General features: G+C 43.5%; 9 protein-coding genes, 1 long non-coding RNA gene and 1 other non-coding gene across 16 annotated transcripts in view; 5 read left to right on the forward strand and 6 right to left on the reverse strand.

Annotated features, from left to right (window-relative positions):
* The window catches only part of Znf609 (zinc finger protein 609), a 151,629-nt gene extending 115,777 nt beyond the window's left edge, over nt 1-35,852 (reverse strand). Inside the window, exons 1-2 of the mRNA XM_036192239.1 lie at nt 35,708-35,852; nt 2,365-3,238 (exon numbers count right to left, since the gene is read on the reverse strand). Coding sequence (XP_036048132.1) covers nt 2,365-3,111 — 747 coding nt within the window. The 5' untranslated portion in view covers nt 3,112-3,238; nt 35,708-35,852. The remainder of the gene's footprint in view (nt 1-2,364; nt 3,239-35,707) is intronic.
* A 5,793-nt stretch (nt 35,853-41,645) lies between these two features.
* On the reverse strand, nt 41,646-103,947 carry Trip4 (thyroid hormone receptor interactor 4). Of its 2 annotated transcripts, XM_036194058.1 has the most exons (13): nt 103,670-103,946; nt 100,107-100,276; nt 98,520-98,653; nt 95,130-95,342; nt 93,020-93,098; nt 90,361-90,490; nt 87,675-87,890; nt 80,284-80,389; nt 78,138-78,325; nt 74,453-74,577; nt 71,536-71,627; nt 48,426-48,528; nt 41,646-41,918 (listed from the first exon to the last, which is right to left on the reverse strand). In XM_036194058.1, the coding sequence occupies exons 1-13, from the start codon at nt 103,768-103,770 to the stop codon at nt 41,851-41,853; spliced, it is 1,725 nt and encodes a 574-aa protein (XP_036049951.1). In that variant the 5' UTR covers nt 103,771-103,946; the 3' UTR covers nt 41,646-41,850. The 2 variants fall into 2 exon arrangements, with proteins under 2 accessions (XP_036049951.1, XP_036049952.1); XM_036194059.1 differs by lacking the exons at nt 41,646-41,918; nt 48,426-48,528 and adding an exon at nt 71,286-71,357 and having other exon boundaries at nt 103,670-103,947.
* On the reverse strand, nt 97,860-98,018 carry LOC118588162. The gene has a single exon (XR_004945556.1). It is a non-coding gene; the product is annotated as a U1 spliceosomal RNA (small nuclear RNA).
* A 3,577-nt stretch (nt 103,948-107,524) lies between the features above and the next one.
* Nucleotides 107,525-128,048, reverse strand: LOC118587723. 2 transcript variants are annotated; one of them, XR_004945467.1, is made up of 3 exons: nt 127,689-128,048; nt 108,235-108,480; nt 107,525-108,056 (listed from the first exon to the last, which is right to left on the reverse strand). It is a non-coding gene; the product is annotated as an uncharacterized LOC118587723 (long non-coding RNA). The 2 variants fall into 2 exon arrangements; XR_004945466.1 differs by having other exon boundaries at nt 107,525-108,101.
* Nucleotides 108,020-119,891, forward strand: Pclaf (PCNA clamp associated factor). Its single transcript, XM_036193762.1, has 4 exons — nt 108,020-108,112; nt 108,381-108,461; nt 110,614-110,776; nt 119,828-119,891. Exons 1-4 carry the CDS (start codon nt 108,067-108,069, stop codon nt 119,871-119,873), a joined length of 336 nt encoding a protein of 111 aa, XP_036049655.1. The 5' UTR covers nt 108,020-108,066; the 3' UTR covers nt 119,874-119,891.
* A 198-nt stretch (nt 128,049-128,246) lies between the features above and the next one.
* On the forward strand, nt 128,247-265,771 carry Csnk1g1 (casein kinase 1 gamma 1). 3 transcript variants are annotated; one of them, XM_036192650.1, is made up of 15 exons: nt 128,247-128,402; nt 166,837-166,885; nt 179,076-179,473; nt 186,844-186,884; nt 195,092-195,161; nt 219,122-219,273; nt 221,248-221,482; nt 229,465-229,550; nt 231,847-231,931; nt 232,198-232,346; nt 233,921-234,025; nt 243,261-243,371; nt 252,342-252,448; nt 255,492-255,515; nt 260,557-265,771. In XM_036192650.1, the coding sequence occupies exons 3-15, from the start codon at nt 179,293-179,295 to the stop codon at nt 260,609-260,611; spliced, it is 1,401 nt and encodes a 466-aa protein (XP_036048543.1). In that variant the 5' UTR covers nt 128,247-128,402; nt 166,837-166,885; nt 179,076-179,292; the 3' UTR covers nt 260,612-265,771. The 3 variants fall into 3 exon arrangements, with proteins under 3 accessions (XP_036048543.1, XP_036048545.1, XP_036048544.1); XM_036192652.1 differs by lacking the exon at nt 255,492-255,515; XM_036192651.1 differs by lacking the exon at nt 166,837-166,885.
* An 8,229-nt stretch (nt 265,772-274,000) lies between these two features.
* Nucleotides 274,001-280,412, forward strand: Ppib (peptidylprolyl isomerase B). The gene is made up of 5 exons (XM_036193287.1): nt 274,001-274,244; nt 275,359-275,472; nt 276,844-276,937; nt 279,172-279,356; nt 280,072-280,412. The coding sequence occupies exons 1-5, from the start codon at nt 274,110-274,112 to the stop codon at nt 280,192-280,194; spliced, it is 651 nt and encodes a 216-aa protein (XP_036049180.1). The 5' UTR covers nt 274,001-274,109; the 3' UTR covers nt 280,195-280,412.
* Snx22 (sorting nexin 22) lies at nt 278,665-283,521 on the reverse strand. Of its 2 annotated transcripts, XM_036193288.1 has the most exons (7): nt 283,342-283,518; nt 282,910-282,993; nt 282,432-282,536; nt 281,919-282,013; nt 281,564-281,596; nt 281,304-281,371; nt 278,665-280,997 (listed from the first exon to the last, which is right to left on the reverse strand). In XM_036193288.1, exons 1-7 carry the CDS (start codon nt 283,414-283,416, stop codon nt 280,921-280,923), a joined length of 537 nt encoding a protein of 178 aa, XP_036049181.1. In that variant the 5' UTR covers nt 283,417-283,518; the 3' UTR covers nt 278,665-280,920. The 2 variants fall into 2 exon arrangements, with proteins under 2 accessions (XP_036049181.1, XP_036049182.1); XM_036193289.1 differs by lacking the exon at nt 282,432-282,536 and having other exon boundaries at nt 283,342-283,521.
* A 20,415-nt stretch (nt 283,522-303,936) lies between these two features.
* Snx1 (sorting nexin 1) lies at nt 303,937-342,208 on the reverse strand. Its single transcript, XM_036192975.1, has 15 exons — nt 341,910-342,208; nt 327,855-327,966; nt 323,313-323,440; nt 322,751-322,817; nt 318,373-318,416; nt 315,268-315,409; nt 314,097-314,175; nt 313,472-313,547; nt 310,739-310,852; nt 310,468-310,561; nt 309,207-309,412; nt 306,492-306,635; nt 305,455-305,535; nt 305,002-305,073; nt 303,937-304,371 (listed from the first exon to the last, which is right to left on the reverse strand). Exons 1-15 carry the CDS (start codon nt 342,066-342,068, stop codon nt 304,321-304,323), a joined length of 1,569 nt encoding a protein of 522 aa, XP_036048868.1. The 5' UTR covers nt 342,069-342,208; the 3' UTR covers nt 303,937-304,320.
* Nucleotides 342,209-343,841: 1,633 nt separating this feature from the next.
* Ciao2a (cytosolic iron-sulfur assembly component 2A) lies at nt 343,842-355,227 on the forward strand. The gene is made up of 5 exons (XM_036191656.1): nt 343,842-344,186; nt 349,070-349,234; nt 349,632-349,681; nt 352,587-352,632; nt 354,598-355,227. Exons 1-5 carry the CDS (start codon nt 344,063-344,065, stop codon nt 354,693-354,695), a joined length of 483 nt encoding a protein of 160 aa, XP_036047549.1. The 5' UTR covers nt 343,842-344,062; the 3' UTR covers nt 354,696-355,227.
* A 25,313-nt stretch (nt 355,228-380,540) lies between these two features.
* Nucleotides 380,541-480,000, forward strand: part of Dapk2 (death associated protein kinase 2) — a 128,960-nt gene continuing 29,500 nt past the window's right edge. The window contains exons 1-5 of the mRNA XM_036193623.1: nt 380,541-380,563; nt 382,217-382,439; nt 389,964-390,061; nt 451,722-451,943; nt 463,260-463,398. Of these exons, the coding sequence (XP_036049516.1) occupies nt 380,541-380,563; nt 382,217-382,439; nt 389,964-390,061; nt 451,722-451,943; nt 463,260-463,398 (705 nt within the window). The remainder of the gene's footprint in view (nt 380,564-382,216; nt 382,440-389,963; nt 390,062-451,721; nt 451,944-463,259; nt 463,399-480,000) is intronic.

The following is a 480,000-nucleotide window of genomic DNA, read 5'->3' on the forward strand; positions in this document are numbered from 1 at the left end:
AACCCAAGGCCCAGCTGAGATCCATCCGGGAGAGGATTCAGAATCCTACAGTCTGCAGTCTGAGGAAACAAGAGCAGCTGAGGAGTTGACAGATGAGCAAAATGTGACCTGAGAACACAAAAGAAGGCGCTGCCCAGCCACCGAACCAGATCACCAGAATCGTAAGCCTACCCTACACTGACCAGGAACAGGTAAACCCCCATCTCCAAACTGGCAGATCAGGTCTCTAGCCCCTAGGCCCTACCCATCGGGAGTCCCAGGGACCAGACAGTTACCTTTCCCTGCTCCCCCACAAAAAAAAAAAAAAAGAAAGAAAGAAAGAAAGAAAGAAAGAAAGAAAGAAAGAAAGAAAGAAAAGAAAAGAAAAGAAAAATAAGGAGTAAAACTCGATAGCACCAAGATGTAAAAGCTAAAGGCCATTTAGCTTAAAGGTGGTCACCTGAACAGTCTATGTACTTGTAACAGAAAACAGATTCTACTTCTTCCTTAAAGAAAATCATGAACACAACACAAAGCTAAGCAATACCAATCCTTTCACCCACAGACGGCAACTGAATTCAGAGGATTTCAACACAAGTACTTTAAAGGACGACGAGGAAAGAAAGACCACCCCCAGCAATACCTTCCCACACAGGAAGACAATGACCATGAACATGGCAGGGACTTCCTGAAGCCAGATGTAGAGAACAATCTAATAGGCCTGGAACAGTAGCAAGAACTCCTGGTACTCCCAGGCCTCTTTAAAACAGCATTATCCATCTGCACCCCAGAGAAAATGACAAATCACAGCCAGCACACGATGAACCATGCCAATAACCAGCTGGAACTTGACTCTGCCGAGGTGGACTGCAGCATCTGCCACCCAAACACAGGCAGCCTCTCTGGCAGCTGCCACTGGCAAAAGGGAATCAACCATTGTGTTATGTAACTGGAAGAAATTCACAGCCCTGTTACCAAAAGTGCCCAGATGTTGCTAAAAGCTACAGATGTGCCGAAGACAAAGACTAAAATCCTAGAGCAAAAAAAGCACAAGCTACCACTAAAATCGAGGCAGTAAGAGGGCACCACCCCCCAAATACATATATCCAGCTTTTATTTATTAACACTTACACATGGAAATAGGTATTCCCTGCTGCAGCTGATGTAATTACAGAGAAATCAATTTATGCCGCATCTGCTGCGATCAGCTGAATGCATAGGGTAAGCAGAGCAAAGCAGAAAATCAAAAGCCAAAGAACAGCTCATCAACAGGCCAGCTGCTTTGTAGGAAACTGTGGGCTGCTCAAGTTTGAGGCAGCCTGAGGTGACCCTCAACTGGAAACTATTCTACTATATAGCCCTGCAAGCTTCATTTCCTGAAACCTCAACTAAGATCACTTTCCTGGAGGGAGGGACTCGGTCCTAATGCCTCCTGGGGCTGCAGGCACCTACGCTTCCAAGTCAAGCAGAAGGGGAGGTATCATTAAACTATTTGGCAGCAATAAAACCACCAGGAGACTTTGATTTCCAATGGTTGCAGGAGATAACTGGCAGACAGCAATACTTTCAGGGGCCAAAGAATTTCTAGGCCAAACTTGTAAGGCTACTATAGTATCTCCTAAGGCCTGATTAATGCTGTAGGGTGGAGTCAGTACCTCCTGCCCCTTGTTTACTAGACTGTTATCTATGTCACTTTGTTTGTTGGTAGCTACCAACAGAACACTTAGCAGATATGCCATGACAATTAACTCTTTGTACTGCCAGAGACCCAGCAGGACCATTTATCCCATTAAGAACATCATTCAAGGGGTTGGAGAGATGGCCAAGCAGTTAAGAGCACTGGCTGTTCTTCCAGAGAAGAGGATTCAATTCCCAGCACCCACATAGCAGCTCACAACTGTCTGTAACTGAGGTTCCAGGGGATATGCCGCCAAGGTAAGTAAAGTTAAATAAAAAAAATAATAAAAAATAAATAAAAATTCAGCTTAAACATGTAACCAAAAGTCTATTACATTTATCAACTATTATGATTCTGATACTAAAATTTCAGCCAAGCAAAATATCACACGAAGATTTAATGTCAGCCTCTAGCAACAAGTGTCTGACATGTGACAATAACAAGGTGTGAGAAAATTCATTCTACCAAGTAGCTGACCCCCAAACAGAAATCGTATTCCAAGAGGTCTGGGCCTGCTGCAAATGACTCTGTAGGGAATCCTTTAATTTGGAACAAAAGCACATTATCATTACCAGCTGCTCTGACCTTGTAATTGGTCATTACCCACAAACTAATGAGCCTCCCACAGAGTGCACACAACACTTGGCAGTTAGTCCAGGGCAGTTCTGACAGGCAGTGGGTAGCCAGATCTGGCCACCTCTTCTTACCTTTTCAGACTTGACTTTCTTTAGTGGCCGACACTCATTCTCCCCTTCCTCTGGCTCCGGTTTAGTTCCTGAAGGATTGAGCGCTGCCCCAGGTTCAATAGCTATACTCCCAAGTGGCTCCACGGTTCCAGAATCCATCCCTGCACTTCCATCATACTGACCACCCCGTCCTCCCAAGGGAACTGGCTGGAGGACCCCAGGATCTTTTTCTGCGCATGCCCCCACCCCTTCACTTCTCTCCTTCTTGCTCTTGGATGAGCTAGTCTCCTTCTCCTTCTTGGACCCAGCCACACTGCGTGATGCCTTAGCAGCCTTCTCCGAGCCCTTGGGGCCAAGAGCAGCAGCCAGGCCCCCTGCGTTGGTGGCCTCCCCAGAGCGACCCTGCGCTTCTTTCTTGTTTGCTGCCCCCTCACTTGGAGAGAACAAGGAATTCCCTGGGGTGGGCTTGCTAGTGTCTTTGCCACTCTTATTCCTTTTGGATTTTGATTTGCCTTCCTTTCCTTGAGGGCCTGGCACTGGGGTCACAAACTTTATGTTGTCTGGTAGTGTGGCCACAGCATTGGGAGCTGGTATCCCCACCTCCTTCGAGCCTGACATTTCCAGTTTCTGCTGGTCCTTTTCCAGATCGGCGTCCAGGTCAATGATGAGATTCCCTACTCCAATGTCCCATTCATCCCCACTGTCGTATGTCTCAACCGGGTTTGCATCCACTCCTTTCCCTCCGGAGGCTCCACTGCTCAAGGACATCTTAGAGTCAACGTCCCACCTCAAGATTCAAGGCTCTTCCTTGCCCCCAGCTTTCCAATTTTCAGCTTCCGCTACGTTCTCAGACCTTCCTCCTTGGTCAGCACATGTCCAGTGGACACCATCATTGCTGGACAAAGAAAAATTTAAAAAGCTGTTAAAGAAAACAATACAGGCAAAAAAAAAATAGCCTGAAATAAACTCCCATATAAAACAGACCCTTTTTCTGTGTGGCTCTCATACAAGTTCAATTGTATGTCCAACCATGTCACACTTGACCTAGAGCAGGTAATTCCCACCCCCACCCCCACCCCCAGGGAAGAATACAATATCTCTAGTTGCCCTAGACTCTGTGGTGTTAACTAGTAGACAACCTCCACAATTAGCTCCCCCTTCCTGGAGGACTTCTTTCTGCTCCACTGCCAAATGGCAATTCTATCTGAATTAGTACAGGCCCCAGAACATCACAGACTGAAGCTGCCTGCAACAACCCTTTCTGCTAGCTGCTTGAATTATCAGTGACTCAGAACATGAGCTAGCAAAAGCCTTAACAGCTCTCTACTAATAGGGGCGGCCAATCTCTCCTAAAAATAGTGTACAGATTCTCTGTCATTGTGGCATTAAAAAAAAAATCTTTATTATGGTTAAGGAAAAGAAAAAAGAAAGCAGAACTAAGGAAAATGCAAATTCGGAGTGTAACTGCATCCAGAACAAACAATTCTCAGAGGGGACTCAACTTGTGACCTGAGCCCAGAAAAGTTACAAAGTCCTATTCAAACTCCAGGTTGGAAATCATGTCTACAAAGCAGGGTTCAATATAGCCTTTCTTGCTAAAATATTTAGAAAGAAAAATGTTTTCCTTGACTCTGCTGAAAGCCTATCTCCCAAAAGTAGAATAAGTCTCTTTGTTATAGTAAGATTTAAAGAACTGACTGAAAAACACTAAGGCTTTACCCGACATGGAACAGAGAGACTGGCTTATGTCTCTCCACTGTCTTCTGGCTTAGGAGACCTAGAGGGAAACATCTAGAAAATCCAGCAACCAAAGTGCACCATCCAGGCACTACTTTATGATAAAGCCAAAAGTTTGTTCTTGCTTATTCCTCTATGTACTATCTTTCTGTATCTGTTTAGAAAAACATAACAAAGAAACAAAACAAAACAAAACAACAACAACAACAAAAAACCACTTTTTTTTTCTCCCTGGAGCTGAGGATTGAACCCAGGGCCTTGCGCTTGCTAGGCAAGCGCTCTACTACTGAGCTAAATCCCCAACCCCCCAAAAAACTTTTTAACACAATTGTGTATAAAGAGCAAGCCAGTTGTGTCATGGCGGAGCATCCTGGAAAGGATTATTTAACAAGTTAATGATTCACAAAGGACAAGGTAAGCTGTGACTTTCCACCGAGTCGTCGTAAGAGTGTCTGCAAAACTAGGATCCTGAGGCCAAGTAACTGAGATTTTAAGCAAGAAGTAGTGTATCTTAATATGCAATTTAGCTTTAGATTTGAGAAGTATACCCTAAGTAGAAAGTTTATTGTCAACAGTCATCAATTACTATTTATTAGCAAATATTGATTCTACCTTGCTTCCTGTAGGATGAGCTAAAGTAAGAGTGGGAGACTAAGATGTAACAGCTAAGAGAAGAAAAATTACCCCATCAAAGGTAAAGGAAATACAACCCTGAGGAGTCAGAGAGAGAAGGATTTTCAGTGACCTAAGAATTCTAAGATATTTTCAGTGAACTATTTGGAATCTTTAATACTCACGAAGACTTGCCTTTCAGGAGTAGTATAACAGGTATTAGTTCATTCACCTGGCCTTCTTAAAACTATTTCCTGCTGGGCAGTGATAACACACCTTTAATCCCAGCACTAAGGAGGCAGAGGCAGGAAAATTTCTGAGTTTGAGGCCAGCCTGGTCTGCAGTGCTAGTTCCAGGACAGCCAGGACTACAGAGAGAAACCCTGTCTCGAAAAACCAAAACCAAAACCCAACAACAACAAAAAACCCAAAACGAAAAAACCTTATTCCCTAGGATGTACCAGGAATTAAACGAATGTTAGGAATATAACAACAAATCAGTGAACAAAGCAACAGAATTAGTATTAAAAGCAATCCTCCTGCTAAGGGCATTTTTAGGAAAGGGAATGCTAAATTGAATTCCCACTACAGAGTATTATTACAGCACAGATCTTCCCCAACTCATAATGTATCACCTCTGCAATCTCTTTAATTGTTGCTAGGTTTAACAATTACTCTTCATTAATTAAGAGTTTACTTACCATCTCCAGAGCTGTATTATTATTAGTGTGCAATTTAGCCACTGAATGACCTCATATTGTTTTACTCTTGGAAAACCACTATAACTTCCTAAGACTTAAGAGACTTCTCTCTAGAAAGCAGGAGAGTGGAGAGGAGACAAGACAAGTGCAAACACACAGTGACCGGGTCCTGCTGACAGTTCTTTCTTCACTATCCTGGCTGACTTGTGTAAGAGCAGGATGAAGTATGCCAATAAAGAAGAAAAGCATTAAGGCAGCAACAGTCTGAAATGAGAAGATGTAACTTAAGGACAAAAGGACATGCCACCATGGGAGAGAGGGAAGCAGACGGTGGAAGAGCGCTTGCCTAGTTGCTTGCACACAAAGAAAGGAAGATGCACGTAAACAAAATTCAGTACCAATTAAACTCAGAGCAATCAAAAAAGCACAAAGATGAATCTATGCAATAAGCATGCAAAGTTATTTTTCCAGAATACAAAGAGAATGAACAATAGAGAGAAAATAATAAAGGAAACAGATGCCATTTAGTATTGCTGAAGAGACTAAAATAAATGGGAGACAAGTAACCTACCAAAGGCAAAATACAGGAATAACACCTTGAGTAGAACAAAGACCTTGCATGCAATATGACTGAAAATAGTCACTAAATGTTCACCAAATTCATTTATTTAGAGACAGAATCTTTTTTTGTTGTTTTGGGTTTGTTTTTTTTTTAATTGTCGTTTTTCTGGGGTTTTGTTTTTTTGTTTTTTTTAATTTTTTGTTTTTCGAGACAAAGTTTCTCTGTGTAGCTTTGGAGCCTGTTCTGGAACTCGCTCTGCCTCTGCCTCCTGAGTGCTGGGATTAAAGGTGTGCGCCACCACCGCCTGGCTAGAGACAGAATCTTAAGCACCCCAAGATGGCTTCAAATTTGATATGTAACTGAAGATGGCCTTTAACTCCTGATCCTCCTGCCTCTGCCTTCCCATGGCTGGGATGTCAAGCATGTCACCACCACACTTCATTTTCTTGTTTTGTTATGTTTGGTTTTTGAGACTGGATCTCTTTATGTTGCCCAAGCTGACTATCAGCCTCCTGTCTCAAAAAGTCTCCAGAACATTTGGAATTACAGACATGTGACCACTATATCTGACTTTATGAAATCAATGGTTTTGAAAAAAGGAAAAAACAGCCAAGCAGTGGTATTTCATGCTTTTAATGCTAGAACTTGGGAGGCAGTGGCAGGCAGATTTCTATGAGTCAGAGCAAATTCCAGATCAGCCAAGGCTACACAGAGAAACCCTGTCTTAAAACAGCCCCTGCCTCCATCTCCCCAAAAAAACCCAGCATGGGTTACAATAGATATGGTCTCAAAAATAAACAACAAAAAGGGGATGGGAGAGAAGGGAAAGAAATCTACAGAATTTTGAATAGAAAATTTGTTAGGTAAGAATCTTTTACTGGAAGCTATAACAAAATAAATAAATCTCTATTTTTTTTCAAGACAAGGTTTCTCTGTGTAGCACTAGCTGTCCCTAGAACTGCCTGCCTCTAGCTGGAATTAAAGGGATGCACCACCACACCTGGCTGTAAAAATAAATCCTTTTAAAAATCTTATACTACTGGGTCTGTTGGCAAAGCTACTTGAGAGGATGAGGCAGGAAGCTCACAAGTTTGACAACTGCCTGTACTAGAGTTAAGTTCAAGACCAGTTTGTGCATCCTAGTGAGATTCTATCTTAAAAGTAACAAAAATATTTTTTAACTGGGAAAATAATTTTTTATTTAATTAATTTATTTATTTTACATACCGACTGCAGTTTCTCCTCTCTTCTCTCCTCCCATTCCCTTCCTACATCAAGCCATTTTTAAAAAGGAAATCAGTTGGGCCAAATGATCAGGGTCCTAGTTTCAATCCCAGTGCTGACAAAACAAACAAAAATTACATAAACAGTTTTATACTAAGTTGTTTTTAATGTTTCAAAACAGTATGCTTTCATTTTTTAAAAAGATTTATTTATATATATATAGGTGTTTTGCCGGTGTGCGCGTGCGCGTGCACAGTGCACACAGGGGCCCGAAGAGGGCACTGGATTCCCTGAAACTGGCATTATGGATGCTTGTAGGTATTGAGAACTGAACCTGGGTTCTCTACAAGAGTAGCAAGTGTTCTTAACCACTGAGCCTTCTCTATAGACCTGTTTTCAATTATTTAAAAATTATTATATATCTTGTCAGAATTACACAGAACACTAAAATCAGTTCCATAAATGTAAACAATTCTCATAAATACAAATACTGAATTATATAATCTGAAGAAAGATTCCATATAAATACTAAAAGTTATCTTTACCTATTAAAAAGTTATTTTTCTTCTAGAAAACTATCTAGAATTTCTGAATGTCCAGAACATAAAATAAAGACATATTCCAAGGAATGATTTCTAGTGGTCCTGATGTTCTTTTAGAGAGAACTTGTCCTATTTTTGACAATAAAGAATTGCATAATCATTACATTATTTCAACCAGGTGACTTTTCAGAAACCCAGCTTTCAAAACTCAGCAGGTTTCATAGTAACTTTGATGGTACATTTCAAAATATACACTGTAAAATTGCCAAAGATTCTTTAATTAGCCTTGGCCACAGCAGCCAAACCATTTCCCATCTGTTCCCTACAGCATCCCTGGCTTTATACAGCTAATAATCAGCTCCGACAGGTCACTGCAGAGATGTTTAACCTTAGGAGGTAGGATAACTATCAAGCTGGCTAGAAATGAAAAGCAGTGACTTCTTGCTTCCACGGATGAAAAAATGCAGAATCAAGACAACCAATACCTTATAGAGAGACTGTCTCAAAGCACATACAAACTTCTGTGACTGTTTTCCTTGCTTTTCTTCTCTTCTGTCTAATTGTACTCCATTTCCCTATTTAGGACCCTCACACAACAGAGTCTGACAGCACCTGTCCACCATGACTTGTCAGTGTGTGTCATCTGTGCTGTTTCTGCACATATCACCAAGAAACTCCTCCCTGCATGGCTCTGGCTACAGGACCAAGAAGGTCATAACGACCACTCTTCAATCTCTATACCCACCCAAAGCTCATAACTGAAGCCCAGATCTCCATTTCCTATTTTGGAACTCAAACTACAGCTCTCGGCCTAACAGCTCAGGGATAAATTCATAAACCACACACTTTAGGTTATCAACTGCATGTTTTGAGGTCACACTGTCTGCCACAGGAATAAATCCGATCTGTCTCCTAGAAAGGTAAAACTGAAAAGAGTAGTTTGGTTCACTGCTCTTGTCCAGAAGGCAAACCGACTCCTTCAGCCATACGTACATATAAGCATAATAAGAGTACTTCCCTTTCTACCCAGATAGAGCTCTATAGCACCCTAGAAGGATTCAAAGAGAGGGTTCTTTTCCTTGTTAACTACTCACAGACAATCCAGTCTAGGCAGAAAATAAAGCATACAGTGCTACTCTCTCTTCTTTTTAGGACTTTAGATAAATTTTCTTTATTTATTTTTATTTTATGTGCATGTATGTTTTGCCTGCATGTATGTCTGTGTCAGATCTTGGAGTTACAGACAGGTGTGAACTGCCATGCAGGTGCTGGGAACTGAACCTGGGTCCTCTGGAAGAGCATTCAGTGCTCTTAACTGCTGAGCCATCTCTCCAGGCCCCTAGATAAATTTTCTTACAGACTTTGACTTAGACAAGTGACAACGCTATATTCACTTCTGGTTAACATAGTTAAAAAAACAAAACTGAACTTAGAATCAGGAGATGTGATTTCAGGGACTAGAGAGATGGCTCAGCATAATACAGATTGTTCTACCACAGGACCCCGAGTTCAATTCCCAGTACTCACACTGGAAAGCTCATAAACAGCTGTACCACTAGCTCCAAGAGATCCAAAACCTTCTTTTGGTTTGTGTAGGCCCTCTCATATATGTGGCATACAAATATATGTACACATAAATAAAAAATATATCTTTTTAAAAAGAGAAACATGATTTCAGAACTTGAATTTCCACTGACAATAAGCAAGCTTGATCATTAAATATTAATTATTCTTATATGAAATGGGAGAAAAATCCACCATGTTCTAAGCATATTCTGAAAATATAAAACAAAAAAGTAAGACAATTCAAAACTATCAATGACTGAAATATAAAGTTCTGGTGTCTAAACATGCAGAGGACAATTTTATGGTTATACTTCATTAGTCAACTAACTAGCCCCCCCCTTTATATTTATTTATTTCGTAAGCAGTATCTCACTATTTACCCCATGCTGGCCTGAACTTACAAGGGGTTTATCTTTGCCTCCCCAGTACTGGGAATCAAAGGCATGTACCACTATGCTCTACCTTTTTTTTTGTTTTGTTTTATTTGTTTTTTAAACATAAGGTCTTACTTGTACTAGGCTTGCCTTGAACTCTAGATCCTCCTGCTTCCTATGTACTGACATTATAAGAATATGCTGCCTTACTTAGCTATAGATCATCTCCAGCATTTAAAAAAGTAAAAAGCAGGGTGGTGGTGCATGAATTTAATTTGAGCACTCAGAAAGCAGAGGTAGGCAGACCTCTTTGAGTTTCAGGCCAGCCTGGTGTACAAAGTGAGTTCTAGGACAGCCAAAGCTGTCACACAGAAAAACCCTATCTTGAAAAAACAGAATTAATAAACAAATTAAAAAATAAAGAAAAAAATTATAAAATTGTTTTAAAACAAATTAAATTACAGATTATATCGATAGCCATTTGAGTCCTATGAAGGGAAATGACAATCGTTTCTTCTTCTACAGACTGACAGAGGTTCTCCTTTTAAAGAATTCCTAGCCAGTTGGGCTGTAACTCAGTTATTATTACAATGCTTGCCCTTAAGTCTCAGTAAGCTAAAGGTTAAATAAAGCACAGGCCTCCAAGAATGCTTGTCTGGTAAGTTGTCCTTTCCTCCCTAACCGATGCTCATATAAGTAACCTTAATTAAATTCCTTGGTTCACAAATAAAGCCAAAGAAGAAAAGACAACAAAGTAAAAGGGGGAACAGGAAGAGGATCAACGGAGTGGGGGGGGGAGGTAAGTAGGTATAAATATAAACACATTTTATATATATAAATATTGTAATGGCACCGATTGCATATTTAATATTTGCTAATAAAATAACAACCCCACATTATTCCTACCTCCAGATGTGACTCAGAAGCCCTTATTACTATAATGATGGACAGGTTCTATCTTGTTTCAAAATTTTTCAGGCTCAGACTAGGGGCACGGCTCAGTGATGGAGTACTTTAACTTTTATGCATAGGGCTCTGGGTTCAATTCCCAGCACCTCAAAATAAAAATCTCTCAGGTTCAATGTACAAAGTTCACGGTTTTAACACATCTGGACTCTCTCACCAAGCTCTTCCAACCCACTAGATTGTCAACCTAACACGACAGGCCTTCAAATAAAAACTATATGAAGTTTAATATGGGTATGTGCATAGAGAACTTAAAATAAATCAATGGGATACAATGAAGTTGCTGAGAAGGGTATCACATTATATTATTTTCCCTGAATTCCAGATGCTGCCCTGAAATCACATCATCTCAAGTAGCCTGCGGTAAGGATAGTATGACATGTAAACCATCCTGAGTTTATTCAGATGGAAGAGTAAGGCATCTCCCTCTCCACTTGCCACACTTCAGGAGAACTTACTAATCAACTGGATTTCCACCCAGGGCTCTGTGAGAAAAAACACTCAATTTCCCTTTAGGTCTCTTCTTTATATTGCACTAATTTATTACACTAATTACTGTAACAAAGAAACTGTGTCATCTCAAATAACATAGCTCTCTGCCATAAATCACCAATGAAGTTCGATTTTTAAAAAATACACTAACTGTACCAATTTGAAAAGACAGATCCAATCAACTGGGCTCATCTGACCATGTGTCACATAAGAACAGCAGAGTAAAATTGTAGCACCTCTGTCTCCAAGTCTTTCTAAGCTGCAGCTCATGAATAGCTTTATGGTCCTTTCAAGCTTCTATTCTCAGACAAAGATTATGAGGCTTGACCTGTTTCATTTCGCATGAGCAACTGACATTTCCACCAGGACAAAGCTATTCAACAGAGCTCAGATATAGATCCTTGGTTGTTTGTCAATATCATTTTGTGCCAGTATAAGTATCTCACATAAGATAAACAGCATACTAAACCTGTAAATAATTCAGTCTCAACTCTCTAGAGATTCACTTGGCAATATTGACCCATATAGGAAAGGCTTATCAAGACCTGTAAGTAGGCCAAAAAGCAGAAGGCAAAGGTTATCTGAAATAACAACAACAACAAAAACCTCTGCTACTCTGCTTCTGTTGTAATAAAGGGCTACAAAGTCCTTTATATTTTCCTCAAAGGAAAAAAAAATATTATTTTTGGACGTAGAAGGGAGCTAGGCTCAGTAGGAGAGTACTTGTCCCACTGTATGGGACATGGATAAGGCCCTGAATTCCAGCTCTAACACCACAGATGGGGGAGGAAGGCATGATAGGCCATGCCTATAATCCAGGCACTCAGAGGATCACAAACTGGAAGTCAGCTTTGGCTTCCTAACAAGTTCCAGGACAACTAGGATACATGGTGAGACTGTCACAAACAAACCACACCCACAACAACCGTGTGGGAAGAGTACAAAACAAAGCAGGTCCCAGGCTTCTCAAAATGTTTAATTGTTCTTTACTATTTTGTTAAATTTCTGCTTCATCTATGCATACTTGCTTCTAAAACCAGATGTTCTAAACGTAACCAACTCATGTGAAGATAGTTCTTTGACCTACAAGAAGTTATAGCCCAATAAAGCCACCTAAAATCGAAAACCTCTTCATGACCAAAATACATTTAGTATGCTTCATCTTCAGGCTGAATATGAAGGCTTAAAACACAATATACCAAAAGTACAACTGTCTAGTACAATGACTGAGTGGCTATTGAGAGCTGCAGCCCCCCACCTCCAACCCCCACCCGCCAGCAGTTTCCTGAAAATCCTGAGAGTAGCAGACCACATCCTGCCAGTCCAAATACAGATAAACATCAAAACCATACTCTGAAATATAGTTTGCTTTCTTTCTCACTTTAAAAAATATCTTTTGTTTTGTTTTTTGAAACAGGATTTCTCTGTGTATCAGCCTTGGCTGTCCTGGAACTTGCTTTGTAGATCAGTCTGGCCTTTAACTCAAGAGATTTGCCTGCCTCTGCCTTCCAAGTGCTGGAATTAAAAGGCATACGCCATCACCATCTGGCACTTTCTAACTTTTAAGATAGGGTCTGGAATATGGCTCCTAATAAATTTCTCAAAATTTATAATTTATAATTATTTCTCATAATCATAAAGTCAAAAAATTCTAACTTAACCAATTAAAAATTGAAGACTGGATGTATATACTTTTTAAAAAAATGGTGACATATGACTAATCTCAGAAGCAGGTAATGTCTGAATTCTAGACCAACCTAATCTACATAAGCCAGCCAAGGTTACACAGGTAAAACCTGTTCCCCCCCCCAAAAAAAATAGTAATAAATAAATAAAATTGGAATTAGAGGATGGATACATGGCTCAACAGTTAAGAGTGCTTACTTGCCGGACTGCTCCCAACACCCACATGTTGGTTCACAACTGTCTGTAACTCCAGTTCCAGGGGATCCAATGCCCTTTTCTGGCCTCTGTGGGCTCCTGCACGCACATGGTGCACATAAACTCATGCAAGCAAACACACATATACATAGCAATTTTTTGTAAAGAAAAAATAATTTTTAAGTTAGCATACAAAGGAATGGACATATACTTAAATATACAATAAATATAAAAATTCCATCAGATTTAACAGCATATATTTGTCAAACTTGTCATGTCTGGAAGGTCAACACTGAAACATTAGCAAACACTGTAGAGGACTAGGCAAGTCCTACACAGGGTATGGATTTGTGGTTATGTGGCTAAACAAAAGATGTATACAAGATTTGTGCATTTTGCAGGCATGGTGGTGTTCATCTTCAATCCAAACACTCAGAGAGGCTAAACTCTGAATTCAAGACCAGAACTATATAGCCTGGACTACATAGCAGGTTCCAACCAACCAGGGCTACTTAGTGAGACTGTTTCAAACTAATGAACAAGTAAAGGTAGATAGATTTGTGCATATATATCTGGGAGAGATGGTTCAATGGTTAAGAGCATTTGGCTGCTCTTCCAAAGGACCCAGGTTCAGTTCCCATCACGCACATAGTAGCTAACAACTGTCCATAACTCTAGTTCCAATGGATCCAACTCCCTCACACAGACATACTCGAAGGCCAAATGCCAAAAGAATTAAATTAATAAATAAAGATTTTAAAAATAACTCAGTGATAAGAGTGCCTGGCACATGCAATATCCTAATGACAGGGTAGGTGGGGACCCTCAGCAAGTCTGAAGTAGTAGCTGGGGCTCAAAAACCCTGGGTGCAAAGTCAACTGATCTTCCCAGCAGCAAACACCCCAGCTTCCCACATAGGCAAACAGAGCTGCAAACCTTCAGACAGCCAGGTGCCCACTCTCTGCAGCTGCACAAAACATCCTGGCTGGAGTGGAACCCATTTAGGATTCCGCACCCCCATCACCAATGCAGCAGGTTATGCTTGATAGCCTGAAACAATGGACTGCTGTGGGTAGAGAGTGCAACTGTTGCAAGCAGCTGGGAATGAAGGCTCTAGCAGCTGAAAACAAGCTCACACCACCTCCAGCTTAACAAGTTGGTTTTGCCTTGGGTCTACTGGATGGAGGCAACAGGCAAACCATGGTGTTTTCTGCCTTTTGCTTTCCACTTTCCCCACATGTGCTTTGCTATTGAAAGCTAGAGACAAGGACTAGAGCAGCCATCCTAAATCAGAACACCCTCAGGTTTTAGCAGGTTTTCTCCTTCCCTCTCTAGGGTTTGGCAGTTCTTTCCTGATTTGTCCCATTTTATACCTCATTTACATACACATACATTCAGCCAATCAAGGACCATCTGGCTCTATATAACAACGTGCAGGCTCTAGACACTCTTCTAATTGCTCTATCACTAGAGGCAGAAGAAAAGAAAGCTTCAGAGTCCATCTTGCAGCTGACTCCAGCTCTTCAGAGAAAGATGAGTGTTCAAGGCTGGTCAGAAACAGATCTGTTGAAGTCTTGCCTCCAGCAAGGGAATTTGCTTGAGTTCCCACTGCTCTGACTCCAAGATACACTGCACCTGCTCCCCTAGAGCAGTGTTTATCAGTCTTCCTAATGCTGCAACCCTTTAATACAGTTCTTCATGATGTGCTGACCCCAACCATATAATTATTTTCGTTGCTACTTCTTAACTGTAACTTTGCTACTGTCATGAATCATAATGTAAATACCTGATATTCAGTATTATCTGATACTCAACCTCAGTGAAAGGATCATTTGACCACCCCACCCCATCCAAAGGGCCGACCCACAGGCTGAGAATGGTTAGAAGGAATCTGTTCCTGCTCAGCCTTCAAGACTTGCTGCTAGTTGTATGTAGTGGCAGTACTTGGAAGTGGAAGCAGGCAGATTTCTGAGTTAAAGGTCAGCTGGAGTCTGATCTACATAGAGTTTCAAGATAGCCTGAGCTTACATAGAGAGACCCTGTCTCAAAACAAAACAAAACAAAAGACCTGCTGTTCTTTTCAGTGGCCTGTCTTCTGTTGACTGGCTCTGTGAGGGGCTGTTCTTGGCCAGCGTTCTGAGAACCAAGTGAGTTTTTGTGCTGGAACATGTGCTGACACTCTTGGCTAGCGCCTGAAGCCTGCCAGGGCACAGAGCTGCAACACTTGTGAGCTCACGAGGTTGGCATCCTGGTATCCTACTTTCCCTTTTGCATTTTATTCCTGCATGGCAGATAAAGCTCCCCTGGTTTTCCTTTAAAAAGTCTGTCTACTCCAAGCTTGGAAGAGTAAGATAAATAGGAGAAAACCCATCTCACAAGGTTCAAACTCCAGTGCTAAAACACACACACACACACACACACACACACACACACACACACACACACACAGTTTTTGTGGAAGATGTGAAGAAGTGGGGACAGCAAAAGGATGGTAGATATGGCTATAAAAGGATACTATACTATGCGATGGTATTGGGTACACAACTGCCTTCCACATGATAAAATGGCATAAAACCAGTCAGGCATGGTGATAGCCACTTGTAATCCTACTATTTGGGAGGTAAAGGTAGGAGTTCAAGGCCACCCTTGGCTACAGAGTGACTCTGAAACCAACCTGAACTACATGAGATGCCATTGTCTTAACAAAGAAAATAATGGGCCATCAAGATGGTTCAGCAGGTAAAGGTACTTGTTGCTAGGCCTGACAACCTAAAGTTCAATCCCTGGGACCACACAGTAGAAGAAGAGAAACAACTTCCACAAGGTGCATGACCCTTCCCCACCAATAATAAAAGTTTAAAGAAATGCATAGAACCAAGTAAACATATACATAAGTACACATAAATGAATGCAAGTAAAACTGAACAATGTCAATATTACAGTATTGTACTATACAGTTTGTAAGGTTCAGAAAGACAAATACCACATGTGCTCTCTCATATACAGAACCGAACTTTTTTAGTATATACATTCACTAGTTATTTAACTCACTATGTAGTATAAGCTGGCCTCAAACTGAAAGATCCACCCGCCTCTACCTCCGAAATGCTTGAATTAAAGGTGTGTGTCACACCATGCATGGCCCTATGGTTTTTTTATATAAGTGTATTTATACAAGAGTGTGGGTAGAGGCCACAGAACTAGAAAGGGAAACACGAGAAAGGAAGAAAGGTTTTAAGGAAAACGGCAGCACTTGTAGCATGCATACATACATACATACATGCATACATACACATATACATGCATACATACATACATACACACACACACACATATAAAAAGAAGAATGCTGGGGTAGAAGTATAAAAGGTGGAAAGGTGGCAGGGAGATGGGGTGGGCATCAATCAAAATGGAGTATGAATCAAAAGTGGAAGTTTATGCCTTTAATTCCAACACTGGCAGAGTGGATCTCTTGAGTTCAAGGCAGTCCAATCTACATACTGTTCCAGGCTAGCCAACACTATACTACACTGTGAGACCTATCTCAAAAACCAGAAAAAGGAATGTGCATAAAAATGCCATAAAGAAACCTATTAGTTTGTATAAACAACAACTAAAGAAAATCTACGTTTTCTAGTTTCCTACTTTAAACATCAAAACCAGTAATAAACTCAGCACTTGGGAAATGGAGGCAGAATTAAGTGAGACCTTGTCTTTAAAAATGCTTATCTGGAAATGGGCAAGATGGTTCAGTGGGTAAAATCGCTAGACATAATCTCAGTCTGTCTTCAGAACCCATGTTTAAAAGAGAGGGGTAGGGGCTCAGTGGTAGAGCGCTTGCCTAGCAAGCGCAAGCCCCGGGTTTCAATCCTCAGCTCCAAACAACAAAAAACAAAAAACAAAAAAAAAGGGGGTGGGGGGAATGGGGGTAGTCTCTTCTGCTCCTTCCATCACACAGAAATGTCCTGTGTTTTGACCTCAGATTTCTTAATACTGGCATGCTCATTTTGGTGGGAGCCAATAATTCCTGGAGATCCAGGAGCTCATACCTTAACTCTGCAGGAGAGACTCTGCACTTGACTTTGCTCATTTACAAATCTTAGTCAATGTTTCCTGATACCAGAGACCCTTTTCTGTAGCAAAACCATCTGGCTTGCTTTGTTCTCCTCCAGGTCTCTTGGTTATGGCAGGCATAAGCTCTGCGTCAGTGTCCTAACTTAGTCCAACAGAGCTGCTCCTAAGTTCTAAAAAAGACATTACAGTAGGGCTTCCAGAGAGCTCTAAGACCACTTGCTGCTCTTGTAAAGGACCTTTATCACCACTTCCAGAGGTTCTGATGCTATCTTCTGACCTCCACAGGTACCAGGCAGGCATGTGGGGCACAGACAGCCATGCAAACAAAACATCCATGCATATAAAATAAAATAAACATAAAAATAAAAATCAAGCTTTTTGTGCAGGAGCCACCTTTCCTTAAGTGTAGCCACCATCCCTCATCAAAGCAGCCTCTCTTCAGCAAATGGAGATCATCACAGGAAATCACAACTGGACACAAGGCAGAGATCTACAGATCGTGGGGAGCCCAGACCCAATGAACACATCTACACCACAGCTCAGAAAACTTTGCACAAGAGGGGGTACAAAAATTGTATGAGCCAGAATACCAGGATACCAACTGTGAAACAGTCTCTAATAGAAATGGCTACATAAACAAGACTGGAACAATGGCAGTATCAACAGACGTGTTAGCTGGGTGGTGGTGGCACACACTTTTAGTCCCAGCACTGAGGAGGCAGAGGCAGGCAGATCTCTGTGAGTTTGAGGTCAGCCTGGTCTACAGAGTCAGTTCCCAGGACAGCCAGGACTGCTACACAGAGAAACTCTGTCTCAAGAAAAGAAAAAAGGGGGGGGGGGAAGACATGTTAATGTGAAAAAAGGAGATTTTTGAGGGGGCTCACTCCTAGACAAAGAACTCAGACAACTAAAGACTGTTGGGAGGAAGAGAGTTAGCCTCTCACAGAGATGAGCTTCTTCACTGGCTGTTCTATGCAGAGTGGTCAGCCTTGGAACCATCTATACAACAACAAACAGATTCAGCAGGGTGTGTGTGTGTGTGTGTGTATGTGTGTATGTGTGTGTGTGTGTATGTGTGTATGTGTGTGTGTATGTGTGTATGTGTGTATGTGTGTGTGTGTGTGTGTATGTGTGTATGTGTGTGTGTGTGTGGGGTGTGTGTGTGTGTGTGTGTGTGTGTGTGTGTGTGGGTGTGTGTGTGTGTGGGTGTGTGTTGTACGATAATAATAATAAAGAGGCTATCAAAGAGAATGTAGGGAGATATGAAAGGAGTTGGAGGGAGGTTAACTGGGAGGGCCTGGAGGCAGGAAAGGGAAGGGAGAAAGTGCTGTATCTATTTCAAATTCATTAAAATTTAAAAACACACACACACATACACACACACCCTACACCACAATAACCTGGATGGAACAGTATGTCCCTGTAATCTGAGTACTCCTACACAGAGGGACAGTAGACAGGAGAATCAGCACACCTCAACAAGGTAGATGATGAGACTGACTCCAGAATTCTTCTCTAACCTCTCCACACATGGACTGTGGCACACATGCACCCTCATCCACACATTCTCTCTTCCTCTCACACAAGTTCCAAAACCTATTTTTAAAATTTTCTAACTCTAGAGTTAACACATTTTAGTTACTTAGCATTCATATAGATAGCTATTTAAGTATAATAAATTTACTTCTGACTTGAAAGGGAATTCTGTATCAAATATAGGAAGGACACTAAGAACTAGCGATCAAACCTATAGGCTCATTCTATGGCCTGACAGGGCTTAATATTCTCTTTAAAAGCTGAGATGCTATGAGTACCATGCAGTGTAGACCGAATGCTGTGTGTAAGCACCTGGGTTCAGCTCCCAGCATGGCAACATTTTAAAAACTGGAAATAAAAAGGACTGAGGATGTAGTTCAGTTGGAAGAGTTATTGTCTAATACACCACATCCTGGGTTGAATCCCCAGCACCATATAAACCAAGTGTGGATATTCCAGCACTAAAGAAGTAGAGGCAGGAGAACCAGTTTAGAGTCACTGTTGGCCATACAGTAAGTTTGAGGCCAGTCAGAGTAATGTGGAACCCTGTCTCTGAATGAATGAATAAATAAAAGCAAGCTCTGGGGTCTGGAATAGGCAAGCATAGTATCATAGCACACACGATGTCCTAGTTTAGACAGTCAGCAAGATGAAGGAGAAAAAATTTTAAAAACTGCCAGGGGGTTGAGAAACTGCTCAGTAGTTAAAAACACTTGCTGCTCTTACAGAGGACCCAGTTCAATTCCCAGTACCCACATGGCAGCTCATACATCTCTAACTCTTGTTCCAGGGGATCCAGTGCTCTGTTCTGATTTCCATGAGCACCGACTACACAAGATGTACGTGTGTGTGTGTGTGTGTGTGTGTGTGTGTGTGTGTGCGCGCACGCATGCGTGTGCGCACATACACCCCATACACATACAAATAAAATAAAAGTCTTTAATAACCCCCCACCCCAACACATTGTTATTAAGTCTTCACATTCTTTGGCCACTAATCCTGTGAAGTATAAAATCTTTAAACCGCTCCCCGCCATGATGTTATTAAAATCTTCACATTCATTGATCACTAATTCTGTGAAGTATTTGCAACCAGAACAAGACAGCACCACATATTTAAAAAAAAAAAAAAAAAAAGTCTGAATTTTATGTAGAGGGAAACTTTTCTTATTTAGTTCTGATTCTGTTCCTAATGATACCCAGCATTATTTCTCTGGCAGCACATTGACCCAATTTTTCTAGGAATCGCTCACCAGACTTTCCAGTTTCATTTGGGAGTTACCATTGTTAGCTAGAAATTACTCATCCTGAGAAAGTACTTGAGACTTTCTGTTTTTTTTTTTAAATTTAATTCTTGCACACTGAGGTTCACCAATGTTTCATCTCACTCATATATTCCTGAAATAAAATCTCAAAGGGCTTAAAGTTCTTGTCCATTTGGTGGTGAATTTCTATAAATCTACCATTAGGAAGATAGAAGCTGGAGGATTAAAAACTCAAGGTCATGCTTCCCAGCTTGTCCCTCAGCTCACTATAGCCCACATCCATTCTTGGGAATACGTTTTCCTGCCTTAATAAGCTATCTCTATTTCTATTCCATGTTGAGCTTAAAAGGCAAGACCTTTTCTCTATCTCTCCTCATAGTGACTGCCAGGATTTTTACCTAATCTGTACTATTTTTCTTTTAAATGCCAATAAAATAGTCCTTGAGCTTAAAAGAGAGTTCAAGGTCACCTCTGGCTACACAGTGAGTTTCCATTAGCATGAACTACACAATACCCTGTCTCATTAAATAAAAAAGAAAAAAAAATAAAGAGAGAGAGAGGGCTCAGCAGCTAGAAATGCCTGTTATGTAAGCATGGTCCCATATACTCCTGTAACTCAAGTACTGAGTGACAGAGACAGAATAGAATTGCTCGGCCTCACTGGCTGCCAGTCTAGGTGAAAAACTCTTGCTAGAGTCCAAGTTCAGAGAGAGACCCTTTGTTAAGAGTAAGATAGAATGCTTGTGCACACACCTGAATATATATCAACCCCCACCCCAAGCTTAATATTACAGAAAAATCATAATATTGAGCTTTTATGTGTATGTGTACAAATGTGCTTGAAGATGCAAATGTCTTCCTCTATTATTCTCTATTTCACACTGCAACAGGGATCTACCTATCTCCACACACACCCACTACAATACTGAGGTTACAAATGTATGCTACTGGCCAGTTTTTACACAGGTGTTGAGTATCTGAACTATGGTCTTTATGTTTACATGACAAGCATTTTACCAACTGAACCAGATCTCCAGACCCTTTATATTTCTTTCTTTCTTTTCCTTTTCCCCCATCCCCAAGACAGGGTTTCTGTGTAGCTCTGGCTGTCCTGGAACTCACTATGTTGATCAGGCTGGCCTTGAACTCAGATCCGAATGCCTCTGCCTACCAAGTGCTGGGATTAAAAGCATATAGAACCACAGCCTGGCTTTCAGACCCTTAATATTTCACTTATGAGAAACATTTATTGCCAGACTGTGGTGGTGCATGCCTTCAATTCCAGCACTTGAGAGGCAAAGGCAGGCGGATCTCTGTGAGTTCAAGGCCATCCTGCTCTACAGAGGGAGTTCCAGGACAGGCTCCAAAGAAACCCTGTTTAGAGTTAAAGAGAGAGAGAGAGAGAAAGAGAGAGAGAGAGAGAGAGAGAGAGAGAGAATATTTATTAGGCTGGCAAGATGGCTCAGTATATAAGCCATCCCTGGAACATACATACAAGTAGAAAGAAAAAACTAACTTCACAAAGTTGTCCTCTGACCACATGTATGTCATAGAACTAGAGCCCCCTCTCCATACACACACACAAATACAAATGAAAACAATTAAAAATATAAAAGTATTTATTCAAATGTTAAACAAGATCAGTACCATTACTTAAAAACTTCTATATAGAATTTATGGTCATCAAGATGATGTTTGGAGGTAACATCTTAAAAAGCAGCAGCCACTGTACCATTGTTCCCATGGTACAATGGGAAAAAAACTAAAAAACAGACTGGCAAGATGGTTTAAGGGGTATAGATGCTTGTGGCCAAGCCTAACCACCTGAGTTTGATCCCTAGGACATACAAGATGGAAGAAGAGAAGCAACTCCCACAAACTGTTCTCTGACTGTCATCAATGTACCATGGCATGACCATACATATGAATGTACATATGTATTCTTGTAATAATCAAGGGAAAGCACAGATAACATCTCGTACTACTTATTCTAGCAGCTCTACCTGTGTAGGCATGTGTATGTTGAGGTTAGATGACAGCTTATAGGAATCAGGTCTCTCCTTCCACCACGTGTTTTTTAGAGCTTGAACTCAGGTTGCCAGATATGGCAGAGCAAGTGCCTTTGTTTCCTCAAGCCAAATCATCTGCTCTTTTCTGTTGTGTTGTTGTTGTTGTTTTTTAAAGATAAGGTCTTGCTTTATATAGCCCATGTGTTGATCAGGACCCCTTTATCTACAAAGCAAGTTCCAGGACAGCCACGACTACACAGAGAAACTCTCAAAAAAAAAAAAAAAAAAAAAGGAAAGAAAGAAATCCTTACCTTTAATTATACAAAGAGAAATGTCAAATTTGGTTTTTTTTTTGCTTTTGCTTAATATCTAGATTGCACCCAATTGTTTTTTTCTGTGATTTTCAAAAGGCTCCTTTTCCCTCCCCACAGCCTCTAAGACTATCAAATAACTCTCTGGGTTTTTGTTTTTGTTTTTCTGTTTGGTTTTTTGAAACAGGGTTTCTCTGTATAGTCCTTGCTGTTCTGGTACATGCTCTACACCAGGCTGGTCTTAAACTCAGGGATCTAACTGCCTCTGCCTCCTGAGTGCTGGGATTAAAGGCGTGTGTCCAGCAACTATCTATTTTGATGGCCCCTTTAGTTCTCTGCTTTAATATGAACTTCAAATACTGCAAATATGTTAGTTGGTTGTTGTTGTTTTGGTGTGGGGAGCTGAAACAAGTTTGAGGTAGCACTGGTTGTCCAGGAACTTACTGTATAGATCAGGCTAGCCTCAAACCCTCAAACCTACAGAGACCCACCTGCCTCTTCCTCTCAAGTGCTAGATAGGATTAAATGCATGTGACACCAAGCCCAGCTAAATACTATAACTTTTAAATCTTTCTATATCCATTATATTTCTATGTAGCCCTGGATGACCTGGAACTACCACTTAAGCATTCTGAGATGTATAGTTTTTAGTATTAGATATAGCATAACATCAAAAAAAGGGGGTGAAATCTACCTAGAAACTCAACATCAAGAGCCTACAAGTTACCTAAAAGGAACAGATTTTTCTTAGCATGGATCTGAGTTAAAGAATTTTTAGGGGCTAGGAGCTACAACTCATGGGTAAGATGCTTGCCTGGCACACATAATGCCCTGTATTTGACCTCCTGGGCCCAAAAACATATTCTAATGATACATATCATAAATAACCTATTTTGGCAAAATGACTAATAAGTCTTCTAGTACACTACAACTATACAATCTGGTGGTATACATAATTAAAAATAGAGCAGACAAGCCCTAACACTGCCTTGCACCTCAGCTACTGTGGTGGTTTGAATAAAAATGGTCCCCATCTGCTCATATATTTGAATGCTCAGTCACCAGAGAGTAGGACTGTTTGAGAGGATTAGGAGGATTAGAAAGTGTGGCCTTGTTTGAGTACATGTGAACACAGATTTGTGGACAACTTGCAGGAGTTGGTCCTCTCCTTCCATTATGTGAGTACTGGGGACTGAACTCAGGTCAGCAGGTGTCTTTACCCCATGAGCCAGTGCACTAGTTTTTGATGCATGGTCTCACTGTATAATTCAGGCTGACCTAGAACTCACGAGGTAGCCAAAAGCTAGCCAAAGCTGACCTCCAATTCATGGTCTTCCTGCTTCCACCTCCCAAATGCTATTATTATAGGCATGGGCCATGATGCCAATCCATATGCATGTTCTTTGAAAGATCGAAAAACTAGCCGGGTGGTGGTGGCACATGCCTTTAATCTCAGCACTTGAGAGGCAGAGCCAGCCTGGATCTCTGTGAATTCGAGGCCAGCCTGGTCTACAGAGCGTGATCCAGGACAAGCACTAAAACTACACAGAGAAACCTTGTCTCGAAAACATAAGATTGAAAAACTAACTCAAATTTGCTAAAACCTCACTAGGAAGAAGGAAGGCCATATTTTTGGCCTTTTCCCCTTAAGAAAGAAGAAAATTCAGAGGCCTTACTTACACACAACTCCAGATACCCAAGGTCTACTCAGCAGCCGAGCAAATCCCATTTTCAAGGAACTGCTCTTACTCCTGGTGTCTTCCAGACACCACTGAGTGCAACTATCACTGTGATTAACTTCCAGGAATGCCAGCCAGCAGAAAAGATTTAACAAGTAGCTACTTCCCCTCAGTCAGCTGGACTCTGGAACAACTGCAGATACTGCCTCTTTCTCTCTGCTGGGCAGAAAGGCAGCTATCAATCTGAGGAGTCTGTATCCATCCAGGAACACACCAGCATCAACCAATCTTATTAAAAGCTGCTCACCTCCTACTTGACCCATCTAACCCTTCTACATTTCCAGCCTCCTTTACCCTGTTCCATTTCCCTTACATCATTTCTCAATACTATATAATTACTTATTCTTATCTCCTTTTAAAAGATACAATCTGCTGGGCCTGGTGCCCCAAGCCTACAATTCCAGCACTGCAGAAGGCGAGGCAGGAGGAATGCTTCAAAGCCAGCCTGGACTACAGAGCAAAACCTCTTCACTCACAAAGGTAAAGTCCATTGGTGGCTGGTTTTTGTCTTGGTCTACTTTATTCACTGACAGATCTTAGGAAGCTAGAACAGTATTTCACATAGAGCAGGAATCCAATGGAATGAAACAAACAAAACCCTAAAAAGATCAACAAGATCCAGAGTACCCAGAGTACCCAATACTATTCTCTAGCAGAACCAGACTGGTTCCTGTGAGTGGCCCACCTTGCACACACGCCTCCAAGTTAGGATATATGGAGTGGGCAATGCTATAGGCTGTAAGGTAACAAAGCCTGCCCTTGAATCAGAAGGGTTTCTTAAGCCATTCACAGTCTGTCTTGTTCCTAGTTTATTCATTTGGGATAAAATGCGTTGAATGGAACTTGTTGTAGTACAAAAGGAATTTGAAAAAAAAAAAAACCACATGAAGTTTCTTTTTTTCAAAGTCTAATTCAATTCAGAAAACATTAATTATGCATAGTTATATTCAAAGCACTGGGCTAAGAATTATGGAGACAAAAGAACAGAGGAGACATTGCTGCCTTGCAGAACTTAGAATGAAGCAGGAAGAAAAAAACATCCACAAATAATTATCATTTAAGGCAGCATATGATAAAGTACTCTAATAGAGATCTTAGCCTCCACTCCCTCAAAAAATCCTCAAGAGCAGAGAAAAATTAAATCAATTCTGGAGATAGAATGAGAAGTAATGTGGGTAAAAAGGGCTTCAGGAAAGAGACTAAGAATTGTGTATTTTGAAGGAAGGGATAGACTAGGGATGTGAATGCCTCGGAAACAGAGAAGGGCACTGCAACAGAAAAGAAAAAAAACCAGACTGAAAAAATACAGGGTAAGTCACTGGGATGGCTATAAAAAGATACCTGTAGACTGAAACATGAATTAAAGCTGAGGAAGGCCACGTTTGATCAAGACAAACTCTGAAATAAGCCTAGAAGCCAGCAAGATGGCTTAGTGGGTGGAGCTTGGCAAAGTGGGTTCAATCCTCAGAACCTATGTAAAGGTAAAAGAGAACTGACTCCACAAAGTTGTCCTCTGACCCCCACATGTGCACAATGGTACCCCACACACCAACCAACCCCCACGATAATTTAAAATTATTACACACACACGTACAATAATTTAAAACAATTTATTTATTTTGGTTTTTGAGACAGAGTTTCTCTGTTTGGCTCTAGCTGTCCCAGAACTCACTATGTAGGCTGGCTTCAAACTCAGAGATCCACCTGCCTCTGCCTCCCGAGTGCTGTTTAAAGGTGTGAGCCACCATGGCCTGGCAAATAGTTTTAAATTTTGGTCTATGCTAGTGGGTTAGTTTTTTTAAGGGAAAAAAAATGTGCCAAATTATAATATGCTAGGCTGGACATGGTGGTGCAGACCTTTAATCCCAGCACTCAGGAAGTAGAGGCAAGCAAATCCCTTTGAGTTTGACCAGAGTTCCAGGCCAGCCAAGGATACACAGTGGCACTGTCTCAAAAGAATAAAAAGAAAGAAGAAAGGAAGGAAGGAAAGAAGGAAAGAAGGAAGAAAAGAAAGAAGGAAGGAAGGAAGAAAAGGAAAGGCTGGAGCAATGGCTCAGTGGTTAAGAGCACAGGATGTGGGTTTGATTCCCAGCACCCACATGATGACCCACAACCATCTGTAACTCCAGTTGCAGGGGATCTGATGCCTCTTTTCACCTCTGGGCACCAGGCATGCAGGTAGTGCTCAGACATACATGCAAGCAAAACATTCATACATATTAAAAAATACTTAAAATTTAAAGAAATAGGGCTGGAGAGATGGCTCAGTGGTTAAGAGCACTGGCTGCTCTTCCAGAGGTCCTGAGTTCAATTCCCAGCAACCACATGGTGGCTCACAACCATCTGTAATGAGATCTGCTGCCCTCTTCTGGCCTGCAAGCATGCATGTAGGCAGAACACTGTATACATAATAAATAAATCTTTAAAAAAAAAAAATGTAAATGTGTCAGTCAGGTGGGTGGTGCAGGCTTAAAAAAAATCTTTAAAGGGGAGAGGGGCTGGAGAGATAGCTCAATGGTTAGGAGCACACTCTGCTCTTGCAGAGGAGTTTGATTCCCAGGGACTCACCTCAGACAGTTCACAACCAACCACCTGTAACTCCAGATCCAATGCCTCTGTTCTCCACACACTTACTCACAGACCCACACACATACATATATTCGCAAATAAGTATTTTTTAAACTATAAGAAGAAAATAAAAACCTATCTATAAAACTAATTATAAAATTCTATGCTGTAAGCTCAGCACTCAGAAGGCAGAGATGGGAAGAATATCAAAAGTTTTAGACCAGTCTGGTCTAAATATCAAGTTTTAGGCTAGCCAGAGCTACAAAGTGAGCCCTTGTCTCAAAACAACAACAAAACAAACAAATAAAAATATAAAATATGCCAGGTGGTGGTGGTGCACGCCTTTGATCCCAGCACTTGGGAGGCAGAGACAGACAGATCTTTGTGAGTTTGAGGCCAGCCTGGGCTACCAAGTGAGTTCCAAGAAAGGTGCAAAGCTACACAGAGAAACCCTGTCTCAAAAAAAAAAAAAAAAAAAAAAAATATATATATATATATATATATATATATATATATATATATATTTTAAATCACACATTTAAGTGAAACACTTCCCAAATAACTATTAGCTTCCCAGAAAATCAGTTACATGCTACAGATGTCTGCAGATAAAGCAATGCACTATCAGGATTCTATTGAATCTAAAACAACAGTTCTGTCCACCAAGTATTCCTCTTCCAGACCAATCAGGTTAAGGACAAAGATACCATGACCACCATGTGCTTTCCCCATACTAACAACAAAAGATTAAAAGACCATCATCTTCATAATATTTAACAAACAGCAAAATAAAACAACAAAAACAGCTGCTATTGTAGGCTCCAAATCTAAGGATTATTTAGAAAATGCTGCTAAAATCCTAATTTGGGGAAATAACTTGGTTATGCAATTTTATTCCCTTACATTACTTGAGGGCTCAAGATATAACTCAATGGGAAGCAAGCACAAGACCCTGGGCTTGAGCCCCAAGCAACTAAACAAAACAAAAAACCCACCTCATCTCATTTTCTAAACAAAGTATTGTGAGTAATTCATATTCAGGCACAAGAAGTTACCTCAAAGTAGGTTTTCACTAACTGTCTCAACAGAAAAATGCCCAACTAGCCTCGACATCCAGGTCCATTAAGCACAAAGATTTCCTATGCAAAATATAGGCTGTATCCTGAAGTCACTTCTTGCTGATACCAGGCAAGCCCTTCCAGATAGGATTTCCCTTCCTCAAAGTAAATACTGTCCTTTTTCTGAACCCTGTGTCTCTTACTCCCATGTCTTAAAAAAAGATGTAAGTAAACCTGGTATGGTGGCACATGCCTTTAATCCCAACACTTGGAAGGCAGACAGATAGATCATTCTGAGTTCACAGCTAGGTTGGTCCAGAACAGCCAGAGCTACATGACAGAAACCCTATCTCAAAAAGAAAAGAAAAGAAAAAAAAAAAAAAAGATATAAGTGGCAAAATGGTGAGCCTGCAGAATGAAGGTATACTATCCTTCCAAAAAATGGCTTAATGGAATTGGAGAGATGGCTTAGCCGTTAAGAGCATTTACTGCTCTTCCAAAAGACCCATGTTCAATTCCCGTAAAGCAGCTCACAACTAGTCCGTTAATTCCAGTTCCAGGGGTTCTGACACCCTCACACAAACATACATGCAGACAAAACACCAATGCACATAAAATAAAAATAAATAAATCATTTAAAATAAATACATAAACATTTTTTAAAACAGCTTAATAAAAAGTATAACCTGGCTGGGCAGTGGTGGTGCACGCTTTTAATCCCAGCACTAGGTCGGGCAGAGCCAGGCAGATCTCCTTAAGTTTGAGGCCAGCCTGGTCTACAGAGGAGTTCCAGGACAGGCACCAAACCTACACAGAGAAACCCTGTCTTGAAAAACCAAAACAAAACAAAAAACAAAAAAAGAAAGGAAAAGTATAGCCTTCCAGACATAGCAAACGAGTTAAGAGCTACAAACTAAACGTATATGCATTAGCACTCCTGAACATTAACTACTTTTGACACAGCCATAAAAAACTTGCTAGAAATTTTACAGCCAAAAGGAACCATAACAATCTCATCCAATGTGTTCACTTTACAGATAAGAAAAATGGGGGGAAAAAAAGTGACTTCCTGGGCAGTTGTGGTGTACACCTTTAACCCCAGCACTCGGGAGGCAGAGACAGGCAGATCTAGGACAGCCTGGTCTACAAAGTGAGTTCTAAGACAGCCAGGACTACACAGAGAAACCCTGTCTTGAAAAACAAAACAAAACAAGAAAAAAAAGTGACTTCCACAAGGTCACACAACCAAGAGGCACCGCAATAATTAGAACCTGGATCTTAGGACTCCCAATTGTGGGTGTTTTCCCACTATGCTTTGAAAACTGTCACTAGTAAAATCAATAAACACAGCACACGTGTGTTTGTGCGTTTGTGTGTGTAAAATCAGCTCGGACAATATCTTAACTGTAACTAAGCTAAACAAAAACAGGAGATGGCTCGGCAGGTAAAGGTATTTGCCAAAAGCCTAACAAAACCTGAGTTCAATCACCTTGAGCCACACTGGAGAAGGACAGAACTGACTCTTACAAGTTCACTTGTGCACTGTGGTACACACCACACACCCCTATCAGTAAACTGCTAAAATTAAATAATAAATAAATGTAATTTTAAGTCAATAAAAAGACTTTTAAAAATATAAATAGGGGCTGGAGAGGTTTACTGTTTAAAGCACTTGCTGCTCTTGCCGAGGAACAGGGTTCAGTTCTCATGACCCATATGGTGGTTCACAACAACCCATAACTAGTTCCAATGCCCTCTTCTGACCTTTTGAGGGTAATGGATACACACATGGTACACGGTACATAAATACAAATACTCAAACACATAAAATAAGCCTAACAAAAGTATTCAAATAAGAATAAAATTTGTCCTGGGCTAGAGTTGTGGCTAAGTAGTACAACACCTGCACTATACATACTATCCTGGGCTGGATTCCCAGCACAGCCAAATAAACTAACAAAATTCATCTCTATAAGGAAGACAAAACTTGGCTTAGTGGATCAAGTCTGTAATTTCAACACCTGAGAGACTAAGGCAGGGAGTACACAGTGATTTTGAGGCTAGCCTGAGATACACTGTGAGGCTCCATCTTAAAGGAAAAAAAAAAAAAGACAAGGGCTGGAGAGATGGCTCACTGGCTAAGAGCATGGGTGGCTCTTCCAGAACAAAGGTTCCATTCCCAGCACCCACATGGAGGCTAACAACTGTCTGTAACTGCAGTACCATGGAAACTGACACCCTCTTCTGGATTCATTGGGCACTAGGCATGGATAAGGTACATATACATACATGCAGGCAAAACATCCATACACACAAATAATAAAAATGGACAAAACAAAATTGTTAGAAGTAGCCCCTATCTAACAAAAAGAGGCATTTGCTTATACTCAGTAGGAATTAAAGGATACAAACCTGGCACATATTTTCAGTTATTTTACTAATTACTCCATGCCAGAATTATGTTTGATGTCCCATCAAATGTGCCCCTCCTTAAGAGGGGGCCACAATGAGAATGATACTACTAGAAAGCTGCTGTGGATAGAGCTCAGCAATAGGTTAATTATCTAGCGTATGAGAGGACTTGGTTCAAGCCTCAGTATTGCAAATAAATATGTAATAAGTAAATATTTAACAGTGATGTACTAAAGGCTGAAAAGTGAGTGACCTTTCTGACATGGATAACTACAGAAGGAAATCACAAGTAAGGGCAACAGTCAAGAACAACTGAAGCTGAAAGACTATTTTGAAATCAAACAAGAATAAAGTCCAAGAGAAGTTGGCCAGACACTAATATCACAGAGCATAATAAGGCAGTTTCAGAACTTGTCTAGCACCAGGCAGCTCTCACCTGCAAGAAAAAAGTAGAAAAAAAATATCACACAGCAACTGAAGGTTTGCCCTGAGTCCTGGACTAGCTATGGCCTAATGAGGATTTGCCATTAATTTGTGGCACTCTGATCTGAGCAAACAGCAAGAAAATCACGAAAGCTCAGCCCTTTTGGATCTAGGTGTGCCTCACTCATTGATCTGGCTGCTCACAAGACTGTAATTCAACTACTCTGCTAGAGCAAGGGCTGGGGAGGAAGATGTGAGGGAGAGGGAAGGAGGTGGAGGATCTGAGCTGTGACTGCAATAGGACAGTAATTAGTGTTTCCACGCTGCTGGAGAAGTCTTCAGAGAAGAACAGGGATGAGTGATGAGCCAGGAATAGCACAAGGAATCAAAGTACTGAGAATGACAGGAGAGGACATGGTGCTTTATCAACAATTCCCATAAAACAGCCCCCATGACAGTGTTTGCTTCTCCAAGTCTACAACCTGAATCCAATCCCCAAATCCCACAGGATGGAAGGAGAGAAGGTTATCCTCTCCTCTTCCCCTCCCTCCCCCCCCCCCCCCTCTCTCGGAGAAAGACATCTGGCTTTAAAACACTTAATTCAGTTTATTTCCTTTCAATCAACTATTGACCAATACTATGAATTCTACTGGGCAAACCCATTCCTGGGTATGTGTACATGACAGGATAAGGCCCATATAGCCTGTGACCTAACACAGAAAATTATTACAAAATACACGTCAAGTTACTTGTTCATAATTTTAGTCTGGCACCAAGGGTGGTGGTGTATGCCTGTAATCCCAGTCTCTGGGAGGCTGAAGAAACTCTTGAGGGAACAAGAGGATCACAAGGTCATGGCCAGCCCAGGTTACATAGCAAGACACCGTCTCAAAATGAGATGAGAGCAAACAGCTTCAATGAACACAGAAAAGGAAAATCATATTAACAGAAGATGGCAATAACCATCTAAAGGAAATTTTCAGAAATTCTCAAAATATAAGTATTATTCCAAGTCACAGGAAATGCAATAGTTGCTTTTATTTTATTTTAAAGTAAATATTTAATGGAAACAGTTCTTTAGCATCGCTTGGTCCTTTGGTGATAATCTGGTTTTAACAAGTGGTGCTAGGAAGATCAGGAAAAAGTTATTAGAGGTACTGGGGGAGGGATCCCTAAAAATTAAAGAAGGCAAACTGAAGAAATGCAAACTTCATGGAGGAAATGACATTCGTAAAATAAAAGCATGCAAATTTCTTCGGTAAGGAGCTTCAGGTGGACCTAGCAAAGTCAATTGCACCCTTTGCATAACACCAGCTGGGGACCCACCCAGTGGGCTAAAGCTTTCATCACCAAGAAAGCCAAGAATTTTCTGTTTCCCATTTCCTTCTAATAAACAAGTCCTAGAAGTACCGAATTACCACTATTTCCTTCCCTTTCATGGGGCACAAAGCCAGAACTTCCAGAAGTACAATGGGGCCGTGTAGGCCAGAAAAGGATCTCTTTTCTCTATTCCATTACCATCCCTCTCACAAATCAACAATAGGCATTAAGAGGCGGGAAACAAAGTGCAATTTCACACATGTGAGCAGAGCCTAAACCACACAGGACTGAGTATTTTCTTGTCACTGTGGCATGTGATTCTTCAGCCACCTGCTCAATAATCCCTCTTCAGCTGCACAGCTGCTGCCGATGCCACATGCCTTGCTAGGCAGGTGCTTTGGTGAATTACCTGTTCTCTAGTGAAAAGAGCCCTTCACTGACACTCAGTGGACCCAGAACCTGCCAATCAGCATCACCTCTCTTCATTTTGCCTGTCTCAACCAACTTTTATCAGAGAGGTAATATGAAGAAGGCATTATTTAACACACCGTGGTTTTTGTATTCCATTTATTTTTTCATTGTTCTTTTATTTTTAAAAAGGAAAATGTTTTTTTAAAAATAAAGTAGTCCACTATAAAGTATGTCTGTATAAATAATAATAATAATAATAATAAAAAAATAAAGAAGTCAGGAGAATTAAGCTACTGAGAAGAAAACTTGCCACACAACCAAAGGCTACCTTATTTCACTGTGGCTTCATGTGCCTGGCATTAATCCCATCCATGCTGGTTTTCCACAATGAAAATAAGAATTGCTTAGCTGCCTTTGGAGCAATAGACATACTAAGATACCTGGCAAAGAAGCTGAGAAGGGGAGCAGAGTGGCCAACTACTGGAGAACAAATATTCCTGTGAGTAGGCGTCCTCCATGCCTGAGCTCAGGCGCAAGTCTAAGAGTCAAGTCATTAAGGAGTGGCCCTTCCAACTAACAGAGCCATCAGTAACCCCCTCAACGAAGTGTCCTGTTCCAGGCATTTAGGTGCTATCTGCTAACTGCAACATATTACTACCGGGAGCCAAAATTATACTTCCATAACCACACACAAGCACTAATGTGTCCAGCTATCTAGACTTCTCATAAGGATATATTTCCTACCAAGAGGCTGCAGGGGAAGAATTCAAAAGTGACCTCTGAAAGATAGTCATTCAAAATGCTGTCTAAAGAGATGGTCACACTAAAAAGATTCATGTAAGATTCCTGGTTGGTGGAGTCCAATTCTGAAACTACTAACTCTAACAAAGGCAAATTTAATGTGAGGCTCTCTCTGCCTTCACTTGTACCCCACAACACCCAGGAAAGCAACGCCAACAGCCCAAGAAAACCCTTTGAATTCAGTTTAACTGGACATACTAAGAAGCCAAGGGCATACAGCTAAAAATAGCCTAAGGTAGAGGTAGGCAGATCTCTTGAGTTTGAGGCTAACCTGTTCTACAGAGAGAGTTCCAGGACAATCAGGGCTACACAGAAAAACCCTGTCTTTAACACACCACCTCCATGACAGAAAAATAGCAATAAATAAATAGTCAAAACAACCTCTTCTTTCCTATCAAAGTCCCAATATCTAAGTGGCAGGCCATCATTATTAAAGAGATGAGGGAGGGAGGGAGGGAGAGACCAGTTAGCACTTAGGACCTTTACCAAAACCAAAGGCTAAAGTCCCTATTCAAGATAAACTATGGAAAACGGTTGGGTAGCTATTGTGTACACTCATATTGACTATAATCCCCTTTACAATTAATCTTATTTCTAAACTTTTAAAAGTTTTCTTTAAGGTCTTGCATGAAAACTTATTTTCTAATATTGATATGTATCAAAAATTGATATGTATTTATGTATATATATGCACTATAATTCACTATAATTGCCATATATATCCCACAATTTCTACACACACACATACACAACTGTACCAGAACACTGCTTGGAGATTTTCATGACACAGTTAAGAATATGATTCTTCCGGAGAAGTTTCTTCCCACTGTTCTCTAATGCCCCTAGATCCAAATGATATTTTTAACAGTTCCTCTCGGTGGTAAATTTCTCTCCACAACACAATACCTGATTCATCTTCTTTCATTAAGAATTGAATTATAAAGGGAAAGTTTTGTTTTCAAAGTTTGTCTTAGGCAAATTGGGTGGCCTTTTTGTTATGTAATTATTGACCAGGAAGTCACCATTTAAAAAGGTATTTGGATGCAGGGCATAGGAGCATGACTGTAATAAGGAGGCTGAGGCAGAGGCAGAAGGATTTTGAGTTAGAGGCCAGTCTGGGCAACTAATGAGTCCCTATAGGGGGTTGGAGACACCTGGTCCTTGACTGCCAATCTTACTCTTACACTGATCTTTAGTGGTTTTCCTAAAGGAACAAAAATCACTGCATGAGCGTCCCATTTCTATAAAAAAAACATTTAACTATGATGTTTCATGTAAGTATAGAACCCTCTCCTTGCAGTCTTCTTCCTCAAAGGTCTGCCACAAAGCCTAAGGGTGGCCTATCCCAGATGCTATTCCTCCACAACTTAGCTACAGGCTAACCAAAGAGGCAGGCACAACATGGCTGGCATCCTCTATTCTTTTGAAAAATGTGTGCCAGTGAGCTCTGCATTGTTCCCCACTCAAAAAGAAGAGCCTTCTGTCTGGCCTCCTCCAATGGCAAGCCCCAGTCTGGAAAAGGAAGAAAATGGCACTGAGGAGCCTGGGAGATGGAGCATATCCAAAGCTCTCAGACAAGACTTGAACCTATGACCTTCACTGTGTACACAATAGGCGGGTGAGAGGGACCGGTTTATCTCTGCAGCAACAGTTCTCAGTCCTGGGGTAGCACTCCCGATAAAATGACCCGACTATTGTGTGGCAGCAGAGCAGTCATCTCCTCACAACAGCCTAAACCAGCACTCCCTCCCCCAAGACAAAGCAGCAGGGGTGAAATTAACTCAAGGCTGCAGAGCAAAGCCTAACACAGAAAAGAGAGGCCAGTGGGGGCCTAGGGACTCTCCTCAACCCCTGGGGCTCTGGACACACGGCTGGAAACAGGCTTTCTCCCCCATCTTTCCCACTCTCATTCAGGTGGGAAGCGGTTTCTGAGAGGATTTAATCATCTGTGATTTGTTCAGAAATATTCCCCCTGAAGGGCTCTGCTCTCTCCACCCTGTGTGAGCCTAATTCCTAGAATCTGAAATGACTGTTTGCCGCTGCCTGTTTCACAAACACACATTAATTGGTCAGATGTGTCTCCTCCTCCTCAACCCCAGAGGGAGGAAGGAGAATCTGAGCGAGGCACAGAGATGATCCAGCCGTAATTACACATAAAGGGAGAAGAGGGCAGCGTGGGTTTTCCAAACAGGACAGGGTCTCAAACCCTCCCGGGGGTACAGGGATAGATAGCAGTTTAAAGTCCAGGCCCCGAGATCCCTCCATCTTGAAGAAAAGAACAGGACTGAATGTGACCTAGGACCGGGAAGGGGCACACACCCACAACCTACGGACTGCACGCTCCCAGCCACCTTGCTCTCTTGGCCGGGCCGCGCACACGTCCTGCTTTCATCCCTCCGCTCCCCGCGCTCCCCGGAGTCCCCGACGAGCCCCGTCGCCCCGGGGCCCCCTCAGCAGAGCCTCAGGAAACTCTCCGGCCTGCCCCTACCACCTGGCCAGACCAGAGGCTATCCCGGGCCCCGTCCCCGGCAGCCCGAACCGCCCCGGCCACGCTTTGAACTTCACCTCGGGCCCCCTCCCCCACGCACGCAACGACCCCGCTTCCCCCCGCACACACCTCCTCGCTCCGCCCCGGCCCCCCCAACCCCCCACTTCCTCCGCCCGGCGCCGCTGCCCCGGCGCCCTCCGCGCCCCTCGGCGCCGGGCCTTCCTCAGCGCCGCCCGCCTGCCTGCCTGCCTCCCTCCCTCCCAGCCCCGGCTCCACACAAAGCTTAGGACTCACCGCGCGGCCGGTCCCGGGAGCCGCCACCTCCGCCCGCCCGGGGCCCCGGGCCGCAGAGCCGCCACTGCTACGCGTCCCGGGCCGCCATCCGGGCCGCGGCCCCTCCCCCTCCCCGGCTCTCCGCCCCTCCCCGCGCCGCTCCGCCCCGCCTGGCCGGGACCGCTGTGTCCGGGGCCGCGGGTCCCTCAGCCGCCGCCGCGCCGCCGCCGCCGCCACCTCCGCCGCCGCCGCCGCCGCCGCCGCGATCCGGGACAACCAGGGCAGCCCGGAAGACACGGACACTGGATTCTCGTGCTCTGGGATCCGGATCCCGTGCGCTGGGGGAGTCTGGAGCTGGCGAGTCCGCGAGGAAACCCGGAACCTGGATGCCAGGAGCCAAGTCCTGGCTCTCTAAATGCGCGGTTGCTGCGAGTCCGGAGGCGAGAAGGCTGGAAAACCCGGCGAGCGGGTTGAAACCAAGATAAACTCAGAAGCCCAGTCTCCACAGCTTGAACCCAATGCTCTCTCCTCGTGAGAGAGCTCTCGCTGGGTCAGACTTCCCACTGAGAAGTCTCTGGAGAGGCGTTAGCCCTGAAATACAGAAGTCCTTCCACCACGGGGTCTGATCATGAACATCCATAAAGAACAGAAGACAAGTACACAGCTCTTGATGGTTTCATCCATTTTGCGGCTTAGTTCGGCAAACTCTATTTTAATTAAAATTGTATGAGGGGGGAACGTGTCGTGGCGCACGTATGCAGGTCAGCGGACAATTTGCGGGAGTCGATTATTTCCTTCCACTGTTTGGTTTCAGGGATCAAACTTAGGTCGTTAGACTTGGCAGCACGCACCTTTAGCCACTGAGCCATCTCAATCCCCCCCCCCCCATTTTTTTTATCCATTGTTGTCGGGGTTTCTTTCTTTCTTTCTTTCTTTTTTTAACCACCGTTTGTTTTCCTCTACATAACACCCATTTTTAAATCCTTCGGTGTCCTTTTCCATCTCACCATCCAGTGTCAGTAAGCCTTACAGATTATTCTGAGTCCTTTTCTGCCTCCAACCCACCATTCTATCGCTACCTGTTGTGACTTTTTAAAACTCTGTTATCCGCCTTAGATTGCCCAGCACACCAGCTCCACACGGTAGACTCTGTCCTTGAGTAATTGAGCCCTCCCACCAGCTGCTTACGAAACAGTCTTCATAACCTAAGATTTCCACCTCATAGCAAAGCAAACCAAACTATCTTAATTCTCAAGAAGCCCTACTTAGACTCCATCGTGTCCTTCCTGTGCCCTTGACGACTTTATTCAGCTGTGCGGTTACCGCTCCTTATTCTCTTATTCTAAGGCACCCTTCAATAGTGCCTTTCAGAATAGCTCGTGACTTAGAGATGGAGTGGGTCATAAAGTCCCTTTACTCTCCATCTCTATCTTCACAAAAAGGAAAGGAGGGCAGGAGGGCTGGCAGCTTAAAGACAAACGCTAAGCCTGTCTAGTCTAGGAAAAGGTAATTCCCTTTTGGTCCGTAAATATTCACATTGTTCTTGGGCAGTAAAAGGACAGAACTGACTCAAGGTGACAGAAGAATTTCCAATCTACACTCTATGATATTACAAATGAGGGTTTACTTAGCAGAGAGAAAAAGCAGTTCTGTAATTTGATTAAGTGTTAAATATTGTGGAACTAGACTAAACCTGGGGGTAGGGGGAGGGGGCAGTTCTACTTAGCTTTTAGTCAGAGCAAGCTCTCAAACCCGAAAGTTACTGGAAAAATTTGAAAGTATCTGATGTACCAGACAGTAAGGGAATCTTAAGTCTTGACTTCTTGTGTCTGTACAGCAAAAATTGGCAAAATATGTCCCACAGAACAAGTCAGATTCGCCACCACCTGTTTTGGTAAATCCTGTGAGCTAAAAATTAGTTTTTATATTTTTAAATAGTTAAGTAATAAACAAAAGAAGATATTTTACAATACAAAAATTGTGTTTATCTGGGTGTGGTGGTACAAACTCCAGCACTTGGAAGCTCGAGGCTGAAGATCTAAAATTCAAGACTAGCCAGGGGTTGAACTGGGCTACACAGAGACTGTCTTTAAAAAAGTGTCTCCAGGGGAAGTGACTCCAAACAAAAAATTATGAAATGATGTTACTGCTTGTGGGTGGCCAAGCTTACTTGGTCACATTATCTATGGATGTGTTTCCACTACAATAGCACAGCTGAATGGTTTATAAGAGCTAAGCCCTTTGCTATCTGACCCTTTTCAGAATGACTTTGCTAACCCCTGCCCCCTGCTGTTCAGTTCAGAAGTCACTAGTCCCTAGTAGTTTACTTGGGCACTTAAGTAAGGTACAGTGACTGAAGAACTTCAAATTTAAACATCCCGTGGCCAGTGGCAATCATATTAGACAGCACAACCCTAGAGTTCCGTCTGCTTCTGCCTCTCAATTCTAGGATTAAAGGCATGCAGCCACCGTGCCTGACTAGACTCTTCCTAAGTCTTACACATTAATGTACTTTTCTCCTCGTGATGCACCATTCTCTCCTGACACATCTCTCTGTGGGCTTAGCCAACCCTTCCTCCCTCTTTTTTTTCCTGGCTCCAATCTAGGATATTTTTTACTAGGATTTCTTTCTGGGCTATCCCATCTTCACAACTGAAATTCAATATCTGATCAGTTTACATTTCATCTCCTGAACGGAGCCACATTGTATTCACACACGTAAATGGACATTTATACAAGTTCTTTTGTGACAGAGGATGGCACTGTGGCTATGTTCTTTCTTCTCTGCAGGGGAAAAATAGAAAGCTTTCCACAGGCTGGATCCGTTGTTGTTGATGGAGCCTTCCACTTGGCTCACCTCCTCCCAAACACATTCACAGAAGGTGAGAACAGCAGATGTGTGCTTACTATTGGAGTCTCCAGGAAAAAAACCTTTAGCACTGGACTGTGTTCCCCATTCCAGGCCTAAGAAACCGAAGTTAGTTGATTTCTCTAGGTTAGTGGATGAGCTGGCCAAGTGAACAGCCCCATGCCATCTAATCTTGGCTAGGCCCTCCAAGGCATTAAACAAATTTACTAAATTAAATGGCCACCACAAGAATGGGCTGTAGGACAGTAATTAAAATGGAAGGAGATTAAGTATCATAACTCACAGGAGCCCGTAACTATAATTATTTATAAAAGTAATCTTTGAAGTTTCTCACATTTTCAGCTAGGAGGAAATAAAATTCCAATCTAAAAAGAAAAGACAGAACACTTTGTTCTTTCTCTGTATTAGCTAAAAAGGCAAAAGTAAAAAAACCCAAATTCCTTTTTTATTCCTGTGGGTCAGGGTCTCAGTATGGAGCTCTGGCTGGCCTGGAACTCACAGAGATCCACCTGCTTCAGCCTCCCAAGTGCTGAGATTAAAGGTTCGTACCACCCCACTTGGCAAGATTCTTCCCCCTCCTCCCCCGAGCTGAGGACCAAACCCAGGGTCTTGCACTTGCTAGGCAAGCGCTCTACCACTGAGCTAAATCGCCAACCCAAGATTCTTAATCTACTCTAAATACAACACTAAAGATAAGGCCTTATCAATGGGCAGTGGTGGTGGCGCACACCTTTAATCCCAGCACTCGAGAGGCAGAGGCAGGCGATCTTTGTGAGTTCGAGGCCAGCCTGGTCTCCAAAGCGAGTTCCAGGAAAGGCGCAAAGCTACACAGAGAAACCCTGTCTCAAAAAAACAAAACAAAACAAAAGCAAAAAAGATAAGGCCTTATCAAATCTGACAAAGTCCCCAATTTCAAACACACCCTACTCATATAAAAGGAAACTGAGTCCTGTCTGGGGAAAAAAAAAAATGCAAGTTCCTTTACTATACACAAATGAATAGCAACTGGATTCAGTCCTTCAAAAGGGAATATAGATAGAAGGTGCAACAGAAAACCAAGCCAGAAGCTCAGAATATCCTGAGGCCGAACTGCACAAGAGCTACAGGGTCAGGGTGAGTGTCACGAAGCACCAACAGGCTGTTCTTGGACAAGTCTGCACTCAGGCAACTAAGAATTTCCATCAGACTTTAAATGACACTATTCATCAGTGAGCAACTGAGGCCATCTACCCGCAAGTTTCTCCCACACTTCCTCCCTGGTGTTTAGCAAACAGAAGAGAGACCTCATACTACCATTACCACGTGAATGTAACCTAGAGACAGACTTTCCCAGCCTAACCATGAAAAGAAGTTTCCAAGTAGCTCTGCCATTTATTCATGTGGTTCTACTACGTATTTTAGAAGCTGAGGTGGATTCCTGTAAACTTGAGAAGTTTACAGGACCTGATGGCCTGATCTGTTGAAGCTCCTGATTGTTTTTTAAGGTGTACACACAAATTATCCACATACAAAAATCAGTACAGAATCTTCTGTGTGAAGGCTGTCTTCAAGTAAAAAAAAAAAAAAAAAAAAAAAAAAAAGCAGAGAAGGGGTTGAGGATTTAGCTCAGTGGTAGAGTGTTTGCCTAGCAAGCACAAGGCCCTGGGTTCGGTCCTCAGCTTTGGAAAATAAAAATTTAAAAAAAAAAAAAAAAGCAGAGAAACTTTTTTCTCTCTTTCCCCTTTTACCTTTCAGCTTTATTTTGCTATTAAGAGAGCCAGACAACTTCAGCAAGAATTCAAGGTGCCACTGCTTGGTAAACTATTAACTGCATGGTGAACACAGTAATGCCTTCAATGACGGTAGGGTTTACGAGAGGCCAAAAGGACACCCCCACCTTAATAAGTGCCATTCACTGTCCTCTTCCACTCTCTCCACAGAGGGCCAACAGAAAGAGAGAGAGAACACTGCCAGTGTGCATCATTGGAACAAAGATCTGTTAGGTCTCCCTGGGAATCCAGAGTGATCAGACCCTGCAGAAGCAATGCTATGCAAGCCGAGTTCACAGTTGAGTGAATGTCAATGTGTAACGAGTAGAGGCATTTCAATGCAAATCAATGCTGAAGATGAAGGAGTAAAAAAAGGGAAATTCATCTTTCTCATAACGCAAAGTACTTTCCCCTCCTCACTCACTCACTTTTTTTTACGTCAAGTACACAAACTGCTGGAGGAGTCCAGCATCCCCAGGATGGTAATGGTGTCTTAGAAAAAGCAGAGCACACACCGGTAAGATCATGAATTCCCTCGGATCCGATCCGGCAACTGGGATTCCAATAGCACTTTGGAAGAGCCTCAAAACTAGGGCTTCCAGAGAAGGGCTAAAGGGACAGTGAAACCCTCCCTTGAAACCAACCCTTGTTTTCCCAGTCACGGCTTTTCGGGATATTGATGGTATAAAACGGCTTGCTTTCAACATGAGAGGGTTTTAGATGTATTTACTGAGAGGATTGTATTTTCCAATTTTTCTCTAGTTGTCTCATCTGCATGATGCTTTTGCAACACCAGCAAAATCAACAAGGCAGCTTCAGGCTGCCTTAGCAGGCGGCTCCAAGCTCCCGCTTCCCAGTCTAATCTATTCTTGTCCTGACCTCTCAAAGTAAAGAACAAATGAAGTATGTCTTCGTGTTATCTCTTCCAAAACAAAGATCTGCTAATAATGGTGATTCTAGCTTTTCACTCGGAGAGATGTGGATTAGAAGCTGGGCATGGGCACGGTGGCTTTGGTCTGTAGATACAGCACTGAAGGGGCTTTGGCTGGAGGGCTGCTCTCAGCTCCAGGAAAGCATGGGTCACAGTCTCAACATGTCAACTGTAGAACATTTGTAAGAACATTTCACATCACCACAGGCTTATATCAAAGATTCCTCAAACATCCTAATATTTCCTATTCTATTATTTTGAGGAAAAACTTTTGAATTTAAGAGTCTCTTGTAAAATTGTTAACCTAGATTAAGACTTCCCTAACTACAAATACAAATCTCACAAAGGAAAATAATTTCCATTTTGTTCCTTTCTCTTTTGAATTTGTTTCTGAGAAAAATGTCAAAGGCCTAGAATTTTTAAAATGAGTTTTTATAAATAATGTATTCAAAGATGTTTGGCCCACTACATAAAGAATCCCACCTTGTAAGAAAAATATACAGATTTGGTTAAGTTTAAATCCTCAGAGACTGAAGCCTAGTGTCGCATCAAGCCTTCAGTGGGTAACAGTTTAGTCCCGAGACTCCACTATGCTGTATGGTCCCTTTGTCCTGGGTCAGACAGCTTTCCTCTGCTTCATTAACCCCTTCTTTGCTCCTTGATGGATCTTGGGATCCAGTTTCCCTGTAGGAGAAAAAAGAAGTCTCACTCATTATTTATTTTTATATTTGCATTGCAAATCTTTCCTGGCCTCCAAGGTCTTCTGGTTACTGTGTTCCTGTCACATTCAATTATTTTGCTTCAGGATGCTGGACACTTCCAAACTTCAGAGTTTTATTTTCTAAGAAGAAAGCAGTGGGAATGCTGTACACACACACACACACACACACACACACACACACACACACACACACACACACACAGAGACAGAGAGAGAGACAGAGAGAGAGAGAGAGAGAGAGAGAGAGAGAGAGAGAGAGAGAGGAATATTTATCTAAATAATATTTCTAATTTTGTACTTTAGGGTGTCTGACACTAAGAAAGACTTTTTTTTTAAAGAATACAGACATGTAGATAAGCAGAGATGAAAACAAGAGAAGAAGATGGAAAGGGACATGCCACAAAGAAATGCCCTTCACACAGTGGGAAACCATTGCACTGACCTGTTAACCAGCTGAGTACAAAGGATGCCCCTCCCTCACAGTGGGAAAAGCGGTTCAGCTCCCCCTTTTGCTGCCTCATACTTAACAGGGGGAGTGACCTGCAACAGTGGAGTAGAACCCACATAAATGCTTTCCTGACAAAGGGTCCCTATCACCAGTTAAGAGGGGTAAAGGTCAGAGATTATATGGCTCTTCTGAGTGTTAAACTTAGAAAACAAGCAGAACTACCAAGGGTCATGGTTTTTGCTATAATCTGTACTCTGGAGGCGGAGGCAGGAGGATCCTGCATATTCCAGACCAGGCTGGTCTACACAGCAAGTTCTTGGCCAGTCAGCTACATAGCATGCCTCTGCTTCAAAAAATAAACAAACAAAACAAAGCCCTCTCGTGTCTCAAGTGATCCAAATGAGGAATCCTTCGGTGATGTGATCTTTGAAGTGACTCCTCCATCTACCAAATATAGCTTAGTGCAGTGCTAGCAGCCTTGGAAAGCATCTATTTCATGAAGAAAAATTTAGAGTTCCTGTTTGTCTGGTCTTCGAAAAAAGCTTACAAATTTCTTTTCTCCCACCGAAAGCCTCATTTAAATCAATGGTGATGCTGGTGATAATGCTAAGAATAAAAATTACTTCGTTTCGGATTTAGCACTAAAAATATAAAGTACAGAGTCCTGGACACAAGGCGGCCTTGGTATACTGTGGGCACCCCCTGGACACACTGCCACTCAGATGGTGTCCTTTCACTTGCTGAGCGATCCGCACTAGATCCTAGTCAACACCTGTAGAGACCGGACAAGTCATTCAGCCTTTCTGGACTTCAGGGGCCTCACTTGTCCAATTAAGATGTCATTTCTTTTCTCTCTCTCTTTTTTTTTTTTTTTTGTTTTGTTTTTTTCTTTGGTTTTTTTCAAGACAGGGTTTCTCTGTGTAGCTTTGCGCCTTTCCTGGAACTCGCTTTGGAGACCAGGCTGGCCTTGAACTCACAGAGATCCATCTGCCTCTGCCTCCCGAGTGCTGGGATTACAGGCGTGCGCCACCACCGCCCAGCAAGACGTCATTTCTTTCTTTCCTTTTTTTTTTTCTTTTATATTTTTTCCTTTCTTTCTTTTTTTTCCTTTTTTTTTCTTTTAAGATGTCATTTCTATCCTCAACCTTTTTCAACTGAAAGAAGAAGATCCTTTTCAGTGCCATGATACTGTGTACTGAAAATAAAATAAAAATTGGAAATCTGTCCCTGAGACAATCTGATAACGTACAAGTAATAGAAGAACAATCAGAAACATGAATAAAATACAATTTGTAGGTGCTGTCTCACACCTACAATCCTAACTCTCAAGAGGGTGAGGCACGGCGGCCTTGAGTTCAAAGTCAGTCTAGGTTACACAGTGCATCGGAGGTCAAACTAGACCACACAGTAAGACCCCAGAGACCCTATCTCAAAACAAACAAACAACAAAAACAAACAAACAAACAAAAAACATCCCAAGCCGTCTATGGCCATACCATACTGAACATGCCCAATCTTGTCTGATCTTGGAAGCTAAGCAGGGTCAGGAATGGTTAGTACCTGAATGGGAGACCACTTGGTCTAGTGCTGTAGGCTTAAAAATAAACAAACAAGCAAATAACAACCCAAATCCTTACAACTTCCGTAAACCTGTTTACTCAACTGTAAAATCAAAAGCAGGGGGGAAAATCTACTAACTCATAGAGTTAAGATTATAGCTAACATGGGGCTGGAGAGGTGGCTCAGAGGTTAAGAGCACTGACTGCTCTTCCAGAGGTCCTGAGTTCAATTCCCAGCACCCACATGGTGGCTCACAACCATCTGTAATGAGATCTGGCGCCCTCATCTGTATACATAATAAATAAATAAATCTTTAAAAAAAAAAAAAAAAGAAAAAGAAAAAAGAAATCTTTGGCCGGGCAGTGGTGGCCAGCCCGGGCTACCAAGTGAGTTCCAGGAAAGGTGCAAAGCTACCCAGAGAAACCCTGTCTCGAAAAACAAACAAACAAAAAAAAGTATGAGGCTTGCATACATTCTCCATCTTCCTGTATAATTTAAATTCTCTATAGGTTGTCATACTTAATACTATGTAAATGCTTTGTGAATAATTTTGTTTTGATTGGGGGGAGCAGAATTTGAGACAGGGTTTCTCTGCATAGTCCCTGCTATCCTGGAACTGTAGACCAGGCTGGCTTTGAACTCACAGAAATCTGCCTGCCTCTGTCTCCTGAGTGCTGTGAATAAAGACATGAGCCACCACTGCCCAGCTTTTTTTTTTTTTAAAGATCTACTTTTATTTTATGTGTTTTTGCCCACAAAGTCCAGCACAAAGTATCAGATCCCCTGGAGTGACAGACAGTTTTGAGCTGCCATGTGGGTGCTAGAAATGGAATCTCTGTCCCCTGAAAAGCAGCAAGAGCTCTTAACTCAGCCAAGTGGTGATGGTGCATAACTTTAATCCCAACACTCAGGAGGTAGAGGCAGGTGGCCTGAGTTCAAGGCCAGCCTGGTCTACAGACCTGAGTTCTAGGACAGCCAGGGAGAGAAACCCTGTCTCACAAAACAAAAAAAGAATAGAGCTATGAACCATCTCTCAGCCCTGGTTTTTGTTTTGAGAAAATCTCTCACATAGATAAATCTGGTCTCCAACTTGCTATGCCGCTGAAGATGTGCCTAAATTTCTGAAGAACCTTCTACCTCCATGTCCTAAGTACTAGGATTATACATATGTGCCAACTTAACTGGAAAGAATTGTTATACTTTATTGCTTAGGAAATAATGACAAGGGGGAAAACAGCATATGTTTGTTGTATAGAACCAATGTTTTCCCCAAATTATTTTCAATTTTTGGTTGGCAGAGTCTATGGATTGAAACCCACAGATAATAGCTGAGGAGATGCTCAGTGGGTAAGAATGCTTGCTGTGCAAACATGAGGACCTGAGATCAGATCCCCAGCATCCATGTAAAAAGCTGGCATGGTGGCATGCATCTGTAATCCCAGTGCTGGGGAGCTGAGATAGGTGGATGCCAGGGAATCACTGGCCAACTGGTTTAGCCAAGATGGCAAGCTCCAGGTTCAATGAAATATTCTATCTCAAAGGAGAAAGGTTAACACAACTAAAAATCCAGATGTCAGGGAACAAGGATTTCTAGGCCATTTCTAGGAATCAAAAATCCTTTTGTCAACTGAGCTGCTTAAGAAAGCTAGACTAGTATCAGCAATCCGTGAACTCTTAACAATCCAGGACCTTGCATATCTGTAATATCTAACAAAATGACTCTTAAGAGCAGAAACTCTTTAGCCAACTAGGGTAATAAAGCAAAAATTCAAGATTCTTACAGGAAGGGGCAGTATGGCAACCTTAAGCCTTATCTTTTATTTTACATTATATGTATGTATGTACATATGTATGCATATATGTATTGTGTTTATATGGAGCATGCACGCCCATGTAACACTTTATACACATTGTCAGGGAACATTTGCAGGACTAGATTCTTTGCTTCTTCCATATGGAGATCAAATATAGGTTGTTGTTGTTGTTGTTGTTGTTGTTGTTGTTTTTTGAGGGGAGGGTTCAAGATAGGGTTTCTCTATGAAACAGTCCTAGCTGTCCTGGAACTCACAGAGATCTACCTGCCTCTGCCTCCTGAGTGCTGGGATTAAAGGCATGTGCCACCACTGCCCAGCTCAAACATCCTTACCAGTTGAACCACCACTGTGGTCTGGAGCTAGTCTTTTTAACATGTGGACTCTAAGCTGGGCATCATGGTATAATTTTTGCATTTTGAAAGTAGAGGCAGGAGGGTTGGAGTTCAGGATCATTCTTAGCTACCCAGTAAGTTTAAGTTTAGTGACAGCCTGGGCTATGAGACTGGCTATGGGCCAATATAGTGAAGGTACAATATCCTTCTTTCACAGAGTAGAGATAATCTTTAGTTTTCTGCATTTCCCCAGTATTTTTTCATTTAATAGCTAAAGCATTTCAGTGTTTAACCACATCCTCTATCACAGAGCCTAGAAGAATAAAATCACTAAGTGTGGAGATACACATCTGTAATTTCAACACTTAAGAGGGTGAGGCAGGAGAATTGCTGTGAATTCTATGCCCGTCTGGGAGACATAGAGAGACTGTCTCAAAACAAAACCAAACAAAACATATCAAGTCATGTGCAACAAGTGGGGAAGAAGTCACAAGGGGAAAAGTGTTACATCGTGATTCCGACAGCCCTCAGAGGTTTTCATGTGTTTCCTAAGACAGTTTGGGGCTGGAGAGAGGGCTCGGTGGTTAAGAGCACTGGCTGCTCTTCCAGAACCCAGGTTCAATTCCCAACTCACAACTGTCTGTAATTCCAGTTCCAAGGGCTCCAACACCCTCATACAGACAAGGCAAGACACCAATGCACACAAAATAAAAATAAATCTTAAATAAATAAAATTAACTTTTTTGAGACAGGAGCTCACAAACCTCAGGAGCCTTCCTGGCTTTTTTTTTTTTTTTTTTAGACAGGCTTTCATTGTACAGCATAGGTTACCCTGGAAATCTCTATGTAGTGTGATAATCATGAACTTCTGATCCTCAACCTTCTACCTCCCTAGTGTTGGGATTATTGATATGCACTATAACACACCCAGCTAGCAATCAGCCATTTTTATGGTGTTTTGTTTTGAGACAATATATTATAAAGTACAGCTATCTTCAAACTTACCATCTCCTGCCACAGCCTCCCAAATGCTGAGGTTATCGACTTGTAATATCACTCATTCATCAATTTTTTTTGTTTGTTTGTTTTGTTTTTTTGAGACAGGGTTTCTCTGTGTAGCTTTGCGCCTTTCCTGGAACTCACTTGGTAGACCAGGCTGGCCTGGAACTCACAAAGATCCACCTGCTTCTGCCTCCTGAGTCCAGGGATTAAAGGCGTGCGCCACCACCGCCCAGCCAATTTTTGTTTTTTGAGACAGGGTTTTTCTGTGTATCCCTGTCTGTCCTGGAATTCACTCTGTAGACCAGGCTGGCCTCGAACTCACAGAGATCCACCTGCCTCTGCCTCCCAGTGCTGAGATTAAAGGCATGCGCTACCATCGCCTGGCACTTCCAGTGCTCTTAACCACTCACTAATCCATCTCTCCAGCTCCTTTAATTTTAATTCTTCTGGTTTTTTAAAATAGGGTTTCTCTGTGTAACAACCCTGGCTGTCCTGAACTAGCTATGTAAACAAGACTGACCTTGAACTCATAGAGATCTGCCTGACTCTGCCTTCCGAGTGCTGGGATTACAGGCATATGTGACCATGCTCAGCAATAAATAATATTTAATGGAATAGAATCCTAGATGAAAAGTTTAGAGCAACTCACTATCATGCCAATAACTGTACACCAAGGTACACTTTGGAAAAGCTAAACTATAATAAATCTAACATTAATGTTGATAAACATAATTATCTTCCAATGCTAAGGATGACACCAGACACAGAAGAACAGTGTGTTGTGAAATATTTCTTTACACTGCATGAAGATGTGTCATTGTGACCAATGTAATAAAGAGATGAATGGCTAACAGCTATACAGGAAGAGGTCAGGTGGAACTTCGGGGGACAGAGAGGACTCTAGGAAGAGGAAAGGAGAAGTTGCCAACCAGACACAGAGGAAGGAAATGGGCAATATGAAGATGAGGTAATGAATGCCACATGGCAGAACATAGATTAATATAAATGGGTTAATTTAAGTTATAAGAGCTAGTGGGACCAGCCTAAGCTAATGGTAAAAGCTTTCATAATTGAGAAGTCTCCGTGTCGTTATTTGTGAGCTAGCACCTGACAACAAAGCTGACTACAGCAGTGTTTTGAAATTTAGACAAGTAATGGGGTTGGGGATTTAGCTCAGTGGTAGAGCACTTGCCTAGCAAGCACAAGGCCCTGGGTTCGGTCCTCAGCTCTGGCAAAAAAAAAAAAAAAAAAAAAAAAAAAATTTAGACAAGTAAGATGCAAGAGAAAATGAGATCATCAAAGATGGTGACTTACAGATTTTAGGATTTCCTTTAATAGGAAACTTCACAACCATTTCCTGGGGATTTTTGCAGATGAAAACAAATGGAGAATCAGATTCTTGACTGATGTCCGAGAACTGAAAGATAAAAAAAAATTCAGGATAGTTGGGACAAATTTATCATTTTAAGGAGATCAAGGAACAGTCCAGATTTTACCTCAATCCTGATGACAGACCAGGAGGGGGGCTATACTCAACAATAACAGAACTCCAGCTTTCTGAGGTTTTAACACGGTATTACACAGTCTATTGCCTACCATCTCTGGCTTTTTATAGTGGAATCAGCTTCCTAAACAAAGGATGTCTGACATTTCTCCAGGAGGATGAGAACTAACCACTCTTTTAACAAAGGCAGTTATGAGAGTCTCAGCTCTCATGGAATACTGGGTAGCACCTTAGGTTCAACTCAATGGATGTCCTGGAAGAATTAAGGAAATTCTGTCCGAAACAGTACACACAACCATCTTCTCACAGAGGAAGGAAGATGATTCATTATCAAGGGTATGACAAAGGCTGTTCAGCTGTATATATTCCATAACTGCTTAAGGAGAATGGTAATCGATAGAACGATTCTGAAGTCATATCACAACACAAATTTACATGAATACTCAAGAGTTTCTTTCTTGGTTTCTTTTTTGTTATTTTGCAAATGCAGACACGGAACCCAAAGACTATGCTAGCTACATAAGGACAGGTTAGGTAACCATTATAGATCAGCAGAAATGTTCTCTAGCAATCCCCAAACAATCTGATATTTCATTGTTTCTTATCTTAGGATGTCTAACCTATAATATGTTTGATAAATGACTGATAGGCATCTGGATCAGATTTAATTACCAAAGAAGATCTTTTCCCAGTAACTACTATCAAAAATAGAATATTATTTTCTACTCTTGTTTGTTTGCTTGTTTTTAGAGACAGGGTTTCTCTGTGTAGCTTTGGAGCCTTTCCTGGATCTCACTCTGTAGCTGAGGCTAGCCTCGAACTTACAGAGATCCGCCTGCCTCTGCCTCCTGAGTGCTGGGATTAAAGGTGTGCGCCACCACTGCCAGGCCCTATTTTCTACTCTTACTCACTAAGATCTATCCTCTCAGAATCTAAAGGTCTAGATCTAAGAGTGTTGCTGGGCATGGTGGTTCATGCCTATAGTCCCAACACTTGGTTAATGGAAGTAAGAGGAAGAGGTGTTAAGGGTCAGCCATAGCTACATAGTTTGTTTGAGACCAGTCTATGCTACACAAGACTCTGTGTCAAAAAAAAACCAAACAATGACAATAAACAAACCAACCAACAAAAAACAGGGTTGGGGAAGCCAGGCATGTTGGCACACATCTTTAATCCCAGCACTTAGAAGGCATAGCCAGGCTGGTCTCTGTGAGTTTGAGGCCAACATGGTCGACATAGTGAGCTCTAGGCCAGCCAGGGCTATATAATGAGACTCTGTCTAAACAAAGAAAGATAAACCTTAACAGTCCAAATCAGACAGCAGTTTCACAGAAAATTCCACTGTGTCTATAACTGGTGGAAGCATAAATACTGAAATTTCTTTACTGACCACACTATCCAGGGTGTAAGTGATACTGTGAGAAAATCAGAAAGAATTTTCCAAATGTTTGGTCCTCCCCATACACCATGGCCTTCAGTGAGGCAGATGTGGCATGTATCCTGATAAAATGTGAACTTAATATCAAGTATCAGTCACAAAAGTCATATTCATCAAAAAATGAAATATTCACAGTAGAGGAGCTGGGAGGGTGGATCAGTAGGCACACTGAGGCGAGTGGAGATCTATAGCAGAATTTTTTTTTTTTTTTTTTGAGACAGGGTTTCTCTGTGTAGCTTTGCGCCTTTCCTGGACCTCACTCTGTAGACCAGGTTGGCCTCAAACTCACAGAGATCCTCCTGCCTCTACCTCCCGAGTGCTGGGATTAAAGGCGTGCGCCACCACCGCCCATGTAGTAGAATATTTTAAGGTGTGTTACTTTTGTTCATGTGGCATTAACTCTGTAAAGCTGTGTTACTGTGCCTGTCTAAAACAGCTGATGGTCTAATAAAGAACTGGTCAATAGCAAAGCAGGAGAAAAGACAGGTAGGGCTGGCAGGCAGAGAGTACATAGAGAAGGAGAAAAATGGAAGGAGGTCTAAGATGTAGCCGTCAGAGGAGGAGGACTCCAGGGGCTAACCACCTAGCTACACACACAGCAAGCCACGGAGTAAGAGTAAGATTTACAGAAGTTAGAGAAAAGGAAAAGCCCAGAGGTAAAAGGTAGTCGGAATAATTTAAATTAAGGAAAGATGACTAAAAACTAAGCCAAGCTAAGGCCGGGCATTCATAATTAAGAATAAGCCTCCGTGAGTAATTTATTTGGGGGCTGGGTGGAGGGCCCCCCAAAAAAAGATCCATTCAGCTCACTGGCCAACCCGCCCAGTTCAATCAATGAGCTCCAGGTTCTGAGGGCAACTACCTCTCAAAAAGACTGAAGAGGGGCTGAAGAAGAGAACCAGTATGTGCGGGCCAAGAGACAAACTCATGTGAGCTGGTTCTTGTCTCCCACCTTGTTTCAGGGCCAGGGTCTCTCTTGTATCTCGCTCATAGGTTTCACTCTTCTCCCCTTGCATGGCAAAGCCAGAGCTGTGACTGTAGGTGTCAGCTGACACGTCTGACTTTTTATGTGGTGATGGAACTCAGGCGATCATGACCGTGCCACAAGCCTCTACCCACTGAACCACTTCCCTGGCCTGTACTTAGCAGGGGGAGCAGCCAACGGGCTGGGCTGGCAGGCACCTCAACCAGACAAACGGCAGGCTCTACATACACACGTAAACATCAGGTGGGCTGGGCAGAGGCACACAGGACCCATACATGAATCTCTATCATCTAAGTGTAAACAGGGAGACCCATGCCACCCCTGAGGGCTCCGGGTCTCCAGCCGCCGCTACCTCAGCCCCAGCAGATAGGTCCTGTTCAGGAGCAACACCCACACACACATCAGGCAGGGCATAGAGTAGACCCACGCCAGCCTGGTTGATATGGGACGCTCCCTATCCCATTCCAGCCAACGGGCTCTTTGGCTTAGTGCCTCCAGAAACATCAGCAAGGGGCAGCAGCAAGGCAGCCACACTCTGCTCACCTGGCAGGCCCCAGCCAAACAAATCCTGAGAAAGCATAACCAGTAGTGGGCCTGTCCCCTATTTCAGTTTTTGAGACAGGGTTCTCTCTACATAGCCCTGGCTGTCCTGGAACTCACTATGTAGACCAGGCTGGCCTCCAAAGGTCTGTCTGCTTCTGTGAGTACTAGGATTAAAGGTGTGTACTACAATAGCCAGCTATTCTTAATCAACTATGCAATTATTTCTGTAACGGTCACTGCTGACTTCCATGTTGCTAACTTAAATGATCAGTTCTTGGTTTTCGTCTTAATTATACTATCGTGGATCAGGCAGTTGTAGCTCATGCCTTTGATCCCAGCACTCAGGAGGCAGAAGCAGGTAGATCCCTGAGTTTGAGGCCAGCTTGGTCTACAGAGCGAGTTCTAGGATAGCCAGAGCTATCAGAGAAACCTTATCTCAGGAAAAAAAAAAAAATTATACTATCTTAGAGAATTTAACAGACTGCCTCTGCCTCTCAAATAAATGCTGGGATTAAATTAGGGATGTGCTACCACATCTGGATAGCTCATTTATTTAGCACATACATCTTTATGGTATTAAGGATCAAACCCAAAGACTCCCATATAGTAAGCAAATACTCCAACACTGGACTATATCTCTACCTGAGAGAAGTTTCTATTCCTGTCTTGAACATGGTCCCCACTTAACTTCCAGGGTATCGTTTTCTCCCAGTTTTCCTATTTTACTGGCTGTTTCTCATCTTCCAGCCTTAAAGTGCTGCAGAGTAGCAGAGATCTTTCCCTCCATTTATAGTCTGTAAAGATTTTCCAAGGTCCTGGAAATGCAAATCAAAACCACAAGGAAGACTGCTCAACAGGGAAAGACACTTACTGCTAAGCCGAAAATGTGGTGATACTTTATTTGTAAAATGTGATTTTATTTGTATATTAATAAAGTTGCCTTGGGGTCAGAGCAAGCTATAGCAGAAGCTGGGCGGTGGTGGTGCACACCTTTAATCCCAGCACTTGGGAGGCAGAGCTAGGCAGGATCTCTGTGTGTTCAAGGATACAGCCAGCATGGCAACACACGCCTTTAATCTCAATACCAACCATAGAGGACCTGGAGGTCTGTACAGACAGGCAGTGACGAGGAGGTCATGTGGTTGGGTTTACAACCAACGAAAAAGCAGAACAGAAAGTCTATAAAAAAGAAAAAAACACAGAAGTAGGTCTCTGGCGGAGAGGAAAGATAGCAGAAGCAGTGAAGGGCAAGGTTTTCAGCTCTCAGCTATTGCTCTGACCTCTTGGCTTTTAACTCTGCAATTGGATCTGCGTTTCTTATTTAACAAGACTGTTATGTCTACATTTGGTGCCCCATGTTGGGCGCCAGATGTAGCAGAATGGTTAGAAGTTCTTATTAATAAAATCAAACCTGAGTCGGGTATTGGGATGAATGCTGGAAGATCAGAGACACAGAACAAGCCACAGTTTCCTCACCTCGCCAGTTCCTCAGCTGGTCTTGTTTCCTCAGACTGCAAGCTTCTGTGTCCTCATCCCAATAGCTCTCAGCTGAACTACTGCTCCAAAACCTAAAAGCTTAACCAGCAAATGCTTAACTAGCTCTGTGCCTGGTTTTCATGCCTTATATATCTTTCTGTTCTCTGCCATCACTCCCTGGGATTAAAGGCTGGATTTCTGGGATTAAAGGTGTGTGTCACCATGCCTGGCTGTTTCTAATGTGGCCTTGAACTCAGAGATCCAGAGGTATTTCTGTCTCTGGAATGCTAGGACTAAAGGTGTGTGCTACCACTGCCTATCCTCATGTTTAATATTGTGGCCGTTCTGTTCTCTGACCCCAGATAAGTTTATTTTGGGGAACACACAATATTTCGGGGAATACAATACCACCACACTGAATGCCCTGAGTTTGATCTTTAACACTCACATACTAGGAGAGGACTGACTCCTACAAGTTGTTCTCTGACCTCCATGCATGCATTATAATGTATGCCCCACCACATGCATGCGCGCACACACACAAACACACACACAAAAAACTTAAGGAATATATATATATATAACATCACACATACACACAAAACCCCCCAAAAAACAAAAAAACCTGAGACACCATTTGGTACACACTAAGATGGCTACATGTGACAAAAGCATGAGACAGATGGCAGGAAAGGTTATGACGACGCTAGAAACTTCTGCAGTGCTGGTGTAAATGGAAAGTGGTACAGCCACAGTGGAAAATAGTTTGGAGGCTCCTCAAAAGGTTCAGCAGAGAATTATTGTTATCCCCAGTAGCCAGAAAAGAAATGAAAGGAATCTCACACAGGTATTTGTACACTAATGTTCAAAGCAACATTATCTAACAACCCAGTAACAGCTGAATAAACAATATGAAGACTCTACTACCTACAACAGAGTATTTTTCAGTCTAAGAAAGGAAGAAAATTCTGAAACAATCTACAACATGGGCCAACCATGGAAACACAGTATAAATGAAATAAGCAAGACACAAAACGACAAATTCTGCATGATTCTACTTAAATAAGGTATGTAGAAGAGGCCAATTCACATGGATACAAAGTATAATAGGGACACTTATAAGGCTGAGAGTAAAAGCACTTATTAAGCCCACACGCAAAGGTAGACGAAGCTGGGTGTGGGGGCTCAAGCCTTTAATTCCAGCATTTGAGGCAGAGGCAGACGGATCTTTATGAGTTCTAGGCCTATTGAATTTACATAGATAGTTCCAGTACACAGGCTATCTCAACAAAAGAAGAAAAAAGGAGTAAGAAAGGTACTAGATGTCCTCTGACCTCCACACATGCACCATGACCTACATGCTTGTGCATATGCAAGCACACATGGTAGAAGGAAAGGAAAGAGGAGGGGAAGGGAACAGAAAAAAAGAGGAGGAAGGAAGGGGAGGGGAGGAGTGCCTGGAAAGACAGGACCCAGGTGTGGTTCCCAGCACCCACAAGACAGCCTACAAATACCTGTAACTCCAGTTCCAGGGGATCTAACACACTGTTTTAGATGTGGGCTCCTGTACATATGTGGTACACATACATACACTCATGCATACACATACATATAAAATTAAAAAAGAAATAATTTTTAAAATGAAAATAAGTGGGCTGGAGAGATGGTTCAGAGGTTAAGAGCACCGACTGCTCTTCCAGAGGTCCTGAGTTCAATTCCCAGTAACCACGTGGTGGCTCACAACCATCTATAATGTGATCTGGTGCCCTCTTCTGGACTGCAGGGATATGTGCTGTATACATAATAAATAAATAAATCTTTTAAAAAATGAAAATAAGTAAAATAGAGGTAATCAAGGACTGATATGGGGGAGGAAAGAGTAGTTAATGAATAGGTACAGAGTTTGTGGTTAGGATAATAGGAAAGTTCTGGAGACGGGTTGTGACAGAGACTAAACACTGTTATGAGTATGGTTGATGTCATGGTACTGTAACACTTAAATATGCTTAAAATGGAAAAGTATCTTATAGAAGGCTTACCATAATGAAATAAAATTTTTAAAAGTTAAAGTTAGGGGCTAGAGAGCTGGGATAGGGGTTAAGAGCACTTCCTGCTCTTTCAGAGGACGAGAATCTAGTTCCCAGCAGCTCAACCTCCTGTAACTCCAGCTCCAGGGCATCTGACTCCCTCTTCTGGCCTCTGGGCCCCTGTAGGCATAAGCAAACACACACACACACACACACACACACACACACACACACACACACACACACACACATAAAACCTTTTTGAAAAATTAGGGTGAGTTTCTTTTCCAGGTTTGATGCTTGTCTGCTGTACTTGTTGGCCTGAAGTGAGAGTTTCACAAATTTGAGGTCAGTTTGGGCTACATAGTTGAAACTCAAGAAAAAAAAGAAAAAAAAAAAGGTGATTCCATCCATCTCTCCATTTATCAGGCCAAGTCATTGGAAAATCCTGTAACTATAGCTACAAAATATAATCTATGGGCTGAGGGTTTAGCTCAATGGTAGAATGCTTGCCTAGCAAGCACAAGGCCCTGGGTTCAGTCCTCAACTCTGACAAAAAACCCATACATATACATATATATATACATATATATACATATATCTACACACATATATACATACATACACATATACATACATATGTACACATACATACACATACATACATATATATACTCTACAAAATATGTCCAGCACTTCACTTTGTCTCACAAGGCTCTGGCCTTGAACTCACAATTCCCTGTCACAGCTCTGCAGTGCTGAGGTTACAGGCATCGACCACTATGCTTGATTTCTATGAAGGTGCCCGAGAGCAAACTCAGGTCTGCATGCTTATAAAGCAAGTGTTTTAACCACTTAGCTAACTCCCCTGCCCGACTCAACAGTTGTTCTGAGGAGCTGAACAGATGGCTCAGTGGGTAAGAGCCTGCTGCTCTCCCATAGGACCTGAGATTGGCTCACAGCAGCCACACTGGGCAGCTCACAACTGCATGCAACTCCAGCTCCTCCAGGGCATCTGATGCCCCTCTTCTGACCTCTGTAGGCACCTGCACAAACGTGACATATACTCAAACAGACCTACACACATACACATAAATTAAAAAGCCTGGAAGTGGTGATGCACACCTTTAATCCCAGCACTTAGGAGGCAGAGGCAGCCAGATCTCTGTGAGTTCTAGGACAGCCAAGGCTACACAGAGAAACCTTGTCTCAAAAAACAAACAAAAATGGAAAAAAATAAACAAATTTTTTTTAAAAATTATCTAAATATTCTATGAAACTCAAGACAGCAACTCAAACAAGCACTTTTAAGAATCAACATTCTAAATTTTTTTTGTTTTTGTTTTTGTTTTTTGAGACAGGGTTTCTCTGTGTAGCTTTGCGTCTTTCCTGGAACTCACTTGGTAGCCCAGGCTGGCCTCGAACTCAGAGATCCGCCTGGCTCTGCCTCCCGAGTGCTGGGATTAAAGGCGTGCGCCACCACCGCCCAAGAATCAACATTCTAATATAATCCAATCCAAAGATATACTAATTTCTTATTTACATGCTGAGGAATGATGCTAGGGAAATACTAAAAGTTTTTAATTTCCACAATTAAAGTCTTTCTGTAACAGAAGAAAACTTTGTATGTATAGTAGAAATAACTGCAATTCAGCAGTCTGCAGTCTTAGTCAAGAAGATTCAGGCAGGGCTGGAGAGATGGCTCAGAGGTTAAGAGCACTGGCTGCTCTTCCAGAGGTCCTGAGTTCAATTCCCAGTAACCACATGGTGGCTCACAACCATCTGTAATGAGATCTGGTGCCCTCTTCTGGTGTGTAGGCAGAACACTGTATACATAATAGATAAATAAATTAAAAAAAAAAAAAAAAAGATTCAGGCAACATTGGTACATCGGTTGTTAGCCTTGTGTGTTATAACAACCACAATGCCAACTGTGTACCAAGTCTACAAGGAAGTTATTTTATAGCATTCTGCCTGAAACAGCTATATTCACTTGATTTTTTAATTAATTTATCGGTATTTGCATGTTCAGAAGCTGTGGTAGATTGAAAGAAAATGGTCCTCATAGGGAGTGGCATTTGATTTTGAATTCATTATTGGTATTTGCATGTTCAGAAGCTAGGGTGGTTTAAAAGAAAATGGTCCTCACAGGGAGTGCACTATTAGGAAGTATGGCTTTGTTGGAGGAAGTATGGCCTTGTTGGAGGAAGTGTGTCACTGTGGGGGCAGGCTTTGAGGTCTCCTATGCTCAAGCTATGCTGTATAGTAGGCAGTTCACTTCCTATTGCCTGCTGGTCAAGATGTAGAACTCTCAGCTCCTTCTCTACCACCACGTCTGCCTGCATGCTGCCATGCTTCCTGCCATGATGATAATGGACTAAACCTCTGAAATTGTAAGGAACTCCCAAACGCTTTCCTTTATAAGAGTTGCTGTGGTCATGGTGTCTCTTCACAGCAATAGAAACCCTAAATAAGACAGAAGTCTTTTATTATTGCTAAATTTCTCTCAACACCGCATCCACTTTCACAATCCCACAAGGAGGGGTTATGACCCACAGTATCAGAAACTGAGTTTGCTGCCATACCTGGCTTTCTAGAATGTTTTTAAAGCCTCATTACATGGCTTCATCTTGCTCTTCTCTCAGGACTTTGTTCAAATGTCAACTTTGATGTAAATCTCTCCTGACCCCACTATTTAAAAGTCAGTGGTAGAGTGCTTGCCAAGTATGCACAAGGCTCTGGTTCAATAATCAACAAAAATAAATAAATTAAACAAAGTAAAATCATAGCACCCATCACACTATAAATGTATCACTTTGAACCCTCTTTCCTATCTTTTCTTTCTCATGGAACTTAACACATATAACATATAAATTATTCATACTTTTGTTTCCCTTTACTAAGAAGAAAGCTTCAAATGGGTAGACATTTTCTGCAACACCTCCTACCCCAGGGGCTGAGAGATGGCTCAGTGGCTAAGAGCATTTGCTGTGAAAGAAATAGAACTTGAGTATTGAAAGCTTTGAGTGCAGAGGGAGATTCTGTCTCAGAAAAGGAGGATGTTAGAGGAAGACACCAGATGTCCTCTGAGCCTCCTTCTGCTAAAACCAGACACAGCATATAGTAGGTAGTCAATGAACACTTCCAAGTGTTCACAGGAAAGAGATATGAGGACCAAAGCAGCACACAGAATGACTATCCACTGGGTGTGGGGTTACTTTACATCACCACAGACACTAAAGAGAAGTCTGTCTGGATGAGCTTTACATCTCATTACACAATCCTTGTCCTTGGGACCTGGATCCTATGACCACATTACACATTAAGGAGTATTTAGTTGGCTCCAGCTGTGTGGGCCTCTAATCCCAGCTACTGGAGAGGTTGAAGCAGGAAAGCCCAAGTTCAGAGGTCAGAGAGAGCCTGGGCCACTTACTGAGACTGTGTCAAAGTAGAAAGTAAAAGCAGGGCTGGGGATACAGTTCAAAGGTGATTTCTTAGGATGTGCAATGCCCTTAATTTAGTGCCCAGCACTGTGAAGAAAAAATAAAGAGTGGTTTGTATCTTTGGTCTGGGATTTCCAAAGATGAAAATACAGTAGACTTAGCAAAGATAAATTAAAAGGGAAATGAAGATGAATGAATAAGCTGTGACGTTACATCCAGTTTGGTGAAGATGCTAGACTACAGGCCACTGACCGAGCATAATAAAGAGGCCAGGAAATAGGAGCTCCATAACCAAGGGACATGGAAATTGGGGCAAGGACTCTGGCAGGTGCTTTTGTTTTGGGCTATAGAGACTTCCATCGCCAGCTCCAGCCTGGGGCAGTGGAGGCAGGCCTTCCTTTCTTTCATGCCTCCTAACTTTCGTAGCCCTCTAATGTAACAGGTAATTAACTGCCAAACAGCTATTTCTTCTCCTCTCTGGGGAAACTGCTCACCAGTCATTTAGAAGACATTTCTTTTGTCATTTTCCTAACAGGGAGGAAAAGGTTAGTACTTTCTGGCAACTACTACTGATTTAGAGCCAAATAAAAGTTTCTGTTCAACTCTGCAAGCCCCCACTTAGTCCTTGTATTAAAAAGATCAATAACTCCCTAATTATGTCACTCTTTCCAACAAATGCCAAAGTGAATTTTATACGTGTGTGTGTGTGTGTGTGTGGTGACTGAAGCAGGGCCTTGTGCCTCCTGGTCAAGCACTCTACCACTGAGTCACAGATGTAGCCCCATGACTTATAAATCTTTTACCTGCCTCCTGAGAACAAACAGGAAAAGCAAACAGTCAAGAAACAATTCACTGACAAGAACATATATTTGCTGTAGGTTTTCTGGGTTTAGAATTTAGGGGAAACTACGTAATCTATGAAATCAGGCTCTGAAATCCAGTTAGCTGAAAACTGACCCCAAGATTGAGGTAAGGACAAACAGAAGACAGGCATCTGGTAAGGATGGTGGCCACAAGTACAGAAGGTCTAAAGTAGCACATCCTGAAAGCAAACATGTTCTTGTTTAAACACTGCAGGTATTGGTAGTGGCTACAATCAAGACGTGTTTTATGTGTGTACGAAATTATTAAAGAATAAATAAAAGACAATTTTAAAAGCAGTTCTCATTTACATTTTCCTTCAAAGCAACTAGAAGAACCAGGGATGGAAGTATGGGCTGGTAATCCCAAAACTCCAGAGGCGAACACAGAACTAGCCTGAGCAACACAGCAAGGCCAGGCATAGAAGCAAATGCCTACAATCCCAACATCTGAAGGTGGACACAGGAGGATGAGAAATTCATGGACGGGGAGGCTGGAGGGGTTAAGAGCACTGGCTGCTCTTCCAGAGGTCCTGAGTTCAATTCCCAGCAACCACATGGTGGCTCACAACCATCTACAGTAGTAAACTGATGCCCTCTTCTGGAATAAAGGAGTATAAGCAGACGGAGCACTCATATAAAAAAATAAATCTTCAAAAATCTTAATAAATAAAATCTTTTTTTAAAAAAAAAAGAAAGAAATTCATGGGCAGCATTGGCTAAATAGCAAGTTTGAGGCCAAACTGACCAAATGAGACCATGCCCCCACCAAAACAAAAACAAACAAACAAAAAAAACCCACCCCATCCTGAGGAAATAGAACATTATCCTAAAACTCTGATCCTTAGTCTTCATCCCCAGTGCCTGTCATATGACAATTAATAGTTACTTCTTTCCTCTTTTCGCTTCATTAATGCTTACTGAATATATGGTTATATAATATTTTTGTTGTTGTTTGTTTTGTTTTTGTTTTTTGAGACAGGGTTTCTCTGTGTACTTTTGGTGCCTGTCCTGGATCTTGCTCTGTAGACCAGGCTGGCCTTGAACTCACGGAGAGCCACCTGTCTCTGCCTCCCGAGTGCTGGGACTAAAGGTATGTGCCACCACCGCCTGACTGGTTATATAATATTCTGAGTAATAAAGTATGAGAAGATATTTGTCATTTGGATAACACAGAAGACTAGATGGCAAACCAAGATAACAACTTGAACAGAGTGTAAGAAAGTGAGGCCACAAGTCCTTCTAGGTCAAGCAGCTCAGGTTCCCTACGCCTTGGTGTGTGAGAGGTAACATTACCCTATCCCATGAAATGTTTGACTCTCCCAACACCAGGTCTATTGCGCTTGTGCCTCCCTAGTCCAATTCTGCTGGATCTATCATGAACTAGGTCTTTAGACAGCCCTACCCTGGACTGCAAGTCTTCCCACCTTCATCTTCCAATCCATCCTCCACATTGCAGCCAGTGAGTTCTCCTCAGGCAGGGCTCTCAGCACCTTATTGCTTCATACAAGCTTTCAAAACACTCCTCCACATTTCCCAGCTCACTAGACAAATAGATCTTTCCTCTGTGCTGTCATCCGGGGCTATCTACCATCTGACCACAACCTACTTTCCAATCTTGTTCGCAGCTTCCTCTTCGCTCACACTGTCCACCAGCTGGGCTTGCCACATGAGTCACACAGACCCGACTTCCCACCTGCACCTTTGCTTCCATCGTCTTCTCATTTTGGAATATGCTTTTCTACCAACTAAGGAGGAAGACTTCAACAGTGAAACCTCAATTTTTTTCATCATTTTTGCCAACATTATGTAAGTTACTTGAAATTTTAAGTTCCCACATCTTTGAAAAAAGGGTAATAATACTTTGTTTGGGAATGTTTTGTTTACTTTTATTTTATGTGTATGGCTGTTTTGCCTGCATGTGTGTCTGTGCAGGATTGCATGCAGTACCCACAGAGGCCAAAAGAGGATGTTGGATCCCCTGAAACAGGAGTTCCAGACTCTGTGCACTACCATGTGGTAGTGCTGGGAACTAACCCCAAGTCTTCAAGAAGAGAAGCCAGTGCTCTTAACCACTGAGCCATTTCTCCAGTATCTTGTTTTATTTTTGACACAGGGTCTTATTCTATATCCCTGGATAGCATAGGACTCACTTTGTAAACCAGGCTGGCCTTGAACTTACTGAGATCCACCTATTCCTGTCTCTCACGTGCTAGGATTAAAAGTGTATGCTATCATGCCTGCCCCAAATTGTTGTGAGGTTTAGAAAATAACATACACATACATAATGAGTATAGCACATATTTGGTGATTGAGAGTGATAGTTTTTTGTTATTGTTGTTTTTTGGTTTTTGGGTTTTTTTTGGTTTTTCGAGACAGGGTTTCTCTGTGTAGCTTTGCGCCTTTCCTGCACCTCGCTTGGTAGCCCAGGCTGGCCTCAAACTCAGAGATCCACCTGCCTCTGCCTCCCGAGTGCTGGGATTAAAGGCATGTGCCACCACCAGAGTGATAGTTTTTTTTTTTATCATTCTCCAAAGTGAATACAAGATGTGGAATCTCTTCCTACTAGAAATTATATCTCCCTCCTTCAAGTCCTGAAAGGTAATCTACCTCACCACCTTGTTCTTGTCTCGACTCTCAAGTCTCACAATGCAACCCAGGCTTGAATTTGCAGTTCTGCAATCCTCTTGCCTCAGGCTAAAGAGTGCTGGTATTATAGGCATGCACTACCATGCCCAGCAACTTTGGCTTCTTAAAGGTTATCTTGGGCAGGGCATATATTCAGTGGTAGAGTGCTTGTACAGCATGTTTGAGGCTCTGGGTTTAATCCTAACACCACAGAAAACACTAAACACACCAACCTTCACTTTTTGATTATTAACACAACTCTTTAGTGACCTCTCATGTATCGGAGGGCAGAGCCTAGGCCTGATTTACCTTGTTTCCTTTAGTATCCACAAAGTATCTGCCTTATACCAGCACCCAAAATATTTATTGATGGATGGATAATTATGTAAGAAAATATTTTTCCCTTCTCTTTTTTTGGGGGTGGGGGTTGTTTTGTTTTAAGGCAGGATCTCACTATGTAGCTTTAGCGAGACGGAAATACATACAGCTCTACCTGCGACTGCCTCCTGAGTGCTGGGATTAAAGGAGAGTATCACCAACTCCTGGCACACAAGACAAATCTAAGAATTATATGCTCGCCGGGCAGTGGTGGCACACGCCTTTAATCTCAGCACTTGGGAGGCAGAGGCAGGTGGATCTCTGTGAATTCGAGGCCAGCCTGGTCTACAAAGTGAGTTCCAGGACAGCCTCCAAAGCTACAGAGAAACCCTGTCTCGAAAAACAAAAAAACAAAAACAAAAAAACAAAAACAAAACAAAAAAAAAGACTTATATGTTCATTATCAAGTAAAAGCTACTGGATTGGCAAGATGGCTCAGTGGATAAAGGCTTTTGCTACTAGGCCTGATGACCTGAGTTCAATCAAGGAGTGTAAGGAGAGAACTGACTCCTGCAGGTTGTCCTCTAATCTCCACACACGCATTGGTTGCTTCCCTCTGAAATATAGTTATGTTATTTATATACATATGTGGTTGTATGTTTGTCTGTGTATGGGTATGTGCACATGTGAGCACAGGTGTCCATGGAGGCCAGAAGTAGGTGTTGCATTCCCTACAGCTGGAGTTATAAGCGGATGTAAACTGTCTGGTTTGAGTGCTTGGAACCAAACTTGGGTCCCCTGGAAAAGTGTTCTTAACTGCCAATCCCCCAAATAAATCAATAAGGTCTGGAGAAAAGATTCAACATTTAAGAGCCTTGTTGTTCTTGCAGAGGTTTAATTTTATTCTTAGCTCTCACAGGGCGGTTTACCATCTACAACTCCACTTTCAGGGGCTACAACACCCTTTATGATCTCTACAGGCGCCAGGCATACACGTGGTACACATACATACAATTCAGGCAAAATTCTCAAACACGAAGTAAAATAAACATGAAAAAAATCCAAATATATATATAACCTTTTTAAAAAGATTACTATTGAGCTGGAGAGACGGCTCAGAGGTTAAAAGCATTGGCAGCTCTTCCAGAGGTCCTGAGTTCAATTCCCAGCAATCACATGGTGGCTCACAACCATCCATAATGAGATCTGGTGCCCTCTTCTGGTGTGTAGGAACACATGCAGGCAGAACACTGTATACATAATGAGTATCTTTTTTCTATCATCCCTCCATTTTTTATTAAGAAATTTCTTATTAATTTTTCATACCAAACCTTCCACCCAATAAATAAATATCTTTAAAAAGTTACTATTAAAAATTTATGCCAGGCGGTGGTGGCACACGACTTTAGTCTCAGCACTTGGGAGGCAGAGCCAGGTGGATCTCCGTGAGTTCGAGGCCAGCCTGGTCTACAGAGCGAGATTCAGGACAGGCACCAAAAGTACACAGAGAAACCCTGTCTTAAAAAACAAAACCAAAATTTATTACAAGAATCTGGGCATAATGGTACATGCCTTTAATCCCAGCACTCAGGAGGCAAAGGCAAGCAGATCTCTAAGTTTGAGGCCAGCCTGGTCTACAGAGTGAGTTCCAGGACAGCCAGAGCTACACAAAGAAACCTCATATCAAAAAGAAAAAAAAAATTATTACAGGGGCTAGAGATGGCTGCTCTTCTAGAGGAAGCAGGTTTGATTCCCAGTGTCCCCATGGTGGCTCACAACCATCTGTAAGTACAGCTGCAGGGGGTTGACAGCCTCTTCTGGCCTCACAGGCACCAAGAGGTGCAGACATACTGAGAGAATTAATACACAGAATGCTAAAAAAGGAGCCCTGCCAGACACGACAGGTCTCTAACCCCAGCACTCGGGAGTTCAAGGCCAGCCTGGGCTACAAGTGAGACCCTGTCTCAAAAAAGAAAACAAAAACAAACAAACAAACCCAAAAGTGGTACTATGACATATCTCTCTTTAGAATATTAAGTGGAATGTTTTCTTGCTCTAAAGCACACATATGCATAAACACACAGTTATATATGCACACATATAACAAACACTGTTATTCCATAAACCATTTTTGTTTTTTGTTCTTTTTCTTTCTTTTTTTTTTTTTTTTTTTTTTTTTTTTTGGTTTTTCGAGACAGGGTTTCCCTGTGTAGCTTTGCGCCTTTCCTGGAACTCACTTGGTAGCCCAGGCTGGCCTCGAACTCACAGAGATCCACCATCCTCCACCTCCCGAGTGCTGGGATTAAAGGCGTGTGCCACCACCGCCCGGCTTGTTTTTTATTCTTTCAAGACATGTTTCTCCAGCTGTCCTGGAACTCCTTCTGTAGACCAGGTTGGCCTCGAACTCACGGAGATCCACTTGCCTCTGCCTTGTGAGTGCTAGGATTAAAGGCGTGCGCCACCACTATCCGGCATCCTTAAACCATTTAAGTGAATACTTGATACCCAAACTTCAATCAACAATAATACCAGTATGTTCTGACCACTACAAACTCTAATGAACCTTCTAGTCTTCTCAAACATTCTGATTATGCATTCTCTACCTCACTCAAGTGAACTGTGATTTTAAAGAAGTACTTGGAAGTCTGCTAGTTGTTAACAACATAGGGTTTCCTTTTTTGTCGTGTTTTAGATAACAGCCCTCAAGGTCTCTCATGAATATTCTGGTCTATGCACAGGCAAATTTTGTCAGTAGAACTAACAGACAGACAGACAGACACTGATAGGACTGACAGGACTCTGCACTGAGGCAGACCCATCTCCTCAGACTTTATTTTATTCATTCATTTTTGGGGGGTTATTATGAAACCGTAGCCCAGGCAAGTGTAGAATTCAGTGCTCTTCCTGCCTCAGACTCCCTGAGTACTAGCACACACCACCACTCCCTGCTTCCCTCACAGATTGAAAAACAGAATCAGGGATTTGGCATTTTCAGGGCCAAGGCCTGGTTTGAATGTTGAACACTACTTCTTTCATGTTCTAACTTCTTCTCACATTGAGAAGACCCATCAGTGTGTGATTTCCACACAAAGTGAGATCTGCAGTCTTCCAGACATCTATGTTGCTTAGATTTTGTTAGTTTTTTTTTTTTGTTTGTTTGTTTTGTTTTGTTTTTCGAGACAGGGTTTCTCTGTGTAGTTTTGGTGCCTGTCCTGGATCTCCCTCTGTAGACCAGGCTGGCCTTGAACTCACGGAGATCCGACTGCCTCTGCCTCCCGAGTGCTGGGATTACAGGCACACTACCACCTCCTGGTGCTTAGATAATCTTGAAGAAGATGGAAGAGCTCATATCCTTCTCTCTAAGAGGGCTGCAATTCTACTCTTGGTGTCAATGATAAGATAGAGAGACCCAGCAGAATAGTCTCAGCATAATTCCTTGAAGGTAGGATCTGGATGGTTATAAAAAACCTTAACATCAAATAGATTAACAGAAAGCTGGCAGGAGAGGAATGGGCTCTGCTGGGAAGAAACAGAATAATCAATGACCTTGGAGATTTCAGACAAATCTGAATTTCTTTTGAAGGCAGAGATATAAATAGCACAAACAACACAGATCCGTAAAAACAAAGGCCACCAACTCAACTCCACATCTGAAAACTTGTTAGGTCTGGAGAACTGCTCACAACAACAGCTGCTAATGGTTATGGATTTGGCAATCAAAACGGCTTTGTTAGAAAAAAAAAGTTTTAACTGGCTCACTGTTGAGGTTACAAACCACAGCCTTGATGCATTGTTGCAGTCAACATCCTCCCTGCTGTTTTTGAGAGCTTACATCTGCTGCTGGCAGATAAAATGCTGGCAAACAGCAGGGGCTCCTTCCAGGGGAATACGGGAGAAGCTCTGAGGAGATGGCTCTCATCTCAGTATCTCCCTCAGTCAGTGGCAGCCTTCTCTATACATTCCTTCCCTGTTCAGGTTCGTCCTCGGTCATTACTCAGAGGAGGGTCCTGCCCGCCGCTCCCCGCCCCTGTACAAATTGGCCACGCTGGCTAAACTTGCTTTAAAGAGATAAAAGTAAGCCGGTTCAGCACATACTTTTTAAAAGACCATTTAGACTGTAGTGCACTTGATTTCAAAAGTACCATGAAACAAAACTTTGCTATTCTTATTCTTTTTAGAGAACTAAATGATCACACTATGCCAAAAATAGTGACGGCTTAGTATATTTTAATTTATCAAAGACAGTCCAAGAATGTGAGGTCAAAAATAAATTACCAAGTTTCTCTGGGGAAGGAAAACGTTAGCAACAGTATGCTGAAGAAAAATGTGTTCCAAGTCATATAGGAAGTTAGTTTCAGCTGACATAAAGTTTGTTAGTGCCACAGTTTTTCAAAGAAAATTCGACTCAGCTGGTTGATAAGAATCCACGTTGCAATGCTGAAGACACAGGGTAGAAACTGTTTCCTGGATGGTTCTTGTTCAGTAAGCTGAACTTAAGAGGGTAAAGAAAAGACTGACATGCACTTCCTAAATTGTGCATGCTAAGACAATAGCTCTGTAGTATGTAAACAGGCAATGAGTGTGTGTGAGGGGGGACTGGGCAGTAACTCAGTGGTAGAGCACTTGCCCACTATGTGCCAGGTCCTGGGGCTGATTACCAACACTGCTTCAGGGAGGAAAATGTTTAGGAACACTGTATTCTATGATCTACCTCTTAGAGAGTCTTAATTCCTACTTGCATATTAAAGGCTCTGAGAAACTCGATGGTAAACAGATTTGTTTAATCTAAAGATGTTTCCCAGATGTACACTAATTTCAGGGAACACCTACTTGAAGTACTTTGTGAAATCCTAGGATAGGGCTATTTCCCCAAAATACCAACTCATTTATTTAGAACCAAGATTTAGGCTAAGCATGGTAGAGCAATTGCCTAGAAGGAACAAGGTTTAATCCACAGTACCACAAATCAAACACTGAGCTGACTCAACGGTGAAGTGCTTGCTGCTAAAGCATGAGGACCCGAGTTTGAGTCCCCAGAATTCAGGTAAAGCTAAACACAGAAGCTGGCGGTAGGGGCGGGGGCAAAAGTGGTTGCGTTAGGTGGCTCACAACTGCCAGTAACTTCAACTCCAGGAACTCTGACACCGCTGGCTTCACAAGTCACGTGCACATATGCCCATGTGCACACACACATATATAATAATAAAATAAGGCAGGGAATGGTGTATGCTTTTAACCCCCACACTCGGGAGACAGGAAAGACAGTTCAAGGCTACACAGAGAGAAGTTTACACAGAGAGTTCCAGGCCAGTCAGAGCTACAGAGTGAGGCTCTGTCTCAAATAAAAACAATCAAAACTAGGCTATTATCTACTCTGAACATATTCATATGATACTCTCAAAACACAGAAAGTAATGGAGAAAGCCACAAAAAAGCTGATGACCATGAGAAAAGAGTATGAGATTTCAATGTTCCATGAAACCTACCAACTCCTAGCCTTTTGATCTAAGTTCATGGCATACCTAAGGGCAATCCATATGGAGAGTTGCCAGGATCTCCATCATGGAACATGTGGGAAGATTCTGGCATTTCTCCATACTGTCCTCAGCAACTTCAGTACACAACACACAATAAATCCATGCTCAAGGAGAGGCATCATGCTGAACTGAAGGAAGAGTATCCCTGAGAAAACAAGATTTGTTAATTAGATTTCTAAGGACAGCTACCCTCAGGAATACCCCACATATTAAGAGTATAGTTTTCACTGTTATGGTCTGAATTTTAAAAATGTCCCCCATAGGCTCATGTGGCCCCCAGCTGCTGGTGCTCTTTTGGGAGGTGGTGGGGGCCCGGAAGTTGGAGATGGATCACTGAAGGGGTCTTTTAGGGTTCTAGCCCTAATTGTGGTCCTTCTCTCTGCTTCATGATCTGCCACACTGTGAGAAGCAGCAGGTGCAAGCTTCCACCACCACGAACTGGACATTAACTGCCACGCCTTTCCCACTGTGTGCTCGGGACCATGATCCCAAATTAACCTTCTCTCCTTTAAGTTGCTTCTCTCAGGTAGTGGATCATAACAAAGAGAAAAGAGATGAATATGGTTCTTTCCATAGCAGAAAGGGAGGGGCATGGCATTAAAACACACAGAGGTGGAAAGAAAGCAAAAGTATGGGTGCCATGGCGTGGAGAGGAAAGCCTCCATTTGTCTGGCTCTGGACTGTATGCTAAGGGCAGAGGAAAAGAACGGGCGTCAAGTCTCACACCCAAATGCATGCACTGGACATGTAACAGAAGAGACAGTGCTGGGTGTTGGGGTCATACCTATAACTTCACCTGGGAGGCTGAGGTAGGAGGATCAGATAATCTACACCTAGAGATGGAGTTTGAGGCCAGCCTAGGCTAAGACCCAGTTTCAAAAAACAAACAACAACAACAACAAAAAACTAGCAGAGTTTGGTGGCACATACCTGGCAATCCCAGCACAAGAGACTCTGTCTTGAGGAGAGGAGAGAGGAGAGGCGAGGAAAGGAGAAAACAAAACAAGCACAATCCGAATGAAAGACAGGACACTTGGGGGTGCTGGAGAGATGGATAAGAACACTGGATGTTCTTCCAAAGGACCCAGGTTCAGTTCCCAGCACCTGCCTGGCAGCTCACAAGTGTAGCTCCAGTTCCAGCTGCAGTTTGTATCTCTGGCTCCAGTGCCCTCTCCTGGTTTCTGTGGGCACTGCCTGGATGTGGTGCACAGACATACAGGCAGGCAAAATACCCATACACGTAAAATAAAAACAAATGAAATACCCATCTCTAACACATTAATCCTAGCACTTGTGAGGTTGAAGCAGGAAGACTGTAAGTTCAAGATCAGGCTAGGCTACTATGGTGACACCCTGTCTCAAAATCAAACCCAAAGGCAAAACCAAAGCAAAATAAAAACAAACTGACAAAAATATCAAGAAATCTAGGGGGATAAGAACTGCTGGCTAAAATCTGCAAGGGAAGTATTGAGAGAGGCAGCTAGAGACAGTAAATTAAAAAAAAAAAAATTGGGGGGGAGCTGGTGTAGTGGCACCTGACTCTAATCCCAGCACTCAGGAGGCAGAGGCAGGTGGATCTCTGTGAGTTCAAGCACAGCCTGGTCTACAGAGTGAGTTACAGGACAGTCAGGGCTATACAGTGTGATGCTGTCTTGAAAAGATAGAAAGACAAAATGAAAGGAAGGAAGGAAGGAAGGAAGGAAGGAAGGAAGGAAAGAAGAAAGTATTGGGGAGGCTGGGGACATAGCTTAGTGTTGGGGCATCTGACTAGAATGCATGAAGCCCTGGGTTCATCCAGCACAGCAAGAAAAAGAAAAACCCAGGTGGTGGTGGCACACGCCTTTAATCCCAGCACTTGTGAGTTCAAGGCTAGCTTGGTCTCCAAAGCAAGTTCCAGGAAAGGCACAAAGCTACACAGAGAAACACTGTCTCGATAAAAAAAAAAGAAAGAAAGAAAGAAAGAAAGGAAGGAAGGAAGGAAGGAAGGAAGGAAGGAAGGAAGAAAAGAAAAGGAGAAAGAAAAAGAAGAAGGTGGCAAACACCTGGAAAAGTGACTTACTGAGGCAAACTAAGGAGAAGTACATTTCTTAGGCACAGCAGAAGCCCAAATGCTTAAATTAAGTGCTCAAAGAACAGGAAAACAACACTGTCTGTAAGACTTTTTCTGCCTCAAGGATGGATTTGGCCATTTTTTGAGTCTTGCCAGTCTGAGCCCAAACTCTACATTTGAGGAATCTCCCAGTGAAGTTAAAGTTATTTGGTGCCCCCTACTGTTCACAATGTGTTTGAGTCGTATCAATTTTAATTTTCAGAGATTTAAAAGGAAGTAATACATATGTACACATACCCCAACATGGCACAAATCAAACCAAGTTCAAACACACTTGCCTATCATGAGTTCAATGGTCTGGAAGAAATGCTTCAGGATAAGCCAAAACTGATTATCCACACCAACCATCCAGTCAAAACGAAAAGCGTTATTTTAGAATTTCTTCATTAAAATAGCTTTTGCTTTGCTTTGTCTTGTTTTGTGAGATAGGTCCTCACTTTGTAGCCCTGGCTGGTCTGGAACTTGCCATGTAGATCTGGCCTCCAGCTGACAGGAATCTGCCTGCCTCTGCCTCCTAAGCACTGGGATATAGGTGTGCACCCATCCGCCCAACCTAGAAAGCAAATGGCTAAGGAAGGACGAAGGCCTTACCCGTCTTTCCCGGGACTGTGGTGACAGCTGTTTTTAGAAGGTCTGTTACTTCCCCATGCACTGGGAACCAAACCAACTCCTTCCTAGTGCTTCTCTTTCGGACCTATTCTTCCTCCAGTGTGTGCAGACACATTTTCCTCCAGCGGGGCGGGGGTGCATGCCCGTAACCTCAGTGCTCCAAGGCGGAAGCAAGAGGATAACCTCAAGTTCAAGGGGTATGTGTAAGTCCCAGTTCAGCCTGGATATGGCTCGAAATGAAACAAAGCAGGATACAAGGCAACAGACTCCTCTGGAGGCAGAGAAAGTAGACCGTGAATTTGAAGCCAGCTGGAGCTGTGCCACAAGTCTCTCAGAAAAGAAAGAGGGGGACAGAGAGAGACCTTCCTTCTTCTGTTTAAACTGCTAGCACCTTTCTGTCTTCAGAACAGTCTGTTATGAGGATCTAGAACCTGTTGCGAATATTATTTCAAGGTGTGTTACATTTGTTTATGCTCTGGAACATTTGATTAATGATCAAAGATGCGTTTGATTAAATAAAATTCACTGCAGTCAGGAGGCTGAGTCAGCTACTAGCTGACAGGAAGTGGTAGGGAGGAGCCGGGTGGAGAAGGGTTCATAAGGAGGGTGAGGAGAAGCATGAGGGCTTCTTGGAGGAGGAGAGAAAGGAGAGGAGGTGAGCTACTTGTTCTTCAGCCTGTCAGAAGAGTGGACTTCCACCTTGACCTTTGAATCTTGAGCTCTTTAGAGGGAGCGAGGTCCCCTTCATAGCTTTGCGAGAGTCGGAGCCTGAGGGAACAGAATCCCCTCCAGCTAAGGCCTTGCACCTACCGCTGCTGGCAGGGCAGGGTTGCAGTTGCTGATTCGGACAGCTGTGGCTTAAAAGGCAGCAGCCATTAAATTAAAGAACAAGAGCCTGTCACTTGAGTAAGCACATGTCTGCCCACATGAAGAACCCAGTACTCACCTGCTCCTGAAATTGCTTCTGGGACAAGCAATCAATTAGGTCCACACAGCCCAGAAGACAGCCTGATGGATAGTCATTCGGAAATTCCAAATCTAAACAGAAAACAAGAGGATTGGGTAAATTTCCTTTTTTGTGACCCTGGAACTCAGGAATCTGCTTTGAATTCTGAACACGTAACTTTTCCCATCTATTTGTAGCAAAGGAAAACTGTGAAGTTTTTTATATGGCACACTGCTTGTATTTTAGCAAAATCTAGTAAGTGACTAGCTTAGTTTGCCATTTATATGCTAAATTTGGAAGCTTTTTTTTTACTTTAGAAAAATCCTCCATCTACCATCAAGATTCATGGACTCTCTAGGTTAATTCCAAGCAGATTAACTCTAATATTCTCACAAATGGATTGGATTAGAGTCCGGTGGTGTGATGGTTAGCTTTAACTCTCAACACAACCTACAGTCCTGCAGGAAAGTCTCAATGACAGGCTGTCAGCACTATAGCACTATTCTCTAAGAAGAGTCCTGGGGGTTGGGGATTTAGCTCAGTGATAGAGCACTTGCCTAGCAAATGCAAGGCCCTGGGTTCGATCCTCAGCTCCACATTAAAAAAAAAAGAGTCCTGAATCATGTGGCGGGGAGAAGGGTAACCGAGTAAGAGCCAGCTGAGATGTGGCTGGCTGTCCTTCTCTGTGGCTCTAAGGGGAGTACCTGCTTCAAGTTCCTACCACTGTGGCTTCCTAAAATAATGGACTAAAACCTGGGATTCTGAGCTAAAACCAACCTTTAACCCTTTCTCCTCTAAGTTATCACAGCCAAGGAAATAAAACTAGAACAGGAGGTACAGTGTTCTAGAAAAAAGAAAAGCAGCTATCAGTGATGAGAAAAAAAAAATCAAAGTATAAAAGTATGATAAAACAAACAGAAGAATAAATGTCATCCTCTCTCTCTCTTCCTTTTGTTTTTTTTTTTTTGGAGACAGGGTATCCCTGTGTAGCTTTGGCTATTCTAGAACTAGCTCTGTAGACCAGGCTGGCCTCTAACTCAGAGATCCACCAGTCTCTGCCACTCTATCCCTAGGGTTAAAAGTATACGTGGGGGTTTTGTTTCGTTTGTTTTTTAAATTTATTTTTATGTTATGTGCATTGGTGTTTTGCTTGCATGTGTGTCTGTGTGAGGATGTTGGATTCCCTGAAATTGGCGTTACAGATAGCTGTGAGCTGTCATGTGGGTACTGGGAATTGAATCCAGGTCCTCTAGAAAAGCAGTCAGTGCTCCTAACTGCTGAGCCATCTCTTCAGCCCCAGAAATGTGTTTTTAAGGACTATGCATTTTGACTCCTAGTGACTGCATCAGCTTGGTTTCTTAGAACTTTCTTTTCTTTTTTTCTCGAGACAGGGTTTCTCTGTGTAGCTTTGTGCCTTTCCTGGAACTCACAAATATCCGCCTGGCTCTGCCTCCCGACTGCTGGGATTAAAGGCGTGCGCCGCCACCGCCCGGCTGGTTTCTTAGAACTTTCAAAGGTGGTTCTATAACTATCTTTCCCTTTTGTCTTCACAACTGTATGGGCTAGAAGAGGAAGGACCACACAAGGTGCCCAAGAACTAAAATTCCTTTGAAAAATAAGAATTATTTTTATTACTTGGAATTATATGTACATATGTGTCTAGGTATGTGCACGTAAGTGCAGGTGCCCACCTAAGTCAGAGGTGTCAGATTCCAATGAAGGTGGAGTTATGGCACTTGTGAGCTGCCCAGCATGGGTCCTCTACAAAAGGGAACGAGCTCTTAATACCCAGCCATCTCTCCAGCCTCACAAAATTCTTAGGTGGTTTTCCTCCTCCTCCTCCTCCTCCTCCTCCTCCTCCTCCTCCTCCTCCTCCTTCTTCTTCTTCTTCTTCTTATTTTATCCCCCATCACTTATTTTATCTCCACAATAAATAGATTACAGATTACACAACTAAGGCTATTTGGTTGGCTGGGTGTGGTGGCTCACACCTTTAGTCCCGGCACTTAAAGAGGCAGAAAAAGGTGGATCTATGCGGGTTCAAGGGCTGCCTAGTCTACATATCAAGTTCCAGGCCAACCAAGGTATACATAAGGCCCTGTCTCAAAGATAGATAGATAGATAGATAGATAGATAGATAGATAGACAGACAGACAGCCAATCTCCCATTAAGGATTGAATAAATGGTGCAGGAGTTAAGAGCACTGGCTGCTTTTCCTGAGGACCTGGGTTCAGCTCCTAGCACCCACATGGCAGCTCATAACCATCTATTGGTAACTCTACTTCCAGGGAATCTAACACCCTCTTCTGGTCTCCACGGGCACTGCACACACATATTTACAAGCAGACAAAACTCATAAAATAGCTAAAAAAAAATTTTAAATGAAGATTAATTGATTAATTTTTTTTGGTCTGTGAAGTATTTACGTTTTCTAATTTTTAATTTTTTTTAAAATAGGGTATCACTATGTAGTTCTGGCTAGCGTGGAACTCATTACAAGGACCAAATGGGCCTCAAATTCAAGAGAGATCCACCTGCTGCTTCTACCTCCCCAATGCTGGGATTAAAGATATGTCCCACCATACGCAGTCTCGAATTTTTAGAGAAATTAATGCTTTGAATAGCCATCTGTGACTTATCGCTCAACACACTAATAGTTGAGTGTGGAGGCTGATACCTCCTTTTATCCTATAATTTGGGAGGCTGAGGCAAGAAAACTACCTTGAGTTTGAATTAGCCTAACTACATAGTGAGTTTCAGGGCAGCTGTGCTATACTGAGAGACCCCGTCTCCAAATCAAACTAATAGACAAATGTGAGGTTTTAACAGAAGAAAAAGTCAAAGGAACAAGGAAATAGGAGAATGAACAACCAGGATAAAGGGAGACTGAAAACCGAGTATATATGTGGCTGTTACCTTTCCCACGAAGAAGACAATAGGTAGCCTGGAGTTCTGAGACTTCTTGAGGGGAGGGTTTTTTGCCTGTGGCTGCTATCCAAAGTCTTCCTCTGTGAGGCGTATACCAGGATCTGCCCTCCACCCTTAAACACAAAGTTAATAGGAAGGCTCTAAATTCTAGTTTCCTTGAAGATCCCATAATATACAGCAAATCCAATGGCAAATTATCCAACTGGACCAAGAGATCTAAAGAAGACACTTCATCAAGAGAGAGTCTCTCTTTTTTAAGGTTTGTTTGTTTGTTTGTTTATTTATTCATTATGTGTATAGTGTTCTGCCTGTGTGTACACCTTTATGCCAGAAGAGGGCACCAGATCTCATTACAGATGGTTGTGAGCCATCATGTGATTGCTGGGAATTGAACTCAGGACCTCTGGAAGAGCTGTCAGTGCTCTTAATCTCTAAGCCATGTCTCCAGCCCCAAGAGGGATTCTTTTGTGAGCAATACTTCTCCCACAATACCTTTCCCTTAAAGCGGAACTGAACTCTGTCAGCTAACCTCTCCTGCCTTCACCACCATTAGTCATTTCTCTCAACTCTTACTTGTCACCTGATCTCTGAAATTCAGATCCGCAACTGTTACTTGTCTTGGGATTTCCATAACTCAAGTTTATAATTAAGTTATTACATTTATTTACTTGTAGGGAGGGCACATATGACACACGGCATTTTTATGGAGGCTAGAGGACAACTTGGAGGAGTTGGCTCTCTCCTTCCATTATATGAGTTCTGGGGATCAAACTTAGTGTTAGGGGCCAGATGTGGTGGCTCACACCATTAATCCCAGCACTTGAGAGACAGAAACAGGTGGGTCTCTGTGAGTTTGAGGCCAGCCTGGTCTACAGAGTGAATTCCTGGCCAGGCCTAGATATCTAGGCCAGGCCCTAGACACTATGTGTATGTCCGTATGTCTACATGTATATATGTCACACATGTCCTCAGAGACCCAAAAAAGATCAGATCCAGCAAAGGGTTCTGAGCCATCTGACATTTGTTCTGGGATCTTATCTTAGGTCACCCAGAAGTACATCAAGGGCTCTTAACCCTGAACCACCTCGACAGCAGTCTCCTTCTGTAAAGACATGTACTGATTTACTTAAGTGCATATATGTCTGTGCACATGCACAAACGGAGGTCAGAGGACAACTCCTGGGGGCCGGTTTTCTTCTACCACGTGGGCTCAGCTTGCCAGGCTTGGCAACAAGCATCTTTACCCCAATCTCATTCTTTTTTGGAGGGGTGGGGGGTGGGGTTTGGTTTTTCGAGACAGGGTTTCTCTGTGTAACAGCTCTGGCTGTCCTGGAACTTGCTCTGTACACCAGGCAAAGATCCACCTGCCTCTACCTCCTGAGTACTGGGATTAAAGGTGTGCACCACCGGGTTGGAGATTTAGTTCAGTGGTAGAGCACTTGCCTAGCAAGCGCAAGGCCCTGGGTTCGATCCTCAGCTCCAAAAAAAAAAAAGGTGTGCACCACCACCAGGCCCCAGTCACATTCTTAAAACAGGAAATAGGGCTATGAATTTTTCATATTTTTTTTTTTGGAGCTGAGGAAGGATTGTACCCTGGGCCTTGCATTTGCTAGACAAGCGCTCTACCACTGAGCTAAATCCCCAACCCCGAATTTTTCATATTCTTAGTGTTCCAATATAGATGAATTAAGAGTGTCAGATACGGTAGGGCAGTGGTGGCACACACCTGTAATCCCAGCACTCGGGAGGCAGAGGCAGGTGGATCTCTGTGAGTTCGAGGCCAGCCTGGGCTACAGAGCTAGTCCAGGACAGGCTCCAAAGCTACAGAGAAACCCTGTCTCAAAAAACCAAAAAAAAAAAGAGTGTCAGATACACTGTGAGTGATCATTACAGAGAATGAAGAAATGCATTTTTCCCCTCTGGCCAAATAACCTGAAGAGTTGCTGGGAAAATGGTCCCACAAGCATGAAAGAACCACCCACTGATTCCCAGAGGGTTAGTGATTATGTGACAGATGCTGTTAATCCTGTTCTTTTGCATGAGAAAAGACACATAACACAGACCCAAACCAGGAGAGAAACGAAAGCATTAGGACTCCCAAAGCTGAGGAGTGTATGCTGTTCCATCTCCCACATTGGAAAAGGACGAAAGCAAACAGGAAGTGAATGAGAACAGACATCTGAGGGCTTGGCTGTCCTAAAGAGAATCAGACTCATGCTTCTCTGTACTAACAGCACTGTACACATGGACAGACTGTCAACAACAGAGCCAAAGCAAGAAAGCCTGAATTTCAGGGGAGGGAAGTGCCTGGTGCACCTTAGTAAACCAAGGAGGGAAGACAGTTAACACCACCCACCAATGACCGTTTCTAAATAGAGAACAGCAGCCGAAACAGGAGAGTGCAGGAACACTGAACCCCGAAGTTTGGTTTGTAATTCAGAGCGTCTAGCTTACCTTTGCCTGCCTCAGTGTCTTCATTTGTGAGCTGTACAGTACCTAGCCTGGGATTTACAACTACTTCAGAAACTAAAACCCTATTTCAAAAGAAGTATATACTTATATGTATAACTAATACACACATTAATATATGTATGCATATATAATATATACATACATCATATCAGTAAACAAATAACATAGATATTAGGACATTGCCAGCATATAAAATTCTAGAAGAGGAAGGGAAAAATGAGCACATAGTATAAATGATAAATGAAATGAAAAACCCAAACAAAATATATAACATGGTCTCACTAAGTATTGATTCACATAGGAAAGCAATGGAAATAAACATTCCAGGTCAGGCATGGTGGCACATCCCTTTAATCCCAATACTCTGGAAGCAGAAGCAGGCAGATCTCTGAATTCCAGTTCAGGACAGCCTGGTCTACATAGTAAGTTCCAGCACAGCAAGGGCTCTGTAGAGAAACCCATGTCAAAAAAAAAAGATAAAAGAAACATTCCAAAGCACTAACAGCAACTAACTGTTTCTAAGGAATAAGATTATATAATCTCTTTCTAGCTATCTTCCACTTTTTTTGTTTTTTTGTTTTTATGAGACAGGATTTCTCTGTGTAATTTTGGTGCCTATCCTGGCTCTCACTCTGTAGACCAGGCTGGCTTTAAACTCACAGAGTGAATTCAAGGCCTGGCTCTGCCTCCCGAGTGCTGGGACTAAAGGCGTGTGCCACCACCGCCCGACTATCTTTCATTTTTACAACCTTATATTTCTATGAATTAAGAAGAAACACAGTAAGCTGGGTGGTGGTAGTGTACATCTTTAATCCTAGCACTACCACTACCCTGCTGTGTAACCACACTTAGCCATGTTTAAAGTTATATGCATTGAACAGTATGTAAGTCACCAGTAGACTGGTACAAAAAAGCACCAATTCGTAATTCTAAGTGAAGTATCTATCACTCTAAGACTTTGACTTTCAATTATTTTGAAAAGGTAAGAATTCCAATTTTTTTTTTTATACTTTTTAAAAAAAATGTATACAGTGTTCCGTCTGATGTATGACTTCATGCCAGAAGAGGGCAGCAGATCTCATTACAGATGGTTGTGAGCCACCATGTGGTTGCTGGGAATTGAACTCAGGACCTCTGGAAGAGCAGCCAGTGCTCTTACCCACCGAGCCATCTCTCCAGCCCCAAGAACTTCAATTCTTACCTTTTAATCCCTCTGACAAGCAGAGAAGCCCAAGGCTGATGCATAGAGAGGCACCAGCCACCATCAAAGCCTTCCTGGAATTCCTGGTCCTGGATTCGCAGCTGGTGCTGATATAAACTGTGCTCTAGTGTCTGTCCTGCTGAGAGTGGAGTCCTCCTTTGTGGGGCTAAGCCAGTGTTGTCTACCCACTGCACAGGAAAGGATGCACAAAACAGAAACAGTTTGGCTGACAAGCGGGGAAACCCAGGGAAGGTGAACCAAAGCGACTAATGCTGGTAAAAAGGAGTCACACGACCGTCACTTTTTTTTTTTTAGAAAAGGTTTCAAGTTCTAGGCTTGCCTTGAACTTGATATGTGGCAGAGAATGACCCTGAATTCTTGATTCTCTTGCTGCCATCTCCCAAATGTTGGGATTACAGGTTTGTGCCATTGCTCAGAGAGATTATTTTTTTTTAAAGAAAAATTGATTTCATTTCTAAAATAAGAACAAAAAGTATAGAGATGTTATAAATTCTTAGGAGTACCAAACATGGCAACAATGTTGCAGCATTTTGTTTGTTTTTTAAGATAGAGTCTCACTATGTAACTCCACCTGACAGGGTTGGGGATTTAGCTCAGTGGTAGAGCACTTGCCTAGCAAGTGCAAGGCCCCGGGTTCCATCCTCAGCTCCAAAAACAAAAACAACCCAACCCCCCCCCCCCCCCCCCAAGCCCCCCCCCCCAGCAAAATGCAATTACAGGGTAACTCTACCTGACCTGGAACATACTATGTAGACCAGGTTGGCCTTGAACTGAAGAGATCTGCTAACCCAAGTGCTAAGACTAAAGGTGGAATCGCCACACCAAGCTTCCCCCCCACCCAAATTACATTTCATTCATGCATTTTGGTGATAGAGTGGGTTATGCATGCCACAGCACCCATGTGGAAGTCATAGGACAACCTATGGAATTAGTATTCTCAGGTCCTCAGGTGAAGAGTCAAGCACCTTTATCTGCTGAACCATCATCCTCGTCCACATGTCCCATCTTAAAGGATAGATATAATGCTGAAGTCTCTACAATTCTACCTTCTTCTAGAAAATACATGATGACCAGGACAAAAGACTTGAAATTATTTCCACTTTGTACTTATTAATGATCTATGTTTGATTCTGGATAATTTTCTAAGACAGAGTCAACATTTTGGTCCATAACTCCTCAAGAGATACTTCAGAGTCTCATACTGGTACCATAAAAAGGTGAACAGATGCTGTTGGAATTGTATGAAATACTCTATTACTCTGAAATGAATGACTTGTGCCCTAGAAAAGAAGGTGGGACACTGCTGTAAACAAGGCTCTCATCCTATAAAGGGGACAGAGAGTTACAGGTAATTTAACTGGAGGGCACAGGCGATTGTAGGAGACTAACAAGGTGTGGCAATAAGAAAGGATGGCTAGTGCTTCTTCCAAAGCAAGAAGACAAAGGCTCTAAAATCCTTTTCCCTCAACCAGTGCTAAAGATTAAACTGAGGACCTCATACATAGCCAAGCACTCTACTACTGAGCTATATTGAGTATACTCCCAGGCCCTAAAACCACATTCATTATGTACTATCTCAAGAAGTAAGGTAGGAAGTGACAGAGGAAGGTACCCAATGTCAGCTTCTGGCTTCCACACACGTTATGCACATACACATTAGCCCTAACATGCAAACATACATACACAGTTGCATATATCATATCTAAAAACACACAAAAATATATCAGACTCCATAAAAACATTTAAATGACAATATTCAGAAGACAATGCAAAGCATCTTTTTTTTTTAAGATTTATTTATTTATTATATATGCAGTATTCTGTCTGCATGTATGCCTGCATGCCAGAAGAGGGCATCAGCTCTCACTAGAGATGGTGGGTGCTGAGAATTGAACTTGCGTCCTCTGGAAGAGCAGCCACTGCTCTTAACCTCTGAGCCATCTCTCTAGCCCCAACACAAAGCATCTTATCAGAAGTGTTTTGATAAAAATTGGAAAACTATTGGGCAAGAGTGAGTGTTGAAGGGCATGTTGAGAGGTAACTGGTGTCTAAGGGCCTATGAAACAGATGTGCTTGAAAGGAGAACCGTGTGTCTCATTATCAGTCAGAGGAAACATTCACCTACCTGGGGAGGACTCTGGTACAGGTTGGGATTTACCAAAACTCCCAAAGGCTCTTCAGAGGATCTATCCAAAGTTCCATTGGCAATGGCCTGTATTGTCTCATCTAGTCTGTGATAACAAACCATAAGGAGGCAATTACTGGTCATCTTATATACTCACAGTGTCCAAACTTACCATATGCAACCTTTTAGTAGGAATAAATTGGAATTGAAAGTTTTATTTGTAGTCATGCACAACCTTCCCTGCTCCCCACTCCACCTTCTTTCTCTTTGTACCAAGAATTCTAAGGAAAATAGGTAGGGCACATTACTCATTCATCTACTTAACAAGATCAATAACATGCTAAGATTAGAAAAGATGTCTAGCAATAGCCTAACCCAGAGGATTCTACAACAACTCATCTACTAAATGAACCATAGTTATTCTGCATACTGGAGTCCCCTTTCCACTCCTTCATGCTAATCTGAACTCTATCCTCGGTTCAAGACACAAAAGGTTGTTTCTGGTTTTATTTTTAAAGATTTATGTATTGCTGGATGTAGTGGTGCAATCCTTTACTCTCAGAACTAGAGAGGCAGAGGCAAGTAGATTTCTGTGAGTTTGAGGCCAGCCTGGTCTACATAGTGAGTTCCAGGACAGCCAGAACTACATAGAAGAGACCCTGTATCAAACAAAACAACCCCCAAAACAATGTATATATTTGTGTGTCTGTGTGTAAATATGTACATGTGAATGCCATGTGAAACCATAGGCATTGGATTTTCTGAGCTGGAGTTACAGGTGGTTGTGAGCCACCCAAAAAGAGTGCTGAAAGCTGAACTTGGGTCTTCTACAAGAACACCCACTGAGACATTTCTCTAGTTCCAACATTCAGAAGTTTTAAAGAGGACCCTTACTTATCCAACACTCAGTGCTTCCTTCTTTTTCTAAAGTTTTGTGGTGAAACTTCACATGTACTGTGTGAATAATCACTACACACCTGCACAGAAAGAGAGACAGAGGCAGAGAAGGACAGAGACTGAGGAATCCTCTGGCTCTTAAGACAGCATACCCTTTTCAGGCGTAATGGCTTACTCTTTTAATCCCAGATCTCAGGAGGTGGAGGCAGGCGGATCTCTGAGTCCCAGGATAGCCTGTTCTATGTAGTAACATAGTTCCAGGACAGTCAGGACTACATAGTGAGACAAGCCAGGCGGTGGTGGCACACACCTTTAATCCCAGCACTCGGGAGGCAGAGCCTGGCTGATCTCTGTGAGCTCAAGGCCAGCCTGGGCTACAGAGTAAGTTCCAGGAAAGGTGCAAAGCTATACAGAGAAACCCTGTCTCAAAAAACCAAAAACCAAAAACAAACAAAAAACCCAAAACAAAAAGACATCATACCATTGGCCAGTGGCTCAATGGATAATGTGCCTGACTATAGATCAAAAGAGATCATACCCTGGAAGGAGGAATAACCTGACCCAGAGAAGGGTATTTTATTCCACTCCACTGTCATGCTCTACTTACTGCTGTATTCCATAGGTCTGTTGAATGCTTAACAAATATTTTTGAGTGATGGTGATAACTCTGAAGCATCACATAATGCAAAGCGTTAACTAATAGAAAAGATTGAGCTTAATCATGAATTCAAATAAAAATATATTTGTCAGAAAATTGTTATATGGAACTGGAGAAAGGACTTAGCAGTTAAGGGGACTGACTGCTCTTCCAAAGTACCCAGGCTCTTTTCTCTGGTGTTAGTTATACACGGTGGCTAACAACTGTCTTACTCCAGTTATAGGAGATCTGTCCACTGTCTGATCCTCATGGGCTTTGAGGTTTCAAAAGTCCATGCCAGGCCCAGTCTCTCTCTCTCTGCCTGTAGATCAGGATGTAGCTCTCAGCTACTGCTCCAGCACCATGCCTACCTTCATGTGGCCCTGCTCCCCACTATGGTAATAATGGACTACACTTCTGACACTGTAAGCAAGCCCCCAATTAAATGCTTTCTTTTTAGTACTTTTTTTTTTTTTTTTTTGAGCTGAGGATCGAATCCAGGGCCTTGCACCCACTGAGCTAAATCCCCAACCCAAATGCTTTCTTTTATAAGAGTTGCCTTGGTCATGCTGTATCTTCGTAGCAATAGAACAGTACTAAGACAGAAGTTGGTAGCTGGAGTGGGTATTGATATGATAGGCCTGACCATGCTGTTTATTGTAGGAATATGGAAGACTTTGGGACTTTGGACTAGAAAAGCAGTTGAATGTTTTAACTAAGGCTCCTAGTAGGAGCATGGAAGACAGTGATGCTAAGAATGATGTAGATTATGACAGCCCAGATCAAGAGGTTTCAAAGGGGAAAGAATATTAGTAAGTGACCTAGAGATCATTCTTGTGATATTTTGGCAAACAACGTGGCCTAGACTTCTTGAGACCCTGTCACAAACAAACTAAATAAAACAAAAAACTAACAAAACCCCCCAAACCCAACAAAATAAAACATAACACTGAAACTGGGCATGGTGTTACACCCCTATAATCTTAGGAAGCTGAGGCAGGAGGATCAACGTCAGTTTGAAGCCAGTCAAGGCTACATAGTAAGGTCCAAGTCAGGCTGGGTTACATAGTGAAACCCAGTCTCAAAACAACAGGGGCTTGACAGACGGCACAGAGGTTGAGAGCACTTTCTGCTTTTACATATGACCTGTGTTGGTTCCCAACACCTACATGGAGTTTGACAACTGGAACCCCAGTTGTAGGGGATCAAATGCCCTCTTCTGGCCTCTGTAGACACCAAGTGTGCATGTGGTACACATAACACATGCAAGCATAAAATAAAAGTACATTTTTTTATTAGTACAAAACTTGAGGATGGAGAGGTTTCCCTTTGTTTTTCGAGACAGGGTTTCTCTGTGTAGCCCTGACTGTTCTAGAACTTGCTCTGTAGACCACCAGGCTGGCCTTGAACCCAAAGATTCACCTGGCTCTGCCTCCCTAGTGCTGGAATTAAAGGTGTACAACACCACTTCTTGGTAATGGAGAGATTTCCTAAAAGGAGTTGGAGAACACTATCTGAATAACTTTCAAAGTCAATAATTATACTATATTAATACCATATTCCAAAGCAGGGAGGGAATTCATTTTTCCAATGTATTAATTTCAAAGTTCAAAGAGGAAAAACAGAGCAAATTGTTACATTTCATCAAGACCAAATATTTTTAAATTTTTAAAAATTTCTGTGTGTGCATGTGTATCTATGTGATATATATGTGAGAGTGTGAGCATGTGTGTGCCATGGCAAATTTTAGAGGTAAGAGGATAACTTTTGAGACTCAGTTTTCTCCTGTCACTGTTGGCTCTGGGTTCTGGAAATTGAACTCAAGTTATTAGACTTGAATGACAAGTGCCTTTTCTAGCTAAGCCACCTCACTGGCTCCACCAATCCACCTCACTGGCTCCACCAATCCACCTCACTGGCTCCACCAATCCACCTCACTGGCTCCACCAATCCACCTCACTGGCTCCACTAAGCCACCTCACTGGCTCCACCAATCCACCTCACTGGCTCCACCAATCCACCTCACTGGCTCCACCAATCCACCTCTCTGGCTCCACTAATCCACCTTACTGGCTCCACCAATCCATCTCATTGCCTCCACCAATCCACCTCACTGGCTCCACTAATCCACCTCTCTGGCTCCACTAATCCATCTCATTGGCTCCACTAATCCATCTCATTGGCTCCACCAATCCATCTCATTGGCTCCACCAATCCACCTCACTGGCTCCACCAATCCACCTCTCTGGCTCCACTAATCCACCTCACTGGCTCCACCAATCCACCTCACTGGCTCCACTAATCCATCTCACTGGCTCCACAAATCCACCTCACTGGCTCCACCAATCCATCTCATTGGCTCCACTAATCTACCTCACTGGCTCCACCAAGCCATCTCACTGGCTCCACCAATCCATCTCATTGGCTCCACCAATCCACCTCACTGGCTCCACCAATCCACCTCACTGGCTCCACCAATCCACCTCACTGGCTCCACTAATCCATCTCACTGGCTCCACAAATCCACCTCACTGGCTCCACCAATCCATCTCACTGGCTCCACCAAGCCATCTCACTGGCTCCACCAATCTACCTTGCTGGCCCCACCAATCCATCTCACTGGCTCCACCAATCCACCTCACTGGCTCCACCAATCCACCTCACTGGCTCCACTAATCCATCTCACTGGCTCCACCAATCCATCTCACTGGCTCCACCAATCCACCTCACTGGCTCCACCAATCCACCTCACTGGCTCCACCAATCCACCTCACTGGCTCCACTAATCCATCTCATTGGCTCCACCAAGCCATCTCACTGGCTCCACCAATCTACCTTGCTGGCCCCACCAATTCATCTCACTGGCTCTCCCAATTTTTAAAAATTAACCAAATTTGATAAGCCAATACATACACACTTATAAAACAGGGTTTTGTTTGTTTGTTTTGTGTATATACTTTCATTTTCTTCTTCTTCTTCAAGACAGGATTTCTCTGTAGCCCTGGTTGTCCTGGAACTCACTCTGTAAACCAGGCTGTCCTCAAACTCACAGAGATCCACCTACTGGTGCCATCACCAACCAGCCCTTATTTTTATTCTTTTTTTTTTTTTTTTTTTTTTTTTTTTTTTGGTTTTTCGAGACAGGGTTTCTCTGTGTAGCTTTGCAACTTTCCTGGAACTCACTTGGTTGAGAGATCTGCCTGGCTCTGCCTCCCGAGTGCTGGGATTAAAGGCATGCGCCACCACTGCCCGGCTATTTTTATTCTTTGAGACAAGGTTTCCTATGTAGCCCAGGCTGGCCTGGTGGGATCCTCCTACTCTGCCTTCTGAGTGCTGAGATTACAAGTGTGTACTATCATGTCCCACTAAATCCACTGATTTAGTCAGCTTACTATTACTGTGTAGTTTGGGAGAGATGGAACCTACCATTTTTCCAAAGTGGTGTTAATCATCTCAACATCATATATTAAATTCTTTCCTTACAGCTTAAATGTAAGCTTCATTTTCATTGATTTATTATTTCTCTGTGTGTACAGCTAAGGAATGAATGATGGTCTTACCCACATTACGTAAGTGATCTACCATTGAGCTACACTCTTGTCCCAAGCCAATGTTAATTTTAGCCATTATCAATTTCACACACATATCTGCACACAGTGAAGCACAAATACACAAAGTAGACATATTAGTTTCTTTCTGGATCATACATTTCACTGAAATATTCTATGTGTATATATGTGTGTGCACACTTTCCAATGAGCATGTGCATGGAAAGGCCAGAGGTCAATGTGGGCTGTTGTCCTCAATTACTCTCCACCTTATTTTTTGAGACATGGTCTCCCACTGAACCTGGAACCTGCCTATTTGACTAGAGTGGGAGCTTAAGGTGTCCTCCTGTCTCTGCCTACACAGCTCTGGGGTTTCAGGAGTGCCTCCATGCCCAGCTTTTTATACAGGATCTAGGGAACAAACTCAGATCCTTTCCTTGCTTATCAAACACTTTACTGACTAAGCTATCACTTCTGAACATCTTACTGATTTATCTGTTGCCTAAACTGTACTTTTTTGGAGGTGTTGTTTTCTTTTAGGTCTTTGTTTTCGATCAGAGAGTAACACATAGCCCAGGCTAGCCTCAAACTCACTACTTAACCTTGAACTCTTGATCTTGTCTCATCTTCTCAAAGAACTAGGATTATGTATCTGCACCACTGTACCTAGTTGCATGCTTCGTTTGAAAATCCTTAGTTACTCTGTATATTTTCTTTTCTTTCTTTTTTTTTTAAATTTTTGTGGAGCTGAGGATCGAACCCAGGGCCTTGTGCTTGCTGGGCAAGCACTCTACCACTGAGCTAAATCCCCAACCCCTAAATTTTCTTTTCTAAATTAGCAATTATTATTTTATATTTTATTTTTATTTTTTGAAGTGCTGGGGATCAAACCTTGGGGCTCAAGGATACTAGGCAAGTGCTATACCACTTTGCTACCACCCCAGCCTTAAACATTTTATTTACTTTTTTGTGATGCTAGGGTTTATTATTTTTGTTTTTACTGTTTTGTTTTTTTATTTGTGAAACAGGGCCTTGCTATATAGCTCAGATTGATCTGGAACTCAGTATGTAGCCCATGCAAGCCTTATACTATGTATCCTGTGTCTTTAGTCTCTTAAGTACCATGGTTACAAGCATATGCCGTCATACCGAACTCCATCATTATAAAATTATTTGTACAGAACTCCATCATTATAAAATTATTTGTGTATGTGTGTGTGTGGTAGTTGGGTTGATCTATGGCCTTGTGCATGTTAGACACATGTCATACAACTGAAATATATTTCTAGCCCACCATCATTATTAGCATTTTTTTTTTTTTTAATTTTATTTTGTGTGTGCCACAGCATGTGTGTGAAGATCAGAGGACAACTTGCAGAGCTGGCTCCCTCCCTTTACCATATGGGTCCCAGAGAGCAAACTCAGGTTAGCAGCTTAGCAAGCAGGCACCTTTACCTGCCAAGCTAATTTGTTGGCCCTCCGTCATTTTTATTTCTTTATTTTTATCTTTATGTGTATGATGTGTGCATATGAGATGCATGTTTGTATGTGTGAAAGTATGGGCAGATATATGTCATAGTATGTATAATGGAGGTCAGAGAACAACCTGAGTTGTTGATCCTCACCTTCTGCCCTGGTTGAGACAAGTTTTCTTTGCTGTTTGTCACTGCCCACAGCAGGTTAACCGGCCTATGAGCTCCTGGCAATTCCATCTCTGTCTGTGTTGCCATAGGAATAATGAGATGACAGACACTGGTACTGCACAATGGCTTCACACAGGTTGTGAGGATGTGAACGCCGGTCCTAACTGGGCAGCAAGAGCTTTACACATTGGGCTGTCATCATCACCATCATTATTATTATTTGGTTTTTGTTGTTGTTGTTATTGTTTTTCAAGGCAGGGTTTCTTTTTTTCTTTTCTTTTCTTTTTATTTTTTTGGTTTTTCGAGACAGGGTTTCTCTGTGTAGCTTTGCACCTTTCCTGGAACTCTCTTTGTAGCCCAGGCTGGCCTCGAACTCAGAGATCCACCTGCCTCTGCCTCCCGAGTGCTGGGATTAAAGGTGTGTGCCACCAACGCCCGGCAGGGTTTCTTTTTTGTATAGCTTTGGCTGTGTAGCTCTGGAACTCTGTAGAACAGGCTGGCCTCAAACTCTGCCTCTGCCTCCCAAGTGCTGGGATTAAAGGTGTTTCTACCAACACCTGGACATCATAATTTTTTAAATAAACAAAACACCAGATCCATTAGAGGGAAACCCTTCACGGTCAGATTGCCCCTGTTCTCAAACCCCACCAGAGGCCTCCCACTTACCTACTGTGATACTCAGATAGTGGATTTTCATCTTCTAGGATCTTCCGCCCTGCAAAGTCAATAGTGACTTTCTTAGAGAGCCGTGAGGCATGTCGGAGTTCTCTCAGCTCCTCCTCTCGCTTCTGCAGGGTTTCTCGCTCAACTTTGGACAGCCACTGGTTAGAATCACTGGCAAAGTAATCTGACTCATCATCAATGACTTGGGTCCTTCGGATACTGAGCAGGAAAAAGGTAGAAAGAACACAGCAAGTAGGTCATGGGTTGACAATTATGGAGTAATTACCACTTAACTTTTGCTATTGTGGAGGCTCCCATATCAACTATGAAAGGCCAGAATGTTCTAAAATCAGGCTAAGCTCTTCCTGACTTGAAGCTGCAATGTGTATCTACTGCAAGGTTCAGTTCTGCTCCTAGAACTAATCAGCCTCAAGTAGTAGAAGACAGACCACCATAATTCACCATCCTCCCTTTCTGACAAGCTCAACCTTTTACACACCCTTCCATTCATGCTCCAGCACTCCAGGCTGTGGATCAAAAGTTGCACCTGATGACTGGGATGTACCTTGGTTTTGTCCAATACCAGTTATTATTCCAGTAACTTACTCAATATCCTACCCCATCTACAATTCATTAGGGTCTGGTTTATTACTGATAGACCTGTCTGTCTGCTGGTTTGCACTGAAATCTCAATCCTATGGCTTAATTATTAACACTTAGGATATTTTATTCATCTATTACTGTAACAGTTTCCATATCCCTCCTCCTCACTCTCTAGTTCTTCATTAATACATGCCCAAGTTCTAAGATCATAATGAAAAGAAACTTGAAGGCTGGAATTCTGACAACTTAACCCTCCCATCATTCTACAGAAAATAAACCTGGAGCTCACAGAAATTGATTACACCAAAGCCATAAACCTAGTTAAAACTCTGTTTCTGCATAATGACTAATTATTGACACACATAGGCATAAGGAAGACATTTATAGTACATTCATATTCAGGGTACAAAATGATTTTGTATTAAAAGATTTGGTATGGGCCTTGACACAGTCTGATATGTGGCCACCTCCACTCCCCACTAATAAAATTTAAAAAGATTGTATTTGCCCTGACAGAGGAAATTAGTCTCACTCAGCACCTCTTGCATGGTGACTTAAAGACTGGAAGTGACGAGTGAGAGCTGGACAGCCCTGCTTTAGAGACTGAGCTCTTTGAAGCAAGGGCTCAGAAGTCTGTCGGGCTCTTCCTACAGCTGGAAATATAAGTTTCAATAAATATTTGCTGAATTCATGAATAAAGTCTCCAGGCATGTTCCAGCGCCTTCTCTAGCACAGGGTCCTGGTTCAGTGTGGTTTCAAAGAGTGTGTAACAGTCAGCATCTGGAGGGTTGTACTGGGACTTTAAGGAATTGACATTGTTCATAGATGTGCTTAATACATTCTGGGGCTCTGGACTAAGTAGAAAGAATGCAGCTCATGTCTGCCAGGATTTTATTTTTACAAAAGTCTAATGCGGCCAGGTGGTGGTGGCACACGCCTGTAATCCCAGCACTCGGGAGGCAGAGCAGGTGGATCTCTGTGAGTTCGAGGCCAGCCTAGTCTACAGAGCTAGTCCAGGACAGGCTCCAAAGCTACAGAGAAACCCTGTCTGGGGAAAAAAAAAAAAAGTCTAACGCATGGAGACCCTAGTCCTTATTTAAGAACAAAAACAAACAAACAAAAAACCTCTGTTAACCAGAAAATCTTAAATATTTATTGCCTGAAGTTTTTGATAATTATTTTTTTTTGAGACAGGGTCTCACTATGTAGTCCAGGCTGCCCTGGAACTCACTCTGTAGATGATGCTGGTATTAACTCACAGAGATCTGTCTGCCTCTGTCTCCCAAGTGCTGTGATTAGAGGTGTGTACCAATATGCCTAGCTTAGTTTTTGCTTAATTTAAACTTTCTTCTATTCTGTCTTTAGCACAAAAAAAATCTGTGTGTTCTCTGTGTAATATTTATACTGTTCTGCAATATAAATGATTTGAAAATATAGTTTCAAAATTTTTTACCCAATAACTAGGTAATTTGTTACAATAAATAAATGTGATCTGTAAGTTCTTTGTGCAGAATGTTTAAAAAAAAAGATTTAGAAGAGACAGGTGTGGTGGTCCATGCTTTAATCCTAGCACTTGGGAGGCAGAAGCAGGCAGATCTTTGAGTTGGATGCCACACTGGTCTACAGAGTGAGTTCTAGTCCAGCCAGGTCCACATAGTGAAACCTGTCAAACAAAAACAAAAATAAAAGCCATGATGCCATAAAACCCCCAATACAGCTCTCCTTTGTTATAAGTGAGCCCTTTCACACTCCACTCCAGGAAGGTATCAAGTATCAAAGTAATACTCGTTTTATGACTTTATGTGGGTTTTGCCCGCATGTATGTCACTCTATACTATATTTGGGAAATTGAGGCAGGTGGATTGTTGGAGTTTGGGAGTTTGCAGGCGTCAGAAGAGGGCATCTCTCTGGGACTGGAGCTACAGACGGCTACCACACAGGTGCTGGGAACTGAACCTGGATCTCTGCAAGAGCAACAAGTGCTCTTAATTTCTGAGTCAACTCTCCAGCCCCCCAAATAATGTTTTAATGGCCAGAATCTACGGATGAGTTTCTGTCTTAGCATGTTAATCGAACCCTACAATACCTGGTTCTGTCGAACTCTAACAGTTTATCTTTATGCTTGATAGCCTTCTCCAAACCAGACTTAATTCGAGATTCTTGATGAGGAAGAAGGTCCTTGGTAGAGATGTCCACCTTTCCAGAATTTTCTGCCCCTGAAATTCAGCAAGAAAAACAAATAGCATCAGCCCACAGAACAAATTTGTTGTATTGTTGTGCAGCAATGAACAAAATATTTGCAGATCTGGTTCTAGCCTGATGATCTGAGGCATTTATTCAAATGGAAACATTTAAGGTCAGGCCCAACCAACATCAAGTGGTATTTGTTACTAATAGTTTGTCAAGAAAGAAAAAAAAAAGGTATGTTTGGTTTATTTTTCTTTAAAGAAATTTACCTAAGCGATCTTGGCACACACCTTTAATCCCAGTGAATTTGAGGCCAGCCTGGTCTACAGCCAGGACTGTTACACAGAGACACAGAGAAACTCTGTCTCGAAAAACAAAAAAAAACCCAAAAACCTCAAAACAACAATAACAAAAAGTGTAGCTTGGGCCACATGAGATTTTATCTCTCAGAAGAGAAAAAAGGAGAGGGGTTCTCAAACAGGCAAAAAAAAAAAAAAAAAAAAAAAAAAGCCTTTAAAAATAGTTTTAATTTTTATGAAACTGTAAAAGAATTTAGTGTATGAGGGTATCTTTTGAGACAGGGTCTGACTACACAATGCAACAGCCTCTGTTCAGTTCACTGTGTGCCCCAGGCTGGTCTCAAACACGCCATGCTCCTTCCACAGACTCTAGAATGCTGTCGGTAAAGGCTTATTTGCACCACCATGCCTCGCTTAACTTTTTTCTTTTTACATTTTATTTGATTTGTGTGGTGTGTGTGTGTGTGTGTGTGTGTGTGTGTGTGTGCGCGCGTGCGCGCGCGCCTGTGTCTGTCTGTGTACAAGCCATGAAGTACACATGGAGAGCAGAGAACAACGTGTGGGAGTCAATTTCTCAGCAGAGGTCGCCTTTACATGCTGAGCATCTCACCAGTCCAATTTTGTTTTCTTTTTATTTTTTTTAGATAAGAGTTTTGCTGTGTTATCCAGGCTAGTCTAAAACTCCCAAACTCCAACAATCCACCTGCCTCAATTTCCCAAATATAGTACTTCAGGTACGTGCCACCCTAACAAAAAGGACCTTAACTATTTTTGTCAGATGCTCTTAAATATAAAAGACAGCATTTTTAGAAAAAAAAAGAGTACAATTCCTATATCTGTTCATCCCTTGATGTCAGCATTTATCTTTATAAGGATTAAAACTGAAAAACTGGGAGCTGAGATTGTACACACCTTTAGTCCCAGCACTCAGGAGGCAGAGATAAGCAGATCTCTGTGAGTTCGAGGCTAATCTGGTCTACAAAGCAAGTTCCAGACTAGCCATGGCTACACCCTGTCTTGAAAAAAACCAAGCAACAAACAAAAAAATACAGTTTCATCATTTTGGGGTTTGGAGAGATGGCTCAGTGGTTAAGAACACTGGTTGATCTTCCAGAGGTCCTGGGCTCAATTCCTAGCATCCACATGGCAGCTCACAGCTGTCTGCTACTCCAGTTTTAGGGGATGCAATTCCCTCTTCTGGCCTCTGAGGGGAATGGACACCCTCACACAGACACACAAACAAAACAGTAATGTACATAAAATAAGTAAATCATTAAAAATAAGCAGTATAGAAAATGAGTAAAAAATTTCTTAATTAAAAAAAGGAAAAACAAGACATCAATGAGAACTTGCATCAGTGTAATTCTATTGATTACTAATAATATAATTAATAGTAATCAATAGAATTATTGTTACATATTACATTACACTAATGTAGAATTATTTTCTTTATTACTATCATTTTTCTGTTCTCGGATACAATTCAAGTGTCACAGCATTTAGCTGTAACTTAGCCTGCTTCCATCTGGCATCTCCTTAGTCTCTTTCATCTCCCACGTTCTTATTCTTAAATTTTCAACCCATCATTATAACATCTGGCCCGCAGCAGTTCAAACTGTCATTCGTGTTCTGATGGTGATTTCCTGTCAGTCTCACTTTTTTCTACTTTATTATTCAGTATCTTCTGTAAGAGCTGTCTCTTCCTTATTGCTTAATTTGTATCATTTGTTACAGAATGAATATGGATATGAATTTTTTTCTTTGGGTTAGAATCTAATATTACTGTTCATTTTGTTGCTCAATGGTATACAGTTTTAATAGTAAGTTTTAAAAAAAATGCTTGTTGAGGGGCTAAAGACATAGCTTAGATTCAATCACCAGCAGCCAAAAAAAAAAGAAAGAAAGAAAGAAAAATTTGTTGAGCCAGGGGGTGGTGGTGGTGGTACATGCCTTTAACCCCAGCACTTAAGAAGCAGAGGCAAGAGGATCTCTTGAGTTTGAGGCCAGCCTGGTCTAGAGAGTGAGTTCCAGGACAGTCAGGACTACACAGAGAAACTCTGTCTGGAAAACCAAGAAAAAAATTGTTGAATAGGGAGTACGCCACCCCACCCCCCCCCCCCCACACACACAAAAGTCTACCAGGCAATGATGCACACCTTTAATTCTGGCACCAGTGAGCTCCAGGCCAGCCCGAGGTACATAGTGAGGCCCTATCTCAAAGGATGAAAAAACAAAGCAAGAAAGAAACCTGAGATTTACCTGACAGGAGCTTCTTTAGCAGTTTCTGGCTTTTGTTTGAGTCACGCTGTAAAATGTCCTGTTCTTCATTAGTACACACCTATAAAGAAAAAGAAAGAGTGACCATTCAGCAGTTCAATGATACTGCTTGCTTGGAATCCTATAAAAAGTAGCCTCAACAGGTGGATCTTTGAGTTCAAGGCCAGCCTGATCTACACAGTGAGCTCCAGAACAGACAGGGCTACCCTGTCTCAAAAACCCAAAAAGTTCATTGCTGCACATTTTCCTAAATAACTCGATATTACATGTACTTCTATTAAAATAATACATGTCTCTACACAAATATACAAATACCTACTTTCAAAGGCAAAGACTTGCTTCTGTTGAGAATACTGAAAAAAAACCATGGCACTTTTCAAAAGCTTTTAGTTTCAACAATAAACTGCAAATCTGACAATAGAAATTATAAGGAGATGTTTTATTAGAAAGAACCAGAATCTTGAAGCTATAAAGGTAGTTCAGCATTGGCTACTCTTCTAGAGGACCTGAGTTCGATTCCCAGCATACACATGGCAGCTGATAAGTGTCTGTAACTCCAGTTCAGGGGATCCGATTCCCTCCTCTGGCCTCTGAGGTGACCAGGCACAAATGTGGTCCACAGACATACATGCAGGCAAAACATTTATATACATAAAATAAGAAAGAAGGAGTTGGGGATTTAGCTCAGTAGTAGAGCACTTGCCTAGCAAGCGCAAGGCCCTGGGTTCCATCCTCAGCTCCAAAAAAAAAAAAGAAAGAATCAGAGGCAAATATGATAGCCTACGCCTGTAATCTCAGTACTTCAGTACTTGAGAACCTGAGTCAGGAGGACTGCCACAAACTTGAGGCTAGCCTCGTTTATATAGGGAGTTCAAAGACAGTTATCAATGAGCCTGGGCTACACAGGGAACTTGAGGCCTGCCTAGTTACATAGTAACTCACTTTTCTGCCTCAGCCTCCAGAGTGCTGGGATTTCTTTAAACATTGTAGGGAAGAAATTTCCTAAGAGAAATGACAGAGGATCTGAATGGCCATGATTATTACCTCAAAGCAGAGTGTCTTAGTTAGGGCTTCTAGTGCTGTGATAAAACACCATGACCAAAAGCAATTTCGGTAAGAGGAAAAGGTTTATTTTTTTAATATCTTTATTTATTTTTATTGAATGTTTTGTTTGCATGTATGTCTGTTCACCATATGGATGACTGGTCTTGCAGAGGTCAGAAGTAGGCATCAAGCCCACTGGAACTGGAGTTACAGGCAGCTGTGAGCCACCGTATGGCTGCTGGAAACTGAACTCAGATCCTCAGCAAGAGCAGCCAGTACTGTTAACCACTGAGCTATCTCTAGCCTCCAAAAGGACTGATCTCATCTTGTACTTCCAGGTAATAACTCATCACTGAGGGAAGTAAGACAGGACCTCAAGGCGTGAACTTGAGGCAGGAACTGACAAGTAATGTAGGAATGTTGCTTACTGCCTGCCCACCCACCCACCCACCTGCCTTTTCCTTCCTTCCTTCCTTCCTTCCTTCCTTCCTTCCTTCCTTTCCTCCCTTTCTTTCTTTTAAAGACAAGGTCTCATTCTGCAGCTCTAGTTGGCCTGGAACTCACTATATAAACTAGACTGGCCTCAAACTCGGAGATTCTCCTGCCTCTGCCTCCCAAGTGCTGGGATTACAGGCAACCATCATCATACATCAGCCTGTTTTCCTTCTTTCTTTCCTTTTTTTTTTTTTTTTTGGTTTTTTGAGACAGGGTTTCTCTGTGTAGCTTTGCGCCTTTCATGGAACTCACTCTGTAGACCAGGCCTGCCTCTGCCTCCCGAGTGCTGGGATTAAAGGCGTGCGCCACCACCGCCCAGCTCAGCCTGTTTTCTTATATATTCCAGGACCACCTTCCCAGGGATGGCACCATGCACAATTCCAGGGTCTTCCCACAATAATCACCAGTTAAGAAAATGCTCCACAGGATTGTCTATAGGCCAATCTTATGAAAGCATTTTCTCAACTGAGGTTCCCTCTTCTCAGATAACTCAAGTTGACAAAAGATCAACCAGGGCACATAGTCAAAACAAAACAGGAAAGAAGGACTTTACCAAAGTGCCACAGAATAAGCAGGGGCCAGAACCCTCTTGCTCACAGACGATCCGCCCACAGACCAGACAGTTATTGATGAGCTTGTGCTTCTGGCCCAGGCAGTCACACGGGTGACGCCCAGGAAGCAGGACTGCAAGTCTGTCTTGTCCCTCTCTTGTGTATAAATTGACAAACTTTGTCTTCTTCTTCACTGAGTTGTTGCTTTCTTGTGCCTAATTGTACAAAGACATTACAGGGACACTGATCAACAACCACAAAAAGAATCGAGGAGCAAAGCCTGAGTTCTGTTCAGTAACAACATACACCTTGTCCACAAATCACTAAAGAACGGGATACAGATTACTTACAATCAGGGGCCCAATAAAAGCAAGGTAACTGTTTTCTAGCAATTGTTTTATTTGTCAGTAGCTCTCAATCACCTAAAATGCCTAAAGAAAGGTAAATGTAGCAATTAAATCAGCTTGATATGTTTTTAAAAAGAATTTTTACAAGTGTAAAAACATGTATGAGTGTGAACATCCCATGGTGTGCATGTGGAGGTCAGGGGACTCGGGACGAGTTTCAGGTGTTAGTTCTCTCCTTCTAACATGTAGGTTCCGAGTACTGAACTCTGGTCATCAGGTTTTGTGGCAATCACTTTGATCCACTGAGCCATACTGCTGCCCCTTGAGATATTTAATATTGCACATGCAGATGTTTTATCACTCAAACATAGTGAGTTGGGTTCTTTTTTTTTTTTTTTTTTTTTTTTTTGAGTAACGTTTGGCTCGAACTGTTATGTTCAAACTAGAAGATGACATTGATCCTCCTGCCTGTACCTCCTGAGTGCGGAGATCACAGGTGTACATGACTACACACTCAGATAATAAGCAGTGTAAGGGATAGAACACAGGGCTCCATACACGCCAGGCAAGCAGTCTACCAAGTGAGTGAGCTAAACCCTCAGCCCTATTTTTTCTTTTCTTGTGTTGGCTATTGAATTCACATTCACAGATCTCAAAGCATAGGCAATCAATAAAATAAGAAAAATCAGTAAGAAACTTATTCATTTAGAAATTAATAAGAAAATAGAGTGTAACTCTTGGCACAGCATATGGTTAGCATGCATGTGGCTCTACATTCAATCTCTATTACTAGGGAGAAAAACAGACATAAGAAAAAAGATGACACGATAAAAATGATCATAAAATAAAAATAGGAACTTCATAGCAACAGCTATTCAAATGATCAATACAAACAGGAAAAAGTGTGCAACATCTTTAGTCATTAAAATAAGACAACATAGCACTTGGGGATCATTCAGTGGTTGAAGTACTTCCTTAGCATACACAAGGCTGTGGGGGATAGGGATTCAAAGTAAAGAATATGTAAACATTTCTATAGTTCTTGATGCATGCTGCCAAACACTAATTTTATTTTTAATCATTGACAATCCAATAGAAAATATCTCAGTGATTTAATGTGTATTTTTCTGATTAGTATACACATCTTGGTTTGTTCATGCCTTGGGGCAGGAGCTTGAGAGACTTTAGGTGCTAAAATTGAACAAGTTCAAAACAAACTAGGAATATGAAGAATTGGTCACCCTAGTTCCTAGTGAGGTTAAATACCCTTATATACTTATTGCTTATATGTTCTTTGTTCACTTGTGATAATCTTTGAAAATTTCATTCCCCTTGTTTTTGCTTTAGTTTTACTTTTTTTTTTTTTAAGATTTATTTGTTATGTATACAGTGAGTGTTTAGCCTGCAGGCCAGAAGAGGGCACCAGATCTCTCATTGTAGATGGTTGTGAGCCACCATGTGGTTGCTGGGAATTGAACTCAGAACCTCTGGAACCAGAACAGTCAGTGCTCTTAACCTCTGAGCCATCTCTCCAGCCCCACTTTTTTTTTTTTTTTTTTTAAAGATTAATTCATTTATTATGCATACAGTGCTCTGCCTGTGTGTATGCCTGCAGGCCAGAAGAGGGCACCAGATCTCATTACAGATGGTTGTGAGCCACCATGTGGGTGCTGAGAATTGAACTCAGGACCTCTGGAAGAGCAGGCAATACTCTTAACCTCTGAGCCATCTCTCCAGGCCCCACTGTTTCGTTTTTTGAGAAAAAGTTTCATTCTGCAGCCCAGGCTGGCCTTGAATGTGAGGGACTTCTGCTTCAGACTCCTGAGCACTGGTATTACGGCTTGAGGGCACCATGTCCACCTCTCACCCATTTTTTTGCATGGTATCATACTCCTTCTTAGATTAATTCATTTTCTTCTTTTGGGACATTTACCTTGTCAAGTTGTGCTGACTATAAATGTTTCCGTTATCTGGGTACAGTGGCTAAAATGAGCATTTGGAAGACGGAGACAAGAGGGTTTTGAGTTCAAAGACAGCTTGGATTACACAGGGAATTCTAGGCATGGTTATTCATGAGTTTTGAAGACTGGACAATGATAATAATGGTAAAAGAGAAAACTTTCAAAACAGGAATACTATTCATCTATCTTTTATTGTTTTTCAGGTAGAGTCTCACTATGCATTCCAGACTGGCCTAGAATTTACTAAGTAGCCCAGATTGGCCTAGAATTCACTAAGTAGCCCAGATTGGCCTGGAACTCTCAATCTTTCTGCCTTGGTCTCTCAGTTGCCTGGCAGTTTGGTTTTATTGTTTGGGTTTTTTTTGGGGGGGGGGGGGGTGTTTGTGAGTTTTTTGTTTTGTTTTGTATTTGTTTGTTTTGATGCAGGGGAGAGTTCAAACACAATTCCTCACTACCACAAATTATGTAGTTGAGTTTCCCACATTTGTGAAAATCAGAGGTCAACACATCTGGAGTGCAATGGATAAGCCTGGCCCAGAAAACCACCTTTCTGATCATGGTATTTCCCCTGCTACGTAAATAGGCCTGGCAATTTTAGTAAAAGCAAGAACTATATAATCATTTAGTTTTTACTGCCCTCTCAAATGTTGAAGTTGAAAGTAGGGTGCTTATTAATTATTATCCATCCAGGGCTAGGAATATACCTCAGAGGCAGAGTGCTTGTCTCACATGCATGTACAAGGTCCTACGTTTGATCCTTAGCATTAATAAAATAAGTCTTATAGAGAGTGGTGGCACACACTTATAATCTAGAACTTAGAAGGTGGAGGTAGGAAGAAGGAGTTCAAGGCTAACAGCAAGTTAGAGGTAGCCTGAGATACATGCTGCCTTATCTCAAAAGGAAAAAGGTCTGCCACACCACACAGAAAGAAGTACGTCAGTTTTGCCAGCTTCTGTCCCTAAAATCCACCCATTTGTTAAAAGCCACCTTGGTGTACCAATTTCTGCACTTTGTCTCTGAAACGTATTAGTCATTTCCTCTTCTCCACACAGCCAAGAAAAGCTTAATTTTGTAAGCACTTACCTTGGCCAAATCTAAAGGAGTTTTCACCTCTACAGTCAGATCAGGTTCAGGAAATGCAAGAACTTCCTGTTTGTTTCTTCCTTTTCTCCTACTCCGCTTCAGCTGGTCTACTGATCTCTGTCCATCTAAAATTTCTTTACAGAATAAAATAAAATACACACAAATACAGAAAGAGAATAGCAAGATTTATTACTTAGTTCCTATGGGTAAGACTTGAAGGTAATATTTACAGTCAAGACATGCAGTAAGGCAGAACTACTCTCAATTCAAAATTAAACCATCTTCATGATTGTGGTAAATAATAAATACTTCTGAACAGGGTTGGTGATAGAGAGTGCTTGCCTAGCACGTAAGCACCCTGGGTTGGATCACCAATACTGGAAGAAGAAAAAGAAAAAGGAGAACTCAAATAATACTGAATGGAAGTTAATAATGTAATAATTACATATTACATACAGTGTAATAGTGACATATTATTTAGTTTGGTGTTCATCATTTATGCTATATAAATACCATTCATAGTCAGTCAATGCTTTCATTCAAGTATACACATTGCTAAAAATATTTATAAAGCCGGACAGTGGTGGCACACGCCTGTAATCCCAGCACTGGGGAAGCAGAGGCAGGTGGATCTCTGTGAGTTCGAGACCAGCCTGGTCTACAGAGCTAGTTCAGGACAGGCTCCAAAGCTACAGAGAAACCCTGTCTCGAAAAAACAAAACAAAACAAAAAATATTTATAAAAATAGGTCTGGAGCCGGGTGTGGTGGTACATGACTTTAATCCCAACACTTGGAGGAAAAGACGGGCAGATCTCTGAGTTTGAGGCCAGCCTAGTTTACAAAATGAGTTCCAGTACAGCCAGGACTGTACAGAGAAAGAGAAACCCTGTCATAGAAAAAGAAAAGAAACAAAACAAAAAGAACGGGGCTGAAGAGATGGCTCAGCAGTTAAAAGTACAGGCCAGGCATGGCTCAGTTCCAAGTTCACATACATGGCAACTCAGACCATATGAAACCCCAGTTCCTCTGTTCTGCAAGGTCGCCAGGGATGCATGTGGCACACACATACACGCAGGCAAAACACTCATACACATTAAATAAATAAACAAATTTAAAAAGAAATCTTAAAAAATATATTTATAAAAATATTTTTTTGTAGTGTTGGGGATTGAATGCAGGCTCTCACATATTAGACAAATGTCTTATCACTGAGTAAGGACTCAGCCCTTGGAAGATATTTCTTTTATCCATTTGTAACTTTTAAAAATTATTCTAAAGCCATCACTGTGCCTAGAAATGGATTCTTTTGTGATTTTTTTTTTTTAACTTAAAAACGGTGGCTGGTACCCAGTATGGTGAACATGCCTTTAATCCCAGTACTTGAGAGGCAGAGGCAGACAGAAAAGCCTGGTAGGTTAGAGCAATATTCATTACTAGTTGAATAGACCTAAGCTGAAAATATGTACACATATGATTCTGTTAAAGTTAGCTGTGAACAAGTAACACCTTGTGGCAGGAAACAGTGAGCTTTAAAGGCAAGCACTTATCAACAGTACTTCAATTATCACTGTACCTTGCTAACTTACCATCTTTTTTCCAGCACTGCTGAAAAGAACTAGAAATCAACTCTTGATCATTCTTCTGCCATTTGGCGATAAGATCTTCTATGAATTGGCCTTTGTCCCCCTCGTTTCCCTGTAGAAGGTCTGTCACATATTCTCGTAGCTCTTCAGCACTCTCAATTGACAAAACATACCTCAGAGGTAAAGACAGAAATCGTTGAAACAAGAATAGCTTACTGTATGACTGTCAGAAATCATAACAGGGATGAAGGTACTAAATGTTACTCCTCAGGGCTGAGGGTAGCTTAGTCATACAGAGAGAGTTTGCCTAGCACACACGAGGTTTTGGGTTTAATTCCAGCACTACTTCAAAAACACAAACAAACAAAAAGCATTCATTAATTTAAGAGTGTTTACTTTGAGCCATGTACTATGCTAGGTGCTAAAGATATAAATCTGATGAGGACAGAGACCCTGGGTTCAAGTAGGTCATAATCTACCTTACACGTGTATTTAGGCATTTACTGTTTCTCAGCATTTTATGAAATTTGTGGGGCTAGAGGAACGGCTCAGCAGTTAAGAGCACTTGCTGCTCTTGCAGAGGACATGAGTTCAGTTTCCTGCACTCATATGGTGGTTCACAACCCCCAGTAACTCCAACTCCAGAGGATCCAACACCTTCTAACCTCTGTGTGCACCAGGAACAAACACAGTACACATACCTTCCTAGGCAAAGCACCCACACACATAAAATAAATCCATCTTTAAATAAATGAAGGAGGGGTTGGGGATTTAGCTCAGTGGTAGAATGCTTGCTTAGCAAGCCCAAGGCCCTGGGTTCAGTCCTCAGCTCTGAAAAAAAAATGAAGGAAGTGGGGGCTGGAGATGGCTCAGAGGTTAAGAGCACTGGCTGCTCTTCCAGAGGTTCTGAGTTCAATTCCCAGCAACCAGAACACTGTATACATAATAAATAACTAAACTGTAAAAAAGGAATTGTCCCATCTTTGGAAGCACATATACTAGAAACAGGTGTGTTGAAACTGCAGCCTATGGGCTTCATGCACTGCAGGACAGCTATGACTGTAGCTCAACATAAAAGTTTTGGCCCCCTCCTTTTGCTAACACTATCACATGATTCTAAAGTGTGAATTTTGTAGATGACAGCATCTTCAGAAGGTTAAATACAGGATGATGAGACACCTCAGCAAGTAGAGGTGCTTGTCACCAAGCCTAATGACCTCAGTTTGGTGGATTTAAGGTTAGAAAAAGAGTCGACTCCAACAAGTTATCCTCTGACCCCACAAATGTGTGTACACATGCATAAATAAATAATGTAAAAGTTTTTTTGTTTTGTTTTGTTTTCTCTTTTTTTTTGTTTTCTCTGTGTAGCTTTAGAGCCTGTCCTGGAAATCGCTGTGTAGACCAGTCTGGCCTCAAACTCACAGAGATCCACCTGCCTCTGACTCCCAAGTGCTGGAATTGAAGGTATATGCCACCACCGCCCAGCATAATTTTAAAATTTTTAACAGGTTGAATACACTTGTTAGATTCTTCCAGTGTGATGATAGAAGTTCACTTATAACCTATAAATAAACCTGTGCATTTATACTTCAATAAGAACAGATTTAATCAATTAGTTTTGTTTGGCTGGTTTTGCTTTAATTGTTGCACTGGGAATGGAACCTGGGACCTTGCACGTATCAGGAAAACTCTTCATACCACTCAGCTACTTTGCAGTCATCAGAGTTAACCAAAAATAACAATTAAAGGAGCTGGATAGATGGATCGGTGGTTAAGAGCACTGGAAGCTCTTTCAAAGGTCCTGGGTTCAATTCCCAGTATCCACATGAGGCTCACATATGTAACTCAAGTCCCAGGTGACCTGATGCCCTCCTGTGGTCTATGAGAGCACTATACACACAGTACACAGACATATGCAGGTAAACAATCATAAACATAAAAATAAAAGTTTAAAAAATTAAAATAAAAAATTTAAAGACACAATCCCTACTAATGCGGTGTCGAATGCCTTTATCCCCAGAACCCAGGAGGCAGAGGCAGGTGGATCTCTGTGAGTTGGAGGCCAGCCTGGTCTACAGATCGAGTTCCATGACAGCCAGGGCTACATAGGAAATCCCTGCTCAAAAACAAAAAACAAAAAAACAAACAAACAAAAAAACACAACAAAAATTCTTTTCATATTTAAGACACACATGAAATTATCCGCATTCTTACAATTTTACATCTGTGTTATTCTCAATTAAATGTCAAACAATGCACAGCAACTGCTTTCATCCTGACATAATAGCTAGCTTGTTGCCAACTAGTGAACACTTAATAAGTACTTCAAATAATATTACAGCATGCGAAGCCTGAATGCTTATGATCAGCAGGCTTCTTGTCTAACTTATAATATTTTTAAAATGTAAGTAAATGGTAAGCCATACTTACAGTTTCAACTTTAAAACAGTCAGGTTATCTGAACTCTTTCTTGTAAAGAAAGGGAAAAAAAGCCTATTTTCTCCCAGCCTCAGAAAACTGACCGTATTTCTTATAATTCTGGAATAGCAATTAATACATTTTCTTTTTGTAATCTTCCCCTTCACATGGATACTTTGAACCTCAGCTTCTGCTCATTTTGTTCTCAGGTGAGAGGCATCTTTTCCAGTACATCTTAAAGAGTCTTAAATCATAATCTATATCCTTTATTGGATAGTTTATTTAGTATTGAAAAGCTTGTTCTATGTTCCCAGAAAACCCTCAGCTTCTTCACATTGCATCGCAGAACTCATCAACACAGTCAACTCAATTTGTCTATATCATCTTGGTTGCCCCAGAGACTGGCTTATAGTAACAGTGCAACAAATTAAGTTAGTTATTCCAAGCAAATATTAAATAACCATCATCTGTTTCATAAGTATTTTAAAGACAAGCTCTATTAATTATTCATTTTCTAAATAAAGGGGGTGAGGGTTACAAAAGAGTAAATTCATTTGCTGAAGGTTCCAAAACTGATTAAGTGGCAACAGAAAACCGAAGCTGTGACTCTGCAATCAGAACTACCTATACTGTACTAATGTAAATTATGGGTTCTGTTTGATACAAACTACAACGTTCAGAGTAAGAAATTCCTAGAAAGCCAGTCTTGATTTGTTCACTCTCTCCAAAATCTGTAAGCAAACCAGTTCCCAAGACAATCTTTTTTTTTTCATTTTTCTTTATTAAGAAATTTTCTACTTACTCTTCATACCACCCACAGATACCCTCTCCTCCCTCCCTAGCTACTCCACATCCCCACATCCCCCAAATTAAGATCTCCCAAGAGGAGTCAGCAGAGCCACGGGAGACAATCTTACAGGTCTAATTATTACGATGTTGCCAGTTTCCTAGGAAAGTGCCTATGGTCTGACATATTGATGTAGGGGCTAAACTGAAAACGTGGAGGCTAAAATTCAAACACGAAAGTCCGTCGGCAGCCCCTTTTATCATATTTCTTATCAACTTCTTAGTCCTCTTGGCTTTCCGGTTCGCCCTACCCGGTCGTATCACAAAGTTGCTTCCCGCCTTGTCCCTGGAACCCCTCTTACTGTATGATCTCCTCGCTGACATCCAGGGCGAAAGTTTTCCGCAACTGCTGTGTGCACCAGTGTACCAGCGACTCCCGGGACGCCGCCCCAGCCACCGCCATCTTCCCCAACCGGAACCAGCTGGGCTGCAAAAGCTTCTCGTCCTGCGCCGGACTAGTTCCCTTCACAACGGCGACCTCGCCGCCTAGGGTTCCGCAAGCTTGCACCGCCCAGCTCAGTCGCTCCGCCTTTGAGGCTGATCCCGCCCACTTGGGCCACCTCCGGCTTCTCTCAGCTTCCGGGTCTGTTTACACGTGTAGGGGTGCGCTGCGCTGGAGTGATTTTTCGACTTACAGGTGTAACTCCAGAAAGTACATTAGCAATTGTGCTAAGACAATATATGCACGTATAGAAGAGCTGTAGTAGGAATAAAAGAAAGTAGGACGACCCCGAAGGATGGGTACAGCTTTCAAATTTAGTCGGGTTCCAATTATAGAACATTTACAACAGCTCTAGTCAGGAGGATAACAAATCCAAAGCCTGTTTGTGGTACGAAGTGAACTCAAAGCCAGTCTTTGTAACTTAGCGAGGCCTTGTCTCAAAACAAAAAGGAGGTAAGGTGGAGGGAGGCAGGACATAAAGCTCAGTGTTATCCTGCCTGCTGAGCATGTGAAAATCTCGGGGTTCAATCCTCAGTCAGACAAAGCAAAACAAAAACTCCAGTCCTTGCAGGCTATTTGTAAGTACTGTAGTAGTTTTTGCTCTGATGATGGTGGTGCTTATTTTTAATGCCACTACATACACCCTTTTTCTTTGGCCTCCACAGGCACCAGGCATGCATGTGGTGGTGTATTACATATATGCAGGTACTTACACATACGGGGGGAAAAACTTACAAAAATAAATTACATTAGCTGGGAATGGTGGCACATGCTTTTAACCCCAGAACTCGAGGAGGCAAAGGCAAATGGACCTTTGTGAGTTCAAGGCCAGCCTGATCTATGTAGTAAGTTCCAGGCAGCCAGGGTTACTAGTGAGACCCTGTCTTAAAAAGTTATACTGGGGCTGGAGAGATGGCTCTGTGGTTAAGCAGTTAAGAGCACTCACTGTCTGCTCTCCCAGAAGTCCTGAGTTCAATTCCCAGAACCCATATGGCAGCTCACAACCTTCTATGCCACAGAATCTATGGGATCTGATGCCCTCTTTTGGTCTGCAGATGTACATGCAAACAAAACATCAATATACATAAAATAAACAAATGTTTAAAAAAATATCGTATTAAACGAATCCCCAGGGGAGTCTTGGCCCTGGAGGAGATGGGAATAGAGGGGAGGGGATGGGGGAAAGGTGGGGGGGGGGGCGGGAGGGGGGAGGACAGGGGAACCTAATTAAAACACAAATATAATAATAAAAAAAGAAAAAAAATTATCGTATCTATTTGTGTGTTTGTCCATGTGTGTATATGCCTGTGGGCTACCACAAACACACAATGCACATGTGACAGAGGACAACTTGTGGGAGCAATTTCTTCCCTTTTACTATATGTATGGGTCCTGAGAATTAAACTCAGGTGGTCAGGCTTGGCAACAAGAATGTTTACTGTCTAAACCATTTTGCTGGCCCACCAGCTTTCCTAAAAAAGCAAAATACAGTCAATGTTCATTAATAGTGAGAATAAATTTTATCCTTTCATGAAAAGCTGATGCATTCATTTTTAATTTTAGTTTATTCAAATCATCTACCTTTTTCTATATTTATTCATTCCCATAGTTTAGCTCAGTGGTAAAGACTGTACTTAACATTTGCAAGGCCTTGGGTCACATCTCCAGTAGCAAGGTATAAATTTAAACAGAAATTCCATTAATACATAACGCATAACAACTTTTCTGTTCCTTTTTCCTTTAAGACATTTATTTTGTGCATGGCTGGGTGTGTTTCAGTGCCGTGGCACTCATGTAGAGGTCAGAGGACGACTTGGAGGAGCCAGATCTTTCCTTCTTCCATGTGGATCCTGGGGATGGAACTCAAGTCATCAAGTCTGATGGCAAGAGTGCTTACCTGCTGAGCCATCTTGCCAGCCCTGCTACAACTTTTCTTAATGTGTTAGGTTTTCAAGACGTTCATATTTAAGTCACACAATTCTCTGTTTTGTTTAATTTTAAAGAAGGACTTTTCCAAAGCAATCGTTTTGTTTTGTTTTGTTTTGTTTGAGACAGGGTCTCTCTATGTAGCCTTGGTTGTTCTGGAACTCCATATGTAGACAAGGCTGGCCTCAACTCACAGAGACCCTCCTGCTTCTGCCTCGGCCCCAGTCATCATCTTCCTCCTCCTCCTCCCCTCCTTCTGGACAGGGTTCATGAATCCCAGGCTGGCCTCAAACTCAGAGATCCACCTGCCTCTGCTTCCCAAATGCTAGGATTACACTCGGCTCCATCGTGCGTGCCTATCTTTATGTGGTGCTGGGGAGCAAATTCAGGGTTTTATGTATATTAGGTGAGTGCTGTACTAACTAAGTCACATTCCCAGCTCCCAAAGTAGCCATTTTAGTTAAAAACATTTGGTAAGTATCATCCTTTTTTTGTGTGTTTTTCTCTAACGTGCATCCCTCATCAACATCATTGATGTTAAAAGACAAAAAAAAAAAAAAAAAAAATCACAACTACAATAATATATAGATTGTCCACATATGAAGAGGTATATTTGACATTCTCTCTACCCATTTGGTAGGAATGCAAGAGAAAAGACACATTCTCTAGGTCTTTTTTCTCTGCAGGACTCTGGAATGTGAGTTTAACTAAGCAATTCAGACCTGAGTAGAAGGTCTTTAACTGAAAAGGAAACAATGCCACTTAAGAGCCAGTGTGCATTTTCATGAGTCTAAATGACAATAAAGGAATGCTTGTTGATTTTTCTGTGTGGGAATTTGGTTGTAATCTAACACTCCAGGGTTGAGATAAACTACTATTAATAATATTATGATGTTAATTCAATGCCTGCCTAAACCCTTTCATTATTTTCCTTTTAAAAAATGATTTATTTATTTTTATTTTATGTGCATTAGCATTTTGCCTGTGTGTATGTCTGTGTGAGGGTGTCAGATCCTCTAGAACTGCAGTAACAGACAGTTGTGAACAGCCATGTGGGTGCTGAGAATTGAATCTGTGAACCTGGGGCTTCTGGAAGAGAGCAACCTCTTAACTGCTGAGCCATCTCTCTATTTTTTGGGGGGGGGGGGGGCTTTCTTTTCTTTGTTTCTGTTCTTTTTTTCCTTTCTCCTTCCCTTCCCCTTCCTTCTCTTCTCTTCCCTCCCTTCCCCCCTCCTCCTAACCCTTTCCTGCCCTCCCCTTTCTCCCCTCCTGTCCCTTTCCTTTCCTTGTAGCCCAGACTGGCAAGGAACTTACTGCCTCCTCAGGGCTGAGATTACAAGGTTCACTAGCCCTGGCTTTGAAATCTGTAGGTTGTATAACACCATAAATTGTTGGTTTGGTTAAGGTCCAGAGCAGATTTTGTTGCTGTTCGAGCCTAATTCACTGGAGAGAAGTAGCTCTGTACTTACGCTTTGAAGGTTGCCTTTCAAACAAGCTTTAGTGAAAAGCATCCTGCAGCAAGCACAAATGGTCTTGCTCCGTGCATGACATTCAGAACAAAAACAAATTAGGAATATTGTGATTTTTGAAGAATAGGGTCAGAAAATGTTTATGATTTCTTTATTATAGCATTATTCTCATGTGAGTTTGAACTGTAGCCTTTTTACACTTGGCAGATTTTTAGCTCTGTGACCATGTTAATTTATTTTTATTTGTGTATAGACAATTTGTCCAATTTTTTAGTTTTACATGATCTGAAAACGTTTTTTAAAAACACTGTAAAAAACTAAATTGCGTTTTCCTTTTTCCCACCGCAGAAAGTTAATTTAAAACACTGCAGATATTAAGGATATTAAACTTCAGCTTTGATTTGCATCGAAAAAGCAACTTAATTTTAATTTTAACTTTCAGGGTTTAATCACCATGGATTTAACTCTGTGGTAACTTTTGAAGACATATTGCAATTCCTATCTTTACTATGTTTTCTTTTATAAGCCGATCCATTTGGCTAGTTCACAACCTACCTCCGTGCCCACACTTGGCGCACCCCTGGAGTCCTGGCACCGCCCACCAGGAGTGGGTACGAATCACGACCACTGGGGCTGATGGACTGGCCAGCAAAGCCTGGTCTCGAGGCTGTCACCCGCTGGACGCTGCCAATTGGTTCAGGGTGAAGGCGCGGAACCAATAAGAGCCACGGTTCTCAAGAGCTTGGAGCGCGCGGGAAAGAGAACCATTTAAACTGTGGCGGGAACGTCATTTTCGGGTTCTTGTCCAGTTAAGACATCCGCAACTGGGGTGTCGGTGCGAGTTGTCTCTTCCTGTGTGAACATGGTGCGGACTAAAGCAAACTACGTCCCAGGAGCCTACAGAAAAGGTGAAGGATGCAGAGCGGGGGCTAGGGGGCTCCCCAGGCAGCCTGTCCCTGGGATGGAGAACCCCTTGGCTGCCCCTCACCCCCCATCGAGTCCAGCTAGGGGGCAGGCTCCAGGCCCTCACCTTGAGGAAGCAGCCGAGGACCGGGCGAGGTCGTTCCGGGGCTGTGCATCACCCTACTTTCCGCTAGACTGGGCCTGGTAGAACAAAGCTCGGGGATCCCAGCTCTCCAGCCTTTTCTGAATGCCCCCCTTTACCTCTCTTTGCAGTGGTGGCTTCTCGAGCCCCTAGGAAGGTGCTTGGCTCCTCCACCTTTGTCACCAATTCTTCATCATGTTCGTCGAGAAAAGGTAGGAAGGGTTCTGGAAGCTTAGGAAGTAAAAGAACACCCTTGAAAGGAGGTCAGGCCTGGCACAGCGGTCCTGAACTGTGAGGCCCTGCAGGACCCACGGTGGATTTTTTTTTTTTTTTTTAATTTAGTTTCCCTTCCTCTAGAATTTGTTTCCTTTGACATTCTCACTCCTAAATTTCTTCCTTGCCCTCTAAGGGAGCCTTGCTCTTTCAGCAAGCTTGGTTAGGGGTGTGAGGGTCTCATAGAAAACTCTCAAGTCTTAGCAGTGAGGGACAGTTTATTTTTAAACCTATTTTTGTTGTTGTTGTTGAATGGTGTTTTTTAGTTTTTCTTAATAGTAACAGTTACTATTTTCTTGGAGGCTACTTAAAGTGCCTCCTCATTAGAGTGATGGTTGACAGTACTACCACATTGTGTGTGTGTGTGTGTGTGTGTGTGTGTGTGTGCGCACACGCGCGCACACGCCTGTGCTTGTCTGCCTGGCTGTCTATCCAACGGTGCATGAAATCCCTGGGAACAGAACCCTCGGCCTTTCGGGCAAGTACTCCACCACAGAGCTGCATCTTCACCCACACTGTCCCAGCACAAGTGTCTCTTTGCTTTTGTTTGCCCTCCCTCCTCCTCTGCTCCCTGCCCCCCCCCCCACTTTTGGCCCTCTTCCCTTTTCTTCTCCCTCTTTCCCTCTCTTTTCCTTCTTCTAAGGTCTCATGCAGCCCAGGCTGGCCTCAAAATTTCTACATCCAGAGAATAACCTTGAACTCCAGATCCTTCAGTCCTCTTTCTGATCCTCTACATCCCCAGTGCTGGGATTACATGCATGTGCCATGGATGCCAGGTTTATTTTGTGCTGGAGATCTAACCCAGGGCTTTGTGCATGCTCAGCACACTACTGAGCCACATCCACACACCTTCCCTCTTCTCCCTCTCTCTCTTGATTGCTGGGATTGCAAGTATGTATCACCGAAACCCTGCTTTATTTTTTGAGATGGGATACTTGGTATGTTACCCAGCTGCTGTTAAAACCCTCCAGCCTTTAGCCTTCTGAGTAGGTAGGATCACAGGAGTTAGCCATCATGCTGGATAATTCATGGTTTTTTGCTAACCCCCTCCCCCACCATCCACCATTATTTATTTGAGATAGGATCTTTATGTGCATTTAGCCAGATTGGCTTTGATTCTCTCCTGCCTCCGACTCTGGAGTGCTAGGTTTACAGGCATGTACTACATCATACACAGCCCTTAATTTTCACCAAATCTAAAAATTTCATTAGAAAATATTTACTATTTCCACCTCTTCAGATAAGACAGTAGTAGACAAAATTTTTGAAAGTAGATAAACGTATTCAGAAAGTCTTATATTTTGTACAACTAGAGTGAATTCTACTAAGGCCACCTCCCATTGTCTGGCCTACTGCTAAATCACTAGATCTAAGTGAATAGGTCCTTAATATGTGTTAAGCAGCCTGGCAAAAAGTGCATGGTTTTAATCCTAAGTACCCTAGAGGCCGAGGCAGGAGGACTACTGTGTATGCAAAGCCAGCCTGAGCTACCAAGTGAGCACCAGGTGTACTGGGGGCCCTAGCAATATGCTGTCTCACAAGAATAATCAACAAAACAAGAAGTGGTTTGGTGTGGTGGCGTGTGCTTGCATCCCCAACATCTGAGAAGGAGAGGCAGGAGGATCAGCTAAAGAGTGAATGTGAAGCCAGCCTGGGGTATATAAAATACTGACTCATCCCTGCCAATAAAATAAAATCTCTGCCAATAAAATAAAAATGGTCATGGATTTGTATTTTTAAGGCCAAAAAATATATGAAATTGTAGTATTCTCGTTCCAAATTATTTTTATTACATATATTCATTGTCTGGTGTTTGTGTTTGGGTGTGTGGTCATATATGCATGGATTTGCACACTATTACACACATAGGGAACTCAGAGGACAGTTTGTGGAAATCAGTTCTTTCCAGCCCAAACCTGAGTATTCTGAAAGAAGCACTCGAGTATTCTGAAAGAAACAAATGTTCTTTACCACTGAGCATCATGCCAGCCTTCTTTTTCTAATGTAAGATGTTTGTTGTATTACTCTGGGAGTCTGATATTAAAGAAAGGCAATTATATGTTTTTATTTAGTTCTGTTTCTATTTTATAGCTGAAAATAAGTATGCAGGAGGGAATCCAGTTTGTGTGCGCCCAACTCCGAAGTGGCAAAAAGGCATTGGAGAATTCTTCAGGCTGTCCCCTAAAGATTCTGAGAAAGAGAACCAGGTTCCTGAAGAAGCGGGATGCAGTGGCTTAGGAACAGCAAAGAGAAAGTAAGTGTTTATGTTCTGGAAGTCCAAGAAAATATCCCCTTAAAAATAAAAAACAAATGGGATAGTGAGTAATTTTAAAGTTTCTCTTCAAGCCAATAAGAAAAGAAAAACTATGTTTTAACTTTCTTTCTTTTTTTTGAGCTGAGGACCGAACCCAGGGCCTTGCGCTTGCTAGGCAAGCGCTCTACCACTGAGCTAAATCCCCAACCCTGTTTTAACTTTCTTATGTCACTCTAAAATTTCAAATAGCTTTCAAAAATTAATTTTTACTTACTCTAAAGAGATTTGATTCCTATTCAGTTATTATTCCTCTAATTTTTACAGTTTTGTTTTTGCTTTTGCTTTTTGTTTATTTTGTTTGTTTGCTTGTTTTAAAGTCAGGGTTTCTCTGTTTAACAGCCCTGGCTGTCCTGGAACTCTGTAGACCAGGCTGGCCTCAAACTCACAGAGATCCACCTGCTTCTGCCTCCCGAGTGCTGGGATTAAGGCTGTGCACCACCATTACCTGGCTTGTTTTGTTTGTTTGTTCGTTTGTTTTTTGCGACAGTCTCTGTATGTAGCCCAGGACAGACTTGAACTTCTTGTAATTGCCTCAGCCTGCTCAGTGCTGGGAAGAGAGGCATGAGCTACCACACTTTATAGTCTGCCTGCCTTCCTCCTTCCCTCTCTTCCCTCCTTTTGCTCCTTTTTTCTGACTTTATTTTTTTCAAAAAGAAATTTCTATGGCAGTTCATTTAGTTTGAATTCCATTGAGCCCCTTATGCCCCACAAAATTACTAGTTAGGAACTGAGGGTGTAGCTCAGTTCAGTGTGCATGCAGTCTGTTTAGTCTCCAGTACCAAAACAAGTAATAATACTATGTGTTGAAGTTTTATAAGACATATATAATTAATATAAAGTAAACAGAAATCACTCTAAAGAAACAATGAATAGTAATTCCGTAATTTTTTTTTTTTTTTTTTTTTTGTTACCTTCTCTGTAAATCCTCAAGAATTCTTCAAGCTGGGGCTGGAGCTTTTCAATTTTTTTTTTTAAAATTTTTTTGTGACAGGGCCTCTGTTCTGTAGCTCTGGGCATCCTGAAATTCACTATGTAGGCTAAGCTGGTCTTGAACTCAGAGAGATTCATCTGCCTTCTGATTGCTGGGATTAAAGGCACCACCATGCCAGCTTATTTTTAAGATTAATGAAATGAGAATGCTAGTTATACTGAATTAAAATTCTGGATACAAAAGTATAATATTTGGGGGCTATAGAGATGGCTTGATGTTTAAGAGAATGTACTGCTCTTACAGAGGATTCAGGTTTGGTTTCCAGCACCTATATGGCAGCTCACAACTGTATGTAACTCCAGTACCAGGGGGGTCTGATACCTCTTCTGACCTACTTGGGTTTCTGTAGCATGTGATATATATGCATCCAGTTGGGTACAAACATACATGTACCCATAAAATAAATGTATATAAAAATAAAATCTTTTTTAGAGTACAATTTGCTTTGCAAGACACACACACTATAAGAAAATATAACAAGTAATAATAATTATTTATCTGGGTAAAATTCTTGTCTCATACTACATACCATCAATCTCTAACAATCAACATCTATCACTTTAGTAAGAATCACAAAAAAAGCCAGAATGGTGGCCCATGCTTTGAATGCCAGCACTAAGGAGGCAAAGGCAGGTGGTTCTTTGTGAGTTCCAAGCCAGTCTAGTCTATACAGTGAGTTCTAGGAAAGCCAGGTCTACATAGGGAAATCCTCCCTGTCCTGAAACACTCACACACACACACACACACACACACAAAGGGCTGGGGATGTAGCTCAGTGGAGAAAACTTAGCATGTTTGAGGCATTAGCTTCATTACTCTGCACCTAAAAAAAAAAAAAATTAGGAAAAAAAGTATTTGAATCCTTGTAGGTTTATAAGTATTAAAACCAAGGCATACACCATGGAGGCTGTGTGGAGGTCGGAGGACATCTTTAAGGAGTCGGTTCTTTTTCCACTTGTGCATGGCTTTTGGGGGTTGAACTCAGGGGTCCAGATTCAAATGACAAGCACGCACTGACCAGCTGAGCCATTTCACTGCCCCCACATTTTCATTTTCTTTCTTTTTTTTTTTTATTTTAATTTTAATTTTTTATCTGGAGCTGAGGACCGAACCCAGGGCCTTGCGCTTGCTAGGCAAGCACTCTACCACTGAGCTAAATCCCCAACCCCTTCATTTTCTTTTTTGAGACAGGATCTCACTATGTAGCCTTGACTGGCCAGGAACTTACTGTGTAGACCAGGCTGGCTTGGAACTCAGAGACTCACTTGCCTCTGCCTCCTGAGTGCTGGATTAGAGTTACATACCAACATGTCTTGCCCACTACTTCCTTTTCAAAAATGCTTTAATCCTAAAGGAAAGATTTGTGAGACAGAGGGGCTAGCCTGAACTACCTGAGATCCTGCTTCAAAAAACAAAGCCAAAAGAGGACTTGAGTGTAGAAAGGAGGGTGTGGCACCATGACACAGTCATTGTGATGTCTCCATGAAAGTAAGACCTGGTCTGTAATCTCCACACCAGCCCAAAGCCTAGAGAACTTCCAGCTCAACAAGCAGCAAGCTGGACACTTGGCACCTTGACCCTCAGGGGCGCGAGGATGGCGGTCAGACTCTGTTTGGGGCTGTTGCTCCTTGTGGTCCTCCCTATGCAGGTTGACTCATTTGTCCCTTTAACCAGCACAGCGGGCCCTACCTACTATGAAACTGATGCCCCTGACGCCACCACCGTGGAATCCTCCAGCAGCAGCTCCCTAAAAGCTATAACCAGTACCCTTGGGGTCTTGCTTACCTTTCTGTGTCTTATCTGTTAAGAGCCTCAAACCAGATCACATTCTAATACTGGACCAAGTGGCACCTGCAAATCCAGTGTTGCAAGGAAAACAACCAGGTCTTCCCAGCTACTCATCCCACTGGTTTTAGTAACACAGAAAATGCTGAGAAGCTCAAATTGGACTGCCTTGAAGATCATCTCAAGGGTTAATTAGATGGTGAATACCAATCGTAAATCTCCTGGAGTTTCACATATAACAATAAAGAAAAAAAAGACAATGCTGAACATTGGCTAATGATTTCATTAAATGGTTTATGAAATATGGATCATTAAAAGTCCACCTTGAAAATAATTTCACTTTGATCTAGAGAAAAAGTGTGCAGTGTGGAATGGAGATTCAGTGTTCTGTATGGTTCACTAAACCAAGAGGCCTATAAAGTAGTTAGAAAATAAAATATTTCAGACTTTACATGTACTTTGGAAGGAAGTAAAGATACTACTGTAAATACTCTTCTCTGCCATTCTCTCTGTGCTACAAATTGAACTCTGGGACTTGTAAGCATTAGATAAACTCTACCACTGTGCTAAAGTCATTTAACTCTGTGTCTTCCTCTTTCTCTCTCCTCCTCCTCCTCCTCCTCCTCCTCCTCCTCCTCCTCCTCCTCCTCCTCTTCCTCCTCCTCCTTCTTCTCTCTCTCTCTCTCTCTCTCTCTCTCTCTCTCTCTCTCTCTCTCTCTCTCCTCTCTCTCTCTTTTGTTTTGTTTTGTTTGAGACAAGTTTTCTCTTTGTAGCTATGGCTGACCTGGAACTTGCTCTGTAGACCAGGCTGGCCTGGAACTCAGATCCACCTGCCTCTGCCTCCTGAGTGCTGGAATTAAAGGCTATGCCACCACTGCCTGGCTGGCTTGCTTGCTTGCTTGCTTGCTTTCTTTCTTTCTTTCTTTCTTCCTTCCTTCCTTCCTTCCTTCCTTCCTTCCTTCCTTCCTTTCTTTCTTTCTTTCCTCTCTCTCTCTCTCTCTCTCTCTCTCTCTCTCTCTCTCTCTTTCTTTTGAAGTGTCTCACTCTGCAGTCTAGGCCAGCCTTGAACAAGTGACAACCTTCCTACCTTAACCTCTGCCTTTCTGGTTTGGGGATTAGAAGTGTGAGCCACCATACTTGGCTGCATTCAGCTTTTTGTACAGTAACTGACATTGGGGTGATGATGGGTTAGAATCTGCTTCCCGAGTAATAACCCTCTACCTGGTAACCTAGATTTGCATTGAAACCATTCTGGAGTTAGAACCTTGTACTCTATTCTGCTTTGGCTGTCATAATGATGAGACTGTAGTTATGCACTGGGCCTGGAGATGTGCCTCTGTCAGTGACAGAGACTTGTCAGTGCAATGCCCTGGGTTCAACCTCTTAACACTGCAAAAAAAGATAATGCATTTGATAGGCATTTCACATCATGCTCAATTAGTAATTTAAAAAAGATTTATTTTTATTTATGCATATATATATGTGTCTGCATGAGTTTATGTATACCACATATGTGCGGGTACTTATAGAGGCCAGAGGGCATGGATTCCCTGGAACTGGAGCTACAGGTGGCTGTGAGCCACCTGGTGTAGGTGCTGAACTGTGTCCTCTGTAAGTGCTCTTGGTTCCTAGGCCCATCTGTCCAGCCCACAACTCATCTTTCTTACATATATACTTAAAAGCTACACAGATCAGTCTGGGTTACCTGAGACCCTGTCACTAAACAAACAAACAAACAAAAGACAAAAAAAGTGACTGAGAGAAATTATAATAGTCTCATAAACAAGTTTAATCTATAATATAAATCAGCAATAGCCAGACATGGTGACACATGCCTTAATTACAGAGGTTGAGACAGATCATGATTTCAAAGTCGTCCATCTCAAAAAGCCAAAGCCAGTGAGAGCGATATAGTTCCATAGTGGAGTACTTATGTAGCATATGTCCCTGGGTTCAGTTCAGAGCAGAGCAATCCAAACAAGAAAACTTAAAACAACAAAAACTAGATTCTAGGGTTGACACTATTTTTAGACCACTTTTGTAGATCTACCATTGTTTAGGAAAATTGTAATTATCCCTTTATTGAAACAGTAATGAACATATCAGAAGGAATATGAACTTCTAAATCATATTCTGCTATGGTTACTCCTATAGTCTTATTTTTGCCAAAGCTGGACAAACTCCTTTTTCATGTAGAACTATTTGCATAAATATTTTTTCCATCTTTAGTCATTTTCTAAAAGTTACATTCAGTGTGAAGTGTGTGTGTGTGCGTGTGTGTGCGTGTGTGTGTGTGTGTGTGTGTGTGCGCGGCGCGTGCGCGCGCCATGGCACACGTATGGCAGCCGGAGGACATTCTGCAGGAGTTGACTTCCTTCTACCATTGAACTCAGGCCATCAGGCTTGGTGGCAAACACCTTTACATGCTGAGCCATCTCCTTGGCCTTCTTTTCTAGTCTTTGACTTGAAATTAGCTACAATGGCTTTGTATTTTCTTTTTCTTTCATTTCTCTAAAATATTTTTTTAGTTATACCTCCAAGGCAATGGGTTTTATTTAACATTTTAAAACTTATTAAGCTGAGTGGTGGTGGTACACACCTTTGAGGCCAGCCTGGTCTATGGACAGATCCAGGACAGCCAGGGCTATATAACACAGTGAATCCCTGTTTCAACACACACACACACACACACACACACACACACACACACACACACACAATTAACCTACCCCCCCCAAAGAACCTTATTTGTGTGTGTGTGTGTGTGTGTGTGTGTGTGTGTGTGTGTGTGTGTTGTATGTGATGCGTGTGATATGCTCTTGTGCCACAGTGCACAGAGTACAATTTCCAGGACTCAGTTCTTTCCTTTTGCCATTGGATCTGGAGATCAAATAGGTTGTCAGGTACCAAGTGCCTTTACCCACCGAATCATCCCAGGGACCCCATTTTCATTTTCACGCTCTATTATGCTTCATTCTTGCCTCCCTGTACTGACTTCCCCTTCTTGCACATTCCCTTCCTCTTCCTTGCATCTCAGCTGCATCCATCTCTCTCTATTGTTCCTTCCTCCACTCTTACACCTTGCCTTCACGTCTCATAGCCCCTTTTCTGATTTGATGTCCTTCTTACACATACATATGTATGTACAAGTATATATAAAATGAAATTCTGTGTACAAAAGAAAACATTCAGTATTTGTCTTTCAGAGTCTTGGTTATTAAACGTAACATGATGATCTCTAGTTTCATCCATTTTCCTGGAAATGTCAATTTTTTAAAAAGATTTTTATTTATGCATGTATGTACACATATGTGTTGGTGCCCACAGAGACTGGAAGAGGGCATTGGCTACTCTGGAGCTGTAGTTACAGGTGGTTAAACTGTCCTCCTGGATGTGAACTCCTGCCCTCTATAAGAGCAGTAAGCACTCTCAACCACAAAGCCATCTCTCTGGCCTCCAAATGTCATTTCACTCTTCTTTGTAGGGAGATTAAATTCTGTTGTATATATGTGTCAGATTTTCTTTATTCATTCATCTATTGACACAGCTGGAGGCTAGTTCATATCTTGGCTGTTGTGATCAGTACAGCAAGCATCTGTTTTAAGTTTTGTGTGTGTCTGTGTGTATGTGTCTGGATGTGCATAGATATGCATATACGTTTGTACATGTGGAAACCATAGGTTGTCATGGACTGTCTTCCTTTTCTATTTTATTTTTCCTGAAACAGGGTTTCTCTGTGTAGTCCTGTCTTGGAACTCACTCTGCAGACCAGGCTGGCCTTGAACTCAAGAGATCCACCTGGCTCTGCCTCCCGAGTGCTGGGATTAAAGGCATGTGCCACCACTGCCCGGCTGTGCCAGTGTTTTAATGTAGATTCTGAGGGGATGGAATTCAGGTCTTCATGTTTGCATTACAAGCATTTTACCTATCAAGAAGTCTCTTCAGCCCCATTTACATAAACCTTGAACATAACTATTATGCCTAAAGAAAATCAGGCCTTGCAGAAAGGAAGTTTGGGCCATGATGTGTTTGTCTTAATTTCCAGGAAAACACAATGAAGACCTTTCCATAATCTATCAGTACAGAAAGCAGTGGCAATCTCATACCAAGGCTGAATCCTTTGTTATAGCTTTCTTCTTTTAGTATCTGGTCTATGACCATTCGGGCTCACTGGTTCTCATTATCTCTCTTGGAAAGGAAGGACTTTAGAGTAAATATCACTAAGCTTTGTTAACTCAAAATAAAATTGTGATTTATGAGAAAGTTTTTAATTGACTTACTATAAAAAGGATGGTTGGGGTTGGGGATTTAGCTCAGTGGTAGAGTGCTTGCCTAGCAAGCGCAAGGCCCTGGGTTTGATCCTCAGCTCCAAAAAAAACCCAAAACAAAACAAAACAAACAAACAAACAAAAAAAACGGATGGTAAGTACAGAATGGTTTTGGATTAATATTATTCAAATGTTCAAATGTTGTGATTATCATAGCCTACCAAATGATTTAGAGGTTATTTTTTAAAGAATACAACCATGTAGTCCAAAGAATATGGCAATGTTTGCTATATTTTTCTCTATTCAAATGGATTTTTTTACTTTGTAAGCCATGAAATTTTTATTAACATGTTATATTTTATTTATCAGTCCACTTAACATTAAAACCAATGTTGTGGGAATGAGATACTTTTAATAATTTTTAACAGTTTTATACCTATATTTGATATTTTTTAAGATTATTTATTTTATGTGCATTGATGTTTTGTCTGCATGTATGTCTATGTGAGGGTGTCAGATCCTTTAGAATTGGAATTATATACAGCTATGAGCTGCCATGTGAGTGCTGGGAATTGAACCCAAAACCTCAGGACAAGCAGCCATTGCTCTTCACCACTGAGCCATCTCTCCAGCCCTTGATCATATTTCTATTTTAAAGACTTAAATTATGTTTATAGGTATGTGTATGTGAGTTCAGGTGCCTGAGGAGGCAGGAAGACAGCACTGGGTCCCTTGAGACTGAAGTTATGGCGATTGTGAGCTGTCCAATGAGTCCAGGGCACTGGATTTGGGTATTCTATAAGAGCAGCAAGTGCCCTTAACTTGTGAGCAGTCTCTCCAGCCCCCATTTATTTATTTGTAGACTCTATGTATCCCAAGCTGTCCCGGAACTCACCGTGCAATCCAAGCAGGACTTGGAATTCACAGCAGTCTTTGTGCGTCAGCCTCCTAGTGCAGGAGTTACACATTTAAGATATGCAGTTTTATTTTTTATTACTTTGTAATATTTATTTAATTGTTTGTTTGTTTGTTTTGTTTTGTTTTTCGAGACAGGTTTATCTGTGTAGCTTTGCGCCTTTCCTGGAATTTGCTTTGGAGACCAGGCTGGCCTCGAACTCACAGATCCGCCTGGCTCTGCCTCCCGAGTGCTGGGATTAAAGGCGTGCGCCACCACCACCCGGCCTTATTTATTTTGTGTGTGTGTGTGTGCGCGCACACGCACACACATGGGTACCTGTAAGGCCCAAAGTAGGTATTGAATCCCCTGGAGCTGGAGGTACAAGAAGGTGAGAGCAGCCTGATTTATGTGCTGGGCACTAAACTGCTGTTCTCTTCAAGAATGAATGAGCCTTCTCTCCAGTTTGTTTCTTGTTTTGTTGAGACAGGGTCTTACCACATCGTTCTGGCTGATCTGCTACTTGGTATGCAGACCAGAGTCGCCTCAAACTTTTATTTATTTATTTATTTATTATTAATTTTTTTTTTATTTATTTATTTTTGCAATCCTATTGCCTCAGCTTCCCTAGGTGCTGGGAGTACAGGCATACACTGCTTACCTGGGTCCTTTGAAATAAAACTCACAACATGTCCTAAAGGAAAAATGCTGCCAGGCGGTGATGATGCACGCCTTTAATCCCAGCACCTGGGAGACAGAGGCAGGTAGAGCTCTTCTCTGTGAATTTGAGGCTAGTCTGGTCTATGGAGCAAGATACAGGACAGGCTCCAAAAGAAAAAAGTAAAAGAAAAATACTGATTCCGTGAAATAACAGGGAACAGTGTTTAAAAAAAAATGTTGTTGCATTAGTTTTTGGAGTTTGTTTACACTTGCTAATTATTGGAGTTTAATTTTCTCTCATTTCTAGTTACTTGAGCAGACCTACTTCATTATCAATGTTCTGACTTCATAAACAGTTGATACTTGAGTGATTGAAATTCTTTTCTTCACAGAGCACGTCCTTTGCAACCTGATCACACAGATGACGAAAATGAATAGAACTCACTCGTCTGAATAATGCCTTCAGTTTACTTAGGTATTCTGGGATGTAAATTTGGGTAGATGAGTTTGTTCAATTGGCTTGTTGAACAGGCATTCAGTTGGGAGGGGGCGCTAAAATTTCACCAATCAGAAGCAACTGGCTATAAAAAGGGAGAATTTTTACAATTTGTAAATTATAATTGCATACTTGAATTTATGTCATATTTTGCTTCTTTTACCAATTAAGCGTATTGCTAAAATAAACATTGCGTGGTGTTCTAATTACTAATTTAAGTCTTGGAGATTTGCTTAGATCTTTGTACTAATACCATTTTATGGGCACTTCATTATTGAAATAGTACCGTGTTGTTATGGCTTGTTTGCTTTAAAAAGTTGGCTTAGTTGTTTTCACATTAAAAAATTAGTATTAATTGAATTTAATCTCTTGTTATGTCTCAAAATGGGGGGGGGGCAAAGATAGAATGTTAGAAAAGTTAGCTGTATGCTTTTTAAGAAATGTTACCTGGGTGTGGTGGCGCACACTTTAGATCCCAACTTTCTGGAGGCCAAGGCAGACGGATCTCTTTGAGTTGGAGGCCAGCCTGGTCTACAGATACAGCCAGGTCAGTTGTACAGAAAAACCCTATCTCAAAAAAAAAGAAAGAAAGAAAAGAAAATACTAATAGAATCAGGAACAAAGATTCCATAGATAGATACATTAAAAGAAGAATTTTCGCCGGGTGGTGGTGGCGCATGCCTTTAATCCCAGCACTCGGGAGGCAGAACCAGGTGGATCTCTGTCAGTTCGAGGCCAGCCTGGGCTACAGAGAGTTGCAGGACAGCCAGGGCTACCAGAGAAATTCTGTCTCAGGGGAAACAGGAAAGGTGCAAAGCTACACAGAGAAACCCTGTCTCCTAAAAAAAATTTCTTTCTTTCTTTTTTTTTAAAGCAAGTTGGAGAGGAAAGGGTTTATTTGGCTTACACTTCCACATCACTGTTCATCATTGGAGGAAGTCAGAGCAGGAACTCAAGCAGGGCAGAAACTAGAGGCAGAGGCTGATACAGAAGCCATGAAGAGGTGCTGCTTACTGGCTTGCTCTCTTTTTTTAAAAAATTTCTAATTATTTATTTTATGTGCATTAGTGTTTTGCTTACATGGAGGTTTGTGTGAGGGTGCCAGATCTCCTAGAACCTGAGTTATAGACTGTTGTGAGCTGCCATGTGGGTGCTGGGAACTGAACCTGGGTCCTTTAGGAAGAGCAGTCAGTGCTCTTAACCTCTGAGCCATCACTATAGCCCTAAAAGAATAATTTTTCTTGGATATATATTCAGTTCAGTATCATAAAATATTACCCTTTTGCATATATATATATATATATATATATATATATATTTTTTTTTTTTTTTTTTTTTTTTTTTTTTCCGCTGAGACAGAATTTCTCTGGTAGTCCTGGCTGTCCTGGAACTCTCTGTAGACCAAGCTGTTCTCAAATCCACCTGCCTATGCCTCCTGAGTGCTAGGATTAAAGGCTTGTGACACCATGCCCAGGTTTTGCCTCTATTTTTTAAGTTGAAAATAAAATATTTGAAAAATCATGCTATAAATAAAGTTTTATGTCTCTAGTCAGAGTTTTCTCTATTTCTCAAGATGACTTGAGGTTATTGAAGAGATAGGTATTGTAGTAATCTCATTATGTAGCCTCTAAGTGCCCTGACCTCAGTATGTAAAGCAAGCTGGCCTTGAACTCAAAGAGATCTGTCTCTGTTTCCCAAGTTCTGGGATTAAAGGTATGTGCCACCATGTTAACTGATACACTTGACTTTCTCATTGTGTTTTGTTTACTGACAGGCTATCCATTTTCAAAATTAACCATGTTTTTGTGAAACTTGTTTAAAATAAATGATCAGTTTTAAAATATAGTATCCATTTGTGTTTCCTATCATCTATACTATTTTATTTCCAAATACAAATAAGTGTATTGGTGTCATTTTAAAAATCAATTTACATATCATTTGAGGCCAGGAAAGCTGATTATAGATTTTGGTTTTTTAATCTCAAGTACTTTGAAAATTATGTTTCTCATTTCTTTTTTTGCTTGTGATTTTCGTTTTTTAAATAAAGATTTATTTTTATTTTGTTGTCTATGAGTGTTTTGCCTGCATGCATATATATGGACCGTGTGTGTGTGTGTGTGTGTGTGTGTGTGTGTGTGTGTGTGTGTATTGCCAGAAGAGGGCCTCAGATCTCCTGGACCTGGAGTGAAGAGACAGTTTTTGTCAAGTGGGGGCTGGGAACTGAACCCGAGTCTTCTGCAAGAATAGCAAGTGCTCTTAACCACTGAGCCATTTCTCTAGGACCCCCCCCCTCTTTTTTTTTGGTTTATCAAGACTGGAGGATTTCTCTGTGTAGCTTTGGAGCCTGTCCTGCACCTCAATCTGTAGAGGTACTGGAATAAAAGGCATGCACCACCACTGCCCACCTCCTAGTCCCATGTTTTAGCTTTAGAGAGGGTCTCACCAAAGCTCAGGCTGAACTGAAATTTTCTATGTAGCACAGGCTGGTCTTGACCTTGAGGCATTTATCCTCATCTTTCCAAGGGATGGGATTATAGTTGCCTACACAAAGGGGTAAGAGGTTTATTTGGGTTTTTGTTTTTGTTTTTGTTTGTTTTTTGTTTTGTTTGTTTTTTTGAGACAGGGTTTCTCTGTGTAGTTTTGGCGCCTGTTCTGGAGCTCTCTCTGTATACCAGGCTGGCCTTGAACTCACTAATATCCGCCTGGCTCTGCCTCCCAGGTGCTGGGGTTAAAGGTGCGTGCTACCGCCTGGCCAAAGGGGTAAGTTTGTTTTGTTTTGTTTTGTTTTTTGTTATTTATTTATTTATTTATCTATCTATCTATCTATTTATTTATTTTGTTTTTTGAGACAGGGTTTCTCTCTGTAGCCCTGGCTGTCCTGGAACTCATTTTGTAGATCAGGCTTGCCTCAAACTCAAGATTCACCTGCCTCTGCCAGGATTAAAGGCATGTACTACCATTGCCTGATTTAAGTTTTTTTTCCTCTCTCTTTTTTTTTTTTTCTTTGAGCTGAGGATCGAACCCAGGGCCTTGCACTTGCTAGGCAAGCGCTCTACCACTTAGCTAAATCCCCAACCCTTAGGTTTGTTTTTAAGAAGTAGGATAAACCAAGTATTTTTTTCTTTGAAGTTTATATTTTATGTATGAGTGCTCTGCATGTACACCTGCAGGCCAGAAGAGGGCATCAGATCCTATTATAAATGGTTATGAGCCACCATGTGGTTTTTGGGAATTGAACTCATGACTCCTGGAAGAGCAACCAGTGCTCTTAACTGCTGAGGCATCTCTCTAGCCCCTAAACTAAGTCTTTTAAAGTCAGATTTTAGTAGCTCTGAAATCTGATTTGCTCTTTTTCACTAGTAGAGCTACTTATGCTGGTGAGCCTAATGAGTTCAAGTTTTGATGTGTATAATTATTTCCAAAATGTACTGGATTTATTTACAGTGTGCATATATATCTGTATATATACGCATATATATATATATATATATATATATGGGTGTGGATGTGTTGAACATCCATAAAGGTCAGAGGATAACTTGTAAGAGTCAATGGTTTCCAACATGATCAAAAAATCAGGGAGCTGGAGAGATGGCTCAGAGGTTAAGAACACCAACTGTTCTTCCAAAGGTCCTGAGTTCAATTCCCAGCAACCACATGGTGGCTCACAACCATCTGTAAGGAGATCTGGCACCCTCTTCTGTATATGTAATAAATAAATAAATAAATCTTATTAAAAAAAAAATCAGGTCCTCAGAATTGGCAGGGAGCACCTTTACTTACTACTGAGCCTTCTCTCCAGCCTCTTTCTGCCCCTCCCCCTCTCCCTCCCCCCATTTTGAGATAGGTCTCCCTATATACAGCTTATCAGTTCTACTATACTTAGAATCTTCCAGATTAACTCTTTTTTTTAATGAAAAACTGAAAGTTTAGGAGGATCTTATCCACCCAACATTATCATATATATATTTTTATCTTTGAGAATAGTATACAGACATGGAAGAGACTGTCATCAAATCAGATTTGCAAGGTTGTTAGAAGCCATCTTGTTCAACCCAAGTCAACCAGTAACTCTTCAATAAATGGACTGTCCTATCACTCAACAACTATAACTGTAAAAAATGTTGAGTTTGAGTCGTTTTAACTTACCTAATTTTGGTCCATTCTTGAAAGAACATGCTATTCCACATGTCGACCTTCAGTTATTTAAAAATGTTATATATTTACCCTCTCTTCCTCAAGTGTAATGTTTTACTGTCTGTCACATAGCCTGAGTTTCTCTGAATCACTTGTGTATCTTTTTAATTGTTTACTGCTTGGGCCCAGAAATAGTAAATTTGGCTGAATTTCTTCTTACTGGCCCTGAATATTCATCATGAACTATTCATTTCTAGTTTGGTGTTATTTTTAATGATTTATTTTTATGTGCATTGATCTTTTGCTGGCATGTGTGTCTGTGTGAGGCTGTTGACCCCCTGCAACTGGAGTTGCAGACAGTTGTGAGCTGCCATGTGGGTGCTGAGAATTGGATCTAGTCTTCTGGAAGAGCAGCCAGTGCTCTTAACTGCTGAGCCATCTCTCCAGCCCCGAGTTTGGTAATTTTTTTATGTTTAGAGAAACCAGACGAACTCTACAGTACCTATTTTGTTTCATTTTTTATAACTCAGATTGGTCTTAAACTTGATCTTTTGTCTTTCGAGTGCTGGTGATAACACATGTATTCTACTATATTTAGCACTCTAACAGTGTTCAGCACTAATTACTCTAGAGTATTGAGTTTCCCAAAAAAACCACCAAATTTGCTTTTTTAATTTTTTAAAAGTTTTATTTATTTTATGTGTATGAGTTTTTTGTTTGTTTTTTGTTGTTTTTCGAGACAGGGTTTCCCTGTAGCTTTGGAGCCTCTTCTGGACTAGCTCTGTAGACCAGGCTGGCTTTGAACTCACAGAGATCTGCCTGCCTCTACCTCCCAGGTGCTGGGATTACAGGCGTGGGCTACCATCGCCTGGCATGTATGAGTATTTTGCCTGCATGCATATATATGTGCACCACATGCATACCTGATGCCAAGAATCCCCTGGAACTGGAGTTACAGACAGTTGTGAGCTGCCATGTGGGTGCTGGGATATTAAACCCAGGTCCTCTAGAGGAGCAGCCAATGCTCCTAACTACTGCGCCATCTCTCCAGCCCCCACATGTGCTCTTTTTGTTGTTTAGTCCAGGCTGGGTTACAATTCATGTCAATCCTCCTTACTCACTTTCTGGTTTTTGTTTGTTTGTTTTTTGGCTTTTCAAGACAGAGTTTCTCTGTGTAGCTTTGGAGCCTTTCCTGGAACTCAATAGCCCAGGTTGGCCTTGAACTCACAGAGATCCGCCTGCCTCTGTCTCCCGAGTGCTGGGATTAAAGGCATGCACTACCACCACCACCACCACCACCACCACCACCACCACCACCACCACCTCACCACCTCCACCACCACCACCACCACCTCCACCACCACCACCACCACCTCCACCACCACCACCACCACCACACCACCACCTGGCTTTACTCAGTTTCTGAAGTGCTGGAATTACAGGCACCATGCTCAATTTAATTCTGTAAGTCATTACAAATACAATTAAATTAAAAAATGAATTTAAAAAGACACTGTTGGGGATTTAGGTCAGTGGTAGAGCACTTGCACAGCTAGGGCAAGGCCCTGGGTTCGATCCTCAGCTGGGAGGAGGAGTGCAGGGGAGGGGGACGACGACCACCACCACGAAGACCTGGGAGTCCCATGCAATCAGATATGATGAAGGTACTACACTGGCTTATGAAGGCCATTGAGATCGAGCATCCACACACAGTACTGTTCTACAGTTCATATTATGAGCGTATCCTGCGCCAGCCAAATAGCTCAAAGGGAAAGGCAATGCTGCTGCTGCAAGCCTGGCAACCCAGCTCAATCCCGGGGATCAGCAGGGCTGCAGGGTGAGGGGCTCCTTCAGCAGAGCCTCTGATTTCCACAGGGACAGTGGTACGAAGGCAGCAACACCCACACACAAATAAACAATACTAAAAAGAATAGGGAGTCCTGTAATACTGCTTATCAAGTTATACAAGTCTAGTGAAACGCACACAGGTAGCTTGAGGTTAGGACTTCGCTACTCACCTTTCAAGGTCTCCACACAATGAGTATGTTGAAAACGAAAGCATTACAAAAGCTCATGTGGTCATTTAGGACTCAACCCAGTGTTTCGTACACTAATAGAAAAGTGAATTTTAAAATCCCAAAGCTAGAAGAAAGTCGTTAAGTGCTGCTTATAAACCACTTCAGGCAGTGGATGAGTTATACAAAGGGATGTGCATTTCCATATTAGTTTATGCTCATGGCTGATTATAACTTAATTTTATTTAACAAGGCAGTCATTTCTATAGGCCACATCTTTTTGTTTTAAACCATAATTATGTTAGAGTTCTTTAGGTACATCATAAGCTGTTGCTCATTGGGCTCATATTTGTCTTTATTTTAAAATTTAAATGTTTATATTGAGACCTGTAGGCAGTTGAAATATTAAACTGTGGTAACACATTTATCACTCATCACTTTGGGCCAGGTGTGTGTGTTTGTGTGTTTCAATATGTACACATGATGATGGCAGAGGTGGAAATATTTTCCGTTTATTAAACAACCTACTACCGGTACATTGGAGCCTAAAGTGGTTTCCTAAAAGCTTTGCTGAATTGACTACCTAGGATGAATCAATTTAATGCCATCCTATGAGTCCAGGAAATGAATAGACCTGGTGTTTCTTTTTAAGTTACTAAACCTAGTTTTCTGTCTTAGCTGAGGGGAACAATAGTCTACCAATTAATTTTGTGAAAACTGGGGCCTGCAGTTGCAAATGTTTTCACTGGCACAGAGGAAAATTCAGAAGCTAAACTTAAGATAGGAAAGCCAAAGCCAGTCCATCTTGGTGGTACATGCTTTAAATCCCAGCACTCAGGAGGCAGAGGCTGGTGGATCTCTTGAGTTCAAGGCCATCCTCGTCCACATAGTTCAGGTCAGTCAGGGTTTCATAGTAATATCCTGGCTCAAAAAATAAAGTCACATGATGGCACTCCCCCCCCCCAGGTTCCTCTTAATATGTAATGACTATAATTATACGGGCCATTTTATAAAGAGAGCGTTATTTTGTTTGCTTAGCAGTTTTTTTCAAATGTAAGATTGAACCTAGTGCCCGAGGCACGTTAGGTAAAATGTTTTAAAACTGCAACTCACCATGTAGCCTAGGCATTGTACCGCCTGTCCTCTTCTCTCTTCCTCCGGCTCCCAAGCATTACAGTCCTACTTAGCACGTTCAGTTTAAATGAGGTTTTGCCCCCTCCCCCTTCTACAGTGCCTGGGAATCGAACTAAGGACTTTGTGCATGCCAGGCATGGGCTGTACCATAGATCTATACCCCCAGCCTAAAAGAGTTTTTTTTTAATGGACAACTTTCTTGTTCACAGTATAGGTGTGATGGTTTATTCTGAAGGGAGGATTAGTTGTCTTCCTACTCAAGCTTGGTTACCGGCATTCTTTGCTCTTTTGTTTCGCTGTTTTAGGGAATTAAAAAAAAAAAAAATTCCTCTGGTCAATTGACCTGGACCGCCGCCGCCCCCCCCCCCCCCCACTTAGCTATAACTAGGTTATTTCCAGGTTACACATAAATACGCTAAATCTTTTTTTTTTTGTTTTTTTAAAGACAAGCTAAGACAAAACTTTTCTTACCCTGTATTCGATTTCTGGGCCGTTTCAGAACGACACGCGTGCAAAAGTCTGGCTGAAATGACAGACAACCCACCAGAGGGAGATGCTTGCTAGACAAGGAGAAACTCCGGCAAGGGACCTGAGAGAGGAGCTTTGGGAGGAGCCGCTGAGTTGGCCTAGGATTCGAGAACGTGTGTGTAGTGTGGCGCTGGTGCTGGAAAACAGCCGAGGGAACACATGGAAAACAGCCTACTACCTGCGGCGGCGAAGCGTTCCCGTGGCCCAACACCGTGAACCAAAGGTCTACGGATATTCCCAAACCACACCACGAAGCTCCGGACCCACCCCGCAACAGTCCCAGGAGCGGTGGGGGTGGGTATCGGTAAAGGCACTTCCGCTTAGCAACCCCACGCTGTTGCTAAGGAGGGGCTGCAGCATGGACGACCCGGAAGTGGTGGTCTGAATTTCTCAGTGACTGCTGAGGGTTTGTCCTATCAGGAGAGCCAGGATGCTCTGCGGCTCCGGGAGGTGGGTGGGGCCAGCATTAGTACTTCCGGCTTGGCTTCGGCCGCCCCTCAACTCCTCTCCTAACCCCCACCCCCTCCGCCTCCTCGTCTCCCTCCCGCTCCTGGGAAAGCGAAGCCGTCGCTTTAAGGGTGGCAGAGAGAAGCGCTCGGCGTCTTGGGGAGGGGACCGCGCCCGCCCCCTTGGAACCTTGGAGCGCGGCCGATACAGGTAGATGCTCTGGCTTCGACAGGGTCTGGGAGACCAATCTGAGGAGATGTGTGTGGATGTGTGTGTGCGTGTGTGTGAGAGAAAGAGAGAGAGAGAGAGAGGGGCTTCGGGGGGCCCTTCGCCGGGGCGGGGCGGTGGACGCCGGGATCCCGGGTGGGGCGCGGGCCTGTCTGTGGAAGGTTGCGTGGGCGGGACGGAGGGACCAGGGTCTTTGCGAGCGAAGAGTTGTGGGTGGCCGGTTAGACCCGGTCGCGAGGGGCTCTCTTTCTGAGGTCGAGACTTCAGCCGATGCAAACCGGGAGTTTCCCACCTGGAGTGCCCGCTCTGAAAGGGGAAGGAGCGGGGAGCATCACCCACGACCAGCATCAGGGTATGGACTTTGCTGGGTGGCCGTGGTCATCCCACACTTTACACTGTCCGCGTCCCGGACCCTTTCTGCTGGGACAGAGCCGGGCTTCGAGAGCTTGTGGGGGTTTCGTGTCTGCTGGGCATCTCGGAGCCGCCCTTGGCAGAGCTAGGGCAGAAGAGTGGGTAATGAGACCTCCCTCCACCCAACTTCCGTGCGCTTCCCCCGCTTCTTCCTTTATTGCTCCCTCGCCCCGGCGCCCTATAGCAGCGGTGTCCCCCAAGTGGGCACGCATTACATCGTAAAAGAAAAGAGTGTGGAACTGGGTTTGTTGCTCCTGGATGGTATTTCGGATATTTGCAAAGGACAAGAATGGCATATTCTAGCAGTCTTCCAGACCGATATGTATCGGGTATGAATTTTCTTAGAAAAGTGCAATACTGAAAAGCATCTAACTATTCAAACGTAGCCTTCTAAATGTGCATGCTTGCACACACACACACACACACACACACACACACACACACACAAATCCATATAGAGGTCTAGATGAGACATGTTGAGGCAAGCCTTTTTCAACCTCTTTCTCACCTGCCAGTAAACCTGCTGTGGTTTAAACGAATAAGAAGTAGTCTCCTCATTTATATTTGTGACCGAATTGGAGGTAGTTTTGTGATATGTCTTAGAATAACAAGTGAACATTTGGAGATACTAGAGTCCCTCTACGCTGTTGAGCTATCTCTTAATCTTTTAAGGAGATAATTGTACTCAAGTGGAAATGTTGGCATTGAGAAAGATAATTCTGGGAATGAACCCAGCCTGTGTTTCCTGTGAGTTGTTGACCTTGGTCAAGTCATAGACTATAGCAGAGTTTCAGTCTCTTCACAAGTAGGAGTTAAATTTTAATCAGTGTCATGAGAGGTAATTATTTATATAACTCCGTTTAAAACAAGTACCTTTGAATTTCAAGATTGTCATTAATCATACATAGTTACAGTAGCCCAACTTAGTGGAAGGGGGTTTTGAAGAGGAAACTGGATAATATTTGAAGAGTATGCAACAAGAATCTGAGGGGTCCTATACATTATGCATATATATGTATATATAATTATTATTTTCATCTTTTTAGACAGGCTCTCACTATGTAGCTCTGGCTGTCCTAGAACTCACACTAGTGTGTAGACCAGGCTGGCCTCAACTCACAGAGATCCACCTGCTCCTGCCTCCCCATGCTGGAATTAAAGGCATGCACCACCATGTCCCGCTTTATTATTATTTCTTCTTGTGGTGCTGAGCATCCAACCCAGAAGGGTCACACACATACAATGCTTTTCAACCATTGAGCTACAACTTTAGTCCCTAGAAATTTATCATAAGTATCATAAAATGCAATTATCAATAGTTCCCTTTTTAATAGTTTAACTTTATTTTATGTGCATTGGTGTGAAGGTGTCAGATTACCTGGAACTGGAGTTACAGATAGTTGTGAGCTCCCATGGGGTGCTGGGAATTGAACCTAGGTCTTTTGGAACAGCAGTGCCCCCCCACCTTTTTTTTTTTTTTTTTGATTTTTCAAGACAGGGTTTCTCTGTGTAACAGCATTGGCTGTCCTGGAACTTGTTCTGGAAACCAGGCTGCCCTTGAACTCCGGAGTGCTGAGATTAAAAGCGTGCTCCACCATCACCTGACTTCAGTAGTTTCTTAAAGCATGTAGTAAATACTATTTGTTTCTTGAAATGACCAAAGTACATTTTATAGATATTTCTCAGATAAACTACAGTTGTATTTAACGTGGATTGAAATGAAAAACATTTATAAGTAATTTATTTAAATCTTAACATCATGTGTCTTCTTAAAGGCAGTTAGACTTGTATCATAAAATAGAAAATAGTTGTAATTTTAAGATTAAGGTCAACATCATTTGCATGAATCATCTTAGATTTAGTTTATAATATTAGCAAAATTTAATTCTGTTTTGTTTTTGAAAGTCTCAGCATATAACTCAGGCTGACCTTGATCTTTCCCCTTGAGTGCCGGTATTACAGCTGTATGCTACTTCATCTGAGTTCTAGAGAATTCTTACATATAAACTATAAAATAAATGAAAACACAGTAAATTTCTCCTTTAAATCATTAGTTATCAGAATGTAGAAATAATTTGGAAGATGAAAACTTGATATATACTTACTTGCCTTGTGGATTTAAAATGATAGTTCTATGTAACCTATTATTTTTGGCTTTTCTTTTTTCTTTTCTTTTCTTCTCTTTTCTTTTCGAGAAAGGGTCTCACTGTATAGCTCTGGCTGGTTTGGAACTTGTTTTGTAGACCGGGCTTGCCTGGAACTCACAGAGATCCGTTTGCCTCTGCTCCCTGAATGCTGGGACTAAAAGCAGACACTACCACACCCAGTTTATGTCGGATTTTTATCTAACGGGTTTTCTTTGTGGTTAGTAATTTAAAACATTTCAAATGTACTTTATACTCAAAAGAGGCTGAATACAAACAACTCCCTTTAATATTTTTTGCATAAAAAGTAGGTACAAGGTTTCCAATTCAGTGTGACCTTTCAGAAAGGTTTGTACATTTTTTTGTAAAATTGAGAGAATTTCTCAATATCTTTGTTTTAAGCTGAGTTGAAATTATGTTTTGCTATCATTGAGGATTTTTGGTAAGATGATTCAAATTTCTAAATGGCTCTTTTAAGGGAACAGTATTAATTATAAATCTAGGGATTTGCTATGTTTTTTTGCATTATTAATTTCGTCACTTTGAATCTTAAAGTTAAGGTCACATTGTCTTTGCTATTAGCAGTGCCCATTTTTTTAACTTGTCTTTTAAAATGTTAATATTTCATTTATTTTCATATAAGGAATAGGATAGTAGCTGTTGATATGAAAATTTCTGCCAAAATTATATGCCACAAATACAAAACTGTTGAGATACTTCCTTGGTGATCTTTTCCACAGAAAAGAATGTGACCAATCCAACTTTGCAGTTGTCAGCTGTGGAATTTGCTTGTGGGAGAATCTGAAAATTACTGACCCTTCCTCGAGCATATCTTTGATCTTAAAAGTTTAGGCATGATAGAGGAGCTATATGTAGGGAAACATACACACATACATACATTTGTACATACATACCATATAGTAGAATCGTAGAATAAGCAAAGTAGTTAATTATGATGTGGTGCTGTTAAATCAGAAATAAAAGTTACTGTGGAAATGTTAAAAAAACTTCTAAAAAAGGTTAGAAAATATTTTGTTTTTACTCCAGCCAAGTGACTCTTCACTCCTGAGCTTGTTTCTATAGATAATTATTTAGCTTATCAAGTTTAATAATCTATATTAAGAAAAAAGACAATATAGCTACATTTTTTTTACAATTATTTATTTTATTTTATTTCCATTGGTGTTTTGCCTGCATGCATGTGTGAGGGTGTCAGATCTTGGAGTTACAGACAGTTGTTAGTTGCCATATGGGTGCTAGGAATGGAACCCTGGTCCTCTGGAAGAGCAGTCAGTGCTCTTAACTGCCGAGCCATCTCTCCAGCCCCTGTAGCTAGATTTTAATATGACCAGTTTTTGATAAAAACTACTTCAGGGGCTTTACATACATAGTAGACTTTCCTGGAAGAACTTTGAATTTGTAAAATGATAGTTTTTCTCTTAATAGCTAACTCTACCCATTTGTGCCTAATATAGAATCTGTGAGAAGCTGGGAAGAAAAAAGAGTGAATTTTACTTGAGAATTACCATTTTAAGTTTTATAGATTACTTATTTAGAAAGCTAAATTGGATTTTGACATTATTGGGATTGTGTTCAAGATGGACTAAGGGAAAAAAATTAGATGCCATCTGTTTCACATTCCTTCTTTCCTCTCCCCTCCCATGTTTTATGGCTTTGAATTCATCAGATTATTTTTCAGAAATATAAACCTTTAGTAGATTTAGATTATATAATATCAACTATCAGTGAATGTGTAACTAAATAACTTGGATTGTTATGGTGTTATATAGTACAGTAGCAGGCATTGCTTAAAGGTAATTGTTGAATTATTTAACATTTTCTGTGCATGAGTTAGCATCTTGAATCTTTGTTATTGTCTTGATAAATGTTTGTTTCTTTGGTTTTGGTATTTTGAGACAGGGCTTCATGTAGCCCAAGCTGGCTTCAAACTTGCCATATAGCCAGTTCTGGCCCTAAGTTTTTGATCCTCCTGATGATATCTCACAAGTGCTAAGATTACAGGCCTGTGCCATCAGACCTAATATTGATAAACCATTTTTGTTATTCCCGCTTACTATAGTCTAATTTTGGTGAAAGCTATGTTTGGTCTTTTGTTTTTTGTTTTTTTTTTAAAAAGGAGAGCGCTGGAGAGATGGCTCAGGGGTTAAGAGCACTGACTCTTCTTCCAGAGGACCTGAGGTCAATTCCCAGCACCCACATGGCAGCTCGCACCTGTCTGTAGCTCCAGTTTCAGGGAACCCTGACACTATGGCAAAAACACAAATGCACATAACAATAAAACAAAATATAAAAAAGGAGAGTATTGGAATAAATAATGGTGTTAGAATAAATCTTTATTCACTTGATAGATCACAACCAGAAAAAAGAAGTCTGCTGATAATTTTTACTTAGTGACAAACCCTCTTTAATTTTCCTTGTAGCAATAGTTTTTTCCTTACCTGTATACTATGGCTTAGTTTTCATCCAAAACGTATGCCCAATTCAGTTTGGATTATTTTGGCAGGCAGGTGCTAGTCACATTTGAATCTAAATAAATCTCAGGGAAGGGCTATTAGATTTCCAGAACTGAGAAAAATCATACCTTGCTGAGGTTATAGTAGTTGGTACTTAGTATGGCCCGAGAGACCCAGGCATCTTGGATAGGCTGTAAAGGAGAACTAATGTGGTATCCCAGAAATGGCCTGAAGAGAGCCATCTGGACAGAAGAGAGTCACACTTTGTTTCCAGCAGGAATGTTCTGGTGAGGTAGGAAGACAGATGGACTATCCCTACACCACTGTAGTCTGTCCTTCACTCAGAAGCTTCAAGTGGGCAGTGTAGTTATGTGGGGGCTGGGATGCCACAGATAGGAATTGTTCTTTATTTGCCTGTCACAATGGAGGTGTAGACATTCTGGGAAAGGATTTTTTCTTGGCTTTTACAGCGTGGCCAGAGAAGGTGGGTGGACAAAATAGCTGTTGCCTTTTTCACCAAAGAGGATTTGGTACAGCACCTCTCTTAGTGCTTGGACAAGTCACAATGCTACAGTTTGATGCTTACATCAAAATGCTGCATAAATTTCTAGGAGATGTAGCATTGGATCTATGTTCATTTCTACCACACATACTAACTCCTTATTCAGTAAAAGGAATTCTGGTCTTCTCAATAAAAGTATTGTATATTTACATTCTCTCTCTCTCTTTCTTTTGTTGTTGTTCTTGTCTTGTTTTTTGCTTTTCGAGAAAAGGTTTCTCTGTTTAACTGTTCTGACTGTCTTGGAACTCACTTTGTAGACCAGGCTGGCCTCGAACTCACAGAGGTCGCCTGCCCCAGCTTCCTAAATGCTGGGACTAAAGGCCCACCACCACCACCAAGCTGATTTACATCCTCTTAATAAATTATGAAATACTTCTGATTGGCAGTGAGGAAAGGAATGTGTACATGCACTCAGTGTGTCTGTGGTAATCAAATTACATTTCAGATTCCTAAATCACTAACCATTACAGTTTCTTCTAGCTTCCCAGTTGAATTTTTTGTCCATTTCCCAGTGGTCATGCTGATGTAGATGCCAGTAAACAGAGGCATGATCAATGCCAGGGGAATGGAGGGAGTATTGACTTTTTTTTTTTAACTTTTCTAGAATTTCTGTAGTTTACAGTGATACCATCTTCCCTGTATAGCTGTGTATGCCTTACTGTGTTTTTCTTGTGTGTGTGTTCCCAGTTCCTTTTTTTAATTAATATTTTTAATAGTTTAGACTTACAGAATAATGAGCAGGTAGTACAGAGAGTTCTGTATATGTCTCCTTTTTTAATGGTTTCACCTCTTATTTTACGCGAGTGCTAACTAACACTAGTACATGAGTAAATAGATCTCTGTGAATTTAAAGTCAGCCTGGCTTACATAGTAAGTTCCAGGCCAGCCAGGGCTAAACAGGGAGACTATCTCAAAACAAGAAAATATTAGGAGCCCATACTATAGTGCTGATGTGGAGGTCAGAGAATATTTTGTAGGAGTTGGTTCTTTACTTCCACCATGTTCATTCTAGAGATGGAACTCAGATCATCAGGCTTGCCAGCAAGTACCCTGACCCAGTGAGCCATCTAACTGGCCTGTTTTTTAATTTTACAGTTTATTTTATTTAGGGCTGGAGAAGTGGCTTAGTGGTTAAGAGCACTTGTTCTTACAGAGGACCTGAGTTTGGTTTCTGACACCTACATGGTAGCTCACTACTGGCTATAACTCCAGTTCCACAGGATCTAATACTCTTCTGACCTCTGGAGACACTGCACATAGTGCACATACAAACAGGTGTGCACACACACATAAAAAAGAAAACTTTGTACGTATGTGAATGTATGATGAGTGGACATGTGCAAGAGGACACCTGTGTGTAATTGGTTCTCTTATCCCACCTCTGCTTGTGTCCCCAAAATAGAACTCATATTATCTGGCTTGAGTGCTAAGTGCCTTTATCCAGTGAGCCATTTTGCTGGCCTATTTTTAATCTTTAAAAAGATCTTATTTATTTTTGTGTAAGTTTTACCTGAATGTATCATGTGTGCACCATGTTCCTTTCTGCAGTGTCTGTTGAGTCTAGAAGAAAGTATCCTCTGGAACTGGAGTTTTAGATGATTATGAGCTACTATGTGGTGCTAGAAACTGAGCCTGGATCCTTTGGAAGAGGAGCCAGTGCTCATAATCAGGGGCTCTTCTCTTCACTCTCCTCCCTCCTCCCTGGTTTTTGGTTTTTGTTTTTTGGGGTTTTTTTTTTTGTTTGTTTTTGTTTTTGTTTTTGTTTTTGTTTTTTCGAGACAGAGTTTCTCTGTGTAGTTTTGGTGCTTGTCTTGGATCTCACTCTGTAGACCAGGCTGGCCTTGAACTCACAGAGATCCGCCTGGGTCTGCTGTGCTGGGATAGCCTTCTGAGTGCTCCTCCCGTTTTGTTTTGTTTTTTAAGATTTTATTTATTTATTATGTACAGAAGAAGGCTCCAGATCTCATTGGAGATGTTTGTGAGCCACCATGTGGGTGCTGGGAATTGAACTCAGGACCTCTGGAAGAGCAGTCGGTGCTCTTAACCTCTGAGCTGTCTCTCCAGCCCCGCTCCTCCCATTTTTAATGTTTATGAAGTCTAAGTAAATTTCCTTCTATGGATAGTACTGTTGGTATTGAATCTATAAAGTTATTGCCGAGCCCAAGATTTTCTCCTGTACTATCTTTACATATTATCATTTTGCTGTTTATATTTAGGTCTGTCATCAGTTTTGAGTTAACTTTTGTGAAAGGTATAAGAACTATGCTTTATTATTTTGGCCTGTGGCTACTCAATCTTTTCTTCTGGTCTTTTGTTTGTTGTTAGTGTTGGACATTGAACCCTGGCCCTTGGGTCTGATAGATCACAAGTATTCTTGCCCTTAGCCAAATCACTAAGGTTGGGAATCTTGATTCTAAAAGCAATAGAATGATTTTCTAAGACCATTCTCACGTAGCCTAAGTGTTCACTTAACCAGCCAGATCTTATTGTAGTTGGCTTTATAACTGTCCTGTCCTCTTACACCTTGTTTTCCAAAAACATCTTAACCTTAGTTGGTATCATAATACCTAAATATTTTGTTCATTTAGGATACAGTGCAAGAATAGTTTACTAGCACTATATTTCATGGGTTTTTTGGGTCCATTTTTGAGACAGAGTTTTATGCTGGCCTCTAAATTGCTCGAGAAAGAAGACATTGAACTTGTAATCCTTCTGCCTGTGCCTCCCAAGTGCTGGACTTACAGGTATTTTCCACCATGCCCAGTTTTATGTCGATCTGCAGATGCAACCAGGGCTTTGTGTTTCTCGGCACATACTCTACCAATTCAACTATGTCACCATCCCTTTGTTTTTACTTAGTTAATAACGGACTAAAGGAACTATCTGTGTGTAAGCCCCTAGGTTCTTCAGAGATAGAAGCTCTCCAAATCAATCAATATGTAAGCTCACACTAGTTTTAATGGAATCCATCTGGTTAATGCTTCTGTTTCTTAAATTTCAAACATTATGAAATTGGGCCAGAGAGGTGTTGCTGCACAGGCCTAAAGACCCAAGCTTGGTGACCTGAGTTTGATTCTGTGATCCCATGTAAAGGTAGAAAGAGAGAACTCCATGAAGTTGTTCTCTTACCTCTACACACTTGCCATGAAACATGCTCAACTACATACTTAACCATACATCGACATAGTAAGTAAATTTAGAAACAAAAATATTTTGAAATCATAAGGCTAAAGGAAGCATGGAGAAGGTCAAGTTAGGCACATTCATTTTCCAGCTGTGACACTTAAGTGCAGGAAAGCTAAGTGATTTGCTTGGAGTTGTGTAGCTAGTTAATGAACGGAACTGAATTTCAGGCCTCCTAACTTCCACTATAGTGCTATTTGTGATATAACTAAATTTTGAAAGAAATTAGTGAAGATATCATTTTTTATAAGACATACATTTCCTCAGAAATTTAAGTAGGCCATTTTAAACTATTGTTGAGATTGTTCATCAGTTCAGAACACTCCCAACTCTTGTAGAGGACCCAGGTTCACTTCCCCCACCCTTATGACAGCTCATAACATTCTATAACTAGTTATAAGGGATCTGACACTATCTCCTGACCCCTGAGGGCACCAGGATTGCACATGGTTCATACACTCACATATATTTTTAAAAAATAGCTTTATAAACTATTGTAGTATTTTTCTTTCTTTTCTTTTATGAGACAGGGTCTCATTATGTAGGCCAGACTGGCCTTGAACTCACAAAGATCTACTTGCCTCTGCCTCCCCAGTACTGGAATTACAGGTTTGTGGCATCAGCTTTAGTTTCTAGCAAATTATGTTTCATATTCTAGATAGAAATCAGCAAGTGTAAAAATAATGGTGAGATTATCATAGTCTGTACTTAGTGAGCAAACATTTGGCTGTATTAAAATGAATCTTAATGGGTTTTTTTGTTTGTTTGTTTGGTTTTTTTTTGGGGGGGGGGTATAGCGGGAATAACCTGTTAATACTTAATGCCATAAAGCACCATCCGAATTTTGCTTTCATGTAATAGTGTATTTATAAAACTAGAATGGGTATTATGTAAAAACTGAAAGTAGAGATTAATATGCATCTGGTGAATTCAGGGCTTGAAGGATGCACATCTGTTGAGAAAACAAATCATACAACTATTCAAAGCTTTAGCATCTTTAAATGTGTATGCTTTGATTCTTAATTGTTTTGAAACATTCTTTAATGGAATTAGAAAAGCCATTTGCTCTAAGGAAGCAACTTATAAAGCCATTTGGAAACTATTAATTATTTTATTATTCATATCATTTTGGTATATTAATATTTTTCTAGAAGGAAGGAGTTAATGACCTCAAAATGACTTTATTGCATAACTATATTTAAAAAGGAGAGAATGTAGTTTCCTGAGTTGAATAATTGAATATACTAGAAACATTTTCAGGCTCTGAATTCTTTTTTCTTTTTTTTAAAGATTTATTTATTATGCATACAGTGTATGTATGCCGCAGGCCAGAAGAGGGCACCAGATTTTATTACAGATGGTTGTGAGCCACCATGTGGTTGCTGGGAATTGAACTCAGGACCTTTGGAAGAGCAGCCAGTGCTCTTAACCTCTGAGCCATCTCTTCGGTCCCAGGCCCTGAATTCTAAATTGAATCAATACTCAATGAAGAACTAATGCTGGAGTTACTACTACGTATCCATCACTATCCTTGTACTATAGTGATAAAAAAATGAAGATGTGGTGTGTGTTTTATTGATCAAGTTGGAGAAACAAGACTTCAAAGGTAGAGTAACAGTCAAGTACAAACTTCATATAGTCTATGAGTACTGCAAGAAGGAGCACTCCTTATGGAAGGAGAGTCAGGCTAGAGAACGTCAACACAAGTTGTCCATTAAATTCACCCAGAGAGCTCAAGGCCAGCCTGGTCTACAGAGTGAGTTCCAGGACAGCCAGGACTATTTCACAGTGAAACCCTGTCTCAGGGTGGGGTGGGAACCCCCCCCCAAAAAAAAATTCACCCAGGGAAGCTTATTCATCCAGGGGAAAATATATTCATTTATTCACTCTGGAGACAGAATTTTTGTATTTCTTCATGTTTTGGTGTGGCTCATGTTGACCTCAAACTCAAATTTTTTTCGGCTCCAGTCTCCTGAGTGTGTTAATTATGAGTGTGCACCACTAGAGGCTGGGCTTTCTCTACAGATGTTAAAAGCCTATCCAGGACCTGGTGAGGTGGTTTTGAGGGTAAAAGTGCTTGCTGAATTCTGTCTAGCCACAATCCTACTATGTAGGATGGAAGGAGAGGCCCAACTCCACAAAGGTGTCCTCTGACTTCCACATGTGCTCTGAGGCATGTGTACACACTCGTACTTAACAGACAGATACATATGCTTAACAGACAGACAGACAGACACAAAGACACCCCAATAAACCAAATGTTTGAAAACCAAGTTTTTTCAGGGGTTTACAGTGGGCGCAATATTGAGAACCATAGACTTAGAGGATGACTATGATTTGATTTGGTAAGAAAATGGATTAGAGTAACTAAAGATAAGGAGGGTTAATAGGGCACATCCCAAGATACATTTGGTGAAACCCAAAACAACAACAACAAAACAATACTATTCATAATATAAGGAGAAGTAAATGTAGGTGGCAGAATAGGATCTGGGTTTGTTTTTGGTTTTTGCTTTTTTAAAGGTGGAGGTGTGGTGGGGGTGGTTCTAGATGGGGTTCTCTCTTTGTAGCCCTGGCTATTCTGGAACTCTGTAGACCAGGCTGGCCTCAAAGTTACAGAGATCCACCTGCCCCTTCCTCCAGGGTGCCAGGAGTAAAGGCTATGGTCTGGATTTTTGTTTTTGTTTCTTCAAGTGGTGCTAGTGGCCTTGAACTTTTTCTCTTATCTCAATCTCCTGAATGATAATTGTCTAATTTCTGCCCTGTGATTTATTCTTGGAATTATAGGCTTTTATGTATTTGGCTTTTTTTCTTTGTTTGTTTGCTGATTGTCTAATTTCATCCCATTGTAATTGTAAAGGATATATCTGTCTCTTAAAATGTATTGAGCCCAAAGCCTTGGCATAATAGATAAACACTGTACCACTGAGTGCAGCTGAACATATTTGTTTGATTTTTGTTTTGTTTTGTTTGAGACTGAGTCTTGCAGTGTAGCCCTGGCTGGCCTGGATCTTGCTGTGCAGACTAAGCTGGCCTCTAACTCACAAGAGACCCCTGTCTCTATCTCTGGACTGCTGGGGTTTAAGGTGTTTGACACCATCCTCTGTAGGTATCATTTCTTATCTGGCAGCATCAGCATCAGCTGGAAATTTATTATGAATACTTTTTTTTTTGTTGTTGTTGTTGTTGGCTTTCTGAGACATGATTTCTCTGTGTAGCCCTGCATGTCCTGGAACTAGCTCTGAGACCAGGCTGGCCTCAAACTCAGAGATCCACCTGCCTCTGCCTCCCAAGTGCTGGGATTAAAAGTGTGCACCACCACCACCACTGGGCTAAAAGAATTATTAACACAGACTGATTAACCTCTTAGTCATTGGCATGTTAGACGACATGGGGATCAATACACAGAGTCAGCAAAACATGCTTTATTCTGTATCTGCATTGATTCATGATTTGATTGATTTAATATCGATGAGACTTGCTGTCTAACATTTGGATGCATGTCTTTTAAATGGTTAAGTAGTTGAAATGACATTTACTACTATGTACCTGGAATTCTTTACTTCCCTCAGGTTTTGTAAACTGGGTTAAATGATCCTTGAGAGTTTGTAGGTCTTGGATAACTGACCTGTTGATGGGGCTGGTAAGCTTGGGTCAAGGTGGTTAAAATGTGTAAGTCCTAAGAAGTCCATTGTGTCCTTTTTTTCCCCCTTGAACTCACAGAGATCCACCTGTCTCTGCCTCTGGAGTGCTGGGATTAAAGGCATGTGATAATTGTCTCATTTCCTCCTTGTGATTTCTTCTTGGGATTGGTGGTCATGAATATATCTTTTAGCTTTTATATATTCATGAATTCTGTTTTTTGTTTGTTAACTGCTGTGTAATTTCATTCCTTTGTGATTATTAAGGATATTTTGTATTGTTTGTCTCTTAAAATATTTTAAAATAGATTGTGCTTTGTGGCCTATCATCTCTCAAGGGTACGTTGCACATACATATTTAAAAATGTAAGCCAGGTGGTGGTGGCACATGCCTTTAATCCTAGCACTTGGGAGGCTGAAGCAGATGGATCTCTGAGTTCAAGGCCGGCCTGGTCTACAAATCGAGTTTCGGGACAGTCAGGGCTACCCAGAGAAACCCTGTCTCAAAAAAACAAAAGAAAACAAAACAAATATTGTGGGCTAGTGAGCAGCTAAAGGTACCTGCCCCAAGCCTAGCAACCAGAATTCAATCTCTGGGACCCACGTGGTGAAAGGAGAGAACTGATTCTTACAAGTTGTCCTCTGACCTCCACATGTGTGCTGTGGCATGTGTGCGCCCACATGTAAGCACAAATAAGTGCAGTTTTACAGAGCTATAAAGTATGTGTGAGGGAGGACTTTTGCTATTCAGTTTTTATTTTCTATCTCTTTGCCCTTTTTCGTTTGTTCCTGTCTCTTTTCATAATTGTTTTCTACAGTTGTATTTCCTACTCATTTCTCTTCTGGACACTCCCTTCTCCCTAATAGTTACTATATAATTGTAGAATGTGCTTCCAAAGTGTATTTTAAAGTTGTTTATTGTATGTGACTATTGAATCTATTCCACTAGCTTAGTAAATGGTTAGTATTTTGAAGTTTTTTAAAATTTATTTTTAATTTATTTTTTGGTTTTTCGAGACAGGGTTTCTCTGTGTAGCTTTGCGCCTTTCCTGGAACTCACTTGGTAGCCCAGGCTGGCCTCGAACTCACAGAGATCCGCTGCCTCTGCCTCCCAAGTGCTGGGATTAAAGGCATGCACCACCACCGCCCTGTGAAATTTTTTCCTTAAATACAGAAAAGGAAAAAATGAAAGACACCAGAGAGAGTATACCAGGCTTTTTCTTTTGGGCCACCAACCAGCTCTCAAATCATGACATGGAGACTAATTATTAGTTATGAATGTTCAGCCTTGTCTGAGCTCTTATTTTAATCTGTTTCTCCTTCTCTACATTTTGCCTCAGGACTTTTAAACCTTTCTTTCTGTATATCTTTCTTTCTTTTTTTTTTTTAAGATTTATTTATTAAGTATATAGGCAGAAGAAGGCACCAGATCTCATTACAGATGGTTGTGAGCCATCATGTGGTTGCTGGGAATTGAACTCAGGACCTCTGGAAGAGCAGTCAGTGCTCTTAACCTCTGAGCCATTCCTCCAGCCCTCTTTCTGTGTATCTTAACTTTCCTGCTGTCTCCTTGGCTGGCTGGTGGCTGCCTGGCTTCTGGCCTCAGGTGTCCCTCTCTTTCTCCCTCATTCTCTTCTCTCAAGCCTAGATTTCTCCTTCTGCTTATTTTTTCTGCCCACCAGCCCCACCTATCCCTCTCTTGCCTAGCTACTGGTGCCATTCAGTTTTTTTTATTAGGCCAATCAAGTGCCTTAGGCATGCAAGGTGAAACAGCAACACATATTTACATAATACAAATACAGCATAATTTACAAATACAGCATAAACAAATACAACACATCTTTATATCATTAACAAAGGAAGCATAAATATAACACACCTTCACATAGTTAAAGTAGTACTCTTCAGCATAAACAAATGTAACACACCTTTACCTAGTTAAAAATAATATTCCATTGCCGGGCGGTGGTGGCGCATGCCTTTAATTCCAGCACTCGGGAGGCAGAGCCAAGCAGATCTTTGTGAGTTCGAGGCCAGCCTCGGCTACCAGGTGAGTCCCAGGAAAGGCACAAAACTACACAGAGAAATCCTGTCTCGAAAAACCAAAAATAAATAAAATAATAATAATAATAATAATAATAATAATAATAATAATAATAATAATAATACTCCACAACAGAAGAGAAATAGACAGACACAGAGAGAAACTGCTGGGTTTGGCTGGTTTTGTGTTAGGACATTTTCATAGTGCTTAGTACAGCCATTAACAGCTCGCCTTATCGGCTGACGTGAGATTCACTAAATATAACTAGCATTTACTAAAGAATATCTACTTTTTACCGTATTTTATATAGTTAACAGTTTTCCTTTGGTCGTGAAATTTAGCTCTCTCACAGACAAGGCTGTGCTGTAGCTTGAAATTTAGCTTCTTGTTAGGACAGCACTGACAGCATAAATGTCTTTATGCACTCAGCTATGATTTAACTGGGCTTAGTCCTTGAAATACTGCCTTGTTGTTACTAAGCATACTTTCAGTAAAAGTTGCCACATTTACTGGTACTGATTTCAAAGCCATTGGTATTTGTCTGTGTGTGGAGCAGGTTAGGACAGTGAATTTTTTCTCTTTAGTTTAAAACAAACAACTTTTTAAATGTTTTTCAAGCATTTTATAACTTACATTTGAATAGTCACACCAATTTACAATCGAAAAACGTTGACTTGCATGTTTAGAATTCAGAATTTTTAGTCCTTAGTTCATCAACATTCCTCTTTATGGGACATTCTTTTCTATTCAACTTTGGATTTCTTGAATATTTTTCTTTTCATACTGCAGTATATTAGGGTATACTGATTTATTCTAATTCATCAAATATGTTTTTATTTGAGGAGAGCCAAACATCAACTCTGCTTAGTCCTCAGTGCTCAAAGTACATTCCTTACATTTTTCAGGAAATCCCACTCTTAGAATACCAGCCACAAAAGTAGAAGAATTTCATTGTATTTTAACTGGAGTGACCAAAAGAGAGTTTACACTTACATAATTCTGTGGTGTGCTCAATAAAAAATGACATGTTCCATGTACATAATTTAGTCACGTAATAGTAAACGGCTAGTCCTAGAAACAGAGTACCCTATGGAACTTAATTTTTCCAAAACTATAACATATACAACTATAGCATATATAACATATACATGATGGTTTTTTATAACATTCTGAATTTAAGTAACAGTTGTAATGTCATGAGGTATAAAAGATACAATAGTATTTCTTTTGATGTAATGTGTGTTTTTCTTATTTTATTATGTGCATGTAAAAGCACTAACTGTGTGTGTGTGTGTGTCTGTGTGTGTGTCTGTGTCTGTGTCTGTGTCTGTGTCTGTGTCTGTCTGTCTGCCTGCCTGCCTGTGTGGGGGTGTGGGGGTGTTGGGCTGCACCCATGCATGTGGAGACCACAGGAAGACATCAAGTATCTTCCTCTGTCATTCACCTTACTGCCTTCAGACAGGCCCTCTCACTAAACTGGAAGCTCGCTCTTTTGGCTAGGTATCTGACCAGTGAGTTCTCAGGATCCACCTGTCTGCTGCCCAGTGCTGGGTTGCAGGCAAGCACAGCCATGCCTGCCTTCTTTTAGGAGGGTGCTTAGGATTTGAACTTGAGTCCTCATGTTTTCATAGTAAGCATTTTTTGTTAACTTCACTACCCTTTGTTTGTTTGTTTTGTTTTGTTCTGTTTTGTTTTGTAGCCATGGCTGTCCTGGAACTCATTCTGTAGACCAGGCAGGCCTCAAACTCAAAGATCTTCCTGCCTCTGTCTCCCAAGTAGTAGCTACCACTGCCAGGCTACTACTTTTTTTTTTTTTTTTTTTAATGGAGGTAATTTTCATAGAACTCTTGGATTGTTTCTATGAAAATATGATTTTAATTCTAAACAGTAATATTCAACTATTAGGAACAGTAATAGGTCTTCAAGACTTTCAACTATTGTAGAGTGCTACAAAGCTAAAACAGTCATTACTGGAAGCTCCAATGTTTTAAAACTTTATAACAAAGTATAAATCCTTTTTTTATACTCTATACTATAGAGGGATTTTTAAGTTTGGTACTTTGATATTTTGTGATATTTATTTATCTGTGGAATTTTGTTATTGTCTCTGTTGTTACTTTTGAGACAGAGTTTCAGGTAGCCTGTACTGTCATTAAATTTTGTTACTGTTGCTGTTAATGATTTTCAGAGTTTTACATAGCCAGGATTATCTTTGAACTCACCATGTACATGCTGATTTTCCTGCCTCCATCACACAGATGCATGTAGAGGCAGAGGTAAATCCCAGGTGTCTTTTTGCAGCAGCTTTCCATCGTATTTTTTAAAATTATTATTACTTTAAATTATGTGTTGGGATGTGTGTATGTATGCGCACATGTGGAAGCCATGGTGTTGGATCCCCCTGGAGCTGGAATTATAGTTATGAGCTGCCTGATATGAGTGCTGGGAACTGAGCTCAGGCCCTCTGGAAGAGTAGCAAATGCTCTTAACCACTGAGCCATATCTCCAGCCTAAACCTTATTTTTAATTTTTATTTATATGTGTGTGTTGGTGTGTGTGCACATATGCCCTCAGAGACCAGAGGATGGTGTTGGCTTCCCTTAAGCAGGTGGTACAGGTGGTTATAAGCTGCCCAATTTGGGTGTTGGGAACTAAACTGGGGTCCTCTGCAAGATGAGTATGTATGCTTTTATTTATTTGTTTTAGTTATTTATACAGGATCTTGCTATGTAGTTGTGACAGGCCTGGAACTAACTATGTCAACCACATTGGCCTTAAACTCATAGCAATCCATCTCCTCCTAAGTGCTGCGTTTAAAGGTATGCATCACCAAGGCTGGCTCTTCTTAATTTTTTTGAGTTATTTATTTTATTTTATATGTATGTGTATTTTGCCTGCATACATGTATGTGTACAATATATGTGCCTGGTGCCTATGCAGGTTAGAAGAGGTAGTCAGAACCTCTGGAAATGAAGGTTCTGAGGCACCATTGAGTGTTGGGTGTTGACCCTGGGTCCTCTGGAAGAGCAGCTAGTGCTTTTAATGGCTCAGTCATCTCTCTAGCCCCAAAGGTTTTATTTGACAATTTGTTAGTTCATTTGAGATAGGGTCTCACTCTGTAGCTCTGTTGGTCTAGGACTCACTTTGTACAGCAAGTTGGCATTGAGCTCACAGAGATCCACCTGCGTCTGCCTCCAGACACTGGGTTTAAAGGCATGAACCACCACATTCAGATTTTTTTTTTTTTAATTTCATGTATATTTGTGGGATTGTGTACATGAGTACAGATGTCGTTGTAGGCCAGAGATGTTAGATTCCCCTATAGTTGGAGTTACAAGCATCTGAGCTGTCTGATGTGAGTTCTGGGAACTGAACTAAGGTCCTCTGCTCTTAATTGATAGGCTGTCTTCCACCTTAGTTTTATAGACAGTGCCTCTGCTTCCCTAGCACTTCAGTTACAATTGTGTGCCACCATGCCTGTCTTTTTACATGGGTCCCTGAGACTAGACTCAGGCCCTCATGCTTTTTTTACTAAGGTTTTATAGAATGAGCCATTCCCACAGCTTCCATCATACTATATCCTTGATCAAGGAATTTGGCTGAGGATCATGGGACTCTCCTGGGTATATTTGTTGTTTCTGCTAAGTAGTATAACTTCTGAGCAAACTTAGTAGAGTGGGGTTGTTTTTAAATCATGTCTCCAGAAGTAGTGCTAAAATGTGAGTTTGGGGTTTTTATTTTGCTCTGCCTGTTTATGGTGGTCCAGTCTTTTTTTTTTTTTTTTTTTGGTTTTTTGAGACAGGGTTTCTCTGTATAGTTTTGCACCTTTCCTGGAACTCGATTTGTAGACCTGAACTCACAGAGATCCGCCTGGCTCTGCCTCCCGAGTGCTGGGATTAAAGGCGTGCGCCACCATAGCCTGTCCCCTCCTAACTTTCATTGCTGTAAGAAACACCTATTTCACACACACACACACACACACACACACACACACACACACACACACAAACGTGCGTGCGTATGTGTGCTGGCACACGTATACTACAGTGTGCATATGTAGGTCAAAAGACAGCTTTTGGAAGTCACTTTTTTCCTTCCATCTTTTTGTGGGGTCCAGTGACTGAACTCTGGTACTCAGGTTTGTGTGGCAAGCTCCTTTATCGGCTAAGCCATCTTGCCAGCTCTTACTCATTTTGCTTTTTTACTCAGTGCTTTTAAAATTTTGAAATAATAGCTGATAATATTTATCCCTGTGGTGGTGGGGACTGAACTCAAGGCTTGTGAGTGTGTGCTGGACTGCTCTTCCCACTTGTCTCTTATTCTCATGTAATGGTGTTTCAGGTTACTGGCACCTTTTTTCCTTTGCTTCTCTCAAACTATTTTTTCCACCCAATTTTTAGTTGAGGGGTCATTCTCTAGTCAAGCACTTTTCCTCTAATGGTTCTGGTAATCAGGATTGGCAGGCTAAAGGCAAGCCATTTGTTTTTACTCAACTGCATTGCTTGTCATACTGCTTTTTCAATTTTTGGACAGTTTCATGTAGCCCTGCCTGGCCTAGATCACACTGCGTTACTGTGCTGAGGATTGAACCCAGAGTTTTGTGCATGCTACATAAGCACTCTACTAATAGAGCAAGAACCCCAGCCCCAATATCACTATTTCTAGTATTGCACATAGACTTAAAAGTCATGTTAAGACTCTTAAAAATTCAGCATAGGCTGATCAGTAGTGGCATATGTCTTTATACCCAGCACTCCAGAGGCAGAGGCAGGCGTATCTCTTTGAGTTCAAAGCCTGCCTGGTCTACAGCGCTAGTTCCAGGGCAGCCAGCGCTGTTATACAGAGAAACCCTGTCTCAAAAAACAACAACAAATTCAGTTAGAGTCACAGAAAAGAAAGGAAAAGTTTCTGGCCCTATTCACAGGACAAAGGTAAACTAGCACCTAAGCCAGAGTAAAACAAATTGAAGCTGTTTTCAGGGTTATTAATTTAATGTGGATGTGCAAGAACCAACTCCTTCAGCCCTATGTGTTGATCTGAGAAAAGGTCTCTTATTAAATTTTGGGTATTTTGTATCTAACTGGTTTCATTTAATAAGCTCTGCCTTTTCATATGCTCTCTGGAAGCTGTTTTACAGAAGGAACAGGGATAAGGGTAACGAACCCCTGGTGGGTAGTCCCACATCTCTGATTAGGTTTGTTTTGTTCTACAGTGGTCATTCCTATTTTATCAATAAAGAGATTGAGGCATATATGTTCTGATATTCCTGTTTCTCTGGATTTACTGCCCATTGCTCTACTATGTCAAACCTTCTGTGAGTCAGTATTTTTCCCCTACCCTTGATCTTGTGAAACCCTTCTTATTTCTCTATAACAGAGATAGGTTGAAATAATAATCATTTACTTGTTAGGGATGTGTGTTTGTGTGTGTGTTTGTTTGTTTTTTGAGACAGGGTTTCTCTGTAGCTTTGGATTCTGTCCTAGACTAGCTCTGTACACCAGGCTGGCCTCCAACTCACAGAGATCCACCTGCCTCTGCCTCCCGAGTGCTGGGATTACAGGCATGCGCCACCACCACCCAGTTTGAACATTTCCTTTCTTAGCACATTGCAGTATTGGGATTGCATTGGTTTGGGCCATCAAATATATTTTTGAGTAATTTTTGATAGGCCATGAAGAATGAGATGTATGTAGCTTTAAAATAAAATCTGTCGTATGATACATTTCACAATGATTGTTTAAGTTTTCTATACCAGTAGAAATTTACCCACATCCTGAAACAATGACAGGAGAGAATGTATTAAGGATGGAGTTAACTTGCATATTTGTATGTTTTTAACCAAGCGTATAAAAGAAAGCTAGCCAGTTTAAAATTGTAGTGATAATCATTTTGTTGAATGAATAATGTAATAAGAATAATGAGGAAAATGAGAATTTCACTACTCTAATATAAATCGCTTTTTCTGTTCTTCAGTTTTATTTGTCTATACTTATACCAGGTTTTAGTATTTCATAATAAAAGGTTTTATAATTTCATGATACAATTAAGATTTTATTATAAAGGCAAAATTATTATATAGCCAAATTTTCAAAAATAGCATATTGAGAAAGTTGAGGGACCATAGGGAAATTAACATTTCACAGTAGTTATTTAGTAAATTAGGAAACATCTTAAAAGATGAAAAAAGAAAAGAGTGAGAAAATGGGAATATAGATAGGGTATAATAAGTTTTAAACTTCTGCCATAATGCAGTTTAACATTTATTGTGTTAAGAATAGGTACAGTTTATTTCCAGTAATATAGGAAACCCCTTGCAATGGTGGACTTCCTTGTGTTGGTACATTTCTATAATGTGAGCATCTGGGAGGTGAAGGCAGGATGATTGAGTTTGAGGTCAAAGTTTTTGTTTGTTGGTTGGTTGGTTGGTTGGTTTTTTGAGACAGGGTTTCTCTATGAAACAGTCCTTGCAGTGCTGGAACTCACTTTGTAGACCTGTCTAGCCTCTAACTTTCAAGAGATCCTCCTGCCTCTGCTTGCTGAGTGCTGGGATTAAAGGCATGTGCCACCACCACCTGGCTTTTTTTTTTTTTTTCTGTTTTTAAAGGTGCTAGAGCAATGGTTCTGTGGCTAAGGACACTTTCTGCTCTTGCAGAGGACTCAGGTTCAGTTCTCAGTACCACATGGTGACTCATAATCATCTGTAACTCCAGTTCCCAGGGATCTTACACATTCTTCTGACCTCTGTAGGCATCAGACACACCCATGGTGTGCATCCATACAGGTATACACAACACAAATAAACATAAAAAAGTATAGTTGTTATTGTTTTGAAAGGAGCAAGAGTAAAATATTGCCGGGCAGTGGTGGCACACGCCTTTAATCCCAGCACTTGGGAGGCAGAGGCAGGCGGATCTCTGTGAGTTTGAGGTCAGCCTGGGCTACCAAGTGAGTTCCAGGAAAGGTGCAAAGCTACACAGAGAAACCCTGTCTTGAAAAACAAAACAAAACAAAACAAAACAAAAAAAAAGAGTAAAATACTCAAATGACTGTTTAGTCACCAAGCACCTGCTTCCCCAGGGCATCTCCTGGTTCCAAATGACCTTTTAAGTTTTTAAGAGATGTGAGTGGGAGACAAGTGTGGAAGTAAATGCCTAGCCATAGGGTGGCTGAACCAAATTAGGACATCACAGACAGCCTGGGCTACTCAGTGAGTTTGAAGTTAGCTGACTAGCAAGACTATATCTGGAGTGAGATACTCATAGAACTCAAGTCAACGAAAGGAGCCAAATATATTGTAGAGAGAAAGCCCAGAGAGCAACTTGCCTAAAAATTAAAATTACTTCCAAAGGCTGTATGCCCTCTGCAAAAAAACGTAACAGAAAAAACCCCACACCTTTAACCCCAGTACTTGGGAGGCAGAGGCAGGTTGATCTCTATGAGTTCCAGGCCAGCCTTGTCTACAGAGTGAGTACCAGAACAGTCAGGCTGTTACATAGAGAAACCCTATTTCAAACCCTTCTCCCCCCCCCCCCCCCAAAAAAAAATTAGCCTAGCAAAGAGAAATGCTCAAAGAACTTTTCCCTTTTGACCTTAACTGTGACTAGAGGTAAAAGGAAGTTTGCCCTAGGCATTTATAATTGGAAATGCCCTGATTGAGATTTAAGACACTTAGCCAGGAGGTGGTGACTTGAGCCTTTAATCCCAGCACTTCATAGGCAGAGACAGGTGGATCTCTGTGAATTTCAGACCAGCTTGTTCTACAGAGCAAGATCCAGGGCAGCCAGGACTGTTACACAGGGAAACCCTGTCTCAAAAAACCAACAACAACAACAAAAAGGTTTAGGACACTATTTGCTGTTGAAAAAAATCCTATGCTAAGACTTGTTTCAAGTGAATAATCTTAGTATTGTTTCTAGGAAAAGAGAGAGTAAATTCCAGTCTTTTTTTGCTGGAATATTCCCCTGAAAGGTCTCAAAGAATTACCAAAGAAATTACCAGAGAAATTACTCAAAGAATTACCAGAGAAACTGTGCTGTCTGTTTAATCAATTTTAACAGTGTTTATAATTTAAAAATGACTTAATATCTCTTAGGGTTGTAGAAAACATGGTGGAAGGAATGATAATAACAGTGTAACATCAAAATTTGTGGAGGTAAACAATGTACTTAGCATATGCAAGGCCCTGGCTTTTATACCCATCACCAAAACCAATAAGAAAGCAAACCAAAAGAATGTAGGCACAGGTCAGTGGTTCTTGGGCATGGCATACATTCATGTTTTGTCAATATTTTTTGGAAAACTTAAAAGAATATATTTTTCATTTCCTGAGAGCAGTGGTAATTAAGAGGAACAGGGACTCTGAAGTTGAGTACTCTCTCTGCTCTTGCTCCTAATTTAATATAACATAAATATATATTAAAGGCCCTGTGCACTTGAAAGCACATGCTACCACTTCTTTAATTAGATGTAATTCTAGTTCTCTGATGGGACTAGCCCAGTGACTCTAAGTTTGTAGTGTACATCAGAATCCCTTGGAGAGTTTGTTAAAGTTGCACTGACAAGACTTTCCAGTTGAACTCTTCTTACGTGGGATTCCAAAACATTCGTTTTAAACAGATTTCTAGAAGATGCTTATGCTGTTGACCATAGGACCATGGTTTGAGAGCTTCTATACTAGAAACTATACTCTCTTGACCATATGTTTTTGTAATTGTCAATTATTTTCCCTGCAATCTCCCCCCCCCCCTTTTTTAAGACAGTCTCACTGTGTAGCCCCAAACTTGTCATGTAGACCAGGTTGACCTCAAATTTACAGAGATCTGCCTACCTCTGCTGAATTAAAAGTGTGTGCCAGCACACCTTTAATTTTTGAAATTTTGTCTGCTGTGTATCACTAGATGAATTAGAATTCACTATGTAAGTAACATTAGCCTCCTATTTGTGAGCAATTCTTCCTCTGGCTCCCAAGTGCTAGGATTATAGGCCCAGCTTCTTTCCTTTTCTTTTTTCTTTCTTTAGTGTGGGTTTTTTGTGTGCTTAGTTTTTTGTTGTTGTTGTTGTTGTTGTTTGCCAGAATCTCTCTATGTAGCTCTGGCTGTCTTGAAACTCACTGTGTAGACCAGGCTGGTCTTGAACTCACAGAGATCCACATGGCTCTGCCTCCAGTGCTAGGATTAAAGGTGTGTACCACCACACATAGCATTATTTATTTTTTAAAATTTCACATAGTTTTTGAGGGAAGATCTTACTTTGTAATATATGACCTGGAATTTAGAGCTCAACCTGCTTCTCCCTCCCAAGTGCTGAGATTAAATCAGCCTCCTTTCTTATTTAACTCCCACCCTGTCTCTTCTTGGCCCTGTTCTTTGTTTTTGTTTTGTTTGTTTAAACTTTTATGTGTGTTGGTATTTGTGTGTATGTGTGCCTGTGTGTATGTCTGTATGAGGGCGTCGGATTCACTGGAACTTGAGTTAAAGACAGTTGTGAGCTGCCATGTGGGTGCTGGGAATCGAACCCAGGTCCTTTGGAGGGGCAGTCAATGCTTTTAACCACTAAGACGTCTCTTCAGCCCCTTAGCATTGTTCTTAATCACCACATTTACTTACTATGTTTCCTAATACTTTGTGTCCTAATTATACCATGAATCACCTTTAGGATGGCTGCTATCTAAAAAATACATACAGAGAAGAAGGTAGTAAGTATTGGTAAGAATGTGAAGAAGGCCGGGCGGTAGTGGCGCATGCCTTTAATCCCAGCACTCGGGAGGCAGAGTCAGGCGGATCTCTGAGTTTGAGGCCAGCCTGGGCTACAAAGCAAGTTCCAGGAAAGGCACAAAGCTACACAGAGAAACCCTGTCTCGAGAAAAAAAAAAAAAAAAAAAACCACCACCACCACCACCAATAACAACAACAACAAAAAACAAAACAAAAAAAGAATGTGAAGAATTGGACTGGAGAGATGGCTTAGAGGTTAAGAGCACTGGCTGTTCTTTCAGAGGACCTGAGTTTAGTTCCCAGCAACCACATGGTGGCTCACAACCATCTACAGTGAGATCTGGTGCCCTCCTCTGGCCTGCAGGCTGAACACTCACTGTACACATAATAAATAAATAAATAAATAAATAAATAAATAAATAAATCTTTTTAAAAAAGAATATGAAGAATTTAGAAGTTTCTTTTAAATTATTTGGTTTGCATATAAAGAAATGGGTTTCACTGTTAAAGTTTTATTCATAGCTGTCATTATACTTGTTTGTTTGGTTGGTTTTTTGTGGTTTTTGAGACAGGGTTTCTCTGTGTAGCTTTGCGCCTTTCCTGGAACTCACTCTGTAGACCAGGCTGGCCTTGAACTCACAGAGATCCGTTTGGCTATTATACTTGGTTTTTATTCTCCAACTGCCCTCCCCTGTCCTTCCCTTTCCTCTTACTGGTTCCCCTACAGTAGTTCATCCTTTTCCTCTCATTGACTATATTGCATTGACCTCTGTTGTTTTCCCAACACCACCTACATGCAGATTTTTTTCTTTCATACTCCTTCTACTTTCATGTCCTACATATATAGAGAATTTAAATCCAGACTCCATGTGTAAGAAAAAAACCAAGCCATTTATGTCCTTTTGATTCTGGCTTATTTCATTTACCATAAAATCTCTAGTTCTATCCATTCTCTTGTGAATGTCATAATTGGACTTCTTTTTACAGCTGAATACAATTCAATTGTATGTATATACCACATTTTCTTTATCCATCTGTGTGTTACTAGACATCTAGTCTGGTTCTGTATCTCTACCTACTGTGAATAGTGTGCATCAGTAAGCATGAATGTGCAAGTATCTCTGGGATGTGCTCTCTTAGAATCCTTTGCATATTTGCTCAGGATGTGTGTAGCTGGATCATATAGTAGTGTATGGTGGATGTTTTTGCTGTTGTGTTTGTTTGTTTCCTGGTGGTAGTGGATTTTTTGAGACAGAGTTTTGTGTAGCTTAGGTTGGTTTCAAAACTCACTGTGTAGCTGAGGGTGACCTTGAATTCTTGATCTTGGATAAGCCACAATCGTGTGTGTATTAGTAGATGGATATGTGAAATAAGAAGAGTATTATTTATTCAGGCATCATAAATCTATCCAGTAGGTGCTGTGTGTTAAAGCCTTATGTTGGTACTGGAGGCCCAATTACAAGACAGGCAAAGTGTGAGGCTACACTGAAGTATGTAAGTGTGCAATGGGTGCATAAATATTATATTCCCCTTAAGCTTCCGAAATGACATAAGTAGGTCAAGACAAGTAAGCTATTTGCCTGGCAGTGGTGGCACATGCCTTTAATCCCAGCACTAGGGAGGCAGAGCCAGGCAGATCTCTGTGAGTTTGAGGCCAGCCTGGTCTACAGAGTGAGATCCAGGACAGGCACCAGAACTACACAGAGAAACCCCATCTTGAAAAACCACCACCACCAACAACAACAAAAAGTAAGCTGACTCTCAAAGTCCCAGGAACTTAGGCCATGATCTAGGTTGTATGTAATCTGATATTAACAGAAATAGTTGAAACTTGAGTTGCTTCCATCAATACTTTTTGTTTTCTTTAAAAAAAAATTATTTAAGTTAGCATACAAAGTATTTGGTTTTATTTGGCATTTCAAACATGTGTCATTATGCTTTGTTCTAATTTGTCCCTCTCCTCAACTGCCTCCCTTGTGCTCCTCCCATCCTCTGGCTGATTCCCTCCCCTTTCCCGGGCAGCCTTCCTATTGGTGAAATTATTAAGGCCACACCACGTAGTTAAAAGGGAGGTTTATTTTGTAGGGTAACTTACAAATGAAGGGGTAGGTTGCAGGGTCTGGCAAAGGTATAGCACAGTCCGGCGGTGTTCTCTGGAGAACTCTGCTCGGTCCACCTCCTGCGTCCAGCGTCCCCGAACCAAGAGCGCGACCTCCTCTTGATCCTCGGTCTTCCGCTCCCTCCTCTGCCCCGCCTTGTGGGCGTGATCATTACTGAAGCCTCAATGGGGGTTGGAACTTCCAGGCCAATGCTGGGATGGCTATCCACTACACCTTCCTCTCTCCCAGCAATATTAAGGTTATAAGACAAAGAGTTGCTTATCAAAGTTTAAAGTTCAAATCCTCAATCATAAAGTAAATGCTAATGGAAAAAACATACTGGACCCTTTGGGAGATAGTTAATGATAAAGAAGTTTTAAAAGCCAACAATTATTTGAGAAAGTTGCCAGGCTCCCTGGTTAGTGTTTTTTGTTTGTTTGTTTGTTTTGTTTTGTTATTGTTATTGTTGTTTTTATTATCTCTTTTGAGATAGGGTTTTATTTTGTACTCTAGCTGGCTTAGAATCCACTATGTAGCTAGCCCAAGCTGGACACAAACTTGTGAGGAATCTTTATTTTACTTGACTACTTGGGGGGAGGAACCCATCACTCAGATAAAGTTATAGGGTTTTTTTGTTTGTTTTTACAAGATTTTTGGATGCCCTGGAGTTACAGGCTATTGTGAGCAGCTCGACATGGGTGCTGGGAATGGAATCCAGGCCCTTTACAAGAACAGTATGTGCTCTTAACTGCTGAGCTATCTCTCCAGCCTTGAAAGTTAGTTTTTGTTATTGCTTTTAGCATAACTTGGCTTAACGAAAGTGTTTAGGAATACAGAAAATGAAAACTGTTTTATTAGAAGAGAAACATATTTTCCTCATAACCCACTGTTGGTCTACCCTTTTCATATATAATGTATACTGGAGTGGCACATGGAAGTATTTAAAATAGAATTTCATTTTCTTTGTAGGTTGTCTTAACTAACAGTACTTAAAAAAAATAAACCACTGTCCAGAAAATAGAAACACTGTTGTAATGGAGGAAATGATGGAACTTTGAAAACATGTTTTAGTGAAGTTTAACTATCACTTAGATACATGATTTCAATAGTTCAAACTTGGCTTCTCTCATTACATGGGTTTTAAATTAAAAGCACTTTTTGGGGGGATGAAGAGACCTTAGCAGTTAATATTTACTGCTCTTGCAGAAGACCCAGATTTGGTTCCCAGCATCCACATGATGTCTCACTACTTGTTACTCCAATTCCAGGGGAATCCAATGTTCTTTTCTGAACTCCAAGGGCTCCTGCATGTATATGCACATGGTATAACTCAGGCAGGCAAAAACATAAACATAAAACATGTTTAAACACCTCTTTCAAGTCCACTGATGTGGTGCTCTTAGAAAATAGTATTCTTGTCTTCTCTGGCCTGGTGACACACATCTATAATACTACTTGAGTAGTGGAAGGAAGAGGTTCAAGGTCACTCTTAGCTAGAGGTCACTCTGAGCTATGTGAGACCCAGCTTTAAAAGAACAAAAACAAAAGGGAAAATAATATCCTTTTGTTATACTTTAAGCTCATGTTTAAACTGTGTATATAATCTGAAAATAAATATAAATTTTCTGGTCTGTTATTATTATACTAAAGTTTTGAATGTTTGTAGATTAGTATGAATTGTGCTTTATCGGAAACTTTTTGTTTTTGGAGACAGGTTTTCTCTGTGTATAGTCCTGGCTGTCCTGGATCTTGCTCTGTAGACCAAGCTGGCTCTCAGAGATCCACCAGCCTCTGCCTCCTGAGTGCTGGGATTAAAGGTGTGCACCACCACCTCCCAGCTATATCAGAAACACTTTTTATTTGCTTGTTTGTTTGAGACAGGGTCTCACTGTATTGCCACCCGACCATACCAGAAACTGTTTGTTTTGTCTGTCTGTCTATCAATCTATCTAGCTATCTATCTATCTATATTTTAGACAGAAATGAGACCCTGTCTCAAAAAAGAAAAGAGGAAAAGAAATTAAGCATGAGGCTGGGAGTGTGGCTCAGTGATACATGCCTGCCTAGCATGATACATGCCTGCCTAACATATGGTAGGCCCTGAATTTGATCCTCAGTGCTAAAGAAAATCAACAACAAAGCATTAAAACAAGCCTTAGAAAATTTTTTTCATTGCTTGGTATAAGTATTTATTGGAAAATAATGAGCATTAAACAGATCATAACCACATTCTCCCACACAAAGAGTATAATTAAAACATCAGCATATTGGCTATAATGTCATAAGCATAATTAATACACTCACAAGCATTTCATTTGTATTTTTAATTTATTTTATCTCTGTGGTGTTTTCTCCATTTCTTTCTTACCTTTACTTCTCAGAGTCTTCCTTTCTTTTTCTTTGTTGGCTTTTTCTCTGCTTCTATGTGACAAATTCTAAGCACCCAGATAGTTTCCACCAGACTGTCATGGATGGACTAAAGCTGATCATTCTTTGTAGCATCATCTCTGAGAAATGAAATCATTTCAGTGACCATATTTAGGATATATTTTGAGCTAGATATAGTAGTGATACTGTAATTCCACCTTGGGAGACTGGAGCAGGAGGATCCCTTGAAAGCGGGAGTTTGGAACCAGCCTAAACCACATAGTAAGACTTCATCTCTTAAAAATGTTGTTTGCAGCAAGCTTTCTTGTCGGACTATCTTTGGGTCGCCAGCCCCCAAATAATGACACAGAGACTTATTAATTAAGAAGGTTTGGCCTTTAGCTTACTTAGGATTCTCTTCAACTCAAATTATACAACTCAAATTAACCTGTTTCTATTCATCTACTTTCTGCTTCGTGGCTAGGTACTTCTGCTCTGTACCATATGTCCAACTTCTTCAGTGTCCTGGCATCTCTCTGGTGTAATTCAGATTCCTTCTCCTCTTCCTCTCTCTCCCCAGAAATCCTGCCGATTTCTCCTGCCTAGATATTGGCCATTCAGTTCTTTATTAAACCAATCACAGTGACTCATCTTCACACAGTGTAAACAAATATTCTGCAACATTTATTTGCATGTATGTATGTATGGGTGTGCATCACAGTCCACAAGTTGATATTGGAGAATGACTTGACAACTTTTAGGAGTCACATTTTCTTCTGCCTTGTACATTCTAGGGACTGGACTCAGGTCGTGTACTAACCAAGGCAAAACACAGCTAAGCATCTATCACAACTTGTCCTAGTTGCTCTGATCTGATAGAGAGGGTGACTCAGAAGAAATTCTCTAAATTTTCAACTTCAAAAGAACCTTCCATATTAACTGCTTTTCTTCTTTCTTTCAAAACAGTGTTAAAAACTTAAATTTATTTGCTTGTGTGTGAGCGTGTGTGTGTGTGTGTGTGTGTGTGTGTGTGTGTGTGTGTAGAGGGGGCCATGCTAATATGGAAGTGATAGGACAGTTTGTGTGAGTCAGTTCTCTCCTCCCACCATGTGGGTTCCAGGGTTTGAACTCTAGTTATCAGGGTTGGCATCAAGCACCTTTACCTACTGAGACATCTTGCCAGACACAGTGGCAGAGATTTTTTTGCTCATCATGACCAAGGTCCTGGATTCCGTCCTTGGTGTTAAAAAATAAAGTAAAAATCCTGGGTACACATACATGCACACCTTTCCTTTTGCTGTCCTTGTCTTAAACCACTCTAAACTGCCAGATGTGGTGGGCACACTTTTAATCCCAGCACTCAGGAGGCAGAGATAGGTGAATCTCTGTGAGTTTGAGGCCAGCCTGGTCTATATAGTGAGTTCCAGGGTAGCCAGGGGTTGGTAAAGAGACCCTGTCTCAAAAAGCTAAAATTGATTAACTAATTAAACCACAGTAAGACTAACAAAATTGAGACACAGAGATTTTCATTCACATTGAAAGGGCTCAAGATATAGTATGATATACACGATGTAAGTAGGCCCTTTGGGATCCAGTATATTTTATTTTTGAGGTTTTTTTTCCCCTGCCATTTCTTATCCATGTCCTGTCAGACAACTTAATCTCTAAACTTTGTGTCATGTGTAAGGAAAGAAAAATAGTACTTCTCATAGAATAGTTTAGTCACATTTTATTGTATAGTACGTGGTATTCAGTAGGCACTCAAAAGTGTTTTTATAAACTCTAAAAGCTGAGAGATGTGGTTTAAATGCTAGGGTTTATAGTAGTTGCAGGTAGTTATAATCATGGAGCTTTCAAACCCGTTATTTAAAGTAACTATGGGTTTAGAGAGTGGAGCTCAATGGTAGTGTGTTTGCTTAGCATGCATGCAGCCCTCCCTGAGTTCCGTCCCCAGAATTTCCCAGAAGCAAAATCAATAATAACAAAACAACTGCATAACATTTAAAGTAGTTGTGGACCCAATTATCTACAATTTTATTTGTTGTAGAAATTAAATTTATCTCTCTCTCTCTCTCTCTTTTTTCTTTTTTTCATTTTTCGAGACAGAGTCTCTCTTGTGTAGCTTTGCGCCTTCCCTGGAACTCGCTTTGGAGATCAGGCTGGCGGGCGGCACCACCACCAACCACCGCCGCCGCTGCCCGGCAAACTTATCTCTTATGATGCTGGGGCTGCAGAGTTTTTCTTGGTAAACCACTAAGTGTGAGAATAGTGCAGTGTTAATAGATGGTAGGACAGATCGCTTGGTTTTTTAGGTTAGAGCTGCCTACTCAGACTTCCCTCAGTTGATACAATACAGAGTGAGTTTTACTGAAAATATTAAAAGATGCTGATCATATATATATATATATATATATATATATATATATATATATATATTTGTGAAAGTTCAAATAGAAGCCTGCTGTGCTGTTTCTGAGAGCGACTGTACCCATAACTCCCTTCCAGAAAGGTGAGATGTGATTGAAGACCACTTCATGATGCTCCATTCTTATTAAAATAAACCTTTATTTGTTCTGTTACTAACTAGTTATAAAAGATGGTTACTGGAAAAAAATAGTGCCTTTGAGGGTCTGGAGAGATGGCTCAGCGGTTAGGAGCACTGGCTGCTCTTTCAGAGGACCTGGGTTCAATTCCCAGCACCCACATCGTGGCTCAGAATGTAACTCCAGTTCCAGGAAACTTAGCACTGTGAGCAAAATAAATGCACGTAAAATTAAAAAGTTCAGTTCCTATGTCAGGCAGCTCACAAATACCCTCTTCTGTCTGACTTCCATGGATATGCATATACATGGCATACATTCATACACACATGCATACACACACACAAGCCAATAAACACAAATCGTTTTTAAAAAAGATTTTCCATTCTTATTAAACTTTTATTTGTTCTGTTACTACTTAGTTATAAAAGATGGTTACAGGAAAAAAAATAGTGTTCACTTTTTCTAAGTACTAAAAACATTGAAAGGCCCAAAAAAGAGTCCTTCCTTCAGTCCTACATCAGTTCTTGTGGTTCAGGTGCTTTTGTGGGTGCAAAAGTTACCACCACCCCCAGCATACACTACAACACAGTGTTCTGCATACAGCAAATTTTATTTCTGTTTTAATTCAACAGCATTGTGGTAACAAAAATATGCATGTACTTATACATCAAAATATATTTCCTGAAAGAATTCTCATGGGATAATCTGTATATTGTTGCAAAGTCAGCAATGAATCTTAAGGATCAGTTAAAGAGATTGGGTGAGGTTCATTTATAATCTTAGACCACAAGAGTATGTATGTGGTCTTGGGACAGTCATACTTCACTTTTTGCAGGGTTTGATGATCCACCGGTAAAGTGTCTTCAGGCACAGTTGTGTAAGTGAGACGTTAAGACAGGCTGTGAGATGCTCTTTTCCACTCTGCAGCTTTGTGATCGTCATCATCTTGGTTTCCTCATCTGTGACTTGAGGATGATGTTGTGAAAGGATTTAACTAATATGCTTAGAACATTTAAGTGTAATGGCATGTAAGGACCAATATGTATGTGTGTTTGTATAAAAATACATATTTTACTGGGTGGTTTTTTTTATTTTTTTGAGACAGTGTCTTATAAACCCAGACTTGCCTCAAACCTCACTGTGTAGCTAAAAAAGACTGCCTTTTTAAAAAATGCTTTTTTAAACTCCTATTCCTTTTGCCTCTACTTCTCAAGTACTGGGAGTACAAGTTTGTATTACATCTAGCTTTGGTTTTGAGTTTTTGAGACAAGATCTTACTATGTAGTCCACACTAGCCTCAGACTCACAATACTCTTGCTTCTGCAGAGATTATAGTTATATACCACCATTACTTGCTTTGAACTAAGACATTTTAGATATTGCCATTCTAAAATGTGACCAATATCTTTATCAAACATAGTTTTATTATTATTATTATATCCTATGATGTGAATACAGAGAATAAAATCTGGAGAAAAGCAGGCTTTGTCTTTTTTGTTTTGTTTTTTTGAGACAAGGTCTCACTATGTAGCCCTGGCCATCTTTGAACTCACTGCATAGACCAGGATGGCCTCCAACTCACAGAGGTCCACCTCTGCCCCCCAAGTGCTAGGATTAAAGGCATGTGCCACTACACCTGGCTGAGCAGGCTTTGTTTTAAGATTACCAAGTGAAATCTATACATTTCTCACTTTCATATAAGCTATAAAATGAAGCAATAAGCAGATAATGGCAATTAATAGGAAAGAAGAAAATAAATATAACTTCACATATTCTAGCCAGGCAGGCAAAATTACTTATGTTTAACTGTAGTCAGTGATTAATAAATACTTCTTTTTTTAATTTATTTTCTTTTATTTTATGTGCATTGGTATTTTGCCTGCAGGTAAGTCTGTGTAGAATGTCAGATCTTGGAGTTACAGACAGTCATTCGTTACCTGCCATGCTGGTGCTGGGATTTGAACCCAGGTTCTTTGGGAGAGCAGTCAGTGCCCTTAACCACTGAGCCATCTTTCCAGCCCCCAATAAATACTTATTTGAGATGAATCAGATGTTAAATAAAAAGTAGTGGCTGTACTAAAGGTAGTTGTAGCTTTTGAAGAGCTGATCTTTCAGGTAACCAACAGATACCACAGTGACAGTTTATTCAAGATGAGTGCAAGAGCAAGGTCAGAGCAGATATGCTGTGATGAAGGGAGCTCTGTCTTAAACTCTGAAATAACTGACTTTGAAAACTTGTTTCGAATGTACCAAGTACGAGTATCTTGTATACCTGGAAACCTTAAGAGGGCATGGCTGCAAACACCTCTAATTCTCACGCAAGTAGGATGTGGAGGCTTAAAGGTCAAGAATTCAAGGCCGGCCAGCCAGCCAGACTGGGCTGTGCATCTTTTTTATAAAGGGGTAAAGGGAGAGGTATGAACAAATAAACAGCTTAGCCTGGGCCTTTGGGGGGAAAAAACAACAACAAAGAACTTTATGCAACTATAGGAAGGAGAAAAGAATATGGCAAGATTCATGTTACCATAAGTTATACTGCATAAAAAATTTAAAAATCTAGAATAAGAATTTCAGTAAGCAAAATATATTCTCAAGATTTTAGGTATAAAAAATATGATAAAATGTTACATAAGGTCAAATTAGAGTGTAACCTGCATTTCTGTGAGACTTGATTCTGTGTTGTGTTGTCAGTGGTTTTGTGGAAAATATAGAAAAAGACTTGAGGCCTTGTGTTCAGTCAAGGTCATTATAACAACTCTCCTCCTTCATTCCAGTGGCTGTCTAGTGGCTTGCTTAGACAAAATGTAATGATGTGGTTGTTTCATAATTTTAAGACTTTTCTATTATTAGGTTTTTTTGAGACAATATCTCACAGTGTAGCCCAGGCTAGTTTTGAACTTTGTCTTGCTTCCCCAGTGCTGAGCTTATAGATGTGTACCACCATGTCCAGCTAGTGTGTTAGTTACAGAAACTCTTAACTGAAATTTTCACTACTAGTGTCCTTAGTGCCGGTGCAGTATCAGAAGCCAGTACATTCATACCTGATGGATGTGGCAATTTTGTGATATAGCCATTTCCTTTTTTGTTACAAAACCATGTCTTTGAGATACAAATGTTTTTATTATCTCAACGTGGAATAAACTTTTATTTTGAAGACTGCTTGTTTCATTAATATAATGCATTAAATTATTCTTGTCTTGGATTTGAAATTGAGAAGTGGGAAATTTTCTTTGAATAAGATATAAATATTAAATTTATCAGGCTAGCAGTACTAATCTTACCTTTCTGAATTTCTCTGTCAAAAACATTATAATTAAGGTGAGCAAGGTACCTCTGAGCTGGGAGTGGTACCCTAGACTGTAATCTAGCTCTTGGGTGGAGAGATGTCCTAGGCTCAGGAGCTCCAGGTCATCTTCATCTTTCTAGCAAGTTTCAGACCAGTCTGAGCTATGTGGGGCTCTGAGGTTTGTTTGTTTGTTTGTTTTTGTTTTTTAAAATCAAAACAAAATAATAAAAACAAGGCACTTTATTTATTTATTTATTTTTTATTTATTATGTATGCAGCATGTGTCTCTGCAGGCCAGAAGAGGGCACCAGATCTCATTATAGGTGGTTGTGAGCCACCATGTGGTTGCTGGGAATTGAACTCAGGACCTCTGGAAGAACAACCAGTGCTCTTAACCTCTGAGCATCTCTCCAGCTCCAACAAGGCACTTTTTAAATAAGATACATTTTGTGAATCTCAACCTTGATATTTTTTTTTCCTTTGATACAGGATCTCGCTGTGTATCCTAGGCAGGCCTCAAGCTTTTTAAGTTCCTGCCTTAGCCATCTAAGAGCTGGAACTCCAGGTGGTGCAGCTCACTAGGCTTCCATCTTTGCTTGTGGCTTTAAAAGCATCACTTTCCTTTTTGTAATTTTGTTATTTCTGGGCAGTGGTGGCACATGCCTTTAATCCCAGCGCTTGGGAGGCAAAGCCAGGCAGATCTCTTAGTTCAGGCTCAGCCTGGTCTACAGAGTGGGTTCCAGGACAACCAGGACTACACAGAGAAATCTGTCTCCAACCCCTCCCCTCCCCCCAAAAAAGGAAAAGAAAAGAAAAAAGGGAGAACAAAACATTTTATTATTTCTTTTTTGCATTTGTGTGTTTATGTGTGTGTGCACCCATGTTTGTATGGGTGTGTTCACCTACACACGAGTCTGGAGGTCAAGAAAAGGAAGGCTTGAACTGGCAGTCTTGCTGCCTTTGCCTCAGCATTTTGAGTGTTGGAGTTACAACCACACTCAGCAAAAGCCTGTAGATTCTAAAGCAGCTCAACTACTTTTGCAAAAGAAAAGAAATACAGCATATTTATTTCTAATGTTCTCAGGACTTCTCATTCAATGTAGGTAACATTTTATTAGTTAAAAGGTATGTATAATTTGGCAGTCAAATGTGACAAAATTTATAAAAATTTATACAGTTTCATGGAACAATTAAACCTGGATGCATCTGTATTTATGCAGAGTAAATAGTTCTCCAGGAAAGATGATGTTAAAAATACCAAAACTACAGAGAAACCCTGTCTCAAAAAACAAAAAAAAAAAATGTGTGTATATGTATATATGTTATGCCTATTGATCCTCTAGTGACTAGACTTCCCTTTCTTTCTTTCTTTCTTTCTTCTTTCTCTCTCTCTCTCTCTCTCTCTCTCTCTCTCTCTCTCTTTCTTTTTTGGTTTTTCGAGACAGGGTTTCTCTGTAGCTTTGCGCCTTTTTCCTGGAACTCACTCTGTAGCCCAGGCTGGCCTCGAACTCACAGAGATCCGCCTGGCTCTGCCTCCTGAGTGCTGGGATTAAAGGCGTGCGCCACCACCACCTGGCTAGACTACCCTTTCTTACTTTTTTTTTAATTTTTAATTTTTGTGTGTGAGTGCGTATGTTGTATGTGTGTGTGCGCGCGCGTATGTTGCTGCTGCTGCTGTTTTTTGAAACAGGGTCTGGCTGTCCTGGAACTCACTATGTAGACCAGGTGGGCCTTGATCACACCTGGCCCATAACTCTTTTTTAAGATACTGGATTAACTAATAACAACTCTAAAGTAAAAGTAGCAAAGAAAACTTCATTGGGGTATGAAAAGCAGATTACTTACCACAAGTTTCAAGACATCTTTATGTTATAGTGGAATTTGGAAAGAAAATCATTTGCAATTATTCTTTCCAAGACTACCATACACTGTTAAGACCTTATGCAATCTCTACTGATGTATCACGGGAAGAAGAAAATAGTTAGGAACTAGATTCAGTTATGATGCAGCCCCAACAGTAGAGCCATCAAGGAAACTAATATTAACTTGTGATTTTTTAGTTTTGAGACAGCATCTCACTACGTAGCTGACTAGTCTGGAGCTTGCTATATAGACCAGGTTTGCCTCAAACTCACAGATGTTTACCCACTGCTTCCCAAGCACCAGAATCAAATGCATGTACTACCATGCCCAGCTGTAAATTTTATTACATAACTACATATTTTTCCTCCTTTTTATTAAAATTTCCCAATATTATAGTACACTTACTTTACATTGACAAAGTCACCACCATATTTATGTTGGTAAGACTTAGGAGATTTAAAGGTGAGGTCCAAAGGTGACTGGACAGATATTCAGTGCTTAAGAGTACTTGTTGCTCTTCTAGAGGGCCTAAGTTTGTTTTCCAGCACCTACATGGTTGTTCACTGCTGTCTCAAACTCCATCCTCGGAGATCTGACACTCTCTTCTGCAGGCACCAGGCACACACACACAGTGCACATCCATATACCCAGGCTCAACACTCACTCAAAATAAAATAAAATTTTTTTCTAAATTTTGTGTTTATTGGTGTTTTGCCTGCATATATATCTGCATGAGGGTGTCAGAAGCCCTGGAACTGGAGTTAGAGACAGGTATGAGCTGCCATGTAGGTGCGGGAATTGGACCTGGGTCCCCTGGAAAAGCAGCCAGTGTTCTTAACTTCTGAGCATCTCTCCAGCCTCAAAATAAATATTTTTTAAAGCCAAAAGAAAGGAAGAGCACTGACATCAAATCTTTCCCCAGCCTAAACTCAAGATGAGTAAACCAACTAGAAAGGCTGTTTAACCAGGCAAATAAATTCAAGAACTAGGTAGGAGGTGTACACTTGTATTCTTAGTACTCAGGAGGCCGTGGCAGGAAGATTGCTGTGAGTTTAAGGATAGTGGCCCACACCTTTAATCCTAGCACTTGGGAGGCAGAGGCAGATCTCTGTGAGTTTGAGGCCACACACAGTAGAAATAGAGTACTATGACAGTCGAAGATATGTAGAGAATACACTGTTTCAATGGTACAGCGCTTGACTAGCCTGCACAAAAGTTCTTAGTTCAGTGTTCAGTTCCAGAGTCTTTAATGGGCTGATGAAATGGCTCAGCAGGTAAAATCACCTGCTATCCAAACCTGACAACCTCAGTTCAATACCCAGAAATAATGTTAAAGTAAATGGAGAGAACCATCTTCATGAAGTTGTCCTGTGACCTCCTCATACATGCTTGGTATGGTACCCCACACACAGGTCATGTATACACATGCAATAATAATAAATTTCAAAGGTTTCAGTAAGTCATTTGCACTAACTGTGAGCTAAGGTATAGTATACTTGAAATCTCTGCATTTGAAAGTTACCTCTATGCTAGGAATGACATTTATTGTTTTGTGTGTGTGTGCACGTGCATTTTGGAGACAGTCTCATAAAACCTAGGCTGGACTCCCAACTCATTGTCTCACTGAGGGTAACTGAACTTCTCATCCTCCTACTTGCACCTACTAAGTGCTGTATTACAGGTGTCTACAACCACACCCACTTATTATTCAGTTTATGGGGTTGAACAGGGTTGAGCTACACCCTCTCTCCTTGTCCTTTATATAGATAGTATGTGAAATGTTTCTCAACAAATCAATTTTTTATTTGAGCTTGGGATCGAACCCAGGGCCTTCAAGCGCTCTACCACTGAGCTAAATCCCCAACCCAACAAATCAATTTTTTAAAGATAGAAATTTAACCCCATAAGGAAACTTTGCCATAAAAGGAATATATTTTTAATATGTACTCAAATAATGGGGCATGTTCAGTGTGAGAAATAGAAGAAACTAAGTTGCTCAAGGGAGGGAGGATTTGCTTGCCCAGCAAAAGCTTTGTGAATGTGTTTCAAAAACATTCTCTATGTGTTTGTTTTTTGTTTGTTTCAGGAGGACAGGTGTGAGGCCAGTGCTCTTTTGACTCAATGGGACTGAATGGGTGAGTAAGTGGTGGTCAAGAACCCTTGTTAGTGTAGTGGAAGGAAGAGAGCTCAAGCTTTGCATCCTTCTGGCTAGAGTGGACTAGCTGAGGCAGTAGTGACCATGTCTTCTCTGTTCCCAGTGTCCTCTATGAAAAGCAATAATTACTCTTTGAGAAAGCAGGCATATTGAGGTTGAACCTGCTCGAGAGGAGATACAGTACCCAGAGCTAATCATTTTAAAAAATCTAAATGCCTCTTACAAGTTGATAGCCTTTTAAGTATTTATGTCACTCCCTGCTTAAAAGGCCTCTTACTGCTTTCAGTGACCTTTACAAAAGTGCTGAATAATGGACTCCTGCTACCTCTGACCATGATGCCCTGCCTTCTTGGTCTCCTTTTGCCAAAAGCCGTTCATCTGTAGGCTGGCGTTGCCTGTATCTGGATACTCTGTCTGTAGTTCACTGTCAAAAGTGGTAACTTAGTGAAGCTGAATAAAGAAAGTCCTTATCTGATCCTTGTGCTGGGGATCAGACGCAGAGCTTTGTGCATGCTAGGCAGACCCTCTGTACTGAGCTGTAGTAGTTCTAGCAACCACCTGAAATTCATTCTTCAAATTTAAAGTCATTATTTCAGCAACTTGTCTAATTTACACCACGATCTCAGCATTTGTTGTTCTTTTATATGTGTGCTCATTTATGATGTCCCTTCTATATTCTAAGCTGTAAGAACAAAACCAACTGTAAATGTTGAGGTCACTGTTCCTGCTAACAGTGACTATCCCAGTTTTAGAAGGAACTTTGTAAATATTTGTTAGTTTAATTAAGAATGCTTTGAATAGGGCTGGAGAGATGGCTCAGTGGTTAAGAGCACTGGCTGCTCTTTCAGAGGACCTGGGTTTAGTTCTCAGCACCCTTATAAGGCAGCTTACAAGCACCTGTAACTCCACCTCCAGGGGATCTAACACCCTCTTTGGCCTCCACAAGCAACTGAATGCACATGAGCAAACTCCACACAGATGCATATTTTTGTTTTATTTTTGGTTTTTCAAGACAGGGATTCTCTTTGCCTGGAGATGAAGATGATAAAGCATGTTTCCTAGCATGCTTGGGGCCTAGGATTTACCTCTCAACATTCTAAAAAAGCAAAAAAGAAGGGCTAGAAAGTATTCTTGGTTTAGCTTCAAATGTATGTGACTTCGTATGACAGGACAAAGATTCAGTTGGTTTGAGGAGATGAAATTAAAACTGCAGTATTGAGTATTGAAGACAGGAATAGAAGCAGAGCACTGGGGTGTGTAGGACTTGTGGGAGAGAGGCTGGTAGACAGGAAATGGTGACCAGGAGAGAGTACCACAGCATGTCTCCGTAATGGGAAGTTCTGAGAAGAGGACGGGTCGTCCTGGTGAGAGAGTGGTGCAGTGACGCCCACTCAGTCAGTCACTTGCCTTAGGCTCCTCACTGAGGTGAGGCGAAGGTAAGTTCTGTAGACCTGTTTTACTAGTTTGGTAGTAGAAAACTAGGGAATTTTCATCTTACAATTAAAAAACATGGCTCTGTGTGTGGTATATGTCCAGGTGGGGCACGTCCGCATGTTTACACGTGTTCCCATGTGTTTGGAGGCATGAGTCCGACATCATGAATCCCCCTTGATTGCTGTTCTCTGAATTCATTGAGACAGGATCTCTGAATTGAACCTACATCTCTCCTTTCTGGCTAGTCCAGTTATCCAGTTTACACTCAGAATCCCTGTCTTCCGGCCTGCCAAGCATTGGAATTAAGAGTAGGCTGCTTATGCATTAGTGGTGTGTACATGGTGCTGGGAATCAGGACTCCTGTCTCCATTCTTTTGGGGCAAGCACTTTATCTGCTGACCCATCTTCCCAGCCTCCTCATCTTATAATTTGTTTTCTTTTACTTTTCTATTTTTTAAAGATTTATTTACTTATTTATTATGTATACAGTATTCTATCTGCATGTATGCCTGCATGCCAGAAGAGGGCACCAGATCTCATTGTAGATGGTTGTGAGCCATCATGTGGTTGCTGGGAATTGAACTCAGGACCTCTGGAAGAGCAGTCAGTGCTCTTAATCTCTGAGCCATGTCTCCAGTTGCAGGATTTGTTTTTTGTTGTAGTAGTAGTTGTTTTGTTTTTTTGTTTTTGGATTTTTTCAAGATAGGGTTTCTCTGTGTGGCTCTTGAGCCTGTTCTGGAACTCGCTCTGTAAACCAAGCTGGCTTTGAATTTACTGAGATCTGCTTGCCTCTGCTTCCCGAATGCTGGGATTAAAGGTGTGTGCCGCCGCCGCCACCACCACCACCCGGCTCAGATTTTTTTTTTTTTTTTTTTTTGGTTTTGGTTTTGGTTTTTGAGACAGGCTTTCTCTGTAGCTTTGGAGGCTGTCCTGGAACTCACTCTGTAGACCAGGCTGGCCTCAAACTCAGAGACCCACCTGCCTCTGCCTTCTGAGTGCTGGGATTACAGGCATGCGCCACCACCGCCCGGCTCAGAATTTGTTTTTTATTAACTGACAAGATTAAAAAGTGGATCTCTGTGAGTTTCGGGCCAGCCTGGTCTACAGAGTAAGTTTCAGGACAGCCAGGGCTGTTACACAGAAAAGCCCTGTCTCAGAAAAAAAAAAACAAAAAATTTTTTTCTAAAAATATTTCTGTGCTCACTCTTGAGTCTTGAGATACACACACACACACACACACACACACACACACACACACACACACACGTGCGCGTGCACGCGCACACACTAGCCAGCCGGAAGAGTTTGTTGGACTCCCTCGAGCTGGAGTTAGAGGTAGTTGTGTGTTAATCAATGTGAATGCTGGGAGTAAAACTCAAGTCTGTTGGACCAGCTTGCAAGATCTCTCAACCCTGAGCTATCTCTCCAGCCCAGGAAGAAAGTTTTCATTGCTGACAGGCTGACAGGTGCCAAGCAGGCAGGTGGGCGGGTGGTGAACAGGTTTGTGGTGGAGAAATGGGAGAGAAAGAGAAATGAGAGCAATTTGTGCACCTTGGAGGGAAGCAGAAACAAAGACACATGGCGGTGAGGAATAGGCTGAGAAGAGTGGCTTGTGCTGCCGCCAAGGACCATGTCTGGGTCCATGGCTCTGCTCCAACCAGGGTCTGTGTTGATGTCCATGGTGTGTGTTGCCACCAAAAGCCCTGCGGATGCTTGAGGTGTGGGCCACCACCGGAAGCCACCCAGGGCCATGGTCACAGCTTGAGCTGCAGCCAAGGGCTGTGTCTAGGTCCATTGCCCTACTGCAGCCAGGGTTGGTGTTGATGTCTGTGGCTCATGTTACCACTGAGGGCCATACAGATGCTCGAGGTCTGGGCTACCACCTGAGACCATGTTGATGTCTGAGAACCATGCCACTGATGCTGGGGGCCATACTGATCAGAGTGGCCTGCACTGCCACCCAAGGCCATGTGATGTCCAGGCCTGAGCTGCAGCCAAGGGCCATATCTAGTAGGTTCATGGTCCTACTACAGCCAGTGTCAGTGTTACCCCTGGGGACCATCAGAGAGGGAGCCCCAGTGGCCTGGGCACTGGAGAGCTGATCTGGCCCCTCACTAGCTGCCTCAGCAGGAGAGCTGCCTCCCCCAACTGGCCCCAGTGTTGTGGGCACAGGAGAGCTGTCCCCAACCCTTGATGGTCCTGGGAAAACTGAGGCCCAACACCACCGGCCTCTGCAACAGAAGAGCTGACACTACCCCTCACCATATGTTGGGGAGAACTGGCCGTGATAGTTTGGGCACAGGAGAGATGGCCCTGACCCTCACCTTCGAGGGTGGTCCCAGTGGAGGCCCGGACTGACCAACTTAGCTGCCACCCAGGCCCACATCCAGGGCTTTGAATTGGCCTACCCCAACATCTACCCATCTGTGATCTGCTGGAGACTCTGAAGGAACCCGTCCTGTAGAACCATAGCCCCTGGCTCTCCATGACTAGGAGTAACAGCAGGATGTCCTTGGTGAGGCAGAAGCCCGGGGCCTTGAACCAGACCAACAGCTCACTGCAGTACACATGTGCGAGTAAAGCTGCTGGGCAGAAGAGTGACTGACACACCGCAGCTCCCAAGGCCTCTATGACAATCGAATATGTGATGGAGAGCGGAGCAAGACGGAGGAGTGGAGTGTTTTGTTTTGTTTAATTATTTTATTGTTTTTATTTTTCCTTCTCTTTTGTGGGGGGAGAGGCTACAGGGTGGAAGGCAGACATGGAAAAACTGGAAAATGAGTGGGATTGGGGGGCATGATGTGAAAGTCCCAAAAAAAATCAATAAAAAAATATGTTCTAAAAATTTTTTCATTGCTGAAGTAGTACATGCTTGCTTAAGATTATTTATTAAAAAAAAATAAATAAATAAGTTGATTATTTATAATGAAGCCAGGGCATGATGGCTCACATTGTAATCCTAGTACTAGAGAAGCTAAAGGCAAGGGGAGTTGCTCTGGGTCCCTAGTCAGTCTGTGCTGCACAATGAGTCCTAGAGCAGGCTGGGCTACTAATGAGACTCTGTGTCAAAAAATAAAATTAAAATTTTTAATTAAAAAATTAAATTAAAAATTTTAATTGAAAAATTTTAAATTTGGACTGGAGAGATGGCTCAGAGTTAAGAGCACCGACTGCTCTTCCAGAGGACATGAGTTCAATTCCCAGCAACCACATGGTGGCTCACAACCATCTGCAATGAGATCTGGCACCCTTTTTTGTATACATTATTAAATTTTTTTTAATTTAACTTAACATATTTTATGTGTATGAGTGTTTTGGGCGTATACACACCTAGAGGCCAAAAGAAGGGGTCAGATCCCCAGGAATCTATAGAGTTACAGATGATTGTGAGCTGCCATGTGGGTACTGGGAATTGAACCCGGGCCCTCTGGAAGAACAGTCAGTTCTCTTAACCATTGAGCCATCTCTCTAGCTCCTAATTTTTTTTAATGAAATAAAACAGAAAAATATTTTAAATTGTGGGAGTGGTGGCACACACCTTTAGTGCTAGCACTTGGGAGGCAGAGGCAGGCAGATCTCTGAGTTTGAGGCCAGCTTGCTCTGCATAGTGAGTTCCAGAATGGCCAGAGCTTCATAGACCTGTCTCAAAAAGGAAAACAGTTGTATATGGGGTGTGCATATTTGCACATGTGTAGAGTGTACATGTGGAGGACAAAGGACAGTGTTAGGTATCTTTCCCCCAACCCCCCCCCCCCCTTTTTTTTTTTCTGAGATAGAATCTGTCACTGAACCTGCAGCTTACTATTTTGGCCTACAGGTGTTCAGGATCTCCTATCTTTAACTTCCCATCACTGCCCAGCTTTTGCCATGGTTGGGGATCTGAACTCAGGCTCCCATGCTTGCACAACAGGAACTTTACCCACTGAAGCATCTTCCTAGTTGCAAATAGAAAATTTTAGAGCCATTCTTTTTCTTGTAACCCTGTTCTTTTGCAATCAGTTGTTTGTTTTCTGATGTAACTTAGACTTCTAAGAACATGAAGACATTCCACAGAAGGGTGTTTGCAAAAGGATTCAATATTTTTTTGTTTTTGCTTTTTAGTGGGATCATAACTATACATTTTATTCTTCAACAAGCATTTTTTGCCTAGTATGTTTGGTGCTTTTTCAAAATCTAACCTCCCCTTTCAAAAATTGTAATGTTCTACAGACAAGATATATTTGAATTTATTCTCAACATCATAGAAATTGTAACTCCTTCCTTCCTTCCTCCCTTCCTCTCTTTCCTCTCTTCCTCTCTTCTTCTCTATACTGTTTTTACTTTCTAGATAGCTGTTTATGTCAACTTTACACAAGCTAGTCATTTTGGAAGAGGGAGCCTCAATTGAAAAAAAATACCTCCAGCAGATTGGCCAGTGTGCAACCCTGTGAAGTATTTTCTTGATTGATGGTTGATGTGGGAGGGCCTAAATCACTGTTGACAAGGCCACCTTGGGCTGGTGGTTCTGGGTTCTATAAGAAAGTAGGCTGGGGGGCTGGAGAGATGACTCAGAGGTTAAGAGCACCAACTGCTCTTCCAGAGGTCCTGAATTCAATTCCCAGCAACCACATGGTGGCTCAAAACCATCTGTAATGAGATCTGGTGCCCTCTTCTGTATACATAATAATAATAAATAAATAAATCTTTAAAAAAAAAAAAAGAAAGAAAGAAAGTAGGCTGAGCAGGCCGTAAGGAGCAAGCCAATAAGCAAAACTCCTCAATGGATTCTACTCCATTTTCTGCTTCTAGGTTCCTGCTCTGGCTTCCCTCAGTGATGGATTTATAAGCTGTAAGATGAAATAAACCCTTTCCTTCCCAAGTTGCTTTTGGTCATGTTATTTATTTATCTATCTATCTATCTATTTATTTATTTATTTATTTATTTGGTTTTTTTCGGGACAGGGTTTCTCTGTGTAGCTTTGTGCCTTTTCTGGAACTCGCTTTGTAGACCAGGCCGGCCTCGAACTCACAGAGATCCGCCTGCCTCTGCCTCCTGAGTGCTGGGATTAAAGGGTTGTACCCACCACTGCCCGGCTTGGTCATGTTATTTTATCACAACATTAGAAACCCTAAGACAGTGTCTCATTTTATACCAGAGACCACAGAATTGAGACCCACACCCTTAAATCCCAGTAAATGCAATGGCAGATAGAACTCTGAGTTCACAGCCAGCCTGTTCTACATAGTGAGTCTCAGACCAGCCAGGGCTACGCTGAGATCCTGTCTCAAAAAACTGAAAAAATAAAATAAACTTTTAAAAAAGGGGCTGGAGAGATGGCTCAATGGTTAAGGGCTTTTGCTGCTCTTGCAGATTTGAGTTCAGTTCCTAGCACCTATGTCAAGTGGCCCACAGCTCTCTATAACCCAGTTCAAAAGGATCTAATACCCTGCTCTGGCCTCTGAGTACATTTATCTACACACAAGGCATTCACTCACACAGACACACATATACACATGCAGCTATGTCTATGATCCATTTTTGAGCTAGAATTTTGGGTTTTTGTTTTTTGGGGGTTTTGTTTGTTTTGTTTTTCGAGACAGGGTTTCTCTGTATAGCTTGCACCTTTCCTGGATCTCGCTCTGTAGATCAGGCTGGCCTCAAACTCACAAAGATCCGCCTGGCTCTGCCTCCCAAGTGCTGGGATTAAAGGTGTGAGCCGCTGCCACCACCCCCCAGCGACTTTTGGGTTTTTTGCTTGGTTGATTTTGGTATTTTTGACTCAGTGTCTCAACTGTGTAGACCCAGCATGCGTCAAGCTCACAGAGATCTACCTGCCTCTGCATCCCAAGTGCTAGGACTAAAGGCATGCAACACTCCCCTTAACTTGAGTTAAATTTTGAGAAAATATATGTCTACATCTATGGTGTATGTGTGTGTGTGTGTGTGTGTGTGTGTGTGTGTGTGTGTGTGTGTACATTTGAGCATGCACACAGTTATACTCATGAATGTGTATGGTTTTCCTTGAATTGCCTTTGTCCTTTTGTAAAAAAACAAGTGTGTGCATATCGGTATCAGTCCATTTTGGGCATCTCTTCAGTTTCTTTGATTTGTTTGTTTATCTCTAGTGTCTTGATTACTAGAACTTCAAACTAACCTGTGAAATCTCCAACTTTGCTTGAATCCAGGGTCTTGTATATGTTAGTCAAGCATCTACCACTCAGCTGCATTCATAGGCCTAGCTAAGATGAGTTTTGTATTTTTTTTAAGTAGAAGCAATTTTAATTTATTTGTATGTGGATATGTCTGTGTGAATGAGTATATGTTCAGGTGCACATGCTTGTGTAAAGGCAGAGGCCAGAAGAGGGAGTCAGGTACCTCAGAACTAAACGGCAGACATTTGCAGGATACCTGGCTTTTTATGTGGGTGCTGGGAACTGAACTGTAGTCAGGATTACACAGCAAGTACTCTCTACCTCTGAGCTCTCTTTCCAACTCTGAGTATGACCCTTTAAATGAAGAAATGTGGAAAATGTAAGAACTGAAAACTAGAGTATTGTAACAGACTGAGATTTAAGGAGTAAAGATAATGAAAATGGTGACATTAATTGGAATTTGTGGAAAAAAGAAACAGTAGCACCGGAACCTGTAATGTATCTGTGGAGGCCACAAGAGTGTGTTGGATTCCCTGGGGCTGGAGTTACAGCTGGTTGTAAGCCAACTGCCATGGGTGCTGGGAACCAAACTTATCCTAAGAAGAGCAGTATGTTCTCTTAACTGCTGAGTCATCTCTCTAGTCCCATTTTCTTTGCTTTAAAGATAGCCCTCTAGTAAATATATTTTGGCTAAAATCAACCTTGGTAACTTCTTAGGTTTATTATATTCTTAGCTCAGCTAAAACAAAAAATACATTTACGGGTTGGGGATTTAGCTCAGTGGTAGAGCTCTTGCCTAGCAAGTGCAAGGCCCTGGGTTCGGTCCTCAGCTAAAATATATATATTTACTAAGCTATATGATTTTTGTTTTAGCTGAGCTGGGTTATAAGCCTTTTGTTTGTAGTTAAATTGTTCTGTAGTATTTTTGTTTGTTTAGATTTTGAGACAGCACCTTATTTCGTCCAAACTGGCTTCAAACTTGTGTATCAAGACTGGCCTTGGTCTACTGATCCTTCTACCTCCACCTTCCAAGTACTGGGTTTATATGTGTGCACCACCTTCCTTGGCTTTAGAATTGAAGCTTCTTAACTAACTTGCTGATGTGACTATAAAGGTTCAAATAAATGTGTTCACCATAAAGTGTAACATATTTTATTAAATAATGAATGACTGATGATTTACTCACTAAGAAAATAGACACCTATTCGCTGCATTATACAGTCTCTCTCCTGCCCTTCTTCTGGTAAGGGTAAGAGTGCAGATGATGCAGTAGTAGAAGCATATGGCTTGTCTTTTTCTCCTTTCCTTGGAGCCTTAAAAAAAAGGTTGGGCAGTGGTGGTGTGCACCTTTAATCCCAGCACTTGGGAGGTGGTTCTCTGAGTTTGAGGCCAGCCTGGCCTACAAAACACTTTCCAGAACTGCTAGGACTACACAGAGAAACCCTGTCTCAAAAACAAACAAACCAAACAAACAAACAAAAAACCAAAACAAAGAAAAACTAAAAGCCCTTGAAATTAAATTAAGTGTAGGCTCCTGCCCATTCTAGGCAAGCATTCTATGATTGATCTGTATCCCTATCCTGGAAGTTCCCCTCTTCCCTTTAAAATAAAATTTAATGTTTACTTTGTTCTCTTCAATTTGGTTATTTTTATGTTACCTACTAGTAACTGTACACAAACTATTAAAAAATATGCTAGTGATGATAATCTGAAGGACAAGGCATTAGTTGAATGTGCACATGGGCCGCACATTCTATTTGTGTCCTGAAACAATGTGTAATATAAGGAAAGAAAATGGAGCTGCCAGTCTCTAACATATACATGCCTTCAACAATTAAGACAGATTTATATAAATAAAGTATCTTCAATTTTATTTTCCTTTTTTTTTTTTTCTTCATTACTGTTTGAGGGATTTGGATAAAAGACAACCAGAGGATATTGGATGCATTTGGAAATGAATAGAAATAGGAATTTGTTCTATTGTTCATGTAGGAAATTGAGTTTATTGGTAATTAGTATTAAGGAAATTCTAATGTAATTTTGCAGTTTTAACACAAAACAAATAATAATATAAAATATAATAATATAAAATAAGCTTATTTTAGCTAGTATTCTATAAGCATATATCCTTGGATTGTACTATGTATTGTGTGTCCATAGTCAGCTTGTGGCTCTGTACCTGTGATTGTATTGCTAGGGAATTAGAAATGGAAGTGTGCTTAGGAAGCTTATGATCTAGAAACCTTTGCCCTGTTATATACCAATGGTAACTGTTGTAACCTGGTAATTGATTGGCAGGGCATAATGTCAGACACCTTTAGTTGCAGCACTGGGGAGGCAGAGGCAGGTGAATCCCTGAGACCCTGCCTAAAAAAAGGATGATAGCATATTTTCTTTTTTAAAGAGTATTAACAGTTGTCACACCATAATGATGATAAAGAAGACTCTGTTACCCAAAAAGTGTGGAGGTTCTCCACACCAAGTAAGCAGTTTTGCAGAGAGAGACCTGGCCTTAGAGTGTCTGACACTGTCAACCTTGAAACTATATCAGATCCTATAGGTTGAGCATAGGTCCTTAACCTTGTCCTTCCCCAGAGTTGAGGTTCCCCTTCTGAATCTATGGTTGTTTTGCTTGTGGTTTTGACCAACTGGCCATAAATAGCTTCCTTCTCCCTCACTTTAGATTGATTTGTTTTTAGTGTCTCTCGTGGAAACACAATTTATGATTTTCTGGTTATCAAAGATGTTACAAAGAGTGTAGGTGAAGGGGTGCATAGGGAGAGGGGTAATAGGTTTTCCATGCCTTCTCTGAGGAACCTCAGTGTACAGGGATCTGTCCCTTTGGGTTGTTACGGAGACTTTATTGCATAGTCATGATTGAAGCATGTAGAAATATGACTGGACAAAAAGGAGTATGATCTAATGCCAATTGTGGGAAAACTAATGAAGCTTCTTGTTCATATTCCTCTGGACCTCTCTACGGTGGCATTCATGCTTTCTGGGTAGGAGGCTGTTCTCATGAAATGTGGTGCGAGGGGTGGTGGTCTTCTGATCTACTGTCAGACAAATTCTGATCCACTGTCTGTCAGCAAGAATTTCTTTATGGTCATTTTCAATGCTGGGAAGATAAGAGTATATTTTGGTTTGTGTGACCTAGAGTTTGGGGAGGAGAAATTGTAGTTTAATGCTATGTCTTGGGGAGAAAAGAGAGGAAATAACAGAATAAAGGTGAGATAGAGGCCCTGTTTTTTGAGGCATTTCTGGTCACTTAGGAAAGAACTATGTCTATATGAGTAATGAGCCAGGACACTAGACAAAATCCAAAACATAATATCACAAGTACATGTATTATCAAATATAGCAATGAAATGATCTTATTGTCAACTTTTGGGTTCAGTGTTCACATGAGACACTAGAGAATTTCTAATAAGAATGAAGGTTAAGATTTTAGTTTTGTGTCTTTATTTTCAATTTGGTTTTCTACTCAGAATAAAAACGAATAATTCTTTTTTAAAATGCAGCATGTCAGTCTTTGCCTGTTTCTTTTTTCTAAACAAAGTCTCACTATGTAGCTCTGGGTGTCCTGGAACTTGTTGTGTAGACCAGGCTGGCCTCAAACTCACAGAGCTCCTGCTTCTGCCTCCCGAGTGCTGGGATTAAAGGTGTGGACCACCACTTCCAGCTCATTTTTCTCTTTTAAAGCAGAGTTGGGGTTTTATGAAATATATTTTAATATCTGCTTAAGCATAAGGGTTAAGAGAGGCACTTGGAGAGAAACAATACCAGAAAGTGTAAGTGTGGGCTTCTCTGAGAGACTGTCGCCAGTTTATACATTTTGAATTGTATGATTGCTGGCCAATGCTTTGTAAATGATGAGCTGAGGGAAGAGCAACACTGACTAGCCTCATTTTTAGTAAGTTCTAGACTAATCTGAAGAAGGGAGCTTTGAATTAAGTTGTCTATAGTTTATTTAACTTAGCTTTAACCTTTTCTGCTAAATACACAGTGATTTAAGAAAACAACGTAGCACTTCGTGGCGATGGTGCACACCTTTAATCCCAGCACTCAGGAGACAGAACCAGGTGGATCTCTGTGAGTTCAAGGACAACCTGGTCTACAGAGCAAGATCCAGGACAGGCACCAAAACTGCACTTAGAAACCCTGCTCAAAAAACCAAAAAAGAAAACAACTGAGCAAATATTTTTCTTTTTGATTACATGGCCATCACTAAAAGAAATGTTTCATGTTAAATTCTTTCGTGTGTTCCCCTAGCTTCCTTATTTGCAGTTTACTTACCTTGCATTAACTCATAAGTTAACTAATGCAGATGGCTAACATGTTAAAAGATATAAAACCAAAACTTGATTTAAGGAGCTTTGAAGATCTCTGTGCTTTACCATTGGATAGGATCCATTTTGCTGGGCGTGGTAGTGCACACATTTAGGCCTGGCACTCCAGAGGCAGAGAGGCAGGGGATCTCTGAGTTTAAGGCTAGCCTGGTCTACAGAAAGAGTGCCGGGACAGCCAGAGCTACAAAGAGAAACCCTGTCTCGAACCCCCACCCCCAATTAGTTTTTAACCGTATTTTTCTGTATTTTATCCAGGTTACAAAGCGTCCTCCTATGCTTGAGACCTACAGACTACATGTTCTTCAAGAACTCATCAGTGGTTTTTCATCTTCTAGTAGTACACTAGAAGCATAAATATGGTGCCAAAACTCATTCTCATTTGTTGACTGCAGTCGGTTTGGACATACTTTTGTGTGGAAGAGAAGTATACACACTGAGGCCACTCATTGTTCAGAGACTGTCGCGTAGGATCATGGACCATTCTAACAGGGAAAAAGATGACAGACAACGGACAACTAAAACCATGGCACAAAGGAATACACACTGTTCCCGACCATCTGGCACCTCAGCATCCTCTGGAGTTCTCATGGTGGGACCCAACTTCAGGGTTGGCAAGAAGATAGGGTGTGGGAACTTTGGAGAGCTGAGATTAGGTAAGATCTTGTTTATGTCTGTCACTTGTACTAACAGCAGTAACAACTGCCATAGTCTCTGGTGTGTTTCAAGAGAAGCAGTGATGCTTCAGTGGGTACTTAGAGAAAGTAGGACTAGCTAGAAGAAGAAATGAGGATTTTGCCATGGGAATTACAGTTATTATCAGTCATGATGCTATTATCCAAGGCTTCCCTTTTTTTTTTTTTTTTTTTTTTTTGTGGAGCTGAGGATCGAACCCAGGGCCTTGCGCTTGCTAGGCAAGTGCTCTGCCACTGAGCTAAATCCCCAACCCCTTCTTTTGGTTTTTTGAGACAGAGTTTCTCTGTGTTGCTTTGGAGCCTGCCCTGGAACTCTCTGTAAACCAGGCTGGCCTTGAACTCACAGAGATCTACCTGCCTCTGTCCCCATAATGCTGGGATTAAAGGCGTGCACCACCACTGCCTACCTGATAGAGTGCTTTTTTAAAAGTTACTCATTATTTTCCTCCAAAGAATGCACCGGGGTTTAGGTGTGTTGCTGGGCCTATCATATGTGAGGCCTTCACTGCACCAATAATTATGAATGAATGTGCTAAGATCTTTAAAAATAAAACCATGAAAATGGAGTATAGTGGCATACACCTGTAGTACTAGCACTGGGAAGCTGATGCAGGAGGATGGAGAGTTCCATGCCAGTCTGGGATACATAGCAAGTGTGAGAGAACCCTTGACTACTTAATGAGAACATGTCTCTAAGCAAGTAACTAAAATACTGACAAAATGAATATTTGAATATATTTACTTCTTTCCTCACTAATGAAGCATAAAAATTTGGTGGAGAAAATAGCATTATCTGTTTTGTTAATAATAAATATGCTGTATAACATGGAGATGGGTGTTGCTGAAACTGCAGTATAGTTTTTAAGATATGCCGTATTTTAAAGTGAAGATATGTCTTAGTTTGTAGATTGTTGACACACATAAGCTAAGTATGGTGGGTACAGCATATAATCTCAGCAGTTGGGAGATACAGGCAGAAGATCAGGAGTTCAAGGCCATCCATCTTTGGCAATACAGTGAATTCAAGGCCAGTGTGAGAGATATGAGACACTATCTCAAAACCAAACCAAACCAAGAAAGACTAACTGTAGCTTAGTGGTAGGGTACGTACCTAACATTAGTGAGGCTCTAGGTTTAATCCCCAGTACTGCCCCAAAATAAATAAATAAATAATACCTCTTTTTTTTTTTCTTAATGTGTATGCGTGTTTTGCCTGATTGAATGTGCCTGGTGCCAGCAGAAGAAGGCATTGGATTCCCTGGAACTGGCATTATGGATGGCTGTGAGCCTCATTTGGGTGCTGGGAACTGAACCCAGGTCCTTTTCAAGAGGAACAAATTTTTAGTTTTTTCGAGACAGGGTTTCTCTGTGTAGCTTTGCGCCTTTCCTGGAACTCACTCTGTAGCTCAGGGTGGCCTCGAACTCACAGAGATCTACCTGCCTCTGCCTCCAGAGTGCTGGGATCAAAGGCGTGTGCCACCGCTGCCCAGTTTGGAACAAGTACTCCTAACTGCTGAGCCATTTCTCAGCCCAGTGCTATGGATAAGCAATCTTTTGAAAAATGAAATTGGAATATAAATTATCCTTGCCATTAACTGTTCAGTATTTGGGAAATGTTTAACATTGCAGTACTAGTTATTGTCATCTTTCCTGTAAACATAGAGACGCTGTCTGGCCAGAGGGAACAGGACCAACTACTGTCCTTTTTTCCCTAACTAGACATGCTAACTGTTGACAGGTATGTAGAAGTATTTACCTGTTTCAGGTGCTAATTGCCCCTCCCTCTCCCCTCCTTCCTTCTCTCTCTCTCTCTCTCTGTCCCTCTTTTTCTGTGTGCGTGTGTGTGTGTGTGTGTGTGTGTGTGTGTGTACGTGTCCTTGGAGAGACTAGAAGTGACGAATGGATCCCCTAAACTGGAGTTACAGATAGTTGTAAGCCACTCAGCATGGGTACTGAGAACTCTGATCCTTCCTGCTCTGCTTTATCTGCTGAGCTCTCTAGCTTCTGCCTTAATTTCTTCTTACTGGAGATTTAAAAAGTAAGGTTTAGGTAGTCATTTACACATGTACTGCTTTCACTTTAGGGCGAGAAAGCTTGGCATAGGAAGATGATTAAACTGGGAACCCAACACTGTGTTTCCTTAGCTGTGTGACTGACTCTTAAGACCTGACAGGATCTACTGGGTCCTTCAAAAATATTATGTCAGATTGAAACTTTTGGTAAATGTCGCTTGTAGGTAACTTACTGAAACAAGAAGTCTTCTTTCAGATGTTTTGATGGTGGCATCATATCCAGGCTGTTCCTCTGAAAGCTGAGTTTAGATACAAATGCTCCCAAACCTCTATGTAATGCAGTTTTTCTGCCATTAATGATAGAACCTAGAATAAAAATTAAACCTATAGATTTTATGCATTGGATACTAAAGACTTGAGTGTTTGGGATCATGCCAGCTGATGGTAGATTTTCAGTCCATTAAACTGCTTGCTTGTCTCATAGTTATTGATATAGTTTTATGTATATGTTTAGCTGAAGTAGTTATTCATTTTAAATGGATGAGATTTTTGCCCTCAGTCTTTGTCATTAAATTCTTCCAGTGCAGAATTTCTGAGTACAGTATGTTCACTGAGCATATGGACTGAATGACTGGGTTTCTAAATGATTGTGTTTCATGTTGGCTAGTACAGTTGTTGTTTTTTTTGTTTTTTCATTAATACCTTTTTTTTTTTTTTTTTTTTGCCTATAGGGTGGGTCAGGTGAGGCATGTGCCATCTTGTATATGTGGAGGTCAAAGGTTTTCATTCTCTCCTTCTACCACATGGGCTCCAGGTATCTGGGTCAAATCATCAGGTTTGGTGGCAAGCACCTTTATCTGATCTCACCAGCCGGTTCCATGTGACAGCTATATATACAGCAGCAGTAATAGGGCTGCTAACACTCCCTGGCAGAAGGGCAGAGTTGGTCCTCTGAAGATTCCAGTCGCCACTCACTCCCCTCCTTCCCTCCAGCTGTGTTTGGTCTTGGGCAATAGAGAGTGATAAAGTATATGAAAGGTAGAAGGTTGACTAGGGGTTAAGGTGATGCCTTGGCCCCCTGGCAGAGGAATTTATCTGAACAGTGTTTAGCCCAGAATAATTACCACATCACCTCCATGTCCCTTAGCTGTTACATAAGAGAATGACATTACTTCAGTTCTTTTGGTGTTCTTAGAAAAAGTAAACAAACACAAACCAGTTGACATTCTGTGTCAGTCACCATGCCTGGTGTTAAGCTTATGCTTGTTACATTCTCTTGGGAGATGTAAAGAACCATCTGTTCTCCCCAGATAGGGCACCGAGAGACCCAAGAAACTTCTTTTAAGGACTGCCTGGTGAATTTATTGGGGTTCCTTACAAAAGCATGGATAACTAGTGGAAATTAGCTGCATTACCAAAAGGTCCCATTCCGGCATGGGGATTATTCATGAGAGCTATATCACTGTAGTCTTAACCCCTAGTCAACCTTCTACCTTTCATATACTTTATCACTCTCTATTGCCCAAGACCAAACACAGCTGGAGGGAAGGAGGGGAGTGAGTGGCGACTGGAATCTTCAGAGGACCAACTCTGCCCTTCTGCCAGGGAGTGTTAGCAGCCCGATTACTGCTGCTGTGTATAGCTGTCACTGTGTTGCTTGCTTTTCTTGGTGTGATGACTGGGGCCAAGGAATTCTGTAGGTCACAACAGTCATGTTCATGATGGCAGATGGTCTTGTCACGTCTGCAGAAAATGGCTTCACTTCAACACTTAATATATTCTTTTATATAGAAAATTGACACTGAGAAGCACTTCCTAATCTATTGCTTCAGTTTAGTGAGAACTTAGAGAAAGCAAATCGTTACTCTCTCGGTTTTTCTGTTCTCCTCTTGCTAAGAATCTCTCTCCCTCCCTCTCTCCCTCCCTCCCTCCTTGTTCACTCTCTTGCCCTGTCTCTCTTTTTCAAGATAGAATTTCTTTTTTTTTTTAATGTGGAGTTGAGGATCGAACCCAGGGCCTTGCACTTGCTAGGCGAGTGCTCTACCACTGAGCTAAATCCCCAACCCTCAAGATAGAATTTCATGTAGCCATTAAACTCATGATCTTCTTGCCTGTACCTTTTGAGCACTAGATTAAAGGGGTGGGCTACCATACTTGGCATAAGGACATAATTTTTGACCCTTATTTTCTTATCTCCTATTAAATATAATCCAGAGGTAGTTAGGTTTTTTTCCTCTTCAAAATATCTGGCATATAGATTTTGTTTTAGTATTTCTTTAAGTGAGGTTGTTACCTCATACTTAATGAAAATAAGATTTATTTAGTACGTCCTAGTTTACAAAGAACTTTCACATGCTCTTTCTCATGTAATCTTTATAACTACTCTGTGCCAAAAATGTGGTTCTCTAAATGTTCTGCTTTGAAAATGTCCTGTTTTCCTTCTAGTTAGTCTCCTCTGTTTTATACAGTGAGGCCAAGGTAATACTTTTAAAATACCGCTTGACTGTTGGTGATTCTCAGCAAGCTGAAGAATGGAGTAAAAACTTATCTATATGTCAGTTTCTCATAAAGAGCATACAGGAGGAGAGTTTTATCTAGTTCATGGTTCCAGATGCTTCAATTTATGATTCCCTATTTGCTATAGGCTGATGGCAAGGCAGAACATAGGACTAAATGGTATAGTGCAGCAGAGCTGTGCACCGTCGGGTCTGGAAGAAAGTCAGAGAGAGAGAAGAAAAAAGATTCCAGGAACTGTATAGACCATTCAAAACTGTGTTCTGGTGAACAACCTCCACTCATGAGGCTCCATTTGCTAGTTTTTATTATCTGTCAATAGTGCCATCAGATTATGAATCCACCAGTGAACAAATCCATAGGCTGACTAATCCAAGTCAGCCTTTCCTGATCAGTCACCTCCTAGTAATTGGACCAACAAGCTAGGACCAAGTCGGTTCGTTCACTTTAGCAAACATCTGTTACTTTATATCAGATACTGCATTTGTTGCTGGGGATATAAGAAGTATTGATAGTTAGGGATGTAGCTTAATGATAGAACATTCACCTAGCCTAATAGACAAGGCTCTGAATTTAATTCCCAGTTTGCCACTCCCCCTCACAACATTCCTGTCCTCAAGGAAACACACTGCCTCCCTAAGGTAAAAAGAAATATATATAACAAACCTGACATGTACCTGTCACTCTGCTCTTGAGAGGCTGATGCAGGAAGATCGTTATGAGTTCAAGAAACTAGATGTTCATTTGTGTTATTAAGCTTCTTGAACCTAATATAAAAAGCCAGTTCCAGGCTTCCCAGGGCTATATGAGACCCTCTGCCCCCCTAGAAAAAATTCTAAAGGAAAAAATTTTTTTCAGTCTGGGGATTTTTTTCAGTAGTAGCACAGGGCATGCCTAGCATATGGAAGACCCTGAATTCTATCCCCAGTATCACAAAACATACACACACACACACACACACACACACACACACACACACACTCACACACACACATACACACATACACACACACAAAAGAGGAAACACCCCAAATTGTAATCTGATATTCTGACTGGACTTAAACAATTAGAGAATATGATACATGAGAAGAAATGGTAAGAAGCCAGAAAGGTTCATTAGAGACAACCTGTGGATAGCCTTGAATGTGAATTCCTTTCACTGCAGTACACACACCCAAGAGTGTATCCTGATAGTTCAGGGCCTCTGTGTACTAAGCTGCAGAACAAATAACCTTTTTTTTTCTCTTATAGAGTTAAGAAAAAAATATGTACATTAAAATGAATTTATGATATAAAAATCAGACCATTTTTTTAAAAGTGTGGAGCATTTTTTTACATGCAGGTCTTCAAAGAAATCACAGGGTTTTTTTTTTCTTTCTTTTGAGATAAGGTAGTGTCTTATATATAGCTCTTCTTAGTCTAGAACTGCTATTGTAGACCAAACTGACCTTGAACTTACAGATATCCACCTGCTCCTCTGACTCCCCACTCCTAGGGTTGAAGGTGAGTCACCATGCCCAACCTGGTTTGTTTGTTTTTGTTTTTGTTTTTAATATAGGGAGTGACCTTTATTCTTCAGGTCACTTTCTGACTTGAAATCTTGGTTGTACCCAAATGTGCTTTCCTCTATTATCCAGACTCTTCTATGTACTTATTTTTGTCTTAACATCATCACATTATATAATTTATTACCTGAGGTTTTAATCAAATACACAGGACTGTGTGAGGAGCTCGAGAACTGTATGGCTTAACTTGGATGGGTGGTGTTTGTTGTGATAGGTGTTAAGTCATTCAGGTACATTCCCTTACATCTGCTGTCCTGCTTTTCTAGTTAAGTTTTATGCTGCCTCATACATAATCATTCAGAGTCATAGATCTGGTTATGTGATTACTTCCAAATTTTGTTTTAAACCTAGAATGGTATTAAGATTTTCCTAATACAGCCACAGCCTTTCCCAGTTTTTGTTTTAACTTCTCCTTGTCGGTCTTCACCCAGCCCCAGACTCTGGACCACTCTTTGTAGCATCTACTGCTTTATTTTCATTTGTTTTTGCAGTTTCCTCTCCCTGAAATGATCTTACCCATTCTCCAGCTGTTAAAACATTGCTTGTTCTTCGAGACTTTGTGGAGGAAGGAGGTCAAAGGGGAAAATTCAACTCCTGAGATTTCCCTGGTTCTTCTGTCATCTACAGTACTTATTTCCTCTTTTTGTTCACAGCAAACCCAGGTTTATTCCTTTGCTGCACATGACTACCACCTTGGTTCTCCTTAAATATTAGACCTCTCATTTCATCCTACTTCCTAACTACTTACTGATCTGTGCTTAAATATTTTCTAGAGATAGGGGGAGATTTGAGACATAAGATCATGCAGTCCAGGCTGGACTTAAACTCAATGTGTAGCCAAGGAAGACCTTGGATTCCTGATTCTCTTGCCTCCAACCATTTCCAAGTTTAAATTTCTATCTTTGAAATTGTGGCATTTCTTTTCAATTCACTTCATACCATAATAATTGAGAAGTAATAAGGTTGCATGTGTGTGTGGGGGGGGGACATAAGGGAGAGAAGAGGGGGTGGATTTGGTAGGTTTTCTCCTTTTTAAAACAAACAAAACTGGGTCTCTGGTGTAGCTTACATCTTTAGATTCTCAAGCTGTTTTTGTCCCAGTCCTGCTGTTTCTCATTATCTCTGTTTAGCTTTTCATTTAGCTCTGTCTTCATATATGGGAGACCAGTTAGAAAATCCACCTTTCTCATGACCTTGTAAGATAATGTCACTAAGTATATACATTCTCTTTTTCCCTTAGGTAAAAATCTCTACACCAATGAATATGTAGCCATTAAACTGGTGAGTAGAATGTGTGTGTTTGTGGTGTTTGTGTTTTGATGCCTTAGTTGCTAATGTCTTCTTACAGGAAGTTGTTGTAGGCATTCACAATAATGCTAATGCTATTTTTACTGTGTGTATGATGCCAGATAGTCATTTTTCCTCCATCAGGATGTTATAATGATAAAACACTATATACTGTGTAATGTCATATAAATGGTACTAAGTGTAGTGGTAGCAAAGATAAGTCAAAATTTAATTGATTGTATATGTGCACACTGTGTGTATGCCTGATGCCATGGAGGCCAGAAAACTGGAACTGGATGGTTGTAAACTAACTTGCTAATGCCGTGAATTGAAACTGAGTCATGTTCCTGGGTCATCTTTAAGAACAAGTGCTCTAAACCAGTAAGCATTTCTCTGGAGCCCCTTGTCATCTATTTTTATCATTTATTTATTTATTTGTTTGTTTGTTGTTTTGAGGCTGGGTTTCCCTGTGTAACTGACTGTCCTGGAACTCACTCTTGTAGACCAGGCTGGCCTCGAACTTACGGAGATTTGCCTGCCTTTGCCTTCCAAGTGCTGGGATTAAAGGAGTGCACCACCCTGTGATATCTATTTTTTAAATATATGGCATTTATTAGTATATTTAGCAAAAGAAAACCAAGTCTGACTGCTGTGGATATTGCTCTGTGTAAATAAAGTTCTGATTGGCCAGTGGCCAGGCAGGAAGTATAGGCGGGACAAGAGAGAAGAGAATTCTGGGAAGTAGAAGGATGGGAGAGACACCGCCAGCCGGCACCATGAAAAGCAACATGTAAAGACACTGGTAAGCCACAGCCATGTGGCAAAGTATAGACTAACAGAAATGGGTTAATTTAAGATAGAAGTAGATAACAAGAAGCCTGCCACGGCCATACAGTTTGTAAGCAATATAAGTTTTTGTGTCTGAGCGACTGTGGGACTGGCGGGTAAGAGAGATTTGTCCTGACTGGGCCAGGCAAAAAAACTCTAACTACATCTGACTGTCTTATCAATGCTTTAAAATAGTTTTGCTGCAACCCTTTAATACAGTTCCTTATGCTATGGTGACCCCAACCATAATATTATTTCCATTGCTAATTCAATGATAACTGTAATTTGGCTACTGTTAAGAATCATAATGTAAATATTTTTTGGAGATAGAGGTTTACTGAGGGGCTCATGACCCACAGGTTGAGAACCATTGCTTTAAAAACCTGTCAAGCCAGGTATGGCACCATATGCTTTTCAGCACATGCTTTTAATTCCAGCACTTGAAAGGAGGATCAGGAGTTCAGTGTCATCCTTGAGTTTATATTGAGTTTGAGTTTAAGGCAGAAGCAGGTAGATCACTGAGTTCGAGGCCAGCCTGGTCTTCATAGTGAGTTCCAGGCCAACCAGGGTTACACAGTGAGACCCTGTCTCTACAAACCAAACAAAACTCCCATAACATTCCCTATGGCCCTGCTTAGTCTTTTTATCTTATTTAGCTTGTCAGTCTGTGGGTTGTTAGGACTCTTTTGGTAAAGGGTAGCAGTTGCCGGGTTAATTTCTCTAGAAAGGAGAAGACAGGTATTGGGACTAAGAACAGGCAATTTCTTTGAGGTGTTTCATGTAACTCAGGCTGGCCTTAAACTCAGTGTATACCTGAGGTATTCTGATCCTCCTGCTTCAAGTGCTGGGACTACATACTCCAGTTTGTCTGTTGTTGTAATAGAGCTTGAACTTCATGTATGCTAGACAAGCACTCAACCACCAACCTATGTTACCAGCACACACATGCCCCCTCTTTTGCCCTGCTTGTTTTTCTTGTTGAGAGAGAGCCACTTTGTAGCCTTGGCTGACCCAGTTCCCAATGGGTAGCCAGGCTCACTGTAAGTTTATGGCAACTCTGTGCTTCAGCACACTCAGTGCTGCGATTACTGTGCAACTACACTGGTTTGTGTTTGTCTTTGACTTGGTGGAGAAATCAGAGCAGGAAAAGAAAGAGCACATGTACTAATGCAGGTCAAATGTCTTTAAGATGGACAAGTAAGGGTTTATCTACTTATTTTTCTGTAGAGAAGTTTAGTTCTGGGAAAGTATTCTCTAGTGCATTTGCCATTTGACTTCTTCTGTTTCACACAGAATAGTCTTTAATTATCTGAGGCTACTGAACAATAGAAGCATTCCTCCAAACACTTAAAGACAAGTGTGTTAGTGGTCCCTGGTAGTCCCAGCACTGTGTAGGCTGAAATAGGAGTATTTTAAGTTTGAGGTCAGCCCGGGCTATATAGTAAGTACAGTGAGACCCTGTTTCAATAAACTAAAAACAAAACAACATTTGAAAAAAATACCCCAAAACAATGTGAAAACTTGTACCTTTGAATTTCTGTATTACCACTATATATTTGACATTGTCCCTTTATTTTTCAAGGCTTCTTTTGGGGCTTTCTATCTAGATTTCTTCTATCAAGTTCATACCACTTTGACCTATATAAATATGTTCTGTAACATATTAGTAATATCATTGACATACATTTCACTTTTCCTTCATTTCCTTTTACTAAGCTTTATTCTGCTTTGTATAGACAATATAAAAAGTAGAATTAGGGGCTGGGGTTCTAGCTCAGTGGTAGAGTGCCTGTATAACCTGGGTGGGGTCCTGGGTTCAAAGGAAGAAAGATGGAGGAAGGCAGGAAGGCAAGACTGAAATGAGAATTCCTATTTAGAGTATAGCGATTCCATCTGTGAGTTTCATCCCTTGATGTTGAGCTTATTCAGGGACATAGAGCAGTCGTAATTGATCTCCTTTCATTGTGTAAGACAGCCATCTGCCATTGATCTAGGATTTCAGGCAGGCTTGTGTGTTCCAGAATAGCTGTGATTTTGGCAGATGGCCAGCTCTCTGTTCATAGGCAGGCAACATCTGCTACAGAATTGCAGGAAACTTGGTACTACTATTTCTTTGTTGTTGTTGTTATTGTTTGAGACAGGGTTTCTCTGTGTTGTTGTAGTTGTCCTGGAACTGGCTCTGTAGACCAGGCTGGCCTTGAACTCAGAGATCTGCCTGCCTCTGTCTCCCAAGTACTGGGATTAAAGGTGTGTACCACCAACACATCAGTTCTGCTTTGTTTGGATCTTCATTGTAGCTCTTGCTCCTTTAGGTTTAGGTTTAGGTTTGTTTTTTGTTTTTTTTAAGAAGGGAATCCTCCAATTTACTTGTTTGTTTGTTTGTTTTTAAAGGTTTATTTATTTATTATATATACAGTGTCCTGCCTGCATGTATGTCTGCAGGCCAGAAGATGACACCAGATCTCATTACAGATGGTTGTGAGTCACTGTGTGGTTGCTGGGAATTGAACTCAGGACCTCTGGCAGAGCAGTCAGTGCTCTTAACCACTGAGCCATCTCTCCAGCCCTGTTTTTTTGGGGTTTTTTTGTTTGTTTTTTATTTTGTTTCGAGACAGGGTTTCTCTGTATAACAGTCCTAGCTGTCCAGGAACTCGATTTGTAGACCAGGCTGGCCTCAAATTCACAGAGATTCACCTGCCTCTGCCTCCCGAGTGCTGGGATTAAAGACATGTGCCACCACTGCCCAGTACTCCTTTAGTTTTTAAGAACATTTAAAAATTCACCCAGTAGAGCCAATTGGGGTAGCTCAGAAGGTATATACGCTTGCCATGCAATCCTGACAACCTGAGTTCAAGACCCAGAACCTGCATAAATGTGGAAGGAAAGAACCAACTTCCCAAAGTGTCCTCCAACCTACACACACACACAGAGGCACATGTACCCCTTTCTTATACACATTATAATAAATAATAATAATAAATAATTGAAGACTTTAAAATATGCTAAGTAGGGGCTGCAGAGGTGGCTGAACTGTAAAGAGCACTTGTTCTTGCAAAGAACTGGAGTTCAGTTCAGTTCCTAGCACCTATGTCAAGTAACTTACAACTGCCTGGAACTCCAGCCTGGAGGGATCCTGCTCCCTCTTCTGGCTTTCATAGACAACACCACATACATGTACATACAGAGATACAAACACATATACATAAATAAAAATAAAGTAAATCTTAAACACATATACAAAGTAACCAGGCATGATGGCTTCCATCTGTAATTTCAGCACTTGGGAGGTAAAGCAGAGGGATCACTGAAAGTTCTAGGCTAGCCTGGGTTATGGAATGAGAGATCATACCTGTGGAAACAATAAAAACCAATATGGTGTCTGTCTGTTTCATAGCTGCAGGCCCAGTACTCAGGAGGTAGAGGAAGATCTGGAATTCAAGGTCATTCTCAGCTACTCAGCAAGTTACTCATCTTACTACTTTTCTCTACACTGCTCTTTGTATGTTTGGAAGGCTTCCTATTCTTATGCTTCCAGAACAGGTCCTGAAACCATATGCTTGAATAGTCTTCAGCCATGTGCTCAGGAGACTAGGTGAAGGATGTGCATTCCTGTGACTAACAAAACGCTGTCATTCAGGAATATGTGTGAGGTATAAGCTCACTGTCAACACAAATTCTATGAAGATTAATTGTTGTTTTCTTTATTAACTAAGATATTGAAGGTCATATTTTTCTCTAAGGTTTCTAGCATGAAATTCAAGTAAAGATCCTATGGTTTTTAAATTCATTTCCCTTGTGCTTTGCCTTTCTTTAGAGATTGTCTCTCTGGAGCCAAGCAGTAGTTTTCCTGTTCTAATTTCATCTCGTTTTTGTCTCTTCTGTTTCTCATGAAATTATTGCTGGTGGTTTTGCTTTTAACACATTTTGTAACTGGCTATTTTATTGGTGATAAAGTAGGTGACCTGTAACCAAATGAAGAGTTCTTCATTCTGAAGAGAGCAGTCAAGGGACTATCAGGTATTATGTGTGTTTCTCTTAATTAACTGTGATAATCTTGGGAAACACAGAGTTCAAATGTAGTGATTGTTGGATGCTTTGAGTTCTTTAATGGAGTTCCTTAAGAATATAAAATACTCAATGTCTGACTTTATTTAGCTTAAAATTTCCTAAAAGCAAAGAACCAGTGAATTAGGTAATTTCAAAGAAGCTTCTGAGTTCTGTGATTTATAGATTCTATGCCCTAAGAAAAACATAGACTGAAGCCAGGCGGTAGTAACAAACACCTTTAAATCCAGCACTCGGGAGGCAGAAGCAGGAGGATCTCTGTGAGTTCAAGGCCAGCCTGGTCTACAGAGCAAGTTCCAGGACAGGCTCCAACCAGGCTCCAAAGCTACACGGAGAAACCCTGTCTGGAAAAAAACAAACAAACAAAAAAGCCGTAGACTTTTTTTTTAAGATAGCAATAATTTGTTGTGTATTTTGAAATAGACATTTTTAAATGTTGCTATTGCAAAAATATGATGTGTTTCAGGAGCTGGATATAACTCAGTAGAATGCTTGCCTACCATGGATGAAGTCCTGACTTTTATCTCTCTTCCCCCTCTCCCCCACATAAAACCAATTGTGGTGCCACATGCTTATCATCCATACCCAGAAGTAGAATTGATTGACTATAACATTTTTGATGGCATCATTCTGATTATTTATTTTGTTTTCTGAGGTGGGCTCTCATGTAATTTAAGCTTTCTTCAAACTTGGTATGTAGCCAAGGATAATCTTGAACTCCTGATCTTCCTGACTTCATTTCCCAAGTGCTGGGAAAGTGGGAGTGCTGGCAGCTACACCATTTTAAATTAAGGCTAGCAACACAGAAGGGTCCTAGTCTCTCCATAGTTCTAAAACTACCTTTCTGCTTTGATAGTAGGCATCCTAGTTGAGTGTACGAGTTCAAGAAGTTTTGGTTGTGGTGGTTGTTTTAGTTTTGTTTGTTAGTAAGGCCCTTATTCTGTAGCCCAGGCTGCCCTCCATATAGTCCAGCTTATCCTCGAAGAACCTCCTGCCTCATTATCTTAAATACTAGGATTGTAGAGATTAAAGACTGCCTGGCTTGATGATGAGTTTTGTTTGTTTAGTTGGTTTTTTTTTTTTGGGGGGGGGGTTGTTTGTTTGGTGGTGGTTTTGTTGTCTTGAGACAGGGTCTCACCATGTAACTCTAGCAGGCCTGGAGTTTGCTATGCAGACCAAGCTGGCCTCTAACTCAGAGATCTGCTTGCCTCTTAAAGCAGATGATACTACACTTGGCTGTTAATGAGTTTTTTAAAAAGAGGTCAAAACCATCTTGTAGTGGTTTTTAAATCTATCATTTATATATACCAAATTGACATCTTTTATGATGGCCTTCTGTTGCCTTGTTAGCTATTTGCCAATGCTACACATCTGTTCAGAACAGTTAACCAGTCAATTCTTAGGTGTGACATAGCACAATATGTGGTTGTTTGCCTGCTGTATCTATAAAGATTTAGAAACTCTTCATTATTGTTGTTATTGTTTCTATTTGGTTTAGGTTTTGTTGTTTTTAGTCAGGGTCTCATTCTGTAGCATAAGATGTCCTATAACTCATATAGCTCAAGCTAGGCTCAAACTTGTAGATGATCTTCTTGCCTCAGCCTTCCAAATGCTAGAATTGAAGTCATGAAAGAGTCCCATTTTTGTTAGAAAGACTGATATCAACCACATGGGGGTTTTTTGTTTTGTTTTGTGGTTTTTTTTTTTTTTACATGAAATCTAGATTTTTAAGAAGGAAAACAACAACACATAAAGTAAAAGGTGAACTGTTTGGGAACAAGAAGAAGACCTATGGGATGCTAGAAAGGGGAGTAGGGTTTGTGTGTAACATTTTTGTTATATGTGTGTATGAAAGTGGCATAATGAAATTCCATTGTTTTTATTTTGTGTGTGTGTGTATCAGTACATATATAAATTTATATAAATTATAAATATATATTCTATGTAGATATATAATGTATCTATTTGCTTGGTTTCTTAACACAGGGTTTCTCTGTGTAACTGACAGTCGTATAATTCACTATGTAGACCAGGCTGGCCTCCAACTCAGAGATCATCCTGCCTCTGCCTTCTGAGTGGTGGGATTAAAGATGTATGCCACCACTGCCCGGCTTTACAATTAATATATATTAATAAAAACCATTTAAAAGCCCCCTTCCTAAGAAAGAAAGAAAATTGCTGTTACTGAAAGTTGAACACATACCCAAGTGTGGTGGCCCACGCCTTTAATCTCAGCACTGAGGCAGACACAGGTGGATCTCTGTGAGTTCAAGGACAGGCAAGACTACATAGAAAGTCCCTGTCTTAAACAAACAAAAAAACTGGACACTAGATTAATCAAAATTACTTGTTTATGTTGCACTTATAGTCTTTAATTCTCATAAGTATAAACTAAAATACATGTAGTAATGTTTGTCACAGCACTGTCCATAACATCAAAAGCTGTACATGCATACACAGATTGAATTTCAGCCAGTAGAAATGTTGTATACCTTACATACCCATAGTAAACAGCAAATATAATCAGAGCTCCTTCATATAAAATGATCTATAGGAGTTTCTACTATATAATAGATACAGGTAAGTATTTGGAGCCAGGCATGCTGCTACATACCTCTGACCCCAGCACTGGAGCTAGTAAGACAGGAGATTTATAAGTTTGAGGACAGGTATGTAAAGAATTCAAAGTATATGGTCTCAAAAAAAAAATTACAAGAGCTTTAATAATGGCTATCTAAAACAGTAGCTCCTCCAATTATTTGTACTTCTTTTTTTGCATATTTTAAAGTGTTTTTTGGCATATACTAATTTTTCTAAAAATAAACTGTTTTCTACCCAGAATTCATCATAATAACAAGTAAGAAATATCCACTGTGGGTTTTTTGTTTGTTTGTTTGTTTGTTTTTTTAAGATTTGACGTCTACACCAGGCACAGAGTGCACACCTATAATCCTAGTACTCAGGAGTCAGAGAGGCAGGAGGATTGAGACTTTGAAGTTGTCCTGGGCTACGTAGTGATTTATTGGCAGGGAGGAAAAGAAGGAAAGAAGGTAGATGGGTGAATGTACACATTTTGTGAGAGTATTTTACACCAGGAGAGCTACCCTTAAGTAATGGCTCATGGAGAGTCTGTCTTTGAGTGCTCTTGTAGCTGTACTTCCAAAGACAACTGTGGTAAGAACACTGTTATGTGCAGGTCATTTCTGAACATGAAAGGGTCTTAGCCTGTTCATTCTGAAAATCTAAGATTTGAAAAAAAAAAGCTCATTTGTTGAAATTTGACCACAGTTTTTCTTTTTGGGTTTCAGGAACCAATAAAATCACGCGCTCCACAACTTCATTTAGAGTACAGATTTTATAAACAACTTGGCAGTACAGGTAAGTCCCTTTATTTTCCTCCCATTATTTAATATACAGCTTAGTTGGATACCCTAAAGTTTATTTGGTTTGCCTCCTTTCCTAGACCATTTATCTTCCTGTTTATTGGGTAGATGATCAGTGTGGCCCACCAAAAGCTGCTTGAGTGGGGGATTGTTAGTGTTGTAACCCTGCCCACAGATCAACCTTTAGATGTTTTCGCCTGCTTAAACACACATGCTGTGAGGATTTGAGATTTGTCCCTTTCCTGACTTTATATACCAGAGGAAAAGAGGGAGAAAGGATTGGTAATTTGCATGCTATGCTTTAGAGCTTTGATTGAAATAAATCCTAGAATACAACACAGGTTTTACTCATAGTTTTGTCCATTTACAAGAGCCGCTTATGGACTGGAGGGATAGCTCAGTGGTTAAGAGCACTGGCTGCTCTTCCAGAGACCTACTCAGTACCCACATGGTGGCTCACAACCATCTGTAACTGCAGATTCAGGGGATCCCACATCCTCTTCTGCCTTCCTCAGGCACCAGACACACATATGGTACACAGACATATGTGCAAGCAATACACCCACAAATATAAAAATAATAATAATAACATAATTTTTTATTGTAACTGGAAACTAAGTTCTCAGGATATGTGTGTAACTTGAGGCTTGTTTTTCTTAGCCCAAGAATAAAACTGATAAGATTTTATTGTTGTTTGTTTATGAATAATTACACATACTTATTTCCATATATAGCTAGATCATATACATTGAGAAACATTGTAAGTTCACAAGGACACTCAAATTGTAATTCAGGGTTTCCAGACCATTTCTGGTTATTCATTGTTTTTCTTCATATGAAAAACTTAGTTCTTCCACCTGATGACTTATTTGCCAAACATGCTTATCTTTAGTCCTTCTAACTTGCCATTATTTCTTCCTGTTCTTTGTTTCTACTTCATAACTGTAATTTTGCTACTGTTATAGATTGTAATGTAAATATCTAGTGGGCAGGATATCTGATATGTGACCCCCTACCCCAAAGGACGTGTGACCCATGAGTTAAGAACTGCGACCCTAGAGCAAGAATCACTTTTGAATTTTCTTTAGATTTATTTTTATTTTATGTATATATAAGTGTTTGCCTACATAGATGTCTGTGCACCATGTGTGCCTCTTGCCCTCAGAGGCCAGCAGAAGGTCTTAGATCTGCCCAAACTGGAGTTTATCAAATAGTTGTGAGTTACCATGTGGGTCCTGGGAATAAAACCCAAGTCCTCCAGAAGAGCAACAAGTGCTTGTGACTGCTGAGCCATCTCTCCAGCCCCTTCTTTTGAATTTTCTTAATAAATAATTGTCCATCTGCTTGACTTCTACCATACCATTTACTATTCCTTGAGGTGTAAAATTCAATGTTGGGAACTAAAAGATATTTGGAAGTTACCCATCTTGATTCAAAAACCTTTTTATAATTTTCATAGTGCACACTTGGTTTTCATCTCAGCTGCTTTGTGCTACTGTTTACCATGCACCTCTGAGTCTACTTTCAAGCCAGATTTCTCCTCTTTATTAAAGTCTTTATAATTTATAATATTTATGTAATATGGTATATAGATAACTTAATTAGTGATGGTACACTAGCAAGCATGGGCACATATATAGAGAACATTCACACACATAATATATAGATATAGACACAAACATTGTAGTGTTTTAACGATGATCTGTGGATTGGTTTTTTTGGTTTATTTGGGGGCAGGGGTGGCTAAAGATTGAACCCCAGTCCTTACAGATGCAAAACAAGCTGCAATCCCAGCTCCTCCCTTAGCTCTTTGACAGGTCTCACGTAGTTGGTTTTGAATGCTTTTATAGAGTTACACTCAGCTGAAACGTAGCTGGAGTTTCCCTGTGTCCCATCCAGTTCTGCAGCCGCCAGGGCCCAATAAACACACAGAGACTCATATTACTTACAAACTGTATGGTGTATGGCAGGCCTCTTGCTAGCTAGCTCTTACATCTTAAATTAACCCATTTCTATAAATCTATACTTTGCCACATGGCTTGTGACTTACCAACACCTTTACATCTTGCTTCTCCTGGTGTCGGCTTGCAGCGTCTGCTTTGCCTCTTCTCTCTCTCTCTCTCTCTCTCTCTCTCTCTCTCTCTCTCTCTCTTGTTATTTTGAGACAGGGTTTCTCTGTATAGCTTTGTGCCTTTCCTGGATCTCACTTTGTACACCAGGGTGGCCTCGAACTCACAGAGATCCACCTGCCTCTGCCTCCCGAGTGCTGGGATTAAAGGCGTGTGCCACCACCACCCAGCAAAAAGTTCTCCCTTTATTTCTAATTTTTTTTAAGATTTATTTATTATGTATAGTGTTCTGTCTGGAAGCATGCCTGCACACCAGAAGAAGGCACCAGATCTCATTATAGATGGTTGTGAGCCACCATGTGGTTGCTGGGAATTGAACTCAGGACCTCTGGAAGAGCAGCTAGTGCTCTTCACCTCTGAGCCATCTCTCCAGCCTGCCTCTTCTTTCTCTTCCTGTTTGTCTGTTTGGGTTTCCCACCTGCCTCTAAGCTGCCTTGCCATAGGCCAAATGGCTTTATTTAGCAACCAATTGGAGCAACATATATTCACAGAATACAGAAAGATATCCACCCCATGAAATTGCATTTTATAGTTGCAATTACTTTTAACCATCTAACCCTCTCAGAGATCTTTTTATTTTATTTCATCATCACTAAATACTAAAACATTGTTTTTGTTCTGTACTATTGTTGACTATCTTTAAATTGTCATAATTTGTGTTCTCCTTGAGAGTGAGATTTGCCTATTTACCTTTATATCTCAAATATATATATACACATATATATGGTTTGTTTTTTGTTTTGGGTTTTTTTTTTTTTTTTTTTTTTTTTTTTGGTTTTTCAAGATAAGGTTTCTTTGTGTAGCTTTGTGCCTTTCCTGGATTTCGCTCCGTAGACCAGGCTGGCCTTGAACTCACAAAGATCCACCTGCCTCTGTCTCCCGAGTGCTGGGATTAAAGGCGTGCGCCACCACTGCCTGGCTGGTTTTGTTTTTAAAGATAAGTTTTCCCTATGTAGCCTGGCTGGCCTGGAAGGGATAAAGATTCACCTGCCTCAGGCTTCCTAGTGCTAGGATTAAAGGAGTGTACCACCACACTCTGCTTAAGGTTTTTTTCTTTGTTTTTATTTTATTTTATTTTATTTAAGGAGCTAGGGATGTTAAGAGCACTAGCTGCTCTTCCAGAGGTCCCAGGGTCCTACTTATATGGTAGTTTACAACCTGTAACTTTAGACCTAGGAGATTCTGATGCCCTCGTCTGGTCTCTGCAGGCTCTGTATATATACATGAGGCAAAACACCCATGTACATAATAAATAAAAAGGAAAAGGGATTTAAAGATTCATTTTTAATTGTGTATAGGTGTGGGGTGGGTTATGTATGAATGAATACAGATATCCAAGAAGGCCAAAGGTATTGGATCACCTAGAGTTGGAGTTATAGGCATTGGTGAGACACTCAGTATGGGTGCTGGGAATTGAGCTCAGGTCCTGTGGAAGAGCAATACTCTTAACAGCTGAAACATCTTTCTAGCTTTCAAGTGTATTTTAAGGTCTGACATAGTTCAGTCACATAATGGGTAGTCAGTATTTAAGTGGCAAGAAAAAGTTAGGCTTATTCAACAAGTTTGTCTTCTTATGTTTTTACCAAGTTACTAATAAAAATATTCCTTTAGGATGACCAAAAAAGGGGAAACGTATTTTGAAAGTAGATGAGTTAAAAGAAGATACACAAGATTTCAGTATCTCACCATAAATATGTTCCCATCTTATAATCATAAGCATTTGTTCCGTTTTGGCTGCACTTGTGACTCTTTAGTAGGCGTGACTAGCCAAAGCACATACGCTTCTGTGTTCCAAGGTATTGTTGCAGCCTTATAAATAGATGTATTGTGCTCACCAGTGCTTTGCTATTATTTATCATAGGCCTGTGATGTATAAAATATTTGGATATTTTAAGGGAGATTTTAATTTTTCTTTGATTTTATTTTTTAAATGTTGTGTGTTTATGCATGTTCTCATGTATTTGTGCACACATGTATGTGCAGGTGCAAATGCATATGTATGGTGCCAGAGGGTGACATAGAGAGAGTCTGGCTAGTCACTTTGCTCCAAGAAACCCCTGTCTCTACCTCCTGAGGGCTGGGATTGCAGCTAGGTCACCATGTCCACCTAGTTTTTATGTAGTGCTAGAGATCCAGACTCAGATCCTTATCCTTCACAGCATCCACTTTACCCATGGAGTCATCTCTTAAGTCCCTATATTTATTTATTTATGTATGTATGTTAGCATTTTGATTTTTTGTTTGTTTCATTTTTGGTTTTGTTGTTGTTTTGGGTTTTTTTGTTTGTTTGTTTGTTTTTTGTTGTTCCCTCCCCCCCCCCCCCAGACAGGGTTTCTCTGTGTAGCTTTGCGTCTTTCCTAGAACTCGCTTTGGAGACCAGGCTGGCCTCGAACTCACAGAGATCCGCCTGGCTCTGCCTCCCAAATGCTGGGATTAAAGGTATGTGCCACCATCGCCCGGCCATTTTTGTTTTTTTGAGACAGAGTTTCCCTGTGTAGTTCTGGCTGTCCTGGAACTTGCTGTGTAAACCATGTTGGCCTTGAACTCAGAGATCTGCTTGCCTCTGACTCCCAAGCATTGGGATTAAAGGTGTATGCCACCACCACCTGCTTTCTTTAATTTTTAATGACTACTTTTGGTTTTGCTATATGCCAAAGAGTTCTCTAAATGTAACTTCTCTTCTCAAATACTGGCATTGTAGGCATGGACTACCATGATAGGCTCCTATGTTGTTTCATTTAACACCCCGTGTGATAGGTTGATTATCAGATATTTAAAGAATAAGAAAATCAAAGATTGTAGCTAGGGTTTTCTCTAGTCCTGCCTGGCCCATGGTCAGGACAAATCTCTCTCACCTCCCAGTCCCACAGCCACTCAGACCCAACCAAGTAAACACACAGACACTTATATTGCTTACAAACTGTATGGCTGTGGCAGGCTTCTTGTTAACTAGTTCTTCTATCTTTTTTTTTTTTTTTCAATTTAAGATTTACTTATTTATTATTTATATAGAGTTCTGCCAGCATGTTTGCCTGCAGGCCATAAGAGGGCACCAGATCTCATCATAGATGGTTGTGAGCCACCATGTGGTTGCTGGGAATTGAACTCAAGTCCTCTGGAAGAACAGCCAGTGCTCTCAACCTCTGAGCCATATCACCAGCCCTAGTTCTTCTATCTTAAATCAACCCATTTCTATTAATCTATAAGTTGCCACATGGCTCGTGGCTTACCGGTATCTTAACATCTTCTCATGGAGGTGGCTGGCAGCGTCTCTCTGTCTCAGCCTTCCACTTCCCAGAATTCTCTCTCCTTGTCCCGCCTATACTTCCTGCCTGGCTACTGGCCAATCAATGTTTTATTTATTAATCAATCAGAGCATCACATTTAACATACAGAACATCCCACAGCAAAAGATGATTTTTTTTTTTTTTTGGTTTTTCAAGACAGGGTTTCTCTGTGTAGCTTTGTTCCTTTCCTGGATCTTGCTCTGTAGACCAGGCTAGCCTTGAACTCACAGAGATCTTCCTGGCTCTGCCTCCCGAGTGCTGGGATTAAAGGCGTGCGCCACCACTGCCCGGCGAAATTTATTTTTAATGATTCTAGAAAAATTATTGAAAGAAATATATGGAGATAAGATTTTCCAAACAATATTAACATGGTACCTTTTGTGTAATCAGAGGGAAAAATACATATATACAAAATTTCTTTCAAGTGTCTAATTAAAGCCACAAGTTATGGCATAGGCCTGTATTCTCATCACTTGGGAAATAAAGGTCAGAGTACATAGAAAGTTTGGAGCCAACCTGAGCTTACATGAGACTGTCTGAAAGAAACCATAGCAAAAGCATCTAATTGAGAGCCAGGCATGTTGGTGCCTGCCTGTAATCCTAGCACTCAAAAAAAGTTGGTCAAGGGAGATAATGATTTCCAGGACTGTGTTAGCAAGACATCTCAAAAGATGGAAGATCCATTAGAAATAAATGGGATGCCTTCTTCTGACCTCCATGAACATTTGTGTTCAGATGCAGGCACCCAAACACACATGTATAAAAATAATTTAAAAGTAATAAAAATTAATCTTTTTAAGATAAATGGATCCTTAGGCTTGTGTGGCAAATGATTTACCCTGTGTGACCTCTTGCTGTTCCCCATAATAATGCTTTTAAACAGTAACTTTGACATATTTAGTAAAAGTGCTAGAGTGACTTATGGTAAATTCCCTGCACTTGATCAGGCATTTGGTTAAATTGATGAGCTCTCAGCATGTAAACACTTGGAGCCATATTTTACTTCAGGGAACTGTAGCTTCTGTCTGTACATACATTTGTCCTTTTCACACTCATCCTGCTATTGCTTGTGCAAGTAGTTCATGATTATTTGTCTTCAGGAGCAAAAAGAGATATGAATTACACATTCAGGGTATTTGGCTGGAGTATCCTAATTATTTCTATAAGGACTAAGTAAACAAGATACATCTTTTTAATCTGTTATGAGTTCAAAGCTGCCAAAAACTCCATTGAAAAAGTTCTGGAATGTAAGCCTCTTCCAGTAGGAATTTTGTGTAGTTCTTATTAAAAGAGTTGAATTATAGTAGCTATCACTTTTCAGATCTTGAAACATAAATGGCCTGTAAATAACCAAAGAATATTTTGGACTCTTTAATATCGAATCAGTGTACAAATAGTATCTTGTTCACTCTCAACAATTTCAGTTCAGTTAATTTAGCTATCTAAACCTACTACTCTGCTGCCTAAAACGGGGGATGAAGGGGGGGGGGCGTGTGCGCGTTCGTGTGTGTGTGTGTGTGTGTGTGTGTGTGTGTGTGTGTGTGTGTGTTATAAAACTATAAAATGGGGGGGCAGGGAGATAACATTTACATTTCAGAAAAGAAGTATCTTAAAGAAAATGTTAATCTCTTCACTAGCTCCTGGGCTCAAGGGCACCCCCTGCCCTAGCCTCCTGAATAGCAGAGTCTTCAGGTGAACATACCTATACCTATCACCATAGTCTTTTTATGTATGTATTTTCATTAAATATTTCTGATTTAAAAGTTAAGATGTGGGGGTTGGGGATTTAGCTCAGTGGTAGAGCACTTGCCTAGCAAGCACAAGGCCCTGGGTTCGGTCCTCAGCTCCAGAAAATTAAAAAAAAAAAAAAAAAAGTTGTGTTTATCAATGGAAAAAAGGTTATACTCAAAGAGTTGGTAGTCTTTAAACTGAATTATCTTGTACAGATTTGAGAGTAAAACACAAATGGGATAAAAGGGTGTCCTGGCTAATTTTATATCAACTTGATACAAGTCATCTGAGAGCAGAGAACTCCAATTAAGAAAATAATTTTATAAGATAGAGCTGTAGGCAAGCCTTAGGGCATTTTCTTAATTAGTGATTGATGTGGGAGGACCTAATTGTAGATGGTGTCACCTCTGGGCAGGTGTACCTGGGATGTTGGGTTTTTTTTTTTTTTTTTTTGGCTCTTTTTTGGGGGGCACGCCATCCAGCTCCCAAATAAAACACACTCAGAGCTTATTCTTACTTATGAATGCCGGTTTTAGCTTAGTTTCTAGCCAGCTTTCCTTAACTTAAATTATCCCAACTACTTTTTTCCTGTGGGCTTTTCCCATTCTCTTACCTCTGTAAATCTTAGTCTTATTCGCGGCTTGCTGTGTAGCTGGGTGCTTGGCCCCTGGAGTCCTCCTCCTCCTCCTCCTCCTCCTCTGGCTGCTAGATCTTAGATCTCCTCCCAGTTTTCTCTCTCTAAATCCCCTCTCTGCCTGCCAGCCCCGCCTATCCTTTCTCCGGCCTTGCCATTGGCCAGGTTTTTATTAGACCATCGAGTGTTTTAGACAGGCATGGTAACACAGCTTCACAGAGTTAAACAAATGCAACATGAACAAAAGTAACACACCCTAAAATACTTTTCTACTACACTGGGTTCTATAAGAAAGCAGGCTTAGCAAACCATGAGGAGCAAGCCAGTAAGCAGCCCTCCTCCTATGGCCTCTGCCTCAGCCATACCTCCAGGTTCCTGCCCAGTTTGAGTTCCTGTCGTGGCTTTCTTCAGTGGACTGTGATTCAGGATAAGTAAGCCAAATAAACCTTTTCCTCCCTGGCTTAGGTTCTCTTCACAGCAATAGAATCCATGACCACAGCAACTCTTATAAAGGAAAACATTTAATTAGGACTTAGAGTTTCAGAGGTTCAGTCCATCGTCATCACTGTGGGAAAGATGGCAGTGTACAGGCTGAGATTTCTAAAAACTGATCTGCAGGCAACAGGAAGAAACTGAGACATGGCCAGTCTTGAGCATCCAAGACCTCAAAGCCCACCCCCAACCCCTGCCCCCAGTGACACACTTCCTCCAACAAGTCCTCACTTCCTAACTGTGTCGTTCCCTGTGGGCCTGTCAGGCCATTTTTATTCAAACTACCACACTCCCCAAGTTGCTTTTGGTTATGGTGTTTCATCAGAGTAATAGTAACCCTAACTATGACAAAGATGTCAGTAAGCTCAATGTTGTCATTTAAAACAATTAAAATACTGAAAAACTGAAAGCAGGGATAATAATGCTGGACAGTGAGTTTCCCATCTGTGGGCTGCTTCATCCACGTTCCCTATACTAAGGGTCTGCCACTGTAGGGCTTTGGTAGCGAGCCAACCACGGGGCCACTGGTTCCAAGCCTTTTTTTTTTTTTTTTTTTTTTTTTTTTCAAAAATCCTGGAACTCTCACAATACTGTATTTCACAGCGTTTAGCTGTTGGAATAGCATCATCATCAGATAACTAAACCAACCAAAGTTGTCACAGATCACATCAGTTTATAGGTATCTCTTTTAGAACATTAGGATTTCAAGGGTGACAGTTCTTTATAAAGAAACCTATTGAGAAACAGTAAGAGTCATGTGTGAGGTTAGGATCTAAAGTTAGCATAATAGGTGAAAAGTACAGATAATCAAAATCAGTCTTGGAAATCTTCAGTTTTCTTTAGAGTCCCTTCTGACTGGGATTGTGTATGTGCTCATGCTTAGTGGATATGTTTAATGTGTATGTATGCTATACATCAATATACAGCTATATTCACTGTGTACTTTGTGCAGTAGTACAAAGTTTATATAACAACAACCACATTTGCAAAATAACTTGTATAATGTTTTAATTTTGTGAACTTTCCTGCCCACACATGCATGATTAAGTTTGATGTTGTCCCTTTCCACAGCACACTTGTTCTTTATTTTACTAATTTCTTTTTTCTTTTTCCTTGAAGGCAGGATCTTACTGTATTATTCTTCTCAGAGAGTTCCATACTGGCAGAGCTTTTTTTCTCTCTCACTCTGTAGGAAGATCTGTAGTATAGTACCTATCATATAATGAACACTTAAGAAACCTTGGATAAAGAGGAGTCAGATGAGCAGTATGTGTGTGGAGTCATCATCACTGTTTTGATTGCAACTAATTTAGCTTTACTAGAGGACTGTAGGGACCCGGCAGAAGACACCACCCGGCAGAAGACACCATCTTGACGACAGAATTACTAATAAATTTAAGCACCATCCAGGGTTGGCTAGAGTCTTTTTTTTTTTTTTTCTTCTTCGAGACAGGGTTTCTCTGGGTAGCTTTGGTGCCTGTCCTGGATCTCGCTCTGTAGACCAGGCTGGCCTTGATGGACTTCACAGAGATCCGCTTAGTGCCCCCCCCCCCCCCCCCCCCCCCCCCCCCGCCAGTTCTGGGATTAAAGGTGTGTGCCACCACTGCCCCGATGACTAGGGTCTTTATGTCCCAGCTTCAGCTGATTGGCGGATCCAGTTTAGGTTAAATTTCTAGTCCTTATCTGATAGCTTTTTCAGGGGTTATGGGATCCTATAGTCACCACCACATAGTAAAGAACAAATTTTCTAAGACTATAGCTTAAGAACTGTGAGAAAATGGTTGACAGTGTGACAAGAGAATGGTGGAGGGGGTTTTACAGAAAAATTTTATTTTATCATTTTATTTTGTATGCATGATTGTTTTTCCTACATATGTGTATGTATACCACATGTGTGCCTGATACTCTTGAGACTAGAAGCAAGAGTCGAATCCCCTTGAAGTTATCGACTGTTGTGAGCTGCCATGGGAGGTGCTGGGAACCCATCCCAGATCCATCTGACATGGGTGCTAGTCACCAAACTGAGGTCCTCTACAAGATCAGTATACATTCTTAATGGCTGTGCCATCTCTCCTACTCCAACATGTAAATTTTTAAAAATTATGTTTATTATGCAAATTATATATTATTATTATGTATGATAAATATTAAGTTTTGTTTTGGGGTGTATATGTGTGTGTGTTAGTTACTTTTCTGTTGCTCTGATTAAACACCATGACCAAGACAACTTACAGAAGGAAGAGTTTATTTTGGGCTTACAGTTCCGGAAGGGTGGAAAAAAGCCCATCACCAGTACAGTGGAGAAGCACAGCTATAGGCAGAAGTGGTGGCTGAAGCAGCAGCTCAGAGGTCATGTGCAGATTGGAGGCAGTCAGCAGAGAGACCTGGGACTGGCACAAGTGTTTTAAATTCTCAAAGCCTACTCCCAGTGATGTACTTCCTCCAAATTCTATCCTAAATCTATCCCCAAAGTGCCACCAACTGGAGACCAAGTATTGAAAATGCTTGAGTCTGTGGGGACATCTCAATTCAGATACGTGTGTGTGTGTGTGTGTGTGTGTGTGTGTGTGTGTGTGTGTGTGTGTGTGTCTGTGTCTGTGTGTGTCTGTGTCTGTGTTCAAGCATGCTACCATGTGCATGTGGAATCAGAGGACAAGTTGCAGGAGTGAGTTCTCTTTCTGACTTGGGGGTCCCAGTGATGGAACACAGGTTATCAGGCTTGGCAGCGTGTTACACCATCTCACCACTCGCCTTAAGACATGTTAAACAGCCATGTGGGAATAGGCTGTAGCTAATGACGGGGTCCTTGCTTATCATGTACAAAGCCCTCATCCTAGCTCATGCACTCATGAAAGAAAAAAAGGGGAGAATAGGAAGGGGTACTACTATGGAGTGTCATGCCTTAGGATAGTGAGTACTCCCAGAAAGCTGCCCTTTCAAGACAGACTGTGTTCACCTTGTTGTTGGTAAAGAATCAGCTTAGGAGAAGCAAGTGTTTCTCAAGAGAATCGCCTTTCTCCTTGAGTTGAGGTTAACACTTGACTTTGTCAGACTTTCCTCCTTTGTGGCTTGCTCCTCTCTGTAGAAGTGGCCTGCTTGAAATATGTAATCCTCATATAAAAACAAAGAAAGTACAGTCCTGTCTTCCAAGTTAGATATCTGAGCTTTTGAATGTCTTTTGCAGAAAAAGGAACACTGCCAATGCCAGTGTTGCTCTGCTTAGGGAGCAGAACCTGACATTGCTCTATGAAAAGCTGCTCTGAGTTCCAGTAATAATGGCACAAGCTTCAGAGAAATCAGTATGTGGCTGTCTTTCTTGAGAGAGTGGCAGGAGCTGATGGGGAGGGGGCAAAGAGGAGAGATTCCAATCTCCCTATGTTGTACAGAAAGACAGGCATTCACTCTATGACTCTTTCTACCCAATCTGAACTCTCTCTATGTGGCCCAGGCTGGCCTCAGACTTGTTATCTTCCACTTTCAGTCTCAAGAGTGCTAAGATTATACCATATCAACTCAGAAAGAACATTGATGTGTTTAAGTCCAATCAGTGACTGATGCCTGATGCTGGGGATCAAGGGTCGGGGTGGAGATGTGAGGCAGCAGGAAATAGGTTTGTTTTATTTACTGAGCTCAAAAAGTTATAAATCACTTACTTGGTATTAATTATTTGTTTTTAATTTTAAAAATTATTTTTCACACATATGCCTTTGAGTGTATTTATATGCAGCAAATACATGCAGAAACCCTTTGAGGTTAGGTGAGGTGTCAGATCCTCTAGAACTGAAGTTATAGAAAGCTTAATTGAGGTTATTTCTAAGTTAAATACCAGAAAATGTTCCAAGTTGGTTTTGTTGAGTTAAAATAGCTTAAAATGGGGCTAGAGAGATGGCTCAGCACAGTTTGTTCCCCCAGAGGACCCAAGTTCAGTCCCCAGGACCCATGTTAGGTAGCTCCCAATGTGTAACTCCAATGCCTCTAAGGGTACTGTATCACATGATACATGGGCATACATGCCAGCAAAACAGCTGAATATGTACAATAAAATGAGAGAAATTAAAGATGAAAAATGAATATACATACATCTTGACTCCTAGCTCTAGAGACAGAGACTGGCAGATTTCTGCGAGTTCAATGATAGAATGGTATGCATATAGTAAATTTCAGGCAAACTAGGGATATGTAGGTGAGATCTGTCTAAAACAAACAAAATTAATAAAACAAAAATTAATAAAATTGATATATCTTGTCTACATCAAGGAAGTCTGGATTAAAAAAAAATAGTGGTTCTATGAATTCCCACCTGTCATTCCAGGAATGAAACAACATGGCATGACCCTTTATTAACTATGTTAGTTGGCCAAAGATAAGAACTGATATCTGAGACGCAACACTATAGGATAAGAATGAATTCTGTGATTGTATATACCATGCGGGTTGTCAGTCTGGAGATCCAGAACAGCTGTGAATGTGGCTCAATGTAAAAATTATAGGTAATTGATCTGAAGTGACTTGCTCAGGTGAGTGGAACAGTCAAGTCCTAAAATCCTGACTTCTACCTTCCAAGTCTTGGTCTCAGTCCTTTCTGCTACATCGCATCTACTTATCTGTGATCTAATTCATAGACTTTAAGAGTGGTGGCATGGTTTCTGGTCACATCACCTTGACAGGAATGAAACCTATTGGCTTCACTACCATATAAGTATACAAGCCCCAATGACAGTCAAAAACACTGATGATTAGGTTGATAGAGTATTAACACAAATGATCAAAAAAAATATTTTGCTCCTATCTAAACTATAAGCATTATTTATAGTAGACATATAATACTATAAGTGAGGTTCTCTGATTGTGACATTAAACAAATTGCACAAGAAGGATTCTGGTTTTGAATTATCAGTAATACTTTAAATAAAAAGAAGAAAAGACTCCTTCAAACACTCATGGCTAAGTACAAAAGGTGTTAACTCCAGTGTGAGGACAGTAAGTACCCCTCAGCTTAGTCCCCAAGTAATGGGACCACAGCAGTAACTGTTGAATGCAGGTCCAGGACTAGAGACAGAATAGGATTTAGAACTCCAGCAGTTTTGCTTTATATACTGTTAGATTTGGATCTGAAATGTTCTGCCAGAGCTCATGTTTTTAGGGCTTGGACACCAGCTTATGGTGGTACTGGACAGAACCTTTTGAGATAGCACATTCAGAAGGTGATATTGGGATACTCACTTTTTTCCCTGTCATCACCTCCTGGTTGTCATGACATGAGCAGCATGCTTCTGCCTTGCCACAAGCCCCAAAAGTGTTAAGCGAAACATCTAAAACAGAGTAAACATTTTCTTTCCCCTTTTAAATTGTTTTTCTCAGAAAATTTCCAACAGTGAATTGAATCTGACACGTGTAAAATGTTAAAGTATATATACTTCTTGACTTGTCATTTAATCTTCAAAGAATTTACATTCAAAACTTGTTTATATAAATGCCCAAAAAATTAGTGCTGGGGCTGTAAGGACTGTTATTTTTTAGTATTGTATAAATGTTTGTCTGTAATCTTTCATTTGCAAAGGATAGAAATCCCATTTCAAACTCAGATAAGAGACTTTCTTGGTTCACAAGAGTGAGAAGTCAGAAGTATAATGTTCAGTTTTCCAGGTACCCATTATTTGAAAATATTACATGAAAGATTCCAGAGGTAAACTCTTCTTCAGTTTTAAATTGCACACTATTTGAATGGAATGATGAAGTTGTGAAATGTCTTGCCCTAGATATGAGCTGTTCCTTTGCCCAGCGTACCCATGCTGTATGTATGTATCCTTTATCCTTCAGTAACCATCTCCATGAGTTCTACTGTTACGATATTACTACATGGTCATGTTATTTCATAGAGTTCCTTGGAGATCTAGCTCATCTGTAAAATGGGATTATCAGTAAATTGATTTTATTTTTCTTCATAGGATGAGTGAGATTCCAGTGAGATAGGAAAGAGCTTCTTATTATGGAAGACCAAGGTAGACAGAACTAAAATAATGTATTATCTATAAATGGATAGAGGCAAGGCAGAGAGAGCTAAGTGTAATCAAATTTCCTTTGCATATTAGACCCTCAGATAATCTTTGTAGATGGGACAGATAATATGATTTTTTTTGTTATAGTTTAATTAGTTGTTTCTTTTTTTCATACAGGGTCTTCATTGTGTTTAACTGACCAATGAACCTGTGACCCTTGTTCTTCAGCTTCCTTATAGCTGAGATTGCCACCCTTGCATGCAAGCTCAGTTCTGTGGGTATTTAGAGAGTAAAGACCTTTGAGTGTAGCTTTTAGTGCTGTTAACTAAAATGAGTAATTTTGCTTGGATGTTCATCTATTTAGGGGAATAGCACAAGGTAAACTATAAATAGCCATCATGGAAGAAAGTCAAAGTATAAAAGATTGCAATCTTAAATTACTTTGAATTTGAATCTTTTCAACTGAGGATTGAGCCCAAAAGAACTTTTGGTTTGGTCTGGTTTGGTTTGGTCTGGTTTGGTTTGGTGTTTTTGAGACAGAGTTTCTCTGTGTAGCCTTGGCTGTCATGAAACTTGCTCTGTATACCAGGCTGACCTCAAACTGAGATCTATCTGTTTCCTTCTCCTGAGTTCTGGGATTAAAGGTGCGCCACCACTGCCTGGCAAGAGCTTTTTTTTTTTTTTTTTTTTTTTTTTTTTATATATATATGCAAAGAAATTCAGATAAGGATAGAGGATGGGATCCATTTAGTTTGCATTCCATATACATTTAAAATCTGCTGAGTTTATATTACTCTTCGTGTGTGTGTGCATTTTAGCATCTTAAGGTATTCGTGTGTCCCAAATAGAAACTCATATCATTTTTCAAATTGCATTTGTTAGTTAGTACTCCTTTTCCTCAAATCAGCTAAATGCCTGGACCAGTGATAGATACCGATGCAAAAATATTTTTAACATTCATAGTAACTGCCTTCAGATAGTCTTCTGTTCATAGGGAAGACATACACGAATAGAGACAATATAATAGGAGTTTGGCATGTTTGTCAGGAAGATGAATCATCAAATGTTGCTGTTCTTGGGGTAGCCTCATGTTTCCTTTCATTCTTCCTTCATTGTGACTTTTTAGTTGTTATTGTTCACATGTGTGTTAGGAATCAGTATCTCTTAGCTTTCAGAGTACCTTTTGAAATCAAATAACTAGTAGTCTGTCATTGTAAGTCAACCGCAGGGCTGGATAGCTGGCTCAGTACTGTACAGCATGTGCAGCTCTTCCAGGATTTGAGTTCAGTTTTCATCAAGTGACTCATAACCACTTATAACTCCAGCTCCAAAGAATGACACCCTCACAGACAAACCAACAGACACGCACACACACTCTCACTTAAAAGAAAGTGAATATTTAAATAAAAAAAAAAAATCCTTAGTCTGGGCATAGTGGCGCACACCTTTAATCCCTATACTGAAGAGATGGAGGCTGGTGGATCTCTGTGAGTTCAAGGCTAGCCTGATCTACATAGCAAGTTCCGGGATAACCAGAGCTACATAGAGAGACCCTGTCTCAAACTCACCCTCCCCCCAAAAAAGGTTTTGTTTGTTTGTTTTGGTGTTAGCTACCACTGAAAAAATCCATTTTATCATAGGCCTTGTTATAATTCCTTTATTTAAGTAAAAATTCAAACCTGCTTAAAGGTTCATAGGCATGGTGAGCATGATTACCTAATAGAAAAGCTGTAGAAGTTCAATCTGTATGGTTTAGAAAATGTCAGGATTATTACTCATCTCTTGCCTTTCCTTACTGCTGCTTCCGCCACCAAACAAGTTTGAGCTGGTATTAACAGTACTCTAGCTCCCAAGAGGCCTGTGAGCATGATGATTATAAAACACTTCATTATAGGAAAAACAGAATAATCCTAATTCCTTAGTTCTCTGTCAACTGTTTTTATTATTATACCAGCATTTTAGTCAATTTATATGTAAAACAGATTCATAATATAGACTTGCCTTTTTCATAGCCAAAGGAATTCTGTCCTTTTTAAACATACACACACACACACACACACACACACACACACACACACACACACACACAGTCTTTCATCTTTGTACTAGTACATTGTTTCTATAAAGTTATTCTGCATTTTAAAGGTTATATTTAGTTCCTGCTTGCTTTCTTCCTCACTGCTCTCCTTTCCCTTTCCCTACAGTCCTTTTTTCTTTTCTTTTTTGCTTTTTGAGACAGGGTTTGGTCTCATTATGTGGTCTTCACCATGTGTACCACCCCTAGATGACTTTGATTGAGTTCGTGGACAATCCTCCTGCTTCTGCCTTCACAGTGCTAGAATTGGCGGCATACACCATACTTTGTACTGGTTTCTTAAAGCTTAAACTCTTTGACTAGTGGGATCTATAGTGGCTAAAACACTTGCTGTGAACGCCTAATAACCTATTTGAACTGAATGGCTCTTAAAACAAAGTAAAGCAAGGTTTGTCAGGGTCTTTATGCCTGTCACAGTGTTTTCCAGCTTGATTTCAGAAATAGTCACTGATGATATGTACTTTCTAAAAGTCAAATTGCATTTCTTTTCTTTTTTTTCTTTTTTTTTTGAGACAGGGTTTCTCTATGTAGCCCTGGCTGTCCTGAAAACTTCTTTGTGGACCAGTATGACCTCAATCTCACAGAGATCCACCTGTCTACCTCCCAAGTACTGGGATTAAAGACATGTGCCACTACACCTGGTTATTTTTTGTTGATTTGTTTTTGTTTTTTGTTTTTTGTTTTTTGTTTTAGGACAGGGTCTCACTGTATAGCTCTTGCTGGCCTAGAATTGAGATCTGCCTTCTTCTGCCTCCAGAGTGCTGGGGTCAACGGTGTGTACCACCACATCCAGCTCCCTATATACTTGTTTTTAATAATTATTTTGTATTAGTTGCTCCTGTGCATTTGTATGTGTGTGTGTATGCTTTTGTGTGATGTGTATACACATATGCACACCAAGACCTTATTCCTTGGGGAGGGCATTTTACTGAACCTCAAGCTGGTGGTAGCCCCAGAAATCCTGTCTCTAGCCTCCACAGAGGTATGGTTACTGTGAGTTTGAGGCCGCCTGGGCTACAAAGTGAATTTCCCATTAGCCTAGGCTATAATTAAACCACCACCACCCACCAAAAAGAAAAGACTTATACACCTACTATGTTGTTTCTTATGTCCCATAAATCATGCTAGCATATGGACTTATTATCCTCTGCTTCCATGGCAGCTGCTCTCACCTGCTGAGCCACCTCCCCAGGCCCTTGTTGTCTGGGGTTTGTTTGTTGGTTTGTGTGTTTGTTTTTGAGACCCACTGGCCTCAAAATCACAGCAGTCCTCTAGATTGAAGTTTTAATGTAAGTTTCTGTCTGAATTTCATTATGGATAGAATTTGCTTCACAGTTAGACAATATAGTTGTTTGTTTGTTTGTTTTTAAAGAAATGGCCAGGCAGTGATGGCACACTCCTTTAATCCCAACACTTGGGAGGCAGAAGCAGGTGGATCTCTGAGTTTGAGCCCAGCCTGATCTACAAAGCAAGTTCTAGGACAACCAAAGCTGTTACACAGAGAAACCCTGTGTGTGTGGGGGGGGGGGGGGGATTGGAATCTAATTATTAGGTAATAATATAAGACAATTCCAAAAATTTCAGGTGCTTCTATTTAAATTCTCAGTCTGATGTACATTTAAAATATCTCTGCTTAGAGCAATTACAGTTCATAGTGCATTATGGGATCTTTTTAGGTAGCAGTGTCTTAGACAACTTGGATAATAAATAAGCAGTTAGTGTTGGTATGGTAGATTTAACACAAATTAAATTTATGATACACTGATAATTAGCTGTGGTGTTGTAACCTTACTTCCTGTGCTATACAACTTGATATATGTGTGAGACATATGGCTGGCAGGATTTATAAGAAAATGCTTTTGCTAAATGTAAAGGCTATTTCTGGAAAAATAGTCAGTATGATGTGATATATAATCTTGCACTTTGAGTTTGTTGAGGATTTAACCTATGATTAAACTCTTCTTATTCCTTTGGCTGATTTAATGGGCAACCTCACTTATGAATGCATTATTTCCAAAGCAGGTAAAAGGTTATAAAGCTAGCCTGATGTGATAGTTTTAAGCCTGACACCCCAGTGCTCAAAAGACAGAAATAAGATTATTTCAAGTTCAAGGCTAGCCTTGACCAGAGTGAGTTCTTTAGTCTAAATGACAGTGAAACCCTGAACCCCTCAGAGAGAGACAATAAAACTACTTTAGTTTCTGATATGCTGCAATCAAAGAATCCAGTGCATATTTGCTTTGCTCAGTTTCCCTATCCCATTTCTCTCCTAATTATCTACAGGAAGTGCCTTGTTTACCATGTGTATAGCTTGTATTGCATTTATACTGTCCTTACTTGTTGTTTGAATCTTAGAAGGTCTTTTAATAAAAAACATAGAGCCAGATATTGAGGTGAAAGCTGAAAGATCAGAGAAGCAGCGCAAGCCACAGCCAACCTCACCTTGCCAACTCCTCAGCCAATCCTGTTTCCTCAGACTGAAAGATTCTGAGTCCTCACTGGAAAGGACCTCAGCTGAACTGCTTTAGTTCCTGTTTCCTCGTATCTTATATACCTTTCTCCACCCAGCCATGTCACTTCCTGGGATTAAAGGCATGTGTGTGCTTCCCAGTATTGAGATTAAAGGTGTGTGCCAACCACTGCCTGGCTGTATTCCCAGTGTGGCCTTGAACTCACAGAGATCCCAGGTAATAGGATTAAAGGTGTGTGCCACAACTGTCTGGCTTCTATGTCTAATCTAGTGGCTGGCTGTGTTCTCTGACTCTGATCCTCAAGACAAGCTTTATTAGGGTACACAATATATCACCACACTTACTCCAGATCTTATTAAAGAATTTCACAACGTAATGTTAATTTAAATTCTATTAAGCAGTGAATTAAAGATGTCTATACAAAATTATTTCTCCTAAAGAAAATTTCCTGCTTGATAGTCCATTTTTTGTAATAACCTAAGAAACTTGGCATAGAAAGCTGCCCTTACCCCCAGGAAGTCTTTTAAATAAATAATCTTTTTTTTTTTTTTTTTTTTTTTTTTTGGTTTTTCGAGACAGGGTTTCTCTGTGTAGCTTTGCACCTTTCCTGGAACTTGCTTTGAAGACCAGGCTGGCTTTGAACTCACAAAGATCCACCTGCCTCTGCCTCCCGAAAGTGCTGGGATTAAAGGCGAGCACCACCACTGCCTGGCTAAATAAGTAATCTTAAAATTATTTCCTTTAAAAGGAATTGTGTCCAAGCAGGATGTGGTGACTCACACATGCAGTGCCAACAGTCAGGAGGTTATGGCAGGAAGAAAGCAAGGTTGAGGCCAGTCTGGACTATATATAGTGAGACACAATCTTAAATTAATAGACAGATAAGTTCAGTTGTTCCAATATGAAAGAACTGTGTAGAAACTGGTTTGTTTGTATTTTCTGAGTCCTATTAATGTGTAAGTCATAAAACAGAGCAATGCCCTTTGTGTCTCCTTTCCAGGTGGCAGCTTCTAATTAGGGCTGCCCATCACTTAGAGTGTTTGCTTTCTGCTCCACTCCTAGAGATTCTAATTCAGAAGGTGTGAAGCAAAATCACTTCGTCTCTTTTAAGTTTTAGAGATGTTTCAGGTGAACATTTTCTAGTTATATACCACCGATAGCTTACATTTTAATTGCTACTCCACATGGAATCTAAGTTTAATTCATACTGATTCTGTGGCCTCACAAAGATGTAGCCAGAAGGAAATTATAGTCATAATTTAGATTTAAAGAGGAACTAATTTAAATTCTTCTGTGTTGCAAAGATGAAAAAGCCAATCTACAGAGGGAGCCAAAGGAATTTGCTAGAAGTAGTAACAGAAGCAAATACTAGATACAAAACTCTTGACTTGAACTCTTTCTGCACTAGTGTCTTGGAACTAGTACCTCCCTAGAAATGCTGTAAAGCTACTCAGTGGTCTAGTATAGTCTCAGACATCCCAAAGTTCACTAAGACCTTCTGAAGTTTTACCTGCAGCAGACAGGAACTCCTCATTCTTTTAAGTTTCTAGCAGAACTTATTGTTGACATTATTGTTAGAAATTATAGGTACTGAGCAGTGGTGGTGCATACCTTTAGTCCAAGCCCTTGGGAGGCAGAGGCAGGCGCATTTCTTTGAGTTCGAGGCCAGCCTAGTCTACAAAGCTAGCTCCAGCACAGGGTCCAAAGCTACACAGAGAAACCCTGTATGAAAAATCAAAAAGAAAAAAAAAAAAGAAAAGAAAGAAAGAAATTATAGGCATTACCCAAAAATGCTTTTGTCGGGTTTTTAGTAAATATGGAAACTTGTGACAAGGGGATACCTAAGTTTGATATTGAAGGTTGTTGAGATGTTGAGAACAAGCAACTTATTAGTCTAATTTTTAACTAAGTAGACCTGACTTGGAGCCTGTGTTTAAAAAGAAGATAGTGTGCCTAGACTTAGAAGTCAGCGGTAAAGGAACAATGTTTTTATTAAGTAAGGTTAGCTTTGGTTTTTCTTTTTCAAATAAAGCATGTAACTGTAGCTCAGTTAGATTAGGAAAAATCTAGAAACAGTTATAGAGGTGTAGTTTAATGATAGACCATTTACCTAAGGTTCAATCCCCAGCATCTTAAAAATAAATAAATAAATAAATAAATCGGATATAGATGGATGGAAGATTCAATTTGGGTGTGATTATTCCACAGACATCAGATATCAGGCTCTTTTGGTTGCTACATCTATTCCTGTTGCTATATTGTATTTTGAAGGTACTTTTTGATTCTCCTTGGCTTCTGGAGTTCCATAAGTTATCCCATCCACTAGAATCAGCTCTCTTGAAAGGGCTTTTCTAGATAGCACCACCCTATCCAGAAATTTCTGCTGCCATCTCATTGACCATTTCTATAATTAATTGTAACTGTGCAGGTTGCTTTTGCAGTGGTGAGAAGTTCTAGGGACTGGAGAGATAGCTCAGTCAGTAAATTTAAGACCAAAAAATTCAACACCTCTCCCAGTACCCAGGCACAGTGGGGTGCACACTTGTGTTTTCAATACTAGGGATGCAAAGACAGGAACAACACCTAAGGTTGACTCTAGCATACACACAAATGTATACACACATGCATACACATCTGCATTGCACACACATAAATACACACACAACAAAAAAGTTCCTTTAGTAAATAGGGAGAAAGAAACAATGAATGTTGCCAGATAACTAACAGACCTGCTACAACTAGCTCTGAGGAATATAATACTAATGTTAGGGAAATAAACTTTTAGGGACATTTAAAAAAACTATTAAATTGAGTATAAATTTAAAATATCCCCAAACTCGGGCAGTGGTGGCGCATGCCTTTAATCCCAGCACTCAGGAGGCATAGGCGGGCAGATCTCTGTGAGTTCGAGGCCAGCCTGGTCTACAGAGCTAGTTCCAGAACAGGCTCCAAAGCTACATAGAAAGACCCTGCCTTGAAAAAAAAAGGAAAAAAAAAAGAAAAGAAAAGAAATAAAGAAACACGGGACTGGAGAGATGGCTCAGCAGTTAAGAGCACTGGCTGCTCTTCCAGAGGACCAAGTTCAATTCCCAGCACCCATGTGGCATTCACAACTAACTATCTGTAACTCCAGTTCCAGGGGATCTGGCACTCTCCTTTCATACAGATATACACACAGGCAAAACATCAACACTCTTAAATAAATAAATATTTAGGGGATGAGTGGTGACCTGGCGGGGAACGCTTGGGGGGGGGGGTGAGCAGGAGGAGGGATGAGGGGGCAATCTGTAGTTGGTATGTGGAATGAATAAAAAATAAATATTCCCAAACTCTATCTATCATGTGTTTGATAGATAAAAGCAATTAACTTCTTTGGTAGAATGTTCTACATTGAATTTCTCAGCAAGACTCCTTGGAAACAACCGTTAAACTTTGTATGTTTAAAATCTTGAAAAATGACTTCGGAACAACAGAAGGAGAAAAAAGACAATTCAGTTTAAATCCGTTTTTCTGTTTGGAGACAGAATAAAAGTAACTCCAGAACTAGTAGGAGCAAGAGTACCCTAGTAGATGATATAGACTAGGTATGACCATATTAAAATATTCAAGTTGTTTAGGGTCTAAGAGGAACAAGATTAATGCGGTATGTGAAATGCATTGTGGCAGTGAATCACAGTAACTCCAGATACATAAGGCCTTCCCTGGGGGAAATATTGCTTCTGCCTATATTTCATCCATATTAATTAAAAACAATGATGGTTAGAGAGACAGCTCAGCTGTGAAGAGCTCTTCCTGCTTTTCCAGAGGACCTGTTACTCCAGCTCTGTTGGATCTTATGCCCTCTTCTAGCCTCCATGGGCACCTGTACATGCATGGCATACATAAATAAAAATTTTCAACTTTTAATTGAACCGTCTCTCTAGCCCCCAAAGTAATTCTTTTAAAAAAAATAGCCGGACAGTGGTGGTGCACACCTTTAATCCCAGTGCTCGGGAGGCAGAGCCAGGCAGATCTCTGTGAGTTTGAGGCCAGCTTAGTCTACAGAGCAAGATTCCGGACAGGCACCAAAACTACACAGAGAAACCCTGTCTCAAAAAAACCAAAACAACTACAACAAAAAGATGGAGGTGGATATGGTGATGCACACCTTTAATCTCTGGCTTGGGAGGCAGAGACAAGCGTTTCCCTCTGAGTTAGAGGCCAGCCTAAAATGTAAAATAATATATACATGTGTGGGGTGGAAATGTTGCTGCTAGATGAGATAATTTTTTTTAATGTTTTGCAGCTTTCTAAGTACCCACTGTTCTCATTTGTAATTTTATAAACATTTACTGAATGCCTTGTTTTTATAATTCACTTTAAAGAGGAATTCATTCACAAGTTGCTATTTAGGTGAGAAAATCCAGATTTTTAGCTTCACATATCTATGAATTTCAAATTTGCTGCAGCTTTTGAGATTTTAGTTTCTCCTTTTCCTTTTTATAATTAACAGCAACCAAATGCTAAGTGTCTGCTGACTCCTAGCTGAGAGAAAACAAAGCCCTGTAGAGATTCTGTGTGAGATGGAAGCCAGTTGTTCTGGCCCAGGGCCAGGCTGCACCTTTTGACCTAGCCTCTTCAATCTGACTTCTCCTTGGGCAGCAGTTGCAAACAACTCCCTGTGGCTTTAGCAGTAAGCACTGGGGTGCTAATGAAACCAGCTCATGTAACAAGGTCTGTGTCAGCCTGATTTGAGCTCAGCTGCCTTTGAACCTTTTATGATACTTCACTTTCAGCATCCTTTGGGAAGAATAGTTTACACTCTGAACCAATAATGGAACAGGGACCATTTTCTTTTATATAGTAGTGGAAATGCCTTTGGCACTCTGGTATTAAATAACTGCTTATTTGAACATATTGTGCAATGACTTAGCCTTTTCCACCCAGTAATGGTTCCCACTGAAGCTATTATTTATACTCAGTTTAACTTTTCCAGGAGGGACTGTGAAAGGAAATTGAAATCTCACAGATTATACTTTCTTTATATTATATTCATTGCTAATGCAGTTGTGTTACATTTTGGTTTTTGTGTTTCCCACTCTGCACCCTATACCTCCCCCCCCCCCCCCTGCTTTCAGGTGAAGGTCTCCCACAGGTATATTATTTTGGACCATGTGGAAAGTACAATGCCATGGTGCTGGAGCTCCTTGGCCCTAGCTTGGAGGACTTATTTGACCTCTGTGACCGAACGTTTACTTTGAAGACGGTGTTAATGATAGCCATCCAGTTGGTGAGTTGATGTGCTATTCCACAAGATAAATAGATCCCTTGCCCATATCCTTATGGGCCTTTTGCTGATGTATTAGCTGTAGTGACATCCCAATTAGTTTTTACAGCTTTAATAGCCTTCTAGAAGAATCTAGCAGACTTCTGAAAGGAAGGAACTGTTACAGCTGCTGCCTTAGCTTGATTTCTATGTATAATTTGGCCACAAAGACTCTTGGCCAGTATGTAATATGCTAAACAACTAAGGTAAGTTCTTGGTTACACAGCTTAGAGGGTTGCAAAAGGGTTAACTGAGAGAAGCCACAATGCATCTGCAGTTTGCTCTATTGTAAGAATTTGCACCTTGAAGCAGAACCTTTTCTGTAACTGAAGTGGAGGAATATAATTTACATAGGGAGAAAGAGGACGAATAGGTGGAGTTGTGCACATTCAAGTAATTGCTTCAGCGTTTTCTCTATGGGTCTTAGGCACATAGCTGTAAGGTTTTATCATGCCCTCCTCCTCTCTGTTGAAAGCTAGAAACAATTGAAGGTACTACCCCTGCACTAACATTCATTCAGAAGTCATCTTTGCAGCCAAATTACATACTAGCTCCAGCTTAAGCAATTAGAACAGTCTCTTTGAGATGTTTTTTTAGACCTTCAAGGGAAGAATTCAAATGTTGGGTGGTTTTTGTTTTGTTTTGTTGAGATGTTCTCATCAGCTTAGACTGGCTTTGAACTTCAGATCTTCTTGCTTCAGCCTCCTGAGTATTAAAGTGGATGTGTACCACCACTCCAACCTTCAGCTATATCTTAATTCATTTGAAGTAGTGATGGTCTCACCATTATCCAAAAGCAATTTGGAAACACTTGAAAACTGACCAAATTCAAAATACTTAAGTCTCCCTTTCTACGTTCATATCTAATTAAATTTGAGACAGTGTACAGTTACTTATTTCAAGCTCTGGTCACCACTATAGCGTAAAGACTGTGCATCCTCCTCCTGCTGCCAGCTGGCTAGCTGATATCAGGCTAGCATTAATTTAACTAAGCCTCTGTTTTCTTATTTCTTCAATACCGAGATTGGGATTAGAAAATCCTGAGCAACTGAAGACAGAAAGTGTGGGCAGGAGATGAAGTGGTAACTGCTCCTGCCCCAGAGGGCAAGTTTGCAAGTCACAGTGTGTAAAGTATTACCATTTTAGCCAAGTTCTGCCTCATTTTTCCCCTAATCTGAATAGTTGTTACATATTTTAACAAAAAGTACTAGGGATAGGGTGTGCTGGAGATAGCAGCTAAGAGTAGTTACTGCTCTTGCAGAAAACCTGAATTTGGTTCCCAGCACCCATATTAGACTGCTAACACTGCCTGTAACTCCAGTTCCAGGGAATATGACAGCCTCTGGCTCTGTGGGCACATGCACACACCTGGTACATGTAAACTCGGGAAGGCACATAGACATACAAATTAAAAAAAAAAAAAACTTAAAATGTAGATAAATAAATAAATAATCTGGCTGCCACACCATGTCAATAAATAAATAAATAGATTAATTAATCAATCAGTAAATAAGCAAGCAAGCATGATTTTAAGAATAAATATTTTGGGCCAGGCATAGTGGCACATGCCTTTGAACCCAGAAGCAGTCAGAGAGCTCTGTGAGTTCCAGGACAGCCAGAGCTTGTTTTTTTGTTTTGTTTTGTTTTGTTTTGTTTTTCAAGACAGGGTTTCTCTTTGTAGCCTTGCGCCTTTCCTGGATCTCACTCTGTAGACCAGGCTGGCTTCAAGCTCACAGAGATCTGTCTGTCTCTGCCTCCCAAGTGCTGGGATTAAAGGCGTGCGCTACCACCGCCCGGCCAGCCAGAGCTGCACAGTGAGAACCTATCTCAAAAAAAGAAAAAGAAAAGAAAAAAAAGGGAAGCATTTTGGATCTTTGCCCCCCCCCCCCTTTTGCTTATTTCAAGGTATTTCTTTTTTTTTTTTTCTCTTTCTTTTAGCTTTCTCGAATGGAGTATGTACACTCAAAGAATCTTATTTACCGAGATGTCAAACCAGAGAACTTCTTGATTGGTCGACAAGGCAATAAGAAAGAGCATGTAATACACATAATAGATTTTGGACTGGCCAAGGAATACATTGATCCTGAAACCAAAAAACACATACCTTACAGAGAGCACAAAAGCTTAACTGGAACGGCACGATATATGTCTATCAACACACATCTGGGCAAAGGTATGTTTAGAGGGGCAGGTCATGTGAACAACTTTCCTTTCTGGTATTACTTTATTGTGCAGTACATTGTGCATTACAACTTGTACCATTTGTTGCATCACAAGGTAAGTGAGTTTTTTGTACTTAAGAGAGTGAAATGGTAAGTAAGTAATGTTCCCAAATACCTTAATACTGATGGAGACTTAATTCTTTCAGCTGTGTTTCTTTTCTTTTCTTTTCTTTTTTTTAAAGATTATTTATTATGCACACAGTATTCTGCTGGAGTGTATGCCTGCAGGCCAGAAAAGGGCACCAGATCTCATTATAGGTGGTTGTGAGCCACCATGTGGTTGCTGGGAATTGAACTCAGAACCTCTGGAAGATCAGCCAGTGCTCTTAACCTCTGAGCCCTCTCTTCAACCCTCAGCTGTTTTCTGATGCTTCATTCCTCAGCAGTTTAAGAGCTTGAGTTACTGCAACAATATAGTAGTATTTGAGTAGGTTTAATAATGAGACTTGTATTTACACATGTATAACTCTGTATATGAGCAGACAAAAGGAGAACATCAGGCTGTGTCTGTGTTAGTGAAGCATGGATTCGGAGGCTGGAGAGATGGCTCAGCAGTTAAGAGCACTGGCTGCTCTTCCAGAGGACTAGATTTAGTTCCCAGCACCCACTTGAAAGCTCACAACCATCTGTGAGATCTGGTACTCTGTTCTGACCTCTTTGGCACCAGGAACACACATGGTACAGACATACAGTCAGGCAAAATGTGACTTGGATAGAATGTTTAGCCCAGTGGGTCATTCCATGTGGTGGTTATCTTTTATTATTCTACAAGGTGTTTTGAACATCTACCCTGTGTGATAGTAAAGTACTTCATCATCTTGATGTGCTGCCATTGTCACTAGAATTATCTCTGGTGTGGGGTTTCATGAGGCCCAAGTGTTCTTCAGGTCAAATCTAACATGTCATAACATTTTGTTTGTTCGCTCCATTTTGTAAAGAATTCTCTCACAGGGTAGTGGTGGCACACACCTTTAATCCTAGCACTTGGGAGGCAGAGACAGGCGGATCTCTGTGAGTTCGAGGCCAGCCTGGTCTACAGAGAGATTTAGGACAGGCACCAAAACTACACAGAGAAACCCTGTTTTTGTTTGTTTGTTTTTTAATTGTTTGTTTATTTATTTATTTATTTTTGTTTTAGTATATTTATTTATTAATTTTTTTTCATTTTACATATCATCCCCAGTTTCCCCTCCCTCTCCTTCTCCCGCCTCCTCACCTCCCTCCCACTCTATCCCCATCCACTCCTCAGAGTGGTAAGGCTTCCCATGGTAGTCAACGAAGTCTGGCATACCAAGTTGAAGGAGAGCCTAGCCCCTCCCCATTGTATCAAGGCTGAGCAAGGTATCCCACCACAGGGAATGGGCTCCAAAAAGTCAGTTCATGCACCTGGGATAGTCCTGGCCCTGCCGCCAGGGACCCCACTAACAGATCTAGCCACACAACTGTCACCCACATTCAGGGGGCCTAGTTCAGTTCCATGTAGGCTCCCGAGCTGTCAGTCTAGAGTCAGTGAGCTCCAAGTAGCACTGGTCATCTGTCTCTGTGGGTTTCCTCATCGTGATCTTGATCCCCTCCTCCTCCTCCTCCTTCTCCTCCTCCTCTTCCTTCTTCTTCCCCCCCCCCCAAGGCAGAAGTTCACTTCTGATGGTTGGGTGTTTTTGGGGGGGGGGAAGCTGAGGATCAAACCCCGGGCCTTGCACTTGCTAGGCAAGCACTCTACCTTTGAGCTAAATCCCCCCCCCTGTTGTTTTACAATCTTTCATCTAAGCTGTTAACACCCAATGAAACCCTGTTTTAAAAACAACAAACCCCCCCTCTGTCTCTTTGTCTCTGTGTGTGTGTTGTGTTTTGGTTTTTGGTTTTTTTGTTTGTTTGTTTTTTTGAGACAGAGTTTCTCTGCCTGCAGGCGGACTTTTCTTTCCCACCAGCCGGTCCCAAATAACTGACACAGAGATTCAGTATTAATTATAAATGCTTGACTAACAGCTCAGGTATGTTACAGCTATCTTTTACATTTTAAATTAACCCATATTTCTTATCTACGATTTGCCATGTTGCTTGGTAACTTTTCTCAGTTTGGCATGCCTATCCTGCTTCTGTCTGCATCTGCTGAGACTCCAGACTCTGCCCTTTCTTCTCCCAGCATTCTCTGTTTGGCTCTCCTGCCTAACCTTATCTGGTTCAGCTATTGGCCAGTCAGCTTCTTTATTAAACAAATCTCAGTGACATGTTCACACAGTGTAAAGGAATATCTGCCTCACAAGTTTCTGAAATTAAAGGCATGTACCACCACCATGCCTGGCAAGAATTCTTGAAATTGGATATGGTAGTGTACATCGATAATCTCAGCACTCTGGAAGCAAAGGCAGATGGCTCTCTCTGAGTTTGAGGCCAGTTGGAGCTACATAGTGAGATCCTGTCTCAAACAAAACTCACAAACTGTCTCAGGTGTCACATCAGAGAAGTTTCCATCAGAGCTCTAATGTTGCCGGTTTTGAAATGTGTTATATTTTGTAGGTTGTAATAAAGGAGAAAGACTCTGGGAAATGTAATGTCAAAAACTCAGAGGATTGCTTTTCATAATTTTGTAATGGAAATGAACAAAGTGGAAGGCCTCCTAGCTGGCATTACGTCAGATGAGCCACCTCACACTGATTGAGACAGCCCCATTTGTGTTACCTAATGGTTAAAATTAAAGTGAGACCACTGGGGGCTAATTCATTGCTCTTTTTCTTTGAACGTTTAGTCTAAAATTGGGGTGTTGTACATGTAAAGCAAAGCACATCTTTCTTATAAGCTGAAAGTGAGCCTGCACCATGTTAAAGATGTTGGTATCCTTTTTTGGTTTTTCTGTGTGCATCCCTGTCTGTCCTGGAACTCAGAAATCCATCTGTCTCTGCCTCCCAGGTACTGGGATTAAACATGAGTGCTACCACACCAGGTTGCCAAGGCTGGGCCTTTTTTTTTTTTTTTTTTTTTAATGTTTATGTCTTGTTTATTTCCTAGTATGGAAACTTCTTTAAAAACAAATACCCACTGTGAAAAGTTGAATTAATGAATTAAACAAGTGCAGACTGTCCAAACAAGTATGGAGTTCCAGGACAGGCAGGGATACACAGAGAAACTGTCTTGGGGGAAAGTAAAATTAAGACCTAATGATTTAACGTTGATTATTTTAAAAATTTAAGAGCTCAAAAATTATTTTTCAAATGATCTAAATGACTATTTTTATATAGGAAACTGAGACCCAAAGTAGGTGAGTGAGTTAGCTGTGTTTTCATTTCATTGGACTGAATTAATAGAAATGGTGAACCCAGACCTAGATTTCACACCTGACTTAGGGTACCATGGTTTTTCTGTTCTTGTTCCACAGCTGTGCTTTTATCCTTCTCTGGACTTAGAAAGCTATGGGTTTTCTTGGGTGGATGGGTGGGTGGGTATTTGAAAAATCTTTAAACCTGTGGAGAGCTCGCCCTCTAGTGCTCACTTAACTACAATTCAAGCACGTGCCTAGTGGATTTTCTTATCAAGAGGCTTCCTATAGCACACAGGAAACAGTATACAAATGGAGAGGTGTGGCCAGGGGGGGCGGTGGCACACGCCTTTAATTCTAGCTTTCAGGAGGCAGAGGCAGGCGGATGGATCTCTGTGAGTTCAAGCCCAACCTAGTCTACAAAGTGAGTTTCAGGACAGCCAAGGCTACACAGAGAACTCTATCTTGAAAAAATAATAATAAAATGAAGTTGGAGAGGTGTGATACTTTGTGAGAATCTCCCTTGATGTGTTTTCCCTTACTGATCTGCTCACCTCACATACTCTGGTTTTATCCTTATTTTTTATATTCTGTTAACAAACTTTTGTCTGACTTCTTGTTTTCAATCATGTATAATGTTTTATTGAAAATTTCAAACAACCCATGTAAACAAAAGTGTCTGGAGATCTTGCTGATTTATTTCATTCTTTTAAAGACACACACACACACACACACACACACACACATACCCCTCTGCCATCCACCTCATTTTTTCTTTTAATCCTAGAGATTTTGAATCTAGGCACAGAATTATGCTCCAGTCATGGGTGTCTTCTTTTTCTATTAGTAACTGACTTTTTAGGCTCAGTAGCCCATTCCTGTAATCTCAGTTCTTTATAAGCAAGGGGCAGTCAAATCACCAAAAGTTCAAGGATTTCCTGAGCTTCATAGTCAGTTCCAGGCCATCCTGGGTACCAAGTGAGACATCTTTCTCAAAAACAAAAGAAAAAAAAAATCAATGAAAATCATCCTTCCATCACAGTACTATTTACAAAGTTGCCTTTTCTTTCTTTCTTTCTCTCTCTCCCTCCCTCCCTCCCTCTCTCTCTCTCTCTTTCTTTCTTTCTTTTCTTTATGCACATATCCCTGCAGGCCAGAAGAGGGCACCAGATCTCATTACAGATGGCTGTGAGCCACTATGTGGTTGCTGGGAATTGAACTCAGGACCTTTGGAAGAGCAAGCAGTGCCCTTAACCTCTGAGCCATCTCTCCAGCCCCAAAGTTGCCTTTTCTAGAAGGCGGTACTCTTAGTTGAAGAAGAGGACCTAGAAGGCATTGGGTAGGAAGAGTGTTTGGAAGGCAGATATGAAGTAGTAGTAAGATATGTACATGTGAAAGAGAATAAAAAAATTTTTAGGCTGGGCGGTGGTGGCGCACGCCTTTAATCCCAGCACTCAGGAGGCAGAGGCAGGCGGATCTCTGTGAGTTCAAGGCCAGCCTGGGCTACCAAGTGAATTCCAGGAAAGGCGCAAAGCTACACAGGGAAACCCTGTCTCAAACAAACAAACAAACAAACAAACAAACAAAAATTTTGTAGCTTTTTTAAGATTTATTTATTTATTATGTATACAGAAAGAGGGCGCCAGATCTCATTACAGATGGTTGTGAGCCACCATGTGGTTGCTGGGAATTGAACTTAGGACCTCTGGAAGAGCAGTCAGTGCTCTTAACCTCTGAGCCATCTCTCCAGCCCCAGAATAAAAATTTTTAAGTTTAAATATTTTCACCTACCCTGTAGAGTACTATTCATTTTTGTTAAACTATTTATTCAACAATTCGTGTGTGTGTGTGTGTGTGTGTGTGTGTGTGTGTGTGTGTGTGTGTATGTAAAATCTGTCCTTATATTATTCACCTCCCAACTCCTCCTGGACCTCTTCCAGCACATGTTCCTCTCTCCTTCATCTCCTCCTCTTCCTCCTCCTTTTCTTTTAAATGACCCACAAGTCCAGTGAGTGCTGCCTTCATGAGCATGAGTCATATCCCGAGATCAAATGACTCCCACTTCCCCCAGCAGCCGTCAGTCACTGATGGCTAAGCTTCAGCAACACCTCTCGCACTCAGGATGGAATTACTGATGCTTGATCCTGTGCAGGTAACTAGTGCTGTGAGTTCCTGAGTGCAGTGGCCATTTCCTATCTTAACGACAGTGTCTTTCCCCATCCTCCAATGCTTACATTCTTTCCTCACCTTCTTCCTTGGTGGTCCTTGAGTCCTGCTGGAGGTAGAGATGTCCCAATAAGGGGGACTCAGTGCTCACTTATTCTCAGAACTTTGAAAATTATAAGTCTCTCAGAAACTTCTCTGGCCAAATTTGAGAGCAGCATTAATATATGAATATAGACATAAATATTTAGAAGGCAGTTTGATATGTCTTTAGCAAAACAGCAGTAGTAGGTTTCCCACTTAGGCCTGTTTCCTCTAGCCATGAGATTTTGACCAGTCTTACAATAGCACTACTCATTCCTTTTTGTACAAGTTTCACATAATTTGAGGCAGCAGTTATGCATGTTGTGTTGTAATTTTAGTCTATAATTTTTCCCAGCCTAGATGACAATCTTAGATTATACTTTCTGCTCAAAAAATCAGAATCAAGTTGAAGGCAGTACTTAGCAAAAGTTTTGTGGTGCATTCCTATAATCCCAACACTTGAGAGGCTGAGTGAGGTATTAGGACTGTGAGTTTTAGGCCAGCCTGTCTTAAAAAGTAAAACAAGGGGTTGGAGATTTAGTGGTGAAGGCCCTGGGTTCGGTCCTCAGCTCCAGAAAAAGGAAAAAAACAAAAACAAAAAAAAAGAAAAGGAAAACAAGTTGAAAGTAGTCTCTTAGTTTCCCCATGCACTTTTTCCTACCTTTTTGAGTCAGAGTCTCATGTATCCCAAGCTAGCCTTGAACTCACAGAGACCATCTGCCTCTGCCTCTCTGCCTCTTCAGTACTAGGGCCAAAGATGTGCACCACCAAGCTCAGCTGTAATCTCTTTTGGTGAAGCTCTAAACTCAGCTAAAACAAAAAGTAAACACATAAGTTATGCCTGTAATTTTAGCACTTGGAAAGTAGAGGCAGGAGGATCATCCTCAGCCACCGTGTGCTAGATGACACCTTAGCTTGAAGCTCCAACCTCATTAGTAAAAACCCAGAGTCAGATATTAGTGTGAAAGATCAAGGAAAGCAGAGCAGCAGCTACTTGAGAGTTCTTCCTCCCCTGCACCCCCCCCCAGATGAGGGCCGAACCCAGGGCCTTGTACTTGCTAGGCATGCACTCTACCACTGAGCCAAATCCCCAACCCCTACTTGAGAGTTCTTACCTCAACTAATCCTCAGACTGAATGGGGCAATCCTGTCTCTACTTCCCTAATGCTGGGATTAAAGGCATGAGCCTCCCAAGTGCAGGGATCAAAGACTTGAGCATCCCATGTGCTAAGATCAAAGGCAGGCACCACTACCTCCTTGCTCTGTTTCTCTTTTAGACTGGATCAATCTTGTGTAGCCCAGGGTGGCCTTGAACTTCTGATCTTCCTGATTCCTCCTCCCAAGTGCTAGGATTAAAGGTGTGTACCACCCCTGCTTGGCCTCTGGTTAACTAGTGGCTAGCTCTGCCCTCTGATCTCCATGCAGGCTTTGTCAGAACACGAACACAATATCCTAGAGTAAAACAAGAACAGTAAATATAATAAGATGTCTGTGATGAGCCATAACTGGTAAATTCAAAGTAGATGCATATACTAGTATTCAGTTAACATCCAAAGATGCTTTTTCAGATGAAATAAATTTCTGTGAACTTTTCTGCAGTTAGTAATTTATCTTCCCATTTTAAAGGAGAGCAAAAACTAACCACTTGTTTTAGTCAAGTTCCAAGGATAGTAACTTGTTTTGTATATCCACAGAAGTCACCTTAGTACTAAACTTGCTGGGGTTTTTTAAGTGGTTATGGGTTACATGGAACAAATGGAAACCAAGAAGTGATTGTTCTCTGCTGACTTGAAACCGAACTGTATTTATTTATTTGTTTGTTTGTTTATTTATTTATTTATTTATTTAGGAGGAAGGTGAGTCAGGGTTTCTCTGTGTAGTTTTGGTGCGTGTCCTGGATCTCACTCTGTAGACCAGCCTGGTCTACAGAGTGAGATCCAGGACAGCCAGGGATATCACACAGAGAAACCCGTCTGGGAGTGGAGGCAGGGGGTGCTAAACATGTATGCTAGGCATTCTGCAGCTTGTATCTTTGCAGGCCTAGACAATGGGGACTGTCTGAAAGTAGCTTCAGCTGCCCAGTCTGCTGCTCACTTTCCTTTATGGTAGCCAAAGGGTAACTGCAGCTCATACGCTACAAGTCAGGTTCAGACAGGTAACAGTGCTGAGTAAGGAATGGTTTGCCCACTGTCTAGCATTAGGCCTTGGTCTTAATTTAGAATTTGCTCTTCACTTGCTATTTACTTGTTAACAACAAGGAAGGTCACCTACTGTTTTTCAGTTTTGACCTAAAATATTATTCCTGGTTTAGGTATACAAAGATTAGTAAGCACAGTCTTTCCCAAGCAGAAGGGCTTGTGGGGATTATTGGTTTTAAAGCTCTTTCTGCTGTAATAACTGCAAACATAATGTGTGATCTGTCTTTCCTGTTAGAGCAAAGCCGACGAGATGATTTGGAAGCCCTGGGCCATATGTTCATGTACTTCCTCCGAGGCAGCCTACCCTGGCAAGGACTCAAGGTATCCTTGAAAGTGCTTTGTCTCTCTGCTCAATTCATAATGAAAGGGCTGCTAGCTAGGTGTCTCTAAAAAGCACAAAGGGGAAGGTTGGCTTTCCAGATGAGAGGCAGGGATTAGTGACATTAGTCACACTGTAAGTGTTCACCTGGGCTTTGGGAGCTCCAGTCTGTTCACATTTGGCTTCCTCACCTTTCTGTCTTAATCCTGCCTCTTTGTGTTTGGGTTTTCCATAATCCTTCCCCTCATTCCCTCCCGCCTTGCCCATGCTGCTTTTCTCTGCATGTTGGTGTCCCTCCCCCACTATCATTATGTCGCCAGAGGAGTATCGGGAGTTCTAGAACAAATTGATGACAGCAGCTGCCACACATTTACCAAAAAAGCCATCATGGTTTTCCAAGCTCCTAAGGTGAACCGGAAAATATTTATTCATCCTCCATAGACAAAGGACTCAACTAAAATAGCAGGAAAAGATTTAGGCTTAACATTGTTGTTCAAATACATTAGTAAATAAGTAAATAATAGCCACGTCTTGCAAAAATATAGTTTTAGTCACTTCTTTTTGCCTCAAGACAGGGTTTCTCTGTGTAGTTTTGGAGCCTGTCCTAGATCTCACTCTGTAGACCAGTCTGGCCTCAAACTCACAGAGATCTGCCTGCCTCTGCCTCTGCCTCCCCGTTGCTGGGATTAAAGGCATGTGCCACTACTGCATGGCTGAAATAAGTTTTCCCAAAGTCCTTTACATAATTTGAGGTATTCCTACACCTTCCTCCAAGTAAGCATAATAATTCATTTTCCTATGCTGTCTAGGACATTTTCTCTGATTGAACACAGGGCCTTGTACATGCTAGGCAAGTGTTCTTTCTCTGAGCTACAGCCAAAGCTCTATTCTCTTTAAAAAAAAAAAAAATTCTTAATTTTCTCTCCTGACACCTCTCATCCATAATCCTCAAGTCATGAATGTCTTCTCATTGATATTGAGTTTTTTCAGATAGCTACACATACTGCTTACTGATCATGTAGCCAAACAGTTCATTAGTATACAGCCTTGTAAACTTGCTTGGAACTCTTGTGGACCATGTAACCCCATTTTAGCAGTAGTAATGGATTTTAGAATCTCTCCAATTTACTTTCCTTGATATTACTTAAATCTGGATGAAGTAGGCTGACTGGAGCCTAATGAAGAGTCCAAGGTCCAAAAGCTGTGTGTGTGTGTGTGTGTGTGTGTGTGTGTGTGTGTAGTCCTGAGTATGCCACATTTTGGATTACTTTGACACACTGATACACACTTATTTGTTAGCCATGCCTATTCTGCAGATAACTTTTGTGTCTGGAAAGGTTTTGTTTGTTGGTTGGTTTCCCCTGTCACTAAGCTATATCCTCAACCCTGGTTACCTTTATTTAAAGGATTTTTTCACTTCTTGTCCTTCTGACAATATATATATGTGTGTGGTTTTCTCTCCTTTGAAATAGAAAAATAAATTAACTGCAGAAAAGTTGACAGAATTGTGTGAGATTTCATCTGAGAAAACATGTTCTTTCTTTAGATGTCAACCAAATACTAGTATATGCATCTAGTAGAAAATGGATCTGATGATCATAGAGGGAGAAGGCTGAGTCACTATTGGCTTCTCTCAGTGGCCAGGAGAGTCTTCTAAGCTGTTGTAATCTTTTTTTCTTTTAAGTTTTATTTATTTATTTATTTGTTTGTTTGTTTTTTTTCCAGAGCTGAGGACCGAACCCAGGGCCTTGCGATTGCTAGGCAAGCGCTCTACCACTGAGCTAAATCCCCAACCCTGTTGTAATCTTTAAAATACTGCTGCATAACATTTTTATTTTCTTCTCCTCTCTGTTCTTCTCATCTGAGAGTACTAAACATATTTTCAAGTGAAACTTTCTAGAACATAGCAGAAGTTTATGTATATCTAAATACAGAATGTCTATACATTCTTACTTGTTAAAGAGAAAAAAAGTGAGATCCACTAACAATTCCTGCCAGTTTTAAAATAACTATTATGGTGGCTAGAGAGATGCTTCAGTGGTGGTTTAAGAGCATGTACTGCTCTTGTGGAGCACTCAAGTTCATTTCCTAGCATCCACATCAGTTAGCTCACAGCACCTGTGACTCCAACTTCAGGGAACTAGTGTTGTTTGTGGCCTCCTTGAGCACATAGTCTAAATATAGATACACAAATAATTGAAAGTAAAGTCTTGAAAATTATAACCCCAGTGTCTGAGAACATATTTAAACTTACTTAGTATGTTTTTCCAGATAATTTTCTTTCTTTACTGTCTACAGGCTGATACATTAAAAGAGAGATATCAAAAAATTGGTGATACCAAAAGGAATACTCCCATCGAAGCTCTCTGTGAGAACTTTCCAGGTAGGATGCTAAAAGGATAATAGAGACAGTATGACTAACACTTTGAAGTAGGTTATATCATAGTATCTATAAACACCAACAGGTGTTGGCCAGATCATTTACATTTTTTCTTCTTCTTATTCTGCCCAAGGAAGGTATCACTTTTATTCGGTCCTTAAAGAAAACATTAGTGTCAAGTAATCTGTACATATATCTCTTGTGTGGCTCAGAGATAACATCTGGGGCATTCAGCTAACAGGCATGGCTTTTTACCTTTTTCTTAACAGAGGAGATGGCAACCTACCTTCGGTATGTCAGGCGATTAGACTTCTTTGAAAAGCCTGATTATGAGTATTTACGGACCCTCTTCACAGATTTGTTTGAACGGAAAGGCTACACCTTTGACTATGCCTATGATTGGGTTGGAAGGCCTATTGTAAGTATCCTTTTAAAAAAAATCTTGCTGGGTGGTGATGATAGTGCACGTCTTTAGTCCCAGCTCTCAGGAGGTGGAGGCAGCAGATCTCTGTGATTTTGAGGCCAGCCTGGTCTACATAGTGAGTTCCAGGACAGCCTGGGCTGTCACACAGAGAAACCCCGTCTTGAAGAACCAAAAAAAAAAAAATTCTCAGGTCGGTATCGCCCCATCTTTTTACTTGCCAGTCCTTCTGTTTATATCTTTGAGGGGAAATTGCTTGCATTTACCAGCCTTTTCCAAGTAACACTGTAGGTTGCTGTCATTAGAACTATTAATGAGTTATATGGTTTTTGGATGATGACTTGTGGGGGCTGAAGAGATGGCTCAGCAGGTAAGAGCACTTGCTACTCTTCTTACAAAGGACCCAGGTTCAGTTCCCTGAATTTACATGGTGCCTGACAAACATCTGTAACTCCAGTTCAAGGGGATTCAGTGCCCTGCCTTCTTCTGCTCTGTGAGTACCAGACACATGTGGTGTTCATACACTTAGTTAGGCAAACCCTTATACACATTAAAAAAAAAAAAAAAAGATCCTCAAAGATTATAATGTATCTCCTGAGATACTAGAATTTTTTATTGCTATAGGTCAGGTCCCCTGGAAATGGAATTACAGACAGTTGTGAGCTGCCATGTGGGTGCTGGGAATTGAACTCAGGACCTCTGGAGGAGCAGTCAGTGCTCTTAACCACTGAGCCATCTCCCCAACCCCAAGATACTAGAATTTAAGCCAATTTTTACACATTTCTTTTAACTGATTCACAGTTTAGTTTTGTCTGTGCTATAGAGGAACTTGACTTCTGTAGGAATATATATATATATATATATATATATATATATATATATATATATATATATATATTCAGCACCTTAGGAAACTTGGATTCTACAGTATCAGAGACTGTGCTAACAGATAATGCTGCAAAACAGTTATTCTACTTCCTAAGGTAGCCTGCTCTCAAATGGATTATTTAGGACCAGACTACCTTCCCTTCTGCAAATGACCAAATTCGGGAAAACAAAATGATTTGAAAGAAAAACAACAGTGGGCTGGAAAGATGGCTTAGCAATTAAGAGCACTGGCTGCTCTTCCAAACGACCTGGGTTCAATTCCCAGCACCCATGTGGCAGCTCACAACTATCTGTAACTCCAGTCCTAGGGAATCCAACACCCTCTTCTGGCCTCCTTGAACACTGCATGTATGTATGTGGTGCACAGACATACATACATATAACACCCATACACATAAACATAAATTTAAATTTTTTTTAGAAAAGAAAAGTCAGATTCCTGCTCTGTAAGAATTAACATGCTGCTGCCCTTTGCAGAGCTATTACATTAAACTTGTTTTCCCCATTTGGCCATTTGGGTGGAAGTTTTTGAAACAGGGTCTTATTGTGTAGCTTTGACTGTCCTGGAACTCACCAAGCTAGCCTCAGACTCACAGAGATCCACCCAACTCTGACTCTGGGATAAAAGGTGTGTGCCACACCATGCCAGGGTTCCCATTTGACATTTACTTTCATTATTCTAGCCTACTCCAGTAGGATCAGTTCATGTCGATTCTGGCGCATCCGCAATAACTCGAGAAAGCCACGCGCACAGGGATCGGCCATCACAACAGCCTCTTCGAAATCAGGTATGTGTTAGGTTTTAGTCGTTTTAATCATAACCCTTCCTCATAGCTAATGTTAAAACCCAGATTCTCCCTCTTCTCTGTGTTAGTTGTTTATGTGGAGTTAAGAAAAACAGCTAGTTTAGTATGACATTGGAGCAACTGTCACAGCATGTGAAAAAGCATTGAGATGAGGCATATAGACTAAAGAACCTGGGCCTGATCCACCAACTGTGGTATCGCAGACCTTTAACCTCAGCATTGGGTAGAAGCAGACTGATCTCTGTGAGTTCGAGGCCAGTTCGGTCTACATAGGGAGTTCCAGGCTAGCCCTGGCTGGATAATAAGACTCTGTCTCCAAAAAAGAAAAAAGAATCTGGGCCTGAGGAGATACTCTGGTTTTTAGGAGACCTGATCACTGGCTATGAGTTAGGATCTACGGTCCAAAGGACTGCTGGACATGCAGATGTACCACATGGTATACTTGGAGTCCTCTCTGCAGTTGAATCTAGAGCTTAGGCCAGTTGTACTCTTTGCTTGGTGCTAAGGGTGATGATTTGCCTTTTCAGCTGAATTGCTATAAACTGCATCCTGCACAGTTTCAGTCATACCCAGGTTGATTTGAAAGTTGTGTAAGATACCTTAAAGATACAATGCAGGGCTAGAATATTTGCCTGGCACATACAAAGCCATGGGTTCAGGGTCTGGCATAGCCACAAAAAAAGGAAGATTCATCTATGTTTAGAGCTCAGTGTGATGGGACAAGTCTTTTTCTTTTTCTTTTTTTTTTTTTAATTATATTTGTGTTTTAATTTTACACATCAGCCATGGGTTCCCCTGTCCTCCCCGCTCCCGCCCCTGCCCCCACCTTCCCCCCATCCCCTCCCCTCCATTCCCATCTCCTCCAGGGCCAAGACTCCCCTGGGGATTCATTTAAACCTGATGGAATCAGTACAGGCTGGTCCAGTCCCCTCTTTCTAGGCTGAGCAAAGTGTCCCTGTGTAAGCCCAAGGTTCCAAACAGCCAGCTCATGCACTAAGGACAGGTCCTAGTCCCACAGCCTGGATGCCTCCCAAACAGTTCAAGCTATTCAATTGTCTCACTTATCCAGAGGGCCTGATCCAGCTGGGGGCTCCACAGCCTTTGGTTCATAATTCATGTGCTTCCATTCGTTTGGCTATTTGTCCCTGTGCTTTTCCAATCTTGGTCTCAACAATTCACGCTCTTATAGTCCCTCCTCTTTTTCGACAATTGGACTCCTGGAGCTCCACCTGGGGCCTGGCCAAGGATCTCTGCATCCACTTCCATCAGTTATTGGATGAGAGTACCAGCACGACCATTAGGGTGTTTGGCCATCTGATCACCAGACTAGGTCAGATCAGGCTTTCTCTCAACCATTGCCAGCAGCCTAACCCTAACCCAACATCAAATTAAATGGAGAGAAACTCAAAGCAATACCACTAAAATCAGGAACAAGGCAAGGCTGTCCCCTCTCCCCATACTTATTCAATATAGTACTTGAAGTTCTAGCCAGAGCTATAAGACAACATAAGGAGATTAAGGGGATACAAATTGGAAAAGAAGAAGTCAAGCTCTCCCTATTTGCAGATGACATGATAGTATACATGAGTGACCCCAAAAATTCAACCAAGGAACTGATACAGCTAATAAAAACCTTCAGCAACATAGCAGGATACAAGATCAACTCAAAAAAATCAGTAGCCCTCCTATATACAATAGACAAACAGGCTGAGAAGGAAATCAGAGATACATCACCCTTTACAATAGCCACAAATGATATAAAATACCTTGGGGTTACTCTAACTAAGCATGTGAAGGACCTATATGACAAGAACTTTAAGTCCCTAAAAAAGAAATTGAAGAAGATGTCAGAAAATGGAAAGATCTCCCATGCTCATGGATAGGCAGGATTGACATAGTAAAAATGGCGATCTTACCAAAAGCAATCTACAGACTCAGTGCAATCCCCATCAAATTACCAACACAATTCTTCACAGATCTGGAAAGAATAATACTCAACTTCATAAATGGAAAAACAAAAAACCCAGGATAGCCAAAAGAATCCTGTACAATAAAACAACCTCTGGAGGCATCACGATCCCCGACCTCAAGCTCTACTATAGAGCTACCATGATAAGAACAGCTTGGTACTGCCATAAAAACCGACATGTGGACCAATGGAATCAAATTGAAGACGCTGACATTAACCCGCACACCTATGAACAAATAATTTTTGACAAAGAAGCCAAAAATGTACAATGGAAAAAAGAAAGCATCTTCAACAAATGGTGCTGGCATAACTGGATGTCAATGTGTAGAAGGCTGCAAATAGATCCATATCTGTCACCGTGCACAAAACTTAAGTCCAAGTGGATCAAAGACCTCAACATAAATCCAGTTACTCTGAACCTGATAGAGAAAGTAGGAAGTAGTCTTGAACACATTGGCACTGGAGATCACTTTCTAAATATAACACCAGTAGCACAGACACTGAGAGAAACGATCAATCAATGGGACCTGTTGAAACTGAGAAGTTTTTGTGGAGCAAAGGACACAGTCAACAAGACAAAGTGACAGCCTACAGAATGGGAAAAGGTCTTCGCCAACCCCACATCTGACAGAGGGCTAATATCCAGAATATATAAAGAACTCAAGAAATTAGACATCAAAATGCCCAACAGTCCAATTAAGAAATGGGCTATAGAACTAAACAGAGAATTCTCAACAGAGGAAGTTCAAGTGGCTGAAAGACATTTAAGGGACAAGTCTTTTAATCCCAGGTCTTTTAATTTGGAAACAGTAAGATTGCTGTAAGTAGAGGCCAGAATGGGCTACATAGTAATATTCTTATCTCAAAAAGCCAAAATAAGTAAGTAAATAAACACAATTTCCTCTCAAGGGAAGAGAAAGTGAACAAAATCAATTAGAATCAATAGTACAAGCTATTAACAGAAGTAATGTTGGAAATACAATTCTGAGTGATATTTTCCTAAAACATCTTCTAATGAAGTTCCAGTTTTTTAACAAAAAAGACACTTGAAAAGAATGTATAGAGCCAGGCAGTGGTGGCACACACCTTTAGTTCCACCTCTCAGGAGGCAGAGGCAGGCGGATCTCTGTGAATTCAAAGTCATCCTAGTCTAGAGAGTGAGTTCCAGGACAGTCAGGACTTCACACAGAAAATCTGTCTGAAAAAAAAAAAAGAAAGAAAGAAAGAAAAGAAAAAGAATGTATAAAAGAGAAAAGGAATACAAGTGAAACCGTAATCATTATATCTCTGCCCTTTTTTTGGGAGTTGGGTGGGTCTCTTTTTAGTCTTGGCTGTCAAAACACTCACTTTATAGACCAGGGTGGCCTGCAACTCACAGAGACCCACCTGCTTCTGCCTCCCAAGTGCTGGGATTAGAGGCGTGAGCTACTACCACCTGGCTTGCCCATTTTTTAATTAGTGTAATGGGTTTCGTTAAGCCAATTTTACACATGTATTTCATTGTTCTTTGTTCAGCTGCCCTCCATCACCCTCTTGTCTTCTCTCTCACTGATCCCCTCCTTCTCTTCCAATGGTCCAGTTTCTGCTTTACAAACACACACACATTTTTTAAATCTAGATTGTCCATATGAAAGAAACTGAAACAATTTGTCTCCTGCCCCCATTGCCCTGTCTTGTCTCCTCCCTTCAGTAGTGTCCTTACTCTTCCCACTTTCATGTTGTATAGTCTGTGCTAGGGATTGGCAGGTGCAGACACTTGCTGCCAAGCCTAATGACCTCAGTTCAGTGCCCAGGATTCACATGGTGGAAGGAGAGAGGGATAAGCAGGGAGCTCTTATTTCCAAAGATCTGACAGGTAGATAGGCCATGAAACCAGGTAATAGCACAAGGCAGAACAGATAAACATTAAAAACATTAAAAGGTATTACCACTTGGAATTTGTTTTTGTTTTGTTTGAAACAAGGTCTCTATAGATCAGAATGACCTCAGAAACACACAGATATCCCCTGAGTGCTGGAATTAAAGGCATGGCCCATCATGCCCAGTCTCATTTTGAATTCAAAGGAAATACTTCCCCTAGTCAGTGCATGGTAAATTATTTCACTGGGAGAAAAAAAATGCCTCATTTGAAATGCTCTTGAAAGAAGTAGAGATAGACAAGAAGAAAGAGTGTGAGCAACAACATTATACATCTAATCAAGGCTAGAAAACTAAGAACCCCCCCCCCATGCTAGGCTGGAGAATTGTTGGTCCTTAACTTCAATAGGTACTTGGGATAAAAAACAAAAGACTGAGAATGACAAAATTTGCTTTAAAGTTGTTTTTTGTTTTGTTTTGTTTTGTTTTGTTTTGTTTTTTGAGAGGGTTTCTCTGTATAGCTTTGCGCCTTTCCTGGAACTCACTTGGTAGACCAGGCTGGCCTTGAACTCACAGAGATCCACCTGCCTCTGCCTCCCGAGTGCTGATATTAAAGGCGTGTGCCACCACCACCCTGCTTAAACTTTTTTATTTTAACTTTGCAACTAGTGTGGGAAAAAATAAGAATAAATTAAAATATGAGGACCTGAGTTCAATCCCTGAACTTGATTTTGATCCAGAGCTATTCTTGGTGACATGAGCTTATAGTCCCAGTGCAGGAAAGGTAGAGACCCTGGTGTTCAGTGACCAATCAGCCTGGTGAAAATCCTCAAGCCCCAGGTCCCAGTGAAGAGACCATGTCTCAAAAAGCAAGGTGGCTGACTTCTGAGGAACATGACCTCAAAGGTTGTCCTCTGGCCTCCACATGCAAACAAACATACATTTATGTACACTTGCACTCACATAAACATATACCTTTAGACATAAACACAATACACACAAAACATTTCAGCACTGTTCCATACTTCTGGATAAGTCATAGAGTATTTGCTCAGCCTGCACAGGAGCTTGGGTTCAATCATTCACACACATGTGAGTGTAAATAAATATACATTTCAGCCCTTTCCTTTCTCTTTCTTTCCTTTTGGGGGCTGGGGGGGTTCTAGACAGTTTTTCTGTGTATCCCTAGCTGTCCTGGAACTTGTTCTGTAGACCAGGCTGGACTCAAACTCAGAGATTAAAGGCATATGTCACCATCACCTGGCCCTCTTTCATTTTAAATTATTATTTCTTGTTTATTTTTGTTCTGAAGATAAAACTGAAGACTTTACCCAAGTGTGCTTCTAGTGAGCTACATTCTTAGTGCAAGCCTTTTCTTCCAGTTTTATCTGACTCAAAAAGAAATGTAAAAACAACTTTTATGGAATTGGGTGGTAGCTCAGTCGGTAAAATGCTTGCCTTGCAAGCATGAGGACTTGAGCAGTATCTGAAGAACATAAGTGAAAAAAATCTGGGTGGGGTCTGGAGAGTTAACTCAGCAGTTAACTTGCTGCTCTTCCAGAAGACCCAAGTTAACTTAAAAATATAACTTTAAAAACCAAACAAACAAACAAACAAAAACACCTGGGAATGGTGGCAGACACACATCTGTAATCCCAGTAGTGTGGAGATTGAGACAGGCTGTCCCCTGGGGCTCACTAGCCAGCCAACCTATCTTACTTGGTGAGTTCAGAGCCTGTGAGAGACCATCTTTCCTAAAAAGAAAATAAAATGTAGGTGGTCTACAGAGTAAGTTCCAGGAAAGGTGCAAAAGCTATACAGAGAAACCCTGTCTCAGAAGAAAAACATGCTAACTGGCCAGTAAATAGACTTTTTGATGTTTTTATTGATTATAATCAGTCATAATCAATAATCATAGTTATACATGATGATGGGTTTCATTATGACAATATTTATTCATCACCCTCTCCTTTCCCTTCCCACTCCCACAAATCCTTTCTTCTTCCTAACTAGTTTCACTAATCCTTTCTTCTTCCTAACTAGTTTCTCTTCTACTTTCATACCATGGTTTTGTTTGTTTTGTTTTGTTTTTTGGGTTTGTTGTTGTTGTTTTAAGATTTACTTATGTGTATATGCAGATGCCTGAAGAGGACAGAAGAGGGTATTAGATCTCCTTGAACTAGAGTTATATAGGCAGTTGTGAGCTCCCTAGTGTGTGCTAGGGACTGGACCCTCTGGTCCTCTGGGAGAGCCAGCAAATGCTCTTAACTGCTGAACCATCCCTCCAACTTCCCATATCTTCTTTTGTTTTTAGTGACCATTGAATTTAATTAGGGTTACTGACAGGGGAATGGACAATTTACCAGGCTACAGGGCTGAAGAAAATGTCCCCCAGCAACTATTAACTGCCTATAGTTCCTCAAATAGAGGAAAATCTTTTACCTCTACTTACGTTTTTGCTGCTGTTGTTTTGTTTTGTTCTTGTTGTTTGTTGGATTTTCGAGACAAGGTTTCTCTGTGTTGCAGCTCTGGCTGTCCTGGAACTTGCTTTGTAGACAAGGCTGGCCTCTAACTTGCAGAGATCCACCTGCCTCTGCCTCCTGAGTGCTAGGATTAAAGGTGTGTGCTACCACTGCCTGGCATTTTTTTTTAATTCATACATATGAGTGTTTTGTTGGCATGTATGTCTTTGTGCCTTGTGTGTGCCTGTTGCCCACAGAGGTTAGAAGAGGGCATTGGATCCCCTGGAACTGGAGTTACAGACAATTGTAAGCCACCATATGGGCACTGGGAACTGATCTGTAGTCCTCTGCAGGAGTAGCAAGTCCTCTAACTGCTGAGCCATCTCTCTGGTCCCCTTTAATCCTTTAAATCTTGGGAAGATGGGCACTGTTGTGGCACACACCTAAAGCAAGGGATCATGAGTTTGAGGCCAGCCTGGGCCTACATGATGAGATCCTATCTCAAAAAGTATACAGTTTTATAGAACTAATACTACGTAATAGTGTAAGGCCTTAAATATTCTACTTAAACTTTACTACATTAGTTGTATCTATTCTAACGTTAGAAAAACAGATTTAATCTATTATCTCTAGGTATCAGACAGTGTCACTAATTTTTTAACATGGTATAATTGTGCTGTACACGATAGCCTTATTTTGAAAACCTTAATATCTATCAACAGAAATAATTGGAAGGGAAACATCAGAGCAGTGTGTACTCTAATCCCAGCTTCATAGGTCACTGGTGAGATGATGGTTTGCCAGTTCAAGGCCAACCTGAGCAATTTAGCAAAAGCTCCATTGTTGGGGGCGGGGGTATGCTTATAATAGTTTGAACTCTCTTATGGTGCTGTCAACACAAAATCCTACCCTACTTTGTAGAAATTACATAGTAAGCAAGTTAATACATCTACCTCCTTATTGAACTGCCTCATCTCTGCAGGAAATCACAGCAAATATGGCCACAATCTTTTACAATGCTATTATTATCTATGTGACCTCATAGTCTATTAATAACGATGAGTAAATTGTAGCTTTATAGGAAATGTCTTTACCAATGAGCTTTAAGGATTCCTGTCAATGAAACCCTTAGAGGGAGATAGTTAGTATGGAGCCTCAAGCTATTGCCTTCTCATACTTCCTTATTTTTCTTTTCTTATTAATTTTTTGACTTGCCATACTAAGTAATGGAAGTTTCTTATATGTATGTTATTATACATTGTTCTAATTCATTCCTCCCCTCCTCTGTCTTCTCCATTTTCTTTATAGAATACACATTTATAGCTACCAGCATTTCTGAGATTTATAGGCTCCTTATCTAGTGTTCATGTAGAGCAGCAATATTGCACCCCAACCCCTGCTGCTATTGTTAATCAGCAGCAATTAAAATTGATTTACTAATGCCTCATTACTGCCTCTCACACTCCTTGTTTTTCATTTTTCAGAGTCTTAGGACTGTTACAGCTGTACATCATGATATTAGTACCTCCTCAGCCATCTGGCACAGGGCAAGAGGCACCTAGTACAGATTCTTCAAAATGAAAAGTCACACCTAATTGAGATCAGAATAGTGTGAGATCTTAAACAACAATCAGGTAAAGAAGGCATGAAGGCAGCCTGAATAGCAGCAGAAATAGAAACAGTTCAAAGAGGTTTATTAATTGAAGGCCCTATTTTTCCTTAATACATATCTGCCTTTTGCTTTCTAAAAGAAACTAATTCACATTGGTCATGTCAGTTAATAAGTTGTTTCTAATTCCAAATTAGATACTATTGGCTGAAGGAATCATAAGCTTTATTTTTGTCTTTCTGTGCTTACTTGTTCTTGGCATATGAACTTCCTTTAAAAAGATATTTTGGAAGCTGGAGAGATGACTCAGTGATAACATCACTGGCTGCTCTTAGAGGACCTAGGTTCAGTTCTCAGCACCCAAATAGTGACTTAGAACCATTTGTAACTCCAGTTCTGGGGGATCTGACATCCTCTTTGATCTCCATAGGCACATGGTACACATACATACATGTAGGTAAACCACTCGTACATATAAAACATCTAAAAAATTTTAGTAAGTAAAATATTTTAAAAAAACTTTAAAAAATAAAAGTATTCCCATCCACTGTTCACTTTAGTAAATGTCTTGTGGTCAGATACAGTGTTTTTTGTTTTTTTGTTTTTCCCCAGAGCTGAGGACCGAACCTAGGCAAGCGCTCTACCACTGAGCTAAATCCCCAACCCCCAGATACAGTGTTTTATGCTTATAATCCCAGCATTGGTAGGCTGAAGTAGAAGAATTGCTATGAATTCCATACTAAGCAGGGTTACCAGAGTGAGACCCTGACTCAGAAGTGGAGGAGGAGGAGGAGGAGGAGGAGGAGGAGGAGGAGGAGGAGGAGGAGGAGGAGGAGGAGGGAAAGAAGAAAAAGAAAGTCTCATGGACATTAATCTTGAAAATAAATAGTAGGCTACCTATTTAAGGAAATGACATTGTCTCGGTTCCTTGTGTAAAAACTTTTATCTGCTCAGTTATTTAACCAATGAAATTATTTATGAATATGACTATTTGCCCAACACTCTTTGAACTTTCTGAATTTGATCTGCTTATTAGCTGCTGAAATTACACGAATGTGAAAGCTGAAGGGTGATGCCCAACTTTTGATTGGCTCACTCTCTGCTTTTGTTCAGTACAGGTTTTCTTTCGACTGATGTGTTGGTTCATTAGTGGAAATGAATACAGTCACAGTACTGGTTCTCAGTGCTTTGCAGCAGTTATTAATGTCAAGCTCCAGACAGAAACCCTGCAGGAGCACTAATTACTGGATTTTGTTGTTGCTTTCTGTTGCTTTACTGTTCCTTCTATATCTTGGTGTCATGCTTCTAATGCCTAAGCAGACTGCATCATCAGAGCGCCGAGGAGAGTGGGAAATCCAGCCCAGCCGGCAGACCAATACCTCATACCTGACGTCTCACTTGGCCGCAGACCGCCATGGGGGTTCAGTACAGGTATCTATTGTCTTCCTGGCCTTCTCAGCCTGGCTAGTAGAATGTTGGCTTGCTTTTATAGTTTGGGTTCCTTTCAGATGGCCATTTACAGCAGGGGTGAGTTGCTTCTGTTTAACTGATTATCTCTGTGCTGATTTTCTATCTATATGGACTTTGGCAAAAGTCATTTTTTTTTTTTGTAGATAATTGCTGCTTTTTGTCATTGACTTAGAAACATCTGTGTGATTTCTGTATTGAGTTAGCCCACCCTACCATCTTGATCTACTCATGGTCTGCAAAATACCATCAAGGTAGAAATGTGTTAGTATCTGAATTGTAAAGTCCAGAAACTAAAAATCCTTCCAGTACTAGAGGTATGTGTGTGTAGCTCACTCCGTGATGATAGATGATTTAGCACCTAAAAGCCTGGGAGTATTGATTGAGGGATTTCCTGAGTGGATATCCAAGAAGTTGAGCTGTTTTATATTTTCTCTCTGGAATAAATTTGGTCTTGGAAATTATTTCTGTTTTTATTTGGGCTAGCCTGAGGTTTTCTTCTCTTTTTGGTATATCTTCTGTCTTTTCACTTTTGTGTGTATGTAACTTTTAAAATACTAACCAGGAAAAAAGTTCAACTGAATATTTTTCTCATACTGATGACCCACTAGTTAAGATATAGAAATTAACTCCCTGCATGTAAATAAAATCTTTTTTTGTTTGTTTGTTTTTTGAGACAGAATTTCTCTGTATAGCTCTGCGCCTTTTTTTTTTTTTTTTTTTTTTTTTGGTTTTTTGAGACAGGGTTTCTCTGTGTAGCTTTGCGCCTGTCCTGGAACTCTCTCTGTAGAACAGGCTGGCTTCGAACTCACAAAGATCCGCCTAGCTCTGCCTCCCGAGTGCTGGGATTAAAGGCGTGCGCCACCACTACCCAGCGAAATCTTTTTTTAAATTGACGTGGGTGGTGCAGGCCTTTAAGTTCTGGCATTCAAGGGGCAGAGGCAGGTGAATCTCTATGTGTTCAAGGATCCTGGTTTACATAGTGTGCTCAAGCCAGCCAAGGTTACATAGAGACCTTGACTCAAGGAGAAAAAAAAAAAAAAAAAAAGAAAGGAAAGGAAAGAAGATAGAAACAAAGAGAAGAACAAGAATTGTTTAGAGGCATAAGTCTATAGAAAGGTGGGAAAACAGTAATAGCAGCAGAGGATGTTGGAAGTTGAAATACAGCTCAAATAACAGGAGAAAATTGGATCTTAGTCTATTCACCTTAGAATTTCCCAAAAGGCTCAAGAATGGGCCTTCTTTAAGTGGAGGAGTGTAAGCAGGCAGGGCATATATTTAAAAAAGAGTGGTTGAAAGTGTAAGAAAGCAAAGATCCCTCCTTTCTTCACCAGAGACCAAATCTTTATTTGGAGAGGGAAAGTGGGGGACAGACCATCCCATCTGAGTCTGCATCCTCCTACCCCACCTCCCACCCTCCAGCACAGGCCTCACCTTGTTTCAGAGGCAGCATCAGGCAAGACCTGAAGCAATTGTGGGTGAAGACACGAAAGTCAGTGACAGACAGCTGCTTGATTTCTTGTTCAACTCTGATGCTTCATACCTGGAAATGCTGAGTAGCTGATACTAAAATGAGAAAAAAAAAAAAAAAAAAAAAAAAAAGCAGCAGTGGCAAAGCTGGAGAGACGGCTCAGCAGTTAAGAACACTTGTTGCTCTTGCAAAGGACCCAGGTTTGGTTCTCAGCACCCACATTGAAGCTCACAACCATCTGTAACTCCAGTTTCAGAGGCTCTAACACCCTCTTCTGCTTCCATGGGCTTCGGGTTCACAGACATAAATGCAAGCAAAATGCCAGTACATGTAAAGAAAATTGTTAAGGAAGAAATACAAAGGAAAAATTGGTAGTTTTCTTTAAGAACAAGGTGTAATTTTTCTGATAGAACGTGACAAAATAACATCAAATTAAAGAGAAAGCACACATATACACAAAAAGCTGGGCACACACCTTTAATCCCAGATTAGCATTTTGAGACAGAGGCAAGTGGATCTCTATGAATTCAAGGCCAGCCTGGTCTACAAAGTGAGTTCCAGCATAGCTAGAGCTACACAGAGAAACTTTGTCTCAAAAAAAATAAAATTAAATGCACACACCAAAACAAACAAAGAGAAAGCAGTGAAATAGCAACACAACACAAAATGAATTGTCCAAAAGTGCACATTGTAGAAAAGTGGATGTATTTCCCTCTTCAGAATTACCAAATTAACAGTGTGCTAACAGTTTGTATATCAGTCAGTGCCACAGACAAATTCTTTGGGGAGTTAACACAGTTTCTTTCCTGAAAGTTGAGGATATTTACATATCATTCAAAATGAAATTAGCATGTCTTCTATAAAAAACAAATTAAAAAAAGAAGCCAAGGCTTTTGTTTGTTTGTTTGTTTGTTTGTTTGTTTGTTTTGAGATAGGGTTTCTCTGTGTAGCCCTCCCTGTCTTGGAACTCTCTCTGTAGACCAGGCTGGCCTCGAACTCACAGAGATCTGCCTGCCTCTGCCTCTGCCTCTCACGTACTGGGATAAAAGGCATGTGCCACCACTACTTGGCTGTTTATTTTTGTTTTAAAGTGGGTCTCTAGACTAAAGGATATGAGATATGCTTGGAGGTAAGGTGCAGTGCTTCACAGGGAGAGTAGATGAGTAGTATCCTTACTGACTGGTTGACTGCTTTAGAAAGCCAAAAGCTGGGTCTGGACATTCCAGGCAAGAAGTAAAGGAATATACTCTGGATAATATAACCAGCCAGAAAGAAAATTGGAGGGTACTAATAGCATTACTCTCTCGCAAATGAAATGGCCTAGCCAAGTCATCCTGAAGTATAATCCAGAGTTGTCAAGACCCAGCTATTCTCATGGTGTCAACTGATATACACCCTCTTATTTTAAACAGTTTTTATTAGGACCTTGGAGAGATGGCTCAGTAGTGAAAAGCATGTGCAGCTTTTGCAGAAGACCTAAGCTCATTCAGTTCCCAATACATCAGGCTCCTAACTCCAACTCCAGGGGATCTCACACCTTCTTCTGGTCTCCCTGACATCTGTACTCATACAAGGCATGCCCATTGCTCTAGTTTGCTTTCTTTGATAAACACGTGACCTGAAACTTGGTCAGGAAAGGGTTTATTTCTTTCAGCTTGCAGTCACTGAGGGAGGCAGGAACCAAAGCAGAGACCATTAAGAAACATTGTGTACTGCTGCCTTGCTTAGCCTGCTTTTTATACAACCCAGGACCACCTGCCTACAGTAGCCTGGGCCATTCCACAGCAGTCAACTATCAAATTGAGGCCCTCTTCCCAGATGACCCTTGCTTGTGTCAAGTTGACAAAAAATTAACTGGCACACCTATACTGGACATACATAACATATAATTAAAAATAAAAGTAAATCTTCCAAAGTTTTATTCGATAAATTATATAGAATTGGCTTCACTATGGCATTTTCATACATTTCACCACCCATTACCCTCTGCTTCCCTCTCATTCTGCAGACCCCTTCTTTACAACTACTGTGTGTGTGTGTGTGTCTGTGTCTGTGTGTGTAGACAAATCATGCCAATGAGTTTAATTCCAGTTGTTTACAGGAGCATGGGCAACTTACTGGTGCCTACAACACTGAAAGAAATGTCCCTTCCTTCCCACAGTAATCACTAACTACCTGTTAATCCTCAAGGAGGGGTGGAGAGATGGCTCAGCAGTTAAGAGCATTGGCTGTTCTTCCAGAGGACCCAGATTTAATTCTCAGCCCCCACACTGGCAGCTCACAACTTTCTGTAACTCCAATTCCAAGGGATCTGACACCTTCACACCAATGCACACAAAATAAATTTAAATTATTTTTTAAAAATAATAATAAATAATGTTTTAGAAAGAAAGCTCCTAGAAATTAAAACAATTTTAAAACTCAATTAGATTGGAATATAAATTTAAGAAAGCAGAGCAGGCCAGGCAGTGATACACGCCTTTAATCCCAGCACTCAGGAGGCAGAGACAGGTGGATCTCTGTGAGTTCAAGGTCAGTCTGGTCTACAGAGTAAATTCCAGGACAGCCAAGGCTACACAAGAAAAACCCTGGCTCAGAAAATGAAAAGAAAAAAAAAAATCAGTATTCTTGGGACAGCAAGATAGCTCTGTAGGTAAAGGGACCACTGAGCCTTGATGACTTGAGTTTCACAATCTCTGGGAGCCACAATGATGGAAGGAGAGAAGGCTCCTGAAGGCTATCTTCGGACTTGACATGTATGCAGTGGCAGGTATGTGCCTCACCACCATTTGAAATCAACATATAAACTAACATTTCTTAAGAGAGAAAGATGGACTTAGAAGGAAGGGAAGACTGCTGAAAGAATGAGTATGGGCTTCTTTAAGATAATTTCCAGGGCCCTATTTTTTTTTAATCAACTTAAAATTTCTATACTTCATGAACCTTTGCATATGAATTTACACGGGATGTGTGTTACCAAGATGTGTGAAAACAAGAAGGAAGCATAGACTGGGGTCTAGGAAACAAGAGATCCTACCCAACAAAGAAGCAAAGAGACTTGCTAGTATCATCAAAAGTTAGGAGACTCCTGGGGTGACCCAGCTCCCAGGGAGCTATTTCAGCAAAATGATGAAAATCTAGGATACTGTGATAGTCATAATATCACTAAATAAGCTATTTCATTATAATATCTAAAGATAAGCTATTTAAGTAAATGACAGACCTAGAGGTATAGCTCAATGTATTCCGCTTGTCTAGCATGTACACAACTTTGGAATCAGTCCCTAACATTGCAGTAAATAATGAATAAATACATGAATAAATAAATAAGTAAGACTTTGGGTGAAATTAATGATTCACCATTAATATTTGAAAGTTAATATATCAATTTTGTTTTTAGATTAATTTTTAAAATTTGTTTGCATGTATATGTACCACATGTTCAGGTGCCTGAAGAGGACAGAAAAGAGCACGAGATGCCATGGAACTAGAGTCAAATGCAGTTGTGAGATACTTGATGTGGGTGGATGCTGGGAACTGAAACCAGGTCATTGGGGGAGCAGCAAGTGCTCTTAACCCCTGAGCTGTCTCTCCAGATAAACTTTTGGGTTTTTGAGACAGAAGCTCATATAGTCTTGGCTGACCTTGAACTTATTATGAAGCCGAGACTAGCTGTGAACTCCTTATCATCCTGCCTCCACATCTTGAATGGTATGATTATAAGCATGTGCTGCCACACTTCCCAAGTCTATGCTTTTTGCAAATCAATAATATTTCTGGAGCTGAGGACCGAACCCAGGGCCTTGCCCTTGCTAGGCAAGCGCTCTACCACTGAGCTAAATCCCCAACCCTCAATAATATTTCTAGCTCAACGGATGTCCCTGGAACTGGAGTTATGCATAATTATGAACCACAATGTAGGCACTAGGAAATGAACCCAGTTTATAAGATCAACAAACTCTCTTAACTATTTAGTCATCTATCACTTTAATCCCTTTTAATCATTATCAATCACCAGTGATTTTTTTAAGGTTTTTATAACATGATCCTTTTTGAAAAGTCCAAGTCCTGGATTTGTCTAATTTTTGAAATTGTAATTAGATTCAGAAGAAACCTGTTTGCAGAGAGGGGGAAATACTGTGTTGTATAATATGCATAATGTTAGGCTGTCCACTAATCAGAGATACTAAATGTGATCACTAGCAGAAATTTGAGTCTTCCTCAGGTAAGTCTTAATGTTGTAGGATTCTTTTTTTTTTTTTTTATTAACCATATATCATTATTGTAATTTTCTCACTCATGTTATTAACAAGAATAAGGTCTAGACCTGTCGTAATCCTACCTCTGTGGAGGCTAAGTCAGGAGCAATGCCATGAATTTATATAGTAAATTGAATTTATATAGCCCAGGCTGTATTGTGGGTTCCAGAACAAGCGCCCCACCCCCAAAAAAAAGGAGGAAGAAGAAGAAAAAGCCCAGTAATTACTCTTTTGTAGAAATAATGGTGGTTATATATTATAAGTAGGTAGCATTCACTCTGTCTGCCCCAAAGGTAGTAAACATTTCCTCCTGCTTTCCTTTTTATGATCATTTAGGAAATGTTGGCAAATTAGCTGCTAGTAAGTACCCCATAGCTTGAGAAAAATAAGAATATCAGTAAGATGAATCTTTTTATTTTGTTTTTTTGTTTTTGTTTATTTTGAGACATGGTTTCTTTGTGTGGCCGTGACCATCCTAGAGTTTACTCTGGAGACCAGGTTGGCCTTGAACTCATAGAGATCCACCTGCCTCTGCAACCTGAGTGCTGGGATTAAAGGCTTATACCACCACGCCCAGTTTAGATGAATATTTTTTGAGCCATTACTATATCTCCTGACTCTGGGCTGAACACTTACCGTCACTTATCTGCATGGTGACCCCATTAGAATAAACATCACTCTTTCCCCATTTTACAAACTAGGAAACTGGGGTACAGAAAGATTAAAGATCTTGCCCAGGCACCCGCAGCTGTAGAGCTAGAATTCAAACGCATGGCTGCCTAGTTTCTTTTAAGGATTTATTTGTTTATTTTATGTACATTGGTGTTTTGCCTCCTGTATGTATGTTTGTGTGAGGATGTTGGATCCCTTGGAACCGGAATTACAGACATCTGTGAGCTACCATATGGGTGCTGGGAATTGAACCTGGGTCCTCTGGAAGAGCAACCAGTGCTCTTAACTGCTGAGCCATCTCTCCAGCCCCCACTGCCTAATTTTATAATGCAGTTCTTTCTATTTCTTACTTCCTCCAATATTATATACAAGGTGTCCCCAATCCATTCCTTATGTACTCTTCACATCAGTCTATAAGAACAGTCTCAAATAGATGAAGTTATTACCCAATAGCATAAGCTAGTTGAACCATTTATCCTATTTTGTGGTTCTTTCCCATGTTTCAGCCAAGATCTTTAACAGCAGAGTGGTTTGTGCGGGGTCCCTTTTCACAATCCCCAGCACCCACATAAACAGGGATCATGTGCTGGAACTGAAACCAGGTGGCAGAAGCAGCTGCACAAGCAAGACAAGCCTGAACGGGTCCGTGAACCAGATGACAGGAATGAGAGCCATCACTCACAGTTCGGGGACCATCAGTGAGACATAGGATGACAGTGAGCCTGAAATAAAGACCATTGAAATAAGACTGGTTTTCCAGGGGAAATTTGTCTTTACCATCTTCCTTCTCAACAGAGAGGGTCACTCTTGTATGAGTAACTACAAACCAGTGATCAAAGCATGAAGAAATTTCTCAAGGAAAGTGCCATTATTTATGGTTTCTGATGCCCACTCTTGGTTTCTTTTTGAGAATTTATTTTTTTAAGTCATCATTACTCAAAGTATATAATTATGTAGTATAATTAGCTGAGAGTAGTAGAATTTACCCACCATGGTCAAGGGAGCAAATGAGTTAACCTTTAGAAGTCAGCTATACAGGGTTTGTGGGGATTTTTTGTTGTTGTTGGTTGGTTGTTTTTCAAGACAGCTCTGGCTGTCCTGGAACTTGCTTTGTAGACCAGAGATCTGTATGCTTCTGTCTCCCGAGTGCAGGATTACAGGCATGCAGCACCACCACCTGGCTCAAGTTATTTTTTCAATACAGAACTATACACATTTTTGAAAAATGAAAGACTGAGTGGACAGACACAGGTGGAAACCATAAAAGCCCATAGATCCTAACTTAACCCTTGGTTAAGACATTTTGTAGTGTTCCTATCCATTAAAAGGAAATACTTGGGGCTGGGGGACAGCAAGATGGCACAGTAGGTAAATGCACTTGACACAAGCCTGATGACCTGAGTTCAACAGCCAGGAAACACATAGTAGAGAGAGCCACCTCCTGTAAGTTATTCTCCAACCTCACATACACAGTGTGGCACTTGATACTGACCCCTTAACACATACATACACATAAGTATAATTTGTTTTGTTTTGTTTTATGTAATTGAGCCAGGGAGATGGGTCAGTTGGTAAAGTATTTACTGCACCACAGGGACCTGAATTGGAGCCCTAAAACTGTTGGTTGGTTGGTTGGTTGGTTGGTTGGTTGGTTGGTTGGTTGGTTTGAATCAGGGTTTCTCTGTATAGCCTTGTCTGTCCTGGAACTTGCTCTAGAGACCAGGCTGGCCTCGATCTCACAGAGATCCGCCTGCCTCTGCCTCCTGAGTGCTGGGATTAAAGGTGTGCACCACTACCTCTCAGCTTGTTTTTTGGTTTGGTTTGGTTTTGCCTCTTGTTTTTCAAGGCAGCTAGTGGTAGCCTGTCCTTTGTAATCCCAGCACTAGAGAAATAGTGGTTTGGGAATTTCTGGGTTTCACTAGCCAGCCAGCCTAGTCTAATTAGCAAGCTATATGTCCCAGTGAGAGACTCTTTCCCAAAATAAGGTGGAAAGTTCATGAAGAATGACACCAATGTTCACCTTTGGTCTGCATAGGCATATTCATACACATGACCCTCATGCACACTTGAATACACACAAGTAATTATGACATATTAAGTAAGGGATTTTTAAGGATTAAATGTATACACACACGGGGTTGGGGATTTAGCTCAGTGGTAGAGTGCTTGCCTAGCAAGCGCAAGGCCCTGGGTTTGGTCCTCAGCTCTGAATAAACAAAAAAAGAAAAAGAAAGAAAGAAAGAAAAAATATATATACGTACACATATAGTATAGCAGAGTGCTAAGCACAAAGTAGGCACTCAGTATGAAGCTAATTGTCATCCTTGTATGATTATATCATTGAGTTAAGTGTTCTGACGTGATATAGGTCTAGGAACCCTCCCTAAATCAAGACAGTGTTCCCTTAACCCGAGTAAAAACACCCTGCTTGGCTAGTACCTAAGTGTGAGATCTAATCTCTCTTAATCTACTCTGGTAGAGGCAGGAACTTCATATAGCCATGGTACTTACCACAGTCTGTCTCTGTTTCAGGTGGTTAGCTCAACCAATGGAGAGCTGAATGTTGATGACCCCACTGGAGCTCACTCAAATGCACCGATCACAGCTCATGCCGAGGTGGAGGTAGTGGAGGAAGCTAAGTACGTTCATCTTTCAGAGGGGTTGTGTTGTCTTTCAAAGGGTTTGTCTCATCATGGGTTGGAAACTATTCTGTCTCCTCAGTGTGCTGCTCATCACAGACTGGAGTCTTCATGCTTGTATCCACAGCTTTCTTCTTCTGACCATTTTACTTATTTTATTTTTATTTTTGCATGGTGCATTAAGGTTGATGCCACCCTTCTTCAGCACTGGTTTCTGGGCAGAAAGCTATATTTTCCTAGGCTACCTTGGACAAAAGACATAGTGAACTAAAAGTAAAAGCTGCAGTAGACAGGAGCCATGAGTTTCTCGGAGCCTCTAGGGCTTCTTGCTGCGCTCCCTATGGATTACACAGAATCACATTTCTAATTGCTGCCTAACCACTCTGGATGGATGGCCCTGAATAAAAGAGTTTGGGAGACAAACTTTCAGACAGTCTGGACTCAGAAAAGCTAAGTAATTTTCAGACAAGGCAAGATAATTGTACTTGTAAATACAATAATCTTGGGACAGCAAAGAAGTGACCCTAATCCCAAGAAAGCAAGGCAGTTGCTCACCTCCTCTTGTGCTTCTCCTGCATGTGTGTGTCTTGCTGTGCTCTCCCATAGCCCCTTGTGCTTTCTGCATGGTCTGTGTTTAGCTCTGAGACTCTGGGCTGGAAGGTAATGCTGATTCTGCTGTACAGACAGCAGTTCTACCACTTCTTTTCTGTTTTTCCCTATCCCAAACTCAGATCCAGGTTTAAACTTCAGGAAGACATCAGGTAGGCAAAGCTAGAGAGACAGGAGTCAGTAACTACTGCCAATCCTGACGTGGATGGCCTTTCTTTTAAGCTCTTCAAGCACATTCAGCAACATATTTTTAGTGCAGACCAGAACACCTCTGGGCATCAATCAGGGTCACCAAACATTTCGGTCTGTTTTCCAGGTGTACTTGGCATAGTTACACTCTTGCCCATCTATTTGGTGAGCTCACTTGGCCTTTAGGAGGTATTTTCCTACTTAATGGATAAAAATGTGAATGAGGGCAACTCTGCCTCTGTCCTAGTGATACCTATAGACAAGGTGTGGGGTGGGAAGGTGATGCCAGGGGGAGATGATTTTAGTAATTAAACATAGTCCTCTTTCTCAGGGGCTTGGAAGATTTTAATGGTGCCTATAATTTTTTTCTTTCATTCTCAGTAAACTATATGATATTCCCATTTCCTGAACACTCACTTTGGAATCTCCTAGAGTATGTTTTAAAAAAAAAAAAATACAGATACTTCTGCATGGACCCAGAAATTTGAGATTAATTGATTAGTATTTGGCCTGATAATGAAAACATGTAAAAGTTTAGGGAGGTCTAACATGCAGGCAAAATTGGGAACTACCACACTCTGCATGCTCTGATCTTGAAAGAGAGCCATACCTTTTTCTACCCTAACCCACCTCACTCCCCATTTCACATTTGTACCTACTCTTTAGAAACTCAGATCTGAATCTAATACTATACTTTGAGCACCAAGTTCTTATGAACTTTAGTCTTAGGCCCTAAACAGATTTATATTTTGGACCTATCATCATTTCATTTTGGTAAATGTATATACTAACTGTGTGTGAGTGTGGTGTTTGTGTTCAATGTGAAAGATAGAGTCCATTCATACAGAAAGAGTTCAGTCGGGTGTGTTCTGTTCTGTCATATTCTAAATACTAGAATATAAAGAGAGATTAAAGTCTTCACATGTAGAAGAAAGGACTATTATACCTCTTGCCTCCAACTCTAGGTTTAGGCCTTCTGAAAAGTGTAGAAACTAAAGGGAACACTTGTCTTTAAACAAATGTCACTCAAAGCCTTGGGCATTTTGTATACTGGTTTTGGTAGTGGTTTTAGGAGCTACTAATCTATCTTGCCTAGGGAACTATCAGGGTACAGCCATGTGCACATGGTATATCTATGTTGATATATGTGAGAGTAAGGACATGGTAGCCATATATCTACTAGATCACTTTCATGGAAAAGTCAAAGCTAGAGAGACATGAGGTGTCCTCCCAAACATCCCCTCATTACACACAGCTATGATGCCATTTGTTCATGTAGTGCAAATGGATGGATAAGAAGTGCTGTTCCTTCTATTGTAGTTAAACCCAAGTACAGGGAAAGTGTGAAATCTTTACCTCCAAGCTTTTGGTTTTAGGTTCCCTTTCCCAGCTTGTTAAATGTAAAGGCAGAACAAAAATCACAGGATGAAGGTTTTGATCAGTGTAAAAAAAAAAAAGACACTTGACTTCCCTTTTCTTTTAGGTACAAGACACTTTTGTTGAAGTATGGTTGGAGGAATGGTGAGGGCAGATGATTTTTAGGTCAATTTTTGTGATAGTAAGAGTATAAGAATTTTTATTTATTTGTTTATTTATTTAACTTTGGCTATATCTTGATGATTGTGGGCTCAGTTTCTCCTGAGAATTAGTGGGATTAGAATTTAGGTCCTTCCCTAGTATTTATTTTGAAGTGGTAAATTCCCTGTTTCATCTTCTAATAAGATAAAGTATCTCTTCAGCTTTTCCTATGAAGGGCTAAGTGCTAGGTGCTACTTTTTGAACTGGAGTATGGAAGTTAGCGAAGCATTGTACAAGACCTGGTGTGGAGCCAGATGGTTCGGCCTTCATGCTTGAGTCCCCACAGGCCAGGCCACTGCTCCTTCCCATACTGCTGTCCTGGAAAGCCCACCCTGAGGCTTCCACCAACTCTTTCTGTTCTGCATCCCCTGAGATGCATCTCCCACACTGATATCCTGTCTGGCTTCTGCCTCCTGCTCAATGTGAAGACCGAGTGGCCTGCTCAGCCTCCCTCAGCAGGAGGAAACTAAACACAGACACATACTGCATGTTTGCATGCTTACAGGGAGTCACTTCCATCTCATCCGTGGACTAATATCTCTCTCTCTCTCTTTCTCTCTCTCTCTCTCTCTCTCTCTCTCTCCTCTCTCTCTCTCTCTCTCTCTCTCTCTCTCTCTCTCTCTCTCTCTCTCCCTTTTCTGTGTTTTTCTCTTTATATACTCTGTAGCTGCCTGAAAATGCTCAACCTGTGGTGAGTCCCTCTCTCCAGTCCATATGCAAGGGGAGTGGACCTGTCTAGACTGGGATTGGCAGAGTATTAGCAACACTGACTGAATTCCATATACCTCCTTATATCTTAGCCACCCAGACTGGGGGAATTAGGTCCACAGAGTGGGGTGAGGCAGGCCTGTACCCAAAAATCAATCTTTTCCTTCTTTTCTTTCAATCCCACCTCATTTATCACTACACCTCCTACCAAAAATGATCTCACAATATCTAAACTTACCTCTTTTTTTTTTTTTTTTTTTTTTGATGAGTGAATTTCCTTCTTTTTTTTCTCCCAAGTTATGACTAATACTATCAGAAGGAGAGGGACCAAGGTTAGAAAGATAAGGTTTTAGATGTTTTAATAACCACAAACAGTGTTATCACCAGATAATCTCACCTTTGGCAGCTTGATTTGAAATGTGAAAGTAGGCTCTTTGGAGGAAATCTGTAAATGCCTTGTTGATTTTGTTAGTTTTTTCATCTATAGTAACAGTCTCTCAGTAAGGAGAACTCCTTGAAGGAAAAATCAACATTTTGGTGTTGATTGGACATTGCTGGGTTTTTATTTGTTTCCTTTATTTGATGAGAGTATAGTGGGTTAAGGGTTGACCTGGTTGACAGGGATATGGGAGCCTGTCTTTTCTTCCAGAAAAGGCTTCTTTAATACAAATGTAGGACATATGGGGATGTGGGAGGAAAATTCCCTGAAGGATTCATGTTAGTGACAGTTCCTCACTGTCTGTACATACCAGGTCATATTCTATGCTATGATAATAGCCTGCTGGATTCTAACTACTTCGTTTTGAAAAATTCTCTTCAGTAACTGGAATGGACCTTGTTTTCTGAACCCTGACTAAGCCAAATTGTCCATGGGGGTTTGCCTAGGAATAGATATTCATTGAAGATGACAGTTGAGTTTTATGGCAATATGATTGGTAGTGTTAGGGTTTCAAAGAGGACATTTGGCCTATTCATGTGTCTGTGTAATCTGATGTTGTCATGGTCTGTTTTTTTTTGTTTTGTTTTGTTTTTCCCTGTGAGGTGTCAGTCACATGATCCCAATTGCAAATACTTTAGGTCCTACTATGCTCATCCAACCTTGTGCATAGAACTCAGGGACCTAGGATAGCAGGGAAGAACAGGACAAGTGAAGAGGAGGCCCTGCCCAAGAGGCTTACTGTCACCTAGCTGTAAAAGGGCAAGGGCTTCTCCAGAGTTCTCATGCTATTCCTGGAAGGCTGAGAGGGTGAGGAATTCCTGTGAGTTCTCAAGGAAGACTTCTTAGACACAGCCGGACTTGAGCCAGTTTGAGTGCAGAGGAGGAGAAAAAAAGTGTGATCAAGAAGAGAGACCTCAAGGGGACTGCGGAGATGACATGGCACAAGAAAGATAGGAAGAAGGCAAGGATCAGGTCAGAGGCCTGTGGCAAAAGTGTTTGATGGCTTGTGCGGAGAATCCTGGGTCAGTTTTGGCTCTCCCTCGTAAAGGATTTCTGGTCACTGAAGGATTAACTGGAAGAGAACCTAAGGCGTAAAGGGAGTTATTTGTCCTTACTCTGTTCTGAAAGGAGCATGTCTGTATAGAGTTACTTGGTAGACTTGGCCTCAAGTCCAGATTTTTTTTTACTGGTGGTTACCATAGAAACCAAAGCCTTTAAGAACAGATTGTGGAGTCCCCTTCCTTGTTGGTGGAATTAAAAGCTTCTCCTCCTGTTGAAGCTGTATAAGGCTTTAAATGTAAAATATGGCTGCTGTTCCTCTGAATGACAGCTTCTGCTCATGTATACTCCACTGGTTCAGCAGAAGCACAGGCTACTACTTCCTATGAATTGTCCTGGAGGAAGTAAAAGAGAATCCATTGGACATTTAGAAATGGGCCCAGTACTTCAGATTTTTTTTTTGAGCGTTTTTATTTGAAAACATAAAAATCATCATCTTAGGGTCCTCCACACAGAAAAGAAGAACAGAGGTTAATTTTAGAGTCAGTAAACCCACTGAAAATCATAGTTGACACAGATAAGATTGATGGACTGGTGAGATGGCTCAGCAGTTAAGAGCACTGACTGCACTTCCAGAGGTCCTGAGTTCAGTTCCCAGCACCCACATGGAGGCTCACAGCCATCTATGGTAGGATCTGATGCCCTCTTCTGGAATAAAGGTGTACATGCAGATATATACATTAAATAAGTAAATAAATCTTTTTTTTTTTTAAAGATTGCTGAAATACTGGTTCTTCATAAGATTTGACTTGTCTACTTAAATACTAGGCTGTGGACATTCAGTTTGGCAAATGTCTGTTTCTGGGGCTGGAGAAACGGCTCTGTGGTCAAGGTCACTGGCTGCCTTTTCAGAGCAGGTTCATTTCCCAGCTCCCACATAGTACTCACAACATCTGTAACTCCAGTCCCAGTGTTCCAACACCATATTCTGACCAGGCACACACATGGTACATAGACACACATGCAGACAAAGTACCCATATACATAAAAGGAATAAAAAATTGTAAAGACAATGTTCATTTCTAATACATATGTATAGATTTTTTTTTCTTGAATTCTTCCCCAATGTTTCCATTAAGGGCTATTTTAAGCCAGCAATCATTTTTATTTAAAATAACTTACTCAGTTTCCAGTTGTATTTACCACTTTGGTTCATACCTATTAATAGTACTTATAAATGTTATTGATACACACAGGGCTGGTTGAGAAAGACACACACACACACACACACACACACACACACACACACACACACACACAGTCTATGTACCTGTTGAAACAAGGCCTCCTGTAGACCAGATTGGCTTCAAATTTGATAGGTAGCCAAGAATAACTCTGAACTCTTTACCCTTCCATCAAGCATTGGAATTACAGGCATACATCGCTATGGCCAGATTCTGAAGAAAATACTGTAAGACTCTCTTAAGAAACCCCTGTCTACCAGGGCAGTGGTAGTGTACTCCTGTAATCCCAGCACTCAGAAAGCAGAGGCTGGTGGCTCTCTGTGAGTTCAAGGCCAGCCTGGTCTACAAAATGAGTTCCAGGACAGCCAGGACTATTACACAGAGAAACCCTGTCTCGAAAAAGGAGGGAAGGGAGGGAGGAAGGGAAGAAAGGAGGAAGGAAGGAAGGGAGGAACTCCTGTCTGAAAATTCCACATTTCATTCATGAATTTCAATTCTTGGAAAGTTCACATTGCTATCTGTGTAAATGTTTATTTCTTCATTCTAAGAAACTTTCTCAGTGTAGATATGGTAGCAAACACTTACAAGTCCTAGAACTCTGGGAAGCGGAGGCCAGAGGATTGTACATTTGAAGCCAGCCTTGGCTACATAATAATAAGTCCCAGTCTCAAAAGATTAAAAAAAAAAAAGGAGGGGGTTGGGGATTTCGCTCAGTGGTAGAGCGTAAGGCCCTGGGTTCAATTTTCAGCTCAAAAAAAAAAAAAAAGATAAAAGAAAAAACTTTATCCAGATTTTTAGTGATGATATTAGAAACACCGTTAGAAAATACAGTAACAGGGTTGGGGATTTAGCTCAGTGGTAGAGCGCTCGCCTAGCAAGCACAAGGCCCTGGGTTCAATCCTCAGCTCAAAAAAAAAAAAAAAAAAATACAGTAACAGAAAGGGTCTAAAAGGAGAGCATCAGCTGCAGGGGAGGACACAGGGGTATGGGAAGTGAGCAGTGGGGTCTGTTTCTCTCGAGTGTCCTTGCACTGAAGCCTAGGAAGTGGGCTAGAGAGACGGCGCAGATGTGAGGAGCACCTGCCACTCTTGCAGACAGCCTCCAGACAAGTGTCAGCCTCAGAGCAGCTCAAGCTGTCTCTAAGTCCAGTCCCAGGGATCTGTTGCCGTCTTCAGGCCGCTGTGGCACCAGGCACTCAATGTGGTGCACAGACGTACATGCAGGCAAAATACTCTCACACATAAAGTAATAGAAATCATTTTTAAAAACCCTGGAAGGCCTAGCTGAGAGACTTTTTTTTTTTTCCTCAGAAAAAGTTGTCTTTCAAGAATCAAGCTTCTGAGCTCTACTTACAACTTTATTCTCCTCCATCATCTGGCATCTTTGACTCATTCACTGCCTTCTGCCCACCTCCTAATTTTCCATTTGACATTTCTAGAAAGAACACACCTTTTACATCAACCTCGCCATCTCCCTTAACATCCCCTTCTCCAGGCCTGTGCAGCAGCCACACCTCCTAGTGCAAAGGCTGGAGTAAGGAGGGCATCTTCAGTGCTGCCACTGTTCTGCAGGCTGTTCCCCCAAGACATGGCACTGGGAGGGCCTTAGCCTCTACCTGAACAAACCAGTTGCTAACCCTGTCTGGAACAGTGGCCGTCTTAGGGAACTAAGTGGGGGATTCCGTGACCAGAGTTTCCTGAGGATTAGCTCCTGGGTTTTGGGCACTGGTCCCCTTGGGGTGATTGGGCACCTGTTCTGGTGTCAGGAGATAAAGATTTACCCTTTATGAACTAGAGCTTCTGCTTACTCCAGGCATTGTGTTGGGGCCAAGAACAAGACAGAAAGAGTCTTTAGTCCTTTGGCATCCTGTGACTGCCAAGGTTCTAGATCTCCTACTTTGTGTGAGATTGATTTGCCTCAGTTTAGCCTCCTTACCTGATGGCCAATGAGCTGCACTGAACTGCTGCTGGTATCAAGGGGCATACAGTGCAGGCTATTTTTATGTTACGCTGAGCACCCTCCATCTTGGTTCTAGACAAAGATGGAGTGTCTGGGTTTGATGGTAGTCTAGGAACAAAGCCTTCTTCATCCTTTTTTTGGGAGTGTCTGTGGCAGCCATGTCTAGTGAACAGCATTTTGATGATCAATTTGAGCTGCAGCTCAAATCAGATGTTGCCTTTAACACTCTGACCGACACTGTTACTTTCAGTGTATGTGTACTGTAGATGGTGGGCAGCCATGTGGGGGAGGGAAACAACCCTACCCTGCAGTAAGCAGAAGCAGGCAGAGATCTGCTTGGAGCTGGAAACTTCTAGACTGACCTAAGTGTCCTTGTGCCCCAGGTGCTGCTGTTTCTTTAAGAGGAAAAGGAAGAAGACTGCTCAGCGACACAAGTGACCGTGCCTCCCGGGAGTCCTCAATCCGGGGCTCTGGCTCCAATTGCACCTGCAGCTCCTGCCATTTCTCACTGGAAAGCACTCCTCTGTGGGGAGGGTGGAGATCCAAACCAAAAAGAAGACGACAGATGCCCCCAGAAGGAGCCAGCAGGCAGCCAGGGCCCAGCGGGCCAGTGGCAATCCCTCTGGCTGAGCTCTGAGCAGGTCCAGAGCTGCTGCTTCTCCACTGCTTGCCCTTGGGCTCTCTGGTTGACTCTCTTCCCATTGTTTACAGTGAAGGTGTCATTCACAAAAACTCAAGGACTACACTCTCTTCCCTCCTCTTCCTTTACTCCTGGTTCTACACCACCCTCAACCTCTCCAGCATAAAAACTACTAAGTTAAAGGCTCTATCAAGAAGCTGGTGGTGTGGCCAGGAAGGTAGGAGGAAGATGACAGCCCTGGGCTGGAGGACTTCTCCACATCCCAGGTGTGTCTAGAAGAATGGCTTCCTCTCCCTCTGTGCCTGGGTGACCCCCAGCCCAGCTGGCCACAGGGTTCAGGTCCCCGTCTCCCCCCCCCCCCTGTGAAGTTACACTGTAGGACACAAGCTGTGAGAAATCTGCAGTCTACTGTCCCTGTGTGTTGGCGTTCTTAGCTTTTTTGATAAGCAAATCCCTTGCTCTGACTGTAGCAAAAAATGCCTGTGGTTCTGAGCAAAGGAAAGGAAACTGACTTTATTGCACTTTTAGTTTTTGTGGGGGTTTTTTGTTTTATAAACAACATGGCAGATGCATATTGTGTCTGGTTATATTGGAGGGGGGGTGCTTTTTTCTGTTTCAAGGGGGATGGGCCAGCCAAGCCATTCAGAGAAGATGTGGGTCCAGAGGACATTCATGATGGAAGAGAGTCTGATTTGCAGCATTGGAAGGGAAGCAGCCAAACTCTGTGTCATCCTGAGTGAATTCTCAGGTTGACAAGGAAACATACTTGAATTTTTGTTCATCTTCTCCGCTGCAGAGAAAAGCCCCCACCAGATCCCCTTGACCTAATCAGCCTAGAGCTTGAAAGCCCAGCTCCTGAACACTTGGGATGAGCACCGAGCCAGACTGTGACCAACCAGAAGGCACCTCATCTCAGAGAGGAAATACTTAGTAACAACAACAAAGCAAAATTTCTGTTTCCTCCACTGCTAGGGACTTCCTACTAGATAGCCATGTGACTTTCTGTTGACTTGGGGGACAAAATTAGTGACTAAACACCCACCACCATATTGCAGTAGTGGACAAAAGAGGGCAGCAAATCTGCCTTCCAGCTGCCAGAGAAGCCTCAGGATGCAGCATCTTAGGGCCAAGAAAAGAAAGTCAGTGTGTCATGTCTGCCCTAAGACTGAGTTAGAGCATCTAGGCTAGTCTGCCTTAGAAATCAAGCCTGTGGTGATCTGGAGCAGGTCCATAGCAGCAGGCTTAGAACTTGGTACATGGGGCCGCAGTAAGCAGGGAAGGGAAGGTTGGTTGGTCCAGAGAAAAGGAAACTGTAATGAAAGGTCTAAAATTCTATCTTAGCAATTGAACAGAGACTCTTCCCAGATAACATGGCCATATATTAGCATGTTTTCCCCACTGCTCTCTGCCCAACACCATGCGTCCTCCCTGGACATACATACCGCCATGAAGCATCACTGGTTGCATAGTTAACCGTAGGGGGGTTACTCTTCTCATGTTCTGTTTTCATTTTAGTGGCATTTCCAAACAGTGGCTTCTTTCCCTGGTGTGGCAAGGATTATTCACACAGGCAAAGAGGTCTTGTATCTGGGTCTAAAGAGCTACCCACACCGGGCAGTGGCTAGTGACTTAGTGCAGCACAGAGCTCTGCTGTGTGTAAAGGGCTGGGGGATGTCAGGGCTCTTTGTGGACATGTATCAGAAATAGTACCAAATGAAGCAGAGTTTATTCACCTTGCCTGTTCTGTTGGACCTTGGCTAGGGAATCTCTCTTCGTTGGCTTCAAACCTGCTCAGCATTTGTAAAGATCGCCACCTGTCCATTTCTTTACAAGAAATGTTTTTGTCCATGAAACAGAGTAGCGGGGAAAAATCAGGTCAAACCACTTCCCCATAAGAAATTTGAGTGTTAGGATTTGCTTCTTTTTCATTATGTAAATAGTGATAGTTAAAGCTCATCGCTGAAATTTACATAGTCCCTAGTTTGGCATGTGGGCAACTCTGACTTCCCCTACAGAAACTTAAAAATCCTCATCCCAGGAAATGGTGGCAAGGCCTAGAGCATCCTGGCACTCTCTGTCCCACTAAGTGCCTCCCCAACCCTGCTTCCACAATAAAGCAAAGGCGGTGACCAGCTTGGCTGCAGGGTAGGGTGCCCTGCAGCTGGGCCTAAGACTACTTTTTTGTCTTAAAATATTTTTATAGGCTAGCTCTTGAGGGGTTGAACCTGAGTGGTTTGTGGGAAGGGGGAAGGGTCCTTCCTAATGCACTGCTGGCACCCTCCAGCCCCCACAAATCCCTTACTAGATATTTGGTTTTTGTAACAAAGGTCCCTTTAACATGCAAGGCGGTGGTGACCTTTCAAGGCCATTGACACTCTTAAGGTGGTCCCAGAGCTGGGCAATTCTCTTTTAAGATCTTCCTTAAAATTAAAACATACTGAATTCCCCAGAAACAATCTGCTCATCTGTTCCAGCCCCACTAGCACATCAGGCTCCATATACATCCCTGCTTCTGTTGGTTACCTGGCTGCAAGCTCAGCCAGATCCCAGAGCACAGGCACTCCCTCCATCCCCCCTCACCTAAATCCACTTGCTCTATCTCAGTTATGACACCTGAGGACAGTTTTCTTTAGGATTGATGCATTTACTTCCTCTTAGAACTAACTCATCTGTTCCAGGGACAGGGGCATTTGATATTGTAATATATGGAGTTTTATTTCCTCAAGTTTTGCTGTCCTCGAGGCATTGCAGCCTGAGCAGACTTGGGTACAAGCAGGCCAGAGGTTACACCAAGGTGTAGTGTCCAATCATAGAAGTGGATTTTCAGAGTTCTCACTCCAGACTGCCCACAAGGCTGCACTGAATGTGCCAGCAGCTTGTGAGCATTCATGACTGCCTTAATTAACATTCTTCTATTTGGGGTCTGTCTAGGAGCAAACAGGGTCTGTGAAGGTATGTGTAAATCAGGTGAGTAGGTAAGTCTCCAGTTAAAATTCCCATTTCCATTGGAACAAGCTACAGGAGACAGCAAGGATCCTAAAGTTTCTGAAAGTGTGACTTTCCTTTTCCTTTTTAGTGAAGGACAAGAACTTGGAATCAGCCCATGTCCATTAGCCAGATGGTTCCATCTTGTGTAAAGTAACTAAAGTTCAGAGGAAAAGTATGCTGTAGTGCTTATGTAGTGTTGATGTCCAATGTTAGCAACCACTTGTAATGCCAGAAGTATACAGCAATGGTAATGTTATGTTAAAGTGTTTGCTAAGGATCATAGCCTTAATTTAAAAAATAATGTAAAAGATAATCCATTTCCCTCCATGTTGAGCAAACATGGCAGCATTTCTCAAGAAGAACTTTCTCAGAAGCCTAGAAAGCATTTCCTCAAAGGAACTTGGTCTCCCAAGCCCACATGACTCCTGTGTCCCAGCCACTTCTTTCTTGCTCATACTGAAACCAGTTTTTCATTCCTGTTTAGTTGCTCTGGTAATACTTTGTCCAGTGTCAGTCATGCCAGGGCTTGAGTTTTTAAGACCAGGAGTTTGCATGGTCATACAACCAACATTGCCTTTGCCAAGCCACTGCCACCATTCCCTCCATTGCCCCCAAGTGGGCAGGTTGATTCCAGAGACCCTCAGGGAGCCAAGATAATTAGGTCCCCATCTGGATTGGCCATGTGGGTGACAAGCACTTATCTCTGGGTTTCTTGATTTTGCAGACTTCAAGGAAGTCCCATGTAGATGTTGATGGCCAATGACTCCAGCCTTCCCCATAGTGGGTTGGTAGGACTCAAATAAGAATTCCTTTGTTTGAAGGGGTTAGTTTTGAGTATGAAAAAGAAGAGGCCACTGTGGTCCTTGTGTGAGTTTGGAGAGTCTGAACAGTGTTTTCACCACCAGTCTTGGGAATCTCATCCAATAAGCAGTCTTAAGGTGTTTGTCCTGTTCCTTTTGTAGGTAACTAAGTACAGAAGAATAGAGCTCTTATTGTATCAAAATAGTAAGTAGATCCCTGAATATAGCTAATAGTAGTTGACATATTGTCTGAAAACAACAACAACAACCAGGAAACCCACTCCAGTATTTATAGATCAGCTTATCAAGGAAAAAAAAAGTGTACTCCATATATCTCTAGTTCAATTACCAAACTTGATGTTATAAGAAACCTCAGTTGTATAGACAGGATATCTCTATCTCTTCCTCCCTCTCTAGCCCCTGCCCCGCCGCCATCACAGTCACTTGTCTGGTGCCATTACCACCTTTAAGGTCTCAGAGCAGAGGATTATCTGTGGTCATAAGCCAGAGTGCATTGCAGTCATCCCAGCAATGCAGACAACTGCCATCCTGACTAACCCAAGCCCACCTTCCAGGGTAGGTGAAACCTTTTGGTACCCCTCTTCAAAAGCTCCAGACCAAATCCCAGGCCAGCCCATGCACCAAAGCCTTTTAGAAGGCTTACCAATCTGTTAGGAATGTCTCAGGAAACATGAGCCATTTCTTGGGGGATACATGTATTTACAGATGGATATGTGTGCTCATCTGTGTGTGTGTTACTCTCATAGACAGCACAGGCTCCTGGGAACTGTGTGTTCCTCAGTGTTCTCAGAGACAGTGTGACAAGTGTGAGCTGCTCAGTTCAGTGAGCAGGCTGACTCTGGGAAGGAGCCCTGTTTACCAAGCAGAGAACCACAGAAAAGACGAAACCAAAAATGCTCCAACCCTCCAATGGAAAGTAATGATGCAGCAATTCCCGTTGGATAGATTACACTCTCTAACTTATTATTTGTCTTTTTTAACTTTTACCCATTGTACTCTTTAAAAGATGTTGGGATGTTGGTTGCAATTTTTTTAAGTAGATAATGTATAAATCAGCTGTGGAAATCAATTTGAATTCATGTGTGGATGTGTCTAGTTATTGTTAAATGCCTTTTTTTTACTTTTTTTTTAAGATAATGTTTCATAAACCCTGGCACTGGTCAAAAAAAAAAAAAAAACACAGCTGTGAAAAATGAAACTTGTAGTATTTTTTAAATGAATGTCAATTTCAAGTGTATTTGAAATGTTTCCTCCAATAGAGAGATTTGGACACCATTGGGGAAAACTCCTCGGCAGAGGAAATAGCCTTTGGAGAAAATAGAATGTGGGTCTGGATATGTTATCTCAGAGTAGCCCATTTCATAGGGCATCATGGACAACACAAATGTGATTTTAAGTATACCTCTTCCCAGTTTGGGGAAGAAAGGACTCAGTTTGCACCCTTTTTGTATGTAAAATAAAATGTCCTACCTTTCTTGGCTATGTTTACTTCTTTGGTTTATTAGTTGGTTTTTAGTCCCCCAGGTTTATTTCTAAGAATCTGGCAAGGACTGACTAATGGGATTCAATATGTCTTTAAACAAAAATATTGTCTGGTACTTTGGCATTCTGCCTTCATTCCTTGGGCTGAGTATTGAGTTTATTTAAAATAAATATCCCAGGGCCAGCAGAATACCCAGAGAGTAAAGGGACTTGCTTTAAAGTCTGGCAGCCTTCGTTGAACCCTCAGAATGCACATGTAAAAAGGTAGAGGAGAAGGCTGAGTCAGCACTTGTCTTCTGACAGCCACATGTGTGCCATGGGATGCACCACCACCCCTCACACACAATTCTGCTTCAGTAGTTCAGGACTGGGAAGGTCGGTTGGTAGAGTGCATGTCACATGAGTATGAGAACCCGTGTTTGGTCCCCAGCACCATGTGAAAAGTTGGGTATGGTGGCACACTTGTAATCCTAGTGCTGGAAGGAAAGAGACCAACAATCCCTGGAGCTGGCTCACCTGCTGTTTCAGCCCAAAGGCAAACCCCAGCCCCATTAACAGACCTTGTCTCAAAAAACAAACAAACAAACAAACAAACAAACAAAAACGGGAGGAGAAAGGCTGAAAAGGTGACTCAGCTGTTAAGAACTGGGTATACTGCTCTTACAGAGGACCCAAGTCCAGGTACCCATGTTGGGCAGCTCACAATTGCCTGTAACTGTAGCTCCAAGGTATCCAGTGCTGTTTTCTGGCCACTGAGCACCTACATACGCTCACAGAGACAAATACACAAGTAAAAATAGCAAATAGAGGACACAAGGCACTTGAGGAACAATGCCTGAGGTTGTCTTCTGCCCTCTACACATGCAAACACACACAAATACACCAATATTCCAAACTAGGCATTGTAGTACAAACCTGTAATCCCAGCACTTAGGAAGTGGAGGCAGGAGGGTCAGTTTAAGGCCACCATGGATACATACCAAGTTCAAGGATGTCTCTCACATGCTGTAGTTTGTAGATGGGAGTTCTTCAAGAAATAGGGTTATGCTAGTTGGACTTTTTTTTTCTTTCACTATTGTGTAACAGGGATATGAAACTGGCTCTGGGAAGTACTTTCTGGCACCAGGTGATGGACAGAAGCTAGCACCTATAAATGTTTTTCTGGAGGAAAAGAGCCTGTCATAAAGAGCCATCACTTTACATGGGGGAAGCTGAAGACTCTTGCAAGTATTAACTGGTACCTACTGTGAAAGGAAAAGGTGTTTCACCTCAGGTGGTTTTCTGTGTGATAAGGAGACCATTTGGGAGAAATGCTGAAGAAAAGAGAACACAGCAGAGGCCCGTGGCAGCAGGGACACTCTGTTACAGTGCAAGCTTCTCAGAATACATCCCTGAGCCTGGGGCAGACACTGACCAAGGAGGAAAGGATTCTAGCACTCAGAAGGCACAGGTAGGTGGATCTCTGTGAGATCTAGAAAATAACAAAAAGTAGGAAAGGCATTCTGTTACAGGCTGTTTTGTGGAGGCAGCAAAAGGACAGCATAGGAATCCTGAGTGGAAGATTAGTGAGAAGCGAAAGGTACAGTTTTGCTTTTTACGGTTTTTATTTTTGCGTCTATATGTGTGAGAACCCACAGAAGCCAAGAAATGTCATACACCCTGGAACTGGAGTTACAGGCAGTTGTGAGTTGCCCAATGCTGGGAACCAAATTTTAGGAGAGCAGTGTGTGCTTTCAGCCACTGAACCATTTCTCCAGCCCAGTGCAGACAGTTATAACAAGTAGAAAGAACACATCAAGGGGCCTTTGTACTATGGTCTTTCTGAGACTATAGGACAAGAAAACCATCCTTTAAAGCAAGATAGTCTTGACCACTCAAATGGGATGTGAAACAGAACCAGAGAAGTTTTTGCACGAGAAACACAAGTTTAGTGTCCAAAAGATAATGTTGATAGAATTTGATAAAAATTCATCAATGAACATTTAAGATTCTCTGACCTAGGCCTGTATATAGTGTCCAGATATTTTGAGGAGAAGGTTGTTGGTTTGTTTTGAGACAGGGTCTTCTCACTGTGTAATCTTGGCTGACCTGAAACTTGGAGATCTTCCTAACTCTGCCTCCTGAGTGTAGGAATTAAAAGCATGCCACCATGCCCAGTTTAACTTCCAATTTTTAGAAACATTTGTTGGGCTAGGGGAATGGCTCATCAGATAAAACACTGCACAAGCCTGAGGAAACATGAGTTCAGATCCTCAAAACCCACATAAAAACCTAGTGAGCTGCATATAATTCCAGCACTTGGAAGGCAGAGAGGAACCCCAGATCAAGCTTGCTAGCCAGACCAGAAGCATTGCTGAGCTCTGGGCTCAATTAAAAGATCCTTCCTCAATGAATAAGTGGACAGCTATAGAGGAAGACCCAATGTCATCCATAGGATTGGCTGCAGGCAAGCCTGTAGGGCATTTGCTTAATTACTGATTAATGGGGGCGGGCCCAGCCCATCCTGAGTGGGGCCACCCCTGGGCTATTGGTCCTAGGAGCTCTAAGAAAACCAGCTGGGGCTGGAGAGATGGCTCAGCAGTTAAAAGCACTGTCTGTTCTTCCAGAGTCCTGAGTTCAATTCCCAGCGACCACAAGGTGGCTCGCACCATCTGTAATGAGATCTGGCGCCCTCTTTTGTCCTGCAGGCAGAACACTGTATACATAATAAATCTTTTTTTAATATATTTATTTATTAAATTTTTTTCATTTTACATATCATCCCCAGTTCCCCCTCCCTCCCCTTCTCCCACCTCCTCACCTCCCTCCCACTCTATCCCCATCCACTCCTCAGAGTGGGTAAGGCCTCCCATGGTAGTCAACAAAGTCAGGCATACCAAGTTGTAGGAGAACCTAGCCCCTCCCCATTGTATCAAAGCTGAGCAAAGTATCCCACCACAGGGAATGGGCTCCAAAAAGTCAGTTCATGCACCTGGGATAAGTCCTGGCCCTGCTGCCAGGGACCCCACAAACAGATCAAGCCACACAACTGTCACCCACATTCAGGGGGCCTAGTTCAGTCCCATGCAGGTTCCCAAGCTGTCAGTCCAGAGTCAGTGAGCTCCAAGTAGCACTGGTCATCTGTTTCTGTGGGTTTCCCCATCATGAATACAAAAGAGGGCACCAGATCTCATTACAGATGGTTGTGAGCCACCATGTGGTTGCTGGAAATTGAACTCAGAACCTCTGGAAGAGCAGTCAGTGCTCTTTTTTTTTTTTTTTGGTGTTTTCGATACAGGGTTTCTCTGTGCAGCTTTGGTGCCTGTCCTAGAACTCACTCTGTAGCCCAGGCTGGCCTCGAACTCACAGAGATCTGCCTGCCTCTGCCTCCCGAGTCCTGGGATTAAAGGCGTGCGCTACCACCACCACCACCACCACCCAGCTTCTGGAGTCCTTTTGACTTGTGTGAAGTGCATTCAAGTGGTATGAATTTTTCAATCATCGGAAGCTTATATTAATTCTTATTTTACAAAATGACATAAAAGTTTTAGATATATTAATATTACCAATCTGTTCTGTAATCCATATCATAGAAAAAGCAGGTAACAGATATCTGTAAAACAGCAGGAGTAGATTCATACCTTTGAGTCTGAGCAAAAACTACAGATTTGGGTTAAAAGCATGTACATATTCCTTCTGTCCAGAGAGATGGGCTACAGAGAGAAATCCTGTCTCAAAAACAACAAAATGAAAACCTCTTTATCCCTGAACTTGAGCATCAAGAAACTTTTCAGACACATAAGCCTGCTCTTGTTCTGGCCATCAACAAAAAGAACTTAAAGCTTTTAATTGGTTGGCTTAATTAGTGTGGTGTGGTCATACTTTGTGTATGCTCTAACAAATAAAACTTTCCTGAAGATCAAAGACAGCCACTAGTTAGCCACAGAATCCTGGTGTTAGTGGATCATGCCTTTAGTCCCAGCACTTGGTAGACAGAAGCAGGTGAATCTCTGTGAGTTGGAGGCCCGTCTGGTCTACAAGAGTGAGTTCCAGGAGAGCCAGGACTGTTACACAGAGAAATCCTGCCCCCTGCCCCCCAAAAAGCTGTACAGCACATTTATCCTGATATCTGGCTTGGGGTTTTTTATTAAGACCAATTAGGATTTATGCTACTTTGTGGTTGTTAATAACTATCTCATGTGGATCAATACTAGTCCTAACACTCAGCAAGCACAAAGCCCTGATCCTCAGCTTAAAAAAAAAAAAAATCACATTTCAGCACAATAAAATATCACCATCACCATCAACTTGGTTTACATAGCAAGTTCCAGGCCAGCCAGAGCTACATAGAGAACCTGTCTCAAAAAGATTTTTTTGAATTAAAAAATAAAAATACAGTACTTTGTGTAGCAGCTATGACTGTCATGAAACTTGGCTTTGTAGACCAGGCTAGCCTTGAATTTACAGAAATCTGTCTGTCTCTGTCTACACAGTACTGGGATTAAAGGCATGTGCCAGGACAACCCAGCTCAATAAAAAAAATTTTAAAGGACAAGTTAAGGAATGTCAGTGGTAACTGTTAGTTATTTAGGCGGCGCTCTAACCCCGCAAGGAACACGTCCCGAACACGACAAATCCACAGAAGAGCTGTTTATTAACATAGGATAGGAAGAGACGTGACAGGCCTGTGTGAAGCACACACATGAGTGAGGAGAGAAGAGAAGAAGAAGAGAGACCTGTGCAAAATGGCGCCGGCTTTTTAAAGAATGAGCCGCGCATGCGTACAGGACCGCATGTGGCTACTCCACGCATGCGCGTAGATTACATGGCCGCGTGGATGCAATCATGTAAAGCCACTGAGTCCTAGCCACGCGAGTTATTCTGACCTGGAAATGGCTATTTTGAACCGGAAATAATTAGGCTGTCCACCGGGCAAGCCCAACCATGTGGACATGTTGTGATTTCCTATCAGTAACCCATAATTCAAATGCACACCATATACCAACCAAGTTACATAGTTCCAAATAGAAAAATGTGTGGAGGGCACAAGGTCCATATGCTTACAGATAGCACCAGAGAAACCAGAATTGTAAGCACAAGGCTTTTTTTCTCCAACAGAAGAAATAACCTGGTGATCTTTTGCTATTCTATATGAAGGTAGCCTAAGCTTACCTAGAATCCCTCAGATTGATGAGCATTGTTTTGCAGTCAATAGAACCCATCCTTATGCTTATCATAAACCCTCCCTTCCTTGTCCCTTATCCTGAGGACTGTTTCTCAGTCAACAAAGCCCATTCTTGTGGAAGAGGTCACAGGTGCTCTGCAAAAGACCTGCATGTTCTAAGGGAGTTTCAATGTAGCCACACCTTAAGCTTTGTTGTGATAATTGTCACAAGGAAACTTTTCCCCAAGGCTTTACTGTTTAATTAAATACATACATACATACATTCATACACACACACACTCAAACTAAATAAATAAATAGCCTGCTTGGTGTCAGACTCCAGAAGTTTGAACCAACTAAGGTAAGTCATGTTGAACCAAGTTTTATTCTTGCCCCTCGGTAGATCATTTCACTTCTGCTGTGATGCTTGCAGGGACCCCCATTTAAAAAAAAAAAACAACAACAACAAAAAACCAAGGCTATGTGTACAATCTGGGTGGTGACAAACTGAAATTCCTACAAAGTTATTTCTGATTAACAGGTCTTTTAGAAAAAGTGTCATTATTTTCTAGGTATGTTTATTGCTCTTGTATACTCTGTGATAAAGCACCATGACCAAGACAACTTACAGAAGAAAGTTTATTAGGGATTGTGGTTCCAAAGGGATCAGATCCCATCACGGCAGGGAACTGACACAGCATGGCGGCAGGCAAGGTGGCAGGCACAGATGAGAGCTCACATCCAGAACCCAAGCAGGAAACAGAGCACTAGCTGGGAATAGTGGATGTCATTGAAGCCTCCAATCCCACCCAGGGGTGTGCTTCCTCCAGCAAGGCCACACCTCCTAAACATGCCGGAACAGTGACACAGCTGGAGATCAAGGGTTCAAATGCCCAGGTCTACAGGGTAAATCTCACCGAAATCAGCAGTGTGTAAGGCTCTCAAACACCAAAGCATGTGTGTTGTAGAAGGGAGCAACACCAAGTATGTGGTACACCTTGAAACTGCCCAGGTTAGCATCTTTTTCTTCAAAAAAGAAAAGCCAATGTCATATATTAATGTATGTATTATATTAATGTATGCATGTATAAATTAATGGAAAGTCATCCCAACCAATACTTTCTGAGCACAGAGCCCTGAAGAAGGGTTAAGGAAGCTGAATACAGATAATGTGCAACACAGTCCCATCCTCCTAAAAGAAAGAAAGTGTTCTATTTTTGAAAATGGGCAAAGGAAATTAAAAATCAGGAGCTGGCAGGGTAGCTCAGTTTAAGTAAAGTTGCCTGCCTCCAAGCCCGAGTACCTGAGTGCAAATCCCAGAACATATGTGATGTAAGGAGAGAACCAACTCCCTCCACGTGCATACTATTGCATGTCTACCCACTCAAATATAATCAAACACACACACATGCACACACACACACACACACACACACACACACACAAAAAAGGAAAAAAATAGGAGCAGGACGGTGTTAGTGCACGCCTTTTATCCCAGCACTTGGGAGACAGAGGCAGGTAGATCTCTGTAAGTTTGAGACCAGCTTGGTCTCCAAAGCGAGTTCCAGGACTAGGACTGTTACACAGAGAAACCCTGTCTTGAAAAACCAAAAAAACCAAAAAAAAAAAAGGAAAAAATAAATAAATTCCAAAGTATATAACAGAATGCACTGGCTCATAAGTTCACACAGTGGTTAAGCACAGAATTCAAAGAGTAAAATGATTAGTGATGTGTCAAAAATTAAAAATGGAAGCGTGTGTGTGTGTGTGCGCGTGTGTATACGCACAGTTTATGTGTGCAGAGGCCAAAGGAAGATGTCGCTCTTATCACTCTCCACGTTCTTTTTGAGACAGGTCTTTTCCTGAATCTAAGAACTACTCTAGCATCCAGCATGTCTACCAGATTCTCCTAGCTACACCCACCACTCCGACAGCACTGGAGGAGTATGTAAAGTACGTCCATGATCTGCTTTTAGGTGGCTGTTGGATCCAAATCCTCAGGTTCTCATGATTTTGCAGCAAAAGCACTCACACACTGATCTGCCTCTTCACGCTTTGACCCCTTATTTTGAGGCATAGGTGTTACCATGTAGTTCTTGCTAGCAGCACAGAACTCACTACGCAGAGAAGGTAGGCCTCAAACTCACATAAATCAGTCTGCCTCTTCCTTCCAGGTGCTGGGACTGAAGGCACACGCCACGAAGACTGGTCGTGTTTGTTTTGAGGTAAGGTCTCACTCTTGCCCAAGAGGAACTGGGACTCAACTCTGTAGTCCAGGCTGACCTTGAACTCACTGTTACCATCCTACTTCACTCTGCCCAATGCTGGGATCGCAGGCGCGAGCCATTATTCCCAGTCCCCGGGCAAGACAAATATTATAGAAGAAGATATAGAAGGCTATGCTGTAAAACTCGGCCGCTAAATTCAACTCCTAGCACTTCGGTTAAATATGTCGAGTTTTGAAGACCACCCACCAATTGGGTAGTGACTAGGCTTTACACACCTTGACAGTCGTCCCTCGGTCTGGTGGGCCGGCCAGGCCGCAAGGCATGCTGGGGTTCGTAGTCTTTTTTTCTAAGACCAATCCCAACGCCGCCTTCCGCGCACCGCCTTGACGCAGACGGAGGGCGAGGCGCATATCCAATCAGAGGGCTGTAACGTGGCAGCCACCCACAGCCCCGCCCGCGGCAGCTCCTACCACTCGGCGTTGCTGCGCAGGGGGAACGTGGCGCGCTCCCCGCGCTGCGAGGCTTCCGTCAGCCCCAGGTCCACCCCCGAGCCCGGGCCGCAAGGCGCACACACGGCGTGTCCACACCCTCTTCCGGTCCGGGCTCCCGCGACTGTTCTGTCTGCTGTCGGTGGATGCTGCGCCTCTCGGAGCGCAATATGAAGGTGCTCTTCGCCGCCGCCCTCATCGTGGGCTCCGTCGTCTTCCTTTTGCTGCCGGGACCTTCCGTGGCCAACGATAAGAAGAAGGGACCCAAAGTCACAGTCAAGGTCTGGGATCTCCTCTCCCGGCGAGGCCTGCCTTCCGCCGCCTGCGGTCCGGCCCCGGCCCGAGCGGGTCTGGCTCAGTAGTTCCGACCTGAGCGTCCTTGTCCTGGTTCAGCCCATCCTTACTTAGGTCGGCTATGACCTCTTGGAGCCAGGCTCACCCTACCTACTCCCCCAGCCTCCGCCCTGACCGAGGATGCTCAGCTGCGGCCAGCGCGAACAACCTCAGCCCTTTGCACATACCCTGCAATACCTTTCTTCTACTATGGACACTTCCAGTTTACTGTGCTTTGTAGCACGCACAGTAAATAGAGTTAAACTTGCAAGCATAGTGATCTCTTTATGTATTTTTCCTCTTTTAATGGTAGTTTCTGTCATCTGGAGTCATTGTAAGAGCAGATTGCTATTCTGTAGTCTGAGAACGTAAACTTTCTTAAGAATGTCGTTACATAACTTACTTGCTGGGGAGAGGGACTTATACGTGCAACAGTGTAACTGTAAAGGTCAGAAGACAACTTGCGGGAGTAGATTCTCTATTTCCATTATGTGGGTCTTAGGACTCCAGGCTTGGCTGCAACCATATTTACCCACTAAGCCATCTGGCCAGCCTGTAATCATTTCTTTTGATGGGGTGAGGATAGGGGGTGATTAATGCAGCAAGTCAAATATTGTGGCTTATGTCTGTAATCCCAGACACTTGGGAAGGATTACAATTTAGCAAGACCCTGTCTCAGAATATTAACTATTGGGGGGTTTATTAGCTCGGTGGTAAAGCACTTGCCTGCCTATAGTGGGCAAGGCCATTTCTTCAGTCCCTAATATCGAATTGGGGAAGTCTAGAGCTTTACAGTGTACAGATGATTGTGAGCCACCATCTAGGTGCTGAGAACAGAAGCTGTGTCCTCTGGGAAAACAGCAGATGCTGTTAACAACTGAGCCATTTGTCCAGCCTATACATTTGATTTGTACAGAGGTTTTGCCTGTGCCAAAATCAGACTTAGCCACAGCTTTAGGGTTTTAGCCACAGCTCTCTCTCATCAGGGTAATTTCTTGGGCCCTTCCTAATCTACTAAGGACCCTTTAAAAGGCTAAACTTGGATTTGTCCATTTTCCTTAGGTGTTCTTTGATCTCCAAATTGGAGATGAACCTGTAGGCCGAGTGACCTTTGGACTCTTTGGGAAGACCGTTCCAAAAACAGTGGATAATTTTGTAGCCTTAGCTACAGGAGAGGTAAGTGGCTGGTACAGAGGTAAGCAACTCCACGTAATAGGGATGGAAGTAGGTGGCACTGCAGGGTGACCGTCTGCAGCAGTGGCTTACACTGACTTCACTGCCTTCCTTGAGGACCAAATATTTTTGTATACTAAGAATAAAGGGTTCCAGTTTGTCCCTAACTTTTGGAGAAGGCCCTGGCACCACTGAATTACTCAAAGCCTCAGTGGCCCAGATTTTGGCATTACACAAAGATCCAACCCCTGCTGTCTCGTACAACTATTCACAGGACACACACAAAAATAATCCAAAGTGCTAAATCTGGTAGTTTCACGGTTAAGGAAGCTGTGCCAAATGGTGCCATGACTGCTGAGGTGGTGATGTAGTTTCCTAATGGAGAGAACTTAGACAAACATGGCATTGTTTGTCTACAGTGTGTGAAGACTAATCTTTAACATCTGATTTTATCCAAATGTCCTTAGCCCACATGAGGTGACCACTATCGGGATAAAATAAGAGCTATCATTTTGTTTGTTTGTTTTGTTCTGTTCTGTTCTGTTTTGCTTTTTGAGACAGGGTTTCTCTGTGTAGTTTTGGTGCCTGTTCTGGATCTCACTATGTAGACCAGGCTGGCCTGGAACTCACAGAGATCTACCTGCCTCTGGCTCCTGAGTGCTGAAATTAAAGGTGTGCACCACCACCCAGCAAGCTATCTTTTTTTTATTTTTATTATTTTATTTTATTTTTTGAGACAGGTTTCTCTGTGTAGCTTTTGGAGCTTGTCCTGGATTTCACTCTGTAAGAAGGGACTGGCCTTTAACTCACAGTGTGTCACCGCCACCCAGCATAGCACAGACTTTTATGGAAATATATAGTCTATTTAATGAAATTTATATATTTTAACGTCTTTGCTCATTTTGTTTTTCCTGAGAGTCTTGTGTAGCCTCTGGCTGATCTGGAACCTGATGTGTAGCCAAGGGTGATCTTGTGCTTCTGATAGGCCTGCTCCTACTTCCTGAGTGCTAGGATCACAGGCGCGCACACCATGCTCAGTTTATATAGTATTCAGGGTAGAACCCAGGAGGGTGTTCATGCCAGGATAAACACTCTGCCAGCTGAGATTATTCCAAACCTTGCACTTGTTCTGAGGATGAGAAGAACAGAGAAGGGAAAGGCGTTATGTGACCTTGGGTTATATCCTTCAGGAATTGCATAAGGGTAGAGCCTAGGGATCCGGTCTTTTCCAGATTTGCATGCTTTGTGTTTGGCCTGCAGTAGCTGGTCACTCAGTACATTAAATGCCAAATCTATATCAGAGAGCGCTGTAGGTGCGTGTCTGCAGGCCTGTTTGACATCTGCTACCTCCTTGTCTCTCATCCCTTTTTCCAGAAAGGATTTGGCTATAAAAACAGCAAGTTCCATCGTGTCATCAAGGACTTCATGATCCAGGGTGGAGACTTCACCAGGGGAGATGGCACAGGAGGTAACTTCAGAGCCTCTGAACAGAGGAACCTTGACATTGTAGTGCCCATGGTAGGGTGGCCTGGTCGGCCTCTCTTGCATCGAGATTAGCTGCACCCTTCTTTGAAAAGAAAACCCAGTGCAAAGGAGAGGGAGGTGGGATCAGGTAGGCTGTGCTCTCTTCCAGGTACCCACTACTGACCCAAGTCTGTAGCTTGTACCACACACCCTGCTGCTGTATTACATAAATAGATAAGTTAAACAGGCCAGTGAGGTAGATAAAGGTAATTGCTGCCAAACCTAATGACCTGTGTTTGATTCCTGGGTCTCAAACATTGGAAGAAGAGAACCAACTTCTACAAGGTGTCCTCTGACTGCACGGATGCTCTGTGGCATGAGCGTGTGCACCAGTACACATACACAAACTAAAAATAAATAAAAGTGAAGAACTCAAGGGAATTGTAGTGGTGTGTGCCTGGAACCCCAACACTTAGGAGGTTAAGGCAGGAGGTTCCAGGATGACTCCAAAGACAACCCAGTCAACATGAGAACTTGTCTCAAAAAGGTGACTCAGTGGTTAAGAGCACTGGCTATTCTGGCAGGGGACCTGGGTTCAGTTCCCACCTGGTGACTCACAACTGTTTATAATTCTAGTTCCAGGGACTCTGACAGCCTCTTCTTGTCTCCTCAGGCACAGGTGTGGTACAAAGACATACATGTAGGCAAAACACCCACATACACTTAAACTTTAAAAAAGCTGAGTGTGGTAATGCACACTTTTATTCTCAACACTGAGAAGGCAGAGGCAGGCAGATCTGACTGAGTTCAAGGCCAGCCTGGTCTACAGAGCAAGTTCCAGGACAGACAAGGCTACACAGAGAAACCTTGTCTCAGGGAAGAAAAAAAAAATTGGTGGGCTTGAAGCTTAACCATTTGCAAGGCAGCTGGATAGAAGTTCTGGGATAGAAGATTGAATGTGATTTATGTTTATCATCATAAAGATTAAAATAGAAATTTCTTCAAACTTTTTATTTATTTCTTAAGACTTGGAAGCTCCTTGTGTCTTGAGGAAGTGAATGAAACTAAAGATATAGGTTAGGTTTTGTTTTTTAAATAGGAGCAATTGAAACCCCATGGTTGACTAAGATTTCCACGGAAGTTTTTCAAATAGGAAGCATTAGCAGTGTACAGCAGGAATCACTGCAGGAAATGAATATTTTCCACTCCCACCTTGCCATCTAATCTAGTCTTGCTTCTCTGCATCCCCAGCTGCTGCACAGTCAACCATATCTCCCTTGTCAGTCTCAGGCCAGGGCAGGTCCTAACCCGGGGCATCCCGGGGAGCTGTGTGATGAACACAGGTGTGCCAAGAGCTAAGATTAGCATGCAGGTGAAGTGACTGTGCCTTGGTTGGCCTGGAACTCCTAGAGTTCTGCCCCCTAAGTGCTGGGGTCAATGCCATTCTCTGTCACACCTGGCCTTTTCTGTGCATATGTATGGGATACTTTCTGTGCATGCATGTTAAAGTCAGAACAACTGACAGGAGTTGGTTCCATGCCTGGCAGCAAGTTCCTTTATGTGCAAGTCATCTCAGCAGCCTTAGAAGATGCTGCTTCGTTGCTGGTTTTCCCAGACCCATCAGTCCATTGATGGGAAAACCAACTTTGCAGACAGGATCTTGGAAAGGATGTGGAGCTCTGTGCTTACTGTCATGGCCCCAGACCCATACCCCACACAGACAGATGACACTTAATCATAAGCATTTTTTATTTTATGCTCCAGCCTTGATAAGAAGCTCTTGGCTCTTAAGAAACCAAAGAACAGCCCTGTGTCCTACTTTTCCTTCCCCAGCTAACCCCCATCTGCTATTCTGTTCTACAGCTGCACCTGTCTTGTGACTCTAGAAAGGCAATCTGGTTGGCTATATCAGCCTTTTTTTTTTCCTGAAGGGTTCCACACTCCCAGCATCCTGCATAGCACCAGGGCATCTTTTTTCCAAAGTCCCTCCCTATAGGCCTCAGGACTCAGCCAAGGATAATTGATATTATGTCCCGGTGACAGTCATAAAACTACTCATAGTAATTTGCCTAAGTCAGTCTGACCTCATACCCCAGGTGGTCTTGTTTCCGATGGCTTGGGTAGAAGATAGGAAGGCTGGTTTTATGCCCTTGTTTGCCAGTCAAGCCTGGCCTGACAGGACAGTCTGAATCCCATAGATCCTCACCCAAGCATCTGACCTACTGATTCTCTCCCCAGGAAAGAGCATCTATGGTGAGCGCTTCCCAGATGAGAACTTCAAGCTGAAACATTACGGGCCTGGATGGGTGAGCATGGCCAATGCAGGCAAGGACACCAATGGCTCCCAGTTCTTCATAACCACAGTCAAGACATCCTGGCTAGATGGCAAACATGTGGTTTTTGGCAAAGTTCTAGAGGGCATGGTAAGTTTAAAAGTGAGAGCTAAACCCTGATAGTCCTTACCAAGGATCCAGCTGGAATAGGCAAGGACTTCAAGTAGGAAATCTTCCCCAAAGGCACCTCAGTCGCAGACACAGCCCAGCAGTGGTTCCTCCTAACCTGACAGCCTGGCATAGGGGTGGGGGTGTCAGGAACAAACAGCCTGACTGAGTTCCTTGCACATGCACTTGGTCCTGGCTGTTGGGGGGGCTGAGACAAGGGGATCACTTGCACTCAGGAGTCCAAGGCCATGTTGGACAGCATCAGACCACATTTCACAGTGTCCCTGACTGGCTGCATGAGAGAGTGCTTAATCTAGCATGCAAAAGGCCCTGGGTTCAGTCCCTAACACCACAATCAGGAAAAAAGAATACATGATTCTCAGCCTTCATTTCCATGCCCCCAAGGTCCTAAGTCCTCCCAGACCCCAGACAACCTGTCCAGAAGACCTTGTTGAGTTTGTCCAGCTGCCAGGCCCTCTGGTCAGTCAGTCACTGAATCGGGTGTTCAGACCCCTGAGCAGCACTGGATCAGCTAATCCATGCTCTGCACTCACCCTGCCTGCCCTTCAGTTCCTTGGGTTTCTGTGTTCGTCCCATGAGAGTCTCAACCCTCCTAAGCCACTCACTTGGGCTGACTCCCAGTTGTGTTTCAACTTCCATCCTGCCCACTCCCTCCTTTCCTGCCTTTCTTTTCTAGGATGTAGTGAGGAAAGTGGAGAGCACCAAGACAGACAGTCGGGACAAGCCCCTGAAGGATGTGATCATTGTAGACTGTGGCAAGATCGAAGTGGAGAAGCCCTTTGCCATTGCCAAGGAGTAGAGTCTCAGGGACCCCATCCCTCCAAGCGTCTGTTCGTGCACATCCCGTCACTACCCTCACAGGGGTGAAGGTAGCCAGTCACAGGCCCCGTGCCACTCGGCCCCAGTGCTTCCATCTGAGGGGGTGGACTCACCCCCTCACATTCCACAGGCCTGGTTTTTATATCAAACTATCAATTCTGATCAATAAAAAAAGTGGGTTTTCTTTTTTTTATATAATGTAGGTGTGGGCTGTGTTTGAGAGTGTCTGTAGCACCTGTCCTGGGTGTGCGTCCCAGCATGTCTAGGACTCTTACATGGCGATAGATGATAGATGCATGCCCCTCCTGGGCTCCTGCCTACGCCTGTGCCTAGGTGGTGCCCACTAGTCATCAGGCAGAGGCTAGCCAGCTACTGAGCCTCACCATAGCTGCTGCCAGCTGCCGAGCTGGGCTAGGAAATACACCTGAATCTTCTCAGCCTAGGTCTGGAATGGTGTTGTGCTTTTTTCTTTATCTTGACTTTGAAGAGTCTTGAGGTCTACCAGCTGCAGCTGTCAGTGCAAGCCAAGTTCAGAGCCTTGAGTGGGGCTGGCCTAACTGAGCCTCAGCTAGTTACACCCTGAGGCTAGTCCAAGGAGAGACCCAGTTTCCTATATGGAACTCCTAGGATTGAGGCACATAACCATCCTGACAAGTGACCCAAAGACAGGACTAGTCAGGATGTTGGCGATGGGGCAGGGTGACAGTTAGCCTTTGGCTGGGCTAGTGCTGAAGCCATAGAGACCCTGGAGGACACCGTCCACCACCACTTCCGGGAGAGGTTCTGTGGGGGAAAAGGTGAAAGAGAGGGAGTTCGCCTGAGTTCAGCCTTGGGCGTGCAGCACCCTGAGCTGCCCACAGACTCAGCTATCTGCCCAGAGGGAGGCACTGTTTGCTTTGCCCAGCCCACATTCTGTCCATATTAGCTTTTGAAGGCAGGCCACAAGGAGCAGAGACCAGGTGAACTAACTGTATAGCACTAGTTTCTATGAAGTAAGTTACAAAGCAGGTTGCAGGAGCCAGCCGCAGTGTGGCCCCAAAGGACAGTAGGAGGGAGGTGCTGATGTGAACTTAAAGGGGCATGCCTCACCTGAGGAAGGGGTGTAAATGTAGGGGTCCATACAGAAGCCGATGACAGGCCGGTGGTGGAGCTGTGAGCTGTGAGGAGGAAAGAGTTGTGAACCATGAGAGTGGAGGTGTGGCGGCACAAAGACGCACATGGGGTGGACACTAAGGACCAAAGTCGGCAGGGACCCACAAAAGAAGGAACTAGAAGCCAGGTTGCTGGCCTGCCTCCTCGCATGTAGCCACCAGGGGGCAGCAGGCACTTAGGGCAGGATTTGGACTTGCCTGGTGTCACTAGGCAGGAATTCCCTCAGGGTGCTGAAAAAAAGAGAAACACTCATTGTAAACTGCTTAAGGATACCCAGGGGAAGTGAGGAGTTCGTGGAGACACAGAACAGCCCAGGGGACTTGCTTCTGTTTTGTAATAAGACCAGTTCCGGAGGTGGAGGCGGCTGGGGTCATCAAAGCTGTCCAAAACCCATCCCCTCCACCAGGGTCAAGGAAGTTGGTAAAGGGAGGCTATGTACCAGAACCAGGCCAGGGCCCAGCATTTGAAAATGGAGAAAGCTCGTCCTTCAGGACCCTTTCATAGCCTCTTGTGAAAGAGTCCTTGTCACCCCCTAGCAGGGGCCATCCTTGCCTCCAGCTGCTGGTCTTGGAGTCTGTAGGGAAGTGTCTAAGTCTCAGGAATTCCAATAGCTCCTTGGGCACATCCTGGTTCAGGTATAGGATACCCTAGGGAGGAAGACAGAAGACACCTGGGGTCAGATACAACTACTAATTATTACACAATCTGTTGTAAACAAAAATTTGAGGACCTTTGTCCCCAAATTATTAAGAATTTCAAGGCAGTGGAGCTCACGACCCAGTATGAACTGCAAAGACTGGCCCTATAAAGTGGGCAGGCTAGTTCAATAATGCCTATCACTGTTGGAGGAATGAGTCCATACACACCTCATGAAGGTAACACAGAATCTTACCCTAGGGCTGAGGGATCTTGAGGTATCTACCTGTTGGGTTATTCAAAACTTTAAATAATCGAGATAGAAAAGTTTGCACTCACTATTGTTTGGAACCCCCCCACACACACACACCCACATCTCTATCTGGGTCACCTCTAGTCCCTGGGGATAACCCAGTGTCCTGTGCACACCTGGATATAGGTCTCCAAGCCCTGCCGGCGCTGTTCCAATCCTCTGGTCCTCCAGTTGGGCAGGCGTTTTGAGGGAAAGTCAGGCACTTTGTACCGTTTCTTGATCTGTCATTGGTTACCGAGGTGAGATCCCAGCAAAGCCCTCAAGCCCATTCCACCTAGCTGAGACCTCTCTCCAGTCCTCTCTCTATGCCTTTAAGCTCTAACCTGGATCTGCTGGTGAAAGGTGCCTGGGACAGACGTGACGTGCCCGAAAATGGAAAGGACGCACGCAGACAACAAGGTCAGTCTGAGCTGGGATCTAGCCACTGCGTCCTCCCCCGAGAGGGGCCCTGCAGTCCTTGGGTAGTTGCCCATGATCTGCACCCTGCCGGGACTGGGACGGTAAAAGGGGTGGCCAACAAGAAGCTGGAACCGGAGCCCTTTCTCTTGGGGATTGGCCTGGAGACAGACTGATGGGCAGTCCACACCACCTCACCCGCTTGTGTAGAGCGTGGAACTCGCTGTAGCGCCTCGGCACGGTGTGTCTGCGTCCACTGTACAGCACCTCCACTTGGAACACCTAGCGGGCGGAGGAGCGCGGGCGGCAGGTCCAAATGATGCAGCTGGACCCGCGCCGCGAGACGCACCCACTTTCTGGCGTTCGAAAGGCACAAAGACGAGTTGGCGTGTAGCCGCTCAGGGAAACCCCTCCCGCACCCCACATACACCTGAAAGAAAAGGCTGACGGGCCCGCCCCTCTGCTCCACGCGATCCCTCAAGAGCCCAGACCATCATCTGAGGGACTGGCAAAGCCAGTAACCCCGAACCTTTGAGATGGATGTCCTAGCCCGGAATGCTGGGTCCCCTTTGCGCTGGTCGAGGGGGATATTTGGCGGATCCCCACGCGCACCCTCCATCCATTGCTCACCATGTGGCCTTTCTCTGGACTCTGCCTGGGCTCTTCGGCCTCGGGCCCCACCGAGGGGATGTGAACTTCCAGCATCCGCACCCTGACCGCACCGCAGCCGCTCCTTGATGGCGCGCTAAAGCACCCAAACTCCCTAGAGCAGCCAGGCGGCCCTACGAGGTCGCCCCGCCCTTGGGCTCCAGGCCCTTCCCCACGATCGTAGGTCCCGCCCCATTTTGTGGTCCTTCAGGCCCAAGGCTCCACCCTCTTGGCTAGGACCCCGCCCCCGAACCAGTAGACCACGCCCTTGAGACCCAGGCTTGCCCCGCCCGAGGCGTTCCCTGGCTCACTAAAGTCCTGAAGTGAAAAGATAACACCCTTGGTCTAGTGATGTCGCTCGCAGTACCAGGGGGAGGAACCCCTCGGCAGAGTCACCCGTTTGTCAAACATTTCCCTAGCGTCTACTGCTTGCCAGATACGCAGCAGAGATTCAATTTCACCTGGTCTTTGTTGAGCGCCCTGGATTCTGAAGTGGCAGATGAAGGCACAGGCAGAGTCCAGGCCTGGGCGTCCGCCCCAGGACCACCCTTGCTCTCAGGGAACCTGGCCACCCCAGCCTTCCCCTTTCAGGTGGTCCCTGGTAGCTCCACCTAGTGTCTCCAATTGAGACAATGCCCCGGTGAGGCTGGGATCCATCCTAGCTTTGATGAACACCCACAGACCCTACTTCATTTGTTCATCCAGCCATCCACCCAGCCAGCCATCCTACCTTAGCAGCCCCAACTTGCTTCAAACTAGTGTGGCGAAAAGGCGGTCATTTAGAGGCCAACCTGGTCTAGAGAGCGGGTTCTAGGAAAGCCAGGCCTGTGCAGAGAAACCCTGTCTCAAAAAACCAAACCCAAACCAACAATCCTACTACATTCCAAGAAAGACTATCAGGGCAGAGAAGAGCAGCCTGGTGCCACCTCCAGAACCTCCCACAGGTCCTCTCCTTAGACCCTGCCCTGTAGCTTTATTATCTACCCATCACTGCCCACCCATCTTAGTAGAACAAGCCCCTGGGTTTGTTTGCTTGTTTTTTTTATTTGTTTGTTTGTTTGTTTGTTTTTGGAGACAAAGTCGGCTGAGTTGCTCAAGCTGACTTTGAACTCTTGGCCTCAAACAATTCTCTTGCTTCAGTCCCACAATTACACAGAACCACAGGCCCATGCCACCCTGCCCAGCTTCACTCAGTTGTTTTTAGTTTTGTTTTGTTTTTTTGAGACAGGGTTTCTCTGTGTAGCCCGGACTGTCCTGGAACTCACTCTGTAGCCCAGGCTGGCCTCAAATTCACAGAGATCCGCCTGGCTCTGCCTCCCAAGTGCTGGGATTAAAGGCATGCGCCGCCGCCACCGCCGCCGCCACCAGCACCAGCACCACCACCAGCACCAGCACCACCACCACCACCACCACCCAGCTATAGTAGGATTTGAATACAGAACTCTTGTGTCATGTGATAGAAATAAAAATGGCCTCTATTTCTACCTCAACCCCACAACCCTCACTCAGCTCTAAGGGAGCTGTCACCACTCAGGAGCACAGCATTCTGTTCTTAAACTGGGTGGTATGTGATGGTTATTCTTAGTTGTCAACACAGCTACAGCTGGAATGAACTGAAACCTCAAGCAGCTGCGCACAGCTATGAGGGATTTTTAGTTAACTGGATCATCTGAGGTAGAAAGACCCACCCTAAATCCGGCCACACCTTCTCAGGGCTGCCGATGTAAAGGCCATGGAAGAAGGAAGCTTTTGCTTTTTGCTTACTTGCCCTCATTCTCACGGATCCTGCTGCACAGGCTTTCTGTCACGGCCATTAGAGCTGGGATCCCCAGTGTATACTGAAGACCAATTGACATCCAGCATCATGGACTGAATAACTATTGGATTCTTGGACTTTGTTAGTAGACAGCCATCGTTGGACTACCTGTAAGCCACTCTAATAAATCCCATACACACACACACACACACACACACACACACACACACACACACACACATGTGGGAGGGAGGTTGGGGGGACATATACCCTATTGGTTCTGGTCCTCTGGAGAACCCTTACTAATACATTTGTGTAACTGGATGTGGGTGCAACAATATAAAGTTTCTGAATATACAACAACTAAAAATTAATTCAAATTCCAACATATCTAAGGGATGTCTGGCAGCCCTTGCCCGTGTTGCACCCTGAAATGTCACTTCCACCTCGGCTGCGAGCACACAACATGCATACCCTGCACTGTGCATGCTGCCACACCCCACACTGCTAGTGAAGGTTACCTAAACACTTCAGCTGTGATTCAGATTACTGATTGTTAATGAATTCCTGCGTTTAATGTACAAAGTTCTTTACTCTTGTAAAAAGCATAGTGATTTGAGTCAAAAAACAAAGACAGTATTCCCTCTGCCATTCTTACATGGCAGCGTGTAAGTATGTGCCCCATTTGTTCTTTGCCAGCTTGACACAAGCTGGAGTCATCCAGGAAGAGGAGCCTTAGTTGAGAAAAGGCTGCCATCAGAGTTCCTGAAGACCCGTCTGCATTTTCTTTTCTTTTTCTTTCTTTCTTTCTTTCTTTTTTTTTTTTTTTTTTGAGACAGAGCTACTCTGTGTAGCTTTGCCCCTTTCCTGGAACTCACTCTGTAGTCCAGGCTGGCCTCGAACTCATAGAGATCCGCCTGGCTCTGCCTCCCGAGTGCTGGGATTAAAGGCGTGCGCCACCACTGCCCGGCTCTGCATTCTCTTGATTAATGATTGATGTAGGAGGGCCCAGCCCACCCCTGGACAGGGGTTGGGGCGATGTGAAAAAAAATGACTGGCCAGGCAGTGGTGATGCAAGCCTTAATCCCAGCACTCAAGAGCAGAAGCAGGCAGATCTCTGAGCTCAAGGCCAACCTGATCTACAGAGCCAGTTCCAGGACAGCCAGGGCTGTTGCACAGAGACACCCTGTCTTAAAATCAAACAAAAAGAAAACACACAAGCTAAAAAAAAAAAAAAAGCAGACTGATAGCCGGATGTAGTGGCCCACACCTTTAATCCCAGCAGTTGGGAGGCAGAGGTAGCCTAGTCTATATAGTGAATTCTAGGACAGCCAAGGCTACAGAGAGAGGCCCTATCTCAAAACAAGCAAAACAGAAAATAATCCCACCACTCAGGAGGCAGAGGCAGGTGGATCTCCTCTGTGACTTCGAGGCCAGCCCCTGGGCTACAGAATGAGTTCCAGGAAAGGCACAAAGCTACACAGAGAAACCCTGTCTAAAAAACAAACAAAACAAACAAAAATAAAACAAAACAACCCCAAACAAACCAGAAAACAAAAAACAAACGAACAAGAAAAGAAAGCTGGAGGCCAGCCTGGTCTACAGAGTGAGTTCCAGGACAGCAAGGGCTACACAGAGAAACCCTGTCTTGGAAAAAAAGTAAGAAAGGAAGGAAGGAAGGAAGGAAGGAAGAGAGAGAGGCAGAGAGAGACAGAAATAAAGAGAGAAGAAAAGAAAAGAAAAGGAGACTGACCAAATCATAGGGAGCAAGCTAGAAGTGTCCCTCCATGGCCTCTGCATTAACTCCTGCAGAATCCAGAAGCAGAGGCAGGTGGATATCCGTGAGTACAAGGCCAGCCTGGTCTACGTGAGGAGTTCCAGGACAGCTAGGACTACCTAGAGAGACCCTTTCTCAAAAACAAACAAAAGATTGGCATGGAGTTTTACAAAGTTGGGGAGATTTATAGAATATTTGTACTCAGCAGGCTTAGCTACCTTTGATGGGAGAAAATTTTGCTCACATAGATCAACCTGATCTACACAGCCAACCTGGATTTCTTAATGAGACCCTGTCTCAAAATGAAAACATTAATTTTGTCTTGGGATTAGGACAGAATTTACAACAATTTCTGAAATGGCCCTAAACATACTTCCGCCACTTTTTGTACTACGTATTTATGTGAAATGATGCTCACACCATTGATGATTTTAAACTCAAACTACCCATCAACTCTGACCAACATTGATGGTGCCCTATGTCCTACAGAATCAAATATCCAGCAAGATTTCAATTTTTTTTTTTCTGTAGAAATAAAGAAGCACCTTCATCCCATTGCTCTGCAAACTTGCTTTCCTTTTTAGTAAGTAGTAAAATTATTGTGCGTACCAAGGAATCCTTCTGCACAGACTTCACACAATGGAAGGCCCTGTGAAATAAGGTGAGAAACCTTGCCTTTCCAAGGCTCATACCTGGGAGGAGGTGTTGGGGTAGGGCCAAGAACAGAGGAGCATCTGTCTCAAGGGTTGAGGTTGGGAGACACCTTGCCCCTGCTAGTACAGAGGTGCTGCACTGTGCCGAGGATGACCTCACCAATACTGAGTCCTACATTCTCTTTCTCCAACTTCAACGTACCATGGCCCAGGAATCAGGAAGCCAAAACTTCCCAGAGAGAGGTGGAGGTGTGGTCTCAGGAAGGGAAATGAGCCACAGGAGGAGAAGTGCTGGGGTTTCGGTTCCTCTGTGGGATGTTGGTATCTGAACTGAACAAAGGGGCATTAAGTCTCTTTTACCTGCAGGGCCACCCCAGTGTTCAGAGCATCATCCTAGCGGCCTTTGTGGCCTCCGCTTCCTTGTCTCTCTCCTGGGTGTAAGGCCGGTTCTCTACCTCAAAATACAACTGCTATCAGAGCACCTGCTTCCCCACAGCATTCCGCTTGGAACTGAGACCCACACTCCCTGCCACAGTCTAAGATGGCTCCAGCCCAACCCTCACCACCCATCCCCCACCACTCATCTCTCTTTCTCTCCTCCTGACGGGTACCAGACTCCGCTCACCGGAATCTCCCAGTTCTTCAAACTCCCGCACTCTTTCCCACCTGGAACACACCTTTTCGTGACTCCTCTGGTGAGTTTACGAGGCTTCCTTCCACATCACTCTGTATGTATGTAGTTAGTCCAGTCTGTATTGCTGTGTCTCTAGCGTAGGAGAGGGGGAAGGGTGAGGCACTTTTCCTCACCACTGTCTTGGCTAGGTTTTTGTTTGTTTGTTTGGTTGGTTGGTTGTTTTTTTGAGATAGGGTTTCCCTGTATAACTTCTCATGTAGACCAGGCTGGTCTTGTACTCACAGAGATCCACCTGCCTCTGCCTCCCGAGTGCTGGGATTACAAGGGCCCTTGGGTAGTTTTTCTGTCAACTTGACTCGTGAGTCCTAGGAGAGGAGGGAGCCTCAATTAAGAAAATGCCTCCAGCTGGGAGGGGGTGGGGTCCCAGGTTCTGTAAGAAAACAGGCCTTTGATCCCAGCACTCAGGAGACAGAGGCAGGCAGATCTCTGAGTTCAAGGCCAGCCTGGTTTACAGATGGTTTACAGAGTGAGTTCCAGGAAAGCCAGGGCCACACAAAGAAAAACCCTGTCTCAAAAAACAAAACAAGCCAGTGGTGGTGGCTCACACCTTTAATCCCAGCACTCGGTAGGCAGAGGCAGGCAGATCTTTGTGAGTTCGAGGCCAGCCTGGGCTACAGAGCGAGATCCAGGAAAGGCACAAAGCTACACAGAGAAACCCTGTCTCGAACCCTCCCCCCCCAAAAAAAAAACAAAAACAAAAAAAACCAAAAAACCAAAGCAGGCAGAGCAGAACAGGCCGAAGGAGTGAGCCCAGAAGCAGCCTTCTCCACGGCCTCTGCGTCGGTTCCTACCATGAAGTTCCTGCCCGAGTTCCTTCAATGATGAACAGTGCTGTGGAAGTGCTTTTGGATATGATGTTTCATCACAGCAGTAAAAACCCTGTAAGAACCATGTTGAGGGCTGGAGAGATGGCTCAGAGGTTAAGAGCACTGACTGCTCTTCCAGAGGTCCTGAGTTCAATTCCCAGCAACCACATGGTGGCTCACAACCACCTGTAATGAGATCTGGTGCCTTCTTCTGGCTTATGAGATACATGAAGGCAGAACACTGTATATGTAATAAATAAATAAATCTTTAAAAAAAATCATGTTGATAATTCCTACAACAAAAGATAGGTTAGAGCTGGAAAGACAGCTTAGTAATTGATCACATTGACTGGTCTTCCAGGGGACCCTGGTTTGATTCCCTGCACCCATATGGTGGCTCACAACTACCTTCAGCTCCAGCACCAGATGTGATGACTTCTTTTGGCCTCCTTCGGCACTCACAGGAGCACAGATGGACACCTATACACAAAACTTTTTTTTCTCTTAAAATACTGCCAACAGCCTAATCAAAGTTTGATGTGACATGGACTACTTTAGAAGCGAAGGTTCAAAGGTCCTGGGAAAACTTTGGGGGTGGGAAGGCCAGGACTGTAGCTCAGTGGTAGAGCATGCATGAGACCCTGGATTCAATCTCTGGCACAACAAAGCAAAGAAAAACCACTTGTTTTTATGCTTAGGTTTCATGAGAAATAGACAGCTATACGGAAATGAGATTTGACCAAAGGGTGCGATGTACTGTCGAGAGATAAAGGAAGAAACAGCGAGGCCTGTCTGCTCAGATTCTTCTCCTGTATTTATAGAATTCCTCCCTCCTCTCCTGGGTGTAGGACAGGGCACTCTGGAATGAGGGTCCTCTGGGGAGTAGGGAGAGAATTATAAGTGAGAGTACAGTAAAGTAACCTCAAAATGGCTGCTCCATGGTTAGGGGGAAGGTTTTTATTGTAGATTAGAAAGAGAACATCCAGAGACATCTGGGAGAGTCCAGAGCAGAGAGGGAAAGGAGCAGACATGTGGCCAGTGCTGTCTGCCAGAGAAGCAAGAACAGCAGAGAGACTAGGAAGAGAGAGGATATTAGGGGCCGTGATACAGAGAGTGAACAGGTACCAACTGCAACAGCCTGGGGCAAGTGCAGTGGAGGGGGAGTGGGAGAGGTGAGAAGGCCCCCCCAAAAAAAAATGTGTAACAAGCACACATGAGTCTAGAGGCTAGCATGGCCTTTGATATGTAACTACCTGCACATACTAAGGGAAGGGGCCCTTTCTGGCAGGCAGAAACTCATTTTCTCGGGTTCCTGAGAAATGCCGACCGAGGCTCTTAGCAATCCAGCTGAATCAAGACTGTCATTTCTGAACTGCCTTTGGGAGTTTGGGGAAACTGGAGTTTCCTTCAGACCTGACAAGAATGACCTTTCTAGATTTGATGACTAGCTGTAGGGGTGAGGAGCCTAGCCTGGCCTTGAACTCCCCAATACTGCACTTACAGATGTCCACCACCATGCACTGGCTGGGTGGCCTGTGTTGCTATTTAGTTTTCAGGTGTGTGTGCATGATGTCTGCAGGTAGGGTGCTAACTGCGCATGTGCAGAAGACAGGACAGTGCATACAGTCTACCCTCTTCTTTCATATTTTACCTGGGTTCAGGGGACTGAGCTCAGGCTGCCAGGTTGGTGTGCATTTACCTTTACCCACTGAGCCTTCTCACTGGCCATGGCTTCTGATGTTCCGTTTAAAATAACGTAGAAGAGAAATCCCAATTTCCATGGGTCACTTCAGGGAAAATGAGGGGAACCTTACTTCTGAGGCCCTTCCAACACCCATCCAGTTGAGTTCAGGACCCTACTAAACACAGCACACATGCTACCACTGAATTCCACAGTCCAGTCTCCTTACTGGGGTGTGGTAAGGCAGTGTGGTTTGGGTATTCTGTTCTGGCAGGATCCCTAACACGCAGATATAAACGTCTGTTTACCGAAAGGCTGTGTGATGAACGGGTGGATGGGGGTGCTGAGTGAAGGCTATGGGGGGAGATGGGGGAAGGAGGTCCGAGCACACTGACCAAGGATTGCTGAAGGCTGAAGACCTGCTGCAGGCAGACAGAGACAAAGTGTACCTTCCTACCTTCACTTCAGGGTTTAACTCTCTCTCTCTGTCTCTCTGGGCAGACGTGCATTTTACTCACACTCCATTTTCAAGTATTCTTTCTCTTTGTAAAAATTGTATTGATTTACTGTGAGGCAGGGTGCACACGACATACAGGTCAGAGGACTGCTTAAGGGAAGTCAGTCTTCTCATTGCATCATGTGGAACCAGGGATTAAACTCAGATCACTAGGCAGCAGGCGCCTTTGCCCACTGAACCAAATTGCTAAGTATTTTCAAATCAGTGCCTTTTCCTCACCAATTATAGAATGAAGATCCGTGCAGCTGAGGTGTAAACACATCTGTAGTAACCTTCCTGCTCCTAGGTCCCCAGGATTCCACAGAATAAGAGTACAGAAAGCAAGAGGCTGGGTGTGGTGGCACAGACCTGCAATCCCAGCTCTTGGCAGGTAGAGGCAGGGGTTATCCTTGGCTACATAGTGAGTTTCAAGCCAGCCTTGGCTACATGCTGTCTCAATCAACAACAACACCCCTCCACCCCCCCCCCCCTACCCCCACATGAATCTCCTTGACCCAGAGGACTTACTTACAGTATCTTTGGGGAGACCCTGAAAGTTATGTGGATTCTTTTCCTCCAAAGAACAATAAATGTCATAATGTCAACTGCCAAAGCAGTTACTGCAAAGGACGTTGGCCACTGGGGCGTGTGAATGATTCCTCTGTCCCAGACTTAGTCTGTAAACCCTAAAGTTTCTGTCTAGAAAGTCTGTTTTAAGGACAGATCTTGTCTTTTTTTTTCATCTCTGTCTAGCATGTGAATTTCATTCCCAAGTTGTTTTTTAATCTGTGTACACACAAGCTCAAGTGTGAAGGTCGGAGAACAACCTGAAGGTCCCTAGGAGTCAAACTTGGGTCATCAGGCTTAGTGGCGAGTGCCTTCTCTTCTGAGCCATCTTACAGGCCTTTTCTTGGTAACATTAGAATCTTATACTCCCTTAGTATAGAGCAGCGCTTCACCCCAGATTTTCAGACCGCATGGAGCTTGGAGGGGCCTGACAGTGGCATTTTCAGTGAGTTCCAGATCATGTTCTGATCTTCAACATACTTTAAAAAAAATTGTCGGTTGGGACTCAGATGGTACCTGTCTCTGGAGTCTCACACCAGCCTTCCTTATATCATGCAGACATGGATGGAGCCCACAGGTTGCAACTCCCAGGCAGGATCATGGACTAAGCAATAGACGGGAGACGCTGAGGGTAAAGGTGTCTGCCCAGCATAACCCTGCTCCTGCTGCACGGGGGTGGTGGGGGTTGGGGGTGGTGGTGGGGAGCGCCCCATGCTGGTGCTTGAGTTGGCTTTGTTCCTGCCTTGGCTGGGGCCCTCGCCCTTCGCGGCCATCACACAAAGCCCCTTTTCACGGCAGGGCTTCTGCAGCTGAGAGGCGCTCAGGAGGTTTGGTTAACCCCGTTAAGTAAACAAGCAGCTCCTGGGTTACGGCCTGCAGGAGCCACTGGGCACAGAGGCTGGATTCTTCTCTGGGGCGAGTAGGCACGCTGACTTAGGGGGCTTCAACAGGATTGCCTGTGCAAGGGTAGGTCTAACCTGCTCCAGCAGACCCCAGTTGTGCTTGTTTGTGTAATCTTCTTCGACTCCATCCCCAACCCAAATCCTTATCTGCAGGAGGTCTGTACTTGGGTTAAATGACATTATGCTTCTGAAGTATTTAGCATGGGCCTGATACACAGTGAATATATGTTAGCAATTTTCTTATTTATACAAATTACTATTTTTGTATTCCATAAACTAGTGGGATACTGGTAACCAAATATGGTTCACTCTAATCTATTACTGATTAATTTGATTTCTTTCAGTGCATTGAGATTCAAAGGTTTGAGATACAACTATTTCAAGTGCTAAATGTTGTAATCACAAATCCCTCAATTCCTCCATAGTGCACAGACGTGTTAGAAACAGGCTAGAGCGAACCAGCATGGCTTGTTCAACAGATGAGCTTTGTTCCTACTGATTGTCTTTAAAATATTTGTGTGTGTGTGTGTGTATATATACATATATGTATATACACACACACATATATATGATTTTATAAATATATATTACAACATATATACTATTTTAAAATATATACACATACACACACACACACACCTTTTTCTTTTCTTTTCACTGTGTAGTCCTGACTGTCCCAGAACTCACTCTGTATCTCAGGCTGGCCTTGAAAACACAGAGATCCACCTGCCTCTGCCTCCTGAGTGCTGGGATTAAAGGCATGTGCCACTATGCCTTGCTAAAAGACATTTTATAATTTTTAATTTAATTTCTTAAAAATGGGCTCTCCTGTCTGGCCTCCAACCCGCTGTGGCTAACCCTGGACTTCTAACCCTCCTGACTCCACTTCCTGGGAAATGCTGGGATTTCAGTATTATGCTACCTTGTCTAGTTTTAGGTAGCACAGGGCATCAAACCCAAGGCTCTGGGTATGCTCAGCAAGCAGTCTACCAACTGAGCTCAGCCCAAGCTTGTAGAACAGGGGCTCTCTTGTTTCCGCTGCTAGACTAGCTCAGTTCCTAGAGGCTAGGTGGACCTCAGGCTTCCAGGTGTTTTCTCTGCCTTTCACTTTGCTGCAGGGGTGCTGGATTGTGGATGCACACCACTGGACTTATTTAATGGGGGTTTTGGTGATCAAACTCAGGTTGTCAGTTTGGCTGGTTAGTTCTTTTACTCACTCAGCTATTTCCTCTTTGCCCCTCTCCTTTTGAGAGACAAATTCACCATGTAGCCCAGGTTGGCCTTGAACTCACTATGTTTAGCCCCTGACTGGCTTCAAACTCACAGAAATCCTCCTGCCTCAGTCTCCTAAATGTTAGGATTACAGTTATGTACCAGACAATGTCTACACATTCTAAATTTAAAATAATAAAAATTTTAAAGTATTTTTACGTATGAGTGTTGACTTTTAGAGTAAGAAAGCTTTTTAAGAAGTTTTGCTAAGCATTTTAAACTACAGTTAGTCTAAACTCTCCATTTTTACAAAGTGAGAACAGGGCTTGAGGAAGGAAGACAGTGGGTTTTAGAAAGGGCTGCGGCACCTTTGGTGAGCATGTCCTGTGTTACCCCAAAGCAAAACCTAGGACATCAGCCAACAGTATCACAACTGCCAGCCACTCCTTCCTGCCCAGGAAGGGCAGGGGACAGGACTCAGGGATGCTTTCAGCACTTTCCACAGCATAGATTTTTTTTGGGGGGGGGCAAAACAATTTAAGTCAATCCATTAGCCCCCAGTGTACTCACCATGGGGTTTGGGGAACAAAGGAGCACTCATGTAACTGGGTTTCATGAAGATGACTACTGAATAAGAACTGAGGACAGACAACAGGCAAAAATAGTCCAGGGGGGTCTGTGGCTGCTGTACATCTTCAGGTCTGGAACGGAGGTGTCCCTACCTCACACCCCAGCATTCCACACGGTGTTGGCTGAGGTTGTTTTGCATATACTGGGGTTGAACCAAGGATCTTAGGTATGCCAGTCATGGGTTCTACCACTAAGCTAGATTCCCAGCCCCACCCATGTCCCTTTTGAGATGCCTGTATGCCCAAGCTGATCTCTAACTCTTAGGCTGGAATGATCCTCCTGCCTCAGCCTCCCATGTAGCTCAGACTCACACAAGGACCAATAAGAGTAGTTTTTAGTCCTGTTGTGGCTCTTCCTCATACCAGCAGGACAAGGTGGCCTGGTGAGAGTCCCAGGCGACTGTCTCGGATGCTCAAATATAAGGACAAGTTGGTACCAGAATGAGACTTGTTCATAATTTTTCCATTGAGTGACTTTATTGATTTTTCTTTTCAAGACAGGGTTTCTCTGTGTAACTTTACAGACTGGCCTGGAACTCTCTCTGTAGACCAGGCTAGCCTTGAACTCACAGAGATTTACCTGACTCTGCCTCCCGAGTGCTGGGACTAAAGGCATGCGCCACCACCACCCGGCATATTCAGGTCTTTAAGAAATATTCAGGTCTTTAAGAAAACAATTTAGCATGCCTTTAATCGCAGAGCACTTGGGAGGCAGAGGCAGATGGATCTCTGTGAGTTCAAGGCCATCCTGGTCTACAGAGTCAATTCCAGAGCAACCAGGGCTACACAGAGAAACCCTCTCTTGAAAAACAACAACAAAACAAAACAAAACAAACAAACAAACAAAAAGAAAACAACTTAGCCAGGCATGGTGGCCCATATTTCCCAATACTTGAGAGGCCAGAGGATCCAGTGTTCAAGGCAAGCCTTTGCTAAGTAGTGTATTAGGGGCCAGTCTGAGTTTTATGAAACCATCTCAAAAGGCAAACAAATAAGACAGCCTAATAGTTCACTGTGTAGTTTCGTCTTGACCACCCCTGTCTACCTCATGTGCGGCATAATGGAGCAGACAAGCTAAGTTGGGAAGTTTGGGTTTAATTCCTAATTCTGGGGTGTTTCCTTGAGCAAACTACTTGATACACTCTTACTGTAGATAATGCCTGCCTGGCAGAGTGCCATCTCACAGCCTGAGCAGTGCCTGGCACACAGTATTCAGATGGCACCTCTTATTATAGTTCACTGTTAGACTCAACAGTTGGGCTGTTGAGGACTCGGTGCTCTCTGCCTTACACATGTCCCTGGCTGCCGTGTGCCTCATCATGTTTTTCTGGTGATGTTCCCCGGAAGATGACAGGCTGCTTGGGCCCCTGTGGTCTTCACTGCAGCCACTCATAACGCAAGGGGAAGCTGAGGGCTTTAAAGCTGGGGGAACAGTCATTTGGAAACAGTTGTCCAATCTCTTTAGGGAAAGGTCCTGTCTCAGACTGAACAGGGTTTTTCTGTGGGTTTTTCTGGACCTGAAGTATATCTTTTGGAAGATAAGCTGCTGGCTGCCTCTGAACTGCCTTAGGCTGGTGGAACATTCTGTCCAGGACTGGTCATCACAGCCACAGGGGCATTTACAAAGCAAACCAGGGACCAAGGGATGAGGATTGTGGAAGGCAGATCCCATGGGACAGGTAGCTATGAGGAGGTAGCATGCAGGCTCAGCCTAAGTTGCCACCAGTCTTACTGACCATGGTGGGAACCATTAACTCTTAAATTAGCACAGACTTCTGGATCTCTTGAAAAGTGGCCTTGGTGGACTGACAGGTAATAATACAGAGCAGGCCATGGTCTTCAGGTGACACCCAGGAGGCTGAAGAGGTCATTTTGGGGATAACAGGACACAAGGCAGAAAGGACCAATGCCCAAGAGGACACATGTACCATTCCTATCAGAAAGTTTACATATGTTGAAGATGTCCACAACTCGTCCTCAATAGTGAAAATCACTTTTTCTGATTATAAATACAACAAATATATATATATATATATATATATATATATATATATATATATATATATATATATATGTTTTTCGAGACAGGGTTTCTCTGTGTAGCTTTGTGCCTTTCCTGGAACTTGCTTTGGAGACCAGGCTGGCCTCGAACTAACAGAGATCTGCCTGCTTCTGCCTCCCGAGTGCTGGGATTAAAGGCGTGTGCCACCACTGCCCAGCTAATACCAAAATTTTAAGCAATATAAAATGACATAAGGGGCTGGGGATTTAGCTCAATGGTAGAGCGCTTGCCTAGCAAGTGCAAGACCCTGGGTTCGGTCCTCAGCTCTGACCAAAAAAAAAAAAAAAAAAAAAAAAAAAAGACATAAAAAAGTAAAAGAAGCCGGGTGGTGGTGGTGTATGCCTGTAATCCCAGCACTCAGGAGGCAGAGGCAGGTGGATCTCCGTGAGTTCGAGGCCAGCCTGGTCTACAGAACTAGTCCAGGACAGGCTCCAAAGCTACAGAGAAACCCTGTCTCGAAAAACAAAAACAAAAACAAAAAAAAAAGTAAAAGAAAATTTCCATTTCTAGAAGTAACTATACTTAACAGTTCAATCAATACCCTTCTAAATATAGTTTCATTAAATGTAGATCATATTGTTCATGTAATTCTATTTCCTGCCTTTTTCACTCAAAAATGTTTTCCTTATTAATGAATACAACTAGCCATCACTTTGAATGTCTATGTAATATTGTATGATTGTACCATACCCCATTTAATTCCTTCCTGATGGCCATTTAGGTTTGTTTCAGTCTCTGCAGCTGTCCACAATGCAATGATGGACTTCTTTGAATAGCTTATAGTTCCTCTAAGTGTCCATGAAGATCTTCAGTAAACTCTTACACCACACGTCCACGCCCATCCACACCCATCCACACCTATCCTCTCCTGCCCACACCCATCCACAGTGTTGGAAATGACTATTTCAGGAAGGTATAATTCTGAGACTTGGAGCTGGGGGGCTGGGGAGATGGCTCAGCAGTTAAAAGCACTTACTGCTCTTGCAGAGGACCTGGGTTCAACTCCTAGTGCCCACATGGTAGCTTACAACCACCTGTAACTCCATTTCCAGGGGACCCAACTCTATCTTCTGACTTTCATGAGCTCCTGCACACACCTGGTACATATTTGTACACTTAAGAACATATACATATTAAAAAAAATGGGGGCTGAGAAAGCATGCTACAGGCACCAAGCCCAGAGCTAACAGAAATAAGGAAGGAAAGGGCAGATTTGGAACTATCTTTGAAGAGATGCTAACTACTGTGAAGGACTGGGAGATAAACAGGGTAGGGTGAGCCAGGGTCCTCACATTCAGGTATGGGTACCAGGTGGCAGAGCTGGAGTGTTTGGCACCTGTTTTGAGCCTGAACTATGTTTTGAGTTCAGGACCATGGAGTTGCAAAGGCCTATAACCTCAGAGTTTATAGTTTGGTGGACAGTGCCAACATAAAGCCACACAACTGATAAGAGAGGACAATGGCAGGTGACATATCCCAAGGTTTGGAGGATGGGCCAGCTGGTTTCCTCTACATCTAGCACTCAGCTCAGGCCTGACATGCCCAAACATGGAGAGGCTCAGCCAGTGTCTCTAGAGACAAAGTTCCCAAGAATGCCAGTTGTGACAATGTCCTTCTCTGCTCCAGGGGATCCACTCATTATCCTTCCGCCCCTTCCCTTCCAAATGCTGGAGGGGAAAATCACACTTTGGGGCTAGCTGCCCCTCAACATCTGCAAGCTTCATCCTCCCGTGCACCCTGAGCTTGCTGGGCAAGGAACAACCTTCATCATCTTGCTCTTGCTCTGTTCCTCCAGAGCTTGACTCCATCCTGAGCACATCTCCATCAGCACATCCTTTCTTTTCTTTTTCTTTTTTTTTTTTTTTTTTTTTTTTTTGAGACTGAGTTTTTCTGTGTAGCTTTGGAGCCTGTCCTGGAACTTGCTTTGTAGACCAGGCTGGTCTCAAACTCAGAGATCTGCCTGCCTCTGTCTCTCAAGCGATGGGATTAAAGGCTTTTGCACATCCTTCCTCCTCACCCCCCCCCTCTTTCTTTCTTTTTTTTAACCAGAGCTGAGGACCGAACCCAGGTCCTTACGCTTGCTAGGCAAGTGCTCCACCACTGAGCTAAATCCCCAACCCCCACATCCTTTTTTAAATGGTACTTTTTTAGACTTCCCAGCCTCAGAGCCCAAAGTTACTGGAATTTATGTGTGACACTTTCAATCTATCTTAGCTCTCTGACTTTGTTACCAAACACTTATATTAAAAATCAGGATCCCTCATTTTCAGATGACATCAAGAGATTTGGGGTGTGTGTGTGTGTGTGTGTGTGTGTGTGAGAGAGAGAGAGAGAGAGAGAGAGAGAGAGAGAGAGAGAGAACACTCAAGGGTCTTGTCAGCGTAAGTACAGACTTCTCTCCATATCTTTTTTTTTTTTTCCCAAGACAGGGTTTTTCTGTGTAGCTTTGGAGGCTGTCCTAGATCTTGTGCTCTGTAGACTAGGCTGGCCTCGAACTCACAGAGATCCGTCTGGCTCTGCCTCCCAAGTGCTGGTATTAAAGGCTTGTGCCGCCGCCACCACCACCACCCGGCCATATCTTTTATTTAAAAGGCTCAAATGTGCCCAGCTAGCTCATTCAGTGGAGCATAAAACTTAAAAGGCTAAAGAAGGATGACCCTCCCTGAGAGAAGCACGGAACACCTCTTCTCCAAGGTTTCTTTCCTAGCACTTCCACAGTGCACACATGATGGCCCCACCCATTATCTTTTTGAGACAGGGTCTCTTTTTTCTTTTTTCGAGACAGTGTTTCCCTGTGTAGCTTTGGAGCCTGTCCTGGAACTTGCTTTATAGACCAGGCTGGCTTCAAATTCACAGAGATCCGCCTGGCTCTGCCTCCTGAGTGCTGGGATTAAAGGCATGCACCACCACTGCATGGCCAAGACAGGGTCTCATTATATAGCCCTAGCTGGTCTGGAACTTGGTATGTAGGCCAGGGTAGCCTGGAGCCCACTGATATTCTCTGCCCTCTGCCTCCGTGTGATGGAATTAAAGGCTTGTGCTACCATGCCCAGCTGCTTCTTTACTTTTACATTTTTTAAAAATTTATTTTGTGTATGTGAGTGTACGTGTGTCCAGAGGCCAGAGAGGCCATTAGATTCCCTGGAACTGGTGGTGCAGACACCTGTGAGCCACCATGTGAGTGCTGGGAGTCGAACCTGGGTCCTCTGGAACAACAGCTAGTGCTCTTGACACTGAGCCAGCTCTCCAGCAGTCCATTCCTTACTTTTAGGACATAGTTCCAGCATCAGAGTCTCCATACATTCCTGTCTCGCGAGAAAAGACATTTGTATCCCTTTTATTCTCGGAGGAACTTGTGACTTAGACCCTGACTCCTCTTCGTCTGCACGATACCTGAACAACTGGCCCTGCTAATGTGGGTGCATGGGAGGCGAGCATGAAGCTGTGAAGCCAAAGCCTCCATCCAAGCAGATGAGGAGCCGTGAGGCTGAGCACTGGAGAGGAGGAATTAACGTAGGAAAACAAGAACATGACAAACATTGAAAAAAGGAGCAGACTAGAGGAAGCCACAGGGCGGAACCTGAGCTACTCATGAGGGCTCTTTGTTTCAGGCTGTGATGGGGCCCAGGGCTGAGCACACCCGGGCTGGAAAGCCTCTGCCACTGAGCCACACACCCAATTCCTTGATTTTGAATACCTACTTAGGTCATTATCTCCACCTTCCTGGCTATTTCTTTACACTTCTGTGTTGCCTGTGTGTGTGGCACACATGTGGAGATCAAAGGACAACCTGCAGGAGGCAGGTATCAGTTCTCTCCTACTATGTAGGCCCCAGGGATGGAACTCAGGTTATCAGGCTGGGTGGCAACCACCATTACCCACTGAGCCATCTTGTCAACCCTTCTTCAGGGAGTTTTAATCTCTCTCTCTCTCTCTCTCTCTCTCTCTCTCGTGTGTGTGTGTGTGTGTGTGTGTGTGTGTGTGTGTGTGTGTTCTTCTCATTAGAAGCACATCATCCCAAGTATCAATGAGCATACTCAGCACTCAACTTAGTTTCTTTCTTTCTTTTTTTTTCTTTTGGTTTTTTGAGACAGGGTTTTTCTGTGTAGCTCTGGCTGTCTTGGAACTTGCTCTGTAGACCAGGCTAGCCTTGAACTCAGAGATCCACCTTCAGCTCAGTTTCTAATACTATTCTACACTTTAAGAAATCAGGACTCCTGAGAGAAGTGCTTATTCTAAGGCCTGGGCTGGGGAAAACAGAAAGTAAGCCTGGTTACAAGGCATGGTAGAGCAACCTTTAATTCCAGCGCTGGTATGGATGGACAGGCAGATCTCTATGGTCTACACAGGTAGATCTTAGCCACCGAGCCATTTCTCAGCCCCCAACTTCTTGGCTTTGAAAACTTTTTGTTGTTGTTGTTGTTGTTGTTGTTGTTTTCTGAGACAGGGTTTCTCTGCGTAGCCCTGGCTGTCCTGGAACTTGCTCTGTAGACTAGGCTGGCCTCGAACTCACAGAGATCTGCCTGCCTCTGTCTCCAAAGAGTTCTAAGCCAGCCAGCTACATAGTGAGACTCTGTCTTGCCTGGGCTCTCTTGTTATGCTAGAAGGTAAAAAAGCAACAAATTAAAAAGACAAGAGCAGTGGGCGGTGGTGGCGCACGCCTTTAATCCCAGCACTTGGGAGGCAGAGGCAGGCGGATCTCTGTGAGTTCAGGACAACCTGGTCTACAAAGAGTTCCAGGACAGCCAGGGCTACACAGAGAAAAAAAACCCTGTCTCAAAAAACCAAAACCAAAAAGAAGACACAGAGCCTGGATAAATATAAGACAGTTTGGGAGTCAGGGTTAAAGGCACAATTTAGCTGACTACACTAGGAATCTACACATGTGCATTGATTGCCTGTGGTAAAGTACATGGGGGAGAAGGATGCTGCCTTGTAAGGTGGATGTCACAGGCACAGAAAGCATTCTGCTGCTCAATTGCTGGGGTGACTCAGGCAAGACTAATCACCAGCCGATGCTCTAACAGTAAAGGAGCAAGATGGTTACAGGTTCTCCAAGTACCTTCCCACACTTCATGGCATTCCTACCCAGAGTACATAACACCCCAGGCTGGTCGGGTGGAACCACCAGACAAGTTCAAGTTAAGAGCCAGCCTAGAAAACAACTGGCCTTCATTCTTCAAAAATGCCATGGTAATGAGACAGGCAGGCTGAGGAATTCTTCCCTATTAACAGACAGATACATGTAATCACCCAGCATGCAATCATGTCAGTTAGTAGAACTCACGATTCTTTATAAGGAAAAAGAACTGCTACAAAGACACCCGAGAGAGAGACAACAGTATGAGCCGTGGATTAGATAAGAGTACAGTGTTGTACTAATGTTAAACCTCGTGTGTGTGTGTGTGTGTGTGTGTGTGTGTAGGCACATGCATTTGAGTGCAGGTACCTGGAGGTCACTGAAGAGTTGGATCCCTGGAGCTGGAATTACTGGCAGGTATGAGCTGCCCAACATAGGGGCTTGGAGCTGAACTTGAGGCTTCTGCAAGAGCAGTATGTGTTCTTAACCACCGAGCCATTTCTCAGCCCCCAACTTCTTGGCTTTGAAAACTTTTTGTTGTTATTGTTGGTTTTTTTTGTTTGTTTGTTTTTGTTTTTGTTGTTGTTTTCTGAGACAGGGTTTCTCTGTGTAGCCCTGGCAGTCTTGGAACTCGCTCTGTAGACCAGGCTGGTCTCAAACTCACAGAGATCTGCCTGCCTCTGCCTCCAAAGTGTTAGGATCAAAGGCATGCACCACCACTGCCTGACTGGTTTTGAAAACTTTAAATTATGACGGGACATTCTTGTTCTTTGGAACTGCATGCTGAGATTTGGGGGTGACTGGTAATGCCTGCAACTCACTCTCAAATGATTCAGAAAGTGCATGTAAATACTACAGATAAAGTGGGTCAGGTGTGTGGGAGCACACCTGTACCCCAGCACCTGGGAGTCTCAGGCAGGAGGCTCAGGTGTCCAAGACCAAGCTCAGCTACCCAGCAAATTCAAAATGAGCGTGGGCTACATGAGAATCTGTCACAAACAGGAACAGACAAGCCAGCAAGCGGGTAAAATATCAACAATGGGAATTTTCATAAAGGATATACAAGTTCTTTTTTGAAATTCTATTAACAGTTACCCAGCACTTCCTTCCTCAACCAAGAATCCAACAGTGAGTGATGAATCTGAATTACGCTATTCCTGGGAAGTTTGTTTGCTTGTTTTTGTTTGTTTGAGATGGCATCTCACTATGTAGAGTAGGCTGGCTTTGAACTCATAGAATGTTAGGATTATAGGTGTGCTTCACCACACCCAGTCCCCATGGAAGCCTTAAAAATGACATAGTTTTGTGAAGCTGCATAAAGACGTGGAGGGAAAAGGTTTGTGATATACATGACGCTGAATGGTAAAAGCAGGATACAAAATACTTTATGTAACTTTAACCATGAAAGGAAGCATCAGGAAAGTGCTGCCCACTGGGAGGCAGCTAGGGACAGATGACCTTTTTTGTGATTAACCTGTTGACATCAACAGTTGCAGCTCCAGCCCCTCCCTGGTGCCAATGTGGGAACAGGAGTCAGTGCTGTTCCCAAGCCTTAGCCACCCACCTTGACGTAGCAAGTCCAGCAGCCTCTGTGTGGGGCATCTTTAGAGGTTGGGAGGCTAGAGGATTCCCACAGCAGGCATTCTCTTCTTTTCTCTCACCGAGGGGCCTCCAGCTCCTCCCTAGTTCGTACCTCGGAGGCAGCTGTAGGGGAAGCCCAGCAATGTCTGGCCTGAGATCCAAGCTTCCCGGGCCAGATCCAGGCAGGTTTGAACACCCCTGGCTTGTGCTCACACACTGAGGTTCTAGGGGGCATGCTGTCTTCCAGGTACATCAGTAATGCTTTCAACTTTGAAAGGCTTATTAGGTGCTCTGTGATGACCCTTTCTGAGGGTAAAAGAGTGTTAGAACATAGGCTAGGCCAGAGAGGGCTTCACGCCTAGGGAGGCAGAGTTAGAAGAGCAAGGGCCTCCTTCATAGGACAGGCTTTTGCTTTTTACTTCAGACACGTCTGTCTTAAAGCTCCCTCCTACAGAAATAAGAACAAGACTCAAGCGGACTAAGAGACGCTCCGAGCTGGAAGCTGAGGCAGGTAGACAAGAAACTCCAGTCCCACAGGAAGGCAGCAGAAAGTCATGTGAGTACCTGTGAGGGAAACCTACTAGACCCAGCAACTTCTTGGTTAGGAGCACTCTAGACCTGCTTCCTGCTTCCCGACCACTTCCCAGCAGAAAGCAAAAAGCACTATCATGCTGAGTCCTATGACCTGATTTTCAAATATTTTATTACATAATCTTCCATGGCACCATCAGGAGTAACAGAAAACGTTATTCCCAGTTCCTAAACCACAGCCTGAAAAATATACATTTGTATTTATATATTTATATCAACACTCCACCCCTAACCTATAATTCCACCACCTATTGTAGGTCTTTTGCTTAAAGCAGGAAACTATTCTCTTAGGTAAGAAAATATATGTGGAAGCTAACTGAAACACTGGTTAGAGTAACTGGGAACTGCTTGTCGGGGCAGAGTGGAAGGCTAAGTGCAGCCGAGGCAGGGTGCATCAGGGGGTCCATCGAGGGGGAGGAGGGCAGTGTATAAAAAGGCAGCGTCACACAGGTGGGCTCTGGTATCCTTGGTCCCTCAGGAGATGGCCTTCGCCTCAGGAAGGAAGGCTTCCCAGTATTTTGCCAGCTGCAAAGAAGCGAGGAGACAGTAAGCAAGCTCCCCACCTAGTGGCAGAGCCTGAGCTAGCTTGAGCCAGCCTGAGCTAGCCTGAGCCAGCCTGGGAGGGAAGCAAGTTCAGTGCGATGGCATGATGGCATACCCTGTGGACCACAGGCCACCCAAAAGGAAGGCCCATGGGGCAGAGGCACCTATACTGTGCCTCCTCCCTCTAGACTTAAGAAGGCACCAGTTTCTGTCCCAAGTCCAAAGGCAACCTCTGAAGGCCATAGCTCTGTCTGTGCCTCACAATGGTACCATTGTTCCATTCGAACCTCAGAACCAGAGTGGTAGACAGTACCACAGGGTGGGCATTAGGACTGTGCTAGCAGCGAGAGAAGAGATGGAGGTCCCTCAGAGTGAACTGGGGACTGACGACAACATGGGAGGCAAGATGGCTCAGTGGGTAAAGAGGGCGACAGAGACATGCTTAGCAGAGGGCCTGACAGAGACGGCGCAGTAGGGCCTGTTCTCAAATATCAACTACAGCAGAACCTCCTGTCTTAGAAGCATGACCCCCAAATCTAGTCACCAGAGCCGCATATAGACAGCTGTCGCTCGGGGCGGGCATGGGGAGCAGGGCTGTGCGTAATTACGTACCTGCTGTTGGGAATATAGGAGTGTCTCCAGGTACTTGATCACGTGGTTTTTGAAGTCCTTGGATTTCTCTTTCTATAGGAGACAGGATTCTACACTGACCTCCTAGACAGGTGTTCCTTCCCATTTTGGTGGGATGGTGGTGTTTACTGCTGACCAAGGTCAAGCACAGCCTTGGAAAGTAGAGCCAGCAGCTTAAACAGCTGCATTTCCCAACCAAATAGCCTCTGCCAAAGCTCTGCAAGCTTTCTTAGAGGGTGGGGGTGGGGGGAGTGGGGGTGGGGGGGGAGAGGAGGTGGGGGTGGGGGGGTGGGCACACAGCAGCTCCTGGCTTTGCTCTGTGTCTATTCACATTGGTCCAGCAGCAACTGTTAAGACAGCCACCATGCCTCAGGAACTATCAAGTGCAGACACACACACACGTACACGAAGGAGGTTGCCCATGTTCCAGCTCACCTCAAATCGAATCACTTCCTTTCGGACAACTGTTGAGATCCTTTCAAAGTCCCTTTCATACTGAGTCACCCGAGACTCCCACTGGGAAGGAAAAAGGCTTGTTTAAGGTCTGGGATACAGCTTCAGTAGCAGAATTCTTGGTGAATATGTATGAGAGAGAGAGAGAGAGAGACTGGGTTCGAGCCCCACTACCAAAAATAAAAAAAGGTGATGGGGCTGGGCTGTGGTGTCACTTGGGAGGCAGAGGTAAGCCAATAACTGAGTTAAAGGTCTACAGAGTGAGTTCCAGGACAGCCAGGGCTACACAGAGAAATCCTGTCTCAAAACAAAACAAAAGCCCCCAAATTGGTGGGGCAGTATCATTTAATGTCATGGTGCAATTCTACAGGATTGTAGTAAGGACCTCAGTGGGTCCTTACATCTGTCTGTCTCTTTGGGAAGGATGACATATAAGGGATTCAGCGTTGTGTATCACAATCCAGAAGGCCACTGAGGGGACAGGTGGGAAAGACGGCCATGTGCCCAGGCCAAGCCTGGTCTATGAGAAAGCTCTGGTACCACAGCAGCCTCTGACTTAGCTCAAAAGCAGAGCCACAAGCCCCAGAAAACTTAATTTAGCTCTTTCCTGGAATGTGGGGTATATCTGAGTTACCCAAGTGGCTTTTCAAAGATTCGTGTAAGGAACTAGAGCTAGCTGCTCTCCCAGAGGATGCAAGTTCAAATCCCAACACCCACATGGTGGCTCACAAGTTCCTAGGTATCCAACACTCTTCTGGCCTTTTCAAGTGGTAGGCAGGTACATTGTATACAGACATATATGCAGGCGAAACACCCATAAACATGTAAATTTAAAAAATACATACATATAGATAGACAGACAGACAGACAGACAGATATCCTCAAGTCTGCTCTGAAGTTGTTCTCAGAGACCTGCCCAGCAGACCTGGCCCTTTAATTATCTCTCTTGCCTGTTGTAGGCTCCCAAGCACCTGGTCAGCAGTATACCCACCCTGGGCTAACTCGGCTGGGCAGCTCACCTCTGTAATCTCGTCCTTGGCTTGCTGCAGTTTGTCAGGTTTGTTGGCCCACAGCAGCCGAGCCTCTGACTCCCGCTTCTTCTGCAGCGTGGCCTGTGCATCCTGCCAGCGCTGCCATGTCTTCATGCGCTGGTCGAAGGCAGCCTACGGGGGAGGGCAGTTGGGAGGGGCACAGCCAGCTCCTCGGCAACCCTGGCTGGCTCTGCCTTAGAAGGAGGCTCTCCCAGCGGTTGTGCCAGGGAAGCACTGAGCAAGGCAGGGTCTGCAGCCACTGTTAGTGCCCAGCTGGGGCATTAATGGCTAAAAGCACAAGCTTGGGTCAGGTCCTCTTCAAGCTTCCAGTGGGCCAGTGCCATGCTCCTCTCAGGGCCGGATGCCTGGGAACACAGTGGGGGCCTGATGCCTGTACCTGACACTAATAAGGTCTCTAAACTGCCTACACCTCAGCCAAGTCAGACCAGGAGTCTATACACTTTCCTGAGTCTGCCACATATGCGGAGCTAAGAATACAGTGGGAGTTGAAACACATAGTCCTACCTTCAAGGAACCTTATCTTCTGGAAAGGCCATCATTGTATTAGCAATTACAGTAGATGTTTACATAAATGCAGAACACTGGGAAAACAAGCAGGTACTGAAACTTTAAGCTAGGGACCTTGCCCAGCCCCGGAGCTTTAAGTCTGCAGCAAGGAAGCAGCCTTGCAGCTGAGACAAACGACACACTTGGGAACAGAAGGACTTTTTTTTCCCCTTTTGAGACAACTCTCAGGTAGCCGGGCAGGACTGATCTCATTACATGGCCGAGGAGGACCTTGAACTCCTGAGCCTCTTGCCTCAGTCTCTCAGTGCTGGTATAACTGGCATGAGTCACCGTGTTGGCAGCTCAAGGGTTCTTTACATAAATACTTAAAATGGTCACACGACCTACTTACTGCCTTTATCTCACCCACACACTAGTTTGCCTGATCTGGGCTATCATGGCCCACAAGAAGCACTTCAAAAGTCATTATTGGCTTCCTGTTTCTAGTCTTTTGAACAGAATTAGCATTTTCAGAGAAGGTCATTGTTGGCCTAACCATCTCCCATCCCACCTATATGCTGTAGGCTTCAAAAGGCAGTCCATATCAAAGAGTGTGCCTAGGGCTGGTCTCCCAGCCCTGTCTGTTTGCTCCCCATTCCCTGCAAAGGTTCCCTGGATGTGTCCTAGGCTTCCTCAGCACACAGCTGGACCCAAACCCAAACCCCAGTGAATGCAGAGTGCAGGGCCACCAAATTCACCTTCCCCGCCCTGCAGCTGCTCTGCGGCTTGTTTCTTCAGACAGGTGTCATTATGTATCTCGTGAACTCACTATGTAGCACAGGCTGACCTAGAATTTACCATGAGCTTCTTGCCTTAGCCTCCCGACTGCTGGGATTACAGGCATGTGTTCCTATACCTGGCTCCTGCAATTTCTTAGCACATCAATATCAAAAGTTCAGGTAAAGGGTGACTCCATCTCTAAGAAAGGCTTAAACCTAGCCTATTGGGCTAACAGGGGTTCTGGGAAGGACACAAAAGAAATCTTTGCTCATTTCTCCATTCCCGCCTTTAGCTCACAACACAAGGGGGAGGCACAGGCTCTTTGAGGAAAGACCTGCTCATAGTTCTGTGCTCTCAGGCTGCTGCCTCAGCCCATGGAGAACCAGGCTTGGCTTCTCTTTGCCCTGTTCACACAAGCTCACCTTGCCTGGAGTCATATCCAAAAGCTGTGCTCTCTTGGGAACCCGTACCCGCTAAAACACTGCTCCTCATAGAAAGCATTCCTCAGACATAGCCCTTCCCCAGGATGGCTCTCCAGCCTGAGTTGTCTAACTGGTTCTAAGAATCTCACATAAGCTCCTTTTTCAAGCCTCTTATCTCTCCGGAGTTAGCAGCAACCAAGGAGCAGAAGGACAAGGAACAGCTCGCAGGCTTCTGCGTTTAGCAGCTATGACTGCAGGGAAGTGAGACCCAGCGCACAGCTCCACAGTAGGAGATGCGCTGAGGCTGAGGGGTAGGCTAAGGCTCATGCACCCTGATACCGTGCAGAATCAGGTCCTTACAGTGCAGGCGCCAGGCTCCCTTTAGATTCTTCCTTTATCAGGGAGGCCATGCAAACAGCTAATACCGCCCAGTCAAGCTTCCTTAACTGATCCGAGAGCTCTGGAAACAGACACCCTGGTCACCAAGAAAAGTGAGGTGTTTGACCTGAAGGGCAGCGTGCAGTGTTGCTACAGTGTGGTCAGCACAGCACAAGGAGGGCTCTGGTGACAAGCTCTCTCAGCAAGTGGGCCACACTCCTCCATGCAACACCAAGCCAGTTCTATGTCATTACCTGACTGGTCACACTGGAAGGACAAGTGGAAGCCAGCAAGAGCTCTTATCAGGGCAAAGACCAAAGGACTGAAGAGTCACTGCTCCAGGGGCCAAGCAGCAGTCTGTAATAAGCTTTGCTTGGAGAAAGGCGCACAGAGAATACTGCCTGTCCTCAACATTAAGGGGACCTACTTGGAAATTCAAGAGCGGGCTGCTGTGGGCCTCAGAATAACGAGAGGTAGCTGGCTAGTTAAAGCGATTGCTGTGTCTGCAGGGCTCTTTCAAGAGTAGAGCTTACAATCACTCCTAAACTAAATCGAGATAAACTTCTTAAGAAGTGGAGAGCAGGAGACCCCTGGGCGGGGAGGAAGTGAGGCTTACTCTGACGGTGGCCAGGAGGCGAATGTAGTCACTCAGGAGTTCAGCAAGGAGGAAGAAGTCATTGTTGGCCTGTTCCTGGTGGAGCTGCTCAATCTTTTCTTCTACCTCAGCCAGCTGGGAGAGCGCTCGTGACAGGGCCGTGTTGTCCTCCGAGCTCCCAAGCATGGCCAGACTCTTGGCAAACTGGGCTGTGTTCAGAGCTAGCTCTGGAAGGAGGTAAAGACAGAAGAGGCCTCTGATCCCTGTGTAGCAAGTCCTGGCAAGTCTGGCCCCTGCATATCTGACAACTGAGGGTTCTACAATCTAGTCTCCAAACTCAAAGGGAAGAACGTGGCCTGAGTTGGTTACAGGGCTGAGAGGGAGGGAAAGCTCTTGCTATCTACATGTGACTCGGTCTGGCCACCTGAAAGAGCAGTTCCAACACTCCTGGAGAGCCAACTTCAAGCTCATGTAAGCAGGCCAAGGGAAGGAGAGGCTCTGGTGTTGGATGTTGAAGATTATGAACTGCCTATATGCATCACACAGCCACACACACAGGCAGCCACACAAATACACACACACAGACACAGACAGACAGACAGACAGACACACACAGAGACACACAGACAGACAGACAGACAGACAGACAGACACACACACACACACACACACACACACACACACACATGGACTCTCCCACTTTATAGAGAGCGAACTTTCTGTACAGGGCCAGTCAGCACCTTAGGCTCTGCAGGCCACACAATCTCTGTGGCCTGCTCTTCTTCCTACCCTTCTCATGGCAGCAGGGTCCAAACCCAATCTGTCCTCTCAGCCATGTCATAGCTCGCCAGGCCTTACCCTGGCTTCACACTAATGGTCTTTTAGATTTCTTGTTACCAGTGTGTTTAAGACACAGAAGGAAAGCAAAGCTCACTGAAGGCAGGGGAGAAAGGAGACACAGTAGACGGCTTCCTGCATTTCCACCTTGCTAGCATGACCAGGTAACAGAAGCACTAGGATTCTGGATGCAAGCCACCAACTCCCATCAACAAAAGCAGCATGTACCTAGGCAGGTTCCCTCCACCCACTGCCCACAGTGCTTTGAGTCATGTTTCTTGCCAGGAGACCAGGACATATGGTGTTTATCAGAACATCAAGCAACAGGTGGGCTGAGATTTCCAACTTGGACTGCTGAAGGTTGGGAACAGAGTGCCTCTCATCTCCAGCCCACTAGAGACACTGATTTCCCCCAGTCCAGGGGCGTTTCCGAGCCAGTGGTTACCTTTCCTGTGGTTGACTAGAGTCTCTACCACAGCATGCAGCTTCCGTAGGCGCTGCTCCTCACACTCCACCTCTTGGAGCTTCTCCTCGAACCACTGAAAACACAGGAGCCCAGAGCTGGGCTGAAATGGCCCACCAAGTGCAGGGAGTGGCTTTTCTTTAGCTGCTTTTTTTCAGGGGCTGTTTTTGTTGTTTGTTTTTTTAATTGAGAGGAAAGTCATCTCAGAAATTTCGGGACTTCTCGGGGCATCTGAGAGGCGTAGGCTACTCACAATGTCTGACTCATTCATCTTGATGGTCATCTTGCTGACTGCGTCTGTAGCTTTGTTGAACATCTTAAGGAGACCAGCACCACTCAAAGCCTGAGTGCCCACAGCACGTGGCAGCTACAAGACCAAGAAGGCGGGATGGCAAGTTATCTGCTGCCCCTATTTTAGGTTCAGAAGAATTAGTATCCATCAGATGGCATGCCCCAAACTTGTCAAATAAGTTATTTGAACTGTAGATTCTTGTATTCTGAGGAAGTTGTGGTAATCTAAAACTAGTATGTGCAGAAACAAAAATCAAAGAACTATGGCCGAAAGAACGAATACAATTTTCAGCTTTTGATGTTATTCATAGAAAGAAAGTAGACTGAGTGTTGTGTGGCAATCTCACACTGAAACTGCCTGCCTATCCAGGTGTGAACGACTTAAATACCAAACACTCTTCCATTTTATTATTATGATTTTGCTTTGTTTTGTTTTTTTGTTTTTGACACAGGGTTTCTCTGTGTAGCCTTGGCTGTCCTGTAACTAGCTCTGTAGACCACTCACAGAGATCCACCTATCTCTGCCTCCTGAGTGTTGGGGTTAAAGGCATGCACCACAACCATCTGGGCTTTTTATTTTTATTTTTTAACATTTTGAAATTATTGTGTGCATGCATGGGCCACAGCACACCCACAGAGGTCTGACAACGACTCTGTGGAGTCAGTTTTCTCCTTCCACCTTTACATAAATCTAACTCTGTTGTGTGGTCTTTTGATGTGTTCTGACAAATAAAGCTTGCTTAAAGTCATAGGTGGAGCTAGCCACTAACTGACCATAGAGCTTTGGAGGTCTGTAGAGAGAGGAGACAGGAAGTGGTAAGGTGGGGCTGAGAGAGGATCTCGAGCCCTTTTGGTGGGAGGAACAGGAGAGGTAGGAAGTGGCTGCTCCCCTGCTTCTCTGATCTTTCAGGTTTTTACCCCAATATCTGACTCCTAATTTTTTTATTGATAAGATTAATTAGATTAATGCTTTGTGACTCAGGTGGTCAGGAATCCAGGGCAAGCAGTTTCCCAGGGAGACCATTTCATCTCTTTTTAATGTCAAAGCCTCCTGCAGGGCCAAATCTAAAAAAAAAAAAAAAAAAAAAAAAAAAAAAAAAAAAAAAAAAAAAGAAAGAAAGGAAATAGAGAGTACTTAGATTAGATTAACTTAACACACTCTGCAAGAAGGGGACTCAGCTTTGAGAGAGTTTCCACAGTGAAGGAATGTCCAAGGATAGGAGCATATTCTGAACAAAGCTACTTTTACACAGTAAAACTATGTTATAAAATTAGATTTCAAGTGTCTTAGGTGTCCAGGATGTCATCATTACTTCTCAAGTTGAGGCCGCTCTGCTCCAGAGTGCACTTGACCGTGTCTGAAGTTGAGTGCTGCCAGATCTAGCAGTCAGAGGTGCTCCTCATTGTGCCAAACATTTTACAGCACAAGACAGCCCCACACAAAGGGCTACCCAGCCCAAAGGGCTCCAAAGACAAATGCTGCTCTGGGGTTATCGAGTGAGCAAGAATAGATTAGAATGCCGGGCAGTGGTGGCGCATGCCTGCAATCCCAGCACTCCAGAAGCAGAGGCAGGTGGATCTCTGTGAGTTCGAGGCCAGCCTAGTCTACAGAGCTAGTCCAGGACAGGCTCCAAAGCTACAGAGAAACCCTGTCTCGAAAAACAAAACAAAAAAAAAACAAAAAAAAGACTAGATTAGAAATACCCAGAGGTAGGATTAAAGGACTTCAGGCTTTGACATCATTTTTAATTAAAAAAATATAAAAGTTTTAAAAATTAAACACAATGTTAACACCATGAGTCTTGTCATTCTAGTTTCTAAGATAATGTTATTTTCTCTGGTCACATGCCTTGCCATCCTCACTGACTCTGGCTTCAGGGTATACTTGCTATTGATTCCTTCCCAAACTCGTATTTCTTTACATGTTCTGGTAATGGTCAAACCAGAAAGTGTTTGGTGTGTGGATATATTTATTTAATTCTCCAGTTATTAATGATTACAGTGTCTTCGACTTTTCACAATCATGAATAGCCTATGCATAGTCTATAAAAAACCCCTGTCCACTTCAATCAACCCTTTTGCTAATCGGCAGTTCTACGGTCTGTGGTAACTGTTGTTTTTGTTTTGTTTTGTTTTTTCAAGACAGGGTTTCTCTGTGTAGCCTTTGCTATCCTAGAACTCACTCTGTAGAACAGGCTGGCCTTGAACTCATAGAGATCCACCTGCCTCTGCCTCCTGAGTGCTGGAACTAAAGGTGTGCGCCACCACTGCCCGGCGGTATCTGGTTTTTAACTAATGCCTTTAAGCGTCCTAGCACAAAACATTCAGTGTGAACCAATTAGTAACCTGTGCAAGACATGCTGAGACCCAACAGAGCACTATTTTCTACAGGACTCGACCAGGCATCACTTGATACAAGTAGAGCTGCTTTCATTTGGAGCAGTGGAAATCCTTGTCTGTCTGTCTGTCTGTCTGTCTCTCTCTCTCTCTCCTCTCTGGAGCTGAGGATTGAACCCTAGGCCCTGTGCTTGCTAGGCAAGCGCTCTACCTCTAAGCTAAATCCCCAACCCCAATCCTTGTCTCTTTTGGGGGGACAAATGCACTGACTATAGCATTTAAGTATTTGTCAAATGAACCAGTTTCGTTTCACTAAGGGTAGACAGAGATATGAAGTTGAGCTTTGTAGAACACTAACCTCTTCTTTTTCCAAAAACTCCCTGACGTCTGGGTCTTGTAACATGGTAGGATGATTGACAATTCTTTGAAGGTACCTAAAGGATAAAATCACCAGTCGGTTAGGACTCTGAAGGTTTGGGGTGCTGGCTGGGACTCGTGTCTTTTAGTACTTAAAATGGCCTTAGATAAGGCATGTAAGCAAGTTTCTGCTTGTAAGTATTCAAAACTTCATGTTTGGGGCTGCAGAGATGGCTCAGAGGCACTGACTCTCTCCCAGAGGACCCGGGTTCAATTCCCAGCACCCACATGGTGGCTCACAACTGTCTGCAACTACAGTTCCAGTTCCAACACCCTTACAAAGGCATAAAGGCAAAACAGCGAAGCACATAATTCTTCACATTTCAAAAGACAGCAAACTGACTCATCAGACAGTCTTCAGAACCATCCACTAGATTATTCAAGAAGGAAACTATGATTGTTCTTTTAGGATGAGGAGGAAAAAGATGGCTTATGACTGAACTGGGAAGGTAAAGACTTGGGGAAAGTCATCAGTACCAGGGAGGTGTGACTGTAATGACCTCAATTCCTCTCCACGAATGCAGCAAACCAACAGCTAGCTTCTCACCGTTCTACAGAGCTCCTACCTTTCCAAAGCAGCCCTCCTTTTTTCAAGAAATTCTGCCGAGGAGGAGTCTTCCTTCCCAACTTTCACTTTTGTCATCCCTAGAACGGAGTTTAAGAAACAAAATAACCAGAAACAGTAGAAAGATAAACCTATGTTCTATCAAGAGTCATCTGAAGGAAAGGCAGCGAAGACAGTTCGACACAGAGCCATCTAAAATAATTTCCAGGGCATGGTCAGGGCTGGACCAAAGGTTCTTGACTAAGTTTGAACATGCTGGAGGCTGTAAACTATGGGATTTAGACTGTATACTGTCTTAAAAAAAAAAAAAAAAAAGGCACATGTGATGGCACGTGCAAGGAGACCTCTGTGAGTTCGAGGCCAGCCTGTGCTACATAGTGAGTTCCAGGCCATCGAGGGCCACATAGTGAGATCCTGTTTCAAAAAAAGCAGGGGAGGGCTGGGGTGATGGCTCAGTGGTTGTGAGTACTGGCTGCTCTTCTAGAACGTGCAAGCCCTATTTCCAGCACATACACAGTGGCTCATAACTCTAGTTGCAAGGGATCTGACAACCTCTTCTGTCTTCCTCAGGCACAGGCATACACTTGGTACACATATATACATGTATGCAGGCAAAACCCATACACATGAGGTTAAAAATAAAATAATAAACCCTGTCTTAAAAAACAAAACAAAATAATAATAGAAGAAAATGTTCTGAGATTCTGAGTATAGATTAACAGTCACTTGATGGCAGTGAGAAGGCTCCTCCCCTGGCCCCCAAAGCAATTTCAATCTGGAGCGAAGAGCAATTACTAAGAGTCCCGAGACTGAGGGCAGAACTCTGGTAGAGTGTTTCCCTAATGTTCATGAGGCCTATGAGGCCTTGTGTTTAATCACTAGCAACACACACACACACACACACACACACACACACACACACGCACGCACATATATGAGCATGCACGATACTTGATCCTTTCCAGGTTGTGGTGGTGACGCCTGCAATTCTAGCACTCACGAGTCTAAGGCAGGAAGATGGAGGCCACCCTGGTCTATACAGTGAATTCGAGGCCACTCTGGGGGCATAAGACTGTTTCAAAGTGCTACAAAACTGAAGGCTAACACCAGAGAAGATGTAAGAAGAAGTCCCCAAGTGACAACTCAGGTGGACTGAAGGACCCCAGGCTTACCTATCAGGCTCTTCTCAGGTGGGGGAGGGACAATGAAGCCGTTTTGAGAGTGTTTCTCAGAAAGCTTCTCATAGAGACCCAGAAAATCACTGAATCTTCTTTTCACTGCAAACTGCTTACTTCTGAACATCGGCAAGCTCGTCTTAGGGAATGGAAAAAACACAAGGCAATTTCATTCCTAATCTAGGAGTGATTATCTATCCCGCTGACATCCAAGGCAACAGATTTCTGATCCTTGACCTTTAGACACCTGGAAAATAACTCTAAGACAGGCTCTTAAACCCCAAGCTATAGTCTTTTTGGCAGTCTGGGAATCTAAGAAACCTTACTTAGATTAATGATTTTAAGTGTATAAAATAAAAAAAATATAGGATTAGGGGACTTGGTGTGGGGAAGGCTCAGTGGGTAAGCACAAGGACCAGTTTGAATCCTTAGTATCCACAAAAAAGCTGGACATGCCAGGCGGTGGTGGCACACGCCTTTTATCCCAGTACTTGGGAGGCAGAGCCAGGCAGATCTCTGTGAGTTTGAGGCTAGCCTGGTCTACACAGCGAGCTCCAGGATAGGCACCAAAGTTACACAGAGGAACCCTATCGCGAAAAAGCATTAAAAAAAAAAAAAAGCTGGGTATGTCTGAGTGTGGGGGCGCACACCTTTAATTCCCAGCACTCAGGAGGCAGAGACAGGTGGATCTCTGTGCATTCAAGGCCAGCCTGGTCTACAGAGTTGAATTCCAGGAGCCAGTTACACAAAGAAACCTGTCTCCAAAACAAAATGAAATAACACTTGCTGCAATTAAAGTAACACTGAATTTTTGCTAAAAGATAGAATTTATGGTCATCTGTAACCAACCTGTCATTTATTGACTTATTTAAGGGTATCAGCTACTACAATCAAAGCAGACAGACAAATAGGATAAGACACACTGAAGAATGCTTCTAAGACAGTGGGGAAGGAATGAGATAAGATATCTGTAGATAATAACCACTAAAGTGCTGTGGGTTTTAGAGTTCACAGAGGGCCAAGGAGTATTAGAGAAAAACACAAAGAAGCCTCCTGGTAAAGGGGAAAAAAAGAAAAAGGGAAAAAAAAAAAGGCTAGGGTAATCATTCATACATATAAACTTACTTTTTTTTTGTTTTTGGTTTTTTCAAGACAGGGTTTCTCTGTAGCTTTGGTGCCTGTCCTGGAGCTAGCTCTATAGACCAGGCTGGCCTCGAACTCACCAAGATCCACCTGCCTCTGCCTCCTGAGTGCTGGGATTAAAGGCGTGCACCACCACTGCCCGGCTAACATTTTTTTTAATTAAAAAAAAAAAAAGAGATAGGAAAGCTAGGGAATACACTAGGAGACATAACTTTTAAAATTTACAGAGGTTGGCCCTACCAGTTACTGGCAAGGAAATAAATCAATGAGAACTTTTGGACTATTTTTTGTATAAACTGGTACAAAGACATTAAAAAATAGTTTATATTCCTTGCATTCACTATTTCCTAGTTATTTATATACCTAGAGAAACATGTCCATAGTGCACCAGAGGCATGTGAGGAAGTATATACAGAGTTTAGTTATGAAAACTGGAACATTTAGGGAAAACAGGTTCGTATACTATGGTACATTCATGTAGAGGACTAACTATTGTTACTCCCAACAAGGGATAGGTCTAAGTAAATGAATCACTATTTTCAACAGATTATTTTTAGGAATCTTAAAGCAAAGCATCACATCACTTAAAAGATGCACATGCAAAGACTTTTTATAAAGAAAATGAGATTACACAGGGGAACAAATGCCTCTGAGGTACAAAGCAGTGGTTATGACAGGGACAAACAGGAAGGCAGAGCTGATGGAACCAATGGCACTCATCTCAAAACTGTGGTAGGTTCAGGGCTGTTTTACTAGAGTAATGAGATTGTATTTAATAAAAAAGGGGCGGATGAGGAGCAAAAGTTTTAGGAAGTATTAAAAGTAAGCCAGGTACAGTAGCAAATGCCTGTGATTTCAGCACTTGGAAGACCGAGGCAGGAGGATCATAAGTTCCAGGACAGCCTGGCTTTGTGCTGGGTGTGGTGGTGAGCACTTGTGATTTCAGCACCAAGAGGCTGAGGCAAGTGTATCAGAGCTCAAGGCCAGTGTGGGCTAAATAAGAAGGTCCTGTCAACAGCAAACACCCCCAAATCCCTCACTTTTGAGAGTGAATATACATAGCCCCTCCCTCCCTCCCTCCCTCCCTCCCTCCCTCCCTCCCTCCCTTTCTCTCTCTCAAAATCTCTGTCTGTCTTTAGTCTTTTGAGACAGGGTTTCTCTATGTAATTTGGCTGTCCTGAAGCTCTCTCTGTAGACCAGGCTGGCCTCAAACTCACAGAAATCCTGCTTCTGCCTCCCAAATGTTGGGATTAAAGGTGTGTGCTACCACTGTCTGGCCACATATACATAATTTTTGTTTCTTTGAAAAAGGGTCTCATTAAGTACCTCAGGCTGTTCTCAGACTCCTGATCCTCCTGCTTCTGCCTCCCTAGTGCTGGGATTACAGAAGTGGGCCACCTTGTCTAGTCCAAGAATTGAAAAGTTGTAAACAGATTCTTCTTCATTGGAAGTAATCCATTAAACTAGCTCCAGTCACACAGTCCCTGAGGGACGGGGTAAAGTCAGATATGCTGTACATCTTAAACCTTGCAAAGTTTCACACTGAAATATTAGCTTTCTGGAAGAATAATGGGAAGGCCTAGTCTAGTGTACCTAGTTAAGATGACCAAGGCAGGGGGCTAGAGAGATGGCTCAGAGGTTAAGATCAATGGCTACTCTTCCAGAGGATCTGGGTTGGGTTCAGTCCCCAGCACCCAAATGACAGGTTAAACCCCAGTTCCAAGGGGTTTTAACACAGTCTTCTGGCCTCTGTGGGTACCAGGCATGCAGGCAAAACACTCATACACATAAAATAAAATAAGATTACCAAGGCAATGTAGACTTGCTACGACCTGAGTAAATAGGAGAATATTGGGGGAAAAAAAAAAACCCAAAGGGATACCAGAAATAATCTAAATGTCAACTTAGTGTGAGCAGTCGGGTCTACTGAGGTACATCAGCAATGTCACTGGAACTCACCTGTGTTGTGACTTTGTAGGCTACATAGGCATTCATACCATCCCCTGTGGGAGAACAAGAAAGCGGGAGAGGATTATTCCTTTAAAGTAAGGAAAGCTAATCCAATAACACTTAACCAGAGACCATAAGCTACAGGAGCCCTCTATTAGAAGGGCTTGCTTCATTTCCAGGCTTTATATGTAATCCTAAAATCCAGTTTTTCCTGCGCCTCGGGGGCTGTGTGGCACACATGCCCCCACGGATGCTGGCTGGGCCCCAGTTTGATTTAGACAAGAGAGTCGGTTCCCTGTTCCAAAGTCAGGCTTCATTTATACCCTCCACAATGCAGTACTGGATACTGACAATTCATCAGTTGTTACCATGCCAATATTTGGGCTGGTTACACACATCTGTCCAAAACCAAACAATTCTCTTGCTGTATAAAGCAGGAGAAGGAAGCGACTGATGTAAAAGGAAACAAGCAGTTCTACCCTAAGCTAGCTCCAGGCTTGCTCTGCTCTTTCAAAGACCCCACCACTGGTGCTGGAAGACACTGACCTCTCTGATCCAGCATGTTCACCCAGAGCAAAGGGCCTGGCAGGAAGACACTTGGGCTGCCTGATGTCACAAAAATCTCCCTTTCCTGGAGGAATTATATTTATGAAAAAGCCTTTGACTGTCAAATAATCTGGGATTCAAGCAACTGTTTTTTCTGTGGTACTGTCCTGACCTAGACCACTTAGGGAGATAAAGGCTCTATTGACTTCCTGAGCCCTGAAAAGACATAGATTGGAATCCAGACAAAGCCCCAGTACTGGACCATGGGGTTTAGGTTTTTATCTCCCGCCCCCCTTTTCCTCTTGTCTCTGATTTCTCCTCTCATGAAACAGAAAAGCCTAAGTCAACAATTCCCAGTTGTCTTTGCTTCTGATCTGATTCTGGAGTGAGGGGCCAGGGAGAAGGGGCAGAACTGGACCAGCAGGGTTCACATACTGTAACATCATTCCATTGTGATGGGTGAAAATGCTTGCTTTTATTTGTAAGTGCACACACACAGGCACGCACACATAGAGCTAGAAATTACATAGAAATAAAAAGCATACATTTCTTATCTCACCAATACCTACCAAAAAGGGTGCTGCAAAATAGGATTTACAAGCTAAGCTAAAGAAATTACCTTACACTGATTAGCACCTTTACAATACATTGAAACACTTATAATATGCTGCCTGATACTAAGGCTGTTTACCACTCATTTAAAAAAAAAAAAAATTCTTGGGCTGGGCGTAGTGGCACACACCTTTAATCTCAGCACTTGGAAGATGGAGGCAGGTGGATCTCTGTGAGTTTGAGGCCAGCCTGGTCTACATAGTGAGTTCCAGGACAGGCAGGGCTGTTACACAGAGAAACACTGTCTTGAAAAACAACAATTAAAACCCCTTAAGTTTAATCAAAATTTCACTCACTGTAGAATAGTCATGTCTAGTTCCACAAGGAAGAGGTCTAAGTGCCCATGTCCAGAGCACATTAGCCAAGCATGACCTCCAGGTATGCTGCAGGGTCTCCAGACACTGTTCTAGCCAAGGCAGTATGTGTGAAAAGAGGTACCTGGCTAACAATACAGAAGCCCTGAAAGTAGCCTGGTCACGTGACAGTATGACAATGCACAGAGTTCCTAAATAACTTCCAAGCTGGAGATGTTATATGCAAATTGCCAAGTCTCTAAAAAGGATGCCCTGGTAAATGTACATTCTAATTTATTTAGATGTGTGCTGGAATGAGAAGCACATGTTGACTAAACAGCCCACACAAACAGAACATGCTGTCATGAAGATCGTGTCTTGGATAGAAAAATGTTTTAATTGGCTGGTTTCTTGAAATCAACATGACCAAGAATCCAGACAATATAAAACAAGGGGGTGAAAGCACCCAAAGCAATCTGTGTTCAAATCTGATTTGTTAGCTCTGGAGTGTGGGTCAGTACTGCATAACATGACTTTATTGAAAACATTGTCTTCACAGATATAAAGCCGTTAAAACGAGGTCATTAGGGTGGATCATGTCCAACACAACTGTCGTCCTTAAAAAATAGGGCAACTCAGACGGAATGATGACACTTAAAATGACTCGGGACAATGATGACAATGTAGTGATGCATCTTCAAGCCAATGCACACCTCAGACTCAGAAGGCAGAAGACAGGTAAGGGCCTTCCTTCCCTTCCAGTTTCAGAGGAGCAGGGCCATGCCCACATCATGATTTCAGGAACATGGCCATGCCCACACCATGATTTCAGAGGAGCATGGCCATGCCCACACCATGATTTCAGAGGAGTGTGGCCATGCCCACACCATGATTTCAGAGGAGCATGGCCATGCCCACACCATGATTTCAGAGGAGCGTGGCCATGCCCACACCATGATTTCAGAGGAGCATGGCCATGCCCATACCATGATTTCAGAGGAGCATGGCCATGCCCACACCATGATTTCAGAGGAGCAGGGCCATGCCCACACCATGATTTCAGAGGAGCAGGGCCATGCCCACACCATGATTTCAGAGGAGCATGGCCATGCCCACACCATGATTTCAGAGGAGCATGGCCATGCCCACACCATGATTTCAGAGGAGCAGGGCCATGCCCACACCATGATTTCCGAGGAGCATGGCCATGCCCACACCATGATTTCCGAGGAGCATGGCCATGCCCACACCATGATTTCAGAGGAGCATGGCCATGCCCACACCATGATTTCCGAGGAGCATGGCCATGCCCACACCATGATTTCGGGGCTTCTCTCCTCAGAACTGTGAGAAAATCTCTGGTTTTTGTTTTTAAGATAGGTTTATTTTTCTTTTCTTTTTCTTTTCTCTGTGTAGCCCTGGCTGTTCTGAAACTCACTCTGTAGACCAGGCTGGCTTCAAACTCAAGAGATTTGCCTGCCTCTGCCACCCAAGTGTTGGTATTAAATGCATGTGCCACCACTGCTGGGCTTTGAGATAGGTTTTCACTTTGTAGCCCAGGTTAGTCTCAAACTCATGGCATCCTTCCTTCCTCAGCGCTCAAGTGTGAGAAGTACAGGTGTGACCTACCACCCTTAGCTGCTTACTTTTTTTTTTTTTTTTTTTTTTTTTTTGGTGTTTTGGAGACAGGGTTTCTCTGTGTAGTTTTGGTACCTGTCTTGGATCTCACTCTGTAGACCAGGCTGACCTTGAACTCACAGAGATCCCGCATGGCTCTGCCTCCCAAGTGCTGGGATTAAAGGCATGTGCCACCACCGCCTGGCCGCTTAGCTTACTTCTATTGTTAAGTCTACAAGTTTGTGGTTCTGTGCGACAGCAGGTCTAGGTAACTAACATACTTGGCTCTCCTGTTCAAAATCACAGCAGTAAACATTCAAACAATTAGTACCACTTGTAATTTGTATTATTCTACTAAGGAGCAGCTTATCTTAAAATTAACGTGTTAAGGAATATTTCTAGTTCTAGACTATCAGGCAAGCGATTCCTAAATATGTACCCAAAGCCCTGGTCCTACTTTTACTGTATACACACTCTGCCTTCACAGGAATGCTACTCTCTCTTTGGCCCTCCCTTCCCTCTTCTGATAGGTGAAGGAACTGAACAAGATGCCCAGAAACACCCAGTTGGAACAGCTGGCAGTAGTGAGGCACCCACTTGGGTACTGGGTCTTCTGAAAGAGCAGTGGGTGCTCTAAACTGTTGGGCTATCTCTCCAGCCCGTTTGAGTTTTTTTTATTATTATTATTAATTAATTTTATGTTTATATATATGAGTGTGGGCATGGCCATGCCATGATATTCATGTGGAGGTCAGAAACAACTTTCAGAGTGGGTTCTTTCCTTCTGCATGTGGCTCTGGGAATTGAACTCAGGTGTTAAGCTTGGCTGCAGGTGTCCTTAGGCCCTCAGTCATCTTCTGGTCCCCTGTTTTAGGTTTTTTTTTTTTTTTTTTAATTTAATTTACTTATTTATTCATGTACTTTATGTAAATGAGTGCTCTGTCTTCATGCACACCAGAAACCAGAAGAAGGAATCTGATCCCATTACAGATGGCTGTGAGCCACCATGTGGTTGCTGGGAACTGAACTCTGGACCTCTGGAAGAGCAGTCAAGTGCTCATAATTGCTGAGCCATCTCTCCAAACCCCCGACTCCCACCACAAAATCTGCATTTTTAAAGACTGTAATTATATTTCATGTCTGTTTTTTCTTCCTAAAGATAAGAGGAAAAAAATCCAAGTAATGTACTCAGGAAGCTTAGTTCCAGGAGAGAGCCTGAGGAAACACTCCACTCTGGCTGGTTCAGCTCTGCTGAGAGCCACTCCCAGACTAGCTACTTAGGGCCCATTGTAACATCACAAGAGTCCAAAGGACCTTACCGATCTTCTCAGGATCAGTAATACCGACTGTCAGATCAAACTGGTCATCCTGTTCTTCTTCCTCTAGCTTTTAAAAGAAAATGAAGAGAATTCACATGAAGAAGGCTAGACATCACACAGTATTCAATACCTGTCAATATAATAAAATATTTTCAGTATTCAGCTCTGGCTATTTCCAGTAGCTCCAGTGAACCAATGCCCACAGTTTAAGTCATAAACCAGTTCACAGATCACATTGATTCCCTTAAACCCTTATTTTCGAAATAATGAGTAATTATAGGATTTTGGTAGACTTGGCCTTTTTTGGGTAAAGAGGGGATACGGCAAGGCTGTATTTAAGCTTATGGGAGCTCCCGACAGTAAACAGCATCAGTGACCAGTGAAAACCTTTATGCTGTCCTTGGGGAACAGACACCGTCTAAGAAGGAGTTCTTGTTTGGATTCTGGCTGTGCATTAACCATAGGTCTTCTTCAGGAGCTGTAAATGTTTTCTCAGGTTCAAACCCAAATGAACTCCAGACCTAAAGACAAAAGCCCGAAGACCAGCAGTGCGTATTCTTACCTCCTCATAGCTTGGCTGCGGCTTAGGAGGACTTGTGGCTTCTTGTGGAGAATGAGAACTAAGTGTTTTGGCTGGCATCATCTTCTGGTTATTTTGTGTGCTGTCCAGGGATAGTTCCACTGTGGCATCTGAAACAGTTGATATTTTAAAATGAGTATCAATACTGGGTTTTTGAAGGCTGACTGTCAGTCCTACAGGGTGAGGGTCATAAGAAGAATGGCAGGCACCTAATAAAACAAAAGAACAGGAGCCCCGAAATTTTACATGACTCAAAGGAAAGGACACTGATGGGGAGTGTTGCTTATCACAGGTTTGGTAGAGCAAGCTCTTCCTTTTCTTCCCAGATGCAACTGTTTGGCCAAAAAAACAGTGGTGTAGCAAAAAGACTCCACCGCCAAAATAAGTAAGTCAAATAACTTTACTCCTGGGAGTGGTCACTTAAAAGCTTCCATGAAACTCATTTACTCTTGTTTTTAGTCATTTGTACAAGAGAGCACTTTTGGTCATCTGCTTTATAAACAGCTTGACAGAACAGGCCAGCACACATCAGAGGAAGCCTCATTACTAGAAAACACACACTAACACTTGGGAAAGGGTGGTTTGGTACACTAGAGTTACATTCAAAGTTTAAAAACTAGCCACAGCTAGCAGTGATGGCGCATGCCTTTAATCTCAGCACTTGGATGGCAGAGGCAGGTGGATCTCTGTGAGTTGAGGCCAGCCTGGTCTACAAAGTGAGTTCTAGGATAGCCAAGGCTACACGGAGAAATCCTATCTCAAAAAACCAAAACAACAACAAACCCCAAACCACTTCGGATCAGAACAGTTTTCAGAGTGAGGAGAAGAGCTGCTCTTAAGAGAAGAGGCAGGTGAGCCGAACACATTCTTTAAGTGTTCCAGAGAAATGACTTCTAAAGTAGCATTCTGCACCATTTTTAGACAGTAACATTTCTTATGCAAATGCACTTCCAATGTGGAGCAATGAAGCTGCAATTTTTAACCCCAACCAGTTCATTGTTTTTCTCTTTAGTAAAGAAAAACATAAATATCCACTTTCGGGTCTGACCATTATGTATTCAGTTTAGTCTTGGGAACTACAGAGAAAGCTGCTTCCTTTTCTTTCTAGATTTTAAAGGGGAGCTAGGCAGAACCATAGGCAGTTTTAGATTACTGTGCTGACCACTGAAAGTGAATCATTTCTGCAAAAGATCCTGCCATGGGGGCATAAAACAGGAAGCAGCCCACAGAATGAGTGTGTTAGGTTGTGAGGTCTTTGAAACAAGAAGCCAGCTCCAGTTTGTATGGTTCACTGCATGAGATCCAACACAAGAGACTGAGAGAGTCAAACATCAACTATTCAGTGAAAATATTTGGGTGAAACTGGGTGTGATAAGTTGTACCTGTAATCCCAGCACTCCAGCTAAGTACAGAATGCAGACCTGAAATCTAGCCACTCAGGAGGCTGAGGTAGGAGGATTGGTAATTTAAGGTCCACTTGAGCAATTTAATGAGTTCTTGTCTCTAACAAACAAGCAAACAAAAAGGCTGGTGTCCTGTCCAGTTTATATGTCAGTTTGACATAAGCCAGAGTCATCTAAGAGAAGGAAGCCTCAGATGAAAAATACCATAAGATTAGGGTGTAGACACGCCTACAGGATATACCCCCCCCACCCCCCCCACCCCCGTTTCTCTGTAGCTTTGGTGACTGTCCTGGATCTCTCTCTGTAGACCAGGCTGGTCTTGAACTCACAGAGATCTGCCTGCCTCTGCCTCCCGAGTGCTGGGATTACAGGCGTGCGCCACCACCGCCTGGCTTGTATTTCTTTTAGTGTTGATGTGGGGCCAATACATTGTGGATGGGGCCATCCCTGGGCTGCTGGTCCTGGGTTCTATAAGATAGCAGGCTGGGTAAGCCATGAGAACAAGTCAGTAAGCAACACCCCTTCGTGGCCTCTGCATCTGCTCCTGCCTCCAGGTTCCTGCCCTGTGTGATGATGGACCATGGTATGGAGGTGTAATAAAAAACAAATCCTTTCCTTCCCAAGCTGCTTTTGGTTGTGCTGTTTCATCACAGCAATAGAAACCCTAACTAAGATAGCTGGGGTCCTAATTCAGTGAAAGGACACTTGTCTAATATACATGAGGACCTATGATTGATTCCCAGTACCATGGAAAAAAATTCCTAAGAAGTTGAAGGAGGATAACAGAATGATAGGGAGTTTGAGGCCATTCTGGGCTACATTAAAGGACCCTGTCTCATATGGGCATGGCGTTATCCAAGCTTCATGCTTATAACCTTAGACTTGGGCTGCTGAGGCAGAAGGAGTGCCATGAGTTTGAAGTTAGCTTGGGCCACAGAGTGATGAAGGAGAGGCAGAGGGGAAGAGAGAAAGAGAGAGAGAGAGAGAGAGGGAAGGGAAGGGAAGGGAAGAGGAGAAAGAGAGAGAGAGAAAGAGAGAGAGAGATCTTAAGAGAGCCAAAGATACTTTGTCTCAAAACAAAACAAACAAACAAAAAAAATCACAAAATATTGAGGCTAGAGCTTGGCCAGCCTGGGCTATACAGTAGAATCCTGTTTAGAACCAAACAAAGGGGTGAAAATACATCTCAGTGGCAGAGGCTTACTTAGCCATGCCCAAAAGCGCTGGACTCAATCTCCAGAATGGAAAACAGAAAATATCTATGGCTTGTTGGAATAGTAAGAGCCATTGAGATGACTTTGAGAGATGCCCAAGCATGAAAACATGGGCTTCTTCCCTTGCACTCCCGACAGGGATATGTTTGGAAAGCCTTTGGGATCTAGAGGGACCAATCAGCATGTGGCAAATGTGTAGGAAATAAAATTTGAGCTTTAAAGCGTGCTCAAGTCCTAAACAGGATGTCTCACGGCAGAGCATTCCTTTCTACAGGCATTGTGTGCTCCTTTCTCAGTAGTGAAGCAGCAACCGGCTGCCTGTAAAGCGGCTAACAGATGACATAAACCAGAATGATCGTGCTGAGAAAATCTAAGATTTACACAACTGTCGAGAAAGCCAGTCACTGGGATAAGTGCAGTACTAAGATTTCAGGTTGCAGAAGGAAAGATCACATAAATGTCAAGGGCTCAAAGACAGACAGTTTACCTTCTTTTCAATACACTACGTAATTAAAGACAAGCGATTATTTATGTTATTACTTCTCTTTAATTCACCCCTCTTCCCCCTAAAAATATGACTACCAGAATGCACTGTGTACTTGTTCATATGCCAGAGACCAGGTGGAGCAGAACCTTTTCAATCTTTACATTCCCCAAGCCTCTTTGTCCCTTTCATGGTCTTCAGATGGTCTACTGGAGTCCTAGTGGGAGGGGCCTCCCCAGACCTCATCTTCCGTCTGTCTCTCTTTCCTTACCATTGTTTCCTCCGAAAACCTCACTCACACAGCAGTTTCCATTACCAGCTCTAGGAACAGGATCTCTACGGATCTCTACAGCTCTCCTTCTTTGGCTTTGCCTTTGCAGACAGGGTCTTACTGGAACTTGTAAAAATCCTCCTGCCTTAGCCTCCTGAGTACTGGGGTCACAGGTGTAAGTCAATTCTCTCTTTCCTCAGACAGTTCATCACCTGGATATTTTCCCTTATATTCAAGTTTAAAATATTAAAATCTAAACAAACTTTCAATTTCCCTCTAAAGCCAGATTCATGTAAGACTCACATATATCCCACCCCTCTAGTCTCTGTCTCTCACAGTTCTAAGGGATAGGAATATATATATATATTCTATAATTCTAGCACTTGGGATGCAGAGACATGGTCACAAGTTTGAAGCCAGCAAATTCAGGTTGGTGAAGGCTACAGAATAAAACAGTGCCTCAAATTAATTAAGGTCAAGAGTAAAAGCATGTATCTGTAATCCCAGCTATTTCAGAAGCTGATGCAGGAGGATTGAGAGTTTGGGAGTTCTAGGCCAAGCTACACAGACTATAGATCTCAAATAAAAGCAATGGTCAGTAACTTCATACTTTTGTGAGCTCCTGTGACATACTATTTCTATAATTCCCCTGACCACATTTCTTTTCTTTTCTTTTCTTACCTTTTTTTTTTTTTTTTGGTTCATCAAGACAGGGTTTTTCTGTGAAACAGTCTTGGCTGTCCTGGAACTCAGTCTGGCCTCGAACTAACAGAAATCTGCCTGCCTCTGCCTCATGCTGGGATTAAACGTATGCACCACCACTGCCCAGCTTCCCTGACCACATTTCTAACATTTAATAATTTAACTCATGTACTTAAAAAAATAGATTTGTTTGTTTGTTTAGGGGTTTTTGTTGTAGTTTTTGTTTTGTTTTTGAGACAAAGTCTCAGCTGGTTTGCTAAGTAGCAAGGATGACCTTGGACTCCTGATCTTCCTGCCTTACTTTCCAAGAGCTAGAATCATAGACATAGACCTCCACTGTTTTGGGCTGGAGCTTTCAGACTTACATATATGTATGATGGACTTGACTTTAATAATTTATAACTTAATAAAGGTGAATAGAAGGTGCCTAAACTTTGAGTCTCTACTTGCCTGCAAAGAGGTCCTGTGGTTCTTGGTCTTGTTCCTCATGGATCCCATTTTCTTTGGAACCATTTTTGATAGGGAAAAGGGATGTGGTTTTCTTTGGAGACTGGGGCTGACTCTGAAAACAAAGAGATACTCTGAATAACACAGAATCACTAAAAACGAACTCAGCCTACCTAGAAAGTGGCTGTGATATTCCTTTGTCCCACAGGTGTTTAGAGGAAGACAGGCTTGCTAGTCAGCCAGCTCAGCAAGTGGCAAACTGTTGCTAAAATTGAGAATGCTGTTGCTCAGGTGACCACAGGGCTAAGTTCATACAATTTAGGGCTAATTTTTATAACCTTAATCTTGTTGGAATATGACACCCCAAACCACAAGCTACCAGCACAGATATGGACACACAGAAAAAAATTTAATCTGTCCCAGTGCATTTCTGTTTCTCAGCTGATGACCTTTGTCATTCTAAGTGCTGACCGGGCGTATTCTGGTGACAGGCACAGCACACTGGAATTTAGAATGTAAGCTCTGGCCCCGGGCTTCCTTTGAGGTGTTGGTTAAACTGTTAACCGAAGCTTAGAGATTCCTAACCCACCTGACAAACGCAGGAAGAGATAACACTTTCTATCTAATGCTGCTAAGAAATACAGTTCAGTTTTTGATCTGGAACTCACATGGACAGAAATTTTAGCCACATTCTCCGGTAGGCGGAAGAATAAGACCAGTCAGGCTTGGCCTAATAGTCACATAGTGAAAACACAGTTGGTCCTTGGCTTTTATTAAAAGCTCAGTGCAGAGTCACAAACAAGGGTAGGGAGGATCCCCAGGCCGGTACAGGAGTGAACAAAGCCGGATTGTGCAGCATACGAACAGAAAGCCAGCTTGTGGTACTGCAGGCTTTGAAGTCAACCCCTACGGCCAAGTCAGTTAAAAGAGCTGACTAAAGGAACTTTCCCTAAAACATTCCCTTAACTAATCTGAGGGAGTCTGTCCCCTGGACAGGCCTTTTTGGATCCAAAAGAACAAAGTGAAATGACAGATCTTTCAGGATACTCTCTGAGTTTGTCATGCAAACATCTTCCTCACCAGAAAATTTTAGCTGCATTTGATTTGTATTAGCAAATCATGTTTTCACAGGCTGTTCTGTGTTACTGAGGTTCAGTGGCAGATGCTTAGACAAAACAGAACTACTTCTGAGAAGACAAAGAAACAGAATGAAAACAAAGTTAGCACTTCCGGCCTCAAACACCGCTTGGCCACCCTCCTGTACAACCACTTCCTCCCTTCACTCTCACTCCAAAAGATGTCAGAAGGCCCTGCCTGGGTCCACTTCTTTCCCACTGGGACCAGCCTCTTCAGATAGAAAACCTGGAGATTAACACTCGGTAGGCACGAGGACACAGGTGCACTAAAGGGGAAACGCTAAAGCCAGATGGAAAGCCCTGTCAGAATTGCCTTTTTAAACACCTCGAAGAATCTATCCCCGTGATATGTAGATGAATAAATCCGGCTCCACTTCTGATTGACCATCTGATCTTAGAGGGTTCAAGATTAAGACTGCTCTACGAAATAGTATTAGAACAGCAGCTTGACCCCTCCTAAGCAAGTCACTGGTCCAGAGGAATAAGTTACTTAGGACAACCAGGTAACTGTCACCTGCCTGTCTTCCTCCACCCACCCTCTGCAAGCCCTGACCACAAGTTTGATGGAAACCATGATTGAAATAAGATTTGTGCTATTAGTTAGCTAGGTAACAATTACCTGTGAGAATAGAGAACTGCTCTCAGATTCCCTCAGGCCCACATCCAATCATCTGCGGCTGAGCTCTAAGACAAGGTAGTTGCACTAATACCCTGATCTTTATTTGTGGTTCTTTTATAAAAGTATGTTTATATGTACATTTATATGTAAATTTATAAATATATCTTTTTCACAGCTGGGAGGATGGTTCAGTGAGTAAAATGCTTGCCACACAGGCATGAGGACCCAACTTCAGATCCTCACCGGTGACACACTTAAAAAGCCAGCCACAGTGACAAGCAGGCAGGGACAGGATTGTGGGGGTCTGCTGCCCAGTCTAGACAGTTGGTGAGCTCCAGAGCTCTTCAGTGAGGAGACTATCTCAAAAAAGGTGGAAAGAGAAGAGGTGAGTGTTAAGCGTTGGTGGAGTATGCCTTTAGTCTCAGCACTCAAGAGGCAGAGACATGTAGATCTCTGTGAGTTTGAGGCCAGCCTGGTAAGTTCCAGGCCAGTTGGGGTAGGTAGATGCCACCAACCCCTGGCCTCCACAAGTGTATACACACACACACACACACACACACACACACACACACACACACACACTCATATACCACATGCCATATGCAAAAGAGTTTTTAAATTTATTTTCAGTTGATTTGTATTGATACTGAACCAACTAATCTTACTGGGGAGAACCCAGGGCACAGGTAGCCTTCATAGCATAATAATGTTCTCAAGTTTAACTTACAACCAATAACAAAAAATTGAACAAAGCCACTTAAAGAAAACAAAAACCTTTAGGTCTTCCTATGTACCCAGACTGTCTTCAAACTCACAGCCCTCCTGCTGCTGTTTCCCAATGCTGAGGTCATATGTGCATGCCACCAAACCCAGCCAGAACCTTTTTTTAAAGAAAAGGAGGACATTTCATGGCATCTCTGCACTGTGTGGGTGGGGTGGCGTGGGGTGCATGGGGTGCACAGGACAACAAGGCTTCAGCATGATAGGTTACAAAGGCTTGCCATCAAAACCCGCCCAGGTATGACAACAGTTGCCACCGTCACATCTAAAGTTCAAAGCTAACTCAAAGATTCTAAGATGGTTTTTATTTTTCATTAAGTCTATGAATGTGTGTCTCTGTGTTGGTATGTGTCTGTGGAGGCCGGAGACATCAGATTCCCTGGAGCTGGAGTATCCTCATCAGGGTTCTGGGAAGCAAATTCAGGTCCTCTGCAAAAGCAGTGTCTGCCCTTAGCCAGTAAGCTGTTTCTCCCGTCTCCAAAAGCTAACTTTTAATTTGTGTTAAGTTCTGTTTGTTTTAAGAAAGCTAGTTTTGAACATGTAAATTCCAGGATGAAGTTATTTTGAAGAAGGGAGACACACACTACACTGAGTGCAGAACTTTATAAAGTATACTTCTAAAAGACTTTAGTGAGCAGGAATGGTAACAGAGGACAGCAAGTTTAAGCCCACACTGAACTACTCACACCTTTTCAAAAACACTACCGCCTGGGTAGTCAGTACGAAGTTTCAGCTACCCATCAGTTCGAAAGAGGAAGCATTTCTAGGCAGCTGATGAAAATAGTATGTTGTAGTAAACAGAGCCAAGGACCTCTCCTGCCTACCCCCCCTTGTCGTTTTTACATGACAGCCACATTCTCTTTTGTTAGCAGACAGAGTTCCTAGCTAGGATATCCAGCGCCTGCTTACTCCTTTTGGCTGTGAGTTCTAGCAGGTGGTTCCACTGATAAGTGTGTCTAAAAGCTCCTGCTTATTGCAGTAAGAGCATAGTGGACTAATGCTAATCTTAGAGATGTACTAGAAAGATCCTCCATGAAGAGGGCACTTTTGTTAAGAGCAAATGGGTAATTTTTAACAATTATCAGCCTCAAACCCTTAGGTACAGGCCATGAGTGTGATTTTCCTAGCATAGAAAGCCAGGCGTGGGCTCCTCGGAGCTGACGCGGCCAGTCTGGACTGAAAACCACTGCCCGGATTCCGGCAACTTCCCTTGAGGTTAGCAGCTGTGATTCGTCCCTGGGTTGCTTAACTGCTCTTTGCTCCACATAGGACATACAAATTACATTTAAGAGACCTCAGTAGGGTCTGTCAAAACTGTCAACTGGGGCTGGCTCAGCAAGTAAAGGTGCCTGCCACTAAGCCTAGTTACATGAGTCCCATCCCTGAGACTTAGATGGTGGAAGGAGAGACTTACTCCTCAAAGTTGTCCTCTGACTGCCACATGTTGACAGTGGTATGAATACACATGTGTGCACACACATAAATAAATGTAATAAGTAACTGCATTAAAATAAAACCATAATTATACTTACAGGCCCAGTCCAAATTAAATGTTATGGTAACATGGCTTTTGGAGGGCTAGAGTTAATATTTGTCTATTAAATTTATTTATTTATTTATTAGGGTTTTTTGAGATAGGGTTTCTCTGTGTAACAGCCCTGGCTATCCTGGACTCATTTTGTAGACCAGGCTGGCCTGGAACTCACAGAGATCTGCTTGCCTCTGCCTCCTGAGTATTGAAAATAAGGCATGTGCTACCATGCCCAGCTGAGTATTTTTTAAAGAGAAAGTGAGTACTACTGAGTTCAGCTAAGGAGCTAAGGAACTGTTTGATCACTCTGCTTTAATAAGGCAAGCACAGGGAGAGTCGGTTCCAGGAGCCACACCCACACAACAAACTGCAGGCTTTAAAAAGGACTCTAGAAGTCCTGGCATGAAAAGTATTGCCCTTTGCCACCTTTCTTGGTGAAATAAAGGCGGTGGTATCAGTATATTAGCTGCTTACCAGTAGTAATAAACGATCACAAATTCAACAATTTCATTATTCTTTAGTCCTATGAAAGTCCATACAGGAAGCACCAGGCAAAAATCCAGATGTCAATGGGGCTGCTTCCCTTTCTGAAGATGTTAGGGACAATTTTAGGAAGTACTGTAGATGAGTCCTCTCCCAAATCATGTTTAACAGTTTAACATTTACTTGGGAAAAATGAACATTTTTGTGTTGGTTGGATTCTGGGTGCATCTTACTCTACAAACTGGGTAAACAAATGGTTAATTTAAACATTTCACAGTGTTACCTTCTCTCATAGCTTTGGCACCCCACCCTCACACACCTTGGGCCTCATGAGCCATAGCATTCAAGGGCTATTCTCTTAACTTCCATAGGAACAAAATTACAATTTCATTTTCCCTAACCTCTGACCAAAAAGCACCATTTTCTTTGATTATAAAGGAAGGTATAATTGCAACAACAGTACTTGAGACAATAACTATTAGACTAGGTGTTTTGTTCTGTTTTGAAGTGCTGGAAATAGAACTTGGAATCTGACCCGTGTTGGGCAAACATGTCACCAGTGAATCACAACCCACAGCCCAACAGCAGATATTTCTGTATGATGTAACTGCTACAAATACCTAAGAATCATTTGTGCTTATCTTTATTCAAAAATTGTGGTAGTTACACACATTTCTAGATTTTATTATTTAAATCATCTAAAAGGTTATGCTTGCTTTTAATCCCAGCACTCCAGAGGCAGAGGCATTTGGATCTCTGTGAGTTCAAGGCCAGCCAGGTCTACAAATCAAGTTCAAGTTCCAGGGCAGCCAGGACTGTTACACAGAGAAACCCTGTCTCCAAAAAAAAAAAAAAAAAAAAAAAAAAAAAAAAAAGGATATTCTAAGTTAGGTATGGTGATTCAAGCTTACACACTCAGCATTTGAAGGGCTGAGGCAGGAGGATTGCCCTGAATTCTGAATTCAAGGCCATCGTGAGCTGTATAGTGAGACCCTGTTTCAAAAAACAAAGAAAGCAGTACATGTTACTAATACAAGTAGTTTCCTTTGTAAGCTTACATATTTTATTTTATGTATTAAAATATTTTGAGAATGGGTCTACAGAATGAGTCCAGAACACACACACAAAGGTGAAGGACTTCTGAGATAGACAGTAGATCAAATGAGAAGGAAAGGGTATTCTGGAGGGGTGGAGAAAAGGAGCCCGAAGCTACCATTTTACTAGTTAAGGAGGATCACGAACCAGGCCATTGGAGATCTCAGAGCAAAAAGACACGCTGTCTGTGATCAGCTGAAACAGAGATGCAGACATGGCTCCACTCCCTGCTTTAATTCCTGTTCCTCACTGCTGGGTAGGGAAGCTCCAGGAGGATCAGAATACTAAAGGATGGATTCCCCGCCATGAAAAAGGCAAACCAGGATCAATGTGTCCAGAAGCCAGTGGAGAAGCCCGGCTGGCTGTCTGACTCAGCAAAGCCTAACAGTTGAGCAACAAGATTTTTCTGAAGATGAGGTACTTGTGGCTACTCTCTGCAGCAGCTACCCATGATCTATTCACGCCAAAAGTTAAAGGGCTGAGAAGCTCTGAGGACCACGGGAGGGAGATTAGAGCGTCCATTTTCCTCTCCCCACTCTCAGCCCTTACCAGCTGCCGGCAGCCAAGTCATCAGAACCGACCTGACACTGGGTAAGGAGAAAGCAGGCTCCTTCAGAAACCAGAAGTCGGTGGCAAGTCTAGATAAAATTTAGGTTAGGGCCCCCCCCCCCCCACACACACACGGTTTTTTCTCTGTGTAATAGCCCTGGCTGTCCTGGAACTTGCTATGTAGACCAGGCTGGCCTCAAACTCACAGAGATCTGCCTCCCCAGTGCAGGGATTAAAGGCATATGCCATCACCTCCTGGCATAGGTTGAGTTCTTATTAGCCATTTTGAGAACTCTTCTCTTTCCCCCAAGTACTTTCTAACTACTTCCTCTATAATGCTGAAAATTAGGTAAACTGTCAGAACAATTAATGACATATACCTCCTCCTCCTTCCTCTTCCTCTTTCTCTTCCTTCTTCCTTCTTCTTCTTCTTCTTCTTCTTCTTCTTCTTCTTCTTCTTCTTCTTCTTCTTCTTCTTCTTCTTTTTTTCCAAGACAGGGTTTCTCTGTGTAGCTCTGGCTGTTCTGGCTCTGTAGATGAGGCTGGCCTCAAGATCTGCCTGCCTCTGCCTCCCAAGTGCTGGGACTAAAGACATGGGCCACCATGCCTGACCTTCAATTGAACTTCAAAGCATATCTAAGCATATAGTTTGAAGCCATGTGTCCGTACAAGATGTACACCCTAAAGGAAACTTCTTTTGGTTTCTGAGACAGGGTCTCGCATAGCCTGCTGGCCTTGAAGTTCTTGCCCTCCTAGCTCCACCACATCCAGCCTTATTATTATTATTATAACTATCATGAGTTCCAGTTGACAGAACTGTTAACTAAACAAAACCATATACCTTTGTTTAGAATACTTATTACAAGCCGGGCAGTGGTGTCCTATGCCTTTAATCCTGAGTTCAAGGCCAGCCTGGTCTACAGAGCGAAATCCAAGATAGGCACCAAAACTACACAGAGAAACCCTGTCTCAAAAATCAAAATAAATAAATAAATAAAATATTATTGTAAGATGCGGTGCTATTCTTTAGCCTCAGCACTAGGGAGGCAAGCATGCAGACCTCTGTGAGTTAGAAGCTAGCCTGGTCTGCACAGCAGTGGCAGGGCCAGGGTTCAGTTTAGAGCAATTCAATATCAGAATCCTGCTAAAACTAGAGAAGAGGGTTGGGAGTATGGCTCAGTGAATAAAAGCACTAGTCACACAAACCTCACAGACCCAAGTCTGATCCCCAGAACCCACATAGTGGAAGGAGGGAACTGATTAGAAAGTTGTCATCTGACCTTCCACCCATCCCCCACCCACCCCCACACCACCACATCATTAAAAAAAAGGCCAGAGTAGAGCTTGTGTCAAGAAATCTAGTGAAGGGCTGGAGTTGGTAAACATGAGGACCTGAGTTCAACTGCCAGCACCCATGTAAAAGCCAGGCATGACATGAACCTCCCCACCACACACATACAAGCACACTCACTGAGACATACACACACAGAAAATAAATAACTCCTTTAAAGAAAAAGAAATTTACTGAAGGGGCTAAGGAGATACCTTAATCAGTAAGGTGCCTACCATGGAAGCATAAAGACCTGAGTTCTATGCCAGTTTCCCCCTAAAAAGCTGGGCATGGTGGCATGTTGGAATTCCCAGTGCTGGGGAGGCTGAGCAGGACGATCCCTAGGATTACTAGTCTGACTAGCAAGTCCATGTCCCAGTGAGAAACTATTTCTTTTCTTTTTAAGATTTGTTTATTTTTTATGTACATTGGAGTTTTGCTTGCATGTATACCTACGTGAGGATGCCAGATCCCCTAGAGCTGGAGTTACAGAGAGTTGTGAACTGCCATGTGGGTGCTAGGAATTGAACTAGGTAGGGTCCTTTGGAGGAGCAGCCAATGCTCTTAACCACTGAACCATCTCTCCAGCCACGAGAAACTCTGTTTCAAAACTCAAGATGGATGGCTCCTGAGGAACATGACCTCTGGCTCCACATACCCAGGCACACATGTGCATGCATACACATGCACCCCTCTACCACAAGAACTTACACATATATACTCACAAATTTATTGAAGACAGGCTAAACTTTTGGGAATAACCATTATGTACGTTTCACAGAATATGGAATTAAAATACTGACCAGGTAAATCGTTATTCCTTTCATTTTTGAAAAAATAAAATCATCAAATTCTGTCCAGACTGAATGAAGTTACTCTACATGCACATAAGGTTGAAAAAGAGATGAGATGGAATTGTAAAATGGTAGAAGTACTGAGGTTCTTAAAAAAAAATAAAAATAAAAATAGAGTCACCATATGATCCAGCAATCCCACTACTAGGAATAGATACAAAAGAACTAAAAGAGGAACTTTATGTTTGCATACTCTTGTTCAGAAGCACGTTTCATAATAGCCCAAATGTAAAAGCAACCCAAGTGTCTAATGGCATATGAATGGATAGAAAGAAAAGATATACAATGGAATATTATTCACTTTTAAGATGAAGTCCTGATACATGCCACAACATGGGTGAACCCTGAGGATATTATACATAGCAAAATAAGCCTGCACAAAAAGACACATACTGTTGAGCACAGTGGTGCATGCCTGTAATCCCAGAACTCAGGAGATCACAGCAGGCAGATGTGAGATTGAGGGCACCCTGGACTTCATAGAGCCTGTCCCCAAAACAAAACAAAATAAACAAAAGCCCAGACTTCCAGGATTATACTTATATGAGGTATGTACAATAGTCAAATTCAGGGGTGGAGGCAGCAGAACAGAAGTTCAAGGTCATCCTCAACATGAGGTCAGTCTGGGCTACTACATGGGACCTTGTCTCAAAATTAACAAAAGTAGCCATCAAGTTCATACAATCTGTGCTAGTCCCAGTAATTCATGACTGTAGCCCCAGTTACTGGGGAGGCTGAAGCAGAAGGGTCAACCTGGTAAGATGACTACAAGTTTGAGACTAGCCTGAGTAACACAGTGAGACCCTGCCTCAACAGGAAATATTCTTACGTAGAATGATGCTCACAGAAACAAGACTAGAAATGGAAAGGGGAGTGGGTATTGTTGGATGGCCACAGAATTTTAAATTTGCCCAATGAAAACATGAAGATCTGTTTTGCAGCTAAGTGAATAGACTTAAAAATAAAGAATATAATGTTATCAGCTTTTACTACAATCTTTGCTATGCATATACCCCCATCCCAGGATACATGTACTAATTACAGATTTAGGGCTGGATTGTAAGAAGTCCATGTCCTTTTTTGTTTAAATGTTAATTCTGTCGATCACAAGCAACTGCTACCTAAGAATAAGAATTGTTTTTTTTTCTTAATTAAAAAAATTACATTACATTAATTTTTTTGTTGTTTTATTTGAGACAGGTTTCTCTATGTAGCTCTGGCTGTCCTGGAACTCATTCTGTAGACCAGGCTGGCCTCAAATTCACAGAGATCTGCCTGCCTCTGCCTCCTGAGTGCTGGCATTAAAAGTATGGTCCACCACCTAAATTACATTAATTTGTGTGTGTGTGTGTGTGTGTGTGCTCACTCAAGTACAAGAGCATGCATCAGAGCACATATGTGGAGGAAGTCAGAGAACAACTTTTTCTTTCTTTCTTTCTTTCTTTTTTTTTTAAAAGATTTATTTATTATTATGTATACAGAAGAGGTCACCAGATCTCATTACAGATGGTTGTGAGCCACCATGTGGGTGATGGGAACTGAACTTAGGACCTCTGGAAGAGCAGTCAGTGCTCTTAACCTCTGAGCCATCTCTCCAGCCCCAGAGAACAACTTTCAGGAGTCAATTTTCTCCTGGGCGCCAAGGATTAAACTCAGGTTGTCGGGGTTGGCAGCAAGCACCTTTATCTTGCTGGTCTACTATCCAAGATTTTTAAACTCCAATAAAGGTAAATTATATTCTCTCCTTAATCTAAGTCTTATTGTTTTTGTTTTAAGATAGGATCTGCTATGTAGCAAAGTCTGGCCTTAACCTTGTGACCTTCTTGCCTCAGCCTCCCAAGGTCTGGGATTACAGGTATTACAAAAGAGAGTAATGAGTAATGAGAAAACATTTCCTAATTGACTTGACATATCACAAAATAAAGAAGTTGCCAGCTTTGGCCAAAATCAGAGCTAATGATTTAATTTCTCTACAGCCACCATACTTCTCCCCTTTTTATTTAGAAGAGAAACCTATTATGGTCCTGGCATGCTGCTGAAGAGATGAGAGGTAGAACTTGGGAGGACGAAGGGATCTGCTTCCATGAAGCCCTTTCCTTACAGTAAGCAGACCAGTGAAGCTGTAAAAACCTGCATGCATGCCTGTAATCCCAGCACTCGGGAGGCAGAGGCAGGTAGATCTCTGTGAGTTCGAGGCCAGCCTGGTCTACAGAGTGAGTTCCAGGACAGCCTCCAAAGCTACACAGAGAAACTCTGTCTCAAAAAACCAAAAAAAAAAAAAAAAAAAAGAACTTAGAAATGCCATTAGAAATGGCTCTAATTCAATCCCTTGTGTTATTGAGAGAGAAACCCTATTCTAGAAGAAAGCTTCGACTAAATAATTATCCTGATTCAATTCTACACCAAAGATCTGGATAGAGTTTCAGACTTTATTAATGACTTCAGATTTGTTTTCATGATTCTTTTGATTTCAGGCTCTCCAACTCAAATGAATGGCTTATATATTTTGAGAAGGACCTCATGGGCCTATCTTTTGATTACAAATCACATTTTTATTACTGGGTGATATGGCTTCCTGGCTGTAGAGGAGAGCAGATGGGATGATTAACAACTGCAGCTGTCCTGAAAATTGCATGCATACCATGAATTAGTTTAAATGGTACATGCCTCAGCTTCCCAATTATTTAATGCCTATTTCTTTGTCTCTAAAAGGTTAACAAACCACAGTAGGAAGATCAATTTGGGCTGGGGATGTAGCTCAATGGTAGAATGCTTAAGACCCTCACTCTCTTTCTTTCTCTCTCTTACACACACATACCACACATACATACACACCACACATATATCCATACACACACAGATTAACTTAAAATAATAGGAAGCCAATGACCCATAAAGTGTTGACTCTGATGACTTTTAGCTAATCTTATGGGTTTGCTTTGATTATGATGAACTATTAACCATTTTGAGATTAACTTTTCTAATTTATTGTTAGTTTTGTGGGAGTTTTGACTCAGAAATGGTCATCAACTAATACAACCCAAGCTCTCTAAAACAGTTAAGGTTCTTTAAATATTTATTGTGTAGAAACAACTGTTCCCAGTATTTCACTTCTTAACTTTACCCTCATAATAGTAGTAGTAAATACAGCACCCTCCTGGTGTGTGTGTGTGAGAGAGAGAGAGAGAGAGAGAGAGAGAGAGAGAGAGAGAGAGAGAGAGAGAGAGAGATTCTACCACATCCTTCTTACCCTGTCCAGTCCTCAGGAAGCTCAGGTCCCTATTTATTTTAATCTCCTGAAGTCCCATAAAGTCCAAGGTGGCCTTGATCCTCCAGCCTCAGTCTCCCAAGTGTTGTGACTTTTCCACCCACAGATACTTACTTTTCCCTCTTGTTAGGAACTGAGGAAATGTACACACAGCATACTTTGTCCAAAGTTAAGCTAGCAACACTGAGCTTGGTGGAGTATGCCTGCATACCATTCAGAGGTGGGGGCAGGCGGGCAACTGGGAGTTCAAGCCAGCCTTGGCTACATGAGAACCTGTCTCAAGTAATAACAAATAAAAACCAAAGATAAAATAGCAAGAAGTGCAGCCCAGATTAGCATCAGACTTCAAAGTCTTATTATTTTCTCTGTACCCAGGCTGACCTTGAACTTGTGACAGAGGCCTCTCTCTGCCTCAGCTCCAAAGTAGCTGAGCTTCTATATAGGCTTGTGCCAATAGGTCCAACTTAATTTCTTTATTTTTCAGTGTTTTTTCTTAACTATAACTGTGCAGAAGTGCTGCAATCCTCTATATCTGTTGGCTCACAACTAAAGCATCTATTAAAATATAATTTATAATTAATGGCCCTTAATAAACAGTTTATCGAAGCCTTAGTTTACTTAAGATTAGTATTCTTGGTCAAATCTAAAGATAATTAGTGACTCAGGACATAGTTCAGTGGTAGAATGTTTGTCTAGCATTTGAAAAGATCTGGGTTGGACCCCAGCATCTACTTTCTGTGGCAGAGCAAAGTCAATCTGACCTTTCTTCCCTCATTTTTTGGGAAGGAGACAAGAGAATCCTACAGTCTTAAGAAAAAGAGGTATCAGGCCTCTATCAGCTACCTGGCTGAGCTCAGTAAGACCACAGCCTCCTTCATTGAGAACTTCATTGAGAACTCTAGAAAATAGCTCCTTAGTGCCAGTTTCAATTTTCAGGTATTTAATCTGTCATCCTAGCAGTTACTAACAGGAGCTGGTCTCCATAATTTTTTGTTTTTGTTTTTGTTTTGTTTCTTTTTTTCTTTTTTCTTTCTTTCTTTCTTTTTTTTTTTCTTTTTTTTCTTTTTGAGACAGGGTTTCTCTGTGTAGCTTTGCGCCTTTCCTGGAACTCACTTTGGAGACCAGGCTGGCCTTGAACTCAGAGATCCACCTGCCTCTGCCTCCTGAGTGCTGGGATCAAAGGCATGCGCCACCACGGCCCAGCATGGTCTCCATGATTTATGAGAGATTAACTATATAAAGATACTTAAAACAGAACAAAGACTACATTAGCAGTGAGTTATTCTTTTTTAGAGTAACAGACATCATTAGGCAATTTGCTGTTATATTAGCACCAGCAAGCACTTTATGAGCTGGGATTAAGGCCCTCAATTTCTCAACACAGTAAAATTCTAACTATGATCATGGAAGAAATGCCTCCAAAATCTAAACTTTTTCTGACATAAGAAGCACCTTAAAAGTTTTCAGACACATGCTGCGTACAGAATTAAAAATTGTTTAACTCAGTCAGATACTGATTAGCTATTCTGAAGAGAAACAAAAACCAAGCCGAGAGATAAAACCATAGAGTCAGTACGGAAGACGTTTATAAGCTGGAACTAACTGTACCAAGTGGTATGAGTCAGTGTTCTCACAAAATAGCCCAAAACATCGCTCCTGGTACTGTTAACTCATGACATTCCACATATAAAGTCTAGGGGGTTGGTTTGTTTTGCCAGCAGCTAGCTCTCATTTGAAACCTGGATATTTATCATGGGAGACATTTTTCCTCTTCACATGCACAGATCTGTTTCCAAGCACTTTAACGTTTCCTTTTAACAGAAGCAACGCTGTCTGGTCCGTGTGGTAATTTATCAACTGGCTGTTGGCCCGATCCTTTGGGAGATCAAAGGAGTCACAACCTAACTTTCATAAACTAGGATCCAGAATGGGCTTTTGGTAATGACCAGGAAGTGCTGGGTCTAACAAGCGGATCAGTGGGCGGGTCATGATCCTAGACTACCCTAGATCAGGTTTCCACTTTCGGAGCACTAAGGCCGGGGAGCTGATGGACTGCACCCCTTTCTCTTATCTGTCATATTAAGGTAGTCTCCCCAGGACAAAACCAGCAGAACTGCCAGGTGGATCCATGAAGTAACCACACCGCAGGGCCAGAGGACGGCCTAGGTTGCTCTTGACTATTAGGGATCCGCGGGGAAGCCACCACACCCCCCCATCCTCTCTTCCCGCCCGGGCTTGGGCAGCCCGGCTCGAGGGCTCGTTTCGCCCTTAGGGCCCTCGAGAACTGACTGCTGACACTGGACGAGGACTTCCCACCAGGCCCACTATCCTCAGAGCCCTCGAACCCTTGAAAAGCTCCTCTTCTCTTTCGAGGGGAGCTTTCCTGTCTGCTGCCCCAAGGGTGGGAACTCACAGCTGCAGCAGCGCCAGTGAAAATATCCTCCCCTTCTGTGTCGCTGTCCCCAGCCTCGGGTTCTGAGCCCCCGGCAGCCCCTTCGGACTCCGGATCCATGCCAGGGAAGGGCGGAGGGAGTCGTTCCGAAGCGCTACAGCCACCACCTCCCGACGCCATCTTCCTCCTCCGGTGGCGGAAGCAGCAACAACAACTTTATAGACAGTGCCGCGAGCAAAGCGCTCCAGCGGTGAGAGGTGCCCGAGGGCCGTTAGGGACCCCGAGGGACCGGAGGGGCGGGGCTTCGAGGGGCAGGCCCTTGGGGCGGGGCCTGGACGGTTGCCCAGCCAATCCGAGCCCCGAACCGCAACGCCGCACTCGGGCGGGCCAAACCGGCAGAGGAGGAGCTAGAGGCTGCCCACTTCCTCCAGGCCTTTGTGCCCTGCATAGCTCTATCTGTCACGCTCCTAAGGTTTTGTTGTGCTAAGAACGTCTGTGACTAAAAACGTTTGAAAACCTCTGCATGCCACCTGCTCATGCCAAGGACAGTGCTCTTACAGAGATTCAATAAATATTTTTGATTGAGGTCTGAAAGGACTGCAGGAAGTTTGGCTATTTATTCTTTGGACACTAATTCATTCAATATATACTGAGCATTCACCGTGAGCTTGGCACCTTACTGTGCGTTTCAAATACAAACACAAAAGGCTCTTGGCTCACTAAGTGCTTACAGTTTAATGAAGGAGACAGTTTTTGTAAATCAACAATTTAAACACACTCAGGGTTACAGTGTGCAACAGTGAAAGGTTATCGATTCTTCTGTGAGAAGTCAGGCTTCACACAAAGGGGAGATCTTAGCGTATTAAACTCGTTCCTTAAGAATTTGGGGTTATCCTTTCAATGGCTATGAAGTGAAATGGGAGAGATGACAGGGATATTGTTGGGACTGGACTAAAATTTCCTGGGACTTAATTATAGGTTGGTGAAGTCGAAGTCAACTAGAGTTTAAAGATAATGTAGGTTATATTATCATGGACTAATTCTGCACAGTGATCCTTTCTTTTCAAAGAGACGAGACTTGTCACTAACATCAAACAAGGTCTCACTTAGGCAGGCTTGAAATACTGTAACCAAAGTAGGCCACAAACTCATGGCAATGCTCCTCCCTCGTCCTCCCAAGTGCTGGAACTACAGGCACAAGCCACCATGCCTGGTAAAATTGGTTGTTTTTAACTGCAAACTCCACACCAATGGTGGACTCCTTCACAGATTGTAAGCTGCTTGAGTGTCTTAGCTTGTAACCTTTATTTATGAAAATTAAGTGCCTAATAAATATTTGAGGCTGGAAACACAATCACCCTGTAACTGGCACCCATCACAGCCATGAACACAAGAAAGCTTAAGGGATGCTTTTTTAAAAATGGTGATTTCCATTATCATCACTACACACAGTGAACACAGAGAAAGTTCTCGCTGTAAGGTAGAAATATTCCCCATGGAGGGAAGTTGAGTTGGACTGTCTCTAGAAGAAACAAAAACAAAAACCCAAGTCTTCCCTGCCCCTTCGTCATGCCTAACTATCAACACTGGTCGCCTAAAATACTCCCTTTCACCGCAAAAGAAATCCACTTCCGGCCTGATCAGGAAGTAAGAAAGAAAGATTTGATTGGAAGCAGCTTTCTCTGAGAAATAGCTGAGGAGAGTCTCCGTTCTAGGGCTTCATCTAACAGTAGTAACCTTGATCTCCTCTTCCCTACCTCTTCAGGATTCATCTTTAATTCTTCCTAGTAGCTGAGTGGGGCACTTGGTGACGCCTAACAGTCCGTTACTTGAGCCTCTGGATGAGACTACAAGTCACAGAATGCAGTTCGCCGCCACTCGGGTAAACCCCAGACATCCCAGCATGCAACGGGCCTAACGGCAAGCGTGGTGGGTTCCCCCCCCCCAACTGTCCCATCGAAACAGAGCAAAGCATCCTGGGGCATGTAGTCTTTGCAGTTTATTTCCCTAAGTCCTTCGCGTTACTGTTTTGAGTCCCGCCTAGTTTCTGCTCCCCTAAACCTTTACACGTGTCTTGGTTTATTTGAAGACCAGGAAGTTGATAGCTCCTGAGGCCGGCTGCGGAAAGACGGTGGCTCGGTTGGGACAGTCGCCAGGGATGGCGGAACGTGAGAATGGAGCGAGTGTCCGGGCTGCTCTCCTGGACGCTGAGCAGGGTCCTATGGCTCTCAGGCTTTTCTGAGCGGGGAGCTGCCCGGCAGCCCCGGATCATGGAAGAGAAAGCGCTAGAGGTTTATGGTAATTAACTTTACTCAGAACAGCATTTGTCGTTATTTGGAGAGGCGGCAGGGGAGAGAGGGTGGAGGAGGGCCTCCCTTTTGGGCTGGAGTGGACACTTGGGTTTTTGCCAGACCTAGAAGGAAGCGTGTACTTCCGGGTCCCAAGTCACGCAGCAATTTCGGTCATTCTGGGACCCGGGCTATTCTTAAACCGGGTGCGAAATTGAGTCTGAAACTCATAAACCTTCATTCCCTTGGTCTGCCCACTGCTCTAGGGACTATGTCAGGGTGTGTGGGCAGAATGAGTTTACAGTGGGCAGGGAGCAAAGCCGAGAGTCGTTCCTTCTTCAGCTACTGAACCGGCGCTCCTCCCGCCGTAGCTGAGGCCACTGTTGGGGGCTGGCCCAAGGTCACAGCCACTCTCTTCTGTGACAGAGTCAGTAAGAAGTGAAGAGGTTGAAATAGACATCGCAGCGTGAGGCTGCAAATGTACAGTTCTTACATAGTCAAGAGATATATCTTGTACGTACGTACGTACGTACGTACGTACGTATGTATGTATGTATGTATGTATGTATTCTCTCAGATACTCTCCACTTTGAGGGACTGGCTTCATTGTACAGATAAGGGAGGGCGGGGAGGAGTGGTTGAACAAGTACCGGGAGGTCACATTGTCAATAAGGAACAGAGAAAATGATTGTGATTCCAAACTTAGTGCCTTGTTCTCTCTCTCTCCACCTCCTCCTCCACCCTTGACCCTCCCGCCCCAGCCTTTCCTTGCCCCCCCCAACCTCCGACACTTGTAGTATTCTTTTTCTGGGTGGGGGGGGGGAGAAAATCTAGGGTCTCATGCAAGCTAGATGTGCTCTACCTCTAGCCTAGATGTAGCGCTAAGAGATCTGGTCCTAGCTGCGCGTTGGTGGCTCATTTAATCTAGCTCTTAGGAGACAGAGGCAGGCGGGCATCTGTGAGTTCTAGGCCAGCCTGGTCTACAGAGTGAGTTCCAGGACAGCCAGCGCTGTTACACAGAGAAACCCTGTCTCGAAAAACCAAAAAGAAAAAAAAAGAGAGAGTGAGTGTGAGAGAGCAATCAATCTGATCCTACAAATACAGTTTAGGTAAGGATTATAGGCTAGGAAGAATCATTCCAAGGATGGAAAGAGCCGGGGAGCTAATCAGGTTTACTTCTCTCTTTGTTGAGGCAAGGCTGACAACCCCAGGCAGAAGATAATTATGAGTGTTCTATCTCCACAAAACATTCCTGTCCTACCGTCCCTCTATCTATAGCATCTGCACACTGCAACTCTGCAAGAGAGATGATTCTAGTCCTCAAGTTTATAGTGAATGAAACCCACATATGCAAAAATATAGTATGCAGTAGAAGAAGGTCACAAGCTTAAGTAGGAGATACGGACACTCAGGAAAGAACTATAGTAAACGGACTAGAAACATCTGAAAAGATGTAAGAGGGTTACTTGAGTTGGGCCTTGAAGAGTAATTTGGACCTGGATGTCAGAGGTCATATAAGCTTGAAGAAACTGGAGTAAAATATGGAGGTGAGAAGACATAGGGAATTAGCAGTCCAGAAGGAGATACCAGTGTTTGCAGGGGGAGGTGTGTGGCTGGCTGTTGCTTTAGATAATAGGTTCGAATTGAATACTGAAATTTTAAATGACTTTTATTACATTTATTTACATTGTGCATGTTTGCATGCATGCAAGCACGTCACAGTGCAAATTCAGAAGTCAGAGGACAACTTGCTGGAGTCAGTTTTTCCTTCCGCCAAGTGGGTCCTGGGGATGGAACCCAGGAGGTTAATATTATTTGGTGGTAGGCACCTTTACCTGATGAGCCATCTCAGCACAACCCCCATTAAAACTTTTAAATTTAAATGATTTTTTTTTTTTTCCAAGACAGGGTTTCTCTGTGTAGCTTTGCGCCTTAACTGGAACTCACTTTGGAGACCAGGCTGGCCTCGAACTCACAGAGATCTGCCTCCTCTGTCTCCCCAGTACTGGGATTAAAGTTGTGTGCCACCACCGCCCAGCCTAAGAATTTTCTTTTTAAACATTAATTTTAAAAAGTTTATGTGTGTGTGTCTCCAGGGAGGCCAGAAGTGTTGGCTCTCCGTGAAGTTGGAGTTACAGGAGGTTGTGTACTGCCACATGTGGGTGCTGAGACCTGAACTTAGGTCCTCTGCAAGAGCAGACCTTGATGTCAGTACAGAGCAGCAAAAACTTTTAGTGGGTAAGGGGAGAATGGGAGAACAAGCTTGATACCCCCACCCCCCCCTTTTTTTTTTCCAAGACAGGGTTTCTCTGTGTGGCCTTTCCTGGAACTCACTCTGTAGACCAGGCTGGCCTCGAACTCACAGAGATCCACCTGCCTCCGCCTCCCGAGTGCTGGGATTACAGGCATGCACCACCACCACCCGGCAGCTTGATACCTTTTTAAAGAAATCAAACTTCTCAATTCGCTAGAAAGCTAGAGGTGTTAATAAGGGGTTAAGACTTAATTTCAGGATTTAATAGTGTTCAAAGAACATAATACAGCTTTTTACAAGTTAAGGTTACAAGGAGAAGCCTAGGATGGGAGAAGGAAAACCCTATCTCCCCCAATCCCATAATAACCTGCTAAATGAAATTTTATCCTCCTTTCTGCCTGTATTTTCAAATTCATTTTCTAGTTTATTGGCAAGGCCAGAAGATGGCCTGGGGGAAGAGAAGATTGATTGATTTCCCCAGCTGCTCATGTGGTCACTGGGGAGGTATGTGTGATAAAACAGACCCAGAGCTCCTAAAAGCATCAGGCCCGTGTCAACTAAAACCCTGCTTCCCTCCGCTGCCCCCACTTTGTCCTCATCAGTCTTCTCTTTGTTGTATTTTTTCTGTAGCCTCAAGGTAAGATGGCACTCCTGTCCTGGCCCCTGCTGACGCAGGGTATAGCATCCTCCTCTTCTTCAATCCCCTTCCCTTCTGCTTGCTTTTACCAGCCTCCCTTCATAGTTTCCATCTCCTTTTTTTCAACCCCCTTTGAAAACACAGGCTCAGATTCCCCTAATCTTTGTCCGGTTTCTAGCCTCCGTGTAAAGCTTCTGCCTTGGGAACGTATTTTCAGTTCTGTTGGCTTCCCCCTTGCACTGCCAAACTGCTTTCTTCCTAGTGGCTCATGGACTAACAAGTTTTAGTTGTAAAGCCTGAGTTTTCCCGGAGTGTTTGAAGCTGACCACCTCTTTTTCCCTTTCTCACTCTTTCTTTTTGAAGGTCTCACAGTGTAGCCCAGGATGGCCTTGAACTCAGAGTCTTCCTCCTTAGCTTTTCCTGTAAATGTTGATGTTGTTAAATATTCCTCTCTTCCCTTCTCTGCTCCTCTTTACTTTTCCGGTTGGGTCCTTTTCTTTCTTTGGCAGGGTCTCAGTGCAACCTGGAGGTCCTACCATTCAGGCTCCTCCTGCTTCAGCCTTGACAGTGCCAGGGTTACAGGCATGTGCCGCAGCCAGCTTTCAGGGCTCTATCTGTGGGTTTCCTTCCCTTTACACCGAGGCGTCTCAAACTAGGTTGCATATAAGAATGACCTGAGAGGGCTGGAGAGATGGCTCAGCGGTTAAGAGTACTTGTTGCTTTTGCAGAAGACCAGGGTTTGATTCCTAGAACCCACTTGGTGGCTCACAATCATCCTAACTTCCAGATCCAGGGGAGCTGAAGCCTTCTTCAAATGTCTGCAGGCACCAGGCATGCGCCCTGTGCTGCACACATGCACATTGCACACATATACATGTAGGCAAAATATTCATGTTCATAAAACCAAAAATTTTTAAGAAAATAATCTGAGAGGTTTTAAAAACTCTAGCTGTTGGGGTCACGCTTTAAACCAGTTCAATCAGAATGCTTAGGGGTAGGCCCGACAACAGTGTGTTGTTGTTGTTGTTGTTGTTGTTGTTGTTGTTGTTGTTGTAAGCGTTCCTGGTAACTGCAATATTCAGCCAAAGTGCTTCTCATCCCCCCCCCCTTTTTTTTTTCCAAGACAGGGTTTCTCTGTGTAGTTTTGGTGCCTGTCCTGGATCTCGATCTGTAGACCAGGCTGGCCTTGAACTATTGCCTGTCCCATCTCTGTCCCTGTTATGTGCTGATTTTAGGCCTAGCTTCTCTGTGGCTGTCTTTAGTGCTGCTCTTTGGTTCTGGACCTTGTTGCTGGCAGCTCACAGCACTGTCCTTTTCTCTTCCTTGTTCTCTCTCTTGAGGAATCCCTGTTGCCTGTGGCTAGATGTGCAAGACCCTGGTGGTTGGCCCCCACCCTTCTTTTCTGCTCTTTCCTTACACTGGGTTCCAAGCTAAGGAAATACCTGCTGGTTCTGTCCTTCAGTTTAAATGTGAAATACTGAAAGACTTAATCCCACCTTCTCGTCAGCTGAAATTCCTCTGGTGCTCCCTTGATGTTTTTCCCATTCGTATTCCCTAAGGATATGAATTAAGAAACTCCTCCTCTTTATGTGGGCTAATAATGATCCAAGAAAATAGTTTTCTCAAAAGTAACCGAAAATTCCGTCAGAAAATTGGGAGTTGCTGAAATGTTTGTTTAAAAGAAAGTTAGGGTGGGGTGGTGGGAGCTGGAGAGATGGTTCAACAGTTAAGAGCACTGGCTGCTCTTGCAGAGAACCTGGGTTCAGTTTCCAGCAACCACATGACAGCTTACAGCTGTCCATAATGCCCCTTCAGGGGGTCTGGGGCCCTCTTCTGGCTGCTGTGGGCACTCCATGCACATATTTGCGCACACATATAGAGACAAAACATTACATAAAATCAATCTTTAAAAAGTAGTCAGTGCTTCAGTTGAGATGGGAAGAATTGTCCTCACTTGGGATACTCATGTTTTCATTTAATGCCTTGTCTCTGATTCCTGTAGATTTGATTCGAACTATCCGGGACCCAGAAAAGCCCAATACTTTAGAAGAACTGGAAGTGGTAACGGAGAGTTGTGTGGAGGTTCAGGAAATCAATGAAGAAGACTATTTGGTTATTATCAAGTTCACACCAACAGTACCTCATTGCTCTTTGGCAACTCTTATTGGTAAGGGTGTGTGTGTGTGTGTGTGTGTGTGTGTGTGTGTGTGTGTGTGTGTAAGCTGTCATATAGTATGTGGACAGTCTGGGCTGTCATACAGTATATGGATGCAGTCTGGGCTGTTGTATAGTATGTGGACACAGTCTGAGCTTTGTGCTTTTTCTAAAACCAATAAGAAGAAATAAAAGACCAGGCCTTTAATCTCAGCACTCAGGAGGCAGAGGCAGGCAGATCTTTGAGTTCAAGGCCAGCCTGGTCTACAGAACAAGTTCTAGGATAACCAGGGCTGTTACACGGAAAAACCCTGTTTCAAAAAAACAAAAAGAAGGAAGAGAGAGAGAGAGAGAGAGAGAGAGAGAGAGAGAGAGATAAAGAGATAATGGGATTTTTTTCTCTGTCACAGGACTGTGCTTAAGAGTAAAGCTTCAGCGGTGTCTGCCATTCAAACACAAGGTAAGAAAGCTTGTTATTATCTTAAACCCGAGCCTCACATGAGCTAGGCCAGTGCCCTGGCACTGAACCATGTGCCTACTCCAGATTGTCTTCTATGACACTTGTTAGGATATAACTCACACCATACAAGCCCCCTGAAGTGGACAATAGTGGATTCTCATAACTCCTGCAGAGCTCTGCAGCTGTCTCTGAGAAGGCCTTTATCCAGTCAAGTGTGGTTGTGTGTAAGTGTAGTGTCACCACTCGGGAGGCTGAGATAGGAGCTAGCCTGGGCTACATAGCCAGATCCTGTATCAAAAATGGAAAAGAAGGCAGGCAGCCAGGCAGGCCAGAAGGAAGGAAGGGAGGAAGGAAGGAGGAATGCTGTCTGTCAGCGTATACTCACTAGCAGTCACTCAACTCTTACACCTCGCCCTTCTCTGTACTGGGACAACCATCTATCTCCTGTCTCCATGGTTTGCTTGGACATTTCATTTTAATGAAGTTATGCAGTATGTGGATTCTTTGACTTAGTATGTTTTCAGTGTTTATGTTTTATCATGTATAGGTATTTCATCCCCCCCTCCCCCCCAGCTGAGGACTAAATCCAGGGCCTTGCGAGTGTTAGGCAAGTGCTCTACCACTGAGCTAAATCCCCAGCCCAGTATTTCATTCTTTTGTATTATATAATATTCCATTGTATAGAGACACCTTGTTGTTTTTACTTTCTTATCAGTTGTTAGACATTTGAGTTGTCCCCACTTTTTGTGACGTTAAAAATATTGTTTTGGGGGCTGGAGAGATGACTCTGGTTAAGGGTATTAACTGCTCTTCCAGAAGACCCTGATTCAATTCCCAATACCCACATGGAAGCTCACAACTCCAGTACCCAGGGACCAGACACCCATGGCAGAACACCAACACACATAAAATAAATATAAATTTTAAAAAACTGAAAAAAAAATATTGTTTTGGGGCTGAGGAGATGGTTTAGTGGTTATAAGCACTGACTGCTCTTGCAGAGGACCTGAGTTCAATTCCCAGCACCCACATGGTGGCTCACAACCATCTGTAACTCCTGTTCTTCTTCTAATTCCTATGGACATGCTATACACATACATAAATGCAGGTAAAACATTCATACACATAAAGTAAATAAATCTTAAAACGACATATAATTGTTTCCCCACTTGTCCAGTAATATCCTTTATGGCAATGTACCCTCCCGTTACTACCCTTCCCTCCCATCACATGTTCTCATTAGACTCCATTTTGGCAGCTTCCCAAGTGCTGAGATCATAAGCACCATCAGCACACCCAGTGATCTGGACACTTTTGAAGAGTGTAGAGTAGACATTTCATAGATTGTCTCTCACATTGGGTTTTCAGATTTTTTTTTAAAGAGATTTATTTATTTATTGTGTATACAGTGTTCTGCCTGCATGTATGCCTACAGACCAGAAGAGGGCACCAGATCTCATGACAGATGGTTGTGAGCCACCATGTGGTTGCTGGAAATTGAACTCAGGACTTTTGGAAGAACAGCAGGTGCTCTTAACCTCTGAGCCATCTCTCCAGCCCCCTTCAGATGTTTTATGATTAGATTGTTACTCATTTTTGGCAAGAAAACCAAATAAACATGATCTTATTACATGACATCAAGAGGCTATAGTTTTAGTTTGTCCCATTATTGATGACAGTTGCCTCATTAACTATTTGGTTACACTGAGGTATATTAATAATTCATAAAGAAATATGGGGGTAAATACTTGATTCTTCATCTCTGTTTGTCAGCCTTTTTTTGAGACAGGGTCTCACTATGTAGCTCTAGCTGTCCTGGAACTCATAATGTAGACCATACTGGCCTCAGACTCACAGAGACCCACCTGCTGCTGTCTCTCAAGTGCTGGGATTACAGGCATCTGTCACCATGCCCAGCCTATGGCTATTTCAGAATACTGAGTCATGTGTAATTTTTAACCAGAGTGAAGGAATGGAGAGTGATACTCATGGGTTCAATAAGCATTATGGCACTGGGGGAATCTGCATGGTGGTCTTTCTAATAGTGTGTCTGTGGCATATGTATGGAGGTCAGAGCATAACTTTCAGGTTGCTTCTTTCCCTCCTTTGTGACTTCTAGGTATTGAATTCAGGTCATCAGGTGTGTCTGGCAAGCGCTTCTACATACTGAGCATCTTGCCAGCCCATATTTTGTATTTTTAAGAGACTGAACTAGATGGTCTCTAAGGTCCCTATTAACTATGATAGATTCTGAGTGTTTTCCATCAAACAACGTTGATCTCCGTGGTGATTCTGTGCCTCTGGGCTCTCTGCATAGGCTTGCCTTAGCCACAGCAGTTTTGTGGTTGTTGCAAAAGCTCTTGTGCTTAGGAGTTGACTAATTTGTGGGCCTAGCAAGTCTAAATGAAATAGCTTTACTGGTATTACACTTGGGAATAAATTTCGCAAGATAATAGAGGAAAAGGAGGATGCAAAAAAACTACATATTTGTCTCATTTTTGTAAAACAGTAACTGTGTGTGCATATAAAATATGCGTAAGAGAAAAAGATGTGAGAGAGTGAGTGTGGAAAGAAGGAAGAAACAACACTAGGTTGTTGATGTGGCGCCCCTGGGAAGTGGGACAGAGGGTAAATTAGATACAGATTTGGAAGGATAAGAGGGGAGGGCAAAGATCATGTGAGATCTCTGTACAAAACTGTGTGTATGCATACAGAAATCCATGCGCGCATACGCCCCTTGCAGGTCAACTGGTGGAAATACTACTGTCGGTTCCATCCTGTCGAGGTCTATGATATTAGGAAGAGGGTTTGGGCTTTCCTCCCTGATCCCTGCGTCTGCCCCACACACCCCTCCCTGAGCTCTTAGGATGTTCAGATGTTTTGCTTCTGTCTCGTTTCTTTCCAGTTGGAAATCTACATTTCTGAAGGAACTCACTCGACAGAAGAAGACAGTAAGTGATGGCAGACGTAATTGCAGATGGCTGCAGCTAATACTTTTGTCTGGGTACTAGGTTATCTGTCAGCCACTTCTCTACTGGGGTGCCTGCAAAAAGAGCTGTGCTTTTCCATCACAGGTCATTTTCCACTGTGTCTCTGGTAAACTGGGGCCCATGAATAGTAACTGGTTCAGTCCATAGGCTACAAAAGGATCTGTAAACATCCAGTTCTAGGGATCGTGAACTTCAAAGGTTTGCTTCTGCTCTGACAGCCCCTTAGCTGTGGGAAAGTTGAAACTGGGGATCTCACAAGTCAAGCATTAGGGAGTCTCAGGGCTGGGGCTGTCTGTTAGAGTTAATGTGCTAGGATGGAAGTGGGGGTGACAGTCTATTGAAGACCCCTAGTCTGCAGAGAGAAGTCAGCTAATAGTCATTTGAAAACTGTAGAGGTGGGATTTGAAAACAGCAAAAGACATGTTTCCTAATTAGTGACGTGGTACATGGGAAACAGAATATTATACAAATGACGAGACCAAGTAAAGAGAAGAGCATTGTCAGGTGTGGTGGTGCGCACCTCCAGTCCCAGCAGTCGGAGGTAGAGGCAGGCCAATCTGAGTTTGAAGCCAGCCTGGTTTACACAGTCAGGACTACATAGAAAGACTCTGTCTCAAGTAAATGGTAAAAATGTTTGTTTAGCTTTCGTCACTAGATAGACTGATAGTGTAAAGAAGAGCAGAGGAGGGAGGCGCAGGGTGGTGATGGGTGAGCGTGAGATGGAAGATCATGAGCCCAAAAGGTACACACAGGGCTGGGGGAGAGAGACGCATCAAAATGTATGCTAGGAGAGAGGTGCAGAGAATGTTCACTGCTTCAGAGGAAGCCCGCCAGCCTGTCCTAGAAGTCTGTTAGGTACTGTCAGGACAAGGGTAAAAATCATGTCCTAGCTTTACATTCCCGGGGGTAAGTGCACCAAGCCCCAGAAACTAGGAGCTTTACCCCTCACTTTGTTTATTTATTTTATTGTATGTGTGTGGATGTTTTGCCTGAATGCATGTCTGTGCACCTGTTTGCATGCCTCCAGTGCCTGCAGAGGCCAGGAGGGGCATCAGACTCCCTGGAACTGAAGTTACGTTATTAGCTGCTATATGGATTCTGGGAATCAAAGCCAGGTCCTCTGGAAAAGCATCCAGTACTCTTTTCAGTCCTCACTTTATTTATTTTAATTATTTACTCTTTGTCAATGCTGGGGATTGAACCCAGGGCCTCATATATGCGAGGCAAGTGCTATAGCATTGAGCTGTATCCCCAGTCCATTTTATTTATTTGTGAGACTTGGTCTCATTTCATAGATCAAGCTGGCTTCAAACTCACAGAGATCCTCCTGCCTCTTCTTCCTGAGTCCTGGGTGTAAAAGTAGGCACCATCATGCCTGGCCAAAACACTTAGAATTTTTGCCATGTAAGCAGCACTGTAGTTTAAAAAGCAGGCTTAAGTGGGGAAAGCGGCAGTTTAGAATTTCACTCTGACTGTAGAAATGTGTGTTGGTGATGGCAAGAAAGAAAGAAATTGGAGTAGCATTGCTGTAGGAGTGGTAGGGCAATAGTGTTTTTCTCTTGGAACTGCTTTCCAGACCTTAGACATGGCATTAGGAGGGGCTAGGGAGCCGGCTCAGTGGTAAGAGCCTGTGTTGCTCTTCCAGAGGACTGGGGTTCAGTGCACCCCACTTAGAGCCTCAGCCCCAGGAGATGCAGCAGCCCTATTCTGGCCTCCATAGGACTTGTGAGCAATGCTCACACGTGTGTGTGCACACACACAAAAGAAAAAATCTTAAAAGAAACTGAATGATGAGTTTTAAAGTTCTCAATAATTAGTTGTAGGTTCTCAAGGAGTTAAATCTGTTGTTTTGGCAGGCTAATACAAATGGCCATCTGGTCTCTCTGTTGACACAGCTCTGTTAACTTTTGTCCACGTGTTTTGCAGTCAACAAGCAGATAAATGACAAAGAGCGAGTGGCAGCTGCGATGGAGAACCCCAACCTACGGGAAATTGTGGAACAGTGCGTCCTTGAGCCTGACTGAGATGTCTTAGGAGCCAGTGACCTGTAATCATTTGCTCTGTTTGTTTAAATCTTTGTAAAATTCGGGACTCACGTTGAATATGTAGGTGATTTGTACCTCAAAGCATTTTTTTAAAGTTTTTTTGTGTTTTTGTTTGTTTGTTTTTGTTTTTTTGAGACAGGATTTCTCTGTGTAACAGCCCTGGCTGTCCTGAAGCTCTCTTTGTAGCCAGGCTGGCCTCAAACTCACAGAGATCCCCCAGCCTCTGCCTCCTGAGTGCTGGGATTAAAGGCTGCACCACCATCGCCTGCTTTTTTAAAGGATTCTTTCCGAGCAGTTATGAAGTAGAACCTAATTGTTCAGAGAGTAACATTCTCAGGATTTCTAACCTAAGTGATCAGACAGAAAAATATTTTCTAGTTATTATGTGTAAAATGTTACTATTTTTCTGATGACCATTCTGATACAACTGCCCTTCATGTCAAATATCTACTGTGCCCAAATGTATTTCGTTTAAATCATCATTCTAAATAAATACAACAGATGATTCTTATAATGGCTCACCTAATATCTATGTGAACTTCTAACATATCTCCAAAGCCGTGTTCACTGATTATTATGTAGAGAGAAGTCTAAAAATGAGTAGGAACCCTTAAGGAGAGGCCCTGCCTTCCTTTTTGGGGAACCCTGGACCCATTTAGAGCTGAGGAACATAATGTGGAGAGGGTCAATTTTGAATAATTTATTGTATGTGTATGATTGTTTTACCTGCATGTTTATATGTGCACCACATGCTTGTCTGGTGTCTAAGTCCAGAAGAAGAATCAACCCCCCTGGGACTGGAGTTACAGATAGTTGTGAGCTGCCCTGTGGGTGCTGGGATCGAACCCAGGTCCTCTGGAAGGACACTGAGCCATCTCTCTGGCCTGGTGCTTACAGAAGTCTCCCAAAGAAGAGTTGGGGTTACAGCACAGTGAAAGTGTTGTGCTCTGCAAGGACATGCACCTGGGTTCAACACCCTCCAAAAAGGACCATGAAGTTGTCCAAAGGTTTTTGTTTTTGTTTTGTTTTGGTTTTTCAAGACAGGGTTTCTCTGTGTAGCTTTGTGCCTTTCCTGGAATTCACTCTGTAGACCAGGGTGGCCTCGAACTCACAGAGATCTGCCTGCCTCTGCCTCCCGAGTGCTGGGACTAAAGGCGTGCGCCGCCACCATTAGTTTTTGTTTTGTTTTTACTGAATCAATCGAGATGCTTGTTCTGGTCTTTCCTTCTGCTTGGTTCGTCATATATATATATATAATCTTTATTGACAGATAATTCACATAGTATGCAATTGTCCTGTTTGCACAGTTTCATAGACTTTAGTCCAGCATCCTCATAGGCCCATGACACCATCACCACTTCCTTTTTTAGAACATCACTGTCTTCAATTTCTTTCTTTCCCTTTCTTTTTTTTTTTTTTTTTTTGAATGCTGAACATCGTTTATTGAAGGAGGGAGGAGGTCTTAAATACAGGCTTACAGCACAATGGGAGAACCCCAGAGGGCAGAAGTTTGCTTCCAATGTTTTACAATCTTGCATCTAAGCTGTTAATGCCCGATATGCAGGATACACAGACAAGGAACTTCTCTTAAGCATTCAGGAGGGTGGAATCTCGCAGGGAATTAGCATAAGGAGGATATCAAGGTCAAGGTCAGCAAGCAAGGCAACAGTTACCCAAAACGGGGGCCAGGGACCTACAGGTCCCCCCTTTTACTAAAAAACAAGCTTCCGACTTAGGTTGCGTGGGACGTCAGCAGGTCACCTTACTCATCATGGAGACACCTGTCCAGGCCACACAGGCACTCTGTCTTAGGTTGGTGAGCACCCCCCAGGTATTACCTGTCTCTGAATACTCATTGTCATACAGGCTCAATCGTGTGTGAGCTGCAGAGTTAACTGTTGCCAAAGATCTCTAAGTGGCGCTGGGCTTGCAATCTATGTGTTCGACACAGAAAAGACCAACAGAAGTCTTAACCCACCCATAGCCAGTAGGCTAAAAGTAACTGAGCCATTCCCTTCCTTAACAAGCCTTACTGCAAATTGGAGTCCTTGTAAGATGTTATCCCAAAAGCAAATGGAACTTGAGTTTGTAAATTTATAACTTTCAAAGCCAATCGAAATGTATATAACTATTGATTTAAATTTGTCATGCCTAATAGAATGAAAGATTAATAAACTGTGGTAGCTACTTTTGCTGCCAGGGTCTCCACTGCAATAACGGCAGCAGCGATGTCAAATTCTCTTCTGGAGCGTATGGGCATCCACTGGCACGGATACAACTCAGGAACACAAACTGCCGAGGCCCATTATTCTTGATCCCAGCACAACTTAAGCTGGCAGCTCTGCAAAAGAACAACTAAGATTGTTTCATCTTGATACGGGGAAGTGTACAAAGGGTGTGATAGGAAAAGTGTTCATCGGAAGTGTACAAAGGGTGAGATAGGTAGCTTGCATCAGCCCCTGATGTTCCTCACTACCTGGCACTTGTGTTCTCGGTCAGTTTCTTCCACATTGATTCAGAGCTGGTGGGCAGACCCAACTAGAAATGGCAGAGGGACAGTGTGAGATTGTGAGTGTGGGTTGGAATAGGTAGTGAGTAGGATGGTGAGTGTGGGTTGGAATAGGTAGTGAATAGGATTGTGAGTGTGGGTTGGAATAGGTAGTGAATAGGATTGTGAGTGTGGGTTGGAATAGGTAGTGAATAGGATTGTGAGTGTGGGTTGGAATAGGTAGTGAATAGGATTGCTCACTCTGTCAGGATCTGGCCACCTTCGTCTGAGAGCATTCAAGCATCCCAGTGGAGATTTTCACAGGTAGAGGTCTCCCCAAGGCTTCCTACAATCACTGTGCACCAATTTACAGCCTGAGTGAACCACCGTGGAAGCCATCTTCCATCCTCAATCACTGTGGCAAGTGGGTAAGAGCCTAATAAGAGACCCTGAGCGAGAACTGTCCAGATAAGCCACTCCCCAATTTCTGACCAGAAGAGCTATGCAAGAGACTGCATGTTTATTGTTTATTTCACGAAGATTATTTTTTTGAGGGAGGGGTTAGTTTGTTATGCAACACTAAGTCACAGAGTGCGGGGTGCCAACACCCATTTTGTCAGAAGGCTGGGATGTAACATGTGGCACTCTGTTGAGGGGAATTTTAAGAAGCTAACTCAGAGTCTGTGCTGTCTGCAGGTGAGAGACTCGGGGCATCAGGGGCAGGCCTAAGGGACAAAGTGGACAGGGCTAGAGGCTGGGGGCAGCTCCTGCTTTGGAAATTTAGAACTACTTTAAAAAAATACTATTTTTTAAACAATTTTAAGTGTATGTATGTTTTGCCTGCATGTATATCTGTGTGCCACGTATGTGCCTAGGACCTGTGGAGGACAGAAGAGGGCATCAGATTTCTTGAAATAGGAGTTACAGATGGTAGTGAGCTACCATGTGGGTACTGAGAATTGAACCTGGGTCCTGCAAGAGCAACAAGTGCTCTTAGCCACTGAGTCATCTCTCTGGCTCACAGGCAAAGCTGTGCTTGAATATTTCTCATGAGTTTTGCTGTGGGGTTATAATTGACATGGCTGATAGCCAGCAGGCTATCAGCAGGGCCAAGGAAACCTCAGCAGAAAGGGTCTAGACATGTGCTACCTGGTGCCCGGGGATCGAGTGAAGAACAGCAATGAGCAGTGAGGGAAGAGAGGCCTCTGTTAGGATCAGGAACTCAGGTAAGAGAAAGCACCTCAGAGACCATGAGCCGACCGGCAGAGGAAGAACTGTTTGGGTGTTTAGCAGCACCTCACAGGGCTCCCCAGGCAGTGGAGAGGGGCAAGGAGCCGCCCCTTTTCTCACGCTAGGTTCAAGTCTGAAGAAAGAGACTTCATGCCAGGTTCATAGTTTCAAGTATGAGATGTGATGGGATACTTTGATGAAATGAGGTTGTAGGATTAAAAGTGATAGGTGGGTGGGCTGCACAGCTCAGCTGGTAAGGGCTCCTGCTGCCATGGCTGACAGTCTGGGTTCAACCCCAGGGACCCACATGGTGGAAGTTGAGAACTGATTCACGCACATTGTCCTCTGACTTCCACAGACATACTGTGGTACAAGCACCCACAGATACACACACATGCACACAAACCAAATAAAATGTTATCAGAAGTAAAAAATGGCAGGAAGGAGCTTAGGAAGTGGCTCAGTGGTAGAGCAGAGTGTGCCCTAGCATGTGTAAGAGTCAGTGCCCAAATAGAAACAGACAAATTGTTCCAGAAAGACAATCAGACAAAGGTCATGTGTGTTTGAAATCCCCCAGGACAGAAGATGAGTGCTCTCCCAACAGCTTCAGGATGGTGGGGGATGGAAAGGTCAGAATTGATTCCTGCACAGCACTCAGTCGTAGAAGTTTCTTTAAAACCCTCCTGGCTTCCGTGGAGATGCTGCTGTCTCAGCACAGCTCCGCCTGCGCCCTTCCTTCCTCTTGAGACCATGGAGACGTTAGCTTTGTGGAAATACTGGGGTTTCCTCCCTATCTTTTGCTGTAACTTCCCAGTGGCAGCTTCTTTTCTTCCAGTTCTTGCAAAATATGTTTCCAGGGCCAGGAGTGCTGTGCATGCCTGTAACCCAGCTCTCAAGAGGTAGAGGAAGGAGGATCCAGAGTTCAAGGTCAGCCTTAGCTACAGAAGGAGATGTGGTCCCAAAAAACCAACCAAACAAAAATGTTACCTAGCATATGTAAATAGTGAAGTGTTCCTGATTCCACCCCACCCCCCCCTTTTTTTTTCCAAGACAGCATTTCTCTGTGTAGCTTTTGGAGCCTATCCTGGGACTTGCTCTGTAGACCAGGCTGGCCTTGAACTCACAGAGATCCACCTGCCTCTGCCTCCCAAGTGCTGGGATTAAAGGCATGCACCACCACTGCCTGGCCATTCCTGATTTTTTTTTTTACATTAAAATTTTTTTTAAAGATTTACTTCATATATATATACATTTCTTGCCTACATGTATGTATATGTGCTGTGTGGATACCTGGTGCACACAGAGGCCAGAAGAGGGTCCCTGGAACTGGAGTTATGGACTGCCATATGGCTTCTGGGAACTGAACCTGGGTCCCAAGCAAAGCAGCAAGTTCTCTTTACAGATGAATTGCTAAACAGTCTTATTAATAAAAAACTCAGAGCCAGAAATTGGGGTTAAAGCCTGAGAGAGATCAGAGGAATAGGAAAAGCCACAGCTAACCTCACCTCACCAACTCCGCAGCTTCCAAAGTGAGCTACTTCCTGTCTACCCACACCTATATACCTTTCTGTTCTCTCATTTGCTCTCTCCGCCCAACTACATCACTTCTTCTTCCTGCCCAGCTCTGTCACTTCCTGTCTGTACAAAACTCCAGACCTCTGTGGTTAGTGCTGGGATTAAAGGAGGGTATCACTGCCTGGACCTATTTCCAGTGTGGCCTTGAAGTCACAGAGATCTGGACAGATCCCTGCCTCCCAAATGGCAGGATTAAAGCATGTGCTACCGTTGCCTGACTTCTTTGTTAATGTAGTAGCTGGCTTTTCCCTCTGATCCTCAGGTAAATTTTATTGGGAGACACAGTATATTGGGGGACACAGTGCATCACCACACTTAACTGCTGAGAGCTCTCTCTCCAACACTTTGGTGTTTTGGTTTTTTTTTTTTTAATTTTATTTTTTGCTTTTCTTTCTTTTTAAAAGAAATTCTCCTAATATTTTGTTTGGCTATAACTTCTTTTAATATATATTTATTTTGGGATGAGGTCTCACTATATTGCCCAGGTTGGCCTCAAATTGGACTCTAGAGATCCTCCTGCCCCAGCCTCCTACAAAGCTTGGGACTTGCCGTGTGTGTGCTGTACCCGGCACATGTTCCTATTTTTCAGCCATCACTGTAAACACCTGTGGTGGTTTGGAAGGAAATGGCCCCAAAGGGAGTGGCACTGTTGGAGGTGTGGCCTTGTTGGAGGAAGCGTGTCACTGGGGGGGGGGGGGGGCTTTGAGGTCTTTTTTGCTTAAGCTTCACTTAGTGTCTCAATCACCTTCCTGTTGCCTGCAAGATGTAGGACTCTCAGCTACTTCTCCAGCACCAGACTCATCCCAGTGCCCTGGAGACTAAGGCAGGAAAATTGCCATGAGTTCAAGACCAACCTGGGCCAAGGAGTGAGACCCTGTCTTAGCCCCAAAAGTAATTAAGATAAAGCCTCAAAAGCAAAGTTTCTCTGTCTTTCTGCCCTCCTGTGTCCTGTGCCTCTGTCCCTTTCTCCCCTGGAGTCATAGAAACCAGAAATGTCTTCACCAGGGCAGGTCCAGGAATAGCCAGCCCTCTTCCTGCTTTGGAGCACAGCATAAAGAAACTCAGCTCTACCTTGTCTGACAATAAGATCCTTCTTCAGAGGGTCCTATCCCATTCCTCAGAGGGAGGATTGCTGCAGAGAAGCTAAGAGCTGTGGTGGTATTGTGTTCCCCGAAATATTGTGTGTTCCCAGAAATAAACTTATCTGGGGTCAGAAAACAGGACGGCCACAATATTAAACATGAGGATAGGCAGTGGTAGCACATGCCTTTAATCCCAGCACTTGGGAGGCAGAACCAGGTAGATCTCTGTGAGTTCAAGGCCACATTGGAACAGCTAGGCATAGTGACACACACCTTTAATCCCAGAAAGCAAGCCTTTAATCCCAGGGAGTGGGGGCAGAAAGAGAAAGATTATATAAAGCGTGAAGACCAGAAACTAGAAGCATTTGACTGGTTCAGCATTTTGGCTGGTTAAGCTTTTAGGCTTTGGAGCAACACAGTTCAGCTGAGATTCATTTGGATGAGGACGCAGAAGCTTGCAGTCTGAGGAAACAAGACCAGCTGAGGAACTGGCGAGGTGAGGAAACCGTGGCTTGTTCCATCTCTCTGATCTTCCAGCAGTCACCCCAATAACTGGCCTTGGGTTTGATTTTATTAATAAGAACTTTTAAAGATTCCCGCTACAAAGAGCCTGGACAGACAGACAGTCAGGCCCTCCTAGTTTCCTGCATGCTCATCACCTTATACTTTGGTGTGCATCTCTAGCAGAGAAAGGAAACATTTTAGGGTAGCTGAGGGTCTAGCGCTATGGTAGAGCACTTGCCTCATATAGACAAGGCCTGGGTTCAGTCCCCAACACTGCGGGGAAAAATTCCAGTGGCATATTGTTCTTGAGAAACTGAGACGGTAGGATCTATGCCTGTGCTGCATGTAAAGACCCTGTCTTCAGTTAGTGTTCTATTGCTGTGGAGAGACACCATAACCAAGGGAACTCTTACAAAAGAAATCACTTAGATGGGGGCTTGCTTACAGTTTCAAAGGGTTAGTCCATGATCATCATGGCAGAGAGCATCCTGGAAGCCAGGCAGGCATGTGGCTAAGAGCTTACATCCTGATCTACATACAGGCACAGAGAGAGAGAGAGAGACTGGGCCTAGTGCCACGCCCCTTTCAACAAGACCACACCCCCTAGTCTTTCCCAAACAGTTCCACTAACTGGGAACCAAGCATTCAGATGCATGAGCCACTGGACACCATTCACATTCAAACCACCACAGACCACCACAGACCCTGCCGTAGTCAGCGTTTCTATTGCTCTGGTGAAATGCCATGACCAAATAGCAACTGGGGAGGAAAGGATTGATTGATCTGGCTTATGCTTCCACATCACAGTTCATCATCTAAGGAAGTCAGGACAGGAACTCAAACAGGACAGGAACCTGAGGACAGGAGCTGATGCAGAGGCCATGGAGGGGTGCTGCTTACTAGCTTGTTCTCCATAGCTTGCTCAGCCTGCTTTCTTCTAGAACTCAGGACCACCAGCCCAGGGGTGGCCCCGCCCGTGATGAGCTGGGCCCTCCATTATCACTAAATCAGAAGATACCCTGCAGGCTTGTGTACGTCTTGATCTTCGAGGCGTTTTCATACCTGAGGTTCTGTCCTGTCAGATAGCTTTAGCTTGTGTCAAGTTGACATAAAACTGTCCATCACAGACCCCATCTCAACAAAATAAAACATGAGAGGAGAGTACGAGAACGCTTGAGACTTTAAACCACATGTTCTGTTAGGACTGTTCAACGCCACACTGGGAGAGTAAGAGCAACCAGGATAGCAGGTAAACAGAGTGCCCGAGTTCCAATAACATTTACATGTGGGGCCTGGGGATGGGGCTCAGTTGTTGGGGTGCTTGCCTAGTACACAGGAAGCCCTGGGTTCCATCCCCAGCACCACACAACCCAGGGTGGTAGTGGCACACGACTTTAATCCCAGCACTTGGGAGGCAGAGGCAGGCGGATCTCTGAGTTCGAGGCCAGCCTGGTTTCAGGACAGCCAGGACTGTCCAGAGAAACCTTTTCTTGAAAAAACAAAAGAAAACACAAAATAGAAGAGACTACTGACTAACCGGCGCTGACTGGCTTCTCTCAGCTAGGCGTGATTACTTGAAGAGAACACTAGATGGCAGCAAAGCATGACTCTGACAATGACTCTGACAGCATTGGGCTTTGAGGTGAGGGCTGCTTCTACACATGCAGTGACATCTGATTGGACCCCATTGCCTCGAGCTCTGCAATTTTTTCCTTTGTTCTGATTGCAATACTGGAAACTTGCTTAGGCATGGAATTTCTCTGACAAAGATTATGATTCTATTTATTTATTTATTTATTTATTTATTTATTTATTTATTTATTTATTTAATGCAATTGGGTGTTTTGCCAGAACATATTGTCTGTACACTATGTGCATTCACTGTGTGGGTGTTGGGTTTCGAACTGAAGTCCTCGAGAAGAGCAGTCACTGCTCTTGACTGATGGGCCATCTCTCCAGCCAGATCATGGTTCTTTCTGAGTCACTGATAGGAGTTGCTGAATATCATTCTGAAGAATCTGTACACATAGATACACAGAATGTGGCCTGTGTGTCCCTGCCCTGCATTAACATTAGAGTTTATTACTTTTTTAAAAAGGTAAAGGATAAAAAGAAAAAGTCTTTCTCTATTTACATTTGTTTGCTAAGGTTAAACATTTTAAAATCTCATTGGGAGATATATGTATCTCAAAGGATTTGTGATATTATCTACTTTTCTTTTGATATTTTCAGTTTTTAAACCTAACTATAGGGACTGGAGAGATGACTTTGTGGATAAAATGTTTGCTATACCAGCATGAGGACTTGAGTCCAGGTCCCCAGCAAGTATGTTAAAGCTGGCGTGGTGGCCTGTGGCAGCAGGAGGAGGATCCTTGGGGCTTGTGAGCCAGCCAGCCTAGCCAAAATAGCAAGGTTCAGGTTCAGGGGCAGACCTTGTCTTAAACCACAACCTGCTAAAACTCAGAACAAGAGATCATGGGAAACCCAGTCCTGGTGCACACATCCACAACACAGCTCCTGCACCTCAGGCTCGTGGTGGAAGAGGGGGCAGAAAGACTGTAAGAGTCGGAAGACCAGGACATCTGCTGAAATTGTGTCCTGGAAATGTCAGTGACTACCTACACTCATGAAGTCTCACTAACATGGACACCTCAACAAGGCCTGAGTAATGATGACACAATGGAAGGGAAGCTCTTGGAGCCCCAACCCTAGACAAAGAACTCGGGGTGACTGGGGCATGCTGAGGGTGGGAGAAATGGCCTTCCTTCAGGAAGAGCCCCCCAGTTGGTTACTCAGTACCAACTAGTTAGCCTTAAGATTATGTACACACAGGTAACATTATATGGACTGAGCAGGTTGCATTTGTGTGTGTGTGTGTGTGTGTGTGTGTGTGTGTGTAGAGGGAGAGAGAGAGAGACAGAGACAGAGACAGAGAACAACTAAAAATAAGATGGGCTGGAGAGATGGCTTAGTGTTTAAGAGCACCGGCTGCTCTTCCAGAGGACCTAGGTTCAAATTCCAGCACCCACATGGCAGCTCAAAACTGTCTGTAACTTCAGTTCCAGGGGTTCCCACACCCTCATACAGACATATATATTCAGGCAAATACCAATGCACATAATAAAAATTAATAAATTATTTAAAAAAAGAAGTCATGAATTTGAGAGAGCAAGGGAGGACATGGAGGAATTAGAGGAAGTAAGAGAAGGGGAAAATGATGTAATTATATTACCACTTTAAAAAAATGGCAGAGAGCAATAGAGGAAGACACATGATGTCAACCTATGGTTTCTATGTTTGCATGTACAGGCAAGCACACACATGTGTATGCCTCACCCCAATACACACACACACACACACACACACACACACACACACACACACCAAAAACCCTAAGTATAAAGTAGTTATGTGCTTGTTTGTAATCCTGGCACCTGGAAGGAGGGTTTCGTGAGTTTAAGGCCAGTCTGGACTGCATAACGAGACTTGTCTCAGAAACAAAAACAAAAAAAAACTAAAAAGCAGGATCTGGGGAAATGGGTCAGTGAGTAAAGTGCTTGCTATGGAAACGTGAAGACCAGGAGTTCAGATCCCCAGGAACAATGCAGATAGATGCAGGGTGGATATCATAGCATCCTGCCTGTAATCTCAGCTCTTAGTAGCTGAAGACAGGGGAGCCCAGAACAAGCTGGCTGGCTTAGCCAAATTGTAATGCTCTAGGTTTAAGAGAGATAGCCTGTTTCAATATATAAAGTGGAGAGAAGTTGATAAAAACATCTGGCATCAAACTGGGCTTCTACACACGTGTATATGCATGTGCACATGCACGCGCGCGCGCGCACACACACACACACACACACACACACACACACACACACGCTGCCGAACATTCCTTTACACTGTGTGAATATATGTCACTGTGACTGGTTTAATAAACATGCTGACTGACCGACCAATAGCTGGGTAGGAAGAGATTGGGCAGGAAAGCAAGATTAGGAGGGTGCTGAGAAGGAGGGTGGAGTCAGTAGTTACCAGCAGATGCAGGAGAAGCAAGATGGGCATGCTGTGCTGAGAGAAGGTAGCAAGCTATGTGACAAAGCATAGATAAGAAATATGGGTTAATTTAAATGTAAGAGTTAGGTAGAAACAAGCCTGAGCTATCAGCCAAGCATTTATAATTAATATTAAGCCTCTGTGTTGGTTATTTGGGAAGTGGCTGCCAAAATACAGAAAAACTTTGCCTACAAATGGTGTCCAATGTGGGGCATAGATCCACATAAGACCCGAAGAAGCTTTAAAAAGGTTCTAAACTTATAAAAATGGAGCTAAACTCAGCTTTCTAGTCTTGTGTCTCTCATGCTGGCCACAGTACAGAGTGCATCTCCTGGCAGCTGCCAGTACACCATGAGCTAAGCCACATGGTGGGTTCCTGCAGTCTCTCATACAGGCAGTGGTACAGTGAGGCATCTCTCAGCTGCTGCCTGCAGGCTTTAACTACTAGCACAAAAGCTCCGCCAACATGCTGCACGGTGGGGTTTGGGGTTTTTGCTTACACAGACAGAAAAGTTTACAGATATGCAGTAAAGACAGATTCAGATGGAAAAAAACCTCTAAATGGGTTATACTGTGTTTAAAAATATACATAGGCTTGGGAGAGAAGAGAAAAAGAGTAGAAAAGGTCCTTAAAAAAGGAATAGAGTAACAAAAAATATAATAAGCCAAGTAAAAATGGAATCTTTTTATATTATCCTGTATATTATTGTGTTGTCTTTGAATTTTTTGGCTGAGACACTGGACTATAAAACCTGTTAGATTCAACCAACCTATATATTTTAAAAAATCTTTATTTCAAAAGATATGTTACTTGGGGGGAAAGGTTATGCTTTTATTTCATTAGGAAATAAGATCCTATGGATTCATTCTGGGTTAAGGAAAATCAGGTTTGATTGAGGAAGACCCCATGAAAAATCTGACTACAGACATAAAGAAATAAACATAGAAGAACTACAAGACACATGATGTATAGTTTACCTGCTCAAACATTAAAAAAAATCTTTGGCTGACATGTGTACAATGCACAGTCTATATTTGTACTAATACAGATATGCATGTTACCTGTAAAAGTTTATACATTTTCAGAACAAGGAGACCAAACACCAATACAAAGGGATGGCCCAGTTGATCCAGTATTTCAAAATGCCTCTGTTACAGTCTCTTCAGAATTCTGTATCCAGAACAGCTTCAAGGCTGCTGGCTGAGATGATCTAGCCTTACAGAATACTCCAGTCAAGACTTGACCATAATCCTAAATTTTCTCAGGGTCCCACAAAGATTACAAGCACCTCCAATCATCAGGAAGTAGTCTAGAGAACTATACCCACATTCCCAAAAAATGGATTATGGATGTTTATTATCATTTAAGGGGTTGGTTACAAGTTGTTATTGGTAATAGAAAAAAAAAAAAACCCAAGCCGGGTGGTGGTGGCACACGCCTTTAATCCCAGCACTAGGGAGGCAGAGGCAGGTGGATCTCTGTGAGTTCAAGGCCAGCCTGGGCTACAGAGTGAGATCTAGGAAAGGCACAAAGCTACACAGAGAAACCCTGTCTCGAAAAACAACAACAACAACAACAACAACAACAACAAAAAAAAGGAGATTAGTTTCAGGGATCTTGTTCTAAAAATAAAAGGAGAGGATTTGGAAAAGATAGGATAAAAGTGGAGATTATTGAGTCTACTTTAATCCAAAAAACAATCTTAAATATTTTTTAATAAATCTTTTCTTTTTAGATTTTATTTTATTTTATGTGCATTGGTGTTTTGCCTACATGTAGGTCTGTGTGAGGGTGTCGAGTCTCCTGGAACTGGAGTTACAGACAGTTGTGAGCTGCTATGTGGGTGCTGGGAATTGAACTCGGGTCCTTTGGGTGAGCAGCCAGTGCTCTTAATCACTGAACAATCTCTCCAGCCCTAATCTTAAATATTTTATGTTGGTATGGGTTTTGGTTTATTGATACAGATTTAAAGTTACTTTTGTTATACTGTACATATATTTCTACTCTTATTTAAGGCATTGTGTTTATGCAGCTCATTTAAAATATAAAGTATAATTAAGTACAGATTAATATTCATCTATAATAGTCAAACTTATAGTCGGTTAGGTATGTTTTCAAGGTCATACACCAATATATTTAGATAGATGGTCTTCAAACACTTCAAAGACCTACAGAATATGGCATTTAATATGTTTAATAACATAAGGCTTTTCATGACAGTGAAACATGTCTGCTCCTGGCAGCACTAATTGCTTCAGAGAAGATGATGGGCACCAAAGAAACTCTGTATGGAGTTTATTGTCTTTATGGCAAAAGCTAGCCATGTGGGCAAAGAAACTGCCCATGCCTCAATTGCTGACAGTTACTGTCCAAACTGGACCAGCAGGACACAAAGAAAGAGACTGCCAAACTTTGCCAAGACAAGGTAGGGCAGTCCTTCAGAATTCCCTGCTTCACAGGAAAGTCTGTCAGATATGCTAGGCCTGTAGGCCAGAGTTGGATGTCCTAATGTTGCAGAGGAACTTTGAGTGATTGTCTGGGCAGCCTTATGTCCCTGTCATTAGGTAACATTTCATCCTTCTGGGGTATTTGATGAAGTTAAAGACGTTAAACTTACAGTTTTTTAAAAAGATTTATTTATTTATTATGTATACAGAAGAGGGTGCCAGGTCTCATTACAGATGGTTGTGAGCCACCATGTGGGTGCTGGGAATTGAACTCAGGGCCTCTGGAAGAGCAGTTGGTGCTCTTAACCTCTGAGCCATCTCTCTAGCTCTAAACTTACAGTTTTCCTTAGTTAAGATAAAAGATAAATTAGGTATAAAACTCTAGACTCATCAAGATAAGATAAATAATATTTTCTCTAATTTTGCCACATACAAATAGACTGGATATTGTAACTGTAATTCTTACTTGATGACTGTTTTTGTTGTATATAATTTTACTGTGTTTAAGTTAAAACTGTTGGAAAGTGTCATGGCATGGGCGTGTGGGTTCATGTGGATCCATGAAAAGAAGACTCAGAGGCACCTTGAAAATGAATCTATCCTTTCTCAGCTGCGAGGGGTCTAGCTTCTAAGGACTGAAGCACTTTCCCTTCACCCAGAGCATTTTTATTTTTCTCAATAATTACACTTTATCAAGTTGTTTCCATATGTTCAAAACAACCTGAAAGGAGCTCCCAACAATACAATGCCAAATGCAAATTCCTCAATTCATCAGGTACCACGGTTTTCCAGGTTTCCTGAACCAACTTTTGCATAGGCTTTGTATACTTGGGAAACTCTCAGACATGACTCACATAGGGAGGGTTGGGGATTTAGCTCAGTAGTAGAGTGCTTGCCTAGCAAGCACAAGGCCCTGGGTTAGGTCCTCAGTTCCCAGAAAAAAAAATTCACATAGGGCAACTAGAGAAACAAAGGTATCAGTTAAACAAAAGATGGATTAGGGCTAGGTGCTACTCTCTGGAGCTAGGCCAAGAGTAGCTCAGCAGGATGGCAGCCACATAAAACCTTCCTTTTAATTAGACAAAAAGGGGCAAATGCTGTGGAATAATCCTTATGTACACTGTGTGAATATATGCCGCTATGATTGATTTAATAAACAAACTGACTGGCTAGTAGCTGAACAGGATAAAGTTAGGCAGGGAAGCTGAATTGAGAATGATGGGATGACGAAGGGTGGAATCAGAGTAGTCTCCAGTCAGATGGAAAACAAATCACACACATAAAATGGAATAGAGGCAAAAGCCTTGGGGGCAGCACATAGATGGATAGAAATGGGTTAAGTTGTAAGAACTAGTTAGTAACAAGCCTGAGCTATTGACAGAATATTTATAATTTATATTAAGTCTCTGAGTCAGTTATTTGGGAAGCAGCTGCCAGTTATTTGGGAGCAGGAGGTCGGGACAGGAAAACTCCACCTACACACACACACACACACACACACACACACACACACACACACACACATACAGGAAGAGAGAAAGAGACTTACAGATCAAATGAAGCCCAGTAGTGGTGTATTCAGGAAGCAGAGTCAGCAGATCTCTGTGAATTTGAGGGCATCCTGTTATACAAACTGAGTTTCAGGTCAGCCAGAGCTACATAGTGAGACCTTGTCTGTAGCATGAATCTTAACAGGTCTTATTAATAAGAACAAACCTGAGGCCAGTTATTGGGGTGAATGCTGGAAGATAAGAGAAGCAGAACAAGCCATGGCTATCTCACCTTGCTAGTTCCTCAGGTGATCCTGTTTCCTCAGGCTGGAAGCTTCTGAGTCCTCCTCCACATGAATCTCAGCTGAACTGTGTTGCTCCAAAGCCTGAATGCTTAACCAACCAAATGCTTAACTAACTACATGCTTTACTCCTCTAGTTCCTGGTCCTTACGCTTTATATACCTTTCTCTTTCTGCTCTCACTCCCTGGGATTAAAGGTTAGGTTTCTGGGATTAAAGGCGTGGGTCACCATGCTTAGCTGTTTCTAAAGTGGCCTTGAACTCAGAGATCCGGCTAGCTCTGCCTCCCAAGTGCTGGGATTAAAGGCGTGCACCACCACTGCCCAACTTCTGTTATGGCTTACTCTTCCCATTTTCTAGCCACCATTTTTTGGCTTTGTTCTAGTGGCTGTCTGTTCTCTGCCCCCAGATATGTTTATTTCGGGGAACACACAATATTTCAGGGAACACAATACCCACCACACTTGTCCTAAGACAAAAAGAAATAAACACACAGGGTTGTCTCCTCAATGAAGGAGATGTATACCTGCTTTCTATCTGCAAAGCTAGGGATGGATGTTAGTTAGTAGCCTGGCATTCTGTGCTATCTACAGGCCAGGCCACACCTGAACCCCCCAGACTATTGTGTTCCTTTTTCCCAGACTTTCTCACTAGACTTTCATCTCGAGCATTGTTTCTCAGTCAACAAAACCCATTCTTATGGGAGATGATGTCACTTGTACTTTGCAACAGCCTAGGTGACCTCTGAGCTACCTGTAGGGTCAGGCCACTCCTGGCTACCCCAGACTTTTTATGTTTATATCAGCTGTTCTCCCTAGACACTTACCTTGAACACTGTTTCCGAGTTAGCAGTAACCATCTTTGTGGAAGAGGCCAGATACTTTGTAAAGAGTTTCGATGTAAATGTATTTGAAGCTTTGTTGTACACATGGGATTGAGATGTCATCAGGAAACTTTTCCCCCCAAATCGTACTGTGCTTAAATATGGCTGAAATAAACTGCTCAGGGTCAGACTGGAGAAGTTTGAACCAATACCAGCTACTGAGTTGTGTTGAGCTGGATTCCTTCTTGCCTCATATGGATTGTTACTCTGCTAATCCTGGTGTGTGCAGAGACCCCCACAGATATTTACATTTTCCATCGTATACTATAGATTTGTTTTTCAATTTTTTGCTTATTAAATATGGTTGTGCTGAAGTGATGGCTTAGTGGTTTTGGAACTCCAGCTTCAGATTTGATGCCCTCTTCTGACCTCCATGGTCACCTTGCATGCATGTGTTACAAACTCATGAAGACACACACACATACAGCTAAATAATAAATCTTTTTTTAAAAAACAGGTAAACATCTTTATCGTTACTTCTTCCCCATTTGAATGAGCAATGCCATAACATGATGCAACAACAGAATGCACAGAACTATATAGGGTGAAAGCTTGCTCCCAAACCAGTTCTCTTCCCGTCTGGTTAATCATTTCTTACTCACTCTTGAGTGTTTTCTTTGGTAAACAGCAATCCCAGTATGCATGCCCCTTTAGCATAGGTCATGTCAGGCCACTCTGCTCTGTGCTTTCCTTTATCCTTTACATCAACAATGTATCTTTTGTATACCCCCCTATCCGTTTACAAAGAGCTTCCTCATTTTATAGCCTCATAGGGTTTCATTTATGTATCATACTGATGGACATTTAGGTTATTTCCAGCATGGTTCTGCTATAAACAAAACCACAGTAGGCAACCCTAGACACACCTCATATTTGTCATGCACAAGTGATCTCTAAGGTAAATTTCTGGAAATGGGATTGTTGGGTAAAGGCTGTGCAGTTTTTATGTAGGCAGATAATGGCAGACTGTCCTCTACAGAGATTGTACCAGTTCATACTTCTACCATCAATGCCTGAATACACTCACATAGGTAGGACATTATCAGACTTAGATTTTGTCCAAGTGGTAGGTGAAAAGTCCCACCTTGGCAATGTTTTGGTATTTCTCTTAAGGATGATATTGAGCATCTTTTATATATGAATTAGAGGCATTTGTGTTTCCTTTCCTGTGAACTATCTGGGTTTTTGCTTTGTTTTTAAAGGTTTTTAATTGATTGACTCATTGATTGATTTCTGTGTATGCCTGTGGAAGTCAGGACAATTTGCAGGAAGTGGTTCTCTCCTCTCCCTCTTGTGAGTCTCAGGGACAGAACTCAGGTCTTGAGGCTTGGCAGTGAGGGCCTTTGCCTGCTGAGCCTTTTTGCCAGCCTCCTTTTAAATTCTGAAGACTGTTTAGTTTCTTAGGGCTTTGCTGCTGCTACTTTTGCTATGGCTGGGCTTGTGAAGCTGACGTGGGTCATAGCAGCAGAGTGTCCTCGTTGCTGGAGCCCCAGGCTTTCACAACGGTGTTCTCTGGCTACTTTGAGGCGAAGCCTCTCAGGTGAGTAAGTGCACATGAGAACATGTACAGGGCTCCAGGCTGTCTTGCTGGGAGACCTTAGGAGATCACAATTTGTTAGAGCTCCATGAGGACCTCTGGGGACTGGTTCCATATCGATCTAATCCTACTATCCACTTTTTTAAAAGTTTATTTTTATTCTATGTATATAAATGTTTGTCTTCATGTACATATGTGCACCGTGTGTGCCTGGTATGAGGAAGCCAGAAGAGGGTACTGGATCTCCTGGAACTGGACTTGCCAACAGTTGTAAGTTGCCATGCAAGTGTTGGAACTGAACCCAGGGTCCTCTGCAAGAGCAAGTGCTTTTAATCACTGAGCCAGCTCTCCAGTTCCCTGCTACCCACTTTATAAGTAAACAAACTAAGTCAAGAGATGGTGGGTGAGCTGTCTACACCACATAACATTGAGAATCAGACTGTGGAGAGCAAGGAAAGGTGAGCTACGTGCTGTTCAGCATCTCTGAAGAGCGGAATTCCATCTTAACCTTTGAATCTTGACCTCTTTAAAGGGACAGAAGTTCCCTTCCTAGCTTTGCAAGAGTCTGAGCCTGAGGGAACAGAATCCCCACCGGCCTTGCTGCCCAAACCGCTGCTGGTAGCGGCAGAGTTGTGGTTGCTGATTCGGACAGCTGTGGCTTAAAAGGCAGCAGCCATTAAAAAAAAAAAAAAAAAGACAACACTTGATCATTTTTCTCTTAGAAATATTTAGGAAAATAATCCTGGGGCTGGAGAGGACACTCGGTGGTTAAGAGCACTTTCGGCTCTTTGCAGAAGACCCAGGTTTGGTTCCCAGCACCCACATGGTGGCTCCCAACTACCTGAAAGTGCAGTTCCAAGGTTCTGGTGCCCTCTTCAGACCTCTTTGGGCACCAGGCACTCACGTGACATACATACATACATACATACATACATACATACATACATACATACACACATACATTTGGGCAAAACACTTATAAAATAAATCCACATAAAATAAATAAATCTGGAAAAAGAATACAATATCCTGAACTAAGCCTAGTTGGCAGGCCAGCAACTAGGAACACCGAGGCATAGAGATCAAGAGTTCAAGACCCACCTGGTCTACCAGTGGACTCAAGGCCCGTGTGGTAATTCGGTGAGACCAAGTCTCAAAATAATAATAATAAAAAATAACACAAGGGTTGGGTTGAACAATAATTTAATGGTCGAGCATTTGTCTACACGAGTGAGACCCCCATGTCTCACTCCCAGTACCTCAAAAGTAAATAAACAGAGTGGAATGCGATTGGAAGAGGTGTGGAGCAGGAATGAGAGGCAGTTAGCAAAAACAAGTTGCATGTCAGTGTCCATTAATGATGGGGCATGGGGACAGCAGAGGGCAGCAGTGCCTCCTGAATCAGATCCCCCAAACCCCATAAAGCTAGGTGTGTTGGCTAGACAAGATGGTGTACACCTCTAAATCCTGGCAGTCAGGAGGCAGCGAGTTCTAGGCCAGCTAGGACAACAGTGAAACCCTGTCTCAGAAGAAAAGTCTAGACATAGCAGCATATGCTTGTAAGTGTAGGGCTGGGGTGGGGACAGAGATGGGGAGATCCTAGAGCTCAAGGGTCAGCCAAAATGATGAGCTCCAGGTCCAGAGAGAGACCATGTCTCAAAATGTAAGATGTAAGAGAGCACGATAGAGGAAGATCCCCGGAGCTGACATCTGGCTTACACACACACACACACACACACACACACACACACACGATCATTATGGGCATCAAGCACATTACTTCTTAGTTCTTCTCTGGAGTGAGGAGGTCTCCATGAGTGTAAGCTTACCCTTTTTAGCACAGCCTTTATTGTGAACATTTTGCTTGATTAACCTTGTTTTCTTTAGTTATAAAAGTAACGTGGAAACGTGGGAAAAAAGGAAAGGCTTCCACAGTAGGGAATGCAAACTGGAAAAAGTCTTCCTTGTGCCCATGCCTGTATCATTCACTGCTGTGTCCTTTCCCAAACTGAATCCTCAAAGTAACAACGAATAGGGGACTGTAGGAGGTGAACAGGTCGTGAAGGCAGAGCTCGTCCTTAGAAAAGATTATGCTCTTGTTTAAAAAGGCCCCAGGAGTGGGGCTCACAGGGCACCACCCCTAGTTGAGGGCCTTTGGCAGTTGACGGCTGCCTGGGAAAGGAGAGGCCACTAGTAGGCTGCCCGTGATCCAGCGGGTGGCCCCACATTCAGCTCCATGCGGGCAGCATTAAGCGGACTCAGATTTATAACTAAAGAAGAGGAGGAGGAAGAGGAGGAAGGGGGATTCATTGGGGGATATCCAGGGGAGAGGGAAGAGAGAGTAGAGGAGAGATGTAATCAATATATGCACAAATAGAATGTACACATTATATATGTCTATGAAACTGTGAAAGGCTGGAGAGACGGCTCTGTGTAGGGATCACTGTCCTTCCAGAGGACCTGGGTTTGATTCCCAGCGTTCACACGGTGGCCCACAAATTCCTGTAACTCCAGTTTCAGGGGATCCAGCACCCTCTTTTAGTCTCTGAAGGCAACAGGCACACATGTGGTGCACAGGCATACATGTAGGCAATACGCTGTACACACAAAGACAGAAAGAAATCGTCAAAGATAAAATTAAAGAAACATGTTTTTAAAAGGTCCCAGAGAACTTCCTTGTCCATTCCAGCATTGGTAAGAAGGCACCATGTATGAACAAGTAAGTGGGCTCTCCCCAGACACAAAATCTGCCAGAACCCTCAGCTTAGCATTGCCCTTCCCCTGAGCTGTAACATCTCTCCTGTTTAGAAGCTACTTGGTTTATGGCATTCTGTTACAGCAACCCAAACAGACCAAGACACTTCCTAAAGTAACCACCTTCAACGATTTTTAATTTTGTTTTTTTCTCGTAGTTTCTAAATTCTGTTTTCCTTCGACTTTGAACATTTTCAAACTTACAGAGATGTTCCAAGGAAAAATTCTAGACTTTTTTTTTTCTTTTTCTTTTTCATATAGGGTCTCACATAGCCCAGGATGGCCTCGAACTTGATATCCTTAGGACCAGCTGGAACTTCAGATCCTCCTGTCTCCACCTCCAGAGCAGTGGGATTGTAAGTGTACACCACCATGCCTGGTTTGTGAGTACAGGGGATCAAACCTAGGGCTTCATGTGTTTTCTTCATTGTTAAGGTTTTTATTATGGTATTTTGGGCTAGGGGTGTGGCTTAATTGTTAGATTGCTTGCCTAGCATAGATAACACCCTGGGTTTGACCCCTAGTCAAATAAACTGGGCATGATGATGCACATCTGTAATCCTACCGCTCTGGGGGATCAGAAGTTCAAGATGATCTTAGGAATATGAAGTTGGAGGCTGGCCTGGTCTACATGAGACTCTATCTTAAAAAATTGTATGACATTTTGATCTGTGCCTATGGTTAAACCATTTAATAACTTGTCCATAGGGTGATTCTAAGGATTAAAAGTTAGCTGGTGGTCTAAGTTTATATTTTTAATATAAAATGCCTTTTCCTGCTTAATTCCTTTAAAATACTTTGTTTATCCTTAGTGTTCTAATATTTCATAGTGATGTCACTTGATGGTATTTTTAAAGATTAATTCTACTTGTCACTTGGTGCCCCCCACCCCCTTGCACTGAGATAGGGTCTCATAATCCTAGCTGGCCTGTAACACACCCAAATAGGAAGGGGGGTTAAAAATTGAACAGCTCCAATAAATGCAAATATTTGCTACATTCTTTAATTTTCTATTTCCCCACTGTATAATAGGAAACAATAATTTTGCTCTAAAAAGTATTCAGCATGGGGATTAAAGGAAATATTTGGAAGCTGGTTCATTGAACTCTCCATCTGTTGATATGATCTGGGTTGAAGGATGAAAATGTTCTGTGTGGATGGAATGATGGGAACCAAGACTGAGAGGTCAGGCAGCTCCCACAAAAGGAAAGGGATGAGGGAACCTGTGTCCTTTAGCCTAGAGAACAGGTCTGAGGAGGACAGGGCAGAGGCCCCCTCCTGTTTGGAACAGAGGCCACGATAAAAGGGTGGACATCATTTTCCAGGATGCAGCTGTACTTAATGGGGTCAGGGCATGGGCTGGGTTGATATATTGTCGTCATGCAGACTCAGGAGGGCAGAACCAGGGCTTTGAGAGGGAGAGTCAGGACACATAGGGATCAAGGGTCAGCCAAGGGTGTGGAAGGAGCCATCCTAAAGTCATTAGCCCTCATCAGGTCAGGCTGGGAAGGAAATGCTGTCCTTTCTGGCCTTCCCATGTGGGTCCAAAGAAGGCCTCAGGTGGATCTAACTGTGTGGAAAGATGTTAACAGGAGTCAAGAACATGTTAGCAAACACAGGAAGGTGAAGTATCTGCAGCTTTGCATTAGGACTGAATTCAGGGAAGAGTTCCCGTGCTGGGGGTCGGGGTGCGGAGCATCCCTACGGTTCCTTTCCGAGGTACTCAACACCCTTCTCTCCGATCTCTGGGCTCCTACTGGGCTCTGTCCAGACCCTGGCCTGGCCCCAGAATGCAGAATTTGTGCATCTTTTCCTAGGATACCCGCTCTGCTTGTCTCTGAGCCCCCAACCCCATGTAAGTGCTTCATGTCTTTATTGGAGCAGCTCAGGGTACTGACAGTGGGCACTGAGAAAGGCCTGAATGCCTGAGGTAGACTCAGGTCACAACTGAGACCTGGATAGATGGAGAAAAGAAGAAATATTTCTGAGGTGGAAGAAGGAGCATGGCTGCAGAGATGCACAGGGGTCAGGGAAGGGAAGCTGATATTTATATTACTGCTTTTCAAGTGTTTGGTTGTGTGAGTGAGTGTGTGTGTGTGTGTGTGTGTGTGTGTGTGTGTGTGTGTGTGTATGAGAGAGAGAGAGAGAGAGAGAGAGAGAGAGAGAGAGAGAGTCTAACATCAGCCCTGAAGGTGTAGTTATTCTTATTTCATAGATGAGGCAGGATACAAACAGGACTGTGTGACTTCTCAGCCTAAACTCATCAGTGGGTAGCCATAGGTTGGGGTCTTGGCCAAGCACCATATCACCAGACTCTGCCCTTAGTAGAAGGCAAGTGTGTGGATCGAGATCCCTCACCACGGCCCCTCTGCTGGTCAGGAAATCCGGGCAGGCCCTGACGGGTGGCTTCACACCCACAGTCCTTTACTCATACACAGAGGTCCCGTTTTCCACACCCCCTTGTTCTCTTCTGGTCCTTCCTGCCAATGCAGCTCTTCTTTTGAGCAGGACCCCACGTTTCCCTTTCTCTCCACTCCTCTCACAGGACAGACCTGACCCTTGCTAACACTGGGTCTCCACCTCTCACCAAGCCAGTACCCTACAAGTGCAGTGCCATGCTTGCAAAGTGAATCTCCAGCCCCCAAGCCTCCCAGATGCCAGCTCCTTTCTTTCCTCCGGTGGGCTCAAGACTTTGCCCAGTCCAACAAGTTTGTAGTTGCAAAAGCCACCAGACCTCCCTCATGAGGAAGCAGGAAGAGCTCTGTTGAAGCTTGCTCCACACCCGAGTTCTGTATGGCTAGGTGTAGAAGTGCAGAGGGCACGGGGCTGGGTAGGCAGGGCTAGAAAGCCAGGTCACTAGGCCACCTTTGGGAAGAGGAGGCTTCCTGACTGTACCACCCAAGCAGTGGGCCAGCTGTGGAGAGTCCCCTTATCTGACTGATAGAGAAGTGTCCGTCATCACTGAACCCATGGCCAAGACGTCTACATGGCAGACTTTATTTGGTACTTCCTTAGACTCTGCTCTGGGCAGGGTGGGGGTGGAGTGGGTGCAAAGGTGAATAAGATATACCTTCTTCCCAAGGAAGCTCACACCCAGACATTTACAGAATAACAGACAGAAGTAACTAACACTTGCTGAACCCATAATGGAGGTCCAGGCACTGATCTCAGACTTTCAGAGATGTTGCAAACTAACCGAACATGCTATTTTTAGCTCCATTTGACTTTTGGGGATGAAATACAGAGAAATCAAGTCACTTGGCTGAGGTCACAGCGAGTAAACTCCAAGCTTGTACTTACACTTAGTACTTCATTTAGCTCTCATACCGTGCGTCATATAAGCCAACCCCAGTGTCATCCCAACCCATATACCAGCTTCATCCCTACACTGTCTCTGTCAGGAGTTCATCAGGTTCTGTCAACTTGTCCGTTGGCACTGCCCGGATGTGGCTATCCTTTGCTGCCTGCCACTGGGACCCACGGGCTTGTGGCATCATCCTACAGAAACTGCATGCTCCTCCGATGCTCCCATTAGAGCCCCTTAGAGCATCTTGCACAAAGCAAGCTCTCAGTGTGTTGGCAGTGTGGTAGACAGTGGAAGATGCATTCATTTCTCCAGGTCTCTGAAACAGGGGTGCAGTGGTCCCCAGCCTGTGCCATGGAATCACCTGAGAGTTCAACAACGCCTGATGTACAGAACCTATCCTAGAGATCTTAATGTAAATGATGCAGGATGTAGTCAGGGCACAAGGGCTTTTTAGCACGTGGCTAGAAGTAACCCTGTTTTAGAGATGTTGGGCAAAGCATGGTGGTGCATGGCTTTAATCCCAGCACTCGGAAGGCAGATGCAGGTGGATCTCTGTGAGTTCGAGGCCAGCCTGGTCTACAAAGAGAGTTCCAGGATAGCCAGGGCTACACAGAGTAACCTCGTCTTGAACAACAAAATTAAACTAATAATAAATAAAAAGAAATGTTGGGCTAGGTGTTGTGGTGCACATATTTAATCCTAGCACTCTGGAGGCAGAGGCAGGTAAATCTCTGTGTTTGAGGCCAGTTGGGTCTACAGAGGGAGTTCCAGGACAGCCAGGGCTAAGCAGAGCATTCTATCTTGAAAACAACAATAAAGAGATGTGGAAGTTTCAGTTAAAGTCAGACATTGGGAGAAGGAAAAACTTGTGCTGTGGAGGTGACTAGGCAAGATTCACATCACGGCTTGACCCCTCATGCTGTGTGAACTTGGGAAAAATTAACTGCCACATGTCTCAGTTACCCTATCTGTAAAATGGGAGAATAACATCCACACTGAAGTTGAATACTCCAAGTAAAGGCCTGGGAAGGCACATGTTAGAAGATGTGTGATGTGTAGTAGTTGTTAAAATTCATTACATATTTGTCAATCCAATGTTTAATTTTTTAAAGATTTTTTTTTTTGTTTTTGTTTTTGTTTTTGTTTTTCGAGACAGGGTTTCTCTGTGTAGCTTTGCACCTTTCCTGGATCTCGCTTGGTAGACCAGGCTGGCCTTGAACTCACAGAGATCTGCCTGCCTTTGCCTCCCGAGTGCTGGGATTAAAGGCGTGCGCCACCACCGCCCAGCTAAAGATTTATTTTTAATTACATGTATATGTCTGTGTTGGCATGTGCACATGTGAGTGTAGATGCCCTTGGAGGCCAAAAGAGAGTTATCAATCCCCTAGAGCTGGAATTACAGGGTTGTGAGCTGTCCAGTATGGGTGCTAGGGACTGAACTCTAATCCTTTGCAATAACATGATGGGCTTAAATGCTGAGCTATCTTTCTAGCACCTCTGCCCCCCCCCCCCCCCCACAACCCCCGAGACAGGGTTTCTCTATGTATCCTGGAATTCACTTTGTAGTCCAGGCTGGCCTTGAACTCACAGAAATCTGTCTGCCTATTCCTCCTGAGTGCTGGAATTAAAGGTGTGTGCCACTACCACCTGACTTTTTTCTTCCTTCCTTCCTTCCTTCCTTCCTTCCTTCCTTCCTTCCTTTCTCTTTCTCTCTTTCTTTTTTCTTTTTTTATTTCTTTTTTCTTCTTAAAGATGGTCTGTTGCTCTGTTGCCTAGAATGGCTTTCAACTACTTAGATCAGATAATCCTTCTATATGGCTCTCTTGGGTGCTGGGATTAAAGATACATATCACCTGGCCAGGTTATCAGCATGTGGTTATTTAGCATCTTTACCTGGAGTATGTGAAAGCTAATATTCATTGTCATTTTGTCAAAACAGAATCATCTAGGACACAAACCTCTGGGCATGTCCAAGAGGGAGTTTCTAGACTGAGTTAATTGAGAGGGAAGACTCATTCCATATGTGAGTGGTGACCATTCCATGGGTTGGGCTCCAGACTGAATGAAAAGGAGAAAGAGCTGAGCAAGCATTCATATCTCTCTCTCTCTCTCTCTCTCTCTGCTTCCTGACTGGGAATACAGTGTGATCAGCAGTCCCATGCTCCTGCTACCATGATGGACCGTACCATTGAACTGTGGGCCCAAAATAAACCTTTCTTGTAGTTGTTTTTTTTTTTTTTTTTTTACTCTTTGGTTCTTTTGGGGGCCCGCCACCCAGCTCCCAAATAAATACACACGGAGTCTTATTATTACTTATGAATGCCTGGCCTTAGCTTGGCTTGTTTCTTGCCAGCTTTTCTTAGCTTAAATTATCCTGTCTATCTTTTGCCTCTGGGCTTTTATCGTTATTTCTATATACCTTTCTTTACTTCTTACTCCATGGATTAATGTGTAGCTGGGTAACAGGCCCCTGGAGTCCTGCTCTCCGCCTTTTTCTGCTTCTTTATTTATTTATTATGTATAGTGTTCTGCCTGCATGAATGCCTGCAGGCCAGAAGAGGGCACCAGATCTCATTACAGATGGTTGTGAGCCACCATGTAGTTGATGGGAATTGAACTCAGGACCTCTGGAAGAGCAGCCAGTGCTTTTAACCTCTGAACCATCACCCCAACCCCATTTTCCTGCTTCTTGATCCCCCCATTTCTCCTTCTATTTATTCTTTCTACCTGATAGCCCCACCTATTTTTCTCTCTTGCCTAGCTTTTGGCCGTTCAGCTCTTTATTAGATCAATCAGGTATTTTAGAAGTAACACAGCTTCACAGAGTTCAACAAATGCAACTGTAAAATAATTCAACACATCTTTGCATCATGAAACAAATGTTGCACAGCATACACAAACGTAACACACCTTAGACTAATGTTCCAGGACACTTTCCTTCCTTCAGTTGTCTTTGTTTTGTTGCAGAAAGTAATCACTACAGGGGACAACAGAGAACAAGACGCTGTGGATTCTTTTAGGGCACACTACATTTGCACTCAACATGCTTTTACTAGGTTTGGGATAGCATTCGATCTGTTATTTCAAGACGGGCAAGGGGTTGTTTTTGCTCTTGTTGAAAGTGGATATATCACAAGCGAAGCACAGGAAGGGAAATGACAAGAAAGAACTAAGAGTGGCAGGGTTCACACTAGGGTGACTTTTAGAGGGTGGACTCCAGGAATGCAGGAGCATAATGAAATGCTTGTTTCGGACCAGCAAAGCTAGGATGGTTTGTCACACAGCACAGCACTAAAGACAGGAGAGGAGGTATTGGGGACACCTCACCCCCAGGGGGTGTCCTTCTCTCTGCCCACTGACTTCAGAAGTCACCAGATGGTAGCTATTCCTCTGTAGCATGGTGTTCGAGGAGAACCCCAGAACCTGTACAGACCTGAAAGGTCAAATATGAAGGTCTGGGATCTGCCCAAACTCTGAGGCAATGATCAGAGTTGGGTGGTGCTGTCAGTGCCTCGGTACTGAAAAGGCTGAGGGACAGTGTTTTCCTCGGGGTGCGTTTTACATTCATTCTCTAGCATCACTCATGACTACACTGCAGGCTACTAAAAGAATTGGTCCCACTTCCCGGGAGTTGGGGCAGTGGGACCTTCCTCAGGATGTGTGTGCGTGGGTGGGTGAAGAAGGACAGAGAGACACTATTTTCTGGGCAGTTGGGACGGGCTGTGTAGTGCCTGGAACATCAGCTCACTCAAGTTGATTCCCCGCAGGTGGCACAGCATGTGAGAGACAGGACGGGAATGGACGCACGCAGGGAACCTGCTGGTCGCCGAGCCCTCACCTCGGGGCAGTCCCGCGGGGGTTCCAGCAGGGGGCGCCCCGAACTCCGGGTCGAGTGTCCGGGCGCGCCTCCAGCCGGCGCCTGGGACGGGGCTGGCCGCTCCGCCCCCTCGACTCCCCGGCGGCTCTGCGGGGAGGACGTCGGGCGCCCGGAGAAGAACTGAACCGAGCACCGCGCACCCCGCCGCGTCCCGGTGCCGGTCCTGCCCGCCGCATGCAGCGCAGCCTCTCGCCGTGAGTAGCGCCCGGGGCCACGGGGCTCGACAGCAGCAGAGGCTGGGGTGGCGGGACATTGCCTGTCTAGGATATGGCCCTTCTACGGTTTGTGCGCTGTGGCGGCACCCGGAGGCCGGTCTGCACGCTGCTACCTCGGGGTGCCTCCTAAGCTTGGCACTCTGATCCCGGAGACCCGGTGGGGAGACGGACAGAGACCTGGCACCTAGGCAGGAGAAGGGAAAGAGCCACGCATCAAGTTTGGCCCCCCTCAAAGGGGGACCAGTTTCGGATAAGAGAGAGACAAGCCGGTCTCTGTGGGCTCACACCTCCTCCTCCTCCCCTCGCCCCAGGATGTTGCTTCCTGTGAAATGAACCTCCAGTGTGGCCTAATGAGCTGTGGGCAGGTGGAGGGACACTCCTTGGCGCCCTGTCCCCTAGCAGCTGGGTGCTGCTCTTTTGATTTCTGACATTGGTTCCCAACCACCTTGGCATCCTAGGGGTATTTTGTTGACTAAGAGAAGCTGGCACCTTAACTGCTTCAGAGTTAAGTTTAAAGCCCGGTTTCCTCCCAACCCACCCCCGTGTTAAGTTTTTGGCATCGAAAGTGATGGCATTGATAGCCCAGTAGCTTCCTCAGAGGCTGGAGTAGGGGTCAGGAATTATCTGCTGCCCCGGGGCAAGTTTCCTGCTGGAGGAATAAAAGTCAGCACCCTGACCGACTCCCTAGAGCCTTCCAGTCTGTCAGTTGGGGGGTGGGGGTGGGGGCAAACAATGCGCTGCCCAGAGAAGTTGAACCTTCATCAAAAGATGGAGTTTTTCTCATGTCAACTCAGGGAGGTGGCTGACCTTCTCTGAGCTCCAGCTTCCTTATCAGGGATTGTCCAAAGAGGTTCTGTGATGCTAGAGTTCCCTCCTTTCTGCTGGCAGCTTCCTCAGAGCCCAAGTCTGAGGATTCTTCATAGGTGTGTGTGTGTGTGTGTGTGTGTGTGTGTGTGTGTGTGTGTGTGTGTGTGCGCGCACACGCCCTGCCATAGACTGGTTTCTCTTACTGGAATTGGGTGAGGTGGGGTGAGAAACTCAGAAAGTTAACATTGCAGAATGAGGCTTGACTATACCAGAAGACAGTGAATGTGGGGTGGTGTTCCAGATCTGGGCACCTACTCCTACCTTAAAGTTGCCCCTCCAGAAGGCCACTGGCTTTCCAATCCTTGGGGCCACCTTGAAGAAGTTGGGTGGCTATGGGAAGCTTGACCACCTAGCTGTGTGACGGTGGGCAAGTCCCTTCCCTGTCCGGACCTCAGATTCCTCCTTTTGTCAAACAAGCGAGTTAGACCAGACCCCAGTGGGTTCAGACTTTTGTTTCGAGGTGAGTTTTTACCCCAAACCACAGTCCACAGCAAGGATAGTGTGGGAGTGCTCTGGCCCACTTCCTCACCCTGCTGACTTCTGAAGAGGGGATTAAACTGGAAAGGTATTGGTGAGGTCCCTTTCTATGGGGTCCTAGGAAGTCTGTGTTACTGCCTAGACTGTTGCTTGGTATTAGGGCCATGTGCAGGAAGGTGAATTCCCAAGGCTCCCTTGGGAGGGAGATATGTGGACACCCAGATGGGTGTCATCTTAGGAATGTCTGGAGCAGGTAGCCTGAGTCTCTGGTCAAAAGTTACAGTCATATCCCTTGCCTGTGATATGTGGTTTCAGCTTTTCAAAGCTGGTGGTTATAATTCTACCTTAGAGTAGCTGTACATGAGAACTTACCAATTTAAGTAAAATGCAAATTGATCTTGTGGAGGTGTTTGTTAGGTAGGAGAGAGTGACAGGCCACCACTAGGTGTTTTACTTGACAGAGAAGTATCTGAGCTATGGTCTCGAGAAAGGAGGCCAGGCACTAACTGCAAGTCAACCATTTATAGGGTACATGCTGTATATTCACCACTACAAGGGGACAGAGGCGAGAATGTTAGAGCCTTTGCCTTCATGGGGCTCCCAAAGCATTCCACATGTACCATCTCACTTACTAGTAGATATTTACCAGGAGGCCCGAGAGATGGATGACTCACTGGTTAAGAGCACTAGTTGCTTTACCAGAGGACCTGGGTTCTGTTACCAGCACCCACAAGATGGCTCACAACCATCTTTAACTCCAGTTCAGGGGATCTGACGCCACCCTCTGGCCTCTTTGGGCACTACACACATGTGGTGCATAGACATACATGCAGGCAAAGCAACCATACATAAAGAGATAAATAAATCTAAAAAATAAGTTTAATAAATAAAGAAGATATTAGTTTATTCTCACCACCCATGCAGGCTCTCAAATAGCCCATGCTGGTCTTGAACTCATTATGTAGCTGAGGTTGAACTTGAACTCCTGGTTTCTCTGCCTCCACCTCTAGAGTGCTGAAATTTTAAGTATGAGCCACCATGCCTGGTTTACGGAGTGCTGAGGATCACAGCCACAGCAGCTTTGTATCTGTGAGGCAAGCACTCTATCAGTTGAACTATATCCCAGCACTTTTATTTTTCCATTTCTTTTTCTTTTTGGAGACAGGGTCTTACCTTGTAGCCCACACTGGCCTGAAACTTAAGGTACCTCCTGAGTGCTGGGATTACAGGTGTGTGCCAGCCACATCCAGTGCATTTGGTGCTGGGGATGGAAGCCAGGGCTTCATACATGCTGCGTACATACCCTGCTAACTGAGCTGTATCCTAGCCTTGTGGAGACGTTTTCTCCAAATTGAATCAGACAGTATATAATCTTTTTTGTGGGCTCTGGTTTCCTTTGTTCTTTATGCTTGAGAGATTTGCCCATGTCATAGCACTTAGTGACTCCATTGTGTGTATATATCCAGTGGGCCTATCCATTCTTTTCTTGATGGTTCCAATTTTTACTTGTTGCTAGTAGTTTAGTTGTTGATAAATGGGCCATTCTGGAAAACAGATGCACAGGTTTCTCACACACAGTATGTTCACAGAAAGGGTTCCACAGGACTCCGAGTGGTTTTTCCCAGTGCCTATCTCCCCTGGCAGTGTCTGGGTGCTCACACACTCACCAACATCAGGGTTGACTAGGCCTGTTTTCCATGGAAGTTAGTTTGAAGCTCAGAAAAGCTATCTTGTACTCCATGTAGGGCAATGTGGTTCTAAGTGACAGAGCTGGAATTTGAATCCAGGCTTTGTCTTTTTCCCAAATTTATTTTTATGTTTATGAGTGCTTTGCCTGCATGTCATCTATGGGCCAAATTTGTGCCTGGTGCCCATGGAGGCAAGAAGAGGGTGCCATTTCCTCCGAACCTGCAGTTACAGATGGTCGTGAGCCACCATGTGGATGCTGGAAATTGAACCCAGGTCCCCTGCAAGAGCAGTCAGTGCTCTTAACCACTGAGCCATCTCTCTAATCCCTTTGCTTTCCTTTTTGAGACAGGCAGAGATTATGATCTAGAATGAGAAAATTATAACCTGATTCTATTAGGGGATTTTTCTAGAATTTGAAGAAGGGAAGGCCAGAGTCACGAGCCTCACAGGGAAGGTGGCGTGTGGGTTACTATCCCCTGAGGGAATGGAGCAGCTGTCAGGTGGGCTTCCCATGGAAAGCGCCCTCCTGGAGGTGTGCCGGGAAAGATTCACTGTGGCTGTAACACAGGCTGCGTGGAATGGGGGGTTGACCTGGGTCTGAATTCTCTCGCCCTCCACTGCACCCTGGCTCATTTTTCTTGGGGAACTTGGGGCTTCTGTGAATACAGCTCAACTCCTGGTGGCAAATGGCGCTGGCCTCTCACCAAAGGGAAGCTCATAGCTGTTCAGGGACCACGCTTCCACGTGTTCCTGCCAACAGAATTTTGAGGGGTTTTCTGTGTTATCTGCCTGTGTGAGATTGGTGCCCTCCCCTAAGAGCTGGCTGGCTGGTTTATTTGGAAGGAGTGGGTTTCAGGAGTCTTGCAGGGATAGTGAGAGCAAAGACAGGTTCAGTGTCCAATTCTGGTGGAGTCAAACTTTGAGTCAACCTCAAAACCTTTTCCTGAGAAGGGGGTTGAATTGATTGACTTCACGCCATGGGAAACAGAAACACAGTGGCCTGGAACAAGTTATGACAGTGAAACCATCCTCTGTATGTGTACGGTGTCTTACATCTTTTTTTTGCGGTAGATCCACACAGTGGTCTATGAAATAGATGTTAGGACTGATAGGGGTGTCTCCATTTACAGATGAGGGACTGAGGATGAGAAAGGGTGCCAGTCTGCTGTGGGTGACAGGGGTAGTAACCCATGCTAACCTAGTCTTGTGCCTAGGCTTGCTCTTTTTGGAATCTGTGCACACTCAGGCTCACCCTGGCTGTACAGTGGACATGAAGGAAGAGGATACATGAAGGGCTATGGGTGTCCACAGCAGGTGGCCCGGAAAGAGACCTGGGAGCCAGGCCAGCTCAGTCCAGGGGGTCTAAGGGATCTGTGCGTTTTGACAGAAAGGATGAAGGAGGGGGTGTTTTGGTGATGGGGCTCTGGTTTATGAGGAGAAATGTGTATATATCCCCTGAGATCCAGAACAGCCCCAGTCTCTCTCTCTCTCTCTCTCTCTCTCTCTCTCTCTCTCTCTCTCTCTCTCTCTCCCTCTCTCTCTCTCTCTTTCTCTCTCTCTTTAATTTTTATTTATTTATTATGTATACAGTGTTCTGTCTGCACGCATGCCCACAGGCCAGAAGAGGGCACCAGATCTCATTACAGGTGGTTGTCAGCCACCATGTGGTTGCTGGGAATTGAACTCAGGACCTCTGGAAGAACAGCCAGTGCTCTTAACCTCTGAGCCATCTCTCCAGCCCAGCCCCAGTCTCTTGATGTTGGTGAGGCGGGTCCCATGTGATGATCCCTCGGAGGACAGTCTTTCAGGATCGTGGCTGAGCATAGTTGGCATTTGATTGGCAGGTGGGAGAAAAGCTGCCTATGCTAGCCAAAATGGGACCTTTGCTAAGGACCCTTGAAGGATCCCACAGGCAGCTGGTCATATCTCTCTAATGGGGCCCTGCTCTCAGGGTGCTGTCTCTAGGTGAGCTTTTTGGGTAGGGGATTGCAAGGGAAGATACACACCCCACAGTGAGGGCCCCCTGTGACTCCAACTGCCCTGTCTTTTGCTGAGGTGCCTTGTACAGGCAGAGGTAGCTGTGTTCCATAGATGGAGAAACTGGGTTCCTCTGCCAAGTGATGAGGTCACAGAGCTAGATGTGGGTAGTACTGGAACTAGCACCTCAGGCTCCTGACTCCCGGTGCTCTTTTAATTGGTCACACCATCCCCACCCATGTTCTCTGTAAGGTGATGAGTGAGCATTCACCAATCCGTTCAGACTCGCCATCGGGTGGCCCAGCCCCCAAGGGAGCTGAGGTCATGATAATCCCTTGTCTTTCCACAGCACTTAATCGTTCACCAAACAATTTCATGACTTGAAATTGATTTTTACAGTATTGACCCCATTTTGCAGGTGGGAAAGCTACGTGTCTGGTGACTTAAATGATTTACCCAGGCAAAACTGGGTCTTACATGCTGGGCATATATTCTACCTCTGAGCTGCATCCCTATATTTTGGCTTTTTAAAATATTATTTTATGGGCTGGAGAGATGGCTCAGAGGTTAAGAGCACTGACTGCTCTTCCAGAGGTCCTGAGTTCAATTCCCAGCAACCACATGGTGGCTCACAATCATCTGTAATGAGATCTGGTGCCCTCCTCTGTATGCATAATAAATAAATTAATTAAAAAATATTATTTTATGTGTAGGTGTGTTCTACTTGCATGCTTATCTGCATATCAAATGTGTAAATGGATTTTTCTTTGGGTCACCAGCTCACAAAAACAAAACAACAACAACAAAACCAAAAACCAACACGGAGACTCATTATTAACTCAGCCTTACCTTAGGCTTCTTCTTAGCTAGTTCTTATAACTTAAATTAAAAATTCGTATTTTTAAATCTGTGTCCCTTTATGTGGCTCTGTTATCTTTACCCTCTACTCCCCGTCCTGCTCCCTCTCCGTCTGCTGGTGACTCCGCCTTTCTTCCTCCCAGAGCTCTGTCCAGAAGTCCCACCTGTACCTCCTGCCTACCTATTGGCTGTTTAGCTTTTTGTTAAACCAATCATAATGACCCCTCTTCACACGATGTAAAGGAATATTCCACAACACACATGTGCACAGTGCTGGCTGATGGCCAGAAGAGCATCAGATCTCCGGGAACTGGAGTTACAGATGATTGTGAGCCACTGTGGGGTGCTGGGAATTGAACCTGGGTCCTCTGGAAGGGCAGCAAGTGCTCTTAACCACTCAGCCATCTCTTCCAGCCCAGCGCTCAGCTCTTTGAGACAAGGTTTCCCTGTTGAGTCTAGGCTGGCCTTGAGTCCTCCATCCTCTGGCCTCCCAGTGCTGGGATCATAGACTCCTGGCTGCAGATACCTCTCTTCTCAGTAGAACAAGTAGCTGAAGTTCCCATGGTTCTGTTTCTCGGTGAACTTCTTCAGACAGAGCTGAACAAGCAGGAAGGACTCTTTTTTCCTTTCTTTCTTTCCAACGAACTGGAGACAGGTGTAGTGGTACACGCCTGTAATCTCAGCTTTGGGGAAGCTGAGGCAGGAGAGTGACTGCACATGCAAGGCCAACCAATGAGTTCTAGACCAGCACAGGCTCCTAGCAAGACCCTGTCTCAAAAAACAAAAGATGGGGGGGGGCACAAGAATTAAGAGGAATCAAATCATGGTTTGGGGGAGATGGTTCAGCAATTAGAACCCCAGCTCAGCTCCTGCTCTTCCAGGGGACCCGAGATCCCAGAACACATGGAGGGGCTCACAACTGCCGGTAACTCCAGCTCCAGGGCATCTGAGGCCCTCTCCTGGTCTGCTTGGCACCTGTTACTTGTGTGCACATACCCACATATAAACACATATGCATACACATAAATAAAAATTTAAGAGAGGAATGGAAACTATGTCTTAGAGTTACTGTGGCTGTGGTGAAACACCATGACAAGAGAGTGTGGGGAGGAGAGAGTTTATGTGGCTTACACTTCTTCATCACTGTTCATCACTGAAGGAAGTCAGGGCAGGGACTCAAACAGGGCAGGAACCTGAGAGGCAAGAGCTGATGCAGAGGCCATGGAGGGGTGCTGCTTACTGGCTTGCTCATCATGGCTTGCTCAGCCTGCTTTCTTATAGGACCCAGGACCACCAGCCCAGGGATGGAACCATCCACAGTGGGCTGAGCCCTTCCCCCATCAATCACTAATTAAGAAAAATGCCTTACAGCCGGATCTTGTGGAGGCATTTTCTCAATTGAGGATCCCTCCTCTCAGACAAACTCTAGCTTGGGTCGTTGACATAAAAGTAGGCAGGACACTATACATTATCAGCCACACGTGAGACGCTCACACAGACCAGTTCTTAAGGAATCAAGGCTGTGGGTAACTTAAACTCTTTTCTTGCTTGTAGTTGGTTGCTTTTCAAACTCAGACTTCTAGGCTTGTGCTAATTTGCATGGGCGTCTTAAGCTTAGGTTTCTTTCCATTTCAGGATGGTCTGGTCCAGGCCTCGATGAGGAGCCCAAACATGGAGATGTTCAAGCAGCAGAAGGTGGAGGATTTTTATGACATCGGAGAGGAGCTGGGGAGGTAAGAGATTGTGTGAGAGGCGGAGGGGTGTATGTGGACCCACTGACTGTTCTGTTGGTTGGTTGGTGTTGTAAAGCTGGGCTTGTCACAGGGCTTTTGGGAAGCTTTCAAAAGAAGCCTGAGGTTTATTCATCCTCATGGGCGTCTCTGAAGATCTTGTCTCTCTGGAAATAACGTCATGACGTCAGAAGTGCTGCCCAGCTGGGGTCTGTGTTTTTGGTATACTCTGACAGCTATGGGAAGTCTTCATGAAATCTGTCATGTTCCCCCCGCCCCCCATAAAGCCCTCTCTCCAGGTTGGCTGGACATCTGACCTGTTGGTTTTTGTTTTTAGTGTCCTGTTGGGATTCTCCATGGTTCCCTAGGATTTTCTTTTTTAAGCAGGAGCCTGAATGGGAGGTGAAGTAATCCTCCTGAAAAGGGATTTGTATTGAGGAACAGCCTTACCAGCTTCGTCAGGAAGTTTCTGGGATCTGAGTTGTGTTTGCTCAGCCCAGAGCAGGGCTTTGCTAAACTTTCTCATCTCAAAGTCACTATTTTGTGAGGGGAGAAATGAGATTTTCTAAGGCCTCCCCCTGGACTTCCATATCTAAAAATGGCTGATATTTAGTAGGTTACCAAAACACCAATCCCAGAATCCTGGTCTCCAAACCATACAGGGGATGGCAGTTCCTTCCACTCTGGTCCTAAGGTAGGAGACTGTGGGGCAGGGTTTAAGCAAGTTTCTCAAAGTTCCTGAGGGCAGCAAGCCACACAGCCAGGGTCCTGAGCTGCTCAGTTTGTCCGTATGCTTGTCCCACTCTCTCCTGTGAGCAAGGCACTTGCACACTCAAATGTTCCCCAAGGCACTCCCCCTCAGCCTTCACACACCTAGCACAACAAAACCATGGGGTGTTTAGGGTGCCCATGGAACCAGACAGGTAAAACAGGAAGCTTTTCCTGTCTGTAGAACTGTTGAATTAGCACTAATGCTTCTATCCTTTGTTTTAAAGGCAAACAGAACAAAGCCAGGGAGCCTTCTCCAAGATGAGAGACAGTGGGGAGGGGGTAGGGCACAGATGGGGGTGACGGATGTGGCAGGCTGGTTGAGTAGGGAGCCAATGTCTGTCTGTATGTAGACTTCAAGGACTCCTCAGCTTTCTGCTGCTAATCTTGAGCCTAGAAAAGGGTTTGAGAAGGATGGAGGGCAGAGGCTTTGGGGTCCTTGCTGGAGCCTGCTTCTGAATGGAAAAATCAGGGTCTCTCTGCCACAGGCCCTTTTGTACTTCAACCCCACCCCCGACCTGGGAAACAGCATCTCCTGGCAGGGAGGGACATGCTAGAGGTGTCTGAGTTGGTGTCCTTGCCTTAGCCTGTGTTCTGTCCCGTGGGCCCAATGATGAGCAAGGTGTTATGTGTCCCCCCACTAGAGCTGCGACCTGGCTAGAGGCATGCCTGATAACAAGGCCAGGGTGGGACTGGACTAGTGTCTGAGGGGCAGAGAACCTGAGACGTTGCCTGGGCAAGGGCCCTGGAGAGGAATGCAGAGGTTGTTCCTGGAGAATCTTTGTATCCCTCCTGGCTTTGGCTCCCCACCACTTTGGACATGAGCTGTTAGAACCGTGAGGCAATCATGGTTTCTATCCCTCCCTCGCTGCAAGTGTAAAGGCTGCATGTCCCTTGCTTGGGATCCTCCCTCCCCAAAGTGCTGGCTAGACAAAAGGTTGGTAAGAGTCATCAGAGACTTGGGACCCGTGGAGTGCTCAAACATGCTAGGACTTGGCTGGAGCTTAGGTGAGCTAGAAGGCCATTGAGAGTCCTTCCTTCCAGGATCCCCACTTGACTGTTGTGACTGAGGTTCAAGGTGGTAACGGGTCCTGCAGGGGGCCATAGAATGGGCTGGAATTAGAGCTGCTTTCAGGTAACCACACAGTTTTTTGGGGTGTGTGTGTGAGATGTGCTGGAGGACCCAGCCCAGGGTGTTCTAGCCTCTCCCTGAGTGATGCTCTTAGCCCAGGACCACTCAGCTTATAAAAAGGTTAGTCCTACTCTCCACCGATTCTCTTCACTTAACACGTTGAGGACCTACTGTGTGCCAGGCCTTGCCTGAAGCCGTGGAAAGTAGCGCATGTGTTCTGTCTTCCTGCAGTCTGTGATTTATTGGTGTAGAGAGTCACTAACTGAGTGGATTACAGGGGTGGGTCCTGGTCAGGTCAGATTTGGGGAAGGACAGCATGCTCGAAGGGAGAAGACTGGGGGACATATTTAAACAGGCTGCTGAGAAAGGCTGCCCTGGGCTCTGGCCCCAGTGCTCAGCACAGATACTTGTCTGTACACACAACTTTCGGCTCCAGCCTGCTCACAACGCTGGAGGTTGTCTGCTGTTTCTAGACTGTTTAGAGAAATGCTGGCTTATGTAGTTTGGCCTCTTCCAGCCTTCGTAACTACCAGTGAGGCAGAACAGGGGCCTGGAGCAGGCCTCATAAAGAGAATTCCATTCATTATTTTATAGATGAGGTTAAGACTGGTGTCTGGTCCAAGATCACAGAGTGAATGTGTGCTGGAGTGAAGGTAGGGATGGTCATCTAGTTTGGGGTCCCAGCCTTGAGGGAACATAAAGACCCCCAACACAAAACCGTTTTCCTTTATTTGAATGCTTCTGGGGAGTGAGAGAGAATATATAGTAGGGTGGTTATTTTCTTTTCCTTTTTCTGTTTGACTTTGGGGCCAATGTTAGCAACACAGTAAGAGTCCTGTGTCTCAAAACTAAGAGCCAGATATATGGTGTACACCCTCATCTTGGTGCTTGGGAGGCAGTGGGAGGATCTCTGTGTGTTGGAAGCCAGCTGGTCAGTTACCTGGTAAGACCCTGTCTCAGAAAAAAAATCCACATTAAATCATCAGCTATTTTTATTTCTGAGTCCTTTCCTCTAATCTTGCCAAGGGTGTTTCTCACGCTTGTACACACCCTCCTCCTGTGAGTCCACTTGTGCATAGCGTTCACATTCCTCCAAGTGCTATGGAGGCCCAGGAGGCAGAGGAGCAGGCAGCCCAGGGAGAGGCCAGGCATGAGATCAGGTCTATCTCACCTTGGCTAGTGCCGGACACTTTGATGCCAGGCCCACCTCTCGTTTCCTAACTTAGGCATCAGACCACACTGAAGCTAAGGCCAGAGGTCCCCCAAACTTCTGTGACTTGTTTTTGCCCTTGCTGGACCCTTCACTCTCTCTTTTTTTTTTTTTTTAGCTGAGGATTGAACCCAGTGCTCTACCACTGAGTTAAATCCCCAACCCGGTCCCTTCACTCTTAAACATTATACTTTTAGGGGGCTAGATAGATGGCTCAGAGGTTAAGAGCACTGGCTGCCCTTCCAAAAGACTTGAGTTCAATTCCCAGCACCCACCTGGCAGCTCACAGTTGTCTGTAACTTCAGTTCCAGGGGATTTGATATTCTCTTCTGGCTTCCATGGCACCAGGTATGCATTCGGTGCATAGACATACATATAGGCAAAACACCCACACATGAAAAAATATATACTTTTTTTCTTTATTTTTATTTTTATTTTTCTGAGACAGGGTTTCTCTGTGTAAGAGCCCTTGCTGTCCTGGCACTTACTTCGTAGACCAGGTTGGCCTCCCAAAGGCCACAGACTGCCTCTGCCTCCAGAGTGCTGGGATTAAAGGCGTGCGCCACTATACCCAGCTACTTTTTTCTTACGATCTAAATCAATTGCTGTCTCCCCAACAGCCTACTATAACCCACCCAATTCCATCCTACCCTCTTCCTAAAGACCCAATTAGCTTTTATTCTGTACCCCCACATCTATTACATCAAACTAAATAATACGCAAAAGTGTTTCCCCAGCGGACTGAAGGTCCTCCATCTGCCACCTGGGTTTCTGTTCACCTCAGCGTTTTATCCAGTGTAGTATCCACCCCTGTCCTGCTACACTTGATAAGTTCTCAGCACCCACAGACACCTGTAATGAAGCACAAGGCTATTTGGGAGCTGCTTAGAGTTAAACATGACGTGCACAGCCTCCGTCACACCCTTGCTCTCTCTCACAAACCCTGGAATTCAGCTGGAGTGGAAAACACAATGCAAAAGCACTTCCCTCCACAGAACACTCACCATCAATAGTTTGGTTGAAAAAAATTACACGTTTATTTTTATGTGTGTGAGATTGTGGGTACATGAGTACAGGTGCCCTGGAGTTACAAGAGGTTGTGAGCTGATCAACATGAGTACTGGGTACTGAACTCAGGTCCTGTGCAGCAGCGGTAGATTGTAATCCGAAGCCATCTCTCCATTTAATTCTTTTAATTACTCACTTACATTTTTTTTTTCTGTGTATGTGTATGTACATATGAAGACAGCAGGAGGCCGTTTTCTCCTTCCATTATGTGGTGGATCCTAGAGTTTGAACTTAGGTCGCCAGCCTAGGCAGCAGGTGGCTTTTTCCACTGAGCCATCTTGGCAGCCCCTGTATTTACCTCTGACACCATCATGTGATGCAGATCCTATCCCCATCCTGCAGATGAAGAAGCTCAGCCTCCAAAGCATTGAGTAACTACCCCAGGCAACAGAACCTAGGGAGCAAGAAGTCAAGTGGGAAATTCCACCATGACACAGCAAGCCTCAGAGAAAGTCGGGGCTGAAAACCAGGGACTTTCTCTAGGCAGAGAGTCCTGTCCCTCATTCTGCTCTGGCGTTTTTTTGAAGGCATTTCCTGCCTCTGAGAATGTGAAGTGACTGGCCTCATGTCAGGGATTGCGTGTCCTTGTCAGCCTGCTCAGAGTCCACGCTGTCCTCGCAGAACAATGCAAGTGTCCTCAATGTCCCCCTTTAACAGTTGAGTTAAACGAGAGAATGCATATATATATTCACGGTCGCACAGTCTGAGAAGGATCGCCAGGACTCTGTTCTAGAACTGTCACATTGGAAAGCTCATGTTCTTTTTAGATTTATTTATTTTATTTATGCGTATGAGTGGACACCTATGCCTATCTATGTGCACCATGTGTGTGCCTGGTGCCCCTTGGAGGCTAGAAGTGGGGCTTGTTTCCCTCTGTCACTGGAGTTATGGGTAGTTGTGAGCTACCATGTGGGTGCTGGGAGCTGAACCTGGGACCTCTGCAAGAGAAAAAAAGTGTCCCTAACTGCTGAGCCCTGTCTCTAACTCCCTGACTCCATAATTTAATCTGAATGGGTCTGGGATATTCTTAGAGGTCATCTATTCTGGTAGAGGCCAGGGCTCAGGGTGGTGAGGGTAAAGTTTGTTAGGAGACTTGCTGAGGGCCAAGAAGGGCAAATAGATCTTGCATAAGGCGGGGATGAGGAGCACACCAGACCATAAGTTCCCTTGGCGGGAGTCTGATCTGCAGCTTCCACGGTGGTGGTTGTTGGAAACAATTTGAGTCTTTTAGCCGCACAACTGTGGCCCAGTTTAGGATGGAAAATGATCAAAAGCAGGAGAGGTGGATGAAAGGGAGCCAGCAGCAACTCCCTGGATACTGAGGAGGAGCATGACATATTTCCACCTGTCTCTGGTCCTGCCATCATCACCATAGTAGGCTATGATGGGGGCTTGCCTGTGCCAGGGGTCTCTTGGAGCTCTTGGCCTATGTATCAAATCGAGGTCAGATCTTCTGAAGGTTGGAGACCACTGTGAGCCAGATGGATGTGAAATGACACAGTAGAGTGGAGCGGCTTCTTGACACCCATGTTGTGGGTCTGAACTTCCTGGGCCCAGTATAGAATAGACATGCTTGGTGTTAGCATCAAGGAAGCCTTCTGGGCTAGAGCTGCACCCTAGACTGTAAGCCAGTGGCTTCTATAAGATATGTGTGTGTGTAGATGTACGGGTTCCCGTCTGTGCTGTAGGTGACATCTTAGGTGCCTGTTCCTATTGGACGTTGTCATAGCACAGGAGAGCTGGGGCTCAGTTCTTGCCCATAGAGCTTAAGGCTCCACTTGGGTCCAGGGATACTCTCAAAGGAAATGAGCACATGGACTAGATCATGTGCTAATGGAGGGCCCCCAAAAACACGTACCAGGAGTTCAGCGGTGGAAGCTACCACTTTGGGAGCGGCACCTTTTCATGATTGAGTCCCAGAGCTGGTGGTAAAGGAAGGATCCTAAAAGCGAGGACTGTGTCAGGACTCAGGAAGCGGGGGCCTGGGCTTGGGTAAAAAAGCAAAATTGTTAAGGGCCAGAGCTGCCTGCAGAGAGCCCTGGATGACAGAAATCAGGGATGAGGGAGGGAGGGGGGAGGGAGGAGGAAGGGAGGGATGGAGTGGGGGGAGGCCCGTTCATCACCCATTGTGAGGAAAACAAAGCACAAAGCCACTCAAACAAAGTGGCTGCAGGGAGCCCCGGCTTCAGTCAGTGGGAAGCTTAGCATCCATGCAAATTGTTCACCCCGATGGGCGTGTCTCATGGAGCCCAGTTTGCATTGTGTGAACCAAGGAGCTTCTCCTGGGGGGTCGTGAAGCCGCCATCTACCCAGGATTTATGGATGTACTTTATTTTCTATTCATTTATTGTCAGCTTATAGATTGTGTGTGTGTGTGTGTGTGTGTGTGTGTATGTGTATGTGTATGTGTGTTTTACTTATTAAAAAAAAATTATACCTTTCTGTGTACCCAGAGTTCATAAACTAGATTTTCAAATGAAATAGAAAAAAGTGGTAAAATGACTGGTTTACATGTGTGTGTGTGTGTGTGTGTGTGTGTGTGTGTAGACCAGAAGAAGGCATCAGATCTCCTGGAACTGGAGTTACAGGCAGTTTTGAGCTCGATGCCTGTTGTATATGCTGGGAATCAAACTCTGGTCCTCTGCAAGAACAGTAAGTGCTCTTAACTGCTGAGATATCTCTTCAGCTCCTATCTCATTTTCTGTTGTTGTTGCTGGTTTTTGTTTTGTTTTGTTTTATTTTTCTGACACAGGGTTTTTTTTGTGTAGCCTTGGCTATCCTGAAACTCACTCTATAGACCAGGCTGGCCTTGAACTCAGAGATCCTCCTGCTTCTGCCTTCTGAGTGCTGGGATTAAAGGGGTGCACATCATTGCTGAGCTTCTACCTCAATTTTTAAAAGCTTTTTGTATTTACATTTATTTATTTATTTGTGCATGTGTGTGTTGGAGAGGAGGGTGTGCTCACACCACAGTGTGTGTATGTGTGGAAGTCAGAGGAAAGCTTGTGGCTGTCATCTCTCTTCTACCATGTGGGGCTCGGGGATTGAACTCTGCTCATCAGAGTTTATCAAGTGCTAAGAGCCTCTAGATATCCCAACTTTTAACATTTTCACACACACACCCTTTTCCTTCTCTCCCTGCCTTCTTTCTTTTTTTCGGAGTCTGTGGGTATGTACATTTCTGTCCTTCATTGTTTTTGAGCCATTTGAGAGGGGTTGCAGACATAATGCCTCTCTATCCTGTGATACTCCATCATGTATTTCCCAAGGACATCGACATTCTCTTTCATCAGTCACCAGGACATTTAATACTCTCAGCAGTTAATTTTATCCTAATTATACCATCATTTCTATTTGTGTTTTTTGTTTTTGTAGGGATGTTGATAGAGTATCTATGTATGATACTGTATAACTCAGGCTGGTCTCAAACTGGCAATCCTGCCTCTGTCTTCTGGGTGCCGGGATTACGGGCACATGTCGCTGTGCCCGACTCTCCCACTAGTGGGCTTTCTGTTTTTCTCGCCCTTGATATAGAATCTCAGATATCCCAGACTAGCCTTGAACTTGCTATTGTAGCTGAGGATGACTGACCTTCCTATCTTTCTGCCGCTATTGCTTCCTAAGTGGTGGGATTACAAGATGTGGTGCAGGGGATTGAACCCAGGGCTTTGTGCATGCTAGGCAGGCACCCCACCAACTGAGGGCCCTGACACCCACGTTAGTGTTCCTTGTCATTGTCCTCCCTACTTTAGAAGGCGCAGAACAGGATGGTGTGCAGCTCCTCACGGTCACTGTCCTCTAGTCATCTTTAATCTCCAGCACTTCCTCATGTGTTGTTTGCATTGTGGACACTGGTATTTTTAAATACTGGCCTTTTAAAAATTAAGTATAGATCAATTCACTTCATGTTATTTTCCTGTATAAACATTCTCAATGAACATGTCGGCTTTTTTTTTTTTTTTTTTAATGCTAAAGACGGGAGTGTTTCTGTGAACTCATTTGTTTAGTGTCCTCTCTTGGCATTGTTTCTGTTGGGCGTGTTCCCAGAGGTGGTATACCAAGGCAAGAGTTATGCCTGACTTGCTTAAAGGCCGAAAGGAGAAACACTGAGGACAGTGAAATGCCTCACATCTCCTTGTGGCTTTGCCAACACTCACACATTGGTGTGTGTGTGTGTGTGTGTGTGTGTGTGTGTGTGTGTAATAATAAAAGGGTTTTGTGAAGGTACGCTAAGATTTTTCCACTGGGAATGTCAAGTAGTTAAAACCCTGTTTACTCCCCCTTAACCTTAAACTTCATTGTCTTTGTTTCTTTAACCCCTCCCCCACCCCGAGTGTTTCTGTTTCCTTTCATTACATTTGCACGGATAATGTGAAATTCTAGCCACAGCAAGGTAGGTAGGGCACATGCTATCGTCCTGCTTCACACCGAAGAAAGCAGGGCACTCCACTGGCTGCTGGCTGGCTGGCAAGGACTAGGGACAGCTCCCAGCATAGATGGAAGGTGCTGCCTCCCTGAGCAGTTGAAGGGATGCTTGGGAGCCCAGGGCGCTGTTCCTGGGGCCCGCTTCTTCGCCTCTGCTTGTGTGAGCAGCTAGGACAGTTCTGCCGGGAAGCGTTTGGACCGACAGAGTGCCATTGGGAGAGTGGGTGCTTGAGGTAGGGCTGCTTTTGAAAGGAAACCAGGGGAAGCTCTTATTCTCCCTCTTGCTGGGGAGACCAGAGTGGGGGCCCTGAGGCTCCCCATCAACTCACCTGCAGCCACCCAGAGTTCTAAAGTACAAGCAGCGTAGGTGGGAGGTCCTGCCAGGCCCTGCAGCATCCAGGGCCTTCTACAGAGGGGCAGCCACAGCCTCTTTACATTGCCCAGTCCCAGTGTCAACTTGGACAGCCTCTCAAACCTATTCCACGTTGTCTAGTCCAGGGGACAGAGAACTATAGCCCTGCTTGAAAAATCTGAATGGACCTATGTGTGATAGGTAGGCCCTGGAGCTGTTTTTTGTTTTTGTTTAATTTTAATATAATTATTTTTGTGTGTGACAAAGTCTTTCACTTTGTAACTCTGGCTGTAGACCAGGCCTGCCTAGAACTCACAGAGGTCTCCCTGCCTCTGCCTTGTGTGGGATTAAAGGTGTGAGCCACCATGCCCAGCTAGCATAGGCTTTACAAGTGAACTGTTCCAGTGGGTTTGATGGTGGGGAACTGCAAACTAGAAGTTTAAGCAAGAAAAATGTTACCTGTACTCCCACTTCCATCTGGGGACCAATATTCTTTAAAAAAAATCTTTACTTAGTATATGTCAAATTACATCACCTAAAAACTTACAGAAATTTTGCTTTCTTCCATGTTATATAATAGCCAGATAATCATGTGGATCTTGCCTTTTCGTCCCCAGTGCCTCAAATATTTACCATTTGGCCCTTTGCTGAGAAAAATACGCCTGCTCCTGTTCCCCTTCAAGAGCGCAGACTGTTTACACAGCCGAACTCGTTAACGTGGACAGCCAGGAAGGGAAAGGAACTGGGGTATAAACAGGTCTCAGTGAAAGGGGAAGGGGAAGAGGGGTGAGCAGAGGCCCTGGGTCCCCTGCTCAGCTGTCCCTCTTATTGCCCATACAGGGCCCCCGGGCAGTCAGGGCTCAAAGAAGTCTCATTTCAGAACAGCCTGTGCATCCTGGTGAACCCTGCCATTCTCAGAGAGTGCGTGGACGGGAAGAAGGGAAAGGATTTGGACACTAGGAACTGCCCTCTCTAGACCTCACTCTGCACTAGGCCTAGGGCCCCGTGGCCTGCCTTAATCCTGTAGCCCTCTGGGGTGCTGTGAGTTCTTCCATTTTTTATAGTTGAGAAACAGGCTTAGAGAACTTAACCAGCTAGCTAGCCACCAGGAGTCAGAGCTGGGATTTACCAATGACTCCTGATTCTGGTCCCATGCTCCCTTGAAGGTACCAAGTTGCCTAGCATTTTCTTCCCGCCTGTGACCCTTAGGTCCCTCCGGAGAGCAAGGAAGACATTGATCAGTGCCTTTGGTAGCTTACTGGGTATCTGCTGAGAGTCCCCTTGTCCTGGTCCAATCCTTTCCCATGGCTGGGATAGCTTCCTGTCATACCCCTACTACCCTGAGGCTCTGGTACCCTGATCTGGAGTTCTGAGCTGCTGAACTCTAGTACGCTGGGCACAGGGCCTGGAGTGTGACAAAATGACCTTCAGTTTTTAGGTCATTTATGTTTAGCACGTTAGGGTGAGTGCAGGCGAAGAGGAGACCATGATCAATGTGGTTCTGGGTAGTGTGGCATTCCTACCACTCTGTGCCTTGGAGGCCCCTGGGCCGAGAGAACTGGGGTACCGGGTGAGAGCAGCTAGGACCCAAGCTGGAGGACAGCCCAGGGCCGGAGCCCGAAGGGCCCCTCCTAGCAGCACTACCCTTGAGCTAGGGAGTCACCAAGTCCACATATGATCCTGGCTCAGCCAATCGAAATGTTTGATGGGAGCAGCTTGGCTCTCTTATAGGCTGTGTTTATTTGTCCTGAGATGGTCGTTAATTCACAGAGCTGTTAAAACACCACATGTACAACAGGAGTCCTCCATGTTTTCCAGCTTTTTGAGATCCCCATCCTTTAACACCCAATGTTCAAATCAAAAGGAACATTCCTGGACCACTGGCGCACGCCTTTAATCCCAGCAGTTGGGAGGCAGGGGCAGGCAATTCTCTTGAGTTTGAGGCCAGCCTGCTTTATATGGTGAATTTCAAGCCAGCCAGGGCTATGTAGTGAGACCCTCATAAATAAAGACAGCTGCAGTGTGCATGTGCATGTGCATGTGCATGAGCATGTGTGTGTGTGTGTGTGTGTGTGTGTTCAGCACGTAAGAGTACTGTTACTCTGAATTTGATTCAGTACCCACACAGTGACTTACAATTGCCTTTAACTCTAGTTCCAGAGGATCAGACACCTTCTTCTGGCTTCCACATTTATCAGGCATGCACACATGCATGCAGGCATTCATATATACACATACAATAAAAATAAATCTTTTTTTTTTTTTAAAGAGCATTCCATTCCATGGCACCAGGAAGTCCTGTTGCCTGACCTAGCCCTTCCAAGGCCCCCAGGGAGTTCTTCTTCCTCCACAGTCATGCTCTCAGAGCTGGAGGGACCTCCTTCCTGGAAACAAGGCTACCCATTCTCTAACTCAGGCAGGGAACAAGGCTCAAATTTGAACCTGCTCTTCATCTCTGAGATAGCTGCAGGGCCAACTGAGTTCCATGCTATGATCGAGGGTACTGAGAGGAATTTCTTCACAGACAAGGAAATGGCTGCAGATGGGTAACAGACACCTCTGCTCATGCGACTGTGCCTGCTGCCATGATGCTGCAAGTATCTCTTGTACTTACCACCCAAGGGAGACAGATGGTCCTTCCCTTCACATTTAGGCAATTGAACTCTGTTACCAATCTCTCCATGAGGGACACTGGATCTTTTTTTTTTTTTTTTTTCTTTTTTTCTTTTTTAGAAACAGGGTTTCTCTGTATAGTCTTGGCTATCCTGGAAACTCACTCTGTAGACCAGGCTGGCCTCAAACTCAGAGAGATCTGCCTGTCTCTGTCTCCTGAGTGCTGGGATTAAAGGTATGTGCCACTACCACTTGACTAGATCTTTTCTTTTTGAGGCAGGATCTCACAGAATAGCCCAGGCTGACCTTCAGGCTGGCCTTAAGTTTGTGATTCTCCTGCCTGTGTCTTGTGCAAACTGAGATTACAGGCATGGGCCACCATACCCAGTGACTTCTTTTGTAGATTCAAAGGTACTTTGAAATTTTTCCCTAAAAGAAAGTCAGTTCTCAGGTTAGGGAGATAGTGCAGTTAAAACAGTTCTTGCCATGCAATGTGGATGGCCCATGAGGAACACAACTCAGTATTAACTTCTGACCTACACACACACACACACACACACACACACACACACATACATACCATACACACACACACACACACAGCATATACACACACATACATACACAAACACACATACACACACACACCACCACCACCACCACCCATAATAACAACAAAACTGAACAGAACCGCTAAATCTGATCCCAAACGATGGCATCCTATGCCTCCATTAGCAGGTGATAGATAGATAGATAGCTGCTTTGAGCAGCTTTCAAAGCAGCACCTTTTTCTGTCCCTGCCTCAGATTTAAAGGGCGTATCTTGGTAGGTGTGAAGTGCCCAGCAAGTGGCCCCAGATACCAACACCTTTGTCCTGTAAAGGCAGCCAAGTCATTTTGAAGAGCTGGACTGAGCAGTTTTTCCTCTCTTGCTGCCTTGGATCTTGATTTTTCCTAAGTGGGGCTAGTGGACAGTAGGAAGTCATTGTGCCCATCTCACAGATAAGGAAGCAGAGGCACAATGACCCAGTCTCTGCCCTGGAGAGCAGAGAGGTCAGATGGAAAGGAGATAAGGCTACATGTCAACAGAAGCTCATGAACGCAAATCTGAAATGATTCCTGGAGAAAGGTTTCAAAGCCCATCTCCAGCTGGTAAGCTAGCTGGCTCAGCCGGTAAGAGCACTTCCTGCTCTTACACTAAGACCTGGAGTGATTTCCACTACCAACATGGTGGTCCACAACTGTCTGTAATCCAGTTCCATGGGATCTGATACCCACTTCTGGCCTCCAAAAGCACTGTACAAGTGGTGCACATACATACATATAGTCAGAATGCTCATACACATAAAGTAAAAATAAATACATCTTTAAAATCCATCTCAAAGCCAGATACCTATGGTAATTCTTGAGTATGGAGTCATGGGTGGCCTCTCCTGTGAACCATGATGTCAGATTCTTCTGGCTCTGTGCATGCCCCTAGAAGACTTAGTGCTGGTTGGGAAGGTCTCTGGGTAAGAGGCTCTGGGTCTACCACCCTCTCCCGCAGTTCCCAGTGTTCCTTTCCTCAAGGAAGTTTGTGAGCTAGGCTATATCCATGGGACAGCTGAACTACCTACTATTTCTAGCATAAGGCCAAGAATTGGTCCTTTAAGGTCAAGGGTTGCGCCTGGGTATGCATTACTACTGGTGGCCTATGTGAGTTTGAGCAAGTTGCTTCAAACCTCAGACCCTTGTTTTTTTTTTTTTTTTTTTTGTTTGTTTTTAAATCTTGTGTGAAATGAGAAAGGCAATATGTACTATGTACTTTATCAGGTCAAGATTTGAACCCAGACCTCTCCTGAGGACTAAATGAGGTTATGGGTGAAACATGCAGCGTGGTGGTTGTTGTCTGTGGTCACACAACTGAACCACAGAGATTTCAAACAAACATACACACAAGGATTCAGATTTAGAAGTCTGGGACAGTGCCACCCCTGTGTAGAATGTACAATCAGATCTAAAATCACTTCTCCAGATGGTCTTTGAGACACACAGTAGGCTCTCTGGGATGTTAGTTTATTCCTTTCTTTTTTCTTTTTCTTTTTCTTTTTTCTCCTCTGAGAAAGGATTTCTCTGTGGAGCCCTGGTTGTCCTGGAACACTCTCTGTAGGCCAGGCTGGCCTCAAACTCAGAGATCTACCTGCCTCTGCCTTCAAGTGTTGGGATTAAAGGCGTGCACTACCATCGCCCAGCTGGTTTATTCCTTTCTTTCTTTTATTAAAGAAATTTCTTTGTTGTCTGTCTTGGCTATGGTAATTTCTCACAATGGACACCTCCTCGGCACTCTTCCCTCCCACTGTGTGTGTGTGTGTATGAGTGTGTTCATGAGCGTGTGTATGTATGTGTATATGGTTGTGTGCATATGTGTGTATGAGTGTATGTGTGTGTGTTCATGCACTTGTGTGTATGTGTATATGGTTATGTGCATATGTATGTATGAGTGTATGTATGAGTGTGTTCATGCTCATGTGTATGTATGTGTATATGGTTGTGTGCATATGTGTGTATGAGTGTATGTATGTGTGTGTTCATGCGCATGTGTATATGTGTATATGGTTGTGTGCACGTGTGTGTATCTGTGCATGCACACATGAACGTGTGGAGGTCAAAGGATAACCTCTGCTGTTGGTTCTCACCCTCTGCCTCATTTGAGAAGTGGTGCTGTGTGCTGCTGTGCTCACTGGTCTAGATGATGCATGAGCCTCTGGGGGGAGTCTCCTGTCTCCACTTCCCATCTTGCCCTAGGTATGCTGGGGTTGCAGACACACCCTAAGGTATAGGTTCTCGTGATCTGAACTCAGGTCTCGCCTTGGCTAGCAAGTGCTTTTTACCAAGTGAGCCATTTCCCTAGCCTAACCTAAAGCTTTGACAAAAATAACCACTGACAGGAAGAAGAACTTTAACTGTCTAATTGTCCACAATTTCAGGGCTGCTCCTCAGTGTCTCTGTAAGGTTGCCTAATGGCCAGCACCATCAAGACTTGCTGATCCGTGTTGATTTTGACTAGGGTGTTGATAGCTACCTTGTAAAACAGCGTTAGCCCCAAGGCCAGTTTACTTCTATGTTTACTTCTTTGCAGGGCAGGTGCCTCGGTCATGTCTTCTTATACAACATCTGAAACGGAGCCAGGAGAAAGTGGCTGCTAGGCTGAAGGAGGCGACAGCTAGGCCACCTCACCCTCTCACTCCAGCTGCTCCTTCCAAGGTTTCCCCCCCCCCCCCCAGACAGGATTTCTTTGTGTAGTTTGGTGCCTCTCCTGGATCTCGCTCTGTAGCCCAGGCTGGCCTCGAACTCACAGAGATCCGCCTGCCTCTGCCTCCCCGAGTGCTGGGATTAAAGGCATGTGCCACCATCACCTGGCCTGCCCGAGGCTTTTAATGAATTGCTCTTTTTGTCCTGGTCCTCTGATCTTATTCCTTGTCTTATCTTCCCAGCCCCATTCACAGCTCTTAAGAGTTTGTGTTTCATACAGCACTGCTGTAAGCAGCATGTTTTCTATGGTACAGTCTTCATTCCAAGCTGGACTGTGAGCCCTTTGAAGACAGGGCCAAGTGTTAGTTTTCTTAGTGTCCTTGGTACTTCTGGTAGGTAGCTGGATCTGTCTACAGTGGGTGTTCAATACGCATGGGCTGGCACAGTCATAGGCTATGTCTAGCCACTGCTGAGCTCCTAAGGGCTATGAATTTGTGTCTGTACCAAGGAGAGGGTAGAGCTGCATCCTGAGTGGCATTTGTTTCATCAAGGCCTTGTTCTACAATCTTTATTGTTTTCTTGTCTGGAGGGGACAGAGCCAAGGAACAAGCATGTGGCACTGTTTGACATCCCAGTGGCTACTTAGAATATTTACCTGTGCACTTCGTAGTGTCCCAGGGTCATCCTGCATTGCAACATCTTTTTGCACTGGTGTGGACCTGGTGACCCTTGTCCCGGCTTGTTTCTTTAACCATAGGGGGAGCCAGGGTTGAAGCGCCTGCTTGCAGGCCGATACTAGGGACCTCCCCTTGTTGGCAGGGCCTGCTCTCTTTCATCTGAACAGGAAGATGAAGAGAAATCCTATTGCTCTAGAAACTCCAGATTGGGGTTTTGGCTTTCTCGGGGCCATCCAAGGATTAGAAGAATAGGAAGAGTCAGCTGTGGCCTCTGGGCCATCAGCCATAGACTTGGAATGAAGAACTTAGTTCAGGTACCAGTTTCCACATCTTCTTTGGGTCATATGTCATTCGGTGGCAGAGGCAGGATCTGAACACAAGTCTCACTCGAGACTCCTGTTTCCACTACTTTGCCTCTTCACAGAAACAGTATGCGTATTTGGTGTCGCAAAAAGTCACCTTTCCTTTCCCTTTTAACTGTTCCTTTTGCTTCCCAAGGCACCCTTGAGAAAAGGACTTTATTCCAGAGCCCTCTTGATGGAGGACTCCCCCAAACCATTCTCCTGCTTTTCCTTTCTATAGGTATTTCTCTCTAGTCCGTGGACTTCCTTGGATTAGCCAATGGATGTATCTCTTGACAGTCTTTCAGGAGAGATGGGCAGACTGGTGTTGCCTCGGGGAGGCATTGTTCCATCATTAGGGCATAATACAAATATGTGAGGGGCTGGCTAGATGGCACAGTAGTTAAAGGCGCTTACTTTTGACCCTGACAACCTGAGTTCAGTCCTCAGGACCCACGTGGTGGAAGGAGAGAACCAACTCCCGAAAGTTAGCTTCTGACTTCAACGTGTATGCCGTGAGATGTGTAAAACCACACACGATAAATACATACATGTAAAAAAAAAACTAAAAGATTATGATTTAATGTCAGCAAGAGAACTGAGGGTGCCATGGTTATCACCTTAGTCAGTATTGCAAGAGACCAGGCCACTCTGCAAAGACCCTTGTGAGAAATGGATTCTCTCAGAGAGCTTGGCCTAATCTCTGGCTCTAATGAGTTTTATTCTCTACCTTCTCAGCTATCCCTTCATGTTGATGTGTTCAGTGAAATAAAACAACAGAGAGTATTACCATAGGAGCAGAAGAGACCTGGCTTTGGTTCTGGGCTGTATGTGCGTAAGCAGGCCCTTTTCCTTTAAGGAGTCTCTCTGTCTCTGTCTCTGTCTCTCTCTCTCTCCAAGCTCTTACTCTGTAGATCATAGTGGCCTTGAACTCACACTAGGCCACCTGCCTCCACCTCCCGAGTGCACTAACAAACTTGGTTAGTCTCTCTGTCTTTGCAGTGCTCCCCATTGCTCCTCTCATATCATGCTTATGTGAAGCGTCCTTGCTGGCCTGCAGCCGCCTGCTCAGAGAAGGCCTGATTCACTCCCCGTGGTGCTGTGGCCTGTGGTACAGTAAAGCCTTCGGGTGCCACCAAGACTACTGCGGCTGTTGTGATTAGACAAGGTGACTTGGCACCATGTCTGTGCCCAGTGCCTGTTTTAGCAACGTGGTAAATATTGACTCTGTGGTGTGAATATGGAAAGAGAGATGACGGCATTAACTCATTTAGAGAGGAGAAGCTCACCCACCCTGATAACGTAAGATGGAGTTATGCAGCAGGGAGGTACCCTTCCCCAGCAAAGAAGTTGTTTAGGAGTGGAGAGCATGGAAAAGAACAAGAAAGACTTCCATGCACAATTGATGGTTGGATGGCTCTCTGACCCATTTGTTAGTTTTAAAATGAATGTCTCGTAGAAAAACAATATACAAGCCAGGTGGCGGCGGCGGCGGCGGCGGCGGCGGCGGCGGCGGCAGCGCACGCCTTTAATCCTAACACTCGGGAGTCAGAGGCAGGTAGATTTTTAAGTTCAAGGCCAGTTTGGTCTACAGAGTGAGTTCCAGGACTGTCAGGGCTACACAGAGTAACTCTTTCTTGTAAAACCAAAAAATAAATAGATAGATAGACAGACAGACAGACAGACAGAATTTTTCTCTCAGAGAGTCTGAGGGAGCTTTCTGAGTCATCCAGGTACCTTTGCATCTTGCACGGTGGCACTGCAGCTGTCAAAAACAAAGTCTGTGAAACTGAACCGATTGCAGTGTGTTTACCTGCTGCTCTGTAACCATAAAAGTGGAATGTGGTAGGGAGAAGAATTCCAACCATGTCAGGTCTCAGGACTGCATTTTCTATGTCAATAGTCATTCAGTTGCTTTGAGTACTTCCTGGTTGCCAGGCCTCTCCTCCATCAGGGCATGGGGCTGGGCAGAGCTGGGCACACTTGAGAGCTAGAGGTGGGAGGGGCCAGCTTTGGAGAGGGCCCAGGACATAGAAACTGATGCACTCGGGTGAGTGAGGGTTAGGGCTGGGGTAACATTAAAATAATTCTCATTAATTAGGCACTAGCATTATTCCAGAAGCCTTGTGTGCTATTACTAACCCCACAGAAGTTTTGTAGAATAGGCGTTAATCCCACAGGTTGAGAATAAGAACACTACTACAATTTCAAAGCCAAATTTGAAGCAACCTTTAATTAAATACTGGCCAGCTGGATGGGCTCTTCCCTGGGTTTCCAGAAGATTTCCAAGGTACTGATTGCAGCAGCTTAACTATTTCCCATCAGGTCCAATCAAGGGCAAGTATACATCCTGACTTACCTCCAGCCTACATCCAATCATGGGAAAGCATACATCCTGATGTATTTCCTGCCTGTGAACCTCCTGCCCACATGTGATCAAGCACATCCAATGCAGATGGGTCAAACAAACTGTTTAGGGGAGTGAAAACATAAGGCTTGTTATCTTCTATAAACAGTAGCCTTCAGCATTTCAGAAACTATCTGTCCTTGGGCAAGGGGCTTGCAAATCAGAGGCATTTTTGTTTCATGGTTCTCTAAGGCATAGTAATTAAAACTTAAAGTGTAACTTTGGCTCTCACATAGGCTCAGGCTACCTTCTAGGGAGGAGGGCACCTGGGCCAGGCAGTCAGTTCTGGTCAAAACTGGTCAGCAGACTACATAGCATTTGTACCTTCTGCCAGGCCAGGCTGCCTCTCATGTACTTCATAGTTCTGTATTAGAACAGAAGCCTAAAGGGAGCCTGAGCTAGCAAATGAGTGTATACAGACCCCATCTGGATTGAGGACCTGGGGAGGAAGAGGCAGCCTCAACTGTAAGATGTGGATGGGCTGCAGATGTGTGGCACCTGAACCCAGGGCTGGGTGTGTCACCTTCAGCTGTGGGACAACAACCCTAGTAGGTCGGTTGGTCCAGACTGTGGGGCTACAAGAACCATGGGATAGATAGCCTCCTTTGAGGTAACCTGGAGGTCCTTCATTTGCTGACTGTTTGTAGGATGGGGAGGCCCTTTGTTTGGGAGCAGGGAGCTGGAGTGTAGGGGGCTCCCTCAAGGATCTGGGGTGAGGAGAAGGTGGTTTGTTGGCTTTCCTTGTTTCTGGTTGAATAAACCAGCAAAGGGGTCTTAAGACTGTTCAGCTTTTTAGCTGCATTATTAGAGCTTGTGTCTGGGCTGCAGGAAGTCATTGACTCTGGTTCCACAGGACCTGTCTCAGAGTGGGGGACCAACCCTGAGAAATCTCCTGTCTGCACACTTTAAGTGGAAAGTGCTCGTCCCCAGATAAGGGCCTGTCTCCCCAGGGTGCCTCAGAGCCGGCTCTTATCACTTAAAGCCAGTTTCCACTTAGTTCATTTTCTTAGGAGGAAGGATCTGCGTTTTTGGGGGAAGGGCTGGAATGTTTGCTTGTTTGTTTTAACCTAAGTGGCTGAGTTGATTAGAACCTACCCATACTCATAAAAACGGCTTATCCCATGGTCAGGATATTTTGAGCTGTGGCTAGAATATCTTTGGTTTCCCGGCAAAGCAGTTTGTAATTTGATGTTGGGATGGTTTCAGAGTTGCAAAAACAGAAAGGAGCCGTGGTGTCTGAATTCTCTTTGAGGCGCACACCTCAATTCTGGCTTTTACCCAGTGGTGATTTTTGGGAGGGGGAGCCAGCCTTTGGTTAAAGCTGTAAAACAGACAAAACATGTTCCAAACACCGTCTCCTTCCGTTCTTTATGCTGCATTTCTAGAAAGCTTCAGAGAGGTTGAGGGACCCAACCGCACACCTAGGGAAGAGCTGTGTCACAGTTGAGTCACACTTTCTGCCGAGATCCGAAGCAAGGCGGGAAGCTTTATATTCTTTCTGAGGTACTGGCCTTTTCAGGTTCTGGGATGTGAGCCCTCTGCACACAGGCAGGTGTGGTAAGTCACTAACTGGGCCAGGCTGGGAGGACCAACAGTGTGGGACCAGTGTGATGCTTTGTTCTCCAAGACCTTCTGTGGCAGATGCTGATGCTGCTTGGTGTTTGCTTTCACCATGGAGCGGGGAGGTGGGGAGATAAATATTAGCTCCATTTTACAGAGGAGGCAAATATACTGTCTTAGAGTGACTCAATATTATTAATTCATCATTCACAAAACAAATATGTATAGGAGGCACTAGGAACTGAGGTCACAGCTAGTGACTGGGGAAGAAGGGACTTGAAGGCAACCACGAAGGAACACAGTAGGTGCCTGTGCTGGCTGATTTTATTACTAACTTGACACAACCTAGAGTCACCTGGGCAGAGGGAGTCTTATCTGAGGAGTTGCCTCCATCAGATTGGCTTGAGGCGCTGTCTGTAAGAGACTGACTTGATGGTTAATCTGGGAGGGTCCAGTTCACTGTGGGCAGCACCGTCTCTAGGCAGCTGGATCTCAGTTGTCTGAGAAAACTAGCTGAGCACGAGCCAGTGAGTGAGCCAGCAGGCAGCTGGCTTGGTCCTCCGTGGTCTCTGCTTCAGGTTCCTGCCTTGAGTTCCTGCCCTGACATCCATCAGTGATGGACTGTGACCTGGAAATGTAAGGTGGAATAGACCCTTTCCTCTCCTGAGTTGCTTTTAGTCATTGTGTTTATCAAGTAACGGAAAAGCAAACTAGAACAGTGTTCAGTGTCTAGTGAGTGAGTGCCTGGAGATGAGCCGGGCTGTGTAACTCCTAATGTTCACCATAGCACTGAGAACAAGAGGACCCCAGCCACTCCTGCAGAATACGTTCATTACGATGTAAATCACAACAATGATAATTGCCAGCACTTACTATGTGCCTGCTGCATAGAAAACACACACTGGGCATTTTGCACGTGCTAGATCTGATAGTCAGATGTGCTGTGAAGCAGCAGTCATTGACCTTGCTCGACAGAAGAGATGCAACTCATACTCAGTCAGTCTAGTTCAATTCTGGTTAAAATTGGGAACTGTTGACTACAAATCCAGAACATTTGTTGCTGAACTGCATCTATGATGATGAGCCTCGAGTTACCGGATGGAGAAGGATGGTGCCAGTGTCTTCTGGAAGCTCAAAGTGAAAAGGGTCAGGCATGACGGAGGCTCGGGTACATGGATTGGACCATAGCTCTGGCAGAGAATCTAATGTCTGAGAGAGAGGAGTGTGTGTTGGGGTGAGGGGATCATCCCTTTGTATGACCTCTGTCTCTGGTTGGCCTAACGTCCTCAGCAGCCAGATTCCCTGGGCACAGTGAACCCTGAAGGATCTCTGAGCCCCTTTTCTTTGCTGTATGAGTTTCCTGAGGTTGCTATAACAAATGATCATCAACTGGGTGCTTTAAAGCCAGGGGAATCTATTCCTCATAGTTGTTGGAAATCTGAAATCAAGGTCTTGTCAAGGTTGGTTCTCCCTCACTGGGAGTCTATTTCTTACCTTCCTGACTCATGGAGCCTGATGATAGTCTTTAGTGTTCTTCACACCCTTTCCCTGTGTGTCTGAGAGTCCTGCTCTCTGGTTGTCTACCCTCCTCGCGCTTCACTGTCATTGGCCTCAGCTAGGTAACTCAGGATTGGCCTCATTTCAAGATCCTCACATTAATTTCATCTAAGAAGACTTACCAAATCTGGCCACGTTCACATTTCCTAGGGGTAGGACATTGGACATCTTTTGGGAGTCTAGCCCACTACATCTGTCTACCATTTCCTCATCAAGTCCAAGACCTTTGGAGTCCCTGTAATCACTGGGCAGAGCTTCCCATACTTATATCAGCTGCTCTGCCCCCGGCCCCCTCCCAGGCCCCTTGGTCACGTAGGACTTGGCTCCCTGTTCCTCACTAATGGTGGGCCTTGTAGAAAGCATCCACAGAGCCTGGGGATTCACTGCTCTTGTACTTCAAGGTGGTAATTCTTACCTTGAACATGCTGCCTTTTTTCTTTGTGGTACTGGCAGGCAAGAGCGTATTGTTGGCCTTGCAGAGTTCCAGGTCAGCTGGGCGGTTTGTTGTGCTACCAGATTGACATTGGCACCTATCTCTGACCACCAACTCCCCCACCCCCATCCCGCTGCTTTACCTGTGTGTCACTCTGCAAAAGTCTGTTCTTCTGTTAGGTGCCTGCTCTCTCCGTTTCCAGCCCCTTAGGGCTGAGACTTACTGTGTGCCTGTTGGCTGCCTGTTCTATGTGCTTGGTAATTTACCTCTCTTCCCTGAACTGGGTCATATGTTATTTTTATTTAATGGTATTAGCTTACCTGAGGGCCCAGTTCCTGTTTCTCTGCCGAGATATAAGCTTCCCTGTGACATCTTGGACATAGCTTTTGAGAAATAGCTGTTGCCTCCTTGAGTGCTAATCTGGCATAGGAAAGCATTTATTTATTTATTTATTTATTTATTTATTTATTTATTTATTTATTTATTTGTGTTTTTATTGGCATATGTTACTCATACATAACAATAGGTTTTATTATGTCAGTCATACGTGGATATATAATGTATTTGTCTCATATTTATCTTTCATTACCCTCGCCTGTTCCCCTTTCATATCTTCTAATCCCCTTCCTCTTCCCATCCAGTCCCTCTTCTACTTAGAAAAAATTTTATGTATGTATGAATGGATGTATTTGTTTTGAGACAAGGTCTCACCATGTAGCTCTCATTGACCTAGAATTTGCTGTGTAGACCAGGATGGCCTTGAACTCACAGAGATCTGTCTGCCTCTGCCTCCTGAGTGCTAGAGTTGAAGGCCAACATACACGGCTTATGTATTTACCTAAGGAGGACATTTTATCTCATCTCTGTCCCTAAATTTTCAAAGTGACTTTGAATGTGTTACCCGTCTCCTTAGTTTCTGTTTCTTTCTTTGGAAATCCAGAGCATTGGACTGTGAGATGTCCGTGGAGGTCCCTTTCAGCCTGATCATTCTGTGATCATCCTAACAGCCTTCAGTTCTCCGAAGGCTCATGTCAGAGAATGTCAGGGCCTGGGCCAATGTGAATGTTTTCCTTATGACCACAGGAGGGTCACAGACAGTGGCTCCCCAACTCTGGTCCTGTGTTGGCTAAGTTTCATGTCAGCTTGCCACAGGATACAATTATCTGACAGAAGGGAGCCTCAATTGAGAAAGTGCCTCTGTAAGATCCGGCTGTACCCAAGCCTGTAGGGCATTTTCTTAATTAGTGACTGATGGGGGAGGGCCCAGCCTATTGTGGGTGGTGCCATCCCTGGGCTGAGCAATCCATGAGGAGCAAGCTAGTAAGCAGCCTCCTCCACAGGCTGTGTCTGCATCAGCTCCTTGCCTTCAGGTTTCTGCCCTAACTACTCTCGATGATGAACTGAGATAAAGCCTTTCCTTCCCAAATTGCTTTTGATCATGGTGTTTCACCACAGCAATAAAAAACCCTAACAAAGAAAGGCCCTAATACTAATACTGCCTCCAAAAGTAGTATTCCTAGAAAGCACACTGCAGGAAGGAGCCATTTTTCTGTTAGAGCATTATCCCTGCCAGCCCCATCTCCCATGGATCAGGTTCTCTGGGGGTACAGTGAGGCCATCCCGGAGGCAGGAGACCAAAACCAAATTAAAAACAACACCAACACCTGCTTGACTTGCTGTAACTTCTACAGGGACTGCACAGCCATGCCTTCTGGACCTGGCCCCTCAGCCATACCCAGGGAAGGTGGGTGGCTCCCTCATTTGCTCAGGGAACTGACTAATTTGTCCTGAAGCAGACGATGTCAGTCTTGCTCACAATGGCTTCATGGTTTATTCATGTGAGGCTGGACCACTTTGCAGGATTGAGCCCTTGTTTCCCCGTGGCTTCCATGTAATGGGCAGCCAGCTGTGTTTTCCCAGAATCCATAATTTCTTAAATCCAGCTTGCTTTCCCAGTCACCACAGGAAACCTATAACTCTGGTCACTTAATAATACCCTCTTCTTGGGTCTGTGGTCATTTTAGAAGAAAGATATCCTTATCTGGGCCTCCGCGTTTTCTCCGTCAGTGTGTGAGTTGGGCTAGATGCTGTCTCAGAGATTTTTCGAGCCCTTAGCTTCTTTTAGTCTGTGTCAATAAATTTTATTGCGCATGTGTGTCTTGCAGTAGTGGGTGGGCATATTCGTTGTTGGGAATTAAACCCAGCCAAGGGCCAAGCACATGCTCTATCATGAACTTATTATTGGGGAGTGTGTGTGTGTGTGTGTGTGTGTGTGTGTGTGTGTGTGTGTGTGTGTGATATTTCATAGCTGAATACTTTCTGTTGGATAACCAAGTAAGGGTTCATCCCTGGAAGAGAGACTAATTCTCCTTCTCTCTCTCTCTCTCTCTCTCTCTCTCTCTCTCTCTCTCTCTCTTTCTCTCTCTTTCCCCCGAGACATGGTTTCTCTGTAGTTTTGTGCCTTTCCTGGATCTCTCTCTGTAGACCAGGCTGGCCTCGAACTCACAGAGATCCGCCTGCCTCTGCCTCCCAAGTGCTGGGATTAAAGGAGTGTGCCACCATCACCGGCTAATTCTCCTTCTCTTAGCAGTCTTAGTTGCATGCTTGTCTAGGCTTGGGACTCATTCGATTTCCCCCTTCCTTGTTAGCACGTGTATCTATGTTGTCATTGTTCAGGCCTTGTTTAGATAGCCATATTGTTGAGGTATCACGGGTGAAACATCCCTGTCATTTCTAGGAGACACAATCTCACAGCAGACTTCCTGGTCCTCTGGCTCCATTTTCTCTTCTGCACTGTTTCCTGAGCCTTAGGTGCAGGAGTTAGGTTGCAGATGTGTCTACTGGGGCTGGGCACTCCACAGCCAGTAGTTGGCTTCTGCATTGTGACCAGTTACGGTTTCTGTGATGGTCTTCATCTGCTGCCCGGCAAGGGAAAGCTTTTATGGCGGATGAGAGCCACACTTACCTGTGGGGATAAGGATGAGTTTTAGGATGCAGTTAGGAATTATGCTGGTCTACTAAAGTGGCAATAGCAGGTTGTACTCTAAGATACTACGCCCTCACTAGTAGTTGGCTAGGTTAGTACCAGGCATGATCCCCTACCCTGCATTGAGTGGGCCTTAAGGTTCTCTATTTTCAAGTGTTTTGTTGTGTTTGGCTTTTTTTTCCATTCACCTATCACCTCCGCCCTTAAGTGTATTGCAGTACTGAGGATTGAATGCTAGCTGAGTTCCTTCACCACTGAGCTATATCTCCAGGCCTCTTTTTACCTTTAAATGATCATAATCATTATTATTTATTTTTGTTTGTGTGGCATATGGGTATGTAGATAGTTATGTGTATACATACATACCCACAATGTGCACGTATGTGTACAAACGTACCCATAATGTGCATGTGTGTAGAGGCTAGATGTCAAAGTCAGGGGTCTTTTTCTATCACTTTCCACTTTATTCTTAAAAAGATTTATCTGTCTCTATTTTATTTGTTTTTTGAGACCAAGTTTCTCTGTGTAACAGCCTTGGCTATCCTGGAACTCACTCTGTAGACCAGGCTGGCCTCAAACTCACAGAGATCCACCCACCTCTGCTTCCCGAGTGCTGAGATTAGAGGTGTGAGCCACCACCACTCAGCTTTTTATTTTATATTTATGGATATTTTGCTTGCATGTATATGTGCACCACATGCCTGTAGAGGCCAGAAGAGGCATCAGATCCACTGGAAGTGGAGTTACAGACAGTTGTGAACTACCATGTGGGTGCTGGGAACCGAACCTAGGTCCTCTGCAAGAGCAGTAAGTTCTGTTGACCACTGAGCCATCTTGCCAGCCTCTTCTTTTTAGTTTTTGAGACAAGGTGCCTCATGGAAGCTGGAGCTTGCAGTTTTGGCTAGATTGGCTGGCCAGTGAGCTTCTGGGATCTGCCTGTCTGTATCCCCCCAATCCCCACGCAAGTGTTGCAGATGGGCGGGCCATGCCTGGCTTTATATGGGTCCTGCAGATCCAAACCAGGTCATTATGCTTCTATGACAAGCACTTTACCCACCAGCATCTCCTCAGCCCCTGCCTTCTTATTTTGAGGCATCTCACTGTTACTTAGATTTAGCCCTCCTGTTTCCCTGTGGCTTTTGCTTCCATAGTATGGCACAGAATGTAATCAGAAACATCTCAGTTGCTTGGAAGCCTTTCGTCTGGTTTCACTTTTCTGCCCAATTACTGAATCTTAAAGGCGCCTCGTGTTGTTTAAGTGGTTAGCTCTTGGGCTCTTACCCAGATTCACATAGTGCCTTCCGGCTTCTTCAGCCTCCCAGCCTTAAATCTCAGCGACAGAGGGCCAAGTCTTAGGCCTGCTGTAAAGGTATTGGCAGAGTTCCCACCCCCACCCTCAATCCCAGCAGGAAGAGAGAGTTGGAGCCTGTCACTTTATAGGACATTTGAAATGTTGTTGTGACTGCTGCTGCACTCTGGCTGCAGAATGAATCAGCTCTTAATGACTTGGTTGCCACCTTGTGGATTGTCTGGGGGCTGGCCAGGTGTGGTAGGGATCTCAGTCTCCTTATGGGGACCAGGCTGACAGGCTCAGTCCTAGCTCTCTTCTCCCCTCCCTCTGGGTCTCTGTCTGTGTGTGTATGCACATGAGCACATAGGTGTGTTCACGTGGGCAGAGGTACTTATGCCTCTGTGTGTGTGTGCAAAGGCAAGAGGTTGACATTGGAGTATCTTCCTCTATTGCTTTATTATCTAACTTTTTGAGACAGGGTCTCTCATTGGACCTAGAGCTTACCAATTAGCCAGACTGGCTGGTTAGTGAGCCCCTGGGACTCTCCTGTCTTTGCCTCCCAGTGCTGGGGTTATAGAAGGGGTCATCATACCTGGCTTTTTATGTGGGTGCTGGGGGTCTGAGCCAAGGTCCTTGTGTTTGGACTACAAGTACCTTAGTTGCTGAGCCATGCCCCCTAGCCCAGTTGTTTCTGTACAATCTTTTATCAGATGTTATGATCATACTGAAGATAGACTTTATATCCATGTTTTCCAGTTAGAGTATATTTTTCTCTATCATTTCCTCTATAAATATATTTATTATTATGCAGTGTTACAGAGAGGATTTTTTTGTTTTGTTTTTTCGAGATAGGGTTTCTCTGTGTAACTCTGGCTATCCTGAAACTTGCTCTGTAGATCAGGCTGGCCTCAAACTCACAGAGATTTACCTGTCTCTGTCTTCAGAGTGCTGGCATTAAAGGCGTGCATCACCACTGCCTGGCCGAGAATTTTTAACATGATCATGTTAACTTCCTTTTTCCAGACAGGGTCTCATTCTATAGTCCAGACTGGTGTCAAACTCACACTGATCCTCTTGCTTCGGCTTTCTGGGTGCAGGAATTGGGAGGCAGGAACTGCCATGCCTGGTTACGCTTAACTTTTATAGTTGGAAACTAGTTAATGAAACAATAGTGCATTTAAAAGTTTCATCTCATTGTCCTCCTGGACCTTTCTAGTACCTTCCTCAGAAGTATCATGGCTTCTTCAATAGCCTATCACCAATCCATGCTTATGTAACCATACATATGCCTATTCTGCATTTAAAAAACACAGATGGGACCAGACTACACACGGATGGTATCAGAATATTGTTTCACAATTTTATTTTATTTTATTTTTAAAGGTTTGTTCATTGGCCAGGCATGATGGTACATATTTTGATCTCATTACTTGGGAGGCAGAGGCAAGTGGATTTGAGACTAGCCTATGCTATGTAGTAAGTTTAAGGCTATTAGCTAGGGCTCCATAGTGAGAACTGTCTTAAAAAAATTGATTTATTTTTATTTTATGTATGTGTTTGCCTGTGTGCACATTTGTATACCATGTGTGTACCTAGTGCCCATGGAGGCTCGAAGAGGATGTCAGATCTCCTGGAACTGGAATTACATATGATTGTGACCACTATGTGGGTGCTAGGAACTGAACCTGGGTCTTCTGCAAGAATATTAAGGGCTCTTACCTGAAGAGCCAGCACTCCAGTCCAAAACTTGATTATGCCTGTCTGTCTGTCTGTCTGTCCCTCCCCCTCTCTCTCTGAGACAGGATCTCACTGTTTATTTCCAGCTGTCCTAGAACTCACTCTGTAGACCAAGCTGGCTTCAAACTCACAGAGATCCACCTGACTCTGCCTCCTGAGTGTTGGGATTAAAGAAAGGCATGCACCACCATGCCAAGCTTTGACTTTTTAAATACACTTTTCAAGATCATATGCATTTGTGTATACATACGTGTGTATCACATTCTTTTTAACAGCTACTTAGGGTATCTGTTGACAGACTTTTAGGTTGTTACAGAAACGAACATCTTCATATGTCATGTATCTTCCCTATCACCCACCACGTATAGTTCTAGATGGTGAGGATTCACCAGTAAATAAGACAAACACCGGTATCACCCTCTTTATCAGTGTACTTGTCAAAGTTGGGAAAGTGAAATCGCCAGCCGGTCCATCTATCTCATTTCCTGAATTATGAGACAGAGAAAGGACCTAGAATATTGAACTGAATGTACGACTAATCAGTGGATGTTTGGATTAATCTCCCTTTCTGTTGGCCCTAGCCACAGTGTGATAATCCTCTCCCCAACCCTCCAGGGCTTAGTGGGCATCGTCCAGAGGGTTTGGGCAATGGCTCCCGCAGTGTCGTGTGTTTTTGAGTGCTTTGAAGCTCCTTCTAGTACAGCTTTGCAGTTTGTCCTCAGAGCTCTGTGAGGAAGTCACAGTGGCCTTTTGCAATTTACAGGAGGAACTGGATCACTAAGAGGTCAAGGTCATTGTGGCCGGAGAGGACAGACTCCTAGTTCCTCACATTAAGTGGTTGATGGAAAGGCTAGGCTGAGTACCCAGCAGAAACGGCTCTTGCTGGGCAGTGGCACACGCCTTTAATCCCAGCCCTCGGGAGGCAGGTGCATCTGAGTTCAAGGCCAGCCTGGTCTATAGAGTGAGTTCCAGGACAGCCAGGATTACACAGAGAAACCCTGCCTCCAAATACAAAACAAACAAACAAACAAACAAACAAAAAACCAAAAATCTCTTTCCTGGGACTATTTCAGAGCCCTCAACATTTCTGCCAAATAAATGAAAGCATCTTCAAATGAGAAGAGCAGTTAATTTTATCTTTGTCACTTGCTGTGTGGATAGAGTCCTCCAGAACTTTTTGTTAATATCCCATGAATTTATTTAGAATTCTGCTGTGCAGTATGGTAGCTGAGGCTGCTCATAGAGATTTAAAATTAATAGTAGAATGATTAAAATAATTGAAAGTTAGGTTAGTTCTTCATTCACGCCATCTCCATTTCAAGGGCACAGTAGACATTTGGTGGCTGATTGCCGCTGCCTTGGGCAGAGTGTTTCCATCAACAATATCAACTTGAGTGTCTGCAGGGCTGTAGAATTGTTTTTCTCCTCAACACTCCAATGTTTATGTTTTAACTTTTTGTTTTGTTTTGTTTTGCTTTTTTGCAAAAGGGTCTTGCTATGTAGCCCAGGCAGGCCTCAAACTCATGGCCCTCCCGGATGCTGGGATTACTGGCATGTGCTGCCATGTCCAGTTTAGAAGGTCATCTTTGCTTTCTAATTTGTGGGGGAGGTGAGGATCACAGGCAGGGTAGGTGACTTGTGGTCTGCAGTTAAGCATCTGGGAGTGCAAGCCCCAATTGCAGCCAGTCCTCTGCCTGTGTTTTCTCCACGGCCATCTGCCCCTTTATCCTGAGAATGCAGTTATACATGGTGGCATCTGTTACCTTACTCTGCCCACTGGCTCATCTGGAGTGGGTAGATTCAGTGCCTGCTACAAGCAGGGTCCTCTGTCAGGTAGGCCCAAGCCTTTGTACCCCAAGACTGTAGTGTGAGTTGTTCATCTCCATATGAGGGTGCTGTGCCCCACAGATTCTCCCCAGGGACTGCTAGCCTCTCTCTGAACCCTTTTCTGATGTGGTCAGGACATGTATCAACAGTTTACCAGTAAGCTTATGGGAAGCTGGGCTGTCACTCTGCATGCAACCCACCCTACCAGTCTGTGGCCTCGGGGCAGGTCCTGAAGAATGATGAGATGCCAGCAGACCAGCCCAGTGTTTTCACAAGGGGAGGTAGACAGACAAATTAGAGATTAAAACTTTCCGTGGCGACTCAGCAATTAAAGTGTAAACTCTGAAATCAAGAGCAGCTTCGCTGCCTGAAGTGTTCTTTTGGGGCCAGTGAGTGATGATACATCATTCAGGACTGAGACAAACGGGGAGCCTCACCACACTGAAAGGACCAAGAAAGTCTATGCTCATGTCTTAAAGAGTTAGTTTCCTCATGTTCCTGAAAACTGCCATTAGGAAAACTGCCAAAGCACTGGGTCCTCAGTAACTTGTGATTACCACTGTTTCCTTAGCATTAGGAACTTTGGAAAGGCATGTGTTAGAAATGTCACCCACAGGCAGTCCAGTCCATGGAGTTGAAGAAACCCCTTATTCCATCATTCAAAAGAGTCCTGTTGGGTTGGGATTTAGCTCAGTGGTAGAGCGCTTGCCTAGCAAGCACAAGGCCCTGGGTTTGATCCTCAGCTTAAAAAAAAAAAAAAAAGAAAGAAAGAAAAAAAGAAGGAAAAGAGCCCTGTTGAGTGTTTCTCAAACTTGAGTGGACCCAAGAACTACCCTAAGTTTCTGATTTAATAGGTATTGACATATTTTATTTTTATTTCTAACAAAAATGGTACACTGGTCTGGAGCCATACTTTGAGAGGCACTGATTTCTACCATCTGGTACTAGGGAGAACTCATTTCAGGTTCCAGTGACATAAGCTTGAAGTTCTGTGCCTTTTTCCAAACCTTGCTATCCATGTCCCAGCTGTGCCAGTTGTGTCTGACCTTGAGAAGACATTTTTGTCATCTTTCTCTCTCTCTCTTTTTTTAAAATTTCTTTTTCTATGTGTTGGTGTTTTGCCTGCATGTCTGTGTGAGGGTGCAGGATCCCCTGGAATTGGAGTTACAGACAGTTGTGAGCTTCTATGTGGGTGCTGGGAATTGAACCTGGGTCCTTTGGAAGAGCAGCCAGTGCTCTTAACTGCTGAGCCATCTCTCTAACCCCCTTGCCATTTCTTCTAAGATTTATTTTTAAGTGTGCATGTGAGTGTGTATGTGCATGCACTCTCGTGTGTGTGTGTGTGTGTGTGTGTGTGTGTGTGTGTGTGTGTGTTCACACACGAATGTAGGTGCCTTGGAGGTCAGAAGAGCATGTCAGATCCTCCAGAGCTGGTGTTACAGGCAGTTGTGAGCCACTTGACATGGGTTCATGGGTCAGGTCCTCTGCAAGAACAGAATACATTCTTAATCATTGGGCCATTTCTCCAGCCCTAATCTTTGCCATTTCTCACCATAACTGTTTGAAATAGTTTTCAGTCCTAACTGTTACTAGGTCTGGAAGCTTTCCATTGTGCCTCTTATGGCAGGCGTGGTAGATCACAAACGAAGCGTTAGACATTGCCCCTCCCTTAAGTAGGTTAATCTAGTTTGGGGGTGAGGGACAGATATTCAGCAAAGTACACCAGAAAGAAAGGACGTGAAAAGATGATTAGGTGTACTCAACTGTAGGATCATCAGAGGTGACGAGCCTTGGGAGCTGGCATGGTCAGAAAGGCTTGCAGGAGGGGTTGCAACCTGAAGCAGGAGGAGGACTTGGATAAGAAGCTCTCCCAGGGTAGGCAATCGGGACTAGCAGAAGCCCTGAGGTGGAAATGAGTATGCCGTACTGTGCCTAGTGGGAAGCCAGAGTGTGATTGGGCAAGTGGATTGGAGCCAGGTGATGAAAGGCTGCTGGGGCCCAGCCAGGGAGCTCAGGCTTGATGGGAAGGGGAGCATAGCATTGAGGAGAGAAGACGTGATGATGTCAGTGCTCTAGGAAAGTGGGCTGGGGAATGTGGGAGTGGGCTGGGGTGTGGGTGGGGGACAGGAATGCTGATCTAGGAGGTTGTGCCAAGTGCATTGGTTTATGAGTAATGTTCAAGAAGGAGGCAAGAGACAAAGAGAATCTAGCATAGTTCTTTGCTGAAAACAATACACACCAGGAGAGATGGCTCAGGGGTTAAGAGCACTTAGTGCTGCTCTTGCAGGGAACCCAACTTGAGTTCCCAGGACCTGCATCTTCTGGACTCCATGGGCACCTGCACATAAACTTACACACACACACACACACACACACACACACACACTAAACTTAAAAAAAGGAAAATGCACATTGCAAACCCACTGTGCATCAAATACTGTTAGGTGCCAGGCGTACAAGGAGGCATAGTTATGGGCTCTGTCCAAGGTGCTCACAGTCAAGTATGTCCCCAGAGAACCTCCTGGTGTCCATGGAGATAGGCATAGAAGGAGAGCCTCCTATCAAAGACAGATCAGCGGTGACTGCAAAATACTGCCCGACTTCCTGCAGACAAAGACCAGGTTCACAGACTGCAAGTGGGGGCTGGCCCCTTTCCTTCTCTGGCCATGGTAAGGCCTTTGGTGACTCTGTAGGCCCGTGTCCTGTCCTCCAGGTGGCCGTGGACTGGATGGTGGGAGTGCACTGCCATGTTTGTTAGGGAATGTGATTGTGTAACTGTCCCCTTTCTCGTTTGCTCTCTGTTGAAATGACACAGGAAACGTCATTTTATTTATTTCTTGTCTTTTTTTTTTTTTTTTTTTTTTTTGTAGGTTAAGTTTGTTCTTTGACAGTGCATAATGCACTGCAACGGCTCTCACCCCACAGCCCTCTGTTATCTTGTCTACACTGGTCACTTCCACCTCCCTATGAATTCCTTTCCCACAGGTGTTCTTCCTGTTTTGTGACTCCTTGATTTCAACCAGGGCCGTCTCTGTGACCACAGGTTTCGAGCCACCCATTGGCGTCTGGTGGCCTCTGTGTTTGGTACACAACTAAAGGCAATGACTGTCGCTCCCCCAGAATCCATCAGTAGCCAATAGTTCCAGCAGGGAGGCTGGGGTACATACACACACACACACACACACACACACACACACACACACACAGGCACAAGCAGGTATCTGAGGACAACTTGTAGGAGTTAGTTCTATCTTCATGCCAGGTCCTAGGGCTCAAACTCAGGTCATCAGGCTTGGTAGCAAGCCTTTAGCTCTTGAGCACAAGATGTCCTTCCTGGTGTCCGTCATTTGGATATCCATATAATTGTGCATTGCGTCCAGACAATCTAGTTGTCATAAGTGGCTCTTGCTAGAGGATATCTGGCTTATTGCTATGGAACTGGGTCCTGCTGAATGCTCTCCATAGAGCTAAATTCCCAAAGAACACTGCACTTGGATACCCTGATTTTAATTTCAGATGTGACAGATGGTCTTGGTCGTTGTAATTTTCTAAGCCTCGTGTTTTTGGTCTGTACAATGCCGGTAACACCGACTATGCAAAGTTAGAGATAGAAGCCGTACAATATCTTCATGCCAGTCATCTGGGTGGGAAACAGCAGAGGTCAGGTGCTGCTGAGCATGGTGAAGTAAGGAGGGGCCCACTGCCTTGTAGCTGTCCCTGCCCGTGCAGTTGGTTGGTTTTTCTGAGTGAGGTTTGGGCCTCTCTCTATTCATTGGGTTTCCTGGAACTGGGCTACCTGTGGGTGGGAGGGAAGAATGGTCTCTACTTCCTTCTTGGCTACCTGCCTCAATGATGTAATGTGTACTTGGCCTTCTCTTATTGTGGCTGCCAGCCCTTCCCCATGTGGGCGCCAAGTAAGAGTTATAGAGAACATGAGGCCTGGTGGGAAGGAATGTGAACTGGGCTCCCTGACAGGAGACTTCTTGGTCCTGGATCTGCCGATGCCTGGGCAAGGGGCAAGTTCTTCACTTGGACCTGACCTCAGTTTCCCCACCTCTGGTTTGAGGGTGATGATGAAAAGTTCCCTTTATTTCTGTGGCTTGCTAAGCTCTGTGTCTTGGGGATTCACAGACAACACTTACTGGTTGGCTCTGCCGTGCTCTGTGGACATGAGCTGGATCTGCAGGAATTGGTAGCTTCTACTGATTCTCTCTCTCTCTCTCTCTCTCTCTCTCTCTCTCTCTCTCTCTCTCTCTAATTTCATGTGCATTGGTGTTTAGCCAGCATGTATGTCTGTGTGAGGTTGTTGGATCCCTTGGATCTGGAGTTATAGACAGTTGTGAGCTGCCATGTGAGTTCTGGGAATTGAACTCAGGTCCTCTGGAAGAGCAGCCAGTGCTCTTCACCACTGAGCCGTCACTCCAGCCCCTCTTTGAGGATCTTAATGGAGATACTGAGGCTGTCTTCCTTAGCTGGTGACAAATGTTAGCTCTTCATGGCTGATACAAATGCCTGAGAGAAACAACCTGAAGGGAGAAAGATTTGGGCATGACCTCATGGTGCCAGGGGCATGTAGCAGAGGAGCTGCTCATTGGCAGCCAGGAAGGAGAGGGAGGGCTGGAGAAAGATTCAGTCCACAGGGACATATCTCCAGTGGCCTGTTTCTTGCAGCAGGGCCTTATTTCCAAAAGTTTCTACCACCTTCAGTAATGCCAGCAAATTATGACTCCATCAACAGGTGGATGCACTGGTTAAGTCAGAGCCACTCTGATCCCATCACCTCTACCACACAGGGACCAAGACGTCAACACATGAGTCTTTGGAGATGGCCCATTAAACTGTAACTGTTGCCAAGAGCTGTTATATATCACAAGACCAGGACATGCTATCAGGAGGAAAAGGCCACTTTGGCTTCTGATACCTGACTGAACTGTTTGGAGGCCCAAGGGCCCAGTGGTTGGTGCTGATTCTTTCGTTCCTGACTTGAAAAAATTCTATTTATGTGTATGTGTATGAGTGCATGCAGGTACCCATGGAGGCCAGAAGAGGGGGTTAGATCTCTTGGAACTGGAGTTACAGGTGGTTGTGAGCTGCCTAATATGGGTGCTGGGAATCAAACTTCAGTCCTCTGGAAGAACAGTAAGTGCCCTTAACAGATGAGCCTTCTCTCCAGCCCCCTGCAGTAGCAGATGCTACTGTTGTGATCCAAGTCAAGTTGGCCTGGGGGACTGTGACCATTAGAGTAGCATGCTGGAGCCTAAAGCATAGGATAGGGTGTTAGAGCAGGCACAGGGAGAGCCATGCCCTCAGGCTGGTTCTGCCCACGCCTCCAAGGAGTTTGTTTGTTTGTTTTTGTTTTGGGGGGGAAGGTGCTCAGCATGTATCTCCGGCTGGTCTAGAATGGGCTATGTAGACCAGGATGGTCTCAAACTCATAGAGATCATTTTGGGGTTAAAGGTGTATACCACTGTGTCTGGCTGCCTCAGAGTTTTATTGTCCTGAATCAAATGCCAACAATTCATTTCCCTTCCTCCGTGGGCAAGAGAGCTTCTCAGTTTTTCCCTTCCCACCTCCAACCTGACCATCTGTCTCCCGGTGTTCGCCATTGGCCTCAGGTAGGAGGGACTCTGGGCAGACTGTTATGGAGTCACTCCTGTCTTGGTGGTCACGTGGCCACCCTCCTACCTTCTGAGTTGCTCTAGGCAGCCCTTTCCACACCTTCTCCAGCACCTGCACTTATTTCCTGAATACACATGGCATTCCTGGGCTGGCATGTGGGATTTAGGTCAAGGAAGGGTAAGTTCCTACTCCGGTTCTTTGTGTCTATTTACTTCCCTGACTGAACCACATGGCTTTATACATGGAGCCTGAAAATCTGGGTAAGAAGGCTGGCCATGAATGGACTGTGCATTCCTCCAGAGGAGAGCCTCTTGGCTTTCCTGAGACCACACAGCAGAAGGCCCCCATGAATTGGGTATCAGGCTACATGGCAGCACGCCTCTGCCTTGTCATAAACACGCTCTCAACCTCCTAAGGGCAGTCCTGAGGCTGGAATGATATAACATGGAGAGTAGCCAAGCTTTGGGATCAGTTTCCCTGTCCAAGAAGTAGGGCTTTTCTCCTAGCCACCTTCCTCACTTGAGTGCTAGGAGGATTGTGTAAGAATGCTCCTAAAGCTCCTGAAAATTCTCACCACAAAGGGGCTCTGGCAGGTGGAAAAGTTAATGTTTTAAAGGGAAGAAAGACAGGCACACACTGCTTTTGGCACTGACGCCAAGGATCTGAGGTCAAAGAACAAATCCTGGCTGCTGAAAGGGAGGGTGTGTCTCTCAGAGTTACCGGACTCTTGGACTGTGTCCTGGGCTCGGCGTGCAGGTCTGCACGTGCCCAGTGTGTTCGTGTGTGTTTCCCAGAGCCTGTGTGGAAAGCCCATCCCCAATCCAAATGGCGAAGCAGGTAGATGTTGTGATGAAAGACCCCCCTCACACACACACACTCAGCCATTCATCAGAGTCTGCAGAGGCCTAGCAGAGACCCCCACCTTCACCTATTGCAAATGGGGGGGCCATCTTTGGAAGTTTGAACCCCACTCTTCTTTAAACAGAGCTGTCCTGTCCTTGCAAAGATATCATTTGGCAAATCCTTGACCAGCACAATGATGGTTTAAGACCACACACTCCTTTGGAATGAATGAATCTAGACCTGGATGCTAGAAGAATCAGAGAGACAGTGGCATTATACCTCTTCCAGTGGATACATATGATGTCACCTATGAATTTTGTCCACTGAACCTGAATCTGAAATATATGGAGGGAGAAGAGCATGCAGACACACTATGGAAAAGTGATCAACAAAATCCAGACTGAAAACTATACAGTTCAAAATTCTGTTTTTTCTGGTTTTTTTTTTTTTTTTTTTTTTAAACAAACGAAGTATAAGAGAGAGAAGAGGGAGGGGAAGGGCTAAGGAGGGGTAGGAAGGAGAAAGAAAAACCGATGGACTGAGAGAAAGCTTAAGAGGCTTTCCTTATCTGGATCTTGGCATAACAATAGGAACTGTAAAAAACCTTAGTTTGATGTGATCGGAGATGTGTGAACACCACCTGGATATTGATGATGTGAATTGATTGATCACTTTTGAAAATGTAAGTACTATAGCTAAAGATTTTTTTTTAAAGGAGTCCTTATCTTTCAGAGGTATATTTTGAAATGTTTATAGATGAAATCATATTATATCTGGGGCCTGGGGATGTGGCTCAGTTAGAGTGCTCACTCAGCATGCACAAAGCTCTGGGGAGAAGAGTGGGTTCAGGATGATCAGAAGTTCAAGATCAGGAACACGAGATGGCTTCGGGATTAAAATACTTGCTGTCTACACCTGGCAACCTGAGTTCAATTCCTGGAACCCGTGTAAAAGTGGAAGGAGAGAGCTAACCGAAATTGTCCTCTGGCCTCCATACTCCCTCTGTAGCATGTGTGCTCCAGTCACATATAAATACACACAATAATAACAAAACAGAAATTAAAATAGAAAGTCAAGATAATTTTTGACTAATGTTGAGTTCAAGGCCAGCCTGGCATATTAGATCCAGTCTAAAAAAAATCCCAATATCTCAGATTTGCTTCAAATTAATGAAATGGATGTGGAGAACCTAGGAATTTAGATGAAATAAGATAGTAATGAGTTGATGATTATGTAAATTTAAAAAATCTATAGGGCTGGAAAAAAGACTCAGTGGCTAAGAGCCTTGGCTGTTTTTCCAGAGGACCCAGGTTTGATTCCCAGACTCACCTGGCCGCTCACAACCATCTGTAACTCCAGTTTCAGGGGAACTGATACCTTCTGGCTTCTATGGGTACCAGACACATGCAGTGCATATGCATACATATATAAAAAAACACATACACATAAAATAAAAATTTGGTATGTTTTTTGCACACATTTAATTCGAGCACTGAGGAAGCAGAGCCAGGGGGATCTCTGAGTCAAGGTCAGCCTGGTCTACAGAGTGAGTTTCTAGGACAGCCAGGGATACATAGAGACCCTCTGTCTCAAAATTAAAAGAAAAGAAAGAACGAAAGAAAGAAAGAGAGAAAGAAAAGAAAGAAAGAAAACCTGGTGTTTTTGTTTTGTTTTGTTTTTGTCAAAGTTCAGGGGCACATGACTGTAATCCTAGCATTTGGGGCAGGTGGATTGAAAGTCATGGCAAGACCTTGTTTCAAAAATGAAATGATGTTAAGCCAAACCAAACTAAACTAAACCAAAAAACCTATTTCTAACTAGAAGGATTTTGTTTTGTTTTGTTTTGCTTTGCTTGCTTATTTTGTTTGAGACAACTCTTGTAGCCTAGGCTGGTCTAGAACTATCACTCAATTTCCCTTATTGTTAGCATCTTACATAATTCTGGTGTATTTGTCACAACTAGCAGGGAAGGTGGCTCACACCTCTAATCCTTCATTTGGGAGGCTGAGGCAGTAAAATTTGAGGCCAGACAGATTAAGCAATATGGAGTAAGACCTTGTAGTTTATTTTTTAAAAAAATGTCATAATGAAGAATCCATTTGGGGGGCTGGAGAGATGGCTCAGTGGTTGAGTCCTTTCTGTTCTTCCAGAGGACCCAAGTTTAGTTCCCAGCAGTTACATCGGGTGGCTCAAAATGGCCTGTAGCTCTAGCTTCAGGGGATCCAATGCCCTCTTCTAGCTTCCAAGGCACTAGCACATGCTTGGTGTATACATACCCAAAACTAAACAAAAATAAAAGTAGACCTTAAAAAACAAAACAAAACAAAAAAGCCCTCTCAGGCTTCCATAGGCTCTGGGGTTTGTATAGATTTTACCAATTTTCCCTTTGGCATCCTGTTTGACTCATGAGAATTCAACGAGGGTACTACATTGCATTTGGCTGTCATGTCTTGTTGGTCCCTTTCCTGTCAGGCTCCTCCTTCCTCTGTGTTTTTTGGTTTCTTGTGAGCTTTTGGAGTTGGAGAGTTAACTGGTCAGGTGTTTTGTGAGATGCTCACAGTTTGTCTGACGATTTTCTTAGTATAAGACTGAGGTTATAGGTTTTGGAAAATGGCGCATGGAAGGAAGGGCCCTTCTCAGCCCTTTAGATCAGGGCTGATACGACAGTGTGGTCTGTCTCTGGTGATGTTGGCCTCGATTGGTTGGTTAAGGTGGTGTCAGCCCGTCTCCCCTCTGGAAGGTTATAGTTTTCCTTTTCCATAGTCTTTAAAAAAAAAAAAAAAAAGTCCTTCAAAGGATAAGAAGTTGAGCTTTGTGTTTATATCTGAGATTCTTCTCTAAAAAGGATTCTGCAATATCGTTTATAAGATGGGGAAACCAAGGCACAATTCAGCAAACTGCCTTATTTAAGGCATGCTTTCTCCATAGGCAACCATAAGCAACCTTATAAATACCCCAACTCTAAACTTGACTTGCCAATAAGAATCACTTTGTGAGCCGGGCAGTGGTGGCGCACGCCTTTAATCCCAGCACTTGGGAGGCAGAGCCAGGTGGATCTCTGTGAGTTCGAGGCCAGCCTGGGCTACCAAGTGAGTTCCAGGAAAAAAAGCACAAAGCTACACAGAGAAACCCTGTCTCGAAAAACCAAAAAAACAAAAACAAAGAGTCACTTTGTCACTTATTCTCCGATTCATTCTGACATTTTGTTTGTTTTTTGAGACAGAGTCTTACTCTATAACCTTGGCTGGCCTAGAACTTGCTCTGTAAACCAGGCTGACCTTGAACTCACACAGATCCCCACTCCTCCCACGTGCTGAGATCAAAGGCAGGTACCACCATGCCTGGCCCACGCCAACAGCTTTAGCAGCTGCCAGCACCAGTCATGGAACCCCAAAGGGTAGAAAATTGATTTTCAAGCCATGTTTCTTAGAACTAGGATCCCTAAATTACCACACAAGTAGAGGGGACAGGAAGTGGTCCAACTGGCTTTCTTTCCCTTATTCTGTTCTTTTGTTGAACTGTTAGCCCTCTCCAACTGAGAAGTTTAAAGACTGTGAATAGAGTCTAATTTCGTGTGTGTGTGTGTGTGTGTGTGTGTGTGTGTGTGTGTGTGTGTGTACATTCGTGTGGAGGACAGAGAATGTCAATGTTGGGTGTCTTTTATTGTATTTTATTTATGTATATGTGAGTGTGTCCGAGTGTGACTATGCATGTTTTCTGGTGCCCTTGGTGGCTAGAAGTGTTGCATCCCTTGGAGCTGGTGTTGTAGGTAGTTGCAAGCCGCTTGACATGGTGCTGGGAACAGAACTTGGGCCCTCTAAAGAGCAGCAAGAACTCTTTTTTTAAAAAATTTTTTTGAGCTGAGGATCGAACCCAGGGCCTTGCGCTTGCTAGGCAAGCGCTCTACCACTGAGCTAAATCCCCAATCCCAAGCAGCAAGTACTCTTAACCTCAGAGAGCCATCTGTCCACCCATTGGATGTCTTCCTCAGTCACTATCTTATTTTTTGAGATGAGGTCTCTCATTAAACCTGGAACTTGCTGACTCTGCTGGATTGAGTGGCCATCAAACCCCATCGGCCTTTCTGTCTCTGCTTCTCCAGTTTGGGATTACAGGCACACACTGCCATGCCTGCTCCTTAACAAGTCCTAGCCATCCAAAGTCAGGTCCTTAAGCATACACATTTCACTGACTGAGCCAGCTCCCCAAGCCTTTGTCAACTTTATAATACAGGAAGCCAAGGCCTGGAGAAGATGGCTGATTGGCACTTGCTTTCTCAGCTGGCTAAATCTAGATTCTGAACTCTACTCTATCAGCAAAGAAGCGGGTACATCTCCACGATCTGGAACCACCAGATACTTTATAGGACCTTGTCTTATAGTCTCCAAAGGTCTCTGCCAAGACTTCACAGTGGTTGTGTTGGAGCACATTGCTACTAAACCTTCCTGTGGATGGAGATTAATTTCACACCCTTTGGAGTGTTGCTGGCTTTGCTTAGTAGCTGGACAGAGACCGAGTCCAGGACCTGAGTTGGCCTTTAGGAGTAAAAGAGCAGAGCTGGGGGAAGGGTCCTGGAAATCTCTCTTCTGGGGGTAGTTCTTCCCCACATGTATACCCCTGCCTGATCAGCCCCCTGATCCCACTCTTGCTAATTCTTGATGGGGGAAGTTAATGAAGGACCCAATTATGATTCACCTCCACCTACAATACTCTCTGCCCCAGTTTCATCCATTGCTTAATTCTCTGTGAAAAAGATTTTTGTTTCATTATTTTTGGGGCAAGGTCTCATTGAGCCCAGTCTAGCCTCAAAGGCATCATGAAGTTGAGAATGACCTTCTACTCCTAATCTTCCTGCTTCTACCTTTCAATGATGGGAGTACAAGTATGCACCATACCCAGAAGAGATGATACTTACTCACTTAACTTATTTACTAACTATATCTATTTATTTTTGAGACAAGGACTTACTAGATAGCCCCAGCTGGCTGAAAAATCACTATGTAGTCCAGGCTGGGCTTGAACTCACAGAGATCTGCCTGCTCCTGCCTCCTGGGTGCTGGGATTAAAGGTGTATGCCATCGCGCCCAGCAGGAATGACACTTTTGAATGAAATGACAGGCGTGGATTTATTTGAGGGACAGAGGTTTGTCATACGTAGAGGTCAGAGGGCAATTCGTTGGAGTCTGTTCTCTCCTTACACCATTTGGGTCCCGGGGATCGAACTCAAGTCATCAGGCTTGGCAGCAAGCTGCTTTACCCACTGAGCCATCTTACTGGCACTCTCCCAGTTAGCTACAAGTCTATGCACACCATTTTATGTTGGTATTTCTATTGTTTACAAAAGACGATCCCTTTTACTATCATGTTGGCCTCACATCAGACTCACATAGGCAGGGCATTTTACAAAAGAGGAAACTGAGGCTGAGGGCTTAGGCTATATTCTGATCACCTTTCTCATTGCTCACCTATCTGTTCATCCATTCATTAGCTGATTTTAAAATATTTACTGATTATAGCGTGTAAACTGCTGTGGTAAATGTTATGGAAGACATGATCAGTAAGACCTCTCAGGACCTGCCACCTTCAAAAGCATTTAGTCCAAGCACACATGCCAGAAAGATTCTGCTCACTGAGAGAGCATGGGAGCCGACTCCTATTTCCAAGAAAGCCCAGTCAAGGCGTTCCTGACGAACTTTGCTACTAGAAACCGTGAAGCACTTCCCTGCTTTCCTGTAAACACCAGCTAAACCCGGTTGAGCTGCGCTGTTTCCACTCTGTGACTTGAAATGACCATGGTGGGGCCTGCCTGTGATACTCTAAGGCCCACGGACTTGGCACCTCCTCTGGACCAGGACTCAGCAGTTCTGTCTTCAGCAGGCTTCCAGGACTGTGTGAGCGTGCAGTGGGAGAGCGCCGGTGAAGCCAATTGTCGGGATGATGGTTTCTGTCCCAGGCTTCCTTAGTCACAGGAGTCGGTCAACAGCTGTGTAGTCATTTGTTAGCTCATGATACTGGCGTTACCAAGACGGGAAAATGGATTCTCAGCAAGAAGGTCCAAACTGGAGGGGATTAGGAATGGATTTGAGGGTACCCGGATTTCTACTAGGCAGTGGGTCCAGGCCTCCCCGCTTGTTAAAAATTCCTCTTGTGGTTTAATGTGCGTGCAAACCGTGTAGGTCTGTGCAGAATCTAATTCAGCAGGGCTGGGCCAGGTCTCGGGCTGTACCTTTCTAAGCAGATCCCAGGTGAGCACAGTTTCCTCATCCAAGGAAAGCAGTGTTCTCAGGATACTAAGGGGCAGTGATGGGTGGGGAGAGGAGCTGCAGAGCCAAGCACGGTACTGAACATGAGGCTTTCAGAAAGGTCCATGTCCCCATCTACGTCTGGAGGGTAGAGGCTGATGTCTTCCCAGCCTGGGTGTTTGCTCTGAATTTTGGATGGTGAAGATATACACTGTGAGTGTTTGAGCCTCATCTGGGGTTGGAGGAGGAAGAAAGGAGATTACACCATCAATATGGTAACTGGCCTCCTGAGGGACATGCTGTATTTGTTTCCCCATGGGGCTGCTCAGTGATCTAGAGATAACGAAACAGGTCAGTTCCTCCTGTCAGTATCTGTTCGTGTGGGGCGGCAGAATCCAGGGCAGACTGGATGGTTTTGGGGCTTGGGGGTTTTTTATTTGTTGTTTTCAGGGGGTGGAAGTGAAGCATGTTAACTTATAACTTTTTTTTTTTTTTTTTTTTTTTTTTGGTAGCTGGAGGGACAGCTGTCAGTGCTGGGAACCGAACTCTTATATTTTTGGTTGTGAGCCTAGCCTTTAATGGCTGAGCTATCCTTCCAGCCCTACAACTTGTTTTTTAAAAACATTTTCAAAACATTTATTTACTTAATGTATTTTTTTTATGTGCATTGGTATTTTGCTGCATGTACGTCTGTGTCAGGATGTCGGATCCCCTGGAACTGGAGTCTTGAGCTGACATGTGGGTGCTGGGAATTGAACCCCAGGTCCCCTGGAAGAGTAGCCAGTGCTCTTAATCTCTGAGCTCTCTCTCCAGCCTGACTTACAACTTTTGAAGAGAATTCAGATATGTGATCTCAGGCTCTTCTCGCTACATTCTCTTGACATGTTTTGTCTTCCTTTATGCCCAGCTTGCTGGTTTCGGGATACCCACATGCTGCCCTCTAGCACCCCGAAGACCCACTTGGAACATGGACGATCACTATGAATTTGAACTTCTCCTGAGCTACATAGTGAGACTCATCTGAATAATAATATAAAAAGCTAGGCATGGTGGTGCATGCCCGCCGTCCCAGAACTTGGAGCCTAAAGTGGGTTGTATAAAAAAGGTCAAAGCAAAGGAGGACACAAAGCACCCATGCTCCCATCACGTGGGAGGCTTCCGCTGTAGAGCCTCTCCTCTCCCCCTGCGCCACTGTATTCTCTCCCACCATTATTCCGCCCTTCTCCCACCTAAAAGTTTCCTTTTCATGGGTGGTGCTGTTAATCCCACCGGTCTAGAAGAAGACCACTACCACTACCACCTCCTGCCCACATTGTGATCAAGCACATCTGTACAGATGGGGTCAAACAAACTGTTTAGGAGAGTAAAACATGTGGCTTGTTATCTCCCATAAACAACAGCCTCCAGCATTTCAGGAACTATCTGTCCTTGGGCAAGGAACTTGTAGACTAGAAGCATTTTGTTTCATTGATCTCTTATGCATAATTACTGAAGCTTAAAATGTAACTTTGGCTCTCACAGTGCATGCCTTTAATTTCAGCCCTTGGAAGATAAAGACAGCCTGGTCTATATAGCAAGTTCCAGGTCAGCCCATTTACACAGTGGGACACCCTCATCCCCCACCACAAATTCCTTTAGTTCCTTAGCTTACCTGAGTTCTACTAATTGGTGGAACCTAATGCAGTTAATTAACATAAATGTATACATGACTACTAACCCAACTATTGTTTGTGGTTTTATGAGTTTTAACACATGATCCTTTTCTCTCTTAGTCCCCCTAGTCAGAGCCTACACCTTAGAGAACCTATAGGAGTCTCATTTTGTAGATGATGATACCCAGAAATCCAGGTGTAGAGGGAGCTTTGGGGCCAGTGCTCAGGTCTACCTACAGCAGGGTGTCTCTTTGGAAGCGGGGAAGAGATTCCTCCCCCTCTATGGTTAGGCCTCCACTGAAAACAGGAGGCTGTGACATAAGGGCGTCTCACCGTAGTACTGTGGTTTTCATACAGTCTTGTGGTGGAGAATTAGGGGCTATTCTGTGCATATGCATATATGTGTGTATGGATGCATGTGTGTGCACATGTGTCAAATGACTGCTTTGTGTTTTTCCCTTTCAACGAAAGCGTCTTTGCCTTGACCTGTTTTGTATATCCTACTTTAGGCTCTAAGTTGGGATGATAGGTATACATGCCTTGCTTTTTATTTTATTTTATTTTTTTTAGTTTGGATAGGGTCTCACAATGTAGCTCAGGATGGGTTCAAATTTATAGTAATCTTCCATGCTCCATTTGGAACAGATGTTTATTTGTTTGCTTGCTTGCAAGGGTCTCATATAGCACAGGCTGGTTTCGAACTCACTGTGTAGACAAAGTTCAGTTTTAACTTTTGATCCTCCTGCATCTCCCTCCTTCGTGTTGGGATTATAGGTATGTGCCACCATGCCCTGCCTCCAGTACATGTTGTCACAGTACTCATAGAATGGCTTTCTTTCAGAAATTATGACTATGATGTGATTGCCTACTTGGAAAAACTGGTACTCTTCCTTGTCTCAGAGAGAAACAATATCTCTGAACTCTTTAATTCCCCTTTGTTGTCTTGGTGGCTTAGATCTTGGGTATATTTCCTACTCCTTTTATACTGATGTTTCTCAGACTCACCTAGGTAATGTGTTAATATTCAAGTGTCACAATTTGCCAAATCATAATCTATAGAGGGCTTAGGGCTTTTTTTTTTTTTTTTAAGGAGTATAGGGTCTTATTATGTAGTCTAGGCTTGCCTAGAACTCAGTTATCCTGCCTTAGCCTCCCAAGTGATGAGGATACAGGTGCATGCTACCACACTTGGCTTCCGTTTTTAATCTCTACTTTTCTGTTCCGCTTTGAATTTGATTGTGAGCTTCCTGTTGTGTGTGGCCTTACCTCCTGAGCTTACACGGGCAGGAGGAACTTTCAGTGACTTGCACGGCAATCTACACAAGATCTGCTGGCTCAGAAAGGAAGCATGGAGAGAGGCAGTGATGAGCACACGTGCCTACAGTTAGCCCTCAACTATGAAAGGCAAGATGCAAGGCAAGATGACTAAATGGGCTGGGGGTGTAGTTTAGCTGATAGAATAGTTGCCTTGCGTGAAGGAAGTCCCAAGTTAGATACTACCCAATAAACTGGGATGGTGCTACATGCCTGTAATCCCTGCATTTGAGAGGAGGGGGCAGGAAGATCAGAAGTGCCAGGTCATTCTCAGGTACATAGCAAGTTGGAGGCCAGCCTGGTGTCCATGAGATTCCATCTCTCTGAATGACAACAACATGATCCAAGCAACCAATTGTAGTTATCTCAATGGCCATGCTGACTGACTGCAGAGCGGAGGCTATTTCCCACAGGAATTCAATAGATTCACCTTACTTCTCCCAGGCTTGTCAGCAGCGATTCCCTCATCCCCACCCTTCCGTGGATTTAACTGTGTAGATCCACACCCAGACTCCCCATGCCCACAAGCCTAGAGGGTAAGGTGGGGGTAGAAGGACCTGGCTCCAGTCCTCTCAGAAGCCTGCCAACTTCCCTCCACACCCTCACACCCAGCCCTGATTGCCAACAGCAGCCAGAGCCTCTTCTGGGCAGGCAGCTCAAAGCAGCCCAGCCATCTCCTCTGTCATCGCCGCTGCCAATTAGTGGCTCCTGGGCGCCTCTGGGGCTGCCACTCCCACCTGGCTCCTCTAAGTGTTCTCTGAGCTGTTCTGAGCTTTGGCACTGCCTGCTAGCCTAACTGTCAGGGCACAGGAAGGGTCCATGGCACACCCAGTAATATTTTCCCTCGCTACCTAAACTGAGACCTAAATGGGCCCTACCCTTTAATGTTGCCTCTCCCCACCTGCCAAGCCACCACCACCACACCATCACCACATCACCACCACCACCACATCACCACCACCACCACACCACCACCACCTCCACCACCACCACCACCACCTCCACCACCACCTCCACCACCATCACCACCTCCACCACCACCTACACCACCACCACCACATCACCACCACCACCACCACCACCACCACCTACCACCTCCACCACCACCACTACCACCACACCACCACACCATCACCATCACCACCCCACCACCACCACCATCACCACACCACACCACCACCACCACCACCACCACCACCACCACCACCACCACCATCACCACACCTCCACACCACCACCACCTCTACCACCACCACCACCACCACCACCACCACCTCCACCACCACCACCACCACCCCCCCCCCCCCACCTTGCCATAGTTGCTTTCAGGTGGCTTACTCTTTGCTGAGGTGGCCCACATTGGTATCGTAGAGGCCAATAAGCATTCCTCCCAGGGTATGGTGGGGCTCAGATATGGAATGGACCCCAGGAAAACTGCATGATGGTTCTGTTTCTTAGCTGCTAGTGGGGTGCTGAATGAGTTTCTTGGTCCTTTGATGGGGATGACAACCCCCTCTCAGGCTGTAATGAAGACGAAATGTGTTGCTGTCTATGAGTGCCCATTAATGATCACAGAGTCCTCTGGGTTCAGTTTCTTTCCCTGTGTAGTGAAAATAATACACTTACCCCGTAGAAGAGCTGAGGAGATTTAACACTAGAACCATATGAACACAGTGGGGCACAGCAGCTCATGTCTGTAACCCCAGCACCTGGGAGGAGATAGGAGGATCAGGAGGCCAGGGTCATCCTCAGATACATAGGTGATGCTAACCTGGACTATGTGAGGCCATGTGTAAGCAAATATATAAATAAACATATGCACACTCATCCTGGAAGACCCATGGTGCTCCGGGAATAGTTCTGATTGATGAAGATAAATTAATCAATGAGTTTCAGGACTCAGAGCAGTTTCTACTCATGGTTGCAGGCTGCCCTTTCCTACCCATCAGTATGCCAAGAAAATCACCCTTACCATCAGTGAGACAAACCCAAGCACAGTCAGTTCCTGGCTGTCACTCAAGCCCAGGCTGGCCAGACAGGCACATTCCTGCCTTATCTTGAGCATTAGCAGGTCTAGGCTTCCCTCCGGAGCAGAGGGAGAAGCCAGCTTTTGTCTCAACATGTCAGGACACAGGATAGCTAGCCAAAGGACAGACTGTCTCCCTAGGGCCACCTGCTGCCACCCTGTCTTCCCCAATTCTGAGTTTCTGTCAGAGGCTGGGCCCGGCTGGCATTGCTCCAATACCAAGCAGGGCTCTCTGCCTGGGAACCAAGGTCTTTGCTTGTGGCCCTGTCTTAGTGGAGACCCAAGGACGTTGCCTGGAGGTCCAGCCAGTTGTAGCCAAGATTACTGTGACCACAATGACAACAGGGGCCCTCTCTGTCAGCTGAGCATCTTCCCCATTTGCTTTTGCCATTCTGGAGCAAACTCTCTGATGAGCTGCGTGTTCCTGCTATGGCTGTCAGCTCCTGACTGACCAATGGGGCTATCTTGTTCATCACTGTACTTTAGCCTCTATGATGCCCACTGAGTATCAGATGACTGGATTTGTCCTGAGTACAGGTATAGGACACAAAGATGAACACGGGCCTGTCTCTTTTCCACAGGAAGCCATCAAATATTGGAGGAGGGCATTTACCTACTCATTCCCCAAGAAAGCCCCCCTTTGCTGAACTCAGTGTCCTCTGTTCTAACACTCCCTGAGGGCAGGACTGCTGTGTAAGCCTTCTTCCTACCCCAGATACACAGAGGGTAAGCTACACCCCAAGCTCAGCTCAGTAGCATGGTCCTGATGCTCTGACAGATACCCACCCCATCACTCTGAGGCTACTGTCTGCTTTGGAATGGATTTTCCTGTGGATCTCAGATACCAGCAAGAATCAAAGTACTTTAGTCAAAATCCTCTTCCTCTGCAGCCCAGCAGAGATTAGGACTTGCCACAGGCTAGACGTCAGACCAAGCCTTTCCAGGCACAGCTCTCTGTGTGTGTGTGTGTATGACGATTTTGCCCCTACAGAGGCAACCATCTTTTTTTTTTTTTTTTTGTAATTTTTGAGACAGGGTTTCCTGTGTAACAGTCCTAGCTGTCCTAGAATTCTCTTTGTAGACCAGGCTAGCCTCAAGCTCACAGAGATTCACCTGCCTCCATCTCCCAAGTGCTGGGATTAAGGTGTGTGCTACCACTGCCTGGTAGAGGCAACCATTCTTAAGCCTTCTTGTACTTGAGAAACACTTCTCTCATCCTTTCAAATAAATATTACAAGGCAGGTATAGTGGCACACACTTGTAAAACCAGCCCTGTGGAGGCTGAGGCAGAAAGATTGCTATGGCTTTGAGACTAGCCTGGGCTACATGGCATGGCCCTGATAAAAAAATAAAATAAAAACAAAACTACCAAAACAAACAAAAAAACCCCCAAAGAACATTGCACAATCGGATGGATACTTTAGGGACAGGAAGTGCTTTGTCTAAAGGGAGTCTGTGTGGGATCCCAGCTGGGAGACCAGCTCCCACATTTTATGACCTTGAGGAGTGAGGGATAAGAGATGTTAGAAGGACAGAATGGAGAGAAAGGGATAAAAACACAGGATAGCCTTGGGAGGGCCTGGGTCATTATCCACCGGCCCCTTCTGTCTCTTCTAAAGAGCCTTTTACAGGAATGCCAAGGGGTAGAGCAAAAGACCTCCCCCTAACACAGCCAAATGCAGATCCTTTCCAATCACCTGGTCAAGCAATCCTCTAATGCAGCCCCGCTGAGTAAATCAAGCTCAGATCTCACTAGGAAACCTTTGTGGGCCTCCACAAGTCCGGTTGGCCACTGGACTTTGGCAGGAGACCTGCTCATCTGCAGATGCCACTCCTCTCTTCATTTGGCCAGGGTGAGGGACCCTGCCAGGAGCAGGAGTTCAGTGGCTCTGAGAGAAATTTGAGAGGTGAGGGATGGTGGAGGAAGCCCAGTGTCTATGAAGTAAGTCTGAAGATGTGCCATGGATGGAGAAGCTAGGTGAATAATAGTGTCAAGAGTTTTACAAGGGCATGGTGACTCCCTCAGAGTGTCCCTCAGGCATGGTGCTAGGGTGATTGATGTGACAGACTGGAGAAGAGAGGGGTAAAGTGCTCCAAAGACATTAAGCCTGGAATGACTCTGCCATAAGGAAGTAAAAGAAATATTTGAGCATATTTGATTGTCTAATATCACAAATATGTAAAGAGCTTTTTACAAATAATAAGAAAAACCCAAACAATCCAATAGAACAATTAGAGAAAAACATAAATAACAGTTTAAATTCTCAACAAATACAGGAAAACATGTTAATTCTTCTTATTATTTTTTTTACATTTAATGTCCACATAGTGAGTTCAAGGTTACATAGTGAGACCTTATCTTAAAAAGAAAAAAAAGGAGGACTGGAGAGATGGCTTAGAGGTTAAGAGCACTGACTGCTCTTCCAGAGGTCCTGAGTTCAATTCCCAGCACCCACATGGTGGCTCACAACCATCTGTAATGAGATCTGGTGCTTTCTTCTGTATACATAATAAATAAATAATTAAATAAATAAAGAAAGAAAGAAAGAAAAGAAAAAAAGGATATGTAGAAACCACCCCCAATAAAAATATTAAAATAAGGGTTGGGGATTTAGCTCAGTGGTAGAGTGCTTGCCTAGCAAGCACAAAGCCCTGGGTTCAGTCCTCAGCTCCAGCAAAAAAAAAGAATGTATATTGAGATTTGTGTATGGGGGTAGTTATAATGATGTTATTAATGATATTCAAATTAAAACAGGAAGTAGGTTAAAGAGGTTCCTGTCTATACTCAAAGGAGATATCAGGAGTTTAGCCTTGGCTATATGAGCTACTATCTCAAAAACCAAACTCAAAAATATTATAAATAAACACTCATACTTAAAAATTTGCTCTACAGGCTCTGGGTTATCCGTATTTAAATTATGGTGGGGAAATGTTCACAGTCTGTTGTTACTAGACGATAAGGCTAAGTGTGATGACACATACCTAGGATCTCAGCGCGTGGAAGGTGGAGGAAGGAAGAGTTATGAGGCCAGCCTTGGCTGAACAGCCAGCAACAGCAGCATCACACAAAAGTGCAACAAAAAGACTGTGAAACTGTATACACAGCATCATCTCCCTTCTATCAAGAGCTGGCTTGGTGGGGCGGGCCTGTCGTTCAAGCTCCCCAGGAGGGGGATTGCAAAGTTGAGTTCAAGGCCAGCCTGGACAGTTTATAAGACTGTCTCAAGCTAAAAAGAGGGAGGAGGGCTGGGGACCTAGCTTAGTAAAGGGCTTTTCTAGCATGTGTGAGGCCCTCACTTTAACCTCCAGTATCAAGAAAAGGGTAAAAAAGAGAATAAAAAAGATGATAGACTATACACTGAAAACAGAAATTCCAACCGAGCAGATCCCCCAAATGATGTCATCTCAGGAAGATAAGTTGAAGGAAAGGTTTTAGCTTCCTCTTCCTCTTCCCCCTCCTCCTTTTTAAAATAATGAACATGTGGGCCAGCAAATTGGCTCAGCAGATTAGATAGTGGCACTTGATCCCTGGAGCCCACAAGGAGAAAACTGTCCACTTCAAGTTGGCCTCTGGCTTCCACACGCACACAGATACACGAAATAACTGTAAGTGTTGAAGATAATGAACATGTTTCTTTTATGAACTTGAAAAATCAAGGATGTTTTCTTTTTTAAACAATTCTGACAGTGAAGTGCCCTGCAATATCATGGGCTGGCTGAGGAGAAAAGGCCCTTCACCATACTACCTGCCTCTTCAGCTATATTATGCATTTTTTCTTTTTTTTTTTCATTAAAGATTTTTATATAATAATAATTTACTGATTTTTATTTTGTTTGCATTGATATTTTACCTGTGTGTATTTCTGTGTGAGAGTGTCAGATCTTAGAGTTACAGATTGTTAGCTGCCAGGTAGGTGCTCAGAATTGGGGCCTCTGGAAGAGCAGTCAGTGCTATTAACCACTGAGCCATTTCTCCAGCCCCTATATTAAGCATTGCTACACTTGCTGGCTACACACTCATGTTGTGCCTTGTGCTGGGCTAGACCCCATGAAATGGCAGTCCTTGCTCTTTTGGCTCCTCAGGGCTTGCTGGGAGTTGAGGGCTGGGATCAATGTCTGGGTCATTTGCTAGAGAAGTATTTCTGTGGTTGGAATGTTCCTTGTTTTCCTGGGCTCATCATCATAGATGGCACATGGGCATCTCAGAGTGTCAGCTGGAAGCTCTGGTCTTCTAGAAATTGAGGTGGCAAACGTGGTCAGACCAGCATTTTATACCCATGATTGAAACCTAGAAGCAGCCTGCGCGTCTTTGGATGTGTGCTTCTCACTACGTGTGATGTACTGACTAGCATCAGAGAATCTTAGCAGGAGAAGATGGAATGGGATAGAGACCTGACAGAGAGACTTTGGTCCAGCACTCTATATTCTGATGACAGAGCTAAAGCCCCAAGAGATAAAGCAGCTTGGAATTGGGTGTTAGGGCCAGGACACCCAACCCTGTGTTCTGTCCACATGTGGCCTTTGCCATTCACAGCCCTTGATATTGAGAAGAGGTGACAGCCAAACAGTGGTGACGAAGTAAACTGTGAATCAAAAGTTCACAGAAATCCTGGGAAATAGCACCTACCTTTAGGATGCTAACAGTTCGAGTGTACCGATTAAGAAGTTGCAGCCAGAATCCCTTAGCCTGTAACCCCAGCCCGAGGGAGGGGGAGGCAAAAGGATGATAAGTTCCAGGTAGCCTGTGCTCCATAACAAGAATCCCTTGCGTATTACCGTTCAGTGTGCTGGGCTGGGGATACAGGGGGATGTGCTAGCAACAACAACAAAGCCAACACCAACCAACCAAACGAAATCTCCAAATCTCCAGAAGAAAGTGGATTGTGATCTGTGTACACTGACACACACATTCACATCTACCCAGTGTGAGTTTTGGGAAAGTAGAAAGATCTGGCTCTAAGTAGTTTCTCTACTTGCCCAATGTTTGCCTAAGCTTGCTACTAATCTTTTTAAAAAGTCATTAAAATGTCAACATGTGACTCAGCAAAGAGATCGGGTTAACTCTGGAGTCTCTTGTCACCTTGTATGAATTATGGAAGGAATTGAAGGGTTCGTCAGAGCGCCTGCATGCAAGGGGAGGGTCTACAGATTGAGATGGAGGTATTCAAGATGATGAACCGTTTGTGTTAGCTTATAATGAGGGATGACCTCGAATTCCACAGCAATAGGAGAAATATCCTGGATTTTCAATCTGTGAGGTCTTTCCCTTTATCTAAATATTTCTTTTTTATTATTATTCATTTACTTATGTGGATGTCAGTGACAACCTTGCAACGATTGATTGGTTCTCTCCTTCCAACGAGGAGGTTCTGGAGATTGAACTCAGCTCATCAGGCATGGTGCTTTGACCCACTGAGCCATCTCATCAACCCGGAGTCCTTTTCCTGCTCTGTAGCCCAAGCTCATGTTTAAGGAGTTCTTCTGTATGGACTGGTCTCTGAACTCTAAGGGAAGCTTGAGTGAGTGCTGAGCTCCAGTCTCCATGAGAACACTTCCTGGTATAGTCAAGTCTAACTTGAACTGAACCTGCTTTGTTTTAGACCGTGTGCTTGCGCACCTCTGTTCATTAGACAGCAGCCTGAGAATGTGCTTACGTTTCGAAACCAGTGACCCACCCTCCGCTCCACTTGGCTCTGTTCAGCAATTCCTTCCTTTTTGTGCTTTAGGAATTTTTTTTTCCTCACAGGAAAAAGAAAAAAAGACAGAGGAAGGAAGTTAGTCTTCAGGGCCAGAGCTAAGCTATGAAAACAGCTGCCACTGACCAGCACAGAACAGCACCTGTGACTGGGGACCGGGGATATTTGTAAGCCAGGCTTCAGTTCCATGGAGACTTCTAATTCCTAATCCTTATCTTACACATATTTCTTATTTAAAAAAATTTTTTTTAAATACTTATTTATGTGTATGTGCATGTGAGTGTATATGCCCATACGGGCCAGAAGAAGGCATCTGATCTCCCCAGAACTCAAGTTATAAGTGGTTGGAAGCTGCCCAGTGTAGTGGTAGGAACCATACTTGGGTCCACTGGAAGGGCAAGTATTCCCTTTTAACTGCTAAGCTAAACCATCTCTCCAGCCCCATGTGTCTTACTCTTGACCCTGAGTTCGCTTTGGTGAGCATGCTTCTTAAAAGACTAGATGGTTTTGCAAAGCATCCGTGTCATCTACTCTTTTATTTTCATTTGCATCTTGAAACTCCCTCGGGATCATCTAAATTCATTCACGCTTCCATGTCTTAAGAAGTACTTCTCAAACTCAGTTCCCTGGAGCAATGGGGGTTCCACAAAGCCTTTAAAGGGTGGGCCACATAGGTGTGGGAGTGAGTGGTACACAGGTGGGTTCAGAGCGGTTCTCCCACCAAAGAAATATGGCTTCTTATCTGTTTTACCTGTTGGATTTCTATAAAATATTTGCCTGAGAGAGGCATCTCCACTCCTGAACAAACATGAAAGTCATTGTCAAGAACTAGCAGTGCTGAAGCCGTGAGCCAGGGAGGGGGAAGCCCTCCTCAGACGGCACACAGACCCTTTGGATGGATGTGGGCCTCTGCTGTTGTCCGCTCTTTCTGTTGCTCCAGATCCTCCACCTGCTCCGGGTGGGTGCTGGCCCCTCCTTGTCTCCTTCCTGACTCATGGCCCATGTAGCTCTGGGCAAAGCTCTGCTCCTTCCCTCTCGCTCACCTGCTTCCTGCCCTGGCTTCTGACAACATTATGTTTCTTTACTTCGGTTTCTTGACTGTAGAGTCCCCTGCTTGTCCTGACTTGGATACCGGTCCCCGAAGTGAAGTATTTTCTGTCTTCCTGGACCCAGATCCGACCAGGGCACCCTGCTCTTCAATGGCCGTAACCCTTCCAGCACTATTTACTTTGAAGCTCAGGCTGGGGTTCCTCAGGGTTCTGTCAGGTTCCTGAACCCACTGGGATTGGGAAATGGAGATGTGCTGATCCAGTGAGCAGAAGGAGACAGTGGTTTGCACTCCTGGAAGCTTTGGCTTACCTGGTGCTTTCAGATTCCTTTCATTCACATTACAGTGTGGTAAAACTAGAATATTCCTGTCTGTGTTATGTGCAAAGAAACTGAGGTTGAGACTTGAATAATTTACTAAAGGCAACAAAATCTGAAATAGACCCTGGGTCTTTTGACTCTCAATTCTGAATTTGGGTGACTGTAATTTATGAATTTACATGTATGAGATTAGAAACAGGTTGGTGGCTAAGGCAGTGTGGGAGCGCTCGCGCGCGCGCGCGCGCGCGCACACACACACACACACACACACACACACACACGAACACTCACCACACAATTTCTGCAGTACTGGTCATTGCACCTTTGGCCTTGTGCATGCTAGACAAGCAGTCTACCGCTGACCCATAGCCTCAGCCTCAAGAGTTGGGAGTAGCTTGGCTGGAGGATGGTTATGTTGGAAACAGCAGGGAGATAAGAAAAGGGCAGCAGGGCCAGCCACAGAGGCCCAACATTGGAACCCAACCAAGTAGAGTGTAGAGAGTGTTAATATAGTGAAACTGCCCGGGAGAGGCTTTGGCGGGTTTGGACCAAGGTGCCCGGCTGCAGACTGGCAGATGGTGATGTGGCGCAGTGGAAAGTTATTCACAGGGCAGACATGACATCCATGTGGAAATTTCATTATTAAAGGGAGAGAAGTGGGGGGGAGAAAGAGGGGGAGAGGGAGAAAGAGAATGAGGGAGGGAGGGAGGGAGGGAGGGAGGGAGAGAGAGAGAGAGAGAGAGAGAGAGAGAGAGAAGGAGAAAGGGGGAGAGAGAGATGTAAACTACCTCTGGTCAGGTGTGGGGCGGGAGCAAAGGGGGGGGGGGGAGTTTTTTCTTAAAGGGGACTTTATATAAGATGAAGTCAGGGTGCTGGGCAAGTCCCCAAGGGGTGGTCCAGAATACTAACACAGAGGCCTCAGAGACACCATCCCCAGAGTGGCACCCTTTAGAATTAGGCTGATCCAGTTCCTGGGGACTGTAGCTTTGACCTGCTTCTGCCATTGAGATACATTGACGGAAGGTCCCTCTGTTGGGCTGCACCTTGAGTTTCTAAGCACTGTCCTTGTTATGGCCCTGAATGCCGGCAGGGTAATTCCAGAGGAACTGTGTGGTTCATTGTTCTCTTGGGGGTGGGGGAGGAACTTTAGTAATGGCTGTGGGGAAGCAGAAGGAGGAACCCTCTGCCTGGGAGTTCTCCCTAGTCTCTGTCTCTCTCTCTGTCTCTCTGTCTCTCTCTCTCTCTCTCTCTCTCTCTCTCTCTCTCTCTCTCTCTCTCTCTCTCTCTCTCTCTCTCTCGGGCTCAGGCCCTATGTTCTCTGCTGTTCTGCCTCCTCTCCATCTTGATAAACTGATGCCTTTGGGACACTCACTTCATGGACACCTGAGAGTTGATTGAGAAAGGGAATGAGTTAGATCCACTGTTCATTCCCAGGACTTACAACATCTCCAGCACCTGGCCCCTGGGAGTTGACAGAGCAAGTCTGGCTGGCCTTGCTTGGCAGAGAGGAGGGGGTGGGTGGACAGTGGGAGCAGTTAGACTTGATGTGGGTGTGAGTTAAAGGTTGAGTTGCCTTTGAGAATTTAACATCAGCAATAAAACTTAGTTTTTTTTGTTTTGTTTTGTTTTTGTTTTTAAATCACCCTGCCTTTTATTATCTCTGAGTGCTGGCGGTGTTAACAAATCAGTGTTAAAATGATGCTCCACAAGACTGGAGATTGTAGTTCAATGGTAGAGGGCATGCTTAGCATGAACGAGACCCTGGATTTGAACCCCAGTCCTGCAAAACAAACCTTTCTTCTGGGATGGGCCCTCTCCTCCCTGCTTGGCAGGCACTCCCTTGGAGGGTAGTTTCCTTGAGAACCCCGAGGCTGGAGTCGGAAGACAAGGACTTGTGTTTATACTACTTTACTCAACTGTCAAGTTGCTTAACTTTTCTAATCTTTAGTGTTCTTTAAAAATTACATTTATTTATTGTTATATTTAGTATGTGCATGCCTTCCTGTGTGTGTGTGTATGTGCATGCATGAGTGCATGCTTGTGTGCATGCGTGTGTGTGTGTGTGTGTGTGTGTGTGTGTGTGTGTGTGTGTGTATGTGTCTGTCTGTCTGTTTCTGTGTACACAGCACACATCCGTGGAGAGACAGCCTGCAGGGATTGGTTCTTTCCATCCTTTGGATCTCAAGGATCCAGTTCAGCACATCAGGCTTGGTGGCAAGTGAATGGAAACGAGACATGTCCGCCCCAAGGTGAAGTTGAGGTTTATTGTAGACATGAGGGAGAGTATAGCCAGAGGCATCCGGAAGGGTGTAAACAGGGTGCAGAGACAAGAGCTGGAGAGAAGAGAGAGGGAGCAAAGAGAATACCTGGGAACCAAGAGACCAAGCCAGCCAGGAAACCAGAAAAATGCATAACCCAAATGGCTGAGCTATAGAGGAATCAGGCTGGGAGAGGGGAAGCTGAACCCAGCCCCTGGGAGGGAGAGTTTAGGGTAGGGGTGGGGTGAGTAGGGCTGGGAGGAGCCACAGGTCCCCAGTGAGTCTTGTCTGGGGTTTCTTTGAGACCTAACCGCAAGCACCTTTACTCACGGCTTCAACCCCAGATTTTATTTATTATTACTGTGTGTAATGTGTATGAGATGTGTGTATGGGCATGCATGTGGAAGTCAGAGGACAGCTTTGCTGGGTCAGTTCTCTTCTTCCACATTTCTGTGGGTTCCAGAGATCCAACCTCAAATCATTAGGCCTGCACAGCAAGCCTTTGTCCATTGAATCATCTTGCCAGCTCCCTCAATATCCTAATCTAGAAAATGGAACAAAGAGTATGTCTTCAAATATATATATATGCATATAAATATAAATATATAAAGAATGACTATAAAATAAGCTTTTAAAGAGAACAGCTGCATGTGTAACAATATCCCCATAGCTTTATGAGTCTATCTCATGGTGTGATATTTGGGCCATTTGGGGATTATTCTCTCTTGGCAGTGAAGAATTTGAGAGGGTTGAATCAGGCTTTTCCATGCAGTGTTGGGTATTGAGGTTTGGACATTACCAAACCCTGAGACACTATGTAAAAAATATACTCCTTTAAATGGGGTTCCTAGGCAGATAACAGGGGAGCCCTTGTGAGTTGCAACCAGGCCCAGGCGAGTTCTAGAACTAGGTCTAGACAAGTTCTGGAACCAGGCCTATCTACTAGTGACCTACCATCTCTGCAACCTGCCCTGCCCTAACAGGTACCGAGTGATTGGGGGGGCTGAGCTCTCTTCCTGGGCAGAGGAGTGTGTTCCTGACGCAATTGCAGAAGAGTGTGTTGACAGAGCATGGACTGGAGGTTCTGTGTCTTGTGGAGTTACTGTCCCTTGACAAACCCTCCTACACGCCTTGTACCAGCTTTAGGCACCAAGTCCCCCCGCTTACATCTTGCTCCTTTTCCCCTGGATGCTCAAGTCCTTTCACAGACAGTAGGGGTTCCCAAACAACCCTCACAGTTGGACGGAGCGGGCCTTATCACACACACCCTACCTCGGCAAGGGAGAAACTGAAGACAAGGGGGTTCAATAGGCTGCTTGGAGTCACGGTCAGTTAACGGAGAGGCTCAGACTAGAACCCAGGACTCTCAACACCAGCTCAGAGATGGGACTATGGAGAATGAAGGGGAGGCCCTCGATTCTGTTCACAGTGAGTTTTCTGACAGGGACTATTCTCAGGTCTCCGAGTTAGTATCGGCAGTGACTCCCCTTAGCATAATCCACGATTGCGCGTATGAGTACCTGGGTTCCAGCCCCAGCATCTCTGCTCTTTAGCCAGGTGTGGAGGCATACACCTCTAAATCCCAGCAGAGGCAGGGGGATCTCTGTGAATTTGAGGTCAGCCTGGTCTACAGAGCAAGTTCCAAAGAAACCTTGTCTCAAAAAAATCAAAGAAAAAAATTTCATTTACATTGTTTCCCTCCCCTTCTCCCCCCCATCTTCTCCCTGTAACTCCTCCCTTTCCCTCTTCCCTCCCCGGGGCTCCCTCTCAGATTTATGGCTTACACACACACACACACACACACACACACACACACGCACGCACGCACGCACACACATACTGTTCATCAAGATATTGACTATAGTTTGCATACAGCCAGAAGACATGAAGAGGCAGTTAACCTCTTCTACAACACTGTGTTGACACAGACAAAGGCAGTAGAAGCAAACCTTTCACGGGAGCTGCTGAAAACCAACGACACTGTCTTGATGTGTAGATTACTATCTCAGCGGTTATATCCACAACCTCCTCAAGCAGAACCTGATGGTCCTTTCCCATCTGATTCCCCATCTCCTTAAACAGTATGGTTAGATTAAAGAAGACCTCCCAGGGAATGTGACACTGGGAAGGCCAGCCAGTGATAACAGTGACCCTACTGGGGTGCTTTACCTGCAAAGGAGAGCTATTCTAAGTCATGGGTCCCAGCACAGATTTCTAAGAGGGTCACCAAGGAGCTGGGCACAGGGGTGCATGCCTGTCACCCCAGCACTGGGGAGGCTAGGGCAGGGGATCAGGAGTTTAAGGCCTGCCAAAACTATATAGTGAGGCTCTATATAAAAACAAAACAAACCCAGAATAAGACAAAAAGTTAAATATCTTCGTCTCCAGGCTGCAGCCCTGCTAACTCAGAGTCTCTGGACTTCAAATCTGGATCTCCTTCATTTTAAAATCCCCAAGAGGGTTCTAGAATGCTGCCAGGGTCGAGGCCTGCTGCTCTGGAACTGCAAGAGTCAATGAATTGCTCAGAGTAGAAGTATTCGCACATCTGGGTGTGCACTGGAGTCAGGGGAAAGGGCACTTTTAAAATTATCCCTCGGCCACACATTCCAGACCATTTGCAGCAGTGACTTCCAGTCCCAGGTAGCTCTTATTCGGCCCTTGTCTACGCCAGCTGTTACTGCTGACAGCGAGCCCACCGTACAAATGTTTCCTTTACCACGGTCTAGCAGTAATCACAACCCCCATTTCACAGGTCAGGAAACGGATGCTCAGAGCAGGTAGCGACCTGGCCCACATGAGTACAGAAAGAGGGCCCTGAAGCAGGTCTGCCTAACCTTGAGACCTGTCCTAGTTGCCTACCCCCACACCCACTGCATTATGGGCCTAGTGGAAAGTTTTCTCTGCTCTTCCTGAAACAGCCAAAGGCCAGGGGAAGGCAGCCCGAGGCTATGGCCCTCCTTCTGGATACCCCCAAAGCCTGAGCAGAGGGCCCTTCCTGAGAGAAGAAAGGCCACAAGGTGCCTGGTGTTCGGCTCCATCCTAGCTATCCACTCGGAGTGCCTCCCTTTAGAGGGAAGAGGATTAGATCTGCCCCACTCTTCATTCTCACCCTTATCCTGGCGAAAGTCAGAGCCCAAAGCAAACACTCGCTTGCTTTTTGAGAGCTTGAGGAATTTTTCAGTCATGTGACAGAAAGACAGCTCCATTCCCTTCATAAGACCAAGGAGATGCTACATCAAGGTGACCTGAAACCTTTGGCTCCTCTTTACAACATCATGTTTGTACCTTCCCAGGTCATGACATAGTCAGTGCAGCTTGAAGCTGGGAACTGGGACTCTGTGTGTGTATGTGTGTGTGTGTGTGTGTGTGTGTGTATGTCTAACCCTAACCCTGTACCACCACCAGCATGCATACAACTGAAAATCCTTTCATTTTCTCCATCAATCAAGTCACTCGGGATTGTGGGGGGACAGTCACAGGAACTCTAAAATGCCAGGCCTGCCAACAGGTACCAGAAGGAAAGGAATCTGCTGCCCTGGTGTTGACCCAAAGCTTTGTTAAGTGTTTGCTGGCACCCACTCAGGGACCTGATGTCCCCAAGAACCAGAGTGGCTCCAAGAGGCATCTGTGTTAGAAATCACATTGAATATGCTCACTCTGGTCTTCTTCCACCTGCATCAGACCCTTGTATGTGGACAGCTCAGAGCTAATACTTGGAGCCCGGACAGCTGAGACCTTAGAGTTAGTGGACGGTGTAATGTAAATTTGGCCCTAAGCCTAGCTCCTACAGACCTTCTCTCCCCCAGGGCTCCCTCTGCACCTGCTGTCTCTGCCTTTGTTCCCTGTTATTTACCAGCCAGCACAGGGCACGTGTTCAGACAGTGCTGAGTGAAGGGCGAAGGTGGAGAGATGAATGAGTTTGCTTTTGATGGCATCTCTCAAGTGCTTGTCGTAGGAGGCTGTTTAGCTGTTGGCTGTCTGCCTCACTTTATTTGCACCAGCCAGTTTATTTAGAAAACCATCTCTTTAAAGATTATTCTGGCAATAAAATACTCTAGATGCAGTGCCATTTTCTGAGGTTGGGACAAACACCCGGTTTCTCACAACTGTAACTCTTACTCCAGATCTACTAAGAAAGTCTATCTGGGCTCTGGATCCAGGGGGCCCCTTATTAAGCCGTTAATCAGAATAGGAAATCTGTCTGAGTTACCAAAGCAGGGGGCGCTTGAGGGGAGGTGGAGGAACATAGGGCAACGTGGAAGGTGAGAGGGAGGACCTTGGAGGGGAAGGAGGGGACACTAGCAATCACCAGGGATTTAGATCTGTCCCAGCTCAGGGCCTGGATTGGGATGAAGAAGCATGGGTTGTCCTCAGAGCATGCAGGGAAGCTGGCCCAGGGCTGCTTGGGTCTGTGGTATGGACACCATTTCATGGTCTCTGTCTCAAGGAGCCTGAGCGGGGTCATGTCTCCTGTAACTATCTGGGAAGCGTTGTGGGCAGCTGGCTTTGATGTCTGGCTTTGTCATTAATTCTGTCGTGAGTCACTTGACCTCTCCTTGTGCCCCAGTTTCCAAATTTTACAACTCCCTGTTCACACTGTGATGATGACTAACCCTGGTAAGTGGTCTTTACCCTAACCCCATCCTAGTCAGGATTCTTACCAATCCCACCTGTTTACGGACATTGTGACTTTAGCTGGTAGTTTAGACTTGGGTTCTAGCTGAGGCTTTGCAGGGACAAGGCCGTGTCATCCTAACCAAGTCAGTCCTTGCCAGGGTCTTGGTGTTCACCTTTGTATACCAGCAATAACTTTAACATCCTTCCTAGTAAAATATCAGGGTCTCATAGTAATAGAAGGGAATCCCATTCCCTGCCCTATCTCACTCACTGCATGTCAGCCAGGCAGGGCCACCAGCCAGTGACATGCCTTTCTGTTTTGGTAGAATAACCCGGTGATTGTATTGGTAGCTGGCTGTGAGGGTCACTCTTCCAGTGGCTATACCTTAATTGTGTGGCTCTGTGTCCCCACAGTGGCCAATTTGCCATCGTGAAGAAGTGCCGGGAGAAGAGCACAGGGCTGGAGTATGCAGCCAAGTTCATCAAGAAGAGGCAGAGCCGGGCCAGCCGTCGGGGCGTGTGCCGGGAGGAAATCGAGCGGGAGGTGAGCATCCTGCGGCAGGTGCTGCACCCCAACATCATCACGCTGCACGACGTCTATGAGAACCGCACCGACGTGGTGCTCATCCTCGAGCTGTGAGTGGGGGACCAGGACCCATGATGGGGGGATGTAGGGTGGGTAGCAGAGATGGGCCAGGGTGGTGGAAGCCTTGGCCGCAGGCCCCAGGGCAACCAAAGCTCAGCACAGAGAAGATGCAGTTAGTGGTAGACAGTTTCCCTCTGCCTCAGTTATCCCATCCTCCTCCTAAAAGGGGGCCAAGGGAGGGGTGAGCTGGCCAAGTGGCCAGGATAGCAAGGGATACTTTCTTTGGAGATCAAAGAAACCAGTGATTCTGGCTCATTTCTTGGCCAGAGGAGCATTTATGAGGGTGAGAAGGAGCAGAGGGTAGCGTGGGTGACAGCTGCTGTCAGAGAGAGTCTGTCTTAAAGAGCGGAAGAGGAACATCCTTTCAGCCCTTCCCAGGCGAGAATCCACTACACTGGCACTGTATTCAGCACTTGTGTTATCAGACTGGTAGCTGTTTTTTACCCGCTAGACCGCCTCTCTGGTCATTAGCTACTGATTAAAGAGCCCAGCTAAGCCCCTGCATTGGCAAGGTGTCTAGAGTTTGTCGTCTTGCTCAGTCCTGGCTTTAGGGAGTCTTACTAACTCAGAAAGGTGATTTTATATTCATTCCGTTTACCTTATTTCACCCTCATAGTGATACAGCCACAGAGACTCTTAGTATACCCATTTTACAGATCAGAGCACCAAGAAGTCAACGTCCTGTCGCTGGGAAGTGGCAAGGCTGAGACTGCCATCTAAACGGCTTGTGCAGATCGCCATGCACACGAGGTGGTGCAGCCTTGTGATGGCCTTGCTGGGAAGGACTTCACAGCGGGTGGTGGAATTTACTTAGGTGACACTAAGACTCCAGCTTGGACGGCCACTCTGATGTCCTCCTGAATGAGTCCCCATGGAATGAGCAAGTGGGGCCTGGTGGGTGGTGGTAGAGACACAAGCGACAATAGCCTCATCCAGCCCATCAGCAAGACCCCATGATAAGAGCATTCTGAGCCTCAGGAGCATGTAGTACATATCTGTCAATCAGCAGAGGAGTGAGGTATCTGTCCCAGAAATTTTTTATTTTGTGACTGTGAACCAGGAAGTCTCCTTAACCCGCCTCTGGATTGAGTGGACCACCTGACATTTGAGATTGCTCTAATCTGAGACTTACCTGCACATTGGCAAGATAGAAATTAATCTAGCAGGAAAGAATTTGCATCCTCTCACATTTAATTCTTGAGTTATCAACCTCAGTGTTGAACTGTATAGAGTTGCCCATGCTCTCCCCTTCACTAGGGTGCAGTGTCCTCTGTGTTTCACCCATGGACCCCTTGGTAAAATGAACTAGTTATTGTCTGTGCCTCCCTCACCCAGACAGGAGCCCGATGAAGACCTTCTTCTCCTTCTCCAGGGATGGTCAGTCACATGGACACTCCACACGGCGTGCTCTAAGGCTCAAGGTCACTGGTTAGCATCCTGATTCCCAGCAGATGGTGTCAAGCCCATCTTCCTGGGAAGGCCAGAGTCACTTCTTTAAATGGCTATTTATTATCACCCCCTTTCACCCCAAACCCCACAGGAACTGCAAGGAATGGATCTGTAATTCTCCAGTCCCAACACAGCTCCTTGTGTTTCTCTGTGGTCCCTCCCAATCTTTATTGCTTTGTATATAATTTTACAATTTCCTGTTCTACTTTTTCTCTCCAACTAACAAAGTTCCATATATAGCCTTTTTTTCCATTTTAATAACTATATCATGTTTCATTAATTTCACAGCAGTGTTTCTCTATTGCTGGACATTTGCTTATAATTTTACAGCTGTTACCCATTCCAAATTTTACTGGCAAAAAAACTTCCTTCCCAATGTTTTCTCCTTTTCTTTTGAATTAGTTATTTCAGCTGAATCTCCAGGAGTGGAGAGTTAAATTAAAGATGAGCAGGTACAGGCTGTTGGTGACTTCACTTCCAAAGGATACAGGGACTGGGCAGTGTTTCTGTTTGCCTTCAGCCTTGGTGGCCATGGGTCATTTGTTTAAAAAAAACAAAAACAAAAAAACCCTCTTTCTTTATTCATCTTTATAGTTATAAATCAGTATCTTATGATGTTAATTGGTGTTTCTTTAACTGCTAGGAAAAATGTTCTTCCCCTGTTTTTGGAACCCCAGCATTTGGGGTATAAGATGCTTCTGCCTTGTCTCCAGTTCTCCCAACCAGGGCTCACAATTAGCCAGTATTTATACGCTTAGTCATCTTGTGAGTGCAGGTGCACCATGGGTAATATCAGTCCCCACACAGGTGCTCCTGGACCTGCCATGCTTGTTGAGTTCTAGCTGCCCACAGTTTCTGTCTCTTCCTTCACTTCCAGGTTGCCTCATTGTTCTTGGGATGTCTAGCTGAGGAACACTAAGGGTTTATGAAATTAGAAAAGAGCCAAGTTTTCAAAGACCGTGCTCAGACTGCGCTTGCTGGGCTCCAAGGAGAATTTCATAAAGGAGGCAGACTTCTGGAGAGAGGAGGACTTCCTAGGGGAGGAAATCTGAAGGTTTTTGCTTGGGTTTGGTGACTCTTATGTGGACCAATCAGAAGTTTTTGGCATTTGAGTCCTCACTGGGCAGTAGGTTTGCCCAGTGGTTGGTCATGAGGGTTATTGTTCATTTTCAGAACTTGTTTATTCGTCAGTGTTTTTCTCACACAGCACCTCACTAATGTAGTTCAGGCTGGTCTAGACCTCATGACACCCCTGGCTCAGCCTATGAAGTGCTGCATTGACAGGTGTATAGGTTTATAGATGTGTGTTACCACATGTGTATAATGTGTGTGTGCACATGTGTTCAGTATATGTACACATGTATGTATGTGCCATGTGTGTGGAGGCCAGAGGAGAACATCCAGTGTCCTGCAACACCATTCTCTGCCTTATTTCCTTGAAACAGGGTCTCTCCCTGAAACTGGAGTTGGGCTGGCAGCCAGCAGACCCCCCTGAACCTCCTGTTCCTGCTTTGCACAGGACTAGGGTTACAGGTGTGCATGACTACACCAGCTTTTCACTTGGGTGCTGAGGATTTGAACTCAGGTCCTCATGTTTGCACAACAAGCGCTCTTACCCACTGAGTCATTTCCCCAGCCCCTGACTTGCAGTTTTAATGGTCACTGTGCCCAGTACTCCCTTTAGCAGCTGTTGTCTGGTCTGGTGCTTCCTTTAATGTCTGCTAAGGGGGCTGGTACCAGAAGACATGCCAAGCCCTGACTCCTGTGCCCTTCAGCTGTTCCTTTATTCCATCTATGGCCATTGAAGCACCTGCCTCTGGTCATGGCAGTTGAAGGGAGGATTAGGAAGGATTTTGTTGTCTCTCTAAGTTGTCTGCATGGCACTAAGACTACATCCAAAATCTCAGTAGCTGAACTCATGTCATATCTGGAGAATGCTCCTTTGCAGCTCTAAATGCCCTGGGTCCTCCTGGGCTCTAGGATGGCAGCAAGTGATACCCTGGCAAGTGCTCCTAGGTAGTGCTGCTGTTTCCTGGTTTCCTAGGCCCGGCCACTGTGGCAACATTGTTTCTCCTTGTGCAGGTTACTTATACACTGTTGCTGGATCCTAACAGCTCCCTGGTGGCATTGCATGGTCATTACTCATTGGCTGGCCATGGTCAAGAACTTTGACAGTGACCAGGACCTTTGACAGCTCCTGTTGCAGGCCCTCAGGTAGACTCCACCTCTGCAGGATCAGGAACTCTGACAGCGCCTGTTGCTAGGCCCTTAGGCTGACTTCAGGTTGGCTAATAAGGAAGTACATTATGTGCATGCCTTGGCAATTGGTCTGAGCCAATCTCCTCGACCCTATGGGCCTGTCCTATTACAATACACATTATCAGAAGGACTCTGGAAAATATTTCACCAGGTGTGCCAACCTGCAAGGGAGAAGGGGTTGACCCTGAGAACACTATTACAGAAGAGAGCAGCCAGATTCTTGGCCTTTGCTTTACATATTAAAGCTGGAGATATTTGATTTGGGGTATGAGCTGAAAGAGACTTGGAAGAAGTCGGGTGGTGGTGGCAGGGGCCTTTAATCTCAGCACTGGGGAGGCAGACACAGGCAGATCTCTGGGAGCATGAGGCCAGTCCCTGTGGAAGCAGGAGAAGAGGAGGAGGAAGAGGAGGAAGAAAAGGAAGAGAAGGAAGCAGCTTGGGAGGAGATGGGAGATGACCCAGGACAGAGGTCTTAGACTTGAGAGGCTTTTGGGTAAAAACTATGTTGCCAGGTTTGTAGTGACTTTGATGTGTCCTCATTTCCAGAATAACTTGGGCTTCCTGATGTGGAGAGAGCCAGGTGAAAGGGTCCTTGAAAGGGTCCATGGTGGACTTGAACTCAGGTAGTCTGACTTTAAGTCCTGGTTTTGTCACTTATTAGCTGTGTGACCCGGGATGAGTCACTTGCTCTCTTTGGCCCCCATTTCCTCCTCTGACCAGTGGGGATAGAGAAGTAATCTGCATTCCTCCAGGTAGATGTGAGGGTCAGGTGAGAGAGTATTCGGGAAGGTGTATTGCAGAAATGGTGAACTTTAAGTCAACTGTTTTGAGACCTCCTCCAGCTGTACCCCTGCAGTGACATTGTACCTAGTGTCACTTTACTTCAAGGACTTATCAAGGGCCTCCCGGCGCTGATCCAGCCTTGAGTCAGGAGTCCTCCCAGCTAGAGGTGTCCAGGAGACATCTTTTCTCATTCTTGTTTCAAGAAGAAAAGCTGACGTCCTGGAACTTGCGCACTGCCCATCCCAAGGTTAAGTTGTGGAAGGACTGGGCCTCCACCCTAGCCTGGGGTACAGACTCAGAGTGACCCTTGCAGCAACTGTGAGGTTCCAGTGCCTGTCCCAAGTCAGAGTGGGGACAGCATGCTGGATGATGTCAACGTGAGACATAGAAAATGCTGTGCTAGACTCCTCCCCAGCACCCAGTCAGCCCCTGAGCACCACACCCAGCTCACCCTGAGCAGAGTGTGCACAGCAGATTTGCTCCCTGAGTACCTGTGTCCCCTTCCCCTGACCTTAAACACTAGTCCTGTCTCTGTGATAAAAGTACCCCAACAAAAGCAACTTGAAGGAGGATGGGTTTACTTTGGCTCCTATTTTGAGGGTGTAGTCCATTACGACAGGAAAGGCATGTTGCAACCACAGTCACAAATCAGAGAATGGTGAATGTCAGTGCATAGCCCGCTTTCTCTTTTTTATTCAGTCCAATAGAATTGAATATTGACCACGTGTAATTCTAAATTTTCTAGTAGCCACATTAAATAAATAAAAAGTAATAGGTGAACTAATTTTAATAATAATTTTATTGAGCCCAACACATACTGACTTTATTATGTAGCCAGTGTGAAGTTATTGAGTATTTTATATATATGTATATATACATATATATGTGTATATATATATGTATGTGTTTTAATTCTAAGTCTACATAAGCTGATGTGGATTTGACATTTAGAGCACAGATCTGCTTATAGGTTAAAGTACACAGCAGTTCTATTTAGACAGTAAACTTGTGCTTAGTGAAGAAATTTTATTCTGCATCAGTTTTTGTGTTAAAATTAAATTAGATGAAAAATTCAGTTCCTTAGTCACATTAGCCATATTTCAAGTGCTCAGTAGCCACACATGTGTAGTGGCCAAATATTGTTGAACAGACTGGATAGAGAGGCTAGTGAGGTGACTTCAACAAATAGAGATGCTTTGATGCAGGCCGGGACATTCGTGTGCACTATTATGGAGGTGTGGAAAACATTGGAAAGGGCCAGTTCTGTAGTTTTTTTTTACATATCATTTTATGAAGTATTATGTGTAAGTTAAGGACCATGTCTAGATTTTCTTGAGCGCATGAAGAAGGCACATTTCATAAAGTTAAAGACAGGAAGCTCAAGGGGCTATCTTGCCCAATCTGCTCTTTTTCAGGCGAGAAAATCCACTGAGGCTGGCCTAGAGCAGGGAAAGGAGACACCAGGTCACAGCCAGGCAGGGCTAGCATTTGTTCCTCTTTGTCATCTGCCTCAGTCTGTTCAGACTGTGACATTCCTATCCCCCAATTAATGTCATCCCCTCATGTAAAATATGTCTGTACTATCCTAAGAGGCTCGACAAATCTTCACTGATTTCAGCATTAGAATTTAAGCTCTGATGACATGCCAGGCATGGTGGCCCATGCCTTTAATCTCAGCACTCGTGAGGCAGAGGCAGGTAGACAGATATTTATGAGCTTGAAACCAGCCTGGTCTACAGAGTGAGTTGTAGGCCAGCCAGAGCTACAAAGCAAGACCCCGTCTTAACAAAAACAAGCAAACAAAAGCCAATGTCTTGGGAGAGCACATCTAAGTCAGTTATGGCTGGGAGTCAAGGTGATTCGTTCTGAGGCAAATTGCACTTTAGTTGAAATGGGAGCATCCCACAAGCATTGTGGTTTTAAAATTCAGTGTGTGGTAGACACAGTATAGATCTTTCTATCCCAAAGGAGCAAATTAGGAAAGGAAAAAATGAGTGACAGGTCTTGAGTCAGCAAGACCTCGCAGCTTTAGAATCATTTTGGCCATAATATTTTGTCTTTCAGGCCCACTAGGGCACCCACAGATCCTGCATAACAGCTTTGGGTAACCCTGCCCCTGTTGTTGCTGGGAGCAGCTCACACCATGGCCCTCACAGGTTGGAGTCACCTGACTGTGGCTCTTCTAGACTAGAATGGTTCACACACCTATGGGCCTACTGGTCTGGAGTCTCCAGGCAGCACCATTTCCATGGCCTGCTAGGTATTACTATAGTCAGCGCTCTCTGCATTGGCTTCCACCCACACCACAGTTCTCTTTCCAGGGGCCACCAAACTCTGAGGCATCCTTTGAAATCCAGGTGGCCACACCCCCACAGCTTTGCTTGGCACAGAGCAATCACTTCAGGAGCCAGTGGGAGCCACACCTGGTGTGACTGATGTGCGTGGTGTTAGAGTTCAGGAAGCAAAGGCCTTCACATGAACCAGTGCTGGGCAGTGGTGGGGCTCTTCCTTTGATAGGGTTCTGTCCTCCAGGCCCTGAATGTGGCCTTCTAATGGGAGTGGAGCTCTTTCCCTACGGGAAGTCTAAGACGACTTGAAATCATTATCTCATTGTCTTGGACAATAGGCCCTTTATACAGCTGACTAATCTCCCACATTGTCTGGATGAATAACACCTGGTCTCCCTAGGGATAGGTGATCCATGGAAATCTCCTTATCAAGCAAGCCTCAGGCACACCTGTGTTCTCTCCTCCATAGATTTTTCTCATTTTTTTCTTCCCAGTAGGAATAGTCTGGAAAAAACTTCAAACTCTTATGTTTTCCTATTTATTCTAACTAATAATTCTATTTTTAAAATACTGCTCTTTGGGCCAGTGAGATGGCTCAGTGAGTAAGGGTGCCTGCCACCAAGCCTGATGACCCGAGTTTGATCCCTGGGACCCATGTGGTGGGAGGAGAGAACCACCTCCTGCAAGTTGTACACACACACCACATGCATAGACTCACACAAACAGACACACATGCGTACATACTACATTAAAAAAAAAAAAAAAAAAACAGCTGGGCAGGGGTGGTGCATGCCTGTAATCCCAGCACTCAGGAGGCAGAGGCAGGTGGATCTTTGTGAGTTTGAGGCCAGCCTGGTCTACAGAGCAAGATCCAGAAAAGGTGCAAAGCTACACAGAGAAACCCTGTCTCAAAAAAACAAAAACAAAAACAAAAAGATTATCCTCTTCTTTTACATTTCACTGTGTCAAGAGAAACCAGACCACTTAATCAGCATGATGCCTAGACATTTTCTCAGCCAGATATCCAATCTCATCACTCACAAGTTCGACCTTCCATAGATACTAGCACATAAACAAAATTTGTTGGGGGAATATTCAGTCACACTGTAAACCCCAAGTTTGCATTTGCGTTAACTAAATAAAATTAACCTTGGGTCAGGAGGCTTTATTAGCAACTAGCTGACAGAAAGTAATCATAGAGCCTCAGAGGGCATCCGGGAGAGAGAGACACACACAGGAAGTAGAAGGGAGGGATTTGGAGTGGCACGGCTTTTTCTGGTTTGGCCAAGTGGAAGCAGGGGTCTTCCGTTGATGCCAGGAAGGAGAGAAAATGAGCTAGTAACTACTCAGCCTTTCAGAGCTCACAGGTTTTCATCCCAGCCTTTGAATCTAGAGTTTTTGTGGGTTTTTGTTTGTTTGTTTGTTTGTTTTTTCGAGATAGGGTTTCTCTGTGTTGTTTTGGTGCCTGTCCTAGGTCTCGCTCTGTAGACCAGGCTGGCTTTGAACTCATAGAGATCTTCCTGGCTCAGCCTCCCAAGTTCTGGGATTAAAGGCGTGCACTACCACCCCCTGGCTTGAATCTCGAGCTTTATTCCTGATTAGAACGATAAAAAATTTAGTTAAAGCTACTTTTAGCAGCAGTGACAAAGTCAGTGCCTGCAGCAGCAGAATTCTCACTAGACTGCGGCCTGAGTGGGCAGGCTGCTGCTAGAGAAGCAGGCCTTAACTTCCGAGTTGCAGTTAGTGACTGAGAGAACAGTAGATTAAGGCACAGACACTGTGTTGAAGTTAAAACAACAAAAATTCAGTGAAATTTCTCTGCTGTTTTTTTGGTTTTTCGAGACAGGGTTTCTCTGTGTAGCTTTGGAGCCTGTCCTGTACTAGCTCTGTAGACCAGGCTGGCCTTTAACTCACAGAGATCCACCTGCCTCTGCCTACTCAATACAAACATCCTATGTTAGGGTCTTCAATTAGCTATATAACAAAATACCATAAACTGGGTGGCTTATCGAAACAGAAATTTATTTCTTAGACTTCTCAAGGCTGGGAAATTCACGATCAAGACACCAGGAGACTTGTCTGGGGAGAACTTGCTTCTTAGATAGTGGTCTTCCTGGACAACTAAAAGGTTTCTGGGGTTCATGGGAAACACAGGTACCTGGATATCCTGTAGTCAAGGGGCAGGAGTTAGTCTGGGAGCCAGCCAACCTCTTAAAGAACCTTGATCTAAACGGTGGCGCACGCCTTTAATCCCAGCACTCGGGAGGCAGGGACAGGCAGATCTTTGTGAGTTTGAGGCCAGCCTGGTCTACAGAGAGAGTCCCAGGACAGCCAGGGCTACACAGAGAAACCCTGTCTCTAAACAACAACAACAACAACAACAAATATATATATAAAATCACTCACAAAATATACTAGAAAACAAAGTTTCCCAGTACCAAGGGAAACACTGGACAGATTGTCCTTTTGGGTAGGAGATTTATTGGAAGAATTATTAATGCCATAGATAGACAGGTAGGCATGCCAAGGGTTTTGAAGAGAGTTTAGGCCCCCAGGGCTAAGTGATCTCTTTTGTAGGTTCCAGAGGGGACAGAATGATCCCATCCTATGTAGTTGAGAAGTAGCCCATAGTACATGCTTGCGACCAGGCTGTCACCGATTCCCAGGAGGTAGGGGAAGGGCAAGGATTTGGTCCTTCAGTTACTATGTGTGTCTGTCACATGGGTTGTGCTGGCTGCAGCCCCTGAATATAAAGTTTCTCTTGGGGAAGTGAGGACCATAGGCTCACATACAGCCATGGCAGGGCACCTGTCGTTTCTTTTATGGCAGCTGTGGGGGTAGAGACAGAAAGAAGACTGAGGGACTGCTAGCCCAAACCTACCAGTTATGACCTCAGCAATTGCAAGTTCTTTATTTCATCCCATTTACCTTTGCTTCATTTCGTTCATATCCTTTTTGAGTGAGAGTCTTACTCTGTATCCCTGGGTAGGCTGGAAGTGGCTGTATAGACTGGGCAGGCCTCAAGTTTGGGACAGTCCTCCTGCTTTTGTCCTTCAAGTCCTTGAGACTGGGGGTGTGTAATTTTAATTATCACACACACCACACTTCACATAATATTTGTAAGTTACAGAAGAGCTAAGCAAAGAAAAACATGCTATATAGGATCCTTCTATGTAGCTCTGGCTGTCTTGGAACACTTAGAGGTCTGCCTGCCTCCACCTCCTAAGTTCTGGGATTAAAGGTATGTGCCACCAAGCCTGGCTAAACTGTAGGATTTTAAAAGACAGTGCAGAGCTATGCTGGGACTATGGGCGTGGCTCGGTGGGTAACATGTTTGCTGTATAATCGTGAAGACCTAGGTTTTAATCCACACAGCTCCACATCTCTAATCACTAGGGAAGAAGAGATGGAAAGAGCTTACTGGCCTCAAGTCTAGCTGAATCCATGAGAGACCTTGTCCTAAAATATAAGGCAGAGAACACTTGAGACAGACACTTGACATCAACCTCTTGCTCCTACATGCATGTGTACACAAACATACACACATCCGGAACGACATGTAAAGGGATAGTACAAACAAAATACTCCCAGAGATCAGACACTGGGTCTGGATAGCTTCCAGTGGCAGTCCAAGAGCAGGGGAAGTCATGCTTACTTGAGTCCAGGACAGTTAGAATTTGTTACTTGGTGATCTATAGGGCAAAGGCACATTGGAGGGGTCCCTGATGGTGATGGGATGGTGTGCCATGCTGCAGTCTGTGGTTCCTCCATTTATAAATCTGGGGTGAGGGGAGTGTGTCATTCATTGGTCTGATGATGGGTGCAATGAATTCTCGAGATAATTTTTATTAACCCAGATAATTCACTCACCACTGTCTGCCTTCGGGGTGTACCGGGCAAAGGGTATTTGTTCATATGGACAAACAAGATACCAAGTCATGGGCTGGGAAGATGGTTCAGCAGGTAAAGGGGCTTGCTGCCGAGCCTGACAGCCCAAGTTCAATCCCTGGAACAAACACGGTTGGGGTAGAGGACTGCTTTCAGCAAGTTGTCCTCTGACTTCCGCCTGCATGCCCCACCCTCACCAACTAACTCACTAGCTAGACGCTGCCACGTCATTGTACCTTAGTACTGATACCTAAAATGGAGGGCCTGCGGATGAACTGCTGCTCTATCTAAGATGTAATTCAGGGCAGAGCACAGCTTGCTCTTTACAGAGAAAGGGTAATGTCCGGAGGAATGAGGGCCCTGGGCCTAGAGCACTAGCGGATTTTTTTTTTTTTTTTTTTTTTTTTTTTTTTTGCTGGGAACATGCTGGGAGTGGTTCTTGACTCTGAGGTTCAACAGAAAGCATACAGAAGCAAAGCCAATATTTGATGCTGCTTAGACCCAGGTTAGCTCCAGGCAGGGCAAGGGGGATTCTATTTTCCAGAGAATCTGAGGTGGGTGTAGGCCCTGCATCCATCACCCAGACCTCATGACATGCAAAACTAACTGGGCCTGGCCCTCCCCATGGGTGTCTTCCAGAGTGTCCGGAGGAGAACTGTTCGATTTCCTGGCCCAGAAGGAGTCGTTAAGTGAGGAGGAGGCCACCAGCTTCATTAAGCAGATCCTGGATGGGGTGAACTACCTTCACACAAAGAAAATTGCCCACTTTGATCTCAAGGTCAGTAAGGGGAATAAAACAAAAGAAGTGTTTAGGGAGAAGGGACCCTGTCCCCTTGTCATCCATAGGAAGGGTCACAGGCCCGCTCATCACCTTCAACCCCTAACCCTGACCTTGGAGGTGGTGGGAGAGGGGAATAGCTTGTTGCAAGTATCCACCTCAGTTCTCTTTTCCTTTCAGCACTTGGGGGCTGACACAAGATGCCCTTTGATCAACTAGAAACACTGTATCACTTCCAGAGAGTAGATGAGGCATAGTTAAAAACAAAACAAAGCCAGCCAGGAGAAACTTGAAGCAAAACCCATTTCACAAGAGGAAACTGATTGACAAGGAAGAGCTAAGTCATGAGTGGGCAGGACAAGCAGGATTGGCAGAACTGCTGAGGTTGGCTGACACTCTAGACCCAGCACAGCGTGGCCTTCTGTCTCCTCAGCAGAGATTATAGATCTTGGAGCCCAAGGACCACTGGATGCCTGCTCCTGCCTCACCCCAAACTAGAGCCCTAAGATTGCTTTCAGGCCCCAGTGATCATTTGTGGTAACTGGTGTTCAGGGTCGGGAAAGTTCATCGTGACCGCATAGAACTGCATAGAGTATGACTGTGGCTGAGGCAGAAGGATTGACTCTCTGAGTGAGCTCAGGCTCACTCACTGATGGGTCTCTGCAGGGAGCTGACTCATGAAGTCCCTCAACTCACGTGCAGACTCCTGTTTCTGGGAGAACACCATCTGCTGTTAGTTGTCATGACTTCTTAATTTGCTTTTGAGTCATGGTCTTATGTAGCCCAGGCTGGCCTTGAACTCTGGATTCTCCTGCCCCTGCTTCTCAGGTGCTGGGCTTACTCAGATGCACCACCACACCTGGCTGTCTGATCAGTGTCCTCTGCAGAAAGCCTCGTGCTCTTTTGTGAACTGGGCTTTGCTCCTCCTCTCGAAGGAGACCGATACAGGAGACAGATAAAAAAGATCCATCATTCTAAGAGTGTGACAGAGGGAAGCCCTGGGGAGCTGGGAGACTGAAGGGCAGACCTCTGACTCATCCTGAAGTGATCAGAGAGGGATACCCGAAAAACCTGGCATTTGAATTTTCTAAAGAATCCACAGGGCTTTGGAGAGGGAAAGGACCGTGTCCATGTGTCTATGATCACAGTAACAGCACAATGCATTCAATGAAATACAGAAAAAGGGAGTATGTTCATGACTGGAGAAGAGCCTGGGAAGAGGGCAGGAGGAGTTGAGAGATGCTGAAGGTGAGCCGAGAGGTGCCCTTTACCCTTTGCCCCTTGCCCTTTACACTGAGAGGTGAAGGGGGCCAGGTTAGTGGGCATCTATTTCAGCTTGATTCCTTCTGTCTGGGAAGGTGGATGGAATGCAGACAGCTGGGCAGCTGGGGCCCAGCAGTAATTAGATGAGGTATGCAGTAATTCAGGGGTCAACCTCAGAATTGCTTAGGTGCCTAGTTTCATGTGAAGGTTAGAGTGAGGCCACAGCTACAGTGACACCAAGTTATGGTTTGAGGGACTGACCCAGAGAGAATATGGCATGTGCAGTCTTACGGCAGCCGCCCCAGGGGGCGGGTTCAGTTCCCACGCATGGAGCCCTGTCCCAGTTCTTATTCTAGCATGCCCCCCCTGATGCCAGTTGTCACAGTATTTTGAATTCCTTCTACTGAAGATGTCTTACAGAGTCCCCTCGGTTGTCACCAAATAAAAATAAAAACCAGGGCCCAGCGGAGGGTGGGACTGGGCAAGCTTTTGAATAGCGGAGAGGTGATAGAGCAGGCAGGTAATGGTCTACCTGGATTGCATCTCATCTGTGTCTCTTTCCTGGTAACACCGTGTGATGTTAACTTATTTTCTTGGGTCTTTACTGGCTCCTGGAAACTGCCTCCAGATGGGCTCCTCTTGTCTAAAGGCTGATGGAGTGGGATGGTTTGCTGTGGTGAAGGGGAGCCTGGGTTGGAGTCAGCCGTATTGGACTTTATACCTCATTCCGCCATACCCTGGAAGGCACCTGAACCTTGGTTTTTCAGCCCTGTTGCAGAGAGTCCCACCTACCTGGCAGAGTTGACGTAAGAGGGAAGCAGTGTGAAGTGATGCATACAGATGTGTGTTGCATGCTGTTATTGTTATCTCCCTTCCCAGAAGAGTGGAAAAGAAAACAACACTCTTATTACAATGCTTTTTGGGCTCTGCTAGACTAGAAGAACAAACTCTGGTAATGCGGTGCTTACACTGCCCTGAGACTTGCTGTTGTGGGGTGGCTGATGGGGCTATTTCTAGCTCTCAGGCTCAGCCTGGACATTTTCCATGGCCTAGAGACAGCCTGAGTTTACCCTGGGAAAGGACATATAGGGAAAGGATGCTGCTAAGCTAAGTCCACTCATGGCCGTGCATCCTCGGGGTATACAGACTCTGAACTTTCTGATCCCCGCTTCTCATGGGTACCTTGGCTTAGGCCCAAATAGGCAACTTGGGGGAATGATGTGCAGCAGGACCACAAACAGATTTTCCTCATGGTTGGGAGACACCTCCCGTACCTAGAATGTAGCTTTGTGTGCCATTGGACTGGAATTTTCCACTAGTTTCGGGGGATACAGCCAGCTGTTAGCCTAGAAGAGGTTTCTTGCTTCCATGTTGCTTCCTACCATCTAAAATTCACATATTCCTCTTAGTTTTCCTTTTCTGTGAAGAGCTTCTGTTCCCCCACCACCACCACCACACACACACACACTTGCCTGTGCTTTGTGGGTTTTTTTTTTTTTTTTTTTTTTACTTCTCAAGAAGAAAGCCTGGCCTCCCTAGAATACAGCCACCATGACATCTCCATGCTTCATCCGTTACTTCTTTCCAGCTCAAGGAGCCATGGCTGAGGAGAGTCAGCTGTCTGGCTGCCTTTGTGATATGAATGACCTCCTGGGAAGCTGTCTTAAAAGCAACTGAGGGAGAAAGGGTTTATTTCCGCTCACAGCTAAAGACTGGTCCACCATGAAGGAGCTTGAAGCAGCTGGGTCTTGAAGATAGTCAGGAAGCATAGTCAGGAAGCAGAGAGGGAATGAACCCGTGCTCATGCTTAGCTGATTTTCTCCATTTTATAGAGTCCTGGATCCCCTTTTCAGGAAGGGTCCCACCCACGATAAATAGAGGTCTTTCCACGCCCATTAACATGAAGATAAGCTGGTGGCTGTGGTGCTCGCCTTTAATCCCAGCACTTGGGAGGCAGAGGCAGGAGGATCTCTGTGAGTTCGAGGCCAGCCTGATCTACAGAGCTAGATCCAAGACAGGCTCCAAAACTACACAGAGAAACCCTGTCTCGAAAATAAAACAAAACAAAAAAGAAACAAAACAACAACAACAAACATGAAGATAATCCTCCACATACATGTCCACAGGCCCGTCTTCCAGGCAATTCTAGAGACTGTGAATGTGTGTTGCAACCTCTCTACTCTTCCTTGTCCCTTCCCAGGGCCTTTCTGCTCACCCTCTAAGACCACAGCAGGAATTTGCTTTCCTCTGGAAAGCCCCTGCTATTTGCCAAAAGTATAACTGAGAATTAACCAACCCCTTTTCTTCTTTTCCCAATGTACAAACTTCTGCAGGGAGCGTTGATCTTCTTATTTTTAAACTTTTATTGGTTCTCTGTGGATTTCACATCAAGCATTCTGATCCCACCTATCTCCCCGCCCCCTCACATCCACTCTCTACCCTTGCAACCTCTCCCTCAAATAAAAACTATATTTAAAAGAAAAACCAAAAACCAAACAAAACAATGAAACAAAACCAACCAACCAATCAACCAATCAAAGAAAGAAAGAAGACTCTGTCATGGAAGCTGTTGAGTCATACCGTTTACCCTTTAGTCCATTTATCCTTACTTGCAAGTGCTCACTGCCATGAGTCATTGGTCTGGTTCGAGGCCTCTCGTTTCTGCTTCATCACCAATACTGGGCTCTCACTGGGGTTCCTCGTGGATTTCCCGCTGTTGTGCTGTGTTGTAAAGATCTTGCCGTTTTGGACTTACAGGTTCATCCCGTTCACATGCTCTAACAGTTCATAGATGAGGTGGATAATGGGGTGGGCCCACTTATGAGTGGGTGGTTCTGGGCCTGGGTGGTAGCTGGGTTGGTCAGCCTGCCAGCTTTCCCTCATAGGCACTACCCAGGTGAGCTCTCCATCACTGCCTCAGCTAGCTCACCCACTGCAGCCTGCAGCAAGGAGTGGGGGCCAGTTCTCCTGCTCTCGAGTCCTCAGATCTGGGTCACCCACACTCATATCACCAGGGCCAGCTCTGCTGTTTGGCCCAGGCAAGGTGCAGGGCTCTCTGGGAGCACTGATCTTTATGAATCACTTTCTGTGGCATGGTGCCTGGCATAGTATGAGTCACTGGGTGCTGAATAAATGAAGGAGCAAATGAATGAATGAATGCCTTAGTGACAAGCAAGTGTACTCATGAATGTTCAGCACCCAGCAGTTAGTTCACCAATATGCACGTTTATTGAGGACCTACTATAATCCAGGGTGAAAGCAATTAAACAGTGTGACACAGCCCCTACCTTCTAGGAGCCTAATGTCTTCAGGGAGATGGACACCTTGAGGCTTGGTGAAGAGGCTATTTGAAATAAAACCTAATAGGTCTTTACTAACCATGCCCACTTCCAAGGAGGGAGCTCTCTGCCTCAGGCAGAGTGGAGACCATTTTGGCACATGTTGTAACTGGACACAGATTTGGTAGGCTGGAGTGGAAGGGTAAGAGGTGTTCCCCTGTTGGGAGGGACGTGGCTGACGGCCTGTTGGTATCAGCAACCATCAGCCAGGCTATCCATAGGTCAGGTCACCAGGAAATGGGCCTTAGTAACCTCACCTTTGTACATGGTCTCAGTACAAATAACAACTTCTAGAAGGCGTTTATATGCGGTCTTGGTGTGGTTTCTCTCCCGAGCCTTTCCATCAACCAAATCCAGCCTGAGAACTCTGAAATAAATGGTGTGTGTGTGTGTGTGTGTGTGTGTGTGTGTGCAGACTGATGATATATTAAGCAGAAACAGTGAATCATGAGAAATGACTAAAATTGTATGTAATCCAGAAGCTCAAAACTCTGAGGAGGCTTTTTAATTATTATGAACACTAGTAAGAGGGTAAACTCCAGAGCAAGGACTCCCCCAAAACCCAAGCTTCCAAGCTCCTTTATGCCCAGAGTCATCCTCAGTGCTGTTTTTATGGTCATGGTGTAATAGAGACTGCTGGTCAAGCTTCCCTTAGGGTGATAATGGTAACACTTGAAAGACATTGTACTTTCTAGAACGCAGCATGCTTACACCTTTTTCCTCATGGCAGCAGAAGGTGATGTCATGTTTTTACACACCAAACAGTTGAGATTCAGAGAGATTAAGTAACATGCCCAGGATCACACAAGTGTCAGATGACAGAACGGCACTCGCTATTCATGCAGTTAATCCAGGGGCTGGGCTGGGCTACACACTTTTTGTTTTTCTGAGACAGGCTCTCATGTAGGCCAGGCCAGCTTCAAACTTGCTGTATAACCAAAGAAGACTACATATACTCGGTCCTCCTGCCTATGCCTCCCCAGTGATGAGCATGTGCCACCATCCCTGGCTTCTAATCTTATTCTTTACAGGGTTAATTTTCTATCTGGTTACATCGTTTTCTTTTTCTAAGATTTTAGTCTCATGTAAAAGCCGTACATTACTAGTTGGTATAGAGTGTGCATGCATTGGAGAGTGAGTAACTGGTCATGGGTTATAGGTACAGGAATGCAGAGAGAGAAAGGAACTGTGTTCTTCAGTCTGCTAGGGCCAACATGTTCCCCATTTTTCAGTTGAGCAAAAATGTTGTCCCCTCTTCTGTGCCCAGTTCTTTTCCTGTCCTGTTAGGAGGCTCGGAGGTGTCTGGCTCCCCCCAGCTGTGTGCTGCCCTCTACCTGAGCCCAGCCTCACATGTTTCTTTGAAGTCCCATCACAGCAGCAGATCTCAGTAGGAATAGAAGACTCTTGATTCTAGAAGCAGCTAAGGAGAGTGGGAGAAGCAGGAAGACCTGGACTAAACCTGGCTACACATTAGTCCTGTGGCCTTGAATAACTTGCCTAACTTTATTATATATACCTCAGTTGCCTTGTCTGGAAAACTCTAGCACTAGCCTGCTCTTCTGAGATTCTGCAGTGTTTTTTTTGTGTGTTTGGGTTTGGTTTTAGGTGTTTCCTTCCTTCCTTCCTTCCTTCCTTCCTTCCTTCCTTCCTTCCTCCCTCCCTCCCTCCCTCCCTCCCTCCCTCCCTCCCTTCCTTCCTTCCTTCCTTCCTTCCTTTTTCCTCCTCCTCCTCCTTCCCCATCTTTCTCTCCCTGTCTGTCTCTCTTTCTGAGACGGTATCATATTGGATGACCTTAAACTCCCAGTGATCCTTCTGCCTCTGCCTCCAAGGGTTAGGATGACATAGATGAGCCACCACACTCGGCCCTATACAGGAGGTTTTTTCTGACATTGACTTCTCTAGGGAAATGTATGTATATCCACAATTACTATACACATACATGTATTTCAATACATATATACATTTACTGTCACTTTGTGAAGGTTTATGGCACACACTTTACAAATGAAATAAATATATAATTTTTATTATAAATTCCAGATAGCAGCAGATTGATTTTCATGTAAATAATAGCATTCCCTTGGTTCTTTCCACACTTTTGTACATGGTTGTAGCCAGCAAATGAATACAGTTTGACAGGAGTGTAAGTTGGTACTGTCTACATTAAGTGAGGTGAAAATGAGACAAATCAGGGAAATTTACTTATTTAGCAAATGACCTGAGCAATTTTTCTGCTGAATTTAGACATTAATTTTTGGCTATCAGAAGAATAGTTGATTTTCTGTACTGTTCACAAAGCAGTTCCTATAGACATGGTATCCTCTTATGTTTGAGCGAATTATTAAGCAATTTTCATGACTTTTAATAATCTAGAGTAAAAAAATAAGGCAGTAGATTGAGATGGAGACATGACTTAGCAATTGAGAGCACTAGAGGACCTGGGCTTGCTTCCCAGCACCCACATCTTTAACTCCAGTCCCAGGGCACCCGTCGCTCTCTTCTGTCTACTGTGGGCACTGTAAGCCGTGGTACACGGTCAAGCAGGCAAATGCCCATAAAATAAACAAATCTATTTGAGAAGAAGAAAAGAAGGAGGAGGGGGAGGAGGGGAAGAAGGAGGAAGAGGAAGAGGAGGAAGAAGAAGAAAAGCTGAGGGCTGACTTGTAGTTTCAGTTTTTGTGGTAAATATATGCTCTGTGGCCAATTTCAGTGGCATACTGCTGTCTCTTCCTGCCACGGGGTAGACACATACAAAAGGAAGGAGTGCCTGAAACACCAGACAGTGCTCAATTATAGTGCTATAAAAGATAAATTGTGAGTCTTAATTATTTCTGGTTTTTAACTCAATTTATTTAAGTTTCAATTTTTGGTAAACAGCCCTGTTTAACTATCACAGAATTCCTATCGAATTCCCTGAGACAGGGTAAACAAAGGTACTCATGAGCAAGACAGTGCCGAATTCAGCTGTACGGTGGTAGCCGTGATGGGGAATAATGGCGCTGGCAGTCACTGAGCACTTACTTTACGTAAAAGAGTGGTGACATACCAATGGTAATAGGACTGGAGATACGGAGTTCACTGGGGAATGCTTGCTCTGCGTGCGCGAGTTCCCAGGTTTGATACCGAGCACAGCTGGAGGGAATGGTGATACCATATGAGGTTCTTTTCTAGTTCTCTGCATGTGTCTCTCATGTTATCCATACACCATAGAAAAGAGAGGTTACTGGGAAGCTCCTAGGACTTCACTGTGCCTCCTTCACTGTCATGGGAATGGTGGCGCACACCTTTAATCCCAGCACTCAGGAAGCAGAGGCAGGTGGATCTCCGAGTTTGAGGCTCTGGGACAGCCAGGGTTACACAGAGAACTCCTGTCTTGAAAACAAACAAACAAAAAAGCCTAACCTAACCATATTAATTTTCCCATTTGGCTGATGAACCAGCGAAAGCTCACATAAGGGAGTGGCCTGCTAAGGTTGCAGTTAGCATAGGGCAGAAACGGAGCATAAATCCGAGTCTGCCTGATGCCAGAGTCACCCCCGGTGACAAATGCTGAGCACTCCCTCACAAAGAGTCGCTGTAGCTTTTTGCAGAGCTTGTTTTACAACACTGACTGTGAGCCCCACTCCTGGAGTAGAGGTTAATTACTCTGGCCATCTTAATATGGTCCCCAGGGAATTCTGAGAAGGAACTGGCCCTGAATCATAGGGGGTGCCCAAACAGCATGGAACTCAGTGTATTGGCACTCGGGTCAGATTCCTCATTGCTTAGACAGGGGCAGTAGCCAGTCTGACCTCATCTAGTGGCTCTACAGATCTGATGAGGAATAAATACAGAGAGCCCGGACGAGTGTTGGTTGTCATGTGTTCCTAGCTTGCATGGCCTTGAGTAGAGTTAGTCTGGTGTGGTAGTGGACCTGTTATCCCGGCACTTGGAGGCATAGGCCAGAGGACTACCAACCAGGTCTCCATAGCAGTAGTGAATCTTTACCTCTCTTCCTCCCCAGCAGAGCGGAGATAGAATAGGCAGTGATCTTTCCTGCCTTTCTCAACAGAGGACAAGAGGTCAGAGCCACTGGGTGGCCCCTCTGCTGGTGAGTGGGTGGAGGTTGCGGCTTGGCAAATCTAAGGGCAGCTGAGTTAGGCCCTTCCCTAAGCCACAGTGGTGGCTCTTCTGGGAAAAGCAGGGAACTGGGGTGGCACACTGACTGAGACACCAGAACCAACTGGAAATGCCCACTCTGCTGGCAGGCTGGGGTGCTCCCAAGGACATGGTTGCATCAATTAGAGGAAGAGAGGCATCTAAGGAGTAAGAAGCACACAGGGTGTAGGCTCAGCTCCAGCCCCCACTTGGCTGAGACACCTTGGGTAAACCCTTGATCTCTTTTGCCTTGGTTTCTTCATCTGTGTGGCCTGCATCCTGGCAGGATTAGCTTCATATGGTGGAGATCAAGTGAGCTGAGCATGCTGCCTCAAACAGTTAAGTGCTGTGAGTTGTTTTTCTGTACATTCTCCATGCTTGCTGGCTAGATGCTATGAGGAACATTGGGAAGGTATGTTATCTCTTTATTAATGCAGTGGGGGAAGCAAGACTCATTAACAGGGAGACAAGCACGATGGCTCATCCCTGTCATGCTTAGTGTGCAGCAGGCTGAGGCAGGATCACTGAGTGTTCTAGGCTAGCTTCGTCTACAGAGCGAGGTCCTGCCTCAAAAAAGCAAAACCAAACAATAATAGCAATAGGGGACTTGCTCCCAGAATGCTTGGGCACAGTGGCACTGCTGGTGGAGATGGCTCTCAGGGGAGATGACCTGGACGGGGGGAAAGGCTGGGCTGCAGATTTGGGTGATGACTCCTGGGAGAGAGAGGACTTGAGTGGTACCTGGAAGGATGGCAGATGATCATGTCCTCCATCTAAGAGGGAGAGAATCAACCAGATGGTCACAGGGCTGAGGATAATGGCCGTGGGCACCTTGGGCATCATGTTTGACCCTCCTAGAAAGCAGCCATTCACGACCTGTGGGTCATGACTCCTTTGGCGGTTGAATGATCCTTTCGCAGGGGTCGTCTAAGACCATCAGAAGACACAGATATCTATATTACAATTCACAACAGTAGCAAAACTACAGTTGTCAAGTAGCAATGAGAATAACTTTTATGATTGGGGGTCACCATACCATGAAAAACTGTATTAAAGGGTCGCAACATTAGGGACATTGAGAAACCTCTGCTCTAGAGATGGCTTTCATTATTATCCCAAATTGGTAGCTGAGAGAAGTTAGGTGGCTTGCCCAATGTCAGGCTGCTGTTCACGGCAGAATGGCACATGAGCCCAGATTCCAAGGCCTGTACTGTTAGCCATTATCTGTGCCGATTCTCTGAAAATGGGCAGTGTGAGAAGTACTGGGTAACTGTTGGTTTATTCATTTGCTTGCTTGTAACCAATAACTGAACACCTACTAGGAGGCTGGTTACTCTTGGCGATGCCTATAAGAGGCAAAGGCCTGACTTTCCTCCTGGGGTAGTGTGGGCAGGATACATAAGGAAGTGATGATCATTGTCCTGGTGGTGCTCTGCCAGAGGCCTGTGTGATGATTACACAGGCCCTTGGGTGGGAACTGGTGGTGTGTTGGAGAGATGGGTCACAGACTGTGTGGGTGTTGAGCTTGGGCAGCTATTAGAATGGGGGTGCCTGGCAGAATAAACTGCTGGTCTGGGCAGAGGAGGCAGTGGGATGAAGTAGATGCTGAGCTGGCAGTGGGGCTAGGGGCCCAGGAAGTCTTTGAACAGCAGACAGAATGGGCATTGGGCATTGGCTACACTGGAGGCTTGTGGGTCAGAGTTGCCATGATTAGTTCTGCTTTCTCAGGTTGCCCAGAAGTCCCTGACCAATTTGGGGTTGGGCTTGGATTGCTCATGAAGTTTTCTTGTCCTTATAGCACAAGCCCAGCTGGGCCTCTGCCTCACCCAGCGGCAGGCAGGCCACATGAGGCACCCGGGGACTCACTACATTTGAGCTCTGCCCCTTGTTCTGTGACTTTGGCAGCTTCTTGACCTCTCTGGGCTTCCGTGCAACATGGCTGACTAAATGACCCCTGAGATCCCCTGTGGCCCCAACATTGTGAAGGTGGGGGATAAACAGGGCAGGGCAGGGAAGCAGGAGATGAGAGCATGGGGATGATGGTTTGAGCTAGGGCGTGCTCTTCATGAACTCAGGGGATTGAATGGGGAGTCAGGCTGAACACCCAGAGAGGACTCAGAGCTACCACCTCAGAGCAAATGAACATAGCCAATGGGCTGCAGCCTCTCTGGGCACTGTGCTCCCCAATGGTGGACTATCTCTCTGACCTGCTAGGCTTGTGCCCACTTACAGATAAGAAAGGGAGGCCCCCAAAAGGACTGATGAGCTTTGCCCTTGTATTTTGCACTTTACTGCCTAGTTCCTGAGGTTGCCTCCATCCTGTCTCAACCACCAGGCGTGCTGTCCTGGTCCCAGGAAACATGGGTTCCCCCTTGGAGGACCAGGTACCACGATAGGCATCGCTAGCAGAATCTACTAGGACATAAAGGGGGCATGTTGACTTCTCCCAGGGTGCCTGTCTGTGTGGCAGGCCAAGTTGGGCATGTTTGTTTTGACAGGTGGGGGCAATTCCACCCCACCCGAACCCCCAGGAGCAGCTCTCTGGATTCTGGGCTGGGCATCAGCACCTGAAGAATGTGGAGCCTTCCCCCGGCCATGCTTTGCAGGTGATGTCAGGGCGTGGGTTAAGTACCTGGTGGAAGTGAATGCTGTTGGAGGAGGATAGATAGGATTGTACTGCCCACAGGGTAGTCTGGCGGGGGCCCAACCTCCTGTGACTACAGCAGCCTATTCTTCCTTCCTGACCTGAGGCAGAGAGACAGGATCCGTTTCATGTCCAGCAGCAGCAGAAATTTGCCCAAAACTGCTAAACCTGTATCTCAAAGGGCCTTTGGATGACACTGGATGCCTCACTTAGAGTTGAGAGCTGGGTCCAAAGAAAGGAAGTAGTCTGTTTGTTAAGCTCAACACCTGTGCTAGTGGACCTGAAACTTTTTCCCAGGCCCAGGCTTGGGCTCTTTTCTCCCACTGTGTTCTATTCGGGGAGATGGGATCAGAGATCCCAACCTGGGGAATTGCCGGTTTGCCAGACCCCAGGGTTCCTTTCCCACCATACCTTAGCTGGTTAACAGCTCTCTGGGCAGTAGAGCTCTCTAGCACGCCTAGTGGTGGCAAAAGGGCTTACACCAGGCAGAGAAGGATGGAAAACCTGACTGGAATTCCTTCACTGCATTTACGCGACTGTTAATGGAACATGCAGCAGGCAAGATAGCAGAGACCAGGCCAGGAACCTTGAATTGAGTTGACTTTCCCTAGGGAAAAGGCCACCCACCTAGGAAAGTGTCATTATAGATGAGAAAGCCTACAGTGAGGACCGCTGGTAAGCACTGTTGGCTGTGGAGGATTAGAGCCTTGAAAATAAGGGGGTGAAAGGAACAGGGTCATGGGGCATGGCTTGGAAAAGTGTGGTAAGAATGGCAGAGGCTTTCAGGCAAACACAGCAGTTACAGCTCGGGAGAGTGTCTTTTCAGGGATGCAGCCCGGTGAGGCTGCTCAGGCCCCAGTAGATGGTTCCACATCTATGCACACACAGGAGAGGTAAATGAACTCAGTGAAATTGGGGATGGGAATGGGAGGAGAGGTGCCTGAGGTCACGGTACCCACCCCATGGGGAATGAGAGGTCCAGGTGTGGGGTGCAAAGCTGGAAAGGTAACAGGGGTGGGGGTGGTGCTGGTGTAGGGATGTGAGTGCCTCAGTCATCAGAATGAGTTTCTTTTGGTCACTGGGACCCCTGAACATATTTAACAAGACTGGGCGATGTGATCTTATTAGGTGCTGGACTGCCAGGGAAGCTCTCCTGCCATTGTGAGCTGATGGGCCTTGGGGCTAGTCTTTTAGTTTTCTGGGCCTCAGTTTCCTGCATCTGTGAAATGGGAAAGCTAGTAGCACCTACTTCTCAGGGTGGCAGCAAAGATCGTGTTCTCTTTGAGATGAGTCTCTGGCCCCTGAAAATGGTCAGGCTGTTTCTGGAGGCTGGAGCAGTAGAAGGAAGAAGCCCTGTGAAGACTCCAAGACTTCCCTTGGTGGCCTGGCAGCAGCAATATCATTTGGTAGCAGGGAGCCAATGGTCTGTCTGCACCCGGTCAGGGCAGGTTTGAGCATGTAGGGCCATCTAATTCAAGCAGCCCATTGAGTAACTGGTGAAGTGGGAACAAGAATTTCAGTCCTAGCCAATTCCAGGACTTGGGAGGCAGAGGCAGGAGGATCTCTGTCTACAGAGCTAGTTAAAAAAAAAAAAAAAAAGAATCCCCAGTCCTCACCACCCAGCAGAATATTCCTGCAACCCCAAAACCACCTCCCTGGCTGAACCCCTCCAGCAATGTTCCTTTGTGTATACCAAAATTGAGTCCATCCTCCCAGGCCCATTTTCTATTTTTATTTACGTATACATCTGTGTGTACAATGCCTCATATATGCACGCATCTCTGGAACCTGGAAGAGGGCATCAGATCCCTCAGAGCTGGAGTCATAAGCTACTGTGACCAGCTTGACATGGGTGCTAAGAAAGCGCTTTTAAGTGCTGAGCTATCTCTCCAAGCACTCCTCTGCCCTATTTGGTTTTCTTGTCTGAGATGATGGCACCTAGCTTAGGAGCACTTGAAGATGCTGGGGACATGGTTTGGATGTTGGTGCTCATCTGCATGAAAGCATCCACAGAAGAATAGGCTTCCTGTGGAGGCAGGCGGGCACCTGCTCCAGACACCTGGATTCCCTAGCTCAAGCAGGGAGAGGGATATTTAGTCTAGAGTGTGGGAGCAAGAGCTTTGGGTATGATAGATAAATGCTTAAGTCCTCATATCCCTTGGCTGATGTCTTGGCTACTTGTTCAGCTAGAAAGGAATAACACCCACTGCTTGAGGCAGTTGAGTGAGGTGTAAACTATAGCATGTGTTTGGCTAGCACTAGGTTCTGCATATTGCATCGGCTTACTAAATGGCACTTGTCTTCTCTCAGGGAACACATACTGAGCACTTGGTGGCTGCCAGACTCCCTCTGGAGCTCTGGGGAGAGGCTAGAAGAAAGCACTTAGGAAGCTTGAAGCCCACTGGGGGAGCCAGATAATGAGAGAGGAGCCCCAGCTTTGGGATGGAGGAAGTGCTCTAATGGGGAAGTGCAGGGTGTTGGGGTTCTGGGAAGGGAGGGGCCGTCAGGAGGACCTTTTGGAAGAGACTGGCTATCTCAACCGAAATGTGAATAGACATTGCCAGATTTGGGGAGGGGGCAGAGAGGGGATTGCTCTAAGAAGCCCTGCTCAGGCAGGGCTAGAAATGAGACGGGTAAGAAAACATCATTTTCCACCGTTCTTCAAAGCCAGTGGACAGACTCTTGCCTCTGTATCGTGAGCTACAGGTCTGACTAGATCCAAGACCTGGGCTGTCTCTTCTCTTCTCTCAGGGTAGCATGGCCCCTAGAGATTTCAGTCTCAATTCTTTCCTGCCTCATCTCTGCTGCTCTGTCATCTGAAGATCGCCAGGTCTAAGGTGTCCATTTCTGTGGCCCATGGCTCCCATTGCATTCACTGTGGTGCTGTGCTGGGTTCTTCTGGCCTCTCAGCCCAAGAGCCATCTTAGGCCCAGGAGAAGTTACTAACAAGGTGGCCAGTGATGTGGGTAGAACAGAGGAGAAGCTGCCTAGCAGAGAGGTAGTGGCTAGTAGGGAAGATATGTCTCAGTGCAAGGAATAACGCGGTGTCCCTAAGGCAGCCATCAGAGTGCTGGGCCGGGGACACTGGAATGGGGCCACCGTCATGGATCTTGCCTCCTGACCTCCTCTGCCTTCACACGCCTTCAACAGAGACTAAAAATCTGATCTGCCTTGGGAAAGGACTTTGACACATTTTCAAAATAAAGTTGAGAGTCATCTCTAGAGGGAAAGAAGAACAAACAAGCTTTAAAAATGTACAAGGAAACGTGTTATTTAAACAAACCAAAAACCAAACAAACAAACAAACAAAACAAAAAGAAAGTGGAAAGATTACGAGGGAGGGTCTCAACTCCCTTGAGTCAAAGTCCCTAGCTGCTGTGACAGGAGGTCACAGAGACTTCAGGGAACCAGAGACACCTGGTGTATGTGTTGGGGGGTGACCAGTCCAGATTACATGTAAATTTAGCTAAGAATTAGGATCATGCTCAGTGTGTCACCATGAGGAACCCACACAGCATTTGGGGTGAGAGGGCGTTGCAAGGTCCGAGTCTCCCTCCAGTTGGGGATAGTTCTGCCAGAGTCAGAAAGGAGGGGCTGCTGGACTGGAGACAGCAGCCAGATGTCCTACAAGATCTGAACAAGCAAAGGCCTAGGGATGACCAAGGTCTGCTCACATTCAGGTAGGGCCTGGGGCCATAAGGAATATCTTCCAGAGAGAGAAAATTTGAGCAAGTCCAGTCAGGATTTTATTGGGAGCAGGAGGACCAGAAAACCTCCAGGTAGAGACAATGCTACAGCAAAGAGCAAGGTGGGAAGAAACCCTCAGTTCTTATGGCAAGGTGGGAAACCCTCAGTTCTTATGGCAAGGTGGGAAATCCTCTGTTCTTTTGAGAATGGTGACTTCTAAGCCTCTCTAACATCTGTTTATTTGGTTAACAGCTTTTCTGAGCTGTAGTCCACATATGACATAGTCCCCCACTTGCTGTGTGTAAATGATAGGTTTTATAACCAAAGGCACAATCATTTACAGTGCAGTTTTAGAATTCATTTTAGAATATATTTATTCCCCTAAAGAAATTACATGCGGTTGGGGATTTAGCTCAGTGGTAGAGCACTTGCCTAGCAAGCACAAGGCCCTGGGTTTGATCCTCAGCTCAAAAATAAATAAATACATAAATAAATAAAATAAAATAAGAAATGACACATTTATTAGCAGTCCCTACCTATTCCCCAGTCTTTTAAAAAATTATTTTTATTGTTTTTATGTGCGTATTTGTGCACATGCATGTGCAACAGTATACATATGAAGGTCAGAGGTCAACTTGTCACAGTCAGTTCTCTCCTTTCCACCATGTGGGTCTCAAGGATTGAACTTACACCATCAGGCTTGAAGCAAATTTCTTCACATCAGTGGTTCTCACCATGTGGGACCATATATCAGATATCCTGCATTTCAGATATTTACATTATCATTTCTAACAGTGAAATTATAGTTATAAAGTAGCAATGAAAGTATTTTTATGATGGGGTCACCACAACTTGAGGAACTGTATTAAAGGGTCACAGCTTTATGAAGATTGAGAACCATTGCTTTACATGGTGATCCACCTCACTGACCCTATTCCCCAAGTCTTATTCAGTTACTAATATACTTTCTTGTAGCTAGAGTTTTTCTGGTCCTGCCTGGCCCATGGTCAGGACAAATCTCTCTCACCCACCAGTCCTGCAGCTGCTCAGACCCAACCAAGTATACATACAGAGACTTATATTACTTATAAACTGTATGGCCGTGGCAGGCTTCTTGCTAACTGTTCTTATATCTTAAATCAACCCATTTCTATTCATCTATAAGTTGCCACATAGCTCATGGCTTACCAGTATCTTAACATCTTCTCATGGCGGCGGCTGGCAGTGTCTTCTCTGCCTCAGCCTTCCACTTCCCAGAATTCTCCTCTCTCCTTGTCCCTCCTATACTTCCTGCCTGGCTATTGGCCAATCAGTGTTTTATTTATTAACCAACCAGAGCAACACATTTAACATACAGAACATCCCACAGCACTTTCAGTCCATGTGTATTTGCCTAGTCTCTGCGTGTATTCCTCATAAACATAATCCTATGTGTACATTTCTCTCTTTTAGCATGTTTTCTTTCTCTCTTTCTCCTCCCTTTCCTCCTCCTCCCCTTTCTTCTTTTGGAAGAGACTTAAGATGTAGCCCAGG

Source organism: Onychomys torridus, chromosome 7 (assembly GCF_903995425.1).
Source record: "Onychomys torridus chromosome 7, mOncTor1.1, whole genome shotgun sequence".
In the NCBI taxonomy this organism is placed as follows: domain Eukaryota; kingdom Metazoa; phylum Chordata; class Mammalia; order Rodentia; family Cricetidae; genus Onychomys; species Onychomys torridus.

Excerpts from the sequence above, each read along its gene's own strand:
- Trip4 (XM_036194058.1), bottom strand. The coding sequence starts at position 103,770 with ATGGCGGTGGCTGGGGCGGCGTCCCGGGAGTCGCTGGTACACTGGTGC. Across the intron at positions 100,277-103,669 it reads GTCAGCGAGGAGATCATACA|GTATGTTTTGTCAATTGAGA; the intron begins GTAAGAGGGGTT and ends TTTACCTCTGAG. Across the intron at positions 98,654-100,106 it reads GCAGTGCTGGAAAAAAGATG|AAATTTTAGATGGACAGAGA; the intron begins GTAAGTTAGCAA and ends TATTCTGTAAAG.
- Pclaf (XM_036193762.1), top strand. The coding sequence starts at position 108,067 with ATGGTGCGGACTAAAGCAAACTACGTCCCAGGAGCCTACAGAAAAG. Across the intron at positions 108,113-108,380 it reads CCCAGGAGCCTACAGAAAAG|TGGTGGCTTCTCGAGCCCCT; the intron begins GTGAAGGATGCA and ends CTCTCTTTGCAG. Across the intron at positions 110,777-119,827 it reads TTAGGAACAGCAAAGAGAAA|AGCACGTCCTTTGCAACCTG; the intron begins GTAAGTGTTTAT and ends TTTTCTTCACAG.
- Csnk1g1 (XM_036192650.1), top strand. The coding sequence starts at position 179,293 with ATGGACCATTCTAACAGGGAAAAAGATGACAGACAACGGACAACTAAA. Across the intron at positions 243,372-252,341 it reads GCCATGGGGGTTCAGTACAG|GTGGTTAGCTCAACCAATGG; the intron begins GTATCTATTGTC and ends TCTCTGTTTCAG. Across the intron at positions 255,516-260,556 it reads CTGAAAATGCTCAACCTGTG|GTGCTGCTGTTTCTTTAAGA; the intron begins GTGAGTCCCTCT and ends CTTGTGCCCCAG.
- Ppib (XM_036193287.1), top strand. The coding sequence starts at position 274,110 with ATGCTGCGCCTCTCGGAGCGCAATATGAAGGTGCTCTTCGCCGCCGCC. Across the intron at positions 274,245-275,358 it reads GACCCAAAGTCACAGTCAAG|GTGTTCTTTGATCTCCAAAT; the intron begins GTCTGGGATCTC and ends CATTTTCCTTAG. Across the intron at positions 279,357-280,071 it reads GCAAAGTTCTAGAGGGCATG|GATGTAGTGAGGAAAGTGGA; the intron begins GTAAGTTTAAAA and ends TTTCTTTTCTAG.
- Snx22 (XM_036193288.1), bottom strand. The coding sequence starts at position 283,416 with ATGCTGGAAGTTCACATCCCCTCGGTGGGGCCCGAGGCCGAAGAGCCC. Across the intron at positions 282,994-283,341 it reads GTCCAGAGAAAGGCCACATG|GTGTTCCAAGTGGAGGTGCT; the intron begins GTGAGCAATGGA and ends TCCGCCCGCTAG. Across the intron at positions 281,597-281,918 it reads TCCAAGACCAGCAGCTGGAG|CACCCTGAGGGAATTCCTGC; the intron begins GCAAGGATGGCC and ends TCTTTTTTTCAG.
- Snx1 (XM_036192975.1), bottom strand. The coding sequence starts at position 342,068 with ATGGCGTCGGGAGGTGGTGGCTGTAGCGCTTCGGAACGACTCCCTCCG. Across the intron at positions 315,410-318,372 it reads CCTACAAAGTCACAACACAG|ACGAGCTTGCCGATGTTCAG; the intron begins GTGAGTTCCAGT and ends CCATTCCCTAAG. Across the intron at positions 313,548-314,096 it reads AGGAGGGCTGCTTTGGAAAG|GTACCTTCAAAGAATTGTCA; the intron begins GTAGGAGCTCTG and ends TTTATCCTTTAG.
- Ciao2a (XM_036191656.1), top strand. The coding sequence starts at position 344,063 with ATGGAGCGAGTGTCCGGGCTGCTCTCCTGGACGCTGAGCAGGGTCCTA. Across the intron at positions 349,235-349,631 it reads CTCTTTGGCAACTCTTATTG|GACTGTGCTTAAGAGTAAAG; the intron begins GTAAGGGTGTGT and ends TCTCTGTCACAG. Across the intron at positions 352,633-354,597 it reads TCACTCGACAGAAGAAGACA|TCAACAAGCAGATAAATGAC; the intron begins GTAAGTGATGGC and ends CGTGTTTTGCAG.